We start from the raw sequence: 565,303 nt of genomic DNA, 5'->3' as shown, positions 1-565,303 counted from the left end.
TTAATCAAAACTCTCACAGTTAGCAGCCAGCTAAGGGCTAACACCTACATTTATTAACGTTACAGCTGAAGTCAGCCTTTGACTGTGAGATGAACTGGCTAGTTAGCTGCTGTTTGCTAACATTAATCTGGCTCTGATACAGCAAATATCTATGTCTGGGCGGCTGATAGCATTAGTTAGTCAGTGTAACTGAACAAAGTACATTTGCACAAATAAAGTACTTCATTCTTGGGGTGCAGAAGTAGTTCTATTCTGTTTTACTGACACTATATTTCAGAGGTAAATATTGCAGATTTTACTTCCATTTGACAGCTGTGCTACTTAGCAGATTTTAAAAGCCTTTAATAATAATGTAAACACAATATTGTTTTAACGTGTATTAAATCACCCACCAGAAGTTAGATCTTCCTACCTAGGAAGCAATCGGTTCTTTACATCTGAAATAAAGTAAATTCATTGATAAGGTATTGGCCTCTGTGAGTCTAATTTTACAGTTTGCTACTACTACTCATCATTTTGGGGGATTTCTGACTGTTAGGCAACAGTATGTTTACCTGGGCTTCAGGGAATTATGGTAGACCTTTCCCACTATTTTCTGACAATTTATCACTGAACTGTCAATTAATAAGAGCCAGACATAATAAAAACAGTTGGTTTTCAGCTTTACAGTTCTTCTATGATAATGTTCTTTAAGCAAACTAAAATAACAAAGGTTTCACAAGTAGATTTTGGCACAGGGTCCTTACAAGACTCATTCCACAAGAAGGAGGATAGAGGAGCGGTTATACCTAATCAAATCAAATAGACTCCAATGTCATGGGGTGTATCAGTGGCTTCGGGGGCAGCTGGTTTGCATAGTGAAGGTTTTACTTAGACCAGAGATTCGCAGCTGTTTTGGATTTGGGCACTATAAAGAGTATCTGTGCCTCTTTGGGAGTGGGTTGATGGGTATGAGGGATACATGTGGCCAGTCTGCCTTTTTTAATGGACCTATAAAAATAATCTGCTTTGAATGACATTTTCTGTCAGATGTAGGTTCTCCCTGCTCATGGAGGATTTTCAGTTATAATAGTAACGAAAAATATGAGCAGACACTAAACAGAATTTACACACCCACCACCATTCCTTATCATCTGACTTTTACTGCTCGTGCAGACAGGAGTGTGCGATACAGTTTGCTGACATAACCTGTATAACCTGTGTAATTAATACATTGCACATAATTACACTCTATCCTGTCAGACAGTTGAAACTGCTGGATGGGTGTCAAAGGCATTAGTATACAGTGGTGTGAAAAAGTGTTGACACCCTTCCTGATTTCTTATTTTTTTGCATGTTTGTCACTAATGCTTCAGATAATCAAATTTAAATATTAGATTATTACATGGGTCAGTGACGTGACGCCTAGATTTTTACTTCCATAAGCAACTGATTCTGTATTTTTGAAGAAAAACGGCTTACTATTGTTTAAAAAGGTTCATTTCACATCATTTTCATGATCCCTACTCATACTTGTATGAAAAACACAAAATTGGCAGAAAATTGTAGGACTAAAGTGGTAAAACGTCGTTTGGTAAAATTGTTCTCACTTAAAGTTAATGAAGACAACTGCTGGTAAAATGACAGGTAAAAGGGTTGACATTTTTGTATCTTTTGTGTTGTTCAGAATTATATTCATTGAATATCAGATTTATGTATATTTATGTTATCAATAGATTTATGTAGTGCATATTGCAATTGCACTATGTCATTTGGTAAAACAAAATGTGTCATACAGTAAAACTGTCAGGAGTTGCGTAGAGACGCTGGGTGAAAGGAGGAGAAGCAGGACCCAAATGCAGGTAGCACAAGGCTTTATTATCCTGGGACTTCCAGGGCAAACAAGGGAACCGGGTGAGACGGTAAATTCACGTTCACTTCAAAACACAGACTAATTACAACTAATGCTTCGGCAACTAAACAAAGGAACAAGGGAGGTATAAATAGGGAGAACACAAAAGGTGATAGAACACAGGTGAACATAACGGGGACAGGTGAAACTCATGAACACAAATTACCAACATAAAGCTGCCAGAGACCAGAACTGGGGAAAGAGGAAGGCCACACAAAATAAGAGTCCTCTGGCAGGAAGTCCCCAGAGGGACTCATGACAAAAACATTGAAATTTCTGGGAAATGTATAAAATATTGCATTAATTGACATAAATAATAAAAATAAAGAAGGACACTTAACACATTATGACGTTTTATATGATTTCAAAGCATTTTTACCTCTCTAGTGGAAAAATTTTAGAACGAATGTTGACAAATGACATTGAATAACCTTAATAGCCAAAAAATTCAATATTTCTAGTTAAAGTGTGGAAATTCTGCAAGTGGCTATGAATTACTTGTAAATCAACACTTGCATTTTGCATTATTTACAATTGTATAATTGACATTAAATTAAATATCATATGAAAAATAGTTCTGTTTTGGCAAATGACATTTTCAAGCAGTGCATAACATTAAATCCATTAAAATGCCTTTTATTTTATATTTTTATAAGGGGCACATACTGAAATGAAAAATATACATGTGGATGTAACTGACTTGCTGTTTTGTTTTGTTTTTTTTTTTTTGCCATTTTGAAATTCTAAAATGTCACTGACCCAGTGACAATTCAGTGTTCAAATCCTCTAGCCACACCCAGGCCTGATTACTGCCACACCTGCAATCAAGAAATCACTTAAATGGGACCTGTCAAATCAAATTTGTTTGATGATCTGAAACATTAAAGTGTGACAAACATGCAAAAAAATAAGAAATCAGGAAGGGGGCCAACACTTTTTCACACCACTGTACTTGACCAGCAGTTCAAAATCCAACCATGTTCCGTCAACCCTATTTGAGAACTATACATTAATCTAACAGTCGATTTCACACTCTTTAAATTTACATTAATAACAATTTCAAGGCGCATTTAAGTGTAATGCCCTTTTCTTCACTTCTGGCATCATGTGATGTTAAACAATTTAAAGATAGGGTAAGAACAGGAAAACACTAACACTAAAAATGTTTGCCTTAAAAGACATATTTGATCAATAACCTAAATGGCACAAATGCGCAGGATATTGCGAGAATACATTCACTCGATTGGCTCAGTTTACTCCAAAGTCAAAGACATGGCTCTGACCAACATGAGCTAAACACATTTATGCCCTGTCTAAACATATAATGTAGATCCTGTACAATACTGTTACGTTTTTCTTCAAAACACGAACCATTTCTTTAAAATACACAAAAGATGCTTGGGTGAATGTAACAGGTTGTCATTATCCCTTTTTTCAGTGTTGTGTCTTTTACTGATACCTGGTGGGTCCAGGTCACAAGTATGATGGCGCTCAAGTGTGCCAGCAGCTTTTTCTATTAATATTGCCAGAGACATTTCTGACCATTTATGTTTTGGTTTTTTTTAAATGTCTTTTAATACACCTATTACTCAAAGTAGATCAGTTTCTGTCAGCAAAGAGTATTTAACTGGTTGTATTTTTTTTATTTTAACCTCTATCAGTGTCTGTAAGCCTAAAATCAGACTGTAGATAAGGATTTGCCTTTGTTTTTATTTTTCATTTAATGAATTTTATCTAATTTTAAGTGTTTTAACTTTATTTTTTTTATTGACTGTATTTTGGTTTTAATGCTTATTTTTTAATGTTAATGCTTTTCTACTTTAGATTGCCTCTGTATTTGAAATGTGCTATATGAATAAAGCTACCTTGTCCTACCTAACCTTTCCTCTAACACCACAGTGATGCTGAAATCTTGGCTTTTCTCAACTATTATTTGATGCATTGTCTTGAACTTTGTTACAGATATTTGTGTAGAATGTGAACTTTTCTGATGCCCCCAGTGGTCGTATCAAAATAGACACAGTGATGAAAGTAATGCATGTCACTATCCCTAAACCACCTTTAGCTAAATTGGGTAATCAGGTGCTTTGCCAGAGCAAATGATTGGCAGTCCAAAGCTGTAACTTCTAATTTTAATGTTCAAATTTAATCTGGTTCATCTTCTGTCTCTGCACCCCCCCTTTTCCTCCTCTTTGTTCAAGGAAAACTCTATTTAGAATTCATTCAAATCTGATGTTTTCATTTTTTAAAGGTCTTATAATATAAAATTGAAATATCTCACAAGAAAAGAAACATGAATCTAATTGAAATTGACTGAAAGTGTAAAAGAGTATAAAAAACAATCCAAAGCCACAGAGCTTTGCTCTTTAATAACTGACCTGTTTTTTCTCCTAAGCTTGGTTTACTGATGTTGAACTGCACCATCCTGATTTTCTTAGTGGGATCCAGTCCTGATTATTTTAACACGTGTGTTGAGAGCATCGCTGGGAGCCACCGCCCCTCACTCAGTTCAGTCAGTCAGTGGTGCACGATGGGGCTGAATGTCACAGGACTAGTGGTAACGGTGTTCTTCTACCTGATGGTGCTGGGCATCGGAATCTGGGCCTCCAGGAAGGCCAAGCAGCTGCAGAAGAACAGCCAGGCTGACAAGACGGAGGTCACTCTGCTGGGAAACAGAGGAATCAGCCTGGCGGTGGGGATCTTCACTATGACAGGTGAGTAAGAAGACTGACATTCACTGTGGGAAGGGAAACTGTTGAAACACGGTAAAATTTAAAATAGTAGTTACCAGAAAACATTGATTTAATAATGATCTATTCAGACGTACTTTTTATCTCCTTCTACTTTGAATTCATTTTGGGTTTCTCACAGGCAGAAATTAACTGAGGGTTAAACCTGATTTGCGATTGCCTCTGTGCTATTTCAAAACTGTATCTCAAAATATAATACTGTGTGTGTGTGTGTTTGTTGTGTTGTGCTTCTGCAGCTACATTTGTTGGTGGAGGCTTCATTGTTGGTCTGACAGAGGCAGTGTACACTCCTACTATGGGACTGACATGGGCTGTCATGCCAGTGACAGCAGCCCTGTCTTTCATTTTGGGTAAGACTGTTTTTCCTAATAATGGTATCCTATGTATATTAGTTGTGGGGTGTTTTCCAAAAGTGACCCAAGTATGAAGCCACAATTGGAAGAAGTATCTAAACAAAATAAATATTTACCACTACATATATTTTTTAGATGTGCTATGTCTTCCAGTCTAGTGACAACTATTGATGGGTGAAGGGTGAACACATACCTTTATCTATCAGTACGAAAATAAATCAAACTATTTTAAATCAAAAGGGACCTGCAGTGATGTTACATGTCAATGTCTGTAGGTCATATGTTTCAAGTGAGTCAGTGTCAGTTTGAAAATGCATCAAATGTGGAGGCAACTCAAAGGAGTGTGATTACCAGACCTCTGTATCACACTCCCCTTCTTTGCTTGAGGGGGTTTCTGATCAAACTGCCTGTGGCCAAGATGCATTGTATGTATGGTGGGCACCAGGTTTTGACCAGAAAGAAGAATGCATGGATTACAAGAGTAGTTATTTCCTGTTCTACTGTCTTCAGTCTTGAGCATTTTTAAACAGTCCATCATGAGTGTACAGTGGGTACGGAAAGTATTCAGACCCCTTTAAATTGTTCACTCTTCGTGTCATTGCAGCCATTTGCCAAAATCAAAAAAGTTCATTTTATTTCTCATTAATGTACACTCAGCACCCCATCTTGACAGAAAAAAACAGAAATGTAGAAATTTTTGCAAATTTATTAAAAGAGAAAAACTGAAATATCACATGGTCATAAGTATTCAGACCCTGTGCTCAGTATTGAGTAGAAGCACCCTTTTGAGCTAGTACAGCCATGAGTCTTCTTGGGAATGATGCAACAAGTTTTTCACACCTGGATTTGGGGATCCTCTGCCATTCTTCCTTGCAGATCCTCTCCAGTTCTGTCAGGTTGGATGGTGAACGTTGGTGGACAGCCATTTTCAGGTCTCTCCAGAGATGCTCAATTGGGTTTAGGTCAGGGCTCTGGCTGGGCCAGTCAAGAACGGTCACAGAGTTGTTCCGAAGCCACTCCTTTGTTATTTTAACTGTGTGCTTAGGGTCATTGTCCTGTTGAAAGGTGAACCTTCGGCCCAGTCTGAGGTCCTGAGCACTCTGGAAGAGGTTTTCTTCCAGGATATCTCTGTACTTGGCCGCATTCATCTTTCCTTCAATTGCAACCAGTCATCCTGTCCCTGAAGCTAAAAAACACCCCCACAACATGATGCTCCCACCACCATGTTTCACTGTAGGGATTGTATTGGGCAGGTGATGAGCAGTGCCTGGTTTTCTCCACACATACCGCTTAGAATTAACGCCAAAAAGTTCAATCTTGGTCTCATCAGACCAGAGAATCTTATTTCTCATAGTCTGAGAGTCCTTCATGTGTCTTTTGGCAAACTCTATGCGGGCTTTCATGTGTCTTGCACTGAGGAGAGGCTTGCGTCGGGCCACTCTGCCATAAAGCCCCGACTGGTGGAGGGCTGCAGTGATAGTTGACTTTGTGGAACTTTCTCCCATCTCCCTACTGCATCTCTGGAGCTCAGCCACAGTGATCTTTGGGTTCTTCTTTACCTCTCTCACCAAGGTTCTTCTCCTACGATTTCTCAGTTTGGCTGGACGGCCAGGTCTAGGAAGAGTTCTGGTCATCCCAAACTTTTTCCATTTGAGGATTATGGAGGCCACTGTGCTCTTAGGAACCTTGAGTGCTGCAGAAATTCTTTTGTAACCTTGGCCAGATCTGTGCCTTGCCACAATTCTGTCTCTGAGCTCCTTGGGCAGTTCCTTCGACCTCATGATTCTCATTTGCTCTGACATGCACTGTGAGCTGTAAGGTCTTATATAGACAGGTGCGTGCCTTTCCTAATCAAGTCCAATCAGTTTAATTAAACACAGCTGGACTCCAATGAAGGAGCAGAACCATCTCAAGGAGGATCAGAAGAAATGGACAGCATGTGAGTTAAATATGAGTGTCACTGCAAAGGGTCTGAATACTTATGACCATGTGATATTTCAGTTTTTCTTTTTTAATAAATTTGCAAAAATTTCTACATTTCAGTTTTTTTCTGTCAAGATGGGGTGCTGAGTGTACATTAATGAGAAATAAAATGAACTTTTTTGATTTTGGCAAATGGCTGCAATGACACAAAGAGTGAAAAATTTAAAGGGGTCTGAATACTTTCCGTACCCACTGTATGTGTTATGTTACTGCAATCTAAAAATCAATGTCTTTTAAACAGAGATATCTGAAGTAGGACTCCCATACAGGGACATTAATATGTATCTTTTGTGTGATTCAATTATAAAGGTGGACTTTTCTTTGCCAAGCCTATGAGGGACAGAAAATATACAACGATGATGGACCCATTTCAGATCAAGTATGGAAACGTAGTAAGTGGGATTCTCTCTGTGGCACTGCTGATATCTGACATAATCTGGGTGACAGGAACTCTTATTGGTTTAGGTAAGTGACACTAAAAGTTACAGTTTACTTTCTCCTATTGTTTACTTAACACACTGTAACAAACATGCATTATTTCCAAGAAATAATATGATAAGAAACGCATCAGCAGGATAACATGCCTGTTTTTATGGACCAAATAAAATCCTAGGAAAAAAAACAAGCATCTTATCATAATATTTCCAAGAAAAGCACCAGGTGAAATGCTGAAACAAAACCAAACAAAAAAAATATAAGTTGATTTAAATAAATTATTTGTATTTACATGTAAACTTTGCACACTGACACTCTGTTTTAAATATTTGACAAAAGCAATCCAGTAATCTATTAACATCTTATTTAATCATAGTTACAATAAATATCACTAAATTAGAAAATATTTGTAAATAGTGTAAAATATGTATGTCCATTCAATGTATTTGAATATGTGATTGTATGACTTTTGCAGGCTCAACAATGAGTGTGGTTCTGGATTTGTCCTACCCTCTTTGCATCTGGATCTCTGCAGCAGTTGCCATCATCTACACACTGATGGGAGGCCTCTACTCTGTAGCCTACACAGACATCATACAGCTAACGCTCATATTCTTCAGTTTGGTGAGTTCCTCACCCAACTTGGAATCCACTTTACCAAAACTTTATGATGAGACAATTCAACAACAATTGAATTCCCTAAAGCAAATTAAAACCAGTTCAGACACTAACTGCCTGTATTCATCGACCCACATACCAATGTGAAACTTTAATTTACAAGTAAATATGCATGTTTTAACAGGTTTATGTCAGCTATTTCTTGTTTTTTTCTGCAGTGGCTCTGTGTCCCATTCATCCTGACGAACCCATATTCAGTTGACATCAGCAAGACTGCTTTCAACTTTACCTACCAGACTCCCTGGATTGGGACCATTGAAAAAGAAAGAGCATGGGGGTGGATTGATAATTTTTTAATACTGGTGAGTATTGTAATTTTGTGCTTGTGCTGTCAATCAATTAAAATATCTAATCGCAATTAATCACATGATGTTCATAGTCAACTTGTGATCTGTTCTAAATGTACCTTAAATAAATAAGATTTACTTCATTAAATGGATGTTCATTAAATATATCTTAAATATCTTAGGAACTGAACAAAGTGTTCATACTCTTATATTTAATCATTATTTTTCAAGTTCTTAATATTCTTATCAACATGGGAGTGCAGAAATCCACATGCTTTATGCAAATGTATATGTATTTTTCTTTCAACATGCAAAACAATGACAAATATTGTTCATACTATTCTCCAGAATAACCTAAAGTATACTGCCCACAAGCAACGGAAGGGTGTTAACTTGTTTTTGCATTTGGCAGTCGTGTTTGTTACATTTGATTTATCTGCACAAGGTATCATTCATAATTACAGACTGAATAGGCATTTGTTTGTTTGCCCTGTAAATAAGCCTTGTTCACAATGCCATTTTCACATCTCAGTATGAAAAGCACATACATAAATAAAAACAGTGGTGACTGAATATAATTTATTTCACAGTCAGTATTCTTACACACAGGGCTCCTGGTTTTTGGATTTTTAAAGATTGTCTGAATATCCCTTTCTTATGACTATCTGCACTGTGTTTTAATATTGAAAGTGAATATATACATAGTAAGACTGATTTAAGTTTAAAGTGTTTGACATACAATAACAAGGAGGGTGTCATCAGTTGAGGTTTATGTTGTGATATTTTATATCAGCCTATGGTGTGGTGTTTACACTGTTTTTTCCGTGCTGTAAAAAAAAACACCTCAATGACCATAAAAATCTGTTCTTAAAACCTGTTTTGTTTCTTTTCCTAAGAGTTTAGGTAACCTGGGATATCAGGACTTCCACCAGAGGACACTGTCAGCTTCTTCATCATTCACAGCCAGACTCACCTGCTTTATTGCAGCTCCTCTCATCTTCATACTTGGAATCCCTTCCGTGTTGATTGGAGCAGTCGCAGCATCTACAGGTATAGCAGCAGAGTTGAAGAGAATTGAAATGTGAAACAGTGACTGATATTTTTATGTTTTGATGTCAGACTGGAACATGACCACATACGGCCCCCTGTCCCCATATGAGCGAGGAGAAGCCAGTCAAGTTCTGCCTATTGCTCTGCAGCAACTCACCCCAAACTACATCTCTATTGTTGGTATTGGCGCTATAGCTGCTGCCGTGATGTCATCAACAGATTCGGCTTTACTGTCAGCTGCCTCCATTTTTACATCCAACATCTATAAGAACATCCTGAGGACCAAGGTAAGAGAAAACTACAAGACAAGATTAACTTCCTGTTATCGTTTTTTCTGTTCCAGCTTGTAGGATTTGTTTTTCCCCTGCAGGCATCAGCTAGGGAGCTCCAGTGGGTGATTCGTGTCACTGTGGTGTTGGTGGGCTTGGCTGGCACATCGCTCACCTTCCTACACAACAGCATCATGGCTTTCTGGATCCTGGGCTCAGGCATAACCTATGCCATCATGTTCCCCCAACTTGTTACCGTCCTTTTCTTCAACATCTCAAATGGCTATGGTGCCATTATAGGCTTGCTGGCTGGGGTGTTGTTGAGATTGCTGAGTGGTGAACCATCAATAGGGTTGCCAACAGTTCTGCATTTCCCAGGTTGTACTCTTGAGGACAGCATGTATGTCCAGTGCACTCCTGTTATGACTATCTGCATGTTGACCAACCTCTTTACTACATTGCTATTTTCCTACCTTGTTTCACTGCTCTTCAGGAAGGGACTGATTCCTGAAAAGTGGAATGTACTTAAAGTGATAACTGACAAACCGTCACATAAACTAATAGTAATGAACAATGGCAGCACCAAACAAGATGAGGTCGAGAAACATGAAGTTCAGAATGAAACACAAATGAGTAGGCTCTAACAAAAAATTATTAGACTTCTGGGAACAAATTAGACTTCTTTTTATAGCTATTTCATCTTTTTAAAATTTTTATACCAAATACTTAATCTTTGCAAAATGACAATCTTGGTGGAAAAAACATGTAAAACTGTATAATAACTCCAATAATTACATTGATATAATTTTAGTGTTTTTTCTCAACTTTTTTTTCTGTAACTTGTAGACTTTTGTAACTCATATGGTGAAGTACTGGTACTTTAGATATTTTCCCCACCTACATACCTTTTTTTTTTCAAGCATAAACTGTATGTTCAAAAATAAAATGTAGCTAGCTAATTAAGTTTGTTGTATTTCATGTTTTCTAATGGTGGCACACTTAACATATCTGATCTAATACAAGATGTTTAACATCTACAATCAACTTCAAATTTTATTATTTATTCTATTCTATTATTTAATGTTATTTAATTTTAAAAAATGTAAAAAAAAAAACAAAAAAACTTTCTGGTAATACCTGTTTCGGCCGTGTCGTGGCAGTACCGCTGCATGTAATTGAAGTTTTTCCCATTTCACAGGAAAACAAGAAAGCGTACAGCAGCAGAATGGTTGTCAACTAGCACTAGCTATCTGTTTGTTCTTCTTCCGGCTGGTTTGTAAGGTGAGAGCAAGAATAACATTTTATCTGTGGCATTTTAATGTGTCACGCCGTTAAACTGCGCTGTCGTCTTGGCAGAAATGTGTAGCTAAGCTGCCTTGGTAACACCGCTAGCTCGGTTAGCGTTAGCCACAGAGCGTTAACGTTCGTTAAAATTCGTTAAAATGTTCCTAATGGATGACGTAACGAACTATGACGTATTTTAGAAGTCAAAGGAACCAGGCGTCGAGTTCAGCGTTACCATAGAAACTAACGTTAACGTTCCTGAGCTGTGCCTTAAACACGTTAGCCTGCACACAAGTTAACGCTACCAAATGACTAGAAAACTATCGTTAACGTTAATAAGCGTTGTTTTCTTAAATGCTAACCCAAATAATTGGGTTATAATGATCAACGAGCTTTGGCGTGTCAACAGAAGGTGTTTTAAAGTGTAACATCGGTGAACTCCTTACGTTAGTCCCAGTTTCTGACTGTACAATTTATGTAACTACACACATGTGAGTCACCGTGATAGCCAACTCTCCCAGTAATCCCGAAAATCCTTCCAGTGGTTTGACAACACTCACCCAACTTCTGAAGGTATTTCTCGAATCCTCTTTCTCGCTTCCAGTTGTTAAAAATAAACAAAAATAAAGCTGTCCGGTTCAGGAAAAAAAAACATAATTTCTTCTCCGCAAAAACAAAGATGGCACCTGGAAATGACATGTAGTTTATAGTAACAGAGGAGTTATCATTTAGATTTTATAATTTGATACAGTTTACATCATGGTGACGTTTATATTTAAATCCATAAAGACACTAAAACTTCAGTTTTTTTCATGTCACTATGAAACTCATCAAGCTTCATTCAATATTCATACACTAAAAATTGTTTTAGTCTGGTACAATTTTTGATAATTTACTTAGAACAGTGGGCTCATTTAAAAGTTCTGGTAAATATCTTGATAGATGTGTGCAGCACTAAATGAACAGCAGACATGCCAACATGGATTGATGTTTGTATATTTATGTAAAGCTCTTCAATGGCTTTTACACATTCATTCATATTTAATTTCTCATTTTAGTAGCTAATTAGCTCCTCTGTGAAAATGGAGGATGCAGGAGGAGAGGAGAGTCTTGATGCGCAGGGAGCAGCAAAACCAGGCTGTTCTGGACACCGACAGGCTCCTGGGAAGCCAGTTTGGTCTTTGCTAGAGGAGGCAGCCCATATGAAAACTGAGGGAAATGCTTTCTACAGGGAGAAAAACATCCGCTCAGCTATCGGTCGTTATCACCGCGCTCTGCTGATCCTCCGAAGCCTGGACTCTGATGTGACGTCTTCAGTGAAAGGGTTTGGACCTGAGATAACTGCTCTCACACCTGAGCAGGAGGCCTTTCTGAGAAACACACAAGTGGATTGCTACAACAACATAGCGGGTAGATAAAACATCACAATCATGCGAAGTCTAGTGATAGAGTTCTAGCTCAGATAGTGTTGACTTAAAAACATCTCATGTTGTGTTACAATGTTGTCAGAGTCTCCACAAAAGACTTACTGACATCAGCTGAGTACTTTACCATAGTTATCAGTTTTATGTGATTTATGTGATTTTGAGTGATTTTGATGTGTGAACAGGTCCTTCTTGCAAATCCATCTGCAATTCAGTGATGCTCCATTTGTAAGGGAAGATAAAGGAAAAATAACATGGGCAGCTGGGTATGTGTGTATTATGTATTATACATATGTATGTATCTATGTCTTTCAGCCTGTTTGCTGCAGAAACAGAGTGTTGACTATGCTCGTGTGCGAGAGTACAGCCTGCGGGTGCTGCAGTTACGACCAGGGAATGTCAAAGCACTATACAGAGCAGGACTAGCTGCTCTGGAGATGGGAGATGCACAAACTGCCAAAGAGTACCTCTCCCAGGCCTGCAGAGAGCAGCCTAATGGTAAGAGAAAATCCACCACATCAGTGCCATCTAGAGCTTTTCCTCACAGGTCACATAGCAAAGCAGCACACCGGCAGCTTCGGGCCCCTGTGTCTTCACATGATGCATTCTGCCACAGTACTAGAATTGTTTTGGCAAGCCCCAAAACAAAATCAGTGTGGTTACACAAATCACAGAGTAAAACTAGACTTGAGGCTTGATAAATATACTTTAGGTCACAGAGATGTTCTTAAGGTACAATAGAGGCACAGGCCGTTATGTGGCCCATATAGACAGTTACTGATTCATCTATATTTTACAACATGACTAAAAAACCTGGCTGAAAAGCAACCAATGGAGACAGCCTGTTGTCTTTACAAATGTATTAAAATATGATGCTTTGCATAATCAGATTGCATTTTTCAACACCTGTGGGATAAAGGGAAGTATGTCTTTCCAGAAAGAAATTTATGAAATTTTCTGTCACAGATGTCAGCGTGAGGAAGCACCTGCAGAGGGCCGAAGAGAAACTGAATCGGGAGCTGCAAAAAGAGAAGGCCATGTATCGAGACATGTTTTCCTCTGGCCCAAAGAGCAGCTCTGCAGAAGGGATTAGCCAAACCAACAGAACTGGTGAGGCAGTTTAGCCTGTCAGCTCAACCTGCCGAATAAAGCCTGAGCCTGAGAGAGACTGTACAACCTCAGCTAAAACCACCTGAAGAATGTTCACACATCTTGAATCATTAATGTTACTGGGTCTCTTTTAGGTGTAGGAAAGTAATGATTGTACACTGTAAAGAACACTGGAATGGAGTTTGTAGGAAATTAAAGATGTTGCTGCTGAAAATAGAAGAGAGCAGAAGGGAAGTTAGTTTCCTAGCAACAGAGAAACCGAGCTGCGTTTTTTTTTTTTTTTTTTAAAGACCAAAAGAGCAAGAGTTTGGATATTTCACAAAGATTCTTCAGAAAGCAAAAGCAAGACTCTTCATGCACTACTCAAACAGATTTTGCCTCCACTGTTTTTTGGTAATTTCTGATATTTTTTTTTTTTTTTTTTTCAGTTAAAGTAAAATATTTTTTTAAATACATTTTAATGAAGTCATTGATTGTTTAAAAAAATACCTGCATGTGTATAGAAAGTAGTAGTACAAGTTCAACGATCAGTTTCTTTTATTAATTGTAAGCCATGAGAAGCCACATTTTGTCTCCATTAACTCAATATTATAACCATTCAATATTTATTTAAAAATCCTGAGCACAATATCAAGTTAAAGAGTATTTGCTTAGTTTTGGTCATTATCTGGCCAATATGATTGTACTTCAGAGGCAATATTGCCCTTAAAGAGAAAACACATTCTCACAATAGCTAAAATCACTGAAATAGTCACAGAAGCAGCATGCAGGGGAGTGTACACATACACATTCATACTCATGATTACAGGAGAATTCAACCAATATGTAACGAAGCTGCTCATTTCCAGTGTTATGAGTTCATATTGAGTATCTTAAAACCGGGCTACCTTTTCACAAAAGGATCCCACTATAGTGTTTCTGCCAAGTTGCCAAATCTTTCAAATTATGAAAACCCAGTCCAATTGTTTTTTTTTTTATGTTTGGAGTCCTTAAAACTAATTATTCACCTATGTTTTCAGTACTGACATTTCTCTGCTGTATCCTACAGGACCCTTGCTGGTATAATTTACATTGATACATTACTAGTGAGAAAGGACTTTGGGAGACAGCAGTCATTTCGGTAAAAAGCACTCACTGTGCTCCAGAACCTGATTATAGAAATTTGGTAGACATTTTACTTTTTAGGAGGCTATAAAATGTGGTTATATCTTTTAAATTGTACAAAACATTACTAAATTGAATGACATGAGCCAAGAACAAAATTAATTATAGGTTTTACAGATTTTCTGTGCTTGAGAGCAACTTCCATCATGTTGGTGGATGGTGATTGGCAGTCATCTTATGTCTCATATTATATAATCAGTGTATCTCTCTAATCAATCATAAATATATGAAGCTTGAAAACTGAAAAATGATGGCACTTTCTTTACATGTAATATAATACCAACCATCACTGGAGTTTTGAACACAACACATGGCAGAATTACCTGCTGTGATGTTAATTTATTTTACAAGTGTCACTTCTTTGATGGCTTCCGTTTGAGACTCAAAGACCTCATGGAGCCAAACACTCTCCTCCCTAAGTCCCTCAGTGATCGAGAACGCTGGAGAGGCATCCGTGGAGGAGGGGATGGAGAATAAGAAGGGGAAGAGAGAGGAGAGAGGGAATGGCAGCTGCCCTCCAGGCTCTGAGAGCGGGAAAGGTTAAAGAGGCTGGCAGTGGAGGAGAGGCGTTTGTCCTCTTTTGCTCTCAGCAGTCTAACTCCTTCATCTTTGCTAATACCCAGGCCCCCCTGACCCACATCTAAGGAGGAGACCCAATGTGCCCGCTTTGAGTGCTCCTCCTGGTGATTACGAGGCACCAGCAAACCCTGGGACTCGCTCCTGAATAGAGCCCTCCTGGAAAGCCTGAGGCTGGAGCTGCGTCTCTCCCCATCTTCCTTCCCCCTCCTCTTTGAGAAGATGGGTGAATTATCTACTTTTGGCCTCTTGTCATTACTACTGGATGAAGTCTTCACCCTTCTGTGCTCCTTCCTCCAGCTTCCAACACTGTTCCTTCTCCATCCATAGCCATACTCAGCTCTGTCCATCTCTTCCCTTTCACTTTCTGACTCCTTACCCCAGAGGCGTCCCTCAAAGCCCCGCCAGATTTTGTTGGAGGTCTTTCTTGGCGTCTGAGCCGCCGTTCGCTCATTGTGCTCCTCCTCAGCCCAAACAGAGCTACAGTCCTCTCTCTTGGCATAGCTGGTAACTGTTGCTGCCCTGATCAGCTTGTGTGAGGCATGCTTTCCTCTGTATAGACCATCCCCTTCCACCTTCTTCCATCCGCTGCTACCTCCACTTCCTCCTCCACTCTGCCTAAGTGATCCACCTCTCGGTTGGATACCACCATGCTCCAAAGGAGATGTCCTAGTATTGGTACGTGGCAAGGAGCACTGAAAGGGGGCATCCCGACGAAAAACCGAGAGAGGTGTGGTACCTAGGGGGGAATGCTGGAGAGGCCTGGGAGGAGAGTGGCCTCTGGCTGTTGGGCGGGAGGCAGGTGAGGAGGCTGTGGAAGAGGGAAGGTCAGATGGAGAAGGGATCTGCTGGTAGTGGCAGTGTGTGGGATAGGGAATATGGATAGATTGGTATGGGTGTATGGGGCTGCTGGAATGTGAAAGAGGTGGGGTGAGACTGGACTGAGACTGTGGAGAATGGGTAACACTGAGAGACAGCTGTATTGGTCTCTGGGGGTTCAGGTCGATCAATCTATTGTAGTCATGTGAATGATCTGTCGCGGCTGTCAGATGAGTTTTACTATGACCTCTTACCTCACCTGTTGTATCTGCTTGGAAGCAGTCAATATCCAGCTCCACACCTTGTTCCATCAGTCCAACCACAACAGCCCTGGACAGGCCAGAGAGGCGGGATATTTCTCCCACCATAGGTGAGTCTTCACTTAGCTTGGGGCTGGGGCTGGACTCTTGGATCAAGCTGCTGCGCTGGGACCCAGGAGCTGATGTAGTATTTGTACCAAGCACCAGTGGGCCAGCCTCATGTGGAGCACTGCTGCTCCAGTCTAATGAACGACAGAAAGCAGATGACCCAAATCCAGGACTTGGACCAGACCCTGAAGTGACCTCAAGGGAACTACGGTGGCTCAGGCTGCTTGGACAAGTTGAAATACGTGGGCGAGCTCTAAGTGCTGGGGTAGGAGTAGTTGAGGAAAGTGATGACGCAGAGGCAGTGGGAGCTGAAGCAAAGTCACTTCTAAAAGCTCCACAACTGCCATTTTTGGGATTGTCCACTGGTCCTCTACTAGAATTTAAACCTGGAGCCAGGTTCAAGTTGAGATTGAGATGCAGATTTATGTTGAAATCCTCTCCAGTTGCTGAAGGAAGGTTACCCAGGTTGATTGAGTTCCTGGTGGCTTTCTTCCCAGCAGTGCTGAGGCTGACTCTTGCAGAGTTTCCCAACAGTGACTTACAGGGAGTGATGCTGCCCCCTGGCAGGGTGGTGGGTGTACTGCGGCTCTCAAAAGCAGAAAGGGACTGAGTGGAACCATGACTTTTGCCAGGGGTGCAAAGGCCTCTGTGCATGACTGGACCAGGGGTAGCAGCTGAAGTGAGATCAGAGGTGGAAGGGTTTGCCCGACTGTGGTACTGACGAGCCAACCGAGAGATGTACTGCTCCAGCTGGGTGAAGGAGGCCGGTGTGGGGGGCTGATGAGGCTGGAGTGGGAGTGCCGGCTCAGTGTTGGGCTCTGGTGGCTCATCATTTTGAGGTCCTTCAGGACTTGGGGACACTGATTGCTCTTGGCACTGGGAGGTGAAGAGGGGGCTCTGGAGGGCAACAGCATGCAGTGGGCTGGGGTAGGAGTAAACCTCTTTGGTTCGACGGGAAACCAGGTCTGTACAGTAGCGAGGGTCCAGCTGGGGATTTGATTGAAGTGATGAGGTTGCAGAAGTGGGAATGGGGTTTAGAAGTGGGAGGAGGTAAACAATCAGGGAGTCGCCAAGTCCTGAGCAGAGATCAGACAGAAAACTCAAACCAGTGACTTCAAGGTCACTTGGAACTGTAAAAGAGTAGAATTTCAGACAAAATATATTTATTATGGATTAGGATTCCCTAAATATTTATGTATCTGTTGCCAGATGTAAGTCCACCACTGATGTTTATAGCAAGAACACTGCTTTGAACTCTATTCAGTTGGCCTTTCTGAAAAAGCTTTGACTGAAAATTTATTCGCTTGAGAGGATTCACAAGACATGGATCCATTACTTGCACCAGCTCACCTGAAGCTGGCATCCCTTCTGTTGGTTCAGCGTCTTCCTGGCTGTTCTGCATTACAGGCTGCTGCTGCTGCTCTACACCTTCTGACCACATGATATCAGTACTGTCAGCAGACAGAGGAACCTGCTCCCACAGCTTCAGAGGTCTGGCCAGTGGTGCTGATCCTCCCTGAGTGGCATCACTGGACACAGAGTAGCAAGAGTCCGACAGAGAGCTCCCACTCACTGAATAGAAACCTTGGGCAAATAAAGGAAAATAAGTCGGCATGTGACAACATCTGACAACCATCTATAATGCTCATAGGTTTTATTGATGTGGGTCAGAAGATAGAGGTCCTAATTTGTATTATCCATCCATGCATCATCTATACCAGCTTATTCCTTAACCAGGGTCATGGGGATCTGCTGGAGCTAATGATTTCTATTATGACACTCATTATTTCTTTTTTATTGTTTGTTATTGCTAACTTGATTTCCTTTTCTTATTTTGTGGACTGTTTAGATGGCCATATGTGATGTTTTTTTTTTATTTGTTATCCACATATATCATAAATGCCATTTCTCTGTACTGCACATTTATCATATGTTTTATAGCTTCTGTTAGATATCATGTCAGGACTTTTCTGAGGAATGTGGGTGTTAAAGAGAAATGTGCACTTAGTGAGATCAGTAAAAACCAGCTAAACAAAGACATCACCTACAGAAACCCAGATTTCATTAACAGAAATTCCAGAAGAAGCATGTCACTGTACTGATCCACAGTTTGGCTGCCAAGAAACATGAAGCTAATGCAACACACAAAAAGAACAGCTCTGAACACTAACACCAGCTCTAAAATATTACAAAAGTCTGAATTAAAGTTAGAAAAATCACAGGTTTGGGTTTGATAAGAACTTCTCACCTAAAAATCCTGAAGTAATCCAGGTTTTCAGGTTTGAGCTGAATTACTTGCTAAATTTTCAGATAACCTCTACAAGACAGTAGAAAATAATTTAAGAAAAACAAAAAAAAAAAAAGATGTGTACGAGTCAGTAGCAGGATGTGAAATGTCTGCGTTGGATGTAGAGACACAGAGGCCAGAGTTAAAATGAGAGTTTGGCAAGAAAGGCTGAAAAGTTGACAGCAAGAAAGACACTGAATGAGTCAGTGCAAGTAAATAAAAGTAAAAAGAGTACGGTTAATGTTTAACGGGACTTCTCTTACACAAGGTGACAAACTGTGTTGGGCATTGAAGCAGGTCTGTGCTGTTATCACACACTGTCTACTATTTTGACTTCTGCATGTTTACCTGAACTGGGTCTGGAATCACTGTCCAGGTGGACCATACCACTGGGGTCTGGTGTTGGGGGAGAGAGTAGATCAGATGGGGCGTCCCAGGACAGAGTAGACCAGCGTGAGTTACTCCCCCTGCCAGATGAGGAGTGGCCTGTCCCATCCCCTGAATTACTGCCACAGTCCTCTGGGCTGCTCTGACAGGGCAGTACCATTATATCAGAGGGAGAGGGAGCCTGGAAAAAGAAAAAAACTGATAAGTTAGAGCTGAGCAATACTGATATAATCAAATATCGCAATATCTTTGACTAAATATCGACTGATTATAAGTACAAACAACATATTTGCCTGCTTGGATACAAAGGTCAACCAGTGCAAAACATTTGCAGTTGATCAAAATACAAGATTAAAAAGGTTCAGTTAAACTGATTTAAAGCTGTAACAGTCTGTTGCTATGGCATATGTTGCAGGGCATCTTTACCATAATGAAATTTCACCACTGTGCAAGAGACTTTTAGTGGTGATACTTTGGGTTGGAGGTTCACACATGTACTTGTGTTTTCTGCCTCATATTTAAACAAACTTTAAACATAAAGCATTGAGCTCACCAATATAGGTGAAATAAGTACTATAATTAGTACTAGGAACCCCCCCCCCATATCTTTGGACTTTTCTGTTTGTTTTTTTTCACTAACATATAATCACAATGTGATCGCACTATCAATTATCATCCAGCCCTAGTTAAACACTAGCTTTTTCTGTCCCCAGTTACACTTTCAGGAGTTTACAAGCCTTTTTTTTAAAGAGGACTGACACATCAGCAGTGCAGCCTGTATTGTATCACATGTAAAGGCCCTTCAAATAATTGACTAGTAGACTGTATTTGTGCAACTACTTATCCACATGATTGACATTCCATACTTAAGTCATGTGATAACAAACAAAACCATCTTTATGACAACTGAGCTGCTGCATTAAGTGAGTAAAGCCTCCAGCTGTGGCTGAAAACTCAAGGCAGTGCACTTTAAACAAAAGAGCTTTTTGTCAACTTTCAAAATAACATGAAGCGCAACACAAACATAAAATGATCAATATGTTTTCTCCAGCAATAAGCAGTGAAGGAAGTACTACATCAAAAAATTCCATTACAAGTACAACTACAGAAGTATTAAATGTACTTAAAGTATCAGAAGTAAATCTTCTGCAGTGATATGAGTCTAATATCATTCTGACATATTATTATATATGACATTATTGTTAATAGTAATACAAAACAAACGTGCAAGGGGCCCCAAAGAGACATCAGTTTGCATTTTATCTATTTATTGTTTTATAAACTTATTATATGTTTTTTAAATGTAAGAACATGAGAAGTAGGTAGTACCCATAGGTATCAAATAAACACAGTGGTGTAAAAATGGCATTTTCCTCTGAAATGTAGTAGAGCTAAAGTAGTAGTAATATCAACAGTACTTTCAACAATAAGGCCACTGCTTTACACACATAACTCTTTGAGCTCCTGCATGTCTTTGTCTGTGCAGACACATAACTAGGCCAGTGTGAGACAGTCTGAAGACATGCAGGACTGTGTGTCCAAGTTATTATTTGCCAGACGCACGCTCTGATGACGTCACACCATGCTTACCGGAACAGTGAGGAATCACACCCCAAACACACTAACAAAGACAACAATCGCCCAATCAAGTTTGTGAAGCGCTTCCATTTCCCAGATTGGTAAGGGCTTGGTTGAGTAACCCCCCTCCTCCAATTATCCTCCAAATCCCCAAACCCACCCCTCCAGAGCCCGTGCATTAGACTGATGCAGCCCAGACAACAGAAACACTGTGAGTGGCACTGATCAATCCTCTTGTTATTAAAGAAACAATACAGGTAGTGAGTCACTGCTGGGGTGGCAGGAGAGGAGGGGGCTCAAAAGATAATGGGAGAAGACAGATGACGTAACAAAGAGCAGGAAGAGCAGCAGAAGGGACAGGGGGGAGGACTGAAAGAGGAGAAGAAGGAAAAGAAGTGGGAGAAAGAGTTTCAGACTTCGACCTGTTTTAAGATTATCTCAGCTCTGTGAGATTTGGGAGCCTCAGCTCTCTCCTGTCCCCGGGTTTTCTTTTCATTTCTCCAGTGAACCTCAAGTGAGTCGTGGCTGAGTGGGTGACCAAAACGAGCGAGAGGGACAAAAAAAGACAGAGAGACTGAGAAATAAGGGAGTGAGTCACTGGGTGAGTGAAGGCAGCGGAGGAAGGGAGGGTGAGGCGGGGTTGAGCGGTTGCCGGGTGAGAGAGAAGGGCATCCTGAAGGACCCCAACCTCCCCCACACTCCCCTTGACAAATAATCCCCCCCCACCTCCCACTTCTATAATATCCTTAGAGCCAGCCACCCCCTACTCACCATAGCTACAGCTGCTCGCTCTCTAGCTCTTGCTCGCTTCTCCTCCCACACAGAACCACAACAGCACAACAGACCTGGCGAAATATTTAACTCATCCACAGCCTGAACGCGCACAAAAAAAAAGGTCTGGGTGTAATTTACATCTACGTTCACTTGTGGGTTCTGTTGGAAAATGCCACTTTTTGCAGTCTCTTCCTACGGCTATGAAATCATGTTTATCTTTCTGCACATGTGTGAGCCTCAGCTTAAGTTGTACCCTTCTCTTTTATAAAGACAGAAATGAACTATTTAAAGAGGAATGTGGATGTGTTGGTATCTGCAAAAATATCCCTCATTGCCCAAATCTACTTTTTCTATATTGTCCCTCAACACCAAACTGCAATGGCCATCACATGATATAATGTTACACAGGGACCAGTGCTGACAGATACGTGTGTGGGGGTCTGCTCAGAGCTGTAACGTGATATTCCTTCATGGGAGAGAGGAGCACAAGCCCCTCTGGAACCATATGCAGAAAATGTATGGGTCGATCGGACAATAATGCAACAGTGATCGCAGCTACACAAGAAATAAACCTCTTGCTACATGTCAGTACAGTGAGACAAGCTGCAGCAGTTGCCATGTTGAGGCAGAAGCGTTTGGTCAGAATGGAGTGAGTATGTTGTGAGAAACACTGTGCTCGTTCTACACGGTATTTATTGTTTCATGCATTATTAATGTGGTATTGAAATAAAAAGACGGCCCATGCCGTGCATTTTTATTTTCACAAGTGCACACGTGCTCCAGCTTTTCTGAAACATGCAGGTGGATCTTTTAGGTACAGATGTTTCAGACTTTTTCCCGGTGAGCTCAGACGGGATCCTTCAGAGCCAAAAGCTTTCTCACTCTACGAGTCGGAGTAATGGCTCTGCATGTAAGATGATGCTTTTCCAATAGCAAACCTAATTTCAAAACAAGCTGCCTTTGGTAAGAGCACACACAGCACTGCATAGGCACATGCACTGAATATCATATGGACTGCATCTAAAAATGATTTGTATTATTGTTTTAACTTTCTTCATTGGTCTATCAAATGTCAGAAAACAGCAATAAAAAGTCCCCAAACTATATTAATAGTAAAACAAAAAACAAAACAATTTAACATATAAATAGCAGACACCAGTGAGTTTCAATCAACCAACAAATCACTGCAGCACTACTGTATCTGTGAAATAAAGGAACGCTCTGCAGCAGATTTCCCACTTCTCTTAGTTCTGTCCTTGACAGCTTCTCTTCAGTGAGGACACTTTTAGTTTTGAACACTGAACGGCGACAATGAGGATTTCACCAGCTTGGCCTTGACATTCATTCTGAAGGCAAAGAGAGTTGTTGTAACTGTGAGAAATGAATGTAATACTAATACTGGGAATAATAGTATTAGTGTGTTGTCTCAAAACAGCCTGCATCAAAGAAACTGAATTACTTAGGACATGAAAACATATTTATGCCCATTAAACAATGTCTTTTCTAACAAATAATGCCGAAGAATCAGCATTTTTGAAAGGGTGTTATTACTTTTCTCAAAGCTGTGGGTGCTCCACAAATGCTGGAACCCGTTACATGGTGGAAGAGAGTAATTTTAAATGCACTTTTCTGCACAGATGACACCACACAGCCATAATCTCACCCTAAATGTGCCAAATGTGGATTTGCACAATGATAACTTTTGCCCTCTCTCTCCGCTTGAAAAGGTGAATCATATTTTAAGAGTGTAATTCCAAAATGAAAAAAAAAAAAAACAACAAAGCTGCTGATAAAGTAGAGCGCATTATGTTATGAGTCACCTAATCCTCAGCTTACAAAATACTTACATTTGTAAAAACAGAGCAAAAGAAGTACAGGTAACATGAATATAATGTGTTTGGGGATAAAATCTTTAAGATCATTTTTTTCCCTTTTAAATGAAACAGCAGATATTCCATGTACATTTGTTGTCACTTTTACAACAACATTTTGTCTCTATTTATGCAAGTGCTTGTATGTATGTCTGTCGGAGGCTGGCCCGGGCAGAGGGCAGAGTGCCAGTCGGCTCTGCTACACTGGCAGCTCCCTTCAGAGGTGAGAATGAGCAATACTGCTCGGCCTCTCCACAGGGCGTCGCAGCACCAGGGGGGGAACTACAGTGGAGATGTTGGTTAGTGGGTGGTGAGGAAGGTAGCACATTATGAGCCACACTTCCATGCAGATGCCCTTGCTCAGATGGGAAGACAATATCTGTCCTTGCACTAATAAAACAGATTTTATTATTCAAGTTGTTTTCCTCCCTTTATCTCTACAGCCGCCTATAAGAGATGGGATTTCATATTGTCAAATAAATACAACGCTCTGCAAAGCTGACCTCAGCTGCAGCCTGGTTACGACAGAACATGCATTGCTGTGCTGCAGGCTGCTGACTAATACCACTCATTTCTATCAAACACACAGACAGTGTTCAGAGCGTAATAACACTGTGCAATCTGACCCTGTGAAGTATCTAATACGGATAACAGAGTTATTAATGTAGCCATCAATGACCCATTTACTGTGGTATCTGAGGTGACAAACTCCCAACACCAGCAGAGCTTTACTGGTTTGTCAGATCTGGAAATGATCCAGAGATAATCCATGAAAGACTGATTTAGTATTAAATAACACGCACATACATTAACTGCACTCTACAATATATGCAATGAAATGAAACCACCTTAGGTTTGGTTCCAAAAAAAAAAAAAAACAAAGCAAAAAAAGTCTGTTTCATCACATACAACCCTTACAAAAGAGACGAAAGACTGTTCTTTCCTAAGGATTAAAGTAATTATTTCTTTCAACTAATCTGACACTTATTTACTATGATGAAAAAAGATTTTAAAAAAACAGGGATAATATGTCCAGAAAACCTTCACAGAGTTCAAGGTGACACTGTCCTGTGCAACAAACCATCCAAACACAAAACATATTCAGTTTATGTTCAGAAACAACTGAAGACAGAAGTTGTAAATAGCCAGACCACATCCTTACACTCCTAGTTTCAATTTTTTTAGGTGCAATTAAGGCACGTTCTGTGCAGCTTTGGGCATAGTTTGCACTCAAAGACTGTTTTCAAAGCTGGAAAAAGGGCCACTTCACAAAGCTAGGTGTCTTTGTTTTTAAAACTGCTGAGGGAAAATATGTTCTCTAATGCTGCAAATAACTGCGCTCAAAATTATCAAAGAATAAGAAAAACCTACTTACTTTACTATGATATAAAGCAAAAAAGCCTACATTTGGGAGGTTGGAAATAATTAACTTTAGCTAAAAATGATTAAAGTGATAATACAGTGCTTTTCTGATAACTGTCCAATCAATATATTGATCCCTATTGCTCTTGAAGGTTATTTTTGGCCCACTTAAGTTCTTTTTAAACCTCAGTTTTAACCCTAAAATCTAAGGGGAACTCCCTCACATTTATCAGCTAATACACTTTACATCTTCATTCACAAATAACAAACCAGACCACCTACGGCTGCGGTTTACCAGGCCTGAGATGGGACATGACCACATCCTGTCCACCTCCTGTATTATGTGTCATGATCCCACAGTACCATGACAAAAACATCAGCGTTTCTATTCCAGGTCAAAGTTGTGGAGTTTCTTTGTGTGTGTGTTGGTGTCTTTGAAGATGAGCCTGACACCACAGACCTTAACCTTTCAGAGTAGGTCACGCTCCACTTGAGCTTTAAGGATTTGACATGAAAAGATCAACACTGCACCTTCAGTTCAGCACAAAATGACAGACAGTGATGGAGTCTACCTTCATACTGTGATTTGAACGCCAGCTGTGTAACAGAGTGACCTTTACAGATGATAAGCTCACTGACCAGAGCCAAAGAAATGCAGCAGTGTCTGGCCTGTGTATTAATACCCACACTTCATGTATCCCTCCACATCCTCCTCTATAACCTTGAGGCAGGGCGCAGAGCCAGCCAGACAGAAGCTGGTCCTGGTACCATGACCTCATTGACATTTGCTCCATGTGTCGGTCACACACTGCTGCTGTACACACTGATCAGGCTACATGCATGGATGGGTTCTGGCTCCATCTCCATCAATTGAGTATTCAGCTCTCGGCACAGACACGCGCCGCCAGGCAGCGATAAAATCTGTCTACTGAGCCGCAGAGGGACTGGCTTGTTGGCAGATCACCATTATCCCCGCATTCATATTTAATAATCTCGTCATGTAGAGATCTGGGCTACGAGCTGACAGACGCACTGACTGACCTGTTGCCTGCGGGATGTCGCAGAGCCACGCTCGGCATCCGAAGCGACGCTATCCTGGGTTTCGCTCCCCTCCTTCACTCCTGGCTCTTCTGCGTTGGCGGCAACGGAGGCTCGGTCCTCCAGAGCGGCGTCCACCATCTCCAGGTGTTTGCACCTAAGCAGCTCCAGCTCCAACACCCCGGCCAGCGTCGCTTTGAGGCGCTCTCCAATGCGGACGCGCTCGGTGCCCGACCAGAGTGAGTTCACGCAGCCGCGGCGGCCGGCCATCTTCGTCCGTGTGCGGAACCGGTGCGCACCGCTGACTACTGCTCAGTTACCGTGCAATGGACGAAAGGTATTGAATGGTTCAAGGTGCAGGTCCAGGCACAGCAACACTGCTCCGCGATTGCAACATAGCAGCTACTTGAAATTACGCATCACTAATGAAAATATAACCCTCGCCATCTGTAACGTGCCATGCAGCCCACAGCTTTAGGCAGCCCCGCTGACTGGCACAAGGCTGGAATTAATGAATCCACTGATAGACTGAAGGAGCATCAACCAGTCATGCCTCATATTGAACCCAGGCCTGATTTCCTGTTGGCATCGTCCTTATTTTGTGTCACTTCTAAGCGTCTGGTGCGGTGGTGTTACCACAGCACAGGGATCCGCACGCTGCGTCCCCAACGAGACAATGCAACAGTCAGAGTGAGGACTATAACGTTACATGTGGGAGCAGGCAGCAGAGGAGGAGCCACTGCGCCAGGGCTGCACACACATTGGTCGGTGAAGTTTTTTGGAACGGACGCATGGAAAAAATCCCGGACTGTCCAACTTCTATGTGAGTCAGAGGACAAATTCCCCGAGGGTCCCACAAGCACTGGTGGAATGTAACCCAGTACATTTAGCCATGAAATGTTCTGAGGTACTTTTACCTTACTAAGAAAACATAATGTAACATAAGGCCTGTGTGGTTGGGTTAGTTTTACATACCAATAATAAAGGATGGTCATTTTACAATAAGTTGCATCGTGTACGTCTATTTTTACTGATTGATTCATCTACAAAACAGTGAATAAGTAGTTAGAATTTTCTGTGATAAAATTGTGTTTAAGGAACACACAAAACGCCTGGGGTGTGTGTTACAGAACAGAAGTACTCACTGGTCTCTGGTGAGACACAAAAACCTCTTCAGTCTGCAGAGCGCTGGCTTCAATAGACAGGGGGTGGCAGGTTGGATGTGGAGTGGGTCAAAGGGGGGAATCCAGTCACACCTCTGAAATCTAAGAAGATTTAGATTATCATGATTAAATCTGGTTTTCTGCCCCTCAGTTACAATTACGTTTATATTCTCTGAGCTTTACTTCAGCTGAGTCTCACTAGTTATGAATATCATCAAGAATATACTCTTCAACTTGAGAAAAAGGAGATTATTCAGGTTTTATGTGAGGCACAGTGAAGCTGATGGATTCCTTCTGGTTGAGAAACTAAAACATCTGTGTTCTGTAGGTTTGGCAGGTGCAGAGTGATCTGCTCTGGTGGCGTCTTTCAACCAGCAGAGGGTGATCTTCACTCACAACACATTTTCTGTCCCTGACTGTTTCTGCAACATGAGTGTGTAGGACCTTTCTTAAAGAGCAGGTCACTTTGCATATCTGAGTGAAACTGTGTATATTCATCTCCTAAGGTTATGTAAAGTACATTGGAACATGCAACTAAAATTGCCATACACAAAGAGCAGTGTTTTAAATGCTGTTGAAACAAAGGCTGTGAGGCCCCTGGTCCACATATTAGTCCAGCAGGGCCATAACACAAGTGAGGACTCGTCCAGGATTTTCTGGGATAATGTCTCTGTTTTGTTTAGAAGTATTTGTGTCTAATCCCAGAGCAGTATGGTAAATGTAGGAAGGATGATTTGTGTGCAGTTGCTGCACATTAAGGAATTTCTGTGTCAAGGTCTTTACTTAAAAGGGAGATGAAGGTTGTTGTTTTCAATTGTTCGGTGGGACAAAGTCTGCTTCCTCCAGCAGATGCTGAGCAGCAGTCCCGAGGGGAAGAGGAACAGAATGCTGCATTGGTGTGTGGCTCTGAAGCTTTGGCTCTAAGTAACACTGAAGATGGCTCAAAGTCTCCCACTGCTGCTAACCTACCTGACACAAAACCACCTACTTCACTGCCAAGGTTTAAACCTGCTGACTCCACTCCTTTGTCTGATATGGGGATCTGGCTAAAGGTACGGTGTTGTTACCATCTGCTCATCCAGAGAGACCAGTATCTTTTCTGGCTTTGTTTACAGCAGATGACTGGTAAGATACTGACATCTGAAACTGCCACATCAACAGGAGCACACCGACTCCTCTGATGGCCTTTAGGGTTGTCACATGGTGGGCCGCCCTTATTACACAATTACATGTACTCCTCTTCGTGAATGTGTACGTGACCGCACCATCAGCATCACAAGTACATACGAGAATGTACAGTGAGGGAACTAGAACATAAGAATCCAGTCTGAACCAGCAAAGAGCTCACACACACACACACACAGACACAGATGCAGCCACACACTGGCCAGCAGGCTGAGGAGTGTGTCTTTGTTGGTGTCAAATGTCGACTCCTCCCCTGCTCTGTCTCCTATAAACTCCAGCCTTCACTGCTCCTCATTTAAGTTCTCTCACTTCCACTCGGGGGGACTTTGCTGTGAGCCTGGACGAGACCGTCAAGCCGGCACCATCAGCCACAACACCTCCATCACCACTGCTCTCTGCAAACTGCTCCAACCAAGCAACAAACAAACATGCCTCCATTTGAGAAATCAATCGAGATGATGCCATTCAAGCAGAGGAAATGCCTCGGTAGGTCCAGGTTTCAGATGATTCATTGATAACTGTAACTGCCTCGTGTGTCTGCATTCACATATTGACCTGGATGCTGGTTCTGAAAGTGTAAAATGTGTATGAAATAGTGTCCTCCATTTCTTTTTAGCAACAAGAAAAAACGAAGTGTGCAGTATTCGGTCTAAATTCCCCAACAAGTTGCCAGTGAGTTGTGTTAAATTCTGTTATTTTACAAACTGAATGCATTTACTCACCTCTGTGTGTGTGACTGTACCCTCAAGCTGATCACAGATGTGTTTTTGTGTTCAGGTGATTGTTGAACGTTACATCCGCGAAAAGACGCTCCCCCTGCTGGACAAAACTAAGTTCCTGGTTCCCTTCGAGCTCACCTTGGGTCAGTTCCTCTGCCTGCTCAGGTAAATGGTGCTTCAGTGTGCAGTGTGTGTAAAACACAGTGTGCACTCTACTCACTTTGCAAGCAGCTTGTTTCTAATTGTTCTTTTTATTATCATTTCAACCCTCCCACTGCTTCACTTTCTCCCCCATGCTGTCAGATTTGCTTTTGTTTTCTGCCTCCTCTAAACTTTCTCCTTCTTTATCCTAAAACTTTCTGTTGTTTTTCATCATGCCTCCACCTCTTCAAATGTCTCTTTCTTGTCTTTCTTTCAGGAATAAGATTGCTCTGGACTCCACCCAGGCTCTGTTTCTCCTGGTGGCAGAGAAGAGCATGTCCTGCATGTCCTCCAGCATGGGGGAGATTTATTCCCACTACAGGGACGCTGACGGCTTCCTCTACATCACCTATGCCTCACAGGAGATGTTTGGATCACCCCAGCCAGCAGACAGGCCTCGCTGAGAGTGAAGCACATAAAATGAACTGAACCCAGACCAATGGTGGTGACACCACACAACCAGACTGGAAAATAAGGACAAATTGAGCCAAGCTGAGACTGTTTGTGTCCAGTTTTTTAGCCCCAAACAGTGTCAGACTACCTCATGAGCCATTCTGGACTTTTTGCCAGCAAATCATCCTCCCTTCAGACTGAGGCGGACTAGGCTCACCCTGAAGAAGTGCTTTTATTGGACTGGTTGATTTGACTGATTAATTGTATTCTGCTATGAGATAAAAGTAGAAAAAGTAGAAGTCGACACTGAATTTTTCTTTTTAAGCAAACGATCAAGAAGCTGCAACAAACTGTGCTGTGATCTGTTCCTCTGATCTGTCACTTGCATCAAAAATGTCAAGACAGAATTGAATCAGTGCAACGAAACAATGGCAGTTCAGTACAAACCAGCACCTTCACCCTCACCGGTGACTCACCCTATATACCGTCAATGACCCTCACTCTATGCAGGTCTTGCTGGTACTCATCTATGGTGCTATGGACTCATCCATAGTACTTCTCTCCCCATCCTCATGTTTTCTGATTGTCTCCTCACGGTCGCCTTCGCTCAGAAATGTGAAATTGTGCTCCAGACTTTTGAGACACTGAAAACATGAATGTGGAATTTATGTCGTCCTGATGTATCCTGTATCCATCTGTCATTATACCAAAATAAAATCTTGTATTTTAATTTATAAATTTTGTCATATTTATTAAATGGGTTTATAGAGGATGTTATGGGATAATATAAAATTTACACTATTCAACCACTGGTCACGTTAGTTATGTCCCTTTGCAATGGCTTCAAAACATATTCAGACTGTTGTGTATTAAGTTTTAAATGATTTCTCTCCATTATAACCGATAGTGACAACCTGAAAACTTTTCTAAGAAATGTTTGCATTTGTTTAAAAAAAAATCTAACACTGAAATGGGCTGTCATGTCCTTTACTCAAAGTGGCTTCTCTCTAACTAGTCTACCATAAAGGCCTGAATAATGGAGAGCTGCTGAGATGGTCGTCCTTCCGCCAGCTTCTCCCTGACCCAGACCCTTCGTGCCTGGTTATGTAGCTCAGCTGGATGACTCACTCCAGAAAAATCCTGTTCATTCCAAACTGCTTCTTTTCTACTGAGACCACTGTGCTCCTCACCTACAGTGATGTCCTTGCACTTCAAGGTTTTTGTCCTGACATGCAGTTTGAATTGTGGGAACTTATATTTATAGTTACCTTTTCAAACTACATCTAATCAGTTCAATTTGCCACAGGTGGACTCAGAAACACATTTCGTCACAGTGAAGGCTCTGAATGGTTTGTAAATGAGAGATTTTTTTATTTAAATAAAAAAATCAACAACCTCTATAAACATATTTATATTTTGTTATTATGAGTTACTGAGTATAGATTGATGGGCAGCTTTATACACTTAAAATTACATTTACAGCACAGTAAAGAAGGTAGGAATACTGTCTGAAACACTGTATTACTGACTTTACAATAGCTGCTTTTTAGTGCATAAGGACCTACTGTAATTGAGGCCATGGGTGTGTTATAGTGCACTACTTACCTAACCCTAACCCTAAGTCCTAGTACTAATATCAGCATCTCATTCCTCACCTGCCTGTTAGAAATGGCACTCCCTCCACAGGTCCATGCAGTATAAGCCTGATCAGGTCAACTACCAGCAGAGTTCAGTGTGTCAGGAGGCTGGAGGGATTATTTATAGACATGAAAGGGACAAATGTGAACAAAAACTCTGAGTGAGCAGGCAAAAGAGTCAGGGGAGTGAAGGGAATAGAGAAGAAAAACAAAGAACAGAAGCAGAAAAACCGTGGAAAAGCGCTCTCCATAAAGTGTGGCAGGAAAGCACAGATGAGGGGAAGAGAGTGACGTCTTCACAGAGGAAGGCAGGAAAAAGGAAATAATGTAAAGGAGAGATATACAGTGGTGGCAGCTATGCAAACACACAGTGTACTCTAACCCAAGGGACGTACAGTCATGCCGCCTCTCACTTCACACCACTGTGGGCATTCTAGCAGCTGTCTGCCAATATATTATCATTACCAGAACAAGTGGATCCCTGAAGCTACTACCAGCTTTAAATTATCTGATCTGACCACAAAGACCTCAAAGGTTTTCTAAAGAAGAATCAGTGCTTCCCTACCAGTTGCTTTTCTTAAATACTATTGTATTTTACAATAGCTTTAGCACAGTTTTTAAGGTTTCAGTTTGTTAAATCCTAAAAAACGTTCTATATATATTCTATACTTCCCATTTAAAATCAGAACATCTATATGTAATTGGGTGAAGTTCATCAAAACGTGTTCTTCACTGAATTTCAATTATCCTGCATTTTAAAAGAAAATTGTGAAATATTCCTCATTTAATAAAAACCTGCAAAGTCTTAAGTGGTTATTTCCTTAAGAAAAAAGGCTAAATATTTATCTAATTAAACAGTATTAATATAAATACAGAGGTGACATCAGCATGATTTCTGGAAAAAAAAATCTCAGACACAACTTATTATTATGCCAAACAGAATATTTCCATACATTTATAATGTATGGAGGAGGATCTGTGTGTGGGACTTAAATGTGACTTAAGTCAAAGTCCCTGTCTCTGGCAGTTTATAGGATGCTAAAACTGTTAATTGCATATACAGAGTATAAACATCAATGATTGGTAGGGGACTCGCAGTGACTTAGTGATCACTAGGTGGTGGCAGACTAAGTGTTTTAATTGCTGTATTTCTCATTGGTCAGGATAGAGGTTCCCCTGGGTCATGTGTATGACATGATGACAGGACAAATCAACTAAAAAAGTCTAATTGTCATGTGAAAGTGGAATCCCAGTGACATGATGATCAAATTCAGTTTACCTTTTTAAATTAAAAGCAGCATCTGAAGCCCTTCATTTCAGCAGTGATGGACACTGTGGGCTTTCCTGTGTTATTTTGCATCAGGATAAATCTAACTTTAAACCATTTGTGGTCACTTATAGATGTTTATGATACAGGTAAAAGGCCAATGACTCAGCAGCAATAGCAGTGGCACTTTTTCCCAGCACCCACCCATTTCCTTTAGGAAATGCAGACTGGTTCTATAAAGAACCTGTAGGGGCCATTCTTATCAACACATCAGAGTCAGAGTGTTTGGCTGCTGAGCAGTATTCTGGTACTGAAGCTACAGCAGATGATACAGGACAATCGTAGCATTCATCCTAAAATAAGCCTATCCAAATCTAGTACCTGTAATAACGCATCATGACACAAGAGAGCACCTCTGGACCTTACCAAACATGAAGCATCCTGCTTGGTGTGTTTAAAAAAAACAAAACAAAACAAAACAATGAAACAACTGGTGGAGATCATATGTCTCCGACAATCTAGTGAGTCAGTGAGCAGAATACAAATGAGTCTCTGTGGAGGCTGAGTGTCCTGATGAGGAAGAGACGCATGGCTGTGAGTGTAAAGTGAAAACTAAACTTTGGGTGCTCAGTGCAACAGCAACCAGCTGATGTTTCCAGGATGAGGATGATAGATGTGGAAGTGTGGAAATATTCGTGACCTGGCATGCTGGGAAAAATATAGCATGGGAATGTGTTTACATAATTCTTGGCCTTGCTGCTGTTCCTTTTGGTAACAAGGTTCACATGGGAAAAACATACAGTTGAATTAAATTTATGGTTAAATTTACTACAAACAACTGTGGTACAGTCGATTTCTGGGTCTCAGGCTTGCTTCCTATATGAATCATGCAAACAGACCTCAGTGTAGGTTCAGGCTTGTTCAGGTAATTTGGTAGTGTAGGTTTGTGAAGTGAATGAAAAGTGAAGTTATAAGCAGTCAGCTTCATTTATATTCAGACTCAAATATGTCACATATGTGAGACTTCCTGTCTTTGTGACTCGTGCTTGTCTCTTCAAACTTGGACTGAATTTTCTCTAAACTACGTCCATGTGTCCTTAAAGTGCTACACAAAATGTCACATGTGATCGTTTCCACCGTTGCTTTCAATTTGCCCTGAAAAATATGCAGCCAGAAGCGACTCATTTCATGGGTAAATGGCCTTATATGTCCTCCTCAGGCATCTGGATTGACTCTTTCTGGACTATAGATGGCAGACTATGTTGAAAATTTTAAAATAATGGAATTTCAAAATAAAAGCGAGTCATTGGATGATTTCTCAGTGACCGCCTTTGGCATGACCCTCACAGACAAATTACTTCAAATAAAAAGGCACAAAATTACGATTTATGTCAGAGTAACTTAACAAATGTGATTTATATTAGTATTTTTCCCCCATTTTTAATAAAGCGGTCTTCTAGTAAGGCTTCTTTCAGTAAGTCAATACCTGATGAACTCAAATGTTAAGTAGCATAAAAAAATAAAAATACACATACTTACACGCTGAATGATGCATATTCCTCTTTATTTATCTTGCAAAATAATAAAAGAAGCATTTGGAAAGAGTTAACCATTAGGAAATACAAAAATATAGATAAAACAATTCTAACAGCTGTTCTGATATATTTCCTCTCTCTCTCCAAATGAAAAAACAACAAACATTTCTTTGGATCAACATATAATAACATGGACCGTAAGCTCATAAGACATCTTTTACACAGGATTTACACAAATCCGTGTTAGGACCCATCATGAAAGCTTCATCTACCCATCAGTTCATGATCCAGTAATGTCCTTTCATCAGTTAGTAAATCAACCCCACCCCCATTTATTTCTAACAGATGCCTGAATGTTATTCCCTAATGCACACAGATAGACCTGCCCTCCGTCCCTCCCTCCCACCTCCCCCTGAAACCCTCCAGTCTCTCTCTGGTGAGAAAAAAAAAAAAAAAAAAAATCAATCACAGCAACACCTTTTCAAGCGATGTCAGGAAGCCAGGACACTCGTAGCTTGATAGAGGACAATGCTGTTCATGCTTGCTGTTGGACTTTTTGTCTGGAGAGTCCTAAACAAGTTGCAAAGCACTGACATGGTTGGTCTCCAGCTGCTCCCACAACCTCTAGGCCTGAAAGACTGTCCCGCGTTTGGAAGGGGGTATCAGGTGTTCAGGGAGCGCGGATGGCAGCTCATGGCCCTCCAGCTTGACCTTGATCAGGTGGTTGGCGAGGGCGAACTCCTCATCGTCGAGGAGGCCGTCTTTATCCACATCTGCTAGCTTCCAGATCTTTCCCAGCACTGTGTTGGGCAGCTTGGATTTCAGCATCTCCTTCTTGGCCGCAGCACCGGACACTTTGCCATTGATGGGAGAGAGCGTATAGAAGATCTCATCATACGTGGGCTTGTCGCGACCCACAACCCACTCCAGCTCATCGATGCCTTCGCTGGCACCCTCACCGTAACCATGACCAAATGGACCACTCATGGTTCCTTCAAATGCTCCGCCCTTGACGGACTGGGTGGGCATGGCAGCCTCTTCCTGGCGCACCATGGCCATGAGACGGGCGATGTCATTGGCGAGCATGTCCTCCACTGCCTCCAGCAGCTTGGGCTTCAGAACTGCAAACTTGGAAAAGTCCTGGCCATTCAGCAGCTCCTGAAGGGGGGGGGGGGAATAGATAGAAATAGATCAGTCTTCAGTGGCTACCGATGGAAGCAGCATACAAGAAGCAGGATTTCCTGACAAACCAGGAAAAATAAATCTCATCCCCATTCTGGCCCATCCTGGAGGGCAAGGGCAGGAAAAAGGTAAAAGATGTGAAGAGAGCAAAGGTTGGGAGGTCATTCTACTCTGAAGTGAACAATTCATATAACGCAGAAAAAACAGAATCAAAGTTGTTTCCTCATCAAATCTGTAACCCTGGAAAATAAACCACAGCCAACTGTGTAGGTGGCTATATTTCTTTTCTTTAACCTCACCTGCATTTTGGCAACATTGGGGAAGTCTCCAGGTGAGATCTGATGCTCCTTCTCAATCCTATGGTAAATTTCTGCCAGGTTGCCTATCAGCTCCTTCTTCTTCGAGTCTTTCCCAAATACACTTGGCATTTCCTTTTTCAGAGAGCTGATAATGTAGGCATGCACCTACACACACACATAAAACACACAGATCAGATATACTTGTATAGTGAGGCAGAAGTAAGCGATGTTAGGAATTGACTCAACATTCATACAGATTGATAGAAATAAATAATCTCTCTCTCACGAGTGGTGCAAGATTAGTGGTTTACCAGGTTGCTCTAATTATCAGACTCACTTCTGCCTGTGGCTAATTTAGAAACTAAACACTGACTATATTGCATAAAACAGGGTATTTTTGAAGGATGGGGTTTGTAGTGACACACATTGATGCAACTTTTTAAATCAGGTGTTTTTAGCTGCTCATGTGACACGGCTCAATGGATGGCAATGTCGTTCTGTTCGCCACTGCAACACAACTATTCATTGGATTGGCACATGGAATTTCGTACAGACTTTCATGTTTCCACTGAATGAATCCTAATAACTGGTGAGTAAATGCCTGTAAATCTTTCCTTTCAGGCTGGGTGTACAGTCGTGTTGATACTGACCTTGGCGAGCCGTGCTCGCTTGATGAGGTCATTGAGTTTGCGTAGTGCTGCGTTGCGTGGCAATGACTGGATGTCCAAGAACAGGTCCTGCTCCTCTGCCTCAAACAACTTCCTGTTGTCTGGGACCAACAATGGCTGAGCCCAGAATGACCCAATGTACACTCGCACCACCTAGAATAAAGTTTGCACAAGTGCAATTTGTTAACTGTCACTATCAGGGTTCACTTTAGTACCCACACGCAAATCAGGGAAAATTCTTCCACAAACCACATGACGTGACCCTGAATGTGTAAGCGGACACAAAAATACATCTGTATGCTCAAAAACAGGATGTGTGACAACAGACTGAGTGGTTGCAATAAAAATACATAGATAAATCAGATGTGTGCTGTGTTTCACATATAATCAAGGCACTCCCAAAGTCAATGAATAATTCTCTACACGATCCAAAGGTTTCTCTGGGATCAGTTTATGAGTATAGACCTAGATCAAACATTCACTAAACAGTCAGGGAAGAATAATAAGACAAGCTGGGTCACATGATATCAGGTAGGACACAGGATCTGAGATAGATGGTATTAAAACTGCCTTTCATTTTCACTACATTCAAAATCACAGTTTTTTCTTACACATTTTGTTCCAGTGACAAGCTGAGAACCCTGGCTGGAATAATCTTAAATCTCTTGCTATTCGATTAAGCTTGTCCTTGGAAGCGTTATCTAACGTCTGTCCAGACCTTCTATTTTCCCTCAAAACATTAACAGACTGCACCGACTATATCTGACAACTGCTTATTACCAGCTCAACAAGGAAAGTTCTGGAAGTTAGCATAAATGTGAAACACAAATGCTTTATACCTCAGGCGTGTTGATGATTTTGCCCAAAGACCACATCAGCGCGCCATAGACTCTCATCAGCTGCTGAGTGCTGATCTGGTCCGCTTTGTTCAGCACCACACGCATTTTGTCCTCGTGGTTCTTGAGAGCTCGGATCACCTCGGAGAACTCGTCTGAGATGTCCAGCTTGTGGGCATCAAACAGGAGGATGATTCGGTCCACGCGTTCGGCAAACCACTCCAGAACTGCAGCAAAGTCATAACCTGGAGACAGAAAACAGACGCTATTTAACGAAGGAACATGCACATACAGTTTACCCTCCAACAACTTCATGTCTTGCCTGAATTTACACTGTTTATGGTTGATTCACCGGATTTTCTCAGAAAAATCTGCTAATCTTAGTCAGTTAGAACTGACCAAGATAAATTCAGAATGACTGCAATTCTAAACACTGGCAGCCATAAATATCTATTGAGATCTATAACAGAAGTGGGTAGGACTTGTTTTCTGTGTTCCAAGGCCTTCATTTACCTCGGTGCTTCAGAGTTTTGTCTTTATTTCTAAATTCACCTGTTCTCCATTTAATTCAAAATCAGTTTGAGCTTGTTCATGTTTGCCTGTTTTCATGAGACATTTAGTATAATGTCCATTTCCACTGCATTAAATAAATCAGAAGAGCAAGAGCCAAAGCAGGTGAATATTAAATTGTAAAGTACAAATAGTCCACTAAACAGCCCAGTAAGAAATACAGGAGTTGACCCTGACAAACAGCTCATTGGCTGAAATCAGTCAATACATGTGTGTTGGAGCAGGTTTACTTGTGACTTCCACGTCCAATTCCAAGTCATAATGCTTAGCTAAGGGCTTTCCAGAGGTGGGACTCTTTCCCCGAGTTACCCATTAACTAGCTCTACTGAGCCAGCAGAGACAGTGGTACAATTGGAAAGAATATTTGAACCTGAGTCCATCTGGACAATGTGCTTTGTCAGTCTGCAGCCTGAGGAATGAATGACTTATATCAGGGGCAGGGTCCATTAATGTCCCTTTTAAAAAAAATCTAAAGTTGCCACTAATTAAAGATTTAAAAAAGGAAGCAAGAGACCGAACATTTGAGATAATAAAATCAACTGTCCAAATAAATTGCTCTGCAGTGTCAGTCTGTAGCTGGATTGTGCTCCAACACACTTCTTTCACTGCCTAACCAAGGAAAGTACTGTACTGGTATTCATTTCCTTTTGGGCTAACTCAAATTACATCAAACTGGAGTATTTCAAGAGTTTCCCTTTGCTTGAAAGATCTGCAGAGCGAGGAAGAGGGAATTATGGTTTTGATCAGAATCTGTGTGTCATCTGACCAGACAAGAATGCAGTTGTTAAAAGTTCATCTCGACTGCAGCACAATCGCTGTCAGATCTACTGCACATGCTTTCCAACGTCACTGGGGGTTTTCTAAGCTCAAGCATTTCTAGGCAAAAAAGGGACATACAATATAAAGATGAAGCGAGACAAAATGAGACAGTATAGAAGAAGGGAGATGGAAACAGAAAAAAAAAGAGGCAGAGAAAGACAAAGAAAGTGAGTATGTAAAATTGAAAGTAATAACTGATGTAATAAGAGATGGACACAGAGGATGAATGTGAGAAAACCCCATCTACAAAAAGTTAATGTCAAGTTTGTGCAAACGACAAGTGAAAGTAGAAGGGCACAAAGGAGAATAAGTCCAAAATCCCCTTGGGAGTGGGCTGAGGACATTTGCTCATTCGGCCCCCAGTCTGTTTTTAACACGTGTCAGGGAATCAGACAGAGGGACAGCTGCTCAAGCTGAGACTCACTTATAGCACATAGCCATCAGCAACTGGTATGTGTCCACCATATGCACAGACATGCTGGGAGACATTCAGGCACTCATGACAAATCTGGACAGGCTTCAAAATCATGTGCCCCTCATAGATGGAGATCAGACAGCAGAGCTATTTTTGCTTGTTAAAGATGCTGAAATCATTATTAGAAAACAAATTCTTAAATAAATATGTTTCTATGCAACCATTTACACCACATACTGGTGGTAATGATCATCTCATCAAACTCTGGGCAAAAAACAAACATCCAAAATTATGAAATTAATCCTTAAAAAAAATGCTACAGGTACATTATGTCCACAGGGACTAAGCTAAAAATTTTAGCTTAGTTTCAGGGGAAAAAAAATGCAGAATGGCATCAAATATCAGTAATCATGCAATCAGCAGGGGTCATGGGAAAGACACTGGCCAGTTCTGCTAAACATCACTTTTCACCACTTCCTGGTTCAACAAAGAACAGCAGTGAGCTGCACTTACTGATCCAATCAAAAATGCATCCATCACTGAAACATTATGTAATACAGAAGCTTGGTATTTATGAATGGACACACACAGTTTTATAGTTTCTGAATGATGTTTCAGGCTTCTCTCTCCTAAGGCTATGTCTCCTTGTTAAACCTGAGGAATGAATCTTTGTCACAACACTAACCACCACGCTATTCCGAAAACAAGAAAAGGGATATCTGACAAATCACGCACGGCCCTTATTAGAAGATTCCAGAAAGTCTGCTTCCTGCATCCTGGTACAAGCCTGATCATCTGCCCATTGTACACACACACACATGCCCGTCACACTTCAGCTGCACAATCGGTCTTGTTTACATATGACACAGTCAATACAGTATGTCTGAGTAGGTACAGTGTTATATCAGTGTTTACAGAGAAACAGGGCAGAGGGCAATGTGTGTGTGTGTGTGTGTGCTTGAGAAGGCGAAAGAAGTAAGAATAAGAACATATAAGTATATATGTACAGAAACAGAACTGTCTGAGGTATGAGGCGTCAAATTTCCTATGATCTTCCTCTTTTTAGACGAGGTCACCTCAACATGTGCCAGCCTGTCAGCCTAATCATTCATACTGTACCTCACACACACACACACACACACACACACACACACACACACACACACACACACACACACATTTTCTCGATTAACTGCTTAATTTAATCTATAAAATGTCCGTAAAATTCCAAACATAAGGCCTTGGAATTGTTTGGTTTGTGCTTTCAATAGTCCAGAAGCCAGAGATCCTATCTGAACATGAAAAACAACAAATCTTCATACAGAACTGTAACTAAAGAATGTCTGGCACTTATGTTGTTTAAGTTTCTTTTCATTTGATTTCCTCTTAATATTTTTCTCTTTTCCTTGAGCGTGCTGTGTCTCATGGCAAATCAAAGCCAATAATGAAGAGCAGAGCTATTTGACCGGCTGTCAGATCACTGTGTAACACAGGCAGCAGTGGTGGAAGGAGGGTGGGAGGGGCAATCTTGAGAAACTCTGCTATGTTTGCCATTTTATTCTACTTCCTTTCCCTGGAGTACATTAAAACTGTGTTGCTCGTGTACTTCCTCTTAAAAGGGGCTGAAATCAGGTAGAAAAAGCAGAACCTGTGTTATCTTCAGCCTGGGTTCTGTAGCATCATCAAAAGTAAAAAAAAAAACTGTGTATGTGGCAAATCTGGGGTCGCCCTGCAGGTCACAGCACTGATGGAGCACATGAAGAAATTGATAAAAAATATATATAAATGATTAATTTTCACAGAGCAAAGGGAAATGACTCAGATTTAAAGTGATAAATGACAGCACAGGGCAAAAGGCTACACGGCATGGCAGAAAACAGCTACATAGAGGAAATGTGTTCACTTATTGTTGTTAAATTCTACCCTTTAAATATAAAATCAGCTGCAGGCTAATGTGAAAACAGAAAGAAAAACACAAAAAGGGAAGTAAAGGAAAGAGGACCGTACCCAGACAACCACAGGTACAGAGATGAGAAATGAACCTCAAAGTGCTCTCACTTCTACTATGAAGGCTATCGGATTTCCGTGACCTGTTTGGGTAGGCTTTGACCTCAGGGCATTAGGACTCCAATACGGGTTTGACAGAACTTTGAACGGACCTGCTGCAGCCTTGTACAGCCTTGTACCTCGTACAGCACATGCCATATAGCAGAGAGAGAGACCAAAGGCAAAGAGTCGTACGTAGACTTCTTAATCAAGGTTCCTTTTTATATCTGAACTTGTAACTTCCTGTGGGTTTATTTTGCATGTATGCAAAGCTTTCTTTATAAAATAAAGGCATGCACATGTGAGCCTCTGTAAATGGCAGTAGTATTAGTGAGAGAGTGGGCAAAGTGTAGCTGTATGTGTGTGAAGCAGACCTCTGCTTATCCTCTGTTTCTCCCCTGACAGGATTCCAGGAGTATCGATGATGCTGATGCTCTCCAGGACGGGGTTCGGCAACTGGGCACACATGAACCTGTCCAGAGAGCGAGAAAGAGAAAGTACAGGGGATAAAGGGGAGAAAAGTAAAGCAAAAGAGAGAAGAAAGAAAAAGAGAGGGAATATTGAGAGTATGACGCACATGGGTAGACAGGGAGGGTTGGGGCGAGACACAGAAAACCAGCTGGGTGAGTATGTTTACACATAAGCGTGGCATTAAACAGACATTATTATGGAGCTTTTCTGTAACAACCTCTTTGTTCTCCGGCACTAACATTAGTGGAACACCCTAGGTGGAAAAAATACAAAACTAAAACACATTCAGCAGCAGGTGATAGGGGAAAATATATAGTCAGGTTGCAGCTTCTATCTTATTTTCATTTAGAATTGCTCCCCTTCGCCAATTTATGTATAGCTAGTCATATTATTCATTTGATAATAGCTGGTACACTTGTCTGTAGGAGAAAAACAATGAGATGATGAAAATGCCATATTTTCCAAACAGTGGGGGGTGTATTTGTTTGTAGGAGGCCTTTAAGAATGTTAGAAAAACACTGGGACAATTATTTCAATTTATGAACTGTAGTTCTTAGTCATTCCCAAAGCATCAAAAATCACTACATAATAGACCTTTTGAGCTGAGACATGAGTTTAAACTTCCATGGGATGTTTCACTCTCCAACAGAAATGAAGCCCCATTCACACACATAAACACAGACAGATGTAAGGACCAGTGAGAAAGGATGAGGGGTTTTTGTATAAACCTACGGCAACCCACACAGGACAAAGAAGGGGATTGTTAGGGGACTCCAGAGTTCAGAGCATTGCTTCTCGCTCTGCTGCCTTTTGAGTCAATCTGAACCAATACTCACCACATGAGCTCAGAGGCCCTGGGTCACAAGACCAGTAGAACTGTACTTTTGCATTCCTGATGCAACCGCACTAAGGCCAGGCACACCACAGATTCTAAGAGGTCTCATACTACAAGCGGGGGGGGGGGACAACCCAAGGACGACAAAGAACAAGTCAAAGAAATATAAGAGAAGCATTACCTGCATAGTAATCCTAGCAAAGTGTCTCATAAGTGACAAAAAAACAAACATGCAGGTTTTTCCCCTCCATCTCAGAGCTGATGGCATATGATATCCAGCTGGAATTTTGGCTCAGGTTTTCCATTTAACTATCTCTCCCAACATTTTCCACCCATAGCTTGTAGGGAAAAAATGCTCAGATGAACACAAGCCGGAATTCTCAGAAACAGAAGACCTGACCAGGCACAGACACCCAAGATCCTGGAATTATCTGAGCTGTTTGCTAAGAGAAAAACTTACCCTCCCTGTGAGGCAGTGGTCCCAACATGGAGGCCTGGGTTAAAAATCAGAGCTGTCCTGTGGTGCTGGAAGTCCAGACTCCAGCTTATGACAGAGCACGTTCCTCTCCTGCCCCTCTTCCTCATTTATGACCTTCCCTCACATCGTAACCCCAACTTCCCATAGAGAAGAGGAAACAGGATGGCTGCTGAATAATTATCTGCATATTGCATCTATCTGTATCAACACGTGTTCTTGTGTGCATTTGTTACGTGCCATTTAGGTCCATGCATGTCAGTCCCTAGTACATAAAGTACAGAATCAGTGTCCTGGAATAACAGGCCATGGGCAGCACAGGACAGAGCAGGCTAGCACGGGCTTGGGCGGAACTCAAACTTTGCTGACTGTGGTTTTACTGGCTGATAACCCACAGAGCGAGGCCATCTGACTGAGGTGTCTTTTAACCAAAAGGAAAATAAGTGCTGAAAAACATGCAGGTTCATCTGGAGGTGGAGGTAAAGTATTATGTTTTATGGAAACAAAAAGAACTATACAGGTGATGGGAGGTAATATAAAACCTGTGGCTGCGAAAAAGAAATAATGAAAAAACTGTGAAAAAAGGCAAGCTTGGGTTTGCCCAGTCTAAAAGCTGTAGGTGTGAGAATCACACGACTGATTCTTGTTTACGCTCTTCATAAATAACTGCTTACACTGAGGGTAAATTCTATTGGAGCCTGGTAGTTAAAGGCTAATCTGCGGATTGAATGACTATGGTTAAAGGGCTACAGAGTGGAGCTGCCATTATAGACTTCACCACCTCAAATCAGTCAATTAACACTCTGACCCTTAATATCTCTTTGCCTACTTTTACAGTAGAAACACATTCAAGCAACATACAAATGAAGGCCCATTGACAGGCTCTGGGCATCCTTAGTGGAAAATGGAAAACTGGCCCCGTCTGAGTCAAAAAAAAAAAAAAAGTCTAGGTCCAAATGTTTTCCTGGATCAGATTTTTGACAAAGGTTTTATCAGCTCCATGCTACATGCAGCCATCACAACCGATTACATTACATGTATTAGAACTACACATTTAAAAGGTTCAAGCTACTGCTGCTATCCATCTCACATACCTGTTATGTTTGATCATATGTGCTTTCTCTAGGCCACAGAATGACCACTGAAGTCTGATTTTGCCTCAGACAAAGATGCAGACTGAAGTGAAAGAGAACCATGGACCACAATATACCACAGGCCTGTGTCCAACAGTTTAACAAATGATGCTATAATAAACAATAGCCTTTGTTTAATAGTCTTATCTGGTTTCCCCTCATGTCTTTAATAAACTCCAAACTGCCTGCGGTGTTTCTAAGTGGTATCTGAAAAGCATGACTTCAGTCTTCTGGGTATGACTGACTTATTTGGCAAACATCTGCACTTATACAAGATAAACTAAATATTCCACATAATAAAGGGAAGGGATTTCTTTGGATAACAGGAAATAGATAACCAAGAAGTGTCAACCGAAGCGTATTAATACATTTCATAGCTGCAAGAACTTGATAACCTGAAACCAATAACAGAATGAGATCATGACCATCCAACAAGTGAGTCTTTTGTTTATGTATTATTTGTCCATCTGTTTGCAGGTTGATGTCACACTGTGAACACAGGGAGAATCCCCACATCCCCTACAGGAAGTGACATCACAAACAATCATAAATTAAATCCACACGCACCAAGCACTTTCACCTGGCTCTGACTCACAGCATCTTGCTTGTGCAGTCTCACCTTGTACTCTGAATCAGGAGGAGCTCACGTCAGACACTCAGTAACTCACTGACCGTCTTTCTATCGGTGTCCTCGCCTTTTTGTTTAAAAACACATACCATTATTTCTTTGTTTCACTTTCTAGTCTGCTTTTATTTTTGCTGTTTTCTGTTATTTCCAAATGTTTCAAAACCATACCTTGTATTAACTTGAGTAATATTTCTGAGTCATCTGACTTTTTTCCCCTCATAGAGACATTTTTGCATCAGACTGAATAACAGGCATAAGTATCACTCTAGATTCATAAAACTTCCAAGAAGTGCACTGCAAGACTCCTCAATATGTTGATCATCTGGGACATAGATACAACTCCAATGACCTGAATGTCACTGAATATAACATTAGTAAAACACCCACTGATTCGATTTACAAAAATATAGTCAATTACACATGTGACCTTTAACATAAAATTTTATGAGGCAGTCACAGGTAGTGAAAAAAAAGGAACTGGCACTTTGGCTTCTACTGATGTGGTAACACTTATGTGACCAGGGGGTACGAAACTTACATCGACATCTGACGACAGGACAAGGTCACCTTGCTGCCTAGCAACATCACTTATAACTATTTCTGTGTTCAATGGGCCATGCTGTGACAAGTGACCAGGAAGGGCAAGGTACAATGTCAGCTTGCATGATTTGGCCCAGACTAAAAGAGAAAGTGGTTCTTACAAATGGAACAAAGTGTTGAAAGCACCTTCCTCTCCTTTGCTTTCCCACTCACTGTCTATATTGACTGCAAACACCCACAGTCTCCCAGCACCATGAAAGAAGTAAATCTTCACATTTAGCTCTGCTGAGAAATTGTGCAACAGCACGATCTTCTCATGCATCTTGGAAGAGTCTGGTACTTGTCAGAACTTGGAGGGAGTGTATTACAACACGTTTCTTAACGCACAGCTAAAGTAATCACATTTCAATACAAGCGTGGTATTGATTATCAATTTCATCCACACAGTAATAGTAGTAAGTGTATGGCTCTGGCTGCCCGGGTCCTATAAAACAGTGTGTCACATTTTTGGCATTGCTCGGTGTAAGCTCTTTAATGTGGTCTGATTTGGCTGTGGCTTTACCTGTTGAGGAACGCGTTGCCAAACGCGTTGAGTTTGCGGAAGGGCTTCTTTGGGTCGACAACCAGAGCATTACCCGGTATCACCCCGTCCTGTTCACCGTACATCACCGCGATGAACGAGTCTGTGGTCGGCTCGGGGCCAATCCGCATACCGGGGAAGTCCTGCTCCATGAGGTGCCGGATGAATGTGGTCTTCCCGGTGGAGTACTGACCCACCAGGAGGACCATGGGCTTGTTGTCGAAGTCGGCATCTTCGAGGGCAGGGGAGTGGAAGTCGTGGAACCGATACGTGTCCTCCAACGGGAACAGCTTGGTCCGGTAGAGCCGCCGCAGCCCCTCGGACACGTTTTGAAACAGCTCGGGGTCCTTCTTCAAGTTTTTCCTGAACATGACTACCGATTGTTAGCCTTATGTGGCACCGCTGTGTCACTCTCCCCGTGTATAACGACCTGGTTTCGGTTAGAGAGTAGTTAGCTGCCTGCTGGAGTGGAGCAACTGCTGGGCGAGGTCTTGAAGTTCGTCTCCACCCTCCTGCTCGCTAGCTGGACGAGTCAGGCATTCAGGGAGGACCGTCTTCTCAGCTGACGTAGGCTAACGTAAAGCGGCCAGCTACAACCAGACACAAAGATCTAGCTCTGGGTAGCAAGATACAGTCTAATGCTGGAGGCTGTGGGTGTAAAACCGCTTCTCACGTCACTCCTGTCAGACTCAAGTCTGTTAGCACCGGGCTGTCGGTTGGTGAACACGGACTGGCACGCGGATACCGGAAAACGGAAGCATTTCACACTAAAAGCTTCAGCTAGGTCATTTAGTCCTATCTCTAAACTAAAATCCACAGTGTTAGAGTTTTTGTTAAATTTATAGCAAGCCTCAAATTAATAAGATCGCAACTATACTCGCATTTTCGATGTTTGTTATTTTACAAAGTAAAACTGTATCTTTCAGACTAATGATGTGTTTTTTCCATTTAAGCCATCGACAAAATAAAGCATGAATCAACCCGTCACTCCCTTTTTTTAAATCAAATTAAAGAGATTCATTTTCTTTTTCTTTTGTGGCGCTATCATCTCAGTATGAAAGTGATAATAAGCAGTTTCCTGTAAATGCTGGTCACTTTGGGGAGTAAGATGAAAATATCAGGTTATTTAATCATTCACTGATGTAAGGGAAAGACTCAGGCATTTCTTACAGTTTACGATTTGTTTTTTATTTTCAGTTTTGGTTTTCATATCGGATAGCTAGATCACACACACCCACACACAGGGACATTACAATGGCTTACATTCCTTTCCTAAATGCCTGACCTAACATTTACCATAACCGCTACTTTCGTCACCCTAACCTCACCCTGTTAAATCAAGTGGCTTTAAAATTCAGTGAATTACTCTGTGGGGACATGGATTTTGTTCCCATGAGGAATCTGAGTCCCCACATGTCATTTTGTAAACAGATTTCAGTGGCCACAGTTTAGCAAAAACAAGGTGCACACACACAAACTTACCAAATCTTAACTTTTAAACAGCCTTTTGAATGTGTGTGGACAGGCCCGAAATGTCCTTACTTTCTCAGAACATCCTCACTCCCCTGGTTCACAATGCTGACCATACAAGTGCACACACACAAACATCCAATCATCAACAAAAAAAAAAAGCAGAGACAAGAATGATGAGATTTAAAGCATTAGCTTTATTTTAAAGTAGAGATTAAAAAAGCATGAAAAAATCTGAATGGAATAACAACAATTACAAGTCATTACTTATACACACCGTACCGAGTCCAAGCAACTTTATGATGACAAGAGGCATCCCCCCACACATAACAGCAGCTCCACTGGAAACCAGAGTTTTTCCATATGGAGATGCTGTTACAGCTGGTGAGACCCACAGAAACAACACAGCTGACAGCACTTTGAGACGTCAAGAAAGTGGCAGTATGTATTTCACCACAGGACTGGTTTTCTGCTGACCTGTACCATTCAGTAAGACAAATAGATGGAGGTTACTTCAAGTGCTTTGAAACATCTGTGACAGTTATTGTAAATTAATAATGTAATTATGTTCATTTGACAATTAAAATGCCATGTTCGTGTGTCCATTAATAAGTGTTTTATACAGTGTATGAATACTTCAGGTCCCCAGAAGAGGTCAGGATTATAGCTTTACTGTTACAATATCTTCAAGCTGCCACATCCCAACAATAATTCAATGATAAGACTCTCATAATACTACGTTCTTTAACTACACAGCACCAGTGTCATAATGCTGCCCTCTTTTGGTCAGGCCTTGTTCACTAGATACCATTTTTCTGCAAATTTTATATGCAGGTCCTCATGTGACAATACCACTTACACCTAATAAAGGATTAGTAAAACATCCTCCAAGTTTATGTGTCCTGAACTAGATTTTTACTACTTCTAAGATTACATGTTACACTTACAACACCAATAAAATCATGGTAATTTACTTGTTGACATATATGGAAGTAAAGAAGGAGTTTCATCAGAACAAATGAATTTTAGTCTTTAGTTCATTAAAATTATATTTTTAACATACAGGTATTGATATGGCTTTGAACACAATTAGTAAACTGAAGTGTGCATCATTTTCCTGTGTGCACCTGATTATACTTTCCCAGAATCTACCTAGCATTAAGTTTATCCTCACTAAGCTTTGACCCTTACCCTCTCCTTTGGTAAAAAAAAAAACAGAGCCATAAAGCAATTTAAGGGTGGATTGAAGAGACCTTCACCCCTACTGTTTCCTTCGACTTTGTCCACCTAGCTCTATATTGTAACAGATCGTTCCTTTTTGTGCTGCACGGTTGACTTGAACTCTTTCGACAGGAGATGGGTTAACATCAGAGTAAAAATCTACATTTTATATTCTGAAAAGATAATTCATTCAATGTTATAATTTTCCTTTTTAAAAGGTGTTATGGTTGATTGACATATATGCACATAAAAGATTTTGAGGACCCTCTTTGTTACAAAAATTAAATGTGCAAGGTTGATGGTAGCCCTGATAACCACTGTGCAAATTCATTTTATGGAAAGCGCAATCATCCTACAAACTAATTAACTGCATGAAAGCACATTTGTTCCCTGCCATCCAATAACTCCGCCAGGAATCAATTGGTGCTTAATTCTGTTTTCAGCCATTTCATACATTCAACAGCCATGATGTGTCTCTCCTTATGGCCATTTAGTTCACTTCCACTGAAGTGGTAAAACTGCCCAAATGATGATCTGTGAATGATTTTTTTACTGATCAGAAAAATTGAATGTACCTGCTGTGACTATTTGCCCAAATTGTTTGCAGATAAGGTGCACAGTTCATTTTTAATCAATTAAAAATACAAAACTTATCACAGGATAATTTTGGTGGCAAGTTATAACTACCCTATATAAGTCCTGTTGTCTAAAAAACAAATGTAAAGTAACTGATACACGATGAAATGAAATAGGTTATTTGATTACAAATATTTTAGCTCATTTCACCACATAGAACTGTAAAAAACAAAAATCATACTCACCATGTACTGCAAAAAATTTCATTTCAGTCATTAGTTTTAAAAAAAAAAGTCTGAAAAGGAAGTGAGGACGAGAGACGAAAAGCAAGTTAAACAGCAAATGTTAAATAGTAAAGGAAAGACAGTTTAAAGCAAACAAAGAAGAGAAGAGCAATAAGACAGATGTGAACAGACTGAGACAAGTTTGTCCCTGAGTAGTGGTAGACTCCTGAATGATGGCTGCTTAAGACTGCATGGGGGGAGAAAAAAAATTAATCATTACACTTACAGTAAATATGTAACAGACCCAACCTGCCCATAAAACTCAGCAAATTGAATTCTGTTTGAACACTCAGACACATGAAGATTGGTTAAAATCATACAAGATGGAAGGCAGCCAATAAGAGACAGTGTCCTTCCTCATAGGTTTTCAAATTAGCGCCTCTATTCAGTCTGTCAAAGCCACCTGCCTCTGCTGACACGGGGGACATAACTCATAAGGCTAGTGTCATTAATAAATGATTATTTAATATATGTTTTAATAAATATTATTTGACAGCAGCAGTTATTAGTTACACTGCAGATCAATAGTTTACATCTACTTAGCATATAATCGCTATATAATGTATGATATATTTTAATTGATTAAACTTGTTTAGCTGCAGTTCAACGAGACCTTATAATGCATTATTCAAATATATAAGCATATTTAAGACATAATACTTTTATACTTAAAATGGCATATTTTGAATGCTGGACAATAACTTGCAACAAAGTGTGTTTCATTTATTGAATTATGATTTTGTGTAAGTGAATGATCTGAGTACTTCTTTTACCAGTGGTGAATTATTAAAATGACTGCTGTTGGGAGAATTTTATAAAATCCAAAATGCCCAAAAAATTGTGATCAATTCTCTTTTGCCAATTTGAAGGAATATAGAAAATATGTCAGATACATAGGTGCAGTAGACTATAGTACTAAAACTTAATTATCTTTGAGTGCAGTCAGAATTCAACATATTAGGCAATTTATGTGAATAGTTGTGGCAGTTAGGAAACCACGGCATGTCTCTGTGCCTGTGTAAAAGACAATGTCTGAAATTTTATTTCTATTACATCCATGCCCTAAACGCGTGCTGTCTGTTTTTGGTCTATGTGGGTTTCCGTACTGCTGAAGCGCTGTTGGCTGATGTGTGAGTAGCTAAGTAACGTTGTCTTCATGAGTATATTCGCTGTTTTTACCTCTATATGAAATCAAACAACCCCCATTTGCGCTTTTACATGTAACATACCAACAAACATTGGTGGCTAAAGTGCAGGTGAGCTTATGAGAGCTCCGCATCCTTTTTAGTCGCGCTAGCAACGATGCTTTCTAGCTAGCTTTCGCAAATTGAACGTTAGCCACGTTACTGCTAATTTTAGCTCAGCACAACTTTACTTAATATATTAAATAACTACAATTAATCAGGAGCGGTGGTGACAAATGTATTTTGTCAGGCTGTTAGTTAAAGAAAGGTTAATATATGTTCCCATAGTAATATATCCTGACTACAGTGGTAATGTGGTTAGACTGAGCTGAGGAGAAATCATGGGCTCTGCTGACTTCAGATAACACAGGCCAGTATTGGCACTTACCTGCTGTTAGCAGAAAACAAGAGCGATGAAACAAAATGATGATCAAATGAAGGCTGACTGATGTTTTGTTTCAATCCGTTTCAGGTCAAAATGGCAGAGCTGACGACACTAGAGAGCCTGCTGGAGATGGGCTTTGACAGAAACAGAGCGTGAGTGACACCAAAGCCAAAATGTGTTCTGGGTCAGAGAGTTCCCAGATTTGAGACTGGGTTGAAATGAAAGGTCTGGCCTTTTTGTTGTTGCTTTCAGAGAGAAGGCTGTGGCCAACACAGGGAACCAGGGAATAGAACAAGCCATGGACTGGTGAGTCTGATATTTAGGAGTAAACATCAGTTTAGATTAGATAATTAAATAATTTGTCCTCTGGCAGGGAAAGCCAGGTGTTACAGCAGTAAAAAACAATGCAATAAAAATAGTCAAGAGTATGGAAAAACAACAATATTAATGATGATGATTATGATAATGAAAGTAATCAGTGCTAAAGTCCAGCTGACCACTTTCCTGTGCATTTCTCAGGTTAATGGAGCATGAGAATGACCCAGACATTGATGAGCCTTATGTGCCTCCTGTGGGGAACATCCTGGGAGGAGAAGACGACAGCCAGCCCAGCACAGGACAGCCAACACTAGCAGACACTGCTGAAGGTCAAGGTACGTTGTGCCTTTTGGAAAAGGGATGAACCCTGATAATGTGTTCAATATATGTTAAGCATGTGCAGCTGTGATGATACACTAGTGTCTTAGGCACTAAAAAGACAAAAAACTCAACAGTTTTATTTATGAGTTAAATCCATACAAAGTGCAGTAACAGAATAAGAAAGAAAAACAGATATTTCAGTAAAACATTTTAGTACCTCACTATACTTGCCTCTTTTCTTTTTTTCCTCCACTTTCTCGTGTATCTGTTTTGTCTTCAGAGACAGCAGGTGGAGACAGCAGCTACATTGAGGACACAGATGGTGTGAAGCGGCCACTGACAGAGGATGAGAAACGTGAGCAAGTTAAGAGGTCAGTGTGTGCACACAGTGGCTTTTACTGATGGTACAGAGTTCACACGTTGGTCATGATGTTTATCTACAAAAATTTAACCTGACACTGGTATTTTGTGTTTAGAAATTAAACATAAGGAAATACCTTGTGGATTTACAGAGCCTGATAGTAAGCTGATGCTTGTATTGGTGTATGTTTTTCAGGCTAGAGGAGCTGATGCGGGTGAAGCAAGCGGAGAGAAGAGAGCGTGAGCGGGCAGAAGAAGTGGAGAGAGAGAAGCAGCGGAGGAGGCAGGGCCAAGAGCTGCAGCAGATCCGTCAAAAACTGCAGGATGATGATATGAAGAAACTAGCTGACCAGCGCAGGAGAGAGAAGATGGAGGACAAACTAGCAAGGTAAGATACCAGTTAAAACACACAAGGGAAAATGACAAAGTACATGAATAATCCAAAGATCACATCATTCTTGCAGCAAATAACAACTGGTCCCAAAAATGGAATGCAGCTACTTCTATTTAATCTTGAAATACTAGAATTAAGAAAAAAAATCAGGCAGGACTCTTATTGCACTGTAGAAACTCAGATGTTAATCAAGCAATTGTAAATGACATGAACAGACATCTTCTCTAACAGCCAAATCCTTCAATCTCTATCTTTAACGTGATTGTGCTGCTTTGTCTGTATTCCTGTCAGGCAAAGGGTTAAAGAGAAGATAGCACGAGACAGAGAGGAGCGGGCACAGAAGGTAACACTGCCATATGTACAGTTCAGTTCTCCTGTTTCTGTGTCTGTTGGAACCAATGACTTTTCTGTCCTGTTTAGTTCGGAGGTGGTGGACCCCTTAACACTGCCACATCATCTCAACCTGCTGAGGCCAGTCCTTCGTCGCCTACCAGTCAAGGTCCTCCACCCACTAAAAAGGAGTATGATGAGTCCAGGATACAGGTGCAGCCCTCAGTCATACTTAACAGATTGTGAGTTCACTCATCTATTGCCCGCTCACTCTTTCCTCATCCTCTGCTTCCTTACCGTAAAGGTCCGCCTGCTGGATGGCTCGACCATCACGACAGTCTTCAAGGCCCAGGAGCCGCTGGCGGCGGTGCGTGTCTACGTGCAGATGAACGGCAACACACCTGAGGGTCAGGACTTCACGCTGCTGTCACCTTACCCCCGCCACGTTTACACCGACCTGGACATGGAGAAGCCCCTCAAAGAGCTGGGTGAGCACTGGCTGCTCTATGGCTTAGAGTGGGATTTAGATTAAAAAGAAAAAAAAAAAAAAAAAGACTTATCTTCCATTTAGAGGTCTGTCTCATGAATTGAGTAGGTTGCACAGTGATCATTCAGGTCTAAATGTAGTTTAGGAAAGAAACTGAGGGGAAGCTGCTATTACATGTAAAATATAAACTGCAATTTTTTTTTATATCTGAAGGTGTGACACATTACATTACCCATTATATCTCACTCATGTTTCCTGTTTACCTCTCATGCTGTTTAAAAAAAAACAAAAAAAAAACAGATGCATCACATTTGTTTCCTACTAGCTCTACCTTTTTACATTTGTCAGGTTCAATCACAGCGTTGGCAGAATTGAGATACCCAGACTGCTCTCATTAATTCCAGTTGTGAATTAAAAGGCCCATGATCAGATGTCATTACATACAGAACATATCCCGATGCAGATCACATTTCTGCCACGTTTAAGCAGTGTATGTACGTGATCAAATGTGGGTAATCATGGATTGTAGCTTCCATGTTGTCCATTATTGTAAACCTGAACTTATTTAAAAGCTTTGTCATTTTTCAGGTGCCTTGTTTTTGTGGGAGCTGAAAGCCTCACATCATGCAGGGTTCGCTGTGCCTGCACACTTCAGACTGTGTCCGACCTTCTCAATTTTCCCTTTCTGTCTTTTCAGGTTTGGTGCCTTCAGCTGTGCTGGTTGTTACTAAAAAGTGAAATCAGGAGGATCTGCTCTAGGCGCCTACCTCACCACTTCCACATCATCGGCACAGACACCAGAAAAACTGATCCAGGAACAGTTGCTACCTTTAAGTAACACTCAAGGAGCCAGCTGCCTGAACTAAAGCATAGATTGAGGCTGAATTCAGGCGGTATGTAGTAACTCTAAAAATTAAAGTATGGGTAAGTTATATGTAAATGGTTTGCTCTTCAAAACTCAGCATCTCTCCGGCCTGATCCTATTACCTACAGTTTAATATTTGCTGCAACAAGCATGACTCTCACCAATTGAGGAAAGTGAAGATAGCTGGCTTCTGAGTGATACTGCCTTTAGGAACACTGATCATGGGTTTAAAAAAAACACAAAAAAACACATTTATAAAAACATTGTATAAAATTGTTCAGTTTTAGGCTGATCTTTCCATAGCAGAGTACAACACAACCTACCCAACTGTTCTGAAAGGGCCTTAAATTTAACCCCTATGATCTTCCTGATTTTGTGACATTCTACTTTGCCAGTTTTTTATAAGTTAAAATATATGTTGACAGGTCTACATAATCACCAAGAATCTACTTAAAATAAAGCCAACTCGGAGAAATTTGATGGTGGACTGAATTTTCTAAAAATCACATCTGACCTTCCTTCAGAAAAGTCCAGTCTATTCTACATTTTCCACATTGTCAACAAGAGCCATTAAAAGACCAAAACCACTTTAGAAAATTGCTTTTTAAAATAATGTACTTGTGAGGCAAGACTCACATATTCAGCAGGTATAAAGTGCCATAAATACTGAAACGTAACCTGCTGTTGGTTTTGGTCTTTTCATGTGACCTGTTACAAATAATAAAACTATATAACATCAGCAACCCTATGTTTTAAACAAAGACGTAATCACCACACGAGTATAGGTAACTGAACGAGTGAAAGAGATCGGATGTGACACACTATAAAACACCTTTATATACATTTAAAAAGAAAAAAAAGCCTACTGAGTGGAATGGTACAAAATGTCAATCATACATCACCTGTAAAATTGAATAGCCTCAAGGACTTAAAACATAAAGAGGGGTTGAATTGCAAACAAATACAAAAATAGTTCTGATTAAAATGTAAAGACAATGATGCACTGAAAATGGGCGTCACTGTTTCATTTCATCGTCTTTCCGCCTGTCTCTCAGAATGATCTCTGAAATGACATGTTAGAAGAGCTCAACTGCAGCCTGTTATTTTCACAAATCCAGGACAGTGAGGCAACAGAGGAAGGACGGAAGAAAGGATGCTGCTGGGATTTATTTTAGCAGGACTAGACCGGCAGGACGGGGAGGTTCAGTTTGTTGTTCAGCTGAGAAGTCATCCTGGGTCACACTGCTTCCTGTGGTCTTTTGGCATCGCAATCACTGTTGCCGTCTTTAGCTGGGAGGATAGTAGCCCTGGTTGTAATTCCAGGTGTTCTGGTAACCGTAGCTGCCGTACTGTGGTTGCTGAAAACGAATCACGACAAAGGGGAAATTTTCAAAAAATGTGAGGGTGTATTTTGTCAAAGCACATCCATCCTGACACCTGTCCTACATCATTCCACGCATATCAGTTCATTTACACATTTTCCGCCAAATCATATATATATTTTTTTAAATTGGCCCTAGTCATACCTGGTACCAGCTGCTGTAGCCCCCATAGCTGGCCTGTGTGCTCATGTCAGCACCCATCATAGGAGGAGGGGGCGTGGTCATTGGGACGTGCGGCATGGTAGGTGGGACTTGTGCAGCCACAGCAGAGCCGTCCTCACTTTTGCTCAGTTTCTCTGCTTCATCATCTCTAAAAATGAAAGTAATTTAAAAAAAATCTCTAAAAATAAATGAAGGTTTTAGTAACAATGAAAAGTTTCTAGACAATTTTCTAACAATTTTCTCAGTGGGGTGAGAAATCATCGGTAAGGCAGCTGATACTAATAAAAATCAACCCTGATTCGCGATGATTCGTCCAATGTGGATGAGCAATGTGAAAATAACTTTAATACTGCTGGGAGACTTAATTTAGGTTGTTTTAAGAAAAAAATAACATTCCAGGATTCAATAAAAGCGTGTTCAATAAAAATTCAATAATTAATAAAAATAATTATAATTCAATAAAAAGTGTTAAGATTTGGATTTTTCTTAATGTCCTAAACCGCATTTTAACACTTTAATTTTGACAAATCTTCTCAAAAACATTGTTCATTAAAATAGAACCAAGCCAAGCCAACAATGGCTGTTGTATTGGACTGCAGCAGTTTTAGTTAGTTGTACTTAAACTGGTAACTGAATGTATGGAAGAACTATGATTATATCAATACTTAGTAAAGTACTTAGTACTTCAGTTATGGTCATTTGGGAATTTTTGGTTAAAATTTTTGTTTTAGTTTAGTTAGTTGTTTTAAACCTTTTAAAAACCTTTAAATGAACGAATTGAATTTCCAAATGGTTAAGAAATATTTGTTTGGAACTTTTTCATCTTGTCTCACCCGTTTTCTGCTTCTCTCTTTGTTCCACCTAACTCCTTCATCAGTTTCTGGTGCTCTTCATAGACAGACAGCACACTGCAGAGGACAGGCAATCAAGGACAACATTCAGGTCAAAGATGAGGAATTGTTAGATAACATCAGGGTTTAAATCAGGGTCAGACTGAAAAAGTTGTACTGATGTGTGTATAAAATGTCAGGGCAGATGTTTTGAACTCCGACCTCTGGATAGAGTTGCTGAAGTCCTCAGCGAACTGCAGGCCTCTCTGTGAGAAGAGGATCTTGGTGTGTGGGGCGAGAGGAGCTGCCAGGGCTCGCGTCACACATTCCTGCACTGCCTCAGCCGAGGCCCAGGGGTCTGATACCTCCAGCTCTAACAGGTTCAAATGCAGTTTATCATTATCCTGCAGGAGGAGGAAGACGGGCAATTAAAACCTAACAACTTAGTGTGGGTCTGAATTAGTTTGGGCTTTTTATGCAGCATATGTAACGATCCAAGGCGGATTGTAGAATCACATTCTTCTAGTATTAAAATCATATAAAAATGGCATTTTTTTTTTATCATTTTCAGTTATTAGTTGATCCTATTAGGGATAGTACAGTTAGCAGCCTGGACTGTAAGTAAACAGTTTTGCTACCTGAACTGGACAATCTAACCTTGAAGCTTTGCATACTGAGCTGTCATGAAAGCAAAACTGCAAAAATAAATAAATTCCAGCTACTAGTAAGCAAATTGTGTCACAGAGAAGAGACCAGGATATTTATGCCCGAACAACAGTGACTCTTTATCTCAAAGTATTTCAAGGGTGAGAGGACAATGATCAAAAGTGTGGCTGACATATATATTGATGTGTAATTATCTCACCGGACTAATCTCCAGCGCATCCTGTAAAACTCTGCGGGCTCTGCTGGGGTTCCTGCCCAGTTTCAGCAGCAGGCGAGCCAGCTTGATGGAGTAGAAAGCATGTAATGTGGGTTTGTCTTTGGACTCAGCCACCGCCTCCTGCAGCAAGGCCTCTGATTGGTCCAACTGGCCCGCTCGTCTCTCCAGAGCAGCCCTGCGGAGACGGACCACTGCCAGCCCTGGCAGGCTTTTCTCCAGGGCCTCCAGTACTCGCCGAGCCTCAGTCAGGTCGCCTGATGGAGAAGATGATGGACTTTTATGAATCTTTGAAGTATGAAGGCTACAAAATGTGGAATACAAACATCTCTAATATTTTAATTAAAAGACTGACATTTTGTTTGTTCTCAGTAGGTTATGAGATCCACTGTCACACCTTTTTTTAAAGTCAGGTGTTAAAGCTGCATTTGTACAGTGGATGCATGTGTTGTCGTACCGTGCCTCTCCTCAAAGGTGGCCCACTGCATGTGGATGTTGGGTTTGTACATCAGATGGATCTCACAGGCCCGTTTGTAAACAGCTCGGGCCTCATCCACACTCTGCGGCTCGAGGTACTGAACGTACTGAACAACACACACACATGCTCAAGTTAAGACATTATGAAACATACACACACACCATCTAGATGTATGCTCAAACTTGTCATCTGGTCCTTAAACCTGCAATGATTAATGCACAGTCAACATACAGTACACACTAACATGTAAATATGCTCTTGCATAAGTTTCAGGTAAATACTGTATATCACACACAAACACACTTTTTCCTTACCCTGACCCAGAACTCCTCATACAGAGCGCAGGCAATCAGGCAGCGCTCAAAAAGGATGCGAACCCTGTGGTCGTCACAGGCAACCGCAGCATCCTCTGATCCCTCCTGAGCCTGGGCTGTGACCTCTGACCCCTCTGGGGCTGCTTGGCTTGGATCTAATATAAGATGATGTCAAAGTTGCAGAAGCTTTTCCACATTTGCACAATTTGGTGAAACTGACAGCATCTGCATCATGTAGTCACCTTGGCTGGGGTCTTTGTTGTCACTGTTCAGCTGAGTGATCTCCCAGTCCAGGTAGGAGTGCCAGGCCCGGAGCTGGATGCGGTCTAGTGGTTTGACATGGAAGTAGGGCCGCTTGATCTGCGTGATGAAGAGAGAGAGAGACAAAAGATCAAATTTGTTTTTGATGTAGCAATGTGCCGGTGAGCTGAGTGCGGCATAAGTCTGTAGCCAGTTCAAAGATTTAAACCTAAAAAGACAACAAGAACATTTATAGTAATACAGTCTATAAATTTACTGAAAAATCATAGGATCTTCTGCCAAATGAGTACCAAAACTCAGACCCCAAACATTTTAGCCCTTGATTCAGAACAAAGTGCCTGGATAATCATTCCGATGTCATACATAAGTTTGGAGTTATAAAAAATAATTAATAGAGGAGTGTAGAAAGACAAAGGAAAACTTACAGCATCCTCAAAGTGCCATCTCTTGCGAACCTCTCCCTCGTTGTCCTGGTAAACTTTGTCCCTGTGAATCAACACTTGTTCCCTAATCTTCTGCATCAGTTCCTCCTGAACACAGTATAGCGAAATGACAAAAAACACAATTATTTAAGTTACTCTTTCATTTAAAACTTCTTATTGCACTTATTGGTAAAATCCTCTTGAGATGAGTGTGAGGCGGTCAGATGTTACTCACTGTGTCTGTTCCCTCTGGAGTGGCGGGCTCTTCTTCCCCTGGGGGCCTCTCCTCTTCCTCCTCCTGGGCTTGTTCTGCACGCTCTGCCTTCTGGCTCTGACGACACAGCGTCCTCAGCTCCTCGTACTCCTCCAAGGAAAGCACCTGTTTCGGCTCATGGCTGCTCAGGTGCTCCTTGAACCTGATGGGACAGCGACGAGCCAGTGTGAAAGTGAGAGGAGAACATTCAAAAGATTAAAATAGTGTATTAATTTAATAATAATAATTATGGAAAGAAGCTACGAAGGTCCAGTAAAGTACAAAAATAACACCTACAATTTGAAAATAACACATTGGTACAATAGTAAATCTGATAATGCTTCATACATTACATATACAGACACATTTTTGCCTAAAAAAAAAAATTTTCTTATTGGGCATTACTTGTACCATGTGTGTGCCTGTGGACTTACTTGTCGTAGTGTGTGTTGTATAGCTGGGTGGGGACTCTGAGGACTCTGTCTAGGACGGCTGCTGCATTCCTCATGTTCCCCTGCTCCTTCTCCCACTCAACATACAGATCCCAGAGTCGGTCTGAGTGGAAGTCCAGACCTGCTGCTGCAATTGCGTCCTCAAACACACTGAAGACAGAATTTAAAGTAATTAAAATATAAAAACACCTTTCTCTTTGTTCTGATCAAAAACTAGATCAAGCACTAGAGGACCTGATTTACTGTAAACTGTGCTCTTACTACACAACTTCAGGGGGGCTCAAAGTCTTGCTGAAATGAGTTCCTTTAAAAACATGAAAATAATGTGTTGGCTACCTCCGAATCCGCTTGGGCGACTCAGGCAGGTTCATGTCCAGTGTTCCCAGCAGAAGATTAATGTAGTGGATCCACAGATCTACACTCAGAGGGATTGCCTGGAGACCCTGAACACACACCTAACACGACACAGCACAACCATGACCATTAGCTGATAACTAATATGAAAACCCTTACTGAATACACCTCATAATGGTGTGAGGAGGAAAACTGTTTTACCTCCTCTGCTTTGTTGTTAAGTCCTGTGCGGCGCTCCAGATCTGCAAACTTCTTCCAGTAGCCGTAGCAGAGCGGGTAGCGAGCGAGGAAGGCCACTAGCGCTCTGCGTGAAGACACGATGTGACCCTGAACACGTGAGAATAAAAAATTCCCAAATGTTATGCAAGGCCACATAAAGTTTCCTGATCAAATATCTTGCACTGTCTCATGGGAATGCTAGAGGTCAATGCATCAAAACTGAGGGACAGTGTGATGCTTTAAGTGCTCATCCTCCTCTGTCCCTCCACATACCTCTTGCTCACAGTATTGCAGCAGATCGGTCCAGCTGGTGAAGTCTTGAGGATTGTCGTGGGCAGCTTTCCACAGACGCTCAAAGTCAGCAGGAACATCCCCCTCTTCATCGTCTGCAGCTGGAGGCATGGAGAAGGAAGCAGGGTCGGGGCCCACAGGAGCCTCAGGAACCATGGCGGCGCTGCCGTTCTCGTCTGACATCTCAGCCATCTCAATTGGAGGCGGAGCTGGGATCTCAGGAGCCTCCATGGCTGAAGAGAGGAGAAAAGTAATGTTGATCACAACTTCGAAGAGACTACTGTAATGTTTTTGATGTGTGTTCAAATAACAACCTGTCTTAGATTTGATTTAATGCACATCAAACTGGAAAATTAAGCAAATTATAGTACAGTTTCTGTGTAAAGTAAATATAAGAGCTGCTGGACAATCTGAACTTCCCACCTGGGGGATGAATAAAGTGTGTATTTATATTCATTCAGCACAATTTAACTGAAACCCTGCAAAAGAACCACACATTAAAATTAAAAAACGTTCTTCAGTATAAAAACAATGCTTTTTTTTAAAACCACAACAATAAATGACTAAGAACAAAACTGCTTCATGTTTCATATTATGTTGACAATACCCATACCTCTCTGTGCACACATACTGTATGGAAACTAGTCGCAGGTAAAATACATTGACGAAAAAAAAAAATTAAGGCTCGTTCTCATTTTAAGGTTTTCAGGAAATCCAAATTATGACTGGTAAAAAAACATCTTTTTACGTTGAGTAGTGAAAACTGTTATTGCAGCTGAGCATGAAAGTAAACCAGTGATCCACAGTAAACACAAATAAAATGTATAGCTTTACACTCTCATTCTTGCAATGCCCGCAGAGGTTTTTTCATTCATAAAACGCTCCGCGCACTGACTTCATACAGAGCATCTTTAAGGAAATTAACAAGACGAAAATATTATCTGGGTTTGTTGTGGAAGTCGCCGAACTAGTTTGTGATAAACTGACGACTTTTTTTTAAAAAACGCACAAAGTGAGTTGATTAAAGTTAACAGGACACAGTTTCGTGTGTTAGCCTAGCCTAGCTCGTCATGCTTGTCCTTTAAAGCAGCTTCAACAGGAGCCTTCGTTCACGATGCCTGCAAACCAAACACCGAGCCCACATCGACTGCCCGGGGACGCATGGCTGCGTCTTGTAAACTCATCAGCCTTGGTCAAAATACCTGAAGACTCTTCGAGCTCACCGTTGCCGCTCATCTCCTCGCAGCCTTCCGCCGCCATGATGGGAAAACGTCTCGCTGACGTCACTCAAGTGCGACAAGAAGACGCTGATGAAGACGGATGAAATATGATTACTGATAGAAATAGTTAAGTAGGCATTTACAAATTCAAGCAAAAACAAATCCAAGTCAATTCCTGCCACTCCAGAGCTGATTATTTATATGTGGGTAAAAATAAACACTGACACATTCATTCTTTTAGATTTGGTCAACTTTATTTTTACTTGGTCTCTCTTTTAAGTACATCTGGTAACTTTGATTGACAGCTGAAATCTGTAGTTTCACTTCCAATTCCAACAATTTAAGCTTTCAGCAACAAAACTGCAGCCACGTGTACATTTTTTTTTCATCATAAAAACAAACAAGGAGACAAACTCACAACAAAACCCCTAAAAGGTCAGATGATTTCTCTAGACAGGACAAAAACTAAAGTCTCCAGTGAATGATTTAAAGATATACGACTGCTCAGGGTGCATTTATGGTCAATCTTTGTGTAAATCAGGAGGCTTTAAATGGAAAGTTGCTATCAAACCTAATTCTTTCAAGGGTCAGATCCGATGTTTTGTTGAGATCCAATCGGACTGTCCTGACATCTACTAAACACATGAAAGTCTAAACGTCTCATTTCCTCAAGTGCATTAAAAATTATCTAGTAAACCTTGGAGAAAAAAACAAAACAAAAAAACTCAGTAAAACAAAGAAAGCTCATCAACAGGATGATCCACAAAGTGGTTCACTCCCCTGAAGCCATTCCTATTGCCAAGTTTGTTCAAAAGAACTGATGAAAATCCCCTCTGTGCAGCAGTTGAAGGACCTAATCACTTCCATTGGGAAGCAATGATAATGAATCATTTCCATGCACACAAATTCATCACTAAGGAACTCAAGAAGAGCCTACACAAGAATGAACTGGGCACAACCTTACATTTTGTGTCATGAGGAAAATAAAAGGACCGTAGGAAGAAAGTTTAGAGCTGCACACAAAAATGGCAAGCCCTTGGTGGGCATATGTAATGTAATGTGACATGAGTTTAAAGGAGAAATGGAATGAAAAATTCAAGAGCTTCAAGGTAGAACAGATAATGGGAATCACCAGCAGGTGGAGCATGTGCTTTGAATATGAACCTTCATTTTAAATGGTAAACATTCTCCTACAGTATTTTCCTTTGAGGCAGACTGCATGGAAAACCAAGTGGAGAACAAAACAAAATAAGTGCCATAATGTTTTCTTTCTCAACCCCAAACATTAATTTCTACAATTTGAGTTGCTCTTTTGTTATCCATCTACTAATAATCCTTTTGTTAGGTGTTAGTGTGACTGAACACAAGGAGGACATGGTAGAGATGGTATGTGGCTCAGTACGACTAACAGGTCTATATTGGGTTTGTGTGTGTATGCAGGGATGACAGCTGTGTGTTTTAATGTTGTGTGTTTTAATGTTGTGTGTGTGTGTGTGTTTTTCCCTAGTTTCCCATATTGGATTATGCTGTTGTCTTGCTTTTGTTAGCTCCTGGGAATCAGCGCCTGTGTATCTGTTCCATTCTCCTCTTCAGTCCAGTTCAGTCATTTTCTCCTCTGGCTCCTCCTCTCTGGCGTCTGTGGTTACTGAAGCGTCACGGTCCAGTCTGCCCCTGCGTTCATGCCGGGCTTGCGGAGCGTCAACATAGACATGGAGGCGTCAAACTCAAACTCTACCTGGCTCTCTTGACCGTCTGACAAGGGAAAAGGATGCAGTGTTAGAGTATCTTTCAAAAAGATAAGAATTTTTGTAATCCTGAATGTGTAATTCAACTCGCCGAGGGTCTAAAAACATAAACATAATTTGAGGAAATGACACCAACTACAAAACCACTGTAGTGCGTAGTACACTATAGTGTGTAGTACACTGTAGTGTTGGTACACAAAGAGCTCTAAATGAATGATATAATGAAATATGAACAATTACTAGATATTCATATTTTTAATTACTTCTGTTAACCAGCTATCATTGACTCAAACACAGATCAAGTACCAAAGGTCTAAATAAGGAACTACGGCATATAAAAACAAAATAAAAGGCAGATTTAGCCCCATGATGTTGTAGAAGAAAATATTAACTATTCACTGATTCACTCTATTTAGGCTAACTTTAAAATTGTATTTGCCTACATTCAACAGAAAGTTAGTAAATTGTTCCTGTACTGCAATGTGTTTGTGTTATCTGTCAGCATACAGGTGAGCCAGCAAACCATTAGCAGAGACGTGACAAACACTCACCCACAGTCTTAAGCATAACCTTGCTGGGCTTACTGGTTCCCAATATGATAATACGTTCAATCCAGGAGCGGGTAGTAAACTGGGCATCTGGAGCAATATTACTGCGGACCAAAGACATGGATGTAAATGTTAAAACACAAAAATAATAAAGTAAGACCACAATGCAAAATCTTCATAGTTATTTGACAAATCTGGCACTTTTATTATTGTTTTTAATTACATGAAGCAGCACTTATGTCTCGAAGTGTTTGGTGCTTTTTGTCTTATGTGATGTTTGTGGGACAATAAGGATCTGAACTTTACGCAAATATCCAAGATCCTTCTTCAGTGTGAAAGAGTGTGTCACTCACACAGAGGAGAGGATGTTGCTGGCGAAGGACAGCCTCCTGTGGATGAACTCCTTCTTTTCATAGTTGAAAGTGTGGCCATCATCTATGTAGAGCTCACCCTCTGCAGTTCTCTGTTATACAAAGGGTTTAAATAGTCAAGTCCGACAACATGGGCAACATGTTGTAGTAGCAGAGCACAGTTCTTGCTAGTGTCTTGCAAGTGTCGGCAGAGTATGCCGATTTCAGTTACCTGGGGATTAAGAGCCACATACAGAGTGTAAGGATCATGCTCCATGCAGGAGGAGGACCTGCGAACTCGAAGCTTTCGAGGAATGATGGAACCACCACGCTGGAAAACAGGGATCTGATAACAAAACAAAAGGCTCCATATTAAAACCAGAAAAATGGAGGATAATGCTATTAAACAATGGTGAGGGCAGACAGTGCAGTGTAACAGTATTGTGGAAATCTGTCCGCATCTTACAGAGCTCATGGTGACAGGGATGTAAAGGTTCTGGGCCCCATTGTGCTTCTGAAAGGTGTGGACGTCAAACCAAACCTGGGGATCAAATGCACAGAGCACGGGTCAAGATCAAAGACACTTGAATCCTGAGTCATGTTCCAATAACATGTTCAAAAAAAAGGAAGGGATTATGACAGATTAGGACTGAAGTAAAAAAAAAAATGCATATATACAAAGAAAGTATTTTTAAGATATTAAAGCCTCTCTGCTTCTTCCTCTTACCTCCTCTTTACCAGGCAGGTAGGCGGTGACTCCTCTTGCTCCCTCCTCAGTAACTGGGTGCACCAGCAAATCTCTCCCTGCAGCAGAGTTTAGTAACTTCAGTGGAACTGTTTCAAACCATAACTGCCTCACAGTCATCATGGATTTCACGTTTTCATTCAGGTTTGTCCTCTTGTGCCTTTTGTACCTCAGGGTGTTCACACACCAAACAGGCCTTCCATACCCATTACATGCCATCATTATTTTACAACAGTTCATGTGCAACGTGCTGCAGAGTTTCTTCATTCAATTTGATCAAGAATTCAGGGCAACTTTGGCAAGTTTCTAGAGAGAAATGTTCAATTTGTGTTTTGTTTCTTACCAATCAAGAACTCGTCATCCAGAGCAAAAGTAGCAGGTTCCTGAGGATAGTCCACCCACAGTGGTCTGTAACAGAGATGCACATGTATAGATTATAGAAAAATCAAGGACATTACAATGCTGTCATAGTGAAATTTAGTTAAACTAAGTTGTTTTTACAGAAACAGTATGCATAACTGCAATTCAGATTAGGAATCAACCAACACTGATGTTCATTTCTTCTTTACTAATAAACTTTAATAATGCACATCTGTGTGGACTTTTTGTAATGCATGATTACGTGGAGCTATTAGTACACTTCTCTTCATGCTCTCTTAATGATGAGATCTGTGGGGCTTCACGTCAAGAACAAATCTGAGTTGCCACAGAATTTTAGTTTAAACAGTATGTTCAAATGTCATTAACGGCTTTAATTTTGCTCATGAATAATAAACATGAGGAAATCTGCTTTTTCAGCTACTGATGTCTGGACTTGATGAATTCAATTAATATTTTATCATTTTGCCTGCTCTGTGCCCACCTCATGACAGGCTGTCCAGTGCGGTATGCCAGGTAGAACTGCTGGTACCAGTAGGGCAGGAGGGTGTAGCGCTGGCGCACGGCTTCACGAATCAGCGCTGTGTTTTCTGGCCCAAACAGCCAGGGCTCACGCCGGGGTGTGTCCAGGTGGGCATGAGCCCTGAAAAACGGCTGGTACGCCCCCGTCTGGTACCAACGCACAAGCAGCTCAGAGCTCGGAGACTTGAAGAAACCACCAACATCAGCTAGGAAATGGAGGGGGTAAATGGTAGTCAAGTCTGTGCTGTTTACAGCTTATTATCCTCCCAATGTGTCTTAGGTTTAAAAAAAAGAAAAAAACAGTCACACACAACCACTTCTTGAGAACCTATGTTTTTAGAGCTTGTTGCTGGAAATGAAAGGGAATGAATGTGTGAACAAACTTCGTTTTGCACAGGTGCAGTGTTATAAACACCTGATCTCAGCATGGATATGAGTTTCATGCTCTCAACAGTATGTGAGAGTAATAGCCAGCATAATTGTTAAATATAGCCACAGCTGGAGGAAACCTGTGTCATCACCATGGTAACAACTCATGCAGTTTCAGTCCATGTTTCCATGGCAACAATATCAAACTCTGAGGAGACCTGTGCTCAAATAAATTACATAATATGCGTTTTTCTCCCAAACAACATTTAAAGTAGCACAGTCTTGCTTCAGTGTTATTGAAATGTGGCTATGTTATTTGATTTATTTTTTTCAAACATGTTGGTCAATGTGCTGACCAGAGATAAACCATCAGTGTAACAGTAGACAGAGAGTTTGATGACACTCACCACCACAGAAAGATATTCCAACCAGGCCCAGGCTCAGACACATAGGAATGGAGATCTTCAGATGGTCCCACTCAGCAGCGTTATCCCCTGTCCACACAGCACCTGCAGACATACACACACCTACTTTAAACACTCTTGGTCTTGCGCTAAAGAACAGCCAGTAACAGGTTTCTAGCACAAAATCAACAGAAGTTTTACCTTTAAATTATTTTCATTAACACAAAACAATTCTCAATTATAGTGTGATGGCTTTTGCTCAGCAGTATAGCAATACAAGGAGTAATAAATGGACTGAGGCTGAGAAATAAACGAGAAGTAAAAACCATGAAACGCTCACCATAGCGCTGTGACCCAGCAAAGGCGGCTCTGGTTAGGACAAATGGTCGCTCAGTTCCTCCTGACCTTTGGATCTGACCCTCTGCTGTGGCCATTTGCTGCAGAATATACACAGATAATCAGTGAGGGGATTTTTTTTTTTTTAAACCAATTTGTCTGATGTTTAGACGATAACATGGTTCTCTTTCAAAGCAATTCTGTGATCCATAATAATGTAATTGAAATTCAATAGACCAAATTAAAATCATAGATAAATTTTAATGCCACTGCTAGAAAGTGGTGGCATCTTAAATAAAAGATATATTTTGATCTGCAAATCATTTTATTTCGCTAATGTACTGATTTGTGTTTCAGCAGTGTTCTGCTGCTTTCTGTGAAGGATCAACACTTTCTCCATGTTTAGAAATCTAAGTTTTTTTCCCATAATTCAGCTGCATCCACATTCAGGAAGAGTCAACCAGAATTTAAAAGAAAAAAAAAAAAAAACATGAGAAAAGTCACATACAGCTTGCGTGTACGCACCACATAGAAGCCATAGATGTTGTGCAAGTCACGGTGCTCCCAAGCTCCATGCACTGCATCCTTGTGCATTGTGACCTCTGGCCCATTGAAGACAGATGGCTCATTCATGTCGTTCCAAGTATACAGGTTCTCCATTGAACCCTGGAGTGTGGAGAGAGATTATGGGAGTAAGTAATGAGGCCAGAGCAACCAAACCATTAGTTTAAAAAAAAAAAAAAAGAAGATATTTTTATATCAGTTTTGATAAACCTGGGATAATAGACAAAAAAAAACTCAACTCTCAACTCCTAGGAAAGGACTTACAGTGCAAGTGCTCTTTGCACATTGGCTGTTCTCACAGAAACTGGCACAAAGTAATTGCCAGTATCCTAAATCTCCAATATCTCACTACATGTAGTTGTACATTAGTGACTGTTTGCCTTTAGCTCAGCAACAGAGACAGTGTCCTAAGACTTACCTCATACTGGTCGTAAGCAAACATGCTGGCCCACCAGGCCCTCATGTCTGCCCGGGTGAAGTCTGGATAGCCTGCACTACCTGAAGAACATCATCATTCATTGTAATTGTAAGATAAAAGCACAAAGAGTCAGGTCATTATACATTCTGTGTTTCTTAGAGATGATTCATTTTATATTGTAATATTTACAAATGCATTTTCTATATATTTTGCTCTGTTGATTAATGCAGTCTCTTACCCGGCCAGCACCAGCCCTCATAATCTCCTCCATCTTTATTCTTGATATAGAAACCACGAGAGCGGATTTCGTTATGGATCTTGTAGTTGCCGTCTACTTTGATATGAGGGTCAACAATGGCCACCATCTATTAAAAACACAACAAGCAGAAAGTCTTGAAAATGTAAAAGACAAACTACTTCAAGAATGTCACACTGAATGGGACACTGTCCCCTAATACAGTGACGCTGGATTATTTATTATATGTACCTTGCGTTTTTTGTCCATGAGACCCTTCAGCATTTCCTTTGGTGTTGCAAACTTGTGTGGATCCCAGGTGAAGTAGCGCTTCCCATCTGTGTGTTCAATGTCAAGCCAGATGAAGTCATAGGGGATGTCATGCTCGTCAAAGCCGGCATCTACCATCTGCACATCTTCCTGGTCGTTGTAGTTCCAGCGGCATTGATGGTAGCCCAGAGAAGCCAAGGGAGGGAAGGACTGGGTGCCTGTCACGTGATGAGAAGAACAAAGGGGGGGGGGATTAAAAGCTGATATTTTACTGGATTACACAGATTATCACACCAAGATCAGTAAGCACAACACATTCAAACTTTATTTTGATTGACAAATATGTCAACTACAATGAAACAAATTTAAATAAGGTGAATTGTTAGAAACGGAGCTAGTATCTTTGTGTTTGATGTTTGAACCAAGAGTTACGCAAATTCTATAAATCGTTAATTATAAACTTAATTTAAACCTTCAAAAGTACAAGGTTAAAATAAAAACACATTAAAACTCACTAATTAAATCACTAATTAAAGTGTTATTAGTAGCTTAGCCTTAATTTTACTTTTGCAAACATTTTATGTTATATCAAGAGCCAAATGTAACAAACCAAAACCAAATCAGTGTTCTCCTACTTTTCAATGGCACACCACATTGACTGTAGAACATGTAATGAAAGGAAAATGTACTGGAAATCTCAGTAAACCCTAGAAAGCTCAAGAGGCTCATACCACTGCACTTGAAATCTTAGGAAACTGTGGAAAACAAGGCATTACGTGTTCATACGATCAGACATCTTCCTACCTGTAAGGGAGGCATATTGAGAGAAGACGTCTTTTGGAGTTGGTCCAAGCATAATAAAGACATCAATGATGCCACTTTCAGAGATCCAACGCACATCCGTTTGTGGCGTCTCACTGGATCCTTGAACATAATCCAACATTTTCCCAAACACTGTCTGGAAATGGACATATCCAGTGAATAACAGACTAAGTTTTGTGAGCAGTCAGTCCTCATGGTCCTTTACAAACAAACTAGGAGCCAGGAACAAAAAAGTGAAACAAGAATTAAATACCTGCAACAAGCCATACCTTTCCAGCTGTGTTGGAGCTGATGTCCACCCAGGTTTCAGCAGCATTAAGCCAGAAAATGCCTGTGGTCCGCTGAGAGTTGTGAGCTAACATAACTGGGATAGCCCCGTACAGGGCCATAGGGTTATATAGCTCATACTGGAACACATCCAGGTTATAGAGCCGATACGGATCTCCATTACTGCAATAGAGAAACACACAAGGAAGCTTGATCCAGTGCAACAAGTGCTATGCTAACAATTATATAGTGTGGCAGAAATTCCTGGATCAATGGGAATTCAGCTCCATGTTTTATGTGACTTATTGCGGCCACTCACTCTGTTGTTTTGAGCCTGAGGGTATCAGCATGTTCTGGGATGCCGTATACATGCTCCACCCCTGGCAATGAGAAGTCTAAACTAACGGCAGATGGACCTGTTAGGGAGAACAACCAATAGTCATTCAGAGGAAAAGTAATAAGGCACAGAATTGTGATTTTAAGTCCACATATAATGTTTTAGTGATTTTAGAGCAGAGGTTTCAACATTTGCCTTTTTTAATTGGTGCTAAAAACACACTCCCTCACTAACAACAAGGTCACTAACACACGGCTCATTTACCATTAGGTTTGCTGTCTGTGTGCGATTTAAAGGTTTCCTCCCACATCCCATCTTCTACTTTCTCTTCCTCTTCTTTTGCTGTCTGGCAGCAAACATGGAGAAGAAAAATGTAATGGTCAAGAGAAGATGGAGGCAGAGAAAGAGCACTGAAATTGTGTTTTTAAAAAAAAAAAAAAAAAAAAAAATACAGGGAAGAGGGGAAAATTGTATTTTAGTTTGTAATACCTCAGCCTGGCTTGCTGGATCAGCTTCCTCTTTCTTCTCAGCCTCTGGGTCTGCCTGACTGCTCCGTTACACAACCATTTAAGGGGTTGTGTAAGGGGTTGTGAGGAGGGAACACAACAAAAAGAGAAGAGTCAGTTTGACAAAGACATACTAACCAGTAACAAGTGACACTATATGGGTGTATATTTTAGACTATAAGAAAAGGAAAATGACAAACAGGAACATTGGTGATTTCCCCGACTCCAAACTGACAACTAACAAATACTCCACAATGACTTGACTACAATGACAAATGGGAATGAGCAATTCCCTACCTTGTGGCTATTTTAAACTAGGCATCATGGGATGGGAGCTCTAGAGGCTACGGCATGTAACACCTAAAAGACACCAACTGATTCCCAGTGAACTTGATATATGCTAGGGTAGTAATGCAGGCTGTGGTCTAGCACCAAAAACCCCTTCACACAAGCCCTGAACTGCAAAAATCTTCAGTAGTCATGCACCGATGTTGAAGTGAATAATCTGCAGCTGCTCACATGCAAGAGGCAGTTGTGACAAGCGCTTGTCACAAGAGCTCAAAATAAGCATCGTTTTCAGAGAAAATTCCTACACTTACAAAAGGCAAAAATACAAACTGAACCATACCACAAATAGAAATGTTGCTGCTGAGTTTGGGAAGTAAGCAGTGATGCCTTAAAATAAGGTTGGTGGGACACAGACCACATGCGTGTGAAGCGACAAGACCTTCACTCTTATTTGCACCCAGAATTAGCATTAGCATTATGTTAGCGCTCACTGTAAACTGAGCAACCCAATCAATAGTGCAGATGCAGTGTTAGATCAGTTTAGCTACTAAGCTGCAGGAATGACACTAGAAGTTTGTGATCTAACAAGACAGCAGAGTGTAGTACAATCACGGCTAGAATTACAGCAGTTAAAATCCTACAGCATAATTTTCCAGTAACCGTGCATGCTTTTCGATGATCAGGATGATTTTTTTCTTTGTTTCATGAAATAAAATGGAGAAAAAAAAATTCTTAATTTCTATTACTGTTTAAATGATCCCTCACAAATACAAAGATGATAACAGTCAGGGCTGGACTGGTCCCTTAACTAGAACAAATCAAACACCACCATGCACACAATCATCCAACACCGCTCTCTCACTCACATTTAGTTGAGGGTAAATATCGTACTTGGTGTGATGGGAGTCCCTATATTTTAAGTCACTATTGGCAGCATTGGCACAAGGAACAGAATACACACTTACAAATCTTAAGGGTCTTTACCTAGAGAATACCCTCTTGATATTATTCCACACGCTAGCCACTGTGCTAGTTACTTTATAGGAGAAACTAGGATGATGGGGAGAAGAGGACAGAACAACGAGTCAGAGACAATACTCAAAAAACAAACCATTTCATGGGAACAAAAACAGAAATCATCCACTGAGTGAGGATGTGGATTACAAGAGAGGGCTGGTATTCGTAAATATGTGTGCATTGCGTGGTTTCTCACGTGTCCTTGCGCATCCTCAGGTGCTCAAAGGCCAGCAGGCCGCGCGAGTTCAGCGACATCAGCACGTCACGTCCCTCCATGATGTCCAATCGAAAGGGCTGGGCACTGACGATGACCCTTTGCGACTCCGAGCCCAGAGAAAGAACAACCCCATTCTCGTCCTGAGACAAGAAAGACAGGCTGAGGCAGAAAGAGAAAAAGAGGAAGCAAAAGTCAAGAGAGGATTTAGTTTGAATAAAGAAAAGTGAGGAATAAAGTTTGAATAAAGAAAAGTGAGGAAAGACCTCATTTTTTCATGATTAGTATATTTTCTACTGAAAATGTACTTGACAGAAATACAACAGGTTTGCCCAGTGCAAATCCAGCTTCAAGTTAAAAATTTTAAAATAAGAGAGATCAAGACAGAAAGCAATCATCTGAAAAGGGTGCCCCCCCCCCAGCTCCTCTGCATTGCACGTTTATTTCATTAGTAGATCTTATATTCAGAGTTTCAGTACAGACGCCTGTACTTATCTATGACTATGATCTAGCTTGCACCATATCAAGACTCTCAACCTGAGGCAGCAAAATGGAAATCAGCCATCAACTTTATTATTTTGTTTTACTTACTGTAACATGAACATAAGACCTCAGTTATAATCTCTCCTTCAATCTTTCAAATCTTTTCTGTTAGTTTGCTTATTAAAAATTATTAAGCTTTTTAATCATTAAATTAAAGTTTTTTAATTAAGCTATTAAAAAAACCTTTTCATCTTGTAACAAAGATCTCTTGACAGTTGCTCCTTCGAGGGGTGTTGTCCCCTTTTAATTTTAATATAAAACTGACAATGACAGACTTACAAATGTTAACCATGCCTTTCCAATTTGACTCTTCGATATCACAGGTTTTCTTACACCCAGCCACATCACCACACGGGCAGTAACTCCTGTGGGAGACTTACGGCTCAGTAGGTGGCTCCCTGATGAGCACGTCTGGGACCTCATAGCGAGGCTTTAGCGGCTTCAGCTCATTAATCTTCACCCTCGTTATGTTTCCCTGGAGGCGGTAGAGCTCAAGCAGCAAACGCACCTGAGAGACAAACACAGAAAGAGAGTGAGAGAGGTGGTAGGCGGATACAGGAGAAGCAAAGAGGGTTCTGAGGAATTTCATAATCATTTTATATAAAGCAGAGAAACAAAGCAGGTAAAATTTCACTGCAAGCAGAGTGAATGTTCTGGGAGACAAGTTTCACAGTCACCATGGGTATATGTAGGGAGACGTGCAAAACAAGATCCCTGCAAGACTTCATGTTAGAGGACGTTCTTTATCAGTCACGCACTCACCTGTGCAAATCTCTTCTTCATGTGTTATTTACCTTATTATTGTCATTGATGAGCTGCAGCGTGAGCCTGGTGTTGGTCAACTCCAGGGTCTCCAGCAGGGCTCGATAGGGAGACTCACCAGGCTTCAAAGCCCTCTGACGCCTGTTTAAAATTTAAAACCAAAAGTGGACACCAGATAGAAATCAGTAACTAAGTTTTTATTTTATTTGGCAACAATTACTATTTTTTTTATCTTGCACCCACTTGCAGAAGGCACTCTGGTCACAGGTCTTGAAGTTGCCCTTGTCCACAGCCCAAATCCCAGTGAGGCACACAGCCAGCCAGAGCAACAAGACAGGTGGCATCCTGCAAAGAAACCAAGGAGAGGACCTAACTTTTAAGCTGGTTTTCCTATTACAGATAAGCCTGTACTAAACACACAGGCAGACAGGAGCTGGACTTTGAGCTCTCTGGTGCTAAAACGTCAAAGGCAGCGCCAGAAAAAGTGGTTAACCCACCTTTCTGCAATGGGAATATAATAACAATTAAAACAACCCAGCTTTTCGTGTTCCGGCCTGTGGGGACCCATGTTCCGCGGGCTCGGTCCTCTCAGATCCGGGTGATGCGGTTTTCCAGGAGACGGTATTAGCTAACGTATCCGCTAACAGCGCTAGCTAACGCGCACTCGGCATTTTGGGAAAACACAACAGATTTCGACACAAATAAATATTTTAATAAAAGCAAAAGAGTGTTTAAAGGGTCGACTGAGGCCAGACTATCTCACAGCGCAGTTTTTAATTAATCCCCCATTTTAATCAGTACTTCATGCTAACCGTGCTAACGGGCTAAGCCGCTAATTCAATTGGGGGATCTCGACTTTTCCAGGAGGACGGTTTTTCCTGGTAGACGCTGGAGCCTGAAACGGGATGTTTGATCACACGTTTACCAAGAGTGTGCCACCAACGATCACCCCCGAGCTCCCGCCGACTGAGAAAGCCTCAAAATAACAATCAATTCACCATAAAACAGCGGAACTGCTTTGTCTTACCTTTCAGTGAAGGTGGCCATCTTGAATCCCCCCCCCGCTAGACTCCGCCCATTTCACTCCGCAACAAAGATCGTTAAAACATAAGATTCGACACAACTAACGAAAATATTTAAAACTGTGTTTAAATTGAGAAATATGTTATACACGACACCGGCAATATTACACAATCTACCGTCATATTTTTACTTAATCGTGCTGTTATCTATTTGTCTGATTGATGATAAAAGGCATGTGACATTTGTGTGACTATTAGTCCTCTCAGGCACGGACACGTCATCACCGAGCTCCAGTCAGTGAAGTCCACACATTTGTCCCGGATTTTAACACGTGTGCAGGTTATTGCAAAACACAGCAGCCTGTATTTCTCTGCCGCAATGTTTAGGAAAACTGACCAATATGCTAAAACCCTGAAATACTCAATTTAGTATAATGCCTATTTACATTTGGAGAAACTGGCACCTTAATTAAAGTTCCAGCTGATCCCCTCACCCTAAATAGGAATAAGCAGGTATAGATAATGGATGGAAGGAACCTTAAATATTTTGCATATCCACAACATTTTTTGCTGTTTTGCCTCAAAGTAGAAAACAAGACAAAATGAGGCTACACAGAATTTTCCTGTGTTATAAAACATATTTTCACCCCTTGAGCCCTCTAAACTGTTCAAAATGAAATGGTCTGTAAAGAAAACACACCTCTCTTACTTCTAGTGCTTGTATTACAGGATCACAAATGACAAAAGAAACCACTTTCTTTAAGCACTTACAGTATGTAAAAATATCCTAATTGCATTTTTGAAATGATTACCTTAAGAGTCATGTGACAATATATTTTAGGATCAACAAAAATGCTCATCTGAAGGACCATTTGAGGACCAAACGAAGATTTATTTTGCAAAGTGGTTGAAACAACAGTGTATTTTAGAACATGTAGAATGTGGAAATGATACAAAACAACCTATAAATGATGTGGCAAAACTAAGTTGTATTTTCTAATTGAACACATTAAGGCTGGAATTTGTAAGAAGCAAAAGCTATATTAAATTAACATATGTGCGTGATGTTGCTCTTGTCCACTTGTATTTATTCCAGAAATAGTTAAGTCCAAAAATATTCTACAAAAGGTAAACACACACGCAAGTACAGTTATACCTATTTGAAACTGAAGTACAGTGACAGCAGCTTTGCAGTCTTTCAGAGCAATCTAACACTGTATTCTGTAGATTTTACAGTCTCTACTTATTCCCTGTCACCTGCTCCTCACAGTTTAGAGCTGGAACCGCCAGCACAAGTGTCCCAGTCTATCAATGTTTTTATGCAGAACACTGTGAATCGGTGCAACGTATCTTGCAACGTCACCATCCCGTGAGAAATCCCTGCAAAACAGGCCTTTCTCTGAGCTGAACACAAACTTCTGGGGCATGGGCCCATTGGCCCTGACGTACTCCCACACGGCCAGGAGCAGCAGCCTCACCTCAAAAGGCATGAGGTGGGGGAATGCTTCATGAACATTGGCCAGCACAGGAGGCAGGAGTTGGCCCTCTCCCATGCAGGACACCAGTAGGCATGTGGCTTGGAGGTGCCATGGGGAGTCTATGGATGACATCTCACGGGATGCCTCCCAGTGGGCCAGCAGAGTGGCCAGGAGGCCTCTGAGCACAGCCGAGCAGTAGCAGAGAGCCGGCCGTCCAGCTGCCACCACCTGGAGCAGAGGAAAGAGCACTGGGTGGGCCTCAAAGCAACGTCTAATGTGGATGTCTCGCTCCACCGTGGTGCGGGCATGCTCTTCTGGGGGCCAGGACAGCTCCCCATTGGCCACATCTGGACAAATGTTTTCCACCAGTGTGACTGCAACAACCTTGGCAGCCTCGGCGTTGATGGGCAATGGCTCATCAGGGTCAGAAGGCGGTTGGGAACCATTGAGACCGGAGGAGCTGCAGCACTGGACTATAACAGCAAGCAGTGTCTGGATGTTCTGCAGAGAGAAGAATATGATGGTGACACACTGATATATTTTCTGCTGCTAAACACAAAATATACATAATTTCAGTATTCAAAATTTATGGGTCACCCACTTAGATACATTTATGTCTTACTGTTTACAGAAAATCCCTAAACCTCATTTTGCTTGAAACTGGGCTGAGTACTGAAACTCACCTGGATGACTCCAGATGGGTCAGGGAGCTTTGTTTCAGTGCGGACCTTCAGCCCTTTGCCAATTACCCCAGCATGAAATACAGACCACACACTGCCAGAAAAGTTCACACTGGTACCAAACCGGCAATTGGTATCAAGCAGGGAGGCTCCAAGGTCAGGGAACACAGAGGGCGAAGACACAGGGGCACCGGACATATCTGCGATCTGCCCTCCAAACAGGTCGGCGTTACCTTTATGGAGTGCTCCCTCAACCAGCTGCTGAACTACTGCTTTGAGAGTGAGGGGAGAGTATGCTGCAAAACGGGACAGGAGCAGAACTGAACAGTTCACTGCCTCACCTGCCTGTCCCCCTTCTCTTCCTTCCTTCCCCCCTTCCCCTCTCCTCTGCAGTGCCAGAAAGAAATGAGTGACAGCAGCACGGGAGAGCAGCAGCAGGTGTGCTGGGGAGGAGGTGCGAGGCAGTGGGCTACAGGACAGCAGGCGCACTGCAGCATGAGATACGGCTGGGTCACCATGGAGAAGGAGGGGCCCAAAGTCATGGAGGTGTCCTGAGACTGCTGAGCCCACCTGCATGGCCATGGAGGATTGAGGCCCAGCAGCTCCTCTTTTCTCTTCATCCTGACTCTGGATGGCTGCAGCCAGGTTAAGCAGCAGCTGCCTCAGTTGCTTGGGCCCCAGGGTGTGCGTATGAATCTCGGCCACGCAGCGACATATAGCGGCAGGAATAAGCCCTGCCATGCAAGAGGAGAGTGTAGTGTGGAGTTGCCAGGCCAGAGCCAGCTCCTCTGGATTGCGGGCCTGAGTGAGTAGCTGGCAGAGGGCCTCAGTTGCCACACTGGGACCCCCGTACACCGACAGCAGACACAGCAGCTGGTGTAGCCAGAGGTGACGCTTCCTCTCCAGTCGTAATGTCTCAGCACAGAGCTCTCCCACATGAGACTGAAGCTCCTCCAAGAAGGGGATGACCCTCTGGGGCTGAGATGAGGCAGAGTGGTGGGGATTTCCTTCGACTCCATCTGAGCGGTTGAAGACCAGTTTGTGGAGATGCAGAAGGAGCATCTGAAGGAGGCGGTCACAACCTTCTCGAACTCCTTCGTGAGGTGCAGGCGTAGGGCCGGAGATGATGACTGATGCTGGGGTTGCTGTGTCTGCCAGAAAACGAAGGACCCGGGCCCCACCTGAAGGGCTCTGGCTAATAAGGTGGACTGCCAGCCCCAGCATGTTATCCAGTTCTTCTCTGGGGAGGCCCTGCAGCAAGGCTTGCAGCTGGAGTAGTACAGGGGGACGTAACAGGTCTACCAGCTCTGCAGACACAGCGCCAAAGAGGTTGGGAGACATTGCAGCCAGCTGAAGCAGAAATGGTATTGCAGCACGCCAGAGTTGAGGGGAACTCTCCCAAGATGTTGATGAGGATGTGGGAGACAGAGGGCTTGATGGAGTCAGGCTTTCCTGGAACATCCTCAGCAGCTCCTTCCTTATACTGTCGGAGTGATGCGCTGCAAGGTGTCCAAGGATTCCCACCACAGAGCCAATCTTGGGCACTCTGCCTCCTTTATCCACCCCCATCACCATTAGTCCTTGATCCTTACTGCCATGAGAGCAGAAGTCCTTGAGGCCACATGCCAAGACTCGGCTGATGATCGTCCCAGGAAAAGCAGAGCCAATGTGAGCCACTACCCAGTCGAAATGTGGGGAGTGCTGAACTGAGGTGTCCAACAGTGCATCCACACAAGCATCAGGGCACCAGGCCAGCATGGCAGCCAAACACTGCGAGTAGGTCTCCATGAGGGACCGAGTGGCAGCACAAGACATCCAGAGCTGCAGAAGCTCATTGAGGCTGCAGGAGTGGGGGGCCACTCTGCGCCCAGCATGCTTGCTACTCAACTGGCCCAATAAGTCCACAGCCCAGGCGGATACCAGAGGAGCCCAGGCCCGAGGGTTGAGGCGGATGAACTCTGACAGCACGCCATGAACCTCCTGCAGACAAACACAGAGAGACTGATCATTTTCTGGGGAATTTCCTCACCATTCTCATATGTTTACAAATTCAGGAAAATATTGTGAGTGAGCGAGATTGGGCAGGTCTATAAAACTGATACAGACGTGTGAGCTTTACAAAAACACCTCAGCTGATTTGACAACTTCAAATGCAAATCTCTTTGTCTTGACACCCTTTCAGAATAAATAATAATACAAATTTAATACAAGGACTACAAAACAATTATGTTCAATATTGATTAATCTGTTATTAGATATTTTCTTGATCATTATCTCCATAAAATGTGGAAAATTATTGGAAAATGACTGTTTGATTTCCTGAAGCCCAACAATCTGAAGTCCAACATTCAGCATATTTGCTTAAAAGATGATTGTGAAGAGTGATCACTGTCATCCAAAAAGTTGCTGATCAATTTTGTTGATCAATTACTTAAACGAAACCACAAAATACTAATTCATGTGAACATAATGAAAATGGCCATCTTCACTTTATGAATTTTAAGATTAGTATGTGTATCTTCATACCTGTATGATGTCCTCTAGGTTGGAGCTCACCCCAGAGCCAGTGTCCCCCTCTGCCTCCAGGTTGTGCAGGAAGGCAGAGACGTGCTCATCGTACACGCCCCTGAGATGCTCCAGCACGGCTCCCCGACAGGCAGGGACGGAGCGCAGCAGCCGCACAGCACAGCGGGCGTGCTCCCTGACGCTGAGCTTCCGGCCTTGAACGGTGTCAATGCCACTGATGAAAGACTTGATCTCCTGTGACAGCTCCTGAGCACTAGACAAGAAGCGTAACTGATTAACTGTCTTGTAAATCATCAAGCAAAAAAAAAAAAACACCCAGTGTATTTGTCTGTATTAAATATTTTTCAGTTTTATATCTCTGTAAACTTAATATTTGGGTTTTTAATGTATATATATGAGTTTTAATTATTTCACTATTATCTGAGACCTTATACAATCGATAGAAAAGTGCACAAACTAAACATTACTCCTTGTTATTCATGAAGCCAGAAAATCCTCACATTCGAGTAGATGAAACAAAAAAACATGTTTGACAGATTTGTTTGATTAATAAAGAAAACATTTAATCACAATTCCGGTTTCTCAGCTAAGCAACTAATCAGTTACTGACTGTTGCAGCTCTAACAAAAAAAACAACATTTTGACTTGAAACAACTTGCCATGGATACAGTCTCTTTATTCTTTCATAAAGTACATGAGTAACTGTAACCCGGACGTGTATTGTCAATGCTGTAACTGTCACACTGTCTCTACAGAAGAGTGTGGCAGCATATAAAAAAGCCTGAGCCCTTAATGTTCGTAGAGTAAACCTAAACAGGAGAGAAAACAGGCAGTGAACCGACTTCCCAGCCTGGAAGTGCTTGTTGTGTGAGCCTCACCTCAGGGCAGTCTGCGGGCTGAGACTGTGTGAGCTCTGCATCGCTTTCAGCGAACTCACGTCAAACACCACAGACATCGCTCGGCCTTGTAACATTAAAGCGTCGCATCAAACCAGCCTCTGCACCGCGGGGCGTCGACGTAAAGTCTCCTGAGAGGTTATTCTGCTTATCTCTGTCCAATTTCAGGACAAAATTACAACGACAGGGCGCTAAAGCGGAAGTTGGGACTTCTTCTTCGATAAAAAAGAACTCACCCCAGCAGCTGGCGACATCTAGTGGTCACTTACCGTATTAATTTGTTCATTTGATTGTTTGTTTATTTATTCATTTAAAATGTTTATTTTTAAGGTAATTTATTTGGCTGCACTTGTTGTCTGCTTCAGTATATATTTTTCACACTGTTTTGGCATTGTCATGTAATAAATTAGGATAAGATAAAGTTGTGTATATACTGGATGGCTATTAATCCACTGGGGTTCAAAAGGTTTAAATGCAAATGTTTTTTAATATATAGAGAAATGTGAGTACATTTTAACCAACTTTTACAGAAATCTGCTAACCATCAACCACTGAAGACCCTTTTATTTATTTCATTTAGTAGAGTAATAGCATCATTCTGCACCGTGATCATCATGATACATAGTTTCGTCTTATTATAATTATTACTATTATTATTATTTTATTTATTTTACAATTACTATTATTATTATTAAAGTCAATATTTGCATTTGCATGATGACTTTTATTGTGAAGGTCCCGGGCTGCTTTGAAAGGCATCAACAATCAGCTGATCACTCCAGCTGAGCGTCGGTGTCGGTGTCGGTGTCGGTGTCGTCTTTGACATTAAAACGACTTGCGGACATTGTGGTTAAGGTAAGCAAAGGGGCCGAGAGTGCATGTACATCGGGTTGATTTTTAATGTGTTCGTGATGTCTCGGTGTTTTCTGGCCGATGTGACCTTAGCGTTAGCTCAACACCGTAAATATGTAACAAATGCAGACAGACTGGTTCAGGCCTGTAGTGCCTGAGCCTGTTTGCTGGAACTTTCAAATTGTGAAGGTATTTTACACTGAATGGGATGGGTACGCTGTTTGACTGTGACATTTAAATGATGGGATTTTTGTTTCTTTTTCTCTTCTCCCCACCTGTGGCAGCCACCAGGTAAACAGCCAAAAAAAAACAACAGAAGAAAAACATTTTGGCACAAATTTACTGTATGAACTCATTTGGTTATTAAACTAAAACTAATGCAGCGGTCCCTTCATTAAGGCTTTTAACTAGAAAAATGTTTATTGAACTTAATTTGTTTCTCGTAGTGTCCACTATGGGGGTGCGGCTTTAAGAAACAGAAACACTGCTCTGTGTGGCGCAGTAAAGTTCACCAGCTGTACCATGCAGAAACAAAAGTGATTATTAGTGAAACTGAAACAGAACTAATGCAGGCACAGAAACGAAAACTGATTGGATGACAAAAATAACCTTTATGGTTTAATCTTCTAAACTTAAACTACATGGGAAGATGAACAGTTACAGTGAAACACTCAATAATTGCTGTCAATGACAAATTAGTCCTGGCTCATACAAATCCATATATGGACTAGAAAGAATTGTAATATTCCTAAAGTGCTGTGCAGCATTCAGGCTTACATGATAAGAAATAAATCAAGAGCAAACATAAAAATGCACAGAATATTCTACCTACATACGTATGTCATGTGTGCATTGCTACCTTCATTGCTGCAGGTGCTGAAGGTTTTCTGGAAAGTAAAGTCTACAGACGAAGAAGCCATGGCCCCGACACTGGTTCGAAAACTATTATTTAATCGAAATATGGAAAACTGTTATTTGTGTTCTGTTTTATCAATTATAGTTTTTTTGTACTGTACAACTTATATAACATGTGCCATTGTGTGCAAAATTAAATTTAAAAGTCTCATCTCTGTGCTAACAAGATTATGTCTGAGAGGTCAGTCAGGTCAAATGTGCTGTAGTTGTTGCTTAAAACAGTCTGTTGATAAATCTTCTTTTTTTTTTTTTCCTGTGCCAACTAATCCAAGTATGATACCAAACCAGAGTGTGGGGACTTAATAGAAATTTTCCGTGGCTCCTATCAGCACTGGGCGCTGTATATTGGCGATGGCTTCGTTGTTCATTTGGCACCACCCTGTGAGTGACCGCGCGCGCACACACACACACAAAACTGTGTGAACAGTCCCAAACTTGAACAAAAATAGCCTTTATCTGACAGTACACCTAAACTCTGACATGTTGATTGTCAGAGAAGAAAATCAGTGTTCAGTGGCAAATTTCATAAGCACAAAAAGTTGAAATATTTAAGGCATAAACTCTCTATCTTCTTTCTGTCATACATTTTCATCCACAGGTGAGTACGCAGGTGCAGGTGTCAACAGTATGATGTCTGTCCTAACTGAGAAGGCTGTGGTGAAGAAAGAAGAACTGTGGGATGTTGTGGGAACCAACCAGTGGAAAATCAACAACAGCCTGGATGAGAAGTACGAGCCCCGTCCAGCTCACGTCATTGTCAAAGAGGCCCATTTGCTGGTGGGCCAGGAGCTGCAGTACTGCGTCTTCAGGGGGAACTGTGAGCACTTTGTCAATGAGCTCCGTTACGGCAAAGCCGAGTCGCGGCAGGTTGGTCAACATATGTTGGTGTTTTACATGCAAGGCGGTGTTTGGACCAGGGGACAGCCAGTGTGAAAAGAGCTGATCATTGCTCATCATGGCTCTTCAGCTCTCTACAACTGAAAAATGTAGCAGAGGGGCTAAAGCAAACGTAAATATCAAAATGCTGTCACAGTGTTGCAAAGTAGTGCAATAGTCCAGACTGGGTTATGAAACAAATGGAAATTGACTCCCCTAATGTAATTGAGAAACTCTGGGCAACTAAAGGGGGAAGAGAGTCTGTAAATGGATACTGTAGAAGAGTTGCGCTACAAACTTTGTCTGACGACATACAAAGATTGATTTTAAAAAGCAAATCAAACGTACATGTTTATCAAGAAAGAAAAATAAGTTCAAAAATGTCCTAATATGTTTGCGTGTGTTTGTAGGTTTTGTAAACAGAGTTTTGAATGGTAAGGAAAACTCTGCTCATTGTATCTCTGCTCACGTCTCCCTCTGCAGGTGCGTAAGGCAGGAGAAGTGGTCATGATGGCAGGTGCGGCTGCAATGGTAGGCCTGGGCATTGTGGCTCTGGCAGGAGCTCTCTTCGGAGGCAACAAAAAACAAAACAAGAACACACAGTGACCGAAATCCTGGGTCACCCGCTCAGCGGCTTGATTAACAGATCACCAGCAAAGCCTAACTCATACTTATTGAGATAAATCTAAATTTCAAGTAACACTACCTAAATTACATACAGCAGAAAATCTGGGTTTTTACCTTGTCTACTCAACTTCACCTCCATGTCTCTCATGACTTCTCTGATTTGAAGCCAGAACAGAGCTGGTTGGTTTAGGATCAAGTCTCTCTTTTCTGTTTTTTTTTTTTTTTTTTTTTAAAAACATTTCTACGACAGCACGGATAAGCACAACAAATTGGATTTAACTGGAATTCCTATAATCAAATTGCCAAGAATAAATATGTAGGTATTTTTTGATTATTACAAGGCTGGGTGGGGGAGGGGCTTTTCTATTAATTAAAACATTACAGGATGAAAAATATAACTTTAGCTCATTACTTATATTTGCTACTTGAATCAAATTAAAAAGCTCTGACATCTAAAGGGTGATTGTTGTTTTCCAATACTTGTATAAGACACCTAATTGGTGTATTTATTAAAAACCAAATAAGCTAATATGATGACACTTTGTATATTTCCCAGGGAAGCTGTGTAATGTCACATTATACCATTTTTGTCTTCCTCTTATTTAATCATTTGTAAATGCTTTAAATAAAGATTAATTTGTGGGAATCTTGATGGTCATTTAACCCAAAACAAAAAAAAAATATACTAAAATAACTAATATCCTCAGGGCAGAAATAATAAATAATGAGAACATTACATTGTGTTGAGAGGTGACTAGTTTGTTTGGGTGCACTCCAAAATAAGCTCCAGCTGATGGGAACTGAGTTTAATGGGCTGTAAAGCAGTTCTTATCACTATGGCTGTTACATAATGATCACTGACACATTTTAAGTACATTGATCTTTTGACCCGAACAATCCCACAACACTGACAGTATCACCAATAATATCTTCATCGACATGACTTGTGGACTTAAGAACTGTGCCTCCTAATAACTGAGGCACTATCTGTTCTGACGTCCAACTGAAGCAAGATACAGGATTTTAGAAATGTTGAGCTAAAACTGTAATGCCATATATTACATTGGAGTTTAAGACAGGATTACTCAGCAGGGGACAATCTAAAACAGTCCTTTAATTTTAAGAAGCACAATCTATATTAGATATTTTTATTGTACAATAGCTCACATGCTACATGACTTGGATTCTCTGTGAAACATTGCTTCCAGCCTTCTTCACACTAATGCAGGATAGTTCCTTACCTGACTGGATAGGTAGCTGATAGCCCTAAACATTACTTCTAATGGTGATGGCTGTTGACTGTGACAGCTGATTTATCTGTAGAGCATTTTGTAAAATACCATATCCAACACAGAGGAGACGTGGGGTCACATTGAAAGATTAGACAAAGACAGAATCTGCTGCTCTAAATCACTGCAGGTCCACTTTTGAAAATTTCAGATTTCTCAAATTTGAGAGTTCTTGGACCCTGAAGAGCAGATCTGCAATTAAATAAAAGGCACAATAAAGTAGTGAAGCTTCTTTACCCAGACCATGCCCATGTGTAAATCTTTACTTCCTCAGATGATCCCACAAGGTTTTAGTGAAATCTGCAGGAGCGCACAGCCAAAAAATAACGTATAGATCTTCAAAATGTCAAACTAAAACTCCTGTGATTTCCTAAACACATTAAACCATTGCACTACACCTTCAATGTGATGGCATTCCATGGCCGAGCTGCCATGTATGTTTCTCATTTACAGATCTCTAACATGTTTCGCTTTACAGGCCAGTTCAGGACAATAAAGTATGTGCAAAGTAAACTCAGTACATTTGTCAATTCTTGTCATGGCCACACAAATACATAAGTGCATGCATGGATTGGTTTTAAGTCTTAAATCTGTGACAGCTGAAGTAAAACATTCATGTCCACTGTGTGTGTGCATGTGTGTGTGTGTGTGTGTGTGCGCGCACTAAAACACTGAATAATACATGTTTGATTCTGAAATTCTGATATATATATATTTCATTTTTTCAAAAATGTGTCTTTTCTTTGTATCATTTAAGACAAGATGTGCCATTTATATACATCTTTACACCTGCAACCTTATCAGTTATGAATTAAAAAAAAAAAAAAAAAAAAAAAACAGGATGTTTTGTCTAAACTCAGGTTTCTGCTGCAGGCAGTGCTGCCTGGTTTTCCCTCCACTCATGTGTCTTTTGTTTCAGCTCTTCCATCCACAACAATGGATTCATAAAGCAACAGGCTGTTGCGTTTTCACCCATCTGCCAGTCCCTTAAAGGCTGAGGGTCATATGCTGTCCAGAGGTAATATTTTACTCTGCTTATCCATCAGACCACCTACACTGCAGTGACAGTTCACAGTATTTTCTTCACCATTAACACTTCTTTCTGGTCCTTCTCATGGGGAATGTTGAACCAACATGCACTGCTCTGCGTCAAGTCATCATGGTCTGTGTTTTTCCCTAACCATCCTCCCCCTCGTCTTTGCAATTTGCTTCCCTGTTAGTCCAACTTGCGTGCGCCCAGTTTGAGAGGACCTTTAGCAGCTTTGCGCTCTGCCCGTTTCGCCTCCAGCTCTTTCCTCCTCTCTTCACGTTTCTTCTTCGACAGTTCAGCCTTGCTGAGACCTTGGCAGTGATAAAGACAGGCAGGTCATTGCACAGGCATACTGTAAGAAACTGAGGCATCTGAATACAGAAGACATTCAACCTGAAGACATAGAAATTACATTACATTACGTTAATGACAGATTCTAATGAGTCACACAGCAGAACACATACGCAGAAGGTCAGATTTTCATTATATGCGACAGTGGGTGAAAATGCAACATGCACCATCTGTTTGTAGCTTATTTGGAGAAACTTGAGGATCTCGTTTCTGATAAGGAAGCCCAGTTGAAAGACTTACCCTGGCTTCCATCCACTGACTCCCAGCTCTCCTCAGCTCCCCAGTCTCCTGTTGCATCAGCACCCCAGGCGTCTCCAGACTGGCAGGAAGAAAACATGAAACACACACACACACAAAGTCACTGAACTGGATCTTCAATTTATTTTTTTTCACTCCATTCTCTAGGGTTCTTATATCTATATTCAGATGTGATAAACTAACACCTCCCTTTCCATCCATTTACCTCTAATCTGATGGTTACTTATATCTGATCACCAACAACATGAATAGCGACACTATGCTGGCTTGGAACAATTTAAACATATAAAACAAATCAATAAGGATGCAGCATTTTCACGTGTATGATTAAGGTTTTCATGGATTTCATAACTTTCAGGATTTACAAGGGACATTCTGCTTCTCTCAAATCTAATCAACCCTGAATGAATCTCCTACGTTTGTCTTTTTGCCTCCCTCCATCCTCACCGTGGACACAGCAGTGCTGGCTGTGTTTCTCTGGGACACACTTGCAAACAGATCGTTCTGACTTGCCCCCTTTGCTGCGCTGCTGTCCCAGTTGTACTCGCTGGTTAAGCGCACCCCTTCAGGCAGGGGGAGGGTTTTATTGAACGAGGTTGTGTCCGCCTCCTCCTCCGCCCAGTCGTTGCCCCAGCCGTCCTCGCCTGCAGAGCTCTGACCCTGGCCTTCCTTCTCGTTGGACCAGCTGTCGTCAGCGTCCCAGCCTGAGCTGCTCCAGTCAGAGCTCTGCTTTTTCACCGCCACAGACGATGACCGGCCCACCTAGACATTGGAGAGATGATAAAATACTGAAATGAAGACTAATTAAAATCTGAATGCTAACTAAGATTTCTTGGACTCCGTACAGACATGGTGGTATTAGCAGTCTTAGAAATTGTAGTATTAGCACTAAAGGTTATTGCGTAACTGATCCTAATTAAAGGACTCTTACTCCTCTGTCACTGGCCTTCTTTTTGGATGATGCCATTCCTGACCAGTCAGTGTTCCAGTCATCTGCCTCAGTGTGAGCTTTTTCTGGATCCTTCAAGGGAAACAGTCAAATGAGGATACTTGAAATTACAATTATGTATCGCCACAATCTAACACACACACACACACACACACACACACACACACACACACACACACACACACGTCTCAGTTGTAATCAGTGACGTTCTTATTTAGAGAAGAGTGGTGAAATCTTGCCTCCAAGCTTCCCCAGTCCTCGTCATCCCAGCGGTCTCCTACTGGCTCATCTTCATTTTCCATCTCTTCAAGGGCCTGTGATTGGTTGGCGTGACCAGAGACACCCTGATGAGTCAGAGAGGCTTGTGGATTTTTATCTTCAGAACCTATGAGAGAAAGAAAAACAATAGATAAGGTTTCAAAGAGCAGGTCTAGGAGATTGTCAAAAAAAATCTCTGGATTTGAATTTCAGAGTGTAAACATCTATCAGTCTGTGACTTTTATCCAATCGAATCTGATAACCCTACCAGTTTCAGGTGCGTCAGTGGGACTTGGAGGGCTGGTGGCATTGGCAGGCCTGCTGCCCTCAGTTGCTGCGCCCCCCTCTGTCCCTGGAGCATTGCGAATTAACTTAGAAGTTAGGGAGGACATGCCAGTCACAGCCCAGCCGGCCCAGCTTGATGAGGCACCTGCAGGCTGTGCAGACGACGCTACATCCTTTTCTGTAGGAAGGACAGGAGAGAATTTAGTTCAGTACTTTCTAACTTCACAACTTCAAAAATGTGTGTACTCTGCTATTAATGTTTGAATCAGTATTTGTTTTCTTTTCTCCAAAATGCAACATGCAGTCATTGGTTTCTTTGCTGAATGAGCAGTGAATGTAGAGGGAAAGATATTAACATACCTATATCAGCCAGCTTGGTGGGGTCTTCTGACACAGTCTCCAGCTTGGAAAGGAAACTCTTGATGGCTTTAAATGCCTGACACAGAGAAAGGTAGGAGCACATTCCAGAGATGAAAACAATCTTAAGAGATTAAACATCAGTAAACAAGACTAAATAAGCAGGAAACAGATGATAAATCTTGAGTAAAAACAACTAGTATCACAAGCAAAATCGACTCTAAAGCTGATCATTGTCTTCCTTGTTCCATCCATCCATTTCAATCTTTCTGAAATCGTCAATAGTACAGTGTTTAAACCTTACCAATGGGGTCATGAGCCTGTATTGACCAGCGTACTGTTCGTAGCTAGACATATTGTATTGATATGCTGTCAAGGCACTGATCAAAGCTTGTTCAACTTTTGCACTTAGAAACTGCCACTATCTTCTATTAAATAATCAACTAACTAGAAGCTGTGGTTTAAGCGACCAGGCACCACTGTGCTCACTTATTCTGCTCATATATACGACAGTAGCAACTACTCCTTATATAACAATCAACCTCAGAATCCCACAGAGGCAAAAATGTTTTCCTTCTGGCCTTATTCTGCAGCTCAGAGCAAACAACATGCCAGATGTGTCGAGTGCAATGAGGTAATACATAAGAACACATATATCCCATTACTGACTTCAGTCAAGCATCAAAACCATAAGAAACATCATGTATCCACAAATGTTTATCAGTACCTGGTCCCTGACACTCTTATCAGGGTCAACAGTGATGGTACAGAGAGTGGGCAGGATGCGGGCAGCAATCTCCGTTACGCTGTAGTAATTGTGTGTAGCTGCGAAGCCGAGCACACCAGCGGATCGTGAAGCTGGGAAAGGGTCTTTAGTGGCTCGTGAGAAGGCAGAAATCAGAACTCGCTGTCGAGTCTGTGAATAGAAATAGAACCAAATTCTTCCATTCAAACTGATTCTTTAAATTAACTTCGCCATAAATCAATTACGTGCAGCACTATATTGTGTATTTGTGTGTTTGTTACCCCTGCGTTGAGGTAGGAGGCGATCTTGCCCAGGCAGACTGTGGTGTTGCACCGGATTGGGCCTTGTTCGTCTCTGGCCTGCAGCCGGGCGAAGTGACGCATCAGCTCCTGGTTCAGGTTGGTCTCGTTCAGCTTGGGGGCCATTAGCAACATGGACTAGAGTGGGGGAGAAGGGTTATAGCTACAGCAAGCTGGCAATATGGAATACAGAGTTATATGTAAGAACACCTCTAAACTTCCAAACTACCTTAACAGTCTGTTCTCTAATAGCAGGGTTGGTGTCTGTGAAGCCGTGAACAACGTGAGGGAAAATCTGGGAGTTGACCGCGGCCTCGTTCAGATACTGAATAAACTGCTCCATCTGAGACAGAGAAGAAGCAATGTCAGATCTGCAGCACAAATTTGTAAAAAATAGAAGATGAAATAACTTTTTTTTTTAAAGTAGTAGAGTGCTGAGTGGTACCTGCTGCAAAAGTCGTATCCGCATAGCTCGGTCTGTGGAGGAAAACATCTTCACGATAACAGGGATGATCTTCTGCTGGTACTCTTCTGCTGACAGGAACTTCCCCACCTGGCAGATAGACAGAAAAACTGAAATCAGAGGGATTCAAAATCTGTGGGTAGAGGTGCAACGCCCAAATGGAGCCAGACATGAGGCATTAAAATAATAACATACAATCACATTTTTATGTATAACCATGTCTTACTTTGACTTTGAAAATGGTTTTGGTAATGTTTTTAAGGGGGAAATGATCAGAGATGCTTGGAGATACAGTTTCCCAGGGATGTAAGGACACACCTTGAAGAGCGGCGTGAGGACGACAGCACCTGCATTGCCAAACTCAAAGGCGGTGAGCAGCTGAGGCAGGACCTTGTGTTTACAGAAGTCTTCAGGGAATGAGTCCAGATTGTCACTCAGATCCTGGAAGAACTGCTGCTTCTCGGCTGGCTCCTTGATCTAGACCAGCCCATTTTAGGGAGAAACCTTAAATTCTACTGTTACATATTGTATTATACACCATAATAATGTATAATGCTGTAACATTACGACTTGGGTTTCTCAGTTACTAAAGGGTCTATGAAACACAGTTCACCAAATTAAAACATCTACACGCAGAACAGTTCCACAATACCTGAGGTTTATATCTCAACACTTTAATCTTTGGGCTGTGACTAGTGGAACTTTATTGCAGCTCTAATACAAACAACATTGTTATATGTGATCAACTGTATGTGTGTGAGTCTGTGCACCTGTATCTCCTCCAGGAAAAGGTTGCTGTCCACAAAGCTGTTGCTGAGGAATCCCCCAGGGTTTCTACAGTTTTGCAGAAAGCGGGCTGGGTTCGGTCGGGCCCTGGGGTTGGCTCCCACCAGCTCACAGTAATTAGGGATCAGGGCTTTAGGGATCTGTGGGCACAGAGAGGAAAGCACCATTTCTCCATGTCACATACCAAAATTTACTGTAGCTAAACCTGAAATGTAAGTGTAGGTTAAGTTCCTTGTTAGAAAGCAACTTGGCAAGAACAGAAGAATTCACCAAATTTCATTTGACAATAGTTCTTTGTTAATTTGGTGAAAATCAAGCTATTTATTGCAAAGTAAATAATAATCTGTCAGTTAGGGAGACATACCTTTCCCAGAGAACGCAGGGAGGAAGTGCGAGGTAATGGTCCATTGAACACCTCCCAGATCAAGCAGCCTAGTCGCCACACCTCCCCTGCCCTGCTCCAAATATACATACAGTTCACTACAAGGTTTTTACAAAAAAAAACTAAACATTAACCAGGGTGAGGTTTAATATCATCATCACTTAGGTATCTGAGTCCTATTATGAACCTTATGTCATTTCTGCACTTCCTCCAAAATCTACTGTTGCTCCAGTTTTCTTCCTGTATAACATACTATGATATTTCTGACTGATATGATATTTCTGAGTTTACGTTCTTGACATCTGCCTCTCACCATTTCTCTCCACCACTGTTGGGCGTCTCTGGTGGGTCATATTTCTCCATGTCTGGATAAACAGTCTTTGGTGCAGGGAGTGAGACTCCGCTTGGGTCACCCTGCTCAGGAACCACATGTTCAAGGCCCCCGAGCTTCCACTCTCCAGCTCGATCCACAAAAACAGCCCATACACCCAGGTTGTTATGGAGCAAGTGGCAGTCGTTGATCAGAAAACTCAGAGCTTTCTGGAGGAGGCCAAGAACACAAGTTGAGTAAAGGGTTAGACAGTGACAGAAGTCTTATAGCTGACAGAAAAGGCATACATTTGGCTTCCTTCAAAGTATCAGATGTAACAGTGTCATGCCCTTACCACTATCTGGTGCAGTCCCCAGGAGACCTCCAGTTCCCCAGCTCCACCTCTGTCTGCCTGGGCCTTTAGATGGACTGCCAGGGGGGTCACCTGCTCTGTGACTAGGTACAGACTCTTCTCTGTCTGTAACAACCAGAAAACTTGGACTACTATTCTGTTGCTATTTTTTTTCTATGAAAGTGTATTATTTGAGCACAGATTTCTAATGAAAAGGAAAAAAACAATACTGAATCATTACCAGGACTTGGTCAGCTATAGCAAATCAAAAAACAATGCAACTTTGTCCAGACAGAGACATTTAATGCTGGTTAAAGCTAAAAGAACTGGGGAAATGCCCAGTCCCTGGTCGGTTTCAGGCAGTGTGATCAGTTGTAAGTGTTATCAGAATTATTATAAATATGCAACCAACAAACAAAGTGTAACACAAGTAATGAACAAGACATTGCTAGTAGTATGTTTCCCTTGTTATTTGTAATTTTAAGCTGATTCTACTCAGGGGCGATTGTAGTATCAGACTTTTAGGGGTGCTCAGCCCTGAAGGAGATAGTGTCATTTATACAGGGCCTCTCTCCCAGGGGTCTATCTGATGACTAGAACCTGCTCTCTCCCCCTGTCTCCATCCCTGTCCTCCCCTCTCCTTCTTTGTGTTATCAACCAAAGAGCAAACCTAACACCCAGCCACATAATCTAATAAGTGGTGCGAATTGATCCATATTGATTTATAAGATTATTCTAATTGAATACTGGGTTGCTATGAGCAATGCACTTGGTAATGTCATTTCCTCACCTGAACCTGGTTGTTTTCTTTGGAAAAAAATGTATATCCATCTATGGAAGAACAGATTTCCAGTTATTGAGGGTTTATGAGGGTAATGCCTGGATTCAATGATAATTACAGGTTTATAAATACTACATGCTATTGCAGTTTGATAGCACTTACAGTAAAATAATAAAGTGCATCAGTTACAATAGCTCATTAGCTGGCAGGTGCACAGCTAAGTCAGGTAACGTTGTTTGACAATATTCACACCAAGGAGCTGTAACCACACACTTTCTAGGTCACACTAATAATGAACCAGAACAGGCAGCGACTGTGTTTGAAATCCACCACTAACTTCTTATTCTACGTTGCTTTTACATGCCCGGCAGATTACGAAACAAGTTCACAAAATTAACATTTTTGCGAAATCGGACATTAGCTAATAACAGGCCTAATGATCAATAATTATCTGTATTTTTGGGGGGGAGTGGGGGTGGTGGTGGGGTACTGAGATGCAATTTAGCACCACTAAAAAGGGTCTAAAATCGCCCCTGATTCTACTTAAAAGTCACATTATAGATGCTTGAAGTACAAGTGTAAAATATACTAATATTACAACACAACTTGTCTAACAGTTGTGGTATCAATATCTACAGTGTCATATCATTTATCATTTAATTATATTAATTTTAAAGCAACAAAAAGAATGAAAAAAATAGTGTAAGACTCAGTTGACATTATGCATTACACTGCTCACTATTGTTCAAAAACCTACGATGTGATATATTCACACTCACCTCTACCTGAACGTAAACATGCAGGAAAAAAAAGCAGATGGTGGAGATGAGACAACATTTCACTAAACAAGCTCAAAGACATTAGGGACAATGACGGCGTGTCTAGAGCTGATGACAGCAGATGCAAATAAACACACCTCTAATCCGTCCACATAGGCCAGGATGTTAGGGTGACGCAGGGTCTTCATCCGCTTGAAGGCAGCCTTGGCCAGCTGGGTCTGCTGCTCCGTGCCCTGTGCCACCTCGTACACAAACACGGACACCGGCTCCCCGCTGGTCTGAGGGGACAGGTAGTGGAGGACCACGTTAAAAAAAAATTACCACAATAAAGGTGGGTGTTGTGTGTTTATGTGTCAAATCAGAGACAGTGAAATCACTCGGGCTGTGTGACTGTAATATCATCGAGGAGAGAAAAAGACGTTGTCACAGTGATTGAACACGGGTGTGATTATTATAACTGTTCGGGTGACGTGGCGAGAAATACGTGTCTGCGTAAACAAAGCCCGAGCCGAAAATGAAATGACAGGAAGAAAATAGAAATAAAATATAAATCAGAGCTCACATCAGTTCTGCAAGGAAGACCCCAAATATGCTGACAAGCCTGACATGTAACAACACCAGAGTAACATCGGACATCGTGTCTAGAGGCCAAATCAACGCAGAAACCAGACAGGCCTTTATGACGAGCTAATGCTAACCGTTAGCCGGGCATCGAGCCGCTTTTACCTTTCGCTTCCCCCGGTGTAGAGTCCATATTCCAGACTTTTCTTGGGTGTCTGGTAGAATTTCATAAGCGAAGTCTTTAACTGGATCCCTAGCGAAAAAGGACCACATCTCCTCTTTCACCCACGCCTCATCAAACACACACACACAGCGACAGCACTAAAACAAACTTCCAGGAGAGGCTAGCTAGCACAAAGCACGGATGTAAAATGGCTCCGTGGGAACTTTGTTTCCGCACGTTGGTTCCGCAATAGGTTGATGTCAGTGTTCAGAACTAGCGGCAGTGGCAAAACTTTAGAATAAGTCCCGTCTAATGTAGTTCAAGTCAGAACCTGGGGATTTTTTAATTTTTATTTTTTGGTGAAACAATTGATTGATGATGAAAACCACACGAACAGGATTTTTCTTTGTAACAATGCCAATTGGTATTTCTGAAGAAAATAAATTGTACACCACATGGAAGTTCAAGTCAATCTCAAAGGAAATTTTATGTAAATTATGAATTATCAGATGATTTATTGACATGGCTAAGCGGGCAACAGGTAGCAAAGACAATTAACTCGGTTTGTGGTGATTTGCTTAAAGATTTCTCTTGGACTATGCACTACTAAAAATATTTCAGGCTTTTAAGTATGTACTTCAAACTCTCTCAGACTGATGAAGCCACTTGGATGGGTGGCAAAACGTTTCATCTTTAAAGAGCAGAAAGTCCAGTTGCCATGACTCAACCTCTAGTTAAACTTAAAGAAAGAGATCTTTGTTTTGCCCCACTGTCCTTTAGTGGGTTAATTCAGTCATGCTCTGTGTGACACCTCTGAAATTATTTAACATGCATTTGAACCAGTTTTGATTTTGGTTCATAATTCATGTTTTGCAAATACCTTTTGTTTTACTTGAGACAGGTTGACATTATTTCTACAAAACTACATCAAGCATGTGCAGTGTCCACTAAAAGCAACATTTTAAAAAGCTGAAAGGGTTTGTGAAAGCTCATCTTTTACAAACCCTTAAACCAGAACATAAGGCTTATTCTGTCAGGAGATGATTGATACATACAGTAATTGACAGTACTGTTCAGCTGTAGCAGACTAATTTCTAGCAATAAAATAACTTGACCATGATTTGGGCCTGAATTAGTATAATATAAAATGGAACGTGTTAAATGTCAAACCTTTTTCACTCATGATACTCTGTATGTATATATTTTGAAATCATTAACTGAAAAGCAAAAAGATGAAAGAAACACTAGGATAATACAATGTTTTATTGATCATTTACACAATCTTACAAAATTTAAAATCAGAAATTCACACCAAGAAAAAAAAAACACAAAAAACAACATTACAATGTTGACTTGTCTCAATTGCCCGTCTTAGTGGCTTGCTTTTGATAATTAATTCGTTTCTGTGCTGGTACTGTATGTCAATATGCTAACCTAACATCATTAAGAATTATAATTGGAAAGTGACCTTAACCCTCTGGGGTCTGAGGGGGTTTTTGGGGCCTGGACAAATTTTGACATGTCCTGACATTTGTGCTTTTTTCAGTGTTTTTTAAACATATTAATGTCTAAAGTCTAATAACACTGTAATCAGCACAAAATTGGCTACAATAATATGTGAGCAGCAAGTTTATACATTATTGTGTTTTTGAGAAAAAAGTGTTTATGCATGGCTAGTGAAAAACTACAATTTTTTACTCACTGAAATAAGACCATAAAAAACAAACAGAACATTGGTTCACAAGACTTTGGAGACCTGCACGTTGTAGGCTAAAGTGTTTACTTCAGAGTGCTGTGAATGTCATCTTGTTCACACATTCACAGTAAACAATACACTGATTTAAATTTTCTAAGACACTTTTTGTCCAGAAAAGCCATATGCAAGAGGGTGTGTCTGAGGATGAATAGTCATGTGATTTACCTGAGAACACAAAAGACGCACTGAACGTCCAGACAAAGCCACGCATAATGAGCCTTTCAGTCAATGTAGATGGGACGGATTAGTGCTGTACAATACAACAATGAGGAGCCAAACGATCCTCATTTGAGTTAAAATCAGTGTTTTTACTCTGAGGACAAGCTAAACTATTTGTCTCTGTGAGGAATGTAAGGAGCGCCGCTTCACGTGCGTAACGCGCCATCATCCAAACGGGCCGAAAAAGTGAGTAAATTCTATGATGAAGTTTGATATTTTGTGTCATTTCTCGGGGGCGTGCACATATTTACCTGGTTCACCTGAGATTATTTACATGTGAACAGTGGACAGTGTACAAGGCGGGACCGCATTACCTGTAATGAGATGAGACAGGAAAAAACGGACTTCTCCTTACGTTCATACGGATTAAATAAAAAGTGATGATTTGTTTTTGACTTGAATTGTTTCAGTCAAAAGAAAACATTTCAAGCTTTCTAGCCATATAATTCTTATTTTTATGAGCCAAGTATTCGCTGAGATTCTGGTGGTTTTATTTACGCGTCTGTGAAGAGAAATGGCAGAGACAGAAAAGTCCGAGAGCGCACCCTGTCGGCTTTCTTTATTTAAAAAAAGCACAACGTTTTGTTGTTATTATGATGGTATACCACTAAAACTAGACCCTTTACAGATTTGAATGATATACTTCTTTTATCTGTACGATCAGACGTGACGGAGTAATTCAAGTTTGTTTCGGCCTTATCAGGAAATGATGCGTCAAAACGCGCCGGCGCGTGCGTCGACCCCAGAGGGTTAACATGACCATTTCATATTGTCCTTGTCTTCCCAAAAAAAGCAAGACACCGCAGGGAATTGAACCCTGTCCCGACAATGTCAGGAGTGCCACCACCGGAGTCTTTTGCTTTTTTGTTGTTGCTGTAAAAAGGGCAAAAGCAAAACCTGGAGGAACAAAACCAGAGGTTTGTTCCCCCAGGAAAAGAAAGCCCTGTAACACCTGGCTGCTCTATTATCCTGTCACCACATGGGGATTTCTCGCCATCACGGGGCTGAAACTAGAAGACAACTGTTTCCCATTCCCCAGCATCCCCCACAACGACACTATTGGTGTATGACTGATTCCATGATATCCTGTTATCCATATGAAAACCACAATACCAGCAATCCTGGTGATACTCAAAGCCTTTTTTCTTTGCAATTCAGCAGGATGAGGGTCATACGAACAGTGAAGGCCTTCTTGCCTATGACTGTAATGGGGAAAAAGAGACAGACAATTTAAGTCTCCCACCCCCACCCCTCCCATACAAACCCCCATAGTAAAATACCAATACTCATCCAATTTGACAATGTATGTCAACATGGTTTTTGTTTACCACAAATGGCATAGCAGCATTTACCACAGCTATTCTCCAGTGATCCTCAATTCTTCACAGTATTACAAGACAGTACCTAGAAGCTGGCTGTTACAAGTCATCCCATGACTCCCTGCAGCAGTTTAAAAACCACCTGGCTCAGTAGCAAGTTTAGCTGAACAAGAAATCTGAAAAGGAGAAAGAAGAGTGTTGCCCCCACCCCCAAAGAAAAACCCCAGACCAAATACTACTGCAATGTTGGACGACTTCATGTCTGTACATCATAAAGAATGTACATTACGAATAAAATGTTATGCAGAGCTGATGTGCATGCAACATGTCAAGTTACACATTAAAGCCATGGTATGTTAAAGGGAAAAAAAAAAAAAAAAAAAAAAATCAAGGGAACCGAAATTACTTAACTTAGCACCCATGGCATTGAAGTGATGCAGTATTAGCGAGACAAGCTTGCAGCTCTTGTTCTTAATGTGACTGGATTCTCAGTGTTCCATCACAGGTTAGGCCATCCCAGATGATAAATAGACATTTTAGGCAATTTGACCTGAGAAACCAAAGGGAAAAGAAAAAAAGGCACACACAAACAGCAGTGCTTCTGCGAAGGACGTCAGGGGTTCAGATTTAAGCTCAAGCGCACAGGGAGTTGGAACTTCATTCAGGGACCACACTCATATTCGCTGACAGCTTCCACAGATGGGTTTGCATTCAGAGGCAGGCGAGATCGAAGTGGACAGACGAAAATGATCTGAAACAAAGAGTGATCTACACAACACACCCACCACACAATACTCAAAGATTCGGGTTCTACTCATCTTATGATTTAAGATGCAAAGCAATAGTGCCCTGTGGCCAAAGAGGAATATGCTAGTAAAGCATCGTTACTGATTATTTCAGGTTAACATAAAGCCAGTTCCAAGATGTCACCTTGTAAACTACCTAACAGCAAAAGGTTTATATTTGACAAATCAAGCCAACATCTTACTACATGCTCCGGGTTTAGAGGACTTCACATGCTTGAATCAGTCTTGCATACTGCTTTCTGTGAAGAGAAGTGTAGGGATACGCCCAACCAAAACCAATGCACAATATAAACTAAAGCAACACATTTGCGCTGCATTTTAGACCAAATTAAAGCTGCACCATGCACAGCTTTCTTCAGCTACTTCAATTTGGACAAGTTTGCACAGTTGCGCAAATGACAGTAATTTAATATGACCAACCTGCCACTTGCACAGTTGCGCAAGGGCTAGTAGCTGAAAGCTAATTTTTGATCATTAAATGTCAAAAACAACCTGGCTCCATTTGTTCAAACTGCATGTTGGTTCATTTCAAAAAGGCAGGATGATTCCTGTTGTCCTAGGTAGACTGCATTCTTCCTTTGGACTGTTCTGTAAGATCAAAGAGGCAGACAAGAAACACCCCTGTGCCCGCTCCCACCCCTCACAGTATCGTAGAACTGACTATTGTTATCCTTACCCAAATGCTTTACTGCAGATAACGTGAGAATCAATGAAGGTCCATCAAATCTTCCCGTTATCACAAGAGACTCTTGTTAAGAAAGCACAGCAGTGCTATTTCTACAGTCAAGTATAGCAAGTTGCTTTCATTTCAAGAACAGTTATGGCAGTTGAGCCCATTCAAGATACGTGACTAGGGCTAAGAATTTCCTGCTTTCCAACATTAATGTTTGATGGATTCAACTTATCTGCCTTCAATTTCCACTTTGAAAATGATGTCATTCGAGCCCAGGTCACATCCGTGCTCTACAAAGCTCCAAGCTTTAGTCATACCTGAAAAAGCACAAGAAAAGCTCCCCCACAAGCCCCCAAAAAGAACAAATGCATACCAAAACTGTATTCAATCACAACAAGCTATGCATTTATTATGCAATAAGAAAATCCTTTACAGATAGTTCACTCATTGTATTGTCAATACAAGGCACAGTAACTAATTGCAAAGGAATTAATGGAGGCTTTTAGGCCAGACAATGAATGTTAAAGAGAAATGTGAACACATTTAGTGACCTTACGTGATGATCGATGCGCAAGGAAACTTGTACATACAATGAGTTAGGAGAGTTCCTGAGGTCTCGGGTATTGGAAAGCGCACAGGACACAGCACACTGAAAAATGCAAAGGAAAAAGCCTCTCCCCACACAATACCCGTCCCAAATACAATGAAGCAGTACAAAACTACAAATACAGTCATGTAGAAGTACAACTTCTATAATGAGGACGACACTGACTAAACAATTCATAAAAGACTGAAGCCATTTTGCATAGGAAGCATTTAAATACCACAGGCCTGAACGCGAGGGGATCCTTCCTTACGAGCTGTAGATAGGGACTTGAATGTGGACTTTTGAAGGGCGGGCGATAAAATTTAATCTGTAAGAGTCACAAATACACAGCCCCCTCCCAACCCCACAAAGCATCTTGGAGACTACAGAATTACAATGACTAATAAAGAAACTTGTTACCGCACTCCCTGGGAAAACAAAGCTTCTTGCTACATCAGGAGACTACGTTTGACGTTGCTATCCTGCGAGGCAAAGTGTCCACTTGAATCTTGTTGGGGGGGCCCGTGATGTTCCCTATTCAAGCCATTTCACGTTGGATAAGGAGCTGTGAAGTCTAGGAAGAGACTGATTAACGCCCCACAACCCACCCTCCCATTACCCAAAAGATGTGCATGAAACCCATTTACAAATACTGTAGAATAAATCTAATGATGGATCTAATAATACCAAATACCTTCCTACATCTCTAAAGCGCAGTGGATGCACATGATCCCAATCCTTAGCACTAGAGTAAATAAGATGAGCTCAACGTGTACCAAGTTGCTAGCACAGGGGGATTCTTTCGATGATCAGCTTTAGGGAACCAGGCCTGTGAAAAGAAGAACTCGAAACACGCTTTAAAGCCCCCCCTCCCCTTCCCCAAAAATCTTTACTATCAAAGATCAACTACGTTACTATTAATACAAATTACTTTGATTGGAATTATTACTATGTACCATACAGCACAGGCTATGAAGAGTTCATGTACAGGATAGTTACACCCACATGTACATTTCATGCATTAACTCACTGCTCAGGTTAAGAGGTAGATGTAGTTGATCTGCACCACTGAAGCACTGCTGAAGCACTGCAGGGTTGTAAACACACATCAATCGGGCCCACAGGAGAACATCCACTCTCACACTCCAATGCTGAAAACTTCTTGGGGGAAGACCTATCGAACAACAACGGACTGCCTCTTTCTCTCTCCGGCTGGGGGTACTACTTCTGATTGCGGGGAGTAGAGAAGTCCGATAAGATGTTCCTCTCGCCAGCACACTACCAAGGCATTCATCACAGCAGACACCACCACACATGTCAGCGTACAACAGGAGTGATGACCACGGTACAAAACGCTTTACACGGCTTGCCTGAAAAGAGGAAGAGAGAGCTGTGCGAGACATTGTATTCTAAAGCAGTTGGTTGTATAAACTATTAAAACTAAATGCCCATGAATGTTGGAGATACCTATACCCAATATACAAACCAACGCCTTGTTTTAAATCTGGAAGCTAGAAGATACTTCTGTGCCCTGTCCCACCCTCATCACTGGCTGGCTGGCTGGCTGGCTGGCTTGCTCTGGAACTGCTGCTGCAATGGCCACTCTGTGCTGCTACCCTGCCCTGGGCCTCTGGCTCCCTCTGGTGTACACCCGCCGATAGCTGCTGTTTCCTGCTCTCTTCGACACCATCTGCTCTTCCCCTCCATGCTTTCTGGTCCTGTACTGCCTGGCTCCACTTGGGTCCTCCTATGCCCTCTGGTCCTGTACTGCCTGGCTCCACTCGGGTCCTCCCATGCCCTCTGGTCCTGTACTGCCTGGCTCCACTCAGGTCCTCCCCGTGTCCCATGGCCTCGCTCCACACTGGTCCTGCGATCTTCCTCTAATAACTAAGTCCATTCCTTCCCTTGATAACTCAGTCCATTCCCCCCCCCAGAAAAAAAAGGTCTTCTGATAGTTTAAAAAAAAAAAAAAAAAATTTGTTGATTTAAAAAAAAAAAAAAAAAAAATTCCTACAGAATCACATAAGCCTGTGATTCTTTGAGCCATAGCTCTAGTAATATAAGCTTCAATTCCTTTCAGACCATTAAACTGTTTTTGGTCAAAGCCATCATGCTCACTTGAAATGTTCAAAGATAACCACAAAGGTGCAATGACAAAAGGCCTCAAGTTCAACTTGAGGATTAAAAAAAAAATAATAATAATAGCATTTCAAGATACTTGCTCAGACAACAAAAGCCTGAAGAGAATAAGGACAGGGCCTCATCTATCATTCTTAAATGTATGTTACCTATAAGTCAATATATATTAAAATCTAGATTGCTTTATTTCTTATTAAAAGGTTTAAGGTTCCTGTTTCATTCAGTAAAGTTATATTTAAATGTCTGTTTAATCTTAGACAGATGCTTCTGCCTTCAAAGTCATGATATTCTACCATATGGTGTCCTATTTTAAATACTGTAGTATATCATTCCTCTTTCCTTTCAAATCTTAATGACTCTTGGATAGTCGACCATAAAAGTCTGACTTACTCCTTGAACTAAACAACTCTGGCATTTCTATTCTGAGACAGTTTTATGAGTCAATTTTTGTCTTTACGTAACTCCGCAGCTCAACTGAATGCCTTGCTCATTTAAAACTAGCGGTCTTACTCCGCTGGCATTTTCTTATACCTTTCAATATTACAATAAAAATACTTGCGGCCGCTTGGTGTAGCTTCGTGGCCGTTTCTAGTCTGGACTCTGACCACTCCCTTTCCAACTGTACCTGGTTACGTCACGTACAGAAAATAAACTGGCCACGTAACCGCGTTATTTAAAAACAACCAATGGCTAACAGTTACAGGCTGCTACGTCACGGCCTCCATCTTAGGCCAACTGCCGTTATGAAACTGGAAAAAAAAAAACTTATATTGGCTTCAACAAAAAAAAAGGCACAACCTTTTGATGGGCACGACTGTTACCAAGCGAACAAAACCAGTGTTTAACAGTAACATTCTGGCATTAAAATCAGAACAGACCTAACGTTATTTAGCTTATTTAAGCTGAGGTTAGCTCGATAGTTAAACAGTGCTTAGAAAGAAAGATTTCTATCGAGGCTAACTTTCTTTAAAATGTAGCGTTATCCCCAAAAAAATAGATATATATTTTAAAAACGCTTGATGACTAAAGTTCTTGCTGAAAAAACGCACCAAAAGGTACATCATCTTTCGTATTACAGAAGCTATTTGCCATTCAGATAGGGCCCAATACTCATTGACTCTAAGCAAAACAAGCTAAATTCAAACACAACAAAGACCAGACTAGGTAGAGCAAATCTACACAGCTTCTTTTCTAAGAATCCTATATACCTAAAGAATTAGTTTCTCTAAAAAAAACGAAGCAAGAAGAACGGTTTAACCTGAAACGCCTCATAGCTCGCCGAATCAACGCAGTGTGAATAAACACAGCGTCATTGAGTAATTTATACTGTATGGGTGATTCGACTACTGCAAGAGGAGGTATTCTGCCGATGAAAAATTAGTCCCACTTTCACATTAAAAAACCTATTTATACGTTGAATGTTTCCCTGTCAGATTCCAAACATTAATTAACCATATTTATCAAGCGTGATATATAATAAATTACAACTAAGGCGCTCTTAAATGTTGTACCTGTACATTTTAATTTTATCCTTATGTGAAATCGCTCACTATGACAAAAATACAATGGAAGACGCAATTTCTTCAAAACTACCAGTTAAATCTATTTTTTAAAAACCCCGAAATACGAAACGGTAATGTAAAATACAATAAAATACATGTTTTTATCTATTTGTACTAACTCATGGTCAAAACAGCTAACGTCACAGCAGAGCGGATGGATTTTTACTTGTGTGTAACACGGTCCTACAAACCGGTTCAAACTAGAATTTGTTTGTATTGCCGGATCTTCTTCCCCTTTACTGCAATGATATGCAATTTGTGATGGACAATAGAAACTAGACTGTTTTTGTTTCATTTGCGTTTCCCCGATTTCCCTATATCCAGTAACATATTTAGTAGATTGATAGGTCTCTAAAGCGGTTGGTTCATGTAGTATTTTTTTCAAAAAATGTATCATGCAGTATAATGTAGTGAATCATTTTCCGATTATTTGTGTTAGTGTATAGGCTTTAATGTTAAACTCAACCCAAAATGAAGTAAGACATTACAGTTTTAGTGTCTGCTGAAGAGTGTGTATGTGATAAATCTAGAAATATCCAGAAACAGCCAGTACCAGACAGCGTGTTGCTGTGGAAAATTACCAGAACTAAAAGGTCAAACAGCGAGTTGCATTTGTTCACCAGCAGAGGGGGCAGTGAAGATACGTGCTGCTTGTCACGTCTTTTCCAAGTTTCTTCCTGCCCCTCCCTTTTGTTTTGATCTGCTGAACTGGTTTTCAACATTGATTGCAGTAACCTGGACAAGTCTGGGCAACCTCCCTTATGTAACTATTTACTTGCTAAAATAGCTTTATGCATTGATCACCAACATCCTGGTGTAGGGTGTTGTCCTCTGAATGAGTTTCAGCCCCTCCCAAGCTCAATGAATTGATCTCCTTCATGGTTTTTAGACATGATCTAGTCAGTGCCACAGAGACATTAGCAGAAGTCATCTTTTTTCACGTGATAAACCTGCCGCACAAAGGCCTTTTCCTTCATGTTGTGATCAAGAACATGGTGGTGAATTACTTGCTACTCAGCAACATTTTAAGGGAGTTGTTGTGAAGGTGATGCATTGTGATTTGAATATAATGAGAGGGGACAGCTGTATCAGCAGTAGTGACATGTTAAGATACAGTAAACCACCACATCTCCCTGTGATTGTATATGTTGTTATATGTCACAACATTGATTACAAAAATAATTTTCTCTTTCTTCAAAAATACCAATATGCTATTTATTTATTAATGAAATGACCAAACAAAAACAAATAGATGGCTACTGAATGGGTCTAGAGGGAACAGGCCAAGCAGTCAGAGGACCCCTAGACCAGAGAACAATAGAGAGACTGTTAACCTTTCTGTTGGAAACTCAAATGAATACCAAAACAAAAAAGAAATGCCAAGCAATGAAAATTAACAAAAAAAAAATTTAAATACAACCAAAGACCAAAAAATAAAACAATAACTGAGAACTATACAAAATGACCAAATGAAACACAAAACAAGCAAAATAAGTGGAAAATGACTACAAAGATGTTAAATGAGTAAAAGCTGACATACATAGACACAAAACAACTACATCAAAAGAAACTGACTAGTCAGTTTGTTGTTGCTCAATCTATGAATCTTATTCTGAGGAGTGTAAGAGAGATATTCATTTTCTCCTCATCTGTTCATGCTGCTACTGTGAAAATGGTATGGCACAATCTCGAGCTGACACATTTATATAATCTCAGTGGTACAGTATATTGTGCAGTTGTTAACCCCTAAATGTAATTACATAGGCCTTAGTCAGATAGTTGCAGAACACCTCTTAAATCAATAGGGGCAGCTGTGGCCAAATCGATAGCTCTGGTTGATGCTTGTACATGCTTTTGTGCATTAATAGCAATGTTGGCAAAAGCAAAGTCTAAAAAATGTCACACAAGATTATAAGATATAGACAAAAAGTTGAAACATGAGGTTAGGGCCAACATATAAATAAATAAACCCACTGATAAAACTGCTTATGTATAGATTGTGTGCCACAGGGCTTGGTTCGATTGTGTCCTGTATGAGGAAAAGAGTCTCGCTCTTTTAGCTGGTTGAATAAGCACCCAGTTGTTACATCAGGCATGTGATGTAAAATCAAGCCATCATTCAGGAATTCATACATTCCTGCTCAGGAGCTGTGATCCCATTATTCTGCAGATGCTGAGGGAGATAAAGTTATTCATAGGTAGATACACAAACAATCCAGCAGCTGGACAATTGGATTTATCATCTGTAGATGCTATTACTTTTTCAGAACTGTCCTCATTATTAGCTAAGTAAGGATGTAATTTATTTTAGACTTCTCAATGTGCTCTACCTGTTTTTTTATTATTACTTTGTATTAGAATGTCTGTAAACAGCAATAGATTGAAAGGAAAAATAATCTCACAGATATTAGAACTGCAGAACAGAGGAAACAGCTGTCTACCAACACGGATCACCATCTGTGCCCCTTGGACATTCAGCCCAACCAGGACAGCCTATCACCGGAGAAGATACAAGTAATGGAGAAGTTTTTTAAGCCTGTCCACAGTCCCTGTGTCCCAGATGACATCAAGCCGCAGAAGCATCACCACCATCACCAACACTCTCAGCTACCCAGGTAGGATGCCGTACACCCAGCTGCTTTATTGCTGTTATTTCTTGTGTTCTGAAATTTGCCAACCTAGTAAGTAGATTGCAAATTAAAGCATCTGCATTTTGTAATAAATGCTTAAGAATTTAATATACAGGTCCTGGCAGTGGTTATCAATCTACATACAATCCACTTTTCATACAGTATGGTTGTGCATGTGCAATTGGTGCATGCAGCTATATCATTACCATTGCTGATTTCCCTATGGCCTTTGTTTTGTTGTAGGTTCACAATGTTTGATGACTCAAACATAAATACAGATGAAAGCCATGGGCACAACCGCCGTCACTATCGGCATGACAGCCCTCACCATGATGCCCGCCATCGTCATCAACCACAGCAATTTCACTACAGCGAAGAGGATGAGCTACTTTACAACAACTACACTCCTGTAACTCTCTCTATGGCCTCTTCCTCATCCCTTTCATCCTCCTCTTCCTCCTCCTCCTCTTCCTCCTGGTACACAGAGGTGAGAGGAAATAATCCATTTTCTCTTCATCATGCTGAGCGGCCACAGCATTCCCTGTCCTGCTCCAATATTCCAGATATGCGTAGAGGTTTCCGGGAAGATAACAGCAGTGAGCCTATTGTCTTTGCCACCATCAAACATGGTAAAAAAGACAGCATCAGTAGTGAGCCACATGGAAGCTCACAACGGGGAGGAAGACGTGGTTTTGCTTCTCTTGACCGAGGTCACAGTAGAAGTGAAGAAGGCCTTTTGCAGGGCAATGAAAGTGATCTTGAAGGAAAGCAATCCAGGGTAACGCACACAAACTATGGGCCTTTGTATAAGACAGTGAGTTTGAACCGAAGTCTTGCTTTTAGTGAGGAGGACATTCTCCTAGGGGTCACCAGGGGCCCCAAGAGAGCTGTGTCTTCTAGTCAGCTACCTAGCAAAGGGATTCTCAAGAACAAGAAGCCTTTTAAAGATATTCGCAAAGCTAAGTCAATGGAGGTGCTGTCACCAAGAGTTTCCAAAGGACGAGATCTAAGTGAACAGAAGGCAAAAGGGATCCCTCAAGTTGCGATAGAGCGGGCCAGGGCAAATTTTGTGCAGGGGAAATTGCAATTCTCAGCCTTTCTAGATGAGATAACAAAACAGGTTATAAGTCCATCAGATCTCAACAGCTTAGGTGTGAACAAAAATAAAACTATAGGGAAGACACCTGCCCCAGTTCCCCAAAAACCTGGCCCAGTCAAGCCTCAGCTCCCACCCAAGAAATACAGAGACAACATAGGGGAGGAGAAAGAGCAGCATGCTAAACAGCCCAGCAGACACGAGGAAGCAGCATATAACAGCTCACAGAAACACTCAGAAAGGTCCAACCCTGACAAACTGATTTCATATGCAGCTAAGAACCACCATGGTAGCCCCCCACGCTGTCACTACCCCCACTCTGCCGGCCACAGCACTCACCATGGAAGCAGCTGTAAAGACAGGAGGCCGTCACCCACTGGCGGCTCTGTGAAGGGAGAAAAATATGGCAAATGTGTCCCTCACCTCACAGATGGCACCAAGACAAGGCCTGGCCACAGCCAGCCCAAACAACGCCACCACCGCAAACAGCAGCCCACTGTTACACACAGTCCACATACACAGCACTTTCCTCAGCATTCGCCTCAGCAGGTACCCCCAGGCTTTGTGCACCAAGGGCCCACTAGCTCCCCTCCTTCTCCAGCCCAGGGTGTAGGATCAGGCCTCGGATCCGAGTCTTCATCCACAAAATCGGATTCCTCCCGAACCAGAGACACAGCCTCCACGGCTACCAGTCACAGTTCAGAGCAGAGTGGTCGACACCAGTCACAGCACAGTGGGCGCTCTAAACAGTATGCAGTGAGTCTACTTTAATAGCTTTTTGCTCATTTTCTTAGGGTATAATAAATAATAATACTATGAGGCCTTACAAAAAAAAAAACTAAAGTCACTAGTACAACACACATACTTTATTTGAGCTTAGAAATGTCAGAAAACTTCAAATGAATGTTTTCATTGAAATATAATGGTTGAACACAGCATACAAGAATAAAATGTTTGTCCATTGCCATCTATCACTTTTAATGGCCCAGTGGAAATAAATTATAGGAATTGACAAATACATAATTTATGGTTCCACACACTAATGTGAATTTGTCTTGTTTTAATTTTAAGATATTTATCACATATGCTGTGTGAATATCATTCATGAATATCATGAATATCACAGTGAAACCTTACCATTAAAACACCATTCAAATTAAAATAGGCTATTTGTAAGGAAGACAATTTGTAAGAATTTATTGCTTGAAGATCTGTAAAAAGCTCAAAGGACAACTATGCTGCAACACTACCTCTGTGTGTTATATTTTATAACACAGTGATGTCCCATATTGGATTTTGGTCTTATCATGAGTCATGTTTTTGAAAAAGAAATCTGATGCCCTACATGGCCCAGGAATCTAATTTTAGTCAATAATTAAGCTCCTGAAGGGCAGAGCACTGCAATAAAGACACAAATGAACTGCGTAGAAAGAACAGGATGAGCATCACAGATGGAGTGTTTCTCCTCTCTTGCAGAGGCAGCATAGCTGAGTCACAGGCTTTGTGGGTAGTGTCAAATTACGCATTGCAAGCTGAGTCATGCTTCAGCAATGCAGCAAATCATACTGGTGTTTTTAGGGGAAGTTCTATTTGAAACTACCATCAAATCCATTTAAATGGTATAATTGTTTTTTTTTCAGTTCAGTGACCAGGGAGATAGGCAAAGGGATGAAATGTGAGTGTGAGGTGGTTGGTCGGATAAGAGCTACTGTTAGTATTTTGTTGCTCTTATTTAAGAATCTGCTCAGACCTATACACTCATGTACCAATAAATACACACAACATTACATAACATTTCTCTGCCTTGTTGATGTGTAAGATTTGGTTTCACCTAGTTTCCTGGTCAAGTTAAGGTTTAGTGAGACACAGTACATACATACAATGTGGAAAACTCTGGCTGCAATTTAGCTTCACAGAAATAATTGACTCTTGTAGGGTCATATCCGGACTCAGGACTGACATAACTCAATAGTTTATTCAGTCTGTCATGGCCTCACTTTAGGGTGGTGACCTATTCTGGGTGCAGTCTGCCTTTCATAACAATGCATGCTAAGCCAGGCGCCAGCTCCATAAACATGTATAGAAAATAATGTGACGTGATAATGTTCTTTATATAGCTAAGCCTTTTCACCAAGTGCCAATTAAAGCGGCAGCTTTTATAATTAATTCATTAACATTGGCTTTTTGTTTGAAATGTCTTTGTTGGAAAGCTCTAACTATCTTGCTTGCTACAATTTTCCAGGGTACGTTGCACTGTTGAATGTCGAAACGATAGTTAAAACATTCTTTATTGTTTTGAATACCAGCCAACTGTAATTCAAATAAAATTTTAGCTACAAGGGTGAAGTGCAGACTTTCAGCAACGGTGTGTAGGGAGTATTTACATTCATGCTGGGTTAGTAAAGTAAAACTTGTCCCTTGTTTTACTCTTGTGGACACAAAGGGCCACAAGTTTCATGTACATCAGAGAATGGGGATGGAAACAAACAAATCTGCTCAAATAATTAAACAGTACTGTAACTATACTAGTACATCCTAAACTGCATAATGTCTGTTGTATCTTATGAATGCTATTCTTTTCTCTCATATCCTTTTATTCTAAATTTCAGGATGCCATGTGTGATGCTGACCATCTTCAGTAAGTGTCTGCCACTTCACATTTGAGCATTCTCATTCAGTTCTCATTCTGGGTCACTGGTTATTGATCCCACTAATGAGCATCCTCGTTCATTCCACTCCTGTTAGGAGAGGTGAAGAGTAATGGAGCTCATTTATATAACCATGTCGATGATGTTAGTAAAAAGCATTTGTGACAGTGAAATGAAAGAGAGCTATGTGTAATGAACACACTGACACAGAGTTGTTCATAGGAATGGGTTGTTCATAGGAATGGTTCTTGAAATTATTAAAGCGAAATGACCAGCTCTTTAAATTTATTTAGACCCCCAGTGTCATTGGTGTCAATCCAAAAACGTAACATTAAATAACCAAGATTAAGATTAGGTTTATTCTGTGACAAAACTCCATCTCCTGTGATTCCTTTGTGTTCAGGGCACTGCAGGAGGAAAATGCAGATCTTCAGCAGAACTTGCTGCAGACCTTGGTTTGCATTGAGAGCCTGGAGGCAGAATTGCAGAGGACCAGGGAGGAGCTCGGCCATGTCAAGGAGAAATATAAAAGGTTTAGGAAGATAAACAGAGATACAATGCATAAAAAAATAACAATCCTCTATATGAGAGATCACAGAGGTCTGTGATGTTTGCACACATAGTGACTTCAGAGCCAGTGGTAATCAATAAAAAATAATCAAGTCAACCTATGGCCCTACATAACAGATTATATAGATTAATTGATCCATGGAACATACTAGATGAACAGCATAGGCAGCACATTATTCCCCATGCATTCCTGTGGGTGTTTTGGTTTGCCAAAGGCACCAATCAACAGGCAGGGAGGCTCAAGGCATCTGTTCTGTTCCTTCACACTCACAGTCCTATCAGGCCTGTATTTATCACCACACAACTGCTGCAGCCCTGCAGGCACATACCACACATTCTGCAACAGACTGAAGCAACTGGAGTAAATAGTCCCCTCACACTGGGGTCTAATTTAGTGTCAGCTGTTACAGATTCACTGGGAGAATTTGTGGTTGCCACTTGCCCTGACAAACTGTAACCCTAGATAATGTTTATGACAAGGGATCATAATGTCTTATGGCTTTCTATTGAAACAAGACAATGTTTTATGTTTGTTTTCCTCCTTTGTGTGTTGTCACAGCCTCCTGGAGACCCACACTGGGACCAAGCAGGCCAATAACCTGTTGGGGGAACATCTGCACATAGCGGTGAGCAAAAAAAACATGTAGACAAACAAATTATAACACAGCATTCACAGCCAACTTGGTATTTTCATGCAAATGTCACCTTTCTACATTCTGGTATGGGTGTGTATGTGTGTGTGTGTGTCTGTGTGTGCAGTCAGAGAGCCTGAGCAGTGAAAGAAAGTACCTACTAAACCGTGTATCTCAGCTGAGCTCTGAATTGGAGGACGCCCATAGGACCATTGCTGCCCTGCAGAACATCAATGTGAGCACACTGCCATCTAGTGGACATTCAGGCACACTTCTACATACAATGGATGTCCTGCCACTGCTTTTATACTAACATTTTTACCAAATATGGTATTAGGATCATGTACACAGCTTTAATCCTTGGCTTGGCCAGTCATTTCAGTGTTTGAAATGTGTTGCCATAACAATACCTCTCCCTGTGTCCCTGTTTTAGCAAAGCTATATTTGTAGTCACACGTGTCAAAGCCAGATTTTGATAGATTTTCCTATCACAGCCTGATCACACCAAAGTCAGAATGATAAAGTAGTGGACATCATGCCATCAATTTTTGTGCATTACTACTTCAATACTCTCTATTAATGTGTGTGACACAGATGATTTATTGAACATGCCCACTGGGCACATGTCCAGAGTCCCAGGTCAGGAGGCAGATTTAATGCTTACTTTTTTTGTTGTTTCTTGTACATGGACTGAATTCAGAATTACTGTTGGTGTTTGATGTCTCAACCCCAGGTGCCGTGTTTGATAAAGGAGTTATTGGAGAAGCACTTTGAGTCGGCTGAGGCCATACAGAGGGTTCTCTCGATCTCTGCTCCAGTCTGTCATTCCTCCACTTCTCCACAAGCAGACAGCCAGGCCCATGCACCTAGAGTGGAAGAAGCAGCATATGATAAGTTGACAAATTCAGAGGGAGGTCCTGAGAGGGTCACAGCCTTCGTGCCATTTAAACATGAATTGCTAACAACAGGAAGTGAAGCCTGTCTCTCAGGTCAACATGAGTTGAGCCACAGCTCACCTTTCTCTGGAGCTGACATCAGCACTGCTGTCTATACGAAAATGGCTGCCAGCTATGTTGGCAGACCAAAACCTCTCTATCCCCAGAGCCAACAGCAGCCCCTGGGTGCTAACCACACTGACACCCTTCCAAACCTCCAGCAGGCCCATGTGGGTAGTGACAGCTGGGGTAGCAAGGGAGGGGGGCAGGTAATGCTTTTGGAGCAGGACATTGTGGATGTGACCTCCACGTCAGCCCAGCAGATCCTGGATGATTTCATGCAGCAGCTGCAAGCCCATAAGGAGGCGGGTGGAGGGAAGGAGCAGGAGTGGGCGGGAGGAGCAGAACAAATAGGCAAAGCAGTAGACTGAAAATGTCATCCAACTACAGGTCAGGATGTGGATTCTCATCTTAGTGCCTGAAATATAGATTTATTTATATATCTAATTTCTGTAAAAGGCACAAATTGTTCCTCCACACGATACTGTCACTGAGAAAATCTGAGTTTTTTTTAATATATTACCCTTATTAGTTATTACACCTACTAGTTATCCAGAGCTGATGTTCATAGAGGAAAATGAAACCCGTGCATTATATTAAATCATGAAAATAACCATAATTAGAATCCCAGTACAAGATTTTGACAAAAAAATGTTTAATCCTGCACCAATCATGTCAGCAAAAAGAGCAACAGAGCAATTGAATGACAAAATATTGAAATAACATTCAGTAATACATTTCATTGTTGCAACACATTTTGAAGTGTGCGTAATTTTGCCTTTCTGTTTAAGTGTGTTCAGTAATGGGCCATTTACTCCGTTTTCTGTTACCTTGAAAGTTTCTCCCAGCTTGACAAAAGGCATATTGATCACATTAAATGTTTTCTGTGACATACAAAGTGTGCACTGACAATATTGAGTATCAGAATATGGCTTAAGTGTTTAATAGCTCTCATGTGTGGAGAGATGAAATGAAAAGTACACCCCAGCTTGTCTTTGATAATAGACATCATTGACATTCATGTAAAAAAAAAAAAAAAAAGTACTTAAAAAGCCTTTGTTAAGATAAAAGCTCTTCATTTCAGCAGTGCACTCAACAGCTACAGTTGACCTTTCAGATCATTATAGTGAATTTTGTTAATTTTGTGCTTGAGAATAACTGTTCTGAGGTTTGTATTTAGTATTATTCAACAACCATAGCCTCTCAACAGAACAGCTTTTTTGTACATATTGAATGACTTACTTTTGAACTTCAAACACTGACATGCAGAATGACCCTAATAACCTTTTCAAGTTTAAGATTTGCTTACTCCATGAAGCAATGGATCTTTTTTTTAATCCACTTCAGTGAATTCACATCAGTCAGTCTTTAACAGGACAATGTCGTACTGTCAATGTCAACAGATTTTTTTTATACCATTTTTGAAGTATAAACAGACCCAACAGAATTACCACTTGAATTTTTTTTACATGGAAATAATCTAATTTACTTATTTATTTTCCCTTTTTTTAATATTTATTCTGTTAATTTGTGAAGAACAAATGTTGAGCTTTAGGAAGGAGATTGGGGAACTGATATTCAGGACAGGTTTTAGAATTAGTTTTAGAATTATTTACCAACGGATGAGAAATGGAATTTTGAAGGTATAGAAAGATATAAACGTTAATTTACTGCAGAGGCTTGTGTAAATATTGTATTTATCAACCATATATGTTGCATAAATTGTGCTGGTCCTCTCTCTATGAAATAATGAAATACCTGGATTCGATGTAGTAGACAAATAATGTACAAATACCTCACAAAGTTGTAACTATTAGGAGGTGTTGCGTTAAGGTACAGTACTTCAATGTAGATACAGTGCAACAGGAACATATTAATGCTGTTAAACATAGTTGTATCTATGTTGTATCTCTTGTCAGTAATAGGCTACATTAGTTTATGTCAAATCAATATGTAACTGTGTCATTACAGTTGTTCCACCAATAAAAATAACCATGTTAAGTGCTACAGACATTTTTTGTTTTTTAGTATTTATTTATTTATTTTTTTTGCTCCAGTCTTTGTCAGTATCAAACATCTTAGTTTAATTTGACAAATGACATAAATGCATTGTTACTATTCTCAAAGCCTTAATAGCTGGGCCAAAATGTTAATACTCTTCTTCAGTTTGAATTGAAATGAAATGAAAATTAAACATTTGGGATGAATTATCCTCTGATGGCCCGTGAGTTTTCAAACCAAAATTAATTTCAATTTATTTTCCTCTTAACAAAATAGACTGACTGACCTTTCATTTCTATCTCTGCCACCAGATGGCCTCACATGCATTATGTCAACATGAGCAAATCTCTGAATCAACCTCACAAATTAAAGATGTCCTAGAAATGTGATTAATGGTATTTTGATGAAATCAATGGATAATTCAAGGTTATGAAATTAAAGTTTATTTGCTGTATGTGTAATATGATAGCTTCAACCTAACTATAGCTCTGACTCAAGCTGTGATAAATACTGATAACAGCTTAATCCTATTGATTCAACTCCTCCAACCTCCCTCCCTATTGCGCTGTTTATAATCCTCCTCAAACATAACTCTCTTCTTCCCTGGCTCACTTTCACTTTACATGAATTGGCCTTTCTCTGACCATCGTTCACAAACTGTGGGACAATATTCAGTTTGTTTCAGTACATAAATTTCAGATCAGCACCTGGATATCTCGGCTGCTGAAAATAATTATCTAATGTTCTGTACTCCTTTTCCAAGACTTAAACCCATGCAGGAACACTTTTCTTTCCTTAGCGCAGACATTACAGTACATTAAACTTGATATGGACAGCAGAACAGTGATAAAATAAACAAATACTTGTCTTTAGTGTAAATAATGGCCAACTTAATTAATGGTCAGTTTGGTTTGGATTGTTTGCATTTGTTTTATCCTCTCCTCTCTTACTACACATCTTGGCCTTCGGTCAAGACACAAACACTCAGTGCTGCTGAGAGCAAATTAAATTTGCTTGTTCATTTTTAAACACACCCACATCCCATGACAATGCTACCATTTAGCCTGAACTAGTTGTGTTGATGACATTCACCTACAGTGCCCTAGTCTGCACTGATTGGTTTCAGGTAAGTCCACCTGTCATAATAGCCCATAGGCCGTCCCATACTACATGTCGATCAAAAGAAGTTTGCTGATCTGACACTGGCCTGCTTTTCCATTGGCCCTCAACTTTAATAGGATCCCAGGGACTCTCTTGGGGGGGATTACGGCTCCAAACTCTCGACTTTGACCAGTCTCTGTGTCCTCCAACCTTGGGTACAGCTGTTTAGGGGGGTGCTGCATATGCACGGACCCCAAGGGGCGCCATCAAATGACAACATCACACCAAGTTGTTGGTTTCAGCTTGAATAGGTGGCAAAGGCAGTGTGACCAATCATCTTCGGGAGAAAACGTGTCACCTATGGGAAAAGGAATATCTCTTTTCTTTTATACTTGGTGGTGATTATCAATTTTCTCACATCTTCTATGGTTTTGCTGTGCTGATTTGGATTATAAAGAACCTTTTTACAATTTCATCATCTAAGTGGAAGGTTTTCAATTATCATCTGAGGCTGCCTGTGCCCATTACCATTTAAGGGATCTACGTGCTTATTCCCTCCACCTGGAACAAATTAGATAAGCTCAGCCTTTCAATAACTCATCAAACAACAAGCACAAGGCCTGTATTGACCACTGTGTGTTTGGAACACAGAACACATCCTCTAGCTACATGTGCTGGATTTATTTTTTAGCAGCTGGCCAACGCAGGATAGACTAGGTATTTCATCAGGAGTCACTAAATTCCATCTTCTTCTGTCTGGAGCCCCTTATTTTATCACTTTCTGTCCTGTCTTTGTTTTGATTGGTGCATGGTTTACTGAGCTATGGTGCTGCTGAAGATGAGATTCACCCAGCAAAGGCGGGTACGTCTGGCCCAGGGTCTGTGGCTGCTGTCCTGGCTGGCAGTGATGTGCGGAGCCTTCATCTTTTGTCTGGGGGTTTACCTTAAGACAGAGCTTCTCCGCAGGGCTGAGGTACAGAGAAGGAAATACTCACATACTCGTACTCACATAAACACACACAAAGATACACACATATTAATGCAATGTCACCTTAAAGGCTAGAGGGCCAAATGGGACAGACGTCTAAAGACACTGGCATGAATTCAGTCAAAAGAACACAAACCTTGGTTCATGTTTTTAAAAAGTGAGCTCTACACAGTTGAATCCACAAATACAAATGCAGCACACAAAATGCAAGTACAAACATACACATACAGTCATACTCACATTCATGCATGTTAGGTTGTGCGGCTTCAGCATGTTAAAAAATTCTCAAAATGAAAATCATTAGGATTCAAACATAATGAGAGTGACATGATTAGTAAATGAAGGGGATGACCTCTACCAGACTGGTGCCCCAACAAGAATATTTAATCCTCTTTAATAACTGTTATCCAGATATCTCAGATATGCCATCTCATTTACACAGTCTGTTGTGCAGTTTGCTTTTTGTATGCACAAAACTGCTTTTTCTTCATGCAGTTAAAAGGTTTTCTTCTGATATAGCATCCAGAAGCAGAGACTGTTTCTCCTTAAGATAAGTTACACCACATATATCTGCCCCAATGTTACAGGGCAAGGAAATTGGAAGGTAGCATCTGTGCTGAGCTGAGCTTTTAACTGTGATTTTAAAACAACAGTGTGATAAAGGTCTTTTTTTCAGCTGACAGGCATATGAAAAATCAGCCAATAATAAACTCAGTCCATAATTGACTTTTTCTGTAACCAGGGCATTGAATTTAATTCGTCATCAGAGTTTCACAGCCTGTGCATCCGGCATATTGGCAGCTAATTGAATCTCTTGGCTGCCAAGGTCGTTTGTAGAATTGATAAGGCTAATTGAACTCAGGATTATTACCTGCTAAAGTGCAGGGTGGAAATGACAAAGTGACCTGCAGCTGGCTGCTCCTCTCATGGCTACTATTACCTTTGACTGTGCTCTTCTCTTCTTAAGGTGATGGACAACAGTGAGATCCATGTGGTGCCCAATATCCTGATGATGGTGGGCCTGGCCTCCATTGGCACCAACTGGGTTGCCAGTCGTGTGTGCCAGGACTCCTTGGATGCCAGCCGCTTCCCCCGTTGGAAGCTTCTCCTGCTGGCCTGGTTTGTTGTAGCAGCACTTCTCTGTTGTCTGCTCATAGCAGTTGTGGTGCTCAGCTATGCTCTGCAGGGACGCCTGGAGGAGTCCCTGAAGGTGGGGTCACTACATTGGGTAATAATTAGAGATATAATAGAATAATAATCATAGAATAAGTAGGTCAGAGAGTGTAGTATGTGTTGTTATGGTTTTGTGGTGAAGCGATATCCCATTTTCTGATCCTCAAGCAAAACCCATAACAAAATGTGCTCCCCTTTAAGTTGCTGTGCCTGAAACAGAAGACTAGTGGGTTCAGGCACAATTTAAAACAATGACAGAAAAAAATATCAAAAGAAATCAAACCTTCAAACAGATCAGAACTACTGTATGTGTACTTAATTTTTAAGAAAACAGAAATCATTTATGATTCTCCATGGTCATTCCAAATATATTTCTAAAAATATTTAACGAATAACAGAATGAAACATTAGAGACCTCGCCCTTGTCTAAAAAAAATCAGCAAACATTTGCTTTTTTGACATACGCTACAGTAAATCCATTCTCAAAAACAAAACACCTCCTTCTTTCACTGTCACTGTTCTGTCCCCACTGTCAGGTGGGCCTGAGGAATGGGATCCGCTTCTACAAGGACACAGACGTGCCGGGCCGCTGTTTTCAGAAAGAGACCATCGATCGTTTGCAGATGGAGTTCCGCTGCTGTGGAAACAACAATTTCAGGGACTGGTTTGAGGTTCAGTGGGTCAGCAACAGATACCTGGACTTCACTTCCAAGGATGTGAAGGAGTGAGTGAATCACAATGAAGGGATGAGAAAACAATCAAATACAGAGAAGTGAAGTGATGAGCCAGTAAAAGGAGATACTGGTTGATGAGGTCCATACAGGAAATAGAAGAGATGAAAATAAAGGTCTAGATGAGTGACAGATAAGTAGACTTCATATTCACAAAGGTCAAACAATATGTAATAGAGGCAGGATGGAGGTACGCCGGTATAAAAAGGATGACGTGAGGGTAGAAGAAGAGTGCATTAAAAATAGATCTGGCCTTTACATTTGAAGAGAATGCCAGAAATGGATGGAAAGGTTGGTCATAAAGCATCCAGGGAAAGGTTAGTCAAAGTAAGTGAAAAAGAACGAGTAAACTGAAAGGTTATGACACTGTGACACTTGCATAGAGGCACAGATCCTTCCTGTCTAATGTGAAGAATGCATTGAGCTAAAAGTCAGGCCTTTAACTGGTTTGAATTCAATAGTTTTTGTTCTTTGCCTCCCAAAAGATGAACATTCCTTCTACCTTCTGTTCAGCTTTTCCTTCCCTTGACTCTCCTCTTACTATTCTCCCATTTCTCCATCGGTTTTCTTTCTGTTTTTCCTTCCTGTCTCTCCAGTCGTATCCGGAGTAATGTAGATGGCCGTTATTTGCTGGATGCCGTTCCTTTCAGCTGCTGCAACCCGGCCTCCACTCGTCCATGCTTACAGTACCACCTGACAGATAACAGAGCCCACTACAACTACGAGTACCAATCAGAGGAACTCAACCTGTACAACCGTGGCTGTAGACAGGCTCTCATCGACTACTACATGGGCTTGATGAATTCAACTGGTCCTGGTGTGCTGTCAGTCATATTAATACAGGTGGGTTATCCAAGCAGCACTCAAGATATTTTGTAATTATGGTAAAATAGAGGAAATGCAGAATCTAACTATGGTTTTTAACAGTTCTGTGATGTTCGCTCCTCCAGGCACCTGTCACAGTGTGGGAAGACATTATCCCCAAAGTCACATGCATGTAAACAAACTAAATTACAAATAATCTTCATCTACTGACGCACAGACTGCCATGACAACAGACAAAAAGACAACCAACATGTCACACTGATTTCTGCCTTTTAATCAAACATGGACTTTCACTCCTTTGCCAAATAATAGTATTGATGCTTTATTCTCTGCAAGTAACAAAGACCTCAGGCTGGAACAAGACGCTTACACACATACTTAACAGAGCATCATTACACACGGCCTACAGCTAAACCATCAATCTATACTTCTAAATGCAGCAGCTCAGTGTGGTGGTTTTTCTAGGTCGCTACAACAGGGACAGATTGCTGACATGTGACGAGTTAGTAAGGCATCAAGCTGAGCTGAGACTTTCAACCAAAAGTTTTAGTTCTCGATCAAACAAAACAAAGAAGGAGGAAGCATGAGACAAAACAAAAAATAAATACAGCAGCACTTACTGTCTCAAAACTGTGTGTTTTCTGTAGCTTTGCTTTTATTTGCTTTAGGTAGACTGCAGCTGTGGTTACTCTTCATTGCTTGGATCTCAGTTTGGGGAAGTGAATCACATTTTATTTTAAAGGGGATATATGAAAACTATTGTCTATTGGATGGTGAGTTAGCTCCTATGCTTCACTTTTTAAAAAAAGCAAGATCCTCCACAATAATATTAATATTTTACTTGAACTCTCCCTTCGATTCAGAAAAAAAAAAAAAAAACTACATAGGCTACTTTAAGATAGTGTACTATTTGTGCTAGTGTGCTTAAAACATTGAGTCTTTCTTCATTTGAACTGCTTTTTAACAATTGATCTAGGAGAGAAGGCTGTAATAAAATATAAATTGTCTTTGAGTCAGCTTACACAGCACATTGCGAATAACAACACACATAGTGTTAAAACACCTTCAGATAAGATCAGTATGGGTGTGCAGCAAAAAAGTGAAAATATGTGCATGTGTTACAATCCTTTTTAGCTTCTTTATTACATTAATTTGAATGAACAACTTTTTGAATATATGCATGATAAGAGGTTGTTAAGAGTTGCTTTCTATTATACGAGTGTTAATAAATCTGTGCTCTGATTGAACAAAGTCGAGGCTTCTCTCCAGACATTAGTTTTACTCAGACTATGAATCCATTTGGCTGTAATTGCTGACAAACCCTGCACGCTGACACCGATTTTAGATGCAGTTTGTCACAGCTGCCTTGCTGTTCTTTCTGTCCAGATGTCAGTGCTTCTGAGCATGCGGTACCTGCAGACGGCTGTCGAAGGGGCCATGTCTCTGGAGAACCCTGAGGGTGACAGTGAGGGTTATCTTCTTGAGAAAGGCATGAAAGAAACCTTTGAGGAAGTCAAAGGCAATGTCCTCAACATGCTAAAGTTTGGGCAAGCTGACGCTACCGCCGCTGAAGTGTCGCCTGAGGCTGCAGATGCAGAGAAGGCTGCTGATAACGCCACAGAGAAGGCTGCCTCTCCTACTCCTGCCAGCTAGAAGGAAAAGTTATTTAAATGTGAGCTGGGGAGGAAGGGATGTTTCAAAGGTTTCTTGGTTGAGTGCGCTGGCTGGTGGTGGGTAGAACACCTGTTGGGTTTTGACACATTAGGCTTGATTTATGCTCCACCAATGCAGCAGCCTCAGCTCCCTCACACATGGCCGCAACAAGGCAACACATAGGGAATCTTATCAGGCTCTGCACAGTCACCAAAACAAACATCTCCTCTGTTCAGCACTTCATAAATGTGTATCCATCAGAAAATCTGTGCAGGATATGTGTAGTACTTTTTGAGGCATCTAGAGGAGAGTACATTCAGTTGAAATGGGTGTAGAGTACACATGCAGACACATAATTAGCTTGTTTATTCATTCTGACTCAAAATTGGCAAAGTCACAATCACATGATGCTAAAGTTCATCCAATGTGCACTCTATTATTCATCTCGCAGCTGTAGACTTTGTACTAAACTGCAATGAAATGCTTAGGAACCTTTTAAAATGGCAACACACATGAATTATATATTAAAGGTAGATGTTTTAACTGCTTTGTAGTGTCGGCTTCCTTTTTGTAAATGTAAGATCATAGAGGAGTGTATGAGCTGAGTGAAGGTTACCCGAGTTCACGAGGAAAGTTGGATTAAGTGCGTGTGTTTGCGTCTTCATGCGTGTGAGTATAGTGCCCTGTATGAAGCTGTCATCCTGTCTATTCTGGCTGCTCTGAAACAATCTGATAATCCTGGTGTAGTTAATCCCAGAACTGCTACACAAGCAGTATCAGCACACACTGATAGCACACAGGAACACACCGTGTTACACAGGGGCAGAAACTGCACACCAATAATACACAACAATGTGGAAATGTGTTTGTAAATCAAAATACATGCTGGTGATTTGTCCTAGATACAGGCCTATCTAATATGTTTTCATTCTTCTTAAATAAAACTCTATCACAGAGTAAGATCACTGAATGGTTTATTTTACTCATACACTCAGATAAACCTGTTTCACTGGTTAGAGATAGATATGTTTTCTTATGAAACACAGACAATAGAAGCTAATGAGAGTCAGGTTGAAAATATGGTTTAATGTGCTTTAGAGTTATTATCTATCAGTAACACGGTGAGAGAAACTAGTTATTATAGTTTTTTTTATATGAAATAAACAATCAGTCAGGACTAATGTTTAAGATTTTAAGTAATTAAAATAAAAGAGGATACTCAATGGATTGTGTTCTCGTAAGTAAATAGTATTGTATACAACATTAATAATAATTTACAGGCTGTCTGCATAGACAGATAAAGAGGTTTCTGAAATTATAAACCCACACTGCAATAGAATGAGTCACTATCAATGACATATTGTTCTGCGGATTCAGAGATAAGTTGTAAAAATAGTGTTCACTTTGAAATGAGGGCTGCTTGGTTACACTTCCCCCAGTGCTTTTGTTATGAAAATAAAGTGTAAGGGATTAGTTCACAATAGTTAAAGAGGCGAGCGATCGCCACCACTAGAGGTCCCCATTGCACAGTGCTTGAATTTGACTTGGGCATGTTCTGTTGAGGAACACAGGAACCACTGAGAGAACGAGTTCATTCAAAACACGTTCACGTTCACAGTAAAACTAGAAATAATAATATAGGGAAAGATTTGTGATGGTGCAGCTCGGTTAATAAGCTGTTTGGTTAAAGAAATGATAAAACTGTAGATCACATGTTTCAACACGTTTCAAAACGAGGTCTTACAGCAAAAGCGAACATTTTGATATTGCATTTGGTACATGTAGGCTGCCTATCCAAATATTTATTGCGCAGAAAACACTTTTGGGCTGATTTCATGATCTTTAAAGTCTACAACAGGAAACAAGGCCCAAAACAAGATATACCTCTTATCTCCACAGGCAAACCGCAGTGTATCTTTTGTCATTTCTCTGCTATATTTGTAGCCATGTAGTGTTTGGGAAGGTCTGTGTGAGGGCTCGGTTGCACTATGTTGAAGATGCCGGCTCAGAAGGAAAAACAGTAAACGCAACATGTGCGTTTTGAAAATTCCGGTGTGGTTTTGCAATGAAACTGACACAGATCAAGAGAGGAAGAGACGGCGGGGCGGAGGGAGGGGAAGGGCCGCAAAATGTCAAAGTACTTCTCTTGACGCACGATGGGTTCTCTCTCTCTGCGATTCATTACACACATGTCGTTGAAAATATTTTTAATTAGCTGGTTTCTGTAGGGTTTCACGGCTCTCGTAACAAAACAATGGACTCTAACATAATGGAGATAATAGAGGAATTCATGGAAAGTGCATTGGCGCAATGGGTACGTCATTCATCATTTATCACCTACAGTTAGAGAAAGGTCATCGTTTTCAGACGCAAAGAGCGCAGAATAAACCGGTGCCGGTTCTGTAGAAAACGTCCGGTGATTAGTTCTGCAGTAAATCCGACAATATTTCCAGTCACAAATATTACTAGACAACTTTTATTTGTCTGCTTTCTAGTTCTCATCATCCAAATAAAGATAAACTGTGAGCTGAATAAACAGGAAAGGAGCCTAGATGTTACATTTTTGCCATTTTGTACAAAAAGCAAACGCCACTTCTGCTTTTTGCTGCTTCCACTGCCTCTTAATGACCAGCTTGTTTTTTTTTTCCCCCTAGCCTTGACACTTCCGTGTCCTTGGGCAGTTTGTGATTTGAGAATAATACAAAGTTTTCTGTTGTGTTTCCAACAAAATATAGTTTCACTAAAATCAGTTAAGGGTTTGGTGCATTTGAATCAGCCCAAAGGGGGTTTCTTCCTTCTGGTCAACAAAGAGTATTTATGAAATACTATATGATACTGGGCTGGGCCTTGTAGGGGTGTTTTCTTTAATGTTGCTCTCTCCTAGAAGGGAGGTCAGAGGGCAGGTTGAACAGGACACCTGCAGCTGGCAGAGGTTTAGATTTGTTCAGTAGTGGATTTGAACAGGGTGGTTATTCACTGACACCAGAGGTTTCAACCTCTCATTTGTTGAAAAGCATCCTCTGTTTACCCTGTTGCACAGGCTCTGCCTCACCCTATCAGCTGAACCAACTCAAGCTTGTTATTTTGTTTACCGACGGTGCAGTTTTTAGAAGGTGCAGGTGGGAATAAACCTCATTATATTGCAGTTTGCATTGGCACAGCTCTTCTGAGGACAGACAGAGAGAGAGAGAGAGAGAGAGAGAGAGAGAGAGAGAGAGAGAGACCTTGGCTGTGGTCCTGCTTGGGCGCCTGTCACTGTGAAGTGATTCCCAGTGTGAGAGCACAGATCCCACCTGTCCAGACAGGTGCACCGCCTCAAGTGGCTTCCTGTGTGAAAATGTTTGCACCTCTCCATCGTGTCTCTCTATCTCTCTCTCTCTTTGTGGCTATTTTCTGCTCCTGTCTCTGTCTTCCTCGTCTTTGTCCACCTCCTGGTTGGTACACAGTCAGTCTTCCCTCCACACATACAACATAATCCCTCCCTGTTTTCTCACAGGTTCAGCTGTTTGAGAAGATGGTGGACAGGGAGGATGGCGTCCCGCTCTACAGCCAATACATGGAAGTGAACTCAAATTCCCAGAGTACCCGGCATCGCTACCTGAGGCTGACCAATGGCATTTTTCTCAATGAGGTCATGAGGGTCATGTAAGATTGATTTTGATTTTCTCGCCTCATTGCCTTGCAGCTTTGCACTAGCTTCAATAAAAGTTGGACAAGGCGAAGTAAGATCTAACACGATGATTGATAAATGATTAGAAATGAAGATGCTTTAAATTTAGTATGTGCTTTAAAAAGTGCGTTTCAGTCACGTTTGTGCTTTTACTTTTACATGTACTTTACATGTACCCCAGAGCACAAATACTAGTACTCTAACATTTTATCTGCTGAACATGGTACTCCTTCTCAACATCAGTTTGATAGCATTGTTATTGTTAGCATGTTAGCTCAAAAGCACCTGTGTGTAAGCACGGCTTGACAGAGCATTACTACATCGCAGTGTTGTCTTCTGTTCCATCTAGTCTATTTTCTTGCATACAATTTGATGTAAATTCCCTTTTGTAGCCTCCCTTTTTTTCCCACAGCCTCTGTGAAAGGATGGCACAAATGTATGACCCATTCATATTTGCCACAAATATCCCTTGAATTGTGAAATGGGGCTCTGCATATGTGCCACCCTGTTAGTCTTCTCTCCTGCATTCCTTATCTCCATATTCAAATTTCAGCAGAATAAAACATTTTCCTCTCTCTCATCTGGCAGGACGAGAGCTTCAGTATTTGCCGAACAGCTGATTAATTTGGCCTGACCTAACCCACGTTACTTCAATGAAAAAATTGCATGTGGATGCTCACTGCTTGCTTCTTAGGCTCATTAAAATTTTATTCACTCTCTGCTTAAGTGCACCGTTGCATAAGAATTTCTCATCTGTAGAGACGTGGTGCTGGGCTGTTTGATCAAGCCGCAGTAAATACACCGGAGTGTCTTTTCTGTGTTCGTCCCAGAGACCCAAACCCCAAGGTGGAGCAGCTGTACGACAGTGACAGAGATGACCACATGCTCAGGGTCCAGAACTTTTCCATTTTGAATCGACACCTCAGAGCCTTCTACCAGGTAACAGAGGGACACAAGGAAGATGACGGTGAGGTTAGATCATGCCATTAAGAGGGAAATCAGGAGTGCTGGCGTGAAGGTCAACAAAGAATGTAAAAAAAAAAAAAAAAAAAAAAAAATCAGGAATATACTTATTTACTTTCTTTAGTTAGATGAGAGGACTGATAGAGCCAGCAGTTGGGAGCCAGCAGCTGACTATCTTGGCTTTGCACAAATTCTTGAAACTGGTGGAAACAGTTAGATTGGGTCTCAAAACCCACCTACCAGCACTTTTAAGCTCTCTTAATAACACACATATCTTGTTTTCTTTCATCTGGATCAAAGCTAAAATGTAAAAGCAACAAACTGGAGACTTGAAAGCCATTGTGCCCAGACAAGAAATAGCCACAAGTTATTTTTACACATCTGTTTTAGTGGGGATTAGGAAAATGAGACATATTTGTTAATTAGTGAGCTCTAAATGTGCTGGAAGCCATAATATTCATGTTTTTTATTTCACCTTTAGACAGAAACAGCCGAACTTTGTCCCCTGCTTTCAGTCCTTATGCTAGACTAACTGACGGCTAGCCTTAGCTAGTATTTATTGAATACATTGAAATAATATCAGTTTTCAAACTAACGTTACTTCCTTTGAGTAGTTTTCTACTAGTTTTACCTCTTAGTGAAACCTCATCAGAGCTTAATTGCTTTATATTTTGATTCACTGTCAACCTCTGGCATTAACGCCTCAGCATTAAGGGAAGTCATTACACAGACAGGTACGCTGATGCTGAGTCAAGCCTGTGACATAAACGTCCACCTGGAAATGGTTTGACTCTAGTTTGAACTCTATCTGATGTGATTTAAAAAAGTGTCTCGAATAGCCCTCGAGCATTTTTTTTTCTTTTGTGGATGGACTGAAATGACCCAGAGTTCATTAAAAATAGAAAAGTCTTGTAAAAATGCTGAAATATTCTTCTAAAACATAACTCAGGGCCACACCAAATGGCGAGGGAATGGGGGTGATGGAAGAGGGCTGGAGAAGCAGTTGTCTAGCTGTAAGGTAGTGAAAATAGAGGACAGGATGAAGCTCAACTATTAGTGGCAACACACAAATATTCTGCCTAAGGATACTGTAGAAAGTTTAAAGTATGCAGGCAGTGATGGTGCAATTGCACAATGAGAAGATGAAAACAGACAATTTTCATCCTCAGTAGGCAAATGGGTTGGAAAAAGAAGTGAGGGAGTGGCAAGCTGAATTTTTCAGTTGCAGTTGTGGTTAGAGGGTCGAAGAAGGAAGGAGAATAAAAATCTATCAAATAGCTCTCGGTATCATGCATCTCATAATCTGAATTGTACGTGCCTGTGGCATTTTCAGGAAATGACACAATTCTTCCCCCAGAGGATGATTCAAAGGCCTGTTTCTCAGCAAACAAAGTCTTCCCAAACACTAGTCAGGTGGACTAACCACACACTGCTTGTCACACAACATAACAACATGAGCCTACAAGATTTCACTTCCTAATTTTTAGCAAATTACCAAAGTTCCATGAAAGCTCAGAGTGGCACAAGACACTGGGTTAATTGAGAAGCTGATATTTCACTAGGTACCCTCTCAGAATAGGCTCCACTCTTGCTGTGGGCGGTTGTTTCCATATTAGTCATGGTTTTATTTATCGCTGTCTTTTGTTTTGTTGCTGTTTTGTTGTTAATGAGTTTTATGCTTGTGCGTGATACAATGAGAATAGTGTGGTGAGTGCAAGCCGCAGCAACACTGCAGCCTGGCAAGGCTTAATTTTCTCTGCAGCCACGTCAACTTCTCTACCACAGCAATAGAGCTATTTGTGTCGACGAGACAGGCAGAGCACTTCTACAACTCATTTATACTGTACTGTTGCCTAGAAGCATTCTGTTATTCTAATGCATACTGTTGTTCTACTGTGTTCTATTGTCCTTTCCTGTTGTTTCTGTTCTAATCTGTTCTGTTCCTGTTGCTCCTATTATATTTTTTGTTTGTTTTGTTCTTTTCTGTTCTGTCCTGTTTTGTTTGGTTCCTTTTTATTGTGATGCATTCACTTTGTTTTGTTCTGTTCTGTCCTGATTGTTCTGTTTTTTAAAATTTCTTTCATCGTTTATATTCTTTTGTATCTACGTGTTTTATTGTATGTGGTTCGATTTATTCTGTTTTATTTTAATCTATTCTATTTTGTCATAGTTGTTCTATTTTATTTGGTTCTGTTTGATCTGAACCTCTTCTCCTCTGTTCCATTGAACTGTGTTTGTTCTATCCAGTTCTGTTTGTTCTTTTCTATTCTTTTCTGTTCTGTTGTATCTAAGTGCCTTTAATGCCTCTGAATGGAGGCACTTAATTTTCAACTTTCTGTTAATGGGATTTTAAATGTTAATATCTCATGCCTACTAATTTAGTGACCCTCTGCATTTAAAGATATCTGTCTTCAGTAAACCGTGACATTTTAAAGCTGCTGAACATCCAACAAATGATGTTTGAATTAACATAATAACTACAGATGAATCCTGGTTTAAACATGTGCATACAGGCAGAAAAAGGATAAAAGAGACGGGAAGGGGGCCCACAGAAGCCCTGACAATCAAAACTGTCTGTGCATGGCTAAAATGAAAAACAGCACCAGTCCAGACAGCATAAAGTGGAATTATTGATAGAAAGATGGAATTTGGAAAAGATAAAGTTGCAGATGGATTTTAATCCTCTTCACCACTCTAGCCAGTAGCTTGATGAAAATCCATGAGCACTGTATACCACAATACATTATTTTCAGAGGCAGACTCAATAAGGGATAAAGGCTAATTCCTCGTTTCTTTTTTATTATGATGCCACGGGAAAAAGCCATACATCCTCTACAAATCAACCTCTAGAGAAACTGGACTACAAATCATAGGATGGCACAGGAAACTGCACCATGTATTACTCATATTGTTAAGCTCTTACTTAAGCAGAGTACAGTACCATACCAAATGATGATGTACAAAATATAGCGCAGGCTGGATGTGAGCAAATACAACTCAGTATGTATCTTGGCTGTATGATGCTGTGGGAGGGGGAATTGTTCATGAGGAGATATTAGCAGGCTGACAATAACAAGCAGCTTCTAATAATTCCCAGTCTGGCCTCTTCTCCTGCTGAAGTCTGTTTGGCACCATGAGCTGTAAGATGACCAGCACAGAGCTACAGCGGCTAATGCTCTACATCCCCTGAAGGAGCCGAAACTTCAGGTTGACTGCACATGCCACATTGTCAAACTCACGCACATTGGTGTTGCTGCAGGGAGTGCCTGCCTCTTGGTATATTGCCTGTCTCACTGTACAGTTTATAAATTGCACTAAGCAGCGGCAAGCTGTAATTGTGACTTCCTTCTGTACTCTGGAGATTGATGGCGGGAGGATGTGAACAGACTTTCAGAGCAGTTGGAATAGCAATAGCCAGGTCTCTATGTGGCTCAGAGACACATTTAATTAAGGGGGATGTTGTTCTGCTCTTTCCTGAATTTAAGACTAATCAGTTGAAACAGTAGGGAAGTGACTGGCTGGTAATGTGCTACGCTGGTGTTGCACTATATGATGACAGCATAGGAGGAGCAAGGTGCTGCGCAACCACATGACATATACTTGTTTTTGTTGCCAGAAACTCCAGATTTCTGGGTGGGGGAATGTATGAAGCGCGTGCCGTCCAGCTTGATTCAGAATCTGCCAGGAACTTTGTCCAAGATCTCAGAAAATACAGTTTGCCGAAACAAGCTGACCACATTGTTGGTTAGGCCATCTGCTAGTCCTGAGCCATCCCATTTACCCTTTACCATGTTAGAAAGGACAATGTTCGAAACATCTAGATATGAGAGACTATTTTTCCTGCCTCAGACGCTGAGCAACTAACTACAGTCCACAGGAAGGGCATCCTGACCTAGTCTTGGGAGGGCACATGTCTTCTCAATTTTAAGATTCAATGGCTTTAGTTTAAATTTGATTTAGACTCAATTTTTAAGCAAAGTCTTTTCACCTTTAGCTTAACAAAAACTATCTATTTTTTTTCCTCTGTATCTCACTGTTTGATAGAAACAGATAAAAGTAAAATCCATCACCACCACTTCTTTGTCCTATCCAGGGTCATGGGGGCACAAGAGCCATTCCCAACTTACATTGTGTGAGGGCGGTACAACATGCACAGATCACCAGTCTATCACAAGACTGACACATAGAGAGAGAAACACTCACACTCACACCTATGGGCAATTTAGAGTCACCAATTAGCCTAAACCCAAATTGCATGTCTGGACTGTGGGAAGAAGTTAGATCATCCAGAGAAAACCCAGGCAGACAAGGGGGAAACTTGCAAACTCTGCATAGAAATCCCTCAGGCTTCTGGGATTCAAACCAAGAACCTTCTCGTTTTCAGTCAAGAGTGCTAACCACTGCACTGCTGCGCCACCCCTAATGAAAGTAGCTCTATAGTTCAACAAGTAAAATCAGGTTATTAAACTGCGACAAGCTAAAATCAGCCAACAATGCTACTAGTCAGGATCTAGTAAGTAGTTTGTTGTTATGTCTGACTCTGTATCTGCATTTCCCATATTATCAGTATCTTTTCATCATAAGGACAACGGTATAAACATTTCAGGGATTTCATATAGGACTCTTATCTCTTCATCATATCTTTTTATGTTTCTATTACTTTCAGAAAATACTGAGAAAGAGCTACACTGAAATATATTAAATCTAATCTGCAGAGAGCCTCCTTGACCTGCGAAAAGCAAAAGACAACTTAACAGATATCTGCTCTTTGTTTACATCACAAATGTTGCTGTTCAGACTGAGGACACATAGACATACAACCAGCCAATCATCATTTTTTTTCACTGAACTCTTCACATTTATTCTTTTCTTCAGGAAGACCTGCAGCAGGTGATACTGATGCCTCTTCCAAATGTGGCTATTCTGGGGCAGGACCCCCTAACAGGTACAAGATAACAACCTGATTCTATCAGCGCCATGTTGCTCTGCAGCTAGAAAGTAATTATACTATATCTACGTGTCCATATCTCTGCTATCTGTGAAACACATTAAAGTGGTAATGATAGGGAGGCTGGTGGAGGGGTGGTGGGAGCTGGAGATGATGATGATAATGATAATGATGACAGTTATTTCTGTGTCCTCAGAGGCAGCCGTGGAGGAGCTCAGGCGACTGCTGCTGCTCTTACTAGGATGTGCTGTGCAGGTGATCAGACACTCAGATGACCACAACACTTTTTGAAAGGTCGATAATGATGCTGCTGTTTCACTAAACCTGCAGACAACCATTTGTACTGGTGCCTTTTTTTTTTTTTTTTTACATTTTAGCGAAGCACTAGTGATGTTTTCAGTCTCTCCATCCAGGTTATATATAGAAATCCTGTGTCACCAAAGAATGAATAATACTGTAAAAATCTGAATCTTTTTCATTCTTAGGTTCAAATTTCTGCTGATCCAACATTTCAGGCAATGGCAGGATTCCCCTCATTATAACATTATAACATATAACATAACATTATTCTAATTAGGTTGTATAAAAATGAGACACCCCAGGGTAAAGTGGTGTGCTTTTAAAAAGCTTTCAACCCCCCTTGGAGGTTTTGATATTTTACTGGTTTATAACATTAAATCAAAGTTAAAGACAATAAAGTGTGTGATAGAGTTTTCACAGTCCCTGTTCTGTAGCAGGTGTGCTCAGGTCAGCACATTATGTGTACACATATTATAGTCTATATGTGTAGGTGAAGTAGTACAGTATGAGTTTAGACAGGTTGTGGGCTGGTCATACCTGTCTCTAGCCTGGATGTCTCTGGCAGTTATTCTTATTACAGATGGGTGAAGCTTCTGCTGACTCTCTGGTCTGTGATGGCTCAGGTTGAGTTTAGTGGCCTGCCAGGGAAAGAAAGTGTCTCCAGGGAGAAAAGGCAGTCTCAGATGATAGCCCGTAGTTTCTACAATGGACAGTGTGCACAGTAAAATGCTAAATGTTAAAATATCTCTCTGAAATGACTAATGCCAAATTTCAGCTTCTATTGTTAACATACTAACAGTAGATGAATTAATATGGTGAATGCTGAGCCTGATTTATCTGACTCCTTGGTCTTTGTTGTCCTGCAAAATGTACTTTTTAATGCTCAAGCAGTGAAAAATCACAACAGTGAAGTTGTTTCTCAATTGGACAAAATAATTTTCTAGTCTGTTAGATTCAGAAGGCTGATAATGTGACTATAGACTTCCATTCTCACACCAAAAAAAATACTAAAATAGTTTTTTCCTGCTTCTTCATTCTTGTCAGAATAGAAAACATTTGTGCATTTTTATGACTCATCCCCTGAATAATACATTTATTTTACCTAGCTCAGCATTGCTAACCTTTAAGAAAGAAGTAATGCTTGAAAATGAATTGCACATATAGCAATGAAACATTTTCTGGCATCTTCAGTCACTAGTAAATGTTTGGTATTTTAGATGAAAAAAAATGACCAAAATGATTATTTTGATATCAAATGGTCTGATAATCAACAAATCATTCTTGGGTATTGGGCCAGTCTACTACATTACATGGATGTATTTTAATCTGTCTGCAGTGTGAGAAGAAAGAGACGTTCATTCAGCAGATCCAGTCTTTGGACATTGAGACCCAGGCAGCCATTGCCAGCTGTATTCAGCAGGTACGTTCAAGTGCAGAAATAATTAAATCAAAGACCTCCCCAAATTTAAAAGGTATTCACTGACCGGCCATCATTTTGAGGTCCAGGGAGACACGTCTAAGAGGTTTTCCGTTCCTAAATATGATTTAGCAAAAGCTTTCTTCACTGTCTGGCCTGTAGGCAGAGAGAGTGAAGCTATTATACCTTCTCCCGGTGCTTCAAGTGAGTGTGAAAATGAGCTACTTGTCATTCTTCTGGCAGCATTTTAGGAACCTTTGGGTTCCCCTTGCTGCCACCGTAGGATGGATCTTTCACCTCTCCGCCTCCACCTCAGTCACATCATCCTCTCTCCTTCATGTCTTTTCTGCCATCCTCCGCTGTCCTCTCCAATAAGGCATAAATGCCAAATTGTACTCTTTTAAAAATACCCCCTGTGAATAATTGCCAGCATTACAAAAACAGCATGTTGCATACCAGCGTGTCTAAATTACAGTAACAGCATGTTGCCTACCAGCCTTTTCTGTGCCAGGTTTCTCAGCCTCGTAAATCATAAAGGTGAGAGGTGCTTTTCCTGTGTGGGTGGATGCACCCCTGCTTGCTGCTCATATGCCTTCTACCCAGGGACATTTCAAACCTGACTACATGATCATTAGTTTTACATGCATTAGTCAGCCTTTTTGGACACACTACTAGGATAGAAATGTAAAATAGTTTTTTCCTGTTGTACACAGATGCATCTCTGCTTGGTATTGATTAGGCCTTCACACTGTCGGTATCGTTTGTCCCCAGATCTGCTTTTTTGTGTTAAGATTTCCCAGATGCACATTGATCTTATACCTGTAAAACCGTCCTTGCTGCAGGTGACTCAGGATCCTCGTGTAGTGCTGCCACTTCAGTGGGAGGAGCTGGTGGAGGTGGAAGGCGCAGACTTACAGCTCGTGTTCGGGTCTATGGCCAAACAGATCCAAAACCTGCTGGGCCAGAGAGACAGTCACCTGGAGGTTTGCGCTCACAATTAAGAAATATAAGCCTAACGTTACATTTCTGAGACCTGAGATCATACCAACAGTAACTTCTATTTGTTGTTGAAAAGTTACAAAGTTTAATGAACTAAAAATAAGAATGTGCATGAGTTAAGGGCAATGATTAATGTCACGTATTTGATCAGTGTTTTATATCTTTTGATGCTCATATTCAGTTTATATTTATTATCTACTTCGCACAGTAAACATTTTAATTAACAAAATGGTATCTCAACCGAGTCGGCTGTAGGAGATTAGAAACACTGTGGAGGTTGACAAATGAATAGCTTTGGGGTCCATGCACAGCTTTATAGTTAAATAAATGAAAAGTCAAATTCACATCTGTGAACAACAGAGTACAGTAAAAGTATTAGTAGATAAGGTGGCGGACAAGGTCATTTATTTTGTTTTTGAAATGTGAAGACCCAGGCTCCAAATGTTACCCCTGTATGAGATTTTTTCTTTTGTTTTACAGACTGAGACTACCAGTTTTTGTTGGTGAAAAAGTCATTATTAAAGAGAGTCCTTATTTGAACAGTGAAATAATGATCTACCTTTAGCTACAACCTCAATATGAGCTCAGAGCAGTATAACATATTATATTTTCAGCAAAATATTTCCGCTGACTTAAAAAGGCCCTGATGAAACAAGGACATACCTTGATGTCCGTTATGAATAGTGTAACCACAAAAAAACAGAATTTTGTTTCATTTTAAATTCATTTTGCAGAACAACAAAACATTTACAGGCTAAGAGGATAAACAATATTATGCACCATATGTGCACTCAGTGCAAAATGAACAGGCAGTAGTGTTACTCACTTCACAAAAACAGGGTTTAAATTCTGCGTATCTAACATGTCTCACAGAGATTCATGTGATTCTCCTGTCCTTTTTCTTTTGTGTCTGTAATTCTCTTTCCAATTTGTTCTTTTCCTCTGTCCTCTTTGTCCCTTGCTACATCCGCTTCCCCACCCCCCTCAGAGAATAGCAGAGCTGTGTCGCGAGAGGGAGACCCAGGCTGACTCAACCATGGTCCCTTTGGGTGGCCACAGCGAGGAGCCACCTCAAGGTCTGGCACTCCAGTTGGCAGACAGCAAGGCCAAACTGCGACGCCTTAAACAACAACTGTGAGTGTGTGTGTGTGTGTGTGTGTGTGTGGGTGGGTGCGTGTGTGTATGATGGGAAAAACGCAGAAGAATGTTTAGAAAAGTTGTAATGAAGGTCAACATGAAAAATGTACAAATAACTTTATGGACTTTACACTTCACAAAGTTATGAGTAAGGAACAAATCGGGTACTCACTGCTGTAATCCAGTTCACACTCACATTCATTGTAGACTATATCATAAATGTCACTGCTGACCAATTCAAATGTTTTGGTTTTTTTTTACAATTCCTAGCCAATGTAATCTGCACTAATATTATTTTTTATCAGCTAAATTTATTAAACAAAAAAGTTCAATTTCATTTTTGGTGTTTGACTTGTTTTTTAGGGATGATAAAGGTGATCAGATATTGGATTACAAGCAGGAAATACAAACCATGGAGGAACAGCTGAAGAAACTTCAGAAAGAGGTACAGACACATGACAGAGGTTTGTACTGAGACATCAATCTGGCCTGGTGCAGTCTGACTTTATCACACATAAAACTGAACTAACTGGGCTGTAATTCATTCATTATACATAAAAAGAACACAACACGGACAACAGCAGAAAACACAGGTGGCTTCTAATAGCAAATCATTCAATTCCTCATAGAGTTATTAGCAGCACTTATACTGCACACAATTACTGTGTTAGCCAAAACATTTTCTTTTTTGGCTGAACTTGTTTGAACACTTCTAATGCAGAACAAAACTAGAGTTGATCAAAGGTCATGTAAACTCATAGTTCAACACAGACGCCTTTCTTTGATCATTTTATTTGTAGTTTTCCTAGGAGTGTATTTTCATTTAAATGTTTTGAATATTTTTTTTCACCACTGTATCTCATCTTCATCAAAAGCTAGTCTTAGTAATAACTTTGAATGGAAGATTACTGTGAAGTGTTGCCAAGCAGGCAGTTCATTCTCTAAGGCCTGTACACACACACACACACACACACTATTCCTTCTCTCTGTATCAGCTATTGTCAACATTTACTTTACTGCACATCCCAGATGTGTTCACAACCTTTTTGACCTCATCCCCGTCGGTGTATGAATGTCTTTGTGTGTGTGTGTGTGTGTGTGTGTGTGTGTTCTACAGAACCGTTCTCTGCAGGCTGAGGTGAGGGGCATGCGTGCACTGCGGGATGAGCTGGACTGCGCCCGAGAGCGAGCGGCACGGGCCGAGCAACTCCAGACTGAGCTTCAGAGCTGTAAACACAGATTGCACAGCCTGGAGCTCACACGCACTCAGCTGAAGGTACACACAGACACACACACACAGACACACACACACGCACGCACACACAAACAATCATGTCTCACTATAGTTGTGAGGACACTCATAGACATAATGCATTCCTTAACCCCTAACGCTAACACCAAGTCTTAACCCTGAAAAATGAGATGAAGTTGTAAGGACTGGCCAAAATGTCCACACAAGAATGGTGTCTCAGTTAAATGATGTAGTAAAAAGACGCACGCACGCACGCACGCACGCACGCACGCACGCACGCACGCACGCACGCACACACACACACACACACACACACACACACACACACACACACACACACACACACACACACTTTTCCAAGCATGGCCCTCAAATAAACATTACTAGCAAAGGTGACATGAACTAAATAATCACCTTTTAAAACTTCTCTCTGAGCACCTATTATTTTTTACCACTTTTGTGCCACTTTATCCCATAAGCCATATATCCCATCCCAGCCGTGAGCGCTTCAATCAGGATGGCGTACGAACAACTCTGAAGCTCTAAGACAGAGAATGAGATTATACTGAGTGATGTCATCAGGATTTACAGCCTGGAACTGCTTCATTGACAAAGAGCAGGGCTACAGCTTCAGTTACTTGAGTTTTTACATCCAAATGAGATTTACTCTGCAGTAGTATAACTTCTGAAGCAAAATATGCTCATATTCTTGGAAGATATCACACAGTGTCCTTGCTGTCACCTTCTCAGTCTTGCTTGATTTATTCTTCCTTCATACCTCTTTCCATTGACAGCCAAAATTAACCAGAAGGCTGATTTTTTCTCGTGTTTGGAATTGTAATTAAATTTGACAAATTCACAGTGAAGTTTTTTAGCCATTTTTTTAAATAATCAGGTTAAACTGCCTGAGTTTCTCATTCTGTCAGACATAATGCCACATGTACTTTGGTGAGTACAGTGTTATCATTACTAATACCATTGGTGAAAAAAGCAGTTCACATCTATTTATTATGTATGTTGCAGTTCTGAACCCATTTGCTATTTGGACATCTTTTTAGCTTTTCAAGAGGAAATTATGATCAAATTCATCATGATGCAATGCTTTGGTGGACATCCCTCAGAATTATAGAGCTTAGTTTAACAGTGTCCAATGAAAGCTCAAAAACTCAAAACATATGAGGCCTTGTGACACATAGCATTACACATTACACATTACACATAACATACTGTGTAAAGTGATCACAGTTTCCCTGCTGGTCTCATGACTTTTTCTCATCCATCCATCCATCCATCCATCCATCCATCCATCCATCCATCCATCCATCCATCCATCCATCCATCCATCCATCCATCCCTCCCTCTATCCATCCATCCCTCCATCCATCCATCATCTATACCTGCTTATTCCTATTTAGGGTCACAGGGATCTGCTGGAGTCTATCCCAGCTCTCTTTGGGTGAAAGGCAGGGGTACACCCTGGATGGGTCACCAGTCCAGCTATCTAAAACAAACAACATATATAAATAACAATTAAAATCAATTAATAATTAAACTTTTGTCATTTATCTTTCTGTATATAGATAAATATACAGGAAATTACAAGGACTACTTATCAAAAACCGTCTTGGAAATACAGTAAAAACAGTAAAAGGTGTAGGCAGGTTGGAGGAAGTTGGTAGAGAACAAAAGACTGCAACCGCTGGTCATCATGTATTACAGGCAAATGTGGGTCAAAGGTCCATGGGCTCTGAGACACATAAATAAACACTGTCATTCTCTCTGTAAATATTTGGTTTAAATGTCCAGTAAAGTCTGATTGACTCCACTACACTTCATTATGTAATTTTGTTTTGTCTCTCTCTGCGTGGCACCCACTGCAGGAGCAGCAGCAGCTGTGCGCAGCGCTGCAGGAGACCAAAACTCTCCTAGAAGAACAGTTAGTGGATGCTCGGGCACGCTGCTCCTTGCTAAGGGAGCTGGAGAGGGACAATCTACTGCTGCGTCAGAAAATCATGGATGTAGAAGCAGTGGGTGGAGCACGGATATGTATTTTTGTATTTGTCTGCTTATTACAAAGCATGTTTGTTTTTTGTACCTAAAGGTTCACATATCATTTGATTTTTGTGTAACGTTTGGGTTTTGTGTGTGTGTTTGCACATGTATTTGTTGGACAGAAGAATAACTTAATGAAAAACATGTGCATATTGTTTTTGGGCCCCTTGAAATCTGCTTTTCCTGTAATGAAAACTGTCTGTGTGTAGGAGCGGGACACAGAGAGGCAGAGAGTTGATGAGCTGCTGGAGATGAACATGAGCCTCGAGGCAGACCTGAGGCACTGGAGTAGCGGCGGCAGTGTTCCTGCTGCAGTTCATCAAAGTGGGGTTCATCATCGCTTCCTCCAATCAGAACTAGACTCTGACGAGGAGCTGAGTAAACTGATTGGTCAGTGCACCTGTTTCTCTGTTTCTCATTTAAAACATTTTAATTAACTGATAAGAGAAAGTATGTTGAAGTAATACTGGTCCACAGGTTATCAATCAACAATAACCTGTATGTCTTCATGTATCCATTTCTCTTTTTGTCCATGTCTTATTTCTTCCTATTGACCTCTAACCATCTCTTCCTCCTCTTTCTTAATCTTTATTTTGATTGATTTGCTTTATTCATTATTTCTTCCTCCCTCTGTCTCAGATGAGAAGCCGCTAAGCGTGGAAGTGGACGAGGCTTCGACGCTGAGACTTCTGGGAGCGGAACAGGAGAACGCTGAGCTAAGGAGGCGCCTGGAGGAGCTGCAGGCCCAGCAGGAGGTCAGAGTTCAACGATCGAAGGTCAAGACTCACAGATCAAGCTAAAACAAAATATTGCTTTTCCTGTTGACGGTCAAAGTTGGTCATTAAATAAAAAAAAAAAAAAACGTTTGTATAGAAATGATGAAACATTCTAGATGTATCAGTGAATTAATAGAGGAACAAGACAGAGCAGAGGCGACAGAGCTGTAGAAGAGTCTAATTTATGCATGCATGTCTGTATCTTACAATTGACATGATGATGGAGTTGGACGAGTTAACCATCAACCTCTTCTTGCTGCAGGCTGATTCTCCAGATGTAAAGGGTGAGCTGGCTTGCCTGGAGATGGAGCATCAGAACACACTCAGGGAGGTGAGCAGACAGGGTCCTGAAAGTTGTTATAGAAATATGACAAAATATATAAACACAATCTTAAACGCTCTGTAGCAAAGTTAGATACAAGATGCAAATAGATACAAGACAAGTATGGTAGATATGTAGTCCTGCTATGATTAGTTGAGTAATTAATACGTTTAAGTAAATATTATTACTATTGTTTATGCAATTTATCTTGAAATATAAATAATGTCTGTACATCTGCTGTACCCACCCTCGAAGCAAGATAATGCACAACATACAAAATAGCCACTCAGAGCCTTTTTATACTGACGACTTTGGATATTTCTGTTTTTACAGTCTATTCCTTATATCCTCTGAATTGTACTATTGTCTGTGATAGCTTCTGCCTGATGTTCATTTCAGGCTGCTCACTGCGGACCATTCAAATGCCTCTGTGGTTATTTGTGTAGAGGAGTGCCTATTTTCGCAACCAACCAAAAATAATTTAAATCCATCTCTAATTTGCCCGTTGGGGATTTATCCTTCTTTCATTTTTATCTTACTTCTTTTTTACTTCCTGCTATTGAAGCTGGATGCATTTTGAAAAAGAACAAGACGTGATTTCTGCTCACAATGCATTCAAGTTCATTCATGTTCAGTACATTCCAAAAGAAAGGAAACAGGAACAAAAAAGTAAAATGCTGGTAATTCAAAGCTTTGACAATTTAAGAAGTCTTTCTCCCTTTTTACTTTTCAGTTTCAAAACTTGAAAATTGAAAATGCCTCTTTGAAGCAGCATCTGGAGCAGCTGCTTACCAAACCGCAACACCTGGAAGAGAAAAAGGAGGCAGGAGTGGGGAAGCCAGACAAGGAAGAGAAGGAGGAGAGAGGAGTCCAGGGCTCTGAATCCTATAGGGGAGATGGGGAAGTAAGGCTGAGGATGATGGAGGAGAGGCTAAGAAGAGGAGAAATCATTGGGACCCAGAGGGAAGCAGGAGTTGGTGAAGAGGTCCTCCATGTTCAAAGGGCAAAAGGACAAATGTGCGATAAGGAGGTTGAGCCCAAAAGGAGAGGTGAGGCAGAGGGGGGACAGAAAGACAGAGAGAAACAGGAGAAGGAAAGTGAGCTAAAGAAAGAACAGACTGCATCATCAACAACCTTAGTGACCCAAAAACATTTAAAAAGTGGAGGCGATCATACCGAGGCTGCATCTGGAGATCAGGCTGTATGTCCCCTGTCTGGTCCTAATGTGGAGGCTCTGACAAACCAGCTCCAGGAGGCCCAGGAGGAGGCTGACAGGCAGGCGAGTGTGGCACAGGACCTGCGCTCAAAGCTCGGAGAGCAGAGCAAGAAAACCTGGGAAGCCGAGCAGAGGCTGGTGGTTCTTGAGGCTGAAGTGCAGCGCCTGAAGAAAACTGCTGAGAGTCTGGGAGAGGCCCGCAGGCAAATAGAGGTAGGGATGGATGGATGAATGGATGGAAAGAGGTGTTAACCAGAAAGATGGATTAGTGATTAAGTTGGAGATTGTCAGAAATAGCTGCTTTTTGGACAAATGAAGTGACTACATTTAGTAACATCTAATGATATTTTCTCAACATGATATTACACACACTAAAGGCTGATATTAAAACAGCTTGGGAAAAGAGTGTTGAACTAATATGAGGAATTTCTCAAGGTAAATATTCACAGAATGATACAAGTAGCAGCTGCATTATGCACATCAAGTGATTTATTAATAAGAAATATTTGATATACTGAAAGCTTTCAGTGATTATCAGTCCCAGAGCTACTGTGTTGTCATGTCCACTGCACTTGTCCCTCCGGTCTCCTTGGTGACAACCTCCTCACTCATGTATGTGAGCGGGTTAAAGACTCTGGGGACTAGTTTCTCTCACAGAGTTTCTGCCATCGCTGTAGACTGTCTAGGTTACGCTAGGAAGTAACTGAACATGGACCAACTAACCACTGTTGGTTCCAAATTACAAACTCATTTCTTACTATTTACAGCTTTTATAGGAAACTATGAGACCTGTAAAAATTGTTACTCTTAAAGTAAAGTGCCTGAGTGTTTACTTCCAGTATAAGTGGATGTATGTACGCAGTATAGTTTAACAGCACCACAAACTGCAGCCTCCAAAATGACAGTGCAGTTAAGGTGACAACTCTCTAAAACAGCTCTGAAACAGTGATAACCTTCATGAAGGGAGGATTTATTTACTGCAGGACAGTTATAGCAAACTGGGTTCAGTTTAGTTGGGTGTACCTAATAAACTGGCACCTGAGTGTATATATAAACATCTTTCTGAATAGACAGACTGTTCTGCAGGGAAGTGAATTTTCCCTTTCTCTTAGGTTCTTCAGTCTGAGGGTCTGGCCATGGAGGAGGAGCTGTGTCGCCTCCGGAGCCAGGCGGAGCTTCACAGGATGCAGACCACAGTCATCGCCACCCTGGAGGGAGAGCGGGCCACCCTGGAAAGAGACAGGGACACGCTTCGCAGCACCGTGGATGCCCTGCGCGCCGCCCAGCGCAAGGTTGGAGAGTACACGTGCACAGCTGCACACATGATATAATGACAGCTGTGACACCAAACGTTTTCATGACGACTGCAGATGTCACTTTACTTCAGGGAAGATAATCGAGGGAGAGATAAAAAAAAAAAAACATAACAACCAAATGAAAGGGAGCAGGGTTTTTTTTGATGTAACATAAACCTCTAGTGACAGAAATTTCATTCAATATTGAATAGCCAGTCTCATTATTCTGCAATCTCTTTAAATAATTACTTGATTACATTAAGTAAATTACATTAGATTGGGGTTGTACTTGCCAAATACTTTTCTTCCAACAGCTCTTGCATTCATCTGAAAACTCATTATATCATTGCATAGAGAATGTGTTTAACAGGAGGTGGATTTGACAACAAGAAGTGAAATAGATGATTCAACCATGAAGCAACATGTTTTCAACACCCAGTATCGAGCGAGTGAGTCTGTTTGGGCCTGTGATATTCACATACTGATGAGAAGCTCATCCACTCTCAGAGGAGAGATCACAGGTTAAGGTTTCAGTACAGCATATTTAGTGTGTTTACTTAGATGTAGCGTCAATCTTTTTCAGACATTTGGCTGCAGGATGTAGAAGCCTTTGTGAATATGGTGTACAAGGTGCTATTTGCAGTAAAATTGCAAGACATCAGAGAAATTGCAAGCTAAGGAAAAGAGCAGTGCTAAGTCAGCATTAAAGAAGTACCATAAAAGGATTAATAAATACCTCCCATTTAAAGTGTTGTACATAATCATTTTTCTGATGTTGTAATATTCCATTGCATTCCTCCCCTTCTTTTTGTAAAAAGATGAGCCAGTCTTTATAGTGGATGTTGTCCTATACATTCACCTACTAAAACATTACTATAGACATCATTTAACTAAACCCATTAGTGCCTGAGAAAATACAATTGATCTATTTACATGCTTTAGCTGTCTCTACAACAGCCAGTTTCTAATTAACAGGCTAAAAGAAAACAGATTCAGTACATCTCGGTTTTAGCATAATTTACTAATATAGAGAATGTCAGAGCAAGTAATTCTACTCATCTGTCAATTAACAAACTCAGCATTACTCATTACAACATGTCAAACTATGTATAAAGTTTGAAAAACACTAAAAACAGCACTTCGTCTTGTCAAAGTTGCTGCAGAGGGGATACTGGTATCATTTCACTTATGAATAAAATCACTTTAAATATCAACACAATCAGCATCAAGCACAATCTGTTCATTTCAGTGCTTGATGATTTACGTCTTAGTTTCTATTTGCATTCGAGGTTGATTTCATATTATGGCCAACAGAAGGAGACGCACAGTCAGAATTAATGAAAGGTTTTAACTGCGCGTGCTAAATGAAACATGAAGCGCACTCTACTTCTTTCAACTGTAAGGGCGTATCAAACCCAAATAGGAACACATCTATATCCTCTTTATCCATTTTGCTTCCTTATTGGTGGATATGCCTACTGAAGTACTCCGCACTGAAACATAATCATACTACGGTGTGGATTTCCTTTTTAATTTGATCAAATCATGCAGAAATATTGGCAAACTTGGCAATGAAGGAAAGGTTGATTGATTTTCCACAAATTCTTGTGATGTGATTCTAATTTTCAAGGAAACTCCCCCTTAAAGCAGCTTTTCCCATTAATTTGGAGTTGTCAATGAAATCTATGAAATGAACCCGATGCATTTACTCATAAAACATATATAACATTTTGAAGACTGCATATTTACATCCACGTTTGCTGGCGATTTTTTTATTTTTTGTTTATAATGTTGATTTAATGTTTAAGCAGGTTGCAGAGCTACACTAATGTCCTCTTGGTTGTTATGTTGGTATTAAGGCTATGTATTTCATGTTGAATATTGTGACCTTGTTTCTTTTATTATTTGTCATTGTGCATGAGAAACCAAACTAGTTACTGTTCTGGGGATTAGTAAAATTTTCTAATATAATTAAAAGTCTCCAGTAAGAATCAAAGTAGCACCTGTTTCTTCTTCTAGGGTGACCAGTTAGAGCTCACCACTCAGGCTCTCAGGTTGGAGCTGGAACGTCAGGGTCGGAGTTTGGAGACTTCTCGTCGTCGGGAGGAGGAGCTGGAGGCAGAGCTCCGTGAGGCCAACCTGGAGGCTGAATCTATGGCCCGGGCACGTGACCAGGCGCTGCGCGAGGCTTCACGGCTGGAGCAGGAGAAAGAGGTGTGTCAGTCAGAGTTGGAGAGCCAACACAAGGAGGGGAGACAGAGGGAAAGGGAGGCAGCGAGACTGAGGCAGCAGCTGGAGAGCACAACCCTGGCTCTGGAGACCAACAACCAGAGAGCTCGGGCCTTGGACACTGAACACAGGTAAACACATGAACAGACACAAACACGCGCACACACACACACTCCTGTACACACGGTTAACCTTGATCATGAGCTGAGGTTTGCAATTAACTTTACACAGCATCAGAGGGAGCTACTTGGCTGCAGCATGTATTTATTTATAATGTCACCTCTGTCTTCATTCAACCTTGTGTTTGACCTGCTGTTGTGTGTGTGTGTGCGCACGCAGACGTGTGTGTCAGCAGCTGTCTGAGTCCAAGGAGCTCAGCTCTCGGCTGCAGGACCTGGAGAGAGAGCTCAGCACTCGATTAAACAGCATGGAGGAGGGTAAACAGCAGCTGCAGGAGCAGTATACAGACGCTCAGGCCAAGATTAGCTCACTGTCCCAGGTGTGTGTGTATATATATATGAGTGTGTGCGTGAGAGAGACAGTTATAGTAGTTTAATCTCTGGTATAAGCACTGCTGCAGGCAGGGTACTTTCACCCAATCTCAGCCTTTATATCTTACCTAAAAAAGTACTTTATGCTTCTCTTTAAACAAATGAAAAACAGTAAATTCATTGTAATTATAATTTACACTGATCAGGCAGAGCATTATGAGCACGTGCCTAATACTGTGTACACAGGACTCAGTGTGGCAGCTGATTGGCACTCCTGTCACTCTGGGGTCCACAGCACATCTTGTGTGAATCTGTTTACTGTGGGGAAAGCACACATTTGTCTGTCATTTAGTGATACAAATATGTTAAGGGAGTGAAAAGCGTGGCTGTGAGGACATGATAGAAATCATTTTTGGTAGGTACTAACCACCGTAGACTGGGAACTTTCAACAAGATCTGCAGTTTGGGATTTTCTCTAACTCAGTCATCTACTGTAGCCATGACACATCAACTGACTGATGTCCAATTGCTGCCTAATATACCGCACACAGTGACCAGTGCCACTGGTACAAGACAAGTCAGTGCTAGTCAATTAACCTGTGTGTGGTTCTAATATTGTGGCTGATTGGTGTTTGTATAAAACAGAATTGGCCAAAAGGAAGAGCAGAAAAAAATTAGCAACAGTTCATACACAGTTCATTATTATCTGTAATGAAGATACAGGTAAGTGAGGAATGACGATGAGCAAAATCAGCAGAGGGCGGAAGGATGAGGCTACACAGTAGACAATCTGGCAGGGGCACATGGAAGTGGACTGATATATACAGTACAACCAGGGGAGCTGATAAGGGAATAGGGGACAGGTATCAATGAATAGGCGGAAAGTGAATGAATAAGTAAAAGCAAGCACTAAAAGGATTGTGACACTAAATAGTAATTATAAGAGTACTTAATAGTATTATGGCTATTATTAATCAAAGTAGGATATATACATTCAAATTCTCTTGACTGCTCAGTGTTGTTGATGGACACATTGTGCCATAACATGACGCATACAGAAAACAAACATACATGTAATTCTAAATATTTCAACAGTCACCACCTCTAATGCTCACTCATTAATACATATTTGTTTAATTTGTAACAAAGTAAATAAATGACAGTTCGCTGTTTATGTTTGCTTGACTATTTCTTGGCCAGTTGCCGCCAGACTTCAGTACTTACTGCTCTGAGCCAAGAATTAATCCAGCACATAATCTCCATAAAATGGCAAATTGACAGTTTTACACTTTGGGTTTATGAAGATTATATTGTTATATAAAGAAGATTTAATTGTCAGAAGCCAGAGTGTTGGTACACGTGTAAGATAAATATTTGTTTGTATTAAATGGCAAACATTAACTTCAACTGTATAGAAACAGTACACTGGTTATATTGTAGAGATTTGAAACGCTGTGTGGTAACACTTAGTAAAATAATTTTATTTAGTTTAGGTTTATAATTTGAATTTTCTTATTATGCTCAATGAATGTATGCCTCATTTTATTTTCCACATGTTTCTGTCTCATCAGGACCTGTCTAATGAGCAGTCACGTTCTCGGGAATTGTCCACTGAAGTTGAACATCTGAGACGGAAACTACAAAAAGCTGAGGCTGAACTGAAGGTTGTCACAGAGTCTCTCAACAAATCACAGGAGAGAATAGAGTCACTCTCCCAATGCCTTAAGAAAAGTGAATCTCTTCTCCAGTTGGAAAAGAGGAGAGGAAATGTGGAGGTGGACAATTTACAATCAGTCTCAAACAAAGCAGACGTTTGTCAGACACACACTCAGGTGACGTCACCTCTGGATCAAACCCCTGAAGGTGGCAAAGGTTGTGGCCTTTCCGTGACACAGGACTGTGCCACAGGAGAGGCAGAGAGGCATCTGAGTGAGAGGTTGATAGAGCTGGAAAAAGAGGTTTGTATCTGTGCTTGAATATATTACTGTGTGGATAATGTGTGTGTGATTCAGTTCAGTGTCTGCAAGAGGGAGACAGTATACATTATACTGAAAGTCATGCTGTAAGGATGCTTGACAACTATCAACTCACAGTAGACCACCACTTCCCCAACTGCAGCACTTTATTTCCAAGACTACTGCTTTATCTCTGCTCATCAGTTTTTATAATGCCACCTCGGCTACTGTTAATCTTCCTTATCTCCTCTGCTGCTCTCTTGCTTCAGCTCTTTCTGTTTCTTTTGCTCTATCATACATACACACACACACACACACACACACACACACAAACTAAGATCACGCTGTAAGGGATGGTTCCAGCAACACCAAGGTCGGGAATTTCATTCAGTGCACTGCCTAGTAGGATTTTGAGTTTTGGATTATGACAGATGAAGCAAAGCACTAACGTCTTCAGGGTTTAATTCATGGTCCCTGACAGTGATCAATAGTAAGGCACAGATTTGCTAGTTAAAAAAAAAACAAACAGAATAATGCACAGAGAAAATTAACATAAGAAATACTCTTAACGTAGTAAAAAAAAAGCCCCTCTGAGATTTATAGTATTATATGATGCTATTAGATTATTAATAAGACTGCATTGAAACAGCTTTTTACTGTTGAGGGCGAGCTAGCTAAAATAATTTTATTTTTCTATGGCTCAACCACTAATTCCGTTTTTGTGTTGATAGTAATAACATTAAGGCAAAAGCTATAACATAATCAAACTATCGTGATATGTGTCTTTTTGCTTTGGGCCATTGTCATGCTGAAAGGTGAACTGTCACCTCAGTGTCAGGTGGTGTTCACTCTGGAGAAGGTTTCCTTCAAGAACTCTCTGTATTTGGCTGCATCATCCTTCCCTCAGTTCTGTATTACCCAATTATTGAGGCCACTGTGCTGCTGCAGCTTTAGAAATGGTCATCTGAAATATGAGAATCAGATGCTCCTTTAATATTTAACTATGCATTGTCTGTTATGAGCTTCTCATATTCTCTCAATGTAAAATTTTACTGATTTACTGACTTCTAAAAGATTAGAAGTAAAATGCAGCATCAAATGGAAATACTTAATTACAAGTACTTTAAAATGATACTTTAGCTGAATACTAGAGTAAATGTATGTACACCAGTGAGATCAGCAGGGAAAACATTTTAGTGAAAAGGCAGGAAATTTAAAAGCGCTCATGATAAAAGCAGAAATCCCCCGTGTATGATTCTTCAGGTGATGGGAGGAAATGTGAAGGAATCCAAAATGAAAAAAAAAGAGCTGAGGTACACCAAAATTCAGCTCTAGACTCTAGACGGTGCAGACTTCAAACATGGCATTCCTGTGCCAGTACTTGAAAAATGTTCAAATACATTTGTGCGTAACATGGGTAGAGTGAAGTTTTGGTGCAAGCTCATTTTAAATTTTGAAGAAAACACCAAATTTCCCAGTTTATGCCAAAAACATCATCTGTTGATATCTGTTCATTTCACTACCCATCAACATGTTCCACACTTATTCCGACATACACATTACAAGATTTACTAATTGCATTATGTGCAATGATTTCACATTTTCAACCTTTATTATTATGCATTTCTTTAAACTCACACACGCAGGATGAATTCTTATCTTTGCATTTATAGATTGAGTCAAATGTCATATGAAGCTGCTCCCTAACTGGCTGTGTTTTGAAAGGTCAGCTCCAGATTCAATCAATGGTTAAATAATATGGCTATTTCGAACGGTATGTGAAGCCAACGCACAGCCTCTGGTGTAGCTAATTCTATACATGGCTGTGGACACTTTCTTAATATGGAAGTGAAAAGAATGTGATTGTTTTTGTCCTTTCTTAGAAAGCGGTGGCAGTTGTGGCACAGGAGGCTTTGCTGTCACGGTTGTCTCAATCCCAGGAGGCATGTGAGCACCTTAAGGAGCAGCTGGAGGCTCTGCGCCGGCACTCCCTCAGCCTGCAGGACTCCTGCACCAGACTACAAACACTCAACACCCAGTTACAGGTGACCAAACACAAAGGGCAGGATCAGGGCTAAAATTATTTGTTCAACTTGGGAGAAAAAGAGTTTATTTGATGTTATGGAATCTACCAAAGCTTTGCAATGTTTTTAACAGTAAAAAAAAAAATTAAAAATATGGTTCAAATAAATGCCAGGACTGCCAGTCATTGTACCATTGCTGTGTTAGTCAATGATACACAACATTTTTGTTGAAAATGATCACAGCAACTAAAAGAGTCTTAACCTGATTTATTCATACCATCATCATCATGCTCTGTCATTCACACAGGTGGAGCAGGGATCCCTGAGCTCCCAGCATGCAGTGGTGCTGACGCGCTGCAGTGAGAGCGAGGCCCGGTGTGCGGCCCTGGAGGCCGAGTCCAAGGTGTGGGCGCGGGAGAGGGAGGAGTCAGCGGCCAGGATGGAGGCTCTGAGGCGGGACCATGATCGGATGATGGTGCTGCAGCAGCGTCAGGAGGTGGAGCTGGAGGAGCTGCTGGACAAACACTCTCAACTCAGGAGCAACCACCGTGGCCTGGAGGCCCAGCATAGAGAACTGGAGGCCAGGTGCAGGCACACACTGACTGCAGATTAGATCAGACTCTAAGTGAAAAACAGTAAATCATGACTTTAGAGAATGTTTTTCTATTTTCTATTTCGTTCCCTAAGAATAGAAATACATCCAAGAATTACACACAAACCCACTAACACAACAATCTGCACAAGCAGCTTTTAAAGACTACACACTTTCTGCCATGTGCCATTTAAGCTCTATTTTTTTGGTCGGGTGATCAATGTTGTATTTCCAAACTAAAGGTACAAGGAGCTCCTGGACGGTAAAACCCAGCTGGAGGAGAGAGAGCAGGAGATGAAGATGGAGAAAGCGGAGATGGAAGCAGAAGCCCAGAGGAGACTGGAGAGAGAACGAGAGCAGGATCGACTGAAAGACGACAACGAGAGGTAACAAATCCAGTCAGCTTCTTCATTACATTCATGAGACCTGCTCACCCTTTCTCTTGCCTCCTCTCCCCGCACACATGTTCATTTGAATACAGGGAGCAGCAGCAGCAGGAATGCTCCTATATATAAAACAGGGTGGAACACAAGGATAGGTTTGAATGCAAATGTACTATATGAATGCACAGAATGTGCTTTTGTTCCCGATTTAAGGCTTTTGGGCTTTTTGCCTCAGTGAAAACATAAAAGAAAACATAAAAAAAACAGAGGAGCAAGTAAAAGTAAAAGAAAAAAATATAAGGGTTGTTTTGATGTTTTCATGTTTACTTTCAAAAACAGCAAAGGCACAAAACTGAAATTCATCTAATTTTTTTTTATGGTTTCTTGATCAAATCAGCATTTAAGGCTTAAATCAGTCGTGCTAAGATATGAGATTCATAACTGTTACTGCTTCTGATTACTTTTCATCTTTGGAAAAACAGGTCTATAATATGAATGACAACAATCCAGCTCGGTATTACTGGCACGTTGTCTCAGACAATGTTAAGCTGGAGACAGGAAGCAGTTTCAGGTTGTCGACTTGTGTTTTAACAGTTTTTATAATTTAGTAATTAATCCTTTCGATGATTTCTTTAATAAGACCAGATTACACGAGTACCTGTATATGTAAGGGCTCACATGCAGTGATTAATGTACAGAGTAGTATTACCTTACTCTGAAGCTGTCCTTGTCTCTGTGAAGCTTTATTGCATTTCTAGGTTCATTCATTCACTCCGCTCTCATGAAGACTTATAACAAACTACTGTTACTGTACAAGTACTACTGTATAAGTACTACTGTACAAGCAGCAGACACAATTAACAATTATCTAGTGAACATATTGAAACATTTAGCAGCAAAGGAGCCAGAGAGAGTCCAAAAAGGGAGCTAAACAAGAGCAGATACTGGACAGATGAAGAACTTCTGTTCTTCTGTAACTGCTGGATGTGAAAATAAGCAACTGTTTGTCAATAAAAAATCACTAGAAATTCCAACGTTTTTAGTCTCGACTGTGACCTTAGGATCTTTGGGTTATTACTGACAAAACAAGACATTTGGAGACATCACTTTGGGCTCTGGGAACTTCTCGTCATTCTTTTTACTATTTGCTGACACTTTCAAGAAAATAATAGATTAATCAATAATGAATATAAACTCTAGGTGCAGCCTTAAGGGAAATATATGGACAGCAGTTGTTGTATTTAACACTGAACCATGCTGTACACTGGTTCAATTTTAACTTGCATTAAAAAGTTTTATTCCAAAACACTTTGAATCCACATAGGGCAAATAAAATGTTGGATGTTTATTACTGAATATTACCAGATTCCCCCCTCAGCGATCATTAAGAGTTTCATCGTATCTCATTACACTTCTCATTACAAAACCAACCAAAGATGATTCCTTACTTCTATAAAGCTACTATTTTGTAAGCAATGGTCTAAAACCACTGAATGACTCTAGCGATGCTTCATAATGCTGCTTTTGTCTAAGATGATGTTAGACATATCTGTTGGCCATTGTCTGATTTTGTGAGGACTCATCTACTTGTGTAGTAATATAATAATATGTTTTAGTTAGAGAGCACTTACCAAACAATGATACAGAGCACTTTACAGTGACAGTGATGAGTAAAAGCCCTTGCGTGTCGGTGTTGCAGGCTGCAGGCCCTCCATAAGGAGTGGCTGGCACTGCAGGCAGAGTTGCTGGCTCAGGGCTCCATGTTGAGGGGGGAGCTGAGCGCCTCCCAGCTGGAGCGGACTCGACTGGAGGGGGAGCTCAGCGCCCTGAGGGAAACCAACCAAAGCCTGGACCTCAGCAATGCCCGCCTCACCAGCCAGTACCAGGTATTAAGCAGCTGCACACACAGGTGTTTTGCATTCAAGCTGCAGGTTGATCATTTACATGCAAAAAAAGGGATTACATGCTTCACAGATACATTTTCCTCTTCAAACAAAGAAACTAATTTATTGAGCAATTACACAAGATTTATTAGGGTTTCAGTGCAGGTTTTAGAGAGTATTTTACATAGCTGTGGTCAGGGAGCAACAATCATATCATTAGTGGGCAAATGGCTGATTTCTACTATTTTAACTGAAATTGGATTTAGCTTGTGGTAAAGAAAAAAATTATTATTGGTCAAAATTATATATTGGTCCAAAATGAAAATGAATACCAATTTGCTAATAATGAGTTGAGGCATCTTTTGCCTTCAGAACAGCTGTAGTCTTTTGTGTAATGTTGGCAAACAAGCAGTGAAAAGTGAAAATGTTTTTCAAGCAGAAAAGTCTCCAGTCGTCTGAAAGATGAAGCAGGTGGAAATTGGCTTCCCTGAGAGGGTTTAAGAAGTCAGTCAGCAGATGTTTGTTTCTGTTGCTCATGGTGCTCATGAAACCACAGCTGAATCACCTGGTCCTGGAAAACTAGGTAAAAGACAGATGTGCAGAAATTAGAGTTGTGCAGAATGAGACAAAACTGCTTTGTATCATTGTCTATCAAGTGATCAGACCATGCTCCTAACTTTCCGTTAGGACAATACCAACTTCTAAAGGATTAGTTTGCTTATTTGCTTTTCTACTGAGTGTTAGATGAAAAGATGAATTCTACTCATATCAGTATGGTAATGATATATCTAGAGTCACTGGAAACAGCTACACTGGCTCTTTGCAAAGTTAAGAATCTGACTATACCAGCATGTCTAAAGCTCAATAATTGACTGTACACATCATATCTCATTACTGTGTTTTCAAGGGGAGGGCTATGTGCTAGACTTTTTTTTTTTGTTTGGCTGTGAGCTGTTGCAAGGTAAGCAACAGACTGCACCCAGCCTGTTAGTATATACTCTAACCCTCTATAAAACAACATATTGTCAGTTTTACATTTAGTTCTTGTATGGTTTAAACAGAGCTAATACAGTGTGATTCTTAGTGATGTTGACTGTGTTACCTTTACTGTTTCTCTGCATTCAGTCTTTGTGCTCCAGCTGGCAGCAGCTTCATATTTACCATGCAGACATGAGAGTGGTATCGATTTTCTCATCTAACTCTTGGCAAAAAGGCAAATGATAAAAATAATTTAAAATTAGTAGCAGATTCAGGCGAAAGCAGATGTAGCGTTTCTCGTTGTCACAGATGAACCTAATGTTGTCGTGAATGACGTTATTTCCAGGTCCATTTTCAGCCTTTTTTCTTGCCAGATAATTTGTCTACTCACGTTAATCTGTCCCTCAGTTCAAAACAATGTTCCTTAAAGAGCAACATTCCCAAGTACTTTCCTGGATGCCTTATTCACATCACATGCCTAAGCTCCTCATATTGTTTTTCAGAGGGAAATAAAGCAGTGGAAAGGTGGCAGCTTTTGTCTTTGATTAAAATGAAAACTTGAACTTGGCTCCAGTTTTCAGCTGTAAGCTCACCATCAAACTGGACTGGATAGGACTGTGTGTAAGAAGGCAGAATAACTGGGACTCACGAAAGAGGAAATTGGTTATTCATATATTTTTAGAAAATGTTTGTGCTTTGAGGGCATTCTTGGAGAGTTTTCTAAGCTTAAACATCTGTTCAAGTGTAGAAAAAGCTAATAAGGCAAGAAAGCCTTTTTACATTTCACAGTAGTTGCAGTAGGTGTTTTGCTCCATACACCTGGTGATGTGGTTTTGTGTGTTAGTCTTGGATGTTAACTCTACCACAGTCTTTATGAAGCTGCACTGCTCGGTTTTTCTTCACACAGCGAGCTGCATGAACCTTCAGTCATTTGTGGTTATATTCCTTTTAGTCCCTTGGTCTTTCTAAGCTCTGACCTCTTGTTTCTCAATTTTGTTGAAATTCATTTAGCAAGCCTTTGCCATGTTAGTGTCATGTCCCCTTGAAATACATTTTGTACCATTTTCAGCAGGCTTTGATACCTTTACATATGATAAAAGTCCTGATTTGACACCTTCTTTATAATGCTGCTAACTGCTGTTCATCTAAATATGACTCAACCTTTATAGAAATACCTGAAGGTTCATTTATGGTTTCTGTCTTTTTTATTTGCTTCTCTTACTTCTCCTTGTGAATGCACATGTGCAATAACAAACTCATACACACACTGTCCTGGGAATGCATTCATGAGCAGGCTTATACAGGCTAATTGGACTCTGAGGTCTGCATTCAGATGCAATCAAATATATAAATATATATAATATCTATTTTCATCTTAGCAAAGGATTTTTTTGATGAACATTTCTGATCTTATGTGTGCAGTTGTTAAGCCAGCTGAAGGGGAACATGGAGGAGGAGAACCGTCACTTAGCGGAGCAGAACCAGGATCTGCTGAAGGAGAACCGGGCCCTAATGGAACAGAGCCTGGAGCGCCGTGACCAACACTACTCACAGCAGAGGGAGTACCAGTCAGTAAACACACACGAACATACAAATCAGATCTTTTTTTTTTTTTTTTTTTTTTGCTGAGAATTCTGACAAGAGAAATCAGACGTCTAACAAAGCACCCTTACGCTGTAGTTCAAATTATAGCAACATGTAGGAGCTAACTTTCTATAATGTGTATTAGAGCAAATGTAATTTCTCTGCATTTCTAACTTTGTAGACAGTAATACAGTCTGTATTCATATCCAGCACATGAAAGCATTTATGTAAAACAATTTCACAGTCCAACACTCAGCAGTCATCCTTTTAAATGACTAATAGACTGGCAGCAGACTACTCCATAACTAATAGTGAGCATGCAAAGCCCTTCAAGTCTAATGAGTCAAAATTACATATTTGTCTAGCTTAATTTTAAGCTTTTGCTCTTGAAAAGCTCATTTTTGCCTGCTCAGGTTGAACTTTTCTTCCCTTTAAATTACAGATTTAAATGTCACTGTTTTAACATTTCACATATCAGAGGGTTTTCACAGCACATTCCAGTTCGGCACCCTGCCATGCAACGTCAAACCTCATATACTGTACCTGCAACAATGGTGGGTCTCTATTACAAATGCATGTTTAAAAGCCATTCATTGTTCACACCCACAAAAATTAATTTTCATTTATCAGCTTGGTTAACGTCATAAAAAAGAAAAACGCTCATTAAAGCAGACCCAGAAATCATGATCAAATGAATACCAAAGAGGTCTAGAGGTTTTCATTTCATATTAAATAACTCATATGAAAGCAGCATCTTACTGTGTGTTTGGTCCTGGGTGTACCAACTGTCTCACCCGTCCCATGCTGGAATATCAGACTATAGAGCAAGAGAAGAAACAGGGAAAGGATGAACAGCAGGAGACCACAAACCAGCAGACACTGAAGTGTTCCCGTCTTGAGCATATGCCCCAGAAAACTTTACAGCTTTACAAATGTCTGATAAATAAGAATATTCAATATCTCAGGCCTCAAGCCTACACACCATTACTTTGCCACCTCCATCACAACTATGCACTATAATAGATTTTTGTGAAGCCACGCCTGATTTAATTAACATCTTAACACCTGAATGGTTTGCTCATCATTCTTTTATAACAATATAATTTTACCATTAAATTAACAAAACAAAACAAAAAAAAACTCAGAGCCTTCAGTTCCCCTAAGCTCACTGGAGTATTTTGGCATTTTCTGCCCATTGTTTTGTTTTTCTTTTTTTGTGACCACAACTTTGCGGTTTTCATCCTCATCACTGTTGTTTCCAGATGCTTCCGGCAGCTTTAATGGAAACCACTGAAAACAAACTGTGTACTAAGCATCACCAAATGGCAACTAACCGGTGAACATAATGGAGCACTTAGCTGCTGAAAAAGCCATATATTTACCCCAGAAGTTGTTTGGAAAATAAAAGAAGAACTAAAAGTCGAGTCAATATTGGACCTCCATTTATCAGATGGCTAAAAACACAATTTCAAATGAATGCTAGTGTTGTTATGTGTGTAATGTGTAAATAAGCAACAGCAAGCGGCAAATGTGTGGTGCAGTTTGTTTCGAGTGTTAAAAATTCATCATCAGATAAACTATCCCTCAGGTCACATACTGGTGGCAGACAGTGCTGAAATTTAATTAGACACTGATTAATATTCAGAGCAAGAGTAGGAAAACAGTAAGGTTCTTAAAACCTTTTCTGTACTCTTTCTCCAAGCTTTAATCAAATCTTCACCAGATTCTGTCAAAAACCGTTTCCCATCTGAACGAGTTGATGAGATATTATCCTTCCAAGGTGTACTGTGCATTTCTAGCTCCGAAGGCATCACCAGAATTTTTACAATTCACCCTGAGGGAGACATGATGAATGTCTGTATCAAATTTCAAGGTAATCCATCTAAAAGTTGTTGAGACATTTTATGACAAATGTGAACCTTATGGCGACATTAGCATAAAAGTCAATAGGATTCTTTCTGTTGGGACTGTCAATGTGTGTGTGTGAACTTTTATTTAGTTTTTATTTTAGTCTGCTAGATAATCCTACATGACAACAGGCTTTCCAATTAGCTTCTGTGAGCATAAATCTGTTAAAAATCACCAGAAGGTGCAGTGTAGTGCTCTAGCACCACCCTCACAGCACAACTTGCTTTGTTTCTGTTCACAACAGTATTTTTTTTTTAATTAAATGGCAGTCTATTTAATATTTGTTCAGAGATTTCAGTCTGGACCAAAGTGTTAGACCAACCAACTGATCCGAGCCATGTCGCTAATGTAGCTACAATTGTACAAAGCAGCTGACGCTGAACTAAATGTCTAGTTTTCCATCTGATAACTTCTCATCTCTGCTAACATCCCTGATCTTTTCTGCCCACAGCTGTGTGTCAGTAACCAATGGTCTGCTCACAACAGTCAGAGACTTTGTACTCAGTATTTTTACTCTCAGCTGTCTTTCATTTGGCCGAGGTTTACTCAGCATCCACCCTGTTTTTCAACATTGTCCTGTTTTATGTTTGTCCACACTGCAGCTCAAACCCTGAACCGTCTGGTCACCAGCAGCAAAGGAACATTAACAACAACAACAACATTCAGTCCCTTTTCTGATAAACACCTCTAAACAGAATCAAGTTCAGCACAGCAGTGTTTAGAGGATTATGTTGAAAAGCACACCATCATCAGCCACATTATGCACACATCCTGTCTACTCGTGCTGATTAGAAATGCATGAAACGAATCAACCAGATCTCCTTCTCATTTGTTTTTTATCCTTCTCTCAGCTGCGTCTGTTCTGATGCTTCATGTGTTTCCTTCAGGGAGAAGCTAAGCGAGCTCCGTCGGGAGAAGCAGAAGTTGGTGGAGAAGATTATGGATCAGTACAGAGTCCTTGATCCCAGCATACAACCCCCAACAACCAAGGCCAAGTACGCTCTAGAAATACATACACCTATGCTCTAAAATACCAATTTATTTAATTCAGTGTCCTTGAAAAGATCTAAATAACCATCCATCCACTACCTCCAGGCAGACATGGTCAGCTGGTGAACAAAGAATAGCATTAAGTAGCTAAAGGGCCAAATATTTCCTGCAGGAGGTGGTAGAGACCAAAAACAGAGCAAATACTGGACTTTGGGTGAACAAAAACACAGCTCCAAATAAATTATAGTTTTGTGCTGTAACTGCTGAATTAACTGCTCTGATATCTATAAATAAAAATGTAGTAAAAATCGGGCAGATCTAATGTATAATCTATACACTGGATTAACTGCAGGATGGTTGTATTTTACCGCTCTATGGACATATCTGAATAACTGACAAATTTAAGATAAGATAAGATAGAGTTTCAACAAATTTGTATGTATTTGCTTTTTTTTTTATGATAAAAAACATGTTTGTGCACAGAAAAGAAGAAAATCAATTGTTATGATGTGATTATACATTTCAGTCATTCTGCGCACAGCTGCAAAGCACTTATGGACTGTTAGCTGCACTCAAAAAACACAAAAACATCAATAGTTTCTCCTGAAGTTTACCATTTTATTTTTCTCCTTCCTCTTATCTTTTGTTGGCCTGAAACAGGCTGGATCAGATCTGAGACACAGCACTCTAAGCAAAGGTTTTGACCCAGAGAAGAGAAATGCTTTGGCTGGACCAACTGAATACAATGAAGCCATTTGGCTTAAATGATGATTTTTCATTCAACCCCTGTTTTTTTTTTTTGTTGTTTTGTTGTTTTTTGTTTGTTTTGAAGGCTTTTCTTCCAGATTGTTTTTGAGACCTAGAAAAAGTTTTTTTTCCCTGTTTCGATTTTGTCCCTCAGGTTGTACTCTGAATACAAAACTCAGGCTGACCGGGGTCTTTCTGTGTAGAGTTTGCATTTTCTCCCTGTGCCTGTGTGCGTTTCCTCTGGGTACTCCAGCTTCCTCCCACAGTCCATAACCACAGCATCTTTGATTGGAATTGAAAAGCATGTATAGTAAACAGTAAGAGAGGAAAAGGAGGATGGAGGGACTCATGAAGAGAGCTGGGCTGAGCTAAAAATGTGTGTATGTTTGTTGGGACTATGTGTGATGCCTGTGTGTTGTTGTAGGTTGAAAAAGGGATCAATGACAGATATGTGAATGTATCACAGTACTGAAATCTGTTTTTTGAGTAGATCAATCTCAGTTCACTAATTGTTGTACAGAACAGAACTGGACAGCTGACAAGCAATTTGTACCATAAACTTAACTTTTAATGCTTAGTATTGCTGTGTACAAAGTGTTTAAATGTCACAGAATTGCAATTTGTCCCTAGTGCTACAAAATAATATGGTAGTGTACTTTAATTATAACATCTCCAAATTCATTTCCTCGATGTCATGACGTGAAGTGCTTTCTTTGCTATAATTCATGACAGTTTCAGTTTAAAACGTATTTCACTCCTATGTAAGGAAACAGACACTGACATGACGTGCTGTGCTTTTAGTGAACAAGATGCAGCCAGTGAGACTTTGCATCCTCCTGATGTTTTCTGTAAAATCAGGGGATTGTAAGCACACACACACACACACGTCACTAGCTGATCCCTCTTTGTAAATGGTCCCTGTCCTCCATGTCCTCATAGGAAATCTAACTGGATTGCAGACAGGATGAAGAAGCTAATCAAACCCCGGGGAGGAGGAAGAGAGGGACGCGCCCTCTTCACCGCCGCGGGCAGTGTGGAGAACCTGGCCGACAGCAATGAATTTACATCAGACACACCTCAGCATGGTAAGACCACACACACACCCAGCACACTTCCCCTTTTTCTTACACACACACACACACACACACACACACACTCACACACGCGTACACAAACACCAGCCGACTGGTTTTCACAAAGATATGCTCACATGCTCACCCCATCAAGTGAGGCTACAGGCGTGCATACAAATCATCTCATGACTACCAAGTGTGGTCTGCATTGATACCACTCTCCTCTCCTTAGATCTCTCCCTATTGAGTGCCAAGACTTAGAAAATGCCGGCTTTCTCTGCTAATCACATGCTGAAAGGAAAAGATTTGCAAGGCTTCATTCTCTTTTTATTCACCTTGACTGCTGAACGCATTTACTGACTGAGAGTGGGGGAAAAAACTCTCTGCAGACATTTTCAAAGCCAAGATTTAAGCCGCAACCTGCACTCACCATACTTTCCTCTCTTTCTGACTTACCATTATTGTCCCTTTTAATTTAATTTTCTCGGGGCACTGTGTTTTCTATTATCCCCACTAAAACCATGCTTTCATAAACTGCATGTCAACATGTCAAGACTCAAACTGGGAGGCCCAGCTCTGTTCCTGGTGTTTTTTTTTTTTTTTAATCCCAGCCTGTATCCCAGAGAGAGACTCCATCTTCCAACTACACACCAAAAGGATGATGCAACATGTATAGAAAGTCTTGTAGAACATGTAGAAAACACAGTATATATTTTTTTAATTTAGTTTTTCTTACCTTTTTTCTTTGTTTTATTTTTCTAAATAAACAGGATTATTGATGGCTTTTGTCTTGTAACAGAAAATCTTTCAGCCAGCCAAAACATTTCCCACAAACTCTGCTCTGTCCTGTTTTCTACGTTTGAGGTGACATTTCACGTAACACCTACATTAACCCTGAAACTAAGCCGCTTTATGGCTTGTTAATGTGACCTTCACCGCTAGTCTCAGGTCATCATTTCAGGTCTTTATCTTATTAAATGAAGGCTATAAGTCACAATTTATGAATAACTTTCAATAAGCTATTTCCATTTGATGTAATCTCCTGTTAAATAGGTTAGGATTGCCTTTTTGAATATAAAGGTCAGGTGTGTGTCCATGTTATGCTCTAATGTGCTCCAGAAAAATGTGTTTCATTACATCATTTATGCATTTCAATACAGCTAAAATGAAAGCAACACTAATGCCTAACTTTAGACCATGCTGTATACAAATGTTTTCAGTATAACTGTGATTAGAATTCTTATAGTTATTTTTTTTCCAATGCCATAGATTGTAGGAAAAGAAAGATAATGAACTCCTGCAAACTGTCAACACTAAATTTACTGAAAAATTTGTATCTGTAGCCTGTGTACAAAGATGATGTCTCATTTTGTGTTTAATCTCTTAAAGGCAGCTTTGTCAGTAATGTTCATAGTCTGTATGAGCTCTCCATATTGTTTGCATTTCTTTATTCACCTATACACTTATTAACCACATTATAATAAGAAAAGTAAAATTAAGTTAAAAAATAAATGAAGGCATGAACAACGTATATATTTATATAGCAGATAAAGCATTCCTAGATGGATACATAGTCAGCATGTATGTTTTAAATGGATCAGATGCTGGTCAGAATTGTTAAACGGCTTTGAAATAAAGGGTTAAGCACTTATTTTACAGTGCTGTTCTGCGTCATCAGAATAAAGTGCTTCTCATTCACACACTTACAGACTGACGGTGACTAGAGCTGCCTAGGCCATCAGGAGAATTTTTTGGGGTTTAATGTGTTGTTCAAGTACGCTTAGATAAGTGCACAGGCGCAGTCAGGAATCGGAACTCTTACCCTGATTACCTGAGCCATGGTTATCACATTTTCTCTGTTTATTTCTGCACCTGTCACTGAAACTGCACTTGCACTGTAAGAAAAGGTATTGATATCAGGCTATGGACATTCCTGGTTTGTGCTGTGGAGCAGCTTAGTAGATTTGCAGTTTTTATTATAAAGGAAGACCAGTGTTTAAAACCTGAAAAACACCATGTACTTTGATTATAATAAATAACATTACCGGCATTTCATTTGTACAAAGATTACATTACATTTAAGTAATGATAATAAGCATTTCTCTACCTTTTAATTTTTTTTCATACAGCTTCAGACCCACGCAGTGCTCCAGTGTCTCCCTCTCCCTTGAGAAAGGCTTCATCACAGACAGAGCCAGACGTCTCAGTTCCCGGGACTCCAACCATGCGCTCTGGCTCCGGGGGCCGTCGTAAGCTGGGATCTCGTCATGGCTGGGGGCTGGGCTTGGCCAGAGGAGGCCCAGGAGTTTCCCAATCATTCAGTCCCGGTGACAACAAGGCACCTCCCCGCCTGCGGCTCCACTCGGGCCAGAACACCTCAAATGTCCTCTGGGAAGGAGAGAGAGACGAAACAAACACACCCCAGGCAGCAGAGTCACAGCTGATCAGTCAGGGGAGCATGGAGAAGGAAGAAGGGAAAGGTGAGGAAGAGAAAGTGGAATGAGGTAGACTGGTATTATGAAGTCTGTCCACTTTAGAAATGCCTATCCTAAGAAGTCATTTAAACTAATATCCATTAAAAGAAAAAAAAAAACTCAAATAGATTTTTGTAGTAAAAGAAATATTCATTAATAATTTCATACAAAGAAATAAATGACTTGTTTGAATGGACAGCTTTAAAGTGTGCAGTCTGCAACTGTATTTGTTAAAAAAAATCTTGGAGGTAACAAGTTAAATGTCAAGCTGAATAAAAATCAGATTGTTGGACTGCAAAACAACTGTACCCAGAGAGTAGACATAACATCTCATGGTAACTCATAATCCAGCTAATATTCTGTCTAATAAAACATGTATGTGCCTTAGAGTGTGATTCTCTGACTTCCAGACAATCAAAACTCCAGTCACAACAACACAACGGCATGAAAAAGAACTACCATCTACTCTCAATTTAAAAAAACAAATGTCTTGTATTACGTGGTTCTAGCAAACTATTTTAATAGCAGCTCTTTGTATGACTGACTATTTCAAGTATCAGATGCTTCTAGTATTTTTTGAATAGATTAATAAATAAATCTTTCTATTATTGATTTCCAGTGTTGTGAATGAATTAACCACCTCTGTCTATGGAGCCTTGGCATTGCCAAAATTTATTAAAACGTTAGTCAACAGTGTGACTAAATAAATCCATAATATTGTGAGTTAAATAATGAAAACTGAATCTATAAAGGAATATTAAGCTTCATTGGACTGAAAGTTGATTCAGTCATTTCAGAAAACTTATTTCATTCTAGTGGAGAGTTATATGGAATTTGTCATTTAACTGTAAGTCAAGGAAACTTTGTGGCTAATGTTAGCCGAACTGAAAACATCGCTAAACACAATGAGCACCAGCCTTTTTAATTAACAGTTACGTAGCTAAAGCTAACTTTAAAAACTACAGCAGTTTGGTTTCTATTCTCATTGCAGTTCTGCAATGTGTATAAATGCACTGCTTTAATTGCTTCAAGACATCAAGAAATTCAAAGTAGAGTCATCCAAAACATTGTCTATTTTATTCATATGCTATGAAGCCGAGTGGGAGAAGAAATACTCAGGTGAAGGACAGCTGGTAGAAATAAAAGCCTCCATATGCAGATTTCACTTTGCCGTAAAAGTTCTGTGCGTCATCTCGTCTTCTATAAACCTTTTTAGGATTAACTACTGTAACAATGTTCCCTCTGATCACTTCTACTTTAACTTGGCTCACTCAAAGTCAGAAAAGTAGCCTATCACTTTTAGGATCTGATCACATATTTAGACAGACATGCTTCAAGGTAAAAAGGAGCCAAATCTAAAATTCTGCTAGAAATCTAGCAGAATTTTAGCTTTGAAACCAGGTGAATCAGAAGCATATAATCTCTGGTATTAATACACTCAACACAGAGAAAAATCAGAGAAAACTGTCTAATATTTTTAAACAATGAACTAAGAAAAAGTGAAGTGATCTGCAGTTGAGGCATGACTGGTGGTTGGATTTCTGCAAGATGCAGAATTAATACACAAATCAAATAATGAAGCTCCTTGTAACCCCAGAGTTTGATCAGTGTAAGACATGGAGAAACCCTACCATCTGCTTCACATATGGTTGAAAATCTCATTTCATTTTAGCGTTCCTGTATAAATCCAGTCATTCATCTAATGGCAAATGATTTGCACTGGTGCTTTAATGAGAATCCTCCTTAACTCCTTTCACTGTTGCACCAAACGGTGTCAGTGTGGTGCCAGCCCGGCCTCTGCCAACACACTGACTGACAGACAGACAGATGAAGAGGGGAAATTAGCATGCAGCTTTCCAAATAAGCAAACCTGAGAGTTCATCATGAAGCTAAAAGGGCCCTCTTATAAGACAGGCAGCTTCCAAAGAGCTACTGCCTCCCAGGTTATGACAAGGATAGTCAGCATTTCCAGTAGGTTTTTGAGTGTGTGTGTGTGCGGGAGACAACATTATAGATAATAGCAGGCTGTAGCTCTTTCTCTCAGGCCAGTCCTCTTGAAACACACATCCTGAATTATGATTTGCAAACGACAAATGGATTGCTAATACAATTCATGAATTATGTAGTTGTCATGGTGACATTAATCAAAAAGCAGGCCCTTCTCTCGGCTCTGAACATTGTGTTGGTGGAATTGAGATGCATGATGGGGGCTGCACACCGCGCTGCCTGAGTGAGCGCAGGGCAAAGCGATAGCAAGATATTGGTTCTGCCAGTCACTCAGAGGCTTATTATGAGTGCAATGCAACAATCACACGCCCTCCAGCACACAGCCAGACAGCGCCCACAGACAAAAAGTGAAGGATAAGGCTTAAACTCTCAATGGAGGGGCCTGTGGTTAGCTAAGCATGCAGCGAGCACTTTCACAGGTTATTTCCCTCCGTTCTTAAACCTCAGCATGTTATCAAGAAATTCTTAAAAGAGGGACACTCAAAAGGGACGATGATTAAAAAGCATGGAATGTGTCTCATTTGCAACATGGACTTTGTTGATTCAGCATGATTTTTCAATGAAATAAACATTTTTAATGTAGTTTTTATCCCTGCGAGTATAGTCAAAAAAATCCTTGGAGGAAAAAAAGAGAGAGAAGTCCTGGCACAAAATGAGTGATTAAGTGCCATCTCCAGCTCTGATTCCTAAAGCGATGAATGATGGATGGCTGCCTTGGTTGACATCATGATTGGATCTCAAGACTCTGCTCAGCTGCTTAATTATTGACCACCTGAGGGGTGTAACACTATCACTTTCTCAATACTCCTTTTCAGTGTTTTTGGCCCACTTGCCTCATCTTCTAAAAAACCTTTTCTATATAAAGACTTTTTTCTTTTGCTTGTTTCTCAGTGAAGGTTTCTTTCTTTTTTCTTACCAAGAAGACTCTCTCCACCTCTGCGACTCATCTCTTCCCACCACCCCCCTTTGCCCGTTTACCTCCAATCCTTGCCTCAGCTATCAAATTTTAATGACTGTCTTACTAAAGAGCCTCCAGCGACCAAAAACCTCGCTTAAACCACTTAGTCCAGTAACTGAACAGGCTGGACACCCTAAATACTTAGAGGTGTGTTTGATTTTTTTTGTTTAGTCCTGATGCTTGCTTCTGAGATGAATCTGCACAGCCACAGAATCCAAGTCAAGCTTTTTTTTTTTGTTTTTGACACTTCCCAGGTTCATTTCTGCAGTCTGGCTGATTTAGAATCAGCACACACAGCTGAAACTTCACTTTGGGTTAATAAAAGTTGTAATTCATGGATTGTTGTTAAGCATTTTCTCCCAGCACAAGCCCCAAGTTGGGCAGGCACTGAGACAAGAGAGCAGTGAGGTGATCTTTGATCGAGAAGTGGTGGTGTAATTCAATTAATTATATTTTGCTCCAGGCAACAGAAGTCAGGGAGGGGATCATTGAGATGGAACACAATACAACTAGGTGGAAAAATAACAAGTAAGTGGAGTGCGTGTGCGTACACACCGGCTGACCCTGCAACCTCGCCGCCTCACAAAACTGTCAAAATCTGTGCTTTTACCGGGCTTTTACTCAATGAGGTTAGCCTAAAGGTGAGTCTGTTCATCTATAACTTCCCTCCATCTGCCTCCACCCACCTCTCTGTATCCATTCATCCCCCCTCCCTCCCTCACTTCTATTTCATCCTCCTCTCTTTCTGCTTCCTTTGTTTGTTCCACCTTTCCTAACAGTGTGTCCCTGCTGCTTCCCTCCCTCTTCCTCCACCTCCTCCTCCCTTGTGCACTCCCTTTCTCTCCCCTAGTGTATTAAGGGCCTTTGACGCTCTCAGTAAAAGCTGATTTATTCTCTGGGAGGTATCGATCGGTTTCTGCATTAAAGATTATAATTCATTACCCCGTCCCCTTTTAATACATTAAACACTCAAAATAAAAATAAAAAACCCCACCACCCAGACTCCCCATGTCCTGAGGGTGCAGGAAAACACTCTTGTCGAGACGTCCAGGCTGATGTTGTGGGCCCCAGAGCTCCACCTGTGTGTGTGTGTGTGTGTGTCATTTACTCAGACATAGCGATACTCGCAGCAACACACTCCTCCCCTTTAGACACATCAAACAAACACATACACATTGTAACAAACACACAATGACAAATCTATGATGTCAACGGCAGAAACAGTGAACAATAGAGAGATAGACCTGCAACTATTAACTAATCAATTGATCAGCAGATCATTAATTGAATTAGTTTATCATTGTGATGACCTGTAAAGGTCACTAAACACTGCTTTTTATATGATAGTAAACAGAAAAGCTCCAGGTCTGAGGTTGGTAGACAACAAAGGACATTTGAAGTCATCAGCTTGGGCTCTGGAAAACTTTGATAAGATTTCACTCCCATCATATTCAGCAAGTATGGTGAAGGATGTCACCCTGTGGGTAGATCCACCATATCTCCTTACTAAAAGTCAAAGTTTTCACTTATTTATAAAATAAAATCTGCTAAATGTATTAGCTCCAACTGTGTGCAGATATTTATGGGGCCTAAATGATTCATCCTAATGACTTTGACGATCCCCTGACTTCTACTCCATCACCACCAGCAAGTTGAGAATTTTTCTTCTGAGACAAATAGCAACTACTGGAGCAACTGAATGGCTGTAATTTGGTCCAGATAACTTTTCATCTGGCTCCATATCAGGTAGAAATTGTCTTTAGTGCTTCTTATCAAATGTAAGCATGCCAAACGCTATACTGTTATGGTTAAGATGGTAAAACTAACCTGCTGGACATCAGTGTGTTCGTATCATTAGCTTTACTGGGCTAATGTTTGGCTGTAGACTTGGTAGACTGTAGTCTTTAAATTGTTGATTATTCAAGACAGTAATGTGAAGCGTATTTGATCAGGAAATGGTAGAGTCAGACTGTGGTGGATCACCACTTCTGTCATCTGTAATAAAATCAGTATCAATAGACGAAAGTTTGTTCTACCTCAAAGCCGTCTTTTCATCACTGACATGAACTTCCTGTGCAAAGCAGAAAGCCCCATTTTCATCCGACACCTACGCTTTGGCCACCAACAGAATATAGATTCCTTCCCGACAGGTCAAGTTAAGGATTTGTGTACTGCCCAAGTACACTCCCCTGTTTGTCAATACAACTGGCCTCTGTGGGATAGTAAAGATTTAAGAAGCGCCATGTGTCCCCTATTGATTTTACCCCAAATGGCTGCACCAATTCCCTGCACAAAACAAGATTGCCCTTCCCCATCGCCTTGACAGATTGATTTTGTATCTCAGCCACGAGGACTTGAGGAGCAATCCCTCTGATTCTGCCTCCTTGCACTGTCACTCTGACAGACAATTTCCCTCTCTATCCTTAACTCTCCCCATCTCTCCTCCTTCTCCTTCCATTAAAGGACTCTTCTACCTCTAAGCTCTAAGTTCTCTCTGTCCGGCCTCCCCCCCCTCTGCCTCTCTTTCCCCCTGACAGGCTTTCAGACAGTAAATCAGAGACATTGATCCAGTGCAGCGCCCAAGTGTCCTGGATTCTGCTAAAGAGCCATTTTCATTTCACAAGCAGTTTACTGGCCTCGCAACCCCCCACCCATAAACATCACCCTCCTCCCTCTTCTCTCGCTCTCTCCATCATGGCTTCATCCATACACATCAACCATCTCACCTCCCTGCCGGTCCCTCATTCTCTCTGAGAGCCAGCCACTGTTTTCCTCCAATTTTCTCTGAACACAAATACCTTGAAAAGCCTGAAACATTTCCCTAATTCATACTGATTGTACACACAAGCACACACATATTTATATACTTTACCTACACTCTTCCACAACCAGGGTTCAAAGCTCAGCAGGTTCTTGAATTGGTTCCAAGAGGTCTGACTCCAGCAGCATCAGGACCAATTTACCTTTCCCCTAATTTGTTTGACATCAGCACAATGAAGAAATGCGTAGGGGTTTGTTAACAGGTTTCTATGTCTCGGAGCGTGGTTGTTATGTTCTATGAAAATGTTTTTCTCTTATTTAAGGTGGGAAACACTACAGAGAAAAAGAAACCCAGAGATGCTATTGTATTCTTAATACAACACTTATATCATATAAACATCAGAAACCAGATATTCATCTTTAAACTCTGGAGGAATAGCTACACATTTTAATTTAACTTGGCACTGGCAGCAAGTTTCTGTACCTTTTTTTTATGGGAGACAGTTTTCGCTCTGTATTCAAGCATCTGTTGTTGTTTCTGTGATATATAACGCAATCTGTAAACATTTGGACAGTGGCACCTTTTTATTGTTTTGGCTCTGTAAAAGCACATTTTGACATCATCACATCCATATTGATTAAACAGTTTAGGAGTCAATCTGCATTATGTACAGTTATGCTCATAAATTTACATACCCCTGGCACAATTTTGAGAAACACTGGCCATTTTTAAAACGTCATGCAGAAAACTTTTCTTTTTAAGGAAAGTATTGTTTTCCTCTCCTTAAATCTCACTGTCACTTCAATATCAGGATAGTTGTTTTGTTTGTGTTGTTTGTTCAGTATGGATATACATACCCTGTAAATTAAAGCTGGCAGTCAGATTCAATATAGTGGAGTACCATTTTGACAAAAAAATGAGTCAGCGTTTAAATATTTACAGTCACCATTATGTACATATACTGAACTACCTGTATATGAACGTAAAACTAGTTCTATAAAGGCAAAACGTGGGTATATAAAGTGTGATGAAATTGTTTTACAAAGTGAACAAAGAAATAATGTCATTTCTATCTTTTCTTTAATAATAAATGGGCAAAATCCATCTGCTGATCAGCACTGTGATATTATTGCAAGCTCCAGATCAGCTTAAAAGTACATTATGGTGAAATTGTTCACATTAATAATGAACTTTGAACTTCATCTTATGGAAGATTGTTAGTTTTAGGCAGCATGACCAACATTATATACAGTAGATTGACACAATAATGTTAAAACTTAAATTTTTAAGTTAAATGATTATGATCATTGCTACCAAGTGCACCACGTTCGCTTGAACACCAATTTACACAGGTCACAGATGTTATCTGTCACATCTGATATTTCCTGTCTTTGTTGTTGCTGCTGTTAGAATTTTCCTTGATACACACGTACAATTCTGGGGCTCTGTTACCTGTCTCACTTGGTTTGAAAAACTTGCATCCCACAGTGGTGATTGTCACTGCTAATTGGCATTTAGTCTAATATGAGCCACCTTTGTAGCAGTGTTTATGATTGTGGCTAAGTGTGATTAAATAACTGTGATTAACAGTGCCCTAAGCCACCATTTATTTCCTGGTTTAGTGCACTTTACATAACAAGATCCAGCTGGAATAATACCTCATCTTGTCACTTTTATAAAGCAGCTGATTCAAAACTTAACTCTTAGCTTTTCTTTTTTTTTTTCTTTTTTTTTTTATACCTCGAATGTGCGACGACCCAAATCTCATTAGGAGCCATAACCCGCTTTCTTCCAGCAGAGCTTCAGGGAAATTTCATCCCACTACTGCAGGTTCAGAGGACTGTAAACCAGAGATGTCAAGAACAGACGTCTGTGCAACAAGGATTCCTCAGCACAAGGCACTGATGGACTGCAGGAAGCCTGTCAGCAGCTGTTATTGTTTCCCTGTTTGTGCTGTACTGCTTTGTTATATATATGGACACATTTCCTCACATACTTTCACGTTATGCAATACAGTTGAAATTTGATTCCAGAAATGTTGCTTGTTGGACATGTGGGCCTTTCTAGCATATAAATGATTTTTGAGGTGATCTTGTTGGTGAATTTACATAATATCTGCAGAACAGAAAGATTGGGAAAACCTCTTACTAATCCAACTTGTTCATGCATTATTCCAAAGATGGTTAGCCCCTGCTAGCCAAGTAATCACATAATTCTAATAGCCCAAATTAGCTACTTTTGCCGTGTTACATATTTGGAACAGATTAACAAGTTTAAAGGAGTTTAGCTTCCTTTCAATTACTTAAACTGACTGAACTTCAAATAACAGCTAAGCTCATACAAATATTTTCCCCCATTTATAATTAGAGTATGAATAACACATTAATAGAGGATATTTATGTGTTCATTTCACAAACAGAAGCTGGAAGGGCAGGGATAGTTGGAAAACTAACAGGGCAGTCTTTCAGGACCAGGGTTGGTGACCCCTGAATAAGAAGATTGCTGATTTCCATCTTTATGCAGTTTTGTGACAAAATGACATATATTTGTCAGAGCTAAGAACTCATCTTTGGAACATTAACTCTTGTCTCATAACAATTCTTTGACCTGCCACAACATTACATTGTTTAAAATCTGGGAGTGTTCATGCTTTAAAGACCAAGCATACCCACGCATGTGTTGTCAATCATTACATTGATGGTGGGTGGAGCTCCACTGGCGACTGTGCTCACCCATAAAGACATACTATAACACTTCTATTTTGTCCCACTGTAAAAGGTGCAGCAAAGCTAACAGGTGAGTGGGTGGTGATAGTCAAGTACACACTATATTCTCACACAGTCCCTGAGAGGAAAGCTCTGTTTTAAATCACCCCTTTAATGACTAGTCATTATGCAACAGACACCCATTAGTTTACTCTATAGTGAGAATGAAATTGAGATTCTGGACACCTGCTGTATGAATATTCCTACTTTTGCATAATAACTAGCATCTTCAGAGTCACACAACTGTAATGTCTGCACCTTCTTCGCAGTCATACTATTCGTTTGGCTCAACTGTGGAACCTTTTAAGGACACTCTGTAGAACATACACTACATCTCACAATTGGGACACTTTATAAAACTGAGAACAGTAAATACAGCACAACAGACATTGATTTCAACCACAATTAAGCTCTAAGCAGCTCAAATAATTAAAATCACCAGTGTGTGCTGACCATGGCGTTTCAGGGCCCTTAAAAAGGCAAGATGTGCCAAAATATTGATCCTCAGAGTAGACCCGCATCAGAGTTATGAGTGTGCAGCTTTAACTCATTTATTCAGCCAATAATCTCAGTGCAACAACAAGACAAAACAGAGCAACTGTAAAGGAATTTATAACTTTTGTTTTAAAAAGTGCCACATAAATGCATCTTTATTTACTTACACCCCCGTGACATAGAGGGAGACAGTTTCATAACATCACATGTGGCTACTGACAATTTGGTGCTGCTTTATCATATTAGACAAAAATCTATATATAAATGTATTATGGTATCATATTGCAATCAAGCAGCAGTGCTCAGACCGGCAACAACAACAACAACAACACAATGAACATCTGAAACACAGCATGATGAAAGCCACATCTGGAGAGCTTGCTGCATTAAAAAACCCATTCAGCAAAACAGCAAAAGCACAGATTTTCCTCATTCTACATTTCAAGAGCGATTCAGCCAAACCAGTGCAGCACCAGAGAATACAGGTCCTGAATGAAGATTCCCTGAGATTACAATGACATGCAATAGCAAACAAAAAGACAAACTTCAAAATCTGAACTTCATACCACATCATAACAAGCTCAAGGAGAAGAACAAAAACCTCTTAGACTGCAGTAACGTCAGCAGCAGCAGCAGCAGCCATCAGCCCTAAGTAATTCTTCAAACACCTGAGAGTGACAATTCAACAAACAGTGGGCATTTTTCAACATACACACCTCCACTACCCTGTACACACAAAGTCTTTAAGTATGGAGTGTATTAAGAGTACACACATGCACATGCTGACACAGGTGTGTTGGCGGGCTATGAGCAGCGAGTAATTTCCAGGGCCAACAGGATTATCAGCGTATGTTTTGGAGGAAGGCAGGGAATCAGCCTTCAAGTTAACGAAACAGTTAGCGTAATTGGTCTTCATCTGTCATTTCAAACAGAGCTGTGGACTGTTTGAGCGAGAGAGACAGAAAGAAGAGAGAGAGATTACTGAAGGGACAGTGATGAAAATTGGTCGGAGGATAATGAGTCTCGTTGTCTTTTCATCCTCTCATCTACTGTCTCTCTCTTTCCCTCTCTCTCATTATTCAGAGTGACTGGTCGGAGAGTAGCTTCACAGTCTGCTGCTTATTAAAAAACCCAGAGCGCCTTTAGATGAGTTCATCAGGCTCTCCATCCCTCTTTTCCTCCCATCCCTCCATACTCCCGCCAGCATTGCATCCTCTCATCCTCACAATTTTTCCTCCCCCTCTCTCAGTTTGAACTCTTACATCCTTCCTCTGTCTCTCTATCCCACCCTCTTCCATCTGTTTATTTTTTCCATCATCCTGGAGAGTAAAACAGCGAGAAAGAGAGAAGAGGAGGAGGAAGGAGAAGAAACAGAGGCCCAGACAGGGTGAGAATCAAAGAGCTCAGAAGAGGAAAATACTTTGTGACAGAAGCCTGCATTAAAGAAAAGGGCTGTCTCTCCTATTCTACTGTTAATATTCTTTGTAGTTCATTTTTTCCCCTACAACCCTTCTCCTTCCACCATCCCAACTACCCACCACCCTCCTCCCTGTCTGTGCACCTCCGTGGCAGATTGTTTGGAATCAATAAAGACGGTTCTTGGCAGATGAAAGTTGTGGGGCGGGACGGTGGCTCGCTAAATACTCATTTCGCATCACACAAATCACTGCCTGCATCCCGCCGGCACGTGGCTGCTACATCCTGCAACAAACAATTAAAAACTCATACAGATGCACTGTAGGGAGTACTGTAGCATGATGGTCCTTGCATAAATACGCATATGGTGTGTTGTGACAGGCACACAGGAAGCAAGGGTAGATGGGATTTGGACAGCATGGAGACAAAAAGGAAATAAGGTAAAAAAAAAAAAAAAAGAGAGAGAAGCAGGAAGGATTGATGATTGTTGTTACAAATGAACAGGTGCAGTGTCGCCTAAAAAAAAGTAAAACTATGAAAGCAAAAAACTGGAAATGACACTGATGGCAGGAGAAGTATTCAGATCCTTTATGCAAGTAGCAACACAACAATATAATAATTATATACTGCAGAAATGTACTTAAAGGTATAATGAAAGGTTTAAGTGATAATTCAGCATTATAACTTTGTAAAGTGACAATAAAAGTAAACTGATATTCTTAGAGAGAGAAAATTAGTCAGAGATTTTTAATTAAACTACCAAAGAAGAGTTTTGTTGTGATACATCATAGTAGAACACATCGGACCATTTTGAAAATTTTCATATGTGACTTAAACGCCCAGCTCTACTACTGTATATCTTCGTATACTGAACTATACTTCATATTTCAGAAGCAGATGTGTGTGTGTGTGAAATACGAATCTTTAAAATTAGTATACATAGTATGTTGTGCAGTAAAAAGTACGTTTTCGTCTGAAATATGGCGAAGCAGGGGTATGAAGTAGATAAGTAAACCACCTCAAAACAGGAGTTCAGTGCAGTAACTGAGCAAATGTCATTTTCCCCTTTCACTGCTGAGAGATAAACAAAGCCCCTGTTTCTGTGAGGAAACGGGAAGAAAATATTAATGGGAAGTGTTCCCCTGTGACACCCAGCTCATTGACTCATATTGCATCCTGAGAAATAATCAATTCATATGCACCAGAACTGTGTGTGATTTGCTTTAATAAGCCTTTGTCTCACATACATGGACACACAGTGGAAATGGAATATTCAAATAGCACATAGCATTTCTGACTCATTGGGGAGAGAATGTGTGTGTGTCTAGGCTTAATGCAACACTGATCACAGCCAGCAAAGGTAAAGTTATAGTGCAGTTTAAGGTACACACATTCCTACATCACAACTCAACAATCACAACTCTCTCACCCACAACCATTACTAGGAAATACAGAGTAACTAATCAACAGAAGAGCCAGTGCGCACTTCAAAAAAGCAATCATCCATTTAGGAGTTATCTATCTGCTGAAGAAGGTCTTGATTTGCATGGAGAAATCTGGATGCAGATGCAGCGTTGTGTATCCACAGCAACCAACCTGACTGATCCACTCCCTCAGAGTTTACTCTTGACAGTGACCACTGTGGGAGCTGGGAGAGAAAAAAATACATTGAAAACATGGGAAGAGAACATTTACCCGTGGTCATGCAGTGGTTAACAGCCTTTTGGCTTGTGGAGAGTCTGGTTGCTTCAGAGGGATCTGTTAGCGAGGATTAGTAACTATCTGTCCAGCATGGCCAATGACACACTCAAAACATGCAAACACACGCACACGCACACATCAAACAGACAGCTAGTGTGCGACGTGCCAGGTGTTGGAGACATATAAGGTTTAGAGTGGAACTTGGATTCCTGCCTGCAGTAGCTCTGTCACACAGGCAGACAGTTCCGGTCCATCTACCAGCCAAACACCGCTACTGCTCACTCACCGCTGGTACAAAATCTGCTGCACATCCATTAGAGGAGAAAAACACCAACAGCTAAAGTACCAAAGGCTTTTTTTTTTTTTTTTTTTTTTTTTGTGTTAAAGGGACACATCTGAATTTGGAAAATGACCTCTTCAGTCCAGCGTGGAGATGTAAAATTGTTAATTTCATGCTTCGTGCTGAAACTTTAGCAGGTTACGAAAACACATCCTCTAAATCTGAAGTTGGAGGGATGAGAATAAAATTTTATTCATCACCATATAAACTAACTTATTCATACAACCTGATCATAAAATTATTTTTATTATTTTAAATACTTTTGATTTTCCTGTGAAGTAGCACAATTTATTTTTTCAGCACGGCAAACATGTCGGCAACCATTTGCTTATTTGCAGCAGCTCATCTTTAAAGGTGTAAATCGTGAAAGATTTAGCGACCCCTAGTGGATTTTAGATTACAGCCTTCTGACTACCCCACCACCACATTTCCAGTGATGAGGGAGTGTACGGTGGCCATGAGGTGGCATGTCAAAACACGATTCCCTGTCTAGAGCCAGTTTTTGGTTTGTCCGTTCTGGGCTATTGTAGAAACATGGCGGTACGACTTGGTATGACCAACTAACTTTTCTCCCACAGTCCAAAGACATGCAGATTAGGCTTAGCTTAATCAGTGACACAAAACTGCCTGCAGATGTCACTGTGAGAGTTTATCTGTCTATGTGTCAGCCCTGTGATCAACTGGTGATCTGTCCAGGGTGCTGCCCACCTCTGGGATTGGCTCCGGCACCCTGTGACCCAGCTGATGGATGGATAGGCTGAAGCTTTGACTACACATGAAATACTTATACATACAATTAAATCATTGTTGATTCTGGCATTTTCATTATATTTGTTGAAAAATTAAAAACATTATTATTTAGTATGAGGTGGTTGCTTCTACTTAGTCAGTGTTACATTTATATCTGCAAAACAGTCCTTTGTATATTCCCTACATAGTGTGTTTGGCTTTTTGTATGAAGTAGAGAGCACAAGGGCATCACAGTTTGACATCCCATTATTTTTAGCAATTGATCTTTCTAAAGTCCCACGTTGAAATGAGAGAGAAATCCTTCATGATATCGGCCACTACTGTCTGCAAAAAGATTATAAAAAAGAAAGACTCTTAACCCAGAGTTTAAAGCTTTTGTGAGAGATACGGCTTCAGAGGTGATTGGATTCTGTTCTCATTTTTAATAGGTAGGTCTTGCTCTTCTTGTCTGTCAAGACAAATATTTAAAATGCTTTAAATCCTCAGGAAAAAAAAAAACTTTTCACTGTTGTTTTAGACAACAGACCTTTAAAAAAAAATACTGTAAGATGAGACATTTATTTTAAATGCTATGCTTACTATATGTATTGCCTTAAACTGTTAAGCAGCATGCATATTAATGTTTTTCTGAGTGATATATTCAAACCCCAGAGGCGTTTCTCTATTGCTTTGACTTTACTGCCACTGAGCCCATGAAATTTCTCCTTTCATTTCAAATTAAACACAACACTCGTAACTTTGGCTGAAAGCTGAAAAGCTTTTTGTTGCTCATGCTGCCATGTTTTTGTGAAGGTTTGTTTCTTTGTTGCGATTCATCTTTGGCTCTGCTGTTTCTGCCGCACAACTTTGAAAAGCTGAAATGCAAAAATTAATAACGCCTGATTTTTGTCATGCCTGCAAGAGCAGAGAGGAGAGTTGTCAAGGTACTAATTCAGGCCCACAGTACATCACTGACTTTGTGCTGAGAGATATGAGTGACCCTGCTCCATCTGTATAATTCAGATAAATGCAATAATTTGCAGGACTGTGCAGCTGTGCAAAGGTTGCGGGGGGTGGAACTTTAAAGGATTTCTTTTCAGCAACTTTGATTGTTTCATTGCTTTGTTTGCTGCTGTTTTATAAAAGCAGAAAGCAGGAGATGGTTTAGACCTCTCTCTCAAAATGTTTTGGAGGCAAAAGGTGAGTTTGATTTATAGCAGTGGTAAAGCAAGGCATTCGAGGTTAAGTCTGCAGTTGTAATACCAATGCTTAATTTGAATAATTGAGTGGATGACTGATCATGCTAAGGAGCCCAGACTGCTTGGCAATATACCACAATCAATCACGAGTGTAATCAAAACAAATGGGTGAAATCATCATGTCACAACTTGAGCCAACATAAAATTTACGTATTTACTAAACTTCATTTAACCGTACAAATCAATCTGCAATGATGGGACACTACTTTCCTTTTAGTCTGTTTTGAAAAGCAGTTTAGTCAAAAGCAGTTTACCGTGGAGGCGTAAAACATGGTTGTTATTTTTTCATTTAAACCGACACTTTTTACCGTTGGAGGAAAAAAAAAAAAAAAAAACGCTTTTAACATTTTCAACAGTTTGTAAACTAATCAGCTTGAGTCCAGCAGTGGCCATTACTTGCATTCAAGAATGCACAGAATGTAAACATAAATTTTCATTTAACTTGAGGTGCAAAATGCAGGCAATTTATTCTAAAAATATGTGCAATTTGGAAGAAATGGCAGTGTTTCCTTCTGTGAACACATCATTTATATTTTACTTACGGTTTAAACCTATCTAGCTACAAACAGACAACATGTAGTTACTGCTGCCGATAGAGCAAACTACACGTCAGTACACACCGTGCTGGTTACCTGAACAATAAGCTGCTGTCACTGGTCAGGCTAAAGGAGTGGGCACAGAAATGAAAGCAAAACACAGATGAAACATCTGAAACTTTCCAAAACTGAACTTGGCAAAATGATGGACTCAGATAAACATACATGGACATCGTTCACTTTCTGGTAGCTAACAAGGTCCTAACATGATTAGTGTGCAGCGTGTTAGGAAATACACTTTTTTGCTTTCATTACAAGAGTAAAATGTGAAAAACAGGATGTAGTGACAGAGCCTTGTCCTCACAGCTTCCCCAATTTAACTTAATTTAGGTGTGGTCACACAAATAATGGTGGTCACACAAAATATTGACACTTTGGGCCCAATTTGGACATTTAGGGGGTGTACTCACTTTTGTTGCTAGTGGTTTAGACATTAATGGCTGTGTGTTGAGTTATTTTGAGGGGATAGCAAATGTACACTGTTATACAAGCTGTACACTCACTACTTTACATTGTAGCAAAGTGTCATTTCTTCAGTGTTGTCACATGAAAAGATATAATAAATTATTTACAAAAATGTGAGGGGTGGACTCACTTCTGTGAGATACAGTATATTACATACATACTAGCTACATATACACATATCTTGGTATTGATACTCCCTCATCAACACTCTAGCAAGGATGAATTTACACCTTTGAAAATACAGGCTAGATTGCATCTCAATCTGTCTCGAATGCTCCTCAGTCACATTTACTCTTGGATTTCTTGATCTCAGAGAACTAGCCAGTCCTTCTAAGAAGCATGAAGTGACCAAGTGTAAATTTGCCTGTGAACAGACTAGAAATAAAGCCCGTGCTCTATAAGTGTATCTGGATTAACTGCATCTATAGCTGGAGATGCTGCACAGAAGTTCTGAGTGGACGGATCAACTGCTGATTGTCGAAAAATAATTACAGCACGCAACTCCTCCTGCAATAGCAAAACCTCTTTTTTCTGCATGTGTGAGATAAACAAATGAGATACGACGTGTTAATTAGCGATTTTCAAAGGTGTTGAATTAAAATATTTTTGAACTTTGCTTCCAGTCTTTATGCTAAATTAGAGGAACAAGCAACTGACTCCAGCTTTATACAGTCATGTGATTAATGAACTTCTTCACTAAACAACCTTTTCCAAAACTTCAGCCTGTATTTTGTGCCTACACTTAAATGTTAGGATGTTAACATAAGATAATGTCAATAGTCAATAGGTTTTAAGTCTTTATGGGCTCTCCCAGGCTGGGTATGTGGATTGTACTTAGTATTGTGTTTACATCTCATACAGTTAAAATCTCTGTTCCAATAAATATCCCTAGATCTATTCTTCTGCGGTGCAATAAAATCTAAAAAGGAGAAATATTTTGTATGTCACATCTTGTTGTTCTGAGCTGTCTTTAACTGAAATTATTCCACACCACAGTTTGCATAAAATATGTGTAAGCCCATGTCACTTTTTGCATTTGCTTTTGTAACTCACTACGACTAATGTGACACAAAGACAATTTAAACTCAAACTCAACAGATTTTTTTTTTCCTTTCTAAACTAAAGTGGTGGGGAAAAAAAATACATGAAATAAACTCGAGTGAATCAACAAACAAGTTTCTCAAGTTGTCAGTTATACAAAAGGCCTTGCCATAAACAGAATCTGCAGTATGTAAGCTGAATGTCAGTATATGTATGTGTGAATGTACTGGATGTGCAAATTACACAGAAGATGATGCTGACTAGACATCAAACCATTGTGTATGTCTTTATTCGTAGTGTAGCTAAATCGAGCTCAGCTGTCATCGCTGTATATAGGCAAATGTGTGTGTGTGTGTGTGTGTGTGAGAGAGAGAGAGAGGTAACTCACCAGCGGGGAAGTAAAGTGGGAGGTTCTGGTGATACAGCTCCTTATCCTTCGGTAAGAACACACAGAAGATGACTCTGTCCAGCTGACACACACACACACACACACACACACACACACACACACACAATGACCTTTATTACAAGCATATGCAATAACACATCAGTAGCAGGGGGAACAATGTAACAGTGACTGACAATGTGCAGCGGCGATATCAGGAGAATGCAGCTAATCAATCCATTACTCCGCTATTAGCTCCCTATTATGATCATGCCACAACACCGTGCTTATTATGCTCCATGCTGACAACAGTGCTGGAGCTGTATACAGAGAGAGAGAGTACATGCACATGTATGAGAAAATACAACAAAGAGATTAGAGGGAAGTACAAGTTCTGTGCAGCAAAACAAGTACTTCAACTGTATAAGTGTGTGTGTCTAGTGGAGAGAAAAGTAACTTGTGTGTTTTGGTGCATGCCCTTGAGTGTTACACTGCATGTGTGTATTTGGCACCAGGCCTTCAGTTTCTCTCATTACTGTGTTGGGGAAAAAAAACACTAGTCGACTCAATCCAGACCCATGGCACCAAATTCTGTCCAGCACTGCGCACGCGCACACATACACACACACACACAGAGCAGACAAAGTCATAAACATAACAGCAACAAATAATACTGAGACACTGGTTGAGTGAGTGCAGCTATTTTATAACACTAAACAATCTTTATGCTCTGTGCTCTCGTGTCCCTGGCTCTGCAGTCTATAATATTTACATTATCTACACTATATTTGAACGCACAGTACTAGACGCTATCTGATGATTAAAATTGTTGCTACAGTAAAAATATGCTTCCAAGGATACATAGGAGTCACTGTACTTTCTAATTTCTCAGATTGTAATGTTAGCACTATCCTAATGTCTCTATAAAGTTTTTTTTTTCTTTTTCTTTTTGTGGTTAAGGCAGTGCAATTTAATGGCAGCCTGTTTCTATCACTTTCTGCCTGGTGCAGGAGTTTTTTGCTTTTAAAGACAGACGTTTCTGCAGCCTGTTAGCCTGCAGCCTGTGTGTTTCAGTCCTGGCATGTTGCACAATTATCATCATTTGCCAGGATTTGAATGGAGTCTAAAGGAGAACACATGGAAATGTATGGAAATGTACAGTAAGTAACTGCATCCCCTGGGCTAAGATTCGAAATCACTGACCTCCACACTGAGTTGCCTCCACTGTGCAGCCTCTCTCATTCAAATGAAAGCAAATGCTTGTGAGGAGAGATGCAAAATGGCCTCCAGGAAATGGCAGCAGTGGGGAGCTCATTTTGATACTTTTGCAACAGAGACCCTGAGATGCTGAAACTGACATTAACATCAAGTGAATGTAATGGCGTCTCTTGGAACCTCCTGGAAACACAGAACCTGGATCTGGCTGCAGAAAAATGTATTTTTCACATCTTGCATTACGCACGCCTTTGAGGAAAACACTGTTCACTGTTCATTGTGCTCAATCTTTTCCACATTAACTAACACACTACTCTCTTTAATAAATAGGCATTTTATTGAACATTTGACACTGTATTTTTCTAGCTACCGATTTACATTTAAGACATATAAAAAAAACCTGTTGTAAAGCCATTGAGATTGAAAGTTCATCGACCTTGTAGAACTGAAAATGTTTCCCCCCTCCCCGTCATATCAGTTTTGTTGAAACTTTTTGGTAAATTCTGAATCCAATTTGTCAAACACAACATCTATGAAACTTATGAGTCGCCTAGGGTATTGCTCGCTTGCACAATTTTGCAACAGTTTTGTTGATGCTTCAGAAATAAATGATTCATGTTTTTATTATTAAACTTGATGCAGAGTGTTGGCACATCCATTTCGTATTTTAGTGTGTCTCCCATTTTCAGTTTCATTTCCTACGTTACACCTCTCGGAGCAAGAGCAAGCCCGACTAAAACACACTGTAGTGTACTGAAAAGTGAGGCAGTTCAATTAAAGAGTAAACCAATTTCCTCTGGTGAAAATTGTTTTTTTATATGTATGCAAATACACTCCATCTCATTTGTTTACAATAAAAGATTTTTCTTTCTTAAAACACACACAGTGGAACCATATCCCTGCAGAATGTCTCACTGATTCGTCTTTCTGGTCTCATTTTTGCCCGATTAAGGCTTGTTGACAGTTGTCCTCTACGGTGAGACATGCAATGTTTCATGTTCGTTTGTTGAGCTCGGTAGTGGCTGATGGCATCAGTCGACTAGTATTGCTACAGAGACTCTGGAGACACCAGCGCTAACAATAACATCATCAACACCCTCTCTGGGAGCTGATACAGCACGGTGGTTACAGAGATGTACAAAGATTGAAAAGAGAAATGGGAGGAGACCTGAGAGGTAAAAAGAGGAAAAGGGGAGGAGATTTTAGAGCATGTAAACGCCTGATTGGAAAGTTTCCTATTTGTTTGAATCTCCCATCACCCCCCTCTCCCACTGTGTCCCTCCCCTCCAGTCATCTATTCCATCATTTTGTCTTTTCGCCGCTTGCTGTTTCTCCAGAGAATGTATGTGTGTGTGTGTGTGTTTGTGTTAGTCTTGTTTAGTCCCGCAAGGAGCCAATTAAAAAGCAGACTTGGCCATGAGCACGGGAGCCACGACTTGGGAGTGTGTGTGTCTGTGTGTGTGTGTGACTGTGTGTTTTCTCAGTACACCCTTCTCCTCACTCTCACCAGAAAACAAAAACAACAGCTGTGAAATGAATAATGCCTAGAGGAAACAGTAGGGAAAAATCGCCAATCACGCACACGCACACACACACACACACACACACACACACACACACACACACACACACACACACACACACACACACACACACACGCACACACACACACTCACACTCACACTCACACTACATACATACGCACCTTGTCATGATGTGCATCCAGATACTCCCTCACAGTCGCTAATGCCTCGTGCACAGCCTGCTCAGGTGGATATCCTACACAAAAACGTGCACACAAACACACAACATCAAAAATATACACGGAATTTGCAAGAAGAGACGCAGTGACAGATCTCTGTACTTGTGTTAGGTCGTTGTCGGCACTTTCCGCAGACAGGTACCTGCTCTTCTTTCCACTATTCTAACACTCTACCGTTGTGTGTTTTCTCACTTCCTCTCATCTCGACTCACCTATTCCAATGAGAAGCAGACACAAACACACTTGTTGGCTACGAGTAGACAGATGGAGAAAGACTACACTACTTCTTCCGTTTGCATTCAGCAGCTGAGACCTTTCACTGTTGGAAAATTATCCCCTCTGCAGGAAAAGCAACTTTGTGTTGGCAGTGAAGATTCATCATCCGGCCTGAACAAACACGCACCACGTGATTATAAAGTAATTATTCCATACATCATGAGAGAGGGTTCAGTACGTGAACATAGGGGAATACATTAGCACGGAAGAATGTACTGTAGCGTTTCCCTATCAAAATTAACACATGCTGTATTCGCACTGCGATGGATATAATAAAATGTGTTAAACTGGACCATGATGGTTTTTATATAAACCATTTTACTGCCTAATTGGAAAAAAAGCAAAGTTGGTCTTTTTTGGTCACTAATATTTATTTCAAATGATCAAACTCTCACCATGCTGCTTTGGTTAAATTTTATAACAACGCAATGAGGAAATGTTTTCAAGGAAGGTACAATACCTGCAAAATACCACACATCATATATCATTTGTGTTACTTTTAATAGCCACAATACTGATGTTTCTGTAGCTCTCAATCACGTGTAATGTAGGATGTGAACCCTGAACTGTGGTGTCAAAATCCTGTGTTGTGCAAAAACAGCGAGCGGCTGGACATTTTTAGAGGCTAAATTGATTCTTCTTTTATTAGAATTGATCTGGTCCATTTGGGACCCAGAGGGGGGTGACATGAACTTTCTGGATTTACAGTCTGCCATCTAAGAGTTTGTACAGTACAGTACTTTCTATTTAATAAATGGTTTGCAGTATTTTAACTATATTAGTTAATATTTAATATATTTACCCATATTTTATGCTTTTTTATTTCTGATTGTTGTTCATTTCAGTGTGAGATTTTTTATTTTATTTTGTCACGTACATTTATTTTGAAAGCCTCTGTGCTAAAACATACTGCTGACAAGAGGATGATTACTGAACCAGTGTTACAGAGTTTTATTATTGTTATTTAGCACAGTAACCTAACCTTTCACAACGTAAAGAAGAAAGAAATTCTGCTAATGAACATAATCATGATGGAAATTATGTTTGGTTAAGGTAAATTTGTGACATTTTTTCTGCCAGTGGTTGCTTGTTTATATATATAATAAAACAGGTATTTATAATCTTATTTGAAGTCACTTCATGCTCTTCAAGCTTTAACAACAGCTCATTCACATATTAACTACAAAATCAACCAAAATCGAGACCATTCTTGCATTTTTTCTTTCTAAAACTGAGCATAGGTAAGAGAACTAAAAGTATCTTTCCATCCAATTGTAGTTACAGAGGTTAACAGCTTATTGTAGATCTGGTAAAAGGATTTAACATTTTGTTACTTTCCCATTACTTACTAATAAAAAAAAAAACACTCATTTCAAAAGCCTAAATAAAGACAGAGAGACATGGAGAAAGAGGCGCAGCAAAGCAAAAGACACAGCAAACCTACTGAATCAATCAGGGCCCAAGCCCTTTTCTCTTTCTAGCAACAGGAACAAAATGGTGATAACTGGCCCTCACACCCAAACCCACCCTGGGGAATGTTTAAGCACTGTCCTTAATTCTCTCTCCTGCTAGTGTGAGGGGGGATTACAGTCAATCTGACAAAATCTCTAGCCTAATCTGTCTTAATCTGCCAGTCTTAATCCAAGGCCTTAATCTGAGAACTGCCTCTGGGCTGGAGGAGATAATGTGACAAGTGGCACCGGGTGGTTTGGCACTCTGGTTAAACAGAAAGACTGATACTGGAAATGTGATGGAAAACACAGCCCGCGTGTAGAGTGTGTAAACACAGGCACACAGATATACTGATATTGTTGAATGAAAATGGATTTTCTGTTCTTTGTCTCCCCAGAAAAAGCAAAGATCCTAAGCAAGCCATAAAGATGTGAAGTAAAATTAATTACATTTATTATTAATTAATTAAAGTAAAATTATAATAACCTACACATACACAAACACACATCACTGCACAGACAAATATATCATACCCTCATTTGAAGAGACACACACATAAAGAGACACTGACCGTAGATTCCAGTAGAAATACAAGGGAAGGCCTGCAGAGTAAGGATGACAAAAAAAGTTGTTACAATCTGTTGCTGATCACATAACAACCTGTTCCCTCTCATCACACACACATACACGTACGCGAACACATGCACACACAGACGACGCACAAAAAAAAAAATCACTCTGCTGGATCTTTCTCCTGATTGTTTTTTTATGGCAGCCATTCTTTTCTCTCTAATTTTCACTTCTATTTAAAAACTAAACTGTCAGTCATCTTTTGTTGGCGAGGCCTCATATAGAGCTACTTCCTTCTCCGGCTGCAGAAATGTTGGACTCTGACTGGACTTACTGTCGTAATTATAAAGGTTGGTATGATGACCATCATGAAAAAAAAAAAAAAAATCACATATACTGTAAGTTATGAGTATATTTTATATGCTTAAAACTATATACCATTTTTGTTTACACTTGTGGTTGTAGGTGCAGGTGAACAATACAGTTTCCAGAGTTACCTTCAAAACTCTGCATGCAAATCAGCAAGTTGAGCTCAGAATACTAACAGATTATTAGAGTAAAAAGTGGTCTTTTAATGTTTTAATGATGCTGGTTGTCAAAAATAACAGCATCTATCTCTTGCCATTGATTCGGTTACTCTACAATAAAAGCTATCTGTGTTTAAGCAGTTAAGTGCTTTATGTCTTCAAACAATTCTCTCCAGTGTTAAGACACCGACCATGAACCACAAATAGTCTCAGTTCTAATCCTGTCGCATCTCTGTCTCGTTTGTGTTCTGTAATTTCTCAACCCTAGCTATACAAAACAAAAAGCATAACATGCTCCAAAACTATGCCTATATGCAGTAAAAGCAGTGTTGGTTGCTTTATGTGTTTTTCCTGCACATACTGGCTGCAAAGAAATCTCTTGTTAAAGCATTTTCAGTTATATCCATTCCCAAACCTAATTTGAGGCTTTAACTGCGTGAATTATCCAGTGAATGCATCTCAGCTGAAAAAAAAAAAAAGTCTAGAGTAAAACAAAAGGTAATCTGGCACATAAAGTCTGTTAGTTTGGACGATACCCATGATTTTCTAACTATTTTTAGCTTTGGCTGAGGCTTGAAGACATTTTCACACACCACAGACTGGGATTTTGTCCTCCAGCTGTACATTGAAAGTGATGAATAATGGTTTCTCTTTGCAACAAGTATGGACAGCAATGAAACACTAAGGTCTTGTTGTATCTAACTAATAAAAACCAATAACGTCTTCAACATACCCCACATGGGCACCTGAGGATTGTTTGAAGACAAAATGTGAACCTACAACAGCAACAAATATCCTGTCTGCCTTAACAGTAATTTAACACACCTCTGAAAAGGCCACTGGAGAGCTATTAGTACATGAGGAATCTTCTAGCAATTAGATCAAATGACAGAGTAGCATTTACATACATGCATCGTTTCCAGTAAACCCCTTGTGAGTTGTTTATTAAAAAATGCAGACTATGCTACTAAGACTGAAAACAGCTTAACAGAGAAGACATTTCAGAGAGTAGATACATTAAATGGATAAACGTGTTTAAAAAATTTTAAGAAAAATGTTAGAATACAAATCTTAAAGACTGTAACTTTTAGTTCACGAGATTTGTGTCGGGGAGATTCATGCCACATTCCTGATTCTGAGTAGAGGAAAACAGCCGTTAAACTTCAGACTAAATCAAATCTGGCAGGCTCTCAACCTGCTGTCAAACTCTGCAGTACGAGCAGATGCCAGGACGCTCCCTGCATCTCCAGATCTGTTCGTTTAACCATATTGTGGAGCTGGCAACTCAGTGTGGGAGCAGACATGACTCACAAGCTCCGAAAGTTAAACATAAAGCTTGATGGAAGTGAAGCATTAACTAAAGGCCTGAAGGGCTAAAGGTAAAAACATACAACTCTTCTGCTGGATTAAATAAACTAAAAAATATCCAGTGCACCAACCCGCATACATCAACCATAATGAATGTCTTGCATCATAAACTTGACTTTATTTTTATTTTGCTTTGGGGTTTTTCTTTTACTTTAACACGTTTTTTTTGTTGTGAAACCCTCTGTATGGTGTGTTTCATAAAACCTTACAAGTCAACGCTCCTACCTGCAACTCCACCTCAGCTTCCTTTGAAAAATCTTCCTTTGATAAATCTTCAGTAAGCACAGAATCTCCTGACAGTCTTGACTAGTGCCCCTTCTTCAGTATCTCCTTTTTCAACCTTTTCTCCCGTTTCACTCTCTGCATCAGAAAAGCTTCTTCATTCTCTCACTTCCTTTATATTCATATCAACCAGGTACCAACCCAGCTGCCCTCATTCCTTCTTCCCATCCCTCTGTTCTCACCACAGAACGAGCACCATTTTCCGTGGCCGTTGTCAGGCTGTTCTTGTAGCAGGACCTCAGAGCTTTCTTCTGCTCCTCTCCCACTCCACCTTGTGCAATTGGCCCCACGGTGTGGATCACATCTGCATGGAGATGAGAAGAAGAAGTAGTAAAGTTTAGGTAAAATATGTCTAGATTTAAACAATCTCCCCAGTCACCTCTCCTGCTACTAAGGGGGTCAGCTTTATTCCTGTCAATGCACATTTCTATATGCTTTCATAAACATCACCAATGCAAACATTAAACTAACATTAAAATCTCCAACGTTGGAAGATGAATGCAATGCAATGTAAATTATCACGAGCTTTCTTAAATACAGGCACATCTTCTAGTCCAAGGTTTTAACTTTGTATCTATTATTGTTTTACATTTGTACATCCTATATAATTCCTTATGTGTAGGCTCATAGCTTTGGTGTTTTTCAGGATTAATCAACAGTGTAGAGATTTAATGAGGAGGTGTGAACATACACTATTTTTAAATCTTAAATGACCAATTCTGCAGTCCCTCCCGATAATAATTAAAGAGGAATTAATGTCTTAAAATCTTTTTCATTCACAGCAGCCAAGTTGTTGTTCTCTCCTCACGCTGAATTATCTGAAACTTTAACTCTACATAAAGTTTCTTACACACAAACTTCCTGAGGTGTTGATCACGTGTCTTTTACAGCCTGTGTTGCAGTAGCTTTCTTCTGTACTATAAAACATTCAGATGACTCTCAGCTGGCTCTCCTATTCACTGACCAAGCAGCAACAGTATGTTTCCTTGGTATAAAAAAAATCAAATGTAATACATTGACTGATTTCCCACATGAGTTGTCCTGTGATGTGAACATCCACAAGGAGCAACCACAGGAATCTTTTTCCATCCATCAGACATGAAGTGAACCTATTTCTTTAGGGTTTATGCCACAGGAGGAGAGTGGAGGGTTTGCTGCTGTTTCCTGACACCAAACTGCTCCTGATGATGGTTTTGATGTAAAACCACAAGCTGAGACTAGAACAATGCATATGTCATTTTATGAAAAGTAACCTTTCTCACATATATGTGAAACATCAGGTATATATGAATTCCCTATTCCCCTACAGCCAGGAAAAAAAACTATAACAAACTAACAGGAAGGTAGACATGTTTTTCATATTTCACACAGTAATAATTCACCCTATAACAGACTGAAATAACATTTACTTTTGACTTCAATGTGTAATATTTAGAGCGATCTATTAGAAATCTTTCAGAAATGAAATATATTATTCATAAACATTTTGTCATTAGTGTGTAATCACTGGTAAATACCAACTGTTGCATTTTCTTAATCTTAGAATGAGGCTTCTAAACCTACACAGGGAGCGGGTCTCCTTTCATTGAGGCAGCCATGTTGTGCTGCCATGTTTCTACAGTAGCCCAGAACAGACAAACTAAAACCTGGCTCTAGACAGAGAATCAGATTTTAAGGTGATGGCCACTGTACCCTTCCTTGTGCCTGCTGGGGTGTGAGGGGTGCTCAGAAGGTTTCACTCTGCAAACTCACCACTAGATACCACTAAATCTTTCACATTTTACACATTGCACCTTTAATTTGAATAGCTGAAAAACATCGGAGTTGAGGGAAGCCAACCCTGAAACAAAGACTTTCATGGGTGTTTGTCAGTAATTTTAGAGTAATTGGTCTGGACAAATACATATATAAACAGACACACACACGCTGGTGTGTTGGGGGTTATTAGCCTGCAGTATGATGCTTCTACCAAGAGCTGACCTCCAACATGACACCCCGAGGATGCACCACTATTTATCAATCATGTTGCTCCCTCTATTAATGTAATTTAAACTATTCCCAAATGTTTTACTAAGACTGTGTCTAGTACTAAACACATCATCAAATAGAAAGTATGTAAAACACTGTGAAATTGGATTTTCTTTGTCCCTCTTAACAATTTTCAGAAACAATGTCTGTCTCCCTTTCTAACTGCTTTGTACTGTACATTATTTTTCATGTTTTTCTGTCATGTAGCTGCTGGAACTCTTTACTAATTCATACTGTGGGCTTATTTGTCAAGTTAATGACTACACTTTTCCTCCTAGGTCTCAGAAAAAATATTTCAATTGATTAAAAAAGGCAAACAAATGGAGGTGTCTTGACTTAAAGTTGGAATGAAAGAGGAAGAAAACAGTGGACCTCACAAACAGAGCGAGCTCTAGTCGAGATGTGCTTTAACCAGCCTCTACACGCCTACGTCGACACCACCACACGTTCTAATGAGGTTCAGCATGTTGCTCTCAGCGTGAATCCCAATGGTGTGATAAGACTGAGTTGGACCACCACCTCTACACACATACACAGCAAAAAAACCCCCCAAAAAAAAAAATATTTCAACAGTACATGTAATCCAGTATTCATTTTTCTTCATGGGAATGTGTGGGGTGAAATAATATGAAATTTTATCCACTACAGATTAAACAAAGACCGGATCCAAAACTGTTTCTATAGAATTTCAATAGTATTCATTGGCATAAATTTCAACCAAGCCATTAACCTGATATAATGCGAACACATGTAACAGCTTCAACCAGGCTTTACAGGTATGAACCATTAATAATCCGAACAGGAAGAAAATACAGTTTCAAAGGACAGTGTCTGACGCTTTCGGGGCAACCGCAATGTGCTTAGCCTGTTTACACACAAACAATTATAAGCTTTATGTCTTTGTGGAACACACCCATTAAACATTCACAGTGCTGACCCTAGGATTTATGAACTGCTCAAACCTCCTTTGGCAGCAATAACTTTAAATTTCTAGTAGCTGCATATCAGGCCTGCACAGCATTCAGGGGGAATTTTGTACCTTTCTTCCTAGTTAGGATGTCTCTCCTGAGGTCATTCCACACAATCTCTACTGGTTAAAGTCTGGGCTCTGATTTATTTTGATGTATAGTGCTGCACGGTGCTGCTCCACCACCCAACTTCTACTGAGCTTCAGCTGATGGACAGCCACCCAGACATTAGGCTGAAAGATGCCTTCATAAACCTCCGAATTCATTTTCCCTTCGATGATGGCATCTGTACAAACCCAGAGGCAGTGAAGCAGCATCACATCATGACACCCCATCTACCTTACTTCACTGGTGGGATGATTTCTTATGTTAGTAAACAGTGCATATGGTGTAAAACCCACACATGTAATGTATGTAGGGTGGTGCACTTGCTAAGCAATTCCACCTATGAATTCTTGATTGATGTGTTCAATAAGACAACGCAATGATAAGTTGATTGTGTTTAACTTAGATCTTACCATATTCATTACCGAGCACTGGGGGAAACTTAATAGTGTGACAAGTCTCAGGCAAGTTCTGCTGTTCTAACGAGCGTCCTTTTGGTGTAAATTCTCCGCAGATTTTTGAAGGACTGTTTGCGATGCACACTGGAGATAATTATATCCTCCAGAAAGTGTAAGTCACACTCAATACTCGGAATTGACTGAGATTCATGACTCAGAAAGAGTGCAAGTTTTGACACAGATTGTGTCAATTGGGTGCTAAGTGTTTTTAAAGTGCCTTAATTGCCTCCATGTGCTGAGTCACAGCTGCTGCTGAAACGGTTGACCATGTTGGGCCAAATCTAAGTACAATAGCTAACTTCTCTTTTTGTCAGTACACCAGCATGCACCTGTACCTTTTATCTCATTCACTATCGTCCGGTCTGAAGACCTCTGATCTAAATCAGATCAAATGTAGAAAAGGAGGGATTTGTTCACTGGGATAGAGCTGGACAAGTCAACTTGTACAACACGAAGCCCAAAATATCACAAGCTGCTCAGAACTTTTTTTAACCACCCAATAAAAAAGTTGCCATGTTGGAAGGAAAACTACATCATTTGGCAAGATTTCTGATCTGGCTTCTGCTGCTGTGTTTCAATACATTGACTTAACTTCCAAAAATGTTTCTAAAATGAACTGAATCATATTTGATGATCTTTTTTACTGTTGAAAACAATATGAGTGGGATGACTCAATATATTAAGCTGAATGTTAATACAGTACACACTCTCACAGAGACACAATTAACAAGCTGCAGATTGCACAGCACAGAAGAAGCTCTTTAAATCCAACCCTCTGAGGATCAGAGGCCATTAAGCAAAAGGATTTGGGACTGTTGTGATCTGGTGATCTCTTTGCAGAACCAGAAAGAAGCATGCAATGTGTTCTTGCAGCCACTTCCCCGATACCCTTTGCAGGCTCATTTGTTGTTAGAAATTGTTGTAGATGTATGCATTGACAAGGAGATGCTGCCAGCGAACCACGATCAATGGGGGATGTTTGGTTAGCGATGCAAGATTTGCTCATTATGCCCAGCTAATGGAACAAAGCCCTGGCTGCCAAAAAACTATTCTACTGCGTTTTTTTTCTTCAGACAAGAAATGCTTGAGGAAAAGTAAACCTGGTTTAAATGGACTTAAATCACACCCTCAGTCTAAAACAATTTTCTGTTAAATCCTCTTAAAGATTAGTGTGGTAGTAAACATGGTAACCTATAATACAGATTTTACCCATAAGCTTTCTATATATAAGAATACATATTGAATTTATTTAAAAAGCTGCTTCATTATAACATATTATTGTAAGATTTGACAATTTCTTCTTAATTTTCTAAAGAGAACCAGACATTTCGAAAGCTGTCTGAATACAATTCAGTACAACTCAATGAAATACTTTGTTGAATTCAAATGGATTTTCACGTCCACAAAAATATCAACAGATCATATGTTCCCAGTAACAGTACCATTATTTATTGGAATATATTTTGCTTAAATCCACAGGCTGGAAACAGAGTACAGTCTTCAATCCTGATCAGGAAAAGCAAAATGAGTTAATCCATGAAAAGTTCAAGTGACTGAAATGAAAAAAAAAGAAAGAAACAAAAAAAACTTGAAGCACTTCGAACTAAACTCATTTAGATCCAGATTTTCTACTTTTGATCCTGGATTATCCCTAGTCCATACTTTTACTTTTATTTTGCATTTACTTTTACTTAATGATAAATAAATGTTTTTAAAAATTCCTCGGGTTTTTTCATTAGATGTTTCATTTTTAAGTGTTTGCAGAGGCTCACGAAGTGTAATAACTATCACTGCATAGAGGACAGCACACTTCTGCTCTTTACTTTACCAGCTATCGTATATGTTTTGAAGGGAAATCCTCAAAAATATGCTCACAGAAATTCCCTTAGCTCTGCCGCTCATTAAGCAGACACTCATAGCTGCATTAACATTTACATACTGTTAATCTATAAGGCTGATACAACAAACATGGCATGAAACATCCAGCGGACACAGAGCAACATTTGGATATTTTTTATGAATCATGTTCAAGTCCAAGCTCTGTGTTGGTCTCCAACAATGTCTTTGAAAGTCTGAAAGCGATAAGAGCAATCAGTGTGAACTTGAACAGGAAAGTTGTGGATGAAAAACCAAAACAATGGGCTTAAAGAGACTAAAATGCTTTGTAGAAGGTAATATTTTTCTGTGGGTTCATCATTATGAGTGACTATTTTCAAACAATCATTTGATTAATTGTTAATCTAAAAATATAAATTACAGCAGCTTGAGTAACTAGTTTTTAAAATGAATTTGTATGGACGGTTGCTAACATATGAGAAAATGGGTTGTGTGCTGAGCTGGTCACAATATTTTTTCCTGCTTCTTTGAATCAAGCAGCTCCTCCTGGTACCATTAAACAGGAGATGGAGCTTCAGGGCAGAGCAACTTATCACAAACTATATGCTGTAGTGCCTCTGTCCCCCTAAGACCAGACGTGTATGGATGGAAGTTTTCACCACAGATGGGTGTGAGAGAGTACTGCTTACTGTGGAATCCACAGACGTGGACTGAAAAAACAAAACATACATATATGACAGTTCACCAAACTGATCACTGAGGTCCCTGAGAAATCACTCAGTCTAAGTGCATGAAGCCACATAGAAAGAATAGTAAGTGCTCCATTAAAGCCTGTTTATACATTGACTTAGCTATTACACACTAATATTCTCCTATTGCATAGATTATCAAAGGTTTGTTATATCACTCCCTTTTATATCTCATGAAATCGTAGGTGGATATTCAACACAGTAAAAGCAGAACATTTTAATGACAACTTCCTGATGCTCAAGTTGAAATATGATTCAAATGTGTCAAAGTATAAAATCTTCTCTAACTCATGACTTTCGTTGATTTTTTGGACATATTGATGCAACAGTGGGCTCAGTGTCAGAACAAGAGTGTGAGTGTTGGTGTCGTGTGCGTCTGTGTGACTAATTATTACTACAGCTCCTCCGCAGTAATGATTCTTCTAGAGGTGTCATGGGGATAATTCAGACAAACATCGGTAATCTGTAATTGGAGGATAACACTTGATAACCCTGATGACTCCGTCCCTCCCACCCGACTCTCCTCTCAGTTCACATTTGTTCCAAATCTCAGCTCAGCATCTATGCAGAAGCCCATTCCAGCTAAAGTGTTAATCCTCCACCACACGCAGTTTGCAGTCTTCTCAATGAGCACTGGCTGCAGGCCTATTAGACGTTAAGTAACACACCACCATCCAGCTACCTTTTCTTCTCTAACACCAACAACAACGTATTCAATCGACTCTAACTCTAATGTACTCATTGTCCATTATAGCTTCACTAGTCTGTGAACAGTGTAAATGCAAAACGAGTTCAACAGTTTAATTTTGTTCATCCACATTTAGTGTTATAGTGGATCAACCTCTGAAAAACAATGCAGAGGAATTGACTGTGGTGTCTTGACTGACTTAAAGAACTAATCAAAATCAAAATAGCTTCCCATAACTGACAAATTATTTCTACCAAAGTTGAATTTCAACACCTTGCTCAAGATTATTAATTTGGACAAACAGAAATTTGTTGAAAGGTTACATAGGCTCATATTACCACAATATATTTCCTGAGATTCAATAAAGGCTAATTATCGTCCAGCCCTAGCTGACATTCATCAGGTTTTTGCTTATGAGTGAAATGTTCTGATACCGAATTAATGTGAATTGTCAGCTCATCACAGACACTGGCCCACTGGTGCAAATCTGCACATTTAAGAGCTTCCAAGAACTGGCTGTAGGATGAATCACTACTGTGATTCATTACTTGGTGTGCAGCGTCGGTTTTATTTATAGAGTATGACAACGCTGCGGACGACTCTTTAAACAGAGACAAATTAGAACATGTGAATTTGTTAAAATACACAGCAAATGAAACACTCACAAACACACGGATTTAATGACCATAGTCAAACATGCAGTCACACATGAAGAACCAAACGCTAAGGAGTAAAGTGCAATCATAATAAAAACGGTTTGGCACATACTCCCTCTGCATGGGTCTATGCTGTGTGATTGTTTATGTTGTCACGTGTGTGTTGACTCTACTCAGTCTGAACTACTTCAGTATACAAGTAGCCCAGAGTGAGTGTGTGCTCTCATTAAGTCGTTGAGCCATGCCAATGCATCAGCAGAGCGCTCAGCAGGGGCCAGGTTCACAACTCGGTAGTGTGTGTGTGTGTGTGTGTGTGTGTTTCTGCATGTGTGTGTTACAGTATGTGTTGTGCTGGTTCAGTTCAACAGTGGGTCACTTGCTGGTCATTCATCTGCATGTCATATGCTAAATGTCACTGCTACACACATGTTTGTACAGCTGTCTTTTTGAAGACACAATGCATTTGCTTGCCCCTAACCCTTTCACCTTTAAATGTCTAAACCCAACCTCTACTCTAACTTACACCAAATTCTAATCAACCATAAAACCAACTCTTAATGCACGAACAGGTCAATGAAGTGGAGTTAGAAATTCAGGACCAGCCAAAACATCTGGTGTACAAATGTGCACACTAATGTTTCCATCAGTTCAGGGGCACTACATTGACTTATCCGATCCTAAAACCCTGACAGAGCCATTTCAAGTTGTATGGATCAGCTAAAATGTCAATGCAACATCAAAATGTCCTCAGAAGGATGGCAGTGAGCAAAAACTTTTATTAAACGTGTAGACACACGTGCAAAAGAATATATGCAGTGTTTCTGCTAAAATTGAATTGTAGCCTATAATTGCCATGGTGATTGTTCCTCATTTCTAACCCAATCATGTTCTTCTGCCCTCTTGTTTTGTTTACTAGAGCTGTTTCCTCTATTTCCGCTTATCTGTTTTCCATCTCTCCATCTCTTCAATTTTCCTTCTTCTCATTCCATCTATCGTTTTACTTCCTCCGTCCTTTGTCACCCTCCTCCATCCTTCCTCCGCCATTACCTCATCCAGTCATTCCACTTCTCCCCTCGGCCACATTACCCTTCCCTCAATTGCTTTGTCACCTCCTTCCTCCCCTCTCTTTTTTTATCATCCTTCCATCTTTTTCTATTCCATTTTTCTCCCTCTCATCCTTGCATTATTCTCTTCACCCCCTACATCCATGTCCCCCCTTTCCTTCTTCCCTTCCCCTATTACTTATTCGCCTCACCACCCCTGTTCCCCTTTCTTTCCTTCCCTCTCTTTATCTCTCTCTCTGTCACCTGAGGTAGACAGTTCTGTCAGGAGTCTGCCTTATTTACCGCCTCTCTTCGCTCCTGTTTACATTATCGATCGGCAGGGTTGCTTTAGTTCCACCATACATCAAAATCCCCTCCTCCTTCTCCTCCTCTTCCTCACCCTAGTGTTACGGCTGCTGGCTCACATTACCCTGAAACACTGGGGGTGGAGGGGAGGAGAGGTGGGGGGGATTGGAAGAGGGAGATGGAAAGCTAGCAGAGCATGTTAGTATGTGAGGGATTTATGCGTGAAGGAGAGAGTGTGTTATACAGTGTGAGGGAGGAGAAAATGGATGTGTGTTCTGAAAGTGTGTGACTGTGTAATGTCAGTGCGTATGTTTAAAATGCTGAAAACCTACACAACTGCCTGGCTGTTTTGTTTTGCTAACAAATGTGTAGGATTTGGATTCTCTAAGTTTACAGCACAAAAGATGGACAAAAGTATGTGGACACCCATATGGATATAATATTTAATATTGTTCAACCAGAACATTTTGCTCTAACACTATCCTGGGAAGGTTTACTACAATGTTTTAGAAACTGGTTGCAGAGATTTTGTTCTCATCCATCCTCAAGAGCATCAGTGTGGTTGTCCTCTAAAACGTGGCTCACTGCCTGCATTTCAGTTTGTCTGAAAGGAGATAGATGGGGTTGAGGTCAGAGGTCTTCCACACCAAACTCAGAAAACAGGAGCACAGCCATGTTGAGACAGGAAAGGGCCTTACCCCAAAACATGAGGGCAGATTAAGAGGGTTTCCAGTCAACTCAAACTCATAAACATGAAGGCAGAAGACATATCATGATTGTGCGATTAAAAGAGCACCAGTCAAACCACAAACTGAACTGAAAAATGCTGTAATGATGAAAATATGGCATTTTTGTTTGGACCATCACGTTTTCACACTGAGCTGCCTTTATTGTCTATAATGCGTGGCAACATGTGGAGCGTTAACTCGTTAAGTTCATCGTTGCTTAGCTGTTCTTCACAGCTCTGCACCAGGTCATTTTTGGTCTTTTGGGATTTCTTTTGCCAAGTGAAATCGACAACCTTTCAGATTTAGGTTTCCCTGATGTAGATGAAGTTCTCACAATTCATCTCACATCTTACAATTTATTCAAACCGGTGCTGGGAGCGATGTAGTGATGTGGAATAATATTCATCACCTATGTTTTTGAGGCATGCTTGCTTGGCATTTATGTCAAGCTTGTCTGTCTTTTCTTGTAGGTTTTAGTAGCTCATGAGAAGGATGGCTAGGCAAATCTTCAAGCTGGCTGAACAAGGTCTGCTGAATGACTCTGGATTTATGTGCTATGCTGTGGGACAAAAACTAATCCGTGGTTAGGGAGGAGAGGACAGGCTTCATTATGCCACCTCGTGTCACTACATATTTATACATGTTTGTAGTCTGCTCAGATAATAGATAACAATTTTGGTGGATTCCACAGATGCTAAACCTTATTAATAACATAGCCACAGAACAACAGGTCTGTCCACAAACTTCTGTCCATATAATGTTTGTCCCTATATATGTAGTGTATGTTTGCAGAGTGAAATTATCTCCTACACTGTATTGATAACACAAATTAATTAACATTATTGTATTGTGAAAATTAATATAATTAAATGTATCCAAATATTGAGCAAATATTCCAGGGACGTGGGGTAGTACTGAAACAAAAACCATGTTTTTTAATTTTACAGTACACAGATTGTCAACAGGATTTATTTAAATTCATTTTTTATACAAGTCTCACATAGACCAGTCATATCTCCCACCTCAACCAGATTCTGGTTATTAAAACCACTGCTCTGGCATTTTCCTGTACTGTTTTTCAGTTCCCGGCTCTGTTTGTTGATTAATGAGGGAGAAACAGATCAGTCTGCTCATGCTGATTTTGCACATAACGTTCAGAAGCATTTTTTCCAACAAGCAGTTTTATGGTGTCCACCTAGCAGCAGATATCGTTGTGGTAGTTGCATACAGAGCAAAAATATGGATGTAATCACCACATTTTATCACCCTGCAGCAGGTTAAATAATTACAAATTATCATTACATGAAGATGTGCATATGTTGAGCGTTTAACACTTTATGATGTGAAGAGAAGAAATGTAAAACGGCCCACAGACGAACATTAGCGTGCGATGTAAATTAATGGCTGTCCTCACCCTGTGGCTGTGCATTCCAGTGACATATTGCGTCTTTGCATCAGTGAGGCTGAAAAGGTCGATCTTTCAAACAGAGGAGGGAATCATGACCTATTGTTAAACGGATGTGAGGCCTTTTGATTTTTACCTGCAGTGTGGGTTTGTCCAAAGGCTCTGTCTAACAAGCTTCATCGAATCATATTGAATAATAAGATATTGTCATTTAACAATGATTTGATTGTGGACTGATTCGCACTGGATGTTCTTTCTCCCTCTAGGCTCCCTGTTGCTTACAACCATGTTGAAAGCAACAACTCCAACCCAGTTTGGATGTTATACTGATTTACTGGTATACTTTGTTGAGCATAGCTAATTACACAATCAACACTGCAATGTTGCTGTTTCTGTTATGTGTATGTGCTTGATGTAATATCTGTATCATGTCTCGAGTAGCTTTTACTTCTACTTCAACACTGATCAGAGGTGCAGTAGGTTTTTATAAATAATTACAAAATATCTCTTATATTAATATACCTTTGTATTTATTCATGCTGACTAAAATTGAATTCTATATATAGGTAACATGCTGCTACATAAAATACAGTGTAAAATATTGTGCATTATAAATTTTACTTAAGTAAAACCACAAAGCAGAATCATCAAAATGTTTTGATTTTTATTAAATGAAAAACGAAAACTACTCATTATGGAGGCCGAGTGGCAGCTGCAGGTCTTGTTTTTCCACATTAAACCGCTGGATTTGATTGGTTTGCATCAGTTATGCATCAATATCTAAGCAATTTAACGTTACAGCTGGTAGAGGTGGAGCTCACTTTACCTACCGCGTTAGTTTAATGCAACATTAAACATCATACTTTATTACTTACATCTTACTTCTGTAAAGTAACTAGGATAGGGCTCAGACATATATAGAAGTGGAGTAAATAGAAGGTGTATCTCTCTCTGAAACGTTGTGGTTTAGAACTTAGAAGTGCAAAGTAGCAGAAAGCAGAAATACTGAAGAAAGCTAAAATATGTACTCAAGTACAGTTTGTTAGTTACTTTTCCACCACAGGCTTGAATGTGAATATAACAATGTTTTCAATGAAGGAGATTAATAAAATTAAAATGGGGCCAGGTGGACCCACTGCTCCCATTTCTCTGAAGACAGCTTATTAAAACATTTCCACAAAAATGCAAGCGTATAACAAACATATGGATAAAAAACTTTATGTAAAGGTGTAGAGAAAGAGCCTCTTCCTTTCAGTTCCTCTTATTGAATAGTGACACTGACCCTCTGACTTGTCTGAAATGCTCAGCACCGTCTTTTATGTCAGTAGCATCTACTTGAACAGCCCTTTTACTCAAGTGCTAATGTCCTCTGTGGTTTTATGCTGTTTTCCACCTGAGAATATTGTACTGCTTATCAGATTGATTAGAATAAAATGCTAAGAAGCTTCTTTCATCAATGTGTAAAACACATCAGTGTGACCTAATTATACACAAAAGCTTGTTTCTAACAGATGGCTACCACACTTTTATAAAACATCCTCCTTTACTTGTTTTATTGAGACCCCATCACTGTAATTAGGTAAAAGGTAAACTTGAAGGCGGTAAAAAAGGTAACAACAAAAAACAAACAAAAAAAAACCTGTGTACACCAACATGAGAGAGAAACAGCAAGTAAAACAGGAAGGGAAAGCAAAGTAAATTTGTACTTGAGTGTTGTAAACTATATTCATCATACACTTGATTTGCCTTGGATATTCAGCCTGCACAGAGGCAGAGAGAGTCTGTGTCTGCTGTCTCTCATATGTGGGCGTCACACTGGCATGAGTCTTAAGAGAGCTTGACTGAGTGCCATCTGGTGACACCCACCCCAGCTTTTCTCTTTGTCTGCCATTTCAGCTTTTTCCTGCTTATTGTCATTACCCCTCTTTTTTTGGCTCCGTGCCCCCGCGCTCCCTTCTCTCCTCCCCCCGTGGTCCTTTCACCATTCTTACCTGGGAGGTAACGAGTCACTGCTCCTGCTTTTCATACTCAACGGCCATCCATCCGGCCATCCTCTCCCCCTCCCCTTTCTCTCTCTCTCTCGTCTCATACCTCCATCTGTCCCTTGCCTTTCTTTATCGGCCTTCAAAGGAAGGAGGCCGGAAAAAGACTAGTTCGTCCTTTGTGTGCACGGCCTCAGTTTGTGCTCAGCCAAGCGAACACAGCTCTTAAATCCAGGCCTGGACTTTGGCACAAAAGGAAGGCTCAGGTCTTCTAAAGGCCCTTATGGCTCTCCCTATCTCCTTCCACCTCTTTCTTTAAAATAGTCAGAGAGGCAGTTATTCTAAACAAGAAGGCAATGATAGACAGAAAAGGGGGGAACAAGATGCCGGCAATAAAAGAAGCAGATATTATTCTTTTCATCAAAAAGCAGCAACAAAGACATTCTGCCCTCCTTCTCATTCCCACTCTCCAACTCCTTCCCTGAGCCAAGCAACACTATTTTTTTTTTTTGATCCCCCTTTCTCCTTCAAGGCGAATGAATTAACTGAACGAATTAACACCAGGGCTGCTGCTGCTGTGATGATCATCATCACGCTCCTCTTCATCAGGAGAAGCAGATTTGACGAAGCTTTTTAACACCTAGAAGGATCGCACTGCTGACGCTGAGGCAGGAAGAAGCAGAGATGTCGACAACCTTGTCAAATAAAGAAAAAAAGAAGAGAAGGAAAAAAAAAAAACCTAGCAAGGTATCACAAACTGAGTGCTACAGTCTTAAGCCCAGAGCCTTGTCAAGTCTCTTGGCACCACTAAAGAAACCTTATTGCTGATGACGATAGGAATGGAGGGAGAGGAGGGGGGTGGTGAGATGGAGAGGGAAAAGCAAGAAGAGAACGATAGTGAGATATGGGGGGGCAGAAAGAAGAACCAAATGTAGGTGTGAGAAAGAGGTAAAAAAAAAGAGGGGGTGAAAAGGTAGAAATGTGAGGAAGTGGATGAGAAGAAAAGGAAACGAGGTGTTTTAGCTGCTGCAGAAACAGATGAGAGCGAGCGACACGGTGACAGTCAAAGCAGAGAGATGGAGCAGGTCTTGGAGGAGAGGAAGAGTGGGAGTCTGGGAGAGCTGCAGTGAGGATTTTAATTAGCAGTAATTGGCCACTGAGGGAACAGAAACTGGGAGATGGGAGGCAAGGAGGGAAGAGAACGGAGCATAGTTTTTGACAGAGTGATATCTCTCTTCCTTTGTACCTCTCTATTTCCTTCAGCACTTTTTCTATCTGGGCCTTCCCATCTTGTTTTGCTTCTTCTTTTTCCAAGTCCAACTGTGTCACTCCCGCTTCTCCCAAACCATATCCTTCCCTCTCTACAAGTTGACCCCAAATAAAGCAGATGGGAAAAAACTATAAGGTATTTGACATATGAGTCAAGATATAGCAATGTGTACAATTATGCTAAAAAAAACCAAAAGCTGTACTGAGTTAGAGAATCATTTAAAAATGCAGTTACATTTCTTTTCCTTTGAGTTAAAATCTAAAGCAAAAAAAAAAAAAAAAAAAAACCTGAGTATGACCTGTACAAAAAGTGCACCTAGCTATGCTATGTTGTCATGACAGGTTCATATCTAGTCCATATTTTATTTATTGTAGTACTTTAGTTTTAAAACTGCTATAATCAACATTATAATAATTGATGACAGGCCACAGACTTTACTGTTTTGGTTCTCACTGTTCTCATAGTGGTGGTCTTTAGCTGCAGCAGGCAGCTGTTTATAACGAAAAAGCTCTAAAAACTGACCAGGACCGAACTGCAGCCAGATGAAGTTAGAGACCGACTGTGATAATAAAATATAACATTACATAAAATACAGTGCTGTGCAAAAGGTTTTAGGTTTTACACAGGGATGCTTTTAATAGAAATTACATAGTTTTTTTTCATTTATCAATTAACTTCATACAAAGTGCAGCAAAGGGAACAAAGCCTAAATCTAATCAGTATTTAACATCCACCAGAGACATTAGCCATCATCTGCTCCTGATAGTAATGTGCAATACTTTTAAAACAAGTGTTATAGCAACTGCCCCAGACTTTAACATGTATTTATTTTTGTGTACACAAGCCTCTCTTATTTTTTACAGGTAGTATGTTTTACATTAATGCACCTTTAGATGGGACACTTTAATTTTGTTTTATGGATGTCTGTACAATGACAATAAAGCGATTTGTCTGTCTGTCCATCCGTCCATCCATCTATCTATCTATCAATTATCTATCTATCTATCCATCTATCTATCTAGAGTGATTGGAATCAGGGGTTCGACCATTTGCTGCTGGTTCTTCTTTCCTCTGAAAATAGTTCTTCATGTAATCTAGTGGGTTCTTTATGGGCTCGTTGTCCTGCACAATGAATCTGGGATCAATTAGACACCTGATGGTGATGTGCGATACGAATCTAAAACATTTGAAGTGCCTAAAACTTCTGCACAGTACTGTGTCTACTAGTTTGAAGCATCTGAATGCTTCAAGGATCTGTTTTGTATTGCATTGTATCTGCTGACATCTGGGAACACTGTGACATTGCTAACAATAGGTGCATCAGTAAACAAATGTGAGCAGTCAGACAATTATCTGAGTTGCAGACAAGCTGGCAGTTTAGTCAAATTATCTGTCCTAATGTATTTTTGGGAGGGTTAAAGCAGAAAGTTTGTATCATTCCAAAGACAGCAGACTTTTGAACCATGTTTGTAGATTTAACCATGCTTTGAGAATCAAAATTTCCAAAACTGCAAAGTCCAAACAATCAATGTATATTCATGGCAAATTTTTATTATTATAAAAATCCTGGCTGTTTTGCATTTGATTGCTTTTGCATGCCTATTATGATAATATGTATCAGTTTGGTACTGTCTGTGAGTCTCCAACCAACGTCACTAAAGCAGAGCCATTACTGCATGTGAATAATTATTATGTTTCTGACCTCGTGTTGTCAGTGTCTCTCTTATGTTCCCCAGTCCCGCCCACGACTCCTTCCCTCCCTAGTGTGTCACGATGTTGTATCTTGGTGTGTTCGGTAGGGGAGCAAGGACCAGCTGGGGAGCAGGTTAGCATGGTTACAGCTGTGTTTATCGGTACACAGGTGAGCTCTGGGGTGCAGGGTTGTCTGGACGACACATTCAGCCCACGCTCCCTTGTCTGGCAACCACAAAACAAGCACAAACGCACACCTACACAAGTGCACATGGATCTTACAACATGCATATGTCTCACAAGTGAGCAATACACTAATTTTTTACGCATACTAACAGACTGACTCCTAATCAAGGATTCATTTACAGTGGCTCATGTGCAGCTAAGTTGACAGATTGAAGATTTAACTGCCTTCAAGTTTTAGTTAATATGTGAATTTAACGAGGGCTTGCTCGAAATTTCCCAGTAGTCATTTGTCAACACCCCAAAGTGCATGTGACTCCTGCTAAACAGCAGCAGTAGTGTGCCATGTGCTCAGGGTGTTGCTAGGTTACGGTACTGGGATGCTGTTTGCTAAGTGGCTGCAGGATCATTGATGGACACTCTGCATAGAGGGCTGACAGCAGGTCCTCAGGACCATTTGGCAACTCGTGAGTCAGATGCTCTTGAAATCTCACATCTGGTGGCAAGCCCATACAAATCAAGATCAAAGTGTTGGCTTTGAGACTGGACCCGTCTCTCAACCCCTGTCTATCGCTCGCCAAGTTTTGTTTTAATTTCTGTATTTTTTCCATGGTAGCACTCTGTTTGTTTGTGATCCCTCTGTTGCTTTTCCTCTGTTGTTGCTGTCTCTGTCTCTTCTCTCTCGCCCTCCTGCTGAGAGGTAATCAAGGCCTGATGTGAGTGTTTAAGCACTGGAGTAGGCACATGTTGAATTATTCTTGGGACTTAATTTTTTGTCTGGGAGGAGAGAACTACTTTCCATACCACATGCTGGGTAGTGGCCACACACACACACACACACACACACACACACACACACACACACACACACACACACACACACACACGAGGCTCAGAGGCCGCACACACCCACACAGAGTCAGTCTGTCAGTGAGTCAGAGTGACTGTCAATCACTCAGATCTCCTGCTGACAGAGACTTACAGGTAAGAGTGATAGGATCTGACAGGCAGCCCACACTGTACATACTGATACGCTGCACTTAATGCAACACAGGCACAAGTAAACACAGTTCAGTATTTATCCCCACTCTATCATACTGAATCAGCAAGAGAGAAATACACATGCACACAATTACATGCTCAGACACGCACAATATGGATACATAGGAACGCACAGCGACAAACAGCAGCATCCTCAAACACACACACCCACACACACTAAGATTACACTTAACATCCTTAAAGTTAAACTGAATCAACAAAGGGGAACTGACAGTGTAAGAACTGATCTTCTCCTAATTCCCTCCTGTCTTCAGCTCGCCTCACATCCGCCCCCTCCCTTATATTGCTCTATTTTATATATTTTCTGCCACTCTCCGACTCTTTCCTTATCTATCTCTTCTACTCCTGCTCTCCGCTCTGCCTTCAGCTCGCCTTTATCATCACTTCTCTCTCCTTTTTTCTTTTCTCTCCCCCTGTGAACTTTAACTCTCTGTGGGACCATAAGCCGAAATCACAGCTTCGATGTTCCTTTAATCTCTCTCTCTCATACAGACACACACACACCTGGGTGGTCATTATAATGTACAAAGCTTAGCTACTGCATTATTTTAATACCTATTAGTGTGATGCTGCGTGTGTTTATCACAGTGGAAGGCAATATAATAATTACCTCCCGACAAAAGATCACTTTTAAATTGGAGGAGTGGGTGGAAACTGTCTGTGTGTCAGCTGGTGGCATGTGAACACCGCATAGAGTATGAGGCAAGTACTGTAATATTCTGGCTGCAACTGATTCAAAAACTTTCATGATGAATGGTCTGTCCAGTTTACCCAGGTGTGAAGAAGAACAGCTTAGAAAAACTAAATGGAATAACTAGAGATATCATCTTTTTGTTTTTCCACACAGTTTTCTTCCTTGTCAAAATAAGCCACCTACATTACCCACAATGCAAACTCAACCACCAACTGCTCAGTAAGAGAATATAGTATCAGATAGCCCCAAGCCTGTGGGCTCAAGCAGAGACTATGGAGGTCTATTTAGCTCACATCCCCAGGCGTTTTTTTTTTTTTTTTTTCACTCAAACCTATAGTCTTCAGACCAACCGATGCTGAGTCACTTGAGGCAGTTTATCAGATTTTGGGTCCCTATAGAGCCAAAAATGCCCTTATACAATTCCTTTTTTATGTACGCAGTCATAACATCACTCCTCAAGAGCTGTGAACAGATTCCGATGTGTAAAATCAACATCTTCACTTAAATTCAATTTAAAAAGAATTCTGGTGCTGAGATACTTGTTGACATTAAAAAAAAATGAGTGGAAACATTATTTGTATTTTTATGACATGTTTTGTGTTAAGCAATCGCTGCTGTGGTGTTAAACGTACGTCCCTCCAAGCAGAGCTGAAACAAATCAGTCGACTAAGTTCCTACAGTAACGTGGAGGTCCAGACCCTCCAAGGAGTCAAGACATAAATCGGAGATAACAAAATAGGAAAGCTGGAAAAATAAATTCCATTCTACTCAAACTTGTGTTTTTTTCCGTCAGTTTAAAAGAAACGTTTTTTTATCTGGAGGACCATTAAAATATTCAAACAAGAATTTAAATTTGATAAAAACAATCACATGTAGACATATGTAATTTGTGATAATTCACAGATTAAATTAAAAAAAATTTTTGAGATTTGAAGTACTTAGAAATAGAAATCAACCATTTTCTCAGTTGTTTTGTTATTTCTAAAACTAGAAACAAATACATATTAAACTAATAATGGTAATAATATAAAAATATGAATCAATAGTGAACGTAATTATATAAGTAGACACCTAAACAGCTATTTTCTTACATTTGCCAGAGTGTGAGTTTCTTTAGCTGGAGATCATTCTGTGTTTAGTCTAACTTCCCAATCTTTCTTCACTGTATCAAAAATAAACCAGGACATTTTAGTAAGCGACACTGCTGTGATACAATATTTTAGTCAGCTTTAAAAATCAGCAAAATGGAACAAAAGATCAGCATCTCCATGACTCCTGAAACGGACCTGAACACTTTACTATTGATGTCCTCAATGTCCACAAATAGAAATAGCCTATACCTTTAAATCTGCTTTTCAGAGTGTTATGTAATCCAATTTTAAACATTAGTCACAAGTTTTGACCTTTCAGAAACAAACCGTATTGACTGCTCTTCCTTTCTTCTTATTAATCTCTACAATGAGCACCGATGCTGCACCCAAAGGCTCATGTTGTGTTTTCGGTGTCAGAAAAGCTTCAGGAGTGTTTTCTTTCTAACCTAAAACACCTAGAAAAGCTTTTCCTGTCATGTTCAATCTTCAGTTTCGTCACATTATACACGCTGCACTGGAGAGTGCCACTTAATAATTGAGTGCCATTTACTTTGCCATAAATGGAAGGCAGTAAGTGACATTATCATGGATATCGAGATGAATTTCTGCTGGTGGCTGAGTTTGGGTTGAAAGGGAAAATTGATCCTCTTTACTTTAAGTCATCATTGCAGGAAAAAAACAGCTTTTAAGATCTGTACATGATGTTTAAGAAGAAGAAAACCCTCCTGTTCCACAGAAAACAGAATTAGCTCATTTTATGTTTTATTTGTTTGGAGTAGCTTGAAGTTACACACTCAACACTCACACACTTGATACTCACACTTTGCTGGGAGGCCGTAGCCGCAGGTGATCTTGGCCTCTCCAGTCTCACAGCCATGGAGGGAAGCACACTCCTTTTTTAGCAATGGACCTGCAACACGGTGGATCGCTCCATCCACTGGAGAGGAAACAAGAGATTCAGAGAGTTGGCCTACTTACATGAATCTCCTGCAACCTGACTACTTACAGGAAGTCTGAATGTTGTTTCAAGTCCAGCAGACACATTTACAGGTGTCAGAGCTTAGTGCTGAAAGATCCTGGATAATGTCGGTATTAGTGTTTTGAACAGCTGAGTGTGGCTATCTGTTTCCCCTAATGCTGCCTTTTGCTTTTAATATATCAAAGCATCTGTCTCTGTGTATGTCAGTCTTTTTAATGGATTTTAGGGATACCGCCTTAGTTAATTGCTCGATGTAATGTGTTATTAAGGACTCAGCTGACTCTGACTTTTTGGTCAATTAGTCTTTATTAATTACATTTTCATAAATCTACATAATATTCAGAAATGTGTATCTATCTTTGATCCACACCAAGCCTAAAGACCGTGTCTGTGTTCATTTCCAGGAGGGCAATGATGCAGGAAAAGCAATTTTACAGCTGTGCCAATTACAGTTTCAGTCAGTCTTTGCAGCCCTTGCAGTTAGACACATTTCCTAGAAGTTAATATTCATGCAATCTTGATCTGAACAGCTTTATTACTATGATCCTCAGCAATATAATCCCAAGAAAGCAGCTTTTAAATTAATCTAAATCATTTGTGAAAAAAGAAAACGATAATGTAGGCACAACAAATTTAAATGCAATAACTCCTGACAAACTGCAACAACAACCAAAAGGATTTATCTACACTTTATAATTCTTCAGTGTGTTGATCTTGCAGCTTTCAAAGAAAACCAGCATTTATTTGTGATGTTAAGAAATTTTTTAAAAAAGTTATTCAAATCTGTTTAATCACAGAATATAAAGGAAACTCATCATGGAGTAACTCAAATCACTACCTGAACACACACACATATACATGAGGTCTGACTTAGAGGCAGACGTCAACTAAATTGTGTGCAAGTATAGATCGGCATTTTGGTACATCCGAAGCAGGATGTTGATTTGTTTTGATCCAAGAGTCAGTGATCGACCAACATGCTGTAACATTTTATGCTATACATAATTGTAACACTTCTCAATGTAATCCAGAGCACCAAAAATGCAGCTGGCAGAACAAATTACTATGCAGACTCTAAGTATCAGTTTGAGAAACCATGGTCGATAGGCTGTATATACTCAAATATCCTGCCTTAAGACTGCTTTTGTTTTGAAAGAATACGGAGGCATAATGCACGTCTGGTGTGAAAAAAATTACGTAAAAAAAAAAAAAAAAAAAAACAGCAAAAAAATTAATTTAGAATAAAAGACATCTGTCAGGAATAAGTTTGTCACAGCACTGTGAAAGTTGTGAGCACTTGGTGAAAATAGTACAGTAACACCCATCCATATGTCACATCTCAGCGTGTTGGCCTGTGGCTTTTGTCTCTGTCTGACTGTATGCAGACCAGCTGTTACAGCGGTGTGTTTCACCAAATTAAGTATCTCCAGGCGGGGCTCTGGTGCTATCTGAACATTACTGTATTAAGTTGGCACATTGCATACGGCGCTGAGCTGTGGTGTGCCATTACATGCTGTGCCCTGTCGAACTGGGCCGCACTGTGAGCAGGCACAAGTGTGAAGGTGTGAAAGCTGAGCCCCAAACACTGGATACCTCCTCAGGGTGCACAGAAACAAGCTCAGATACCATAGTCAAGTTGTGTGTGTGTGTGTGTGTGTGTGTGTGTGTGTGTGTGTGTAATTGTGCACAGATGTAATACGCATGTTTTTATACACGTGATGTACGTGAAGAGTCCTTGAGGGGACACACAGACACACACAGACTGCACACACTAACTTTGATGCAGCCCGAATCTGAAATACAGAACAAGTGTGATAAGACAGAGAGATGAAAATGAGAAGGAGGGAAGAAGGGAGGGGAACAAGGGAGAATAGCAGATGTAAAAATAGGAAACAGGCAAAAAGAAAAAAAAATCTGAATTAGAAAAAAAAAAAAAAAAGGAAACTGAACTGAAACGTAAACGCATAATATCTTTTATTTCATGCTTCATGTCTGATACAAACACACTGCATATGCCTGTACACGCAAGGCATGTTTGTGCATGTCAAACTGGCCTTTCTCTAGTTTGTAGGAGTTGACTGTGTAGCTTGGAGTTACAATGTTTTGCAGTGTCCTAATGTGACCTAACTACTGCACCACTTTCAGTTCCACACATACACCACTGCACTCTAATGTGCTTTTGCAGATAAAACAGATAAAAATATGCAATAAACACAAGAGCATGTGTGTGTGTGCATACAGTTATAACATCCGAATAGATGAAGTAACAAGAGTTTTAACAGTGAAGAGCTGTTTGGATGTTAATGACATGTATGAGGGCAGGTGACCACAAAGAATCTCTAACCACTGGTCCCTGTGTATTATTATAACCCTCAGACACATAATGAGGCATATGTCTCCCTAAGGTGCAGTCAGATTTGTTTCCCATTGAAGTCTATGTGAAACAATTTTGGTCATGAATTGATCCTTTGTGTCACTCCAGGAGTAAATCTGAGAGATCTTTGACCCACGAAATTGCGACATTCGCCAAAATCCAGCTGGTTTGAAAAGTGGTGGAAATAACTTCTCTTCACGGAAATAATATTTGCTTACACTTGTTTTACAACTGAATACAAGCAGCAGAGGAGAGATGCTGTTTAGCTGTAGTGATTGAGGACAGTGATAGAAGTTGATAGTAATGGCAACAAACACACATATACACACAAAAAAAACCACACACAAACCAAGAAAATGACCCTACACCTGTCCCTGTTTGGCATCCATTTTTAATATGGCACCGTATTGAGAGTCTGTGGGTCAGCACTTTAAAAAGGGCTTCTTGTTTTTGTGTTTTGTGTCCCTGGTACTTTGCAGAGAAAACAGGAGGAGCATGAAACCAACCACCTGCTGGGCTTGTAGTTGGCAAATGCAACTAATCTGATTACTTTTAAAATTAGATATCACCATGTTGATCCTTCATGGAGCTACATGGAGACATCACTGCAGCGTCCTTCGTGCTTTATTTTTATTTCAGGTAGTGAAAAGCTTCAAATTGCAGCCAGCACATACTGTTCTTTTAGCTGCAAGTAATGTCAGTTCGACTCCACATGCCACCACATTCACTTTCACATGAAATGCGCTTAGTGGAGTCTTTGATGTTCTCATGTTTAAGTTAGATCAACCCATATTAAAAGGAGAAGACAGGAGCCTAAATCTCTCTCTCTCTCTCTCTCTCTCTCTCTCTCTCTCTCTCTCTCTCTCTCTCTCTCTCTCTCTCTCTCTCTCTCTCTCTCTCTCTCTCTCTCTCTCTCTCTCTCTCTCTCTCTCGACAAAGAAAGAACCATGTGAACATGGCTAATAAATATCTCCCACCTCTGTAAATTAGAGAAGTGGGAGTCACAGAGAGACTGAATAGGTGTGTGTGTGTCACTACATTCACTGAAGACAGCCCATGTTAGCTTTCTTTCATACTGTGGTAACTTCTGACTCTGTGGGAGCCGGTGTAATAGCCCAGCGTGAGCACTGCACACTACTGAGTGGATTCAGACACTGTTCTGTCACTTCAATGCGGTCAGAAATATGAAGGGGGAATTCACAAGCAGAGGGGAGTGCAAATGAAAGATGCGTTTGAAGTAAAGCTGCAGCAGCAGTACTTCTTCAGAGCAGACACATATATGCAGGTACAGTATATTAGTGCTCAAGGATGGCCTGTCACCAAATGCATCAATATTATCTATTACTTCCATAGAACAATATCAACTGAGTGCATCAGGTCATGCTGTGAATGGTGAAATGACTGAATCAAAATCCATCTTCCTTCATAAAATATTTATTAATAAAAAGAAAATGAAAATTAGGATTTGCTTTGCATTTAATTCAGCAATGCCACACACGCTGCCAGAGATACTGATGCTTTATTTTAGCCCCTTTTGTTTTTGCTTTTTCTGTGATGTTCCTCTGGTATGTGCATTTGTCATTTGTGGAGTATGTGCTGCTGGCTTGAGGTTTTGCTGCACTAGTGCCATGGCTCTGGGGACAGCAAAGTCAGTGTGTGGGCCACAGATTTTAATGTCTCAACAACTACTGGATGGATCATCATGGATGGATATCCGAGGTAGCCAGAGGAATCCTAAAGATTTGTGATCCTCTGACCTTTTTCCAAGGTTGCCAGGTTGATATTTAAGGTTTTGAGTAAAACATCTCAATATGAGGATGCATTGCCAAAATATTTGGTTCAGACATTTTCCCCTCAAGATCAGTTGTCAGTTGTTTGGCTTAAATGACTAAATTCCCATCTGCTGCAATTTAGCTTTTAATGCTAATAAGCAAACATTTGCATGCCAACACACTAATCTAAGATGGGGAACATGGTAAAAATGATACCTGCTTAACATCAGCATGTTATCATAGTTACTGTGAGCATGTTAACATTTTGCTCAAAGCATGACTGTGCCTGAGCTGCGGAAATGGCTGTAGGCTGTGCCTGAAATCACTCGCTCATTCATTCGCTACTGACTATATAACAGACATTCAACATTGAGCAGTAAACAAAGATTTTCTGTGCTTCTGGCTCGTCGTTATTTTTAGTTATCACTGACAAGTGTGGAGTCCCCAGTTAGTAAATTTTGCTTCTATAAAATGCAACACGTTGCATATTTTTAGCAGAATGTCATGTAACACAATTTCTGTCCATAGTGGGAATGTTTAGTCACTATTTTAAGACACTAATTAAGGATTAGGATTCAGATTCAGACACTCAAATAAATGGCAGGCACAACTCTTGTCTTCTGTGATATTCACCTACTGTGGGTGTTTGTCATATGCAGTGTGTGTCTCCTATGCGCTTGTGGCTTGTGTTTTTATTTAGTTTTTATCTGTGCCCTCACAGCAAATCAATTCTTCTTTGGAGATAGTAAAGTCCAACTCATATCAGCTCAACAAACAGCCCCATGTATCTGTACTGATGCATCCCTCATTTAGAATGGAGACGGGAAGCTGTAACCAAATTCGCAGTACTGCAGTGTCAAAGGATACTAGTTGTTCATACTCCATTGACTCCCATGCAAATGGGGTACCTGAACTACTCAACAATCAGCCATAATTGGCCACACCTAATGCCACCAACAGGCATGAATGGATCATTATGAATTAGTCATGAATTTAATTTATATTACTAGGCACAAAAAAATCCTTTAGGAACTGACAAACTCATTTCCATATTAAAAAACTGAATTCATTATTTAGCCTTCATTACCATACAAAATATCACATCAACATTTAATATTACTCAAGCTAGGTTTACCAGGGAATGAGAGATGGGATTGAGATATTTTTAAAAAAAAATAATGGAGAGATGGAGAGACACAAAACAGATAGAGAAAGACGAGACGGGGGACTGACGAGCACAGTTGGACAAAGAAATGGTTTTGGAAGGGGATTGTGTAAAAAAGGGGGAGTAAGTGAGGAGGGTGAGGGAAGCAAAAAACAAATGACACAGAGATGAATGTTTAGTGAGTGTTCAAAGACAAGAAGGAGTAATGTGGAGATGGATGCAACATGAGAGGTTAAAAATGTTTTGGCTTTTTAGACCAGTGACCAGCCAGTTGAGCAGACGGTTGACCAGTTTAGGTCTTATCGCGTCTCCCTCACAGGCTCTGTATTGACTGACTCTGGGGGAGAGAGGGAGGGAGCCAGAGAAGAAGGGGGACTGGGAAGTGATAATTGGCGATATGCTTACCTGGCGAGAAGCCTGCAACCCCCAGCAGGGCACACAAACAAACACACACACACACACACACACACACACACACACACACACACACACACACACACACACACACACACACACACACACGCTTGCCTGCAATGTTATATTGCCAGGACGAGCTTTACTTCCTACAAACCCCCACCACCCATCCTTACAAACACACCCACGCACACAAGAAAACATACCAACACACACAAACACACAGGTGGACTGACATTAGAGTAAAACCAATCCTACAGTCTCTCCTATGGAATACTAATGTGGCTGCCCTTGCCAACTGACCTCTTATAGGCCAAACAGGCTGTCCGTCAAACTAATGGGGCGGAACGTTGGCATATTGCTTTCCCACAATTCCTCAGCAGAGCCAGGACACTCATTTACTTCAGTCAGCTTGTTGCCAAGGCAACATTTAGGATGGGTCTGGTGGTGAATGCACACACCCACATGCACACTGCTTCACGCAGTTATGTATGCACATGTATATACACATGCAGACAAACATGCAGCAACCTGTTAAATGCTACTACAATTAACTTGCCCACACACAAACAACACTGTTGCTAAGTGATGAAAAAAGCTAATTTATGTATGTGGCAGAGAACAGTGTCTGTATATGGAAGGTGCACTAAGTGCTCCGCGCCCTAAAACCAATCTTCTGCTCTCTCCCTCCATTCACAATAGATGCTCTTGTATCCATTTGTTCTGAAAGGCAAGCAGACAAACCTGCCCCCCGCCTGCATTTTTCTCCTCATCCAGACAAGGAAAGGGCTGCAGACACACGGGGACCACAGCAGAGACAGTTTCAGCACAGGGCATCAAACCCCATCCCCATTCTGGAGGACTGATTATAGATGTCACAGCACATAGAATTTCAGCCTGGCTTTTTAGCTCTGCAAGAGGCTTTTGTTCCCTTTTCCCCCACCAAATTAAAAAATGTAAGTAGATGAAATTTTAATTGGGCTCGTGCTCATCTATTGTGTGCTGGGTGTGGATGTCTTAAAACGCCTAAACCAATCATTTGCCAGGCAGTGTCTTTGTGGCTGGTTCACATCCTGTGCACTCTGTCCCCACAGTCCCAGAGCAGGATCTGTGTGATCTGTAACTGTGTGTCTCCGTTTGATCAGTAGGTTGCTATTATACCAGTGCAGCACATCATAGCAGGTGAGGGGTGTGAGTAGATGATCCCATTTGCTGCAAGAATGACAACAGACGTGTATGCTATGTGTGTTAAAGTCCAGAGTCAGATTTTTCTCCTTCAATACAATGCCTGCATGTCTTATGTGTGCTACAAGAGTTACAGTATTGTTTGCTTTCATCATTCCTACTTTCCAAGGTTGAATTACTAATTATACAAGAACATACTGTAAATGCTCCAAAACAATAAGCTGTATTACTATTAGCCTCTAAAATATTGACATGCTTCTCCTACAGATTACCACTAACCATCAGGGCTACAGTGTAGTCTCCCAAAAGTTTCTGATGGTGATACTGAAGACAATGCTAAGAAGGTTGAAGAAAAACTAATTAATATATAGAAAAGCCATCTCCACTGTAAACCTTAAGCGTAAACACAGCCAAAGCATGACTGAAGTCCAGTTCAGTAATGAGACATGGTGAAATAGAAGTTACATGGACATAACGCCACAGGAGCCCACCATTGCTCCGCTTCACAATGTAAATGAAAAATATGTCAGCACAGTACAGGGTACGAGACTGATCACGTAGAATAACCCTGCCTAGTCCTGTGCTGGTGATTTTAAAATCCACTATAAATCAAAACTTTAGGTGTGTATTGACCATGTTTTGAAGTCAACCTGTCATAGTGCGAACACACTGTTAATGATGGGGGAACAAAATCTGCAGTCTCTGTTTGGTGCAAAAATGCAAAAATACTGAGTAGAAGCTGATATGAAGCTGCACTCTCTGAGTTAGACAAACCAAGTGAGCATCTTAATCCTGGCAGTGGTACCAGGAAGCAATGATCCGCCAATATTTCAGTAAGGAAACACTGTTTGTAGCAACACAAAATGCACATTTTGTACTAAACTGGCTAATTTTGGAAGATACTTCTGATATACAAAATTCAACACATTGGATGACCATCAATACTGCTCTTATTAAGCAGATTGGGCTTTGGCCAAATGTGACCTATCCACATTAAAGGACAATTTCAATCAATCAACATCATCAGATTAAAATCAACTTCTGTGTCCCCTCAATCAGTTTATTTCCTTCAGTCACAGTGGGCCAGCATTAGGGGCACGACAGTTCTTTCTATCACATTAGATTAGATAAAAATTATTTCAGTAAGGTTTGAACACAGAGAGCATTTGTATCTCATAACATGAAAACGCCACACAAAAAGAGCTCAGCTTCAGATGGGATACCATTGTCAACCTTGTTGCAGTGACAGTGCTAAACACTGCTCAGCCGTACCGCAACGACTTCATTTACACTCACATCATTTTTGAACAGAATTACGACTGTCAATCTTGTTCCCCATCTCCTATAGTGTACTCGCCCTAGAAAGGTGACTCTTCACGGCCATTGAATATTGGAATATTGGATTAATATTCACCTGATAAAAGCCAAACTGAGTCCATAGGAACACCTGACATGTTTACACAAGAGGCTGAAATCCATTAAAAGCAATCAAATGATACTGTGTAGAGTCATAGCTGATGTGCAAATCAAAATACTGTAACAGAAATGTGACAGATCTATTTTTATGACTCAGTAACAGCTCGAACTGACATTTTCCTCTCTTAACAAAGCATGAAACAAGGCAACTCGATCCTCAGCATACTAGAGCAGGTTCACGTGGTGTGGACTCACATGTTAAACTGTACTGACAACATCCATGGTTCTGCAACAAATGAAATAGGACACTGCCATTTTCCACCTTGAAAATTGTTTACTGTGGCTTGAAATGTGGGAAATAGGTTCGGCTTCTCATCCTCGCTGCTTACATTTCACTGTGAGTTGATATTTCTCTGCGGGCCACAAACCTGTGGAAAAACACTTCAGTGCACCGCACGTCCCAAAGGCACATACTGACATATGGTGACCTAGAAGAAGAACCAAATAAAAACTTAAAAGTGTGAATCCTGGCTATATCCATTTTAATTTAAAGATATATTTTTAGAAAGCTCAAAACTGATGGTAACTGTCTGGCTGACTGAGCCTCCAATCATCATCTGGGTTTTTTTTTCTATTTGGAAAATCAATCAAAGCAGTGAAACGTTGAAATGGCAGATAAGCTCTGAAATAAATGAGCAACTGCAGCCAGTGGACATAAAAAAGGTTAATTTCCTGCCCTTGAGTTTGTTGTTGATGCGCGCCCTGAGCTCAGCACTCCTCCAGACTGAAGTGCGAAAACAATGTCGGCAGGTGTGCTTTTGATCTAACTGAATGACATTTACACAGGTACCTTTGAGACAGAGTAGTAAAGCATTGTAAAGACCTTATGTTGCCACACCTCTGATGAAAAAAAAACATTCTCTACAGCTGAATGAACATTTGGTTATTAAGTGCAGAGTGGGATCTCTGCAAATGGAGCTGTATACTAAATGCTTTTTGTGTGTTTTCTACTTGGCTCTGCTCTTGCATTCGTCTTTCCCAAACGACTGTCTCCTAAATACTATTGGACCTTTATTGCTTTCGTCTTTTTGCCTTCTCGTTCTAAACATCATCTCCCTCCCATCTCTCTTGTTTGTTCCATTCTTTGCCCTTACCTCTCTTTCTAATTAACACCTACTGTAGGCACTATCTGCCTTAGAATACCCCTAAGGACAGAGCTGGAAAGACAGACATAGAGGAAGATAAATACAAAAAGAAATAGATGAGAGAGCTCAACTGAGTGAGAGAGAAATTGGCATGGAGTGGTGTAGGAACATAAAAAGACAAATACAGATTGTTGAATATGAAGTCTTCTCTAGCCATTTGGCAAAAACATATGTTGTTCAAACAGATGTTGTGGTCAAATTTAACTAAATAAACGGGGGAAAAAAATTCAAATCGGTAAACCAGAGTTTTGAACACAAACACATTCTCCATAAACACACAGTCTTATCCATACACACACTCACAGCTTCTCTAGAAACCATCTGTCTTTGTAGGCTCATCAGAGACTTTAGGACAACATCAAACGATACTGTAGATCTCGAGATGCTTGACAGCATATGTGTGCATGTGAGTGTGAAGCAACAGGACCCAGGAGTGTGCAGTCCATTTTTATGGCTTGAGGCTCAGCTGGTGTATATCAGCAAGGGTGGAGCCCGAGTGTGTGTGCATATATGTGTGTGTGTTTGTGGATACTCAGGACTCAGATACAACAGACAAAAGTACGTTTGGCAGGCAAATGCACTGCTACGGTCTGACATATACACATATACACACATACAGGTGTTCCACAAGATATGTCACCATGGAGACTGGAAAGCAAAAGCAGATGCATGCGCACACATACAAATGGGAAGGTTAAAAATGGCAGAGCAAGTGAGATGGTCTGGAAGGCTAAAGCTGTTTGTCCGAATGAAGAAAAAGAAAAACAACCACAGGCAAACGCACAAGCACCCATATTTGCAAGCATTAGCAAACAAACACACACACACACAGGGTGAGAAGAGTGTGTGTACATGTTTGAGCAAATGTGGCTGCAGCATTTGAAGTACAGATTTATTACAAGTATCGATTAACCATGGACGTCCAACATCACACGCAAAGCACTGAGTCAACAATACGCTGAAAAATGACTGTTTATATCAGCAGCACTCCACACCCATAAATTATGAACCATCGCCTTTGCACCTGCGTGCGCACACACACACAAACACTAGCAGACAGACACACACTGTGCAGCATGCAAACACACCTCGAACACCTGCCACAACAAAGAGCTACCTGCTACTAAATACAAAGAAATAAAACACTTGCATACAAATGCTCCTTTGGCTACTAAATTGCACTGCCTCCCCCTGATTAAAAGCATGACATTTTAAATGATTTTGCATTCAGAGAGGACTATTTGCACCACAAAGCTGTGTTATTAATAACACCTGGGGCCTACGAGTATTTTGGAAAGCACAAGGACACACAACCAGTGAATCAGACAGGTTGTGACTTACCTCCACCTCCGCCGAGCAGAGTCTTGTTGGCTGAAAGAGACGAGACAGAAATATTTATGAATACACATCCAAAAACAGTGAGTTGAAGCGATTTAACAACAGGTGAGAGAAAATTATTCAACTAATTAAGCAAAAATAGATAAAAATCTCTGTGACTATATAATCTTCTGTGAATCAATCAGAGTTACAGACAGTTAGTGAAAAAAAAGACATCAGCACTTAGCACATAATGCAACATCGACTACTGCTGAAGTCAAGCAGTGGTGATAATTTGCTTGACAATAGGAAAATCACATTCTTAGTAACAAACATCCAACTGATTTAAAACTATCGATTGAGAGCTGAAATGATTATAATAATTGATCGGCTGATCAACAGATCAACTAATCAACTATTTTTAAAATCAAATATCAAACACTCCATGATTCCAGCTTCCACTAATGTGAAAACTTATTCTGCCTATGGGTTTTATATTGCTACAGAATTAATATATTTGGGTTTTGTATAGTTTGTCAGACATAAGACATGAACTTGGAGTATTTTTACAGGAAGTTTTTGAGTGAAAAATAAACACATTCATCATTAATGAAATTAATCATTGTAGCCCAAGTATGGCTGGATTCAAATTTGCATTGCCAGTTTTAATGAATTATATAAAATGGATTAAAAAAAAATAATCCTTCTAACCAATGACTTCTGTTCTTTTGTGTCCACAGAAGTGCCGTTCAAAACCTCAAAGAATTCATCAAATTTTATATATAATTGTGCAAACTTTTGTGTATAAAAATAACTTGAGGCTTTTGTTTGTTTTTACTTGCTGGGGGGAAATGCATGCTCCACATCTGTCCCTCAGAATCTAATTTGTTATTGGTGTCAGCATTTCTCAACAAGAACGGTTCTCAGTCCAAGTCCTCGGGGCTCACGGTACTGCTGGTTTTGCCAACCAGCAAGTTAATTGCATTCACCTGACATTGCAGGTGTAACTGAGTCTCTGATTAGATGGAGAAAATGAGAAGCAGCAGGCTCAGAGTCCCATTAACGTGGACTGAGAAGCGCTGCACAACAAAAATGAGTAGCTTCACTGCCTGCAACACTAACTCATGCTGAGGCTTCAGAACAAAGGCAAATAAACACTTTTTTAAGGTGTTTTTAGGTGTGAAAAACTTTGATCACATAGAGACTTTTTATTATCGATAACAAGGTGGTTACAGTAGCTTTGATAAAATAATATAATGAGCTTCTTTTTGTTGCAGCAAGACAAGTAGTGTATTAATGTTACCATTCTGGCTGGCCACTGTGTTCCAAACCATTACCTTCCCTACCTGAGTCAAGTCAGTGCACATGTTTAAGGAGCGTACATTACTGGCGGGGTGATAAAGCCGGCTGCTTCTGACATATGCCATATCCGAATGTTTCCCTTACACACATATTCACAAACGCGTGGCGTGAACAGCGCAGGGACATCTGCAGCACGTTGAGAAACCTAAAACCTGACCATAAGCTCATGAAAATGATGTTTTCCAATTCTTTTTCTGCTTTTGGATCAAATTTTGGATGCTGTGGCCATATTAGGAAAATCTGATAAGCACATAATCTCACTGCGTGGGACAGAGACAAAGTTACGTCAGTACACACAGGGGCCATCTCTGGTTTTAGTTACACTTTGCCAGTAGGCACTGTGCCAGCTGGGTATGCACTCAGACTGTGCACCAGGCAAATTGGTTTTAGACAGGAAAAGAGACTAAATCCCACAGCTGTTTTCTCTCTCAAGAATCCTCCACTCTTCAACATGTTTACCATCCCCCACTATCTCATTAATGATAAATCCTACTTAATATCAGCTTTTAAACACACGATACTTCTCTATATACTCTATGTGAACTGTCTCACTAACATCTCCCAGACTGAATATCTCACTCTCTAATTGGAATTGGCATGAATTGGGAAAAAAATGAGCTATTGAACAGAAGAATGTAAGAATATTTCAGGTGCACAGCTTGTCTGAGAGCTGACAGGTCTTATGATGAAGTGAATAAAGCTCATATGGATGTAAATGCCCAGACAAATAAAATGTATCCATGACAGTAAGTCTCTCATTCATCCTCTGCTGATTAACTGCAAGCTGTACATATGAGTGATATGACAGACTCGCTCTTGTTAATACTAGCAGTCGTCCATGCTGAGTAACATGCCCTAGGCCATATGAAGTACATCTGAACCCCTGACAAGTGAAAGGTTTTCTTTTTAAGGAAAGCCATATCTGCCTTAAGGAGAGAAGCTGCAGTGGTCTGGATCGGAACCACAGTTATCACAGTGCAGCTGGTTGTGGACTGAACGTCACTATGTGTGCCCACATCTAAAGTCCTTCCTTACTTAATTAATTAATTAGTGATGTAAAGTTAAAGACGATCATTGTTAGGAGCCAAAAGAAATCAACTATGTGAAAAATAAGACAGTGTAGCGTTACACAGTTATAATATTGCATATTCTCAGGAGCAGTGTGACCCAGGTCTTATTTCTATTTCCATCTGTACCTGTAAACTCACTATGAATTTACTGTAATAGCTGTTTCCACTGCACTAATTCTGACAGTACATCAGTCAATTGAGGCAGTCCATTTTGCCTTTTTCTCTGAACAAACATTAGGCTACCATGAGTAAAACTCATCATGTCCTTCAGAATTTAAAAGACTACCTTCATAAATACACTTTTAAATTCTGAGTTTAGGTAACAGCAGCTCAACAACAATCAAGAGGATGGCAGAAGAAGAAATGGCTGGAATTATTCTGTGTATGAAAAGATCATTTGTATTAAAAGAGTTAAATTGAGGGCAACAGAGTGATGGTATAATATGAATCGTTTGTTACATATGTTGTTATTTATATGTACATAAGTTGATTGGTGACTCTAAATTACCCATAGGAGTGAGTGTGTGTGTGTGAGGTTGTTTGTCTTTGTGGGTCTCTATGTGGCCCTGTGATGGACTGGTGACCTGTCCAGGGTGTACCCCAGCCTTCCACCTGAGAGAGAGCTGGGATAGGCTCCAGCATATCCCTGTGACCCTAAATAGGAATAAGCAGGTATAGATAATGGATGGATGGATGGATGGAGTGTATCAGTAAGTGTATATGCGTGAGTTACTAGAGATCATACAGTTTAGAAACAGTGGGAACAACTGAATTATACCATCCGGAGTTTAATAGGTTACTTCTGGAAAACATTGACGAAATCTTTCAAGTTTACACTATTCCACTGCATTTAGGATCAGGTGCCAGGTCTGACATGTCGCCCATAGTTCATATTACCTTTTCGCATCAGTCTACCGATCATAGATTAGAGGAGTGATGTAGTTTTGTCCATTGGTTTACAGTTAGCAGTGGGAGTCAGTAGTTTATGTGATTTTTAAATCAAGTGAATCATAAATGTCAGCGAGTGTGTGCGACCAGCTGCCATATGGAAATTATTCATTTTACTTTTTGCTCAACATTTAGGGTCCAGACAAGGGCACCGTTTTTTATTTAATACCCACACTCAATTTCATCACTAACACTGTGTGTTTTTTAATAAAAAATTAACATTGGTTTAAATTTGTAATGGAATATTGTGGTAGTCGTCATATGGACAACTCACACAAGGAAGAATGTAAATTGCTGTTGCAGTTTAACAACATGAAGCAGGTGGATAAATCCTGACAAGAATCAGGAAAACAGCCCTAAGTGGTTTTTTTTTCAGTGCACTTTAAATGAAAAATATGTCCACAGACACTTTTACTGTTATGTATCAGTAAATGATGTTTAATGCGTTCCAGGTCTTATCTTGTGATGCAGTTTGAAATGGTTTTTTTTTTTCCACTTGCATTCCTGCTGTCGTCTTGTCTACTTCTATGTAAGTTCATGTCCAACATTTCCCATAATGTCATCGCAATAAAACCCAAACACATTCTCACAGTGAAAGTGAAATTTCTACAGTCAAGAAAAAAGAAAAAAAAAAAGTCTTCTCTGTTATTGAAAATATTTATATATTTTATGGCAACATCACCTTCTGGTATTACTGAGGATGCCATCAGTGCAGAAATCTGTATCTCTGCTCTCTCTGCAATGGATTCCTCCCAGTACAAGTGATAAATGCCTGTTGCAAAATAGCCCATTGCTTTCTTTCTAAAGGACAGACACCGAAACCTGGCAGCAACTGATTTTTTTTCTGCAATCACACTCTTTTGTAGCTGCTGGAAATGTCTGAGAGGTAATACTACCTTGACAGCTATCATCAGAAATAGAAAAAAATATACTATAAAGTACTAGGAAACTGGAGAGTACATTGTTTTCAGTGTAGTATTTGTGGGATTATGGGATTTGAAGATCTGACTTCCTGGTCACTGTAAGGGACCCTCTATATTTAAAACAAAGTTCTTGCTGGAGTGGGGTTTTCAGATCAAAAACAATCCCCTTAAGAAACAAAAAAGCTAAGGTGGTGAGACTGTGACACTACAGGTTTTAGACAGCAAAGTGTGATCCAGGTCAGCCAGTTTGAGCAAAAAAGGTCTATTCTAAGCCCTGTCAGATGCCACAACATATGCATGGTGGTCAAAAATATTATTTGAAAAGAGCAGTAAAACTGCTCTAGAAAGTCATCACAGTGGCAATCATTTTTGTCCTGCTGAAATATAGCTCACCTTCCAAAGTAATCTACCAGGAATGTGCACATAAAAATATTTGATTACCCAATACAGCACATTGCCAGATGAAGTTGAAAAGTTGAGTTAGACTCAAATTTTGCCAGACTGTCCTGCTATTTTTCACCAGAGCCCAAAGTGTTTCTTTCAAATAAATAAGGGATGTGTGTGTGTGTGTGTGTGCATGTTATATGTTATGTTGGTCTGAATAGGGCTTAACAGCATCTGAAACCCCACCCACTCACACCTTTCTACATCAGTTTAAGGCATCATCACGTTTACAACACCATGAATGCCTTTAAGGAGAGACTGTGCAGTGTCATCATTATTTGTATAGTTTAATGAATCAAGACAACAAAAACACACAAAAGACTGATCAAGGAGGCAGTGCTATGCAGCTGGGAGGCAGCTTTTCACACCAACTTCGAGTGTATAGATTTTAAATATGTATCACACTTATGCGTTTAGTTGCGGCCAGCAACACAATGTTCAACCTAGTTCACATGGAGCATACTAAGTCTTTAACTGTACTCTCCTCTCTCTCTGTATGCCAATGCAGGGTTGACTGCTTATCCCTGCTCTAGTAGGTCCTTGGAGTCCTGAAGATGTTTTAGCCCGAGATTATAATTGTACACACAGATGGCAGCTCAGGAAGTGCAAAAACTACAATCCCACATCCCATTTTCATCTTATTTTACTTTCCAGGGAAGGTGTGCCGAGTTTCAAGTTCATCTTTTACCTTCCCTGTTACAGAAGTCATTCTTATTTTAATCTGCCCATTTTAAATTCACCATGCTCATAATCTTTATTTATGGGATTATATAATTATTAAGACAATCTTATGTAAGGTACAATAGACCTGTGATAAATTATCAGTGATCACATGTAAGCTGCTCTTGGTGTAGATACATAGGTGCTTGAGACAGAACGAGGCTCTGAGCCCTGTAGGGAAACACACGTATCAAAGCAACCCCAATACTCATGTGTATGCACAATCACGCAACTGCAGAGATGTTCTCACACACACACACACACACACACACACTGAGACAGAAATACTGTAGAAATATACAAGTACACGCACACAAAGGAGTGTGAACACTAAGACGTGCACACACATAGTTGCCAGCAGTCAGAAATACACACGTATGCATACACACATGCAAATGCAGACTGTCACATCCCAGTGTTTGGGTAACCATAGCGACAGGAAAGCCCAAAGGTTTGTTACTGAAACATAGTTAATTAGAGACAGAGAGAGAGAGAGAAACAGTAATGTCGATGCTCGAGGGAAAGTGTTTCACCATCTGTTAAAACCCACATGTACCCTCTACCCAACTGAGTATCGATCGAGTGTAACTGCGTGACAGCGTTTTGGGGTGCGCACATGCACTGGCCACAGTTGTTGCACGGGCAAAAACAAACACACAACTCCCTTCTCCCATGGCACTGAATACACGCAGGAAAGACAGTATCTTTTTCTTGTTGATATTAGATGACTAATTGGAATAGCTAATACCAAGCAGCTAAATAAAGCGTGCAAGCATCTGCTGCCGAGACATACCAATTATCGGCGTGGGGAAGGGATCAGGGTGATAAGTTATACAACTACACAGAGCGGGAGAGGAGCAGGAGGCAGAGTAAGTTGACAGGGAGGCAGTGGAGGAGGAGGAGAGTGCGAGGTGTCAGGGGATGGAGGAAGGGCTTGAGGAGGGGGGGAGAGAGAGAGGGAGGGAGGGGTGATGGAGTGTGTGAGTGAGAGAGACAGAGACGAAGTGAAAGAGAGTTGAGGGTGGAGAAGGAAGACGCAGGACTAAATTTGCTGGGAACATAAAACAACAAGATGGAGTGTACTTCCTCGCTTTTCTTGGGAGGTAAGTAATCACACTGAGGGAGAGTGAGAGACAGAGAGAGAAAAGGATGAAGGTTGGATGGACTGAAGAATCAGTGAAGGAGAAGAGCTAAATGCTTAAAACCTGGGCAAACAGAGGAGGAAGGAGACAAAGAAGTTGTCTTTGTCAGAGGGACTAAAGGAAGGACCAAAGCGCTAATATGTTGTTGTAAAAATTAGGTTTTAACCACCTGTGTGTGTGTGTGTGTGTGTGTGTGTGTGTGTGTGCGCGCCCGTGTGTGATTGGATGGTGCATGTGTGTGATTGGATGTGGGATCATGTTAGAAGGATTAATGATAATGATGATGAAAACGGGCTCAGATCTCGTTTCCTTGAGGCTCTGCGTTAAATCAGTGTTCTGCCTTTGCTTTCTGTGGCCCTCCATCTTATTTTTCTTTCTCTGCACTCCGCACCCTCTCCCCCTCTTATTCCCCAGGCCCCAGTGCAACCTGTTTGTGTATTCCTCCCTCTCCCGCTTCCCTCTCTCCTCTACCCACTCGTCCTAACCACCATTACACCTCTTTCAGTCATTTAATTTCTATCCATCATTTAGTTGGCTCACTTGAGAATGCCAATCAATTTGCTGGTGTCCTTATGGAAAAAATGACAAGGCTACTGATAAGGCACAGGACAAACAGACACAGTTTGACACCTTTAACTGAGATTTTAGTGGGGCTGAAATGATCCCTAAAAGTAGGGGAAGGCATAAAGATTGAAAGAAGAAATTCACCTTACAAATATGAAAAAATTACTAAGATAAATGTCTTTATATAATGATTATATAATGATTTTGCATTATGGGTGGTTTGGTTTAACTAAGGACTGTCCCACCCTGTGGATCAAAAGAACATGTGTAGGCCTGTGTACAGTGACTGAAAAATGCTAAGTTCCTCAGTTTTAAGGAGAAATGTATTTTATTGCACTTTTGTTTGTTTACATCTGTGTTTACTGGGCTTTATTGGCTTTCCTTGGCACTTTGGCAAATGTAGCTCCAGAGTCTCACTTGCTGTGAATGTGTTTTTAAGCTTCCTGCAGTCTTATTCACACTATTTAAAAGACACTGCATTTTACCTCAAGGTTGTGACATAGAAGTACAAAGATCATGCGGTGAACAGCAAGAAACAGTTTCATCTATACAACACAAACATCTCATTGTATTCTATTTGACGTGCACCGAAAACCCTGCAAAAAGTTTGTGTTTGCTTGGACTGATCTGGGTGAAAACAGATTTACATGTGGTATGTGATGAACCAAATGTTTCTAATTACAGTATATATTCTTGCCATGTGTTCAACATGCAAAGCTGATATGATGCAAAGCAGCTGGTCGTGACTCATTTCAAATGAATGTTAAGATGAGAAGTCACATGGACAGAGAGCTCTGAAGCAACACAGAAACTGGGCAATGTTGACCAGGGTTTAACTTTATGCAAATGAGCAGTGGAGAAAACTGAAGGGCAGGTACAGCTGCTTCAGATAGGATTCAGAAAACTTCACTTTTTGACATTTTCCTCATCAATCTACACTAAATAATCATAATGAGAAAGTCAAATGTTTGCAAATTTAATTTAAAAAAAACTTGAATACCTCCTTTACAATTCAGACCCTTAATTCATTATTTTATATAGACCCTTTGGCAGCACTTACAGCTTTGAGTCTCTACAAGCTTTGCACACCTGGATTTGGGTGGTTTATCCCATTCTTCCCGGCAGATCCTCTCAAGCTCCAGCAGATTGGAAAGAAAGTGTCTGTGAGCTGCCATCCTCAGGTCTCAACACAGATGTTCTGTGGGGTTTAAGTCTGGGACAGTCAAGGACAGTGAGAGACTTGTCCTGGAGCTACTCCAGTGTTGTCTTGGCTGTTTGCTTCAGGCCATTGTCATGCTGAAAGGTGAACTGTCACCTCAGTGTCAGGTGATGTTCACTCTGGAGCAGGTTTCCTTCAAGAACTCTGTATTTGGCTGCATCATCCTTCCCTCAGTTCTGACCAGTTTCCCTGTTCCTGCTGCTGAGGTGATAAGCGGTGCAGACACAGTGTTTGGTTCTGCCCAAAGTTTTCTTCATGCTCCTACAGTCCTTTAAATGCCATCTGGCAAACAGCAAGTGGGCTGTCATGTGTCCTTTACTCAAAGTGACTTCTCTCTAACCACTCTACCATAAAGGCCTGACTGACGGAGAGCTGCTTCTGGTTCTCCATCTCTGCAGGGAACTTCTGAAGCTCTGCTTTTAGAGTGACTGTTGGGTTCCTGCGCACCTCCTGGGTCCTTCTTGTGTGGTTACTCCAGGATTCCAGGATTTAATCAGATTTTTTTTCAGTGTTTGTTATACTACAGAGATTGGTATTTTTTTGTGTTTCTGTTTTGGTAATTGCCCAGCATTTGATTTTAAAAATATCATTCTGGACTCCCACTGCCTCCTAAGGGGAGTGGCTTTAAAGTGTTGGACAATAATGGTCCATCCTTGACATAAAAAGGACATAACTCAGTGAGTGCTGAGTTCAGCAAGTCTCAAAGATACAACACTGTGCTTCTGCAGCTCTGTGGTGGAGTTTTTGAATCCATATCTTACATAAAACTTATAGTTGTGAACAAAGAGCTGGGTTAGGTTTTTTTAATGGCTCTACTGAATGCTTCAGATCCCATAGAAATGTAGTGTCAGAGCTTATCACACAGGATAGCTGTCCTTCTAAACCTCCAACAGCAACGCTGAAGAAAGCTTTCTTTCGCGCTGGCATCATCTTCAGAAACGTTCTCTGAGATTTCCATTGCCGTCATTAACACAGACATTCAGGATACTACTTTAGGATATGATCAACCACTCTGACCAACATGCAAATTTGTCACAGAGGGAGGTTGCAAAGGATGTATGCTCATGTCGGGGCAGCTTGGAGATAAAGATTTTAAATGGCCTTCTGTGGTCAGACTAGTTTAGCACTCAGAGGTGAACATCCAGGTGGTGTTTGGTGAGGAGTGCAGCAACCACAGTATTTTACTTACAAATTAACAGTAGTCACTGCAAAACATGAAGTCTACTGAAATATTAAGTACTTATTTTTTTTGATTGGCTGTTTTTTCGCAACATTTTTTTGTATGGGACTTTTTCGGACATGAATGCAGAATCAAATTATGAGAAATCTCTCACCCACACCTCATAACGTACCTGTTTTCGTTTTCATGAACATGTTTTTGTCAGGGATTTTGAAGATATTGTACAGCTAACATACTTTAACCTACTTTTACTTAAGACTATAATTGCTTGCACAAGGCTATTAAACAGATACCACGAGGGATAACTCAACCATAAATTACAGTAATTTACTGCAGACTCAGTAATAGTTCCTGTAGGAATATGACTGCTAACTTTCATTAAAGAAACTGTAAAACAAAATGAAAAAACATTAAAGTGATTGTTAAATGATCCTCCCCTGATTTAACAACACTGTCTGTTTATGTATGACGGGGGACAATATTATGATATGCAACAACACTACAATCAATTCACTAAACAGTATGATTGTAAAAATGAACGAACAATTCTCTGATATAATTCTAACAAGAGCAGACGATAATAGATTGGGTTTATTGAAGAAATATTGGCTTGAATTGTTCCATATTGCAGCGTGGAGACTTTCAGGTTAGCATGTCCACCCTCATCCAACCTTTAGTTATAAAGCTCATCGTGTAAAAACTTGTGGGTGTGCTGGAGCCAATCCAAGGTGACACAGGGAGAGAGGCCGGGTGTCCGTCTTCACTGCACATTACAATATAAAATGGGTTACATGTAGCCTGGAGTATGACCCCGACTTATAAATCAGCCCATAGTACCAGTGCATATATCTGTGTATGTGCAGTATTTCAGACAATTGGTAAGAAAAAAATTGCAGTACAGAAATACTAAAGATACTGTGTGTTTGAGGTTATTTAAAAACAGAGAGCACAGTTCATTTTTCAACTCTAGAATTTCCCAGCACATATCTCAGTCACAAATCAAATAACTATAGGGGATCTTTATCAACAATCTTTGGCTATGTTACGTTCAGTAACACTGGTCATTAATCATTGTTTTAAATTCTACAGATAATCAGCACTGGACTTCAAACCTCCCAGGCTCCTGTTGCAACAATACTGTCGTATTCTGGCCGTGACCTAGAGTCTGACAGTGAGAGTCGTTTGAACTGAATCAGATTAAATCCTGGAAAGCTATTTCTGCAGGAACGGCCAGAGGGTGCTGGTGGTGCAGCTGCACCCAGACCCTGGGGTCCACACAGAGTTGTGCACATAAAACTGCGTACATGCGTGTTTGGACAGGGTAGGGGTGTGTGCCAGGGTTTTACACCAGCCAGCTCATGCTCTGCCAGTGAACGCCACAGTATATTTAATACCTGTGGTAAGTCTTCTGTGAGAGAACAGCCCAAAGGCAATAAATGCAAATTAATTGTAAGGTATGCCTCTTAGGCAAATAAAAATCATTGGTCGCAAAGTCTGAATTAAAACACATCAATATTAATTTAAGCAGTGCTGACTCCCAGTCCTTAGCTGAGAGCCCAGCCCTCAAGGCAACAGCAAGATCCTGACTCGGACTCCCCCGGTCCTGAAACAATATGTCAGTCACAGTATTTGCGTTACAATATCCCATTAAAAATCAAACCGACGCTGACACAAAAAGCCAAGTTTCTTTTCCACATTATTGCAAGTGTGAGAACCATTTCTTCTCCCTTCCCTGGAGGACTCAATCTCCATCTAAAGGGCCCCCAAACCAGATGCCCCAGAGCACCACCAGTTCCTGTCTCCTGCCTGCGTGTGTGCGCGTGTGCGCGCACCTGTCAGTCTTGAGGCTTGGTGAGTTGTCGGTAATTGCTGGACCGTGGCGACCTGCTGAACCGCTGTAACGGAGACCCCCCCCCCCACACACATACACACATATACACACACAAACACGCACACACTTATAGGCAGCCTCGAGGGGAGAAGAAGAAGAAGAAGAAGAGGAAGAAGAGGAGGAGGAGGAGGAGGAGGAGGATGGAGTGTGCGCTGGAGGCGACACCTGTCAAGCCATTACTAAACACACAGTGGGCTTATTTAAAAAGACTGGGGCGCCCTGAAGACTCGGGGATAAAGCGAGGTGGAAATAGAGATTAGTCGCACCTACTGCCGCTGTTCTGCGGCCAGGGAGAGACTCGAAACCTCTGAGAAGGGGAATAAAAATTTAAAAAAGGAGTATGTAACGTTGACGTTATGACAAGCCGTTTTGGAGTTGAAGTAGCGAAGTTGACGCAGGGTAGATGTCGGCGGAAAGGAGCCAAGTGACAGCGAGAACCGGCAGTAAAAAGACGTGGGAGAGGGAGAGAGAGGAAAAAACGGGACTTTATCCGAGGTTAGTCTCTCTCTCTCTCACTCTCTCTCTCTCTCTCTCACTCACACACACACACACACACACACACACACACACACACACTCGCTCGCTCGCTCGCTCCACACGCATGAACCCACCGAGGAGCAGCAGGGTGGGAGATAACTAGTTCACATCGCGGAGCCTCGGCGCGGCCAGACCGAACATCCTCCGCGTCCCTCTCCGGCGCCTTCGCCCGGGCTCGTATCGGCTGCTGGTCGGGACTTAACTATCTTCAAATATCAACTTGAAGGGGATGATTTGACAAGGATGCCCTGAGGGAAGCGAGCAGGAGTGAGGCAGAGAATGGATAGGAAAGGTACGGTCTGCTCCTGGTGGATGGTGGTGTGTATCTGTAGGGGAAAGGGTTAGTCTGTCAGACCTTTTACCCTGTTTTATTAGTGATGGTGGTGGCATGTTGGTGCTAACACACACTCTTGTTGTCTGAGAGTGTGATTGTTACTAAGGATGGATGTGTGTCATTAGTGCAGCTATCAGCCGGACCAGCCTTTACACAGGAAAAGTCAATACAAAAAGGCAGAGATTTAAACAGCAGGGCTTCAGAGAGTTCCAGGCATAGGGAGATTAAAGTGAGAGATTAGACTTTGTAAAGAGACAGAATTCCCACTTGTGTTTTTTCTCTCATCTCATCTCTCCTGCTGCCTCCTTCTATCCCCCGTGTGTGAGCAGCAGTGTGTTTTTCATGTGTGTGTATTTGCGTGTGGTCTTTCTGTGCATGTGTGTTTGCGTTCGTCACAAGAGCTAAGATTGTCTCCCAATGGACATGCCCTTCTTTCATGACAATGTCGCCCCCCCCCCACCCCCCACCACACACGCACACAGACAATCCCCACCTCAACTCACACTCACAGTCACACATCTGCGCACGCGCACACACACATATGCACGCACGCACGCACACACACACGCACACACACACAACCACACAAGGGCCTATGTGCTTTGATGCGCCGTGTTGTGCAGAACACCAACTAGACTAAAAACACACAAACAAAATATTGCGTCATCCTACTCATCTCAGCAAAACTCAGCCTAACATCTCTTACTGATGTAAACACCAAAATACACACACACACACACACACACACACACACATATATACACAACCAGAGGATTAGCGGTCATGCAGGGCCATATTGAGACAACAGTGTAGAATGAGATTCTCGGGTCCAGAGCGGTGGCGAATATGGGATTAAAGAAGAAAGGCAGAGATGGATGGATGGAGTGATGGCCGGAGAACAAGGGAAAGTGAGGGAGAGGCAGAGAGACCAAAAAGGGGGCAAGAGAGAAAAAGAGAGAGCAACAGAGAACACGAGATTAAAGTGTAATGTCCTAGAGAGGCAGAGAGAAAGCGCAAATCCAGGGCAAGTCATGCAGTTAGAGGGAACTGCACATTGGCAGAATGTGGCGAGAATAAAGAAGAGGAGAAGGCAGCAGACACTCTTTCTCTATCGCCTCCCTTTTGATCTCCTCTTATTCACCCATCTGACAGTAGGAGAGGAGCACTGCTTATATAACTCTCTATTTCAAACACAATAAACCAAGAAGGGTTTGGGGGAAAAAACACAATAGGCTTCTCAAAGGCTGTTAAATTGCTTAACAAAATTAAAAAAATAAAACCTGGGAACGGAGGCGTTCACAGTCAGGCAGACATTGGTATTGTTGCTGTCTTTTTCAATCTCTGAAATCTGTTAAAGGCATCATTCATCTTAACAAGGGGGCCTGTCGACACCTCCAAAGCAAACTTGTCTGTTTAAAATCCTCACCACCTGTGTGAAGCTTCTGTTAAGTTTTTATTTTAACAGCATGTGCGTTAAAATATATGTTAGTGCCGACGCACTGAGCACAGCATGTGTCGGCTGTTACCAAATTTTTTAGGCCCCCAGTGTGTGGCCCTTAAATGAACTCTAAGATTTATTTCTGACAGATTAATCTCATCTTTTAAGCAGCTTTTAGTCCTCTTATATTAGAATTGTTGACTTAGTCGTGCAATTAGGTTGCTGATGCCAATATGAGGCCAGTATCAGGCTAATAAACGAGAATTACCACGATATTAAAATATAACAGCCTGATTTTCTGCCTTTTTTATGAGATCATCCTAATTGTCCAAAGCAATAGATAATTTTTATGCTGTTCTGTGGAAGGAGCAGACTGATTCTCTCGGCAGATTTTATGATATCGAAGCTGAGTACTAAATCTGTACTGGGCATGGGTGGATGAAGCTGATGAGCTTGACTGGAGAATAGTTAATTCAATATTGTATGAAAAAAAAAATGGTTCCCTGTTGTTTTGACGTCCTTTTGATTGTTAAAGCTGCACCTCCAATCTTTTTGTCTGCTTAAGGGGCAATTCAACAAGTTGAAAACACAACAACCAAAACGTAAGCTCATGATAAGTTAGCAAACAGCTGCCTTGTTAGCAAACAGCTGCCTTTTACACAGCTGGTGTTCACCGAGAGAAATATGTGGCTCTTTAGAAGCTACATGTTCCACCATGTTCGCTGGCTGGTCACTAACTTCGTCTGCCTGGTTCTGGTACACACAGTGGATTTACTAGAGCTGTTTGCTGAAAACAGTAAGGCTGTGGTCTATAAAACTAAAACAGTGAGCTGGAAGACTCTAAAACACTCCTCTGGAGCTGAGAGGAATTACAGTCTGCACACATTAAGTCATTTTTTTCCACTGTTGATATAAAAGCTGAAATGACAGTCCCTATAATCTACACCTGTCTTGTTGAAGAATATATATGAAATTTAAAACCGCACCAGTGTACCCCCCACAGGGTAAAACTACCCCCAGGATTTTTGAGTAGTGAGGGCATTTTGTCCAGTTTACCAGCGAGTGACTGGATGTAATGTTGATCAGAGTTGAAGACGGTGGGTCAGGGCCTTGTGGCAGAACAGCAGGTGTCAAGAAGAAGAGATGTATCTAAGCAGCATGTCTGCTGTCCCGAAGCAATTTTACCTCTTAATCTAACGCACCTACCTGAATGATTTTAAAATTCTGTCGAGCTGTTAAGTTCATTACTTTAAAAAAAGCCGGGCTTTACAAGCCCATACTGTACCTTACTGTCCTCACCTTTGCTTCCTACAGTCATGACTTTCAGCATTAATGTTTCACTGCTAATTCTAAATAATTGAGTTTAAAACCAGGACTTAACTGTTACTAAGCGTATTGACGCTTATCCATGCATGGTGTTAGCATTTCCTTTTATTAATGTTGCCGTATTGGAATTGGTACCCGTCCACGTCGATGCCTGATTATAACAAATGGATGATGCCTATGCTGGCCTTGATTGGCTTGTGCCCTTTTCATGGCTGATTTGTTAATTGAAAAAGCTTGTGCTTTCTCTGGAAGGTAAATGGTTAAGTCCACTGACCAGTCAGACAGATTGAACTGGATCAGATTGTGTTTTATTGATCAGCAAGAGAAGAAATTGTCTTGTCATCTTCATGGCCATGGCATACATCAGAAAGGAAATGGAAAACCCATAGTGTTCAGAGATAAATAATGGACCAAAAAAAACAAAAACAATATGCACATGCACACGCGCACACACAGTCAGACAAAATATACAAGTATTAGGTTCTCTATGGTTTAAAAAACCTTGTATTCCCTTCTCATACAATTAGAACAAACCAAATGAACAGCAGTGGGAGGGGAGGGGAGTGCCTGCTTTAAATATGGTTCTCAAAAATATACCTGCATACTAATGTTTCCAGACTCCCCGCCTTATTAAAGCCTGTGTGTGGGAAACACTGCACTTGTAGTCAGATTTAGAGTTCAAACTGCCCCCGAAACTATGATTTCATAACCGTATCCCAAACAGCTTTACAGAAATTCAGACTGAAATACCACCCAGGATGATTTACTGAAGATTATGGAACATTTTGTCATCCTTAGGAAAAAGTGGTAGCACACAAAGCTCATTTAGATGCAAACAATCACACTGACGATGACTGCATCAATAGTCAGTACGTGGCAATTTAGGTTAATCTTAGTTTTTAGATTCCTAAATGCCAGAAACAACACGCAAGAAGATAATGCTCGCACCAATGTTAAGCCTTTCTCATCTCTCATCACATATGTTTGTCTGTGCTAATTGAAAAAAAAAAAAAAAAAGCCTGTGGATATCAGAAAGGTTCACCAAATCATGTAATTCCCATTTACACCTGTTACTAACATCTGATCTGTGTATAGTTAATGACATCTGATCTTCAGGCCTTTGCTTTCACATCTCATGTTAATATGTTCTCATTATCTCCATTCTGCTTGCATGGTGACACAATCTCAATATGCAAATTAGAAAGTTAGGACTGTCAACGAACATGACATTAAACAAACGACAGTAATGCTATGGACAGGTGTCATTTGTTTTAAATCACTTTCTGAGAGGGAAGATTGGTTCCATACTGCTACTCCTTGTGGCTTTTTCTCAGGCAGCATGTGCTAAGCAGCAAGAGGTGGAGTTAGTCATCTTTCAACTTCCTTGTTGAGTTAATGTGTAGACTTTGTTTTGGAGAAAGTCTACTCGCTACTACTTCATTGTTTTAAAAAGTGAACAATCTTTAAACCCAAAGATAAGTACACCAACGGATGGATTTAGACAAAATTTCAAATTGGATTTTATGTAGGCCTAGTTTATGTCTTTTCTAGTTTATGCCTTATGCAATCTATTGTAGGAGGCAGTGTGGCGCTCAGACAAACTGTGCTTTTATATAATTGAGGCTATGCCATATTGTGGCTGAGGCTGGCCTGAAAAGACATAATAAATACAATCCCCAGAAAACCTGAAATAAATGTATACCACAGTAGATGCCAGATAAGAACATTAGAGAGATGCATTACACAAGGGAAGGTTTTAACAATTTAGGAGTCTTTCTGACACACACGTGTGAACATGCGCACACACACACAAACACAATGGCCCTGCATTAGGCTGTGTTATATTGCATTACGGCTTTGTGTCCGAGTGTGTGTTTGAGTTTGTGTGGTTCAGTCCATTTGTTAGCAGCGGTGTTGGAGATGCAGGCAGGTCACGGAGAGAAGGAGTCACACAAATTTTCAGAGGTGAGCTTTTGTTTGAGCAGCAGTGATAATTTCAGAGCACTTGAACTGTTCCTTTACCTAGTTTTAAACCAGCCACAGGCGGCTTCAGAAACACAGCACCTTTGATTAAATAGTGCAAGCTAAAACGCATTGAATAACTGTAAAAACAAAAAATTTGCTATGTTCTGTTCCATTAAAATTGAGATTTTTCTCACTTATGCAAAAAGGGACTGTGGGGCAGACTTGCCAGGAATATACAAATAGACTGGTTGTTTTCAAACAAGTCATATTTAAGTGATGTTTTATTTAAGAACCAAATCAAGAGGCTGTGAAACTGTCCAAGAAAGGGCACCAATACAGACTAAACAGCTACATAAATAACAAGGCGAGAATTATAAATACAAAATAATGTCTTGATTAATTGATCTCTTCTATGATTTGTCCAAAAACAGTGAAATATCTCCAAAGTAATGTTTTCAAATTGTTCATATATAAAAACCAGCAGCGAATCCTTACATTTGGGAAGCTAGAAACACTGGATATTTTTGAAGCTTGCACATAACTTTCTGTTAATCAACTTATCTATTAAGCCACTAACCATTTCACCTCTTAAACACTTCTACTGTACAAAGGAAACTGACACAACTATCACTAGCACCTCACACACAAAAAACGCAAATGAACTGCAGGTTAATGACAGATAATTACATATTATCAGTCACTGTCACAGACAACTGAGAATTCTGACAAGTCGTGGTTGTTACTGTGATGAATGTGTTAAAAATAGGTGTAGAGGGAAAAAGCTTGCAGAGAAAATAATCCCAGTGTTAAAAGGAAAGTAAAGACCAAAGCTGTGTTCATCTGGAAGAGGAGTTCATTTAAGGCAGAGTGATTTCTTTTTGATCCGTCTTGGATCAAAGACGGAGAAAGCTAACGGAGAGGGACAGGTATGAAAGTTTTAACGAATAAATCAAGCACCTATGGCCCAAGGTTACTGATTATATGGGGAATAAAGAACCATTCATCATCTCATTTCTGGATTTTTTATGCTGTTTTACTTCTGTCCATTTTATTTCATGCATTCTAACTACTTACAACATGAAAAAAAAAAAAGAGGACATGAAAAATTTTGAGTTTCTCTCAGCAAGAAATCAGGATTCTGTATGAAATGTATTTGATTTTCATAATCAAAATAATTTTTTTAAGTCTCTCACATTAACCCAAAAATAAATAACATTTGTAATGTCACCCATGTGCCACAAACACCGGATTGTCTGCAGTTTCCAATTTTGTATCAATTGCACCACAGTTCTCATCTGTTGCAGCAGTCTGAGTGCGGTGCCTGCAGCTAAAATTAGTGATGCAATGACATGTGGTGCATGTAATTCATTTGGAACTTGTCTTTTTTTTAAAAAGCTCAATTTTAGATTGTGGTGCTAGTGCCCTTGCTGACAATGTTGTCTTGTCTTAATGTCAAACGGTGGGCGTCTGAATGTAATGTTTACGTTTCTGCTGAAAAGCAAATATGTAGGACAGTGTCTAACATAGAGCTCATGTTTTCTGGTATATACGGGTCTTCCACTTGACCAGATATTTTCTGAGATCAGATTTTTCTAGTTGCCTGCAGTTGTTCGTTAACTCATGTTGAAATATCTTTTTAAACCAGTTACCTCATCATGGCAAGAAAAGTGTAAAAAGAAAAACATAAATTTCATATACCAAACTTAGTATATGTAAACTAAAGCACTAGCACAATTAAATATAACAACACGACTGTTTTTTTTCAGAGATATAACCTGCACAACAATAAAAATTTCAAAATTTGGACCAAAATGAGTATCTATTTAGATCCAAATGCCAATTTATTACCAACTACCATGGCAACAATGAGTGAAAAGCAAACAGTGCTACTCTATCCCAGCTGATGAAAAAAAAAAAAAAAAACTAAAACATACGCAAGGCAGTTTCCGAGTCATGTTCACAAACTGCCACCCTCTCTACAGAGCATGACAAGATGACAGGGTACTTGATGTGAAGGTGACTCGCAGGACTGTGTGTCTGACCTGATGCATTGAATTCCAATAGACCTCTCAGGTAAGCAGGGATCATGTCAGACACTCTGCTTGAATAAGCTTTGATAATTACCCCATAGCCTTTTCTGGAGTGTGCTCATTGTCTCCTAATAATGAGAAACAAAGGTAAACACAGTGAAAACAGAACAACTGCTGACAGACAGACAGACAGCCAATGGTTGCATGTTTTTTTTTTAGTTCACTGACTTTACTCAGCAACAGCATGGTTCCCTGTTTATCTTCCTGCACTAATAATGAAATGGAGAGTGACAAGTAACAATATATACAGAGAGAGATAAAGTGTTGGCATGCTAAAGGTAACAAAGTTTGTCAGTTGGATTTTAGCCTTCAGTGACGTGCCTTAGCCTGCCACCAGGAGGCCACATGTACTTCACATCTTAGTGGATTTAAAATGACTTGTTTCGTCCGTCACCACAAGCACACACACAAAGAACTCCAGGGATTCTGCTCCAGAGGACTACAGTAAGTGCTAAGTTCAACCTAGTGAGAGTTATTGCGACCTATCTAATAGTGCCTTCTGGTGGACTGTTGTGTGTATGCGAATGTGAATGGGTGTGTGTGGGTGTAAGTGTGCAAGGGTGTCCGGCCCGTAAATTGCTTGTCTGTGGATGCTTCCTGTGCATACCTCATTCTGAGCGAGACGCAGTGAGGGAGAGACAAGAGAAAGAGAGAGAGTGTAAATGCTTTGAGCCGGAAAAACCCTCACTCACATTTAATGGGATTATTTATCCACATACTGTCATGAGACGATGTGTATGCGTGCTGGGCTGTGTGTGGAAATGTGTGTTTTGCTGAGAGATGAGGTATATCATAGCATCTCCTGGCACATAATATTGCAGGCAGATGGGTGTGTTTTTTTTTTTTTTTTTTTTTTGTGCAGATAAATTGAATGCATTCCTCCTATGCTGGTAGAGAACCATGTTAAACCGGTAAAACAAGCTGTTTATGTTTCATTCAGACACTGACCGGGTCACTTCGTCCACTGGTGATGTGACACAGGGTTTGTCAAATATATTTTTATAAATATTGTCCTTTGTCATGGCTGAGTGGAGAAATGATTCCAGCATGGTGTGAGAGGTTTTTATTCACAGCTTTAGGGGTGTCAGTCTGTAAATCCTGCAATGAAACCTGCCTCACCCTGCCTTAAGGAGCTGCCAACCCACCTAAAAGCTTTCATCCTGTGAAGGTTTCGCTGGCTTTTCAGTGTCCCGTGGTCTAATTGCGATTGCAGAAGGCTATTCTGTCCTGCCAAGAATAACATGCTGGGAGAAACTGTGAATCATTTTAAATTTGAGTTTCTGCTTCTCATTAAAATGGTCAAATTTGAATTGAAAGAAAGAAAGAAAAGGAGTTTGTGGTTAGTTGCCGCTTCGGTTAGAAAATTTGAATACTCGTCATTAAACCTGCATATTTGTCTAACCCTAATTGGAGGTGGGTGAAGTAGCTGGACTCAAGCTCACACTGCTGCAAATATACTGTTTATGCAAAAACACAGTGTGCTGTCTCTGTAGCCCACAGCGTGAAGTCTGACTGTCTTAATTATTAGCTGCTGTGTTTAAAATCAATCCGCCAGCAGTTTCATTATTCGCACCATATTTACGCAAAACACCTTCATTCTGGGTGTCATGTGTGTGTGTGCTGTTCCCCCATTTCATTTCCTTTTCCTCTTATGACTACCTCTCCTTCTTTCTCTCTCATCCCCACTGCTGTCCTCCCTTTTCATCTCATCTTCTCTACTCTCTAGTCCATCCCCCACCTCCTCCTCCTCCACCTCCTCCTCCTCCTCCTCCTCTTCTCCTGCAGCGCTGTCTCTCAAAGTCTCGTTTACTCCCTCCTCCGCTGTTCATTCTCTCTTTGGAAACCATCTTCCTCCAGGGCAAAAACTCTACAGTTCACTTTGTCTCCCTGTCCGCCTCCATCTATGTTCCCCTCGTTCCATCTTTCTTCTTTATCCTCTGTCTTTCAGTCTTTTCATTTCTTTTTTTTTATCTTCTGTCTCTCACTGACAATGGGTTTCAGGACCCACCTATTGAGAATTCCCATTTGCACTGCTTGCCTCTCAGTGGCTTTCTCTCATCACTGTTGGAGTTTTGTCCTGGCTTTGCTGTTCAGAAGACATAGAGGAGAGATGTAGAGGGAAAGAGAGAAAAGAGCAAAGGAGCCCTCCCACCACACAGAAGTGGTAGCAGGAAAAAGATTTAATGTGTCTTTATCTTTTAATGTTTATCTTTGATTTTATTTCTTTCATTCCTTCCAACACACCAGAACTGATCTGAAATAAACCGAGTCTACATGTAAAAGGCAGAGCTGTGTGATGTAAATATTACCACTGACAGCGATAGAACATTTCCTCAGTAGGAACATTTGAAACTTAGATATACAGTCAATTTGACAATGTACTATTACCCCAATTCCAAAACAGAGACAACTTCTGATGTATCAAACCTAGTGAGACAAGAGAGACGAGCACTCCCGGGCTTTTTTAAGTTGGCACAAAAACCTCAACAGTCACCTTAAATGTAACGTCAGGAGCATTGACTGTACTTTGAATACTCAAAGTGGATGAGACAGTCCCAAACTGGACTATCTTAATATTACTTGAAGTCAGAAACAAAACGCACACAGACACACTGATGAGCTAAAACATTACACCCCTACCATCTTGACATGGAGCCACCACCAGTCAGACTTGTTCAATCACTCCCAACAACACCGTGTCTCCGTTTCATGGTGTGTCCCTCCTCAGCTCATTGTCCAGCTGACCAGGAGCACACCACAAACCCCGCTGTTTAAGAGATGGTTCTGACCCAGCCATCTGGTCACAACAATTTGGCCTTTGTTAAAGTTGCTCAGGTCCTTACACCTGCCCATTTCCCCTGCATGCAACACATTAACTACAAGACCTGACTGGTCACTCATGGTCTAATATATCCCAGATCTTGACATGCACCGATTACGAGATAATCAACATTATCTGCTTCATCTGCGAGTGGTCGTAATGTTTTGGAGCTCATCTGTGCACTATAAAAGCTGAAAACCTGTCCCAGCACAAAAATGACCTGAAGGTGAAGCTGACCTGAAGGTCCAAGCACTTACACTTGCATCCCTGGAATAAGTGGTGAGGCTCTCATAGAAAACACACATGCGACAAACTCTACCATAAATGCACTTTCCTCCCATTGTAAATCATATACTATTGTTGCTGTTTTTGTCATGCTGGTACATGCTGCAGATAAGCACAGCAAAAAATTGAAGAATTTTGTGTGATGAATAGAACCTAAGATATGAGATCCCTCCCTGTGAATATAAGGATTCTGACTCACAGTATAGAAGATTTTTATTTACCTGTTTGAAATTCATCCATTTTAATAGATTTTCTTTGCAGCTCACACAAATCTTGGTCTTTTTTCCAGATTCTGTATCTTAAAAATTCAAGGTAAGCAAGAGAAAGACAGATATATAGACATACCAGAAATGGTGGCAAAAAACACAAACTGTAAATAGAAAAAGAAGAATAGTGAACAGGAAGAGAAGGTGTTGAAGGACGAGGTATGTTAGAAAAAAACTAAAACTAAAACCTTTTAAATAAGCTACAAATGCTATGGTACTTAACACCTTCCAACAGCCTGAAGAAGTCAGCCATTATATAAACAAATTCAGAGATAATTGACCTCAACACTATTCTGAGTGAGAGGGGAGAGAGACAGAATTAGAGATTGTACCGTGGTGTGAACTGCCATAGAGAGTAAGTGGGAGGTAGCGTTGTCACAGTGCATAATGATGTTGCCATCATTATCAGTGGGTAGAAGAACAAAGAACAGAGAGTTGGAGTGTTTCTGTATGTGTGTTGATGACAGAGAGAAAGTCAGTGCATGTTCACAGGTCAAAAGAGCAGGAAAGTGTGTGTAAGAGAGAGTGAGGGTGACTGTGAGAAAAAGATGTAGAAAACTTTGTGTGTGTTTCTGGGTGTGAGGATGTGAGGGGGAACAGCTGCTGATCGAGGCTGGTAGTGCACAAACCACCTGGGCACAGACCTGCCTTACGAAGATGACAATCCCATAATGTTGTTGACTGCGTTAAACACATTTGTTGTGACATTTATCAGCAGCACGGTGACATTCTTCCCTTCTATGTGCACAACAACGAAAATGCACTGCACATTCCTGCAGTCATACTTTAGAGGATTTCAGAGCTTAGCTTTTAATGGCAAAAAAAACCCCCACAATGTCCGTGTGGATTACAATTTACAACCACAATAGCAAATGAAAAAAAAGCAGTTTTGTCACATCAAATGGAAACATGGGATAAAAATGATCAGAACATTAATACATCACTGCCACTTAAGAGCTACTTTACCGCCATGTTAAAGCAGTGCACTTACATCTCTCTAAATACATTTGTTCTGTTTCTGAGTGACTGACGCAGCAGAAGATTAATGCTCAACTTACAGTACCAAAGGAGAGCTGTAAGGCTTATTGTGCATGAATTTTCTGGTATTCTGGATCCACTAAGTGACTCAAGTTTAAACAGCATAAATGTTCAGCTTGCTTCAAATGCAGTATATCATGGAGTTTTGCAGAGGAAGTGAATCATTACGTTCCCCATAGTTAGCACAGTGATAAGGTTGGCATTATTTTATGTTTTTCTTCTCAACAAATCCTGGAAAAAGCCCAAACCACCAAGCATTCATTCCACTCACTTACATTCAGGTTGCAGGTGCTGAAGTTTAAAAAAGACTGAAAAAGTCCATTCAGACGCCGAAGCACTAGATGTCATCATAAACTGCACAAGCAACAATGATTAAAATGATTAAAAACAAATAAATGAGCCACACCGTTTTACTGGGTGGCATGTTTTTATTAGTATGAACATGGAGACTATTTTTTGAATCAGTGCTACATACAGCACACCATCCTGCTGCTGAAAACAGTCCCTAACAACCTCTGCTTATTTCTCTTTCATTAATATTTACTAAAAACTTAAGAGCCCAGAAAAAATATATATATAAGTATAATATAACAATAATATAATAACTACATATATATATGTATATATATATAATATAGTTATTATATTATTATTATTATATTATACTGTGATAATTTTTAAGACAGATTTAAAGCTGAAATCCAGAGATGAGGGTAGGAAGGTCAATTAGTGTAAAAAAGAGATTTTCACATTGTTTGTTGTTGTTGACTTTAATGTGCTGAATTCAAAACACACCAGTCTTGTCCTTTAAATTGTTTGCCCACTGCAACTAATTGAGGAGGAGGCCAAATAGAAATTAGCAGCAAAACAAAGTCAACCCCTGGTGCGTGTGAGTGTTATAGCTGTGTGTGTCAAAGTGACACTAGATTTTAAAAAAAAAAAAAAAAAAAAAAAAAAGCCTTTTCCTCCCTTCAGATCTTTGCCGATTATCCCTGCTCTGTCGCTCCCCTCATCTCTCGCCTTCTATGCCCCTCCCTTTCATGCTAAATGGAAGCTGTGTGTTGCTGCGTTAGAAAGCAAGTCACATCCCTCTCACTCTTCTTTGTAACCCCTCTTAGTCTCTCCCTCTCTTTTCCATTTCCCACCTCTACCTTTCTCTCTGTCTATCCTTGACACCCTCTCTCTGTCTTTTTCTCTCCCGCGCTGCTCACTCCAGCCTTCGTTCTGCCCATGCCGACACCCTCGACTGATTCTGCCGGAGTCACGGCCTTCAGAGCCTGACAAGAATTCAGTGCCTGCTCCTGCACGCGTGTGTGTGTGTGTGTGTGTGTGTGTGTGTGTGTGTGTGTGTGTGTGTGTGTGTGTATCTGTGTCTTCAAGCAAAGATGAAATATGAGCTGTTAAATATGAATGCTGGGTTATGTTCCAGTGCAATGTAGTTACGTCACTCGTGCATTGAGGAGTAGTAAAAATGTGCAGGCACGCACACGCACACACACACACACACACAGAATTTAGTGTGTGTGACAAGTAACTGCAGAGCTTCTGTGGTATTATTCTGCATCACATTTGCTATCCATTTGTCTGTGATACTTGCAACACACACACAAACACACTCAGACAGAGAGGCAGGCCCTGGATTCAGGCTTCACTGACTTTAAACCTTGCTCAGGCTGACAGTAATTTCTGCCTCCAAATTACATTCCAATGGCTTCATAAATCTGCTGCCTCCTCCTCCGCCTCTTTCCCTTTCCCCCGTCTTCCTGCCTCTGCTTCTCTATCTTTCCCTTCTTCTCTTCCATCCCTCCTCTCTTCCTCTCCCTTTTACTCCAGCCTCACTTCATTTTTCCTGTGTAAACCTCTACCCTCCCACTCCGCTTCTGTTTCACCATCTCTCTTTCTCCTTCCCCACTATCACTTGTTTTCTCGTTTCCCCGCACTCCTTCTCTCTGGCGCTGGCTCAGTAAATGAGAAATAGGGAGGCAGAGATGGTTGAGGTTACGTGTGCAGGGTAGTTAAACAGTCACACCCACACACATAAATTCATACGGATACATACACACACCTATACAAACACGTTTAAGCGCACACACACTCACAGATGTGCTCGCATCCATAAAGAAACGTGTAAATACACATATACATGAGCAGGCATCCATATTCAGACATCATAAACAGCACATTACACTTTGATTGAAAGACAAGCAGTTGTGCTGCCATATATTTGCCGTGCCTCTAAACTGACTTCTGCAAACACACAGACATTTACATGCATACACATGTGCACACTTAGCTGTTTTAATGAGAGTGTTCATTTTACAGATAGTGCCTCTAGGTGAAATAATTGCCAATGTTGGGCCCTGATGGCTGGTCCAAGTGTTCTCAGGCCAGTTGTCTTTATGGGCCATGGTGGGCCATGAACACACCCCTCATCTCCCTCACCACCACTTTAACTGCTGCTCTGCTGCAGTCGACACACACACGCGATGAAGACATGGGCATAATATGCATAAGCACACAATGTAGACACCAACTTACGCATTAATACTAAACTCACACACACACAACCGCCGAGGCTGAGGCCAACAGAGAACAATAGGGCCGCCTGACAATGGGGCTCAGAGGAATTCTCTCCTCCGTATTAATATTCAACAGAGTGGATGTAGAGAGAGTGTGTGTGTCAGCAGGGACACGTGCTCATCAACCTCCCTAACACTGGGGTTAGGCAGCCACATGATTACAAAGTACTCAGACTTTGGTCCCCAGCCCCATAACTATTAATCCCTAGCTCCTACTCCCTCACTTCCTATCTCCTAGCTCCCCACAGTGCACAGAACGAGCACACTGCCAAGTATCACAGCTGTCACTTTTCTTTGCTTTCCATTTTCTGAATTATTCTGAACAGGCTGATGGAGCAAAGGGTGGATGGAAATGGAAATTCAACATTGTCAATTTCCTGCCACCATCCACTAGAGTGTTTCAAATTAGCGATAATGCAGATAGAAGGTCATATGGAGGAGACATTTGAAAACAAGTGATTTAAATTTTTCTAGTAATTTTTGATAAAAATGGTAAAAAAGGCTCAAACTCAAACTGTTGGTTCTTCAACAAGAGGCTTCTCACTCCTTCTTCACACATCACTTCCTCGTCAGAGCAAAGCTGTATGAAGTAAACACACCTGTAGTACTGGACTCTCCTCTGCATATCTTCCCTCCATCTGTAACAAGGTGACCGCTAACAACACACACATAAGTGCTCTGACCACGGTTCTCTACATATGCTATCTCCATCTATAAATGTGTTAGAGCATAAATCACTTACACGGCATATTTGCACATCTGCAGCATTTTCTCTAACAGATGTGTTGGATAAAGTCCTGAGCCCAGGTGCACATGCATTATTTTTTGTATATGTTTGTAATAATATGCTCAGTGTATTATCACTAACCTGGCCTCCTGGTCCCCCCAGTAAGCAAGTAAAAACCACAAATATCTCATTGCTATTGTTCAAAGGACAGAGAAAAACAAAACCGCGATAGCATTTGGGCAGCACAGAACCCACAGTGAAAGTCACATGCTGTAGCGTGCCTGTGGGCTGCACAGTCGTCATTGACTTGCTCACAAGAGCAGAGTGATTTCTGTCCCCCCTAGGAATGAGACTCTCTGTGCTCTCTGCTATACTGAAGAAAAAATACAGGCCGCAACACAAAAGCTGCACAGTGAGGGGTCAGCGAGACATGTTTTTGACCTCAACACCTGCCCAAAGTGTGGGAACGGCTATCTTTATTACTGCTACTGTTCACTAAGACATTATGACATTTATTTTAAAAAAGTATGCCATAGTAGAAGAAGCATAAAAACATGCTGAATTATTTTCTAGGAAAAAAGTGTCTGATGAGTTTTACCAATTCAAGGGAAAACGCTGAGATATTTTACTTTTATTACTGAATAAGAATTTTCTCTTTTTCTCTATCCCCTTACAGTTTCACATTACCATAGATCATTTACCGGCATTTCTAAATTACATTTTAACGCTCTAATGTTACCAGAGAACAGTTACTCATTTGACAGTGGTTTTCCTCTGTAAGACCTGCCTTAAGAGTGTTTTGAGATGCACCATTAATAAAGCAAATTACAAATGGGGGAAAGAAGGAAATGAACTGCAACCTGAATGCCTGTGATTTAATTCTGGACAAATACAAAAACAAAGAAAAAAACCAGACAAATGCACTGTACAATGACACTTATTAAGGCAGCTAATTATTATTCATCTATTCATTTAAATTGATCTAATTAACCAAGTTTAGTCTAAAAAATGTTAGAGAAAAATGGAGAATGCTCCAAAAAATGAATAGATATTCACATTTTAGAAGCTGGAATCAATGAATTAATGATTATTTGTTGGTTCGAGCTCTAATCTACTGTCACTGACTTAAACTTACTGTTCCCAATTACATTTCAGTTTCGTCTAAAATATCGTATGTTGGAGATTTGATTACTTTTTGTACCATTTTCTAACCTTCCACAAACCCTGGCAAAACATCTTTTTCAGCTACTCCCCTCTCCTAAATGACTCGTGTCTAGCTTTCAGCTCCTATAGTTACTCCCTGCTCTGACACATGCTCCCTAATGCTCCATATTTCCTCCATCTCCATCTTCCCATCATCCTCCCCTTAGCTAGGCTTGCTTCTGAAAATCCATCATGAAAAGTTTTAAGGACAGTCTCGACATTATACAGATAAAGCTTCACATATTGATGTCTAATGGGGAATGGCAGTGAGCTGTGGAAATGCTGCCGATGTTCAATATTCACATCTTGTCCAATGCAGGCAGACATTTTGCCTGTGGTAGGCAAAGATTAGTGCAGAGTGGAAGAGTGGTTTTTGACCAGACATTGCAACCAATTAAGGTGACATGTTTTAAAGTGACAGTCACTGTTATTAAAGGTGAAATCTGCTGTTAATTCCTGACTGATGACATCCAATTAAATGTCTTCTTTGGAATTATTGCTTGACTTCCAAACAGACTTGGCCTCCAAAATACTAACACGAGAGGATTTCATTAATTTAAGGTATTATACATCAATGAATGAATTACAAATTAATGGCCTGATAATGGGCATGGCAGTTTCTAATGTTCACAGCACCCAACATAAAGCTCTTCATATACACATCTGCACTGTCCTTGAATAGACCATTAACTCATTTCTCCTTAAATGCCAATCGCAAAGTTGATGTGTTTTGCAAACAACGTCTGTTTAGCATTCTGTCCAACATCAAGCTGTTTTCATTACAAGTTAGTTGCACTCTGCACATATAAATTAGTTTACTATGCCACAAATTGGATATCAGTCTGGAACTGTTTTTATAAAAAGGACAATTTATCTGTATAGCACACTGCCCACACCAACCACCTAACAAACCAACTAAACTGCACTCCCAGTTAAAAATCTTCCTTTTTATCTGTGGGATCAGATAAAACACCAGACCTGAAACAAAAACACACTCTCCTACCCTGAGTTTAGGATGTATGGTGCCTGAATTACAGCCTTTTTTTTTTTTTTTAAAAACCCTCTAAGGATTTACACAAGCACAGACATAAGCCTGTTGACCAAGTTCTACTCAGCGACAGCATGTGTCCTTTGAAAATGAAAATGAGGACGGCTTTATTTGTCTCTATTTGTGTTTAAGCAAACTGCATGATAATTTCCCAGTTGGCTATGTAGTCTACTTACTCTGGGATGAAGTGAACAGGCGAATGTGAGCAGCGGAGCAGTTAATGGCCTTGATGAATCTGTCTCTGTACACTCAGTATGTCTGATGAAAACCTTATATTTCTAGATAACACTGTTCATTTTGTTTGGAGGGGGGGGGGTTGATTCTGCACACAAGATACAGGCACTTAGCGCTTTGTGGTTAATGAACACCTCTATGCTTTATGTGAAGAAAAAAAAAATACATCGGGTTGCCTTAATGGGAGGTTTGTGTCCATTGGGAGCTTAGTGTTGCGCATATGCAGTGTTGACCTTCAGGAAGTATTTTCATGAGGTACTTAATTTTAAAAGGTATAACCGTTCTTATGGGGATAATTATTTTGCCCATCCTTTTTAGTATTCCATATTGTGCCAATATTGAAACCGAATATTACATCTTGGCACCATTTAAGGGAAGCTGGTGTAAAAAAGTTGAAGACAGGAAAGCAGTTCTTTTATGCAGCCTCGTTAGAGCATGTTCATTTCTATTTATTTTAGCAATAATCACATGTGAGCTGTTGTGCCAATATTTGTGTTATCTGCAGTAAAATATCCAAGTTAAAGTTGTAAGGTAATCAGTGTGACAGATCTGTGAGATTACTAAACTTTTCAGGCAGCATTATTTTTAACATTTAGGTACACAGAAGACTGTCTTGTCACAGTTCGGTTAAACGAGTTAAGTGACTTTACTAACTCTGAAATTCTACAGACAACAACCCTTTGGAGATATATAAAGAGATTATCAGTCTATAGGATGCCTTTTGTGAACTGAAGTTGTCAAACCCTCTGTGTGTATGTGTGTGTGTGTGTGTGTTTTCAGGTGGTCACAATATGGCTTATGGTATAAAAATGCATCTATGCATCTTGTGTAATTTTATTTTGCTAATTGTTTGCAGTTCACTGTAGCTACGGATCAGTGTTATGAAACAATTACCTGTGTACCACGCTGCATGATGCATTTGGTCTGATGCAGAGACACGTGGGTGTGATGAGCCAGAGATGAAGAAGCACTGCAGTAAGGGATGCTACATCTGACAGCTTAACTGATTTTTCTGCATCCCCATCACGCAGCTCAGTATCTGTTTCAAGTCTATTTGTGTCGCCATATTTGTGGTTAGCTTATTTGTATTTTAAATAGTATGACACCAAAAGTCGTAGACAGCGCTTGGACTCCACTAAAATAGTTCTACTACACCTTTTATGAGAAGGTATAAAACGGTAATCATGAAATCATCAGCAAAAACTAAGTCTGCTCCCTGAGTGCCGGCAGTTCAATATAATCAAGAATATTTAGTGATGCAAATAAAAAAGTCCATTGCTTTTAGTGAACAACATAAATTTGAACAAAATTGTATTGTATTATTTACTAAATCACTGACTTTTAATCCTTTCCAAATCCCAAGTGAAAATTCTAACACTATTCTTGTCTTTTCAGGTTTGTGCTCACAAACATTGTCCTGGTGAAGCAAACAGCACTGAGGTCTACCTGCTGCTCGAGCTCTGCTAACCTGTGGGAGACCAGTCGGCCCATGTGACTGGCCATCACAGCGTTGCGTAGTGTGGACTACATACAGTGCACATTGTCATCTGGCTTTGCAGCATCTCAAGATGATCTGTGTGAACTGACAAGGCAGTGATCAAACATTTAGCAGAGGAGCATCAGGACGAAACCGAGAGGGAAGGACGAAGAAGCTCGCCTGGAGACTTCTGTTTCTGAACAGTCTGTTCTTTATACCAGATCAACCTGTCCACCACGGCCTGCAAACGTGCTCATTACCATCACTGAACTGTGAAATTCATGTTAATACAACTAGTAATAACATCAAGTTTTCATAAGGATTCTTTGTTGGATTTTACTGAAGTGTGAAAATATCACTAATTTAACTTGATAATTAACACCACTCCCTGACTACCCAAGACAAGTGTAGCACGGAACACTACTATTTTTGCATGACTCTCTGCTTGCATGAGCATCCAGGATTTCTTTTGACTTCGAAGGAGGACCTTTAAGCGTTCAACCATCTTCTGACTGTCTGCCCAACTGTAGCATTTGGGTGTGGAAGGGTGATTTCTGAATTAGCCCCCTGGATGCTTGTTGAAGATGACTTGCATTGGCAGGCCTAAAAACCCCTAACCCAAAGAGAGAGAGAGAGAAAGAGAGAGTGCACGCTTGGCAATAGGACACACACAACACACAAATGTGGCTGCCAAGGCGGCTTTGAGCCATGCTGGTGTTGCTTCTTGTGGAGCCCTGGAGTACAGGCTATCATCATCCCTATCATCATTCACCCAAGCTGAGAAAGATTCAACGGCCCCAAGGAATGAGGCTACACTTCTGAACGATTCAAGGAGGACTGAAAAACCGCGTTAACACACAGAGATCCACAGTGACATCCTCAATCACACATATAGACACACTAATACTGTTCTCTACAAATACCTGATACAAGAAAACAAAGCTGCAGCGGACTTGAACGGCACTGAGACTGAGCAGGTTAGCAAGCCCTCGGCAATCACACCTTGGGTCGATCAGACCTTTCACACAAACATACACTTTCTTCCCGCATTCATGGCAGTGAACAGCACGCTGACATCTTGCTTTTAGCAACATGATAGGAAAAAAAACAAACACACAGTGGCTCAGTGCTCCAACAAAGCCTTTTATTTCAGAACATGATTGAAATGTTTGGGGGGTGGGAGGGGGACACCACAAAGGGAGAGAAAGGAGAATGTGGAGGCGAGAAAGCTGAGGCCAAGAGGGAGTGAGAAAGAGAAGAGAGTGGAGGAAGAGATGGAGAGCCTGCTGCATCTAAATGAAAAAGAGAAACTAAGTCGCAATGGTGGAGAGGTGAGAGAAGGACTGGGCAGGAGGGCTGAACCAGAGCTGATTGATCCAATCTCAGTGTGTAGGAATCAACGAACGAGTGGAGAGGAAGCGATAAAAGAGGATTAGAAAGAAACACAGGCAGAGGAAGGAAAGGAGGAGAATGACTGTGTGAACACTTCTGTAAACAAACCTGAGAGCGGACATAATGAAAGATTGTGAAGAAGATGAGGTGATTGTGGACAGATGGGAGAGGTGGATGTGAAAGATAAAGATGCAGAGAGAGTGACAGCTGAAGATTGTGAGAGAACAAGTCAGGGAAGGGAGAAGACAGAAAATCTAAGGACAATTAAGCGGATGTGTCAATAGGAAACCTTGGCATGTAGGCAAAAACACACAAACAGGTTTGCACCAAGCGGATATTTATGAAAGGGATAGTGTGGCACCAAAGCATATGCTAGTTGATATTCATAAAGCATTCCCAATATGGTCTCAGCTCCTACCTTGACACTTCCTTTTGTGTGCATGTGTTCCTCTCCCTGACTTTTTCTGTCTCACAGATACCAGTGATGCTTGGAAACAGTGAGATTTAAGCTAAAAATGCCCCATTTACAACAGAGGAAATGTATATCTCTCTGCCGTGCTGGTTTGCATGGCGCACAATTTTTTTTCCACCCTTGCAAATCAAACAGCGCCTGTATCGAGCTGAAACATGAGCTGGTTGTTTTTAATACAATCTCTTTCACATACACACAAATGCACAAGCGTGCACAGGTACACAAATGTAGCTATTTTTACACTTATCGTTCAGAAAAAAAACAAAAAAAAAAAAACACCACCAAACAATATTTGGAATCATTCTTTTTGCAGCAAACTCAGCTGATACTGACTTTAGTCTTCACTGCCAGGAACTCATTTCCCCTCTCCTCCTCTGACTGAATGTCCAACTCTCCATCTGTCTCCTCCTACTCTCTCTCCCCTCCTCCCCCACTCTCCTCTATTGTTGCCATCTCTTGTTTGCTTTGCATGGATTTTGACTGCAGCTAAGGGGCAATTTTGCATCTAGCATTGTGTTCACACACACACACACACACGCGCGCGCGCACACGCGCGCGCGCACACGCGCGCACACACACACACACACACACACACACACACAAAAAGGGAAATGGGGAAAAAAAAACTTGCTTTAGAGGATTTGTTTATCAAATGTGCTGTCAAATCATGTCAGGCATTTCACGTCAGGGCACATTTTCCAGCCCCAGGCTACTCAAAAGAAAGGATTTAAATAAGAATCTGCCACAATGTAATTTCCACAACTTCCACCACTGTATATTATTCATGTTCTATAAATAGTGCGAGTACGCAAAGATCGTTTCATCTGAATTGTAAATTTATGTTATTAATGTTGGTGTCAGGCATTCGCTAGGAGACAAGTCATGAAACATTGACAGAGGAACATATTAATGTTGTAGAAAAATGCTTCTCTGTAAAACATGTCTCTAAAACATTCTGGGGATTTCAGGGGATTTCTGTGAATAATTTCTAAAAAAATTCACAAACAATAACAACCAAGAGAAATCATGCATTATACACACCAGCTTGTACTGAGACTCAGTTGTGCTAAGATGTTTATTTTTTTCTGTGTGAATTTGTGTGTGTTTTGGTCACGACCTCAAAAAGATTGAATATTTCTGAACGTACAGTCTGGAACCAATGAAAGTCCTGCTCTTCTTTCAATTCCTCTTTATTATTTCATTTGAAGGTCAGATATAGTGCAGTCACAGCAAGTCAAGTATTACTGTTGTCTTCAAAGAGATCAACAGCGCTGTGGGCAATTAATCTGATTTCTTTCTCCCAGAGCTCTCCTCCATTTTAGTTTCATGTCACTCACTCCATTTCAGTTAATTTCCCCAGAAAAATTCTTCTTCACTTATTTTCCCTTACCACAACTGTCACTGTCCAATTTTCTTCATCTCTGTGGTCCCTTACCCAATTCTTGTAATATCTCTCGCCCACTAACTGCACCCCTCATCGCACTCTCTGCGTAGAAATGTCCATTTGTCTACTGCTTGTTCACTCTGACCCATATAATATCAAGCCCAAAGTCTTCTCCACTTTTGAGATAAAGACCTTCATTTTTTAAGAGCAGATAGATGATACAGCACTTTAGTCAAGCAGTTTTAAAGAAAAAGCAAACTGTGCTTTGCACTTCACTCTGCACCCCTCACACCCCCAACAACCTCTTTCTACTTTCTCTTTTGAAAGCAGTGAGTCTCTTTGTGTTTGACTTTAGAATTGGTGACTTTTAGTTTTAGTTTTTATGGAATTGTTTTAATACAGTTTCCCATTTATTCTCTTTCAGGCACGAGCCGTGCACCAACATGGCAGCTGAGAGTCTTGCTGAGCTCCGCGATTGGCTCTTTCTGCTCCTCCTGTGCCTCACCTTACTGGCTGAGGTGCTGGAACTGGCGGCAGCGGCGATTGCCATGGAGACTGGCGAGGGAGATGAGGGCATTGTTTGTCCCTCAGTGTGCCGCTGTGACGAAGGTTTTGTCTACTGCAACGACCGTGGCCTCAGCATAATTCCTCCGCTACCTTTAACAGCTGCCATTCTCTACTTACAGAGCAACCGGCTGAGTAATGCTGGGCTGCCTCCCTCACTGGAACGTAGCACTTCCATACGAGTGATTTACCTGTATGCCAATCAGTTGGATGAATTTCCTATACACCTCCCGCCTTCGTTACGGGAGCTCCATTTGCAGGATAATAATATACGAACGTTACCGAGATCGGCCCTGGCAAAGTTACCATTATTAGAACGTTTACACCTGGATGATAACTCTATATCTACAGTTAGCATCCAGGAGAGAGCTTTTTCTGGGACTCCACGGCTTCGATTGCTGTTTCTGTCTAGGAACCACTTGTCTAGCATTCCTGCCGGATTGCCAGCATCCCTGGAAGAGTTGCGACTGGATGACAACAGAATCAGCACCATCCCCACACACGCCTTTCGGGGACTCTCCTCCCTTCGGCGCTTGGTCCTGGATGGGAACCTGTTGGCCAACACACGCATTGCAGATGACACTTTCTCCCGTCTCTCCAACCTGACTGAGTTATCACTGGTAAGGAATGCCTTACAGTCACCACCAGTCAACCTGCCTTCGGCTCACCTTGTGCGACTCCATTTGCAAGACAACGGAATGACCCACATACCAAGGGGGGCACTGGATGGGATGCGGCATCTACAGAGGCTGGACCTGTCGGGGAACAATCTGACCACTCTCCCACGAGGACTTATGAAAGACACAGAAAGCCTGGAGATGCTACTGCTGCGAGGAAACCCCTGGTATTGTGGCTGCAACCTTCGCTGGCTCCACGCCTGGCTGCATGGTCGAGGGGCAGCAGTCACAGTTAGAGGCCTGACCTGTCAGGGGCCTGAGCCTGTAAGGGGCCAGACCCTAAGAGACCTAACCTCCCTGATGGAGCAGTGTGAAGGCCCACCTTCTGGACCCAGTACTGGAGTCGGTGTGAACCCAGTAGAAAAAGAAGGAGGAGGTGAGGATGGTGTTGGAGGGGGGCAAGCAGTGGCTTCAGTCCCTCATAGTAGCACCACCACTACCTCTTTGCTGGTCCCCACGCAAGGTTCTCTCTTCACCCTGCGAGCCAAGAGGCCAGGCCTTGTTATGCCTCTTCCTCCAGGTGAAGGGGGACAGGTACCTGGAGAGGCCCTGGAACTGAGTGTAAAACCTCTCTCTTCGGACAGTGTACTGGTGAGTTGGTTGTGCCCACAGCCAGCACCTTCTTTCCGCCTGTCATGGCTGAGGTTAGGTAGCAGTGCAGCTCTTGGTTCAATAACAGAGACTCTGGTTCCTGGAGAGAGAAGACAGTATCTCCTTACCCAGCTCACCCCACGTTCCCATTACCTCATTTGTTTGCTGCCACTACGACAGGAGTCCCCCTTTGGGGGTTCCAGCATGGGTTCATCTCGAGTTGGCAGCACGGACATGGACAGTAAAGACTCGACCCCAGCCTGTGCTCAGATAGAGACTGGAGAGGCTCTGGTCAGCTCAGCAGGGGAGGGGTCAGATAAAGACGGACAGGACTCAGAGCTAACAGCATTGCCATTGGCTGGTATCATAGGGGGTGCAACAGCATTGGTAAGCCTGCTGTTAATCTTTGGCATATTCTGCTGGTATGGACAGAGAGCAGGTTACATGTCTGGGGACTCAGGCTCATACAACAGGGGCCGGAGTGGAAAACATTATGATGACTATGTAGAGTCAGGCACCAAGAAAGACACTTCCATCTTAGAGATCAGGGCCCCTCCTGCAGGGTTTCAGATGACAGCTATGGCCCATCAGCCCCTGCAGCCTAAGCTGGAGGATGTCACATACATCCACACTATTTTCCCCTCCTCTTCCTCTTCCTCCCAAGCTAATGGGACCTACCGGAGCAGCCACGGAGCTGGCAGCCTCAACGGCACCATCCTCAGCCAAACCAGCCACCATCAAGTCACTTATGGTACCAACCGTGGCTACAGAGAGGGTGGCATCCCTGACATAGATTACGCCTACACGTGATGATGCAGGGACTGCCTCTGGTCTGGTCTGGTCACATTTTGTCCTTGGTTTCCAAAGTACCCTCTGTGCCTCTGCTGGTTCAATTCTTATTGGTTTGCTAAGTAGAAAAGACTGATTTCAGCTATGTTGATTGGATATTGCTATTGAGTGACAGAAGTAACAGTCCTACTATACTCTACTACTGTATACTACATGATACAGTAAGCCCTTCTTTCAGCGCTACTTATAGTTATAAATGGTTATGTTTTCTCTTTTGAATATCTCAGTGTCTTTCAGATCTACTGTTCTTCTCAGCTCATAATAATACACAGTAAGTTATTTGAGGTTGATATACTAGGCTTAGCTGATTTAGCAGGAGATATATTTATAATATGAGGAAAAGGCACTTGATGTGTATAGAGATAGCTCTCATAACTTCCTACCAACTGTAAGCTCTGTGCTGTATAGATAAAAGGGATGAGAGAGGAAGAAATCAATGGTTGTTATAACACACAGATGACAATGCATCATGGTTGACATGAAAGGATGCGTTCCTAGCCCCCTCCTTTCCTCTGGTTTACTCCCCTCCTGTTTAATTTTTCCTCCTTTACGCCTCTTTTTTGTTTTTTTTTTGGCTGAGGCTTTCCTTTTATTTCTCTCGTGTCTTTTGTGGTGCCGTGAGCAGAGGACGACTTTGTTCTCGCCAAGGGAGCTGACAGCAGTGATAACAGTTCTGACAGAGACAGGAGACACAAACCACAGCATGGAGAGACTAATGAGAGGGAGAGAGAGAGAGCAGTAGAGTGGGGGGCTGACGGAGAGATAGATGGATGGAAGGGGTGAACATGAAAGAAGACAAGGGGGAGAGCAAGGGGTGCTGTTTGGGGGATGGAGACGCTGAGGGAGGTGTGTTGGCTTAAGGCAGAGAGCGAGGACAGAAAAAGAGGGAAAAAGGAAGATAAGTGGAAAAAAGGGCGTGTGACAAATGCAGCAGCAGGAGGTAAAAAAGCAGACAAAGGAAAAGAAGATGGGGGATCGAGAAGCGTGCAGGTGGGGTAAAGAAGAGGGGTGACAACTAGAATAATGTGACATCATCATCCAAAAAATGGCTGAAGTTTTACCCACAGTGTATCCAATGCTGCACTCTGCACCTGAGTGATAATAGACTGCACACCTCCCTCTTGGTCTCCAGATGCCTCTGATGAGTCAAAGACTCAGTATCCAATTTTTTGGGGTTTTACTTGTGTATCATGTATCATCATCTACATACACTCCCATTTACACACCACATATCAAATTTTAGAAATATTAGTAAGACAACAACAGCAAAGAAAGGCACAGCAAGACAATCGGAGAAATAAGTAAGAAGAATAAGTAAAACGATCACCAAAACGTCAGGACAAGAAAAATCTTCCTGCATGGGCCCGGGCTTTTTGTGGTGCAGTGTCATTATTAAAGCACTAATGAAAATGAAAAGAAAAAATTCTAATCATACATCTTATAATAGTAACCCATTATCTTCTAGAGGCTGGTTAAAATTATTTTAATGAAAATAACTTTTAGTAGCTAATAATTTTTTTGGTGGAAGTCAGAACTATCCTGGCCCAATTACTCTTTGCTAAAATTTACTCATACTAATATATCTTTTCAACATTTAAAAAAAAAAAAAAAAAAGTTGTCATGCTATTTATATTCCAATAAATTAAACACCCCCAAAAATCTATTACTTCATCAGAAAGAAAAAAAAAAAAAAAAAAAATCACATGAAATGTAAAGGAGGTATGCTTAATTATTTCTAAGGCAATGGCCTAATAATGAAAAACCTCCACAGTATAAAAGATACAATATCTGACAGTTGACAAATTAGTAGAGGTGTTTCCCAATTGAGAGTATTTGCTGCTTTTCAAAGTTGAAATTTCAAAGTTGATCTGATGCATCCTGGGAGATGAAGTGCATTATTTGACTCAGGTCATCCAATTTAATAGGCCTTAGTAGAGCAGAGACACAGTTCTGTTAACAGGGATCACAGCCTGACCGCTACACTGTGCTGTTCAAGACAAACACACACACACACCATCCACACAGCACCTGCTTTCTGCCTCTCACTGACCCCACTAATGTGCTTTAAAGAAAGAAGAACTTCAAAGAAAAATGCTAACAAACAGCCAGAGATTAAAAGAGGAAGAGTAGAGGGTAGAGAATGAGGATACAGAGGAGAGGACGGGGAGGGGTGATTTAGATAGAGCCTGTAAGTGTTGAAACCCATTCTTACTTTCAGTAGCTCTCTTTCTCTTTTCCAGCCTGTGTTACTGTGCACCAGTAATATTGGAAGAGCTCCGGTGTGAGTTTTTAGTTTTTCAGGTCTGCATTTGTTTGTTTTTTTTTTTTTTTTTTAAGAACACTGAAGCTTCCTTTCATTCTATGTAGAAACCCTTTTCCTTTAAAAATGTCACCCTCAGATGTGATAATGAAAACACTCTTATGTATAAACATAAAAATGGGCGCAAAACGCTATTCCATTTATTGGTCGTCTTTTTTTCTACGCAGATGAATAAAGACTTCTAAAAGGAAAAGCAGTTTCATCAGCTCTGTGTCTGTGTGGGGTTCATTAAATCAGAAACAAAGGCCGGCGATATCAAATAATGCAGTGGGATGTCTTAAAAAAATAAAAATCAATGGGAAGCTCAGATTATTAATTTGATTTATGACGAGGCTGAGCAGACCTCGTTAAATCACACACACTGGATGAATACATCAGCTGCTACACGCTTCGATTCAGTTCGGAAGAATCTAAAACAGACGCGTGTGTTTTCATCCTGAGAAGTTTGTGTGTTGGTGCGTGGTGGCATGTTTCTCTGTGTGGCATGAGGGAGTTGTGTGTGTGCACTGGCGTGGATGTGTCTGTGCTCCTGTGCTTGGGTGAAGACATGCCTCTCATTCTAAGTGAGTGCTAATGCTTGTGTAAGCATGGATCAATATAACGAACGAGGGAGTGTATAAGTGTCCATTTTGGAGTAACTGCTTGTGATGGGTGTTTGTGAAGGAGGGAGTCAGAAAGAAATATACTGCATGCACTGGAGAAAGAAGTGGCCCGCTAAACGGTGTGCGTTGTCTCCATGTGAGATAAACACAGAACCGACTTCACATGAATATTTATCTGAAGGATCCGTGATTATGTGTGTGTGTGTGCCAACGCATACTGTAAATGTGATGCAGCTGTATCTCTACATGCTCTTAACAACAATGCCCAGAGTTCTCTCCAGTCATTACAGAGGCCTTTCACCGTCACCCATTATCTAGCATCTAGCCCTCCAGCTTAATTATTATAACGCTCATTGCACCCAGCAAAAAAAAAAGTATACTCTCGACACTGTCTGTTCAGTCTAAAATGCATTCTGCTACAAATGGGTTCAAAGTAGTTTTTTTCAGATATGCTTCATTTAATACGTTAAAACTGCTGGTGTGTCATGTATCAAAAAATATAATACACCGGGAGAAAGAGATGAACTTGAATTATTGACTAACACACAAGTTATCAAACATGTTGTTGCATACAAGCACAGCATGCTCTGAGTTTCAGTGCCTTGCAATTAAAATCAGTGCGTTTTAAAGACTGCTACTTCTTTACTCTGCTTCTTTAACAAATGAGCTCAACTCACCAATGTGCAATAAAATGATTACAAACTCCATGCTCAGTAGTTTCTTCACCACAGTGCTGTTAAGGATGATGTAAAGCTGCATCGCACAGTAAAGTGTCTTCCAGTGTTTGCATGCATTATATGCTTCTTTTGCAGAAGGTCAATATATTCCTCTAAATGCAAGCATTTGGGGAAATGTGTGTATACACGGGTACATTCATTTTTCCCAGCTATGCACAAGTAGAAAATCTATATCAACAATGTCGATGCTTTTGCTACTTGTTTGGATATAAATGTTCCTAAAAATTTTAGATATTCACTGAAGGCAAGGTCAAAAAAAACAAAAACATAAACTGGCAGATGGGCTGTAGGACTGATCATAAGTTCATGTTTCCTTTCAGAGGCAGACTGAACTCACCAAGGGGACAGCAGAGAAAATCAAATGTAATACACAGGCATGGAAGCTCAGAGATTGACTTGAAACTAGACAAAAAAAAAAAAAAAAAAAAAAAAAAGGTATACTGCACATAAACATCAACATTCATACGTGAAGTTGAACGGTTCAAACACTCTCTGTTCCATCTGAAACAAATAGCTCACGAACCTATAGATATACAAACCTCTAATACAAATCCTAACCAGCTGAGGAAAGCCATGAAATTTAAATGAATCTTAAAAAGGAATTGCTTTTGGACACACACCTGTACACCTTCGAGTGACAGGGGACAGCTGGTCCTAAAGAACCGCAATAAAGCTGGAAGAAAGAAGCTAGTGAAACATCTCTAGGGAGTGAAATTATCCAACAACAAACAAAACATTAAGCTGTGCTGATCTTTGTAGCAATGGATGGAAAAGACAAGACTGGAATAAATAAGACAGAGAGCAAACTAAGACAGCCTCCAGGGGATTATAGCAACACCAACTGTATGAATTAGGCTGCCTATCAGAGTGAGCCATTTTTGGTCCCACTGTAGGATGTTTCATGTGAGGTTAAAAAAAAAAAAAAAAAAAAAAAAAAAACTTCTAAGGGAAGTCATGGAATAACCACACAGAGCATGAACAAAAGATAACTAAATTGCCTTTGTACTGCAATTGTCTGCGATTCACTTTTCCAGCCTCGTGTGTTTTATCTTTTAATTTAGCTTAATTATGAGCTAGTATACCACTGGGTCTTCAGTAACCTGAAAAAGAGCATTTAAAATTGAAGAGAATTAAAGGCATTTATAAGGCTATTTGCTTACTTATCTGTCCTAGACTGACATTAAGTGATAACTGATGGATTTATTTATTTTCACTTGATAAACAATCAGGTATTCAGTTTCATCTCCTGCCTACATGAGAAAACAGTGGAGAGAAACAACTCTGGCTGAGGAAGACTTCAGGCGACAGGCTCCTGCTGGATGTGATCTTCCAGAGCTCTCAGCCTTCACTCACGGTCGGCTTACTGCCCACCTCTCCGGGGCAATGCACAGAGACCTCAGCGCTTGTAGTTATGGCAACTTGTGATTTCTCTGGAGTACTGACTCTCAGCCTTTCTTTAGCAGAGGCAGCTACACTGCAGCCAAAAAAATAATTCCAGGAGTACACTAAATTATTCATTACTTAGTGGAAAATGCCACCGAGTGGTCTGTGATCATACCAGAGGTCGAGCACCCACCACGTGCTGTCAGACATTTCATTCACTTAAAGGTAACAGGGCGGAAACTAGAGATATATAAAATATATTAGCACCTACAGTATTTAGCGAAATAATAGGATCCCAACATTAATTAGAACCCTTATGCTACTGAGAGCAAAATGATTTTAGGAAAAGGCAGCTTTATTCATATAGCACATTTCAAACAAAGAAAGTGTTTTATATAGACAAAGAAAAGCAAACTGATAATAATGAATAATGAGCAACTGAATAAAATCACGACAGATTTTTAAAAATAGGTACAATTAATTAAAATACAGAAAACAGAAGTTTCAGCACTGTTAAGAGTGAAGCAATAAGTTGCATGTTGCCCAGATGCAATAAGGAAAACAAAAGTACAGGAGAGAAACCAATCAATCAAAGGCAGAGGGAAACAGCAGAGCTTTTAATTCAGATCTGAAAGGCCAAGGTACATTTGAGATCAGGAGGTTGGTTCCACCTGTGTGAGCTAAAACTAGCATCACCCTGTATGGTTCTAAAGGTTTTTACCAGCTGTTTGCTTCCTAAAAAGATAAGAGTTCTCCTGAGATTTTATTCTTCAAGAAGATCAGACGTGTATTTTGGCCACATATCACCAAGTGATTTATAAACTTGAAATATATATTCTGTAAGTAACAGGCCACCAGTTTAAAGGTGTCCTGTGCTCAGTTCTCTTGGTTCTTGTTAAAACTCTGTGAGCAGTGTTCACAGTGAGCTGAACTACAAGAGTCTTTTTGGGAGGAGCAGGCAAGACACCAAAGATGCTGGAGGTGAAGGTACGAATGAGTTTTTCTCGTCTGGACATAAGACTTCTGTTTTGCTACCCGCTCTTTGACTGGTTTTTTCTTTAATGTCAATAAATTTAATGAAAATACTGAACCAAACAATGAAAAAGTATTCTCTGCGCAGCAACAGGAGATGAGCCTGATATCTTATTTCTCTGTAGACCTCCACTCTTGTACAAAAGGCATTGAAAACCAATAAAATAAAATCAAGGTGTTCTGGCAGTTTCAGCGAGACTATGAATCCCCATGTCCCCAGTAGATTTGAAACAATTAGTCAATGAATCAATAATTTCATCAACAGAAATTAGAAGAAATTACCAACTATTTCGATAATCAATTACTGGTTTCCTTCATTTTTCAAGCAATAATGCCAAACATTTTCTGCTTTAATAAATCATTTTGGGCCTTACAGACGCATTAATAGCAGCCCCAGTCTCTGCTTCACAGTCTGACATAGCATGTCATTCCCATCTCACTTCCCTCATTTCTGATTATTGCGCTACTATGTGCTTGTTAATAAAAACACACAATAAATCATCCAGGCCATTATTTTTTACAAAAAAAATATATAAAATCAAGCGTCAAAAAGTGTGTATTGATTGTTTTCGTAAGTAGTTATTATTATTATGCTTTCTTTCTTTTTCAATTATGAATATCTGTTATGCACTCTTTTAAGTATATATATATTTTAAATCCTGTTATTTGGTCTCTAAAAATACTTGCTAGATCACTGCTAAGAATAGTTCTTAACAAGTACACTGGGTAAAATGTGCTAAACAGTACAGTGTACAAAATGAAAGTTTTATATTTGTGACTCTTTACAGATGTGTATGTGTACACTCACTCTAAGACAATGGAGGCTGAGAGAATAAGACAATGTGGCGATGTAGAAATTACTGACCCTTTCAAACAGCTTTCTAATATTCAGAAAAAGAAAAACATCAGCCTTATCCTTCTGAATGTGCAACCCTTGTTGATCACAAGCACGCTGTCATCATTTAATTGCAGCAATTGAACAAGTACTGAGGAAAATCTTTCACTGTGCTCACAGAAAAAGATTAATGTGAAAATATTAACACTCATGCACACAGACAATGAATTCAATCATGCATGGACTTGCATCATCATTAGAAACTGCCCAGGATGTCTGAAACTCTCACTGTCTTGGCCTTTTGTTATGCAAAATTTCAATGTGTGTGACTAGATGCATTAAAACCAGTTTTCAGTGCACATTATACACTGAACAAGGCGATGCCGTCAGGCCAGTTCTGACCAGAGCTGCCCATTCCACCCGTTGACAAGAGCAACAACAGGATAAGTGGATAAATAACTCCTATAAATAGTCTTGTCATTTCCTAAGCTCTGATAATGCAGCAGGGCCAACAGTGTGTGCATCAGGCACCACTTCACAACAACGGCTGACAGATCGCAATTACAAGATGGTAATTGTGTGCAATGTGTTCTGTGTGTACTCCTTGTACTCTCCGCGTGTCTGTGTATGTGATTATGTGACAAAAGCATCGTCTGTGATGAGGAGATGCGAGCAGACAATGAGGACCCCTTGTATTTAATGGTGGAGAGAGGGGACGAGGACTCTGGGTTAGTTTAAAGCCCTTTTTGGAGGTTACAATGATACATCCTTTGTACTTTGTTCACTAAGCTATGATTATAAAGATGCGAGAAAATGAACACTTATTGTCAGGATGCATTATACTTTATTATTCAAATAACACTGCCTACAATGAGGATAATCTTCCCCCAATGTGCTTTTAATTTCCATATCTAATTTTTTCTCATTCTGTTTAGTGCGTCTCAGTTCTAGTCAGAATTATTTGCACAGCTGGTTCAGGGAAACAGGGTTGAATTCAAATGTCAAATGAAAGTCTAAATTAAAAACATCAATCATTAAGGCTTGATGAATTCATTAAAAAAAAACCTTTCATCAAGTGACTGTGTCTGTATTTACCATGTTTGTTTTTTTTCCCTTATTTGACCTGCTCAAGCATTTGACCTGAGCAGCCAAGGAGACGAGGACTGTGGAAGCACAGCCAAAATCTTAATGCAAGTCTGAATACCTGTCTGGCACTAAAACCAATATTTGAAAAAAAGGGCAGGCAGTACACTATTACTGTCATAAAGAATTGGGAGTGCAAACAATTACAGCCATACTAAAGAGTGCATTAAGTAAGACAGCACAGAAAATTCTGCCCTACACAAGGAAAGACAAGTTTGGCAGCTGGCTGCTTTACAATCTGCACATTATTGTCACACTGTCAAAACCCCAGAAGACTTGCTTTATACAATATCAATAGCCCTTTTCACATTTAGTCCACCATCTTGAATGTCTAATAGCTTTGGTATCCTTCAAACAAAGCACTTGTCAGATCTTCTAGTAGCATTTGAAACTGCCAGATTTTATGATTTTGTTTTAAAAGCTCTGGACTGGCACCAGCTCACACCTTTGCTCTATCCAGACCCTCAGATCTCAGACCTCAACTCACAATCCTACGTTCCCAGTCTGCCTTACTTCCACCACCAAACTCTGTAACACTGTGTGTCATTTGTGTAATTGTTTGCAAGGTATGCATTTCTCCTTAATGCATATTCACTGAAGGGAGGCTAGGACGATACATGCTGGCAGAGGTTGATTATGTGTTCTGCTAGATTTATTGTGGTTACGCACCTGTCGATCTTACAGGGAAAATTCTCCACCTTTGAAGACCAGGCATAAACAGCCCTGCTAACACTGCACAGTTGAAGTAGAGAAAATAAAAGTTGAATTTGAACTTGATCATCAGTGAAATATAAAATCAGTTCAGGCTGCAGCTTTTCTTTCACAGACATTTACAGTATGTGTCGGCCTGCTGCTTTCTTTAAGTTGCAGTTTCTTGTGTCTACTTAATGCATCTTTGATTTGTCTTATCACTCATCTCCTTTTCACTCCCTATAACTATATTCACTGCCTCCCCACATATCTGATTATTAATAATCAGATATGTGTTAAGAGAATTATGGTAATGTTATGAGTAGTAGGAAAACTTTTTCTCAGCTGTTTTCTAATCAAAATCCAGATGTTGTTATTTCTTTCTGAGGTTGCTGACCTCATATAAATTTCACCACTGAACAACAATTTATGAGCTCTCCTTCAATTGTGGTTATCTTGGAGGTCAGCCTCAGGTGAGGTTGCCTGTGTATTGAGCTGCTGTCATAGCAAATCAGATGCTGGATACATGCAGATTGTGGCAGCAAACTCAATAAAATCTGCAGTGCACATATGCCCAATGCCCTTGTCTGGACAGAGATCAGTGTGGCAGTGGGATGCAGACTTAAAGAGCTAACAAAGGGTGTTTTTTGGATCCGCCATTGAGATGAGGAACAGGTATACCAGCTTTTGCCATGAGACATTGTTGGATGGCATGTTGTACAGCCTAGTTTGCTGGGAGAAACCTTCATCTTTTAATTTTTCCAAAAGGTGAAGCTCTTCTCCAAACCATTAGCTTTAATTGCTTTAACTTTACCACAGGCAGAGAAATGGCAGAACTGACTCGATCAGCGGCTTCCCATTCGGCCCAGGTATCATCAGCAGATCATCTCCTGGCCCCCCAGGACTCACAACTCTGCACAACAAGCACAACACATTCACATTCGAACGCAGCACTTGCCCTGATGACATAAGCTCTGATGGGCCAAATGCTGATGATCAAGCTGACTCCTTTTCTTCTTTACTCCCTCATTCACTTTATCTCTTTCCATCTCCAACATTGGCCCAATCAGGCTAATGAGGCTTGCACTTCCTCCACCCTTTCCTGCTCACTAAAGTGGCGATTGATTGGAGGGGTGGGAAAGCTTTTAACAGGGGAGGGGTGGAAGAGAAATAATTAACACGAATGAGCTTTTCTGCAAACTCCTTCAGTTTGGCTTTTCTTTTGCTGTTTATTTACTGACATGGACAACATTAGGGATTAACTCTCCAAGGATATGTTAGCTTCTCGATGTCAGGTTGTAAATCAATCTGAAGCTGTAAATTGAGGCCCGTTTGTCTAATGTCAGTGTCTCGTTCCTCTCAGGTCACAGCCCTGAGATGATGGCTAAATGGAAGAGAGAGAGCAGGGGGAAGGAAGAAGACAAAACTCTGGAGATACACAAACCAGCAGCGAAGCCTTTCTTCCGTTTTCCCACTCAAATTGAGACACAAACTGGACATCGGAGCATCCCACTGAAAGTCGGGGCACTGAACCTTAAAAGATCAAAATTTTCAATACACAGAGCATTACTGCCAGTGCCCAAATGACCAGTAAAGTGGTCTTTCTGACAGTTGTAGCGTAATTAACTCGGACAGATCTAGACTGGAAAAACTAGAGCAGCAGCAGCACTGTCTAAAATTCATGTTACAGCCTAGTCACAAAGCCACTGCAGCCTCTAAACTTCGCCCACGGCAAAGACACAGATCCAAGAGAACAGAGTGGACATAACTTCAGTGCTGCGAAGAAAAGCCATTAGAGCCAAGATTTAAGCTAGGAAAAGATGAGGGTCAGGCTCATGCATATAACAAAAGCTACAAACTGTTTTGGGCTAAATGCAAAACAAACACAGTTCCAAAGCTACTTTTAAAGTGAAAGTGAAGCATATAGACTCTGACTCCTCACAGTTGTAGGGCTCAAATCATCTAAAGCCTTAAAGATATGAAATACGCCTTCAGCCTTCATTTACTTTATCATCAAAAACAAGCCACTTCAAGAGGGCGTGTAAGAGTAATTTCCTATTCATTTGATTTTTTTTTTTTTTTAAACCATCAGGAGGATTTATTTATAATAATAAAAACAAATACAGAGAGAAACTACTATAACTTACATATGAGCTCCCTCCAGAAGCAATATTATTGTACAGTGACAACAGTAATTAGAACAAACATGTCTCCTTGGTGACAAACTACTATATTAAGATTAGAAACACAAACTTAAATTGACACTGAAAAGTTTATGAAGAAAAACTCTTTTAAAGATATAGTCCTGTCTTCACTTCTATAAGAAAAATATATACTAAAGAACATTTATGATTAAGACTGTAGCTGTGTTTACACATTAAATCCAGTAATTTAAAGTTTCTCAGATGCGTTTGTCACTGCTGTCTGTGGCGGTGAATCAAAGATGACACCCAGTGGTTCTACACTAATGTTTAAAATCATCCTAAAGCATTTACACGCTTCCAAGTGTTGGACTCCACAGAATGGATTATGTAGGCTAGAGTCCGTAGAGCATATTTTAATCCATTAACTGATTATTAAATCAACCTAAATTAAACTGTGAACAATTTTGATAATGAATTAATCGTGTACATGAATTGTCAAGCAAATACCAGGAGTTTACTGGCTCCAGGCTCTTAAACGTGAAGGTTTTTTGCTTTTCTTAGACATGTTAGTAAACTGAATATCCTTTGGTTCTGAAATGTTGTTCAGAAAAAGAAAAAAAAAAAAAAAAAAAAAATCTATCCATTCCTGGAATCTATGTCCTTATTTTGTCAGAAATGTTTACGTGTCTGTCGGGGTTCATCCAGAGATAGACCAACGACCTCTCAGGGTGAAACCCGCTTCTCATCCACTGTCACCTGGGATCAGCTCCAGCCCTTGAGACCCTCTACGGGTAAAAGTGTTTATGGCAAAAGGATGGATGGATGGACGGATGGATGATTTTGCTTTGGCTTGTTATTAGACTTGCCATTTCCTTATTTTCCCATCATTCCTCAGTTACCTGATATTTACCTGCCCTTCAGTGCCCTAATCAACTCGCTCTATATAAACGTCACTTAGGGAATTTACTGGGCTTTTGCTTTAGTATCCAACCATCCTGTTTTCCACCTACCTGCTTCTTATGATCCTTTTCTGGCTTTTTATGCAGGAAATACTAAGCAATTACTGTACATTTTTACTCTAATAGACTACCAGTCAAAGGTTTGGACACATTTTACCATTGAATTGAATGAGAAAGTGCATCCACATGTTATTAGATATTAATTTTACATACAATATGTAAATATATTGTTATAGATTAAAATACCCAGTAGTTTAGGTTTGCTTTGTCTCACTCAGACAGCAACATTTAAATGTTGATATAAATGATATATAATAATCCAGTATGACAAAGTCACCCTGCTGTCCATTGACTTTGAATATTTTAAACATTTTACTGATAACATTTTACTTTGACTCAGGTACAATATCTCAGTACTTCTGCTACTTCTGCTGACCACAACAACAGTCTCACAGCAGGGAAATTCACACACATTCAAGGTTCAGTCAGTGATAAAAATAGAAAACATAAACAAAAAGGTTCAACAGTACAAATAAAAATGAGGAAAACTAAACTCAACTAATATTGCACACTGGGGGGTCTATTGGGAGCAATGCTGCTTGTACAGCTTGACAGCAGGAGGAAGGAAGGACCTTTATTAATTTGAGAATGATCTAACACTGCACTAACAACCCGTTTATGTCAGACAAAAAAAAGAAAACCATAAAATGCACTTTTGCTCAATGAACAGTACTCAGTGTATCCTCCTCTGTATTCTTTGTGGTGCACTACATATACATGGCCTTGCCTTTGGCCCTGCCTAACTGCTTACTCTTGACCTCACTGATTAAAATCCATACAGATCAGACTTAGTGAGAGGGGTTTTACCCTCACACTCTTTTATTGGCTTTTGAAAAGTAAATCCTCTTTCCACAAGAAAAAAAAGACAAGAAAAGAAAAGAAAAAAGGTTAACATTTCCATTTATCACATTATGCTCGATACTCTCCACAGTAATGTTGCCCTGCTGTAGGAGCTGGTAGAGTGGAGAGGTGGTCATAGCAGGGCAAAGTTTTGACAGCACATCATATTTACTCTGAAATTGAAGCAACATCAGCAATGCCAATTTGCCTCTGTAAGTGCTTGTATGTACAGGCAGTTGACGGGCATATTGTTAGAACATGTCCATTAGCACTGCTTCACAAAACACAAAGTCAGCGGAGTGGGAATACTGCTATAGGAACTAGAGCTAAGGAAGTACAGTTACTACAGCAGGGAGAGACAGTGCAGTTCACAAGGGATGTGCAACTTCTACTGCTTCATAATAGCAGCAAAATAACTGATTTTACATTTTGAGTAAACAATGCAAATCTAGCTAAATTAATTTTTACTGATGTAGAAAGATCAGCTGAGAGGGAGAAGACTTTTATTTGATCTCATTTTAATTTAAGCATCCCAATACATCAAAATACACATGCACAAACACACTCCGGCTCATTTTATTGTATCTGTTTTGAGGCTTTCTTAGAACACACGCAGTTGTCTGCAATAGCAAACCTGGTATGACATTTTGCATCTTGTAATATGAGCCTATCCTAAGAGAAGCTGACAAGAGCTCTAGGGTAGATGTATGGTAACTGCAGCGAAGGGAGAGATAGAGCGCACACAGTGTTGGGCCTGTGGGACCTCAGCAGTATGAGCGGTCTCCGTTCTGGGCTTTCCACCACCTTGTCAGACCCCTGTTACTAGCAGGGAGGCTGGATGGATCACAACAACTTGCCTCCCCTGAATAAAACCTAAGTGACTCGATGGCAAAGTGGCAGTCGTCTAAGGGTGAAATGCAGCCTTAAAAACATTATTTCCACAAATTACCAGAGCTGGCTAAAACGTGATTATCCTGTAATAATTGCTACACAATGAACATCCTTAAAACAAACAGGTTATCAACAGCTTAAGCACTAGAGAGTGGAGTAGATATTGTGTATTCAAAATAGATGTTTCAAAAAAATCACTTAATCCTTGACTTGATGCTGGAAAATCCCTTATAAAGTAGTTAAGCATGCAAAGATTTCCACTCTGTGTCACCTCTTACTCCAGTCAAAAGAGGAAAATGTAGCTCAGGTGAAATCTGAGAAATAATTTTAGTCACTCGGATGCACTTTACAACAAGTCAGGCCTGACAATCTCCCTTACATGGTTTTGCAGCGTGGTAAAAGCAGCGATGTCTGCCAGGCTGATTTTGGCACTGAGCACAACACTAAGCCCCACTGAAAAAGCCAGCTAAGAATCACTGAAGCCTTGAAGAAGGAGTGTGACGCTGTGCCACTGTAGGCTAATGCTTTTGTAAGGTGCTCTACCTGCAGAGCAGAAGGTTTGCCTGTTTTATCTTCATAAAATCAACAAACAGGATCACTGAACACATCCCTCTCACCTTTCTCCTACAGCTGTTCTACTGTAGTCGATGACCTGCTGCCTAAGTCCACTCATCCACGGCTTCCCTGCACCCAAGTCCCTTCATCCGTTATAGCCCACAAGCCCCACAGCCTGCCTCACTGCAGCAATTGGCCATAATCAACCATGGATTTCTCTGGAATCAATAAAAGACACTCCTATGCCTGGCTGAATTCATACTGCACCCAATGCAAGCATAAAAAAAAAAACGATGTTGAATTATTGATGACTGTCCCATGCATCTATCCTCATAGAGTTCATTTTAATAACAAAACAGTCTAAACTTCTGTTAAGTTGATGTGTTCAGTTCGTGATTTCCATATTTCCATTTATTTGTTTCCATTCAGTCTACGGGCTTTCCCAGAGTACTGTTTAGGAGAGGCGTGCCATCTCATACAAAACACCACCGCCTCCACATTATAAAAAGAAAACAGAGCTCCAACTAATGATTATTTTATTGATTCATCTGCCAATTACTTCTTCATTAATTCTTCAGTCTAGAAAATGTTTTAAAAATGCTATTCGCAAATTTCTCAAACCTGAAGATATTTAGCAGGCTGTCATACATGACCAGGAAAATAATAAATTTCCATATTCAAACGTTGTTATAATTCCTGATAAGTCAATCTCCAGGCTTTAGTCAATAACTCAAGTAAATTCTGTAAATATCACACAGCTCTTCTGTGACAACCATTAGTCACAACCGACTTGTTTGTGCTGGCAGTTCACAGATGTCTCTGTAGAAATGCTCGTCCTTCTGGCCCACCATGTTCTTTTTTAAAAACCAACGTCACAGGGATGCCTCTCTGACACTAACATGGCATATTTAGTGGAGTTTGCAGTGAAAAGTGAAGTGTTGTTGCCCTTTACATATCCGTCTCCTTACATGTCCATCCACGCGTTCTTTTCTAGGTTTCTTATCTGTGAGGAAGTTACAGTATAGTCTGCAGATATTCTCTCTCTCTCATCCTGTCTGTCACCTGCAGGCCAGGAAAACTATTGGCTCTAATCTTGTATCTCTCAGCTGTTGCCACGGTGAGTGGGTTTCCAGCACCAACCAAAGGCTTTATCTCTGACCTGCAGAGGAAAACCTGGGAGACCCTATCATGCACATGCGCGCGCGCGCACACACACACACACACACACACACACACACGCACGCACGCACACACGCACACACGCTGGGACACCTGCACACATGCAAACATACACCACTCATGCACCATCAAGCTCAACGAAGTAGCGCACAAACATTCTTAGAGCCAGGTTTGTGTGTGCAGCAGGTGCAGTGGTGCACAGGTGTACAGACAAAGACACACATGTATGTAATCTTGTCAACAACGCTAAATGCATATGCACACACACATACAGGGCTGTATAAATACACACTCCTACAGACTCTCAGCAAGCACAAATTGTGACTATGACGAGTGGTTCAGCTCTAAAGACTGAGATAGAACCAGAATATTCTTTATCACTTGACGGTGCACTGCTTAATTTTAGGGACAGTTTTTTATAGTCTAGCCTGAAAGATTTATCAGCAGACTGCCGCTGCATTTTCTTTCACACGCAGAGATAGCTATACTGTAAAAAGAACATTACAGAAAAATACTGAGAGAACTTATCAGTCTAGTTCTTAAATCTTTTTCAATTAAATTTCAAATCTATTTAGAGAGAAAGGTGGGCAACAATAAATGGCATTTAATGTCAAACACGATAAACACTACAGCAGCTAAAAGTAAGTCCTGGAATGGAAATGAGGAATAAAACTTTTGCGGGTGAAAATGCAGCTCAGTAGAGCTAAGCAAATTTGCATTTAATCAATTTGAAAAAAGGTTTTAATGCAAAGTTAGTTGGCGAGACGTTGTATCCACACACGCACCCAGTCACACACATACACACACTCCAAGAACTCATCACTCCAACGACATTTCATTGTGCAATCCATCTTAATCAGCTAACCCATCAGAGACAATATATCCTCCCCTCCATCTCTCTCTCCTTCTCCGGACGGAGTGATTGAGGGGTGTAAAGAGGGGGATGTCTCCCCCCCCTCCTCCTCTCACCAGGACAGCTCTTAAGTGCTTGTGGGTTTTTATGTTTGTAGTGTTTTATAGAAGTGGGCAGGAGCCAGGGGCTGTAAAAGTGTGGAAAGAAGCAGGCAGGGGCAAGAGGAGGAGTTGATGGTTACTGTAAATCCAATCTTTATCGAAAGCGACACAACCGACAAACAGTGCCCGCCCAAGCCTTGCTGCAACGCCCTGCTTACCTGATCAATGAGTGCCGACTGAGGAGAGCAGGAGGGACGGGAGTAAGGAAGAAACAGGGTGGAGCAACATTTAACTTAGTTCCCACCTGTTAATTCACACGTCTCTGGAGTTTCTTTATCCGTGTTTGCATGTGCCCTCCCATACAAATGTCAGCGCATCTCCGTATGTGTATGTGTGTTTCCATATATTTACAGACACTTGCTGACAACCAGCTAGGACTGGAAGCCCCCTCCCCCAACCTGCCTACCGGTCTGCCAGTATAGCATATAATTGGCCACAGTTGGCTTCAATTGAATGTTTGCTGCCTTAGGGGCTAAATGATGCTTCAAGGCCTTTCAGAGCAGCCAGAAAAAAAAAAAAAGCTGCAACACTCCTCCCCACATGTCAGAAACCACAGGCGCTAGTTTGGCTGCTCTGCAGTGCTGGAGCTTTGATGTGAGATCAGCAACAGGAGAATAAGTTTTCTCATATTATAACTGAGTTTAACTAACTAACACTTGTATAACTGTTTTCTTGCAGTTTCAGTGTTCCTCATCTGCTCTCTTTCACCTTAACGTCACATCGCTTTAAGTGCGACTGACATCACTCAAAGCAACTTAGTCAATCAGTTAGTCATCGAGTGAAAAGGTCAGCCACTTACTCAACAAAATGACCACAGAAACACAATGCTGGCCAGCCAATCAGTCAGACAGAAATGGATGATCTGACTCTGCTGCCCAAAACTCCGGTGTGGGTACCCTGTACCTGCTTGTTGCCATGGCAATGCAGTCTGAGATTTAAATACTAGCCTGTGTCCTCTCCCTGCCTCTCTTTTATCTTCTTTTCACTCCTCCAGACTCTCCCATCGCTTTTCGTCAAATGCTGTGCTGACTCTCTCTCATGCTCCATCTCTCAGTCATGTTTTCTTTGGCATCTTTTTCAGTCTCTCTCTCGCTCTCTCTCACCTTGCCTTGTCCTCTCTACTAAATGACACTTTACTAGCTTTCTTCTTGATAATTCCATGTTACTTTGCACAGTGCGACTCTGTAAAAGCTCTGGTAAAACATACACCCAATGCGAAGTCACCTCTAAAGCCACACTGAGGCCAATTACAATTACTTAGTGTATATCCACACATAATTATGTGCACATTTGCAGGCAGATCCACACACGAATGCTTACAAGCAGACACATACAAGCTGTACTGCCATAAATGAGACTCAACTATCAACATATTCACTGCATGTTGGCACAGCATACCTACTGACAATCAGCTGCCAATGAAAATCATCATTTTCTGCTAAGGCCTCATCATCAAGCATCATTTAGATGTGCTGGCCTGCCTCAATCTCCCCTGATGCACCGTCTGTGCCAAGACACCGATTACATTTCCCCCAAATGCCCAAATAGTCTTATGGGAGAAGGTCTTTAGTAAATGAACTGGCTTCTGGCTCCATCTAATGGTCCACAGAAAAATTCTAATCCTACATGTAGCTGTGGAAAACAGCAAATGATATGAGCAAACAAGTAATGTGAGCAAAAAAAGAAACTCCTCTGCAAAAAAGTCGACTCCTTGAAATGTATCAGTGTTAGGCTCATACTATATAAACCCTGTCATTAGCTTTTTACAGCAAAAATGATATTGGCTTGTCACTGTTACATGGGTTTAATGTACTGTTCACTGCTCAGTACTACACTGATTTGTCTCTGCATTCATATATATATATATGTATATTCTCTTTGTAAGTGTCCTTGATATTTCTGATTTATTGACTTTGACAGAAATTGATTTTCTCACTTCTTTTATTTTCATTTCATTACAGTAAATGTCCACTTTTCTGCTAGGGCAAGGTTGCACAACAGCAAAATATATTAATAAACAGGCAATATGACCCATATATAGCTGTCATATAGGGCTGAAATTATTCAAGTTACTAACCAACCTACCTTGACAAAAAATAATCTGCAGGAATTCAGATAATCAGTCGGTTGTTAACTGTTGTTTAATCAAGATAAAAAAAAAAAGACAGCTGCTCCTACACCACAGCTGCTCAAATGTTTCGTGACTTAATATCTTACTGACATTATATTTATTTTAAAACATTCATCAACAAGATGATAACAATTGTTAGTGGCAGCAGCAGTATCTTGTTAATGCTTGGTTGCAATAATAAAAACCAAAGTAAATGGCCAGGGAACACAACACAAAAAGAGACCTGTAAAAAGCCTTTGTATATACATGCCCATCTGTCAACACCATTTATTTTAAGGCTTTATAGCACTGTAAATTACACTAGCTGGTTGGCTGTGTTCACTGATACCTCTTTTACCTTCACAAAACACCACAAGTGTCAGTGATTAAAATCTACACGTAAAATCACTTTAACGGGTTATTTTACATTGTTCCAAACTTGTCTGTAACTTTTTTTTCCTGTACTGAGACTTCACACAAACACTTGCTCTGTTTTGTTTTTTTGTTGCTTTGCCTATTTTTGACGTTTCGAGAAAGCCAGTCAGCTATACCTCTGATTCTAAACTGTTTTGTTGTTCCTTCAATCTTTTGTACTGTCTTTAAACTAGTTTAAAGAAAACTTCACAGTATGTTGGTAACCATGTAAAAGCCTGTAGCTGTCCCTCCCACACACTGTGAAAACATTATATCCATAATCACAGCACAATCCTCACCGGTGGTTTGTGCTAAGTGAATGTGGAGTGCATGCACATCTTTGCACAACTGGACCAGAGGTAGAGCTCTGTGTAGCAGTAAGCTTTTAATCCATAATCCTTTCTCATATTTCCAACTGGTTGGCTTTCTATTCCTGTGTATGTCTTTTGCCATGCTCAATACAATTACTTCTGTTGTAAATAGATGGAATATACTGAAATAAAATTATGCCATTTATCATTTCATTTTATCATGTGTGAAAGCAGATCATTAGTGAATACGTTGGATGCCTGCCCCACAGACTGATCCAACTAAAAACCAACATTCACACTCATTTAAACACACATACCTGCATTAACAATAGCATCAATCTCTAGCTTGGTGATGTCTCCACTGTAGAGGGAAATCTTCCCATCCAGCTTTTCATTCCTCTGGTAGCGATTTGGCTCAGAACCACCTGATAATGAGACACACACATACAGTAGACTGAGTTACTTATGGGTACCTAATAAACTGTCAACTAACATATGAGCTATTGTATACACAAACTGAGAAACAATAGTTCCCTTTAGTAAATGTAAAAATGCATATAAAACTTTTTTGCTTAACACAGTAAAGACATTTGGTAGAACTCTGCTTGAAAAAATGTCTTTATTGAAGAGTTTGATATGCAATAATAGTAATACACTAAATGTCTGAATGTCTCTCTTTTTCTGTTTATGTGCTTCATATTGTCAACTTGTGTATATCAGAAACGTATACAAATATGTCACATATTGCATATATCTTGCATGCAAATTTCTTTCCAACTCTTATGTTGCTCATGGGTGATGTGGTTGCTGTGCAACTTTCTATTTCTACAAAGTAATATGGTGAAATATCTGATGAGCCTTAAACACTGTTTCTGTCCTTGCAGAAGGTTCCAATACTGTGACTGATGATGTTGGGCGTCTGACCTGCAGTTGGAGTCCACACTGGGATTTTGTCCAGTGACTCAGTGCTGTCAGTCCTGTAATACTGACGCCTCTCCTCCACAGACAGAGACAGCAAGAAATCTGCCAGAAACAACGGAGCCAGAGAGTAAACAGAACATAAGGTAGTTATAAAATAGATATTTTGTTAGATATTTAATCATGTAAAAGAACAGAGAAACATGGTACTGTAGTTGGGCATATCTAACTAAAGAGAATTAAAGAGGAATAGGACAAAATAACACAAGAAACAATAACCTAGTGAACAGCAAACTTCCTTCAGAAATCCAAAGTCTGTAGCATAATCTCAGATTATAGTAATTTAGTAATTTATACAAAATTTAACAAAAAAATGTTTAGCTTGTACTAGTACATAAAGACTGAATGAATGTGAAATATTCCATGGACTTATGGACTTACAAACTGTTTTTGGTGGTTAGTTGTTGACTGATCAGTTGATCATGATTTCTGTTAAATTGCTGGTTCATTAGGTTAAAAAAGGCCAAATATTTGGCTAATATATTGACAGTTAATTCAAGATTATAGTATTGCAGCTCTGCTTTAATATTACATAAGACAAATGCTTGGAGTGTTTTGATGTAAGAAATCCAGGTAATAGTTTGAGTTTTTAAAACTAGACTCCATGTATAAACCAGTGACTAAGAGCTGTTTGGGGTAATGTGACAGCGCTGCACTCAGCAGCCAATTTAAAATCCTCTGGGTTTGGTTCGTCAGCAGTCTCACCCTTGGTCTTCTTCCATTCTTTAGCGGAGTTGAGGTCGACTTTAAAGGCCATGGCGGCCAGGGTCCCGGTGTGGAAAGACTGGACCAGTGCGACTGTGCCAACTCCAAACGCGGCACCAAGGGCGACTTTGCCCAGCCAGCCTCTACTCCCTCGGGGCGAGGAGGAACCGTTTCCCTGGCTGGACCTCCAAAGTGCTGTTGTTGACAACTTGTCAACTCGGAGGGCAGCGTTAATATGGCCGCGGACAGGACTTGTTGCTGGCTTCCCTTCCAGCCAAGGCCCACCAGAGGTTAAAATGTGTTTGAATTTGACACCGGCACCCTGTAAGTCAGCACGAACACGGGCCAGAGGGCCAGTGGTGCGCGGAAGAGCTGTGACATTTGAAAATAGAGCTGACATTTGCAGTGCCGTGCCTAAGTGACACCGAGGGGACTGTCGGGTCGAGTTTCTGCAGAGCCCAGCGTGAACCTCACGCTTTCGTTTTCAGTACGAACACGCGTCTTTAGCCTGAGTCACGTGCCGTTTCTGTTTTGGATGTTAACGGGTGGAGTGTACCATCTACAGGGGGTACCCAGTGGCTGTCAGTAAATGTCAGCCTTTAAAAGGGGTCAGTACGCGTCAATGTGGTGCCCCCTGCTGGTATTTCTTTCAAAAACGATACTACCATGAAAAGGGCACGCTGTACTGTGAGACGCGTACCTCTGTTTATCCTTTCACGTCGACTGCAAACCTTGTGTGTACCCCGACTCAGATAACATAGGAAAGCCGAAACCCAACCGCAATCTTATGCCGCCTTCATGACTGTCGGAAATCCGGGTATCACAAGACAGGAAACACTGGCTGACTAAACAAATAGTCAAATACTAGTAAATAATTTATGTCATCACGGATTCTACAAGATTTCTCGGCTATTGCGAGTCCAAATACACTGTGCTGTAATTCAAAGATACATATCACATAATTTTGGTGAAAAATAACGTAGTTAATACTTTTTCCTATATTGCCCAATTAGCAGATTCTGTATGAAAAGCGTCCATGAATGCAATATACTTTAGGAAGGCGCCCCCTAGCGGATTTAGCAGATTGTCCAATTTAACTAAAAAAATAATAAATAAGAATAAAAAATAAAAATATTTGTAGCTCGCTGAAGGTACATCATAATTAGAAGGTGAAATATTTACTCCATATAAAACAAATGGACTCGTGAGACAGGACATGTGTATTTGTTTTAAATAAATCAAATTATTATTATTATTTATATTATATAGTAGGGCATTGCCATTTTTTAGAATGGTGTTCTCTAGTTGTTGGCTCTCATAGCTAAATATTTGCCCTTTTAATAAAAGCAGCTAATAAAATTTATGATGGACACCCAAAAATGACTCTGATGTAGCAACATAAAATATGATCACTAATCTGTCTAATGTAGTGCTTCAATTTCTCCAGTAAAGACAAGGGAGCATCAATGTCCATTCAACATCTCATATCTATTCTCCTACATATGCATATGCATTGCTAACCCTGCCTGTCAAACTGAGCCCTTTCACATTTCCGCCTGGCGGAAACTGACAAAAAAAAAGGAACAAGCCTTTTTTGACAGAAATGACACAAGCAGTACAGACATAGCTGCATAGACCACAACCCGCCCAACCAAGAGAGGTGAAACTGCTGCAAAAAAAATTTCACAGAAAATTTCACCTGGGAAACTTGAGAGATTTGACAGAGGGACAGGAATCCCCCACTTTCTATTTCTCAAAACCTTGGACAGAGGAAACTGACGGTAATATCTTTTAAAGTGTGTGTGTGTATGTGTGTGTGTGTGTGTGAGACAGCATGAAAGAAAAGAGAAAGCTTAAAGACAGAGAGAAAGAGTTAGAACAGCGTGTGAATGTGTGAGGTTTCTCCATTAAAATGCAGATCTGGCTTAATTTATTAGGTCACATCACTCCATAAAATGTAATTTAAGAAATAAACTAAACACAGATTAGAATGTACATTTGGTAACATTCAGATAAATTAAAGTCTAGGCCTCCAAAAGAGATGTAGAGCTCTACAGGCACACTCATCTATTTGATATCATATCATTGGCGGCACTAATACTATTTGATTATACAGATAGAAACACACACATTTTTAAATTTTCTATTATTGACATATATTGTTCACACTTTGACACACATCTAGGCGACTGATTGTGCATTGGATGAAGATTTCGCCTTGGGTGGGTCAAAAGCAGAAGTGTGCGTCCATGGTGATAGTTCAAGTCAGAAACAGGAAGTTTTCAGCAAACTGGACGTGTCAGATTTAACTCACTCATCCAGTGTGTTTAAGTTTCTAACTCAGTATCATGTGATATTGAAACAAAGTGTTTTTTTCTTCTTCGCCCAGTTGATTGTCTGAATTATGTTTAGCAAATCCTCCATCCTCTTTTTGTCTTATTTAACATTTTCACTTTTTAAAGTTTTTAGCTTATTATACATGTAACTCAACCTTTCACAGCAACCTTTGTTTTTTTTTTAACTTAAAATGAATTACAAATGCATGTTTAGTCCACTCATACGAAATAGTAGATTAAGCATTAATATATAGTTCTACTAAAACATTCATGTTTTAGTAATGTAATATTATGGTTGTGTTTTAGAAAGTTTATCGTTGAATTTCTAAATTGTGAAATGTTCAAGTGTCTTAAATAATAATTGTTAAATCATTGAATTTGGCATCACGATATGTCTAAACATTTCTCATGTCAGGCAGTAGAGACGGTGTTAGCAGTTTAATCAATGTGGGAGAAAACAAATAGAGCAGCCTCGCTGTAGTGATTAATTATAGGTCTTATTCATCTTCTTCTTGTCCTTGGCTCTTTTGTCTGAGCTGTCACATATTTGCACTAATCAAAAACACAAAAGTTACATTTGTCACCTAATAAATAATTTATAGAGCATTTGCTGAGCAGCCTTTTATTGCCATTTGACAAGGTTATTGAATCTCTTTTCTTCTTCATTCTCATTTTCAGTCTTATGTGTCTGTTTACCCCCTATTCTTTCTTTTCCCTTCCTGCTCTGTCTGCTGTTCTCTTTCAGGCTTGTCTCCTGCCTCTCTCCCTTTCTCTCTCTCTCTTCCTCTCTTTCTCCCAGTATGGCGGCGTGGGACCTGTCGGTCACAGTGGAGGACCTGGGGCCTGATGCTCCACCTGTAACCCTCAGTGTGACCTCTGAGCTCCATGTCGGAGGGGTCATCCTTAAGCTGGTGGAAAAGACACGTAGGTCACTGCCTGTCTGCTTCTGTTTGTCTCAGCCTCTGTCTAATCTCACAGCACAGACTAAAAATGGGTATAAACTATGCATAGATATGGAATAATTCACACTGTTTAGATAACACTTTATAATATGGATTTGCCTTAACACAATGTCTTCATTTTGCATGCACATGATATACTTGGTTGTTTTTCTTGCTGCTTTCTGATCTTGAGACGCACAAACAAGCAAATATTTTATTTTACACATCTGAGGACCTTAAAGTGGTCATGTCACATTTAAAACATTTACATTAGTCTGTTCTTTCCATTAACTTAATCACTTTAATTGTAATCAACTTATTTGAGATGAGAAATCCATCCATCTATCCATTATCTACACCAATCTTCTGATGTAGTAACCTTAAGAAAGTGTATGTTTGATAATGTTTCTTTGACAAAGCCAGGCTTGTTTTTGTTACAGGATAGTGATATTTTGAGCTGGATTTTTGAAAATGAATCTTTTATGGTGGCAAATTTTATTAAGGATGCTTGGAGACTGAGGCAAAGAATGCTTTACCCTGTGAGTGAAGCACATGTTTGACCGATGTAATGTATCATGTATGTCTATTGTAAAACAGTTTATGGGTGTTGAATACATGAAAACTGACCCTGACATGATTTGAACATGCAACCTTCTGAACTGGAGTCAGACACGCTACCATTGCGCCACAGAGTCCACTTGAAACCGCATCTTCAAGCACTGTTGAACATCAGAGAACTCTTATGGAGCCCTGTGATGATATAAACATTTATACTGGACCTATGTTTGTTAGGTAAAGCTTCAGTCCACTTAGCCTATCCTTCAGTCCACATTTCAGAATGTAGATTAATCCCTTACACTACTCCTTACAGAAGAAAGAAGACACTAAGAAAATACTATGTATTTAATCTGCACAAAATCCTTTTGTATATGTCTATGTATGGAAAGGTAAGCAGTACCTATTCACAGTTGTCAGTCTATTAGGTACACCTGAATGCAATCTAATACAACATATAGTGTTATACTGAGAGGTATTTTGTCCATCACATTGAGATCACTGAGGTTAGGCACTGACTCTCTGTATAGATCAACAGGTGCAGTTAAATGGATTTGTCTATGAAAAGATGAGCTGTCGCTATTATACTTGACTGTATGAGCTAAGTGTAGATATGTGGGTGAATGTTGTGTTGTAAATGTGGAAATGTTCCCAAGAAGAACCTGGCTGTGACGTGATTTGAACACACAACCTCTTATTATAATATTCCACCTGTCCAGTTCGGGAACCACTTTGGACTTCTTGAGATGATAAAATATCCAAAGTTCAATGAAGATTTAAAATGATTCATAGTTTAGTGTCATTCAGTAATCTCATTTATCAGCAATGGTAGCCTGTTTTGAGGGTGTTTTGTGTCTGTCCTCTGCAGAGATAAAACGTGACTGGTCAGACCATGCACTGTGGTGGGAGCAGAAACAGCAGTGGCTACTGCGGACAGCCTGGACTCTGGAGAAGTATGGCATCCACGCCGATGCCCGGCTGCTCTTCATGCCCCAACACAAGCCCCTGAGGCTGGGTCTGCCCAACGGCATGACCCTGAGGCTCCGAGCCTGCTTCTCCAGCCCAGTCTTCCAGACAGTGATCGGTATCTGCAGAATGATCAGTAAGTATTTCTGTCCTTCCTCTGCCAAACATATGAAATCATGCGTTCACTAAATTATTACTTATATAATAATTTATGTTAAAAACAAAACAACACATTAACTCCTTTTTTATATATAAAATATTGACTAAACTGAGTTTTCCATCCATAACTGCTCGTTTTCTCACCTCTCCTTCTCAACCATCTTGTTGATTGCAAGTTCTCACAGTCTAATAGCTTTTCACAGCCTAATTATTCTTTGAAATGTGTAAAAGTGTCTCATTAATATGTTTTAGCCTAATTGGCTGTAACAACACATATACACACACACACACACACACACCATTGCCAGAAAACAAGACCTTCACCATCTGCTTCATGCTTTCATTTCATCTAAATTTGGCATTTCTTGAACTTAATTCCTCACCAGAAATCCCCAGGAGGTAACAGCAGAGTATGGAGGGTTTGAAAAGCAGCAGAAGGCGGGGAAATAATGAAATCTGTCGGTAGAAAAGCAGCTTAGAAGGAGCAGAGCTAGAGATGTAAAAAAGCGCTGATTTGTAGCAAGTTGCAGGGAACTGACACACAGAAGGATCAACTTCTGTTTCAGTAAATCCCTCATGGATAAAAACAAAGGATACACTTCAACATACACTTAGAGAGCAGAGGAAAATTGGAGTCCTTAACAATACATCCTACTTAAAAACAAATAAAAATGTTTCTTTTAGTTAGTGAGTCATTGCATTAGCCCCATTATTCCCAGTGGATTTATTTATTGTTTATTTCATGGTTTTACTGGCAGTTAGCAGCCGTACAGGATAGGGACTTTGGTCTCCTGTGATCCTGTATCTGATACATGAAACAGCTCAGTTCCCCTCAGAATAAAGATGAGCAAAAACACAAAAACACAAAATAACACGGTGCAGCATCTCGTGCTAAATTATTTGCATGTGTGTTTCCTACAGCAGAAATTGAACTGTTGGACTGTTTAAATCACTACTGAAATGTAATATCACTTTGAAAAGTGTAAAGAGCCATTGTTGAAGCAAAATATAGCCAATCAGTACTCCTTTGAGAGTAAAAACACAAAAATAATATAATATCTTGCTTTAAACTAAACAGATGTAATGTATATTGACATTATACCTTCCTGAACAATAATATTATATATGTACAGTTGATTTGCACACAGTAACAGAGGATTTGGACATTCAACCTTCTGATCTGGAGTCAAACACATTACCATTGCACCACAGAGTCCACTGGACAAGTAAAAAGATGTCCACTGGTCAACTAAAGCAACAGTAGCTTCTACAGACTCTTAAAATGTTGTAAACATCTATGTGAAGGTTTGTTAGTAAAGGCCTCAGTCCACTTAACCTTTGCCTTTGGTTAGTAAGCCACACGTACAGGATCCTCATGAGAGGGAACTATTTTGACCCTGATATGATTTGAACACACAATCTTCTCATCAGGATTTGGACACAGCATGGTGCCACTGTGTACGTTTCATCCACTAGAAAACTGGCAAAGCAGATACTGGTACAACAGGTTATAGGCAGAGCTTTGTCCAATTGACAGTCATTGATTTTTGTCAGGTCTATGAATCAGCTTAGAGCAAAGCCCTACCTAGAAATCTCTATTATAAATCCAGTTTTACCATCACACATTGCCTACCCTTGGCAACCTTATACCAGCTCATGATGCATTTGTGAGACATTGTGACATGAACGCAGACATGCTGCCATTGTACCACATTGTTAGTCACACAGATTTAACAAGGTCCAGTAATCAGCTCAGGTCTCAGGTCCTGGCATTTGGATAATTTATCAGCTTTCAAATGTTTGTTTGCTGATACTTGATAGATAATTCCTCCTGTAGAGTACCGCTGAGCTCAACATACAGAGATTTTCCACAACGAAGTAAACATATCAACCATAACACACACTGAGAAAGAATGAGTTGACAAGCCAAACACTGGAGAGAGGGGTAAACTTGTCATCAATCGGCTTTTCTGTTTGTCCATTGAAGTATCACTGCACCACAGAGTGTTGTCACAAAGAGACATCAGATTTAATGGCTTTTAAGTGGGCTGAGCTGTAGATATCAAACACCTGCTGTCATATAAAAACATTGACCCTGACATCATTCAAATACACAACCTTCTGCTCTGGAGTCAAACTCACTACCATTGCACCAGAGTCAACTTTAGTCATAAGTGGGTCCACTAGTTAAACAAAAACAACAGTAGCTTCTACAGTCTTATAATCCTTTCAACATCTGTATCAAGGTTTGCTTGATAAAACCTGAGTCCATTTAACCCCTTTGTGTTCCACTCAGTGTGGATTTTTCTGTGTTTGGCAAGTCCCACATAACATGTTGTACATAGAAGAGCCTCATAATAAACAAACTCTTTGGCCCTGACATGATTCGAACATGCAGCCGTCTGATCTGGAGACACACACTACCAATACACCCTAACAGCTGTTCCACCTATCAGCTGACAAATCAGACACTGGAGTGAGGGGTTAAAGTTGTTAGCAAGTACTTTGTCTTTCTCTCTCAGTCTTGTTCACATATAATTAACAAATCAGGCTTATGTTAAAGAACTGACTTAGTATAGCACCTGAACTTTTGCACATATACAATTTTTTTCTTTTTATTTCATGAAATAAAAAGTAAAACGGCTTCAACATTTGAATAAAGGCTCATTTATGATCTGTTTCCTGCAGGTATTGGTATTGATTTGTTTGCTACTTCAAAAATTAACAAAACATAATTTCACTAAACTTTTGTATGTAACTTTATATTTGCTGATTCTAAAAACTGATGTATGTATAACTCAGGATGGAGTTGCTTATCTAATTTATTTAAAATGACCTACCAGCTGATAAAAATAGACTTGTTAATAACTTGTAACTGCACAGTTACAAATTATTACTGTTTAATGGCGCTTGATGGCCTAGTTCTCTGAGCCAAGAAATCAAACCCCACCTCTCTGTTTCCTCCAAAGACATTCGGCACCCTGAGGAGCTCTCCCTCCTTCGCCCAGTGGAGGAGAAAAAGAAGAAGAAAGATAAGGACTTGGCTGAGGAGATTTATGACCTGACCGAGGTGCCCCTCTCCTCGGGTACTCTCATCACACTTCATTCAAAGATTAATTATGAAGAGAGGTCACTTGAATTAAAAAAATAACTTATTAATATTTGACTGTAACCTCTCAACTCCCGCTTCTACTGCAGTATCTCGGCCCTGCCTGTACAACGGCATGCCGGCTCACTTTGCCGACACCCCTCAGATGGAGAACATCTACAAGATGCTGTCAGTGACTCAGCCTCTCCCCGCCCCAGAGGTCATAGCCAAGCAGTACCGCCCAGCCAGCGTAGTGGACAAGGCTCACATCAATGGCAGGTATGACTACAGACTTCCCGTACTTGGATACTAAACCCCTCTTTTATGTTAGTCTTACCAACTCAATATATGTCTGTGAAACCTTAGAGGAACAGACTAGCGGCTTTCAAGATAAACAAATTTGAAGTTCAACATTCCCACAGTTTTAACACTGTTTAAACAAATTATACATTTAAGAATTCTTGAAAGCCTCTTTTCTGTGACAATGTCACAATTGAACCCTTAGGAAAACAAGCGTTTGTGCAGACTAGACTATATAGGTGGCCTGTTGGGTTAATCTTTTAAATCTGTTATTTTCACTTAAAGATGATCAAAGTTCAAACCAGATTTAATGCTGAGCTCCTGTTTCTCTCTCAGGTGGTTGGACTCATCTCGCTGTTTAATGCAGCAGGGCATCCAGGAAAATGACAGGGTCTGGCTTCGCTTCAAATACCTCACCTTCTATGACATAGATCCCAAGGTGTGTGTTTGTGTACATGTAGTTTTTATATTCAGTGCATGTATGTTTTTGTGGTTGGCATTACATCTCTTCTTTGGCCTCCACCTTCTCTTTCCTTCCTCTGGCCCTGCAGTATGACGTCGTACGTCTGACCCTGCTGTACGAGCAGGCTCGCTGGGCCATCCTGCTGGAGGACATCGACTGCACCGAGGAGGAGATGATGCTGTTTGGAGCTCTACAGGTAGAAACACCATTTTTCAACAGTAACGCAAATATTATGGGACTTGGTCAGTTTTCTTATGTCACACTTAAATATCACTTAAATCAATTTGAACACAATCCCTATTTACAGTAACAATAAATTGCTTTAATTCACAAACTGATTTAAGTATCCAGATAGTACAAGTAGCAGCCATTCTTTAGCGTCCTATACCCACTTTCCACAATGATACAGGTAGCAACAAGTACATTTTTATTGTTATTGTCTCCTAAAACACCCAGTAATTAATTGAACATTTGTTACGCTCTTCTCTTATGTTCAAACTTACCTAGTACCACATCAGTAAAGTGTCTCAGTCGGAGCCCCAGATGCTGAGCTCCAGTGCAGCCATGGACGACCTGGAGTCAGCCCTGCAGTCCCTGGAGGTCAAGATGGAGGGAGAGAGCAGCTCGGCGTCCGAGATGCTGGTCAGACACATAGGGTGTACATGACTGTCACAGCTAGCCTGCTAAGTGTCGGGCCTGTGTCGGTGCTTTAACTTTATTCTGACTGAAGTAGTAGACAGTAAACACCGGCTTAAGGTTAGCAGCAATGGCTAAAAGCTTAGCCATTTAATCAGACAGCTGCTGATTTCTCAATATTGTCTGATGTTTAAAACAGCCCAGACTGTATGCTGACAGTATTTACTTCCTTGTCTCTGTTAGAACTGAAACCCCAAATACAGTTCTGTTTGAATCTTAAGATGTAATAGGGAATAGAAAGAACAAAAAATAACCCCAACAACAATTGTATGTTTCTGTTGACTGGTGAAAAAAAAAAAAGATTTCCACTGAAAAAAATCTTTGTTTTTCATACAGGAAAATATGACTGCACCAGAACTCAATGATTATCTGAAATTATTCAGGTGAGATTTGTTTTTCAACCACTCAGTCCTCTCAGTTTTATTTGAAATGCAACCACGTGTTCCACTTTTAATCCATTAATACAGATAACAAAATATAGATAACACTGAAAATAAGATTTTACTGTTCTGGTGAAACTGAACTGTGTGAATGTATGTTTCAGGCCAAAGAGGCTGACACTGAAGGGATACAAGCAGTACTGGTTCAAGTTCCAGGATACCTCCATCTCTTATTTCAAGAGCAAAGAGGAGAGTATTGGAGAACCCATCCAACAGATAAACCTCAAAGGTACTGAATGCTGTATTTTACACTAATATGTCATTTGTCCCCTATGTCCCCTACGCAGTTATCAACAGAACATCAAGTGTTTCTGAATTAATGACCAGCAGTAATTATTTTGCAACATCTGCGTAACATCCAGCGTTAATTGCTGCTTTGATATTTGTCCTGCACACAGGATGTGAGGTGGCTCCAGACGTTAACATATCTGCACAGAAGTTCCTCATCAAACTTCTGATTCCAGCACCTGAGGGCATGAATGAGGTCTATCTGCGCTGTGAAAATGTGAGGCCACACAAATACATTAAACACCTCTATCTTTATCTCACTCACCTCTCTGACAGAAAGGTGAGTCCCACCAGTCAGTCACTCACTCTTTCTCTCTCTCGCTCTCTTTCTCTCTTTCTACCTGCACTGTATCTTTGTCTCTTGCCCTCCAGGAGCATCAGTATGCGCAGTGGATGGCTGCATGTCGATTGGCCTCTAAAGGCAAAAGTCTAGCAGACAGCAGTTTCCAGAGTGAGATACGGAGCATCAGCTCCTTCCTAGCTATGCAAAAGTCCAGCCCTGGTTCCCATGGCAACACACCTGCTAATGATGAAAGCATCGATACTCACAGCCTGGTATCACCACGTTACCATAAAAAGTACAAAGCCAAACAGGTAGGAGCTGCAGAATAGAGGGAATTTGTACACAGACACACACACTCAAAAAATAAAAAATAGATGTGAGGTCTTATGATATTTTCAGTAGGCAGTAGTAGCTTCAACTACCAGGATTACTGAATCATACCACTCATTTATTGATACTATATAGTGGAAATTACCAGCTGAAATGAACTTAATCATTTTTTATGGCAGTAGTATTGATTTTCCACTAATAAGCAAACTGAATATTTCTGCAACTTAAAACTCTCCAGTTTGTGCCTACAGAAGCAAAAATGTGATTATATCTCATCTTTTACCCTGTGCTTGCTGCTCCAGCTGACCCCTCGTATCCTGGATGCATACCAGAACGTGGCTCAACTCTCACTGACAGATGCGGTGATGCGCTTCCTGCAGATCTGGCAGGCTCTCCCTGACTTTGGACTCGCATATGTTGTTGTCAGGTCAAATTTAAAATTTCAGTTAAAAGTTTTCATAATTTACTGCATTGTTGCTTGTTGTGCTGATTACTAATTGCTAGACACAATTCTGCAGATGAATTTTTAAAATAGTACTGTACATTTGTTTTGTAATATGGGTGGGAAACATGGAAATGATAAGTGTAATCCAGCAGGGCTACAAACCAGCGAATTGACACAGCATCTTGAAGGCTCAAATATTGTCTCTTTTGTTTGCACCATTTTGAAACAAAGAAGGCTCAAGGACTTTTTTACCCAACAGGTTCAAGGGTAGCCGAAAAGATGAGGTACTGGGCATTGCCCCCAACCGCCTAATCCGAATTGACCTGGGGGTAGGTGATGTGGTAAAGACTTGGCGCTACAACAACATGAAGCAGTGGAATGTCAACTGGGACATACGACAGGTCAGACCTATACCCTTATGACTGGTCACGGAATATATCAAACCTCATGTGATAACACAAGGTCAAAACAAGTGAATCTGACTGAAGTAAGCCTTTAGTCAGATTCCTATAAACCAAGCATGAATTTAGCTACACACTAAAAATTTCTAAAACTATACTTATTGTGATTGGCAGTGAAATGAATAACTTATGAACACTAGTCATAAAATAAGGAGTTATTCTTTAGAGAAGAACTTTGAAAACAACCAATAATTTATTGTCTGCTTGTTCTCTCCTCGTGGATGTGTGTTTCTGCCCTTCCAGATGGCCATTGAGTTTGAAGGGAATGTCAACATTGCCTTTAGCTGTGTGACTGCCGACTGCAAAATCGTTCATGAGTTTATTGGAGGCTACATTTTCATGTTGACACGCAGTCGGGAGAAGAGTGATACGCTCAACGAGGAGCTCTTCCACAAGCTGACTGGTGGTCATGAAGCCCTCTAAGACTAAAACACACAAAAGCAGAAAACAAAACAAAACTTCACAGCTGGCATCAGATCTCCTGTGTGTCTCAATAGTGGAAAGCCATGTGGCATAGAATTTCATGTTCTGTTAAATTGCATGCATGTGTTACAACCCACCTCATTCAGTCCATCCAAGTTCTTAACTAGCCTTTGATACTTCAACACACCCACACACATTGTTACTCATAAGCTACTTAAGTGATCTTCAAGCTGACCTCCATGTTCCTTCAGGATGGACTGTGGACTGGTCCAGAATCAGCAGGACGGACAATCGTGAAATATAAAACCAACATCTGGATCAGCGAGCATCTAATTTCTTTTCCACCTCATGATATCTAGTGTTTCACTGGAGCATACCCTTGCTTCTTCCAGAGCTGTAGTCTCATTCTCACTTAGACTTTTGTTAGAAATTAACGGCACATTATAGCAGCCACATTGTTATTAGAGCCAAGAATCAAAAACAATGGGAGTATAAAATCCATGCCAATATGAAATGCTTACCACATAGAGTTATGAATAAACAAACAAACATTTACTAATTTAAATACAGCAATTCACTTTTCATTCTCTGTTGTCTACACTCCTTATGGTCATGACATATGGTGGTAAATTCTGTTTCTTACACAGGAAGCTTCCAAACAATTATCTACCCCTCACAATGTGTTTGCGTGTGTGTCCGTCCGTATCTTGCAAGAAACAGTTATCGCGGTCCGTTAACTAAAACCACAGTGTCTGCATCCTCTGCTTGTCACGTTGCAAACCACACATTTATTGTCTCCAAATGTTTTTTTCATCGAAAGTCCTGGCTGGTTGTTGGCAGTAGTCAATGTGTCTATAACCAGGGTTATATACTTTACAACTGCTTAGTGAAATTATCTTGGCAGTCAATGGGTGCCATAGTTTATTTAGCACTAACAATGCAATAGAGAAAACAAAGCCTCTGCACTTACAAATTAGCCAGCATAAGCTAGTTAAATCAATACATAAATGTATAGCATGCTTCCCTAAAGCCATTTTGATTTTTTCAGTAATGACATAGAAATGAAAAGTTTACAAATTTAGTTCCATTTTGTTTTTTTCTGCTGACAAAACCTCCTGGGAAGCTCCTGTCAATCAACCACTGTTACCAAGGAAACTCGGACAAGCATCACCCATCCATGGGAAGCTTACACGGTCAGGTGAGTCCTGCTATGACCAATGACAAACCAGGACCCACTTCTGTTACTGCAGAGGCAGGATGCTCCCTAAAACAGAGAACAAACAATGACCTCACTTAATAAATAAATGATGACCCTAAATCTATATTGTAAAATAAAACAATGTAACATCCATATCTTAGTTTTTCTTACTTGTGGGTCTCAGTCTTAAGGCTCGGCTGAAGTATTTAGGGAGTAGTTTCCCCTCTGCATCGCCTGCTGTCAACAACACACCATTTTCTGACCAGAAGAACTCAATACCATCTGTACAGTCAGACACACAGATAAAACGTGTAAGAGAAGCATGTGCCTAAACATATAAACCAAACTGAGCACACTGGGTAGCAATAACTAACAGATAATCTTACCAGCAAGAGCTTTAGGGACATCAACAAATACAGCCAGATCACAGTCTTTCCTCATGCCTGGTGAGAAAATGACTCACATAATCTACTTCCAAATGTTCAGTTGACTTCACTGTCACACACAGACGCACGCACACACACACGCATGTGCACGCACACACACACACACACACACACACACAGTGTACCACTGATAACGCCATCCTCCCCTGGCAGGCCTGATGCCAGGTGGATGTGTGTCCTCTTCATGCGGCTCAAGCCCTGCTGCTGGATGGAGCTCCAGTTGCGAAGGTAGGAACCATGAACAGCCTCAGCAGGGCAGTCTGGAGAACCAGCCAGGACCGGTTTCAGTTCTAAATCCATTACCTGGAACCAGCATTAACACAGCATTAGAGAAACTGAGAGCATGAATTGCCAGTGGGCATTTGTACATTCTTCATCTTTAACTAATGTGTCAATCTATACAAAGAATGCATCTTTTACCAAGGAACAACATTATAATCAATTAAACACAGTCAAACCTGAAGATGCATATGAGTTGGTGCCATTTCCCAGTGTCTTTTTGGACTTTCACCAACACTGAGAACATTTATTTTAGGGGGTTGAAATTATATATTTTTTTTAATGTGACTGTTAGAAAATTAACAGTCTATTCCATTTGAAAATTAGATTTTGATTCATATTTTAAAGGTGTAGATGTTTCTATTATTATATATATTATTATATTTGTTTGCAACTGGTGGAACTCAACCATACATACATCTATCACACCATTTCTGCATTCTCGGTGTTGCTGTTTGGTTTTAGTTTGCAGGTGCCTCTGCTTCCTATCAGAAATGCAGGCACTTTATGGTTACTGCTCTGCATACCTGCACTGTATGCCCCTGATTGGCTCGAATCTGCAGGCGACCATCCTCTGGGTGGAAACGGAGTTTAAAGCGTTGCTTGTCATTTGCGGCCACGACTCTCTCAACGTCTTCCAACGTGTATGAGCGGAACTGTGGGTGAGCCAGGAGTTCCTCGACAAACAGGAAGCCATCTATGTGGGTTAGAGCTGTTATGACTATGGTAACACTTCCAGGGTGTATTTTCTCTTTTGGACTCACAACTTTGTACTACATGCTGCAGTGAGGTACATTTACAACTTAGAATACAGATGTAAGAAATCTAAACTATAAATATAAGAAATCTGATGACTTCAGCAAAACAGAAAATCATGTCATATAATCAATGTAAGTTTTGTTGGAGTGCACTTTGGTCTTCTTAGATAGGTTGAGTATGTTTTTTTTATCCAAAGTTCATTAAAGAATTTAATGCAAAAGTGTCAAGTTATATGTTTGTGTCTGTGCCACACACAAAGTAAAAAAGTTCAAAAGTAAAGACTTTGTCAAAAACCAATTGAGTAAAAAACATCCATCCATCATCTGAATCATCTGTATTTAAGGTCACAGGGATCTGCTGGAGCCTATCCCAGCTCTCTTTGGGTGAAAGGCAGGGGTACACCCTGGACAAGTCACCAGTCCATCACAGGGCCACATAGAGACAAACAACCTCACACACTCACACTCACTCCTATGGGCAATTTAGAGTCACCAATCAACCTGACATACATGTTTTTGGACTGTGGGAGGAAACCAGAGTACCTGGAGAAAACCCACACAAGCACAGGGAGAACATGCAAACTCCACACAGAAAGGGCCCTGATGGGTTTTGAACCAGGAGCCTTCTTGCTGTGAGGCAACTGTGCTAACCACCAAGCCTTCAGTGAAAAACTGATGAATTAAAATAAAACATAATATATCATAGCTTTATCAGACCAGAGCTACAAAACAAAAACCCAAAAAGGAGTGGTCATAGGAAGGAATCTGATGTTATATTACAATGGAAAAAATATAATAATCTACCAAAGCTTTGCATCAAACTGTGACAGCATCAGTGAAGGGACACCTGTGTTACCCACACCTATGTATGGCCAGCTCACCTGTGCCCATTTCAAGGTCCATCTGGTTGGCTCCATGGCGAAGCGCATAAGACATGGATTTAGACAGGCTGACATCTCTGTCCTGGTAGGGGAGAAGTCACTCATTCTCAAATTCAGCTCTAAATACGGCCATAGTTTAAAAATAGGACATACACTTTACTGTTCCAAACAATTCTTACTGCTACTGATACTACTTCTAACCCAAAACACAAGCATGGTGTGAGTCAAAAATCAATGTCTCTGAACACTTAAACTTGGGCAATAACCCAATGTATAATAATCACCTTTCCACCACGGTGTCCTCTCCTTCCTCTCCTTCCTCTCCCTCCTCTTCCTCCTCTGCCGCTTTCCATTAAAATGCAGGAAGCTCAGTCACTTGGGTCATGATCTGAAGCTGTTGCACATGGTACTATAAAATGTACTGGTTTAATTCAGTGAAACACCACATAAGATCACACTCGTCGCCCCCTAAACCACTGTCAACAAACGTGCAGTTTGCTCCCACTTCCTGAATAGCGTCGCTGTCCGCTCGGAGGCGGCGCTGTTTCGGCCGGAGCGGAGCTGCGCTGGCCGGGCACCACAGAGGAAAAGCTGCGTTTCTGTCCTGGAACAAAACATCACCCAGACAGCAGCTGCAGGTGAGCAAATATCCATCGTATGCACGAAAACGTGAGGTGCCCCAGTGTAAGATTTGTGTTGTCTGACTCACGGTAACTTATTACAGCTCATGCCGATATTTCTAAAAAGAAACCTGCGGTCATTGGAGATCCCGTGATGGATTTAACACTGACGCTGAGCTAACCTTGCTAACTAACGTTAGCATAGATGAGCTGTCACTGCCTGTTTTTTTTTTTAATCTTCTTGGACAACTTCAACATTTTGAACAGTATTTCCGGTCGTTTGCAGTTTTTTTTTGTCACCTGTATACCCCTGGCTGTCCTGTTTCTAAGTAGTTAGCGTTAGTTTACAAATTTAGACGTCAGGTCCCAGACGAAGACTGATGATGGCAGGCCGGTCACCATGGAAACGTTACGTTAGTTATGAGCGGGGGGGGGTGATATCTTGGACACACCTGGTCCAGGTAATCAGCTGTGGGTAGAGAAGGGGCAGTGTGTATTTTTGACCTTCATAAAAAGGTGGAGTTTATTTAACTATTAAGTACATTTTTTCACAGTTCAATACTAATATAGTATAACTTACACATAATATGTTATAGTGTATCTACTTCAACTTATTATATTCATTAAATATGAAATCTTTTAAATTTAAGACACTTTATGCAGCTGCCCATAGAGCTGTTTGTAGGGATTTATTATAGTGATAGTTATAGTGCAGTATTGTTTTTTCTCTTATTTTTGTCCTCTGTTGCTCAGGTGATGGAGTTCCCTCAGCATTCCCAGCAGCTGCTGTCAGCTCTGCGTTCCCAGCGGCAGCGTGGCTTCCTCTGTGACTGCACCGTCCTGGTGGGCTCATCTCGCTTCGTTGCTCATCGGGCTGTTTTGGCTTCCTGCTCTCCTTTCTTCCATATGTTCTACTCTGACTCTCCAGGGGCCAGTGGTGGAAACAGCACCAACAGCTCTGTCACACTCGACAGCGACATTGTCACAGCAGCTGCATTTGGCTTGCTGTTGGATTTTGTATATGAAGGTGTGCTGCAGCTGCAGGAGTCTCCTCCTGTGGAGGACATATTGGCAGCTGCAAGCTTTCTGCACATGAACGAGGTGGTGAGAGTTTGCAAGCGACGACTGCAGAGGCGAGGCCCTTTGGCTGAGGCAGACAGCACTCGCTCTGAAGAGAGCGCTGGTGTGAGAAAAGCAATAGAGTCGGGCAGGGAGGGAGCAGGTGTCAGTGGAACCGAGCCTGTAGTGCCCATGGTAGGAGACCTCTTGAATTCAGCCACCATAGAAGCGCCACGCTCATCAGTGTGCAAAGTGTCGGAAAGGAGTCAGTTGGAGTCAGTGAAGTCTGAGCGGCGGACTGGTGGGGGATCATCAGAGGCTCGAGTTCAGACTCCTCTTAGTCCTGACCTTGCTGATACAACCCAGCCAGGCATGGATGCCCCTCCTCTGCCCCCTGGTGGAGAGTTAGTGCAGGGCCTCATCAGAGGCCAATCTGCCCCTGTCTCTGGGAGTCACACCAGGATAGGAACTGGAAATCAGGGGGATGGGTCTGCACTCTGCAGCCCTTGCAGCACCACAGAAACATGGTATGAGAATTTCTAGACTTTGGGAAAAATAGTTCAAGCATATTATAATTTACTTTATTTAGTACTGTAAAAATGTTGGTAGCCTGAAACTTTTAGTATGACCCATGTTCCAACAAGCACAGGACATAAATGACTCACTCAATCACGTTTTCAGAAATTATATATATATGATCCATCCTTTATTATTTGCTTATTTTCTGCATTATTTTGACTATATTTTAATAATATAAATCACGATCAACAATTTTGTTTCCACAGTTAAAGTAAAGTAGTTACTAAGCCATATGTCAATCAGCACCTTGACATGCAACATCAGATGCAAGCAGACATGATTATGACATCAATATATAACAGTAAAATCTAATTTCCCCACATCCTTCATAGAAACGAATGTGTAAATTAAAACATTTGTTGGATTCCATTACTATAAGTGCATTTGGCTCTGTATATAGAATAAATAAGGAAATGGTTCCTCTACATACTTGTTACTAAAACATATCTTCCTTTTGTCGATCTTTCACCAGCCACAGCAGTAACCAGCAGCCCTCATCCTCATCTTCTTCCTCTCTGGTCCCAGTGAGCCAGACTGGTGGTCGATCAGTTGTTGCTCTCTCCCAGTCAGAATCCAATGTCTCCCCCAACTTACATCAGGACACACTACGACTGCCACATGACAATAACACTGTTAAGAAACCCTCAGAGACTGACTACAGAGGTACATCAGGTGGAAGACAGCAGATGATTATGTTAATCCAAGCCTCAGCACTCACTTCACACTTACAAGCCAACCCAACACACTCGTCACATCAGCGTGCACATCCCCAAATCCAAATTCAGAGTACTGTGTCACTACACCGCTCAGACTCCCACACTAATCAGACCCAAACTCCACACCCTGACACAGATACAGAAGCTTCTCGTCCTTGTCAAAGTAAAAGCTCTCATCCTCCTGTTGGCAGAGTGAGGACAGATGACAGTGATGGAGAGAATGTGAAAGTAAAAGTAGAGGCTATTGTTATATCTGATGAAGAGGTGGAGGAGGAGAATGATGATAGCAAAGAGCGAGAACCAGTGATGGAAGTGGATGATGAGTTTGAAGATGACATCCAGGAGGAGGAGCTAAACGGCTCTCAGTTTTTGTCTTCCCACCCACAAGGCCTTTTACAAATGACCTCCCATTCAAATGACTACTCTTATTCTCTCTCCCCATCCTCCTCCACTAACCCTGGCCCTTCATCCCAGGACAGTGCCTCCTTTGCTGCCTCCCTCATTCCGCTGACAGCTCAGCAGCACTCAGACCCTCCTGCCTACTTTCAGGACTTCCAGGACTCTATGGGAAACTTTGTAGAGGACGTCCCCACATGTGGAGTTTGTGGAAAGACTTTCTCATGTACATACACACTAAGGCGCCACGCCATAGTGCACACACGAGAACGCCCTTATGAGTGCCGCTACTGTTACCGAAGCTACACACAGTCAGGTGACCTGTACCGACACATTCGCAAAGCTCATGACCACACACTTCCAGCTAAACGCAGCAAAGCAGATGTGGAGCCCTCTCTACCACCACAACCGCCACCGCCACCCCCACCCCCACCCCCACCCCCACCTCTTAGCTAACACACAAACAGAAAGAGTTATGTTTCTATATTTACACACACATACCTAAACTTTAACTTAATGTCCTTACACTAATTCTGATTTTAAAGCTAAATAACTAAGTAAGGAGCATGGTAGCTGCAGGTCTTTTAAATTTTCCATTTTCTGAAGTTCACTTTTAAAAATATGCTTTAATTTATGGTCTTCATTTCAGGTTTTGATAGATATTTAATCTGCTGTTAATTTTTAATTTATCTTATTTTTCAGAATTAAACACTACCCAAAACCACATAATTCTTATTTGTATTCATCCTTTATATGTCTGTATATTTGTACAGAAATATACTGTACATAAACACAAGAGTAAACACCAGCACTGTGTTAGTGATATTGGCCTTCAGTAACATACTTTATGATTACGTCTGAACATTATCTTCTTAGAATCCTAAAGCTGATTGCATATTGTGCTATTGTGCCACTCTGAAAAATTTAGGAAGCATTTGACAGTTTAGGTTTGTACTGTTGTAATGTCACTTATCCATACATTCGTAAAAAATTAATCACATCATCACTGTTGTAAGAAGGGATCATGAGATGTATGAAAATATTTTTAAATGGCATTTGACATCCTACACCTAGTGTTTGTGATTTTAACTCACAAGGGAAAACTTGTTTTTAAGATGATCAGTTACATTAATTTGTAAAACTGCCTTTTTCAGAGTGACTGGTGTAAATGTAGTAACATTGTACTGTCTAGTGTTTTGTCAGAGCTGTTCACATGGTAGCAAGTACCTGCTCAAATTCTGACATTAGAAGCAGAGTATATTTGAAGTACAAAATCAGCTGTGCCAAACAGCCATTCTCCAACCTTGTCTCTTCTTCAGTCCTCCCCTTATCTCCTTTAGCTGCACAGTAAAACCTCTGATTAGGAAGATTTCAGTATGAGACAAGCGAACATTTTGTTTATTCAAAATATGTATATGTGGGAAAATTTGTATATGTCCGACATATCAAATTGGGACATATACAAATTGACTTGAATTCTCTAAATGATGAACAACGGGGCTTTATTTTGGTGGCAGAGAAAGTGGGGAATGAAGAATGAGTCAAGTTCATGATCTGGCCTTTATGTGTTTTGCTCAACTTATTGCCAATGTGCCAATGTCCTTCTCCTGTATTGTGACAAAATACACAGTATGAGTACACTTTAATACGTCTACATTCTCTTTTAATGTTTAAATTTTGTCTAAATATGCCTGAATGACTGTTTGACACTGGAGTTTGTTGTTCTGCACTGTTTTACAAGTTTTAGGGCTACAGTATCAACATAAAAAACGAATTACCGGTAATAGTGGTGTTACTATACACACATAAGAATTTTAGGTTGTATCGTTTTGAGGGACATTTAAATCGGTTATTGTTTAGAAGGTAGTCAGTGTGCAAAATCTAAATGTTACTGTGTGAATAAACCCTGTTCAGTACAACAATGTATATGTATAAATACTGCAATGTTTTATTGCACACACAGGCTGGTCAGTAAACATTATATTTATTTTTTCTTTATTTCCCTACAAAAGACATATACAAAAATATAAACTGTCTGTTATTCATTGCTCTGCAAAAGTAAGACAGACCTGGTTAGCATTTTGTAAGTGTTTTTACTGACTGTGGCAATTAACTAGCAAACTGAAATAATTACACACATCATTTCTGAACGCGCTGAAGTGACACCAACATACTTCATATTATCAGGACATCTTGTCTTTCTGTTCAGTCTTCTACTGGCCCATGGATCTGTGAAGAGACAAAATGTCAATATCCACCTACAAATCTATGTTTGTCTTTGTCCTTGTATTGCCATTCAAACAATAATGAAATATTGTCAGTGTAGCTGTTTTTCTCTATTTTCACATAAATTTCAACTTATCAAAACTGCATGACACAGCCTTGTCTTATATTTGGGTAAACCAGACTTTAAAGTCAGCTGCAAAACTCACCGCCTCAGCCAGCTCAGGCCAATCCATTGCCATCACAACCGTATCATCAGAGTTTGGAGGAGTCTCCAGGTTCCAGTAGGTCATTTTGTCAAACACAGACGATACCCTTACTGTCCTGTCCTGGAATTCACAAACATATATTAACATGTAGGCTAAGTAACAAAATCCTCAGCCATGCAACTGTATGATTTTCTGCCCCATGCAGTCTGATGCAGACTGGCATACAACAGATCGTTATGTGATGCAAAAAATGATATCAGTGGTGTTTACCTCTTGGTCAGAGCCAGGCTTGTTGATCTCTTTCAGCACCAGGCCAGTATAGCCCTGTGGACAGTTCAGCTCCTGCCCCTTCAGCCCACGGCCTCTGAATGAGACTGTCTTCTCTGTAATAGGAAAAATTCATGAGACACATCTTATTTGATGCAATTAACTGATGATATACATACATTCGTGGTGCTCCCATACCCCAGTACCATATTTATGGTCTTTTATGGTAGAAGTGAAGAATTGTGAGACCTGGGCCGGTCCACTGTGTTCTATCTCACAGGGCAATAGGTAGACAGGAGCTCGCTGGGCCTGAGCCGCTGACGATACATGAATATTAATAACGCTGGTGTTACAGGACATCCTGCAACCTGAAGCCAGGAGACAACAAAACACAGATATAACAACAACAAAGTTACACTCTCATTTGTACTTTAAAAAACACTGTAAGTTGAACATGAACCAGATCATCCTGTCAGGTCGTTTTAGTTATAAAAAACAGATCGTTGGATGGATTAATCTTACTAACAGTAATTACTGCACAGTCAGTTCGTTAATATCTATCTTAAACATTTTTAAGCATGTTAAAAGACTCAGTTAGCTGTGAGAGAATACGAAGCCAACATTAATTTACCTTTTGTTTACAGCTATTTTCCAAAACGAGGCATAAAATTAGATCTTTTCCGGTAAGCCCCGATCGCTGCGTGTGATTGGACGAGAACGTCTTCTTCTACGTTTTAAGACATTTTGGCGGGTTTTTTTCCTGCTCTTCCAGAGAATGGCGCCACTTTTGTTCTGCCTCCTTTGCTGTGTCCACTGTGTTTGTAGCACTTTTAGCAGCAATGGAGAAAAAACAGACACAAAAACAAAATGCACAGTTCAGCATATGAATGTTCACTTGTGAGTATGGATAAAACATCAGTTTAGGCTTTAAGATACAATGAATAAACACAAAATACTGGCTGCTCCTGAGCTTATCACCCAACCATACCTGTCAACCCTTCAGTATTTTACCATTCCATCCTGCTATCATCCCATTTAATTGATATTTGTGTAATTGATATGTTTGCTACATTGGCCTCCAGTAAAGCAGGTGGAAGTATACTGAACATTATCTGTAGCATCTACAGAAGCCAATATATCAATCATTTCTTAAGAGATGCCAAAACAGAACAATAAGCATCATGGGAAGTCTTATTATAGTTTCCTCTTGAAGTCTTTGTTTTCTCACCTAATTGTAATAGAGTAGTCTAGTGTTGTATGTATATATATATATATATATATATATATACACTGTAGAATAGCTCGATGTGTATAAAACTAAAATCTCAGTCCTCTGTTGTTTTGTCAGTGTCATGTTCAACAAAGAACTCTGTTCCAGTTGGCAGCAGCATCTCTGTCCATGTGGGATGGACTAAACTCTGCTCCAATAGCCACATTTTAGGGACGAAGGGTTTTGTGATTTCAGCCTTCATCCAGACAGCATCAAGCTGTGTGTGAACAGCCTTCAGGGAGAGGAGAAGTGATTTCCCAACAGCTCATAGTTGCCAGCAGAACCTGGAGGTGAGTTTTTTATGGAGGCTTGTTGCTGGTGGATACCACAAACACATGAGCATTTTGCTTATTTTCGCTTATTTATCCACATATTGTACTTCTAGACAGTTGCTGTTTAACTCTTGCTCTGAAAATGTGTGTATCCGCTTTAAGGACACACACATTTTCTCCCTGTCAGTGAACCAATGTCATTAAAGCTTTAGCTGCATGAAAGTGAAAAAGAAAAAGATTAGTGTTATGGGCATTTACAGTTCAGCCTGGAGCACTGACAAACACCTTTACTCCAGTTTTTGTACCGTACATGTTATACCAAAGTGAGCAGACACATATTTCTTGATTACTTCTTTGCTTTTGGGTGCACAATGTGTTTGTACTACTCCACAGTTTAGAGTCATCTGATGTGAAAGGCCTCTCCTTGTGACTGAGATTGGACTCAGTGGTTTTGTGGAGTTCAATAATATGAATGAGACGGCTTGTGTCTTAAACATCATAACATCACAGTACGATCAGTCAGCTTTTGCAGCATCATGCAGTTTGTCTTTTCTCAGGAAAATGTGGTGAAAAGACAAAAGTCATTGCATTTAAACCTCAGTGACTGCCAAACTGAGTATTCAATCCCTTTCAACTAATTAATTCTATCTATCTGTATTTTGGAAATATCTTTAGTAAACCCTGCCCTGATCTGGTTTTTAAAAAGTGCATTTGTTGTTGTCTGTTAGAGTTTTAGATTTTATGGATCATTTGCACTCAGAAGATGATGGAGAGCAGTCAGTCCACATTGACGAGGTGCTGTTCAGGCTGCAGGATGCTCTCATCATGGTGATGTCACGCGTCCGTCAGAGGGTTATACAGAGCTTGGTTGTGTTTTCTGTTGTCTTCCTCCTCCTCTGTCTTGCTGCCTTTTTATATGGGAGCTTCTACTACTCTTACATGCCCAAGCCAACTTTTTCCACCCCAGTGCACTATCACTACAGGTATGTATGTGAAGTGTTGTTCACACAGACTAAGAGTGTTTGATTCCCCCCTTCTTATTTTTACTTACCGATTTTACTCACCGACTTATTGTCGTTTTGTCGGCAGGACAGATTGTGAATCCCACATCTCTTTTATGTGCTCTTATCCTCTGGCCAACGTCTCTCTGACGAGAAACAAGAAACACGTATGTATATGTATCTCGTGTATTTCCCTTGGTCTGTGTATAAAACAGTCCCACAAGTATCATGTATTTAAAATGTATATTCAGGTGCTGACATTTGGCCAGGCTTATCGGATCTCACTGCAACTGGAGATGCCTGAGTCCCCATCCAATCAGGAGCTGGGGATGTTCATGATCAAAACAACCTGTTTCTCTCAGGATGGAAGCCAGGTTGCCTCCTCTGCTCGTTCTGTAAGTTGCACTTCTGAGCTTCTAGGTGGCCACATGTGTGCATACAATCAAATAAAGCTTTTTTTTTTACTAGTTCCTGCAAACACCTGTGATTTACTGTGGCACTGCTGTGTGTTTCTCAGACAATGCAACTGCTGTCCGCCTCCAGCTCTCGCTTTGTGAGTACAGCGCTCACGCCAAATAACCTTTTAATCACACTACCTGGTCAGAGCCAGATTAGAGAGCTACTTAAGCTTACTGCAGAGGGCCACAGCAACAGAAGTTTATCTTAGTGCTCAGCTTACTCTTATGACAGGATGAACATGTTAAATAAAGACTAATATTTGTGAAGAAAAATGCCCTGTACACTGCAATCTAGTGCAACAGTCATCTAATAAATATCTTTTTTTAAAGCCTGACACTGAAGTGGAGGAGCATTATATTGGACTGCATTTAATTATAAGATGCTTTGAATATTTTTGTAGCTTGACTACTAACCTGCCTCACAAAAGCTTTAAATCCCACACAAGATTGAATCCACACAAAAAATCAGGGGTCTCTGTTGGTTGGTTTTACTGTGTAGATCACTGACGTAGTCCACTAAACTGAGCACACAACACAGTCATTGAGTTATACAGTGATTAAAATATTTGCATTCATGGCAGTATCAATGATATTTTCCTAAATATTCCTAATAATATTCCTGAGAACATCATTTGGGTATCATCATTCATTTTTGAAGAAAAAACAGAATCATTCATCCCAGGGGTCTGAATAAAGTCCTACTGTGTATAGTACTGTGCTGCTCCAGGCCTTCAGAGTGACTGTGTTGTGTTGTGTTGTTCAGAGCATGCTGCGATACCGCTCGAGCCTGCTGAGGACCCTGGGAACACTGCTGTTCCTCCCAGCCTTTCTGTTTGGAGCCGCTGAACAGAAACAAGTGGTGGAGGTGGAACTTTTCTCAGACTACACAGACGACCCTGTGAGTGGCATGCTGCTCTGTGACTGTCTGAGTGTATGTAAATAGAAAACGAGTATTTTGTTCAATTCCAGTAACATTATCTTCATGTTCAGTATGCCCCCTCAGTCACCGCTGTCATTGAGATCCTGTCCAACAAGGTGCAGATCTACTCGTCTCATCTGTACATTCATGCTCATTTCACTGGCATAAGGTGAGACTCATTTACATACTGCAAATACCTGCACAAAGCATAAGTTTGTAAAATGAAATGGATGTGTGCACCAGATAGATAAGAAAAAAGTGTTTTCATATAATGTAATGAGATTTTTCTCTGTTTTCTCAACAGATACCTGATGTTCACCTTCCCAGTTATATCAGCCCTGGTGGGCGTGTCCGGTAACTTCATCTTCCTCAGTGTCATCTTTGTCCTCAGCTACATGAGGCTGCTGTTCAGATTAGAACAGAGACCGGAGCAGGTACAAGCAAGAAAGTTGTATTACTGCAGATAATGCTGAACTCCCTGTTTTTAGTTTCAGCGATGCACATTGTGAATTATTAATGTATTCATCAGAGATGTTAAGAGCTCAGACTCAACAAGCTCAGTGTGAGTGTTTTCCTTGTTGTTTACAGCTCAGAACAGATGGGCGGCTGTCAGAGAGGGAGAAGAGCATGAGCAACCAGCAAGAGGATGAAAAAGATGTGCCTGCAGGTACAAAGAAATAACACAGACATGCTCTGATGTCCGCAACACACAATTTTAATGTTATTTAAGCTGTTTGCATCAGTCATATGAGACTGACAACATTATTGTGTTATAGCATTTTTGACTGTGGAAACAAATTCTTTGACAGGTGCTGCAGAGCTGCTGGGTCCCCTCCAGATAACCCACACAAATCGTAGACGTCACCTGCACTTTGGCGACAGTGCAGAGCTGTAGAACAGGCAAATGCAAGGTCATGTTTTAAAAAAACTGAATCAGAGTCAGCCTGAGGCCATAAACAGGATTTTAAACATGCTGTTTTATGACAGAAGCAGCCCTGCTTGAGCTGTAGATCTTCAAAAATGCCATTTCCACTTTTACATCATGTTTCTATGTCCCACTCATATTTCACCTTTAATGGAAACAGCCTATGATTTACAAGATTGGCATCATTACTTCCCACAAATCTTTCAGAGTCAGTGTCTTTTTATTACATAGCACTTTCTAGCCCTGATCTGGTGTTCACCATGGGGACATGTTTAATATTAAGAAAATACAAAAATAAATTCTTTAAAAAACTGGGCAGATAAATACTGACAAAGCGACTAAGGTATTTAATTGTAACTCCACTAGTTGCCTGTTTATTGCAGGGATATTTTTCTTTCCAGCAGTTTTAATTTCCAAATGTGCTTCTTACAATCCCTTTTTCTTTCAGATGACTGTTTTATTTCTGAACCACTTATCATCACTATTTTTTTCTATCAAGGCAAGCAAGACAAAACCCTTTATGTGGCTGGCTGTTGCTTTGAGAACTCACAGATAAAAGAAATTGCGAAAATGGCAAAGATGCATAAAATTAACAAACAGAAGCCAGATGGAAAAATATTGTTTTGTTTTAAAATTGTTTTCAATATTACATGGTCATAGTTATGTCATCTATTTGAATTTATCCATCTATCCATTATCTATACCCACTTATTGCTGTTTAGGGACACAGGGATCTGCTGGAGCCTATTCCATGAATCTATACATAACAGCATTTATTCCAAACAGGCTTTGGACACTTTTGGGTATCCTTGTGACATGTACATGCACAAAGATACAGTGTCACAGTAGATCCAGTATACTACAATATACAACATTCAACAATGTAGTTCCTGGTTCTTTGGTTGTTTTGTTTTTGGAAGTTATAACGATCGTGCTGACTGAAATGTTATTTTAAAATATTGCCAACCTGTTACCAGAATGATGATGATTAAAGCACATGATCTAACCTGTGCATCAACAAACTGATTTGTTTTGCTGTAATTCCATTCTAATGTACAGTCTATTAAATAGCTGCTTCAAAACTTTATTTAACTTTTTCATCTGACTATTTCTGTGTGGTCAGGGCATAGTTTCCTAAGAACAGTTAACCCACAAAGGGCATGCTGTTATTTGCAAGGAGGACACCATAATCTAGTTCTACCCTGCCATCTGACACAGGCAGGCCTGGATATCCTGGATATCCTCTTGACCTGGGGCACTTTTGGCCAAATTCCAGCAGCCGTCCCCGAATGAAGCTTTGGAAATTTGATAACGTCACTGCATGCAAAACATGGCCCCGGCAGTAACAATTAAATAGGGATATAGTTCACAACCAGGCACAGAGCTTTCTATCACTGAAGACTAACAGGTTGAAGACAGGTAAGGTAAGTTGGGCAATTCTGTTTGTAGTTTTATATTTCCATTTATGCCATTAAAGAAAACTTTGAAATATTGCTGAGGCTTAATTAGGGTGGAATTTAGAATTGTATATGTATTTCCTCAAACATATTCAAAACAGTGCAGCTCTTACTACAATGTTTTCCTGTTTTGTACAAGCACATGTTGATCTTATGGAGTAGACTCATTGTCTGTGCTCCACACTGGACCCAAAGATGGACACGAAAGATGATAACCACATGGAGAGAATGAAGATGGGGGTACAAACTAAGCAAACTATGGATATTGACTTTTCGACCAGACTGTCGGATGAGACTCACCAGCATCTCACCATCAGTGAGGAGCCTTCCAGCAGCTGTAGGAAAGTCAGGGTGAGATCCAGACCCAGACTCCAGACGACAAAAAGTTTCCCACCTTACAATCACTGTATAAGTGGGCTTGGAAAAGAAGGACAGTGGGACAGTGAGATAAATCCAAAATCAAGCATCATTTGGCAGCAACACTGCAGACATGATGAGATGAACGACAGACATGGGGTACTTCAAGGCACAGAGAGAAAAGAGGATGTAGAACTGACTGCAAGACATGAAGTGAAGGCAAAATGGAGGATGAGGATAAAGGAGAGACTAGATGGGAGCGATCAAGTTGACACAGATGAATGTGAAAGAGGAAGATGGAGTGGGAAAAGAAGAGTAGAAGAAACTGGAAGGGAGAGGGAGCACGATGGCAAGGGGAGAGAAGGGTGCAAAAACACAAAGTGGAAACACTGGAATGGGAGAAATTTAAGTTTCAAGACAGATAGAAAAGAAAAGGAGGATGAAGAGAAGAAAAAATCTTCTATTTCGGCAGTAGAGGGCGAGTGTGATGGGAGTGGGGAAACCACTGACGCGACTGAGGGGTTGATGAGAATGAGAGGGAGCTCCACAGCACATCTGCAGTCCACCCCACATCCAATTCTCTCCAAGCTTTTGCACTCTTCTTCCTCCACCTCATCCTGCTCCTCCATCAACCTCTCCTCCTCAGAGAGTGATGAGGTCTTCAGCGAAAAGGATGATGTTGGAAAAAAGAGGAAGGCATTCAGAAAGGTGAGAATGACTGAGATAAACACAGAAGGGCTCGATGCAGTTTAGAACAAAATGTCCATGTTTGATATTGCACTGCCATCCACCTTGCACATGTGGTTGCTCTGGTTTTCCATGGAAGGCTTAAAATGATATTTCTCAACTGTTCTTTGCACCTGTGGTCCTGATGATTTGCATGGGCTTGAAAGAGGACTTTGAGAAGGTCAGATTTGAATGGTGTTTGCATGCCTGGCTGCTGCTTCTGCTACAGATATGAGAGTAGAGTAGAGAGGAGCAGGCAGTTGGTGGAGGACTCTCAGTGCTTCACTGTCTGTATTGTTCGAGTCCAGTAGTTCAAAAAGAATTTCTTCACAGTGGCAGTGCCATTAATAAGCATGTTCAGGTACACTCTAGTTTCTCCTGGTTTTTGCCTTTTCAGCGACCACATCTGTGTCTATTTGCAGCTGTTTTGTGTATATACAAACCAGCTCAAAACTGCTGGATGATACCCTGACACAACTGTTATTTGACGTGCACTGAAAACACAAGAGGCGTCTACACAAACTTAATCAGAGATATGTTGTAAGAAGACGGTTGATCTTAAGAGATCTTTAATTGCAGAATTATCTGCAGGTGAACATGTTGGTATCCTTCACATCTGCTAAACAACTGTCAAACTATTGTTTTTTAAAAAAAAATCATACTGGGATTGGCCCCAGACCCAGAAAACAATAGGTCTTATAGACCTTATAGACAGCAACATGATCTGCTCTTCTTTTGTACCTCAGTGCCGCTCCTGGAAAACCTATCTGACCATGGTGAACTGGTCACTGCGGCGGCAGGGCTCCTGGGTCCAACTGGGTGGACATCAAGGCATGTGTGTCACAATTAATCGACAAAACAGACACAAACACTTACAAACTAATGTGATGAAGTCTGTTAAAAGTCAGATTGTGTTTCTGAAGCTTTCTGTTACCACCTTGTACATTAACACTTTGCATTAATAGGAGTAATAATAACCCCATCCTGCCTTCTTGCTTCATTGACCATATAGAAATGTAATCATTCAAAACTTTGCCCATTTCTCACTGATTGTTGGTGACTCAATAGGTAACTTCCAGCTAAGTGAACGAGGAGAGGTGCTGAAACTGTACAGTGAATTGGAGGCAAAGTGTCTAGACTGCCTGATGCGAGACCCACTTAGATCCTTTGTGCCGCAGTACCATGGTTTGGTCACCAGAGGGGAGCACCGCTATATCCGGCTGGAGGACCTGCTGAGCGGTCTGAGGGGGCCTGTTATAATGGACTGCAAGATGGGAGTCAGGTAACCTTGTGTGTAGTTTGCATGGATTAAGTCTTATGTCCATTTTCATGATTCTCTAAACTAGTGATGTAATTCAACTAGGTCTTATAAAGCAGAATTTCTCATTTCAACCACTGACCTTTCCCGGATTATTACTTGGAATTGACAAGTGTAACTTATTGCAGGTTTTTAGTGGTTTATAGAAGCAATATCCTTCTGGTGTGGCTGTACAAAACTAAAACAAAAAAACCCTTCCAACTGTCCCTGATTATTCTAGAAATCTGTGTACATTTTTACATTGTTCTTTCTACACAGCTCTATGTTTTTCTAAACAATGTACTATATTGGAGTTTTCCTCTTAGGACATACCAGGTAGAGGAACTTACCAAAGCACAGACCAAAGCCACTCTGCGGAGTGATATGTATCAGAAGATGGTGAAAATAGACCCGTCAGCTCCATCAGAGGAGGAACATGCAAAGAAAGGTGTGACCAAGTGGCGCTACCTTCAATGGAGGGATACAAACAGTTCTACAGCCACACTGGGCTTCAGGATAGAGGGCATCATGGTAAGTGTCAAGAAGAGTGAAATCACTCCTTTGACTTATGTTACAGAAAAACACCCCTTTACCTGAACAGTTTAAGCCCCTAACAATGTGCCATGTGTGTTGTTGTGATTCTGTCTCTGTGAGTCAGATGGACGGCAGTGTCCAAAGGGATTTCAGACAAATTCGGACTTTATCTCAAGTCACGGAGGCCCTGCTGTACTTTACTGGGAGTCAGCTGGATATCCTGGTCAGTTAATCTTAATCTCAGCAAAACCAGCTACTTGTGCTTATCTTACAAAAGCTGATATATTGTCTCCTTTGGAGTCCTATACAGTTATGTTATTAATAGTATCAACAAAAATCTGAGTTTTGTGAAGTTTCTGTGTGTACTGTATATACATGCACATAAAAGTACTGCAATGACAACCAAAGTAAAGCCAAACATTTATGGAAATATTATATAACATATAGAATGTCACAATTATAATTGATGGTAGCATTACAGTTTAAAAGTCATATTTAAAATGAAACAAAACCTAAAAAGAGTTTTCATTTTCTAATCTGCTACTGTCTGGCAGTTGTTTTTACATTTGAATCCACTTCTCCTCAATATCCCATAAATCTTTTACCGTGTTAATACCGATTGTTGCAGCTAAACTACAAGTATGTCAGTCTCATCTGTCTTTCTGTCACTGCTCCCAGAAAGCATACCACTCCAGACTCCTGGACCTCAGTGACGCATTGATGAATTCAACATTTTTCAGAACCCATGAGGTTGGTTTGAGGACACAAATCTGCCCATTTTTGTAAATTCTTTAAATGATTCTTAAGTGAGGAATATAGATTTGGAAAATCAACTAAAGCAATAAAAGGTGGATCTGAAAAGGCTTCATTAGACCACACTGAGCCCAGCCTTTTGCTGAACAGTTTATATTCACCTCACTCAAATGAACCCTTGCTTCTGTGTTCTTGTATGAAAACACATATATATTTGCCCTGTTTAGATGATTGGCAGCTCGCTTCTCTTTGTCCATGACCAAAGCTGCAAGGCCAGCGTGTGGATGATAGACTTTGGGAAGACGACCCTCGTACCTGACACAAGCGAGCTTCAACATGATGTCCCATGGGCCGAGGGGAGCAGAGAGGATGGCTACCTCATCGGCCTGACTTCTCTTATCACTTCGCTGAGTGAGGCCATCAGTGTGGCCAGCAGGACAGCTGTGGTGGAAACACCCCTTAAACAATTCTCAAACTCTGGATGAGAAAACAAATGAGTGCTGTTACACTTTCATTTTACTGACAGGAAGAGGCAGTGAGGAAGGAGAATGGAAATATGAAGAATGTGTCTTCACAATCTGAGGAAAAGGAAATTCAATTCAGCTAAAATCCATAAAATGTGAGGTGGTACATCTGGCATGTACCATATACACTAAAGCAGAAACAGAGTTGTTGTCACAGATGTAATAACATAAAACCTTAAAATTTCTTTGTTTTTATCATTTATGAAGGACCAACAATGCTGAGCTTTGTTTTTGTTGCTTTGCAAGAGATCTCACCTGTTCTGCTGCTGACTAGTCATGTTTGTTAAAAGAGGTTTTAAAATTTAGCTCACAATACTCCATTTATATTATCTATACCCACTCATTCCTACTGTATATAGGGTCACAGGGATCTGCTGGAGCCTATCCCAGCTCTCTTTCAGATGGAAGGCAGGGGTACACCCTGGACAGGTCACCAGTCCATCACAGGGCCACATAGAGACAAACAACCTCACACACTCACACTCACTCCTATGGGCAATTTAGAGTCACCAATAAACCTGACATACATGTTTTTGGACTGGGGGAGGAAACCAGAGTACCTGGAGAAAACCCACACAAGCACAGGGAGAACATGCAAACTCCACACAGACAGGGCCCTGCTGGGTTTCGACCCAGGAACCTTCTTTGCTTTGTTGTTTTAGAATAAAAAGTACATTTTACCCTTCACTGAAATGTACTGAAAGATTAATAGAAATATACAGTGAGAAATGTAAAGTGTGAGTACCTCAGTACAGTACATGATATAAATGACTAAAGCCAGAACCGAAACATTATAATCTTCATTTATTTTATTAGCTTTAACTCATTTCTGTACGTTATAACACTAACGTTAACGTTATTCCTCCACCAGGTGGCGCCTGGTTGTTGTTAGTGCCGGAGAAAAGAGAGCGGGACAGACCGACACCAGTCGAGACAGTCGTGTTACAATAACTAGTCTTTTCTTATGTCAGGACGATAAACACTGCGGTGGAAAAACAAATTAATCGGTTAAAATGGTCAAAGATGTCCAGCAGGATGCCACGCTAAGCGAATGCTAACAACTAGCGGGACTCAGCTAAACGCAAGCTAAGCTAACAAACGTGAAGTTATAAAAAGAAAAAAGTTGGCGCTGTTAAAATTATCAGCGAAAGGATTCATCATCTAGCACTTTTGTATTCTAAGTTTATTTTCCAACAACACAACAAGTCCTGGTAGTTTTCCTGACCGCAGCCAGTGAAGTTTCCTCCATGGACCGTGTGACTTTGCTCGGGAGAGGCTACCCCAACCTGTCCGTGGTCGCACGTGTGCTCAGTCACGGTACGTGTGTGATCACATCTTTACATTGTTACACTTTTTAATGTGATTACACTTATCCAGCTCACCTTGTGCAGGTTTTTATGGGCCTAGGTAGGGTTTGTGCTCAGGTGTCGATAGGGACAAGTCTGGTGGAGACAATACACTAGTTTAGATGTTAAACATTTAAAAATAAACAGGTTAAAAAAGCTTCATCAGCCCAAATTGTGAAAGATCATGCGCAGATCATGTTTACCTAATTGTATTCACCTTCTGATATAATATGACATTATCAGCATCGAGGTGTTTGGTATGGGGTATTTTTGGTCTCTTTGTTACATTTCATTTTACAATTGGCATTTCAGTGTGCAAAGTGACAATCCAATATTTAATTAGCTTTTAATTATTTTGGTTAAAATTTTAAATTGGTTGTTGGATTCCAATTGCCTGTCATATTGCCACAGGATAGGAGTCTTATAGCATATCTTGGCAATAAATCCCCATTTTTATAAAAGTTATATGTTCAATGTTAGTTAAAATTGTTTTATAGAGGTGTGGTGCTGTTGAGTTGTATACCTGGCTTTATCTATATTAGTTTGTTCACCCCATTAAAGCACAAATAACAGAAATACTGTTCTGTATGCAGTACAATTGACGTGCACCAGAAAGTACATCCTCCAAAGGGGATAACGAAATTAAACCACTAAGGAATAACTGTTCATAACTATAACTAGACAGTTAAACCTTCATGAAGGACTGGGGTCAAGTTTTATCCTTCAGGCATTAACTCAGACATATTTACTAACATTTTTATTATTTAACTTGTGTGCCATTATTTTGGTTATTTGCCCCGGAAGCTGAACGTGGCTTTTCCGTCGTCTCCTCGTCAACACGCAGCGAACGTAGTTAGGTAAGCTAACAGCTAACAGCTCTCTCCGCCATCACGTTGTCGTCTCCTTTGTGTCTCGTCTGGAACAGCTGGCATGCTGGAGTTTCTGCCTCATCGGTGTCGTTGCGTTTCGTGAAGGAGAAAAGCAAAGTTCCGTAATTTATATTTTTCCACTCGAGATTGTGTGGTTTTATATAACACTATTGCAGAAACATGGCGGACGGCGGGCATTACTACAACGGTAAGAAACCCTGTTAAGTGCAGCAGTAACTTTACGTTTTCTGTTATTTTACCATTTTCCTTCAGACCGTGAGGACTTTACAGTGAAGAGAGAGGTCAGAAGCACTGGTTTCATGGTCCAAGGAGGTAAAATCATATCTTCGGCTCCCAGGAGATCTAATTATTTCACGTTACGTATCCAAGTACTTATGAAGTAACGTTAGTACTAGTTACTTCATTATTAGATGAGCTTTACAATACCAAAGAGTAGGAATACACTGAATACATTTACTACACGGGTCAGTAAGCAGCTTGTGCCCAACATTTTGAAGTATATACAGATAAGTGCATGTGGTTAATAGCTAGCGATTATTTTCTAAAACAGTATTTTTTTCTTTCAGCAAACCTTGGAGTATAGTCTTTTGGCTATAAATGAAATTTGTCCTAATTCTCTGATTAATGTGCTGGCAGAGCTGTTTGTTTGGTGGTGCGTAATGGTTTTTATTTAATTGTGTTTGTGTGTGATATTTAAGTCAATAAAGTCTACATTTTGTTGCCTTTCCCAGAGCATGATGATAGAACTGCGCCACAGTTTCGCAACCGTAAAGGCAGAGGTGCCCACAAGGGCAGGTCGTATGACAGGTCCCGCAGAGACCGCCAACGAGGAAGCCACTCTGGAGGCTTTGGAGGTCCGGGACCGCGGACCAGGCTGGAAGATACTGATGGAGATGTAACTATGAGTGACAGCTCTCAGGATAGCAGCTCTCAGCACAGATTGTAAGTATTGCTGATTAATTAAGCCATCATGTTGTTTTAACATATTTTAATTTTAATAGTTTACCTATGACATCAGATGTGTTATTTGACAAATTGACAAAATAACATATGGAGTCCAGACTGATATATAATATATTCCTGTTGTGTAACTGTAAAGCAGGGAGGTTGTGTTGCCTAGTAACTTCTGAAATGATACACACTTAACCAACTTGTTGCTGCAAAGGCACATTTGGTGGCAATCATCCACCATAAAAAGTGGTGGTTCAGCCATAAAAGAGGAAAGTGCCATGTTTTATGATGTTGGCAAGTTGATTTGTGTGTTTTTTTTTTTTTTTTCCAAGCCTGAATGATAAGTGAGAAATATTTAGTGTAAACAAAAGCTTATAGTGTTTCTGTGATAAAGAGTAGTTGGAGTTCTACTCTGTTCCACACAAAAGCACAACAGCACAGAAATGTACTCTTAGGACTTGCTGGTTGCATCGAAATCTAGAAACAACACTCTGCCTTAGTAGTTCCTGAGCCATTAGAAAATACCAGCTTAATTTAGACCCTGGTTCTTCAAGCCAAAACACAGGTGAGAGACGACTGTGTCACTATATAGCTCTCTTTTATGTTATTTAGCAACCCATATGGAAGACCATTTCGGAAAGGAGATGGACGGTTTGACAGAGACAGACGACAAGTTAAAGGGGGAGGAAACAATAGAGGAGGCGGGGGAGGCTTCAGAGGAGGAGACCGAGGTGGAGGAAGCAGCAGTGGAGGAGGAGGAGGGGGGGGAGGGAAGAACCGATCAGGCTGGTACAAAGTAACGGTGTGTATTACAACATTCACCATAAAACATTCATTGTTTTACTTTGTAACCTGTTAAAGGATGTCATATTTTGCTTTCTTGCCTATTTGACAGATACCGCATGGAAGAAAATATGACAAGAAATGGTTATTGGCAGCTCTTCAGAACATATGTGCAGTTCCCTACACACCTGTACAGGTGAGATCCAGCACTATCTTCCTACTTGTGTTCAATCTGCCGTTGCGCTCATTACACAAGCCAAGACTCACCCTTTCTTAGTATGTATAATTTTAAATATGTCTCTTTCTGTCCCTGTCTGTCCAGTACCATGTTGATCATGGCAGGGCCCATTTCTATGTGGATGATTCCTCTGCTGCCAGTGCTTTGCACAAATGCTCTCACAAGATTACAGACACAGATGGTTATAAGGTATGTTAGGTGTCTCACTTTGTGACGTTTATATAATGGATAACCATAAACATGTTTCTGGTCTATTGTATGTCACAGTTTTCTAATACACCTTAAGACATCTCTTTTTATTAATTTATGTCACTTGGTTCCTGAAGGTGGAAGTGCATGTCAACGACAGTGCGCCACCATCTTTCCTCCTGTCTGACCTGAAGCCTGAGCATTTGGAGCACCTAAAGGTGAGCTTTGAAATAGTAGTTAAAGTAGAAAATAGTGTCCTTCAGGCTTGAGTATAGATTAAAATGTAGGTCAGTATTTCTAGGAGAAATATTGTGAATGAAAAGTAACGATGTGGATTTGTGGATCGATGTGTTCGCTATCTTTTGCAGCAATGCATGGCAAAACGTTTCGATGGCTCTCAACAAGCATTGGACTTGAACAACATCCGAACAGACCCAGGTAATTGTGCTTTTATCTCTAACACATAAATTATTCGTATGGCTTGATTTTGAACACAGATTTAATAATTGTAACAGTAGATGTTACAGCTACTTACTGCTAAACTACTGAATTATTCAAGATTATTTTAATTATCTGTGCTAAATGGCACCAAGTCTTTATATTCCAAGTATTGTGTTACATTGGGGATTCATTAGGTAATACAGACAATTTGGTGATGAAATGAAACTTTGTAGAGCTTTACTTTATTGCTTTAATGTGGCAGAAAATTAAAATCTTTATCCAATAAGACATCTTTAGTTGAGTAGTTGAATTGTATTTTATGTGACAGACCTGGTGTCCCACAACATTGAAATAGTCTTGAATTGGAAGACAAACATGGAGGCCGTCATCAAGATCATTGAAGAAAACATTCCAGAGGTAAGCGCTAATGAATTTGACATTGTTTGCTGTTCACACTGTGTACACACATTCTCTGTATGCTTTCTGATGAAGTGATGGCCAAACTGATGTTGTGTCTCCTCTGACTTTTGCTAGCTGGCGTGCTTGAACCTGAGTAATAACCGTATTCACAAACTGGATGAACTTGCTGAATTGGTGACCAAGGTTCCTAATCTGAAGACCCTCAACCTTTCCAACAATGAGGTGAAACTGGATGCTTAGTTTATCTAGACCATAATAACTAGGCATGTCCTGGGCCCTTTTTTTTAATCCTCCTCTAACATCGTTTCTGTGTTTGTCCAGCTAAAGTCAGACCGGGAGCTGGACAAGGTGAAAGGCCTGAAGCTGGTGGAGCTGTGGCTGAATAGGAACCCTCTGTGTAACCACTTCAAGGACCAGGCCTCATACATCAGGTCAGTCAGTTATTTTTTGGGGGGGTTGAGGGGAGATGTTTTTATGGAAATGTGTCACAGTGTGTGACTCTTGAGTTTACAAGCAGGGCTGCCTGGGACTCTTTCCCATATGAGAAGAATATGCAGCAGTGTGCTACAAAAGAACATCAAGCCATTGTGTTTGTGTGTAAGATAACAGACACCATTTTCCCAGCAGTGAAGGATGAACTGTAGGACCAAGGAGGCCCAGCTGAGATTCAGTTAACTCCGTATTTTTGTGTATATGTATGTGAAAGAAGCAAAGGAGAAGAGAAACACATCGGTTCATCTATAGCTAGTTCAAATTGTTTCTTAACTTTCTTTTACACACTTCTTCCCACCTGATGATTGTTTCCTTTTCATACTGCGAACTAAACATTTAATTCTAAACGTTGCTGAGGGGATGATCTAACCATGATGCTATTCCACATTGTTTTCCTTTCAACTTGCTTAAATTTTTTTTCTCTTTGGCAGTTATTGCGCTTCTCTGTGGGACGTCCTTTCAAGCTTTGGTCTGTTTTATGGTTCTCAGTGATGCTCTACCCAGCAACTCCCCTGCTGACATCCTACCTAGTTATCCCAGAAACTGCTGAATAAAACACTGCTGATGTATAGCTCTAAGAAGAAGCCCTTAAAAGGATCCAGCAGAACAATACTGTTTAACATAATTTACTCTGAACTGCTTACAAATCTATATATTACAAATCCAGTCCATGACCAATTTTAGTACTAATGCACAAAAGTATTGGTTATTTTTTGGAAAGAGGGAAATCCACGCTTGTCTTTACAAATGTTTGGATCAAACAAAGTAATTCCACAGCCAAAAATACCCCTCCTCTCGTAGCGTCCATGCCCACTCGGCCCCCTGTATAAGGCGAGTATGGAAGGCTGGATAGCCCATGACGGGTAAGATCCCACCTCAAAACCTCGGGACAACCTAAGGCAGGCACAGTCACGATTACTCAGCCTCAGTCCCCGTGAGCTCTGACTCACTGTCAATGTGACGCGAAGAAATTGAGAAGATGGGACTCCACAGGAAAAGCCGTTGGGCTGAGGCGGGGGGGGGATCTGCCATTTTCAGCGACCAATGAAAAAGCAGTGTCTCTACGACAAAGTTGGTCCTCTTTGGCCTAAAACAGGCCTCTGCTGTTAAGTGAATGAAGTGGAGACTTTGGCAAATGCCCTTAAAAAACTTCTGAGGAAAAGGTGTTCTGAACTGGAAGTTCAGTTTTGCCTGAAGTAAATGAAAAAAAGTGAAACCATTTCCTCTTCCGTTTCTCATGGCTGTGATCAGTACAACAAAAGCTCAGGTGTTAAGCAGATAAAGCAGAGTAGAATATTAACAATGTAGGTGGACGCTAAATGTTGACAGTCCAGTAGCTGTTAGTGCATGAAGGCCAAGCTCTTTTGAACTGATCTTGGCTGTGTAATACTTACTGATAACTGCTGTGGGTGTCACCCACAGCAGAGGGAGACTACGGGATGAGTGGTGGGACTGCTGGGTCCAGCTCATTTTGAGGCCAGCTGTCTTTTTTTTTTTTTTTTTTTTTTTTTCTGAGCTCTGTTCTCAGGCTGTCTTTCTTTGCTGATAATCATGGGCACAGACACTGACAAACCCACACACTATTAAGTGATTGGCACCTCTTATGAATGTTACACTTCTTGTCCTAGTGTCTGTGTAAATTTTATTTTATACTTTTTTTACCCAGACCCTGTTTTGTTTTGTTGTTGTTTTTTTTTTTTTTGCTGATGTAGACTCATCTGTTCCCCAACATCTTGACCAGATTTTGGGGGGAAGTTAACACGAGACTGGCGGTAACCACCTCTCTCCCAACAATGCATCACCTCTTTATTCTACTAATTCAGAACAGATATGTTTGTTGGTTTCCAGTGCAGTCTGATAGAACTTGGTTTGCTGCGAGTTTGTATGTGTGTGCTCCTTGAAAAGTGTGCTTGTAATGCTTCCCCATGTCAGATCTAAGTATATCTCCATAATGGGGGAGAGGGTGAGTATACCTGCTGGTAAGTACATTTTGGGGTGGGAAAAGTTTCTAATGACACAGCATGATGGGAGGATAAGAATGTGTACAATAGTCCAATTGTGTAATGGCTTATATACAAAGAATAATGAGGCACTGGTTGTAGTTACACTATTTTGTCATGTATCCGTACGTGGCTGTATTCTCCCAAATGTGCTCAACAGTATAGCAGCTTGAAATTCCTGAAAAACACAAAATGGCGTAACAAATGTGATTTACAGTGGCGTTTACTCTGTTGAATATCATTTACCCGTGCGAGGGGTGGTTTGTGATGATAACTTTACTGCTCTTGATTTTTTTTGTTCCTGTGCCAGTGCTGTGCGGCAGAGATTTCCTCGGCTTCTCAAACTGGTAAGTGCATATCTATGCACCAATATATGAGCACATGTACTCCCTGTTTAATTTCTGTATGTACTAATTGATGTACATTTGATTAATATTTCGGGGCAGTACTACACGGTCTGCATTTTGTTTTAGACAATTTTACAAATGTTGAATGTTATTGAAAAATACATCTTGTAAACCATATTAGTTGAATTGGAACGTACAGTGGCACAGCAGTTTACCCTGTCTTATGTACCTTCCTTGATGTGTTCCCTGTTTTAAGGATGGTCAAGACCTCCCCCCACCCATTGGATTTGATGTGGAAACACCCACCTCCATCCCCCCCTGCAAGGTTACTTGTTTTATCTGCATTTTAATTTTTTATTTAAACAGATATTGCTGATGACATTCAATATGATCTTTTCACAGTCTTCATTTCATTACTGTGAATATCCAAACTGTCATTTTAGTCTGCATTTCTCTCCCCACAGTTGAAAGTCTTGTAACATTTTTTTTGCCTTTGCGTGCCTGACAAATGTTTTTCCATTTAACAATCCAGGGCAGCTGTTTTGGCTCAGATGAAATCAAGGCCCTTATCCTTCGCTTTTTGCAACAGTGAGTTCATACCTTTTTTTTTTATCAGTTAATCGGTTCCTGTCATCCTGGGTGAATGCACTTTTGATGTGAACCAACCACAGTTTCAGAAAATGATTTGTGGCCAAGAATGACAACAACACAAGAGAACAAACAGGGAAACCAGCTCATGTTACATCTGACTTGTTGCAGGTATTACAGCATATACGACTCAGGGGACAGACAGCCACTCCTGGATGCTTACCATGATGGAGCATCATTATCCCTCACCACACCTTACTCCACACAGAACCCTTCCAGGTAACAGCATATGCTTCTACTTATAAAAAAATAATAATAATAAAGCAAAAAGTAAAGTACATCTTATCTTACATGTGGCATATGAAGGGACACTGCATTTTATTTTTTTATTTTACTACATATTTTATTTTTATTTTTAAACTGTTTATTTTATTATTTATTAGTGATTTAAAACATTTTGGTGTTGCTCTTATCCCTGATCTCACTCCTCATACCATCCAAGCCAGCTGTGTTCATTGACTCTCTGTCCCTCTCTTTTGGTGCTCAGGAGCAGTCTAGGAGAGTATCACAAAGACAGTCGAAACCTGAAGAGGATCAAAGACTCCAGTGAGTGTCCCTGTTGAGCTGTTGTCCTAACTTGGTATCTGAATTATTAAGTGAATATTTTTGTGATTTTCAGATGACTCCTGATGTTTCACTTTCTAAATTTTGCCTCCTTTAGCAATGCGGTTTCGTCTGTTGAAGCACACACGACTGAATGTGGTGGCTTTCCTCAACGAGTTGCCCAAAACTCAACATGACGTTGCCTCCTTTACTGTTGACGTCAACACCTACACAGTGAGCTGATTGTTCTGTTGGCCAGTGCTTGGTTTTAGCCTCTTTCTCTTGCTGTCAATCGTGTGTATTAATTTTGCACAATGCTTCTGTCTACAGAACACACTACTGTTATTCACAGTGAGTGGAGTTTTTAAAGAAGGTGAGTTGTTTTGCTCTTCATGACTTTAATCTTGTTCTCCTACACTGCAAGAGACGTTATCATTTTGTTACCAATTTGTTGTCTGTTTTTCAGTTGCTGTTGATGGTAAATCCAGAGACTCCACAATGGCCTTCTCCCGAGTTTTCATCACAGTTCCCGCAGGAAATTCTGGGTGAGTTTAGTGAGCTCCCAAAGGATTCAGTCGTATTGTCCTTGTTTTCTCCATGTCTCCATGGAGGTGCTTGTATCATAGTGCAAACATAGTAACAGCCATTTAATTCATTTTATTGATGATCCTCAACATGATGACAGACATCCTTTACCTTGTCTCCTGTGAAATATCAGCTGTGAGCTGCTCTTGCAGTGACTTGCAGTGACATTCTAAAACAAGCAGACACTCGGAGTACAGGTCTAAATGAAAATGACCAAATCTAGGAGTTTTTTCTGGTATAATATAAACATAAGTTCCAAGTATATTGCCAGCTAATAAAACACAGCAGTTGTAGTAAACTACACTGGTTTAAGCTAGATGAGTCTAACCACCTGGCACTTGGCTGTATGTGGCAGAGCGACCTAACAAATGTTCACCTCATTCTGAAATACCTGAAACATTCAAGTCTTATCGTCTCTCTACTTTTTGTTCCCTTCTGTGCCACAGTTTGTGCATTGTGAACGACCAGCTTTTCATCCGCATGGCCACGACAGAGGAGATTCGGCGAGCGTTTGTGGCCCCTGCCCCGACTCCATCTTCCAGTCCTGTCCCCACCCTCACGGCGTCGCAGCAGGAGATGCTCACTGCCTTCTCGCAGAAGTCTGGCATGAATCTGGAGTGGTCCCAAAAGTAAGTGTTGTTTTTGTGAACATGGTTTTGGAAATGCATTTAAAACGTGTACACTTAATTTGAAATATCTAAACACTTGTACTGTCAAAGGTGTCTTCAAGACAATGAGTGGGATTTCAACAGAGCAGCACAAATCTTCACTCAGTTAAAGGTAACATGATTTTATATTCATTCTGCTAATTTCCATAAAGTTTAGATTATTTTTATAGCAAGCCCTTAAATGCTTTTTTCTTTCTCTTTCTAGACGGAAGGCCAGATCCCTGATGTTGCATTCATAAAATGAACAGTTGAATGTGAAAGGTTAATGTGAAATAAAATTCAGTCATTTTATTTATCGCTTTTGTTTTATCCTTTACTGTTTTTGTTTCACTAAAAATAATGTAGATTGAATTTTCTTAAGTTAGCTATTGTTTTAACATGTCAAATGTTTGAGATGAAAACAGTTATTGGCCAAAGTACATTTACTATTTGATAATTTGTATAGAAATCACTACATGTTTTCTTAGGAATAAAGACAGGTTTAATGTTCGTCTTGATTTACTGTATTCTGTTTAACAATAAAAATATTCACACAACTGATACATTTTACTTACGCCACAGAAATAACAAAATGTGGTTTCACCATAAATATAGATAAATGAAGAGCAGTTAGTGTAGTTTTTTTTGTTTTTTTTATAACTGTTGTTCATGATAGTTGAGCAAACTGAAAAGAAAATGACCAAAGAAATGGTCAAGAAGCAAATGTATCTGAAAGCTATTGATTTCACTATAGCATGTAAATATGAATCAAATATCTTCAAATTTGTTATGGAGTAACCACAGTTAAGAAAATAATGCAAACATATATCCATTACTCAGAGTGGGTTCAGAAAGTATTAAGACCCCTTCATTTTTCACTTTGTAGATTTAGTGTTAAATGAATAAAATTGCCACTCTGTCCATCAGTTAATGAATAATCCATGATGTCAAACTATCCACCAGACATATCAGTTATTGATTACTGATGCGTGTTTGAACTACTAAGATGGCGGTTGGCTGGTGTCATGCCTCTCTTCCGGATTACGCCTTTCGTCACGGTGACGCATGACGCACGGACGTCGCCACCATAACGTCAGTTGGCGTATGATAACAATAAACAACCTGAAACAACAGATACAAACCGACCGGACTTCTCGCTGCATTTCGACACCGTACCGAAAATATGACCCGGGGCGGCTGCGGTCAGTTGGAGTAACATCTCGTCAAGTACCGCGGGAGGCTCGTTGGTCTTGACACAAAGGGTTTTTTAGTTTGTGTGTCAAGCCCAGGGGAGAACAAGAGTTACGGGTGTCCCCTTCCGTAGCCCCCTGTAGCTAGCCGTGGCTCATTCCTGGTTTTGCACACTTTGTTTTAGTCTGTTATGCAGTTTCCCGAGGACTGTCCTCGCACTCGTTCTCCTCCGCCACCTCTTCACTCCCTCTCCCCGCTCTCTCTGGCCCCATGTCTCGCTGGCTCTTCCCCTGGTCAGGCTCAATCAAGAAGCGGGCCTGTCGGTACCTCTTACAGCACTACCTCGGTCACTTTCTGCAGGAACGACTGAGTCTAGAACAGCTGGGCTTGGACCTGTACAACGGCAGCGGTGTCATTAAGGAAATCAACCTCGATGTCTGGGTGAGTTTTGGTGAAGAAAGGGTGGCTGACAACTTTCCACCACCAGCAGCAGTAGCCATCGTGTGTTTTTGTCGGATCCGTGCACCCTTCACTGTTTCGCAACCTCACACGGTTCAACAACAATCTGTCGCCTGCTCGCGTTTCTTCGAGGAAATGCGTTTAAGGAAAGCACATCACCAGCCCACCTGATCAGCTCTGTCTCCCCCAACCATCCAAACACTTTAAACAGATATATTTCACCTACTAACTGTGTATTTCCAGTGCTTTACAAGTCTACACCCAAAGTAGTGAGACAAAAATGAAACTAGTTATTCTCATTTCTTTTAGTTTGTTTCTTTTTCCACTCTTTCCTCCTTACTGACTGCTTCCTCTTCACCAGGCGGTCAACGAGCTGCTGGAGTCTCTCGGGGCTCCTTTGGAGATAGTGGATGGCTTTGTGAGCAGCATAGCGGTGACCATCCCCTGGCAAGCTCTTCTGACAGATCACTGCACCTTAGAAGTTACCGGTCTTCAAATAACATGTCGACCCAAGTACCGAACCAGTAAGTTCACATAAAGACAACCTCCTGAGTCTGACTGGGGAGTTTCACACAGGTTTGTTTTCACTCTGCCCACAGAAAGTAAGGAATAACAGCCTGTTGGTGGTGCAGATGGGGTATAGCCTTGTATCACCACATGTTGGCCCAGACAAGGTCAGCAGTAGCACATGACATCAACCTTAACTAAACTGGTTTTGTCCAAACCAAATATTAACCACAGTGATATTAAGCAATGGTGGTAATTTACACAAACATGTCAGTATTATGTTTGAACATTTTGTCAATATTCTTACCACCGAGCCTCATATGAAAATGATTGTGTAATAGTTTTAGGGGAGTATATCAGGTTGGCGCTAATAATTCTCCTAAATAAATAAAATTATAGTACTAAGCCAACCTTTTTGATACTATTATTCCTCCTCATGTTGTCCCAATGTGAAATCATGACTAGTGTTCCATCCATCCATTTTCTATACCCGCTTATTCCTTAGCCAGGGTCACAGGGATCTGCTGGAGCCTATCCCAGCCTATCCATCCATTTCAGGTGGAAGGCAGGGGTACACCTTGGACAGGTCACCAGTCCATCACAGGGCCACATAGAGACACACAACCACACACACTCCTATGGGCAATTTGGAGTCACCTACCAACCTAACATGCATGTTTTTGGACTGTGGGGACTAATCTAACTAATTTTCTGTACGTCTTTGCTGAAATAGAGCACAAAATCTCAAAACAGAAAAACATGTATACAACCATTTCTTAATGCAGATGATGTTTATTGGAGTCCATTTGTCATTTGTGAAACCTTCAAAAGCACTGGCTTAGAGAGAGATCAGGAGGTGCAAAATGAAGCCCCCCTATGTGACTTGTTCATTTAATGTCACTTCCTGAGGGCTGAAGAGATTATTCAGTCTAATGTTAGATGTATAAAGTGTCTCAGTGACAAAGGTACAGTAGTACCTACATCTCTTATTTAATGTCCACTATTTTTTTTTCAGTGTCTAGATGTGAGTGTAACATTTTCCATTTCATGAAACCTATTACCCCAAGGTCATCAGAAAAAAAAACAATCTGGAAAGTAGGACTGTACAATGAATAGTATTTTAATTTCAATTGATTGGATGGAAGTAGAGCACCAGCAGTTTGGTTAGCAGAAAAGGGTAAGACCAACGAGTTGAATCGAGGAATCCAGTGTGGATCAAAAACATATGTACAAGATTTCCTACATGGTGATGTCTATGCCACTAGGTAACATGTCTTTTTAAGTTCAATAAATGCAACATGTCTCTGATGTCAGTGAGTAATTGTTAAGTAATCAAATAATCGGGATTATGATGTTCTTCATTCTTAATATTAATTTTTTAAATCTTCAATCAGAAGTCATTTTCCAGCAGCTCTAAAGTACAAAAATGACTGAATTATGTGCTTTTGTTTGCACTCAGGTGGGAGTTGGGACTCCCAAGGCTGGTCATCAAGCATGACCTCCAGTATGCAACTGGCTCAGGAGTGCCTGAAGGACCCCCCAGAGGCATCAGAGGAGCCGCCTGCCCCGCTGGAGGGGCTTGAGATGTTTGCACAAACCATTGAGACGGGTGAGTCAAAGCTGTAAACCAGTGACAGTGTCAACATATAGGTAGACGTTTTCCAATAATAATACACTATTAGTGGAAATATTTCAAGTGAAAATCCAATATGAACTCACACACAGTGATGATCAGTGCTAATAAATCTATGTATGTCTCTCATGTGTGTGCAGTCCTTCGTCGTATTAAAGTCACCTTTGTAGACACTATCGTCCGCATCGAACACCAGCCCCTAGACCTGAAAACAGGTGTTGCCTTAGAGGTGCACATCAAACGGTAGGTTGGAGTTCACCTTTAATGTTTCACTTAAAGAAAATTAGTGCGAAGTAGGTTGTTGCTTTTCCTTCATATTTTTCTTGCTTATAATTTGTATGTTTATCTTTGTGTGCTCTGTATAAGTGCAAGGTTCATACATACCACAGTTCAAACCATATAAGTTATGATGTCAAAAGAAGCTGGAAATTATGCCACTAATGGCATGCCTTCAGTTTGAAGTCATTGCATCGGTTAGCAAATCAAATTTAATTTTCATTTCCCTGGGTTTTGCTGGTATTTTATATTATACAAGTTTTTTTTTTTCTGGACAGTGACAATGCTGATTTTTCTCTTTGTGTTATCGTGGTTATAAAAATGCTTTTTCTGTTCCATTTCTCTTTCTATCAAACCAGTGCTGGTGCTAAAACAGTGACACTAAAACTATCCCACGTCAGCACTGTCAGGGGATATGGGGAAAAAAAATGGGAGTCAAGATTCAGATTTCATCATGTGTCTGCTCATCAGCAGATAAGACGCCCGTGCACGGTTATTAACTCGCTTTGCTGGGCCTTGTATTGTCAAACAGTCTGGAGCTCTTTTTAAATAGCGTCAGTGCTGACAAGGTCATTCACCTGAACAGGGTTTTATCATTGGCTATAGGTTACATTTAAGATATCCTCACTATGGGATATCAGAGGAATCCCATATGTAATGTAATATAGACCCAGTCATTGACTGACTGATGTAATATAGACAGTCATTGTTGCTGGTTGCTGTGGATAGCCGGACTATTACCTATTTGTATGACTTATGCAGTTATGATTTATTGAAAGTGATTATTGTTTTTAATGATCTGACATACTGTTGACAGTTGTTGCCGATCACATTAGATGTACCAATAGTGTTTGATGTGGTGCTGTTATTAGTGCTGTGTTTACAAAGTGAAAGTAGCTGAGCTAATTTGCACTCACCTGCAACAGTGAACCACACAGCCACTGTTCCTGTGCGTACGTCACCAAGGATTTCATTTTCACTTGGAATACACGGGGCACGTCACGTTCATTTATAGTTTCAGGTTGATCACTGCAGTCTGTCTGAACATTTTTCTTTTTTTGGCCTCCACAGTCAAGATGAGAGAAGAAGTGAGCAGATAAAAATGTCCATACACTCACATCTAGTTATGACTTTGTGCCCTGCTTTATTGGCCTAAAATAAATTAGACCTAAAAAACGTTGTTCAGTCTATTTTCCAGTTTAAAGTTAGCTTGTCTAGAGTTTGTTCTGCTAGGGTTTATCATCATTAAAAATAAAGAGTAAAGCCCAGTGCTTATTGTATTCAAGATGCAAATACAACATCAAAAAATATATTCATAAAAAATTCTCTTAGCTGGTGTCAGAATACACTGCAGTTTTATTTATTTGCTTTGTGTTCCTCCACCTTCTGAAACCAAACCATCACCAATGTATGTCCTGTGTGTCTGTTGACATTTTACTGTTGATCCCTTTTTGTTTTCCTAGCTTATTGACAGAGCTTTTCAGGAAGTGTGTGCTGATTTGGGGTCAGTGACCAGAAGGATGTCTTGTATGCCTGTGTTTTAGACGGGGCAGCTAATTTGGGACCTGTGAAACATGTTGAAAACAGTGTTGGCATTTGTTAAACAGTGTTTGTTTTCCAGTAGAGTTTTTCCTAAAATGAAAATCAAATGACCTTAATCCAGTTTTCTGTCACAGTGCAGGTTTGGCAACTTCCTAATTTGAACTAGAGGAACACTGCCCTTTCCTTCTCTGTTCTTAACAGCTTCACTTTTTCCCATATGCACTGAATTCAATTTTTGCCATGTTATTAAATGATGTGTGTTTTTGCAATGTGTTGCTCCAGCCTGGAGTACTTTGATGAGGCGGTGCGAGATCCAGCCAGCCAGACTGCCGTGCCTGTCGACATCCATCAGCCTCCTGCCTTCCTGCACAAAATCCTCCAGCTGAATGCAGTTCAGCTGTTCTACGACAACACTGGCGCAGTACAGGTGACAGCCACCACAATACAACTCCAGTGCAGGTTTCAGATAATGTATGCTTATAACCAGAAATGGTCAAAGATATATCTCTTTTTATGTTTTAGGGTCTCTCTGAGGAGAAACATCCAGATTCAGCCATGGATACTGAAGGTGAGGAGGAGGAGGAGAAGGAAGAAAATGAGGAAGAGGAAAGGGCAAAGTACCTGGTAGCCCCTACATCTCAGCCACTGCTCATAGGAACTTGCTCCGGTTTCATCGAGACCACTGTCAAGATCAAACAGAATGACATGCTGCCTGGACCAAAGGTGTGTCTTCTCTCTCTCTCACACACACACACACACACACACACACACACACACACACACACTATAAATACACTTGTCCTCTCATACTGACTTCTCTATACCATCTGCTTTTCTGTGACTGTCAGTTGGAGTTGGATGGGAAGGTGGGCTGTGTCCACCTGCTGCTGTCTCCAGATCAAATAATTCATCTGACAGACCTGCTGGAAGCCCTCTGCATAGACACTGGTACAGTACTGCCACTGTGACAGAATACACATAAACCAATACAAGGCAACTTGTACATCCAAGTACATTTTTGATAAGTCTGGACAGTTTTAATGTCCATGTGTTTTATATGTTAATAAATAATAACCAAATGGTCCTTATCCTTAAAAGTGATTTTGTTTTCACAAATGAAATATCTACTCTAAGAGCTATGCCAGGGGCTCATTTCACCTTCCTTAGTGTTTCTGATGAGTAAACTGTACCAGGGACACTTGCAGTTGTGCTCCCACTCATTCCTTCTAGTTTTGAGACACACAGGGGAAAGTAATGGGGCTTCCACAGGCTTTAGAAATACATGGTTGAAGCATGTATTTTTATAATGTGTGTAATTTAGAAATATATTAGCAATCTGACTTGATACATTTGGAAGTAAGCCTGTGATGTTGCCTCTCTGATCCAGAACAGAGCGTAAGTTTACAGTCATCTGTAAGTGGCTCATAAATGTGACTTCTCACGTTGATTCAATATATCTTTTTCTCTCTTACACACTTAGAGCTGGAGACTAAATGCGCTGGAGTATACAGCCGCCCGTTAGACTCAGACGACCTGCGCATGATTGAGGAGGACCTCAGTAAGCAGCTGGGCTCCAGTCCCAGAGACAGGGAGTGGGATGCAGAGCCAGACTTGGAGCCTTACGTCACCAGCCTGGAGAATGGAGGTACACAGACCTAGTAAAGGTCTCCTTAGAATCTTAGAACCTCAGCATATGGTAAAACATGTAGTTTGTATTCATGCCAGGAGGACATACACAGGAACATACATGTAATGAGGCTCCTTTTTTTAATTAAACTAATACAAGGAAGAGGAAAATTTTCTTTTCTGTTCTGTCAGTGTAAAAGAAACAGTTTCTTTAATTAGAAAGAAAGATTTAATCTCAAAGTCTGATTCTATTTCCTTTAGTGCTATCCTAGTGCTTATCTGGAAATAACTCCAATACCACTCCTGCTGCTCCTTTTCTTGAAGCTTCATGCGATAAAGCATTCGTGGCAGTGTTTAAATTCCTGCTGTGTGCATGTGTGTGTGTGTGTCCCTGCAGAAATGTTTTACTCCATGGGTCCTGCTGGGATGAACAGTAGTGTGACATCTGTGCGCTCTGGCAGCGAGCTGTCAGAGAGTGACATGGAGTCATCCACACACAGTCAGGGCAGCCTCACACAGGTACAGCCTGTGAGTGTGTTTGTGTGTATGTTTACACTTTAAGCATTTAGCAGATGGCTGTGTTCACAGCAATTTCTTTGCCTTCATAAATGTTTCTATATTCTGTTGATGTTTATTTTGTCATTTTCCTTTGTTTTGTTTATTTTAAATCTGGTGCATTGTGCACGTGAGTATTAGCATAAAATGTTTCATAGATTTATGTCTGTGCTCTTTCCTTTCTTACAAAAAAAAAAACAAAAGACTTGTAAATATACTTTTAGATTACAAGTAATCTGATTTCTACTTAACTTTACCTGCCAGGGCATGATGAACTGTCCCAGGAGATATCCTGTAGCCGGCTGCCTGTCCAGTCTACCACAGGCCAGCAGTCGCACCAGAGGTAAAATCAGCTGCAGTGCTGAGTAACAAGTTTATATCAGCCCTGTGGAGCAATCTACAGGCCTAATATATGAAGAAGTTTAAAGAAAGGATTGTTCTGTTGTCAGCATAATTAATGTAAATGCTGTTTAAGCAGCATTCATTTATATTCATTTTTTAATTCATAAATATTCACTACCATGTACACCTAAAATCTCCTTACTTAATCATTATTTTTAAAATTCATTCAAAGCGCAGACACAGGTCTAAGCATTATGAAATAGTCTGAACTCTTGCTTTCTTCCTTGCAGGACGTTCAAACAGCGGCCAGGCAGAGCAGCTGAAGCCTGATGCTTTGCTGCGTGTGACGCTCGGCGGGCTCACCCTTACCTTGCTGCAGGAGGAACCATCGTCTAAGGCCGATGGCGCCCCATCATTGGCTCAGGTGTCTCAGGTGTTCTTCGAGAAGCTGGTTTTCTTCAAGGACAGCATGTTCAGCGAGAGAGACTTCAACCACCTGAGGAGTGGCTTCACCAAGGCCTGCCCACACTCCCATCTCAGGTAGAAAAACACAAACATTTGCTTTGTCTTTGCTGAGAATTTCTTTCCACTTCAATATCTTTTCGCATTATATTTAGAGGTTCATTTTGATCATGAGGAAAGTATAAAAAGGAGCCTGTTCGCAATACTGTAAAAGTCATACTTCCCTTTTTTAATAAGATGCAACTCGGGAAACAAATAAGTTGCAGAAGTGGATATTTTTCAAATCCAGACTCTTTTTTTTCTTGTCTCCTCTTATGTCCTCTCTACAAGATTGACAGGAGCAGCCGTGCAGGTTGCTTGTGAGATGCGGAGCGGGAGACGGCGCAGTCGGGCTGTGACCTCTGACCTTTCCTTCAGCAGACTGGAACTGTTGGAGTGCCTCTGGGAGGACGGAAAGCCTCAGTACAGTGAGGTAGGAAAGATCTGACTAAATGATTTTGTGTACATCACAAGATTAACAATGTTATTACCTCATCTTTTCAAAGTCCTTCCTTTTAGTCAAGCTGTCCACATTAGATCATTATGTTATTGTGGCTAAAAATGATTGCAGCTCAAACACCAGTAATGATAATGTAAAGTCATTTTGTGGTTAAACATCTGAGTGCCTGAGCACATTTTTCACCAAATGTCTTCATCTTTCTTTTGTACAACAACACAAATGCATATATGTTTGGACTCCAACAAATCCAGGCTGAAAATATCAGTTGAAAATCTTATATATTGTATATGTAAACGTTACCTGTTGTCTGAATCTAGTTTATGTTGCCAAGCTGATAAAGAGACTTGAGAGTGTGGGGTGTCTCTTTCCAGCTGCTTCAGTTCCAGAAAGCTGGTCTGTTCACAATTGGCGCTGCAGCCAGACCATGTGCCCAACTACACTACAGCCTCAGTGAAAGACACCTGCGTAAGGTATATATTTCCAAATACATATACACACCTTCACTTGATATGTGCCTGTACAGGTGCAAAACCTTCATTATCTCATTTCAGACAGTGCTCTACAGTTTCAAACTGTGCTCTACAAATAATGATTGTTTGATATGTGTGGTATAAAAGTAGTTTAGACAAAGACTGAGGGTTGACAGGAAAAAAATACTACAATTTTGATTGGTTATACAAAAATACATAGTCAAACAACGCAGATCATGCTGGAACATGAAATTAACTGGTGAATGACAAGATAATTCATCTGAAAACAGACAGATCAGTCGTTTAAAACACATGCACATTTGTGTGTGTGTGTGTGTGTGTGCATGCATGTTGGCAGGGTAAACAGCGTGTTGTGCGGCGGGACAGCGTGGTGCGGGTCGAGCTGGCAGAATTGAGCACTGAGCTGGACCTGGACATCCTCAATCGCCTGGAAAGCCTGAGCAAAGCCTTCAGCCACTGCCCCACACAGACTGCTGGACCTGGACCTGAACAGGTGGAAGTACACGTCCGTTTTTTTACAAAATACAGAAACAAATTACTGCCCCAAAAACATGCCAGAAAACATGGTGCATGAAAACACAAATCAGCCTACATTTTATTGAACCTATTTAGTCAATGCATGATTATGCATACTAGCAATCATTTCAGTAGATTGTGAGAGCAGGTTTTGAAGACAAGGATCACATAGCAGCTGATGAATTTTAAGGAAATTTATCAAAGAGATGTACCATGTGTGTAATGTATTGTTTTGGATTCTGAATGCTAATTGTAGGATATGATCCACTTTGATTAAGCATAGTGAGGGCTGTTTATATGAGCACAGCAATGGAAAGCCAAATAAACTGACACAAAATTGCTGGGTATAGGAGTAAATAAGCAGTTCTTCAGTAGTCTTCAGGTTCCCATTAAACAGTTAGTAGAGTTTCCCAGTCAGTAACTACAACTGTGATAGACTGCATCTGTTTCCAAAATCTTTGTTCAGCTAAATTCAGTTTTGTTTGCTAAATACAGAATTAAATATTTCTCACTTGTTTTTACCCTCTTAGACCCAGAGCAGTGAGCTATACTCCTCCTTCACCCTTCTCTCACCCCACGCGGTCATCAGACTTCGTTTCCCCATACCCGACTTACGGCCCCTCCCTATGCGTCGACCCCCAACCCAGAGGGCAGTGCGGCAGGAGACCTTGGTACTGGAACTGTCCGAGCTGGAGCTGAAGCACCAAGAGGCCCCAGACCTCCAAGGAGAACAGACCATCCCGGGGCAGCCGTGGGCTCCCTGCCTCACCCAGCTGCTGGAGGCCTCCTTCACTGACCTACATGGTGGGAAACAGTCTTGTTTTTATTACTGTAGTTGAGTTTGACTTAATGATTCTTGAGAAATCAAAGAATCAGACACAGACAGCATACTGACCAAAACTCATCACTCAACATAGACAATCCAGTTTTGTATTTCAGATTAATTTACTTCACCAGGATACACACTATGTACTGACAGTACTGCTTCTAGGAAGTTCTGGGGTACATATTTTAAAAACAAGCTAGAAGGCAAATAAAACTATAACTGTAATCAATTAATCTGATTACTTCAGTTCGGATCTTATTATGCCTCAGTAGAAATGGTGGGAGGTTTGTTTGTTTGCCATTTGATGTATTGTTGGCTTAAGGCTTTTTGTCATTGCTGTCTCTTGCAGTTCACGACACAGGATTCACAACACTATTCATTATTAAAAGCTGTAGAAACACCTTTTATAATTGTGGAAAACAGTCAGAAAACAGATGTGTTGTCTCTCCAGGGTCATATGAGGGCTGGGAGGGCGGCTCTTTCCCCTGCATTAGAGTGAAGAAAAACCGTGACTCTCTGCCCAGGTTTGTAATGGTAATCATGAGAAGAATAACTTTCACAACTTCACAAAAACATTTTAAGGTGTTGAGCAACATTCTGTAATCTGCTAGAAGTCAGAACAGTACTTAACCTCTGTGTGAGTGGGGTGGAGTCATACCTTCTCATCAAATCAGACCAGCAGTATTGTTTTGATGTACTTTCCACAAGCCACTATTCCTTATCAAACTCAATCTGCCCTTATGTTTCTGTGAACAGGATATTGGTGCGTGTGCGTGGAGGTGAGGCTCAGGGCCCTGCAGCAGGTCTGAGTGGGATGAACCTGGGCCTCATCGGGGACCTGGGAGCCGCCTTCTTTGAAAGTCACTGTGAACTAAATGACAAAACCAGCTCTCCGTTCTCCTCCAACCGCACCATGTTTGAGACCGAAGAGGTCTGCTGAGATACATCTTATTTTTCAGCCATATCAATTCTCAACTCCTTCCTCCTCACCTGTACTCCTTTCTTGTTTTAGATGGTGATTCCAGCTGACCCAGAGGAGATGCGTCAGTTTCAGGCGCAGTGTGTGGCTCAGTGTCAGTGTGCTGTGGATGTCAGCCTGCCGCTGGCCTACATCCTCCTGCCCAGCAAACAGGCCTTCCAGAGTATCTACAACAGGTACATGAAGCCAACATTTGGTCTTCATTAGATTTTCCTAAACATGAAGAATTAAGCTCTTTTTCACCTTATAGCATTTGATTGTACTGCAAGTTAAGTCTTCGATGAACACAGAACAGGGTCAAGTGTTGCAAGATACATGTAATCTGTATTTAACATTGTATATTTTCCTGACGGTCATTGCTAATTTTGAAATCTTGCAGCTTTATTTCTTCTATGGTCATTAAATATGGTTGTAAATTCTGCATCATAAGTCTTTTTTTTTCACAAACCCTTTTGTCTAAAAGGATCAATAATGATTTATTGATGTGGGAGCCACCTCCCCCTCCTCCCCCCTCGGCCGGCAGCCCCAACCACAGCCGCCATCACCACGACGAGTTCCAGCTCTGCAAGTCGGCCTTTAGACTGGGTGGGTTTGACATTTAAAGCTATTTCACAACAGCAACCAGTCTGCCCAAACATCTTATATCACTCAGGCAGGCTTTGTATTGTATTTCGGTACGTTTTGTTCCAGTGTTGACAAATTAAATTTAAAAGACAAAATGTGGTTTTCTCTTCCTTCTTTCCCTGCAATAGACTCAGATTCAGAAGAGGACGAGCCCCAGTTCTACTTGGCCAGTGAATCAGCTGGAAAAGCACAACAGTCAGCTCCCTGTCCCAACCACAACCTCAGCCTTCTCTCCCTCACTGTGATTATTGGCAAAGGGCGCCTCCAGGCCAGAACAGACAGGAAGGTGAGCCAGCATTAGCAGGATGCTGAATTTAATAAAGGCTGCGTGCTTGCACTGATGAGATAAACAGCATGATTTTAAAGCCATATTTGCTTTGTCAGCCTGATCAAAGTAATTTGTGGATTTCTTAATTGTTTCCAATCTGTTTCATTGATTCAGGAGGACCAGAGTCATGGGGAAATGGTACTTGACCTGGAAGGAGGAAAGATATTCAGCGTGGCACAGCACCAAAACAACCCCAATCTCAATTTCCTGTGTCTGGAGAGCAGACAGGTTGAGCTGTACCATAGAGGTGCACATTGTAGCGTTGTTTGCAAACAGTACAACTCAATTCATATTTTTCCATATTGAAATGAAATTTTACTTTATGTTCACAGTCAATAAGTGCATTTTTCTTTCCACAACACCACTGCAGCGGTGGTTAAAGACACCCCCATCCCACAGCGGTTGGAGATGCCCAGCTTCAGTCCCCCTAAGCACTTGGACCCCACCATCTACCACACAGAGGTGGGTGTAAGCAGTGTCAGCGGCAGAGAAGGGGAGCCACAGATGTTGTCCACAGCCATCAAAATCACCCTGGACCTCCAAAGGAATGTCAAGGTATGTCCTGCTAATATGCCCGACTATGCCACAGGTGCAAGTTTGAAATTAAACCATGTTTGTTTTTTATCTCCTTATAGGAGTTTGTAGTTGCCCTTCGACTTCAGGGTGCCACCATGCGACATTACATGACACAGACCAATCACAGCTGGCATGAGCAGGTGAGAAGCAGGACAAGGAGGCTAAAAGTAGTCTCTGCTAAAAGTTACCTTACCGATTATAGACAGTATTTTATTCCTATGTTGTTTTTCTGTGTTTTGTTTAAAACTGCACTTTAACAGTTAGTAATAAATAATAATAATAAAATTCATTTATAGAGCACTTTTCTAAACATGAGTTACAACGTGCTGTAAAGGGTTATTGTATAACCAATCAAAATTGTAGTATTTTCTCTTTGTCTAAACTACTTTACTACCACACAAATCAAACAATCATTATTTCTAGAGCAGTTTGAAACTGTAGAGCACTGTCTGAAATGGGATAATGAAGGTTTTGCACCTGTACAGGCACATATTCATGTACAGGGTTCAATCTTCCATGGTCTAAGACCTTAAAGAGACAATACAGTTGGGTGTCATCAGCATAACAATGGAAGGAAACACCATATTTACGAATAATATGTCGGAGAGGGAGCATATACAAGAAAAATAGGATTGGTCCCAGCACTGAACCTTGTGGGAGGCCGTACTTTACTGTAGAGAAAGAGGACTTGTAATTATTAACGGAGACACAGAACGATCTATTGGACAGGTGAAAAGAGAACCAGTCCAGTGCAGAACCTGTTATTCCAGCCCAGTGCTTCAGTCACTCCAACAGAATGTGGTGATCGACTGTATCAAAAGCAGCACTGAGATTCAGAAGAACAAGAACGGAGTACATACCAGCATCGGACGCCTGCAGAATGTCATTAGTCACCTTTAATTGAGCGGTCTCAGTGCTGTGATGTTTGCGAAAGCCAGATTGAAATTCATCAAAAATGTTACAGCTATCTGTAGCTTGGAGTAGGAGAATAGACATATTTTTGTAAAATCTTCGATATGAAGGGCAATTTGGAAATTGGTCTGTAATCTTCAAGGCGAGAGGGGTCAAGACCCGTTTTTTTTTTTTCAAGTGCGGTTGCACGCATGCCATTTTAAAATAATCCGGAACAGATCCGGTTGACAGAGAAGTATTATGTTAAGAAGAGAAGGAGCAAGCAAATCAATAATAGAAATTAAAAACCTGGTTGGGATAATGTCCACTCGGTTAGAAGAAGGTTTCTTATCTGAGACGATATGTAGTAACTCTGATAAGGACATGGGAGAAAACCGACTTAAAGTGCTTTCTCTAGGGGTATGGGAAACTTTGACTGGTGCGGAGTTATGGGTAATAGAAGCTCTAATATTGGGTTAACCAATTGATCAACAGAGAAATAGAAACCTCGGGTTGTGGCGAGGTTCTCGTGAATTTAACTGCTGACTGGTCGTTAGATAGACGACGTTTGACGGTGGATATTTGGGGTACAATGGTTGGGTGAAGACAGATATCAAATAAAACACATTTATGGTCAGAGACGGAATCCTTCGACTCAGTGGAGTTTAGAGTCAATCCTAAAGTGAATATTAAGTCAAGGTTTCGTTTAAGGAAAAAGATGTCTAGGTTCAGTGAAAGAATAAGGTCATTTAAAAGAGATACCTTATTAGAAAGAGACCAAATCTTGTACTAGAGGTATTAATACTGGGACTGGTCTGAGGAGGCTTTCCCAATGTTGGCAGGGCAAAATTAGAATAGTTTTCTTGGTGCCGCTGTGTGACCTGTTTGCTGTCTGTTGGTGATTATAACAGGGATTTTATTAACACTGATTGGAGCATAGAGGGCGCTGGCGGGACGCCCCACAGATGAAGTGTTACACCCGCTCACCCCATAATGACAACTAGTGGCAGAAAGATTATCCAAAGCTAATGTATGATGTTATGTGGAGGGACAGTCAATCTTGGGGAACACACTGGACAGCATCCTGCATATTAGCAGCAAGCATGCGGCTCTCCAGGCAATTAGGGTGCCATCGGTTCTAAAGAGTGAGGGTCGATCCCAGAAAATATTAAAATTGTCAATAAAACCAAGATGGTGCGACTTGCAGGCAGTACACTGTACCAAGCATTTATTGTCATATTTTTTTTCAATATCTGGTCCTTTCACTGTGTTTGGCTTCCTTTCTCTGGGACAACAAAATAGTTGACATTCCAAGTTCAGGCAAAAATAGAAATGTCCAAATATGCAGCACGGCACTGTGAGATGCCAACTTCCCTTGTAGCAATGGACCAGGGTACAGTAGCGTACTAAGATAAGCAGTGTACTATCTATTCTATATTCTGAATATGCGAGGCAGCTGATAAACTAGAGAATCTCATTCTTCATTGTAGTGTTTCTATTTGATATTTAGGCATTTTCCTCAACCACATAAACCTGTGTATTACCTGCTGTTGCATCATTCAGGTGTTTGCACTCAGGGGATTAAAAGTGATTGGGGAAGTGTCATAAATCACTGATGTACATTTGACAGGTTTAGGGCAAGTGGTTCACAGAAAAGGTAAATTACAGTAAATGACCCAAACAGTGAAAGGGATTGGATATCACACAGTGATTATGCAAAGCAGACAAATTGCATCGGAGTATTTTTCCATCTGGAAAATAAAAAACACTAAAGGAAAAACCTCAAAGCTCGCATACAGATGACTGGACCAGCTGTTATTAGACTGTTTTTCCTCACTGCCCTGCCAGAAACATTTTTTTTCCTTTTCCCGCTCACAGATATAATCATTATGCTCTATTACATTGTCACTATTAAGCATGATTAAGAAAAATTGCACAACCAAATAGACTTTGAGATTTTTTTGCTATAATTACCGTACATGCAATGTTTTGTGCATCTCTTGCCAACTGAGTGCATTTGTATGTTACAGCTGGTCGACTTCCTAGATGTCATTGATGATCCAATTCTGGGATACACAGCACCTGCCATCATCACTGTCCTCCACACACACCTTGCCACCTGTGCCGTAGACTACAGGTATATGCCTAAAAACCTGGGGTAAAATTCTACTTTTGCCATATCTTAGGAAGTCAACTCAAATTTATTTATAATATATAGAATAATGTCTTGGGGAGATTGAATCAGATAAGGCCTCTCCAACATGGAGACCTGGAAGGAGAGAAGAGAACACAAAAGAGGCAAACATTTAAACATGTTGCATTATCGTCTGTATTTTTTTTGTTTGCCAGACCCTTGTATCTGCCCTTGCGAGTGTTGTTCACAGCAGAGTCCTTCTCTCTGTCCAGTAATATCATTGTAGACACTGCCACCTTCCACCTCAGGTACAGTTCACTATGACACAGCGATACTTTGCACATTAAATATTTATGAATATTTATGAATGTTTCTGAACTGGGAACTCACAGTATAAAAGTTTGTGTTGTGTTTCTGTTACGTTGTGGTCAGATTTATCTTGGATGACTCTGCTCTCTACCTCTCTGACAAATGTGAGACTGACACTGTGGACTTAAGGAGAGGTGAGATGCATGATATGTGTGAACTGTGCAGACCGTTACTTGGCAGTGTTGCATTTCTGTTTCAGCATGAAACGTATTTAAAAAGACCAGTTTGATGAAAGGAGCTTTGTTCACCTCATCTTTGGACTAGAGAAACTTTCCCAACAGAACAAGTGTGATTGATATCAGAGCTGTTAACAAGAGAACCATTGTATTCGCTACTTTATTTTGACTCTTTTAGATAATAAAACTCCTTTGCTACCTTGACATAGAACTGCAATGATTAATTGACTAGATGAACTGTTAGACAAGTCATTTTTAACTATTTTGCTAATCAATTAAGTAGTTTAGTCATTTTTTTCAAGTAGAAATGTTTGATTCCAAATTCTTAAATGTAGAGCATAACCAAGGAAAAAATCAATAAATCAATTGGTATTTTGAGAAACAGGAGGTGGTCTTACAACCAGATCTGTATTAGTGTCTTGTATTAGGGTCTGTCCATATTTAGTATTAGTAAGATAAACAAGAATCAGTTTGAAAATGAGCTGTGCTTTGATGAAGAGTAACATGTGTCTTTGGCTCTTTCAGATTATGTGTGCATCCTGGACATTGACCTGCTGGAGCTCGCCATCACCACATGGAAAGGCAGTAACACAGGCAAACTGGTGAGTACTTGTCTTCCATCTTCATATCTGTTTCCAGTCATGAAGCACCACAGCAAAAAAAAAAAAAAAAAAAAAAGGCTGCTCACATCAGAGACGATGTAAATTTGAGCATAACCGCTAACATTGAACTGTTCCTCTTTATAAATGTTTGTTTTATCATATTGAAGTTTCACTATAATAGCAGTTTCAATGTATAGACCTCCAGTTTTAGACTGGGATCAGTTTTCTATTGGACATGGAAGCAGAATTAACAAGGCGACAGTAAATACATCGTCCCTCGACAATGATGCTTGTGTCCTGTGAACCAGTCAGTAACAAAGTGAACAAATGTGGGAATGGCTATGTAAGGACCCAAATACAATGTTTGATTTGTGCGTTTTGCCTTCACTTTGCTCTTTTCACTTAGTGTGAACACAGATTAATTAGTGACTTATTGTGACTATTACTAGCTTTTCTCTCTAGCAGTGTTATGTACACCTCTGCTGTATTTGCTGAACATTAGATAACTGATCTGAAACAAACAAAAGATCCACTGTGCAATATGTGCAACTGATCACAACCATACATCAGAATCTCAGCTCAACAATATGTATTGCTGTTCTTAGATATAGCTGCACTGGGACAATGTGTTTGGTGGTGTTAAAAATAAAAAAACCTCCTTCGGACACCACCCTCAATGATTCTGTTTATGTGTGTTTCCTTTGTATCATCATTGCTCTCCAGTCTCAGCCTCTCTTTGAGCTCCGCTGCTCCAACAATGTGGTCCACCTACATACGTGTGCTGATTCCTGTGCTGCTCTGGTCAATCTGCTGCAGTACCTGGTCTCCCAGGGGGACCTGCACCCACCACCCCGACACATCTCACCCACTGAGATCGCTGGTCAGAAATTACCAGTAAGGCCTATGTAGTCTCTGCAGAATAAACATAATGGGCAAGAATTAATGAGTGCTATTTAGATTTTTTACATTAGACAAGGTACTTACCCTGGCTTTTTATAATATTATGTTTTCATCTGCCTAAAGACTATATCCTGTGCATATAATTTCCTACATTAAGAATAATGAATGAATAATCATTTTCAGATGCAACAGTTTTGTTGTTGCCAAGTGGTTGAAGATGCCTGAGTAGATGTTGATAGGCTGTATAAATATCCCACTGACTGTTTACTGTGCTGTCTTGTTAGCTGTCAGAAAGTCCTGCCTCTGTGCCGCCCTGCCCTCCAGCTGAAACTGCTGAAATCAACCAGTATGATCTGGCCGATGCCTTAATTGACACAGAGAAGAGCCAAGAAGAGAGTTTAGATCCAGGTGCTGTGGAGTTTCTTTTTTCGTCTGATTATACCAACAGGAAAGGACTCAGTAAAATTCTGTAATGACCTTTGTGTATAGGAAGAGGATCATGGGCTGATGCGTTTAAACAAATTTCCATAAATGCTATAAAACTGTGGTGAAGCTTGACAGATAAAGACCCTAGATTTTACTTGAAATATATGTATGAAAAGTTGTGTAATTCATATCTGTATGCAACGGTGCTGCCTTGCTGTTCTAAAAGTCTTTGTTTGCTGATGTTTACTGACTGATTTACTCTGTGTTTGTCCAGGTTCACCCTCCATGCCAAGAGGCTCTCCTGTCTCTGTCTACCTGTTTCCTGGTGAAGCCCCAAGGACCTCCGTCCTGCAGGGGGAGGACTCTGAGCTTGACGGACGGATTCCCACAGCAACAGAGGCACAGGCTGATATGTTGTTTGAGGAAGGCTCAGAAGGGTCGACCGACAACGACGACTTCTGCATCCTGGAGGCTCCTGGCATGGGCATTCCTGTGAGTCTCTCTCCTGGCTTTTATCACCTTGTTTTGTCAAGTCTTTCCCCTATAGCATGACTTGTCACAAAATATCCACATGGGATTTGTTACAGCCCAGGGATGGGGAGCCCGTGGTCACGGTGTTATCCCAGGGGCCCATCAGGGTGAAGGACAGTCACTTCTCAAGGCCTCGAGGCAGCTCAGACCTGCTCCGAGCACCCAGCCGCTTCCCTGTGCCCCAGAGTAGGGTGGTGCTGAGGGAGATCTCTGTGGTCTGGCATCTCTATGGGGGCAAGGACTTTGGTGGCAAGCCCATGTCCATACATGGACAGCACACCAACAGGTAACACACGCTCAGATAGGCTTTTAAATAACACTATATGTCCATATATTAGCTGTCATAATTATCCACCTGTGTCCTATTATAGTCTGTGTCCTTCTCTTTCTACAGAGGTCGCACAGTTCCTGCTGGTGTTTGCAGTTCTCCGTCCCGCTCTGTCGCTTCCTCCCGTCCCCAGAACTCCTGGCGCTGGGCTGGAGGCAGCGGGCGCCAGCACGCACTCCTGATGGAGATCCAGCTCACCAAGGTACAGTATATATACCTTTCCCAGCGTCATCAGTATCCCTAAATATTTGCACATCTAGTGAGACCCACATTAAAACCATCTGCTGCTGGTTCCTCAGGTGTCCTTCCAGCATGAGTCCTACCCAGTGGCAGTGGTGGGGCAGGATGGGAATGGGTCAGTGGCGGTTGGGATTGGGGCAGGGCCTGGCGGTGAGCAGCCCCTCTCCAGGCAGGTTTTTATTGTCCAGGAGCTGGAGGTTCGAGACCGACTGGCCTCCTCACAAATAAACAAATTCCTCTACCTCTACACCAGCGAGAGCATGCCCCGCCGTGCCCACTCCAACATGGTGAGACCACAGAAAGGAAGGGAAGAAGGGGAAGGTGGACCGACAGTCTTTGATTGATTATCTGCTGAAATTACATATTGGTTGGGTTTTCTGTGATTGAAATTGACTTAACTGGCTTTAATCCTCGTTTGCCTTATAGATTAAGTGTTTAGGTAAGTACTAAGAATTATTGGCTCCTTCCATCTGACCATATTGATTGTGGGTTTTGTTTTTGTAGCTTACCCTGAAGGCCCTGCAAGTGTGTCCAGAGTCTGGACTCGGTGGTCCAGAGTGCTGCCTGCGAGTCAGCCTGCTGCCACTACGACTTAACATCGACCAGGTACCTTGGGCTACTGAGCCTGCACACTGACAGCTGCTGTGTAGACTGTGCATGATCTGCAATAAGTGTTGATTTTCAGTTATAGTTGATAACAAATGGAAAATAGCTTAACTACAGCAGTGTGTCTTCCAGTAATACCAACTAAACCCGCTCAAAGCAATGAGTAATCTTAATTTTTTCTAATACAGCTGTTCTTTGCAGTTTCATGTTTTATTTCTGAGTTTCAGTATCCCAGACGAAATGAGTCAGTGCACACAGACATTTCTCTGCAGCTTACTGATTATTTGGGATTGTTCAATGTCACACAGACCAGTTTTTGTTCTGCTCCTGGAACCTCTCACATATAACCTTTATTCTGTCTTCTGTCCAGGATGCACTCTTCTTCCTGAAGGATTTTTTTAGTAATCTAGCTTCCTCTGTGAACCCTTACTTACCTGTGGACCCAGCAACTGAAGGTCAGCTATGTCTGTTGTTTCTTTTATTCTTTGCTGCACATTTTATCCATAATGTGGCTTTTGTCAAAGAAGTGAGAAGTTTAAAATCACTTTGCTGTGATTCATTTTCACACACTGGTCAATATGTTTCTCTCCATTGGTTTTCAGTGAAAGCAGACCTGATCCAAAAGGCTCCTGAGGAGGCCGAGGCAGCTGCTGGTCTGGGACCTGACCTCACTGCTTCTGTGGAAACTACCTACAGCGAGCAGAGCTCCTCGTCTGCCGGCTCCACGTCCTCCTCTGACCAGCCAATCTACTTCCGGTGTGTAGAGCCTAAAAGCACTGTGACGTTACACCACTGTTCAATGACATTTACCTGCTGTCAGCCCAAAAAAAGACCTGATTTTTGAGGCAGTAAATATTAATCGGTGCACTTGCTACACTAGAAAAAAAGAGTATGTGACTGATGCTAAAGTTCTGCAGTGGTGGCGAAAGAAGTTGAAATATTAATTTTTCCATTTCCAAACATAGTGCTCAGTGTTTCTAATTGTCAGATAAGCACATCCACCTGGTCAAAGTTGAACAAAAGTGAACTCTGGCTGGAGATCAAAGTGAAACAGTAAATGCATGCTTGAATTTGTCTGTTGTTCGGGCTTCAGTAGAAGCGAATGCTAAACAGTGCAGATATTCATAATACTGGAAATGTAAGTGACAAATGTGTTTTACAGGTTGTGTATCCAAACGTAACCCTTGTAGGCTTTTGCAGCAGGATATTGCTAAAAGCAGTGATTGATCATTTCTCTCTTCCTTCTTTATGTCCTCTTCAGCGAGTTTCGCTTCACCTCTGAAGTGCCTATCTGGCTGGACTATCATGGGAAACATGTGGTCATCGAACAGGTGAGAGGTCACTCAAACAGCTTGCCTGACCAAAAGCTTGTAATAAATATCTCTGTAGGATTTCAGGAAAAAATTGCCCAGAGCGACTGTATTTTCCTACTCCTTTAATCTTTGTTTCACAGGGAACATTTGCAGGGATTCTGATCGGTCTGGCCCAGTTAAACTGTTCGGAGTTGAAGCTGAAGAGGCTCTGCTGCAGACACGGGTAGAAACACACACCTCCATGCCAACTCACATCTCATTGGTTATTTGAAATACATTTGTGTTTTTTGAGAATGTCTCCGAAATGTGTAACTGACCCAAGTCTGTTCAGTCTTTTTGGACTCTTTGAGACCAGATCTCCATATTTGAAACACAGACCTACTGAGTTTTTCTCCTGCAACACTTTTTAGTCTCCTTGGTGTAGACAAAGTGATCCAGTATGCTGTCACAGAGTGGCTGACAGACATCAGGAAGAATCAGCTGCCGGGCATTCTGGGAGGTGTCGGCCCCATGCACTCAGTCGTCCAGCTGTGTGAGTCTTGTGTCATCTTAACATTTAAATGTTCTTTCTTGTTTTATTTCTCAGTTTCTTCTCTTTTCCCCTCTCTCCCTCTCCAGTCCATGGAGTGCGGGATCTGTTCTGGTTGCCCATAGAGCAGTACCGGAAGGACGGACGCATTATTCGTGGTCTCCAGAGAGGGGCAGCATCCTTCGGCACCTCCACAGCATCAGCTGCTCTGGAGCTTAGCAACAGGCTGGTGCAGGCCATCCAGGTACTGAATCATTAAATGACTTTGACCATTTGGGCTATTTGAGAATATCATTTTTCTCTATAAAAACTAGAAATTCTTGTTGGTGAGAAGAGACTCAGGTTTTGGTGTCTTTTAAGTCAGTTTTATTTATATAGTTCAAAATAAATATATCATAAATTTGTCTCAACAAATCTTCAGGCTCTGGATTTGAATAAGGAAAAGTAACTTGTGGTTTCTGTCTGGTACTTTTACAGGCTACAGCAGAGACAGTGTACGACATCCTTTCTCCAACTCCTCCCCTGAATCGCTACGCCATCACTGAGGGTCGGGCCCCCTCCAGCCGGCCCCGCAGAACTGCCCAGCCTGCAGATCTCAGAGAAGGGGTAGCTAAGGCCTACGACACTGTCAGAGAGGTGTGTCCCCAGACCTATCCTCTCAAAACTGATTATGGTGCCTTCTAGAGAACAGAAAATTCAAAAATAATCATAGGCCTTCACCTTTGAGCTACATGAGAAAACCAGTTTACATCATTGGGCTTACAGTATTTTGACTCTTTCTGGATCCCCTTTCTCTCCAGGGAGTGATTGACACTGCTCAGACTCTGTGTGATGTAGCATCCCGCGGCCACGAACAGAAGGGTCTGCCTGGTGCTGTGGGTGGCGTCCTGCGGCAGATTCCACCCACTGTAGTCCGACCCTTGATAGTGGCCTCCGAAGCCACATCCAACCTGCTCGGTGGCATGCGGAACCAGATCAAACCAGACGCCCGGAAGGAGGATTTTCTGAAGTGGCGCATGGAGGACGGCCAAGAATGATGACAACTTTTTGCGTCTCTTTCTGTATGAGGGTGTGTGTGCATGAGTGTGTGAAAGAGAGAGAAAATCACAGCTAACGGAGTGAATCCAGGTTTGAATGTGTATTTGCATGTGTGTAGGGACTAATGAGAGTCGGCGTGTGCGCCAATGCAAAAACAAAGCAACAACTAACTACTACTGCAGTACCCAGTGTTATATCTGGCGCCGACATACATGGACGTACCAGAATCAATCCTTCTGTTTTGCATTCAGCAAGAGCTGTCTTCATATTCCTCCCTTCAGTAACACACTAGTCTGCAGAGCCTCTGTAGTGTCTGTGCAAACATATCACCATTACTCTCACACGTGGCTTTATTTTCAATCCAACCAAGGGCATGCAGGATTATCACTCAAGGTTTTCTTGTCATCTGCTTACAGGGTGTACAGAGAAGGGAAATAGTCCTAAAAGGGTCAAGATTCCAGCAGCACTTGGAGTATAAAGAACATTGTTATTGTGAGTTGTGTTTTTGATATTGATAAAACCAGTTCTGTTCTCCACAAACCTTCAAAGTACGTGAACTTGTGCCAGACATCCCTGTTGTCAGCATTGCCAGAAAGGGTTTGTAGTAGTTTAATAAAGTACTACAAACTGGTGGAGAGAGGGCAAATTTTTTTGATGAAGTGTCCTTTGCTAACACCGTCCAGGTAATGGCAGATGGTTTTCATCCTGACTTTCAACCACAGTGTGTGCTTGGTTCAACTTTGACCCCACTATGCACCTGCTTCTCTCAGTGCTGTTAATTGTGCCATAAACCTTGCAAAGTGACTTTTTTATCTCCCCCCCCCCGCATTACAAGTATGCTGATTCAAGTTGTTACAAACCTAATTGAACAGAAACATGAAGCCTCTAAATTCTCAAGCATATTGGATTCTGATAAAGATTCACAAAGTCAAGTCAGACATATGTAGTTTTAGATATCAATGTCAGTCAGTGGGTCTTCTACCTGCAGAGTTACACCGGGGATCTAAATCAACCAGAATCTCTTTGCCCCCTTCTATTTTTTTAATTGCCTTCCTGCTTTGTTTCTTGTTTTGTTTTCTTATTTTGTTAAGACATAAGTATTGTTCTACTCAAGTTGAGAGGATGTGAATCTGGTGACAATGGAGGATGAGTGATTTTGTGGTTTAAAAAAAAAAAAAAAACTTTTACATTTTTATCTTTTTTTTGTTGTTGTTTAATAAGTGTCAGGGATATTTGTCCCTGTGTGTGTGAATGAGAGTGTGTGTTTCTATGCACACATGATGCATGTCTGTGAGGGTGACAGGTTGACGTCTGTTACACCTCTAGTGTGTAATTACTATTGACTATATCATAAACTGTATGAATGACCTGTATAAATCAAAGACAAGGAGTATACAAAATTAATACAAAAAATAAAAAATGCTTATAAAAAGTGAGCACTGTGATTGAGGTTGTTTCTGTAATCATTACAATTTGAAGACATGAAAACATTGTGAACACATTTTCATATTGTCACTGGTAGGCTACTGTAACCAAGTAAAAAAAAAAGCTGCATTAAGTAATTTGATAAATGATTTACTATAAATGTTGTCAACTCATATGCCGATATACTGTAAAAGGTCGGAATACTAAATCCGCCTCTGGTTCTTTGACTTACCAAAGAAAAAGCTGTTTTGTAATTAACTCTGGCCCTGTCAATTCAACTTCAAAACTATTTACGGCTGTAAAGCCGGAACCAACGGTGCTGATACAAAACTTTCAGGACACTTTTTAGCGACGCGATAGCAACACTTCCGGTGCACATGTAAACTCCAGTGTGATTTAGATCATAGATCGTAACGCTCTGTGAACGTTTCTCCGCCAAACACCTCTGGTTGTTTGTGAACATGAAGCTGCTCACGCACAACATGTTGACGTCTCACGTGAAGGGGGTCACTAACGGATACCCGCTGCTCATCAAGGTAAACTGGAAACATCTGGTTAGCACCGCGGCTAATGCTAACACCGCCAACTTTAGACGCTAATTTAAAACTGTGTTGTTTAACGTCGACAGTAATTCTATTCACACCGACATATATATATATATAAATAAATAAATATTCTGTTCTAAGTGTTTGTTTTGACGTCTATCTATGTGAAACTGTAGGAGCTGCTCTAATTACAACCTAATACTGTACAACCTGAATAGTCGATATCATAAGGGGCAAATATGGTGACAAAGTGTTGGCATGCCTTTTTATTCTTATTCTTGCTTATGTATTTTTAACCTGTCTTTTATTTCTGTAAAGCACTTTGAATTACTCTGTGTATGAATTGTGCTATATAAATAAACTTGCCTTGCCTTTCCAATGTGACAGCAGCAAATGCCAAGACCAGGATATGTAAAGTCTCAGTTCAAAGCCTAAAGCTCCATAGAGAACTGTGTGTTGTTCACATTAACGGACTTTTTGTGTGTGTGCAGGCGACTGAGGTGAAGGTGAATGAGGTGGACTTCAACCCTCAGTTTGTCAGCAGGATGATTCCCAAACTGGAGTGGAGCACTCTGGTCCAGGCTGCAGAAGAGGCAAGTCTGACTATTCCAGTAACATCTGGGGATACAACGGTTCAGTTAGCCCACGGTTAAGTTTGTGCCTTGCTTTTTGGGTCACGGTGTCAGTATGCTTTGTGTCTGAGAAGAACAATATCCAAACCATATCCAACCACTGAAAAGGGCTGCAGTAAATATCCCCACTGCACAGGTCATTTTCTCTAGTTAGTTTCTCTGCACTGGCACTGTAGGTTGAGAGACCGCCATTTTTTTTCACTTGCTCAACTGTCCTGCTTCCAGAAACCGATACAGCTGGATACTGATGGCAGAGATGCATGTTGGAAGTGTTTCAGCTGTGTATGGGATGCTTGCAGCCAGATTTACTTCTGTTCACTGTTTTCTCTCCCTCATCATTGTATTCAACAGCAGACCCTGAATGTCCCCACACCACAGATTTGTATGAAGATGCCACTTCTTCAGACTTTTCCACTTTCAGCTTTGCTCCAGTTACAAAGGTCTGGGAGATGCAGTACAATTGATTAGCTGTTTACTCTCTGGGAGGGGTTTTCTGCCTCAGCCTGCCCTGACAGACACACACACAGTGGCAAATCCATAATAACACAAAATTAAATTGCAAAACCAAAAATACCTGGTCCTTAAGGATGTATTGAACCGTGGATGGTGAACTGTACGGTTCAGTTTTAAACCGAGAACTGCTGCGTCCCTAGTAACATTCCCGTCAGAGTATCAGAGTCATATTTATCTCTGAAGGTACAGCGGTCCAGTCTGATTCTTGGTGTTGTCTCTTTTCCCTGTAGTTGGGTCATCGTCAGGATCTGCCAGGTGAGCTGATACCAGACTATGACAAAAATGAGGAGTTCCTTAAGAAAGTGCACAGAGTGCTTTTAGAGGTAAGCCACTTACAGTAATTCTGTCACTAGCTCTTCCAGATGAATTGATCAATCTGTTGTCTTTAATACCCACCCCCTTTTTTTTAGAGGCGGTTGTGACATCATTAGAGGGATTTTGTCCGGTCAGCAGTTAAAAACTGAACAATATTTTGTTTATAATGATATAAAACAAAGAAATACAGCAAATTCTCAAGTCATATAAACTGGGAGCAGAGAATAGTAAGGAAATAAGCCTTAGTCCTTTTGTTTTATGTAAAGACCACTGCCAAAGACCAAGTTTATATTTTTGATATTTCCATTATTGATATTTTTATGACGTGTGTGCCTGCAGTGATTATAACTCTGGAATATATTTTATTGCAAGTTATATTTCCATGTTTTGGATAAATCTAAAACAGCCTACAGTGTCCACTCTCACACAGAAACACATAGTGGTGCAGTATGTGTTTGACATTGTTTGATTGCATCGGCTTTCTCCCTCACAGCTCTGTGCTTTTTGTAGTTGCAGTGTCCATTCAGTGATGGAAAGTAAGATTTTTAAAGAGACAGTAGGACTTAAAGGTGTTTATGCAGAAAAACACATTAAATGTCTACATTTCTTCTAATGTACCTAAATGCTGTGTGCATAACAAATGCTGTTGAATGTGTTTCCTTCCTCATAAAACATTTGCAAAATCAATCTTTTGAAAATTTAATAAATCCTGCACTTACATGAGTATTTCCTCCCCAGCACTCTTCTTCTTCTTCACTGCCTTTTTTTTTTAAGGCACAATGCTGCATTTTTTTGCACTGTACCAGTAACATTAAGCGATTGGCAGGACTGTGTATCACATCCCCTGTGTGCGCACACAGCTCCAGTTTATTGGAAATCAGTTTGTGATTAGACTCATGTCTTTTAAAACATGTCCAAACTCCTCGGTTCTTGCTCCTTTTTCTTCATCTGATATGGGTGGGACTCAGGCGCAAGTGAGGGAAACGTGGATTCAATTAGAGGAATTAGGATTCACCAAATGTTCAAGGCCCTGTTCCAGGCCACAACACATGGGTTGCTCTAAAGTTACCACTGCTCTAAAATATCAGCGTGTGCTGAGCATTAGGATTTCCCTTAACTGCAACTATGGGAACATAGCCCAACCTTATACCTCTGATCATATAGTTTGTTGCTCTGTGGCGACATCTAGTGGTGGGTCACACCCTTTGTCTGTTTTTGTATTGTGTGTGTGTAATTGTTGCAGGTGGAGGTGATAGAGGGATGTCTGAAGTGTCCCGAGTCAGGACGAGAATTCCCAATCTCCAGAGGAATCCCTAACATGCTGCTGAACGAAGACGAGGTATAGACGGCATCACTGTGGTTCTCGTGCACATTGTGGGACAGAGGGTGTACAGACGGAAGAGAGGGGCTGGACTCTGGTTTCAGTTGGTGCCATGAGAAAATAGGTCACACTATGTGGCCGACTGCAGTTTCAAGTGGCTTATGCTGCCAATGGGAGGAAAAGATAAATGGATGGAAATGTTCCCCAGGGGGAACCCCCAGTGGTTTTATCTGTATTTATTTTTGTAACTGTTTGGGCTCTTTATTTTTCATTTTCAATAAAACTGCCTGGATTTTCCGTGACAGCGAAAATTGTTTTAATGGTTTTTGTGGAAAATATGGATGCAGTTATATTACAGACATGCAAAAATACAACCCCACTAGTGTGTGCTGAGGCTCTGAACCCTGTCTCGCCCTCTCTCAGGGTTTAAGAAAGTGCTGAGGCTCAGATGACGTGGCAGTGGCTTTGTCTATATTTGGCTTTGAGGAAAAGAGGCAGAACCAGCAGACAGACCAGTAGTTGTTTTTGAGGAAGTCTTTCTGGGATGTTTTGTTTTGTTTTTTTAAAGCCAAAACACCTCACCTGCACAGGCTCCTGTGATCCAAGATACCCCACCGCGTGTCTGGCCGCTATAAGATAGTTGAAAGGACGAGCTGAGGTGCACAAAGACAAACTAAGTGTTTTTCCAGTCATTTGTGGTTGAGGTGGTGCAGCAGCAGTCAAGTTAGAACAGGAGCCTATTTATTCACAGGCTGTGTTATCATTTTTCGAAACTTTGCCAGGACAGATGGGGGGGGGGGTTTCCTGACCAGAAGCCTTGAGGCAGCCTGAGTCTCTCCTACCTTTCCCTTCTACTTACAGCAATTACAGGCCTGCACCCGCAACTATAATAACGGTATAATGGGATGGCAGCAGAGCAGCAATAAAAACCAAGCCTGACAGATTAACAGTCCTCTCCAAGTTCTGAGCTGTAATTAAAAATGAGACCGAGGAGGAACAGAGAGGAAAGAAAGGAGCTAGATTGAAAGCTTGGAAAGATAAAGATAAAAAGGGTTGGGCTGTCTGTGGAATGATTTAATGAAATTAGGGCAAGGCTTTTACTGTCAACATGAATGAGTCTACACTGAAAATCACACAGATCCTGATGAAAGCTGTGTTTTCAAATGACTGGAATGAACTAATTAATGGACTATTAAAGATTTGTTTGACATCTTTGGAAAATATGCTTCCTGGCTTTGTGACAAAAGAGCCACAGTCTGACGAAGGCTAGCCTTGACTGGCTGTGCAGACCAGCATGTCAGAACTTCACTAATTGATATGTTATATCTCATGTTTTCAACGTGCAAAAAATCCCACTCTTTTTGGCCAGACTGTTTCTTGGCTGGAGTCAGTAAGTTCGACAGGTCACAGCCAAGAAATGATCTATTATTGCACTGTATTCTCTGGGCACAGGGGGCGCTGTTGTACTCACATCATACAGTATGGTTGGTAGAGATAGGAAATATTTGCCACAACTTCTGATAGGAGAACTCAGGACCATTGTGATTACAGGATTCCATTTCCAAAAACTGCAACCGTGTTTCCCTCCTATGTGTTGTTTCCTTGCATCTTAGTCCTACTGGCATAAGATCCAAACAAATGATCCAAGGAGGAACTGCAAAGACAAGAGGACTCAAGGAAACATATTTTACCTGACATGAGATGTCCTTTTTGGGCAGCACATTGGAGTGGAGGTTAGCACTGTTGCCTCACAGCAAGAAGGTTCCTGGTCTGAAACCCAGCAGGGACCTTTCTGTGTGGAGTTTGCATGTTCTCCCTGCGCTTGTGTGGGTTTTCTCCAGGTACTCTGGTTTCCTCCCACAGTCCAAAAACATGTATGTCAGGTTGATTGGTGACTCTAAATTGCCCATAGGAGTGAGTGTGAGTGTGTGAGGTTGTTTGTCTCTATGTGGCCCTGTGATGGACTGGTGACCTGTCCAGGGTGTACCCCTGCCTTTCACCCAAAGAGAGCTGGGATAGGCTCCAGCAGATCCCTGTGACCCTAAATATAGGAATAAGCAGGTATAGATGATGGAAACGTCCTTTTCTCTGATCCTTAATGTGAACTGTCCAATCACAATCTCATTTCCAAGAAAGGGGTGTGCCAGTCTCTACCTTCTGCAAAGGATGCACTCCTGTATCCTCAGTTATAGCTCCTCAGACCCGAAATAAGAGATTTGGGGTGTCATCGTGGCGGACCCGGGTCGACTTCCTGTCGACTGAGGAACAATTCCATAAGGTAAACGATGTTCAGCTTCTGAGCTTTTCTATGACTTGAAGGTTGATGTGAAACTGGTTTTTGTTAACGTTAATAAACTTAAAATTTGGATATCCCAGTAAGCAAAACACAACAAAACCTGTTTTAAAGACTAACTCATATTTAGAGCAACAAAGTACCTTCCATACTACAGCGCCCCCTGTGGTCACAGAACACCAGCGTATAAATGGGACTTTTTCCTTAAAGGGCACCTACTTTACATTTACATTAGATTAAAGCAAACACCATATATAGTCTTAATTGGTAATTGGCTTTAGAGGTGCTGCTCCCAGTCAATAAGCATATTTCCCAAAATGCAAAACTAATCCTTTAATCCTAGTGTGTGTTCCTGATGTTTTACCTGCAGAGGGAGGGAGGTGCAAGTGTTTGTGAGGAGAGAACAAATTGTAAAAATGTGTGTGTGTGTGTGTGTGCCTCCTCTGGTGAGAGGAAGATGGCTCCTACCCACATAATCACACTCCCTTTATTTTGGTGGCAACCAGCCCCACCACCACCTCCTCCTCCTCCTCCTCCTCCTCTCCCCACATCCAGTCCCTCCCAGACTCTTTCTGTCTGGCTCGGTGCATTTCTCAGAGGATCTGCAGAATAATGGACTTACATCATGCAGCAGGTCTCAGTGTTTTCAGCAGAGCTCTGGGCTCAGCAGACTTCAGACTGCAGCTCATTTTAACCAGGAATGTGTAGTTTACTATAAAGTTTCCTCGTTATTCGACGGCACTAAGACTCCTTTCATATAGATTTTTTTCCCCTGCATCTTTTTATGTCCTCTGACCTTTTCCGTGTTTTGATGTTTATATGAGCCCACCGTGGTTTTTCCAACATAAATCAACAGTTTTTCCTACGTTTTGGTTCAGGCTGCTTTCTGTTTACCTATAACTGGGAATGGGAGGACCTTATTGGTTTTTTTTAAGCCGTAAGTAGATTTTTTGGAAGCGGGTATGGGCAAGTTTTTTGCTCCACACATGGGTGTTCTGGAGGTAGGCGCACGGGAGCCCTGCAGCCTCGGATGAAGTGAGTTCAGGTTTTTTCGTTTGGAGGATTTGCGACATGGGCTGAGCTCCTGTGATGACTGTTTTTTCTCCTGAAAGCTGTCGCATTATCCGAGGATGGACATCGGGAAACGGAGACGGACGGAAATCTAACTTATCGTGCAGACTGTAATTAAATACATTCACCTTTACGTGCGGGAAAACGCGCACGCGCCGTGACGGGACAGCACCGGAGCTTCGGAGCGCACCAGACTGAGACTGCCACAGCCACTAAATTTGAGGTTTTCACACGAGAGTTTGGTCGCAGCCTGAGGTTTCTGCTACTGATGCAGTTTGTTTTTTTTCACTAAATATGTTCCTTTGAGATTTAATGTGAATTTAAATCGGCTCTGAAATAGAAACGACAATGCGTCTTTATGCGTCTGGTTTGACAATAAGCAGGCGCGGTATGAGCAGCGTTATAAAATTACCTTAGAGGAGTGAATGGAAAGTCAGCAGATGTGGTTTTCCTTTTCCACATGAAGCGGTTTTGATGAGACTACCCTGTTAGGACTGGATCTTTCGGCTCTGCGCGCTCACTGTTAGATGTTAACTCACTTTACGCACAGATTGCTTCGCGCTTGGGTTCAGACGCAGTTTTAGTTCCAGTCACAGCGACTCTTCACTGTTTCAGCTGGATTTCCTTCACGGCCGTTCAGGGCGTATCTCCGGCCCTTCGTCTTCTCACCAGACAATGTGGCTCCCCCGCCTCGCGCTGCTCCTGCTGCTCCGGTTTTCCGGTGTGTTGCCGGTGGACGGGATCAACACGTGCCAGTCCATCAACCTGGACACGCAGAAGTCCCGGCGGATCGAGGCGGTCCGAGGCCAGATCCTCAGCAAGCTCCGCATCCGCAACGCGCCGGACGAGGACGAAGCCCCGCCGCCTGCCCCGGTGCCCCCGGAGGTCATGCTGCTCTACAACAGCACGCGGGAGCTGCTGAAGGAGCGCGCGCGTTTGGCCGAGTCCGCGTGTGAGCGCGAGAGCAGCGAGGAGGACTATTACGCCAAAGAGGTGCAGAGAATTGACATGCTGCCCCCCCGCACCGACACAAGTGAGTCCATGCATCAGGTGTGACAGGGGTCCTCAGTGTGTGAGAGTGTGGGACCCACACATGACATAGAAAAGGGGTGCAGGGGTCCCAAAATGAGTCTTCTAGAAATGATCCCGATTACTGTTTTGTCTTGTGAGCGGTTTAAAGTCACTGAGTTTGAGGAGGAGGGTGATTTTACAAAGAAACCCTGAAAAAAAATGATATTGTGGAACAAATCAGGGTTTCCATAAGGGTCTCAGGGACCCCATACACGTCTGGAGCCCCAGGTTGGGGGATATTGAACCACTTTGGACCACATGTCAAGAGTAAACTGACCTCAGTTTTAAAGTGTTCAGTGGTAGAAAAAGTATCTAAATTAGTTTTATAAAGAAAAAGTTCTCTATTTAAAAAAAAGAAAACAAGTCCAAATAATTTAATGATGTTGTCTGGTTCAACTGTTTCTGTCTCCTTTATATATTTCATATTATTAATACATTTAGTAACTGACTTGACGCAGTGTTAAAACATGGTTTATATCACACTAATGTAGCTATAAGCAGGTATAAGTACATCTGCAGTCTTTGAATGTGGAGTATCTGTCAACATGTCACAGCTGCAGTCTTCAGTTATGAGTGCTAAGTACATTAATAAACACTTATATCTGCTTATATCTCCATCAGTGTTTACCTTTCCTTTTGTAAAATACTTCATTTGAAAGGTAACTAATATCTAGAGCTGTCAAATGGAGTAAAAATATCCAGTGAAATGGAGAAGAGTAAAACTGTTTCACCAAAAGAAAATTATCAGCTCTTGTACCTTAGAATTTCTCCTAATTATGGTATTTGCAGAAATAATATATCAGCAGAAATAATGCCTGTCGTTGCTGGTTGAGACCAGAGATACTGCACATCCCCATCCCACAAACAGAGCAGTTGTGTCGTGATGGATGTTGATGGATTTTGTTTGAAAGCTTTTTTTAAGATTGATGGTGCAGGATGTGACATGGTGCATTACATATCCCTGTCTAGTTGGTGATATTTCATACAGTAGAATCCATGAACGCAACAAATAAACATTTAATAAACAAAAGGACACACGTTTACTCACCGTGCCCAAACCTATGATTTGGTTTGGAGACACTCATCACCAGTAATTATGTCCGAGACAATGCATCAGACGCACAGTGCGTTTTAACCAATATAAATACAATGTCTAAGAAGGTAAAAGATCTCATTGGAGCATTAGTCATCGCCTGTGCTCTGTTTTTTTTTTTTTTTTTATTGGTCATCCAGATGCAGTGCAGCCAGTAGCACCCGACCCCCATTACAGAGTGGTGCATTTTGACGTCAGCGGAGTCGACCTGACCAACAGCACCCTGGTCAAAGCTGAGTTCAGGATCTTCAGAGCTCCCAACCCTCAGGCCCGAGCATCAGAGCAGAGGGTGGAGATCTATCAGGTAAATAGCAGTGTTCCACCAAGACAAACGTTGGAGTGAGAGCACAACCACCAAACTCCTGTTTATCACCGTCTGCATCAGAAACACCAAACTATCAGTCAGAGACAACTCAGCTACTGTGTCTTTTCACACCTGGACGTCCAAATAAAACCAATTATTTCTGCAATTATGAAGCAGGCAGTTAAATCATGCTTCTTTAAAAAGACATCAGACCCTGTTTGTCCCACTTTATAACATAAGTCGACCCAGGAGGTTTTTCTTGAGAACAAAATCTTTCTCGCTTGTTTCTTTTCTTTGAAAAATAATTTTCAGATTTGTTTGGTGGGACCAGGAATATAAGTTGAATGTGTTGTTTGTGTGTCGATTTCTCCCTTCAGGGTTTTTGGGCATCAGGCCAATAAGCCTAATAATAACTTTAAAACCCAATAATAACTAAATCGCCAACAATTAAACTGAATTTATAGTTTGGCACAAGGGAAACATTGACACCTTTTACAGAATAATTTTAGCTCCTCCTTAAACACTTTGGAAATTTTATCAGGTTGCTCAGGTTAGACTCCATCACTGTCCCGACTCTTTGTGTGTTTGTTTGTGTGTGTGTTTGTGTGTGCGTGTGTTTGTCGGATCAGCTGCTGAAGCCAGATGAGGAGAGCACCTCCACCCAGCGTTACATTGACTCCCGCACCGTTCAGCCAAAGGCGAAAGGAGCTTGGATCTCTGTGGATGTCACCGAGACCATTAAGGACTGGGTGTCAGATCCAGGTCAGTTTCACGTAGAGACGAGCTTTTCACATGATGATCCATGCAAAAAATATTTGTGCAATTCAGTGTCGTTTTTCTACTTCCTGCTTCAGAGAATAATCTTGGCTTGAAGCTGGGCGTCCACTGTCCCTGCTGTACCTTCATCCCATCCACCAACAACATCGTTCCCAACAAAAGTGAAGAGCTGGAGGTCCTGTTTGCAGGTTTGTTGCAGCTTTTCTTGTTTTCAGTGCATATCATGCCTCTCCGGTCTTGGTGCTCAAACATGCATGTGCAACATGAATGACCAGAACACAGTTTAACCCCCAGTGACACAAAATCTTAAATATTTTCCCCAGGAAAGTGACTGAGATGTTAGAATCAGCCTGAACATAATGATTTTAGACTTTACTGACGATGCTGGTTGTTTGTGGATGTCTGCTGAGCGTGGAAACTAGTTGTTAAGCTAACCACTGCACATAAACAAACAAATAAACAAACATCACAGCCAGCATGCCAAACATTACCCCAAAAAAAAAAAAGCCCAAATTTCTTTTTTTACGCTGAGAGATAAAATGTCATTGAGAAGAGAAATGGTTGTTAATGGCCTTGTAAGGGCATTAAACGCACCGTGCTGCACTCAGCAGGTCACAAAATGTCTACATGAAGTAGACATTTGTCTGTAAGGCGTCTCCAAAATGATCCATGAATCACTTGCACACTATCATGCAGGAATAATGAAGAAACTGTTCTCGCTCACGCTGCGAAACTACTGAATACCAGACTGTCTGTGTTGCTTCATTTAGGTCTCAAATTATGGCACATTGCTCAGGATTTATTCAGCTGTGCCAAGCCAGATTTTTTTTTTTTTTTTTTTTTTTTTTTTTCCACTTTGGAAAAAATGTCAACTTCTGATACTACTTTGAGACAAGCAGCAGCTTGTTTTCAGCTCTAGTATTCCTGTAGCTCTGAAAGACTCTGGAAAACCGTGAAATCAGATACGAACAAGCAGGCTGTCATTCCTGGTCCCGGACACTTCAAAAAAAAAAAAAAAAAAACAAACAAACTGTCTGTGTCCAGCAACATTCAAAACACGTAGAGCAAAATTAGCCCCAGTCCCTGCTCACAATCTTCTGAGTATAAAAACCACAGTTGTGTTAGAGGAAAGTCACAAGCAGAATCAGTGAATTTGTGGTTATTACTGCATGTGAGCTACCTCATTTTTCTGGCATCCCAACATGAACTGACAATAATGACTCACTGGACCCAACTTTTGTAGCTTGTAACCCTTTTTTCCTACTTTCAGCACATTGTAGATTTTGAGTAAGTTTAGAGAAAACTCTAAAAACAAAAGTAGCTTTTTCCCTTTCTTGGTTTTCCTTATGTGACCTCTCAGGTTTATTCTGTGAGCATCTGGTGGGTCCTGAACCCCGGATTGGAAACCATATAAACACTGTTTTCCATAGGTGTCGATGATGAGCAGCTTCGTCGGCTCAGGAAGCCCGGTCAGGTTAAAGGCCAGGCAGATTTCAGCACCAAGATGCCGCACCTCATCCTCACCCTTCTGCCCAGCGACAGAGTGGACAACCCGGCCAAGAAGAACCGCAAGAAGAGAGCGGCTGCCACGGATGCCACAACCTGCTCCCGGTAGGCCGCCAAGCAGCCACATGTGTGTGTCTGCCAGCACTGACACTGTTCCAGGATTTGTAGTTTTATAATTCTCAAATCTGGCTGTGGTGGGCAGTGGAATTCATTTTTTTTTTCCCGCCCAACCCATAACTCACTCTTCAGACTATTGTGCTGCAAAGCTAACAATACTGACCCTGTGTTTAGACTGCAGGCAAACAGGCATGCAGTGTTTTATTTAGCTCATGCTACAAGAGAAAACTCTGGCAGCTTTGTACAGTCATTACCTTGTGATGGCTGGTTCTTCAATGGAGATCCATGGTCATTTTCCCATGACCCAACATGGGCCCTCGCTGAAGAGCTGGACAGAGTTGAAATATTTCTCTCTCTCTGTCCCTCAGCAGCTCAGACCAGGGCTGCTGCCTGCGCTCGCTCTACATCGACTTCAGGCGTGACCTCAACTGGAAGTGGATCCATGAGCCCAAAGGTTACAAAGCCAACTTCTGTGCCGGAAACTGCCCTTACCTCTGGAGCGCCAACAACCACTACAACATGGTGAGTGGCTATTTGTATGTATAATTAAGGCAGAGGATCCAGCCTAAACATATTTTAGTGGAGGCAAACAATGTGCCTGTTAACACCAAGTATCAAATGATTCCTAATCTGGTTTAAGATTATTTAGTTGTTGTTCAAACTCATTTCCAAAATACTGAACTATTCTTAAAAGAAGTACAGCTTAGTTGGTGCTAAAAGGCCACATACCTTTGTAATGTTTGTTTTGTTTTTTTTGTTTTTTTTTTTCAAAAACGCGTGGCTAATTGTTTATCTACGCAGGCTAATAATACACCATCCTTTCTGGAAACGTAAATCAAAACCAAATGTCTCCAAAACTTTTCATGCTTTGTAATTGAATATGGAAACAAACAAACTTTTGTCAGTAGAAATGATCCGTGTGCCCTAGTTCAACCAAAAACACTTTCTGATCTCAAAACGCCTCCTCAGTCTCTGGTTGGGACCAAGCACACAATCGTCTCAACGTACAGGAACTTTGAAAACGAGGTGACGTCTGCCCTTAAATGAGCTTTGTTTGTGGCAGCTAAACACCAGTTAGCAAAGACTGGTTAACCCCAGCGTCATAAATGGGCTGTCACCTCTCAGACATCTGTTACAGAACATATAGGCTTACACAGCACAGCCTGGGTGTCTCACAGCTTATGGCTTGGCCTGTAGCCACACAGACTCTTACAGAGGCCTCTGGTTTCTTTTTCCTTCCTTTCTCCTTCTGTGTACTATAGATGTGTCACATGTATTTGGCAGTTACGTTTGCTGCATAGAGATATTTTCGCTGTGCTCTGAAACGCCAAGTGGCTTTTACACAATTTGCACATCGGAGTTTGGCGGGTTTGTTGTTGAAGTGTTTGGAGAAGAAATAAGGAAACACATTGGTTACAGGCATGCAAAAGGTTAAACTTTATCTTACAGGCCTCTGAAAGATGTTATTTCTCTAAAAATAAATACACAGCACTGAAGTTTAAATTTGATATAATTTATTAGGTTTAACACCAAAAAATGTGTTTCATTAGTGCTGAGACTGCTTGGTTTGATTGCCTATGAGCAAAGAAACAGATTCACATTTTGGAAAATATGTTTGTGTTCTTGCTGAGAGTTAAGCGAGAATACAGATACCATTCTTGAGTTTGCATGTTAAATATGAAGCTACAACCAGTATCTGTTTTTTCTAATGTGGCACAAAGACCAGAGGCTGGTAGTCTGGCGGGTAACACAAACTTTTTTAAGCTTTTCAGGTTAAACAAGTGAGATCTAAATGTTCATTAGTGAAAGTGCTCGTTGGAAGATTTAACCCTGAATAGTTCCATGTTTTCTTTACCAGTTTTTATACGAAGCTCAGCGGCTGCAAAACGTGGATCTATTTTTTAAACGGTGACCAGACGATGTAGACAAGCCCAAAACTGCCATCGCTGACTGGTGCCAAATATTCAAGACACAATAAACTGAGAAAATTAACACCTTTATTTCTGCTCCTTGGTCAGATCCTGCCCCTGTACAACAAGCTGAACCCTGAGGCCTCCGCCACGCCTTGCTGCGTCCCTCAGGACCTGGAGCCCCTCACCATTATGTACTTCATAGGCCGCACACCACGGGTTGAGCAACTCTCCAACATGGTTGTCAAATCCTGCAAGTGCCGCTGAGAGAAGTGAGGTGAGGGGGGCAGAGAGGAGGAGAATGATTACAGCCAAAACTGCAAGCTGCTTCGCTCTGAGGGACAAATAAAGACGAGAGGACAGATGGATCCTTTATTCATGCTTCTTCGCTGTTTGGTCACCTTTAGCAGATTTTTTCAGATGTTATTTTTTTACGCTCTGACTCAAGTTTGCTCCAATATTTTCCAGGCATGAAAACCTCTGATCATTTCGCTTCTTTCTCTGGAACTTTCCATCAGATATAGGACACACATGTAAATAAGACAACATAGCTGTATTAAATCAGTACATAAGGAAGGATCTGTTGTGTGTTTTGGCCACATAAGATCAGATCACCTCTGATGTATTTGTGTGTGGGCGCAGGCAGCGGTGCAAGCTTAGACGAGTGTGCATGTTTGCTTTTAGGTTTGAAGGTGTTGATTTGAAGGAGGCAGCGTGAAAAGGTTTACAGATGGAGATCTTTAGGCAGATAGAAAAGAGAGAGAGGGAAAGGGAGAGGGAGAGAGTAAGAAAGGGAGAGAGAGAGAGGGAGCGGGGAGCTGTGTCCAAGCAGAGGCCCTGCCAGCTCTGCGGTCCCGGGCTGAAATCTGCCCGGCGTAAACAGGATGTGAAAGATTTCCAGACACCGACCCGACCACTCACGGAACGCTAGATTTAAATGCTCCCCTCATCTCCTCTCTCTCTCTCTCTCGTTCTCTCTGGAGCTCAAGGTTCTGGGATTTGTGGTGGGAGGAGAGAGGGAGAAAAGAGAGGCTTTGAAAATGAAACGTGGGATGATAGGGCTGTATTTGGAACTGCTACAAGTTTGGAAGGTGGTATTTTGCAGCCTTAGCAAATTTGTAACTATTTGGGTCTGGCTCAAAGGTTTCGTAATCACACTCTCATGCTCATTTTCTGAATGTGCATTCATTATGTTATTGTAAAAAGCTGTTGACTCATTGCTCTTCCAATGCTATGATTATATTCTGTCATACCTATGTTTACCATCAGTCTCACTGATTCACTCACGCACACACTCACATGCACACACCGAGTCTCTCCCTACACCCAACTATTCACATTCACCACTTTTGATAGAATGTCTAAATGCTGAAAATAAAAAATATCCCCAGGACTGATTTTAAATATAGGCTCTCTGGTATGCCAGTGGTTTGTGTGTGTGTGTGTGTGTGTGTGTGTGTGTGTGTGTGTGTGTGTGTGTGTGTGTGTGTGTGTGTGTGTGTGTGTGTGTGTGTGTGTGAGTGAGTGTGAGTGAGTGAGTGGCCAGTGAGGTCATGCTTGATAGCACAAGAAATATACCCTGGATTTTTATTGTGAATTTTTCATTTTATTGTGAAAAAACACCTGCAGGCAGACAATGCGTCAGTGACCCTGCTGAAAGTGAGACATAGGTGTTTGATATTTTACGGAGTGTGTGTGTGTGTGTGTGTGTGTGTGTGTGTGTGTGTGTTGATGGTGAAGTTTAAGTTGAATAGGAAGTGACCCAATCTGACAGATACAAGGTTGTTACAAAAACATCAAATTGTAGATGCATTAACAGAACTGGTGCTTTTTGTACATTTTCTGAAGTTATTGCAGGGACGCAGGAAATACTTGGTTCTGATTGGATGGGAAGTGCTGGTTAAAATAATATTACAGTACTTTAATACAATCTTAAATATCTCCATTTTACTTTAAAGCTAGATTTAATACCTGTACTGACCCGTCTCTGTTTCAGGGACTACTTAATGAATTCTTTGACCTGCATGCCTGGTTTTGTTTTCTCTTCCTCTTAATCACAGAGAAACTATTCTTCAGGCCTTGCAGTTGTGCCAAAGCAGTTAAACTGGTGATATTTTTACGTGCACCTCCACTCTACAAGCATGGAGGCAGAAATCTTGTAGATGGGTATTTAAGAAAACCAAAGTCATGATGTTGCCCCCACAGGTGCATTGGTGCTTTTTAATTTTGGTGAACTGAGCCTTTATTGTCCTGAATTTGTTGGAGATTCATCTGTTTTTACTGAAGAGAGTCAGGTTTTTATCCGAGCTGCTTTTACTGTTAAAATAGCTTAAAGAGATACAAACTGTTTTCCAGTCATTGCAGTAAAATTTGTTTTTTTCTAAGCCACAGTGAGAATGCAGCCTTATTCTGTGTGTGTGTGTGTGTGTGTGTGTGTGTGTGTGTGTGTGTGTGTGTGTTTGTTTGTTGGGGTGCTAGTGCTTGAGCTGTGGCGAGGCTCCCTCCCCCCTGAGTAAACTAGCCCCAGCATCTGTTAGTCTTTTCCACTTAACTACCCCTTGCTATATCCAACCTGTACTTATCCCACGGTAGAGCGCCTTGCCCTGTCTCACACTGGGTCCTACTATCCTTCAGAGGGAAGTCTGCTGTGGATACGGACCCTCGCTCACACACAATACACCCACACAAAAACCAGGTCTGTGCCTTTGACCTTGAGAGTGTTTGCGTAGGCCCCCAAGGCATCGAAAGCCCACCCGTGCAGACATATATCCCACGTGCACAGCTGCCCTCCATGCCGTAGTTCCAGTCCCTGGCACAGTCTTCCCATAGGACCCAAAATGAGCTCGATCAAGATGGTTAAAAGCGGTTCTCTCTTTCTCACATGCACCTTATGGTCTGCATCAACTACAGCCCACATTACTGGTTTGGACAAGACATCGCCACCAGAATCAAATCGTTCCTATTTATTTCTGGCAGTTAAATTAAAATACAGCTCTCGGAGCAACAAGACACTATAAACACAAAATAAAACGTTATACAAGCAGCAGAACAGTAACAAGACACCGTAGCAAACAAGATACTGATCTGCAGCCTCAGCATTTATTGAAGCCATATTCTTTGAGCAGTCAAACTTGGAGACCACAGCAGTTTGAGGCCCTGCTGGAACTAAACAGCTGAGAGGCCAAAGCCACAGAGGCCCGGCTGTTCTCTTTTTGAACAGATGAGGGCGACAGCTCTGTGATTTCTCTCCTTAAATGTGGTAGACTGATGAGGCTGAAGGTGAAAGTCCTGTCAAATAACAGCATGGACACCATTAGGTCAGCTATACCTGTACAGTCTACTGTAAGTCAGTAGAAATGGTCCGACATTAACTTTGCCTTACAAAGTTTATGAAGTTCAGTTCCAGTTAAAAGGAAATCTGTGTTCTGCAAATGTAATGACTGTAATTGGATATTTACAGAGTTAATTACATGGTGAAAACTGCAATTTTTCTCAGTTTTTAATTCTTTTTTTAATGCCAAAGTTTTTCTTCCAGTACAGATACTTCAATTCCAATGTTTAATTTTTCAATCTCGATTTTGTTTTCAGTGCCAAAGGTTGATTGTCATTGTTCTGGCTCCAAAAGTTAGCACTATGAAACAGTTTTAAAGTGACACAGCTGATGGATGGATATAATTTACAGTATGTTACTGATAACGTTTATCTTTCTCAGAAGATATAGAGCGTTTTAATTCGTTTTATCAACCGTCACTTTATGTTTTCTTATGATAATAATTCAGTGGATCGCACTGGGTAGTACTAAGATTAAAAGTAACATTCACAAAATGTAATGTGTAAAATTTAGTTCCTTTTTCGGCTGCTCCCATTCGAGGTCGTCACAGCAGAGCAGTTGGTCCACATCGTCGACAAGTTTTACTTCAGATGCTCTTCCTGACACAACCTCAGCTTCCAAGTCAGTCTCCCATCTGAGTACTAACCAAACACAGCCCTGTTTAGCTTCCCAGAGCAGACATTATTGGGCACTGGCACTCCAGTGCTGCCAGTTAAATCCAGCTCTTAACTTTGAATATTTTAAAGTCACATACTAAATGTAGCTCTAAATTTTCCTATCATACATGTTAATGCTCCCAATTGAGATCTGACATTTTTACCTCTTCTTCTTTATCCCTGCATTTTTATCAATGACATTTGAAATCAACATTTAAGGTTAATATAGAAAATATGCAAATGTAGTTTAAATTAGTATGTAGTGAGGCATCAATAGATGTTTTATAAGAGTAAATATATACATAAAAGCTAAAAAAAATCTCTGAATTTTGAAATTAGAGATATATATTTTTTGGAGATCAGTGCCACACAAGTGGGCCAATAATCTGAGTCTGTTAAATTGTGGCCCCTTTTAAGTTCAGAGTCAGAGGCCACATGTTTAGTCTGAAACTGATGAAGCCTTGAATCAACAGTGAGACACAGTTCAAATATCCTGACTCTCCATCTTATTTTTTATTGTATATAAAGCATTAAAAGAAACAGAGAGGAGGAGTAAAACCATCTTTTGTAGGTTTGGAGTCAGATTCTGTTGCTGGTGGGTTGTGGTCAGCACAGCAGTATAGCGCCATGTGAATATCCTTCCAGCCCTCTGTCAACAAGTGACAAAATATGTGGGAGCATATTTGAGTGTGGATTCAGTCAGTTACTTATTTTGGCCCCTGGTTAGGGCATAATGCCACAGTAGACTTGTGTAGTAGATCCTGGGTCTGAGTAAGCAGGAACTGGCCCTTTACTCCACATCCACCAAGAGCTGAGTTCATTCAGGACTTTCTGGGTTCAGGTCATTTCACATTTATTGCTCCAGTGCATCCCACTTTTATACTGCATGCTAATTGTAGTAGTATGATGTACAATATATCATTTTTATAGTACAGTTAGAAATTGGCATACTCTACTGTTTTCTACTGTGATGAAATTATCCAGCACTCCAACCAAAGCGCCTTACTTAGCTTTTTTTTCTACTTTAATGTCCTTTTTGTATTGTATTAGTAAGCAGTATGAATACTGGAGTTTCTGTTTAAAATCACTGTACCTCACTGTAAGTCACAGTTGTGTGTGTGTGTGTGTCCTCCGGTCTAATAAGTGCGTTAAGTGCATTTCCTCCCTCAAAACATTTGCAAATATTTAGTGTGTGTTTTGGCACACTACTGCCACCTGTTGATCATTGGAGTAGTATGAGAACATTGGCTTCTGTGTTGAACATAAAAAAAAATACAGGGAGTCACATAAAAAAAATTTAAAACCTCCATGTGGATCCTTTAAGAAAGTGACATAAACACAGAGGCTATTAGAGTTTATTCCTGTCTTCATCCAAGAGCAGAGTGTCATTTATTGATTTTATGTTCCCATTTTGTAATGTTTGCTCTCAAAACTCTGTCCCAGCACTTAAATAGTCTCTTTTCAAAACTGTAAGGGTGCTCTGAGACATCAAGCTGCTATGCTCTTCAATAAGGACAGCAATAAGCTCCCATACCATTAAGGTGATTATTAAAGAACTGTAAGTTAAGAGTTGAACAACAATCCTCACTTTATTGTGTCACTGTATGACTTAGTTAGTGATGCCACTAACACTTCAGCTAAGGTCAAAAAGTAAAGAGTTGAAAATCCTGTACGGTTATTTACGTGGCAAACGGTAGAAGAAGAATAAAACACAAACAACAATACTGCGTCAGCAAAGAAGACATGCACATGCACGATCCTGCCAAGAGTAACTTAAGGACACTTGATGGTAGAGTTGGTGAACACTGCAAACTTTAAAAGTAACCTTAGCATTGTTCTCTGGCCACTTAAATCCAAGGCACAAAGACATTCTCATCTGATCTGACTGAGTTTTTGTTCTACACTTTGAAACCAATGAAAATATTCAGGAGCTGATTCATGAAGGATCAAAGAACCTTTATGGGAAATAGTTTCAGGATGTCTGAGCTGCTCTGTGGTTGAAGTTGATGTGCTATTGTTGTGGTTCAGGTTTTCCACTCGCTGCTGGGATTTTTTTTTTTTTTTTTTTTTGAGGGGTCCTGACCACTTATCGTCGGCATAGTGCTGTCTTAAAACTCACATTATTACAAATAAGATGTATTAGGTGAACTACTTCCTCCTGCCTTTCATGTTCTTTAATGTTGTATTGCATAAGTATCTAGATTGTTTTCTCCTGTTAGTGGAAGTGTGTCCTCAGCCATGAAACATTGTGGGTGAAACACATTCAATTTTGAGTTTTCAGTCAGATGCCAAATGTGAACCAGCTTAAATCTGAGGGTTAGTGTTGAATACAGATACAGAGAATCCTTCAGCGGCTGAAGGATCATTAAAGTAGATGATTATGTGTAACAATGTCTGGATAATGATGTGACTCTTCGCCCCCTAAAACCACTGAAACCTATAACCGTGAAGTGTTTCACCAATGTGGTCGAAGCACGAGCCCCTGGTTTGAAACGTGTATGTCTAATTCTTTGTATTTACTTAAACATTTTCTGAGGGAAGAAATTAAGATTTTCAGACTAGAGAACATTTTTTTGCTGTTTGATAATCTGAAGCAAAAGCAGTGACTAGCTAACAGCACATTTGTTGAGTCATGAGTACTGGGATCATGTTGAGGTCTCTGTGAAGGAAAGCAGTTGTGAATCATGTAATGTGCAGCCTATTTAAAGGGATTTCTGTCCCCACTAAACCCTGTTGAGCTTTGCCAGATCATCAAGGAACAAAGCAAGTTTGTATGCATGTGGCATGTGGGTAGTGTCAAGTTTTCTGTAAACCCACAGGCTTGTTTTGGACCGTTATGTTTTGTCACGGATCAACGTGGGCACCATGTTTTGAGTGTGCTGGTTGTCAGAATGCAGGAGCTGAATCTGTCCATTTTTCTGATCAGGCAGATCTGACAGAGAAGAATCTGGAGGTGGCGTGGGGGGATTGGATGGTGGCTGCATGTCACTGCTGGGCCTCCTCACCTGCACTGGGCTCCACCTGTGTGACAGCTGCCTCCTCATGCTCCTCTTCTTGGGCTTTCGGGGCCGTCTCCTCTGCTCCTCGCTAGCTGCCGGCTGGGCGCGGTCGCTCAGTGTGTCTGAGGACTCGTCGATGTATGCCAAGTTCTCCCCAAAAAAATCCAGCAGCTGGCAGCTGGCTGAGGGGCCAGTGTTGAGGGCAGGAGAGGGCAGGAGGACTGGCTGGAGGGAAGGAGGAAGAGTGGTAGAGTAAGAGAGAAAGCCAGAAGGAGGTGTATGACTTCGGCTGTCATTTGCTACAGATCCGCGACTCTCTGCTGGAATCAGTTTGTCTTTCTCTTGGACTGTGTTCATGGTGCTCAGCCGGCCCTCCTCCATGCTGCCCACAGTACGGCACGGCTGGAACCTGTGGAGCGCCAGAAAGGATGAGGAGACAGAAGAACTGTCTGATCTGGAGTCAAAAGGAGACTCAGATCCAGAGAGGGAACCTCCCTGCATGGCTGCATGGGGCGAGTCCAGCTCTGAGACGGAGCGTGCCACAGGGAGGGAGAACGAGCGGGTAAGCAGGTGAGGAAATGACCTACCCTCCACCTGCAGACCCACAGCGTGGTCAACATTCAATCCAGGAACTACTCTTGGGACTGTTCCTCCTCCAGCAGTGCTGCCCCTTGGCCTGGACTTGGCCACCACTGCCCTCTCAAGAGATGAACGGGCCTCCAGCTGGCTCATAGAGCTGGAGAGTCCAGCCCAGCGGTTTGGCAGGTGTCCATTCTCAGACCCACCTCGAACCCAATATCCCAGAGTGACCTGGGCTCCCCGACGGATACGGCGACGTTCGCTGCGTTTCCAGCGCCGCCGCTGCAGGAGGAAGGGGTCATTGAACTCCAGAGGATTTGGGATCCGGAAGTCCATGGACATGTTCTGGATGTTCTGGGTCCAGTCTGTAGCGTGGGCCCTCAGCTCCTCCATCTGATAGGGGCAGAGAGAAACATAAGAAAAAAACTAAACCACCCAACATAAGTTTATAAGCAGCTCTTCCTCTCTTCCGTCCACAACATCAATCTCTCACCTCAGCGCGGGTCCTCTTGGACAGCACCCTCAGCCAGTTGCCTATCATGGTGAGGATGGAGGCAAAGTAGGCGAGTCCAAACACAATCCACAACCACACCAGAGGCTTGAAGAACATGCCGCCCTCACGACCACCTCCTGGACACAAAAAGATCCACTGCTAATACGAATAACTAATAATTATTTACTATTGTCATTTCATCTTCTGATTATTGTTTTGTCTGTCTCATCGTCCAAAACAGTATCTCTGATTGTGAACATGTATGATTTTAAAGTAGGTCGTGTGTCACCAAAAGTTCAAATTTGTTGAGCTTTGACCTCAGACTCCTGCAGTTAAAGGACACAGATAAATTAATGTGTTGAATTTCTAAATATAGTGGAGAACAATGATACTGAGACACAAAAAAGTCGGATGAAATATCAACGTTCAAGTTAAACAAACACATTGTTAGTTGTAAGTCATAAGAACTGAACATGAGGTTATAAAACGTATGTATAAACTATAATGTAATTCAAGTTTCCTGTCAAAAAATCCATTACATGTCTAAGTTGTAGTTTAATCATGTGGTAATTTTAGGTTTGATTTAAGAAGACATGAATTATATAGAATTTCACAATAATAGAGAAATTAAAACGGTTTGATAAGCAAATCTTTTGTGAGATTGTGTGTAACTTGTGCGTATTGTGTGTGTGTCAGTACCTGGTACATAGTCTCCAAAGCCGACAGTAGTGAGCGTGATGACCACGAAGTAGAGCGACTCCAGAAATGACCAGTCCTCCACTTTCTGAAAGACGACTGTCGGCACAGCGAGGAAGATCAGACAGCCAATCAGGATGGAGAGAACCGCTGAGATTACACGCACAGTTGTGGGCCTGACTTTACGTTTCTGAGAGAGAGGGAGAGAGAGAGATTAGCAAATACAAATTGGTGTATCATGCAGTAATTTTATTAATAATAAGATCATTTAATCTGTCAGTGCGAAAGACAAAAGTTTTGTGTGTCCTATAGTTTATGTATTATATGTAGGATCATTTTGTATTCCTTTGTGAATATTTATCTTCTGTAAACTCTATCCTAACCATTTACATAACCGTACGTGCTCAGCACATCTGCTCTGCATACATACAGCTTTAAAATAAATGATCCCCTGCAGTTTACAGTTTATGACTTGAGCATACGGCTGCTTTGCTCAGCATTTGCCTTCAATATTCTTCACAATAGCGTAAACAAAAAAAATCTTTTTCAAGACTACACATACAGTGCTGTGAAAAAGGATTTGCCTTCCTGACCTTTTGTTTTTGCATATTTGTCACATTTACATGATTCAGATCATCAAACAAATTTTATTGTTAGTGAAAGACAACCTGAGTAAATACAAAATGCAGTTTTTAAATCCTGATTTCAGTTGTCAAGGGAGAAAAGCTGCCCAAAACTCCCCTGTTAAATCATGAATGAACTGTGGTTAACCACATTTTTTTGGAATAGAGTTTTTGGAGTTGAATTTTACTTGCTACACTGAGGCCTGATCACTGCCAGACCTACTGTATCAAGAAATGACTGACAAGGTGAAGCTCAATAAAAGCAACACATCATGCCACAATCTAAAGAAATTCAAAAACAGATGAGAAACCAAGTAAATGACAGGGATCAGTCTGGGAAGGGATACAAAACCATTTCTAAGGCTTTGGGACTCCAGTGAACCACAGTCAGAACCATTATCCACAAAAAGGGAGAAAACAATGGTGAACCTTCCCAGGAGTGACCAGCCTACCAAAATTACTCGAAGAACCAAGAACATCTAAAGAAATGCAGGCCTCACTTGTCTCAGTTAGAGTCAGTGTTCATGATTCAATAATAAGATCCATGGCAAGTTCCAAGGTGAAAGCCACTGCTGACCAAAAAGAACACAACGGCTCATCTCACATTTGCCAAAAAACATCTTGTTTATTCCCAAGGCTATTGGGCATGTATCCTGTGAACATCACACCGACAGTCAAAAATGGTGGTGGTAGTGTGATGGTCTGAGGCTGCTTTGGAGCTTCAGGACTTGTGATAACGCATGAAACCATGAATTCTGTGCTCTACCAGAAAATCCTGAAGGAGAATGTCTGGCCATCAGTTTGTGACTTCAAACTCAAGTGCACTTGGGTTTTGTAGCAGGACAGTGGTCTGAAACATACCAGCAGGTCCACCTCAACAAAATTAAGGTCTTGTAGTGGCCTAGTCAAAGTCCAGATTTAAATCCAATTGAGATGTTGTGGCATGACCTTCATGCTAGAAGAAAGAGTGGGCCAAAATTCCTCCACAGCCATGTGAAAGACTCATTACCAGTTATTGCAAACGCTTGATTGCAGTTGTTACCACAAAGGTTGGCACAACCAGTTATTAGGTTTAAGGGGCAATTACTCCTTCACGCAGGGCCAGGAAGGTTTGGACAGATTTTTTTCCCTGAAGAAATGAAATCAGGGAGCAGACTTTTTAAAAAAACTTCATTTTGTATTTACTTATGTTGTGTTTGTCATAAACAAATCAGGAAGGCAGCAGATACCCTTTCACACGCCTCCAGGCTTTTAATGAGTTCAACTTAAATTTACCAGTAAATTAGATGAGTTCTTCCTAGTTACTGTTTACTGATTCTAAGGACACTAATAAATGAAGTCCAGGCCTCATACACATGACCAATAGCTGTGATTGTGACAGGTGTAAATCCAACTGAGGTTTGGCTCCAGGGGCAGGACAGACCATTCTCACCAGGAAGAGGGTCTCCATCTTGGACACGGCTCTCCGCAGCACAGTGCCCATGTTGTCTCCCACTCCAGCCAGCAGTATGCCAAACATGGGGATGCCCACCAGGGCGTAGCAGACACAGAACAACTGGCCATACCATGTCCGAGGAGACAGGTTCCCAAAGCCTGTTGACAAAAGAGCACAAGGAGCTGAGGACATGGATGGACTGGTCAACTGATTCAGACTGATAGAACATATATTGATAATTACATAGTATACTGAATCCATAAAGGAAGTGTCATCAACATTTACCAATATTTTTAAATTACTGTCAGTTATTATGGTCACCTGCTAACCTAAGCTTACCACGACTGTAGTTTTTAGTCTTACGAGGAAACTCTCAGAAAGTTTTAGCAGCATTTAACAGGATTTTTCCAACAGAGAATTTCAGAGTCAAGCGATTTTCAGTTTCCACTGAAATTGTGATCTGCCACTTACCTATGGTGGTAATGATGGTACCACAGAAGAAGAAGGCAGAGGCCAGGTCCCAGCGACTGGTGAAGTTGACAGAAAGGCTGCCAACATCCAGACCTGTCTCCACTGCAGACACCACTCCCTGCAGGGGAAACATGTCATTTAATTCACTGTTTCAGTTTATCCCCTAACAAAGATCTCTACACAACATCAGCTGTCTTTGTTTACTTATTTATTTACTTTTGCCACATTTATTACTGTTCTATTATATATCTGTGTTGCATTAGCAATATTTGTAAGATGCAACATGAAAATGAAACCCCACAATCCTGACGTTTTAGAGCAAGGTAATAAAATAATTGACATCACTTATTGATTATTAGAATACAACAGCAGGTAGCCAGTTAGTGTCCATGTCTGAAAAATACCACGTCATGGGTCACTTAACTCACATTTATGAGACCGTTATGAAGCAGTCTAGTGAGTAAAGATGGTCTATATTCAGCAGATATTCAACAAACTCATATCACACAGTAACTACACATTTTTGTGGAAGCTAATTTAATGTGTGTTACAGTGGAATGAAATTTATAATGAAAGGGAAACTATTTATGTACAATATTGTTTTAAGGTTGTAATCACATTTAATTTGAGTGGATTATGTGATAAGAGTTTGCTCTGTGTGTCCGGTGTTACCTTCACAAGTTTGTGGAAGTCCATCTCGGTGACACACGAGTTGTTACTAAGGAAGTTGCGCTTCATTTTAAGCAAGTCTTTGTATGCTGAGCTCTCCGTGGGGGCCTCCAGGGTGCGGAAAACAAGTGCTCCCATCACCAGATACAGCATGACCCCAGTCAGCAGTGCCAAGAGCGTGGGGCACCGCATTTTCTCCCCGTCAACTCCCCCAGCCCCTCCAGGGTCAGGGGTCAGACCAGGATCTGGTTGGGCTCTTGGTCAGGATACACTGGGCTGGCCATAAACAGGAAGTTCCTTCAGAGAGGTGCTGTATGTGTGAGCATGAGAACGTGTAAACAAGCAACACAAGTGTTCTTGGAAGAGCTGACAGATGTTATCAGCCTTTATTAATACTGCACATCTGTGAATCACACCAAAACTGATGGTAACTGACTGAGATTTAGTGGAAATCTTAAACTACCTTCACACATCTACAGCATCTGTACAATGACTCTTACTGGTCACTGTAGTCATTTATTATGTCCATTCTGGTTATATGATGGGACCTTTATTGTCCACACTGAAATGATCTTTGACCTCTGCAATAAAGGATTTTGACAATGCAGGATGATGAGGACGAGCGGCTGGGACAAAGAAGATGACTTAAAATACATACAAGGATATATAATAGGAACCTGCTGCAGTCATTTTCCAAAATTAGAGAAGTTTTAGCACAAAACTGTTTATTAATGAAAAAAACTGTATGAATTTTTGGACATAACTATTACTGTGGAGTTTCCTGGCTCTTAAAGCCTCAGATATAAGAGACTTAAGCTTAAGTTGTTTTTTTCTACTTGCACCTTCTCAGAGCCATGGGAAACAGTAACCACAGCCTTGGCTGTATATACTCCTCATGACAAGTATGTGATGCGTAAAAACCAGTGGAAGGTCCTTACGAGGTAAACAAATCTGTCCCTCCACATCCACGCCTTTTTCTGCTTCTGACGCTGCTAACGCTCAGCTCTGGTTAACTGAGCTGGTGATGTGCTCACTTGACAGTCCAGTGCAAAATGGGAAGAAAGGTGCAGTGTGTTCTGAAGCACTTCCAGTGTGATCAATATCAAATACAATATTGTAATATTGAAAGGAGCTATTCACTTCTGAAAGCTTTCAGCGGCTTTTCATTTTAGATAAAGAATACTTTTATAAGTGGGAGGATGACAAAGAGAGTACCGTAGGTGGCTGATGTCAGGAGCTCATCCCATGTTAAAAGGTCCACAAATCAGGTGATGGAGAAACCGCTGATGTTTCTTTCCTCGTCCCGTTTCACTCGGATTCCTCTTCTGCTTCCGGTTTGCCTGCGTCTTTGGTGTCAAGCTTTTATAAAGTGTTTGAAGCAAGAGAAAAAACAGCAACAGGTTAAAATGATTACAAATACATCACAAAGGAACAGCAGCTTTAAGTTGGCACATTTCCCTGCTTCTCTCTCTGTTTCAGTGGGGTATGAGTGGCATTAACAAAGTGTTCACATTGTAGAGACTTTGTCATAATAACCAAGGGGGAAGTGACACACACCAGGCCACCCTGCCAGTGGTCTCACAAAAGATTAGACTCTGCCAAAACTCCAAACATACATCGACATTAATTGAAAACATGTTTACCGCTTATCTTCATTTGGTATCTGATGTTTTCTTCGAACTGTGTTTATCTTTGAGATAGACACACATTCACAGAGGACAGAGATTTAGGAGCTTCGTGCTCTGGGTCGTCGGTCCTGGTCGTCTCCACGTGGACCTTGAAAATGTTCTGATATTCCCCAGAGTCTGGCGGGCTGTTAGCATTCTGTGCTAATGGACTGCTGGCTTTGGACTGTATGGACAGTCTAGATCTCTGTCCCTGGCTTCAACACTGACAGACATTATTAGTTATCACTGTCTAAACCCACGCTGGCATATTTTTGGTATTTTGCTAAGATATTGAGAGAAGGGGACTTAGAAAGAGCAGGGCCGAGGCCGACAGGCTGTGATCTAATCTTAAGTTAAACAGTGGGGCAGATGGGGTAATAAATCATGAGGTGAGCTGTTTGAAAAGGAGCATGAGGCTGGAAGGAGAGACAAATGGATTATTCTTAGGTTTACATTTAAGGCAGGTGTATAAGACTAATCTGACCAAATAGATGAACTACAGATAGAAAACTATTTTAACCAGTATGTTTTTAGGGCCCTGGACGCATCAAAAACAAACTGTGTTCTCCCTTTATTCACAACGTTTCCCTTGTTACTTTACATTGAAGTTTAAGCTTCAGTGTGTGGAATGATGAACATGCAGTTTGACACTGTCATGCTCAAAAATGCAGCTTGATGTACAAAACCTCCAGTGCACATACACAGTGGTCAGTTTATTAGGTACACCTGGCTCAAACCAGTGGAGTCTAATGCAGCAGTAATAATGGTAATTATTAATAATAGTGATAATGTTCATGTTTGGTTCAAACTGTTTTTAAGACGTTCAATTCAATTCAATTTTATTTGTATAGCACCAAATCACAATACAAATCATCTCAAGGCACTTTACAAAAACTAAAACTAAAAACCCAACAATTCCCTTATGAGCAAGCACTTAGCGACAGTGGAGAGGAAAAACTCCCTTTAACGGAAGAAAAAACCTCCAGCAGAACCAGGCTCAGTTTGGGCGGCCACCTGCCTCGACCGGTTGGGGTGAGTGGATAGAGGAGAGAGAAAAGAACAGCAACAATAAACAACAAATAGACACTGCAGGTTGGTGGGACCAGTAACTGCACATCAGCGATATACAGCCGATGGTCCTCGGGCAGTCTAGGCCTATAGCAGCATAACTAAGTGATGGTTCAGGGTTGCCTGAAGCCAGCCCTAACTATATGCTTTGTCAAAGAGGAAGGTTTTAAGTCTAGCCTTAAAAGTACAGAGAGTGTCTGCCTCCTGAACCCAGGCTGGGAGCTGGTTCCGCAGGAGAGGAGCTTGATAACTAAAGGCTCTGCCTCCCAGTCTGCTTTTGGAAACTCTGGGAACCACAAGTAGACCTATACCATACCTTAAAGACCTATGAGGTCTTTAAGGTATGAAGGAGCTTGATTATGAAGGGATTTGTATGTGAGAAGAAGGATTTTAAAGTACAGAGAGTGTCTTCCTCCTGAACCCAGGCTGGGAGCTGGTTCCACAGGAGAGGAGCTTGATAACTAAAGGCTCTGCCTCCCAGTCTGCTTTTGGAAACTCTGGGAACCACAAGTAGACCTGCACTCTGAGAGCGAAGTGCTCTATTGGGATAATATGGTACTATGAGGTCTTTAAGGTATGAAGGAGCTTGATTATGAAGGGATTTGTATGTGAGAAGAAGGATTTTAAATTATATTCTATATTTTACAGGGAGCCAATGAAGAGAAGCCAGTATAAGAGAAATATGATCTCTCTTGCTAGTTCCTGTCAGGACTCTGCCTGCGGCATTCTGGATTAATTGGAGGCTTTTTATGGATATATTGGGACATCCAGATAGTAATGAGTTACAGTAATCTAGCCTTGAGGTAACAAATGCATGGACTAGTTTTTCTGCATCATTTTGAGACAGGATGTTCCTAATTTTGGAAATGTTGCACAGGTGAAAGAATGCAGTTCTAGAGATTTTGTTTTATGTGTGAGTTAAAGGACATGTCCTGGTCAAAAATAACTCCAAGGTTTTTTACAGTAGTGCTGGAGGCCAGGGTTATGCCATCTAGAGTAGCTATAATTTTAGAAAAGTTATTTCTGAGATTTTTTGGCCCAAATATAATGACTTCTGTTTTCTCTGAGTTTAAAAGTAAAACGTTACTGGTCATCCAGGCCTTTATGTCAGTTAGACAGGCTTGAAGTCTGGTTAACTGGTTTGTGTTAACAGGTTTAATAGCTAGATATAAATGAGTGTCATCTGCATAGCAGTGGTAATTAATAGAGTGCTTCCTAATGACATATCCTAAAGGAAGCATGTACAGGGTGAACAGAATCGGTCCTAGCACGGAGCCTTGTGGAACTCCATAACTAACTTTTGTTCGTGTGGAAGGTTCATCATGGACATGAACAAACTGGAATCTATCGGATAAATAGGATTGGAACCAATTTAACGCTGTTCCTCTGATACCAATCACATGCTCCAGTCTCTGTAATAAGATGTTGTGGTCAATGGTGTCGAATGCAGCACTAAGGTCTAGGAGGACAAGTATAGAAACAAGTCCATTATCTGAGGCTAAGAGAAGATCGTTGGTAACTTTCAACAGTGCTGTTTCTGTACTATGATGTGCTCTAAATCCTGATTGAAAATCTTCAAATAGTTCATTCCTGTGTAAGTGGTGTGATAGCTGCTTAGCAACAGCTTTTTCTAGGATTTTAGAAATAAATGGCAGGTTGGATATGGGTCTATAATTAGCCAAGACTCCTGGATCAAGACTAGGCTTTTTGAGTAAAGGTTTGATTACTGCAGTCTTAAAGGCCTGTGGTACGTAGCCTGATACTAGAGATAAATTTACCAAGTCTAATAAAGATGAGTTCATTAATGGCAGGGTGCCTTTAAGCAGTCTAGTCGGGATGGGGTCTAAGAGACACGTTGATGATTTCGATGAAGCAACTACTGATGTAAATTCAGAGAGATCTATGGGAGAGAAGCAGTCTAAACATAACTGAGGTCCTACAGATGATTCAAGAGCTACTGTAGTAGAAGATTCATTTATTGCAGGTATAGGAAGCATCTGCTGAATTTTATCTCTAATGGTTGTGATTTTATTTGTAAAGAAACTCATAAATTCATCACTGCTGAGAGCTAAGCAAACACTGGGCTCAACAGAGCTGTGATTTTTTGTCAGCCTGGCTACGGTGCTGAAAAGAAACCTGGGATTGTTCTTATTTTCCTCTATTAGTGATGAATAGTATGCAGTTCTGGCTTTACGGAGAGCTTTTTTATATGTTAGTAGACTGTTTTTCCAGGCTAGAAAAATTTTCTCTAAGTTTGTGGAACGCCACTTCCTTTCCAGCCTTCATGATGCCTGCTTTAAGGTACGAATATGTAAATTATACCATGGGGTTAGTCTTCTCTGATTCACTAACTTCTTTTTCAGAGGGGCTACAGAATGAAGCGTTTCACACAGTGAGGTTACAGCGCTGTCAACAACATGATCAATTTGGTAAGGAGTGGGATTGATTTTAAATTCAAAAGTTATTAAAGAATGATCTGACAAAACAGGATTTGGGGGAAAAACTATTAGATGTTCAATTTCGATGCCATAGGTCAGAACAAGATCAAGGGTGTGATTGAAACAGTGGGTGGGTTTATTAACATTTTGAATGAAACCAATAGAATCTAATATAGAACTAAATGCAATGCTGAGGCTGTTATTTTCAACATCTACATGAATGTTAAAATCTCCCACTATAATAATTTTACCTGATCTAAGCACTAAATCAGACAGAAAGTCAGGGAATTCAGTTAAAAACTCTGAGTAAGGGACAGGTGGATGGTACACAATGACAAGTAGAACTGGTTTTTGTATTTTCCAGTTTGGATGCGAGAGACTAAGAGTGAGGCTCTCAAATGAGTTATAACTGTTCTGAGGATGAAAGTTTAATAATAAGTTTGAGTGGAATATTGCAGCTACTCCTCCACCTCGACCTGTGCTTCGAGGAACATGATAATTTTTATGACTGAGGGGGGTTGATTCATTCAGACTGACATATTCATCCTGCTGTAGCCAGGTTTCAGTAAGATAAAGTAGGTCAATTTGGTGATCAGTTATCAAATCATTTACTAACAGAGATTTAGATGAAAGAAACCTGATATTTATTAATCCACATTCGACAGTTCTGTTTTTCTGTTCAATAAGATGAGTGGTCTTAATTTTTATTAAGTTTTTATGAATAACTCCTCTTCTGTTAACTTCTGATTTATTTGATTTATATGTTCGAGAGGCAGACACAGTCTCTATGTGGTTTGAGGGGGGCGGCGGCTCTAAGGAAACTGCAGAGTGGCGTTTTAGACTGAGTCTCTGCATCCCGGTCCCCACCCTGGATTGTCAGGCTTTAGGTCGGCTAATAAACTCGGCCAAATTTCTAGAGATGAGAGCTGCACCATTCAAAGTGGGATGGATGCCATCTCTCGCTACCAGACCGGGTTTTCCCCAGAAAGTGGCCCAATTGTCTATGAAGCCCACATCGTTCGCTGGACACCACCTAGACAGCCAGCGACGGAACGACGACATGCGGCTAAACATGTCATCGTTCCGTCGCTGTCATTAGCCTTAGCCAGCAGCTTCAGATTTGACTCGATGTCGCCCGCTCTGGCCCCAGGAATACATTTGACTATGGTCGCTGGCGTCTCTATTTTCATGTTCCTGACTATGGAATCGCCAATTATCAGAGTCGGTTTCTCAGCGGGTGTGTCGCTGAGCGGGGAAAATCTATTAGAAACGTGAACAGGCAGGTGATGAGCCGTGGGCTTCTGCTTAGGAGTACGTTTCCGTCGGACCGTCACCCAGGCTAATTCTCCGGGCTGCTCCGGAGCTGCCCTTGGACCGCTAACAGACCCTGAGCTCGGTGGCTCCACACCAGCTAACGGGGCTAGGCTAGCTGGCTTTTGTTCGAAGGTGCGGAGCCGCGCTTCCAAATCAGTGATCCTCGCCTCCAAGGCTTAACAGAACCTTACACTTATTACAGGTATCATTATCGCTAAAGGAGGCAGAGGAATAACTAAACATGTGGCACACCGAGCAAGAAAGAGAGAGAGAGGGAGAGGCCATGTTAGCTAAGCTAACTAGCTAAGATAACCGGTAGGCTAACGAACGCTAAGTCAGGAAATAGCAATAAATACCGGTCAAAATAGAAAGGTACTTGACTAGTACCGGAATGTAGCAGTTAATGAATTGTTTAGAGTTTAGTTAACAGTTAGTTTTTAGGTGTGTTAAACTATAGCTAGTCTGTAGACTAGGGGTCTCAAACTCGCGGCCCGCAGGACGATAGTTTGTGGCCCCCGCCTTAATATGAAAGTTTAATGTTAGTGCGGCCCGCAAGTTTGATATGTATAGCACTTTAAGGGGGTCGCACACCGAACGAGAGACGCAGCGTCGCGTCGCGCCACGTCTTTAAATTTATTAGTGTACGCACACCGGCGGTGCCGTTCGGCGTCTGTCCGTGGCGCCCAGCTACGACTCAGGACGCTGTTCAAATTCCTGCCGCACCACAGAGCGCCTTCTGCATGGTTTTATATAAAACAACATCATATTTCTCTCAAATCGTCGTTAATACATTATACAAAGACACCACTGCTCTAAAATACTACTTGCATTGGTTTTCAAAAATGTAAATCCATCCATCCATTTTCTATACCCGCTTCTTCCTGAATCAGGGTCACGGGGATCTGCTGGAGCCTATCCCAGCTCTCTCTCGGGTGGAAGGCTTCAAAAATGTAAATACATAATAAAATGTATAATAAACGTAGCCCTTTTAATCTTATTATCTAAAATTCAGGATTACTTGCATATACACTGTGCATATTCTTCATTACCATAAAAATATTAAATATAAAAAATGGATATTATAAACTGAAACCGAAACTAAAATAGAATAGTAGCGTACATCTGTTTAATTTAAATACAAAAAAAAAAACTTTACAAGGTGTTTGGTTACGTTTTCGCTCAGGCTGGCTAGCTAACGTTAGCTTTTACAATGTAGTTGCCTAGACAACAGATACAACAAAACAATAACAGACTTAACAGATCATATTTATTACTGAGTGATTTATTTATTTTCTATTTATTTACTCACTAATTCTTAATTTGTTTATTTTTTTATCTTATTTTGTGTTAAAAAATAAAAATAAAGAGATTTAAGAAGATTTGAATTTTTTTAACCAAGCTTGTCTTGTGGAAAACCTGATGCGGCCCAGCCTCACCCAGACTCTGCCTCTAGCGGCCCCCAGGTAAATTGAGTTTGAGACCCTTGCTGTAGACGAACTATACAACACACACAACACGACACGCTTGCAAGACAAAAGTGATTCGCTTACCCGGAGAGCAACACCAACCAGAGCTAAAACAGAGCTATAAGTTTTTTCCTAGTGACAGTTCAGCTAAGATGGGATCTGATCACGTGTTGATTCAACTGTATGAACGGCACTGTGCTAACAGGTGTTGCTATTAATTTGTCTCCACGATTTATAAGGCTAATCAATATTTTCAATGAGGGAGAAGAAATGACTGAAGTGACTGAAATGTTTGTATTAGAGCGTTTAATGTCTTATATCTTTAACGTTTCTTGAAAATGACTTTTCCTAATTTGATTTTTAAAAAATACTAATAAACATGATCTGAAACTAATGACACTGCAGAAAACGAAATTCTTTTCTTCCCCACCTACTGATCTTTATTAAATACAATATAACCTCATCTGACCTTAAACTGTGATCAATGGTCTACTAGTGTTTTATATAACAGTCTGACCTCAAACTAAATAGATAAAATACTGAACATGTCTGTGTTCCTCCACATTGATAACACATTGTGGAGGAATGTGTGCAGCTCACAAAACATATAAAACACCTTTTCTGACACAACTACAGTGATTTGTGGTAGTTTCTGTAGAAACCTATAGTAACACTTCCAGTGCTGAGCTCTGTGAAACTGAAAGCATTAAGGAAACATTAAGGTGAAGGACAAGGGATAAAACTTTACTGGTGGATGTTAATGCTGGTATTGTTTCTATTGTGCTCCAGTAAAATGTCTGTGAAAATCAAAGCCTGAGAAACAAAGATTCTGTCCCACCACTTCATCTGTGCAGACAAACCTTCCAGAGAAGAACGAGACAGTCCACAGGGGAGGATGTAGTATCTATTAGATTTCCAGCATTGAGGGGGGGTGGGGAAGCCCCTCCAGATGTAATAACCCCATAAAGTATTTGCCTCTTTTCTCAGTGAGCAAACACTGACGTCAGAAAGAGATCACAGGTTACAACTCTGGTTCTCTGGTTTCACGCTCTGGGAAAGAATGATCTCTAAAAAGAATGAAGGGACTGTTTGGGTTACAGAAGAAGCATAGAAAAAGATAACCTGGCTGACATTTTGCTACAATTACCAAAAGGGAAAATTTACAACGAAACACTTTGCAAATGCTGCAGCTCTGCTCACACTAACACAGATGCATATATTTTGAAATGTAGTTTTTTTCCCCTCACTGTTGCACTTGAATGTTTGTGTTGTAAGCTTAAATTTATATGGGCAGGAATGTAAGAACAGGAGACTGACTAAAAATAATTTGACAGTTTGCTACTATACTTGGTTATCCTGTATTTAATAAAAAAAAAAAAAAGAGAAATTTGAGGCCAAAGCTACACATGCAAACTAAATCTAAAACCAATACATAAAACTGTCAGAGTGAAAGCAAAACTTCCTTTCTCAAAAAAATACTTATCTCATTAATCCCACCTTGAAAAAACATGTCTTACCTTCAGCTTAGAGAAACGTTGCTATCCAAGTTCACCTCATCCAGCATGTGCTGTTCCTTCACCATTCAGCACCCAAAGAGCAGCGTGTGTGTGTTGTGTGTATGTGTGTGTGTGTGTGAAAGTGCATGTGTGCCTTCTCCTTGGAAGGTGTTTCCCCGTTCTCGTGACCCTACATCACACCGTCAGAGGAGAGCCGGTCACAGGAGGAGGAGAAACGGACAAGGCAGAGGCGTGTGAGTGCATGTGAAGTCCATTAGGGCTGTGCGAGTGTGATTAAGTGCCGTCACTGCAGAGGAAGAGCAGAGGGCCCGGAGCTTCCTGAGCTGGACGTGGGGGGGCTTAACTCTCAATCCTTCGCCTTTCCAAGCTCTGTCTTTTTGGGAAGTAAAAAGAGACATTTGTTTTTTCAAAGTCAGTTATGATTTGCATCATTTTTCATGCACTCGAGGAGGAAATGCATCATGAAATAAAACAGACGGACTCCTCCAGTGATGTTTTAATTCTTTGATTCAAGTCTGCTGAAAACTTTCAGCACCTTCTCAATGTGTTCATGACCAAGAGGCAAAGGGAGAGGACTCTGGTAATTGCGGAAATAGTTCTGTGATTTAACCAAGATATTGACCTTAAACACTTTGAGGCTCTCTTCATTGGAACATGGTACTCATTTAGACTTCATTTTTTCATTTTAGACCAGCAGTAAAAAAAAAAAAAAACACTCATACACATACAACACTGATGGACTTAACATGGAAAACAAACACAGTCCGACTTCTCAGACAAAGGCGTTTAAATATAAATTAATCCACTGGGAGACAAGTTTAATTCGAAGCAAGCCTTTAATCCTACTCGAGAACACAGCACAGATATATTCACATGAAAGCTTCCAAAAAAAGGCAACGAGAAATTTCCAGATTCCGAGGTCAGAGTCCAACAAACCCAAAGTTGCTGCCAAAAAACTACAGATCCCAGAGATATGGAGGCAACTGAAAAGGGAGAGGAAGTGGCTGTGCTAAGGTCAACATGGCAGATGAAAATCATCACAAACCAAGGCTGGGAGAGTACGACTCTACGTGCAAATAAATTAAACTTAAAAAAAAAAACAAACAAAAAAACAAAATCACTCCACACATTTACATCAAATGTGTCACAAGCCTTCATCAGAAATTCACATTTTCTCACGTAATCATGTATATAGAAACACCTGATGGTTGGTTGTAGTGATAACCACATAATTAAAACTTAACTACAAAATCTACAGTGGACATGTGCTACTGTTATTTATGGAACAGTAACAAAAACATACAAGATACTTAAACTAGTGATTCAAATAAATTATACTGATAAAACAAAACAAAACATGTGTATGCTCTGCTAATAACACAAAGTAAATATATGTTTAGTTTTTGTTATGTTACCAACTGGTCACTGCTTTAAGACAGAGAAGCAGAGCAGCAGCAGAAAGGAGGGAGCGCAGTGTGTATCACCATACATGGAGCGGAAACCAATGCAGGTTAGACTGAGTCATAGACCAGCTCACCCCTCTCTCCAACACACACACACACACACTTTTATATTTCTACCTTTATTAGGACACTCATAGACCTAATGCATTCCCTAGACCCTTACCCTCATCCGAACCCAATTCTAACCTTAACCCTAAAACCAAGTGTTAACCCTCAAACAAGAGCCTGGAAAGTCAGGACCAGTCTTAACTTTGCCAAAATGTCCTCCTGCCGATTCAATTATGCTGAAGATGGTCCTCACAAAGGTAGAAATACAATAACGCACACACACATTAAGATCCAAAACATACATGATGTAACATGCTGCACACATTCACTACGCTTTTGCATGTTTTTTGTAAACAAAAACGAAAACGAAAACACATTCAAGTCTCTATAAATAAACTCACTCAAGAATTAAAAAGAAAAATATATTGGATCACATTTTGACATTAGGTGTCTCTTGTCTTCACCCTTTTGGAAAATAAAAACTTGACGAGCGCTTGTTTGGAAAAACATTAACTGGGCACTATTTCGTTCAAAATAGTCCGAGGCTGGACCCATATGTTCATTCTGAGTCTCTAAAAACCAAACAGTCCCTTTGGAAAAGTGGTTCTTAACTTCAAGAAAAATCAACAAACATCACTAAATCACCACCCCTGTGCCTAAATATACAGCTGGGTGTAAAGCCACTGCACTGTGATGCTCAGCAAAGTCTCCACACAGCAATTAGAGGATAAACTCATGACCATTAAGACATTTTAGATCCACTGTGGAGGTGTTTATTCTGCCTGCACAGGCCCAGTAGTGGAGTGTCCCTGTAGAGCTGCCGTCCTCCATCACAGAGTCACTATCTCAAGCCACAGAGATCAGTTCCTCCCACCAGATCTGTGGACAACCAGCCTGCAGAAACAAGCAAATGTAAGACCCTTTTCTGATCCATCGAACAAGAATCGATGAGACACACGGCTGCGCTGGTGCTGCACCTGCAATTTGACTGTTTGTCTTTTCATAAAGTGTAGAGACCATTTTCATTTGCTGCTTAGGTCAAGTTTGATTTCTAAGTTAAAACATTATTTTTTGTTTATTTCTATGCATCAAGGCCTCCAGTTGAAATAGTCCAATTTGTTAAATGTGTCCTGTCAGGTCTATTATAGAACCTGATACTGTGAAACTGAAGCATAAAATACAATGTAAAGTTAAACTAATGTGCATTTGGAGATTCTTAGTTCGACAGCTGTTTTCTCACTGTGTAGTGTCTCTGGAGGTTACCTGCAGCTACATTTTAATCAGTCTCCTCCTCCTGTCCCGGGTCTTTCTGAGGGACAGGTATGACAGTTGTCCCCAACAAACCTCTTCTCACAATGTAGGGACACGAGGCACCAGTGGGGATGTCAGCAAACCCTGCAGGACGGGAAGACGGGAATAAATAAGAGAATCAGAGGATGGAGAGTGAAAACACAAAAATAAAGAGCACATGAGCAGAAGAGCAGTGAGAAGATATTAGTTTCCTGTCAGAGCCACAATAAGTTTAAAACTTTAAAAAAATAGTCTTATATCTACACACCCAGTCTGAGACAGGACTGGGGGTAAATGTTTACCACAGTCTAGTAGAACATTTGGAAGAAGAAGGAAACTACTAGTCTAGGGTTGTCAAAAGTGAAATATGTGTTTTCCTACAACTCCACAGTTGTTAGAGGACAGTTTGGAGACATGGAGATACACTTCTTGTTTACTTTTCCCTTAAGCACTGCTAACCAACAGAGGTCCCAGTCATCTCTTTTCACTGGAGTTATGAGAATAATAGCACACCTAATGTCAAAAGGATTTTGTACAAATTGTGCATTCATGCAATTTTACACAAACCTAAATGACTCACACCTGGTACTATAGATGCTCAGTGTTACAGAAATATTTACCTTTCATGACCACTTCGGGCAGCCCGTAGGGTTCATACTCTGTGTCATCGAAGGCGGCTGAGAGCTGAGTCCTGTTACGGCGGATCCTTTCAGCCAGACGGGCTGGGTCGGCTGGGATAGGGAAGGAACCTGAAAACAACATATTGTCTCCTGACTCTGTCCCCTCAGATAATAGGGCAGAAGTGACAGGAGGGGAATCCATTAATTCTTCACGTACATCCTCCTCCTCCTCAGTCTGTGTGGACACACACTGAAGTTCAGATGCTGTTTGAGCACTGCGAGGACATAAACTCTCCTCTGTTTGACTGCTGACACTTTTCATTTCTGGCCTGAAATCTCTGTCTGAAGAATCACTGGTTGTGTTTATTTCTTTGGCTGGACTAGAAGAGATTGGCTCGGTCTCAGGATTCCCTGTGTGACACTCCGCAGTTTTGATCTCACTAATTCCTGGGACTTCATAAAGATCTTTGGCATCGTGTTGTTGATCCCATTTATCTAATGACAGGACGAGATCGGCCCCTCTCTCCTCTTTGTACGATGCTGAACAGGTTTCTGACTGTGGTATGAAGCTGATGCTCAGGTTTTCCTTTTCAGATTCCTGCATCAGGAGACAAAACACAGAAATGAAAGGCCTAATCCTTGATCCAACAAAAACACACATATAATTTATAATATATCAACCCCAAATATCTACATTTGTCCCCATATATGTGAAACTCTAGACAGATTCCAAATTTCTACATGTTCCCCTGGCTTTTTCTGATCAACTAGTAAAGATTTGGAAATATTAGTTTTGAAGTGTTCCAATGCAACTCCAGCTTTATTTTTCCTAATTTGGATCAGATTATATAGCTCCTTCTAAGAAATTTCCTGGGAAGTAAAAAATGTAGCATCTGTGAGAAGAAAATTCTGTCTGCCTCACTCCTTCTACTGTAAATACAGTGCATTTATATAACAACTGAAGAATTTCTATGTGAACATTTCAGGAAGCCTTGATATAAAGAGACTAAAACAAATACAGGACTCTGGTATGTGAGTGATGATTAAACGAAAAAAAAAAAAAAAAAAAAAAAAAAAAAATCACTTTGTTGATCTTGGCAGTGTCCTGGTGGTTTTCCTGAAGTGGAGAGGTCTTTTTAGAGGGAGGGAGACACTTTGGTTCAGGGAAGCTGGTGTGCTGCAGTCTTGTGGTAAAACAAGAAAAATGTTAATTCCAAGCAAACAGACAGGAAAGACAACAAAAGCCTTTATCTGGACATATATAGGACAACTACACAGAATCACATCACACACATATTCATTTATTTCAATACTTGAGTATGTTACCTGGAGAACAACATTTGGCCCTGCAGCTTGTTGGAGCAGCATGAGAGGAATAACTCATCCTCTCTGATGACTGTGCATTGTCTGACGGCACAGATCTGGTCCTGGGTCTCAGATCGGTTATCTATGTGGGGAAGGATCTCGTCAAATGTTGGAGCAAGCTGGGAGGCCAGTCTCCAGACAGCAAGCTCCTCTGCCTGCTGCTGGGTCTGCTCAGTGAGAGCCAATACCTTCGTCTGCAGCGCCATCATCTGGACAGGAAGAAAAAGACAAGATAAAGTGAATGAAAGACACTTTAAATAAAACTCAATTGTTAATATGCAAGTCGGCCGCTGTGCAGCATTTCAGATCTAAAAGTTATAAACTAAAACATAAAAATATACAAATGTTTGTGGATTTTCTTCAGTTTGCAGTGATTTAACAACTCTACCTGTTGCTCTAGGTGGTTGATCTTAAGCTGAGACATTTCCTCCAGCTCTTCTTCAGCCCCTGTTGATCTTATATCTCCATTTTCTAAATCTCCTCCATCTTCCATCCTTGTCTCATTCTGCAGCAGCAACTCCTGTCCCTCAGCAGCAATGTCCCCCAGCTCCCTCAGGCATGACTGAGCAACATTTCCTGAGTTTTGCCTTTGTTCGACTGGGACTTCTTGGTTTTCACAATAAGTCTGTATCTCTGGGTTGCTGGTTTCTGAGACTGTCAAGGCCTTAATTCTTTGTTTCAGCAGCTGATTGTCTTGTCGGAGAGCAAGCAGCTCTGCTATGACATCAGTGTTTCCTCCGTCTTCACTGTGCTTAGTCTCTCCCACCACAAACGTAGAATGATGCACACCCTGAGTCTCGTCTGATTCTACAGAACCTGGATGCTGCTCCTGTAACAACAGTGCTTTACTGTCTGTTGCACCGCTAACAAGGGTTTCAGGCGTCACAATCTTAGGTTGATCGACATCTGTCTGTACATTAGAGTCATAATCTACCATTGAGCTTCTAGAGAGAAGGGTAAGGCCTTTCTCAAGGTTCAGCTGAAGAGCTGAGATCTCCACCGTCTTCTCATCTCGTGTCTCTCCTTTTTTATCTCCATTCTCCACCTCTCTGACCATGATCTCCTCTGTTCTTTTCTGCACTTCTTGCTCTTTCTCGGCCTTGAGAGCATCAAGCTCTTGCCTGTAGTGCTGCAGTTCCTCTCCCTGGCTGAAGAGGGCACTCTCCTTCTCTTGCAGTTCAGCTAGAAGACCTGAAATGTGCTGAGACTGCTTCTCAAAGGCCATCGTTAGCTGCTGGGTCTGAAGTGTCACCTGAGAATACAGTATAGAATTATGGTCAATTGAAGACGACTGGACTGGACTGACCTACATCCTGATCTCAATGAGTTTGTCATAAAAACTGCTAAAGAGACATGAAAAAAATATCAGTTTTACCTCAATGTCTGCACTATGCATGACTTGTGTTCAGTATGTGTCTACACAGTAACAGTCAGATGGTAGCAACATAACATAAGGTTCATACTGTGCACCATGGTGACAGACCATAAAAACAGGTAATAAACCAGTGCAGCCTGCACATTTTTACAAAGACAGACTGAAGGAAGCTAAGAAGTTTCAGTGTTATACAAGTTAACTCTTTTATGAACTTTGTCACTCAAGACAAGGCTACACAAAGAGCTAAGGTCATCTTACTACACACCCAATTCCATTCACACAAAGAGTCAGGATTATGTATTACCATGTTAGAATAGACAGTGACAAATATGAGCTGTTTTATTCCATCGGTTGCTGATTTTTTTTAAACATTATCTCACCTGGTTTCTATTCTCACCGATTTCTCGGATAGTTTTGGTGATGATGCACCATTATTTACCTGGCTCTGCAGGGCTTCCAGTTTAACCTGGTAATGATTAGCACGTTCTGTCTCCTTTGCATTCTCCTCCTGCAGACGTGCCACCACTTCTGCCATGTCCGAGGAAACAAGCTCAGCCTTCTGCAGGTCAGAAAGGGCCAGGCTGCTGTCTGACAGGGGAGACGCTGCCAGATCATTTTGTCTTGGGACAGAGGCCATTTGACTCGTTTGCCCTTCATCTAACAGCAGTGAGCGTTCAGGATTTGTCACTGCTTTCTCTCCCTGGATGAGATCAGCTGTTGTCTGAGATACAAGCATGTTGCGTTGGTTGGTGGACTCACAGAAAAGGACGTGCTGCGCTGGCGAAGGGAGGGGCTTGTTGTCACAGGAAATGATGTTGCAGTTGAGCTCATCATCACGGAGAGTTAGGTAAGTAAGCGGGCTGTTTGCAACTGAGAGGTTCTCCTTGTCCAGCGAGTCTTCTTTTCTGTTGCGCTCCAGTTCAGCTCTAAGCTCTGCCAGTTCTGTGCTCAGCTCATTCTTTGAATCTATTTCTGCCTGTGTCTTTTGGTTCCTCTCCTCTTCCTCTCTCTTTCTTTCTTCTCGTTCCAAAGTCAGCTGGGCCTTGACCTCTGCTAACTGCTTCTTCAGCTGGATATTCAGCTCTACCATTTCACTCTCCCTGTCTTCTAGTGCTTTGTTTTTCTCCTCCTCCTCCTCCTCTCTCCCCTTTTGTTTTTCCTCCCTTCCCCTTTTAATCTGTGCTTCCAAAGCAGCTAAGGCCTTCCTCAACCTTTCTGTCTCGGCTCTCTCGCTCTCCAGCTGCACCTTCCATTCCTTATCCTGCTGCTCTTTCTCCACAGCCTGGCTGGCATGTTTCCGGCTGAGCTGTTTCAGCCGGGTCCTTGCTTCTGTCTCAGCACGTCGTTGGGCTTCCAGGTCCTCAAGTCGTTTCTGGAGTTCTTCGCGCACATCACGTAGTTCTGAACGCAGTGAGGCATTTTCTCTCTTGAGGTCTTCAGTTGCCTTGGTCTGCTCGGACTTGAGAGAGAGTGTCTTTTCAGCAGAGTGATCTATGGAGGTGTTGGTGGGCGTACCAGTAGAGAGTACAGGACTAAATGTGGAGTGCTCATTTGTCCCAGATGTGTCACACTCTACTGCTTCGTCTCTATTCTCATCTTCGTTACTTTTTCCTTCGTTTTCTCTCTTTGGTAAACACTCAGAGTCTGGGGAGATGATGGCAGTGATGTGTTCAGAGTCGATGCCTTCTCCAGGCTCTCTGTCACTGGGGTAAGATGCTGTAATCTCTACCCTTCTCCCATCCACATCCTCTTCCCTCTTCCACTCGACTTGGGTAGCTGCAGTGGGCCTCTTGGTGAGAGATGATGGGTGAGAATTAACAGAGTAAGGAGGTTGAGGAGAGAAACTCTGGCCAATGGGGCAAAACTGGACAGGTTGTAGAGGGGGTGCAGCTTTTAGCTCTAGAGTTAAAAGAAAGGAGATACAGAAAGCAGAGTAAAACTCTAGTTCAGTAACATATCACATTAGTATAATTATCATTATATATCCCATGACTGATAAGTCTCCGACTTATCCTCTGTTCCACCCACAGCTCACTACTTACCCTGCAACTCTTTGAGGAGACGCAGGGCGTCGGCTTGTTCCTCTGCCAGTCTCTTCCCCTCCTCTTCCAGAGCCCGCTCTCTTTTCCTGCTCTGCTCCAGACTCACTGCCACACCCTCGGCCTCACGCACCGCTTCCTAATGTGAGGGTAGACATGCAAATAGCGTGGGTTAAGAATAAGCAAATGCTCCATCAGAAGGATTAAATCCATTTTGTTTTGTACAAAATGTTCCAACTAGAGCTGAAGTACTGAGCTCTCGGCCGAAACTTTTTTACAAAAATACAGTGTACCCTTAGATGTTGTGCAGTTGATAAACGCTGTACAGGAACACATTCTTCTGTTCACCATAAAGCGTCTACATCTACTTGTACTGGGGTGTTTCCACAAATGAGACACCATTCTCATTTCTCACACTTGGCCACTAACACCCAGATGTGAAAAGTGTATGCAAAGTTTCATTTTCACACCTGGATTGTACAGCAGTACTCCCAGATATAGGATACCTGTGTCTAAACTGACAGCAACTTAGGAACAGTGTCACAATTCCAACGATGTATCTGAAGACCGATTGCAACAAACCACAGATTAGTGTCGATGTTGCAAGCTGCTACAAATGTGGACAGTAGCTTTTCCTGTGCAGTTCACCATCCACATGCATTTATGGTTGCTTTTCTGTCAAGCACAGAATAATATGACATGGCAGTCCTTGCCAGTCACTGACAGTGGATCAAAGTAATTAATATTAAGATATTAATATCAGACAGCTCATTTTATTTAGCTCTGTAAAATTCTTTCTTATGCTACCCTTTAATGGAAACATAATAATGCAGGTGGATGGTGAAAGGAGTGACAATTTACTCATCACTAATTTACTGTTACCTTATTATCAAACTCCTGGCCCAACATATGGCACACTGAAATGTTGTTTAAAGATTTATGGCATTCATTATGTCCCCACTGCTCAGCTGATGAATAACTGACACATGCAGACCCTGACTCACTAGACCCAGGGCCATCACTAAAATGTCTGTGTGTGTTACCATCAGTTTGGCTTGTGTCTGTGCTCCTTTCTTCAAGCTCTCCTGCAGTTGTCCCTCCGTCCACTTCAGTTTCTCTTTTAAAGTGTCCAACTCTTTGTCCAATGCTTGTTTCTGTAGAGAGAGCTGATAGAGGATATCAAGATTCAGTAGCTGCTAGAAAACAGAGAAAATTAACTCAAAAAATTGAAGATTGGAAGGAAAAGATATGAGGAAAAAACACAAAGTTTAGGAGGCAAGAACTAAAGAAATGAATGGCTGTTGACGCAGGAATCAGGACAAGAGAACAGAACAGGAAGGAGGAGTAATCAGTGATCAATAATAAGCATAAGCTATGTCTAATGTATTGTCTATGTCTCAGGGGAAACTAGGAAAGACTTAACAGGCTGATCAGCTTCCCACCAGTGCTCATACAAAATTCCGCAGATCACTGCATGTCATCACACATGGGCAACGTGCAGATAGCATCGTTGTTTTCTGCGTTCCAAACTTTAACCTTTTCATTATTTTTCATTTTTTCATTCATTATTCTCGTGTCTTATGCATCATGCCATGTTGAAAACAGCAACAAAGTGAAGTTTACATAAAAACAGTGCACAGCAATAATGTGATGGCCATTAATTAGACACTAAGAGTATTTGTTGTCTCAATAACTGTAAGGAAGCACAAAACATCACTTTAGAAAATAAAGTTGCAGCTTTTAGCTTTCCCTTTAAGTAGATCATTACTACTGAGAATCTTTTTTTGCACTCACTTCCCGCAACAACTCAACACTGCTCATATGCCAATCACATCTGTAGATCATTGGGAGTTCTCTGGGAAAACATTCTTGAAAATATACCATTTTCCCCAGTTTTTTGGGAGGAACAGATGCATGTTTAATCACAGCTGTAATGATCTACTGTTTGTAAGATATTTTAATAAAAGCATTTATAGAGACTCTATAATATTCTTCATATCCATGCACTATCTTCAGTTGAACAATGTTATTTAATACAGGACAACCTGTGCCTCCACTGTTTATTTTTCCACGCTTTATCAGATAAAAAAAGATAACTTCTGTGTGGTGTATATAAGGTTCCAAGTATGGGTTTGTTTTTTTGGATACTGTGGGCAGAATAAATGCTCACTGTTAAGAATTTTCCTACTATGTCTAAAAGCATAGAAATTAGGGTTAAGGAAGTTATTTTGGAGTGAAGCAGTTCATCTTGTTCTGAGATTAAAATTTGTGTGATTATTTAGATGTTAGAAAACAAATACCACAGCATTCCTTTAGGTACAACAGATCCAAATAAAAAGAAAAAATGAAGACCATGTCCTCAAGCACAAACACATTCTCTCTTCTCTTCATTCATGCGCGCCTGCCTCTAACACATACTGTCATACATATCTTCCACCCGTCTTTACCCTCATCTCACAGCCACGCCGTCACACCTCTCCTGTTAAGAGGCATTTCTCAGTCACAACCTATGAGTTATGAATTTCATGCTAACGTAACCAAGGCATTCTGCAGGTTAAACAAAGTCACACTGTCATTACCTTCGCCGCTCAACTTTTCCACTGGGGAGAAACCGAGAGAAAAGGAGGACGAAGTGGAGAGGACAGCAGGTGAAAAGGAAAACAAGAAAAATAGAAAAAGAGGAAGAGAGTGAAACAGAGCAAGAGAAAACAACAAGGGTGAGAATCGAGTGTGGGAGAAGAAATGAACTAGGTTTATTGGCCTTATAATAAAGATCCCAGGAAAAAAGAGTGAGGGAAGGGGCAGAGACAAAGCAGGAAAGAGAAAAAGGAAATAGCTGAAACAACAGAACATGAACCAAAACTAAACAATATGTAGAGAATATCATTTTAATCTTAGGTTTCCAATGTAGATACAGGCCTGATTTTAAGACTTTATCTGGGCAAATACATTTTTATGGGAACATATTTTAGAAGGCTTGTTTGCCTTGTTCAGATGTATATGTATGTGCCTTGTGTGTGTGTGTGTTTACCTTGTCAGCCTGGGCCTGCAGGGCATTGTGGAGTGTCCTGGCTTGCTGGAGCTCCTGGCTGAGTTTGTTTACCTCCTGCTGATGCTGCCTCTCTAGACACTGTCTCTCCTTCTGACACTCAGTCAAATCCTAAAGGCAACACACACACACACACACACACACACGCAAACAAAATCTGTGTCACTTTCTTTAACTTTAATGTGAAACAAAATTTCTAAGGATTAAATAGAACAAAAAACAGATGGATCCAAATCTAAAATATTCTCTTGCTTCCTTCTCATTTGCCCAAGTATCATTTTTTTGTGTCTTCCCCTCATACAAGCAACCTCCAGGCCACATCCTCCATCTCGCTCACTCTCTGATGTTGTTTCTCCAGCTCTTTAGTGCGTTGTTGGTGTTGCAGTCGGCTGCTCTCAGCATTTTGCCTCTGACACTTTAGCTCCTCTTGTAGCTGCTTCAGCCTCTGCTCAGCTGCTGATACCTGCCATGCACATGCAAGCACACATAGACATATTAAAAACAGCAATTAGTTGCCCAACTCTGTGTAGGTGGATACGGTCATATCTATGGCTATGTTTTGTGTCGTTGCATAAACAGTAAATACCAATCACTTCTCTGAGTCTTGCATGATGTGTTTTAACACATTTGTGTAGCTTTTACTTTGTTTACCACATTTTAATCTTACAGTCCCAACCTGAATGTTCAAAAACAAAAGAAAGCATAAACATTTTGAGGGCCCAGCACAGCAACTCTCCTCAAACGAGTCAAGTGAGTCAGTCTCTCCTTGGCTGTTTGTCAAAGATTACATTTCACACAATATCAGCTGGATTGTTGCACAGCAAAGGACAGAATATGGGCTAAAGGTTTTCACTGTCCCTGATAATAAGCGAATGTTTAATAAGTAAACATTCCCAACATGTTTGGCACTTTCAGGCAAGTTAAAGAGAAATGTTTTGACAATAAGACCAACACCCATTCTGCGACAAAAATAAAACAACTTCAGAAAAACAGAACATTAACAATGATCTGAGACATTCGATTCCCACTATGAGTAGCATGACTAGCAAAGGTAGTGTGTTTTTACCCGTTCGCTCTCCTGGGCCATGCGTGTATGTGCCAGGCTGAGCTCATCACGGGTTTTCTGCAGACTGAGCTCTCTGGCGGCGAGCTCCTTCTGGCTTTGCACCACTTCATTCTGAATTGTCTTCAACATCCCGGCCTTCGCAGACAGCTCGTCCTCCAGAGAGGACACACGGCTCCGCATTTCTGATAAAGATACTGGTGGATAGACCGAAGACACAGAGACAGTAAGAATTCCTTGATTTTTTTAAATAACTGACCAAACAGTCAACAACATGGTAGACACACAGACTTGATTTATACAAACAAGGTCAATCCATACAGAGTGGTCCAGTGACACAGTTGTATGATACACTTTCACCAACCATGTGGATCTCAGGCTACTGGTTTCCAAAGCTATGGATAAAATCAATTTTCTGTCTGTCCAATATGCTGCCCTTTACTTTTGCAACACTGCTACAAACATAATAAACATTATCTAATTATTATTTGAACCATCTTACTTCACTGAAAATGGATTTTTGATTTTGTTTTTTGTAATGTCTGACCTCCATTGTAATATCTCTATTATTATATACAGTACTTGTCTTTTACTACTAATGTAAAAATAATGTACTGATCCCCATTAAAAAGTAAATATGAATTCAAATCCACATATGCATCATATACACGTGGCTGGAATTTTTACAGTGGAGAGGAGCATAAAAACAGCAGCAAAAAGAGCACACCTAAGTAAACACTGCACCGCCCCTATCAGTGTGTCCCAGGAGCTAAAAGAAGCGCTTATTGTTTCACATTGACCCATCCCCTTCCTCATCCAAATAAACATACAGCTGAGCACTGAGAGAAAGAGATGTGTTATCTCCCAAAAATAAAGTGCACTAAAAGCCACCCTACAAACCGGCCTGGGAGCAGAAGACCCACAGGTCACTCCAGCTGAGCCAGTGATTTCTATACTCCTCTTATGTAACAAACGGTGGGGTTAAACAGACTACATAAGATTCAGGATGATCACACTGCTTCACTTATGAATGAAAAGCTAACATTATATCATTTGGCCTTATTGATCAACACAGTTCTTCAGCTTCAACAGATGCACTTTTTTCTCCTATTGTTAAAAACTTTTATAAAAAGGAAGCTACATAATTGTAAAAATGTGTGTCTTCACTAATAGAGAAAGACAACCCCCATTATTGGAGTTCCTTTTTTCATGAGATTTGTTGACAATAAGAAAAATATGAAATTACACCAGCCTCATTTTCAATTCAGGACTTCAAAAATCACATTTGTCTAATAACCAATAGCTATGTTCTTCAGTAAAGTCCGCTGGCTATCCCACAATCAAAATCTAAGACCCACTGACTGAGGTTGTCCTGATCTGGCCCCAGACTGTTGAAATAAGGCTGGTTGACAATGTCGACTGTTGTGAGCAGCATGATTTTATTGACTGTAAAACACTCTATCAAAGCGGTGAGAAACATTTAAAGGCTAAATTCTGAGCTTGAAGGCTGTTTCACAATAAAAGCCAGAACTTTGTTTACTTCAGTCCATGCTGGCTCCAGGTATTGTGTAATATCGTTATCCCACTAATTAACAGCCATGAATCCTGCTTTATGAGATGGGCTGCTGAGCTGCATGTGTGTGCAGAGTATTTGCAAAGAGCAGATTGGCGACAACTAGTCTTGTTACCAAGGTGACCATCCGACTCTTACTGACTTACTGTCTGTCTCTGTCCTGTGGTCCTTCCCACCACCTCCCTGCTCCACAAGGCCTTGGCTGATGACTTTAGTGCAGGGTGTATGGGGAGAGGACGGGGGTTGTCTCCTGGTTGCTGGCCTTGCGTCATCTTGTTCCCACGGAAACACAGCTGAGGGAGTGGAGAAAGACTCTGACTGGTCGGATGGGTGGCGGTGGAGAGTGCTCTTGTGTTGTTGTCGTGGCAATGAAGGTGTGTACACGTCGGAGAACTGGAGCCGCTGCTGAGGGCGGAGAGAAGAATTGGATAGGAGAGGAATAAAAGAGGGTGTGAGCCTGAACGGGACGTCGAACTATAAAAAGATAATTTAACAGAATTCACAAACAATAGGGTTTTAGTCCTTAAGCACATTTCTTTTTAATTTGAACAACATGTTTTTGAAAGATGACTCATTTGTGTTGAAATCATGACACTTCCATAGTAGAGTCTGCACAGCTCAGCTGCACATTTGTAATCATGACAAACACTTTCTGGACATGAGAAAAAGAGTGGAAGTTAAGAGAAAAGCACAGATCAGGTGTGAAGAATAATTCTTTTACTTCTTTTCTTTTTAACTGTTAACAAAGACTGTACACAATGATGGAGTTCAGCAGTGTTCAAGCTAGAAACAGCTGTCTTAAAAAGATAAGTTCTGGTCATGAAAAGACCAGCAATAATTTGCTGTGGCACTGGGTAACTTTACAGTGACAACATTAACATAACATATTTTTAGTCCCTCCCTCATACAAAGTTCTGCTATTCAAATGTTCACTACTGTACCAAAAATTAGCCCCTAACAAATACACTATTTACTTCTGTTTGAGTTTGAGAACATCTGCTAAAAACTGAAGTGCCCAGCTTCTTTAGAAAATCATTATAAATTAGTTTAAGAAGGAAAGTGTATATCTGTTAAGTTTTGACATCTTCAGTACAAATATCTGCAGATCTGAAAGATCCTAACTCGTGGAGGCAAAAGTAACACTATTTGTTTTCATCGTCTCATGGGATTTGTTGACAATACGCAACACACAAAATAATATAAACTTTATTTTTCCTATAGCTCTATCTGACTTAAATATGACAACGGCACTGTTTTAATTGCTGAATCTGTGGAAGAAAAACAAGACAAAACACTAAACCTACAAAGAATGAGCCAATTCAAACACCTAGAGAATGGCAGCTTTAAACTAAAACCTACATTTATCTCGAAATAGGTCAGCTCAATATAACTGCTGGTACTTACTCGGATGTGAGGAGCCTGGTTCTGTCCTTCATCTTGCTGCCCTAGTCTCTCCTCTTTCCTGCTCCCTACATGGCAGAAACACTGCATGTGAACTGGACTTACAACCTAAAAACAATCGCCAAAGCAGAAAGAACAGCAGCAGTAACCCAAGTGGCTTACTGACAATAAAGAGCAAAGAGAAATACAGCAGTCCCCAAATACAGAAAGTTCGGGAAAGGAAGTTTATTTATATCCTCTCTGCTCCCTAGGGATTCTTTTTTTTTTTTTTTTTTGCTTAATTTTCCAAACTATACAGTGCATTAATGACAAGATAGGGATGACACCATCAGAGTGAATAAACACAGGAGTCGTAAAGTTAAAGGACTATACCGCTATGTTCCCAGGGTGTGGATGTATTCCAGCAGGGTGTAGAAAACAGAGTGGTATCTCCTGACCTGGTGCTGTTCTGCAGCTTCTCCAGCTCTGCCTCCAGCCTGCCAAAGAAATGGAGATGAAACTAAGGGAAAGAGTTCAGTATGAGCAACGAAAGAAAGTTCAGGAAGAAACAAGTGAGGGCCAGCACAAGAGATCATTGATTTTCAACCCTCACTAATCCATCAGAATGATATCATCTAAAAATCAAATAAAACCCACATGTACAAAAAAGACCAGAACTGGTTGAAACTTTGCAGTAAATATAGACATTCCTTCCCTTTTTCTTCCATTTTACAGGTGTCCATTTCATGGCACGAACATCAGCCTGTTTAACACCTGTTTTGTCTTAAATTAGAGCTAGAGACAAATTTCAATTTTATACAGCTGATCTGATCTGTTCCTTCGACTGAACAGCTAGAATATTTCTGCATTTAGTGGGTATCACCAATCAATGACAGATAAATCTGATTTTTCTCTTTCAGAGTTGAAACTACACATCCAAAAAAAAAAACATTCTCTACTCTGTGATTTTTTTATGCTGCAAGTAACTTTAGGAATTAGTTCTTCCAGAGTTACTTGCTACAAATAGTCCAATATTTGATTCATATTTTGAATTTTATTGATTGATTAAACTGATAAACATTAATGTCAAGCTTTACCGTTAATTTAAGCAGGTTATTATTAAAGTACAATTTTTTCTTTTTCATGAGAACACAAAAACAGAAATTAAAACTAAAACAATGACAGAGAAGCCAGCTTTCCCAGCTGTTTTCCACTGGCACTAACCTCTTGATTTCCTGGGTGAGCTTGTTGTTCAGGGTGCGAGCAGCATTTAGTTGGCCCTCCAAAGAGCACACTTGGGCCTGCTTAGCCTGAAGCTCCTGAGTCAGGCGCTCACTGCAGGTCACTGCTGCTGTGGCCTCCTCCCGAACACTCTGGAGTTCCCTCTGCACAGACTGGAGCTGACCACGCACCTCCTCATACTAGCAAGAGAGGGAAAGGTATATATTTTAGAATAACAAAAAATGAAAACAAGCAATTCTGTTATAGGTGTTTTAATTGCATTGCCATAAAGGTTGTGAAGGCCAGTTCTCATACAGTTGTGGAAATTTTTAACAAAACAGCTGTAGAAAAAAATGAGATTTCCCTATTGCTCGCCAAAGTCTATCAGACTCTTGAAGTTAAGACCTCAGTCTTTCCTCTATAGCAGTAACTATGGTGGATATTATTTGTCATTGCTGTTTGTACCTTTGCAGTTTGTTTTTCGAGGTTGGTATGAATATTATCCAGCTGCAACTGCTTCTGCTTGTTTTCTCTGGACAGTCGCTCCTGATGGACCTGTAGCTCCTTCACTTTTTGTAGGACCCGTCCAGACAGCCCCACTGTCCAGTCCTCCTCAGCCCAGCTCATCTCTCTCTGCCAGGGCCTAACAGAGTGGGAAGAGAACAGCAGCTAAAAATATAAATCAATCATTTTTTTATCTAGGTTTAGGGAAACGTGATTTCTCAGAACTGTTAGCAGCTGATTGTAATTGATACCCAGAAGGCAGTGTGCCAGCCAACCTGAATTATTCGTGCTTGACAGATCCAGGATCAGACACTTCCTGGAACCATGGGACTCAGTAGGTGGAGGGACAAAACCAGCAACACCCACAGTCTAAGAGAAGAGAAAGTACAGACTTGTTACTTAAGGTGCAGGTACTTTTATGTCAGTCTGTGACATAGGATCCAATCCATACCAAATGTCTCAACATGTCTCAGTCCTCTATGCCTCTAGCTCTGTGTCCTTTCTTGAATATGTTACGTTGCTAAGGCTTTGATCCCTGAGAGATGCTGGCTGTCACCACTGTGCAGCTGTGACTCAGTGTTTTCCAACACAAACCGCCTGCAATCTTCCAACAGCACTTCAAATTGAAAATAACTCTCTTCTCTCTCAAACTTCTGTAATAACATGCTCTAAACATAAACTAGACAGACAACTGACATTGTTGCTCAAAATTAGCTCATTGTTTTAGTTATATGGACAACAGTGCATTAACAATCACTTTGTATTTATACACAATACGCACACACATGCAGCATGAGAAGAAAGTTGGAATGAAGAAAAGCCTGATTGAAAACAACAAAACCTGTAGAGGTTAATTCTGAACTGAGTTTTGACATGTACTCCAGGCGTGAGGCTATTAACCCCGTAGCTCCAGTCAGAAAGTTTCTGTCATAGCTGTCTTTGCTTTGAATCAGTAAAGATCAACGCCTCCACACTGGCTCCGACATTGAGACCATTAACTTTCCTCAGCTTTAACTAAAGGAAACTAAAATAACTTCCCTCCTTACAAAATGCTGAGGAGGCGGCTGTGAGCAGGTTTGTTAAGATGTGGAGGGGGAAGCAGACATCCAGCAGCTGGACCCCGGCCTGTCCTGAACTAGCGACTGATCACGCGGTTCAAATCCCAGACAAGAGAGAACTGAAAACTTCCCAAAAAAGTCAAAGACTCAGTGTCAGTTTAACGTGGGTCATGAACCGTGTCCGTGACCGAACCAGAACCGTCCCACGGCCGGTTTAGTCGGACTTTTCAATCGGCTGTTAGTGTTTGGTCCCGCGGCTGTAAGTGACTGATAAGCCGCCTAGCAATGATGCTACAGGCTACCCGTCACCGCAGCTACTTACCATCCAGACCGACACTGACAAAGACCGCCAGCCGCAAGGGAGGCTCACACGGCGCCTGACAGCGCCCTGATACCGCAGGGTGTCAGCAGCAACAGTCTCCGGGTGCTCACTCTCTCACAGCGAGCTCGTTTTCAACGCGATCGCGGCGAAAGAGCGACGTTAACAGACGGTTTTCATATCTGGACAAGATGCCGCGCGTCTCGTGCAGCTGACAGAGGTTTGTGGCACGAGGCGGGGCGGCGGTGAGTGACGTAGCAGGAGAAAGTTGGGGGGGAGAAGTCCTCGCGCCGTGAACGTATGATGACCTCTAGCGACAACAATACGTGTCCACAGACAAAACAGCAATTTTAACCACACAAATACTGACTAATGTTACTCCTGTACTCTCATCTCTACACAAACACAACTTTAATCATACAAACACTGACTAATGTTACTCCTGTACTCTCATCTCTACACAAACACAACTTTAATCATACAAACACTGACTAATGTTACTCCTGTACTCTCATCTCTACACAAACACAACTTTAATCATACAAACACTGACTAATGTTACTCCTGTACTCTCATCTCTACACAAACACAACTTTAATCATACAAACACTGACTAATGTTACTCCTGTACTCTCATCTCTACACAAACACAACTTTAATCATACAAACACTGACTAATGTTACTCCTGTACTCTCATCTCTACACAAACAACAACTTTAATCATACAAACACTGACTAATGTTACTCCTGTACTCTCATCTCTACACAAACAACAACTTTAATCATACAAACACTGACTAATGTTACTCCTGTACTCTCATCTCTACACAAACAACAACTTTAATCATACAAACACTGACTAATGTTACTCCTGTACTCTCATCTCTACACAAACAACAACTTTAATCATACAAACACTGACTAATGTTACTCCTGTACTCTCATCTCTACACAAACAACAACTTTAATCATACAAACACTGATTAATGTTACTCCTGTACTCTCATCTCTACACAAACAACAAATTTAACCACACAAATTTTCCACAGCCATGAATTGTATTTGAAACAAAGGGGGGATTTTTCTTACAAATACAATAATGAATGAATAATTCATTATAATTTTATATATTCATCATCTTGAATAATGTTGCATACATCCCATCCTTCACATAACTCCTAAAGTTCCTAAAGTTATCCTTTGTTTTCCCTGTTTCTCAGAGATATTCATTTTCATGTTGTTCCTTCTCCTGATCCTTGAGAAAATACTAAGGACAGAACAGACCTTTTTCACCTGCAGTAGACTAGGATGATGTGAAAATCTGGACTTTGCCCTTCTGTAGCCTATCTTCTAACTAATAAAGTGGGTGAAGTCACACTCAGTCTTCTCCAGCTGAATAACTTCCTCTGGAACACCAAAACTATATTGACAACTAGTGCTCTGTCTGTGAATCCAATACTGAAAAATATGTTTGGTCCTGCATCCTACTGAGAAATTCTGCTCTGCTTCTGTTTTCGGCTTTATGCATTTCAAATTCAGGACATTTGCTTTTCTTTGACTATCAAAACAAAGATGGCTTTTTAAATTAATCTATTTTTTAATAACCAGGATCTAAATAGGCTTGAATCAAAAGGTAGGCCTTTTGATTCAACTAAACCTTCCAAAAATGTTGAATTATTATGTTGTTATTGTGTTTATTATTTTTTTCATACTGCTCATCTTACATTTTTATTGTTTGCTGATGTTCTTTACTTTTTTTACATTAATCTATATGTTAAAAATGAATGTACACACACTAATATGGCAGCTGGTCAAGGTGGAACTAATTTTAGCTTGCTACTTTATGTACTGCTGGATCGTTCAATCAATAATAAAACATTATTATGTATTATTTTTTCAATTTGCAACTAAAGATGTCATATAAATGTCATTTAGTAGTGGACTAGAAGTAGAAAGTAGCAGAAAATTAAAGTATTCAACTAAAATACAAATATTTCAAAACTGTACTTGGATAAATGCACTTAGCTACTTTCTATCACTGTCCATAGGTTTTCACAAAACGTAAGTAAAACAGATTTTATATGGTTTCATGCCAAGAGCCACAGTAGGCAGCTGTAATTAGATTATAATGGTCATTACAAAGATTCATTCTTCCAGGTAGGCTCTGGATTTGAATGTAATCTGGGATTTGGTGGCTCAGTGCTGAGTAGTGTGGAAACCCAGGAACTAGCCTGCAGTTACCTTATGTACAATACCATATGATGGCTAGTGGCCCAGAGTGCTAATGCCTGAAAATTTATACATGTGAGAAAGAGAGATTACACGAGTAGTTATGTAATCTTAGTGTCATGCTGGCCGTAACAGTCTGGTAATTATAGATGTGCCTGAAGGATTACTGCCTGTGAACTGGGAGACCATTTTTCACTTCCAGTATGTTATTTTCAAGGACTTTGTTGGAAGTAAGATCTCAAGAATATCGTTGTCAGACTCTGGAAGTACTTTGAAGTACTTTACATCTCGATTTAGACCTAAACAAAGAGATGAAATTAGGAAACGCTTACAAAAGACAAGAGGTTAAAATGAAACAAAAATGGCTGAATTAGCTAACAGTCCTATGCTATTATGTAAACGTCCCAGCTGACTTCTGTCAGTCACACACATACAAACGCATGCTCCTCGCTCAGGTGTACACACATGTCATGAGGTAAGCTCATCTCGTCACTCATTCTTTATTAATATAGGATTACATTTATTCTCAATCCCAAACATACTCCTCACAGAAGTACACGCACTGTCTGCCAGGGACCTTCAAAGGTAGCAAGGCAGTCAGGTAGCTGCGTGCCACCAGCTGGAGTCAAAGGGGTTTCATCCTTTTTTCCGATCACAAGCCCGTGGAGGCCTGCTCATCTGGCTGCTAACCACCTGCTTTACCACACATTAGAGGGATTTCTCTCAGCCAAGGACACACCACCACTTTGTAAATCCAGTTTCATGAAGGTAAGACATGAAATTAATCTTCTTCTAATTAGGGCAAGACATTAACAAGTGATAACAATCCCATTAAGAAAACCTGGTTTGTATTAATCACTTACTGATAAGCTGTTTGCCTTCACATGTACACAACCATATCTACTATGAGTCGCACTCACTTAAACAGACTATGCTGATTATAATGAATCTGCTATAAAAGTTTATTATTTCAGAGGATTTTTGCCTTAGGAAGATCATCTGCATCCAAAATGAAGAAAAAAATTCCAGTATGTGTTTGTGAATGATTTCCAAATATTTCTAAAGCCTTTTTTTTTTATATTTACTATTTATTTACTTTGGCTTTGTCTTTATATTCCAATATAATTTAAAAAAAACACTCAATATGAGCTAACTTAAAGTAATAGTGTGATAAAGTGAATGACTGATATAGTTACAAAGGAAGTCGGTTTTTCTTTTTCTAGTTAAACTCCAACAATCTTGTCCATCTTTCCCAGATGTTTCCTTGGTCTGCTGTTTTCTCCCTTGAACCCAAAGTTCCCGGCCAGCGGACAACTGAGGAGTTGGTGACCAATACGCTGATGTTGGAGCTGGGTGCCATGGTGAAGCACACTGAACGCATCCGTTTAGAGCGGGCTACAGAGGGTCGTCGCCGTCGGCGCAGCTCCTCCTCCACAGCTGACTACAGCTGGCTGGCCAACACACCGACCCCACAGCCCTACGAGCTGACACCCAATGATCTGCTGGAGCTGCAGGACCTCTGTGCCAAAATTCCTCCTGCACAGTGCGGTCCTGTCATCGTCAGGTGATGAAGACAGAAACAAAGATAGATGTACAGATTATAAAAAATGAGAAAAAGCAAGAGAAGAGAGAAATGCAGGGTTTTCAGTCTAATTCCTGTAACACCTTTAACATGGAAAGAAAGCTGATGCTCTTATATCTCCACTCTTTGTTCATGTCCTAAAAGTTAAATGCCCATGAACCCAACCAGAGATCCTCAGCAAGTGCCCAAATACTGAATTTGTTGATCAAAGATGTAACTGGCAGATTACTCCATAATAGAAACAATCATTAATTACACTCAGTAATGGGAGTAGTGGTGGCAATCCAGCAGTCCATCACTGCCCTCTTTTTTGCTGGTCAGGCCGTGTCTGCTTTGTCTTAACTGTTCATTCATGTGGTTTTCCTAATTACCACAGTTCTTTGTGCCACTACAGGTTCAGGAGGCTAGTGTCGCAGATGGAGCCTGAGGTTCACGAGGTTCCCCGGCTGTTTCGCACAGTGCTGCGTGACTGCATGGACGAGATGAACAAAAACGAAGACATTCAGAGGGAGGACACAGTATTTGAAAAGCAGCAACGCAGCAAGAGCCTCTCCTTTGTAACCTTCCGCACAAAATTTCGCACGGGGCATTTATTTAAGGGCAGTGGCATGAGAGGCTCCAGGGGGAACCTGCAGCAGCAGGTGGATTGGTCTGATGAGGAGGAGGATGGTGAAGGGGAGGAGGAGGCCATCAAAGCCAGGGCCAGAAAGGGAAGAAGCAGGAGTATGCCAGAGATCACCCCTGTGGAGCAGAGTGCTCAGGGGTGAACGTAGGGAGGAAGAGTCGGTGAGAAATAATCCTGAGGGGATGGTGGGAGGGAGGGAAGGAGCACCTATTGAAACATTTTGGCAGGGGGGAAATAACTGGGAAGAGTAAAACGGGGGAAAGTGGGCTTAAATTGTAGAGGGTCAACATATTTATGGGGAGAGTAAAATAGATAATCTTATGGAAAGAGGGACATGTCAGAAAAACTAGAAAAATTGACATCTATGGTGAGTCCAGAAGGCCTGTTAGGATACCAAAATGGAACAAGGCCTCCTAGGGTAAAAAGTCAATTCAAAACCAGCCCAGAGGAAAAGACTATCAAATGAAGGGAAGAATCATAACCGGCCTATTCTTCCACAGGACAGCCAGAATTGCTCATCGGTTTTGCCACCTGAATGCATCTTATTACAGTTGAAGAAATGAATAATTATTAACAATCTTTAAAGGAACTTGAATATGTGCAAAACTTGAGACAGTCCATTCAATAGTTTTGAAATTGTCAGGTGGGAACTGTGAAATTTAATGGCTGTTTCAAGTGTATGTGAAATCAAAAAAATGTCATCTGAGCTCTCAGAAGAACAGCACCCAATGAAACATATTCAGGTCTCATGAAGTGTCTTTTTAAAAACATGTTATGTAACAGGCAGGACAGCCGACTTCTGCAGTAAATGGGACGGGAGTTCAGCTCAGGTCACTTGTCTGTATAATCAGCAGCTGTAGTCTGGCTCTGGATCCTCAGTTCAGTTAGAGAGGGCTCTTATAGCATATCCATAATACATGTTACTTGGGGAAATAAATATACAATGTTCTTGTCATTTCTATGTGATTAAAATGTTTCATTTTTCACAGAAATGTCTGGTTTTTGGTTTAAATTATAGATACAGTTTAGCTGAGACTAAATGGCACCAGGGTTTACAACATTCTTCCAAGGTTAGCAGCCTTGGAGCCTTCCTACAACAGGACTGAAAGATGTATGGACCTTAGTAATGTCATGTTTGAGAAGCCTATAAATATTTATATGTAAATCTATCCTGGCTGTGTACTGTGATAAATGAAAGAGGAAATACCACCATGTATCTGTGGTGTAAACATGTTGAATATAAACTTCAGTGTTTTAACACCTACCTGACAACGAGCCTTAATAATTATACCACTGTTGAATAATCCACTTATCACAACAATATCTCATTAATGCCAGCATCCCCTTATTTTATTAATATGCACTTTATCAGTACATCATCATCACTATTTGCACTTTATACATTGAAGTCAAGGCATTTGGCTAAAAAAAAAAAGAAAAAAAAAAAAGGGAAAAATAGGAAGAGTGCTTCTTTCTTCTTAAAAGGCTGCAGTCATTTAAATAATAACCTGTACAGTAGCTAAAGAGGGGAAGCAATTGCAAAAATGACATCCAATCAGACACTTCCAGGTAATCTACCAGATTTAAGTCAGCTCAGAGGATTTTCACAACCAGTGCCACCCTTTCAAAAGTATGATCTCAAACCTGCACTCTGTGCAGATGCTTGACCCCTGCTGATCTCTCTCTGCGGAACTCAGAGTGAGAGGTTATCACTTTTCCAACCATCCAACCTGCCTAATGGTCGGTAACCAAAATTGACTATAAAAACTGTTGTTGCTCAGCGTTTTGTACAGTTTGTGCCTGAATTATTCGTCAAAGTTCCCTTCTGCTGGCTCTAACTGCCTTCTTGCGCCTTCAGGACACAAAATGCTGGACCAGACCTAGTGTCTCTGTATCGTGTCACAGTTTGAGTTGAGTACCCTTTTGGCAAATAAATTTTGAAAGCAAAACAGAATATAACTGGATAAAAAGATTTCACATCATAACAATGCTGGTAAGTGAAGAACTGATAAATGAGTCAATAAGACACAAACCAAGGAGCAAAATAATCTTGAGAATGAACTCCAATTCTATTTGGCTTTTAAATAATAATAGATGACGTGGTAAATGGGGTAAACAAAAAAAAAAAAAAGAAAATTAAAAAGACAGTTTGCAGAATCAAACCATTAAATTGTAGCCATTTTGATTAAATGTTTATGAATAGTTGGTCAAAGTACAATACAGAGCAGTTCTCTGCCCTGTATACGGATGTGGGGATTTTAGATCATTTGTTCTCTTTATGTGAAGTGTAGAGTTCTCCAAGCGAAGAGTCCAACATCCTCACTCTTCACTGAACTGTCTGATTAATAGTGAGTCTGTATCTTGGGAATAATCGACAAGTCTGTATTGATCTGAGTGGATCCCAAGTGTCCACCAAACCGTTACTTTGATAAAGAAGTCTGTCCTTCAAATATATAATCTGGACATGTCGTCTCAGTCCAGCTTTAGTTTTACTTTCCCTCTTTCAAAGTGCTCTTCTCTGTCTTCTTAGACAGATCCCTTCATCATCCTTCTTTAGGCGAAGAACACAACAAAGATGATGAAGAAGATGATGAGGACGAGAAAGATCTTGATCATCAGCCAGCGATTTGAGGAGACTGATTGGAAGTATTTGAGGATTTCTGTGTGTGCGGCCTCCACGTTCAGCTGGGTGTCCTCCACGTTAGCATCAATCCTGTAAGAGGGGACAAGCAGAGACCTCAGTGAGACAGAACTTTTAGAAACATGGAAAAAGTACCTCATCAAAGAATTTCATCCAAAAAAAATAAAAAGCACTACATTTTTTTTTGCGTAAAACCATGTATCATCTCATCACTCACATGACAGCTGTACTATTTAAAACATTCTTTATGTCCTTTGTTTCTGGAAGAGCTTTTTTCTCAATCATCCCTTTACTTATAACTCAATCTTACCTCTGGATGGTCTCCTCTTGCTCCTTGACCATGTGTGCCAGCTGCTGGAAAATGGAGCCTAATTCCACAATGGTGCTCTCAATATTCTGCATAGTGTCGGCACGGCTCTGGATGTATGAGTCCTGTGATGACATAATCATCGTGATTTTAAAAAGCACAAAAACAAGTACAATTTATCTGATCATGTTTCCCACCAAAGGTTTTAGATTAGGTTTTATTTTTTGCCAAAGTTAACAGTGGACATGTTTCTAAGTTATACTGATAACAAAATAATAATGTCTATCAATTGATTAAAAAAATTTAATATATTTTGCCGTTTTCTCTGCCAGTAAATTTCAAAGAAACTTTCTTTTACACTGAACTCTTGATTAACGCATAAGCATTCTCCATCTACCTGACAAACAGACACCAACTGTTTACCTGCTCATCAACAAGCTGGAGTTGCAAGGGGTTGCTGTGGGAGTCCATATCGATGGCCACATCCCCCATACTCCGGGACTCATCCTGCATCAGGACTGAGCTCTCTGAGGGGAGACAACAACAACAACAACACAAACATATGTGTAACAAAATCAAAGAGAAGTCCTCACTGGTAGAGGGGAATAGCAGAAAGAACAGCGGGCACATACAGTAGCTATTCATACCCGCTGGGAGAGTCAAGCGTTCCAGGGAAATACCTTTTAAATTTGAGGTTGTATAGCCCTGGTAGTCATTGCGCGGCTCGCGAGCTGCATGCGGCTCCTGGGCCCCTTTTTTGCGGCTCCCTAAAATATTTTTTGATTTTTGCATTATAGAGGACCAAATACAGTAATAATCATTCACAAGGACTTCGAGCAGTTCCCTATTACATTAGCTGTTCAAAATACACTGCCGGTAAATGTTCTTGTATGTTTTTGGCTAAATTTCAACAAATCCTCCTGTTGTAAATAATCAAAACATATTGTTATTATTGTAATACTGAGTAATAAGCATGTGTTTACTAATTAACCTCCATTGTTGTTTCAAAGATATCTACCTATACTAGCTACACTTTCATCATAACAGTATAATTTGTACATTATTAATTACTATTAGCTGCAGACACAATGAACATGTCAAGCAGTTATTTCATGTACAGCAGCCTAGTTACAGTTTTGCAAGATAATTTTCAATAAGATATGTATCATCCAATACAGCAAAATACTATAAATATGTTATGTTTGAGGTTATTTTATTGCAGGGTTTATCATATTAACATATTATTGAGCACAATATTTGAAATTTAGCAAAAAACGCTGGAATATAAGCTGTTTGTGAACATTTCACTGGCAGTGTCAGTGCCTGCACAGGAACCATCTTGGCTCTCGGTGCTAAATAGAGAGTCTCTGGTAAGTAGCCTGTTAAGCAAAACGTGTAGCTATTTATTTAACAAAATGGTAAAATAAGCACGAGCCAGAAATATCGAACATTGCCAAAAAAAAAAACAAAAATCAAAACAAACAATAAAGGCGTGTTCACTCTATTACAGTTTTTAAAACTACCAGCACAATGTTCATATTCGATGGACAGATGAAGAGTGGACACTACAACTGATTTCTAAAGTTGGGAAATGTTCGATTTTTCAGAGGAACACAGTTTATGGGGGTTGGGTCTGTGCTGCACGTGCAGGCACACCAGTCAGAATGAAACCAGAACAAGATCAGCATATTACAATATGAATTTACTGCTACCTTTTACCTATCTGTGCTGCAGGACATTATTCTTAAGTTGTGACCTGCAACGCTGCTGCTGCTTGTTGGCAGGGAGAAAATGTTTCATGTGCACAAAATGTGTCTGAGGCAAAACATTTCCCGCAAAACGACAAAAGAGTGAACACACCCTTATGAAGCCTCAACAGCATGCTTTGTTTACCTATTGGTTCTATTACTTTAATGCAAGACCCTTGTAAAAAATGAAACACTACAAGCATGAACTGATACATGTGGACAGACTTACTGAAGTTGTTGGCCATCATAGGAGAGGTCGAGACAGGAGGCTGGGAGAACTGCTCTCTCCTGCTGCGCTGCTGCTTCAGGTTCTGCAGAAAAAGAAAAAAAAAGGGTGGAGGGTTGTTAATGTGGGTGAAATGAAACCTGAATCCAATTCAGGTGTAATTTAGGTACGCTTCTCACCTCTGTTCGGACTTCTAAGACTGATTTGAAGTCATTGGACATTGAAGCCAGTTTTGACTGTGGAAAACAAAAGACAAAGTGAAACACAATGCAGCCTCTAAGCTGTGTACATTTGTCAACAACAACAACAAGTGTCAACAAGAATTCTACATTTTCTGACGTCATAATGTATGAGACACATGAAATAACATCTGATTTATATCTCTCTGAAGCAAAACACAATTTAATCAACGTTTCACTAAATGATAATATAAAAATTTTAAAGAATGTTTTTTTATTTTTCTCAAAATTCTTGCCATATGTGGCAAAAAAAAGAAGAAGAAAAAAAAAACAAACAAAAAACAACACTCTCCATAAAGTATCTACCAGGATTTAAACACCTCCAGGCACAGGGACCTGATGATGAAATGTAACACAATATGAATTAGACCTAACTGAACACACCTGTAATGACACCACTATGGTGTTGGAGTGGGTTTGGATATGTCGGCCACCCGGAGCACCGCGGGATCTCACCAGGTCCTGCAGCTGTGCTATCTGTTTGTTTAGACTGTTGATGTCCTAAAAATGTAAACACAAGAAAGTTGAGAAAAAACAAATTGCTATGTACAGGACTGTATATGGCTGTTCCAGTCAATATTTTTGCAAAAACAAATTTTATGCAATGTTCAACTGACTTGTTTAATGATGTATGTTAGCTCCTCAATCTCCACTGCCTTGTCGTCAAAAAGAGATTTTCTTTTAGCCACTACAACATTAAGATGGACAAAAATATAGCATCAGCACATTGGAAGGTCACGTGCACAAACACACTGAAGATGTTACATTTTAATTATGTTAAAATAACTTTAAACAAACACTTACAAATAGTGAGCTTTTCCAGTTTGGCAAATGTATTGCTCAAGTCTTTTCCAATTCTCCTACAAGGAAATAAACAAAAGTTCAGCTGTCTTTGTCATAGTGGAAAATATGCTTGTTTGGACTCCTACCAAGAATTACATAAGAACTTAATCAATTTTTATCTGTCCTGTGTCTCCGCTGCTCATAGTCTGACAAATCAGTCCACTAAAAATTCATATCAATCTTTATTTACATTAAGACAATTACAGTATTTGTTGTACAAGTGAGATAATGTTGTAATTCACATGCACAAAAGATGAGAAGAACATAATATGTAAATACAATAGTGTAACATCAAAACCAGCATAAAAGCACATTCAGCAAATACAGTATTCATGAGCCATCAAAGAGAAAACCTAAGAGGAACTTACTTGGCCATAACTGTGAAGTCACTGCGCTGCCTAAGAGCACTGCTGGCTGGTTTACTGGGCTGGACTCCATTCTGTCAGAGAAGATGAAAAGCAGAATGTGATACTTAAAGAGAAAAAAAAGAGACAGAGATATAACCATGAAAATATCAAAACCAGGATACTCAACATCAATGTAGGACTAATCAATTGGTCAAATAACAGGGAATTGATTCTAATTTTGATCACCCGCTAACAATTTATTAAGTAGAAAATTCAACTTCCTCATTACAAGCTATTTTTTGATCGAACAAAAAGTATTTTCCATTCTCTATCACTATCAGAACTGCTAACTTGTGACCATAGTTTGTCTGATGCTGCCAATACCATCTGTGACATCTGCCAATAAATTCATAATATTGCCATCTTCACACACAACCAAACTAAAGTGCTTTTGCTTAGGGACCTTCAAATTTGTCTTTTAAACAACAGTACCCAATATATGTATGGAGTTGATCATTTTACAGTTGAAAAATAATGGATTATATGAGACTGTTTCTGAAATACTTCAAACTTGTCCTTCCAACACACACATTGATATCAATGTTTTTCTGATGACTAATATCAGCAGATATGTTGTGGACAGAAATCACTGTGGTATAGACAGCAGGTCTTATTTTCTAGCAACAGATTTTGATACAGTATTAAAAAGGTCTTAAGTAGACATCACTGTCATTGGAAACCCTGATTTATGTGTTTTGTCTTGATACATAAACTACATAAATCTGCATTCAACCTTTGTGAAACAAAAACCTGGTGTGGAAAGGGGCGTAAACAAGGAACCAAAACCAAAAGTAGCCAAACCAAAATAAAATCAACGCCACAAAAATCTACTGTGAAAACACGAGTGTACCCGCGGTGTAAATCACACAAAAAAACAGAGAAACCATACCTGTCTGCCCTGGAGAGATTTACAAGCCGACTGAAACTCGAGCGTCCGGTCACGGCACGTCATCTTGCCGCCGGGAAAGGACCACCTGTCCGCTGTAGACCAGAAACCACCTGGGAAGACCCGGGTCCTACTGTGCTATATGTGCTGGGCGAACTGTTATACCTCTTGGTGTCACAGCCAAGGTGGGGTATCCTTCATGGACATATGCACACACATGTCTGTGGAAAAAAACAAGATATAGACGGACAGTCTGAAATGAATTGACCGGGTAAAACACACACAGTCCCAGCAGGTAGTGCCTCAGGTTGAGAAACCAGCCGGTAACGGCAGCTAACAGGTCCGTATGCTAACATAAACACGACGCCGACTGAACCTCATCCACCAAACAACAAACAACTAACACAGCTCACAAATAAAGACACGGGTTAAATAAACGAGCTAAATATACATTTCATTAGATAACGATTATCCCAAACCTGGACCCGCTTTGTGTGTAGAGGCCGCCTATCACGACACAGCTGATCCCGGCCTGACCGGCTAACAGGCTAACGTTAGCCTCTAAAAGATGACCGTCTCAGCTACTTTACTTTGGTCAGACCCGACCTAAACCGACCCTGTGAGGCTCAGACCTACTTTAAAGACAAACATCGATTAGTTCCAACTTGCCTGATTCAATATCCCTTCATATTTCGAGAGCTCTCGATGCTTCTGGTGAAAACTAGTCAATCCAGGAGTTAAAGTTCCGATCCGGGTCGTTTCCGGCATTGACGTCACTGCCACGTCTACTTTACCGAGGCGGAAAATCCCTGCAGTTACAGCAGACCGCCAGCAGGGGGCCACATGGTCCGCACGTCTCCTGCTCAGGGGGCACATACACTAGTTTAGCTAGTCAAATGACTTAAAATGTTTCCTGTGAGAGCAGAGCGGTGGATTAGTGGCTTGCACTGTTGCCTCACAGCAAGAAATTTTCTGGGTCGAAACCCCCGTCTTTGCGTGGGTTTTCTCCAGGTACTTTCCTCCCAGATTGTATGTCAGGTTGATTAGTGACTATAAATTGCCCAAAGGAGTGAGTGTGAGTGTGTGAGGTAATAGATATTTACTGGGACACAACCAGTTCTAAAAGGTTTTTACTGCTCTGGTTACTGAGATTTCAAACCTACACCTTTATTATTAGTGAAAACAGAAAAGACACCAAAATGCATAGTATCATATATGTCTGTCTCTAGGTGCTGTTATTCAGTAAAGTGCCCACCCCTGGCTGTACTTTGTTGTTTGTTTATGTATGTTGTTTAAGAATTTTATAGGATTTTGACCTAATAATATCTTTCGTATCTGGCTTTGATTTATTTGGTACTGGAAGAAAAAACATAAAACTCTAAAATCCCTCAAATACCCAAATTAAAGAATAAAAATACATACAGCTTAGCTCTAGAATAATGTGCCCTAACCTGTACCCTTATAAATTTTACTGTTGTACATTTTCTTGTCTTTGTTTACCCATGGACAAGTTATTTTGCTATGAGTGGCTGGACCCCTATTAATATCAGTTCCTCAACTCTCAGTGTTGTATACAGCCCTTCTTTGCATATTTTCTGTAATACTGTATGTTATTAGTCATAGTTTACCAATAGATGAACACAGCACCTCTCTTCCTTTAAGCAAAACATGATGTGTCATTAGTGATGCGTATGCCGGCATAGGAGAGTGAGACCAGCAGACAGACGGACAGAGACTGTGACTGGCTGTTGCCTCAGGTGGGGCAACCTGCAGGTATCACAAGAGAGCGAGATAAGATCCAGCAGGATCTCTGCTCTCCTCTCACTCCTACTGGTACCTGCATCCTCTACCTGACAGGACTGAGCATGCCAGACCACAACTATGCCCTCACCTATTTAACTGTTAGACCCTTAACCACAAAAACCCTTAGACTGCCACCATCCCCCTGTGCCCTGCACCAACCTGTACCCCTCATCTGCACTTCTCTTCACCTTTGACAACTCACTATAATCTTCCTAGCTTATCTCTTCTTCAGAAACACTCCCTTTATACTCTCACATAACATTTAATGTTTCAATCTGGTTTACTGAACAAAATTACCTTAGCAGGATAGAGTAGAATACTTTGTCCTTGTTCTTCTTACTTTTGATTTTAGTACATTTCTTCTATGCATCACACTTTATTGTTAAAAGACGCTGTATGTGATTTATTAATATCTGTTCTTATATTTATAACCAGGCTGGCAGCATGAGTAGAGTTATGAAAATGTGTTCTGTCCACTACATTGGACCAGATTAAACAGTTTAGAAAGTATTTCCATAACATTTGGGTCAAAAATTCCTTATCCCCCATGCTGTCCTCAGGATAAATTATAAATTTGATTAACAATATTTTGTCTATTGCCATCATACACTCAAAGTACTTATCTATGGGCATCTGGTGGGCTAATGTTTCATAGCAAAATATGTTGGTTTGTGACCAAGTGGGAATTATTAATATGCTGAACATGTTTAGACATTATATCTGCTGGACATCAGCATATTAGCATGTTGATGCTTAGCTGCTATTGTAGCATGGCTCTAGACTCTTAATATTATTAATGATTAGCTTGAAATCATGTAGCGTGTGTGTTTGTTAGTGTAAGAATATAAATATATAAATATATTTTGATGTCTTTTATATTCTGGATTATTACAGTTTTAACAAATTCTGGGAATTAAGCTTCATAAATTCAGTGTGACATGTTCACACTACATTTTCAGTTTGTTGACTTTGCAGTTAGAGGTTCTCACGTAGTAACAAAAACTGCAAATCGTTTATCAAGCTTGGTGTCCCTGAGTGGACTGAGACAGACGAGGCCTGTGGATCCATGTTTCTGTTGGAGATAACACTGTTTGTTTGTTCTGTAAAATAAAATAATGAAGTTCTTTGTGTTCACATGAGATGTCCAAAAACACTCATTTTCCCGTCAGCAAACACACGGGACTCTTCTTTACACTGCACATATTGAACTCGGTCTCCCTCGGTCTTTTATCTCCCAGTCTCACACAGGAGTGCTGATACCATCTAACAACACACACTCAGGCCAGATAGCGTCCAGTACCTGCTTCAACACAGCTGCTGCTACAAAAGCAGGGAGGAAACCATGGCTGGTGGAGTTATTAGAAAAACACGACTATGAGTGCAGAGACAGCAAGGTGGAAAAATATAGGAAGTCCTGATACGAAGACTAAGTTAGAGTTAGAGTGCAGAGGGAGACATGGAAGCTGCTACTGGAACTCATATAGAAATTCAAATTATTGGTTATCAGGAGGAACAAATAGTCAAAAAGCCATATGAAAGTGTGATCAGTGTTTCTCTATTATTATTCACCGGTGAAATGAGACATTTTCAGGTTTTCTGATGAGTTTTAAAAAGCAAATTTTGGAGTAAAAGCATATTTAACATGATGCATGACTCACTCTGTCCTTTTCTCTTTCTCTCTCCCTCTGTCTCCCTAATCTTGCAGCTATATTTAGTACTGGCATAATGCCCTTGTAGACAGATAGGTTGGCAGCAGCAGATCCTCTCCTCTCCTCTCCTCTCCTCTCCTCTCCTCTCCTCTCCTCTCCTCTCCTCTCCTCTCCTCTCCTCTCCTCTCCTCTCTTGTCATTTTGTTTCTTATCTCTCCTCTCTGTGCCTTCTTCATCTCCTCTCCTATTCTTTCCTCTCTCCTTTCCTTTCCTTTTCTCTTCTCTCCTTTCCTTTCCTCATTTCCTCTCAGAAGAGCCACTCCAAAATCTAGCTGTCACTCACATGACTATTGATAATCCCAATCAACAACTTGCATCACAGTTGCAATGCAGTGTATGTTATCAATCATCACTGATAACGCTGAGATGGACATAGGCATTGGTCTAAAGTCTGCTGTGAGGATACAATGTGATGACTGAAGACCTTATTGCCAGCAAATTTCATCATCATCATCAGTACCATCATGAGTATCATCATCATCACCAATGCTCTGAGCTACCAGTGCAGACAGGTATGTGTACAGAATACATAGAGGACCATTGACTCAGTGACAGTTACAGTATCATCTATCTGTGGTGTAGAGCTGACACTGGCTAATATTATCCAATCTACATTGAGGCTGAAGGAGCCAAACCCATCTGTATTAAACTGATCAAGAATGTCTTTTATTGCTGATGAATTCAACTTTTTTTTCAACAATTTCATCTTTCAAAATTATTTACGCTTGTTGTAGATGAACAAGTTGGAGCCATTTAACACACTGTTGTTCATCATATATGATTGTGAGTGACGATAGTGTTGCTGCAAAGGTGTTTCAACTAAGTTCTGAGTAAAGGGTCTGAATACTTATGTAAATGTGATATTTCAGTTTTTGCTTTTTAATAAATTTACAGAAATTCCTAAAATTGTAGATTAATGAGGAAAAAAAATGAATTTAAACAATTGTAGTATCAGGCTACAACATTGAAAAAGGCAAAGGAGGTCTGAATACTTTCTGAATGCAGTGTAGTCCAGGCTTTATATAATGGTGTCATTTGATAAACATTGTTTTATGTGACCTGGGTTTTTGCATTTGCTTTACATCGTTGTACCCTATGTTGTATGTGTCACACATATGTCTATGACTGTGTCTAAGTTTTACCTGGCTGCCCAACAAATGTGTAGCAAAGTTAAAGCTGAACAGTTTGGGGCTTTACACATTTGTATGTGAACCTCTGACTCAGCAGCACAGATGAGAGGAGGAGAGGGAACAATATTATGTCTGATAACACCACGTCACAACACGCACACACTTTTTCTCTGTACCCAACTCCCAGGGTGGCACTGTAATCAAAAAGGCCTGTTTACATTTCATTATGGTCAAATGGGAGATGAAAATGGGAGAAACAGGAGATGGAGGAGAGGGAGGGGAGCTGTGGTCACCCAGAGGGACAGTGGAGACAGCAGCATGGATAAACAGTGACAGGAAGAAAATGACAGGTTTGTACGAAAAATAAGACATTTCCTTTAATAACATCTGTAACATCACGATTGTATCCTGGTATCATTTTCAATATATCTGATGATGCAGTACACACTTTTATGTGGACACTGAATTGATTAATTGGCATTTATATACTAATACAACATGAAAACTGCATTCTTTTTTACAAAGACATTATAATAGGGCACAAATGGTGTAGCAGCAAAAAAAAAAGAGTGTATGTGTTCTTTTATACATAATAGTACAACATATTTGCAGATAAGAGATCCATTGCAAAATACAGCTAAAATGAAGTTACAAATACATTTCTAAAGTGTGCACTACGTCATACACAAGGTCATGGCATGGATATTAGAGATTGTTAAATGTTATATAGTTTTTTACAGGGTCTCTATAGATTACTAAGACACTGGAGGCTAGAACAGGGCTACCTTTACAGTACAATATAGACTGTGCAGATACAAAGCACACTGATATTTTATACTGATATTATATGTTCAAGCAGTATATCCTAGCTTAAAGAGTTGTGACGTTGAAATGACTGGTGGTGTCAGCAGATACTAATGTGTCCTGGTCGAATCTGATGCTTTTTTTGTTATGAATTAGTGCTTTAAAATAATAAGCTTTGGTTACAAGAATTAACAGTTGGAGCCTAAAACGTTATCTCAGTGCCGCAACTCTTTTAGGTGGAATGTTATTGATATGTCATACACGTCTACATGAGTGGAGCTTTTCAGTCTGACTCTATTCGCTCCTTCAGTTCTGCCTTCAACAAAAGGTTTGTTTTTCTCCCCCCAGTGGACTAATGTGCTTTGCAGTCTCAAACACAAGTGCAATCTGTACTAAGGTTCAAAGACTCTTACTTAGGTTTCCCAAAGCATTTGTTATTGTAAAGTCTGGAAAAATAGCAGTTTATGCAAAATAATGTATTAGCAGAAATGGCTACACGTGTAAAAAGAATGTAAGACATTAAAGCATTACAAATTTTATGAAATAAACTTATTGAACTGGCTCTGTCAGATCTGTATGATACATATGAGTTAGACCAGCAGTTGTTTAGCCTGCTGCAAGTTGTTGTTTCTCACTTTGGTTTTTATATACTGTGGACTATAAGGAACTATAAGAAATGTAGTATGTTAGCTAGTGAGTCTTCGAAGTGCTGCTATATGGATTTTATTCGATTTGGACAGAGCCACATTAGATCGTTCCCTGTTTGTGCTAAGCCAAATGACTGTTAGCCTCAGCTTCATATTTACTGCACAAGGCCAAAACTGGTATCAATCTTCACATCCAACCATCTGCAACAAAGACAATAAGTTTGTTTGAAAAATGTTAAATCATTCCTTAAAGCCAAGAATGATTAAACATTGTTTGAGGCTACAAAGGCTTTGGGAAACCATCTCCTGTTCCATATTATCACACAGTGTCTGGTCTGTACTCAGAGGACCAGTTCAGCTCTCGTCTTAGCGAAAATGCTTCCCTTCAGATCGCTAATACACACTCAGAAAGCTCTTATAGGTTCCTCTAACCAGTGATGATCACTACAGATCTGCTGCACCCCTAGTCTCTATACTGGAGACTGTGCTTATTGCTAAATGTAAATAAAAACATTTTATTTTTATCTTAATAGAGGTCTGAAATAACACAGAGAAAGTAACAATGCTCTAATACTTGGTCATTAATATGTTATGATATAGAGGTAGTGATTTGAAACATTGATTGACAGTAATAACAAACACTGAACAATGAACCCAAGTGTAGAGAAACATAATCTTATCTCAGAAGAGTATAAATACAAAGCTTATTACATCAGCAACTGAAGCAACGTTCTTTTGCTTCAGTGCTGGCACACAAATAATTCAGACTCTGGACTGCACACTGTTTCTGGATGGCTATTCTACAATCAGAAGGATGGTATGGACATGACTCATGGAGTTTGAAAGCTACTGTTTCCCATAGAGATAAGACATCACTGGTAAGTTTTAATGCAGGACACAGGCTTTGAATGGGTGTCAAAAATGGGTTTCAGCTCCTTGACCTGCCATCACAGGTCCTCTTCACATCAGCTTTAGCTGGCTTTAGCTCTTCATGCTGACTGACAAGCTGTTCAGGACCTTGTCGTTTCTGAAACAGTCACAGTTCAAACCCCATTTCCCACCCAGCAGCCAAGTTTCAGTCAGAATATAAACATGTTCCAAATGAAAAATACTCTTTCCATCCCATCTCAAGCATGCAACAACAATAGCCATGTTTCCCTTTGGCCAATGGGAACGGCTATTTGCTCGGTTTCTGTGTGCTGCAGACAATGCTGCCCCACTGATTGTTAGAATTACACATTATAATGCATATAGTCTGTGCCCTATGTGAGCTGTCTCTGTTTAAATTCAATACATTTGGGTATTGGTTTAGATGCTGACTGTGTACATAGCCGGCTACCCAGAGTGGCCCTTTATGCAGATGGATTAAAGATGAACAAAAAACAAAACAAAGACACATTCTGCAATAGAGAATACCTTTCAATCAACTTGACAGAATTAAAATAAAATATAAAACACAGGCATACAATACATTACTTAATGAAGACTTTGCAGTAAATTGCAAATATAAACCACTGACATATATTACCACACTTGGTGTGGCATAAAAAAAAGCTTATGGCTACCTGCATTAATTTCACATTGCCTGTGTTTGTATATATGCGTGTTTGTGTGCCTGCTATTGCACAGAGTGGGTGAAGTTGTGTGTATCTGTATCTGCATCTGTGGTGTTATTCTGTGTTCCTGGTATTATAAGTGTGAATGTTTGTCTGTGAAGCAGTGGACAGCCGCCAGGCCTCATTATTGTCATTCACCTCACTGCCCAAAAGAGAGGCAAAGAGAGACAAAGCAGCTGCTTTCAATCGAGCTCAGAAAGGATGGAGACAAAAGGCCTAAAATTAAACAAATGCCAGAAAGGGGCTTGGAGAGCCAACCCGTGGTCATACCCTTTGAATGAGAGAGAAGGGCTATAGGGATAACCCATCAGGGTCTTTCAGAGGGGGGACCACACAGATACACACATCCAGCTTTCAGCTCAACTACAGGTCCACACACATTGGGGTGCCAGTTCATGTCCATGTCTTCTGTCCTTCTGGTCTGAGCATGTCTGTGTCCACCAACAGCATGTTCTGTTTTTCAAATCCTCTGCAAAAAAAAATTCACCAAACCTGAAACTAATCTCCATGTGCAGTTTCAAGTCCCAGCTTCCACTGAAGGCTCACACATACAACACCTGTATAAGACCACTTCATCGCTGTTGTTCCACTGTTCCTTGAATTTATAAGTTCACCATGGAGAAGGATTTTGTCTTGTTATTCCCTGCTCTCTCAAAGTCTTGTTTCCCTCCACTCATGGGGTGTGCTTTGTGAGTCTACATGTCTGCACATGCACATGTTGACTGACAGAAGCTTTGCCACAGAAGCTAGGATGTGGTAAGAGGTTTGCCTGCACACACACATACATATAGATCTACAGTACATTGAGGCTGCAATGCTGTATGTGTTACTTTACGAGAGAGCTACTACGGGTTGTTGTTTGTGCTTCAGCCGATATTCCCTCAGTTTGAGATACTGGATGTCCAAGCGTCTGTATGCTCCATGTCAGTGATGCTGAGGGTGGGCGATGAATCAGCAGGGGTTGGTGGAGAGCAGGAGGTGAAAAGAAAGTTGGCAGACAAATCAAGTTCTCATGGCATCACACCTGGAACGACAAACAAAGTGTTTATCATGAAATCTCTGTTCACAGCCATAGTGCTGATTCTCACATGTATGATGGATCACAATATGACACACATTATGAGCCTGGTGATGGAGTGAGCATGGACATCTACTTCTCTTTAGCAAATGTAGGTATCAAAAGAACAAAATTAGTAACTTTGTATTCAGTGTCTGACACTTCAGCAAGTGGAGCTGAAGTGAAAAGCTCAAGGTGGAGCTCAAGGTGAAACATTGTTTGTGTTTTGCTAAAGCTAAACCTGCTAAATGTATCCTGATTTAGCTCCTAAATAACAAAAAATGGAACCCATTCCTGTGTTGTGATTTAGTTACCTGTATATTCAAACCAGTGGACAGCAGCAAATTCTTTTTTGCGTGTGGTTGAGTGTGGACTGACCTGCAGCGGAGAGGGTTGAGCTTCCGGCCTTTCTGGCTGCAGCTATCAGCTTTGATGGTGCAGTGGCACTGACATGTTGTCGTATCCAATGCCCACTTCCTCCCCCTGCAGGGGCGACAACGAGGCCTCGAAGAAGGAGATGGAGAGGGCAATGGAGTTGGAAGGGATGGGACACTGGTGGGAGGAGGCGATGGAGGAGGAGTAGAGGATGAGGGAGGAATAACTGGCGGAGCTGGGGTCCTGAATAGAAGAGCAATGTGGTTAGCTGTAAAATGATGTATTCACTCCAAAGTACTTTGACCTAAATGCTAACTTCACTATGATAAATAATGATATGATATGGTATGATAATATTATCACAGTGACAATGCCAATGATTTATTATCCTAATGTCCAAAATAATGTCCAAATCATGACAATCCATTCAATAATTGTGAAGATATAAGATCATAAATGCCAGTATGCCCTATCCAAAGGGGACCATGAACATCTGTACAAAATTTGATAACACTCTAATAGTTGATGAGATATTTCAGTGTGGACTGATGTGGTGGTCCAGCTGACACTTCAACAGATTGACATTGCCAGAATTAAAGTTATACTATGAGTTTAAAACAGGGTCTAAAAGATTTTGCTGTTTTGCTGTTAATCCCATATGATTTCATCATCATAGCTAAAAATGAATGCAAACCCACACAATGCAGTGTGTGGGAGACGTGTGACTAATGTGGGATAGTGTTTCCTTAGCTGCTGACAAACTTTCTGTTCATCTGTCTTTCTGTCTGTTACCATGGCGTGAGGCCTTCACTTTCTCCTCTAGACGCTCTGTACTTTCTCTGAGAAAGTTGCTTGTGTCAGATGGTCCATTAACTGGAACTGGTTCTGCCTCAGTCTTGCCCTGAGGCCAGCAGCCTTAATGAAGTCACTTAATGAGGCACAGAGGGGCCATCTTTGTTCAGATCCAGATGACCACGCCTGCTGCTGGCTTGGACAGAGTAGGTAGCATTTGGAAGCAAATTACACAGATTTCACCCCTGCCAGATTCTGAATGAAGCCTGGTCTGAGTGATGGATGGGTGCTGGGGGTCACCACACCCAAACCAAGCCACCTCTGGCCCCTGGGGGCTGGAAATGACTGACAGCAAAGTGAAGGGGAAGCAGATGAGGGAAAAAAAATTGTATGGAAAAGCGCACTAAGTCTCTTATTCTTCACTGCTCAGGGTTGAAACATGGGAATCCTGGTACATGTATCTCCACCTCTTCTCTCAGATCACAGTGTAGCAGGTTAATATTTTAGACGTTTCCAACTGACCTTCTGCACTGCCCCAGTTGAGAATTATAGAATATGTGATACCGCTGATGACAGTAAATGTTAAATATTAATGAATAGTTGTTGCACTATTGTTGTTTTTGTAAGGCTAACCAGTTTATTAAATTAATATGTGATGTCCTCAGAAGTGATTGAAAAGTGTATTATGGCATGTATGTGTGTATGCGTCCGTGTGTGTACGTGCTTTTCTATGGTTGTTCATATTGTAGAAAGATAAGCATGTATGTGTGTATGTGTGTGTGTGTGAGTCAGACCTTGGCTGCTGTGGCTGTGGAACAAACTGTCCTTCAGTAATAATACAGACCAGACAACCTAGTTTTTTTATCCTTTTCCAAACATTTATACTGAAACTGACAAATACTTACTATATTAAGGAAAATATAAACTTAAAGGTCCAATGTGTAATATTTAGCTATCTAATCTATTAGCAGAAATGGAATATAGCATTCATTAATATGCTGTCATTAAATGTGTAATGACTGAAAAATACCAACTGTTGCATTTTCTTAATCTTAGAATTGAGCCTTTTAAACCTACACAGGGAGCGGGTCTCCTTTTACTGAGGCAGCCATGTTGTGCTCCATGTTTCTACAGTAGCCCAGAAAGGACAAACCAAACACTGGCTCTAGACAGGGAATCATGTTTTTTTTTTAAAGGTGACAGCCAGTGTACCCTCCCTCATGCCTGGAAATGGGGGGTGGTGTGTAAGGGGTGCTCAGAAGTTTGCATTCTGCAGTCTCACCACTAGATGCCATTAAATATTTCACATTTTGCACATTGAACCTTTAAGAGTCGTCACTGAGTTTAAAAAAGTGTATGCTGAATATTAAACTTACACAGCTCTGGTGGCTCCACTTGTTTTCTGTCTGGACTTTCCTCGCTCCCTGTTCTTGTTTTTTCTGGCTGGCTTCACATAGGGCCTGAGAAAATCCCACACACAAAACATTACAGACGTATAATGAAATAGTCAGCAAGCTGTATTAAACTGTTCAATTGTGAATCAGAATCTAGTTCATTTGTCTAATAAATAACAATACAAGTCTGACTGAGGCTAACCAGGTGCATAAAGAAGTTTTTTTTATTTTAAGTTAGTTTTGTTAATAATACATATACTTTTATTTATGTACAGTGTTATTACTACTTTAAGTTGATCACTGTGTGTGTTCAAGTAAAATATCAGAATACTTCTTCCACTACGGTGTAGGGCAGACAACAGAACAGAGGGCTCTAATTATTGCCAATTACACGCTCTGACATTAATAAAAATAAATTAAGAAAGCAAAACAATGACATCAGGAAACAGTCAACTTATTAGCTTTGTATTTTTGGGTCATGCCCACATTGTCTGCTGTTTACTGCGCTCTGGCTGCGTCAATTTGCTGATTCATATCCTTCTTATTATGCCAGTGTCCAAACCATTATTGAGCACAATTTGTTTTAATGTACTGTGTTGCCCTGTGCAGCAAAGTACATCTGTCTGTAGCAGCGCCTTCACTTTTTCTCAGTCTCTCTCTGTTCTAATCTGCTGTGAACTGTAAGACACCGTCCCACCCACTGCACACTTTGACCTTGGTCATGCTACTTTAGGTGTGTTTCAGTCTGTAATGGACTGTATGCCTTTTCATTTCATTTATTCTTTTAATAATGCAGAAAGCTCCATTTACTGCCACTTGGAACAACTTTGACACAAATTGGTTCAGACCTATGACTCCAAATTAAAGGTACCATTACAGGCTTTAGGTTCTCTTTTATTTTGCCAAAAATATATAGTTTATGCAAACCATGTTTGTGCCTTTGTAACGTTATAGTTTTTCTTACACTCATTTAGACATTTTGGTTTACCTTTCAAAAGAGATTAGGGTTATGGATGTATTTAAATGGGTTTAACTTTTTTAATTTTTGGGCCTGTGCACAAACATGGGTGGTGTCTGTTGAGGTTTAAACTATATTGAATTACGGGCACAGTGTTTACCATCTTAGCCCTGACATTATTAATAACGGACTGCTGCTGCTGGTGGTGTTGTTGTCTTTGGAGCTCTAATTTACTATCATGGATGCGTGACTCTGCTCCCAGTCTGTGAGAGAGCACATGGCACAGGAGATAAAATCATCACTATGGTGACAACAGGATGCGGGCTGTCTCAGGGGATTGTGGGAGAGAGTCACACAGATGCTAACTCCTCGTGGGACACAAACACACACACACACATACATACCACAAAAACAAAAATATTCACACACACATAAAAACTTTCACACCAGTTATACTAACCCATAGACTATGAACAGTGCTCAAGTAGATGTAGACATGCAACGAAACCGCATGCACACAAACCCTGACTGTGTTTTAAGAAACACACACAAACATACATTGGAATTCTTTATTTATGTCCACATCCTAACAGGAAGCAGTGGGACATAAACATTAAAGATGCAATCATGTTATTATCTGGCTGGACCTGCCAGTGTTTGGCACACAAACAAATGCGTTCCTTTCATGGTGTTCAGCTGTCAGTCCCAGCTGACGCCCAGTACAACCTGAACAGCAGTTTCTACCTCCTGGACAGGAAGGCTTCTTTACTTTCAGTTAGCATATGTTATCAGAGACCTCTGATAAACAGCTGTCCTTTAAATTTTAGTCCACTGACGTCAAGTTATAAAGTCAGTTTGATCATTTATCATGGGGGAAAAATCCGTCACATCAAATTCTCTTGAGAATATTACTATTTTAACTAATGGTGGCACAGCTCTCTAGGATTCATGACATGTGGCCACAATGTGCCAGGTCTGTTTCTACCTTTACCACATTATCTCTTTATGTTTCCCGCAGTTCTCAACCGCCCCATAAAGACAGTGAGTGAGTGAACTGGATTAAAGGCTGTTGCCGCTGTATTAAAGCCACTACACCGTCAGCTGTGGAAAATCATTGTATGGACATCCCGAACCGTAATGAGCATCCCGCTAGTCTTGATTGATGCTTTTGATCTAGAAATGCACCCAACCAGGCGCTGTAACGACGGCAGGTGTTTTTATTGTTCACTGTTTAATCATAATTAAAGCTAGAAAATGAATTGAAATGGCACTGATGTTGTGAATTTGGTAATTTAAAAAAGAAAGCCTTTCCAAAATTGTCAAATCCCAAGAATGTCTGAAACCAGTCAAAAGATACTGCAGATGGATACTGGGTACAAGAACAAGTACCTGGTAAGTCTAACATCCACTAAGATGCTGATAATCACTTGGGGAAGAACTGCTTTTGGCTGAAACCCTCAGCTGAATACTTCTTCCTCATTACCAGAATGATCATTAGCCCTGGTTTGATAGCATCGTTAGAAAAGATTGAATATTAAAATTAAGATCTTACAGCTCACGAAAATACTATTAAGGATGAATAATGACAGAGAGATTCAAATCCAGAAAAACAAAGAGGAACGAAATTAGGGGAAGAGAGCAAGTGAGTTACCTTGTAGTAGGTATCGGCTGGAATTGTTCTTTCAGTCTGCAGACAGATAAATCAGACAGCGTCAGTATAAAGGTGCGGTGAGATCAATGAACAACAGGTGCACCATCCATCTCTACCTTTGTGCAAAGTGTTTTTATTACCTGCACTCACACTGGCTGTGCTCAACAAAGGGCAACTCAATGAGCTCATGTTTCATGAAGGAGGTCCTTATCAGCTGTACACAGATAAAGAAAAATATCCAGTAAACCATCATCACCCTCACACTGTTTCACCAGTGGAGATTTAGTGTGTCTCTCTGTATTTGTGTGTATTACCTCCATGGTGAGTGTGTGTGTGAGCGAGGGAACACACTCCAGGGCCTCATCGGCACAGCAGCCGCCACACCGCCTCACTGACACGCAGGATGGGATAAAGAGGTGGTGTGTCTCCCCAGGCAACTCCCGCCAAACCTCCACCAGAGTGTCCCGAGGCTCACAGCCGCTCCGTGAGTACACCTCCAACCAGCGACGCACTGGTGCACCAACACAGACAAGAAATTTTAAATTTTACACTTTCAGCTTCACAAAGTAGGACTTTCTATTGAAATATCGAGTGTACCTTCACGACCCTCTCTGGATCTGGAGGAGTCTGCCGGACGCCAGTGAGCAAGCTGGAGGGAGAAATAAATATAATGAAAAAAATCATGTGGAAGGCACAGTTTCACTAAGTTTAAGATTTCCGAATCAAGCCTGTCTACAACTCAGAACTGCACTTTGGAGTCATGATTTCATTTATTAGTACTCTAGTAATCAAAAGAAAACAAATCTCCAATGTGTTCAATGCAGAGTCCTCTCTTTTATACTGAGTTTAAACAATCTATAATCACATCATCCTAAATATGTTTCCACGCAAAGACCATATTCAAAGTCAAACTTTTTGAGTCTATGTTGAACCAAATGTTATAGAATTAAACCAACAGATAAAAGTGTTTACAAAGAACCTCTGCAACAGGAAGTTGCAGGCATGAGCAGATTTGGTTGCAAAAGGCTGCTGATGAGTATCAACAGATCAAAGCTTTTCCTGGTAATGAACACCACAGTGCTTCACACCTGGCATATCAAAATGAAAATCCCCATGATGGTGAATGACAAGAAGAAAGTGATGATTCAAACCTTTGATACACAGGTACACATGCTAAAGAAAAGAGCAGGCCTGTGGTTCTTCTGAAATTTAAGTTAAACGTCTGACTTAATGAAATATTTACCACATGGATGAAATCAATAGGTTCATTTGATAATATAATAGAAATATCCAAGTTTACAACCAAGAGTGAATCATATTTTCAGCTCCATAACTGAACAAGTTGTACCTGCTACCATTGCTCTCACTTTTATTACCTGATTATGACATTTAAAACACTTTCTATAGTCCCGCAGTTGTAGACAATGAGAGTATCTGCCACTGGATTTATCACCAATGCTCTGCTGCAGTCAGTCTGGCTAGATGTTGATGAGCAAACAAAGATTCATACTCTAAATAATGAGCTAACATGAGATTACTGCAGCTTGTTCGGTTAACATTTCCTCTGACAGTGATCATTCAATCCAATAGTTTATGACTCTTTTGGTTGTTTTTCTGTCACCTCATATTGTCCAGATGTGGTCTACAAAAACACAGATGTTTACATCTGTTTTTACATTTTAGAAAGATTACACTTTTTACTCCACTACATTTTACAGCTATGCTTAATACTTACTGTACGGTCAAACACATGTGATAACCTTAAAAAACATGATTTATAATCAAATATTAACCCCATGTAAAAACAGAGTCTAGTTGTTGTCTTCTCATGTTTCAAATGTCTAAATCTATTTACCCTGGGAAGGTTTAATCCAATCGTTGTTTGAGGTCCAAAGAGGTGAAATTATCACAAAGAGCTGAGTTTTTTTTTCTTTCCTCTCACACTAATCATCTCATGACCCTTAAGATTTATTTTGTGACCCTATGGAGGGGCCCTAGGTTAGGAACCACTGGAATAAACTATCAAAGTGTATGTAAAATAAACTAGCTCCACCTCAAACAGCTGCAATAGTAAAATTCTGTTTATACAATGATAATAAGCACAACCTAAAAATGTTTAATAATCTAATATATACGAGTCACAGGAGCTATTCTACTTTAGTTTTGGAGCTCTGAGTACAAGTTGCTGATGATATTTGTGTTCTTTTACTTGAATAAGACTTTTACTAGTATTGCAGTATTTTTACATTGTTGTAAATTTAAGTAAAGGATCTGAGCACTTTGTACACTATTGAAATAAGATAAACTGAATTTGACAGCCCTCAGTGTTATTCTCTCTAACACACACATGGCCTTATGTGTGTGTGTGAAGACCAAGGCCACTTTTAAGTGAATGTAGACTTTGTCCAGTTGCCCCCCTTTAACTGCTCCACCCCAGCACACAAACACTCGTTGGGCCCACATCGATTCTGAGTTAAGCAGGGACTGAGGCCATTTTGTGACTGTTCGGTTGTGGGCTGAAGTCAGTAGTGGCAGCAGTAGCGTGTCTTTTCTGTATCAGACTTTGACACTGGACTATAATTACTCCCTCTCAACACACATCTGCGAAAGAGCTGGCACATGCACACATACACACACAGTCCTGACTGCCAGCCCAGTGCCATCTGGACTGTTAATGCTGTCTGTCTACTGTCTAACATGTTGAGTTCGCAGCCACTCCCAGAGCACACTGTACAGACAGGCGTGTGTGAGAGCACCTCTGCCCTACAGCTATACACAACCTCTCTCCCACTCTGAGGAGGAAAACGGATGACCCCTTTTTCAAACAAGCTGGCAGAAGGCATGACAGCAGAGCAGCACCAGGTATGAGACAGTGACTGTGAGCTTCTATCTGTGTCATGTAGTGTCTAAGATTATGAATCACTAAAACATAGAGCCCAAAGTCAGAGCTGGATCCCACACCCCCTCTGAGCACTGCTTGTTCCTGATAGAAGACTCCAGACATAAATAAAAAAACAGCACATGCAGGTCTCTCGGTGTGTGTGTGTGTGTGTGTGTGTAAAATGAGCCCATATGTCACACTGAGGAAAACGTCAGTGCAGTCAGTGAACATTTCATATGAATTATAACTGTGATAACCCAATATGTAGCTTCCATAAAGCAAAACGTCAAGTCCATAAACAGTTCTTGGTGCAACTAACGAGGCACCATTTATAAAGAATTTATCAGAAGTAAATAATGGCTTTAGAGCTGAAACTGTTAAATAGTCAGCTGACAGAACATTAATGCCAGATTGTTTTTTCTAATCAAGTTGTTTAAGTCATATATCTTCTCAAATCTGCTGCTTTGTCACTTTTATATCACTGCTAACTTTAACTTTGGGTTTAGGACTGATGGTCAGACATAACAAGGAAATGGAATTTGTCCCCTTAGGTGTCAAAATCCAGTCCTTGAGGGCCACTGTCCTGCTTGTTTTCCTATTACAGCTGCCCTTTCAGCTTCTGGTTGACTGAATGCACCTGATCCAGGTGTGGGCTGGGCAGGGATTGGAGGAAAACAAGCAGGACAGAGACCTTTGAGGACTGGAGTTTGACACAGTGGCTTTTTGCTTCTATTTTCAGGCTTTCAGTTGCCAGATTGTTGTTGGAAACAAGAGGAAACAGCTAGTGTGACTCTGTCCAGCTGTTTAAAAACCAGTTAACCTCTGTTTTTAGTTCATACATTAAATTATGTATAAAAACAACAATTTGACATGTTGTGAAGTTATGTTGGCTTATTTTTTGGTTGGCACCACTTGCCTGCCAAGTTTTACTATAAATTAAACAAACAAATATAAAAAAATGTTAATACTGAGCTATATGTTTCCAGATGTTTTGCTAAGCTAAGCTAACCATAGTGTTACCCTCACATCTTACTCCTTTTACAAGCATAAAAACTATTAATTTGATATTAAAACCATAGGTGGATAGCTAGATAGCTAGATAGCTAGATAGATAGATAGATAGATAGATAGATAGATAGATAGATAGATAGATAGATAGATAGAGCAAGGCCTATGCTGGAGGAGGATTTTCAATAACCTGGCACCCAAAAGTTGTTCTGATGAAAGACTTATAACTGATCTACAAAGGTTTAGTGACTTATTTCTTACATCATAACAGCTCTGTTTTTGAAAAGATGCCTTATTACAAAATAGCTTTGGGTTCTGATAGTGAGAGGAGATAAAACACCACAATATGACTACAAAGCAATTATTGTGCCACAGATAAACCACAGCAACCTGCAGGGTGTTTTTTCCTGTCACAGTCACAGGTGTCATTGACCTACGGGATAACTCCCACAGAAACAGATGCATGCAAGAAGAATGTTAATTCGTGCAGGAGCTGAATGAATGAGTTGATTAACTGATCTAGAAATAATCACTAATGGGTTGGAAATGAAATCACATGCTGATGTCTGGTTGCAGACCGACCCACTGAGGTCAAATGGACTGTCCTATACATTCATACCTTGGCCTGAGACGTCGGTATTCTGGCGAGCAGCAGGAACTGAAACATTCCTAGAATAACTTGAAGCATAATCCCCATTGTGCAGGAGTCCAAGGGGCGCGAAAAAAAAATTTTTTGGATCAATCCAAAACAAGAAAACAACAACAACAACAAAAAATTAAGGTGCTTGTCCGGTCGCCTCCGTGTGTGATTAAAGGCGCTGAAGTCCCGCTTTCATTCTCCGGTCTCCCTTCCCTGGAAGGACTCCCAGGGTGGCATCATCAGGGCTGGAACCATAACTTTAATTTGCAGCATCTGACAGTAAAGGGCTGGTCTAAATGATCAGCTCCCAGTCTAAACTCTAATGGTAGTTTAGAATTGTATTTTTATTTTGACTGGAGCAGGCTCAGTAGGCTGATGTCAACACAAATATTCTTAAGTCATTATTTATTACCAGCCTAACCAGACAACGCCAAAGCCTTAAAGCTTGATATTTTGGTGGCAGCTGTTTAAACTTTGAGTGGGTACATCTATTTAGTGACTATTTATGTCTGGGTATCGTCAGTGTATTGGTCCTGGTCTCAGAAAACCGGTGTGGGGGCTCCGGGGTGGCGTGACTGGAGGATCATCCAGACTCCCTCTGAAACATGGTGCGATCATAAAATCCTCTATGTGGCTGCAAAAAAACATATCATCCAGCTACAGGACGTTTATCCGGTAAAGATCCGACGCTTTGGTCCGATAGGGACAGTGCCGCATATCCCTCTCTCTGGCTCGGTCACAGTCTCTCCACACTGTCGCTCCCCATGAAAATGTGACGTGTCCCCTCCAGGCGCATCTTCCCGTTTTTTTAATTTATCCTCTAATAAATAAACCCAGAATAAAATCCTGCAGTAGCACGGCAGCACAGCCACAGCCGAGCAGCAGGGTCGTCCACAGACAGACAGAGGTCTGAGAAGGTAGGAGTCTTCATTTGTGATCGGTTTCCTCGTTTCCTTTGCCCTTGAGACGCACGCAGCGTAACCATTGCACTGCCAACTTTTTCCAAACGGGACAGGCGCACTGGGTACAGGTGCAGCTTCTCTATTGGTCCCAAAGTGGGGGATCAGGGGATCTCCAGGGGCCCCTTGCAAGTGGGGTCATGGCTGTAGCCGCCCCCTGAGGACACTGAGGTCATATCCACGGTATCATTTTTAAATATGTGTGTGTGTGTGGGGGGGGGGGGGGGGGGGGGGGGGGGGGGGGGATTGACAGAAAAATACATCTGGTGCTATTTTGACAACGGCTTAATGACTTTTTAGGACAGAGTGTCAGAATATTCATATAGTGATATGTTTGATTCCCAGCAGTGGCAGCTGTTTCACTGTTAGATAATGATATCTGCTAACCCTTTTTTTATGAGTCTCTAACTTGATTTTCCTGACATGAAATCATGTGCTTAGAAGTTTTCTGGATTAAGTCATCTCATATGGTAATAATTATTCACAAAATACAGACAAAGTTGAACTGCTAGACCTTTAATTTAATGGCTTCTTTGTCAATCCTTTAGTTACATCTAGCAACTCAAAAAAGTGAAATTTGTGGATACTGTTCAACATATATGAGCATTAAAGTTTCTATAATGAATGAATAAGGAATAGATTTTCAACTGAGCAGCTTTTCAAAGAAATTTCTTTGGAAATCAATTGTATATGCAGCTAAAACAAGAGAAACAACAGCACAGGTCTCTCTCAGCCTCTGTTACAGACAACACTTTAAAATGTCAGAGCAGATAAAGCGCAGGTGGAAGCATTAGCAACAGCTCTGTTCTATTCAAGTGCCCCACTAAACCATGACAGTGTGACAGTGGGCCAGCATGAACAACAGCAGGATGCTGAAACTGAAACACCCAAATGGATTTTAGCCATCCGTCATTTTTTATTTACACCTATGCGTCTCCTACTGTAACATGTCAAGATAAAAAGACCTGTTTGCCCTGCAATTAGCAACAAATTCAATCTGGAAACAGGCTCCAAAATTATTAAGACATTAACCCATACAATAATATTTATTGTGTAGAAATATTAATTGAGAATTCTGAATGTGAATAAACCAGATTAAGGTAAGTTAAGTTTTCACCTTTTGATGTCAGAAGGTGGGTTGTTATTGTGGAATTTGAGGAACTTGAGGTCATGCAAACCCTGTATCTTAATTATGTTTTGACACTGGTCCTAATCAACATTTTCATTTGTACCTGTTTCCGGGACAGAGTCACATCAAATAAAGTAGTATGGTGTAAAAGTCTGAAGTTCAACTTGTTACTGCCCAAGTCAATGATTTATTTTTCTACTCCTTATCACTATTTATTATTTTTCATATAATGAATAATGATAGACAGACGGTATTATTACAAGGCATGATTAAACACACTTTTTCTGCAGGTCATTAAACTATAGATAAAAATCAATTAAAATTGCCTTCATAGCTGGTTTTCCCGAGGAGATTGCGGCTTGTCTTCCATCACTGGGTGTGGGTGTGGGTGTGGGTGTGTGTGTGTGCGTGGAGGCATGCTGACACCAGAATCTCAGTCATTATGGTGTGTTTGGGTTACGACGGGGCACTCACACGCCACATGAGGGTGAGGGTGTCTGTATGCTATGAGGGGATAAACACTTTAAAAAAACAAAAAAAAAAAAAACCTATCTCCTGTTATCTCCCGCTGACGTCTCTGGACTGAGGCCACTGGCGAGAAGACAGAGAGGGATGAAGTTATGTTTTCCTAAAGCATAACTCACATAGTAATTCTAGGATTTCATCAATTCAGTATTCAAGTATTAAAAGGCAAAACACTTAAAACCGAAATTCTTTTCCATGATGTCAGCAGGGTGCACAGAGTGAATTTGTTTAGTTTTATAACCAAAATGAAAGAGCTTTTAAGTGGATGTAAACATAACAATAAATATGTTGGGCTAAGTCAGTTTTAAGTTGATCACATCTGCAGCCCTGAATGTGAGAAAAAAAATGCTGTTCATACTCATTTTCACAAATTCAAACTCCTGGTATAATGAAAAATAAACTTCTGGATTCTGAAGCAGGTCAGATAAATATTTATCTAACTGCTACAACAATACAGACTCCTCTCTGTGTGGTTGTTCATTAAAAGTTGTCTACAGCTGGATGTCTAAGCCATTTGCTAAATCTGCCAGTCAGAGCTAATTCAGTTTCTTTCTAAAATGGTTTAAAAGATTTTAATATTAATATTTAATTTTATTTTTCAAAAAATAATCTCAGTAATATTGGTGGAAATAATGAAAATATATAAGCATGGAATACAAAGCTGATAAAACACAGTGTCAGGTCTTTGTTACATAACCAGAACCACAACATGTGATGGTTGATGAGAAAGGTTCATCTTTTAATAATTTCTCAGGGTCATGCCTTGGGAACACATAAGGCAGTCAGAACAGAAAATCAACGACCTCTAATGTCTAAAAACTGAAAGGCAAAATGGTGAATGTTGGTTGTGGAGTGAACTTTGAACCATTACTATGAACCGTCTTCTCATTCAATTCGCACATTCTTATTGTCTGAGTGCTATTATAATAGTATCACTACAACTGAATTTGTCGCGCTTCAAGTCGTAATAGTGACGATTAATAGATTCCATTTTAAACAAATTGATCCTTTTATGTGCTTAATAAAAACAGTGGTGTTGTGCATCCTTCTGAGCCTTTCTACACAACAGAAGTAAGAGGATCAATATAAGGAACGATGAAGAAGAGGGGGTGGGGAGAGAGATTGCAACATTAAAAAAAAAAAAATAGCCTAGCCCAGTAGTGTCTTATGTTTCCACCACTTAGACTGGAACATTATTTCTGAATTTATATATGTATATATATATATATATATATATATATATATATGTGTGTATATATATATATATATATATATATATATATATACACACCTTAAAAGACCAAGGAAAACATAATACATTGTCAACCTGTGCACAACCCAAGTTATGATTTTCATCAATATGTTTCTTTGAGCAGCAAAAACCTACTTCTGTCTGTCAGCTGCCATTAATTCACTGTAATCTGTGATCCTGCATGCTATGTACCACGCACACAGAAATGACATGATATAACAACATTAGAAACTGTTTGCAGTGTTAATTATCGTTCCTTTGGAGAAATTATGTAGAAGGTCTGAGAGGATTCTTGTTATAGTCCAATCAATGGAAAGATGCTACCAACTACAAACAGGCCATTTAAAAACAGCCCCAAGCTGATACACAGCACAGCTTGGTCAGGAATTAGCGCCTTGGCCACCAAATGAGTGGCTTCAGCTCTGCAGCATCACATCTGATGTCAAACACAGCTACATGTTTAAGTAGGTCAGAAAAAAAGGAAAAATCCTAAAAGTAGTACTACATTAAGTGTGTCGCCTTCCACCTGCTGGCTGCTCGAACTCCATAATCACGGAGCACAGTGGGAGACTCTTCTATTTGTCCTGTCCACCTCTGTGCATTTTGTATTTCTCCAGGAACTCAGCATGTTTCTGCCGGAGGATTTCTGTCTGTTTCTTAAAACCGTTGACCCTGGAAAACAGTGTGACACCTTAGGACTGTGCTTCATATTCAAGCACTCAAACAGATTTTCTGCTATCAGCTCAATATACAATCAAAGACAGAACACAGATTCATTTGAAGAAATTGTGCATTCACCTGGCTCTCTCTTTTGACTCATTATAGATTTCTGTGATGAGTCTGTCTTTCTCATCCATAAAATTATTGTGAACTTCCTCAAGTTTCCTGTAAGAGTCAGAGGAACACTTCAGTTAAAACCACTCTTGAGTTAACAAAATAATTTAGCTAAACCAAAAACTCGCTGCACAGTAGGCACAATGTATTTTCCGCCATATTTATAAATTTGTACAGCTGCTATAACAGTTCTTCATATCACATAGATGTGAATCTCAACAAACAGAAATGGCACAGAGTCAGCATATGAAAACAAATACAAAGATGCAAGCCATGGGGTACAAGACCCGTGGTACAGAGACATGTCCACAAACAATCTCATTCATCTGGATGCGAATGTGTAGCAATGAAAACAAGTGCAATGATGAAACACACTAAGTAGTAAGTGTGTATAGGGTTTCTACCTGAAGAAGAATAAGTGCGATCCGATGCTGAGCACAATGGCGATGACGCAGTAGCCCATGAGGTGGAAGTCCCTCCTCCTCTTCTTCTGCCACTTCTGTGCTGTCATCCTGTGTGGATGAGACTGACGAAACTGCTCCCAGTAACGAGTGTTGCCCTGGTCATCCTGGGTACTGGGGGTGAAGGAGTTGAAGAAGATTGATGACAACAGAGGAGGGAAAGAGAGTACCAAAGTTAAAAACAGACTTTGTAGAAAAATTCTTGAAGCAAGCTGAAATACTATATAAATGATCAAGAAACAGGCACACAGTGGTTCAGTTACAGAGAGATACAAAAGAGAGAGCACAGTTTCTACACTGATGCAGGACATCCATCAATTAAAACCTAGACTTTCTCATTAGAAAATGTTTAGATATGAATTTCTTTCAGAAAGTACAGAGGTGATTTTTTTTCCTTCAGCTTTACTGCAGAGATGGGGGTTCCAGGCGTACCATCTTCAGTGGGACATTATGTCCTCTGAGTGTGTTACAGCAAGCAAAGTCAAGCTACATGCCCACAGTATTAAAAGTAATTACACACTTCTCCTGAATTTATTGCTGCATAATATCAGCCAAGGTTTTTCCTGCCCAAAGTAACACCCTGGAGCATGAAGAAGGTGCACAGACACTAATAAACACAACAAACTGTGACATACTGTGTGTGTCATCACCTGGCTCTGTAGCTGCTGTGACTGGAGGTAGAGCTGAAGGACTGGCCTACACTGTATGGTTGTCTGATTTTGAAGTCGTACTGTTTCCTGCTCAGCTCTTTGCTCAGCACTCGGTAGGCCTCGTTCAGTTCAACAAACTGGCAATGTAGTGCTGGATTCGATGGGTCACTGTCTGGGTGCAGCTGCAATTACACATGATGGTCACACAGCGATAATTTAGTCTGCTCATTAAACCAAGCAACAAAGCAGCAAATGAACCAAGAGAAATTCTGACCCAGGCATGTGCTTATCTGAATGTGTATTATTTTAACACACAAAACATGTTCATAATTTGTGCATGCACTCAAAACTATGCTTTTTTCTCTTATTTACACTAGAATCCACAACATTAAAACAAACTGCCATGAAGCCCACTGTGGGAAAAGTTAATCAGTAAAAATTGGCTTTGCAAGGCTGCCCCCTTGTGGCCAGATGCTATATTTACTGCACAGCTTGGTAAATGAGGACCCTACCTTCTTAGATTTGTCAAAAAAGGCATTTTTAATTTCTTCCAATGTAGCATCAGATTTAACTCCCAGGAGATCGTAGTAAGTCACAGCTTTTCTGTGAAGAGATAGCAGATAATTTTAAAAAGGAAAATATGTACATACCAAGCAATCTAAAAACAAACAGTTGTTTTCAGTCATTCTGATTAAATTAAACACACACACACATACACAACATTTACCTGTGCACATAACTCTGGGAGAGCAGACGCAGCGCACTTCTGCAGCACCAATGACACCTTTGACATAGTCGCAGTTGAGCTTCCAGCTGCATGAGGGCAAATTTCTGAAATTCCACACAAAGACCCTGTTTGGAGGTAACAGATTCAACACCAGCGCTGGTATGAAAGCACCACAATACAAAAGAGGCAGAAAGATATTTGACACTAACAACACATTTTACGGAATACTGCGTGGATATGTTGCATCAATCATACAAATCAGTTTCACTTGTACAAACATAACATCTGGTAGTTTCAGATACTGCTTTGTTCAACCAAGGCCCCGAATTAGAAATTATAATCATCATATTGTATTATTTATTTTAGTTATTATATCAAAAGTTTCATTGACAAATGACTGGAATCCTTTAACCAGGTAATTGGTTCGGTTCTAATTTAACTATGAATGTGCCTATATGACATATATACCTATATTTTCCCTTTGCATGCATTTAAATTACTTAGTCACGTCAACCCACTTGGCTTATTTCAACTTTAGAGTTTAAAACAAATACATTGATAAACTGGTTTAATGAATGGTTTCGTGTTTACATTGAAAATGCTGGAGTCCTGTCTGCTGACTGACTGAGCACCACAATAGAGGACATAGTGAATACAACATTTTTAAGAGCTGTAACACGAACCAACTAACCCACCAGCTTGTCCTACAACATGTTTATTACCCGAGGACGCATGAAATACAACTAGAATTCACTTTGACGCCATGCACATTGTTTTGAGGGGCGTGTCGAGCTTGTTCAGACTGATTTGTATGAATAGACTGACTGCTGGATTTGCACATAGGTCATTGTTTGAATAAATATATCTGTCAAGCCAGTTTCCAGTAGGAACAGCCTGTCCTTCTAACAGAGCTAATGCTAGCCGGGGTTAGCATTAAAGCCATTGGCATTGGTAGCTTGCTAACTACTTATCTATTAGTGTTTTGTTAAAGATAGAAAAAGCTTCAATTCTGAGACAAGTATAAAACCAGTAAAGGAAGGAAACTGACATACCAGCAAAAGAGTTTCATAACAGTACAGCTTTAACTTCTTCTTCTTCTGTTCCTAATTCTTCTTCATCCTTTGTCGAACCAACATTAAGGCGCATTACCGCCACCTGCTGAACTGGAGTGAGGTACATCGATATAGCGACCGATATTCTCACTATTGATCCAGTGTCTCTTAAATTTTTAACCAAAACATCATATATTTTTGTTATCAACCCCTTAAACTACTAAAAACTCTCTTAATGACACGATGAGTTTCTCTTTTCTAGTGCAAGAATGAACTCTCTCCATCTTTACTACACTCACTAAGTGTGAAACTGTTTCCAATATATTATAACTTTTACAAAATCCGGCAGTGTTCATTCATCCAATAGAGCAGGGATGATTGTTTTCCAAATAACCCCGCCCTGCTCGCTGCAGATTACCTGGTCAGGTGTGTTCAGCCAATCAGAAGCTGGAAGATACCAACTCAGTTTGTCTCCCCCCTCTTTCCTCCCTCATATGAGGTGGTATCTTCCAGCTTCTTTTTGCGTTAAGTTTCTGGTTCAGTGAAACACACAGGCGCCTGCAGTTTGCACTGTCGGTCACTGAGTGGTGATAATGAACACAGTTTGTTAAAGACACAGGAAGACGCTTCTGTGTTGATGATACTTCCGTCTTTGGAGGTAAGAAACGCAAAGCTACCTCAACCTTTATGTGTCAGTAATGATGTTTTTGACTGGTCGTATTTTTGAGACACGCTGCTGCTGGATGAGAATTGAAACTTACATTCGCTCAACCGGTTTATTGTTGTCACTGCTGGGTCGAGTCCCTGGGTGTGTGTGTGTGCGCGCGCGCGTGATGCTGGTGTTTCAGTGTTTCAAGCGACTTGTCATATTGAAATGTTCACAGGTTCAACTTGTTCTTCCTTTAAACTATTTTGTATGTTTTAGATGTAATTTACCAGCAAACATCCAGAGGTGACCTGACAAAACTGCAGTGCTGTGACTGAAGAGATGAGCTCAGACTGGTGATTATCCAGTGTGAGAGATGATGGACCCTGAGGTGTCGGTGCTGCTGCATTGTGCAGCCTGGGGGGGGGCTGCTCGAGTCTCAGGTACAGGTGGAGCTTTCTGAAAGGTGAGGAACAGAAACCAGGCTTCAGAAATGGCTTAAAATCACAGATGTTTGAAATGCTAGATGTAACACTGTGGTCCAAACATCTGGAGTAGATCTGACCTGCCATGCCTTCACTAATCCTACTCGATTGGACCTCACTTGACATAGGTCATACACATCATCGATATATTTGCACAGGACACACCACACATCAGTGCAACGAACAGATGACACAGGACAACATGTAATTGCAGTAAGCTGAAAGTTTGTTTTGCTTCCCTGTCCTCAGATTTAACAGATGCACAGATCCATCTCTTGAGCGTCAGATTGAGGAGATGTGGGCAGTGCGGGTGTCCCAGGCACCGTGGCTTTTCAACGGGGCCAAATTCAGATTGCACTCTTTCTGTCTGGCCTCCCCTAAGTATCCTTCACCGTCCTGTGTTTCTCCTAAACACCCACCCTGCACTCATTCCTCCAAAGTTCCTACTGAGGACTGTGTGGAAGGTTGGCAGAACAAACAAAGAAGGGAGGATTTGTGCAACAGTGCGCAAGAGGGTGTCACCCAACATGCAGGTAGTACACTGAAACAAGTTTCCTGCACTTGTGGCTGCACGGAGTCTTCAGCTGAACGTCCTTCACAGTCTGACAAAAACACTGATAATGAAGAGAATGGCCCTCTCCTAATTCTGAGACTTGGCCTGACGTGTTACAAAGACTATCTGGGAACAAACTGGTCCTGCCGAGTTGATGAGCTCCGTCAGCGTGGAGAGGTGGAGTTCAGCGATCCTCTGGCACTGCTGTCTCAGCCTTTGGGTGTGGGTGCCATCATGTGTACAGATGACGGACAGGTGGTTTTGATTAGGAGGAGCCAGAGGGTGGCCGAGGCAGGGGGGCTGCTGGACATCCCCGGAGGTCACCCAGAGCCAAAGGTGAAGCAAATAAAGTGGATTAAATGTCACTGATATGCCTGATGTGTGGTTCATAGCATCACTGCTTTCCTCAGGTGGTGTGTGAGCGTCTGGGCCAGGCAGTGTGTGAGGAGCAGATCAGCCTGGGCATGATGCTGCAGAGGCCTGAGGCCGTCGTCTCTGAGCTGTTCTCGTCAATATGCGCTGAGATCAGAGATGAGGTGGGTTTTTCTACATTAAAGCCCATGGCTAGTTGATAATTAATTTTTCAAAGATGATGGAGTCTGGTGAGTGCAGTGGCTGGAACACAGGGATTTCATTTGTTGAAGAAATGAAAAAAAGTGAAATTGCTGAAAATTGTCAGGAGCCAGACATTTTTAAATTGTACTGACTTTGCTGTGTTGATAGTCCCCCTTTACTGATTTACTGAAATATTTTCTCATGTTATGCCTTTTTTTGTTATTAACTCAAAGAAAATGTAGAACTTGTATGTTAAAGAGTCATCTTAACATACTAATTCACTAGACACAAAACATGAAGCAAGGTTTAAATCTACGATTCACTTTAGAAATTTGTTGGAAATCAAGGTTTCAACATTTAATCTCTCATTTCCTTCATCCCTTCTTTCCTCTGTCCGTCTGCAGGTGAATATTCCTCTGAGCTCCCTCGGAGAGCCTGTCCTGATGGGCGTTGCTTTGAATCACACCAGTGCTGGGAGACCAAGTGCTGAGTTCTACATCAGGTACTGATCCTCTCAGTTTCAATGCAAACTGCAGCACTGTTTTTTCAAAAACACACATATAATCTGAAAAAAACAACCCTTAGAGTATGGAAATTACATGATGTGACAATAGTGGTTTATTTTACATATCATTGTGAAATTTGTCTTTCATTCAAGAACAACTCTCCTCCCCCATCCAAACAAAATAGACACATGATGGAAAAAAAAAAATGTAATTTCATGCAGAGCTGGTTGTTTATGTATGTCCTCAGTTGCTCACTGGCATCTGAGGAAGTCAGAAAGTTGTACTGGAAAGGAGGAGTAGAGGCCCATGAGTCCACAGACATAATCTTCCTGGACAGAACAGTAAGTAATCTGTAGTAACAGGCGCTAAATGTCTCCACGCTAAGGAAAGTACAGTTTATAATGTAATGTAAAAAGAGCTGTAACCATCAGGAATGGAACAGGGTGACACAAGACAGGATTTTATTGTACATGTGAAATACATCAAGACTAAGTGAAAATAAGCGTACAGGTCTAATAAACAAAATCAACACACGTTAAATGTACAGTTCATTGAAAAGACTATGAAAAGCAAATGTGAGAAAAAACACAAAATATGGGATATGAAAGATGACCCCAGGACTATCTATCTGCTAAGGATCTGTGTCCTACAACCATGAGATATTGAAATCCTCTGTATGGTTTCATATGTGTATATTGAGTCTTCACTTGTTGCCAGATTCAGGATACATGCTAAAATGTAGCTTCCTCCCAGTGGACTGTCAAAGTTTCAAATATTTCTTCTGGAGGTTTCAACAAATATGGCGACAGTTTGCAATTAAGAATGGCCTACAATAAGCACCATACAGCATCCCATAGTTGACAGGCACATCACAGTGATATTCCAAACTAATCTAAAAGCATTTACATTGTGTTGTATTAAGACTGCATTCTGTTGTCTGTATTGTTTGCAGGAGGTAGCACAGCTGGACAGCAGCAGCCCTCTGTGGTCGGAGCTGTGTCCTTCAGCCAAAGGGGCTGTGCTGCTTTATCAGACAGTGAAACCAGAGCAGATGCCAAAAAATGGATCCAGATGATCAAATGTACATAAACAAGTGGTTTTTAAGAAAGTTCAGGGGTTTTGTTACTCTTTCACTTTAAACACAGAATAGTTTAGAAACAGTGAAAAATACTCTATTTTCTTATACTTGTACACTGTACAATAAAAACTTATTGTAAGGCTTTTAAAATATTTAATAAAACTTCTAAAACTTGGCATTGTTTTTAAAATACTACATCACTGATTATCTTTGATTAGTCAAAGCTGAGAGTGCAACATATGCTGAATTCTGTAGTTGTCTTGATGATTTAGTCAGCTCTTGCTTTTTAATGTAAACATGAATAGACTTCTCTCCCTTGTAAACACAGATAATGCAGCAGCAGGGGTTTCTTCAGCAGTAGCCCTCATAACCGCTGTAACCAAAGCCTCTGTTGTAGTAGTAGCCCTGGTCCTGACAAGTCATGTTCCACTGAAATGTAAATGATAGAAAGGACAAAGTGATTTTATTTCCTCTGTGAGGTGGCCATTGTTGTCTCACTAGCTGAGGTGTGGTTTAAAACTGGATCAGTTGAAATGGGGACTGGTTAGACTTGTTCATAGTGTTAGGCCAGTCTTAATTTTGCCTGTACATTTTTTCAGTCTAAATTACAGATGGCCTTATTGCAAAGCTTAACCTGCATTCTGAACTAGAATTGAACTGAACTAGTGACTAGTGACTTAACTGCATTAAAGATAATGACAGAACAGCAGCCCAAAAGAGAAATGATTGTACAGTGAAGTTTGTGTTTGTCTTGTAGTATTGCACAGCAAACAGTACTCACATATCTTGGCTGCTGGCTCCACCCTAGAAAGACAGAAATCAATATCACATCAACTAACGTTAAAATATCAAGGCTCCCCAAATGCTATCAATGACTCCTCATACTAACCATTCATCCCAGTCCACTGGATCCTGTGTGAGGGTGGAGTGTGATGAGGGCGAGGCCTTTTCTTGTGAAGCCGGAGTTTCCTCTTCTCTCGTTTGTGGATGGGTGGCAACAGTCTGCGAGCCTCGTCTTTATATTCCTGCAGCAGCTTCTGCGCCTGTCCCAGAGGCAGCTCGACATACTGCAGCTCCTCCAGCAGGTCACTCTGCTGCTCTGGAAGACTGCAGCTCACTGGAGTGATGTATGTATGTAAGAGAAATCTTGTGGGTCTCACGACACTGAAAACTGATTTAACGATTCAACATGCGCCACTACGTTGACTGAAATAGACACCAGACTAATCTCTTAATCATTTAGATGTTATGGTTCTTATAAAATATACAGGGGTCAAACCTTGGAGTTTGAGGAGGACAGTCTCGGGGATCTGCTCCCTCTCACTTGTCTGTGACATCCGTCTCTTCCACTCATCTGCGGAAGGAAAGACCACTACGACCTGCCGCCTAAAGCCTGCAAACAGCTGCAGCTTGTAACGGCGTGCAGAGAACAGGATGTTGCACTAGGAAGAACAGGATGACAAAGAAACTATGAGAGCTGCAGATAATTTGTGATTTAAAGAGTGCAAGAGTTATTAAATGGACCTTTATGTTTCAGTACATCAATTACTAATAATGTCCACATGCTAGTGGCTACAGGTGTGTGAAATTGCTTTAAATATTAATCCACAATTTGTTTCCTAATTATTGATAACAATTTGATAATTGGTCTTTAGAATAATTGTAGACAAAAACATCACTGCTTCTATCCCTTCAAATGTCAAAATGTTCTAGTTTTCACGGTCTCCTATAGTTGTAGTATTTTGATTTTGGACTGTTAGTTGGACAAAATAAGAAATTTAGATAAACTCACTGGAGCTTTGGGAAATTGTAATGAGATATTCTCTGATATTTTATAATCCAAATAATAGATTAACCATGACAAATAATAGGAAGATTTATATCTAATAAGAAAGACAGACTTTTTAAATCCTACAGTACATACAAGTCAACTTCACAAGACATTTCGGACACTTGAGAGTTAAACTCGTGTTTGGTAGTAAAGAGGTACCTGGTCGAGGATATAGTTGCCAGGAGTCTGAGCGGCCACCTTGATTAAGTCGGTCAGACACTGAGAGGCCTGCTGCAGCCTGCTGTCTCTCTGTCCACCACTCTACACACACACACCCACACCCACATTGAATACATTTGGATGAGTAGGTCAGAACATCATCTTTTAATGTGAAAAAAAACATTAGATTGAACATTGGAGGTTTGACTGACAATCATACATGCGAGCAACTCCTCTGTTCCCAGCAGTCTGTACTGTTTCTCTGGATGCTGCTTCATGTGAGTCCTGGACCAGTGGCTCTTCCCAGAACCAGGAAGACCCACCATCAACAACACCTGCATGGAGGGATAGATGGATCAAAATTATGAGGCAAGGTCACACACATATCATATACTGCACCCTCTTATTCTGAAACTGAAACATGTTTCACTAAATAAATTTGAAGGCTAGATGAAAAACTGAAGTGAGAACCTTATAAAATGTGTGATAGAAACTGTCTCACCTCACACTGTGCTCTGGAAGAAGGGGCCAGTGCAGCACGTACCCTCTGCCCAGCAGGAAGTGCTGCCAGGGGTGTAAACCCCAGTGGAGAGGGGTACCAGGGAGGCCCCATGGGATCCAGAAGGAATCTGACTGAACAGTTCTTACAGAAGACATGAGGAAACAAAGGACGACTCTGCAGCTCTGATGCGCTCAGGGAAAAGGCCACACCAATGAAGCGACCATTTTTATGGAAAAAGAGCTGAACAGCACCGTCTGTGGAGAAAGACTGTGGGTGTGTGGGTGTAAACATCACATCCAAAGAAGGTTGAGATTTGAGAAGAATTCACTTTAAAACTGGACCCCAAAGAATAAAGAAAATAAAAGCTTGGGAGACAAGTATAACTCACAGCGTAGCATCCCAGGATATCACCTTCTGAGAACGGTTCTCCAAATTCTTCTTCCTTTCCCCCTGACACTTTTTTACCACATCCATCATAAGCAAAAGAGAGCTCATCCTCACCTGGTGTGAGATTGATTGAAAACCAGCAGGAAATATGATCAATTACAGTATTAGTGGAGGCATTTTAACACAAACAGAAAGCGCATCTGTTCAAATAACTTGTCCTCATAAAAAAGGAATAAATAGGCCTAATAATGAACCTAAATGCTTACCCAGTGGCAGAGAGGTGTCAGACACTGACCAGCCTACTCTGAGACCGTAGGGCTCCTCCAGCTGTGTAGTCAACAACCTCCTCTCCAGTCTCACCTCAAAACCCACCCTGCCTTGCAGCACCCCATGGGTGAGCCTGCAGCCTGACCACAGCGAGGGGAATCGAGCCCAGAACCGTGGCTGCCCACAGGAACCATCAGCACCCACCTCAAAGTGCAGGTGACTGCCATCTGTGCAAACAACAGAATAGGTCAGAGATCCAAAAAGCCTCTTATAACAAGAATCTACATCTCCTAAGACAACTTTAGTCATTATATCAACAAATAAGAGGTTCCTATTCTAGAAAGGCCATAAAGTTGGTGAATGTTATCTAACAAAGACTCACACGGATCTAATCTGACTGTGTCTTCATCTTTCTCCTCTGCGTCTTCTTTGTCCAGAGGGGGCTGTGGCGATTTGGCTCTGGTTAAAAAAAGAGACAGTCTGATGTTTGATAAAACGAAATAACCACATGTTTAAGATCCAGTTTAGTAAACCTGAAGGCTTTAAACGACTTGGTCTCCTCTGTGGCTTCTTCTTCTTCTAGACAATACCAGTACAGTCTAGCTCACATTACCTTTTGTATCGTATCTCCTCTTTGAACTCGTAGAAGGCTCTCCCTCTTCCCATCTCCTCTGATGACAGGGCTCTCCTATCCTCCGCAGGCGCTGCCTCGACCTGGTAGCCCCTCACGGACTCAGACACAAACCCAGAGACTGGTTGTGGACCTGCGATACCGGTCTCAGGCTTGGTCTGTGTGGATGTGTCTGTGCACGTTCTGCTACGGTCTAGTTTACATGGCGCAGTAACACCAGCTTCTGTCGGGGGTGAAGAGGACGCAGAGTGGACGTCGATTGTCTCCGTCGCTGTTGGAGCCTCATTCGTAGGTGGACTGTCATTTTGTAGTTTTACCTCCGTTTCGTCGTCTTTGTCACGTCCTCCCTGCTCCAACGCAGACCACAACCTGCCGACCAGCTCAGCCTTCAGTCCTCGTGTGTCCAGCCCAGCGTCTTTTAGTCTGGACCGCAGCTCGGCCACTTTTAACTTTTTGACGTCCGTCAACTTCATTACTGAGAATAAATATGTGGTCTTTTTCAAGTTGTGGCTACTTTTATGTAAAAATACAGCACAAATAAAGTGTAGAAAAACTGCTGTGGTGTGGCTCAAACAACTGTTCAATATTGACAATATGGTTTCCTGGCTTGTGATTGGCTGTTTAATCTTCTTCTGTCTTTGATTGGTAGATTAAAAAAGCACAAGAAGCTTAACTGCCCCCACCGGTTACAAATGTTACTACACCGGGTGTTGACAGTTCATCGGTTTAGGACTTCGGTTTTCAATGGTTCAATTCTTCTCATTTTTAACAAAAATATTCCAACTTCTCAAACGCATTTTTTATATTACATAGAAAACAAATGCATATGTTCTAAATCCAAATATATTCAGATACTGTACTTAAGTATAATTATAAGGCTTTTCATATTAGCATTTTGAAATAAACAAGCTTATAAAATACATGTTAAAAGTTAATTCTTGACTTAACATTTTAATGGATAATAAAAAATACTTGATTGCACCCATAAGTATTTTCTGATATTATCTTTAACTTGTGATTGACATTTTTCACAATTTCCTGACATTTTGTACAGAAAACACTTAAGAAACTAATCATGAAATTCAGCTATAATAAAAATGTTTCTTAGTTAAACTGTATTTTGTACTTAAAAAGAGGCTACTGATCAGTATTGTACATTCTCTGATAATAGGAATCTCTTTATTCAACAAATGATACATGAAAAAACATGAATGCAAATGAACACAAAGAGGGACAATTAAAAAAGTCAAAAGCATACTGTGAGTTATTCTTCAAAAACATTTCATATGTCACAACTGATTTGAAGTATCAGCGCTGTCTCATCTCTCTTCAGATTTCTTGCTCTGCTGTCTGTGTATCATTACAACCACCTGAGTCAGTGATATCAGGAAAAAGGTTTAGAAACAACTTTGGATCATTTGTTTTAAAAACTCAGCAAAGTTAGTCATTTCTTTCCTCTTCACTGACTCCATTAGGCTCCACACACATCTCTCTATGGCTAAAAACTATTGCAGATCCTCTAAAGTTTATTTCCCTACACTCTACAGACCATAGCTGACTGCTTCATTAACACCCTGAGAGCGGCTGTTTCCACACAAACAGCATCATAATAAAAATCGTCACGAGCAGAGAGGAGATCAGCAGTGTTTTTTTTCCGTTAACACAACAGAACATTTGGATCCTGCTCACACAGTGAGCCTGTTTCATATACTCACTGGTTCAGTCATTCTCTTACAACATGCTTCACAAAAAAAGCATCTACATCTGAATATTACGCACAGAACAGTCAACAAAAATGTATTTTTCCTGCTGAGAAAACAACTGTGCAAAATGTCAGACTCCCGCAGCGCCGTAAACAACCATGCATATTAAATATATTCAGGAAAACACCATCTGGTTTCTTGTGGCGTCATCAGGTGACGTGAATAAATTAAGTTAATTCACAAAAGTCAGAGTCACATTATATGGACAAGTGATGCCTTCATATTGTGGTTATTAGATCAACCATCTGTTTCAGCCATACAGATGTTTTTTTTTTTTTTTTTCTGAAACATCCCTTTGTCCTAGTCAAAAGTTGAGAATAGACTTAGGTCATGCCCTTCCCATCAAGTCACAGAAGTAAGCCTTGGTTTTTCTGAATATTAAATTCCTTTGCAGCTTTGAAAAACCAATATTCTCCTCTAAAAACAAAGACTTTAGTGCGTCTGACTCTGGATCAGAAGGTTGACTCAGATAAGGGTCAAAATCAAATGTTTGCTTCTTATGAGGAGCATCTGTAACCCTCTGTAATTCAACTGTACATATGGATATGGTATCTACAAATACTACTGTTCAGTGTGATATGATGTTAACATAAATCCATCAAACTCCCCCTTGGGGATTAATAAATTACTTTATCTACTGTATTTTGGAGGTGTTTTCAGAATCCTGTAATACTCTTCTCATCATAGAGACAGAAAGACAAAATTATTCAGCCTGATGAATGATGAAAAAGATATTTAACTAGTTTTATAAGGTGCAACTCTTTGCAGCTGTTTCACCAACAACCTATTGATGCTATTCCTGTAGGAAATATTGTCAGCGTCCGAATCTTCCCTTGATTTCTCATTTATTGTGCAGCAGACTAAACATTTTTTTCATGCAGATGGTTGGAAGTGTCTTTTAGGATTTTGTAAATTAGTTTTTGTGATTTTGTTTTAAATCTGTGAGTCAAATGTAATAAATAAGTGGCAAGAACTAAGATAAAGTCGTGGCGTCACTGTGAGGTGTAATGTAAGTGATGTCTCTGCTCAAATATCATAATTTATTATTATATAATATAGTCAAACTGATGCTAGATTTCTGAGGCCAAAATAGCTGAAAAAATTGTCAGTCCCATCTAACTACAGACACTGTTTATAAAGTACATTAAAATACCTTTGGCACTTGCCTGTACTGCCAGTTTCTAAATCCTAATGGTCTGATTTATACATCAATATAATTTATCTGTCTGGATCTATTATATAAGATAATTAATTATATCAATTATACTAAAAAATTACCTTCAAAATTATGCTTTAAGCATAATGTCCATATTGTACATGTAGCTTGAGAAACTGTAAACCTTATCAATGCTAATGGGGATTACAAAAAGTTGAGTTAGACTGTGGAGGTGAATAGGAATCTTCATGAACCACTCACACTAAAATGGTGGCTGTAGCTGAAGGATGTGGAGGTGGCAGGGAGCCACTGTCAGACGGACTGTATCCCAGCAGCAGTTCCTTCTCTCGGGCAAGACAAGGCCCACTGATGTGCTGGCTGTGGGAGTGGTAGAGTCGCAGGAATGCCAGGATGGACTGAACCAGCCACAGAGCCGTCACACACCACAGAGACGCCTGAGAACACAGAGTGTGATTAATTAAACTAACAGTCACACTAATACAATGAAAACTTCAAAATAATATATGGTCTATTTATTTCTGTTGTACAATAAATTCTCCTTGAAAGGGCTACAAGAGCTTCAGCGTCGCTTGGGAACTTGCTACCAATGGCCCATTTCTAAACAAAACAAAATCACCCCACTCACTGGAAAAACAATTAGATTAGTTGTAGCCAACAAACATTTGTAGGAGCTAAAATTAAAAGTCTGGCCTTCCTGTGATTAATGTGCAGCCAGTGCTGTATTCACCCAAATATCTTCTGTGAGTGAACCGACATAAAATTCTGTAATGCCACTGTTTGAATGCAAGTGTTGATCATCACTGCATTAAATAAGAAATTAGTGGATTCAACTTTGAATTTCAATTTGATAAAATGCTATTAAACCCCATCCTTAGTCATTCAGGGAAAATAAGCTAAGCTAAAAAAGGTTACAGACAGAGGCGTAGTTGAAAGTCTATTATGTGTGTGTCTCTTCATGCTCTCTTGCGGCTGCTCCCACCTGTGCCAGACTGAGCTCGGTGTAGAAGGAGGAGGTGTCCACATCCAGGTAAAGTGGAACAGACTCGGACTCTACACAGCTAAACACACACAAACATGATAACATGAATAAAATAATCGAGAAAATAATCTGTCAATAATGAAGGTAATTTATTAGATTACTTATTTTTAATTAGGTGTTCTGCAGTGTTTGTGTGTTTAAAATAACTCTAAGTATGTTTCTATCACAAAGAAATATATCTACATGTATCTACATGTCAATACCATTTAGCTAATGTCTGAGTTACGACACGCTGTCTGAAAATTCAATATCAAGGCTTGTTAGTCTTTAAGTGTTGTGGTTCTGGCTGATTTTGAGGTGACAACTGGACTTTCAACTGATGAGGCAGGCAAGTCGTAATGTCTTAATTTATGATGTGATGTATGAGTATGCTGATGTTTAGTATCAGACTACGTACCTATAAGGCCGTGTGTTATCATCAGTCACAGTGTCACACCAGGAAGCCAGACCCAGAGACAAGATAACACAGGCCCCTCCAGATAGGAAGAGCACGCACGCACTCAGCAGCAACGTCAGGAACGATGAAAACAGCGTGCTGAGCAGAAACACACAATCACACATCACAATCATCAGCCAAAGCTTTACAATATGTGTAGGAAGTGAAAAAGGTGAAACAATTAGTTGATTATTCTATATGAATTGTGCAATTTTCCAGAAAAAAACGCTGCACATTGTCTGTTTTCAGAATATCTTTCTTAGTTGTGATCTAAAAACATCAATTTGGCCTCTGTAAAGTATTGCTGCGCACTATGTTGAAATGTTCATGTCATACATAAAATGCTATAATACCCACATAAGTGCTGATGTAAAAAAGACTATAATTCATATTTTCACATTTTCTAAAAAAATTTCTTATTTCTAATTTGCAAGTCTGTGCACTGTTTTAAATATCTCGACAGAGACAGTATGGATATATAAAGATGTGCATTCAATAAGAACAAACAATAGATTGAACATAGCTGTGTACTTGGCAGCTTAGATTCAGCGCAGTTATTAAAATACAAAATTGTTTCCAGTCTCTAAAATTTAGATTTAAATTTAAATAATAATATTTACCTCTCTAACTGCTATTAAACTACTACTGCTCTAATATTAGTATATAAGTACAACAAAAATATTACTATCTGCTGAAATGGTGGAAGCAGAATTAGGTCAGTAATGTTATGTAATCTGTAAATATAATTGTGTCCACCCTTATCAGTGTTACCACATGAGTATATCAGATACTGGACCAAAAGTGCATTAGTATTGATATGTACTTAAATTACAGGATCAAAGGAGAAAGCAGTGGCTGTGTAGAAAAAAGTACATAGCAATTACAAATTGCATTATGAGATAGTTAATACTGATGCATCAGTGCAAACAGAGTAATTTAATGTTATTGTAGTTGGTCGAGGTATTAAACTGTATTATTTTTACATTATATATCCACAGGCCTATTGGTTTTGTTGTCTGGTCAACAGTCAAATAAGCCCAAAGATGCTGAGTTTATCATGATGGAAAACAAATATAAATATATTCACACCGTTGACTTTTCTTTTTTGGCATAACGACTGAAAAGACTGATTAAATATCAAAACAGTTTTCTGTCAGTAATCCTGTCCCCTTACTCGATGTTCTAGTTCACCACAGAACATGAGTGAATGTGCTTGATGTTGTGTCAGTGGACTCACTCGTCATGTCGTCCGTGCAGATAGAACAGGCACCTCCAGCCCTGCGCAGCACCGTACAGCACCGTGAAAATACCGACAAACGTGACGAACTGGCAGGCTGCCGGTGGGCCCCAATGCTGCACTACCAGGCCAGAGACGTCTCCTGGCTGTCCTGTCAGTTCGGCCCGGTTCTCGGTCCTCCAGTAGCCGGAGGAGAAAAGTGCGCAGCGGCCTTTGAAAGCGGACCCGTTGAGAGCCATAGGGACGACCACCAGCAAGCCCGCCGCGACCGCGAGGGCGTGAGCCGCACAGTGGGCCAGCAACAGCCGCCGGTCCAACTCCATGATGAGCCCAGAAAACACGAATCTAAAGCATTGACGTGTGATAACAACACAGTGGAGACTAATTTCAGCCCAGCCCAGTTTATTCCCTGTATAACGGGTCACGGCTGTGGTCTTTGTTGGGCGGAGACCGAGTTGTCTCTCCAACCACGGAGAGGCGGGGCACATACAGAGGTCTCACTCCGCCACCATATACAGGAACCAGACAGCGATAAAAAATAATGTTTTAGCAAAAGCATAGTTCCTGGACAAAAAAGCGGTTGTGCTGTAACTACGTGTGTTTAGGTGTACATTGAATGACCCAGAGTGGTACTAGTGGCACATAATACATAAATATTAGCACAAAAATACGCTGGATAGTATATGTGATGCGGTTAATTATGTCATTATATTAATGTTATAGCTGGTAAAAATGACAATCATGTTAATTCCTCTCCCATCGAGGATCAATAAACATAGAGCAATATATCATAAGGACATTATTACACTTTGTTGTATTAATCTGTAGTTGCAAAATAACTAAGGTTATCGAATGAGGTGGGTGAAAAGTACAATATTTATAGTAGCTAAAAAACAGTACTTAAATGTATGTAGTAAATGTAGTGGCTCTTAGATGAATGTGCGAGAAGATATTGGGTGTTTGAAGTTACTGCAATCATGACAACAGCATTTACATATTTTGGGGTTTTCGGGCTATGGTAGTTCTCCATTCAACACTTCGTGAAATTTTCAAACCTGGGCTTGGGTATATGGTACTTCTCCATTCAGCACTTAGTGAAATTTTCGAGCCTGGGCTCAAAGTCCCTCCCCTCTCACCATCCTCAGCACCATAGTGTCTACTGTGGAGACCTTGAAGTTTCTGGGATCCACAATTTCCCAGGACCTGAAGTGGATCTCCTACAGACTACATCTGGAAGAAGGCCCAGCACAGACTTTATGTCTTGTGGCAGCTCAGGAAGTTAAACCTGCCATGGGAGCTACTGGTCACCTTCTCCACCTCCATCATACAGTCTGTCCTCTTCACCGACTGGTTTGGATCAGCCAACAAACTGGACAGGAACAGACTGAAATGGACAATCCGATCTACAGAGAGGATCACTGCGGCCGATCTTCCCTCCATCCAGGACCTGTACCGGTCTGTGGTCAGGAAACGGGGTAGGAGCATCTCTGCAGACCCCTCTCACACTGGACACAAACTTCTCAGACAACATCAGTCTGGTTGGAGCTACAGAGCACTGTACACAAAAACCACCCGGCACAGAGACGGTTTCTTTCCCCAGGCTGTCGCTCTGATGAACTCCAAATATCAGAGAGTGGCAGAAAAAATCACTGTGAAATAATACTACACGAATATTTGCACATCTGTACCTATCCCATGTAAGGTGTCACACCATTGTCACAGTTATACTTAATCCTTGCACACCTAATAGCACTAGTCACAGATTGTATACTGTATATGTAAAATCACTCATTTAAGAATCTTGTACATGTTACTTGTAATTTATTTTTAAAATTTCTATCTTCTACTTTTAGGGTCTACATTTTTATGTTAATTTTTGTACAAACAGAATTTAGTGAAGCAAACTTTAGTGAAGCAAACTTGGCCACAGACTTGGACAATGAAGCCCTTTCACTCTTAATGAACAGGAAGATGAACACAGTGGAGGATGCGGTCATGGTCATAGCCTCCATCCTCTATACTCACTTCATCTCTATTCAGGGGACAACTGAAAGGCAGTACCAGAGCACCGCTCTGACAGTTTCTGATTGAACTATCAGGTATCTGCTGGTGTGAAGGAGGAAACTCGTAAATCTGCAAGAAAACCACAAATATAAAACCCAGCTGAGACTTGGACAATGGCACAAACAACTGAAAGGGTTAAAAGTAGAACAGGAGTTGTCTGAACAAGTTTCTGAGTTTTGACACTTTTTAGAAAAATAGCTGTGTATAAATAAATGCAGAGTGATGTGTCCATCTGCTCCACACAAAAATACACACACATTTTTACATTAGATTTTAAGATATCTTACTAACAGGCAAAAAATCAAGGCCATAAACAAACCTGGTGGAAATTATTTAATATAATTGTTTCTACTTATTCTAATTCACATGCAAACACGATACAAAATAATTCACTGAACGACAGGTAAACCTAGATGGCAAATGTAGTTTTTTATTTGCGGAAAACTATCAGTGGCAAAACAAAACAATTACGACACTTCAAATTTTATTGATTGTTGGTCGGCTTATTGTTGAATGGAGGGATACATCGCTTTACATAAACGATCATTGGGACTACATGTTCCTTCATCGCTGATGTAGTCACGTCCGTGTTTGTCAACTGGCCTTTCATCAGTTGATGCAAAAATACAGATTAGTTGTTGATTAACGACCTTATTGATGAAGCGTCTGATCAATGACTCATAGATTTATACACTTCGAGGGCTTATGAATTCAACTAGTAGTAAACACCAGACTAATGTGCTGCTTTAGGATGTTGTAATCAAAGAAATACCAAGACCAAACAATAGATTGACATGTTATAAGTATAGTTTTACCTTACAATAATATTACTGTTTAATCAATTATGGTTCATATGTATTTCACATTTTCTATAGCAGAGATGGGGACTCGAGTCTGCGGCTTAGACCCCGAGACGCACTTAAGTCGCTGACAAAATATCTTTGAGACATGTCTTGAGACTCGTAGGCCTATATATTTATTTTATTTCAGCTCCGTCAACCAAAAATGCATGTGTTCATCTATTTGTTTTACTATATTGGCCTAAAATATAATTACAAAACAGTGAACCTAAAATATATTGGTATCCGACTTTACAAAAACCCAATATAATGTTTTTACTTGTCATAAAGGCCAGTTTTCTTTGGTGTTCCAAAATGCCGAAACCCGGGATCGAACCAGGGACCTTTAGATCTTCAGTCTAACGCTCTCCCAACTGAGCTATTTCGGCGATAAAATCCACCACAATCACATTTCAAATTTACACAAATACAAAAAATGTCGCCACTTCGTCATTTTACTGGCAACCAACAATTCCAGGGTGTAAAGACACAGGAGGTCGTCAGGTTAACTTTGAGTCTCTGGCTCTGGGTTGATAGCAAACGCTGACGTTATTTCATTCCCACGTTCAGCGCAAAGGCTGCTGGGAGAGAGGTCAAGAATCGCTGGCTGTTGCTGAACAGACTGCTCCGCTCTGAGGTTATCGCTCTGTAAAAGTAATACTACTAGAAAATGTGTATTTATTTCAAATGAGACGTATACATTCTGCTGCTTCTAATGCCGCAAAGGTTACATTAAACTGCCAGCCGTTTTCTGTGAGGTAGTCGACACTGGCTAGCTAACGTTAGCTGGCTAGCAGCTGCTTTGTTTTGTTTTGTCCTTATTGTGGCGGCCATATAAACACTGCTCCTCACGGTTCCCTGGCCGAGGCAGGGGTTCGCATTGCCAGTGATGATTTTCTGGCCGTCCCGGGAAGATGGATGAGAAGTCCAGCAGCAGCCACCACCGGCTCCTGGTCGTCCTGCTTATGGTATTGCTCTTTGGCGTCATAATGTTCCAGTACGTGTGCCCCAGCAGATCTGAGTGCCAGATGCTACACCACCTGGGATCCTGGTTTAAGGTCGGCAGCACAACCGGTTTCCGGGAAAATGGTAACGAAATCCAGGACGGTTTCCAGAAGGATCCGTACATTGCAGAAGACGGTGCCCTGGTCCGCTTTGTCCCTCGCTTCAACTTTACCAAAGCAGATTTAAATCATGTTGTAGACTTCAACATCAAAGGAGATGATGTTATAGTTTTTCTGCACATCCAGAAAACAGGTGGAACGACGTTTGGTCGACACCTGGTGAGAAATATTCAGCTTGAAAGGCCCTGCGAATGTCACGCAGGTCAGAAGAAATGTACCTGTTTCCGGCCAGGTAAAAAGGAAACCTGGTTATTTTCCCGTTTCTCAACCGGCTGGAGCTGCGGGCTTCATGCGGACTGGACTGAGCTGACCAGCTGCGTCCCGTCACGCATGGACTCAATAGAGGCAAACAAGAATTTGCCCAGGTTGGTCAAGGAAGATGGGTATATACTTTAACTGCAACATATTTTTTTGTGTTCACTGCATTATAAAATATATTTAGTTTTGCATAAATGTATACACTGCTGGGATATAACAAAGCGAACCACTGTGATATAAATCTAAAAGTCTGTATTTATGCTGTAATCATATTTAATGAAAAATTTGAATCTAATATATTTGTAATAGCTGTTTTCATTTGATGTAGCTGTGTATTTATTATATTTACCCTTCTCTCCCCAGTCTGCCAAGTTTTGTCAAACAAATGCATCACACTGTTGATGGTTATTTTGTAATTTTGCTAACATATGATACAAGCACTTGAAATACAATCAACAGATACTTGAATGATGAAAAAAGACTTGCACTAGTAATTTCAATACAAATTTCATTGCATACATTGCTGTGACCTCTACAGGCTATTTGAGGGAGCTTATTGCAAATCTAATGTATTTTTTTTTTCTTCTCCAGTAGGAACTATTATTACATAACTATCTTAAGAGACCCAGTGTCACGCTACCTGAGTGAGTGGCGTCATGTGCAGCGTGGTGCCACATGGAAAGCCTCCTTACATGTGTGTGATGGACGTTCACCAACACTGTCTGAGCTGCCAAGCTGCTACTCAGGAGATGACTGGTCAGGTTGCTCCCTGCAGGAGTTCATGGACTGTCCTTATAACCTGGCCAACAACCGGCAGACCCGCATGCTAGCTGACCTCAGCCTGGTGGGTTGCTACAATGTCTCCACCATGAGTGAGGAAGAGCGCTGGGCAGTACTTCTAGAGAGTGCTAAACGTAATTTAAGGGGTATGGCCTTCTTTGGACTGACCGAGTACCAGCGTAAGACCCAGTATCTGTTTGAGCGAACCTTCAACTTGGAGTTTATTGCACCCTTCACACAGCTCAATGGCACACGAGCCTCCAGTGTTGACGTACCTCCTGAGACACAACACAGAATCCGCCAGCTAAACCGATGGGATGTAGAGCTGTACGAGTATGCCCGTGACCTTTTCCTGCAGCGATTCCAGGTGGCAAGGCAGCAGGAGCGCAGGCAGGCCAGGGAGAGGCGTCAGCAGGAGAGGAGGCGGCTACGTGGTAGGCTCACAACAAAGCAAGGGAGGCTGCTGAAGCCTGCAGAAGTTCTGCATCAACCCAACAGCCACTCTGTAGTGACTGAGGAGCAGCAGAGCAAGAAGGTTGATGGAGACAGTGTAGAGTCAGAAGTGCTACTCCCAGACTGGTGGGATCTGGATGAAAACAGCACCTTGGAGGACTACATGGACAACGTGGAACAATGGTAATACTGGCAACAAGCAGTGACATGTCTTAAAACTAAGTGTGCCAAGTTCTGCCTGTTCTGCTGTTCCAGAATAATCCACATTATTTTTAGGATATTCCTTTCACTATGAGCTATTTCAAATGGCACATTTATTTATTGATAATGATTGTATATCTTTGTCACATTAATGATGGATATATTGCCTTGACAGAGAGAAAGGCTGATTAAGCTACTTGCCATTCTATAGTGATCACACAGGCCTTCTAGATGGTTCTTCTCACTTTCAAAAACACCTGCACTCTTATGTGTAGCTTGGAATGAGGGGATGTTTATTTTGTCTTTGTTAGAAGGAACATTGTAATACTTGTTTCTATAACAATATTCTACTGTTTGTGATTGACAGTCTTTATGTTTTCCAGGTTGTTTTCTTGTTTGAAATGCTTATATTTCAAACCATACTTGTGTTTTTAAGAGTCTTTTGACTAATGGAAAAAGAAAATGGAATTTTCGTACATACCTCAATGTGTTGTATCAGCTATTAATGTTGTAAAATTACTGAATGTGTCCCACGTCTAAGTTTTTATATAAAAGATTTTACATTCACTTAACAACTGTTTTATTCTTATCATACAGCGACATCTTCCTGTGGCTGACGTCTTTTGTATAATCATGCGCACACAATATTTGTAGCTTTTGTGTTGCACTTGCAAACCTCTGGAGCACCAGCAGAGAGCGCTGAAGTAATTTGAACATAACCAAAATCTCCTGAGTGTAGGTGCTGATGTGACACCTAGGTGACATTACATCTTTTTCTTAAATTTGGTTTGACGGGGTTACTAATATGCAGGAGATGATCAAGGTGTTTTAGAAATTACTGGATTGCAAAATAGGGGGATTACATTTTTATAAGTGCAGTTGCCAAAAATGGTTGAGGGATGGATTATTACAGTATTGTACTTCATTGGTGCACGTTTGCAATTCATTTAATTATGCAGAGTCAGTGATCATGAAGGAAACCTAGTGTTTCGGGGGCCCTGGGCAGTTGCCCACTTGGCCATTTGGTAATCTCACCTTGTTTGGCGCTTGATAGGGAAACATTACTGCTGTGGTAACTTAATTTTCTGTTTTGAACTACTATAAACATATATATTACTGAAATGCAGAAAATACTCTAATTAGTCGCCCTGGGCTTATAGTGTGTGTTTTGAAACAAATACGGAAAGGTGTGGTATCTTAATTAGAGTCGGTTTTATTGTGAAAAAATCTGACCGGAAGTACATTACTGAAAAGGAACGAACGACCCTGAATATTTCCTGCACTTTAATTTATATTACGTATGTAAAATACGTAATGTATTAATTTAATGGTATTTCGGTATCTTTAAAAGAGTGATGGACATGAATATCAGGGGTTGAGGAATTTAGCCTAACGTCACATTAAAATGTCAACGTTAGCTAACGTTACTGTAAAAAAACATCTTATGTTAATATTTCGATAAAGTTAAATTGAGTTAATCTTTAAAATTCACCTTTTAAATGGTTAGCGGGACTGACACTCAGTAATAACGAAATGAAAGCGTTTTATCAGCCTCGTATGTGTATAATAGTAGCTAAGCATTTATAGCAGCCTGCTGGCTAACGCTAACGCTATATCTACCTGCTAGCTCCATGTTGCAGCCTACCTTGATACCTGCTGTGCTTTTGTCGTGACTTTGACTCCCACCAATGCTAATGGTGTTATCTAATAGTTAAACGTAAGCCAAAGCGCACACACTCCCTCTCTCGCAGCTCCTCCCTCATCACTTTGCCCTGCCTGTGATTTTTTTGTGTCAAATCTGTTATGCTGTGTGTTGCAGCCGAGCAAATTTAGTTGCAGTAAACATTTCAGCTGCCAAAACCCATCGCTTTTCTTTTCTTTCTTTCTGTCTTTCATGCCTCGACGCTAACACGTTATTTTTTATTCTATTTTATCTTTTACTTGCGTCGATTGTATTATTTCTAGCAAACGATAACGCGCTTTCCCCCCCACACTCTTTCACTTCCAGGTAATCAGACCAAGAACGCGTCTCCGTGGAAAACAACCACCAAATAAACATTTAAGCGACGCTTATTTAGGAGAAAACACTTGAATCTGAAACCAGCTGGACTACGAACAGGTAAGAGACCGAGCACGCCTGGCGCAGTTGAATTTGCAGCAAAATGTGTGCCAGCTCACCCATATAAATAACATTGGGCTAACTGTGTTTTATATCTGATCCATGTTGCAGTCATTCAAAATGCTTCTTCCAGCCTGCCTGTTGCATGGAAGCTCAAAGCTGTCGTTGTTATTGATCAATACGAGCGTAATTGCGATGTCACACCTAGGCACAGCAGTAATGACATTTACATTCAACATGAGGTGGAGATTATTCTCTGCCTGGGTACAACTAAAGCTGTCAGCGTTTAGTCTGGAGATCAGCAGACAAGGGTCTGATTGAATGCAACATGCAGGACTGTATTAGATGTCCTTACAGTGCAAGTTGGGTTTTGTTGTTATGCCTGAATGAAAAGCAAAAAACACTGTGAAATTACTTTCTGTGTCAGTTTGCTCACTCAAATATTGAATTTAAATCCATGACAGCTGGCACAAGCGAAGAGCACCTGCAGGTTGTTTGCTGGTTATCTGGCTGTCTGACTGCAGGATTTTGCACCCATCGTGCATGCAGTCGGTGCAGGAGGTTGAGTCTTGTATTTGTTTGCTCAGGGGTCACACACTGAAGCCACCATGGTATACTTAGTTGTCACTACTTGCCCCCATATGCTGTGTGCATTTTAAGTGGATGTATTTCAGTGATCTTGTCTCATTTAACAATACAGCCAGTTAAGACACGTCCATACTCCCTCCAGGCTGTGGACTCTGTACCAGTCTAGCTAGTTTTTCTTTACTTAATATAAACACAGATAAACTGGCAAACACACACAGGCATACTGCCACATTTCCCACATAACCTGTTTTCTGCTCTCACAGAGGCACATATCTTAATGCTGCAAATAAAATCAGCAACAGAGTAGCAGCAGCATCAAGATGCACGCTATGCTGACAATACATTAATAGTTCAACTATGATTTGTACGGTTTTTCCACATAGGAAAAACAAACTAACTTTCAGAATGTCCCTACACGGATGTGAAACTCCCAGCTCAAAAAAAACAAAACAGTATCACAGCAAAGCAAAGTAAAAGCTCCAGGGCTGAACTTTATTCTTCTAGTCTTTTCAGAATCAAATATTTTAAAGTGTAAAAGTTACGTTACTTTTTTGCCCCTCTACATTGGAAAAGGTTTGATTAGATGGATGTTTGTTTGAATGGGAGCTGTGGTGATTTAATGAGCTGAAAGGATTACTGATACTTAACCTAATTACTTTACTCCCTTCCTCTACTCTGCTGGCTTTCACTCACATTGTGATCCCCCACCTTGTGCTTTTTAATTAGTCACCTGGTCATTGATGTTATCCTGTTTTGCACTCGTCCTTGTCACTGCTTTAAATAGAGCTGTCTGTTTAGTGAAGTGTAGCAAAGCTATCATTAAGATGGCGATCAGAGCTGTGTTTTCACAACTTTAGTATTTGTCCCACAGCTATCTATTCTTCTCAAAATGGAAATCACCAAACTTTTGGGAATGGGGGATCTCCAGATTTAAAAAAAAACTCCTACAGGAAAGTCCATATTCTTGTGTGAAACCAATTTGAGTGTATAAATCCCCCACTGCCTTTCCCCAGCCTATGAAACACTGAATCTATAGTTTGATCATTGTGTTCTATCTGTAGATGTTTTGTAATAATCTAAAACACTATAGATTCCCATTTAACATATTTACCCACTGGTAAAGTAGTGCTTAATTTCTGTACACTAACATTTCTACACCTTTCAATATTTTTTACATTTACTCTACCACTTCCACTTCTTGGATTATTTCAACTTTTAAATGCATAAATGGCAACGTTTCAATACAAAGACACATTTTCTTCAGAATATTCCTTTAGCAAACAATATACTCTTCTCCTTTTTCTAGTGCTTTTGTTCTCTGTCAACCTTCCATATTACCCTATGATAATTTACTTTTCACATGTAAGTCGTTACTGCTCACGGCCTATAGCAAATTATAATAAATTAACCAGTAGAGCAAGCACTGACATTTCATCTGCATTCAGTCCTTATGTTCAGCTGAATCTTTAACTTTTCCATACTTTTATCCAACTGGCACTTCAATGTCCGTCACTTGTTCAAGCTTCACCTTTAGTTTAAGATCTTGAAGTAAGATTTCAAGTACCCACTTGAACTTCTTCCAGCATCTCAACTATGTCAAATGGAAAACTGTTTTATAATTCTTTTGTTCTTTTTTCAGTGTTACACTCAAACTTTAGCACCTTTACATAATTCTCTTAATCTAGAGCAGTTCACAATGAGATCACCAACAGAGCAGGGTTAACTTGGCATTTCAACTCCTTTCAGTGCTTAAATTTCACTTTTTTAAGTAACTGTATTTGGTCAACCACTTCAGCTGTTTTTAGTTTTTGGTTTCAAGTGCATATTTTAAGCAGTGCACATCTCTCAAAAAACTTTCTAGTTTTGTCATTTTTTGCTCTCTGTTAACACTTTACAGTCTAGTAACCTAGACTGTAAACCCGTCTACCCATTAATCAGTAGAACAAGGTTACATTTTTACACAATGGTACTGAAGTTAAACTAAATGTTTAACTTTCATTACAATGCTCACACTCAATTTGACACTTAAAGCACCTTATTAACTGTGATTTCAATATATAACACTGCTATCTTGACTTTTTTAATATAAACAAGACCAAATTTTTAGCACTTTTTCTTTTGTTCTATCAACCTACAGTATTAGTTAGTAGCATTTAACATGGCCATTTACTACATTTGGATAATGCCTTTAATCTAAACCCATACACTGATGCATGCGTAAGTGCATTGATTAGGATAACTTGCATATCTGCAAATTTGAACAGTTTTCAGTGTTCAATGCTGAATCTTTTTACTGTTTTAAGCATTTTCTTTTTATAATTCTGTCTTTAATGTCAACTCACAGTATTAGCCTGTAACATTTTACATTTCCATTTATTGCATTTGCTCATAATTTAGAGCAGTTAAAAGCAACTGCAACAGTAGAGCCAAGCTAAAATTTCAAAAACTCTAAATCAGTATCACCATTGGAAAGAATTTAGGTGACAGACAGGGCACTTAAAATATCCCCCTGACTAAACAATGACTGTGCAAAGGAAAAGAGCTAAAGGAAAAAATAAAAGTTTTTTTCTTATAGGTGTTTAATGTTTCACTCTGCCTTTCACAGAGTGTATGTCTGCTATTTCACAGTTTTATTGGTAAAAGGCTATCTGTTAGTGGGAGCAGATGAGGTGCAGGGCTGTCTGTTGAGGTGGCACCCAGCCTACACACCAGCCGTAATGCAGACATCAGAGCTCCAGTGAAGGTTACACTGGCAGTACCCTTTGGTGCACCATGTTTGATGAGGGACGCAATGCGCCGGAGTCAAGAGCAGCCACCCCCATTTGTCCTCCTCACCCACCGCCCCTCCTCCCCCCCTTTCGTGTTCCACCTACATTTTGACCCCCACCTACTGGAGTCCCTCTTCTCACTGCAGACACCTGGAGGACAGGCAGTAGAATAAAAACTGTGGCACTCTGTATCTATCCACCATGCCCCGTCCCTGAATATGATTTTTTATGCTGTATGGGCAAGGCCAGGATGGTTTTTGTACAAACATCTTTAATATAGCTGGCCTTGCTGTTAACTGGGTCTGAGTGTGGTGGCATTTCTAATTAGATCTGTATAATAGAGCCGAAGCAATTTAAGTTAATCGACAAAAAAATTAATCTGCAGCTTTTTTGGTAATTGATTAGTCATTTCAGTCATTTTCACAGCAAAAATGCCAAATGTTCTCTAATAACAGACTCTCAAATGTGAAGATTTGCCACATATTAAAGAGTTAAAGTACTTATTTTTTGTTTACTTATTCATTTCTTTATCAGCATAGCTAAAGATTATTTTCATTCTCTCATATATATATTTAATTTGAACTTAAGAGCTTTAACCTATTCATCAATGTTGTGAGGGACAACAGTGAGATAAGCTGTGGTGTGTGGGCTGCAATTGCACAATAATGCTGCTTCAAGCATGTAGCATCAAACCATTGTCTCTAAAACAGAGAGCTTGTTCAGTATTTTGCTCAAATAGTACTTAAAGCTAAACAGATCCTTCTTTCTTTTTCTCACCCGTGATTATTTGCTTGTGAGTTTTTTGCGATGCTGACCTCCTCAGGTTTTATTTCTGCTGTTGTTCACATTTAGAGTTTGGCAGTGCTTCATTTCAGACCCATGGATCATTCTTTCTGAAAAACTACTATCCCTTAAAAATACTACTCATGAGAATATGAAACTTAAAATGAATCCATATTTTGCTTAATGCGGATCATTCATATTATTTACTTTGTACAATCATGTGTATTGAATGAGTTTGTTGGGTTTCTTACAAGTTCTTACAGGAATGCTTGGAATCAAGGTCTACATTTTTAGAAAAATGACAACGTGCTGTTTCTACATTAGTAATTAACTAATGTGCAGGTTAGTCTCATGTGAAGAGTCAGTCAAAACTCTTGTTTTTTATTTTAATTGCTTCTTAGAGTTTTTGACCCTATGAATGGTCTGTCAGTGAACATTGCACCACTCTGAAATATTTCAACAAGTATTGCCATGAAATTCTGTAGACACATTTGTGGTGTTCAGATGTTCAGTATGAATTGTAGTCACTTTTGTTGTTGAACCCCTGACTTTCCCTCTACTGTCATCAGCAGGTCAGCATTGTAATTTGGCCACTACATGGTTTATGCCGAAATACCTGCACAACAATACTCCCATCAACCTTAGCATCACTGTGTAGAGTACAATCTAGTAAATGTTTGAATGCTGATGTGATAAACTAAGATGGTAAACACTATTCCCGATAATCTTCAGCATGTGTACAAGCACCATTAATATTTAGCCAAAAGCACTGAAACTGTGTACGTATATCCTCACAGAGCTGCTAGTATGCATCTACTGTTTTGTTTGTGAGGTAGGCAATTCTAAGTATAAATTTTGCACTGTAAGCCACCTGTCCTTGTCCATGTTTCTACATTTCTACATTCACAACAATGTGGCAACAACATTAATGAGTTACTCATTAATAAGACCTTACTTCCTCCCATCTGAATGTCAGCTCTACTAGCTTACTAATAGCTGTCACAGGTCATTCTGTCTGTTCATGACCATATAGTAACAAATGCAACCTGTGTGGGCATGTCACATTTAACCCACTTTCACATTATGCAATGGCATGATTTCTCTATTTTTAACCGGCCCCATTGTCTTTAGTATCCGTAAAGGCACCAATGGAGGCCAAAGGCAAAGTTAACAAGGAAGAGTATGGTTAAACAGTTGGTGAAACTCATGGAAAGCAGAACCAGAGCAGCATGTATCAGCAAGTAAAAGGTCATTACTGTGTATTTTCAAAGGTACAGGGGGTAGTATATACTAGGATGACTCCGGAGGAGAGCCAGCATTGCTGCATAGCTTTCCAAGAATGGTTGTAAAGGCAACTGTGCGCCATTTGGTGCTGGTGTGGTGAGTGTGAGGAGAGGAGTGTTGCCGAGGAACATTTTGATGATGCAGGTTGCGTATTGTTGAGCTGCGTCGTCAGGGTGTGTGTAAGCAACGGCGCTTGATACAGATGTGGACGTGAGGGCAGGACAGGCAGAGCAGGAGGAGCACTTGTGCTGTCCCCCTGAGAAAAGTTTCTGTCGACCTGTTTGGTAGGCTGAGGAGGGGAAGCAAAGACGAGCATGATGATTTTGCAAACAAAGCAGTGGCACCTGCTCATCTTTTATTCCTGCTCCTTCTTTTTTTGATGGATTGTGTCTTTGTTCTTGTGTTTGAAGGTGGGTGTATCAATTCAGTTCCCACCTCCCACTTATCCCTCCTTCTTCCACACCACTGCGGTGTTCTCCTTCTGGGCTGTCTATCTGCATGCTCATACACACCCGTTCCCTCACACTCCCCCCCCCCACCCCCGTTGCTTTCTCCGTCTGTGTCTGCCACCATCAGACGCCAGGACTGATAATATCTGCTCCAAACCCCCTCCTCTTGCTACTCCACCTCTCCTGAATTTCCCTATTGTTTATTTGCTTTGTGTATTAATATTCTGATTCTCTCATGCTCGAAATGCATCTTGGACTTTGCCTTCACCTGGGAATCAAACTTATAGTTTCTTCTGTCTGTGTATCTTTATTTGAACCACCTCACTGATTGTTATCTGCATTCATTTGGTGTCCAGGCACGTCACTCTTCTCTCTAGCACTGAACCACACAAGCATGCAGCTTCCTTGCATCACACTGCAGTACAGTCCGCTGTTTGAATGAGACATCGTTTACTCCTGCTTGTGTGTGAGAAGACAAAGCTTGTTAGAGTCAGCTCAGAGTTGTAGTACAGTTTGAATATTAGCATGTGGCTCAGCCATGACTGGGCTGTACCAGTGAAGAAAGCCTGAGAGGAACAAGGACGGGCTCTGTGGAGGGAGGAGCTGCTGTGGAAACTGCCCTGTCATTGGTTGGCAATTTGCTCCGTCTGCCTGTAAAAGTCTGTCTAATTGGCTGTGGCTTTGCCTTGAGCACAGCAGCTGCAGTTGTGAAGAACTACCCCTTCTCTTTCTGCCCTGTCTCTCTCCCTTTCCTGCTTTTTTCTTTCATATTAATAACTGTCTGGGAATCATCTGTGGTGACCGCACGTGCCAGCCTGTGCCACTTGAAGGACGCTGCTTTTTCACAGCATATTGCATATTGTATATTGCATGATTCATGTCAAGTTAGTCAATTACTTTCTGCTCCATGGAGCTCAGGGGAGTTGAAGTGATGTCTCTTTCCTGCCTGCAATCTTCCTTCATCTCCTCTCTCCTCTCTCTCTCTCTCTTTTATATCACTTAATCAAGACACAGACTGCCCTTTCCGCTGCTGCCTCCCTCTCTCTCGTCTGCTCTGCTCCCCTGTTTGTTCGTCCTCGCTTCATTCTCTGTGGCGCTTTCCCTTCCACCCTCCTGCCTCGTGGTCCTCATCACCCTCAGTTTAAACAAACTCTGTACAAGGTTAAAGCTTTACATTCACCATGTTCTCTCACACAGGCTGTGTTTTTTTAATGCTTTCATTTAATGTTTGCCTTTCTGTTTTTACAGGCCACAGCAAGACAACAAGCACGGACATGCAGAAGAGAGGTCAGCGAGGAGGATGACAACAGAAGAATAGAGGACAGCAAAGGAATGAGAAACAGACTGAAGTAGGAGGAGGAAGTGGAACTCCAAAGTGCCTAGTGTGAGAGGTTGTCTGCTGCCATCTGACTGGGCTGGATGAGAGCAGGACGCCGCTCAGTGTGTGTTTGGCCTTGAATGGAGACTATATTTTATCCTGACAGCCACAGAGTCATCTGTCCCACGTTGCTGAGCTGCAGTCCCCACATATCTTGAGCTGAGCAGCCACCCTGTGTCATTAGTGCATGGACATCATCCCTACAAGGTTCTACAGAAATTCTTTTTTTCCAGTCTGTTCTGATATATCAGTACAGTGACTGCCCCGGCCTTGACCATGTTGACGTGAATGTGTCAGTGACTTACAGTGGGTGTCAGATGATTCAGGTGAAGGCGCAGACTCGACATATTTAAGCATGCCAGAGTGATGTCCTCAGAGTAGTTTCTGTTTTTTCCTTTTTTTCTTTCGAGACAGAGCTGGCCTCTGCTCACAGCCAAGCCCTTCTATCTCACACCAGTGAAACTTCAGCTGCCACATTTCCCAGGAAGATCTAATAAACATCCCCCAAAATACACTGACCAAAAGGACTCGCTGCCTATTTGCACTAAGGAAAAACTGAAAATATTTTTGCTTCTCTTTCTTTTGTGTTGGGGATTTCTTTTTTTGGCATTGTTATTAGTCAGCCTTGCACTCATCAGACAATTTTCCACCCATCTGCCTCCACCACTGCTCAGTGTTAGTGTCTCTGATGGCTGTCAGCATGACCATGGGACGGGACACCAAATGGCTGACCCTGGAAGTGTGTCGTGAATTTCAGAGAGGTACCTGCTCGCGTTCTGATGCCGAGTGCAAGTTCGCCCACCCCTCCCGGAGCTGCCATGTGGAGAATGGCAGAGTCATCGCCTGCTTTGATTCACTCAAGGTAACAGACGTTTCACTCATCGTCAGTCCTTCCAATATTACATCTTCTTTCTTAGACACAGACATTGTACTCCAGGTTAGTTATGCCTTTTAGTCCTCTGTATTTTCATGTAAATACTGGGGCTAAGGTGGTACCCGTATATAAGCACTTACACACAAACACACCCACAGATAAACACATAATATTATGAATTATTATGAACTAGCTCATTGTCTTGGTTAACCATTAAAAACATTAGATAATTGTTAAAATACTTAAACTGATTACAAAGCTCTTACTATCTAAAGCACAAATCTTAGCTAAGGGTGGATAAATACATTAGGAATAGCGATACATTTGTTGTACATGGTATAGTACATGAAATATCTAAATATGCTTGAATTTTTCTTTAAAGATAATTTTTGCTTGTATTTCATAGCATAGCTCTCGAGAGTGTGTGGATAGACAGAGATGACATAGGCTACCAAACCTAAAATATAATTATTAATGTTGCAGCTACCTATTCAAATAATAATGCCTAATGTCCAATGAAGGCACATTATTACATTGATCAAAACATGTTATAAACCCAACAATGTCATAAAGAAGTGCTGCTCATTGATTTACAAGATTGCCTGAAATGGTGCAGTACAATCAGCAGAGTAAGTATAGTTACCACTAAATAAAACAATATTTAAGTCTGTAACAGTAGACACATTTGTAACCGTGTATAATTGTATAACCGTGAAGAGGTTGTACATTTTATGATTATCATAGGCAGTTACTTCAGTGGAATAGCTAACATTACTTGAAAAAGACTGATGCAAATATCAAACAAGCTTTGTTGGTTACACAGATATATGTAGTTCAGAGATCATGGGCTAAGCTTCCTTCTTGATGTTTTAACCTATAGTTAAAACTGCCACAATAATTTAGACCTGCAAAGAACCACATGCATCATGGGTGTCCTGTCATTGTGTCTGATTATACCTTCCAGCCAATCAGAATCAAGGATTTTCAGTGGCCATGGTATACATCATTATATTGCCCAACCCTAATTTACACTGGTAAAATGTGCTATACTCTTCCATTTTGACGTGGGCTAGTCGGTTGTGCTGCTTCAACATCATCGCAGCTGCTCTCTGACTCTCGTCCTCTCTCATCCTCCACAGAATCAAAACACAGGCACTTCTTGTATACAGCGGAAAAACTAACAGTCTGAGACGTGGTCATGCTTTACTTTACTTTCGAAGAGCTCCGACCATCAATGACCAATTGTGGTAAAATTATGAATAGGCTGTTGCTGTATCAGCGTGTGTGGATGCCTGTGTGTTTGTGAGAGGTTTTTCTCAAGCAGCTTTCCTGCAGCAAAAAAAGTGAGACCCAGACAAGGGGCTTTCTGTCTGAGTGCAGCTGCTGTCTCCTCGTTTATTGAGTTAGAATTTATTATTCAGCCATTTTTCTGTGTTATGTCGTCCAGAGCAGGAGGGAAATGGAGAGGGAGAGAAAGAGAGGGGGCCTAGCAACAGCACAGGAGCGCGTACCCATTGGATAGTTTGATCTTCCTGAGTGGCACGGCTGTTTTTAGCACAGAGCGCTGGCTCTGCACTGGTTGCATCGATGGGAGAAAGAGGCAAGCTGCTTTGTACCAAAGTCGTGTGGTTAGTTTGAAAAAGAACTGAAGTTGGTGACGGTTGAAGGTCAGTGCAGCTTTCTTTATCACGAGCTGTAGCAGAGCTTTAGTGCCAGCGCAGTTTGTCAACAACCATCTCTTCATAACAGTGTTTCTGTCCTCATTGTTGTTCAGGGATATGTACTCTGCTGACAGCCATTGTTTTTGGTTGACTGACTAGAAAAAACAAAGAAGCACCACCCGTCGTCCTCACACGAGCTGCTCTACAGCATCACAACCTCCTCCTGCTCCCCGCCCACCCCTCCCTTCTTGGTTAATTTTATAGATTTATCTGCTAATGGTCTCCCTCCTCACATCCCCTCCGATATCTGGCATCTTGACTACTGTCAGTCCCTGTTGCTCCTCCATTACGTCTGTCTGGTCATCTGAACCTGGGGGGGTGAGTTCACCACCTAGTCCTTTTTTCCCTGTTAGCCAGAATGCTGCTGTCATCCCACATGATTAGTATGAACACGACATTTCCCAACAGTGTCATTGTGGAATGATATCATGGTAGGACTGCAGCTAAAAATGAATCTATAGAAGATTAAAGATTGAAATGGCCAATGCACATTCTTGGAGTCAAAGATGACTTCTGGAAAATGCTGCTAATTCCAGACCCAACTAATCTCTGTTGACTGTAATATTAGAGGTAAAGCATATTCATATTTGAGGGCACTTTTTTAAGTCTACAGCTATGCTGGCAGCTCTGTAAAACTGGGCTTTGCTTTGCACTTTACATTCTGCTAAATAGCATCAAACAGGACAGGGGTGGCCAACCAGTCAGAGACCAAGAGTCACATTTTTTACTGTGTTACCGCAAAGAGCCACATCATACACATGGGCACACATGAACATCACCCATCCCTTCCTCTCTCTCTCTCACACACACACACACACACACACCTCTGCTCAGCCAGATTTATTGTAAATGTCACACACCAACATGATAATGACAGAAATGAACTCCTACAGTACTAAGACCACAGGCCAGTCATTTTCAACAATGAACATTGTGTGCACTGTCTCACACACACAAACTCTCAGTTCAACCAAGTCCACAAACAAAAATATAATAATTTACAATAGCGTTTTTCTTTCACTACGCATGTTGCTCAGTGGGACTTCTGGCATTCCTTGCCTTGAACAATCCTTCAAATCTGGCTTGTATTCCGTTGTTGCCACTCGAAGCAATTCTTTCACATGGGTGTCAGTCAGAACAGATCGATGCTTTGATTTCACGTGTTTCAGGGTAGAAAACACAGACTCGCAGACGTATGTTGACCCAAACACTGACAGTATCTTAAGCGCAGCATTGGGGACATTGGGGTATTTTTCCATTGGCACACTTTTCCAGAACTCAATGGTCCCTTCCCTTAAAGCAGGTTTCAGTTGGTCCTCCTCGCGAAGATCGATCATCTCCAACTCAGCCGCAGCCTCATCTGTGACTAGCGGGGCTTTCAAACAGTCCGTCTCCGCATTAAATGTAGAAACGTAATCTGCCATTACGGTAAAAAAAAAAAAAACTCTCCCACTCGGTTAAAAACGTCCTGTGTTCATCTTCACATTTTCGTTTTGCGGTGCATTTTTTCCCTGCCATTTTGAGAGCGAACTTGACACAAATTGTTTACTTAAATGATCTTGCCCCTACTGGGAAACTTTGCGGTATTTTCATCTCACGCACATGCGCATTTTGACGTATTGAACTCAAGCGAAGCGAACACGCACATTAAAAAAAACACAAACACAATCAGCCGCATGAAACCAGGCAAAGAGCCGGATGCGGCTCGGGAGCCGCGGGTTGGCCACTCCTGAAACAGGAAATATAGCTGAGGATGATATTAATGTCATTAGTTTTGCAGATAGTTGATCATGAACTCATGGTACTGAACAAATTGACATGATGATAGTGGTAGATGAAAGGTCAGGTGATTACCAACGTTATAAAGATTCATTGTCTGACCACCAATATCTTTACTACATTTCACAGCAATCCATTTCATAGTCTTTAAGATATTTCACTGGTTACACAATTACACATTTAATACCCAAAAGTCAATAGGACTCATACCCTGGATGCAGCAGATTTCATTTTAATCAATCCAGTAGTTGTTGAGATATTTAGAACTGGAACGATTAGTTAATAAGTAGAAAAATCTCCCCTCTTGACAATTGCTGAATTGTTTAATTAGTTTTTTGAGCAAATATAGTTAAACTATGTTAAATATTCTCTGACTTCAGCTTCGCACGTAAGCAGATTTGTTGTTTTTGTCTTTGTCATTTAACACAGTAAACTGAATATCTTGGGATTTGGACAATTGGTCAAACAAAACATGACATTTAAAGACTTCGGCTCTGTGAAACTGTGATGGGCATTTATTGACATTTTTTATATTTCATAAACCAAACAATTAATAATTTAATCAGAACAATAATCTGATTAACTGATGACGCTAGTAATTGTTACTGTAGCTGCAGCCCCAAAGAAATTTAGTGTCATTCCTAGAGTCATGACAACAGTTAATCAATTATCAAGCTTATTGCCAATTCATTTTCTGTCAATGATGAACTAAGTGTTTCAGCATTGTCACATTAGAGAATGAACCTAAAATTTAGCCCTGAGAACATCGTGTTTGTTCCAATTTAATATGGTAAATAGTAGAGCTCTAAAAGTGTGTTACAGTTTAGATCTGTGCTGGGATCCTGTTTATGATGTCCCATTCAGTCTTCTCACATCAACAGCACAGCACTGTACTACCTGGGACTTTCTCTGTTGGTGTGTTGCTGTGGTTACCAAAGGGAGATTCCTGACCAAGTAGTCTTCTCAACACCATTTTCCACTGGCTTCCTTTCCCACCCCACATAATATAGTTTTTATAGACGTGTTGTATAAATGTTTATGCTCCCAGGGCACAAAATTTAGACATTTAATTTAACTTTTGTTTTTTGTTGTTTTTTTTTTAGAGCACAATGCATAAAGTACATCATTAGGCTCATTAATAGGTACTTTTCTTTTCCCTCTGAGCTTGAGCCGCCATACTGGGCTCATGGGACTCAATCCTCATTACAGACTCATCCCTAAACACACAGCCTGCTGACGCAAAGCTTGCTCACATCTCCAGTGCAGACGAGAGTGTTTGTGTAAGCCTGTGCACCATCCTGACCAGTTTTCAGACTCATACATGTTTGCCTGTATGCTTTTTCTCTAACATGAGCACTGCCCCCACCCCATCCGGATGTTGTTATAGGTTTTCCTCTTTCCTGTATGATTCTCTTTCTGCTAAACCATGTTTTTGTATCCTCAGCACAACATTGTCTGTGACCATCAGAGCCTCTGCACCAGGACATCAGTTTTTTTTCCTGACTTTTTGAGTTTCATTTTGTTTTTAGTGCTCCGTCAATTGTGCGGCATGCTTGCGATCGCCTAACGTGAGCCTTTTATGGGGTGGTGTTTGTATGATACTGCATACCACTGACATTCACTGGAGGTAGTTTAGTGGGTTAATGGCTTATCTGCAGGGGCAGACAGCTGCCATCAGCCCAGGGATTCAATGTAGACTGCAGCGTTCAGTGGGTGTTGACCTGCAGTATTCCTGCAGCACCATCTTCACCTTCCCCATAGACTCTAGCAGGGACGAAGGACACAGCTTTAACAATATTCTGGGGCAAAATTAATAGCTTTTAGATAAATAGCTCAAAATCTGATTGCGGATTTGTCACGAAGGCAAGAGTGACAAGTCAAAATAAGCAGAAAGAATTAATTTTGATCAAAATGGTTTGTGGCAGAACCTGCTGAATCAGGATACACCTTAACTGACCAAAATAATGTGATATATCAACCTCTCATGTGTTTTTAATTCATAGTTTCATTTTGGGCGTAAAACATTTAAAACTGAAGCAATTATTTGATTAGTCAATTGACAAATGTATTGTTAATTATTATAGTAACAGATTAGACATGTAAGTCAGTTTTTAACCAAAATGCCAAATATTCTTTGGCTCGTGTGTCTTCAGTCTGAGACTTTCTTTACATTAAATTATAGTAAACTGAATCTGTGGACAGAGGTGATTGAAGAGGTAAAGATTACTGGTTTTCAGCTTTGGAAAAATTGCGATGTTAATTTTAAAGAAGTTTATTGACTAAATAATTACTAAAGAAATGAATCGGCTGATTTTTCAGTTGTGACATAATTTGTTGCAGCCCTAATACATTGCTGTGTTTAAGCGCCGACATCTTTAGGGAAGGGTCAAACATCCATAGTCAGGTCACCTCATGGTTCAGCTTCCATACCCCCAGTTTAATTTATAATCCAAAATATTTATTGTTATTACAGTTACGTTTATTTTAGAAAGGAATCTACTTTGTTCAGATACATGTTTTACTCTGGTTATAGCCACACAATCCATCTGCTGCCATTGTTCAAGCCTGCATGTGCTGAATGAAGCTTTGCATATGGGACAAATAGAAAAGCTGTGAATATGCATATAAGCCCAACAGCAGAAAACAGCCAACATGTCTCATGCTGCATTTGTTGCTGAATAGTTATGTATTGTGTTCTATGTTCATCAGGTTAGCATGTTTAACAAAATCATGTCACAGCAGCCACTTTTAATAAATAACTGAAGTTATTGGGACACTGCTCTAATAGCAGTGTGTGTGTGTGTGTGTGTTTTTTTTGTTTGTGTGTGTGTGTGTGTGTGTTTTTTTTAAAAAAACAAAACAAACCTTTGTGTGACTGGAGTTTAAATCTTATGTCAGCAAATACTCCCCCTGCTTAATTATCATTCCTCGCCAGCTTCAGGTGTGCTGTTCAATCCTGTTATGACCTCCTGAAGGTGAGGGGCAATAAATCATCAAACAAAACCAATAATTATAGATTAATTATAGATTAGTTTAACAACTACACGTTATAAAACTAGCATATGCATTATACTTTTTACCTCACCACAGTTGGCCTTTCTACGGTGGCTGTTTGTTTAGATGTATATTTTGATTTTATGTACAAACGATATGACATATGCTTCAGTGCTGTATTATTACCTAACATTTACTAGTTGCATTTTTGTTAAGTAACATTGCCAGTAATGAAGCAACATTAACTTTCATTCCAAGTCTCCAAATGAATAATACATTTCTGGCCATCAAATGAATATAAATACAATATTCGCTCTCTTTTCATTCTGCTTTTGTTCTCTAGCAACTCCTCAGAGAAATACCTGGCTTTAGCTGCCAAATCTTCCACTATGTTCATCGGCTAGTCTTTAACTCTGTCTGCATTATTCCTCTGTAGATGCATTATGAGTAACCCAACGTGGTTTTCATTAAAGCTGCTTTAAGTTAAGCATCAGAATAGTTCCAATATTTCCACCACCAATAACAGTATGGTGTAAAAGGTATAGAACAAATTAACAATAGAACAATATATTCTCCATCTGATCCTACTCTTCTTTGAGTAAAGCAAGAGCATGTGCTGCACTTGGATTTTGCAGTATCTGTTTTTTTTCTCTTGCTGGAAAGCAGCTTATTTATTGCACTGATAGGCCACTGTACAGGATGGTGAGAGTTGAGCATGTGTTCTGCAGCTTTATCTCTTTTCACTTTTTTTATGTCTGCTGTGCCACTGTGGCACAGTCCAGAGTTTGGATTAAAAACTGTACATGTCATTTCACATCATTTTAAAAAGTACTCATTAACAGTACAACATAAAATATACAGCCTGATTATAACTAAAAGCCAAGTTATTTATAAATGAAATGTTCAGATGTGTAATTACTGCGTATATTTGTCCTTACAAACAAGACACAACTTTAAGGGAAGTTAAATTTCTAGGCATTTTTAACTTGGTTCCACAGTACCTATGAATTATGCAGCATAAGCTCTTCTGAGGCTTCATTAGTACGATTTGTACTTAGACTGTTGTGAAAACATGCTGCTTGGTGTTTAGTTTAACTAATTGTTTTTAATTCTGTGCATCGCTTTGATCAGTTGCTGCAGTAAAATCTAAGATGTTGCCAGAGTCAAATACCCCTGACTTATTTAGTATCTTACTCACATGATTCTCATCACCCTGTTATGTGACTTTATTTCCCTTAACTCCCTGTCTGCCTGCTCTCACACTCATCTTTCCTCCCTCCCTCAGGGGCGCTGCGCACGTGAGAATTGTAAATACCTGCACCCACCTCCACACCTGAAAACCCAGCTGGAGATTAATGGCAGGAACAACCTGATTCAGCAGAAGGCCGCGGCAGCCATGTTGGCTCAACAGATGCAGTTCATGCTGCCTGGAGCACAGCTGCAGCCCATAGTGAGCAGCACACACAAAACTGTGACTTTTTTATTAAAATACTGCATTTGAGTGAAAGTCCAATATATGTCATAATACTGCACTCATTCTGTGAGTGACATAGCCAGCAGCTGGGTGGTAGTTATTTTGAGTAGCAGAATAAAGTTGGGTGCTCTCATTGGTCATGCCTGTAAGTGAAATTTATTGGCAGAATTTGCTGAATTTTTTTGTGCGTTTGAGCAAAAGGAAAAAAAGGATTCCTCTGTTTGTTATTTAAAAATGAAAGCCAAACTCTCCTTCTGTTCATTAGTAGTCAAAATTATATTCACTCCTGCCAAATATAATTACTGGGTATTGAAATAATCCAAAATGATAATTTAGTTAATGCTCAGTATTTTACTTTTTTTGCCATATGTTTTGAATCTCTTGTTAAAAACAGTCACTTTGGTTTTCTGTAACCATATTGGAAGTCCAACTGGAAGGACCACCTAAGCTTTTTTACTACTTTAAAATGAAATTTGAAATTGCTTGAATGTCAAAAGTGACATGTAAAATGTTTTGTTGTTGATTATTTACAGTATTCGTTGTAGTTGCAGAGCTTTAGTTAATGGAATTGTTCTCTATACTGTAAAAAATACACAGTAATGGTCGTGTTACCACCAAATCTTCTCCTGAAGCTTGAACAAACTTTGTCATAACTTGCTTTGTCTTTCTTGGCCGTTCTCTTCCTCCCTCAGACAACATTCCCAGTGACGCCCACACTGGCAACAAGTCCCAGTATGGCCTTCAGTCCATATCTGAGCCACATGGGCCCAGGAATGGGCTTGATGCCTGAGCTGCTGCCCAGTACTCCCCTGCTGGTCCCTGGGAGTCCCACAGGCCTAGCAGCCATGGGCAATGGCACCTCAGCACAAAAACATGTGCGCACAGACAAGTTGGAGGTATGCAGCCTTCGTGCAGCTGTTGTGTTTCTGTTTGGCCAACATGTTATGAAAGGTAAATGTTGATCAGCGCTCCCACTGTCCCTGCCAGGTTTGTCGAGAGTTTCAGCGCGGTAACTGCACACGAGGTGAGAGCGACTGCCGCTATGCTCACCCCCTGGAGGCTGGAATGGTGGACTGCAGTGAGAACTCAGTCATTGTCTGCATGGACTATATTAAGGGCCGCTGTAGCCGAGACAAGTGCAAGTACTTCCATCCCCCGGCTCACCTGCAGGCCAGGATCAAGGCTGCACAGCACCAAGCCAGTCAAAACACAGCATCCACAGCCTTGGTGAGTCCTTCTCAACACTGTGATGGGAATAAACACTGAGAACTCTGTTATTTTTACCAAATATAAACACCAGTCAAGCGATTGAGCATTGTATCAACTGTTTTTCTATGATATTTGAAACCCTATCAAAGAAAAAACCTTCTCCAAGGTAAAAGTACCCTCTCATCATATATATGCTTAACTGAGCAGTGAACACAGCAATAGAAAATGTTTTTGTTCTGTACTTGGATATTGTGTACTGATTCAATGAGGGATTGGGGTGTCACGGTATCCTACTGCCAGCCTGATATTTGATCTTGTAGTCTGGGGATTAGGTTTTTTCTAAGTGTCTCCTGCTGTGCATGTGTCTGAGCCTGTATCAGTGAGTCAGGCTACAGTTAGCTTTGTGAGCAGCTGTAATACAATCAGTTAATCTACAGTGCTGCTGCAGAAAAAGATACAAAATAGTAAAACTAAAGAAATTACGCAACCAAGGTTTACACTTTACTTTCTGCTGTATGCGGCTGAACAAAACACTACTCGTTTGAATCATCACCGTTCACAGGTTGTGGATTTCATCCTGGCATCACGTGACAAGCACACTGAGAGCCGCTGTACCAGAGTCAAATTTCTTGTTTGTCCATGCTTGACAATAAACGTGATTCTGGTTCTGATTCTGATCACAATACCATGTGTTAGTCCTGTTGTTTGTTTTCCCATATTCATTATTTCTATTTTATTCACACGAGTAAATCATGTATTGCTTATTTTCCACTGCAGCGTGATGTTTCAGCATCAGCCCCATTACAGAATGAAATCATAGCAATTCCATTTTGTTCTTGCTCTGACCTCTGGGCTGGCCTACATCACTTCAGTGTTTTATACTACAGTGACCTCATGTGGTGGTGAACAGAAACTTCCACATCAACTGGATGTTTGTGTGCTGCTGTATATTTACTCTGAGATAACACCAGATAATGCATTATGTTTTTTTTGTTACAGGGCAGTAGTGTATATAATGCAAGGACAAGTTTGGTGCCCCACAGGAGCTTTTGCTGAGCGATAACTTCTAATTTCCTTCTTCTATTTTTATTCCTGGCCAGGCTCTGCCACCAGGGGCCGTGCAGCCGCTACCAAAGAGGCCGATCTTAGAAAAGAGCAACGGAGCTGCTGCCACTGTCTTCAACCCCAGCATGTTCCACTACCAGCAAGCCCTGGCTAACATGCAGCTCCAGCAGCCAGCCTTCATCCCCACTGGTGAGTCTCTGCACACACCAGCAACACTGAAGGATTAACCATCTGGTGTTAACACATGTAGGGATTAAATTATTGGCCACAGATCTTCAGAACTGCTCTGGTCAGCAAATGCAGTGGTTTGCACGTTACACAATTAGGTAATAATGTGGGATGCAGGGTGCGAAAGGTTTAGTAACGTGCATGCTTTGTCTCTGCTAAGCTTCTCTGCAGTGCAACAGCTCAACTTTTACCCATTCTATCACTGCACGCTTCTCTTCCTGCCAGTGTCTGTTATGTTGCTTGCATTTTACTCACTGCTGCTTGACTTTTGAAAACATAAACACAGTTGGCGAGCACATGCTGCAGTAATAGAAGAAACAGAAAAAAAAACACACACAGGTAAAACATATCAGAGTGCCATTATGTGGAAATGTTTTTGCATGCATTGGTGGGTGCATATGTTTTGGTTGAAAGTAGCAGGAAGCAAAAGAAAGTAGCCAATGGGAGTGTAAACAGAGAGAGAAAGGACAGCACCAGCTATTCTTAGCATATTAAAGGTCCCAAGACATGATTTGATTTTGTGACTTTTACTGATTACTGATTACTGATTACTGATTTTTACATTAATGCAGACTTTTGGTTGTTTCCTCACATCAGGACACACTTGATTTGACTGGTATGGTAAGATTTGATAAACAGGTCGATATCAAATTGTTTAATCACATTTTAGTGACTGAAATTAGCACTTCAAAAAGTAATTAACAATTAACTGATGTACTTTGTAGAGAATTAATCAAATTAAAAACAATTAATAGCTGAACTCATCTATTAACCACCAATGGCAGATAGATTCTCTGCTTTTATATATTGTTAATTGTAATTTGAATATCCACATTTGCATATTAAAAATGTCTCCCTGGATTGTCTGAATATACTATGGGCCTTTTTTTCCACTCACTTTTCATAGGTCTGTTTTCAGCCATATGTAATACTTTGCTTATGATTAATTGAAGGATATCTTGAATGTACTGGTTAGTATGTATTAGCCAACTACAGATCATATTACTTCTCCATCAGTATAGTAGTTATTGGCACTTTCTTGTGACAAGTAATGCATTACAGTGAAGAATAGCCGGTGTTTGTTTAGTATACAGTGGGTACGGAAAGTATTCAGACCCCTTTAAATTTTTCACCCTTTGTGTCATTGCAGCCGTTTCCCAAAATCAAAAAAGTTCATTTTATTTCTCATTAATGTACACTCAGCACCCCATCTTGACAGAAAAAAACAGAAATGTAGAAATTTTTGCAAATTTATTAAAAAAGAAAAACTGAAATATCACATGGTCATAAGTATTCAGACCCTTTGCAGTGACACTCATATTTAACTCACATGCTGTCCATTTCTTCTGATCCTCCTTGAGATGGTTCTGCTCCTTCATTGGAGTCCAGCTGTGTTTAATTAAACTGATTGGACTTGATTAGGAAAGGCACACACCTGTCTATATAAGACCTTACAGCTCACAGTGCATGTCAGAGCAAATGAGAATCATGAGGTCGAAGGAACTGCCCAAGGAGCTCAGAGACAGAATTGTGGCAAGGCACAGATCTGGCCAAGGTTACAAAAGAATTTCTGCAGCACTCAAGGTTCCTAAGAGCACAGTGGCCTCCATAATCCTCAAATGGAAAAAGTTTGGGACGACCAGAACTCTTCCTAGACCTGGCCCTCCAGCCAAACTGAGCAATCGTGGGAGAAGAGCCTTGGTGAGAGAGGTAAAGAAGAACCCAAAGATCACTGTGGCTGAGCTCCAGAGATGCAGTAGGGAGATGGGAGAAAGTTCCACAGAGTCAACTATCACTGCAGCCCTCCACCAGTCGGGGCTTTATGGCAGAGTGGCCCGACGGAAGCCTCTCCTCAGTGCAAGACACATGAAATCCCACATAGAGTTTGCCAAAAGACACATGAAGGACTCCCAGACTATGAGAAATAAAATTTTCTGGTCTGATGAGACCAAGATTGAACTTTTTGGTGTTAATTCTAAGCGGTATGTGTGGAGAAAACCAGGCACTGCTCATCACCTGCCCAATACAATCCCTACAGTGAAACATGGTGGTGGGAGCATCATGTTGTGGGGGTGTTTTTCAACTGCAGGGACAGGACGACTGGTTGTAATTGAAGGAAAGATGAATGCGGCCAAGTACAGAGATATCCTGGAAGAAAACCTCTTCCAAGAGTGCTCAGGACCTCAGACTGGGCCGAAGGTTCACCTTTCAACAGAACAATGACCCTAAGCACACAGCTAAAATAACAAAGGAGTGGCTTCAGAACAACTCTGTGACCGTTCTTGACTGGCCCAGCCAGAGCCCTGACCTAAACCCAATTGGGCATCTCTGGAGAGACCTGAAAATGGCTGTCCACCAACGTTCACCATCCAACCTGACAGAACTGGAGAGGATCTGCAAGGAAGAATGGCAGAGGATCCCCAAATCCAGGTGTGAAAAACTTGTTGCATCATTCCCAAGAAGACTCATGGCTGTACTCAGCTCAAAAGGGTGCGTCTACTCAATACTGAGCACAGGGTCTGAATACTTATGACCATGTGATATTTCAGTTTTTCTTTTTTTAATAAATTTGCAAAAATTTCTACATTTCTGTTTTTTTCTGTCAAGATGGGGTGCTGAGTGTACATTAATGAGAAATAAAATGAACTTTTTTGATTTTGGCAAATGGCTGCAATGACACAAAGAGTGAAAAATTTAAAGGGGTCTGAATACTTTCCGTACCCACTGTATATATATATAACTAACTGTCAGAATCAGGTGTCTGCCTCTGCAAAATGCACATGCACATAACAAAGATAAAGTCAGCCTGATGATCTTAATTGCAGTCATGAATTTTGAAGATGGTAGGTGTAAACAGTTCCCTGAAGATGTGTTATCAGAAGAGTGTGTATCTGTATGTGAGTGTTTGACAACTTTTTGATATGCATTTCCATCCATACCACATTGTACTCCTGCTGCATGCTGATATAGTAACAGTAATGTAGATCTACCTTATTGGGAATAATATTGTTTTTACTTTAAATGTTAAAGGCAGAAACTTAATGTGTTTGTTGCAGTTATAAATCAAATTGAAGTAAGTTTCTAGGGTACGTTGTGCTGCTGGTGAAGAATCTACAACTTCTGCAATTGTAGTGGAGTGTTTTGATTTTTGTTTGATTGTTTGTTTGATTTGTTGATTTGATTGTTTAAAGGTTTTAGGCCTCCTGTGACTCTGCATTGCACCATGATGTTGGGGGGGGGGGACTCACCAGAGATACATTCAAATGCAAACTGAAAATTGCAGCGTCAGAGGTTACAATATCCTGGTTTTTAGTTCAATATATGGGTCTAGCTCTAGAAATAGTAGATAGTGGTAGAGCCTACATTTTCCATAATGCAAATAAATTCATAATTTAGACTCCACTACCTAGTAAATACACACATTTTACAAAATAAAAGTCTCTCTGGTTGATTAGGTCAATAGTTGGGTGTACATTGTTGTAAACTAGGTTTGGGAATAATGTGTCCACTGATAAAGGAAATGTATTGTGTCCAGTATTACAATAAAGGTAGAAGTGAGTGAGATGTCCATTAAGCACAGTGAAAGCACCCACTCACTCCAGAGAAGAGGACCAATTAGGTAACATAAGAGAACACACCCATGTGGGTGGATCAAAACTGTACAGGGGTGTTAAAAATGTACAGTGTCTATCCCAGTACACACACTTGAGCACTTAAATGTGCATTTAGAAGGCAACAGTGTGTCTCATGTCTAAAAAGAAGCCAAGATACACATCACCTCAGCCACACTTGATCCACACGCCTAATGTCACATAAACAAGGTATATGGAGTTAAAGGTGCAATGTGTAAAATGTGAAAAATTTAGTGGCATCTAGTGGTGAGATTGCAGAATGCAAACTTCTGAGCACCCCTCAAATCCAAGGTGAAATCAAAGTATTTACCTTAAATATGACCCAGCAACAAAATTATGAGTTAAAAAGTTACATTTCATCTTCAACAAATACTGTGATCAACTTCCACAACTAAGAAGCAATAAACTGCTGTCACAGTACAGCTGTGACATCACTGAAAGCATTTTCTTTCTCTTGTGGATCATTTGCTCTCTCCATACACACACTCCGTCCATTGAATACAATTATCAGATCCAGTCTGATTACATTGTATGGCTGTGTTTTGCCTTGTTTGTTGATTTTGTAACTGGTTGGCTAATTAATTATGCAATTTTCTTTATCTCTTATTTTGTTTGCATGTGTCTTGATATTTGTTCAAATTCATCCGGGCAATATCACTTGACTTGTGCCATGACTTTGGATCCTACACATTTTGCCATGGTAACCATATCATTCCTGTTCCCCCTCCTTCCCGCCCATATCCTCGTCCTGTGTCTTTCGTCTGACTCGCCTGAATAAAAGTTCCCATGATGCACGGTGCCACCACCTCCACTGTTTCGTCGGCCTCGACCCCAGTCACCAATGTTCCTTTCGCTGAATCTGCTGCCTCGAATCAGGTTTGCTCTTTCATTTCATTTCTCCTTTATTTTTAGCTCTGTAGGTCCTGAGTCATGTTCATGTTTTTTTTTTCATCAGGTCAAAGAATCACCTGCCTGTGGTGTCAAATGTATCATGATCATTTTTCATTTGCCTTCATGTTTAGCCTGTAGTCTGTGATGTGCGCCAAAGAACACAGAATTTATTATCAGAGAAATCTTAAAATAGGGAACTGTTTTCATCTGAATGTCTTAGTTTGTTGTTGATCCATATCATGGGCCACAGTCTGTCTCAGTCTTCATTACTGCTCTGTGTAAACTATAACAATCCCGCTGTGATAGCGAACTATATTTACACTCTTTGTTTCAGCGAATTTCCCTGTACATGCATGTTAATCAGCCTTCTGTCTCAAAGACTGGGAAACATTTCATTATATTCAGAAAAAAATGCAATATTTAATTTATTGCAGTATTTTTGATGAGGTAGTTTCATAATTCAGATATGTGTATATTTTGAATCCTGTAGCTTTGTTTGATATGACAGAACCCGCTTGACCAGATACAGCTTTTTTCTCATTAACCCAAAAGAGAGTGATTGTGATTTTTTTTTTAATTAGGTGAACTGCACTTTTAATATTAGTATGGTATCCATACCTTGTATTCTTCACTAGAATAAAATATTGCTTACTTTTAAAACCGACCGTGTAAACATTTATCATTACAATTATTAAAATATAATAATAATTAAAGTATATATTGTTAAATTACTCACTTACACTCATTCACTGCATATAACCAGACAGGCACTGGATCAAAAAAGACATCGTTCAGGGGTTTTTAAGGTGTCTACTAAGGTATCTACTAGAACAAGTCTTTTTTTTTTTTTTTTTTTTTTTGTCTGATTAAAGTCTGAGTGGTTTCTAAGCGTAATAAATGAGATCTTGTGGAAAAATGTTGGGTGCTTCATTCTCACATTTATGAAAACACTTATTCTGTACCTATATTCATGAAGCCAACGTCTGTGCCAACCTGACCACTTATTTTGGACATCTGTTTAAAACAGTGTTGTCGTGACTTGTTCAAATGTGGAAAATGTGGGTTTTACATTATAACTACTTTGTACACTAACCTTATCTTAATGAATAATCTCCAGCTTCACTGCTCCGCCTCTCTCCCCGCCCTCTCTCTCTTCCAGTAGACCCCTCGGAGCTTCTGACGTCTGATCCAGTGGAGCTCCAGTGCGTCCCCATGGAAACCCATTTCTGTCCCATCCCCAAACTGCTGGTGGCGGCTCCAGTGGCACTAAACTCAGTAAGCCTTTCTCGAAATCCCAGTTAAAGTCCCTGAAGCCTGCACACTACCAGGGCGGTCATCTTTCTGAATGCAGCAAACATGTGCCTCACCTACAGTGCACACTGACTGACTGGAAATGTGATGATATTATGAAGGTAAGAAAGTTCATGCAATACAAGCCTGGACATATTACTGCTGCTTTACAGCAGCCATCCTGATGCATACTGACTTGATCAGGCTGAGCAATAGAGCTCCCTTGTTCTTACAGCCATACATGCCCACACCTTAAAACGTGCAGTAGATGTGCACAAAAACACACATACACATACATTGAGGACTAATTAATGGGTTGGTGCCATCACATGAGGTGACCCAACACACTTGACTGTTCCAAATTCAGAAACTCTGAAAAGCTCCTTGTAGAAATTCAAACCATTTGAACAGCAAACGGACCAGCTGCTGGTCTCCAACCGCTGCGTGTTGTCAAAATGAAAGAGTGTTTCATATCATGCGATGTTTACTTTTTAAGACGGCTTCAAATGTAACGTCCGTGTTGTACCACATATAACATTCAGTTTGTTCTTATGGTCTCATTTGCCTGATTTAATGTCAGTAAGTTGTTGTTCGTTTGTGCCTTTGATTTTTCAGCTCAGCTGCAAAGGGGACTTAATTTCCTAAAATAATTCAAAACACTAAACAGCAAACACTGAAAGATGTTATTCACAATTAAAGGCAATACCTGTTGTTACAGAAATACTGTGCATTAGCCTATAGTTCCTGTTGTAGGAAGCCAGTACTTACAGTGATCATCACTTTTTATCGTTTCATACATGCGTGATTGATTTCAATCAGTTCTTGTCCTCTGCTTTCATATTCAGTTTTGGGTACCCACTGAGTAATAGCAGCAAAGAAACAACATTAAAAAAATCCAAATTGACAGAGTGACAAAAAATTAGGAAACAATTAATTTTGCACTACAGGTGGTGAACGGGGAGATTTTTAGAAATGTAATTTAACAAACAGCCTTAAAGGAGGTGTGTTATTCTCCATCTGAAGCCCTGAATTTGTATAACTTTGACAGTAATAGATCAGACAACTCAAGTTATTAAAACTGTTGAATTTGAGCTATGAAGTATCTTTTGAGTCATGATGTCTGTCCCACGAGAAACCGATTGTAAAGGAATGACAATATACAAGCTGGCTGTGAGAGTCAGGTGCAACATCACAGACTTTTATAATTGGCACCTTTACACTTGATGTCAGAGATGGAAGCTGGATTTGCCTCTGTGTGGTCACACACTGGTATAGTCGTGGAGCTGTCCCATTTAACGCAATATCTGAATAATTCCTGCATTTTGAAAAGGCAGTTTGTTTGTGTAATTTTGTCCTTTCATGTGGCTTTTGGATTGGATAAGTGGTGAAAAATGTTTATGTTTCATGGCTCTTCAGGGAGAACGCTCAGAACTTGAAAATGTCCTGTCTAACTTTAAAATGTGTCGTCTTTTCTACTGATGTGTGCTTTTTGTCAAAAGTCATCAACTGCAGCCACAGTTGTTATGACCAGAACTGTTTTGGTAAAGTTAGGAAATGAAAGAATAAATCAATTGTTTGATGTTTGGTAGTTACAAAAAAAAAAAAAGAAAACCAATTGGTTGGATTTTTGATTTTTTAAATGATTGGGAGGATTTGTTCTCTAAGTGTGTAAAATTGAAGGAAATGGCATTGGAAAGTGGGCTGAAATCACTTTTATCCAAATTCAAACGTGCCTCTTTCAAGTCTCCTCAAACCACCAGTGTCAATACACTTCACGAATAGACCAGTGCTCAAACATAGATTTTTATTTGGTACATTAATATAATAGGAAATCACATCTGTACTATTTTTTTCTCTGAGACAGCTGTGCTGTCTTATTGTTAATGTAAAGAAGTAAGTCAGTGAATCGTGTGCATCCTCAAGTGTATTGAGACAACTAAAACACATATTTGGTTGGTTGTAAATGCTGCAGATATTACATTTCCCACTAAACATTATTCATTTTAAATAATGTAATTGTGTCGTGAATGTATCTAATGCAAAAACTCTACACATGCCCTTGTGAAAGACAGGCATGTTGAAATGTAATGAAACACTATATATAGGCTATTTCTGAGGTCACTGCTGATACTGTGTTAAAGTATGTGTATTGTTATATAGATTTATATTTAATCTTAGTGGGTGATGTGACAACTTTTAGAAATATCTTTCACGCTCAGAAACGGTAGATGAGAATTGTACTTTCTGAAGTACTAAGGTACACCACATACAGGTACATTACTGTACCACTTCTTGTCAGTTTTTGTACCCCAACCATCAAAAGTACCTGAAGTGCCCAAAATGACAAAATCAACGATGGTATAATCATTGGACAAAATGAGAAAATTGTCATGTTACCCTTTTTTTCACTTGGTGTGGATTAGATCTTTCTCTACTGTGCGGCAGTCCTCATTTCTACTAACTCACACTCTTGAGGCTGCAAACAAACTTAATGTAAACAAACTATCCAATAAAAGTTACAATAGCAGTGGGGAGGGAGTAATCCCTCACTGGCTTTCCACCCTTTAACACTGCATTTTGTGTTTAGTTGGTGACAGCTGGAACCCACCACTTCACACTGAACTGGTTTAATTAAATGTGTCCTTTAAAGGAACAGCTGAGTGCTGCAGTCATGTTTGTGTGTTAAACATCAAGCCAGTAAGATTAGCATAAAAACTGAATTCACTGGGAAGAGTTAGCCTGGGGCGCCTAATTAAAATGACCTCTAAAGCTGGGCAGATCACAAGTCACCTATTAACCTCAACCCCAGTCTTTATATTAATCTAAACTAACTGTCTCCTGGTTCAAGATTCATTTTTACCATATAGACACGATGCTGATACACATTCTCACCTAGTCCCTCAAAAAAAAAAACTGAATAAGCGGATTTCTCAAAATGATGACACATTTATTTAAACTGTCATTTATTTTTAACATACATGGCAGATAAGTACATAGACTGATTTATGCTTAGTGGAGTGTAAAGAAACATCATTTTTGCTGCAGGAACATACATCTCATTTTTCTCGGTTTTTGAGTGTTCAGCAGCGAAATTCTCTCATCTCTCCGAAGGATTTAAAGTGTCCCACCCATGCTCGATGGAATTGCTGAGAGCTTAGCTTTGTCCAGCCAAGAAAACCCCTTCCTCCAGCCTCCCTGTCTTGGCCCCCTCCACATGATTATGCCTTTACTAGCTGGAAACAAACAATACTTGATAAATAAATTGTGCCTCTTGAGGGCACATGAACATTTAAGTATATTTATACATGTGTTTTAATGCACAAGAGTGTGTTGGTTAGGGGAATGGCAGTGTGGCTTGAGAAAAATTACTTTATACCTCTTTCCCTTTCTCATTCTCTTGTACTTGATTTCCTTTAGGCCTTAATGTAGTTTTCCCATACAGCCATGAATCATAAGTCTGGAATATGCAAAATGCTCTGATCATTGTGTTCAGTGACCAGAACTTTTAGCATGTAGACAGTTAATTCAGTCCAGAACATACTTCAGTTTCCTGGGGCACAAACTAAGGGCCTTATTTCTCGATCACTGTATAAAGATGTGATAACTGTTTATGAAAATGACATGTATTAATGGTAAGTTAAGCTTTTTTTTTAATGTAACATTAAAAACACAGCATGGAAAGAAAAACAACTCATTTATACATAGTTAATAGTTTGTCTAGACCAACAAGAAAAGAGATATAATATTAAAATCATTTGTATACAATGATGGAGTCATTGTTAATGGTAATAGTTGCTCTTGCTATGGCAACAAAATGACAACATGGCTACCTTTCTATTATCCTAATTGTGAATTTTATCACATTAATTGAAATAACATTAACTTATTCAAAAAGGGAATGTCTAAATACTTTGTCTTGTTACTGCAACGTAATTAAATATTTTGTATGGAAAACTTAAGTCCTTGTAATATCCAAAGGTCCTTAGGGGAGATCAGGTGTTTATTTTGTTTTGTTTATTTGATCTTAATTTTTTTTTTTTTTTTTTGTCTTATTCATGGTGATTTTGAAAAAATAAGAATGGACTTTGGCTTTTAAAGCAAACACCTATCTATCAGGGAGGTAAAGAGGCTTTTGGACTTGAAAAATCTTCACCTTTTTCTGTAAAATGAAACTAGTCAACAATCCTCGTAGCTCACCTCCTGCTTGCAGACTGGACGGCTCTCGCTCCGTTTTCACAGTATGGAGGTGTGAGCTTTCATTAGTGAGTTCTGTTTCAGTTTTGGTCGAGAAAGTGGTCCAGAAGCCTCTTCCTGCCCAGCTGTGCTGGGTGATGTCGATCTTTACTGAGGTGTATACGAATGTGTGATGTTCACCTTGTTTGCACTTATGTACATAATTATGTCAAAATACTCAAAATTTATTTTGAATAAATATAGATAAAAGAGTTAAAAGCCACATCAATGTATTGTTAATAATATGTCTTTCATTTTGAGTATCAAAATATTACTTTGAAGGATCTGTCCTTTTGTTAGATTGTTTGCTGGAGCTCTGTTCTTTGAAAAGCATGACATTGCCTAGCTGTAAAATATCAGTAGTTTGCTTTAAAAAGCTTTTTTCCTATTCATTTAATAGGATGTTTTTGGTTCACTCATATCAGACCCTGACATCAAACATGAGAGGTGGAGTAGAAGGTATACAGGCTGTAAAATATGTAATAGACCAGTAATAACTTTATTCTTTATTGCTCATCTTGAATCTACCAATGAAGGAGGCATTCCCCTTCCCCATAATGCACCAAAATAAACCACCTTTGGCTGAAAAACAACCAGGAAATAAGCAGAGAGACAAATCAGACTATAGAGAGGCAGAGATGTGAGATGTGTCCACAGGGTTTCAAATTCACTTTAATTTCTGTCATTTTGTTGTCATTATTCAAAACAACAAAAAAATCTGAATTCTCCTCAGGATTAACTCAAAATTACAAACAACTTGGTTTTCCAACATGACTCTTGCAGCAGCAGCAGCAACATCCTTACACAGCCCTGTTCCTGCAGATTTGGACATGTGATGCTCTTAAAGCCAGCGATTTTGTTGCCATGGCACTTGTCCTAGTGGTGGATTGACTGAGTCATCCCAGTTAATCGGTTCACAGCCCTCTGACTGTTGAATATTGACTTTAAAGTGTCTGTGCACAGAGATGGCTCTCTGTACTGACTTGTACCCAAAACTCACCAAAGCTTCTCTACTGTGACTCACCAGCTCCCATCATTACTGCTCTTTGGGATTCCAGTCACCAATAAGTGAATAAGACTGTGATTTTGTTTTGACATTAATTTACTGCTACAATTATTTTAAAGCTGTTTGAGTTGTAATTGTGCCTTTATTGTGCAAGATGTCATTTCCCTTTACATTCTATATTTAAATTTACATAAAATAGCACATGTATTCTGTGTGTATAAAACCTAACCCTTTATTTAAAATCCTGTGTTGGTGAGTTATTAAACTGGGTACAGTCACAGACTCAATGCCAAGCTGTGGAAAGTGATGAGGGCCAAAGACTGTTCAGGACTAAGCCATATGAAAAACTCTCTCTGACACTCTAGGACAGACTTGAAAGTGACTTCTGTTTCTTAGTCACCCATTGTTTCTGTTTTCTGCTTGTGGTGCTTGTATGTGCTGCTGTGCTACATGCCAATTTATTTTGCATTGTATTGCTATTAAAAGTAAGTTACTGTGCCTATGATAAGTTCTGCAATTTATGTTTGACCTTTAATAAAGCATATAATTGTCATTGTCTTGTCGTGGGCTAATATTCATTTCCTTACATTTAATAATATCAGAGTAATATGGTGTGCTTCAACAGAGGTGCTGGGGTCAAATTCATTGAAGTGTTCAGTGGTTGTTGTTGTTTTCCATTATTATAAAATGCAGTTATCCCTTGCCAGCGTAGGAGCCAAGCTAAGATTGGTATCCACCATTACTTTAAACTCAAGTAATCAGGGTTGTAGTTAAGTAAGTCAGTAGTTAGAGTAAGTATTCAGTTATTATCTGCCATTGGCTCCAGTGTTGTAGAGCCTAATCACAGTGAAGATGAAGGATCTCCTGTTTCGTTCAGTCCTGCAGCTCAGTGAGGTGACTCGTCCACTGCAGCTGATTCTCTGGCCCGTCAGGATGTTGCGAAGGGGATCATCAGTGTATTCCAGGTTGCCTTTACTCTTTTCTGTGTGCATTTCTTCACCACAGCCTCCAGGAAGCCTAGACTCATTCCAGTTACTGAACCAGCTTTTTCCACCAGATTAAAACATGTGCAGCATCTTCCTGCAGATATCTAAGGACCTAAATCACCTTAGGAAGAAAACTTGTCTCTGCCCTTTTTCATATTGTACAAATGTGTTCAGTGACCAGTCCAACTTATTGTCCAGGTGCACGCCGAGATATTTTTAGGCTGGCACCACTTCAGTGTCCACATCACAGATGTTGACTGGATAAAGAAGCGGCTTAGACCTTAGAAAATCCCTCCCATCTCTTGGTTTTAGAGATGTTCAGTAGGAGGCAGTTTTTGTGACTGCAGTCACTGAAGGCCTCTGTACTCCTCTTCTTGTCCATTCCTGATACATGCAACAATTGCAGTATAATAATAATAATAACTGGGCTGCATTTAGTTCAACAAAATATTTAATTTGTCAATGAGTGCCCAAACCTTTCAATACAGTTGAATTAGAGTTTGAAAAAAACCTAGAGGATTTTATTCTGAAAATAATCCCACCGGATGTCTAGTTCTCGTTAGCGGAAACGAGATCGTTAGCTTCAGGAAATAGGGTGGTGGAAAAAGCTTTTCTTTCTGTTTGCAGACCTGCCCAGGACGGACTCAAACATACAAATTTCCGCCAATGGATTCTCGGATTGTAACACTAACCCTGCAGTTTGTCCGTCGCTAATTCGCTTGGCTGTCGAGGTGTCGGACCGGAACCAGAACCAGGCCCAGAGGGACGGACAGACAGACCCTGCGTTTTGCGACCCCGGTGGGGCGGTGTGTGTGTCGGAATTGGCCCGGTGCTCGCAGGGGCAGTGTAATGTGCATGACCGTCACTGCACAGCAGGTTCTCCGGTACTTGTGGCCCAGCAGGGCGGGTGTGACAGCTTGAGGCTCGAGCATGGGAGAGCGGGAATTTAGCCTGGAGCGAGCTAGCTTTACCGCTAGCTAACACCGGAGGTAACGGACACCAACTTTTCCTGGCTAACCCACAAAAACACAAGTATGAGCGTAGACCTGGGTTTGTGTGCATGAACAGGGGCTATTTAACGTCGCCTAGCATTTGTCCGTTCGCTCCTTAGCTCTTCCGCGGGCCTGATAAATGTTTGGGGACCGGGTATAGCGGTGGAGCTAAGCCGTTAGCTGCTACGTTAGCCTGCCTCGGCCATGAAGGAGTACAAAGTTGTCGTGCTCGGCAGCGGCGGCGTCGGCAAGTCCGCGCTGACCGTTCAGTTTGTCACCGGCACCTTCATCGAGAAATACGACCCCACTATCGAAGACTTTTACCGAAAGGAGATCGAGGTGGACTCGTCACCTTCCGTGCTGGAGATCCTGGACACGGCTGGGACCGAACAGTTTGCTTCCATGAGGGACCTCTACATAAAGAACGGACAGGGGTTCATCCTGGTCTACAGCCTGGTCAACCAGCAGTCCTTCCAGGTACTTGGTGCAGGTCTACCCACACCGCAAAACACGCACACGGGGAAACAGCTCGGGGCGTTAGGAGTCTGTCGGGGTGTGAGTCATACTATCCAAGCTGCTAATCACAGCCTGCGCTGTCCAAATGGATCCCAGGTTTACTGATCAAAGGCACTGATCAGTGATTGGATATTTGTCTGCCGTTGACTGAGTGATTCAACTGAAACTGATCATTTCAGCTCTAAATTTTAGGATAACTCTAAAGTCGATGGAAAGGAAATTCACCCGCAGCAATTTTAATAAGCAATCTGTCATTTTGAGGCAGCTGTCAAATATTTGCTGTTTTTAGCTTCTCAATCATAAGGACTTTGTTTTATGACAGTCATTTGAATATATTTGGGTCCTCCACTATGTGAAATACAGCAAGGACATTTGAATATTTTACTTTAGTTGTTGTAGAACATACCAAGCCATTTTCTGAAATTTCATGGGAAAAAGTTTCATAAATACAGGTAACTAATAAAATAATTAGCAGATTATCTTATAATAAAACAACTGTAACAGTCTTTATTTAGAGGACCTCTTAAATAAACCCCAAACTCCAAATAGAGAGCTGTCACAGAAGGGATGTATTATGATATATGCTGTTACAACCACTTTTTGTGTCAGTCTACACTCAATAATTTATAATGACAAAATGAAAACATGTTTTTGAAGTTTTAAAAAATGAGTTAAAGTCAAAGCCTAAAATTTAATGTTTAGTATTGTCGTGCTGAAAGGTGAACTGTTGCCTCAGTGTCAGGTTGTCTTCAAGAACTCTGTTTGGCTGCATCATCCTTCCCCTTCTGCTGTGAATCACCTCGATAGTCTGACTCAGGTAATGAGCAGTACCTGGTCTTCACCAGACATAGTACTTGAAATTCCTCCTAAAGAATTGCACATTTATCTTATTAGACCAGCAAAGGACTGAAGCGTGAAGAGTGACCACAACTTGGATTGATGTAGCACAGAGTCTGAATACTGAAATCTAAGACATTTGTAAACATGTCTTTTCACTTTGTAATTATGTATTATTGGGTGTTGTGGGAAACTGTAATTTTATCTATTTTAAAATTAAATCTGCAAGGCAATAAAGTGTGGAAAAGATAAAGTGGTCTGAACACTTTCTGATGTCACTTTACAAAAAGATTGTATGTATTTATTTATAAGTGTGCATAGGCTGTTTTTCATAGAGATTTTTTTTTTTTTTTCAGCTGTATGTCTGCTTTTTAGTCTTCGTCCCTTTGGAAGAAAAGGGAAACATTACTGTTATTTTCTCCCATCATTCAACATAATATCAGAAATAGTCTGGAGTATGAAACTGGGACAGAACTAGTAGCAGACTAATTTTGTCCCTTACAGGTAGACTGGTGGTTTTTACAACACTCTCATGCTCCTCTCTCTTCATCTTTCAGGACATCAGACCAATGCGAGACCAAATAGTGCGAGTGAAGCGCTTCGAGAAAGTGCCATTGATCCTGGTTGGAAACAAAGTCGACTTGGAGTCTGAGCGTGAGGTTGCCGGATCAGATGGCCGAGCTCTGGCTCAAGAGTGGGGCTGCCCTTTTATTGAAACTTCAGCCAAGAGCAAGACCATGGTGGACGAGCTGTTCGCAGAGATTGTCCGACAGATGAATTATTCCACGCTGCCTGAGAAGCAGGAGCAGTGCTGCACAGCCTGTGTGGTACAGTGAAGAAGAGGTACGAGCACTGACATTTCCATTGTCTCTAGCGAGAATGTGTTACACATGTTTCTTTAGGGCCACTGCCCTGCTTGTTTTCCTGTTCACTTTCTTTCCCCACTCCACCTTTATCAGAGATGGTATCTTCCAGCTTCTGACTGGCTGAACACACCTGATCCAGACAATCCGCAATAGGGAGGGAAGGGATATTTGGAAAGCAAGCAGAGCAGTGGCCCTTGAGGAACATGAATTGCCCACCCCTGCTCTTTAGTGAGGTTCCATATCCAGACTGCACTGAGGAGCGCACAAGCACAGCACATTTGGCCACTCACTAATTTTACAAAATGTGATAAAATGTCCCTGCAGTGTTTGTGTAAAAATGGTTCACAAGCTGAGGAGAAATGTGACACATTGATGTGGCGTTTCAGTGCGGTGTGAGGGAGAGGAGCGATTTGGTTGGAAGTGAGAAAGACGAGTGGGCGTTGCTGCTTTGCGCAAACCGTTGGTTTAGCTTGTTATCATAAGATCACAGAAAGTATGTGGCATGAAGAACACAACTGTCTCAGCAACTCAGGGCCAGAGAGGAAAAAGACCCTGAGGAGCAGAGATTAACAAAGCAGACAGTGCTGTGAGCTGAGCCATAGAGGAAAGAGGAAAATGTAACATCCTGAAGAAGAAATTATGTTCCAAAACAGGAAGTGCACTTTAGATTCTGTGAGAGATGCTGCCTGTTAACCACCACTGACACAGATGCACACTGTTGCCAACCTTAGCCTTTTTAAAGCTTAAACCCTGTTTATAATCTGTTTGGGATTTTTCTCTTTTTTTCATAGATGAATCATTTGTCTGGATCAGCACAAGAATTTTGATGAACCTGGGACAACCTGACTTTGACCTTACTGACAAAAAAAACTTACCGCAGCTGGTAGAGTTTCTGTATGTGGTGGTTTGTGTCTGACACAGAGCATCTGACAGGAAAGACGTCAGTCTTATTTTTGATATCATAACTTTTAGAAGATGTTTCTGCTGCAACCTCAACGGCCTTTGCAATGACCCAGGATGGAGTCAGACAAACTGACTTGGAAGAATGACCATCTGTGAATTTCAGTCATTTAGATTTTTTATTTTATTTTTTTCCTTTTAGTCAGAATTATCTCTGAAATAATACGCAAGAGTGTTTGTGAGATTGCAGCTTCTTTTAAAGCTGCTGTAGTCACTATTATATACTTTATTATAACTTGTATTATGTCTCAAGTTTGGAATTTCACAAAGTATTTCATTATATTGAAACATTTTGACTTTTGAGCTTGCATACTTTGATGAGTTTTGTCTTAAATGTTTCATAAGCTACAGCAGGATGTACTGTGACTTTTGTAACTCCAGGAAACTTTGACAGGCTGTACGACTTTTTGGATTAAACGGTCACTTTATCCACCTGTCCACTCTGGTGCCCTGTATTCCAAGAATTTACGGTTTTGTTTTGTTTTGTTTTGTTTTTGTTTTTTTTGTTTTTTTTTTTAACAGTAGCTTGTAGCAGCTAAACTCATTTTAAAACATGCATGCTCAAAATTGAAAATGTTGTGCTTAATCAACTTGAAGTGATACAGAAGAGCCATTTTACTGTTTTTAGCCTAAATTGTGTCACTCTTTACAAGGCATGAATCATGTGGACGCAGGTCTTCCATTTTCGTTTTTCTCGAGGAGTCTCTTTCGGGGAAAGGATTTTGGAGCGACCAAAGACAGCTCACATTGTGTATTTGTGTTTGATTACATGCTGTGTGTTGCTTTATCAAAGAGAAAGTGATTTGTTGTCATCAGATAACTCCCGCTACAATGTGGTTTGATAAAAGTTCTGGCACAGTTAATCGGATTTAACTATTTTGCTTTTTCTTATAGTAAACTATTTATTAAAAACTAATGACATGGGTAGCTGGTTTTAAACTTTTACTTTTACACTAGTTATTGCTTTTTGTGACTTTTCAGGATTTATGGTATATTTGTTTATTTGAATTTAACAGAGCCTTAAATCTTGTCTCTTGCACCCTGGTCTCATGTTTCTTTTTTTTTCTCAAAGATAAACAGTTGTCATCATTTCATAATAAACATGCTGGCATTCGAAACAGTTACAATATCGTCTTTGATTGATACACTATTTTAAGTGAGCAATCCTAGTGTTTTCCTCCTGCTGATCTCCACCTGATAGTTTGTAGTTTCTGCATCAGAAATGAAAGAACTAGCAGCTGTGATGGATTTTCACTCTTTTGAACCATATTTCCCCCCTCTTCCTTTAAATGTTATCATTTGATTAAATAGCTAACATTTATCATGACCAGAGTTATGCTTCAGTTATGTGGACACTGCACTTGCATGAGCATAAGTCAGTGGGTGATGCTGTATAAAGAGTAATAAAGTCCAAACAGGGAGAAAGTGATGGTGGGTGACTAAAAGCAGGTCTTAGGGAGCAGGACAGATGATTTGTTTCCTCCAACTGCTGTCAGTATACGACAATAAGGGATTTTTGTTCCTAAGCTTGGTACTCTGTTTTTTATTGTTGTAACTATGACTATGCAACTTCAGTGCATCATAAATGGTCTTCTGAACTGAACATGTCTGGAAAGTACACAGCACCATGGGGATCAAAAATAGCCAGATCATTTTTGGGTTCTTTTTTGTGGACAGTTATCTTAAAAGAAAAAAAAACAAAACAAGCTCAACATGAGATTTTAATGTAGTTTTGCTCCCCTGGAGTGCAACACTTTGCTGAACTGTTTATGGAAAAAGAGCAAGAGTAAGAAGTGCACATGGACACATGCACATTAAAAGTTACTGGTAGTTGTAATTGTTTTGCCCTGTCCATACTTGCTAAAGAGATCCATTCTGGATAATATTCAGTTTTAAAATATTTGCATTGTCACTGTGTATTTTGATCAGTTCACAGGTGTCAGTAAGGACCAGAGAAACAAGTATAGTGACTTGTTTTGTTTAGTGACCTAGGAAAATGTCTTGACAAAAAAAACATCCTTTTTGTGGCTGTTTTTGACGGTTGTGTAAAATCATTTGTCAGCTGTTAATTATTAAAGTATAATTTTAAACTGAAGCTATGTTATCTAAAAATACCAACTCACAGAAACAGGCTAAACTTTCCACTTCCTTGTTGCTGTGTGTGTGTGTTTTCAGCCTTGCAGAGTGCGGTCGAGCTGGTGTCTGCTTTGCAAGTGTTTTTTTTTCCTTGCTTTTGTCACACATGGTGCTGCTGTCATTTTCACATCCCACGGAGAGCAGAACTAGCTCTTCTCTCTCTGCGGTTTTCAGGTGGAGCTGTCCTGCTCTCTGAGCCTGTGGGTCTTTAACTGAACTGGCAGCACCTGCTGGCTGGGGGGGTGGGCACCACAAAAAAGCACTCCCTTTGAATGACTTGTCCTAGTTACTGCTGACTGTTTTACTCCACAAGAGAGAAGTACAGCAGGCGCAGACATTAGAAACTAAAAACACTGCAGGGCACTGGTATGTTAGCAGTTTTTTCCAGGTGCTCACTCCCAGTAATTCAATTACAGGACCATTGTGTTATTAGCTCCCTTTTAAAACCTGGGATAACAGTACAACTATAATAAACCAGTAGCTCCCAAACTTTGTGGGTTGTTACTTCTCACAAAAATCAGTGTGTCGCTGATGTTTGCGAAGTTTCAAGTTGCACCAGAGATTTCTTCCCTTTAAACTTCTAGCTCGATTTAATTTTAGTTCCTGTAAATGATCCAGTATTTCATAAGATTAGAGAAAGTCTTTAAGAATGAATGCAAATATATGTACAGTCTCAGAATTAATATTGTTTCTTTCCCATGAATCACTGTATGACCTAGGTTTGATGGCCACCACACTTAACTAGAATGGTATATACATACATACTCTAAGTTCTTATTATTCCTTCATGTGCAACTATGTAAAAATCCTGCCTTCAAGGATAAAAGTACTTTCAAAATATTATCAAAATAAAAGTCCTCATTATGCGATAAAGTGTCCCAGTGGCTGATAAAGTCTATATATGACATTATAAGACTTTTAGTAGAAATATTTGTACTGCTGCAGGTGAAGTTTAACTACCTTACTGTACCAGACTACACAGAGCAGCTTAATCGTAGTTTGCCAAGACTAAAAGTGAAGTGGAACAAATTGACAGGATAGATAGGTAGAAGCTAATCATCATCTACAATTTTGTTTTAAATTAAATTAGATTTTTAAATATTTTCAAATGAAGTGGATTCTTCCACCATGCAGCCTCGTTACGGATGAAACAGTTGGACCTCCTGACCTGTAGGGGGCAGGCGATGTTTAAATGGGCCGCAGCTGTGAGTCGTGTAGCTGCAGGGGGAGGGTGAACTCTGAGAGGAGAGTTTAACACTGGACAACAAGGCGGAAATGCGGATTTGCCGGAGCAGACATGAAGACGGTGTTTGTAACTGTGGGCACTACGAGCTTTGACGAGCTGATCCACAGCATCACGTGTTCCGAGTCCGTGCAGGTGAGTGAAGTTAGCGCTAAGGTAGGCGTCATGTGTTATGTGCATGTTTGAAACCCCTCAGAAGACCCATTTGAAAACACTTAGCATTGTTCTGGAGACATCTAAGCCGATTTAACTAATATTCAGTCCATTTAATGATGAAACAGATTTTGAACTCGTCCCCCACGTTTCCCAGTCAAAACCTGTTGAATGGCGTCTAAAAGCTGGTTGTCACAGTTTGATAGAAATCCGCTGACACACATTATGTATTGGTTTTCTGCTGTATGCAGCATTATTACACATCTTTATTTTAAAATCAAGCCCAAAATGTTTAAAAAGAAACCACATGTATTATTATGTTATTACATTCCCAACCTTAATGCTACTTTCACTGTCTTGAAAACTGTTTGTTAAAGAGGCTGCAACAACATTATGACATCCACCCACCCATCCATCATCTATACTACATCTACTTATTCCTATTTAGGGTCCCAGGGATCTGCTGGAGCCTATCCCTGGACAGGTCACCAGTCCATCACAGGGCCACATAGAGACAAATAACCTCACACACTCACACTCACTCCTATGGGCAATTTTAGAGTCACCAATCAACCTGACATATATGTTTTTGGACTGTGGGAGGAAACCAGAAACCCAAGCAAGCACAGGGAGAACATGCAAACTCCATACAGAAGCCTTTGCTGGGTTTCAGACCAAGAACCTTCTTGCTGTGAGGCAACAGTGCTACATTATGATATGTACAGTTAGATTCTATACTTGGATGAAACTGGGGCGTCACTAAGAAATGTGGTGGTGTGAAACCAGAGCTGTGATGCTGTCAGGATTTGACTGTAGCTCTTAGGAAATGATCTTAGATAGTTGACATAGGTGACTCACACATGCTCTTTCTCATGGTTAGTGGGAAAACTTGTCTTTACTGTAGTTTTAAATTTTGGTTTAAGGCAGTTTTCTGGATTTTTTTTCTTTGAAAATTATCCAAATAGTGCTCCTCTATGAAACAAGTTGATGGATTCAAAGTAAGAACTCGAGATGAGTTTTATACTAACTTGTGTTTTTTCTACAAACAGGCTTTAAAGACTCGTGGATATGAGCGTTTGGTTCTTCAGGTTGGAAGAGGAGCTCTTCTTCCAGCTGCTGACAGCTGTCCACATATCAGACTGGAGGCTTTTCGGTTCAAAGACTCTATAGCAGAGGACATCAAGCAGGCTGACCTCGTCATCAGCCATGCAGGTGAGTGAGATATGAAGAACCTTAATCTCTGGAAAATTTGTTCTCTCAACACAATATAGTGTTTTTTTTAGTGGTACATACTATTGATAAAATCTATGTATTGCTCACATAGCAGTGGATAGGGAGTCGGATTTGTAACCTGAAAATTGCAGGTTCGAGTCTCAGGTCCGGCAGGAATTGTCTCTGGCTCACAGTGAATAGCCAGTGCCCTTGAGCAAGGCACCGGACCCCCAACTGCTCCCTGGGTGCCGCAGCGCTGGCCGCCTACCGCTCTGTGTGTGTGCACCCTCAAATTCTGAGTATGGGTCACTTTGACTTTCAACAAGCTTCCCTTATAATATGTCAGTAATATCCTTTCCACAAAGAAACTTCTCCAGGGTGAAATATTTACATACATTTTACATGAAATCACATTTCCTATAATAACATATTCACAATGAAGTGGCAGCACTAATAGAAACATAACAATTGGGAACTCTAACTCGGGAGTAAAAATAAAAAAATTAAAATCTGCTTAAATCACACAGGATTCTATAGTGTCCTCTTCAGAGCATGAACTAACAATGTCAGAGTGCTACAAATCCACCTAACCAAAATACTTGTTTTAAAAAAATACTTGCATTATATTAAAATAAATATAAACCAGTAGTTTTCAAAATACTTCTGGTTGTGATTCTGATCATCTTCTTTTCAGGGGCAGGAAGTTGTTTGGAGGTGCTCGGTGCAGGCAAACCGCTGCTGGTGGTTGTAAATGACAAGCTGATGGACAACCACCAGCTGGAGCTGGCTGCACAGCTGCACATGGACTCCCACTTGTTGTACTGCACATGCAGGTACGTGTTTTTGTCACACACTTTTATACACTTAAGGTTATTTGAGGAAACAAGTAACAAACCTTTCCACTTGGTAACTCTTTCAGCACACTGACACAAACACTGAAGAGCATGGATCTCTCTGTTCTGCAGCCCTTCTTGCCTGGACAGCCAGAGAATTTTGCATATTTTCTCGACAAAGCCCTCGGTGTTCGGTGATTTGCCTGTTTTCTGTCAAACTGAAGGTTAATGATATTCAGAATAGTATCTTGTGGAAAATTGTTACAGGCAGGACATGACACAGTTGAACCTTTTTATTTTCTATTTTTATATAAAATAATATATGTTTCTCAGTGATTTTCATTCTTAAACAGAGTGCAATATAAGTCACTGTGCTGTCGATAGATGTTTTCTAATTTGTTGTGTCACTTAGATTTTAAAAATCTTTAAATAATAAATGCACTTGTCAGGGTCTGTACTTAAAGCCTTCATCTCAACAGCTGGTTTGTAAATCTAGAGAGACAACATGGAAAATGTATTTCTACGGCCAAGCCCTAAATTTAAAACAACTTATGGCATCTGTTTTATGAAGATGTAAGTGACATGTGTGTGATTATTTATAATCTCTGTATTTGTGTGACATAGATTAGTGAAGGCTTAACACATGCACTGAGATGTTGTCTCAGACCAAAGCTGCACAGCTACAAAGTCCGTCTGTGATTTTTGCATTTGTCTAATTCTCATTTCTTTGTGTGTCTGTATTTAATTGAGGAAAACAAAATGACATAAAAATGTAATGTCTGTAAATAAAGATCATACTGTATATTTCTCTGAAGATAATATAATCAGAATAACACTGCATCCTGGCTTTCTGGAAGCACGTTTATGTGACGTCCTTTCAATTTTAAAGGCAGATTAAAAAAGCAGTTTTGGTGTAACTGGTGGTGATTTGCCGTGGCACTGCAGTACATTGAGACAAGTTGTACCAGTTCTTGCCACAAGGGTGAGATAATGTTTAAAACTGTGACCTTGTGGGTTGATTATCATTTGTCCTCCCTGCACATAAAGGAGTGTACACCCACTGATGCATCTTGACCCAGTTTCAGAAAGCTTCAGTGTCTTAACAGATGCTGTTGCGCATATTTCAAGTGAAAGCTGCTCCTCTGTTTAGCACTTACAAGTCATATATAAATGTTTATAAAACACCATCATGTCTGTACCTGCATTTTGAGGAGATTTTAGTGCTTATTAATGTAAAGTACTTTCAATGATCACTTCTCCTAAAGAGAAATTCTATTTTATAATGTGTGGATAATAACATATTACCTGGGTGTACAGCAGCCTGGGTGTACACAGAGTGAGTTATTGCTGTTGACATACTAATATTTTTACACTGATTCAATTCTAAATAGAGGACTTAAAAATAACATGTTGCTTAAATTTCCTCTTAGTGGTTTGGGGCTACCTTGATCTGTCCATGAGTCTCCTGCAGAACAGCAGGAGTGAAGATGTGTTTTCTTAACTCGAACAAGAGGTGCCACCATCTGCTACAGTGATCAGTGTATGAGGGGCTGTCATAAATTATCTAGCACACAGTGAGGAGGTATATACTGTAGATATTTAAACATCCTGGGAGCAGAAATCTTACTGTTTTTTTTCTGTGTTGTTCAGCTGGTGAGGAGTTACTACTTTAGACTTGATAGATTACAGTCAAGAAAAACATTAATACAGTGTAAAATGTAGAAACACTGTTGATTCATTATTTCTTTGCATTAGTTTCTTCACAAGGAAAGGACTTGTTAAACTTAAACTGGTTGGAGAAGGGCATCACATAGATCGACTGTTAAGATACTCTAAGTATGAATTTCCAAATTGGTCTGAGGCGTAGATGGCCTTTCAGAGTTGAAATGATTTCAAGTGTAAATCTCATATCACTGTTGTAAACGGGGAATAAAACAAAAGGCTGGCAGACTTCTATCTTGGGAAAGTCCCTCTGCTTGGTTCTGTAATTTCTGTAGAAACAGGATTCGCTGTTATAGGAAGTTCTTTCAATCAAATGTGTCACAGCTGACAAAACAAGTGCAATAATTGAAGCATGATTGCTTTAGTTTCTGACTAAGACAGCTGTTTATACCACATCAGCTTAGTTAAGGAAGTGGATATTTCTAACAAAAAAAAAAAGAGTAAGGTGTTAAACCATGCAACACATGTTGCTGTAGAGGCAAGGCACTCAGAATACCTTGCTGAAATGTCATTATGCTATAGTGCAGCTCCTGAAATAACAGCACCATGATTTGAATTACACAAATGTAGTTTAGTATTTCTGATTAATACTAGGTCCGAGATGTTTCATCCATGACTGAAAAAACTCTTTATTGCAGATATTTTAAGCAGTCACGATGTTTTGATTTTTTTTTTCCCCAATTCAATTCAGCTGTTGTCTGGTTTGCACTGGTCACTCCAGTATGGTCATCTTAAATGCATGACCCTAGTGCCATTTGTTTTGTGCCCATTCCAGCTTTATTTTTCATTTAAAATATGTGCTATTTAATCTAGCAAGGTAGTTCTAAAAACACAAGTTAAGTTCATCATTAACAAATACATTAAACTGTTAATATGACCACTTTGACCTTTTCCAATAAGAAGAATTGAAGAAAACCTGTTAAAGAATATACTCACAGTAACTTCCATATTTATTAACCTCATTACGTGTGCTTTTATTGTCAAGTTTTCATTTTTACTTTCACTTAACTGAAATTTCCAAAGAAAGAGACAAAAGACAAGACAAGTTTTTTTTTTTTTTTTTTTTTGTTTGGTTTGTGGCTGCTCCACACAACTAGGCTTTGTCAATAAAAGGCAAAAATCCTGCTGAATAAAGCAGCACTGTGCTTATTTATAAGAAGCTGTATATATCTGGCTATCTTAAAGTACAAAATACAGAAATGACTCTTGAGTGGAACTATGACCGTCATGTCTCCTACATTCAGACAGAAAAACAACCTAAACTAACTCGATGCCAAGATTTCTGATAAAGAACAATCATCCCATTCATTAAAGGAATGAGTCGACTGGAAAAGTCCACAGAAATAAATAAAATAACAGCCAGATAAGTGCTGGTTGGTAAAACAGCCTGTGTGGTCTGTTGTGAAAGGGGCTTAAAGGACTGTGATCTATACTGGTTATGGGTTTAGATCCTTTCCTTTGCCTTTGAAACATGAAAATTTAAGATTAAGATGTAGGCGCTTTATTTAGTCAGTCTTAGAGGTGAGAATTATTTATGGTTTTACTCCATATAACCATGGACTATAGCTTTGAAAAGTCAAATATCAGCCCGTCTGCATTTGCACTACTGCTTTAGCTCTGATATTGTCTCCTTACATTATATGGGCTCACATACGCAAACATCCCAACATTACGCCCCTTAAATTGTTGAATTTCTCATTCCAAAACTGTGGCGATTAATATGCAGCTGGAACAGCCTTCATCCTTTCCACAAGAGTTGTATTCAGACTTGGAGTTAAGAGGTGTTGGATAGGGTTGAGGTCAGTGCAAGCTCAAACCTCCCACCAAACTGGGAATTTTTTTCTTTATGGACCTGGCTTTGTGTACAAAGGCATTGTCATGTTGAAACAGGAAAGGGCCTTCCCCAAACAGCTGCCACAAAGTTGGAAGAACGCTATTGTCTAAAATCTCACTGGATGCTGTAGCATTAAAGGAGAACCCCACCTCCACATGGAGGTCAGTTTACTCATCACAGGGAGCTTAATCTTGTTATGTGTCTCTGAAGGAGATTTAGCATGTCTCAGAAAATAAAACGCTGATGGGGTCATTAGGGTTACTTAAAGACAAAAAAATTATAACTGAGTGTCAACATGGAGTTTAAAAGACATGGGACTTCAGTGGGCAAGGGGGCTGTGACATAAAGAAGCTTTTAAATTAGGATCTGGTCTTTTTGCACTGCATCTTTAAAAATCTGTCTCTTTCCCGTCTTTACGAAACTGCACTGAAGTGCCTCTTGACAGTTTCCCACAGGCCCAGTCCAAAGCGTCAACATCCCCCGCTGCAAAATACACAAAAGTATGCAGGCACAAGTATCCATGTACACTTGGCCATAAATATGTCCAGAAGTAACTCTGCTGAATAACCTTCCTGAATTTCTGCTATACAAAACAACCAGGTTCATATATGAATGCTGAAGCAGGTTTTGCTTGCTGTAATAGTTCCCTCTATTCATACTTGACATGAATGTGTTATCAGTGATGCGACATTTCCCTGACTCAAGTGTGTATTGTAGTTAAAACAGCACAGCTAACAGAGAAATTGGGGTGTATTCAAAGCAGCGCAAAAAAAACAACTGTGTCTACAAACTGCTCCTTCCTGGCAATGTCCCAGCCCAGGCATGGCCAGATTAAAACCTTAGGGTGCCTCTATTTACCTCCACTATACATTGAGATTATTTCTTTGGCCAGCCAGAAGCCAACCAGTACTTTAGAGCTCAGATGAATAGTTGAAAGATGGTTGAAAGACAATTAATGATGCCAGAAAGCATTGCATGTGTGAACGTTTATTATTTTCCAAGTTGTCTGCAAAAGTACACTCAGCTTTTTCGAGTGGGGCAGTCAAAACAAGTTTTTTAATGTGTTGACCTGGACTTCAAGGAATTATGATGGGAATTTTCAATCAGTTGGTTATTGAAGAAAATATTTGGCAGATGTACTGACAATGAAAATAATCAGTTGGTTGCTGCCTCACATTCCTCGTGGTATTGGAATAGAATTACATTGCCTGAGCTTTTCTGTGTGGTAGCTTGTTGAAAGGGAAAAAGCAATTGATGAAAGAAATGTGTTGAATATGAATCAAAACAACAGGGCAGCACGGTGGTTTGGTGGTTAGTGCTGTTGCCTCACAGCAAGAAAGTTCCTGGTCTGAAACTCAGCAGCAGAGTTTCTGTGTGGAGTTTACATGTTCTCCCTGTGCTTGCGTGGGTTTTCTCCAGGTACTCCGGTTTCCTCAAACAGTCCAAAAACATGTATGTCAGGTTGATTGGTGACTCTAAATTGCCCATAGGAGTGAGTGTGAGTGTGTGAGGTTGTTTGTCTCATTGTGGCCCTGTGATGGACTGGTGACCTGTCCAGGGTGTACCCCTGCCTTTCACCCAAAGAGAGCTGGGATAGGCTCCAGCAGACCCCTGGGACCCTAAATAGGAATAAGCAAGTATAGATGGAAGGACCAAAACAGTTGAAAAAAAAACAAAGGGCCACAAGATGGAGGCAGGAGGGCCTGTCTCACACTTTAGTGGTGCAAATTTGTAATTTAATTTAAGCTTTTAAAGTGTTTAAATAGAAACAGAATAAACCTAGAGGTTACCAGTTTAACAGCCTGGTAGTTCAGCAATGGTCCATAAATTTGCATGAAGTTGGAAGCAGTCTCTGCCTGTTTTTGCCTCTCTGCGCTGTTATTTCGCAGATGTTCATTAGCATTTGGATGCAACCCTCCACCATCCAGCTCCGCCCCTGCGCTGTGATTGGGCACACTGTTACCGGAGCTGTCAGCTCTGAGCTGGGAAGCTTTCCTGCTCTCAGTCGGGTCTTCGGCTGCAGCCAGCGGCGGGCTTGTTTTGTTTTTTTTTTTGCCTTTGTTAGCTGTCGCTTGGAAAGCACCAAGAAAAAGACCGAGCCGCATCCATGCAATAGCACACTTTTTTTGGAAAATGATCATCTGTACGAATAAAATGGAGTACCCCCTGAGAAACCAGTGCCAGCGAGTCCAGAAACAGGTAGGTTAAAACTGACCCAGTCCAGAAACAGGTAGGTTAAAACTGACCCAGTCCAGAAACAGGTAGGTTAAAACTGACCCAGTCCAGAAACAGGTAGTTAGGTTAAAGCTGACCCAGTCCAGAAACAGGTAAGTTAAAGCTGACACAGTCCAGAAACAGGTAGGTTAAGGCTGACAAAGGAGTTAGCTAGTTAGGCTGAGTTAGTTAGTTAAAGCTAGCGGCTAACGTTCATTCATTATTACTGTGGCTGTGTCAAAGAAAACGCTCGTCTGTTGTCCAGCTCCTGCGTTCAACTTTACTGTCTCTTCTAGCTTTAATTTAATTTATTTCTGGGCAGCAAAGAGACGAGGTGTAAGGTAAATGTTACGTTTCCGTTAACAGCTTTTTCAACACCTCAAACTTTTTCTTTTCAGTCGCAGTAACGGTGGTAGTTAGCTAACGTTAGCTAGCAGCGAAATTAGCCGATCCAAACTTCTCATCTAACTCCCGGTTTATGAAACGTAAATACATGTTGGTATTAAAACACAACCGAAAACGTAGAAGTCTTTTGTGTGTTTGTGCGTTTTATTTCAAGATTTGGAGCTTCCACCTTTCTTCGCAGTCGCGTTTAGTTTCCATGTCCAAGCGTTAAAATGTCAGTAAAGCTCTCAACGTTTCCTCCGTGTTTTAGACGCTGCTACGTGATATCGCTCACTAAATATCAGCGTTTTCAATAGAATTAGGCCTATTTTTTATAGGGGGGTGGGGGGTGTAGACATCACTGTGACTGTGCAAACGATGCAACAAAGAGCCAGCCTTTGCTGTTTTGTCTAAGCAGGGTGTTTTAATGTGTGGTCGTATTTAACTTTTACACAGGTTTTAGTCGTTTGTTAACGGTGCGGTGCAGTCACGGCTGTAGGTGAGGATGACATCATCGTGCCAGGATTTGGGAGAAAAGTGTCAGCTATGTGTCTGAAGTAATGCAGCGTAATCTTCTCATAAATGTATAAGCTCGAAAAGACACAACGGGGTAAATTGTTTCAGTCCATGAGTGACTGGGGAGGGATGTTCCGTTTCTCCTGCCTTCTGGTCCCGCTAAACGGTGGAGACTTTTATTGTGCTGTTTTTGCTGGCTGGACTGGACTGCCAATCAAAGTTGTTTTTCTCCTCTACTGCTGTTTTTTCATTTTGCAACAGAAAGGGGGCGCTGTCTGAAGTGCAGTCCAAAAAAAGACGTGTTTGCTGCAGATTAGAGTCCAGAAATGGAGCAAAACAGGGAGGAATGTGTGCAGCAAAGCCTGTTCCTGTGGTTTAAATACATTTTTGTGACTTTCGACATTTCCTCTCACTTTTTGCCGATTGTCCTTACTGGCATTCAGCTTCCATTGTGACAAGCATTTTGTGTCTCTGTTGACCAAATGTCATAGTAAGTAAAAACAACCTACTGAAAGGACTTACATTACAAAGCTGTCTGTTACACTAAACAAATATTTGGTAAGCACCACCAAATTTGAGCACCTGACTTTGATATGATATCCTACGTGCCTCTGGCTTGTTTTTGAATAAGCTGTGTAATTAATTACCCTGTTATCAGTGAAAGCCTTTTGTAACTGCATCTCCTCTTTGCTGTACCTGCTTGTTGTCTTCTGACAGGTCTAATCACTCATCTGCTGTATGTAAGCTTGGCTCTCTCTGTTTTTTTTTCTTTTCTTTTTTTTTCTTTTATCCTGCGGCAGTGTTTTGTTTGTCTTGGTTGTGATGTGTGTGCTGTCCTACCCCACGGCTCCTTTCCCTCCCCTCTCCAAACCTCTTCGGACTGTAGCTGGTTTGTTTTGCGCTACTCCCTGAGTTCAGGTTGCAGAGCCAAATTTGGCCCCGGCTGCTTGTGTTTCTGGTGATCTGGTTGGGGGAGAGACACCACTGTACACCTTTGCATAAGGACAGACCCCCTGCCAGGCTCAGCTGGAATGCAGATTTAATGTCCTTCTACTGTATCTGCAACAGCCCCCCCTACTGCAGCCCACCAATGCTATCACACACATAGAGTACATGCAGGTTTCATCTCAAACTGACACATTTACCCCTTGTGGCATTTTTGGTCTGCTTTATGTATCAACTTAGTCTTGCGCTCTCCTTCATGTTCCTACCTTATACAGTGCTGCTGTTATGTTTGTCAGCCTTCTATCAAAGCCTGTCTTTGTCTCCATTTACCTTTCCTCCCTTCACTGACGTCACCTCTGTTTTTCATTTTATCCCTGCGTCTTGCTCTTCTCTGATCAGTAAACAAATGACCTCTCCTGTGTTGGTGCGTTGGGAATGTAGATTTTTTTTTTTTTGAATGTCAAATGATCTGCACCTGTGAGTTTTTGCTCACAACAGCCTGTCTGTGAGACTTGTTTTTTTATCTTTTGAAGCCAGGCCACAAGTTTAAATTCATCTTGTGATTTGAATACAGCAGCTCCTAATGTCAACATCGCTGCCTAGCTTTTTTTTCACTCTCTGGCTTGTTTTTGCAGCATGTGCGTACTGTAAGCAGAATTAATAGGTTTCCATATACAAAGCCTCAGTGTGATTGTGCATCATGATATTGTTTGCATCTACAGTATATGAAACCAAAATGTGCTTTGTAATAACACACACAGTCACCTAAATGGTGATGTGTTCCTTTTTCGCTTTATATATCCACCCACACACACTTCTTTTTTTTTTTTTCTTTTCATGCGGGTATTTTTTTCATGTGGGTGGACAATAAGGAGTGTATTGCTTTATCAAAAGTGCTGTTGTGGATTGTTATTAGGCACTAGGATGAAGCAGTATGGTTCGTTGGCTGGACTGTATTGAGAAAGTGTGTCTGCTTAAACCTTAATTCCCTGATGTATGTTATTTATAAGTATCGTTAGTTTTGATAAAAATGTTTTGTTAAACAATTTGTGATGGTCGGCTTTTCTGGTAAATCTCAGCAATAAAAATGGCTTCTTGAATGAAGTCAGACCACCGTGACATAAATGGTGTAATTTTCAGCTGAAGTGTTGTCATAAACATATTGCATATTAAGTTGTACACAAAATTTTGCAGATTTTTTTTTTTTTTTTTTTTTTTTTATAATTTAGCTTGTGGTAAGTTTTGAGCAGACACAGTTAAACGTTAGGATGTCTCATTTCCTGCTGCACGGCAGCTCACGTCAGCTATAGTTCCTGTTTCACTAGACTTTTGCTCTTGTATTTGTCCAGACATGTTTGAGATTGCACAAAATACCAATTTCCTCTTTGTGCCACAAATCCAATGTCCTCAGTCTGTCCAGGAGTGAGTGTTTTCATTTCTTTAACTGTTCATGTCACAACTGTACAGTATACGATTCAATAAGTGGCAGAACCAGTCAGGTAAATGGTTCCTGACTTGTAGACATTTGTTGTTTTCCTGCCAGTATTATACAGTAGAGACTTTTCAACTGATAAAAAAAAAAACTGCAGGGTGTTTTATTACTTGACAGTCGAGTCAGAAACAATGTCCTGTGTGTGCTCAAGGTTTGAAGTCTGTCATTTCACCTTTTACCGGTCTAGCAACAGCAGTAACCTCATGCTGGATTAATCCTCATATAGATATTGTTTTTCCTTACTCACTGAACAAGGAGCTATTACTCAAACCTAGCATGTAGAAGTTTGTGTCTTCAAAACAGAGACATTTTATCAGGGTCAAACCCAGCGTTGTGCCCAGGTTCACTGTCACCCGTTTGCTCACAATGTCCCATTTTGAAAAAGTTTTGTCGTAGCCTCAGTGGGATCCTAATCCGGTGGCTTTTCATAAGCAGTGGCCGTCCTTAAATATTTTCAGCAAACTTTTCCCCATATATTGTTGACCTCTATATAGTTTGGTGCAGGTCTGAAGTCAAGTATGTTTATTTTTGGATATATATAGTATGTTGTATTTTTATTATGGCTGCAGCTAATGATTATTTCCATTATCATATAATCTGCTGACATTTTCTGAATTAATTGCATGGTAGAAAATAGTGAATGTTTCAGTCATAATTTCTCAAAGCTAAATATGATTATTAAAAGACAAAGTGAAGCAGAGAATGAATTACATCTATTCATTTCACCTCTAGATTTTATAATAGCCTAAAAAGCATTAATACCATCAGCTGATTGAAATTACCAGCAAATATGTCAGCTGAATCGTTACGCTAAAAAAGTTTACGTTAACCTATAAACAGTGTTTCCATTACATGTTGTCATATATTGTTAAATGTAATGCCACATTTAAGAGGTCCTTTTGAGTTTTGTGTTACACGTGCATCAATATATATTCATCTAAAATGTTTAAAAAACCCAAACGTTTGATTCCACTATTTGTTTAAAAAAAACATACAGTATTTGTTGGAGAGATGCACACCAAACAGAGCACAGTTTTTGAACAGCCTCATTTATAATCAGATAAAAGTATTATCAGTTAATGTTGCAATCCTAGCTTATTCTACAATGACAGACTGGTAAGTAATATGCCAGACAATCTTGCTGCATAATAAGCTCTTAACACGTCTTACTCTGAGCGTGATTTCTGTGTGGTGTAGGCCTGTGAAGTGATGGCTAGTTAAACAGCCTTACTCCTTTCCGAGATAGAGACTGTTAGTGCTCAATGGGGCTGTAACCTAGATTCTGCGGCTCAGCATAGTAATCAGTTGCTCCTGTGTTGGCAAAGAGATACTTGTGTTAATATTCTCTTGTCAGTAGGTCTTTGATTGGCAGGCACTTGTGTGCGCTACACACCCTCCAGCCTATTTCACATGTGCACTGACTGACAAGAGTAGGTCAGGGTCTGTGTCCAAGTGTTTTTCATTTAGTGCCAGCTCCCTCCATTCATACACTGCTTTTTTTACTCTTTTGCTTCTTTCAAATGTTTTTCTTCATTGCTTTAAATAAACTGAGATTATAGAGTTATAAACACTGAAATTGATTCGTCTAATGGGCGGTATCTTAACATGTATTTTAAGATCTGAGCATGGACTTTATGTAGGTCAAAGAGGTGGAGCTTGTTGGAGAATCTGGAGGACAACCTCATCTGCTGCAGGGAGAAGTGAAATACTACATGGAGCTACCAGCCCAATAAATAGGTTGCTTCATGCCAAAGAGCTGTATGGGGGTAAAATTAAGTAACAAGGTCAGCTAGACGCTATTTGCTCCAGCAATCTGTAACATAAGTTGACCTGTCTGTGATTTGACAGGATAGTAACAATCCTAGACAGCAGTATGTGCTGGTAAAAGGAGAAGTCTTTTCCAACATTTGTACAGTTCAGACTACAGTGAGCAGTTTGGCTTTGATCAGTGCAGTGCAGTCAGATTTCATATGCACAGTCCTCACCCGTGGCCAAGCTCCCAAACACCTTTTCCCAGAGGACATTGTATTATGGCAGAAGAAGTAATGGCTGTGCCTATGAGGTCAGGCCAGCTTCTGTCTCTACATGGGTCTATTTCTCTTGGCCTCAGGCTTCTCAGACCAGTCGGCTTCAAGTTTGTGTGTTTGGTCTCATCCACTTCTCTGCTGCTGCTGTTGTGCTTCCCTCTTCAAGGCCTCCTAAGCACAACTTTCGCATTAATTCCTTCATTTGTGTTTCCCACCAGCATATAAATCCCTTCTTCAAATGACAACTTCACTTGTTTTTTTCCCCCTTTTTTTTCAGCTGTTAATCATGCTGTTTCATTTCAAATAGGGAAATATATTTTGTTTCATCTACATTTAGTAATAATATATGGATATGTAATACATATGTATAAAGTGTCTAAGCCAGCAGGAGCCAATAGAAGTTGTTGACTGTCTGTCGAGCTCCCAGCTGAGCACCGATATTTGTTTGTTATACTTCAAAAAAGAAAAGTTCAAGGAATCAGTGGCTGCTGTTCTTCCAAGATTACCTCTCGTTTGTTGCTTTAAAGTGTGCCAAGTGACTCTGAAGTTATCACATGGTGTGGATAGTGCAGGCCAACCTTATCTTCAGCCAACTTGCTTTGACTACTAAATGTTCTTTAATAATTCCTCAGCCCTGCATTACTAGTTTTTATATTGTCTAGTTTGATTTAAAAGTAGTATTTATACAAATGTACAATATTTTGATAGAAACCTTTCACATAGAGAACGTGTTGTTGTAATTATAGAAAAACCACAAAATCAATGAAGACATTTAGCATTGTTACTGTCCCAGACTTGATGGCAACAACTGTTGATATATTTAGTGATATTTTTTTTTTTTTTTTTTTTTTTTTTTTTGTCAATTACCTCATTAATTGTCCCTAAAATGTCAGCTAAATCCTAAGCTACTGCCTGAACACATGAATGTAGTGAGCAAGAACAAACAGTTCAGAGATTTTGCCTTTCTTGTCAGAAGCCAACCTTTTCCTCCCTCTCTGCCCTGGTTTCTGTAGGTGGTGAACAGTGAGAAGGAGCGAGCGTCACTGTTGTTCATGAAGGCTCTGGTCAGCAGGGGGAGTGTGGATGCTGTGTCTCAGCAGATGGCCTCTCACCCTCAGTATATGGAAAGCTTCCTGCGTACACAGCACTACATCCTGCACATGGACGGCCCCCTACCATTGCCATACCGCCATTACATTGCCATCATGGTCAGTGACCTGGCTGTTCTCACATATACATAGCAAACTGTACATAGTTATAGCAGCAAGGATCATAGAGGACTTTACAAAGATTATTAAAAATGAAACGAGAACATGCTTTTTTGTTTGAGTTGCTCAAGTCCACAAGTCTGTCTGTACCTGTCTCTTCCCATGACTTCTAGGCTGCAGCACGACATCACTGTAACTACCTGGTGTACCTGCACTCCACTCAGTTTCTGAGGGTGGGTGGGGACCCTCTGTGGTTACAGGGTTTGGAGGCGGCACCCCCCCGCCTTCGGCTCCTTGACCACATCAACAAGGTGCTGGCCCACCAACCCTGGCTCACCGCCTGCTCACACATTCAGGTACAGCAACAGACAACACACCATGAACAAGACGCACAGCATTAAGTGATGGCATATTATCACTTAGAGAAATGCAGAATTATCTCTTTAGATAAAATCAACGTGCAGATAAACAAGTATAAACCATTAAAATTAAACCTGGTTCTTTTTATCCACGTAATCCTGAGTTTTTGTTGCTGCTCCCTCCAGACGCTGCTGAAGTCAGGCGAGCAATGCTGGTCTCTGGCTGAACTGGTGCAGGCTGTGGTGATCCTGGCCCACTGCCACTCCCTCTGCAGCTTTGTGTTTGGATGCGACACAGACTCAGACTTTGCCCCTCTCTCCAAATCTCCAAACGGTACCCCGCCAACCTTCTGCCCCTTTGATGCTGCCAACGGCAATGCCAATGTGCCTCAGTCACTCGCCACACCCTCCGAACACATAACACGCCGACGGGTAACAAATCAAGTTTGTATTTGTGCCATTTTTTTTTTTTTCACTTCTTTTGAGATGAACTGACAAGACAAATAAGTAAATAAACAAGCTTTTATAAATAGCCAGTATGCCTATGCACCATACAGCTTCAACTAAAAATTTACTTCATTATTGCTTAGGTTGTGAAATTGAGGAAAATATATTAATATATTTCAAGTCATGGTTCATTAATTAACATCATTTAGATTTTAATGTTAATTTAGACCATGATTTCTCTGCATTTCACATTACATTTTTTTTTTGCCTAAATATGAGATGAAAATGAGAATGCATACATTTTACACACATATGTGTATGTAACATGTATGACTATATGATTTGTTGTTGGTGTGGCAGAAGCGTCTGTCTGTCCTTTGTAAGCTAAGTAAAGCTTTACTGAACATCACTGATAGGTTTTGTGATGTTTACGTCCACAGTCTCTGGACTCCAGCTGGGACATGGTGTTTTTGAAGGAGAGGATCCAGAAATCCCAGGAGGAGCGGGAGAAGAGAGAGGAGCGCCTTCTGCAGACACATACGCTCCAGCAGACAGGTAACCTACTTGGCAGATGAAGGCAGAAACTCGCATGCAAACTATCACTTTTCAGATGTTTCCACACACTACGGACATCTATCTTGAGTGTTAAATTTAGGTCACATGGTATGAAACTTGAGAAGTCACTGCACATCACCCACACTGACGCACTCTCACCACCTTTGCTTTCAACGTCTCTTTTTTTAGATATGGAAGAAGAGGAGGAGATGATCTTCTTTGCAGACCCATCGCGTTTTATCACAGACCCTGACTTTTGCTATCAGGAGTTTGCTCGTAGGGAGGAGGACCACTTCCAAGTATTTAGAGCTCAGGTGAGGACCTCACATATGTGAAAGTATCAGTAAGCCTGTGACAGATTGTCACTAAACCTGTGTGTGTCATTTTATTTATTTTACAGTGAATATAGATGTCTGTTAAAAACCATCCAGTCAAAAGCCCAGTTAACACAGTTTTAAATCAATACCCTTGATGTCTGCACCCTGTGAAGTCACCAGTGAAGTCCGTGTTTTGCATTATGCTTTATGATTTAAATTCACCCATCGCTTATCTAACAGTAATGTGCATGTTAGGTATAGAGGTCTGGTGTTTAATGGCTCACTCCTAAAATGCATCTGTGCCACACTGAGGAGCAGTTTGATTGGGCTTCCAGGGGGTTGAGGCCAAATTAAGACATTTAGTGTCAAGTCAAATCAACCTTTCAACACACTAGTTTGGCTTACAAATTGAAATGAGTTAAAGAGAAAATTACAAATGATAGTAAGAGATAACATTTGTTATTTACCATCATATGTTTGCCATTTTGCGTTTCTTCAGACACAGGCTTCTGCAAGTTTTCTTGGACCAATTTACTTTTAACACACTTTGTGTTTTTCTGTGATTTGCCACCACTAAATGACCAAATGGAAGCATGTCTTAGAAATTTGAATTGTCGGCACAATTTTTAAGCACTGTAAAGTAAATGTGCATATGGCTTGTTAATTCTTTCATCACTATATAATTAGTGAATTTGGGGCTTGCAATATTACGTTAAATTATCTTTAGTGGTTGTCCAGTGCCACTGAAGTGATATAAGAGTTTAAAGTGATTGTATATTATAGAGTAGGTAAGTTGTGAAGTATGTGAAAGACTAACGATGTGCTGTATTGACTGTGCAGGACTATTCATGGGAGGACCACGGTTTCTCCTTAGTCAACAGACTGTATTCGGACATCGGGCACCTCTTGGACGATCGCTTCAGGAGTGTGACCACCTTGCCCTCATCATCATGCCCTGACCTGAAGAGGGCAATCTGGAACTACATCCATTGTGTGTTAGGAATACGGTGAGCCTGCTATTTCATCTTATGTACTACTAGTAAAAAATCATCCTTTTTTATTTATATAACAACCCACTTTTTATTGTCTTAGTTGATAAGTGTGTGATGGTTTGTGGTTACAGTTATGATGATTATGATTATGGAGAAGTGAACCAGTTGCTGGAGCGGGATTTGAAGCTGTACATCAAGGCTGTGGCTTGTTTTCCGGATGCCACCAAAACACCAGTGTGTCCGCTGAGTTGGGCTCTACTTAAACCTTCGGAACGGGTACAAAGACTTTTTTTCTGACCTTTTTCAAAAAGAAGTTTAACATTTAGGAGAACTGTTTTTTGCTGAGTTGGATGAAATGACTGACACAACTCTCATGTCTCTTTGCTAAATTCAAAGGTTTCACACCTGGAAACAGGGCTGAGAATAAGTGAGACATAACAGTGAGTTAATCAGTGAGTTTTAGAGGTACACTAGGCGTTTTCTGTCATTATGCCAAGCTAACTGTAACTCCTTATTTAACTGAGAAACATGAGAGTGGTATCAGTCTTCCCACTGAAGTGATTACCGTATTTCCGGACTATAAGTCACAATTTTTTTACTCCTCTGGCTTGTCCTGTAACTTATACAGCAAAGCAACTTATATATATTGTATATTTACAGTCATTTTGGCGCGTAGTCACTAGTGTTAGATGGCACTCTTGACTCAAATGACAATAATATTAGACCACTAAAGAGGTAATAACATTTATGTTCACGCTAAACTATAACTCCTACTGTAACACAAGTGAAAATGCCGCCCAAAAGAAAGAGCTATACCGCAGGTAGTAAAATCTGCAGCTGAAACAAAGTCGGCATTCAGACAACCTGAGAGAGGAGGAGGAGATGCTGTTTCATCTCCCTCCACCCTGAAGTCTGTGCAGTTGTTTAACGTTCCTTGACATGGATGAATGAATATTATAATGCACTTCTGCTTGTTGTTGTTTAAAGTCTATGTTCTTCATAAGCTAATTTAGACTATAATTAGTATAATTAGAAATGCAGTTTATACATCGGAGCGACATATATATGTTTTGGTGGGGTTTTTTTTCTATTCAACAAGGCTGTTTTTGCTAAAAGCGACTTATACTCCGGTGCAACTTATAGCCTGGAAAATACGATAAGTGTATTCAGCAAAATGTCACTACTCTGATAATTGCCTGCTCAACCAAATCCTTCACAAATAGTGTTTTGTCAAACGTCTGTTAAGTTTTATATATAGTGCAGTCATATACCATATATACCATAGTCAACCATCAGGACCAGTTGTAGCTCTCAGTGTGAATGATTTCTCATCCTTCTTACCTCAGATACATGTGAATTTACTAATCATGGAGGCCCGGCTGCAGGCGGAGCTGCTTTACGCTCTGAGAGCCATCACTCAGTACATGATTGCCTAAGTGTTCGGAGAGGCACAAAGTCAAACTCTCCGCCGGTACAGAGAGACCCAGAGACAGGAGGATAAAGATATGTCAGCAGCAGACGGTGAAGTGGGACGAGAACGGCACTTTAAAGGACACAGAGCTCCATCGTTTTGTAGTTGTGCCTCATGAATGTGCTTTTCTTTTTCTCTGATTCAATGTATTTATGCCATAGTGTGCCACATCCCCCTCCTCACCACTTCCTGTAGATTCTCTTGTTGTGAAGTCCTCTTGAAAAAATCTTGGCTCTCAAAGGTTATGTGCAATTATTACTAGAGTTGTTTTAATTTTTACTTATTGTTTTGTGTTCCAGCTCAGTCTGTGAGGAACTGCTTAGTAGTAGCAGTGTGTTACAGTGGCCAATACTCCCCTTTAGTTAGATCAGTCTCCTTTTGTATTAACTTTCCAAAAAAATAACCTTTTCTACAAGTTGAATGAATGTTAATGGGAGACCAGGGCCTTTAGTTTTTCTTTGGTTTTTTTGGACAATCTTAGTCAGTGTTGAACATTAAGTGGACTGTGAAGGACAACAGTTTGATTTCCCGATCATTTCGTATTAATGCTGGTCAAGAACAAACACATTGACACTGCTGGAAGTTACCACATCACTATAGTTTCTTTTAATAAGCACTTTTTTTAAACTTTATATATTTATAATGCAAGGTAGCCTGTTAGTAGACATTGAGAGACATGGTGTGGGTTGTATGCCTTTCTTCTCAACCCTGGATTTCTGAATGATGTTTCTTCTTAACCCAGAATATTTCCATGAATTGTTAGGATTTTGACATAATGATCACAAAACACATTTTACACCTGTTAAGAAAAATTGTAACCAAACTGAAGAAGTCAGTGAACTGTTTCCTACAGTGAAGATTAAGCTGAGCCATTTGAAAAAAAATGTTTTTTTGTTGTTTTTTATACTGACGTGCTTCAGACATGATCAAATCAGAGGATGAATCCAGATCAAAGGTCATTGAAGACTAGTAAAGTGATGAATTGGTTGGAAGAAAAATACCCAGAAGTATATCTGCACTAATCATGGGTTGAGGTTGAGTTCAGATTTTTGCTCAAAGCTTTGTGTTAAAGCTTTTTTGTGAGCTGTATCAAAGCAGATTATCAAGTCAAAATCCACAGTACAAATTTTTTTTCAAGCAGAGCAATGTGCAAACTGGTTGTTAACACTTGTATCTTTTTCTGTCTTTTTTCATTTTTACAGTTTTTGTAAAGTTTGCTTTTTGTTTTGTTTCTGGGTAGGACCTGCTTTTTGTGCTGCAGCCTGGGTAGATGTAGAGGTGTGACAGACATCTTAGATTTAGGCATTAGACATAGGAAAGAAACAGAAGTGCATATCGACAAAAGCGCTGTTAACACAGGTGCCTTCAGGCTAACAGTGGAGTGCTGCTGAAGTGGATGGATGTGACTGCTGGAGGCTGGATGTGGGCTTTAGTTGCAGCTGGGAGACATCTCCACTTGACAAGTGTAAAACTCCATAGAGGGGAACTGTTTTTTCTTGATGGTGGTCTGTATCATTTCCTATGAAGTGTTTTCTATCAGACACCTACAAGCTACAGTAATTCAGAACGAGGCTTTGACACGTATGTTAAAAATGTTCAACTTAAGCAGATTTAAAAAAAAAAAAAAAAAACAACAAAAAAAACGGACCTTTATCTGAAAAGGTCTAAAGAAAAAATAGAACAAGTGAAAAGCAAAAAAAAATTTTTTGAAAATGTGAACAAATGTTTTCTATAAAGATGCTCTATGAAAATAACTGCTGTGTACAGTTTTCTGTTTTAAGGATATCTTAATAATACCAATTTATTTTTCTACAGGAAATGGTTGTTTAGAGAATATATTCAAGAGCCATCTTCAGTCATTTGATAAAAAACAAAGGTACTCTATTACAGTGCCCCACTTTTACTGCTGTCACGTCAGTTATATTTATATGGTGAAAAAATCACATTTGGTCCTTAGTTCAGAGAATGAAACTGTTGGGTATAGTTATAAAAAAAAAAAACCGGTAGATTTGACCAAACATTTCCCTGTTTCTAAGGCTACAATACTGACTTTCAATTAAATTTACTTAAAAAGGAAAGTATTTAAACTTGACACCTTTATGTGAAGTATTTTTATTCTTTTTCTGGGGTTTTCATTCATATTTCAAGTCATACTCAGGGCGTCGTACTGAGAAAAGACTGGGAAGTGTGACTGAACCTACAGAAATAGTTAAGACCTTTTAATCATACTGTGCCAAAGTCAAGAATGAGCATGAGCACTGAATACCATACGGTTTAATTTCCATTTATTTACCACATCATATGCAGTTATTGTATTTCTTCTGTGGCTAGATATTAGCTGTATAACTGGATAACAGCGCTCCCGGGTGGCAGACCTGCAGAAGTGCAGTCTGACTGAAGCATCAAAACAGACTTAAAAATCCAACCAAGTGGGTTAAATAGTTTATTGAATTTATTTCTGCTGTTCAGAAAGTTTGTCATCTCTGGCTGACTTTACAATGTGTAAATAAAGTGATAGACTGAATGTAGAGAGAAGGAAAAAACTATCAACGGTGATCAGAAATCAAACATAAATTGGCTTATGCACAACTTATCAGTCCCCCTCCACCCCACCCTCCCCTATTGAAAAAAACCCTTTTCCAAATACTAAACACTGTATCAAATGGGGCGATTTTAAATTTAGAAACAAACATACAGGCACTAACTGCTACTTAAAGAAAAAGTATGTAATCATTGTAATTACCTATAGGGGAAGATACAAAGGAAGTAATAACATCACACCTGCCACCTTTTTAGGAGGAAACAGTAAACTAGAGATAACAAAGCCTGGTGCAGCGGATTATCACCAACCTGCCACCTGCTGCAGTCTGTCCCATCAACGGTTAAAACACCACCAACACAATCAGTGGAGAATACTGGGGGCTCCTTGCAAATACAGCTTCTTAAAATTATAACGTTACAATTTAAAATAAGAAAATCATGCAGTCTTAAAAACTGGTGTTTTGTATTTCTCAATTTAAGTGACCAAGTTGGGTTTATTTTTTTGTATATATGTGTGTATAAAGATAAACACAAAGAAAGAAACAGAACTGATTGTGTTAGACTTCTACCATTACACCAAATCAAAATACTTGTGCTGAATACATACAGAAAATTCAGAGGCCTTGATATGCACTGACTGCATCATGGCGTACTCCAGGATACATCACAAATGACATCTAGCACCATTCAACTAAAAGTAAAAAAACATTTGTGGGAAAGAAAGTACTTTATACAAATCAGACACTAACATGTTCACATAGCTACAGTGAAATGAGGAGTATTAAAGAGTTTAAACTGTAAGAATGTTACTTCTGACCACAAAAAATATGAATTAAATACAAACACAAAACTTTGACAGGGGAAGAAAGTAAAGTCCAGTATGCTACAGTTATTTCATACTATAGTGTTTTAAATATTGGCTGTAAAAAAAAGTTTGTACTGAAACATGGCTGGACAACTAGAAGACATTTTTCTAAAAAAGGGAAGTTGAATTTGAGATCAGCGATTTCAAAGAAAGCAAAACAAAGATGTGTTTTGTTGGTTTCCAGTCTGTTGTCACAGAGCATTTAAAAACGTTTTCTTTTTTTTATCGTCACAAGATTCGATTACGTCTGTGCTGAGTTGTTTTCTTGCTGTTTTTCCTCCGAGTGACTGAGGTAACGGTTATCAGACTCGTTTTGAGATGACAAAGTGGGATGACTTCTTGTCGCGCCATGTTTAAGTGTAGATTTAGTTTTTTTTTTTTTTTTTACTTGGATTCACAATGCATACGGAAAACAGTGAAGCAGATCGCTGGGAATTTTCATTAAAGTGGTCAAGTATCAATGCCTTTCTGGTCTGTCGAAGTCAGATTTCATGTTAGAGATGTCTTTTGCAAAGCTTATGTACACAGATACTGTGTCAGGCCCAAGCGCTCCCTCAATGCCATGCAAATGCAAATATTAGTGTTCCTTTGGTTATGTAAAAAAAAAATCTACATGCATCTTATCATTTACAAAAATAAAAGTATAGAAAATTACCGTTACAAATGATCTGAAAATGCTTCCTCCAATGTAAAAAATGTCGCTTTTCATTAGTAATATATTCATATGTATTAATATCTCATTTATTATCTCCATCTAAACTGTATATTAAAACTATAATCAAATATATTCTTTTATTGTACTTCTCACACAGCGAATACATTTCTTGAACGTTAGTACTGAATAATTCAATTGAGAGGAAATTCCGACATAAAGCACTCACAACCCTGTCGCCCCCTCCAATCCCCAACAGAATATCAGGAAAACTTTAAATAGCAAAACCCTTCAAGAAGCCTCTTTTTTTTTTCAAATTTCCTTCAAGATTTCATTTTTTTTTCTCCTGATAAATCTGCATAGCATGTCAACATGTACATGTGCAACACGTATATTACTTTTTTTTCCCCGCAGGGTTTAAAACCTTATAATGAAATGTATAACCCTAATGTGAATGTACTCTCTTAGTTTGGGGTCCCTGTGTCTCAGGAAACCTAAGTGCTTTGAAAATGCACAGGCTTGAGGAAAAAACAAGAAAAAAAAAAAAAAAGGTAGACCACTTGATATTTGAGGCATATTGCTGTCTAAGACAATATAATACTTGGCCAACCAATCACTCGTTGGCAAATATATTTACCCTTGAATGCCCCATGTATAAAGTCACAAATCACATTTCTTCATTTTGTTAGTTTAACTGCACCTCAGGGTTAAAAAAACAAACACCCTCTAAGTGACATCTACCTTAACACACTCAGGTTAAAGTAATCAAACCCTCTTTAACTGTTGCATCACCAAATAAAACTACCTTTTTTCCTCTAAAGTGAGGAATTTATTCGTACACATAATCGTAGTCCAAGTACACAACTGGATGATGTTGACCCCAACGTTTTAACCTCCCGCCGTCCAGTCTTTTACCTTCCGCCTGTTCACAGCCCAGTCACAATCCAAGTTTTTTTGTCGACTCCTGTGACAAAACTTTTTCTCTCAAGGATGGACCGAGCAGCATCTGGTCGGCCATTTCCTGCCAGGCATGTCTCGATGGAAAACTGGCCAAAAAAAAAAAAAAAAAAACTGAGTCTTCTATACCAAAACCATAGAGATCAGGGGGGTACTGTATCCACCTTGAAGCTGTTGTGATGTAATGTAACTGCAATATAAAACTGCCAGCAGAGGGAAGTTAATGATTTATTTTTTCGGCCTAAAAATGTTGCACCTTCTTAAAAATCATCATCCAGGAATAAAAAAAAAATGGCTAGCAGCCAAATGGTTCCAAGTGTTGTGTTTTCCTTTACAAATTGAGAAAAATTGTGCATAGTAAAATGAATCTCCTCCCTGTCCTCTGCATGTCTTGGCACGTGACATGAGCGAGGTCTGGTTTTGTCTTTAAAGTCGCGAGAGAAGCATCGTGTTTGTAAGTAGTATCTTCAGCCAGCAGGGAGGAGGACTGCACCAGAGGGTGTGTGTCATATTGCGAGGATGTCTTGAGTGGAGATCCATTCCTGCAAGACAGCAATTAACTGATTATCAAAACTGCTGAAAATGGATCTTCTGTCAATTCACTAATCAGTTTACTGACTTTCAGCCCTAAATCACTTAATCATCTTTGACAGACTCTTATACACTTTGACACACTAAACAATGAATTAATAATAGATTCATGAATAATGAACCTGATCATTAGTTGCCCCCTGCTGCTGTCTGTCTGTCTGTGTGTGTCTGTGTGTGTCTGTGTGTGTGTGTGTGTGTGTGTGTGTGTGTGTGAGAGATGACCCTGAGACTGTACCTGGCTAACTTTGCTGAGGAATTAGCTAGGGACCCAGTTGTGAGCAGACCCTTGTGTTGTGGTCGGGCCTGTGTAGCCTTGGCCCCCAGGCAATACGGGGTCAAAGTTAAAATCCATGCCATCTCCATCCATGAGGTCACTGTTGATGATGTAGTCTACATCACAATCCAGGTTTTCAGTGAACATGTCTATGTCCAAGTCTGTGGGCAGTCGGTCCTGACTGGTGGGGAAGCAGGACGGAGCCCCAAACTGACCCATCCCCTGAAGACCCACACCGGGACTGGCTGAGCTGACAGGCCCTCCGTGGTGGGAACCCACAGCTGGCACGGTGGCATGCTGGGCTTTGAGAGCGGAGAGCTGTGACGGGTCCTGAGATATACCTGAGAGGATCATCCCCAACTCCATCTGAGAGTGATGCTGGCGTTGTGGTTGTGGTTGTTGCTGCTGTAGGTGCGGCGGCTGCTGCTGGTGGTGAAGGTGGTGCTGCTGCGGCTGTATCTGAGTCTGCAGCGCCATAGAGGCCACTGTTCTTGACTCCAAGCCTTTTCCCAGCAATAACTGGTTGGGTTTAGAACTCACACCCACCACAGATGCGCCCAAAGCCATCAGGCCCACACCTCCAGGACTGGGTATGAGGGGGTCCACCTGGGCCATCATGACATCACTGGGAGGGGGGGAGTCCGAGGTGAGCAGCGCCTCGAGGCTGGAGGGTACATGGGTGTTGTAGTGGCTACTCCCCCGAGAGCCACAGCTGGACATGGGGTTGAAGAGGGAGTTACTGAAGGTTGACGGCTCTTTGCTGCTGGGGCCACACTGAGAGACAGAGGCCTGGGTCCCGGAGTGAGTAGAGGCCTGTGAGAGGCTGGATGGTTGCAGCTGATGGAAGGAGGAGAAGTTAGAGCCACGAGGCAACAGGGTGGAGGCAGAGGGTAGTGGAGTGGGAGGTGCTGGTGGAGCTGTGCTGGGACTGGCCCCTCCCTGTGGCCCAGTCATCAATGTCAGCCCATCGATTATATCCAGCTCCTCCATGAGGGTCTCTGTGAGGGTGGGGGTCAAGCTGCTGGTAGTGTATCGCCCCAGCAGTCCATCCTCTGGCAGGTTGTTTTCATCCTCCTGTCCAGGAGCGATGGGGGACAGACGTCCGCTCAGGGTGCTGGCGTTGGAGCTGGTGCGTGGGCGGAATGTGGTCCACATTTCAGTGTCCTCCCCGCTGGCGCGGGACGAGGGGCTGCTGCTGTTGACCCCCCATTTGGGAAACTGCTGGGATGAATTAGGACTGTCTGCGCCAGCTGAGCCCGTGCTGCCATCGCCCTGCAGCACCCCACCGGTGGCCCCCAGGCCAGCTGCTCCTGCCTGCTTCTTGGTCTGCTTGGCCCTCATGCGACTCTTGAGAAGTTTGCTGCTGTTGTCCATGGAGGCGGCCCGGCGGCGAGGAGTTTTCACGGTCTTTCCCCCTTCCGGGTTGAGCATCCACCAGGAGCTCTTACCTGTTGATTCATTGTGTACCCTCAAGAACTTGTTGTGGAGTGATAAATTGTGGCGAATCGAATTCTGCAAACAGAAAAGAAAAAATGCAGGTTATGCAGATTAACAGTCAACACTTTCATTATAAACTGTATGAATCTGCAGATTCATCACTGGGACTAAACAAACTTCATCACCACCAAATCCTACTGAAACTGAACCAGGGACACACCTAGAAGTAAATTATACTAAAGGATACTTTTATTTTTTGGGATGTATCATCTAAACTTTATACATATGTAAATATGTGACAGAATTTCTAATATATGAATTTTCTTTATCATTTCAAAATAAGATTATCAAAACTGCAAACAGTCACGCTGGTCCACAAATAGTTATTGCTTAAGCTCAAAAATGATCAAATCAAATGAAGAAAAAGAATTGAGAAGATGATAAATAACTGATTATCTGATTAAAAGAAAGTAATCACAAAGTATTTTGATAAATATGACTCCATGTTGTGAGATGAGGAAAGTAACTGAAAGGCTAATTCATAATGAAACCAATCAGCACTAATGATAAATGATACTAATATGTGACAGATGTGTCATCAACATGCAGCCCAATATGAAGAGCATTGCTGAGATCAGTTCTCATACTGAGGGAAGTTATTTAGCTTCGTACTGCTTCTCTGATATTACCTGAGCTGTCATGACGTAAATCCGAGACCTGTGACACTTCCAGGATTAGTCCACCCTGTAAAATGAGTCCAGATGTGCCCTACACCACCCACATACTCACCTTCCAGCCGGCTGAGCTGTTGCTGTCCCCTTTGTCTCTGAAGTAAGGCACTGTTTTCACCATCCACTCGTAGATCTGTGCCAGGGTGAGCCTCTTCTCGGGTGAGTTCTCGATGGCCTGGCTGATCAGGTCTGCGTAGCTCTGGTTCCCCCAAGCGTTGCGCCGGGATGATCCTTTACGGGGAGTCGCGCCGGCGCCGCCCACACCACCGACCACGACCCCGCCCTCGACCCCGGCCGCCGCAGCCTTCTCCGGCTCGGACGTGATTTGCTGCGAGTCGGACTTGTCCTCATCGGCGGGCGGGGTCCCCGCGGCGGACTCGGTGCCATCCGTTCCCTCCGGTTTGACAGCCGAGATGTCGGGTCTCGGCAGCGGCCACGTGCAGGAGCGGGGTCTGCTCTGCGGCTCAAAATCTGGGTCAATCGGGGGCACCCCAGACTCCTCCATGGCGGTCCGCTGAACTTCCTCTCAACCACAAAAATGAGAACCGCTTAAAACATCCACCTTTAAAAATTAAGCCCAATCCTGTGTGGATGATGCTAAAAATAAAAAAACAAACAAACAAAAAAATGCTTCACCCACTAAGGATCCTGGAAAAGAGACGTAATAATCTGGACACACCAATAGCCTCGGTTAATCCTCAGATTGGAGATTAGGGAACCCAAATAATCTCCTTAATAGTAACTATCAAAAACCTTCTGATTTCTATAGAATGAAGGAGGGCTGGGATTGGAGCCCTTTGTTTGAATGAAATAAAAACAAAAGTGGCAGAGTGGCAATGAGCACCAAAACATCTGGATGTACAGAGGTTTGGCTCACCTCTAAATGAATTATAAAGTCATGAACGTGTAAAACGAAACTATTTCGTACCAGATTTGTCAACTTCTTTTTTATTTTCTCATTCAAACCCAGGATTTCCTTTTTTTTTTAAAAGGGATTAGCTGGATACTGTTATGAAGAGAGTCCTGTCCGCCTCCACCTGTAAACAAGAGTGATGTCTGGACTCTACACAAGCCAAAACACCTCGACCCAGACTTGGTTTAAATCCACTCAACAGTCCCTAACCAGGGTGGTAAATCTAAATCTCCAGCAAAGACGGCTGATTATCCCAGCAATGAATTTGTTCAAGTGCCAAAGTGTAATAAAAACACACACAGCGGTGAGACGCTGCAACTCAACAGCCAAACCAAGATCTAGTTAGAGGGCAGGGAGGAGGGAGGGTGGGTGGGTTATGTAACGGGTTAATGGTCTTTAAGTTGATAAAAGTGTGGAAATGAGAGGAGTGGACGCAGGAAAAGTCCGTGCTTCAGGTCTGCACGATCCGCCACATTGCGGCCAGGCGCATGTCACCATCTGCCATGTTTCTCCACACTCCTGCCGCGGCACACGATGCTCGAAAAGGCGGCTGTAAAATCCCTCTCGACCGCGGTCCGCACCTCGTCCGACCCAGCCCCGTGGTGTTGGTAACCGATCTACAAAGCGGATCCCCGGGTGTTGGGTGAAGTCGGGTGGTCCCGGGGCTCTGTCGGCTCCCACTCGCCGCACTTTGAAAACAGCACGATAGCCTCTGTAACGTTAGCTGCTTAAGCTCCTGCTATTCCAGAGTTTACAATCCGTGAAAAAGTCCGCGAAAAGCCTCCAATAACTCCCCCCAAGTAACCGTTTCTAGTCAGCGGTGAGTTTAGTAAGAATTCCGCCGTGCTGGTTGTCCAAATTTTCACTCCTTCACTGTCTTTTTGACTTGTTTTGTTTTGTTTTGACTCGAGGCGAAGACTCCCTTCTGACGTCTGTTTACCACGGTTAGGCAACGCCGTCTGCGCATGCGCCAAATGGGGATTTCTGGGAAACCGAGTCGCTCATGTGACGGAACATATACGTAAACAGCCAAAGAGACAGCATGTTCCAGTAGTGGGGCGTCGAGTGACAGGCTGTGAAAGCGTGCTAAATCCAGGGTGTGCGTATCCCAGCACAGTTAAAATATCAGCGGTCAGTAGCGGATAAATACCCTCACGTACTGCTTAGTTAAAAGTACATAAATATTCCAGGTACATGTACTGCATTCAAACTTCTAATTAGGTGAAATTACGTGAGTATTTTAAGCAAATATGATTAGTAGAAGTACATGTACAAAAACACACCTCTTTCAACTGATATATTGGCATATGTTGAATGATTAGATTTCTGTTTATACAAAAATCAAAGATAAGAGAAATTTCCAGAACTGATTGGAGATTTGTTTTATTGACTTTTGTGACCTTAGTTGTCTCAAGACCCCTCAGATTTATCTTGTTGTGACTGGACTTAAATATGCCAACTAGGTGTATCTAAAGAAGTTAAACTAACTCTGTCTCAGCCCGCTACAACACTAAAATGCTACTTTAACACTAGTCAATGCAGAGGCTCTCTGATCAAAGCCAGGAATATATATATATATATATCCAGTAGCTATGACTTACTGAAGGCATGGGAACTAGATACTGCTGTCGCCATAACTTCATGTCCCAGACAAGATTGATTTGGAGTTACACTGTTTAATATGGAGTGAATAGAGGTAATTATATGTCTATACTAAACTATAATTCATCTGCTGTATCCATGGTAATGATGATGCTTAAAACGCCTTTATCAGTGGCTTAATTAACACCATAAGTGTGATAAATTTATATATATAAGGCTTTACTTCTATTTGGTGACACTGTGACACAACTTACTAAGACATGGCAACAAGATAGTAGCATATAATAGCTGAGGAGAGACTGGTTTCCAGAGGTAAAATGCTGCTGGGACTCCAGGTGTCTGATAACCAGGTGCAGTTTTCCCTTTGTTCTGCTGTGATTAACCTGATTGCTCATGGTATGGGATTAACATGAGGCCCTACCTCATGTGCTGTCTGCAGGTAACTATAGTGTTGTACCTTATTGCAGTGGTCTCCTTTGTGTTGCTCAGTTCATATCATACTTTATTTATATAGCACCTTGGTATATTATACATTTGAAAGTGATTTAAAGAAAATCTCTCTCTTGAATGATTTAATTTAAGAAAATCAATTCCTAACATTTTATCTGAAACTACAAAATACAAAAAAAAGATTTGAGCTGGACTGTTAAGCTTAACACACAACAGTTTTATGATGTCAGGATATCTAATAGTGTGAGTTTTACATTGTGAAACCTAAACTTGTAAGTTTAAGCATAAAATGGTGAGACCACAGCATGAACCTTGTTACACAATTCATGCCATTTTAGAGTGACATCCACACTTACTTTGACCAAGATCTGGATGAGTACATATCTGGACATTCTGAGACCACAGGAATGATGTTGGAGACATGACAGCTGTTAGACTTACAGATAACAGAAACCGCCTACTATTCTTCCACGCGTCAACATGGAGTCACTAGGTTCTGTCTGTAACATACTGCATATATGTGCATGGATATGTATCTTTTTTGGGGAGGGGGTCAGCATAAACTTTCACATGTCAATCAATAATTTGGGCCTTTTACATTGTTTTAAAACTCTTATTTGTAATTTAAATCTAGAGGAGTGATACATTGTTTCTCTTTAGTGTAAATGCCGTAGCTGTCTGTATACCATATGGCTAAATATTAATTATGGTTTCTTGTTTTCAACAGCAAGTAATGACAAATGAAATTAGTATATGTTAATGTTGGTTGTGCAATTATACAAGCAGGCTATTCGTTCTACTCTGTGCCTCACTTCGCATGACACTGCTTCACAAAGTTTTCTTATAATTGTGATAAAACTGAGTGCTCTTAGTTTCAAAGCTTAAAGGCTTCACTTTAATCCTGTGGTTAAAAAGAGGAACTGCCACTGAACAGTTACCCAAGTCACAAAACATCTGCATCTGTGTGAATCACAGTGAGTCATGCTGAAGATGTAGCTTTACAGATTGTACAGAAAAATGTCTCCTGCCAGTAAGAAGTTATTTAATATGACATATTAAACTGTTACTACTAATATATCATTTCAGTGTTGCTGGAGGTTAAGCTAGTTTTAAATTATTAGTATACAAATATGTATCTTAGCCCAGTGGTTATCAAATTACAGGTCCAGTCTCTGTAAAGGGTCACAAAATAAAACTGAAATCTGTTGTGAGATAAATAATAAAGTCTGGAAATAAGTTAAACGCAAGTTTGACTACACCAAAAAAAGTAATTAGTAGTCTTTTTTGTGTGAAAATTTTTTTGGATATATGTACAAATCTGGGCAGCAGTTATTGTTGTGAAACAACATGAGAAGTTTGAAGGGGGAATTACTAACGTCTGCCAGATATATGTAGTAATGCAGCAGATATAGGTATAAAGCAGCATAAAATAGAAATTTCCTAGGAGTGCCTTAAACCTATACTGTAGTATTTGATTAAATGTAGGCTTAGTTAAATATTAGTTATATCATTGTCTAAATGCAACAAATTAGTAATCACGTTTCATACTGAATGCAGTATTTCAGAAATGATTCTGCAATGTATGCAAACTCAGTAATAACACCACCGAGATTCTGTACTTCAACTCCCAGGGGTCTTTGCGATGGTTTGCTCTTATGTGCAACCAGCTGACATCCGGCGTCTTCCCGTCCGTTAGCCACCGATATTAACTGTCAACGATATACATCTACACTCGATATTTTCCCTATGAAAAGGGCTTTCCGTTGATTCGTCTCCTCAACTGAATGCAAAATTTCATCATCTTCATCAGATGCAGGTGAACCGGGCTGGACAAAAAGTGCCGTTGCACATTTAGCTAGCCAGCGATAACAGGGTTCGTACAAAACAGTACAACAGCTAATGCTAACGTTAGCACAATCCTCTACTAACAGGGTTCAGTTTCGCCATCTGCCAGGACGGAACTCCGTATGCTGGGGTGGAAAATGTTCTGTAGCTTTTGTACAACACCAGTAGTTTTACTTCTGCAAGTCACCTAGTTGGCTGTGATGGCCGAGTCTAGAAAATATAAGGAACGTTAGCCAGCTAGCTTAACGTTAACTGTTAGCTTGGAAACAGCTACGAAGCTCGTCGCTCTTGTAGCTCAACAAGCTAAGTTTGTTATTTTAATCAGATAAACCGCAACGCAGTGAGCTTGTTTGTTCACTGATTATTCCATTTAACTAATCAGCCACTGGCACGATTGACGTTTGGCTGGTAACGTTGTGCTATTAGCTGTGAGGTTGGATAATCGATTACGAGCAGTGAAGTTGGCAGGTTGTGGACAATCAGCTTCATGGTGTTTGTGTTGTTTGTGTCAGGGCTCGGGCCCCGTCTCCAGCAGCTGAAGCACATCGGTCCTGTTCTCTCTGCTCCACGTCCACGACCTTCCTCCTCACTGAGCCATGACCACCCAGCGGGATCTTGATATGGTGAGTGAGGTTCTTCCAGCTTGTCCCTAATAACAACACACAGGCTGGGAGATCAGTTGTGTTTTTCTGGTGGTATGCCTCCTCTCTGCAGTGTAGTCTGTCGTGCGTATTGTTAATGCCCAGTATATAATCAGATAGTGTATTTTCATCATAATACTAGCATTATGTTAATGTATCCCTAAGTTCAAACAATTCAGGGTATGGGGATGGGGGCATGGATTAGCCAACGTCCACAAATACTTAGCTGGGAGAGACACTCCTGTTCCTGTGAACACCATCTGTCTAATCTCTGTTAAAACGTTGCCCTACTTTCCTTTCAAGGGTTAGACTCTTGGGTGTACCCTCTTTTTTTAAATTTCCCTCCCCCATTCCAGTACAATATGAGTAGTACACAGTCATTTAGAGATAAACCAGAGACAATAGAAGACGTTATGGGGAGAATATGATTTTTGGTGCATTATGATATTTGAGAGTTTGGTTTCAGGTGTTCACTTATTAGTAATAAGCTGCACGTTTGCATAACTGAGGCTCCAGCTGAGTGTTTCTAGAAACGTGATTAACACAGTCAATTAGACAAAGTAATTGTTTTAGAGCTAATTTTGCTAATAGGGATGCATTTACATCTGGAATACATAGAATTATTTCAACAAAACCAAAACGCTGGGACTTTTGTATGTGTGGCACACTTTCTTCCTGTCAGAACATGTCTTAAAAGTATTTTGACAAAAATGCTTTAAATATTTTATCTAAGATGCCTACATCAGATAACAACTTAGCCAGGCAGTGTGGAATTTAATGGATCTCTCTTAGTAGCTAGCCTGAGGCATTATCTTCTACCTGATTATCATTTTAGGAAACTTCACCAACTTGTTTGGTGGCTCTGTTAACCTTTAAAAAAGTCATTCATAACAGTGTTTGGATTTAATGTCTTTGGATTGGACAAGCTCAAGGACATTTGTGATGCAGGAAGTTATCATGGGTAACCAGGCAGATTTGACTTTGTTTTTATTTTGTTGCAGACGAAAGGGATGGGGCCAAAGCTTGTTAATGATGACATGGGTCTGTAACCCACATTGAGGTTATTCGGTTCAAAGGGGGGAGGTGAGAGCAGAGGACAACCCAGAGAGGATTGTGTTTGTAAACAGATCAGTGTGGGATTGTCCCTTTCTGCTGTCACACCTCGTTACTACACTCTTTGTTCTTTTTCTAGTTTACAGCATACATAAGAAAAATCACAAACAACCCAAAAACGAATGCATAGAAGAAAATAAAGGGGTTAATCACTGTTTAGTCACAGAACATACCTTAACAAGTAGGCACATTTACATTAGTCTCACAGTGTTTTATTAAAACTGATTATTTGCTGTGGGTTTTTTTTTTTTATGTTCATGTTGCACCTTTTTCTGATTGAAAATTAATTCTCTCTTTGGAGTAGAGACCTCCTGGTAGAAGATAGTTGGTAGGATGTTTTTTTTTTTTTTCCCTAAAGTAATTTCTTGGAGTAGGAGCATGAATCACTTTAGATGAATGATTAATGGAATAATGAGGAACAGTACTTTCAGCAATATAAATCTCTAGACTAAGGTCTGAAATGAGTCATTGATTTCAATTAGAGTGAAGTTTTTTCCTTAAGCTAATCATAAATACAGTATAAAATTATTGGGTAAATTGGTGTAAAATTGTGATTATAAATCCTTTTTCTACCAAAAATTGTTTTTAAAATCTTTTAAACCACCAGTCATTAAATTAAACATATACATTTTGTACATGAAAATAAGCAACAAAATACTTTTAGCCAGAAAAACTTTACTAATGTACATCATATTTTTCTAATAACATATACTGATAATGATGTTTATCACCTTTGGTGGTTTGGATGATTGACCGTCCTATAGTCATAAGGTTCCAAGTCCTTTCATGTTTCAGGCGAATTCTGTCTTCTGTGACGTGTATTGTAATTGTCCTAAAACAAAGGGACTGTGTACCAAAAAAAAAGACCTTTTTCACTGAGAACACGCAAGAAAGCTCTTAAAGCTGAAGGTCTGCACTTCACCCTCAGTGTTTCATTTCACCACAAGGAATCTAAATTATGTGTTGCTGCTGTTTTATTAGAAATTACATAGTCATTTAGGCTTGATTTGTAATTTTAATAGGTTTTTACTTTATTTAAAAACTGAAGTTGTGTTGCAGAATTTTTAGGTTTACATTTGTGTTTTGCTTGCAGAATAAAAGATTACCAGATCAGTTTATTTAGTCACCCAGAGGATAACGTTTGGGGGAAGCCCCACTCCCACACACACACACACTGTCCCCTTCTGGGCTACGCTCTGGCCATGTAAATTTAATAACAAGGGCCAGAGCTGTCTGGGACACCTGGGGTTATCGCATTAGGCCCACAGCCCGGAGAGGAGCTCACAGCACCCTGAAACTAAAGGGCCAGTGTACTCCCCCTCAGCCCCACCCGTATCTGTTGTTGTCTCCAGCAACAGGGGCTCAGTTCAGTGTCGGCTCTCCATGAATGAAGTCGCCCATTCGAAGGGTGGAGATCTGGTGTGGATAAATCTAATTAGACTGGAATGCCCGTTTCTTCACAGCCTTCCGAAGGTCGCCTCATGTCTGAAGGGGTTAGAGGAAGTGGAGGGATTCCACCACCACTAATTAAGAAGAATTTTAATGGGAGTTGTGTTGTTTTGTGCTAATGTACATTTGGGCTCAGATTCAGCTGTGTGTGTTTGTTGTTTTAGGTGCACCTCCGCCTTATCCTGGTCAGTGGCAAAACACAAGACTTCACTTTCTCCCCAAATGACTCGGCCACAGACATCGCCAAGCATGTATTTGAGAACTGGCCTGCAGGTGGGTTTTTGTGGAATTGTTGCATGTCTTTTGTGTATGTGTGTGTTAACTTTCAGTTTGTTTTTTACTACTTTGCTCTGCATAATTTCTGATTCAGTCGCAGCTGTTTCACATATAAAGTCAGTTTCTACAGATAATTAACTGGTTTGTATTAACACTGCTGTTGATTGCATGTTTATAATAAAATGAACACTGGCTCATTTTCATACGTGAAAAGTCAACAATGATCAGATAAATAAGAACAGAACCATCATGTCAAATAGTGACGGTAAACAGTGTGATAACTCAGCCAGGCTAATAATCTTCTGATATTGCTTTATTGCAGATATATTAGTGTTAATGTACATATCAACCCATAAATGGAAGAGACCGCGGTATGTAAATGCCAAGCCGGCCCGGTAGATTCATTTTTGTTCAAGTTTGACAAAGTGTGTTTGGTCAGTCGGTCCATAGAAACAGCACTGAACTGTGCTTAGAAATGCTGAAGTTATATGTTTTATCACAGTGTTTGGTACTTTAATACTCAACCAAAATACACACGATAGTGTCGATTTTTATACACGTATCACTAGTAGTTTGTGATCACTCTGATCATTAATTATTCATTTCTTGTATTAGAAGCAGAAACCTAATGTGACCAGGTCTTAAGCGATGCATTTTCTCTGCTCACTGACAGGATGGGAGGAGGAGAGGGTGAGCAGTCCCAGCATACTGCGCCTCATTTTCCAGGGACGCTTCCTTCATGGCAATGTCACCCTGGGAGGTAAGTCCCCCTCTGAGCAAAGACCTATCACACAGATAGTTCTGGACGTATTGAAAACCAGCACCACTGTGGATTAATATAAATATTCTTTTCACATGTTCCTTTCACTGGTAGTTTCTGGAACTTTCAGCTACAACATGAATGGCATCTGCTCAATATATGACTTGTTATCAGGTGGCTTCAGTCACCAGGTAACAGGTAAGGTCGTCCTCATTTTAAAGCCATAAAATGTGGCTGAAAGCTCTGGAAAATTCCATATAAGAGGATCATGTGTAAATGATTACTTGTGAAACGCCTATTTCCATGACTAATTGGGAACTTGTGTGACTTACTTGCTTCACACCTTACATGATTCATTTTACTCCAGGTGATCTAGACAATATTTCTGAGATGCTTATCTGCATGTCTTAATATGTCTGTGTGAAGAAATCAGCAAGAAAAACTAGTTCCTGGCCAAATACATTTTGAGAGAGTTACTCACTGGCTCTCCCAAAATGCCAGTCTAAGTTTTTCTTTGTACGCCAGAAGTCCATCCCTGTTTAAGGAGTGTTAAAGAGTCTGCCACAGGTACAGCTTTTTTATAATGTATAAAAAAAAAAAAAAAAAATTTAAAGGAAACATTAGAAAAAATGTTACCTTCGCATGCACTGACCTACAGTGCTCAACTTCAGACACAGTAGTAAAGTACTCCGATATCACAGGTGCATGACATGACAAAATTAACACCTGTTGTCATAGCGACATGTACTAGTGTAGTCAGGTTATTTCCCTGCACCTCACGGTCGTAGACCTGAGATGGACACAGTTTAACAAAGGAGCAGCTGAGTGGAGCAGAGTAAGCAGCACCTCTGATTTGATTATTTTAATCTCATTAAACCTTTGACCCCATGTACTTTCTGCCCTATACCTGCTTTACTCATGTCATTGACGACTTGGCTGACCACCAATCAGACGGGCTGGTCCAGTAATATGTGACTCATTCATTGGTGGATAAAACACCTTCCTTTATGGTTTTGGAAGCTGCAGTCAAGATCAGAACGTGTGTGGTGAAAATAATGTGGAAGAGAAAATAATAATATGGGTTGGGTTCCAAACATAAACTGCTAGAAAATGTATGGCCATGGGCTCTAAGAGCAGTCCACAGTGTTATTATACAGCTTTGTATCAAATACTTCACCATGATTTATCTGTAACGCTGTCCTCACACTCACCTCAGCCAATAAGCATCCTTACTTCTCGGCTGCTTGAGTTTTTCTGGTGATCTCCTTTAGTCGTAGAAATAAATAGAAAACTACACCATAGCAGCCCATCTTGGCTTATCTGGAGTTTGGCTGCCAGGTTCAATTTTCCTTTGACAGAGGATTGAAACCTTTATATAAGTGAAAGTCATTAAGAGCTCTCTTTTAAGCGGTACTCTGTTGACAGTAATTTACAAATAAGTGTGATAAATACTAGTATAGCACATTATTGCCTCCAATCATTAATAAATTAAACACCAACAATAAATTACAGCAAACAAATTGGTGATACCAAAGGCAAAAACCTTGTTTAAAAGAAAAAATGAAGAGAAAATAATGAATTGTAACATTTACACCTAGAATTGTTTGAAAACTTGATCATAGTTTTCTCTTTTGTCATACAGTTACCATTTTCACAGAATTAATCACCACATCATATAAAATGCTGTGAAAATAATGAATCATGATGTGTATTTGTGTGTTTAAAGCTCTAAAGCTTCCGCCGGGCCGAACAACCGTCATGCACTTGGTTGCCAGAGAGACTCTTCCAGAGCCCAACTCTCATGGTAAGTGTCTTTTCTTTGTCGCCTTTTTAGAGCTGCAGACAAGATAACACTGATGTCATCATTCAGAGTGTCTACTGTAATGGCCCATATTTAGGACCACCCTTGTCATAAGGTGAGCCTTTCTTTTTCTGTAATCTGTTTTTTGAGCACAGGAAACACTTTTCCACCCATCCTGTTGGAAACCTTTTTCTGAGATATCATTCTTCCTCAGAGGAATCCTCATCCTTGTAGACTTTTTTCTCATTAAACTGAAACAGGAAATATGTAAAACCCACATTTTGTAACTTGATCAGTCACAAAGTCACTCTGTTCTTTTCGTTTTTGTCCAAGCAGACAAACTAATATTCTAGTACTAATACAGTTTAAGACTTAGCAACATTCAAGCTACTGACCACCCATAATGCAACTCTCTGTAGAAGACCCTTAAACTGATGAGCTCTCCATTCAGTGTGAATATTTGATGTTATGAACACCCACTCATTGAAAACAAATTTCCAGAGAAAATTTGTCTTTTTATTTGTTAAGGCCTGCTCATGCTCTAATATTTCTTTAATTCATTGGTCTGAGTTATATTAATAATACTGGGTCAAAATACACTCAACAGCCACTTTATTAGGTCCACCTGTTCAATTGCTTCTTAACACAAATACCAAATCAGCCAATCACATGGCAGCAACTCAGTGCATTTAGACGTGGTCAAGACCGCTTGCTGAAGTTCAAATCAAGCATCAGAATGGGGAAGAAATGGGATTTAAGTGACTTGGCATGTTTGTTGGTGCCAGACGGACTGGTCTGAGTATTCAGACACTGCTGATCTATTGGGAGCCATCTCGGGTTTACAGAGAATGGTCTGAAACTGATAAAATATCCAGTGAGTGGCAGTTGTTTGGATGAAAATGCCTTTCTGATGTCAGAGGAAAATGGGCAGACTGGTTCAAGATGATAGAAAGACAACAGTAACTCAAATCACCACTCGTTATGACCAAAGTATGCAGAATACCTTCTCTGAACACACATCACACAACACATCAAACCTTGAAGCAGACGGGCTACAGCAGCAGAAAACCACACCTGGTGCCTGTCAGCTGAGAACAGGAAACTGAGGCTACAAATTGCACAGTCTCACCAAAACTGGACAAAAGAAGACTGGAAAAACATTGCCTGGTCCTGAGTCTCCATTTCAGATGCAGAACATTCAGATGGTAGGGTCAGAATTTGATGTAAACTTCATGAAAACATGTATCCATCCTGCCTTGTATCAACGGTTCAGGCTGGTGGTGGTGGTGTAACGGTGTGGGGGATATTTTCCTGGCACACTTTTGGCTCCTTTGTATCAATTTAGCATCGTTTAAATGCCACAGCCTACCTGAGTATTGTTGCGGACCATGTCCATCCTTTTATGACCACAGTGTACCCATCTTCTGATGGCTACTTCCAGCAGGATAATGCATAATGTCACAAAGCTCAAATCATCTCAAAATGGTTCCTTGAACCTGACAATGAGTTCACTTTACTCCAGTGGCCTCCACAGTCACCAGATCTCAATCCAGTAGAACACCTTTGGGATGTGGTGGAACAGGAGATTTGCATCATAAATGTGCAGCCGACAAATCTGCAGCAACTGTGTGATGGTGTCATGTCAATATGGACTAAAATTTCTGAGGAATGTTTCCAACACCTTGTTGAGTCTATGCCACGAAGAATTAAGGCAGTTCTGAAGGCAAAAGGTCCAACCTGGTACTAGCAAGGTGTAACTAATAAAGTGGCTGATATGTGTATTTTGGTTCTGTCAGTCTCACATCTGCTTTTTCAGGGTTACTGATCTGTCTTTGACCTTTCACAATCATCATATAGCCAGACATTTTTTTAATTGTGGCTAATTTCTGCTTCCTTGTAGTTCCTTTGTAGTTTTTGTCTCACTTTACCTTTGTTGTTTGTAGGTCAAAGGAACAGAGAAAAAACCACAGAGAGCAACTGCTGTCTCCTCTTGTAAAGCAACAGAAACAACCCCTTACCCCAGGCTCACAAACACACACACACACACACACATTGCACATACATATAAACATGCATACACTCTCTCCTCCCCTGCCTGCCATCCTGTCAGCTGTGGATTTGGAATAAATCGCAGGAGGTCGGGTCGGGGTTGTTACCTGCTTTGATTGAACTCTTGTCCAATCTGAGGCTTTTTTTGTGCCAATATATTCACTTTTTGCCCCCAACCTTTTCCTGTATTGGCAGATTTTGCTGTTGTTATTCCTTTTATAATTTCACAGTCATGACATTAAACAACATCTTCTCTCCTTCGTCGACTTGTTCGCTGCTGGACAAGTTCAAAAGAGCTGTCATACGTACCAGGAACTCGCCACTCTTCATGGACACAGAAGTGCTATAAAGGATGTGTGGGCTTTAACTCTTCCCTACTAGTCACATGGATGTTTCCCCAGGTCTCACTGAATGGTGTTAACCTTCTCATTGCACTTAACCGGTTTGTCATTTCAGAGGTGTTTATTGTCATGCTCTTTCTTCATGACTTTTGTTTTTGGTCAGAGGAACAGACCTTAAGTCCCCATGTGTAGAAAACATGCCATCCTCCTCATAGATGGTTTCTGCCTCTTCATAACTGAACCATTCAGTCTGGATCAGCACCAGGGGTGTTTTCACCCTTACCTGCACCATGTTTGTTCCTCATAATGGACCAGGGAAGGAAAGACTTTCATTAGGAGTTGTGTCAACACCTGAGGGTCCATGAGGAACAGGAAGAGACTCCCAGCGAGCCTCGTAAGGATGGATTTGCTTGAGTGCCATCAGATGTCAATTTGGGACTCTGGCGGTGATTTTATTGACTAGTTTGTCGACGCTTCTTCATATCGGGAGCCGACACAGTGGGCCAGTTAAATGCAGACTGAAGAAGTGGTAGAAGATGAGAGGGAGGCGTGTGATCAGTTGAGAACCTCCTCTACTGGACACTGAAGATGAGGCCAGTCTCTCCCAGTGAGAGAAAAAGTAAAAAAGGAAAATTTTGTCAGTGTTTGACCTCCTTTTCATTTGGATGCTGTCATTACTTCTTGTTTGCCTTTTATTGTGGAACTCAGTAATATCATTAATATTGAAATTTAAATATCAATTTTTATCTTGTGTATAGGTATTTGTTGAATTTTAGTGTGGGTGAGCTTGTGTGTGAATGTGTCTGAGGGTGTGATGCAAACTGTGTGTGGACTAAATGAGGGCATGTGATCTTAAAAAAAAAAACTGTGCACTGGGAGTGTTGACGGGCTGCGATTTCTTCAGCAACAGTCGGAAAACTTTTGATTCCTTCCATTGAGTGTCCTTTGGTTTGTGTTTTTGTCAATCAGTGTCACTGCTATGAAGTTTAGCTCAGTATGAATAAATGTAAAAACTAAAATGCAATGTGATCTACATAAAAGCTTGTATTATAAATTAATAAATCTTTAAATAAGGCAACTTTTTTCTCCTTTTTCTATTTGTCAGGGAGCAACAAAAGGCAGAAGCTGTGCCCTTTTTGTTTTTAATTGCCATATTGCAAGTGTCTGCAACGGTCTGCTGTGGCTCACTAATAATCCAAAGATACAGTGGTGTAAAAAAGTGTTGGCCTCCTTCCTGATTTCTTATTTTTTTGCATGTTTGTCACACTTTGTTTCAGATCATCAAACAATTTTAAATATTAGTCAAAGAAAACAAGTAAACACATCATGCAGTTTTTAAATGAAGGTTTTTATTATTAAGGGAAAACAATGTCCAAAACTACATGGTCCTGTGTGAAAAAGTGTTTGCCCCCTAAACCTAATAAGTGGTTGGACCACCCTTAGCAGCAACAACTGCAATCAAGTGTTTGCGATAACTTGAAATGAGTCTGTTACAGCACTGTGGAGGAATTTTGGCCCACTCATCTTTGCAGAATTGTTGTAATTCAGCCACATTGGAGGGTTTTCAAGCATGAACCACCTTTTTAAAGTCATGCCACAGCATCTCAATCGGATTCAGGTCAGGACTTTGACTAGGCCACTCCAAAGTCTTCATTTTGTTTTGCCTTCAGCCATTCAGAGGTGGACTGGCTGGTGTGTTTTGGATCATTGTCCTGCTGCAGAACCCAAGTTTGTTTCAGCTTGAGGTCACGAACAGATGGCCGGACATTCTCCTTCAGGATTTTTTGGTAGACAGCAGAATTCATGGTTCCATTTATCACAGCAAGTCTTCCAGGTCCTGAAGCAGCAAAGCAGCCCCAGACCATCACACTATCGCCACCATATTTTATTTATGTTTTTTTCCTGAAATGCGCTGTTACTTTTACACCAGACGTAATGGGACACACACCTTCCAAAAAGTTCAACTTTTGTCTCGTCAGTCCACAGAGTATTTTCCCAAAAGTCTTGGGGATCATCAAGATGTTTTCTGGCAAAACTGAGACAAGCCTTTATGTTCTTTTTGCTCAGCAGCAGTTTTTGTCTTGGAACTCTGCCATGCAAACCATTTTTGCCCAGTCTCTTTCTTATGGTGGAGTCATGAACAGTGACCTTAACTGAGGCAGGTGAGCCCTGCAATTCTTTGGATGTTGTTGTGGGGTCTTTTGTGACCTCTTGGATGAGTCGTCGCTGTGCTGTTGGGGTAATTTTGGTTGGCCGGCCTCTCCTGGGAAGGTTCTCCACTGTTCCATGTTTTCGCCATTTGTAGATAATGGCTCTCACTGTGGTTCACTGCAGTCCCAAAGCTTTAGAAATAGCTTTATAACCTTTTCCAGACTGATAGATCTCAATTACATTTTCCTCATTTGTTTTTTGAATTTCTCTGGATCTCGGCATGATGTCTAGCTTTTGAGGATCTTTTGGTCTACTTCACTTTGTCAGGCAGGTCCTATTTAAGTGATTTCTTGATTGCGAACAGGTGTGGCAGTAATCAGGCCTGGGTGTGGCTAGAGGAATTGAACTCAGGTGTGATAAACCACAGTTATGTTTCAATAGGGGGGGCAAACACTTTCACGCAGGGCCATGTAGTTTTGGATTTTGTTTACCCTTTATAATAAAACCCTTCATTTAAAAACTGCATGATGTGTTTACTTGTTTTCTTTGACTAATATTTAAATTAGTTTGATGATCTGAAACATTGAAGTGTGACAAACATGCAAAAAAATAAGAAATCAGGAAGGAGGCCAACACTTTTTCACACCACTGTACTTAATATTGCACAAGAACAAGTAGACTAGGATGTTTTCATATTTAAGAAGCTCAACCAGATAATTTTCTGTTTTTTAAAGAGCCAAGTGGTTATTTTTAGAATCAAAACAGATGTAGAAAGTTTTTTGTTGATTGATTTATTGTTTCATTCCTTGTAGTATCCAAACTGTTCTATATATTCAGTTTTGTTAGTATGACTGTTGGACTAAGAAAAGATTTAACACCAGTAGACAAAGTTTCATGAAAACAAAACTTTTCCAAAATTTAATGACTTGTTTTTGACTGTTACTGTACTTCTCTCACTCTTCACTCCACAATTAATTTTAATTCTGCACCTCTGTCCCCTCTGCATTGCATTGTGGGTAAATACTGCACCTCAATAGTGTGTATTAATATATTATCATTGATCATCTGTTTAACCACCAGCCTCCACCTTCACTACAAACTTAGTCCTTGCACAGAATTAGCCAGGAGTATGTAGATGGGGCTCAGCCCCCTGTGAACTACATGTAGTCTGACAAGTTCTTTGTACAAGATGCAATTACTTTGTTTCAGTGTTTTTTAGCCACTTCTAATGTCCTTCATCAGTGGTTTGATGTTGCTCAGTTGGCATGAATTCATTTATCACTAAAAGTAGAATTTCAGTCACATGATAGCAGGTGGTCTTATACTGAGGGAAAAGGGGGGTCACCTCCCTAATGGTCAAGTATCAGTAAGTAGTCGCTAAAACTTGTACACATGTATCTTAAGAATTTTATTTCTCACATCAAACTATATGTTTTATTTATTTACCTCTAGGTGGCAGTGTTCCTCTGGAAGGGTTATCACAGGTTATAAGTACATAGAAGTTACTGTACCTGTATTTTGGCTGTTCCTCATACACTGATAGAAGTGATGTAGCACTATAAGTGAGTCTTTTATGACCTACTGTTTCAAACTGTGCCACCATGTCTGTAGGTATTAACCTGTTGGGTTAAACAGCACAAGCTATGGAAGCTAAAGGTAAACAAAATACATTTGTACACAGATCCCCAGCATCACTGAGATCAGCTGAAATGGTCTGTCTGTTGTTTTAACTCTGTGCTGATTTTCAGCAGCTTTTTTTCCTGTCTTCAGGAATCTGCTCCTGATGTGTAACTGCAAGAGGTCCAGGTTTCCAGTTGTTACTGGCAGTGTAGTTCACATCTTTCTCAAACATGCTATTGTGTTTAACCTTCTTTATTTTGTGTCTCTTCACATTTTGTGTTTGTTTTTTCTGAACTGCTCTGTTCCAGCAGTGGATTTTGATAGAAGTTAAATGGAAATGAAGTCTAAACAGAAGCATCCAGCTGACCACAGAGGTGATCAGCACTGCTTAAATGAGAGTCCTGGGAGGTAATCTGTTGAACTATCTGCTACTTAAGTCCCCCACATACAGAGCTGCTGCTGCTGCTGCTGCTGCTGCTGCTGCTGCTGCAATGCTGCAATGCTGCTGCAATGCTGCTGCAATACTGCAATACTGCAATGCTGCAATGCTGCTGCTGCTGCTGCTGCTGCTGCAGCGGTGGCCGCAGGATGAATTGCTGTCTGCGGTCAACATGACTCAGAGCACGCGTGTAGCCAGTTCCTTGGGTGTGCTGCACTGGGCTGTGATCCAAACTGTCCCAGGAGGGCGGTCTGCACTTTAAGCTGCCTGCCCTCTCTTCGTCCTGACATGCATGCACATCAACAGGATTTCTTAAGATGAAAACTACTAAACCAGGATACAAATGCATCTTTTAACAAAACAACTCTGGGTAAGAGAAGCGGTGGTTAAATCCACACTGTTTAATCACTGTGGTTGGGATACTGAAGCAACATGTGCAGTGATTTCGACATGAACGCACCTTAACAACCCATTGTTTCAATTCAGTCAGGCTCTCCAATAACCTTCAAAAGATCATACCAGTCATTTTGCATGCTTTTACCTATTTACTCCTAATTACTTTCACCTGACATCAGAACTGTCTGCAATGATTAGTTGTTAAATCAAATAGCAAATGGACAAAAAAATACATTTAAAAATTGCTTTTCTGCTCTTTTTCTGTGATAGTAAAATAAATCTCTGTGTTTTGAACAAAGAAATAGGGCTGACAAAACTTATTAATAGGCCATAAAGTAAAATAAAATAATCAACTTTAAAGTTTAACAACAATAAAAACTGAAAAAATAAATGGAAAATAAGTTTCTTTGATTTCAATACAACAATAATAACTTTCCTGGCTCACATCAACAAGATAAAACATCTTCTTTTAATTACTGAGCTTTAGACAGGCGGCAGGTTTTGTTGCTTTTAAACAAGAGCCAGTCTGAGCTTTTCCCCTTTACATCCAGTCATCATGCTAAGCTTAGCAAACTGCCTGCTGGTTATAAGTTCATATTCAACACAGACACGTGAGTGATATCAATATTCTCATCTAGCCCTTGCATATTTCCCAAAGTGTGACGTGATTTTTTTTTAATGCAGACCTGATGTTTGGTCAATTGCACAACTACAACTTGATTTTCATAGTGTACACAGATGAATGGAAACCAGTTTAAGAACACAACAGTAAAACAAATGTAATTAAACATGCTCAGAATTAACATTTCTCAGCTCAGCCCTGCTATATGGTTGAAAAATCCTATTTGTTGGTATCTTTGCAGCTTTTCTGCTTTTGTTTAAGTGCATACTGTTCAGAGTCTGGAATAGATTGATTACAGAAAATAACTGAATGCCTAAATCAGCAGGGCGTTCTGATCTATTGTGTGTTATCTTCTGCTAAGGTTGTATTTGCTCTCTAAATCCTTTGTTCCCCTCACTGCTGCTGACCATTTTCTTATTTGACAGTTTCTCCTATATTAAAACCAGCTGTGAACACACACAAAGCAAATACATACTGAAGGCTCTTGTTATTTAAATCACTTTGGTTTATTTTAAACTTTTTGTCCATTCATTTTCATCTTTGTGTAGCGTCTTACTTGCAGGCATGATATCCATGTATTAGGATAATAACTCAAACTTCCTAATTTGTTAGTTTAACAAAGTATAACTCAGGGACAGGGACCCAAAAAAAGAGACTCTTCATAAATGTGCAGACCTAATGCTTATAATTCAAAATATTATTATAGAGCAGCTCCAGGTTGTAAAAAAAAAAAAAAAAAAAAAAGTTTGTGTGTGTGACAGTCGTGGATTCACATATGTACATTTATGTGTTCATTCCTCTGGGTCTGTTTGTCCGACGTGAAAGAGTTCAGCAGGCCAGTGTGAAAACATACACACTCATGCAGGGGTTGAATTAACCCAACAGGCTGTTAGCAAATGAGCAGCTTTCATGCTGACTCCAGAAGCTTCTGCTGTCTCTCTTCATCTCCAGACATCCTTTCTGCTCCTAATTGGGAAAATGACTCTGTTTTATATGGCTCTTTGTTTCCAGATGCTGAGCTCATAACCAGAAAGGTTGTGACCAGGTGTACAGAGCAGTTGTTATAGCTTTAACATTTCCATAACCAAGCTCTAACTGAAGTGTGTAGGACCGAGGGTGGGGTCGGTTAACCTGTTTTTATGGGACCATTTATTTTACCATATGGTCCCCAGCTCCCTGTAATGTGCCACTGTAAAAGAGCCACGGCTTAGACAACAATATCAGCCCTGTGCTCAGGAGAGAGCAGGGATGGAAAGAAACCTTCAGAGCTCAAAGAACAGATAAATACTCAGATATTTCTCAGTGTTACTGTGGAGCACTGTGGAAAACATAATGACTTTACTGGCTTCAGTCTTCTAAAGCTTTCTGTGAACAAGAAATGAGCAAACATTACAACTTCTGCATGTTTACATAGTTGACGTGAAGTATGAATTATTTATACTACCTGACCACCAACAGACTACCAGTTTCTGGTCTGCAAACATGTCTGTAACCAGAAATGACACTCAGACAAATCTCCTTCTGGTCACCAGGCTGGTGAACTCTGACCTCTGTACATCCTCTTTGCCCTGCACGTTGCATTTTTTCACTATATGCACATTTCACTGTTTGAAAACATCTTTATTTTTCACTTTGTGCTTTCTTTTTTTGATCCTTCATTTCATGCTAATCCCCATAGCACAATCCTAAGGAACTGGGTCTCAAATGTTTGGTAAAGTTAAGAGTATGTGCTATCACAAACATAAAAGTAAGGCTCAATTGTAGTAAATTTATATTGGCTGTAAAAATTAGTGAAGAAAACAACAGTTTTCTGTTAGTTGATCAAAAGCAGGTGTTAAACACATTCTCAGCTTTTATTTACCTTCCTGTTCTCCTTTGCTTTTTCACTTAGATAAAGTTCAAGTGAGATATTCCAGGCATTTATTACACTTTTACAAAGTGTAGGAGATAGGAGAATTTTTTGTGTGTGTGTGATTTAAGATTTTATAATCAAATATGCCATAAGTGATGTTGTTGCAGGATTAGTTCTGTCCATTTCTCCTATTTTTCTGCCTTGGTACTACTAAGTAATAATTTTACTGTGATTTATAATCTTTGATTTTTTTTTTTTTAGGGACTACATGTATTTTTCTAAATAGGTACTGAGCAAATAAAAATGAGTTGAAGTGTAATATGTAGCAGTCATTTTAGCAATATACATCTTTTTTACAGTTGTTGCCTCCTAATCTCTAACCTTGAGTGTTTGCTATCTCCATATTTTCCCCACTGAAGTAAAGTATTTCATTAATACCATGAATAATAGCACAGTAATTTGGGGCTATGACCTGGATAATTACCAAAATAATTATCCAAGCCAAGCTCAACATGATGCCAAAGGTTAAAGGTGATGCGTGCCTACGAGTGAATTACAAAATAACAAAATTGTTATAGGCTGTGAGTGTAGAACAGAAAGAATCTGTTTAGGCGTTTTCTATACACACAGCTCACAGATGGCACATTAACATCACAGATCTGTTACTTTGATGTTTTTCTCTTCTCTGCTCAGGAAACTGTGTCGTCATTGTTTATGTAGAACAAGTGGTCACTTGAGGGTACTGGCTCCTGACCAAACCTTCTTCCTTTAGTTTCACTTAAAATGAAAACCAAAAAATAAACTTTGAAGGGAAACATACTAAAGTAATTACACACAGGACCGAGTCCAAAGTGCAGTGAATGCTGTCCAGTGTAATTCAGCCTCGCTCATTATTCTTCCTGGTGATTACAGGCCTGTTTGTTTATGTACCTGTGATGGTATAACAACTTAGATCTGATATCTGCTTGTTATAGCAACCATTGCATTGCAATCAGTGTTTTCCTGCTGCTCAGAAAACATATGTAACAGCTATAGTCATTTATATTTTGGCAATCATAAAACACGATGATGAACTGGCTCTGTTTCATTCAACGTGATCATTTCTTTTTCGTTTCATCCCTGTTCATGTCCAGGATGAAGGTTGCGATTTATGTTCAGGTGTCTCCGATTTCTTCATTTTCATGCTCCGACACCCGCTCTGATCGCTCTCCAGACATCATCATTAAAGAGAATGCATGTCCTGATCTCCTGATGTAGTCAGTGAATTATTTCACGTGTTCACGTTGTGTGTGATTATTGCTCAGTGACACCAGGTGCTGACCCAGGGCTCTGTGCTGCGCTGTACGTCTGAGAAGAAGGAAGACGTTTTCTGTCTTCAGATTCCTTTGTCTCAGTTTTTTCACACTCAGACCAAAGGAAGGCACACAGAAGTGCTATTAACACAGACTGCTAGTTTATATCACAGTGGCATCATGCAGGTTTTTCTATTTTATCCAAACACCACATTAGGTTTTAAAGTGTTTCTGAGTGTTAAATCCCCCTCCTCCTCCACACTCAAAGCCCCCAAGTGCTTGGAGCGGTTTCTACGGTATCTGCAAATACTGCTGCTCTTTTCAAATTTATAGGCACCTTTATGGGGCTTGTTGCTGTGTGTATGTTGTTCATTAAGACATCAAAATGCTTTACAGTTCATCGGTCTTTTACACTGCCGGTTGGAGCCGGAGCTGTAATTCCAGTTAGTGAGGGATCAGATGGAGGTCATTGCTGGCCTGTGGGGGTTGCACACCACAAGTCCATCGAGCCTCTCCGGACTACATTACAGCTTTTATCCTCACTAATGGGATCTCTTGGTGGGGAATCCCAAGGGTGATTGGGATTAAGATACCTGGCCTCGCTCCCACACACCGTCTGCCATGTCTGCCGCAGCAAATATGTTGCACATGAACATACTGCTGCAGCAACCTTCATGTCTAGATAAGCAGAGAAACCACAATTACTGTGTTTGGAAGCTGACTAATGTGTTCACACCCAGGTTGTCAGGGATCTGTCCTATTCACCCTCTGTAAGCACAGTTGCAGCATTTGTGTCTCTCCACATTCTGACCCTGTTGAATCTGATACTGTTTATAACTCAGTGAGAATATCAAATGGAGAGCTCGGAGTCTCTCAGGCTGCAGAGGCAACACTGAATATGAACTTTTTTCCCTGCTTGACTTGAGCGGCATTGTTGGATGTGTTTTGGAGTTTCCCGGTGTTACAGCCAAAGCAAGAGAAAGACAGCAGAGTGAGAAAACCTCAGCTTAGGGGATGAAAAAAGTTGAGGGTGGAATAAATCCTACATCTCTTTGTGCAGGCTTCACAAAGAGAGTACTGCAACACAACCGTGAGGGAGAAAGCTGAGAAAGTGTTATTCCAGAAAATACACTGTAGGGTGTCAAATTCGGTCTTCTAAGCTCTGTTCTGAACTTTAAACCTTTATCATGCTTGGTCACTGCAGTGCTAAACAGAGTCTGAGTGAGTCATGACTTAACACTGCATCTGTCTGTCACATGGTGTCCGGGCGACTCTTTAAAAGAAACAAGACAGCTCAGTAACCAGAGACTGCATGAAATTAACTCCACCACCTCCTCCTCCTCTGCTGCGTCCACGGGCCTTTAGCTTGTTTGTGACTCATTTATTGCTATAGCTTTACTGTTATTCATGATCCTCTGGTGACAAGAGGAAGTATTTTATGCTTCCCGGCATTTTCTCCGTGTTAAAGATAACAGCCAGTTGTAATTAACCACACTTTGACATAGAGTTGCGTTAAGTTGTTTTTATTTTTCTTTCTTTTTTATAGGTCAATTCTTGCCTGATACTTTCAGTCCTGCTCAGTGATACAGATCCTCCGGTGCTGAGAGCAGCAACATGGAGAGGTCAGGTGGAGTCCAGGTTCACACTGTGGATCCTTAACTCACTCACTGTTTCCATATTTTGGTTTTATATGCAGGAAGAGACAGATATGATTTAGATGAGAAACAGGCTGCAGACTGTCTCCTGCACAGTACCCAGTGCAAATGTAATCTAAGGACACTGCATTTTAAAGTAGGGTCGGATTAGTTAACCAGCCGAAGGTTTTCTAATTAATCATTTAAATACTTCTTTATACTACCACCAAATTTTGTTTGGTCTAACTTACAATTTATTTACAATAGAATGAAGAAAGAAGATGTGCATCACTCCAGAAGTTGTATTTTTGGTGGAAGAATTACATGAAAACCTGATGATTGTTAAAACAGATTGTCATCTTTCTGTCAGTGGAGTTATTTAAAAGTTAAAGCAGGTTTCCAATTTGAGTTTTAATGGTTTGTAGCCAAAGGGAAGATGTGACACGGCCTTCAGTATGGCATTTATCTCTCAGACTGCTCCAGTGGAGCTCTTTATTACACTGGGAGCTGTAATAGGCACCTGTCCAATGTGAAAACTGACTGTGAAATAGGGTTTCAGAAAAGAACACACATTCTTAATTTTTTTTTTCCAAATGTCAAAGGCAATAACCGTTCAAGTTTTTTATGCAAAGTGGAAAAAAAATATTAGGCAGCCAATGGCAGCGGGTTAAAACCTCTGTGGTTTTCTGGTGTCCTTGAGGTGTTTGTTGTGGGTGACTAGAGGGCATCTGGGACTTGGCGATTGAATGGAGTTCCTTTGGTCCTGCGGTGGAGTTGGTGAACTGGCACTTTTTAAGCTGACAGTCGTTCAACACTCTGCCAAGTCTTAGGCTCATAATTCAACAACACCTTCCGGCTACATGGCCCCTGCATGACACCAAACAGTGACAAACACTGCAGGCAGCACAGGAGCTAACAGGGAGCCAGAACATTACCCTGACACTCACAGGCAACACAAAAGAGAGAATATAAACTGACTGAATTAAACTTAAAATATTCAAAGATCTAGTGCATCATTAACAGTGATGTCACAGTGTACCCTACAGTACACCTCTACATCGCTGCAGCATGTTGGCAGGTCAAACCACCTGAGATCTGCAAAACCAAGATTTTCAGCAGGTTTTTCATTACTTTTCAGGTCTTATAGACATGTTAAATGGGTTTCCCCCCTTATTTAACATTTTCAAAACCTTCTTTTGAACTTTTTATAAACCTGTGTAGTTGTACACTAGCTCTGGGCTGCAGTTTCATGATATAGTTCACCAATATCACAATAATAATAATAATGTTTTTCCAATTGAAATATGCATCACAAAATGGTCAAATTATGTAAAATTACACAAAATAGTCAAAGCAATTTTGACAAAATTAACTCACAGTTTTCAGTCATATTTTATGAGAAGACCACAAGCTGCATGAAAGAGTCAAAAAGCATCAACTAATTTTTTTAATTTAAATTTGTTTACATTGAAATTTCTAAAATAAAACACAATATGATATGCTATTGATACTATTGATTTATCACCCAACTATAACGTGCGGTCTATTTCTTTTTCCATTTTCATTGGTACTTTTATACCTGTTATGGTACATTACATTACATACCACTGGTGGTCATACACCGCTGCCCTCGGTAAAAATGTGTATAACATCAACCCCATTCTTGTGGCATAAATTCACTTCCTTGTGGATGTGGTGGTAAAACTCAAAAATGAAACAATCAGGGTGTCTTTTCCTTAAAACGTTGGGTTTACCGTGCCACCAGTGGCAAAAACCTCCACAGTGTACCTTTAATTGTTGTCACATGACGGAATATTCATGCAGTGAATACAGCTGTATATGAATTGTGAACAGATAGAAAGATGATGAGTGATTGTGTTTATCGTTGTGTACGTTATGTCCAAGTGTTAGTAGGAGCAGGTCTCGGCTGAGTAATGGTGTTAATAATCTGGATCTAGATGGGAGTTGAATGTGAGGACGCACAGCTGCAGCCCAGCCTTGTCTGTAGTGAGATCAGGCTTGGCCACCTCATGTGCCTCTGTCTCTATCTCTCTTTTTCTGAACAGACTGTCGTCGCTGGTCTGACTCTCTGCTCTGAGCTGCCAGACGTTTGGGTGCTGCCTCGCATGCTTCAGGGATAAACAGGACAATCAGATGTCAGATGTACTGGATTAGTGTTTGTTAAAAGCTGTGGGAGGAATGGATCTGAAATGATTACCACGAGTGGTAGTTCATCATTATTATTTTCCTCTAACTGAATAAGTGAAATGAAGAGGGGACAGCTAGAGCAAAAGTGAATGTGTCAAAAAAGTATGAAATAGTAAAGGTGCAGAGCACTGAGGCGTTTATGGACTGTTTAGACTAGTTCTGCTGGTACAGAAAATCTCCTTCTAAGTCTCTTCCAAATGTATCTCTGATGTCAGATGAATTTTTCCCCAAGTTTTTCTTGGCTTTGCATGGGGTGTTTTGGATTCTATCACTTATCATAAACAGACACATATTTGCTAAGCTTTTGTGATCATCCCAGATTCATAGGCGCTCATGTCCTTTGGGATTTTTCTTCATCTGCCTGTGGATAACCTGTAGATAAATTTACAATTAAACAGCTGTCACCGCCATGTTTTGTCATAGCCCTGATGTCTTTTCGGTGCCTCAAATTTCTGTGCCATCTCCTGTCTGAAAAATGTATAGACCCCAGTCAGCCATAGATTACACGCAGGTCAAAAACAATAAGCTCCATCTGAGCGCAGAGCAGAGGTGTGCCATGCTGGAATCCAATTATGAGCGTCATTTCTTCATCAATCCGTCCGCAGCTGAAAGGACAACCAGTCATGGGGCTAATACCCTGAGCTCAAGCTTGTGGTTGATATGCATAGAGAGTATTATTATGAGGAAAATGAGCTCTGTGGCTTTCTGGGCTCTGTTGCAACAGTGGGAGTTGGGGCTTGCTTTGTTTCTGTGTGATATGCCGTATTTAAAGATTAAACTGTGGACACAGAGTTGCACTAAATACTTGAACAGCTCTGAGGCCCATTCTGCAGCTTCTCTGTTTAAAGTGCACATGGTTAAGAAATGTTAACCTTTTTATTTGCAGGCAAGCAGGAAAAGACTTCAGTAAAAAGTGCATGGCCAAACCTCAGTGAATTCCTGATGAAGGAAAGAATGCAGCAAGAAAAGCAACATTCTCTTCCTTTTAGATTTTTTTCCTCCCTAACCATGAAAACCAGTGCACTCTTTTGGCTTGCTCTGATCCTTATTCACTTACACGGATCTGGCAGAGTCTGAATCATAAAAAAATCCCTCATGTAGATATCTAGGGGGAGAGATGAGCAGAGAAAATGCTGTAATTTCACTCAGAGAATGCAATAACAGCTCAACACAGTCACCATTAAGTTAGCCCTTTGAGAAACTTTAGATTTTTGGCATGATCGGCTGTGCCTGAAAGCACGCTAAAAAGCTGTTTAGTATATTACATAGGAAATGATTGCTGAGTGAGCCAGACAGTGATTATGTACACTGCTGTTGTTGTTTTTTGGAGTTTTTTTTGTTTTTTTCATTGGGGACCAATGTCACTAAATGAATATTGTCTGTAACTGCAAGAATTGGCAGCTGCAGATAAGAAGAGAGACCTGGCAGCCTCACAGCTTTGTTTGTCAGGGCTGATGAAAACCACCGGTGCCACAAATGTTGGAGATGATTAAATACAGTGACAAAATAAAATAAGAAACATACAAATAAACACATAAATTGAATTCGCCATAATCTGGGAGACAATTTTTCAGCCAAGTGTCAGTTGCATCATCAGTAAGTCCAAACTTAGAATAGTTCCAGTGTTTACGAAGTGGAGCTTTATACATCACTTAATTAAAACAGGTTCCACAACACAAAGTACTTTATGTGGTCATTATGGCAACGGCAATGGCAATTTTATTTATATAGCACTATTTACTACAACCAGAGTTGACCAATGTGCTTTACAATAAAATACAAAAAAAAAAAACAATAGCACAAAAGGGAATAAAACAATAACACTAAGAAAAGAAAAGAGAAGAAAGATAAAAAAATCAGAGTGTGTCAGCCTGAATTAAAAGCCTTATCAAACAAATAGGTTTTTAACTTAGATTTAAAAATAGCCACAGATGAGGCTGTTCTAATAAAAATTGGCAGATCATTCCACAGATTTGGCACAATAGTAGCAAAGGTGTGATCATCCCTGCACTTGCTCCTCATCCTAGGGATGAGCAAGAGTCTCTGATTAGAGGACTGGAGGGATCTGGTTACATTGTGCTCAATCAATAAATCAGAGATGTATGATGGACTTAAAAGCAAGAAGTAAAATTTTAAAATCAACTCTGTAATGTACAGGCAGCCAGTGTAAAGACTGTAGAACCGGAGTAATATGATCTCGTTTATGAGTCCCAGTCAAAAGTCTATTCTGCACCAATTGCAAACGGGATAAAGCTGTTTGACTAATCCCAGTATACAGTGAAATACAGTAATCTGAACTCGAAGTAATAAAAGCATGAATCATTTTCTCCAAGTTTTTAAAGGAAAGAAAAGTCTTAGCTTTAGACAAGAGCCGCTACTGAAAAAAAGATGATTTTAGGCAGAGTTTATCTGCCTATCAAACTTCAGGTGTTCATCAAAAACCACACCCAGATTTTTCACGTATTGCTTAACACATGAGTATAACCCAGCAAGGTTTGGATTGAGGGCAGTCAGAGAAACTGAGTGTTTAAAAACAATAATTTCTGGATTTTGCTCATTAAAGTTCAGAAAACATAGCAAGAACCATGCCTTTACGTCTGTCAAACAGGCAAGGAGCGCATCCAGTCAAATCCCGTTTTATGGGCAGACAGACTTGGGTATCATCAACATAACAATGGAATGACAGCCCATATTTCCTAAAAATAGAACCAAGTGAAAGCATATATAATGAAAAGAGGATGGGAGCCTAAATGGATCCTTGGAGAACCCCACAGGATAACACAGCATTTCTAGAAGTAGAATCTCCGCTCTTAACTGAGAAAGTTCTGTTGGTGAGATAGGATTAAAACCACTCCAGTGCACTGCCTGTAATACCTGCACAATGTTCCAATTGATCAATAAGGACAACATGAACAACAGTATCAAATGCGACAGTAAGGTCTAAAAGCACAAGAACAGTGAAATTGCCAAAGTAACAGGTTAATAGAATATCATTAAAAACCTTCAACAATGTAGTCTCAGTGGAATGATATTTCCTGAAATCAGACTGAAAAGCCTCAAAAATCATATTGTCAGCTAAAAAGGTTTGCAATTGTTCAAAGACTGTTTTCTCCAGAATTTTTGTAGTGAATGACAAATTGGAAATAGGCCTAAAATTTGCTAGAACAGTGGGATCCATTCCCTGTTTTTTAAGCAGAGGACAGATAGTTGCATGTTTTAACAGGTCAGGAATAGTACCAGTTTGTAAGCACTAACATTAGTTGTTTTTACAAATGTATCCCCATTACCTACCAGGGTGTAGCTAACTGAACCGACCTGACCAGATATGATTAGTTTACAGTTGACATGTCAGACCTAGAAGTTATAAATGCTCCTTCATAAAAAATATAATCTTGAAGGTTTTATTTTTCATAAAAACAACATAACATACCTCAGATTATGAAATGTTATGCCTGTAACAAATGAATGAATAATGCCAGATTAGCATAATTACCCACTCTAAACTGTATGAACACTACTTCCTCTGAACATATTTCAATACACTGAATGTGCTGACATTTATAAACTAAATGAACATAGAATTACAAAATTTATATCTAAATGTGTAGGCTAATTGTTGGAAGTTATGCTTATGATTCTACAGTGACTTCAGAGAAATTTTAGTTTAGTTGGAAACTAACACCAAGAACTTTACATTGTTTGTACCTCTCGACGGGACACACTGGGCCACACTGTAAGTTAGTACATTATCATAATCAACATGCAAATTTACAGGCTGTTAAAGTAATATAATTTTCTTCTTTTAAAATCATTTTGTACATTCTGGTATATCTGGTATGTATATATATATATATATATATATATATATATATATATGGTTGTTATGACCCTAAGGAAAACTCCACATCGTGTTACGCACCGGTAGCCCCTAGGCCGGGCGTAACAATGGTAATATCTGGTACATTTTGTATCTAGCAATAAAGAGCTTCATGGTTTGCTTTGCAAAGGCAGAGCTGGTCACATACAGATGGAAGTTGGTCATAAAAAGATACACTTAACTATTATTAACTAGGTTTTGGGTTACATCATTACAGGTGCCACGTTAGGTTGTCATAAAATACTGTACTGTATGTTTCTAAATAACCCACAGACAGACCTGGATACAAATAGGTCAAATATGTTTGGAGTTTTCTATGCAGGAGAGAACGTTTAAACCAACTTTTCATTGGCAGATGACAGAAAGGTGACAGGGTCAAATGAGGATATGCTGGTAGGGGATAAGTATCAGTTTAGTAGTGTCTCATTAACAAACCTAACTGTGCACAAGTGAGTGACTCACACAGGCAAGTGTCAGCAGGAATGTTGGCTCTGAGGCTGTAAATATTTGGGTCTGTTTACAGACTCCTTTACAAATGACCAGAATGCTTTTTGTCTACGTCTCCTCAAAGCAAACAGCTTTGGGAAATTTGATCCAACTCCTGTGGTCACATGTTTTGCAGTTTCCTGTGTTGTGTTTCTGTCATAGCCTCTTTTGATGATCTGTAGATATTCAAACAATGTTAATGTGATGAAGGCTTTGGAGTGAGTATGTCTGTCTTACTACTTGACACTCACATGTTTGCATTTTCCAAAACATATAACAGCTGTGTGGCTGTCTCCCCTCCAGATCCCAGCACTTCAGTTGTCATTGTTGATCACAGAGGGAGAGACACCTCTGTATTAGCTCAGCTCTCACAAATAACTCACATCTCACAAGATTTCTTGCAATCCCCAAGTAACATCTTTTTTCTGGTATCATTTAACCAACCATTACCCAAAAATTCAGCCCACGCAGTCGTTCTTGTGTTCCTATCAAGTATTTTGGCACCGGTCTCTTCATTGTACTGGGAGATTGTGTGGAAAGTATTTTTGAAGAACTGAAGACATAAATTTTATTTGTTTTTGTTAATTTCCCTGTTGGACACATGGTTTTCACTGTCAAGGTTTGTTCAAGGTCATGATTAACACACCAAGAATAATGTTATTGGTAAAAGATCAGACTAAAAACAGAGTTCAGGGATCATGTGGTTTGATTGTAGTCTGGTGTATCGGATTAAAATAATAAGACATTATATGGCAGTTTACGGGCATTTTGTCCCTTTTTTCTTCTCTGTCACTTACTGAAAAATAATGTAAAATCAGATGGTTTCTTATTAAAACTACATATATGTGGTAAAAAGAATTGTACAGAAAACATTTTGAATAACCTGACAACAATCTTCGATGTGCATTAATAGTGATAAGTGGATTTATTTTGACCATGAGACTCTGTAACTTCTAAAGCTAAGTAGACATGATTCAGCAGTCAGATGTACTTTTCCTTTCCATATATCCAGGCCAAAGAGGTGTTTTAAGGGTGTTTTGGGAGGCCAGAGGTTGCAGTGGCAGAATATCATTTTGGACTTCTTCCAGCAGACTTCATTATATTCCATTCTGCCCAGACTGATTTAAGATATGAGGAGACACACACTGCACCTCTCTCCTGATGGACTCTGTCAGTTTGCATTCCTTAGTTCACTTTTTGCTAACTGTGTTTTCCCCTTCTTTTCTTTTCCTCCCACAGCTCATGCAGCCAAACTGAAATGACATCATGCCGAGGGGAAGTTGGGCTGAATACGTACCCACAAGGCCCTGCAGGAGAACCAGGGAACAACGGCAGGACCAGTATCTGCTCAACAGCAGGATGAGATATATATCAGGGAGGAAAATATCACTTCTGGAAAGGTAATTCCTGGCTCAGATAAGGCTCTTTGTCAAGTGAACTGAATGTGGAAAATATCAGCTGTGTTTTGATCTGTTTTGACCTGATAATGGTGAAACACAGAGAACAAACAGATGGGATGGGAAGGTTTTGATAAAAAGGGACACAGCAAAAAAAGCAATAAATTTATCCTGATAGAAAAAAGGGGGACATAAAACATTGAGACACAGGCTCGGCAGAAAAAAGGGAACATTCTTTGTGTCCACAGTCCCGCTCTTTAAAGAACATTACTCTAAAAAGAATTCAGTTCCTAAGTGACGAGAGGGTCTGGCCGAAAACAGGTCAAGAGCTACAGGAATGTTATGAAAGGTTCATTCTACTGTTTTAGGGCTCAGATGAATTGTTTCGATCTGAAGTCAATTATCAGATTAAAGAGACCAGGGAAAACCTGTGATCCAGTTAACAAATCCCCGTTTGTTAGAGAAACTTTTGCGAGGCCCTCACAGCATGTCAGCTTAACAGTTTTGATTCCCTGACCCACCATGTTGGGATTATAATTGGCCAGAATGGACCACATCATTGTCCAGTCTAACTTACACATGAGTGAACATACGGTATATAAGGGATGAACTCTGTTTGTACAATGTGGAGCTATTACAGGCCTTGTCTTGTGCTGAGTGCCCCAGCGTCATTTCCATGAAAATCTAAGGTATGCTTGTTCACACATAGCCAGGGTGAACTTACTCATCTGGAATCCTCCAAGCTGCTTTTCCCCAGGCCAGACAGCCCAGAAAGCTACAGGAGCAGTAATGTATTCACCTGTGTTTATACATTTCATCCACAGAGAAGTGTTTTAAAAAACTGAAACATATTTTACCTGCTTTCTATTCTTATTTGTTTAGTGCTGTATTTATTAAATTAAGACGGTAAACATCAACATGTTAGGAGAATCTTATTGTTTTATTGGCTTGTTGTTTGTCATCTGGACAGCCTGATGCAAAAATCTGTACTTATGTCATTCAGGAAGAACAGTTTTTAAAATGAGAAGTTATTCATTTTATAGTCTGGTACTCGTGCAGGGAAATGAAGTATGGCAAATATGCGTTTTCCCTGCAGTGCTGCAAAATAGATCACTAGAGCAAAATGACATCTGGTCTGTTCACTAACTAGAAGGCTCAGTTGACCTGATGCTCAATAGACATAAAAATGACTTTTCCACCTGGTGTCCATGTATGAAGGCGTACAGTTTGTGATGTGGAGCACATGGCCTGCAGTGGGGGGAAAAAAATGACACCATCAAACAGAGGGAGCCGTGTGTCAGTGTCACAGGGTCGATTCCCAGTCCAGGAATTTCCTTTCATCTGTAGCTGACATGTTCTCCCTGCGTTCAGTTGCGTGTCCTACTAAATGCCAAAGACATGCCTGTCAAGACTGATTTACCGTCTGAAATGTGTACTGAGGCTGTTTGTATTAGTTCTGCGATGGACTAGAAAAATGTGTTTATTTACACTTTACCACCACCTAAAACATACTGGGATCTTGTTTCTGGGCTCCAGCCAATTGTGACCCTGGACCTGAACAACTGCATGAACACAACCAAATAAATGGTTTCGGAAATGAAAGGCATACAACCAACAGCTGGTTTTTAAAGTTTTAAAGCAGATTTTTCTTTTAAATGGTTTAATGTACAGCAGGTGCCTCATTTAAAAACTTAACCAGGAATGAAAGAAAATGGATGAAACGTTAGAAAAAGAGAAAGGGAATTGCTAATCTGCCGTACCACAGACAGAAGACAGGTGGGTCTTGACAAGTCGTCTTCCTGTACACATCAGTTTACACAGGTTGACAAATGTTGTGGGAAATGACCATTACATGGAAGAAGTTTCATACAGCTTGTCAAGACATTAGCCTTAACAAAGATCGTTTATAAAGTATCGAAGAATATAAAGACATATGAAAGCACAGGTGTAAAACCAACATGTGGTTTTGCCGGGAGTTATGTGTGGCAGGTTCCCAAAATGTATTCTGTTGAAAATGATATGATGATAATGACTTTCTATAGTGCCGGAAAAGAATATGAGAACTACATGTTGTGAGGAGGAGTGAAAAGAAGAAGATGAAAGAGAAGAACCCACAGAGAAACTAAAGCCAAGTTGTTCAGTGTCACACAGACAGTGATCCCATCATCAGGCACAGCAGCATGCTCACAGAGTTACACGTTCACACCTTCTAACTTCCTTCCTATGCGCAATGGTTTCCCCTCCATATTTCCGAGGGAATACACTTTATACTTAATCTGTCAGCACTGAACCATTTATGGTGCAAGAACAGTGTTAGCTGAGGATTTTATTACAGCGGGTCAGCTGGGTGTTTCCTCTGGGGTGACATTTGCTCCAAGAACAACAGCAGCCACATTGTACCAACTGCCTAACTCGCATCCTTGCTAAGAGATTCCTCAGCGATCCTGGAAGCACTGTCGCCCTGACTAGAGGTTCTGTTTCAGCCACCTTGAAAATGCATCAAACCCCACCGGAGTGTGGGCGCACGGCTTCACAAATTCCACAGGTTCCCAGAGCTCCTGAAAGACAGATGAAAGACCTTTTGTAGATCAAGGTCAGACCACAAAGTATGAGGTGAACGCTGCTGCCAACATGCCCCAACATCCCTCTGCCTGCCAGCTAGAAGCTGTTCTTCGCTTCTTTCTGCACCGATGCCAGAAACAAGACTTTTCTTGCTCGGGTGTAGCCTGCGGTGACCAGTGGGCGTGCCAAATGTTTGATATGATGAATATGAAACATTTATGATTTGTAACTGAGTCAGAAAAGGAAAAAAAGAGTCGTCAGGCACTGAAGTCTAAATATCATGTAAGAAAAAGCTCAACTAAATATCTTGCAGTGGATCCGGACTAAATTTTGTTTTATTTCGTGGGTAAAATGATGGTTGATCAAATAATATACATCGTATGTGTGTGTGTATAAATATATATTATTGTATTTTGTTTTTCTATTAAAGACCTAGACCTAGAAATTGTATAACTGGCTATAATGTGTCCTGTCAGCCTGCAGACGGAGGCGCTAGGACCGTGGGGACGGACGCTTCCCAGAAAGAAAACACGTCTTTCTCTCCAGACAAGAGACTTTTATTTGTAACTGCGTGTCTGAGCGGAGCAGGTTTCAGACTTTTGAGCGACCCGCTCAGCATCTGGTGCTTCGTTTGCACACGCTGAAAAAGAGCCAGTCCGATTTTAAACACTGCAGAGCAAGACAGACAGAGACAGGAGGGAGAAAGTACCTGCCAGCAGAGAGGATGAGGAAAACCTGGAAAGTGATCCTGAAGGACTCGTCTGATGGGGAGGAAAACCTGACTGGGATGTAAACACGGACCACTGATCTCTAATCAGAAGGTAATGTGTTTTAGATTTTAGACATCCCAGAAGGGGGGATCATCCCCCATGTCCTGACTCTACTGGAGTCTATGAAATGTCCACTTTAGGACACACACCACCACTGCTGCGTTCAATTTATTTATTTCTTCTATAAATAAAGACTTATTGTGTAGCCAGATGTAGGGTAATCATTCTGTAAATGTTAGGGTGTAATGAACAAAGAAAGTCTTTATAGAAACTTTTTATATAAACTTCCTCTCAGTTAAAATTGAGAGCAAATGTGTGCTTCCATGTTTGACTCTTTATGTGACTTTATAACACGAGGTCAGATCACATCTAGTTGCTGAAGTGTTATTTCTTTATGCCACTGCTATTTGCAGTAACATCATGCTTCTCAAAGATGCACCACAATACCCAGCAGTCTCTGTCATCATCTCGCCTGCAGCTACATGTTGTCACAGAGATCATTTCTTCTGGGTCACCTGCTTGTAGTTTGTAGTGTTTGGTTTAGAGTGAACAAAGTCAGTGTGTTCAAACACCGACATGAGCACAGGTGTGTTTTTACTTCTTAAAGCTTCGATTACATCGGACTCTAAGCAGCTCGACTAAAAGCTTGCGATGTTTTGGTTATGTTTATTGTTTTTGCATAAATCGATCGATATATCAGCTTCACAAAATGTAAAGGTTATTTTAGACATTCCAGCACCAGCTAATTTCCCCTTAAGTTGTTCTGTGCCTGGATAATCTGCCACAGCTGTCATGTATCTGACTGACTTTCAAAACTGAAAGAAAACCTGTACTTTCCCAGCTTACAGGAGCTTCTTTTTTGTGTTTCTGACTCCTTTGTAATGTTATACAGGACAGGACATAGGTGTGTGGACAGGCCCCACCCTGTCTTTTGTCAGGAATAATGCTCTGTCTTGCTGCTCTGCCTCAACTTGTTTCTTTTCACTTTTTGCACACCTGCTCTCTGCGTGCCATGAGTGCCTCTGGGTCCAGAACCTTTAAGGGGATCAAGTATCTCCTTGTCCTTGCTAATCTTCCCTGAAAGCCCCATCTACACCGTGAAGCAGTTCATGTTTGATAGAAAACAATTTCTTACCTCAGAACCTTTGACAAATATTTGATTGGGGGTGGGTTGTTGAAACCTCTTAAATTCCTGTTCACCCATTCAGTCTGTCACACAATTTCTCCCTGTAACATCATATCTGCTGTTTTTCCTCCTCTATAATTAAACCTTTCCTGTGACTTTTTGTACCAAACACACATTATAATGCGTGTTTGTTTCCATCGAGCTGAAATCCTATTTTCCTGGTAATCTATATTAAAGGAACAAGAGGTCCATTGTGTGCCTCACCACACCAGATGAACCTCAGGCCTGCGTTGCAACATTAGATTTTGCAAGCTGACCTTGGTTTCATAGGCGTCGTGGTTTACAATCAACACTCAGCTGTGAGAGAGTCCAGATTCATGAGGATCAGACTTTGTGTGCTTGTATGACAGTTTGTTTAGCAATGTTTTCCCGTTGTTTTCCTTATGTAGGAATTCATGCACTTTCTCAAGCTGTTTTCTGATTGTGTGTGATTGTTTTCAGTGCCGCTGCAGTGTTCTCTGTCACTATGATGGCGCCGCGTGAGAGCTCTCTCCTGATTCACCTGCTCCTGCTCCTCCCACTCCTCCCTCAAACCTGGTCCTCTCTGCACCCTCCTCACCCCCCTGCGATCCATATCCCTGCGTTGGTCCCTCACACACCGACGCCTCTCAGCCGCTCCCACTTCAGCGCTAAGACTCAGCTGGACTTCACCACTCACTGCAACTCCAGCTGCTTCCAAAGAGGAGAGCAGGAGGAGCCGAAGGAGCAGCTCACTGAGAAACTGGCCTTTGAGACCCTGTACGCTGACGGCTCCCGTACTCTCACTACTGTGGATGTGGATGGCGAGGATGAGTTTGAGGGTAATGGAAATTACTTTGCTCCTCCTTTTCCCAAGACAAGATCCAGAGTGAAGTCCAGACACAAGCGTGTGAGGCGCCAGATCTACGGAGCGGATGGTCGTTTTAACATCCAAGGCGACAACTTCCTGTTGGATTACCCTTTCTCCACAGCTGTGCGGATCTCCACTGGTTGCACTGGTGTTCTTGTGTCCCAGCAGCATGTCCTCACAGCTGCCCATTGTGTGCATGATGGGAAAGATTATGTGAAAGGGGCGAGGAAGCTTCGGGTGGGCTTCTTAATCCCTCCATCCATCAATGGCACCAAGCCTGGCCTCACATCTTCCAAGAAGCCTCTGGTCCGCTGGGTTAGAGTGAAACGTACCCGAGTGCCAAAAGGCTGGATTCAGGGCCCTCAGGAGGTCAGCATGGACTTTGACTATGCCCTGCTAGAGCTGCGTTGGCCTCACCGACGTTCCTTCATGCGTCTTTCTGTGGCTCCTTCCTCTGATGACCTGGCAGGGAAACGCATTCACTTTTCTGGTTTTGACAGTGACAGACCTGGGGAGCTGGTCTACAGATTTTGCCCTGTGGAGGAAGAGTCCAGCGACCTGATTTACCAGCACTGTGATGCCCGACCGGGGGCCAGTGGCTCGGGTGTGTATGGAAGAGTATGGGACAATAGTTTAGAGCGCTGGGAAAGGAAGGTGATTGGTATTTTCTCTGGACACCAGTGGCTGGACATAGATGGGGAGAGCAGGGATTACAATGTGGCTGTGCGCATCACTCCTCTGAAGTTTGCTCAGATCTGTTACTGGGTGCATGGTAATCGCCTAGACTGCGTTCATGACTGAGAACTAAAGCAGAACAAGGGGAGAAAGCACAAAAAAAGCAAAAAGTGACTAAAGACATAGCAATCGAAATGTCCCAAAGAAAGAGGAGGGGAAACAGGCTTAAATCCATACAGAAGCGTCACTCTTCAATAATGATCACTGAGTTATTTCTGTCCTGTGTTTAATTTTCTCTCATTAAACCACTGTGTCTGTGAGATCATCACAATGGCATCTTTTAATACAGACATGTCAAACTCAAGGCCAAGATCATTTCATAAGTCTAAAATTATTGGCCCACCAGTGTGAAGCGCTCCCAACCTTCATACTACAAATCCCACAACGCACTGCAACAGCTGGCACAGCATTGAAGGACCTGTGCACCACCCCCTCTCGCCACTGCTCTGCTGCTTTAATTATACACTGATCAGTGATCAATGATCAGCTGATCAATTCATCCATTAACTGTTAGCTTTTTTACAGTGACATTTAAGCTAGCCTCAAAATAAATGGCAAAAAGAAAAGTGGACTTTGAAAACATGGAGTCTCAAAGCAGGTGGGAGGCAGCGTTCGTGTTTGTCGACCTGTGTGTCTTATCTGTGGACCTAATGTATCTGTATTATAATAATATAACATGAGACGGCACTATGAGACAAAAAACACCAGGACAAGTACAAAACCCCGCACACACAGCAGAAGCTACAGAAGGCAGAAGAGGCACCTTGATGTGATTGTTGAAGAACAAATATTTTGAATTTAATTTATTTTATTGAGGTAAATGTTGTTGCAGTCTGTTCAAATTCACATTACCGGTTATATCATTGTCATTTTAGACTGCTCAATAAACGTTTATCCTGTTTGGCCCGAAACTTTGACTGTGTTTTAAATTTTGGCCCCTTGTGTGATTGAGTTTGACATATTAACATATTAAAACAGGGGTGCTGTTTTAATGTTGCTTTTCCCACAGTCAGATGAATAACACACACTCTGTTTCCAGAGTATTAACATAAGCCTCTTTTTAAGAGAGAGAAAACACACTTTCCCTCGTTTGTGCAGGATGTGTCAGGCACAGCAGATTACTTCAGACCTTCTCATCTTTCATGGTCTTTTTTTTTTTTAGGGGAGGTTGTTTGGTATTGTGGTAGCTCTTCAAGCAGCATTCGGGTTTTTCTGCCACAGTTTGAATCCTGAGTGCACAGAATAAAGAGCTGACAAGTTTATGGACATCACTGATGCTTTCTGACATATCATTTCAGCAGACGCTTTTCTTTTCTCATTGTGGACTGAAGAGCCAGACAGAGTAAATGTTATTACTATTATTATTTTTTTTTATGTTTGATATATATAGTTTAATAAACAGATCTATAACACTTGTGTGTATGGATTTGAGAATAGTGTTGGAGTGTCCTCATGTGGTCACAACAAATACTGCAGCATCAACGTGACATACTAGGTTTACACTGGTTCTAAATTACTCTACAGTCCTTTTTTTACAACAAATAGTAAATGGTCTTAGTCCTTAGTCTTGTATAGGACTTTTCTACACTTAAGTGTAAGTCAAAGCGCTTTTACACTGTTTTTATATAATATATATGTACAGCCACATTTTTGTTTTATTTATCATTTCTGAACATTGCTGAGCTAATTTTCATTTTCATTCAGTCATTCATTAAACGGCTCAGGAGGTCGAGCAGGTCGATCATAAACCAGAGGGTTGGTGGTTCGATGGCTCCCCGGGCTGAAGTGTCCTTGGGCAAGACACTGAACCCCAAGTTGTTCCTGGTTGGCTGTTCCACCAGTGTATGAATGTGTGAGTGAATCCCAAAACCCAGATGTCGTGCAAAAACACAAATAAAATTCAGTCAATAATTTAGTCTGAATTTTTCAAGAAAAATTCACCGACGTAACTCAAATATAAAATTCTGTAACGATACAAACAGTACTGAGCCCCACTGTGTCACTACTGCGAAATTTGAAGGCTTCTTACGGTTCCCAGCCCATTTAATACCAGCCCAGTGGACGCTGGAGGACAGGTGGGCTGTGTTCAGGCGTGACGACAGACGCTTCCACGCCTCACAGCTGAAGTGCGCTCACAGATTATGGCACCAGATGGAAGCAGAAGCCAGAGCCCACACCGGAAGAGTAGTCAGTGCAAAAATATCCCCTTCACAAATACGTTCTTCTCCTGAAGGCAGAAGTATCTGGTAAGGATGAAGGTTTATTAAGAAACATATTGCATTTTTTTTTTCCTCAGGTGCGTCTTTATGTTGCGTCCTAGTCCCGCCCACATTAGAAACGAGGAAGAGACGCGAGGGCAGAGACGCCTTTTCCTGCTTAACACCAGAACAACCAACAAGCACCTGGGAATGTTTTTTAGCCTCTGTTGCAACATAGTCAGTGTTTATTAAAAAAAATGTGAAGAAGTTGTTCATTTTTTGCCTATTTTTAAAAATAATTTAAAAAAAATACAGAATAACTTGTGTAATTAGAAAGGTCTAATCTCATTACTTGTCTGTCTCGGACCAATCAGAGCTGTGGATGCGGCGCAAAGTTTTTTTTTTTTTTTCTTCACGAGAACGTTGATGGTAATTTGATGCCTCCACGTGCTACAGCGGTCAGGAGATCTTGGTCACGGACATATCCCGATTGAGAGGAAACGTAATATGTAGTTAACTCGACTTTTCTTCTGAATGTATGAGAACTATCCAGTAGGCAGCGGGGCGGCAGATACACCTTTAGGGCAAACGTTAACGTTACTCGCTAGTCTGAGAGTACAAACTCTTTTTTTTCCTTCCCTGAAGATGATTTTTAGAAGCTTTTTGCATAAACCCGTAATGTTCTTAATATAAGACCGTGTTTTTTCTTCTTCTTGGAAATCCATATGAAAAAAGAGGTTAGTCTTGACTGCATCTTAGGCTTTTCATTATTGAATTATGTATTGTCATTCAATGTTGTTTCAATAAGTGTCACTGAAACTTGGTTTGACGTGCATCACTTTTCATGGTTATACAGTATAGGCTACTTCATGTTAAAAGCAGGTGGATTGTCACACGTGTCGCGTCGTGTGTCACGTCATGACACGTATTCTTATCGACCTGTCGTATTTTTCAGGACTTGAGTGAACCTTCTGGATCTTTTAGTGGACCTGATGTGTTTTTCAGAGACCTAGTATATTTTTAAGAGATCTTACCTATTTTTCTGGACCTGACATATTTGTCAAAGACCTGAAGAATCTTTCTGATCCTGGTGTATTTTTCAGAGACCTGGCGTATTTTTTGGGACCAGATGTTTTGAAATCTTTTAAAAACCATACGTTTTTTTTTAAAGACCACATGTATTTTTCATGTGATGTATTTTTCTGGATGAGAGGTATTTTTCAGAGAAAAGATGTATTTTTAGACCAGACGTATTTTTTCAGTACCAGATGTCTTTTTCAGAGACCAGACGTATTTTTTCAGAGATCAGTTGTATTTTTCTGAAACCACTCATATTTTATTGGACAAGTCGTATTTTATTGGACAATTTGTATTACTCAGAGTCTAGTCATATTTATCAGGGACCACTTGTATTTTATTGTACCAGACGTATTTTTCAGAATCCAGTTGTATTTTTCTGAGACAAGTCATATTTTTCTGAAACCAGTCAGACAAGTCGTATTTTTTGGATCAGACATATTTTTTCAGAGACCAGTCGTATTTTATTGGACAAGTCGTATTATTCAGAGTCGAGTCATATTTTATTGGAGCAGTTGTGTTTTTCAGAGACCAGTTGTGTTTTATTGGATCTTTGACTAAGGTAATATATTTCAGAGACATGAAAATAACATTTAAGGAGAAAGAATGAAAACTGGAGGAATACAGTGACAAAGGAGGTAAAACATGAAAATAATAGAAGAAAATATAGGGATGCAACAGTGTAAGACAAGAAAAATGATTCAAGAAAGTAAATGGTCAAAGCAGAGCAGTGTGAGGTCGAAGAAGTTGAAGTGAAGAAGTTAAAGGCATGACTAAAAAAAAGACCTGGATGTGGAGGGCCCCATACCGATGTTCACCTTGGGCCCCCAAATTGCTATGTCTGCCACTGTCAAGGTGGACGTACGCATTTACCCCTTTCCAGTAAGCTACACCTACTTTTCAATAATGAAAACATGTTTGTGATTTTAATGCCCTCCTCCAGTTTTTATGCAGAAGTTGACAGGAAATATATCTAATTATATAAAATTAACTAGTCTGAATTAATTTTATTAATCATATTTAAAACAAGATTATACAGTAGGTACTATCAACCATAATCAGATGCTGTTATAGATCAGAAATGTGTGAAACTACAAAAACTAATTAGAAATATAGGCCAAGAGCCAGTGTTTTTTTTTTTAAACAAGAGGCATAAGAAAAATAGAACAAGTCAATAGTTTAGTGCTTTTTTTATTGGAGATAAGGAGACGATACAAAACATCCACCATTCAGCCTAAACTCTGACCACTGGTCTTTCATATACACATTGCTCCCCATCAGACCTTCATGACACCATAGTTTTTATATGGAGGATATCCTGGTTTTAACATATAGAAGGAATGTTGTCTGTAGTACATCAAATGCCATGGTTTGCTGACCCAGAACTAGTAATAAAAAGGAATCACTCAAGTTTTGAAATTTGCATTTTCAAAAAGAAAAAGAAAAAAGAAATAACAAAATGCGAAACATATCTATATATATTTAACCGTGTTCCCCCAGATTTTTTTTTTGATACATGTGCAATCAAGAGTGAATTAGTTCACACTACATCTAGTCTCAACTACGCACACTTACAAAACTTAGCAAAAAAAAAAAAAAAAGTAGTTGGAACAATTACTTGGTTGAAATGGTTGAAAAACTAAAAGGTTGTTCCCTGTCCCCTTTCTGTGCAATCTCAAATTAAACCCAGAAAAGAACAAAACCCTGTCATTAGATGAGAACAATATGTGTATTTAAGTTTAAACATCATCCTTCCTCAGTTGTATCTTAATGATTTTCCTTTGAGTGTTTTGTTCATATTCTTTAAGTTGTTTCAACTGAAATGACAGTCTGCATTTGAGTGTTTTTTTGTTTTCTTTTTAAAACTGTCACTTTACCCCAAAGCCACCCACAATATCCCTCCCCAGGAGTCCCACAAATGTTGCTGCTTCTGCCTTTGCCCTTCTCCAAACCACACTGGAATGAACAGCTAAACCCAACAGATGTTTCTGAAAGGCCTCAACCGAAGCCGGAGGGGGAGGGGTAATATTTATAAAGGAGATCCTTCCAGGCTGATTACTGATGAGCCCCCAAGCTTTTCTGCCAGGGTGTGCCGGTCTTTGAGGTCTTCAAAACCATTCACCTGCCACTCATGCTTAATACCTTGAAAAGAAAAAACATCAAAGATGTTACCTTATTTAAATAGACAAGTGGTATTGATCTACTCTGCATTTCCCCAGTAAGCTTATGACACTTCAACGTGCATCAACTAAAAAAAAAAAAAAAATGCTGTAAGAATACAGTATTGGCTCAGCTTGTTTGGAACCTCAAAGTCAAGCTGACCAGTGCTAGTGGAAAAACCCCATAAAGTATTAGACTAGATAATTTATGGTTATATGTATGAGATAGGCAGTGTTGTTTGTCCACTCTGGGGCAACAGTGGAAGCTGTTGACAATATTGACATTATTATCCTAATATGGAAAGCCAAAACAAGCTGAAAGTAGTGCTGGGCCGGGCGGTATGACCAAAAATTTATATCACAGTATTTTTCAAAATTATACCAATTTCACAGTATATGATGGTATTTTTTTTTCATGCATGACTGGGCATTAACTACATTTTCCGCTGACTGATCTCGATTCACCATTTGCTCTTTTTGTTGTAGGCTGTCCCTTTAGCAAACGCGTCTTCTACTCACATCTGACCAGACTTTCCTTTCTCCTTTCCAGTGTTACCTGCTGATGTGGAGGAAGTTGACCTTAGTTTCTTGCATTCTTCATATTCCAAGATATGCTTGTAGCTAAGGTGGTGGAACAAATTGTGTTGCTGCCTCTGGCGACGACTTTAGCCGACATTTGCAAAAAATTGCTTCTTTGACATTGGATTTTTTGAAACCAAAGTACCTCCAAACAACAGACACAGCTCCTCTTTTTGGTACAAGTTCAGTTTTGGAACTTTTCTCATTTTCTCACCTGTCCTGTCCATCTTCACTGTCACTCATACAGCTATGCCCTGACCATTCATATCTGGCAGTGCAACAGTGAAAAGGGCCCCTCTCAAACAGTGTTGTGCTACGCCGAATTTTGACCTTTGTGTAAGTGACATACACTGGTATTGAGGCATGTTAAAAATTCATATAACAAAAATAAACACCGGCATTCAGTTTGAACTGGTATACCACCCAGCACCAGCTGAAAGACAGAAATTATTTATACACGATTACTCACCTTCAAATTTCCTCTTGATTGCATCTTTTGAGCTGGCATAGATCATCTTGCTCTTCAAAGGGGCATTCTCTGGAGCCCTGCAAATGCAAGAAAAAAAAAATTAAATCCATAAACCATCATAATGAAGGTAAACCCTTTAATGTCTGATAATGGCTGCACTTACCAGAAGATAAAGACCAAGTCCTCCTTCTTTGTTTCTTTGGTCTCGTAGGTGGCATCATACAGGGCATAACGACAGTCGTTGGGGGGCAGCATGTTCACAAAGTGCTGATATGGGTCATTAACAGTGGTTCCCAAGTCACCCAGGAGAATCTCTTTGCCATCATCCAGGACAATGTTCTTGAGGTCCTTGCTTAGGCAGAACAGAACGGCCTTCTTCCTCTTCCTCTTCTCGTCCTCATTCGCCTGAGCCTTACGCACCTTCATGTCATTGAAGACTGCAATAACTTCATCTGTGACTTTCACACCGGAGGCCTGTGGAGGAAATGAGTGTTTGTCTTATTTACAGTTTAAGACAGTCAAGTTTACTGCAACTGCTCAATTTCACAAATAATGCCAAAGTAACTAACATTTCATAACATGCTAAAGCCCAAGAGTTTTTTTTGTTAAACTAGTATAAAGTCCATGATATTTATTATTTGACAATTAGCAAAGCTCCCAATTTTATGATATATAAAATAAATGGACATTATAACTGAAATTTCAGAAATTCTGATTTAAGTCACTTATGAAAATCAACAATACCAGGAACGTGCCAGGGGCACCTTCCAAATATGAATATGTGCCACTTTTCCTTAGTTTTCAATGATATTAAACTGAATATCTTTAGGCTCTGGGAAGATTCCACTGAAGAAAATAAATAGTTTAAAAAAAAAAAAATTAAATTAAATGGCAGCCCCAATTTGACAGTTCAGCTAAACAAGCCAACAGTTGTTTTTGCATACAGGAGGCTGTAAATGAGGGCATTAGAAGAGTAAATGCAGACATGAAAGTGAAGAAGCGCCTGGAGGGTGGCATGTGACTATCGTGCACAGCATGAATGCTCCTTACAAGAACAAATGATAAAGACTGAAACGCAAAAGGTGCGGCCGTTGGAAGCTGTTAGCCAGGCTGGAGGTGAAGAGTTAAACTGGATTACACAATGGAAGATTATTAAAATTAAGTCTGCACAGTTGGTGCAAATGAAATCAGCACAGATGACTCAGTCAGTACAGCCATCTATCTCCATTGATTATGTATGAGTCCAGACTGTAAGAACACTGAAGTCCAGAAACTAAACGTGTGGTTCAAACTCCACAGCAAACATTAACACTAAATAACTTCAAGAAGCATGTCTGTGATTGGGGCAGGATCTATCATAAAACATAGATAAGTGGTCATTGTGCACAGAGGAAGCAGTGTATTTCTATCAAAGATGACAATGTGGGTGAGGGTGTGGTCAGGAATTAAGCATTTCAGTGTTGGGATTAGACAGACAATGACGCTTCTGTTGAAATATAGAATACAAGTCACATTGCCAAGTCATGGCTGCTCCGTAAACTCAGTCAGGCAGATCTTCTGACCCTGTTTAAGACAGTCCATGGTAGGAGAATGCAGTATTAGCAAATGGACAGAAACTGCCATTTACCAGCAATGTGTCAACAGAAAAAAAGGACAACAATGGAAAGGAAATAATGGGGCAGGAAAGACGGAAAAGGAACCCAACAGCAAAGCGGCACCGACAGGCACTGTATGTTTGCTCAGGGTGTAAAAAGGCCTGTGCGGGATAACAGTGAATTTTACAGTAATAATTAACCAGTCAGCCTTATTCACTTCCCTAACCCATCAACAAAACAAGCATTTTAATTTGACGTGTTCCTTGCTCTTACAGCTTTACAAAATACTTGGTCAAATTTACAAATTTGTGTACAAGCCAGCAAGACATTTGTCTCACTGCATTCCTCCTGCTTGGTGATGCCAAGAAATGATGACGAACTTATGCTTTGTCTTTTTTCTATCCACAAACATGAATCTGTTTTTTTTTTTTTTTAAAATGGTTCTACTTCTTCCTTCCTGTGTTGGCCCAGATTTGCCATACGCATTACATTTGGTTTATTTTGTTGTTGACTCACCAAGCTCATGTCACTATGGTGACAACTAAGCTCTCACATGATCTAATCTCACTGATGCTTTTGGTGCCAAGGTGTCAAAGTTCAGGTGACTCAGTGCAAATCTAGACACAGTCTAGATTGTTTTACAAGCATAGGATCATCACACAGGGTAGTGTCCATAGCAAATAGAGGCCTAGTAGTTTTATATTCAAACTTGGACGGACACACACACAGGACTGAAAGTAGGTAGATTTAGATGATGGTAGGTTGTCGGACTTATGGAATTGCAACAGACAACACTGCTGGATGTTAAACTGTGATATAAAAATTACATAATGCAGGTATACAATTCAATTAATGCCCGAAAATAACTCAAATTCTACCATACACGACATCTCTATGCTTCTTTAATGTGATATGGCTTTAAATGACTGGATAAAAACATTATTCAACTATTCCCTCTCAGTACTGTGCAATAGTCTAATGTTGTGACTACATGTAAGGGCTGTGCAAACTAGATGCGCAACTAAAAAAAAAAAAAAAAAAGATGCGCAGCATCGACCACGAAGATCCAGGGATAGCGGCCCTTTAGCTTCAACTAGCCCGTCCAGCAGTGCCGATCTAGAGCGATATAAAACAGACTTAACCGTCAAATGTTTATTACATCCGAAAAGATATATGACAAAAATCTCACATGACAACGACAGTAAATCAAATGTAACTGGAGACTCGTTGCAACACGGCACCAAACAAAAATGGTCTTTGCACCAAATTCAGGGTGGGGCCATGAATGCAGCACACGCACCATGTGTGCGCTAGCTTGCTATATAAGGCAAAACTGTGCCCAAATGCACCATTAGTCTATCAATTCACACATTTACCGTCACTGTTTGGTGGTCCAGACCCTACAATATGCCAATTTAGTAGTAATGTGGGCTAAAAGTGACCGCTTTGGAGCACATGGTCACCCGGAGTCTAAAATCGTGTCAGCGACGGAGCCACGTCCAGACAAAGAACAACAAAATCACGGCCAGCGCCATAATGGATGTCATTTTCCGCCTTAGCCAAACGGTGCTAGCACCTCTGCCTGTGGCGCCTCGAGGAGCCGCTGCACCTGCCGACGCTGCGCCGTGAAAAAGCGGACGGATGGAAGATAACGGAACCAAGACGCGGAGGAGACGCTGGGGATGTCAGCCTAGACAAGGCCCATCGGCTTTTTGTCGGCGGGCACGGAGGCATGAGCGAAATGGCGCCAGCTGTAGGGGACCGTTGGCGCATCATGTCGGCGGAAAATACCGTGAACCCGCTGGGTGTACTGAGTGTACGAGCGGGTTCGTAGTGTTCTTTCAAAGCCTTCACGCTACAGCTTTTCAGCCGCTCTTACGGCACAGCTGCTCCTGCGGCACACAACCGGCAGGGTGCTAAAAAAAACAGTCTCATTTAACAAACATAAGCTGGGCACAGACTCCCCACATTTCCAGAGTCGGTCTAGAAACCACGGAGAACACGACTGGTAAAAACCGGGTTGGACCTACCATGGCTGGAGCTCTGAGTCGGTCAGTGTCTCGGGACAAATTGAATGAACAGGGATGATGAATCGTCACTCTCGCTCACACACTGGAGTCACAACGGGAATGCGCATATATGCGCGACCCCCCGACTGGAGCTACGTGCACGAGCGGCAGCGCATGTTTGTTCCATGAGGATCTGGTTATTTTTTTGCTGTTTGATATTTACCAATATAGATGTTACCACTGGTGATCACACGGAGATCCACATGAATCTAATCTAATTAATAATAACCTTCAGTTTAATTTGGCCTGTACACAAAATAATAATGCAACAATAAATCCCATCATGTTATGAACCACTGTTATGAAACTAACCGCCATCCATTTATGGGAACAATATTTTACAGCGTCATTTTTTCTGTACGTTCTTATCTTTTTGTTTACTTTTTCCTTGTGGTATTTTATTCATAGCTACTCCTTTGGCGCATTAAGCATGCGTGAACAAATCAAACGCACCAAATGGATAACAAAGAGCATCATGGGAATATGTGTTTTAAATAAACATAAATTAAAAAAAATAATCATCCTTGGTAATATCTAATATGAGCTATTATACTATAAAATAATTTAATCACGTTTACCACTGGTTAATTAAAGTAATGGGTGTGGATTTGAATGCGTTATTACCAAGCATGACACCAATAGCGTGAGGAGGGATTAAAAAAAAAAATAACGCGCTTGTGCTGACGTTTTTGACCGACATCCAGCAGACAGCCTTGTCAGGATGGGTGGGGGGGAGCTCTCCACCGTCCCTCCCGCATCCCTCCTCTCCCGCCTCCCTCCGAGCGGTTTTGGTTGAACTCACTTCCAAATAAGGAAGCGAAAGGCGAGCGGCGGCCGGTGCACGCGCCTCGCTCCCAGCGAGAGGAGGGTCGGGACGCGGCGCTGATCACCATATAAGGAAAGAAGGAACACGAAATCCGCCATAGCAGGTTTCTGTACGGTACCGAGTCTGGATCGAGGGGAGAAAGACAGAGAGGGTCAGTGTGAGGATGAGACATCCAGGCCGCGCGGAGGGAGGAGCGGGAGAAAGAGGGGCAAGAATGACACATCAAGCGGGGAGCTGAATCCACAAACACGGAGAGTACAGTGTTTTTTGTAAACTGGGACCTACATTCATTCTAAGGTGCAGCCCAAACTGCGCCATGTTCCATAAACAACATCTTCCAACCCCGCCAGGAAAACACAATACAAAATAATATACACTGAGAATTAACACTGGGAAGTCATCACATAGAAACACAAAGAGAGAGCCCTACCCACAGCTGATTACCTGGATCAGGTGTAACGTGTGGTGAGGGTGGAGTGAGTTGGTGTTTTCCAGCTTCTGAAAATAAAAAGTCCTGTACTGAAAGTGTACAGCAAAGTATATTAAAACTACTCTGTGCAGGAAAACAGCCTTTGTGACTGTTATACTATTATATATAATTAGATCAATTATTGCTGCTCATGAACAAAATAAAAGAGCAAATGGATTTTTTTTTTTTAACTTTGCTACATAAGATTGTCATTATAAACTAATCTTTGATTATTTTCTC

At 40.6% G+C, this 565,303-nt stretch overlaps 43 protein-coding genes, 2 long non-coding RNA genes and 2 other non-coding genes across 78 annotated transcripts; 26 read left to right on the top strand and 21 right to left on the bottom strand.

The window, feature by feature from the left end:
- The first annotated feature begins 4,384 nt into the window (after positions 1 to 4,384).
- On the top strand, positions 4,385 to 10,602 carry LOC113144276 (high-affinity choline transporter 1-like). The gene is made up of 8 exons (XM_033325402.1): positions 4,385 to 4,605; positions 4,878 to 4,991; positions 7,287 to 7,442; positions 7,888 to 8,036; positions 8,249 to 8,392; positions 9,274 to 9,427; positions 9,497 to 9,714; positions 9,798 to 10,602. The coding sequence occupies exons 1-8, from the start codon at positions 4,422 to 4,424 to the stop codon at positions 10,338 to 10,340; spliced, it is 1,662 nt and encodes a 553-aa protein (XP_033181293.1). The 5' UTR covers positions 4,385 to 4,421; the 3' UTR covers positions 10,341 to 10,602.
- Positions 4,515 to 11,588, bottom strand: LOC113144281 (uncharacterized). Its single transcript, XR_003297146.2, has 4 exons — positions 11,541 to 11,588; positions 9,585 to 9,725; positions 9,351 to 9,421; positions 4,515 to 4,643 (listed from the first exon to the last, which is right to left on the bottom strand). It is a non-coding gene; the product is annotated as an uncharacterized LOC113144281 (long non-coding RNA).
- ttc9c (tetratricopeptide repeat domain 9C) lies at positions 10,858 to 13,730 on the top strand. 2 transcript variants are annotated; one of them, XM_026330188.1, is made up of 4 exons: positions 10,858 to 10,977; positions 12,039 to 12,390; positions 12,720 to 12,902; positions 13,371 to 13,730. In XM_026330188.1, exons 2-4 carry the CDS (start codon positions 12,063 to 12,065, stop codon positions 13,526 to 13,528), a joined length of 669 nt encoding a protein of 222 aa, XP_026185973.1. In that variant the 5' UTR covers positions 10,858 to 10,977; positions 12,039 to 12,062; the 3' UTR covers positions 13,529 to 13,730. The 2 variants fall into 2 exon arrangements, with proteins under 2 accessions (XP_026185973.1, XP_026185974.1); XM_026330189.2 differs by having other exon boundaries at positions 10,893 to 10,977; positions 12,042 to 12,390.
- A 190-nt stretch (positions 13,731 to 13,920) lies between these two features.
- LOC113144275 (mucin-5AC) lies at positions 13,921 to 26,992 on the bottom strand. Of its 3 annotated transcripts, none has more exons than XM_026330184.1 (4): positions 26,884 to 26,992; positions 19,077 to 19,296; positions 17,792 to 18,025; positions 13,921 to 17,571 (listed from the first exon to the last, which is right to left on the bottom strand). In XM_026330184.1, the coding sequence occupies exons 2-4, from the start codon at positions 19,273 to 19,275 to the stop codon at positions 15,032 to 15,034; spliced, it is 2,973 nt and encodes a 990-aa protein (XP_026185969.1). In that variant the 5' UTR covers positions 19,276 to 19,296; positions 26,884 to 26,992; the 3' UTR covers positions 13,921 to 15,031. The 3 variants fall into 3 exon arrangements, with proteins under 3 accessions (XP_026185969.1, XP_026185967.1, XP_026185968.1); XM_026330182.2 differs by lacking the exon at positions 26,884 to 26,992 and adding an exon at positions 25,742 to 26,434; XM_026330183.2 differs by lacking the exon at positions 26,884 to 26,992 and adding an exon at positions 25,742 to 26,434 and having other exon boundaries at positions 13,921 to 17,517.
- A 1,399-nt stretch (positions 26,993 to 28,391) lies between these two features.
- map1lc3cl (microtubule-associated protein 1 light chain 3 gamma, like) lies at positions 28,392 to 30,129 on the top strand. The gene is made up of 4 exons (XM_026330190.2): positions 28,392 to 28,572; positions 28,703 to 28,758; positions 28,864 to 28,970; positions 29,224 to 30,129. Exons 1-4 carry the CDS (start codon positions 28,515 to 28,517, stop codon positions 29,408 to 29,410), a joined length of 408 nt encoding a protein of 135 aa, XP_026185975.1. The 5' UTR covers positions 28,392 to 28,514; the 3' UTR covers positions 29,411 to 30,129.
- Positions 30,130 to 33,848: 3,719 nt separating this feature from the next.
- Positions 33,849 to 46,062, bottom strand: ehd1a (EH-domain containing 1a). Of its 2 annotated transcripts, none has more exons than XM_026330186.2 (6): positions 45,318 to 46,062; positions 41,048 to 41,145; positions 36,827 to 37,068; positions 35,970 to 36,140; positions 35,320 to 35,484; positions 33,849 to 34,996 (listed from the first exon to the last, which is right to left on the bottom strand). In XM_026330186.2, the coding sequence occupies exons 1-6, from the start codon at positions 45,704 to 45,706 to the stop codon at positions 34,463 to 34,465; spliced, it is 1,599 nt and encodes a 532-aa protein (XP_026185971.1). In that variant the 5' UTR covers positions 45,707 to 46,062; the 3' UTR covers positions 33,849 to 34,462. The 2 variants fall into 2 exon arrangements, with proteins under 2 accessions (XP_026185971.1, XP_026185972.1); XM_026330187.1 differs by lacking the exon at positions 45,318 to 46,062 and adding an exon at positions 42,440 to 43,332.
- Positions 46,063 to 49,974: 3,912 nt separating this feature from the next.
- On the top strand, positions 49,975 to 54,005 carry ubxn1 (UBX domain protein 1). 3 transcript variants are annotated; one of them, XM_026329766.1, is made up of 10 exons: positions 49,975 to 50,016; positions 50,543 to 50,607; positions 50,708 to 50,761; positions 50,975 to 51,102; positions 51,375 to 51,465; positions 51,651 to 51,842; positions 52,140 to 52,191; positions 52,269 to 52,391; positions 52,483 to 52,666; positions 53,363 to 54,005. In XM_026329766.1, exons 2-10 carry the CDS (start codon positions 50,549 to 50,551, stop codon positions 53,401 to 53,403), a joined length of 924 nt encoding a protein of 307 aa, XP_026185551.1. In that variant the 5' UTR covers positions 49,975 to 50,016; positions 50,543 to 50,548; the 3' UTR covers positions 53,404 to 54,005. The 3 variants fall into 3 exon arrangements, with proteins under 3 accessions (XP_026185551.1, XP_026185549.1, XP_026185550.1); XM_026329764.1 differs by having other exon boundaries at positions 50,975 to 51,108; XM_026329765.1 differs by having other exon boundaries at positions 50,007 to 50,142; positions 50,975 to 51,108.
- A 334-nt stretch (positions 54,006 to 54,339) lies between these two features.
- On the bottom strand, positions 54,340 to 61,154 carry LOC113144062 (pre-mRNA-processing factor 39). 2 transcript variants are annotated; one of them, XM_026329761.1, is made up of 15 exons: positions 61,031 to 61,154; positions 59,811 to 60,061; positions 59,520 to 59,645; positions 59,301 to 59,419; positions 58,947 to 59,114; positions 58,495 to 58,675; positions 58,263 to 58,367; positions 57,819 to 57,936; positions 57,577 to 57,731; positions 57,242 to 57,368; positions 56,770 to 57,041; positions 56,127 to 56,308; positions 55,908 to 55,982; positions 55,057 to 55,222; positions 54,340 to 54,888 (listed from the first exon to the last, which is right to left on the bottom strand). In XM_026329761.1, exons 1-15 carry the CDS (start codon positions 61,086 to 61,088, stop codon positions 54,817 to 54,819), a joined length of 2,175 nt encoding a protein of 724 aa, XP_026185546.1. In that variant the 5' UTR covers positions 61,089 to 61,154; the 3' UTR covers positions 54,340 to 54,816. The 2 variants fall into 2 exon arrangements, with proteins under 2 accessions (XP_026185546.1, XP_026185548.1); XM_026329763.1 differs by having other exon boundaries at positions 61,052 to 61,093.
- A 126-nt stretch (positions 61,155 to 61,280) lies between these two features.
- Positions 61,281 to 73,744, bottom strand: ganabb (glucosidase II alpha subunit b). Of its 2 annotated transcripts, XM_026329759.1 has the most exons (25): positions 73,716 to 73,744; positions 72,932 to 73,033; positions 72,721 to 72,829; positions 72,307 to 72,434; positions 71,366 to 71,545; positions 71,137 to 71,202; positions 69,848 to 69,905; positions 69,623 to 69,704; positions 69,341 to 69,437; positions 69,024 to 69,204; positions 68,737 to 68,890; positions 67,915 to 68,150; positions 67,666 to 67,792; positions 67,428 to 67,507; positions 66,971 to 67,111; positions 66,450 to 66,546; positions 66,113 to 66,214; positions 65,299 to 65,542; positions 64,780 to 64,844; positions 64,419 to 64,495; positions 64,158 to 64,232; positions 63,924 to 64,037; positions 63,695 to 63,804; positions 63,345 to 63,445; positions 61,281 to 62,800 (listed from the first exon to the last, which is right to left on the bottom strand). In XM_026329759.1, exons 1-25 carry the CDS (start codon positions 73,733 to 73,735, stop codon positions 62,691 to 62,693), a joined length of 2,856 nt encoding a protein of 951 aa, XP_026185544.1. In that variant the 5' UTR covers positions 73,736 to 73,744; the 3' UTR covers positions 61,281 to 62,690. The 2 variants fall into 2 exon arrangements, with proteins under 2 accessions (XP_026185544.1, XP_026185545.1); XM_026329760.1 differs by lacking the exon at positions 71,137 to 71,202.
- Positions 73,745 to 74,600: 856 nt separating this feature from the next.
- ints5 (integrator complex subunit 5) lies at positions 74,601 to 79,497 on the bottom strand. The gene is made up of 4 exons (XM_026329902.1): positions 79,273 to 79,497; positions 78,395 to 78,647; positions 75,872 to 77,848; positions 74,601 to 75,689 (listed from the first exon to the last, which is right to left on the bottom strand). Exons 1-4 carry the CDS (start codon positions 79,365 to 79,367, stop codon positions 74,982 to 74,984), a joined length of 3,033 nt encoding a protein of 1,010 aa, XP_026185687.1. The 5' UTR covers positions 79,368 to 79,497; the 3' UTR covers positions 74,601 to 74,981.
- Positions 79,498 to 80,025: 528 nt separating this feature from the next.
- LOC113144144 (phospholipase A and acyltransferase 3-like) lies at positions 80,026 to 83,296 on the top strand. Of its 2 annotated transcripts, none has more exons than XM_026329904.1 (5): positions 80,026 to 80,145; positions 81,016 to 81,075; positions 81,330 to 81,438; positions 81,656 to 81,924; positions 82,417 to 83,296. In XM_026329904.1, exons 2-5 carry the CDS (start codon positions 81,061 to 81,063, stop codon positions 82,537 to 82,539), a joined length of 516 nt encoding a protein of 171 aa, XP_026185689.1. In that variant the 5' UTR covers positions 80,026 to 80,145; positions 81,016 to 81,060; the 3' UTR covers positions 82,540 to 83,296. The 2 variants fall into 2 exon arrangements, with proteins under 2 accessions (XP_026185689.1, XP_026185690.1); XM_026329905.1 differs by having other exon boundaries at positions 80,097 to 80,145; positions 81,025 to 81,075.
- A 55-nt stretch (positions 83,297 to 83,351) lies between these two features.
- On the bottom strand, positions 83,352 to 93,143 carry scyl1 (SCY1-like, kinase-like 1). Its single transcript, XM_026329903.2, has 18 exons — positions 92,961 to 93,143; positions 92,372 to 92,512; positions 90,678 to 90,800; positions 90,326 to 90,552; positions 89,995 to 90,085; positions 89,615 to 89,770; positions 89,163 to 89,321; positions 88,827 to 88,934; positions 88,611 to 88,724; positions 88,364 to 88,519; positions 88,065 to 88,253; positions 87,341 to 87,416; positions 86,964 to 87,158; positions 86,677 to 86,822; positions 86,420 to 86,509; positions 85,936 to 86,250; positions 85,471 to 85,549; positions 83,352 to 85,190 (listed from the first exon to the last, which is right to left on the bottom strand). Exons 1-18 carry the CDS (start codon positions 93,066 to 93,068, stop codon positions 85,066 to 85,068), a joined length of 2,598 nt encoding a protein of 865 aa, XP_026185688.1. The 5' UTR covers positions 93,069 to 93,143; the 3' UTR covers positions 83,352 to 85,065.
- Positions 93,144 to 114,514: 21,371 nt separating this feature from the next.
- Positions 114,515 to 119,061, top strand: rom1b (retinal outer segment membrane protein 1b). Its single transcript, XM_026329839.2, has 5 exons — positions 114,515 to 114,664; positions 115,647 to 115,889; positions 116,389 to 116,576; positions 117,180 to 117,426; positions 118,795 to 119,061. Exons 1-5 carry the CDS (start codon positions 114,515 to 114,517, stop codon positions 119,059 to 119,061), a joined length of 1,095 nt encoding a protein of 364 aa, XP_026185624.1.
- A 2,095-nt stretch (positions 119,062 to 121,156) lies between these two features.
- Positions 121,157 to 159,331, top strand: ccdc88b (coiled-coil domain containing 88B). 3 transcript variants are annotated; one of them, XM_026329837.1, is made up of 27 exons: positions 121,157 to 121,375; positions 122,558 to 122,706; positions 123,562 to 123,670; positions 128,570 to 128,639; positions 128,839 to 128,897; positions 130,279 to 130,362; positions 131,202 to 131,342; positions 132,347 to 132,492; positions 132,859 to 132,940; positions 133,613 to 133,771; positions 135,628 to 135,774; positions 136,009 to 136,189; positions 136,439 to 136,554; positions 136,838 to 136,906; positions 137,631 to 138,326; positions 139,226 to 139,405; positions 141,428 to 141,768; positions 141,977 to 142,136; positions 143,700 to 144,086; positions 145,967 to 146,128; positions 146,415 to 146,692; positions 146,942 to 147,085; positions 148,782 to 148,968; positions 151,366 to 151,511; positions 154,323 to 154,430; positions 156,112 to 156,257; positions 158,375 to 159,331. In XM_026329837.1, the coding sequence occupies exons 1-27, from the start codon at positions 121,316 to 121,318 to the stop codon at positions 158,746 to 158,748; spliced, it is 4,881 nt and encodes a 1,626-aa protein (XP_026185622.1). In that variant the 5' UTR covers positions 121,157 to 121,315; the 3' UTR covers positions 158,749 to 159,331. The 3 variants fall into 3 exon arrangements, with proteins under 3 accessions (XP_026185622.1, XP_026185621.1, XP_026185623.1); XM_026329836.1 differs by having other exon boundaries at positions 136,439 to 136,575; XM_026329838.1 differs by lacking the exons at positions 121,157 to 121,375; positions 122,558 to 122,706; positions 123,562 to 123,670; ... (3 more) ...; positions 131,202 to 131,342; positions 132,347 to 132,492 and having other exon boundaries at positions 132,859 to 132,959; positions 136,439 to 136,575.
- A 10,997-nt stretch (positions 159,332 to 170,328) lies between these two features.
- macrod1 (mono-ADP ribosylhydrolase 1) lies at positions 170,329 to 272,040 on the bottom strand. 3 transcript variants are annotated; one of them, XM_026329704.2, is made up of 11 exons: positions 271,523 to 272,037; positions 270,764 to 270,862; positions 270,157 to 270,264; positions 213,885 to 213,914; positions 202,854 to 202,970; positions 183,272 to 183,393; positions 180,914 to 180,944; positions 178,558 to 178,631; positions 175,641 to 175,722; positions 173,783 to 173,812; positions 170,329 to 170,769 (listed from the first exon to the last, which is right to left on the bottom strand). In XM_026329704.2, exons 1-10 carry the CDS (start codon positions 271,920 to 271,922, stop codon positions 173,808 to 173,810), a joined length of 1,068 nt encoding a protein of 355 aa, XP_026185489.1. In that variant the 5' UTR covers positions 271,923 to 272,037; the 3' UTR covers positions 170,329 to 170,769; positions 173,783 to 173,807. The 3 variants fall into 3 exon arrangements, with proteins under 3 accessions (XP_026185489.1, XP_026185488.1, XP_026185490.1); XM_026329703.2 differs by lacking the exon at positions 173,783 to 173,812 and having other exon boundaries at positions 271,523 to 272,036; XM_026329705.2 differs by lacking the exons at positions 173,783 to 173,812; positions 202,854 to 202,970 and having other exon boundaries at positions 271,523 to 272,040.
- On the top strand, positions 244,885 to 250,581 carry flrt1b (fibronectin leucine rich transmembrane protein 1b). Its single transcript, XM_026329693.1, has 2 exons — positions 244,885 to 245,668; positions 248,364 to 250,581. Exon 2 carries the CDS (start codon positions 248,383 to 248,385, stop codon positions 250,579 to 250,581), a length of 2,199 nt encoding a protein of 732 aa, XP_026185478.1. The 5' UTR covers positions 244,885 to 245,668; positions 248,364 to 248,382.
- A 1,072-nt stretch (positions 272,041 to 273,112) lies between the features above and the next one.
- Positions 273,113 to 284,261, top strand: fermt3b (FERM domain containing kindlin 3b). Of its 3 annotated transcripts, none has more exons than XM_026329696.2 (15): positions 273,113 to 273,303; positions 274,658 to 274,782; positions 276,223 to 276,456; positions 279,449 to 279,565; positions 279,678 to 279,846; positions 280,204 to 280,306; positions 280,419 to 280,526; positions 280,838 to 280,972; positions 281,363 to 281,409; positions 281,571 to 281,695; positions 281,865 to 281,971; positions 282,127 to 282,348; positions 282,670 to 282,794; positions 283,072 to 283,213; positions 283,517 to 284,261. In XM_026329696.2, the coding sequence occupies exons 2-15, from the start codon at positions 274,659 to 274,661 to the stop codon at positions 283,694 to 283,696; spliced, it is 1,938 nt and encodes a 645-aa protein (XP_026185481.1). In that variant the 5' UTR covers positions 273,113 to 273,303; position 274,658; the 3' UTR covers positions 283,697 to 284,261. The 3 variants fall into 3 exon arrangements, with proteins under 3 accessions (XP_026185481.1, XP_026185479.1, XP_026185480.1); XM_026329694.2 differs by having other exon boundaries at positions 274,604 to 274,782; XM_026329695.2 differs by having other exon boundaries at positions 274,537 to 274,782.
- Positions 275,423 to 275,494, bottom strand: trnaw-cca (transfer RNA tryptophan (anticodon CCA)). The gene has a single exon. It is a non-coding gene; the product is annotated as a tRNA-Trp (tRNA).
- Positions 284,262 to 284,464: 203 nt separating the features above from the next.
- trpt1 (tRNA phosphotransferase 1) lies at positions 284,465 to 288,183 on the bottom strand. Of its 2 annotated transcripts, none has more exons than XM_026329708.2 (7): positions 287,543 to 288,183; positions 287,259 to 287,340; positions 286,147 to 286,331; positions 285,466 to 285,643; positions 285,281 to 285,337; positions 285,066 to 285,176; positions 284,465 to 284,960 (listed from the first exon to the last, which is right to left on the bottom strand). In XM_026329708.2, exons 1-7 carry the CDS (start codon positions 287,609 to 287,611, stop codon positions 284,938 to 284,940), a joined length of 705 nt encoding a protein of 234 aa, XP_026185493.1. In that variant the 5' UTR covers positions 287,612 to 288,183; the 3' UTR covers positions 284,465 to 284,937. The 2 variants fall into 2 exon arrangements, with proteins under 2 accessions (XP_026185493.1, XP_026185494.1); XM_026329709.2 differs by having other exon boundaries at positions 286,147 to 286,316; positions 287,543 to 287,916.
- On the top strand, positions 287,788 to 291,611 carry zbtb3 (zinc finger and BTB domain containing 3). The gene is made up of 3 exons (XM_026329702.2): positions 287,788 to 287,896; positions 288,632 to 289,464; positions 289,989 to 291,611. The coding sequence occupies exons 2-3, from the start codon at positions 288,635 to 288,637 to the stop codon at positions 291,082 to 291,084; spliced, it is 1,926 nt and encodes a 641-aa protein (XP_026185487.1). The 5' UTR covers positions 287,788 to 287,896; positions 288,632 to 288,634; the 3' UTR covers positions 291,085 to 291,611.
- A 982-nt stretch (positions 291,612 to 292,593) lies between these two features.
- On the bottom strand, positions 292,594 to 294,043 carry rnaseh2c (ribonuclease H2, subunit C). Its single transcript, XM_026329710.1, has 5 exons — positions 293,959 to 294,043; positions 293,534 to 293,695; positions 293,331 to 293,443; positions 293,061 to 293,180; positions 292,594 to 292,857 (listed from the first exon to the last, which is right to left on the bottom strand). Exons 2-5 carry the CDS (start codon positions 293,685 to 293,687, stop codon positions 292,834 to 292,836), a joined length of 411 nt encoding a protein of 136 aa, XP_026185495.1. The 5' UTR covers positions 293,688 to 293,695; positions 293,959 to 294,043; the 3' UTR covers positions 292,594 to 292,833.
- Positions 294,044 to 294,774: 731 nt separating this feature from the next.
- Positions 294,775 to 299,259, top strand: LOC113144038 (seipin). Of its 2 annotated transcripts, XM_026329706.2 has the most exons (10): positions 294,775 to 294,887; positions 295,598 to 295,852; positions 295,959 to 296,037; positions 296,122 to 296,265; positions 296,388 to 296,423; positions 297,092 to 297,226; positions 297,319 to 297,416; positions 297,552 to 297,681; positions 297,836 to 297,914; positions 298,057 to 299,259. In XM_026329706.2, the coding sequence occupies exons 2-10, from the start codon at positions 295,611 to 295,613 to the stop codon at positions 298,140 to 298,142; spliced, it is 1,029 nt and encodes a 342-aa protein (XP_026185491.1). In that variant the 5' UTR covers positions 294,775 to 294,887; positions 295,598 to 295,610; the 3' UTR covers positions 298,143 to 299,259. The 2 variants fall into 2 exon arrangements, with proteins under 2 accessions (XP_026185491.1, XP_026185492.1); XM_026329707.2 differs by lacking the exon at positions 296,388 to 296,423.
- A 565-nt stretch (positions 299,260 to 299,824) lies between these two features.
- On the top strand, positions 299,825 to 303,950 carry LOC113144742 (inositol-trisphosphate 3-kinase A-like). Its single transcript, XM_026330967.1, has 7 exons — positions 299,825 to 300,694; positions 301,459 to 301,543; positions 301,781 to 301,994; positions 302,336 to 302,540; positions 302,668 to 302,766; positions 303,222 to 303,293; positions 303,524 to 303,950. Exons 1-7 carry the CDS (start codon positions 299,825 to 299,827, stop codon positions 303,779 to 303,781), a joined length of 1,803 nt encoding a protein of 600 aa, XP_026186752.1. The 3' UTR covers positions 303,782 to 303,950.
- A 2,036-nt stretch (positions 303,951 to 305,986) lies between these two features.
- Positions 305,987 to 314,851, top strand: nxf1a (nuclear RNA export factor 1a). Of its 3 annotated transcripts, none has more exons than XM_026329700.1 (22): positions 305,987 to 306,152; positions 306,309 to 306,368; positions 306,788 to 306,998; positions 307,620 to 307,809; positions 307,903 to 307,986; positions 308,113 to 308,217; positions 308,355 to 308,435; positions 308,586 to 308,655; positions 308,987 to 309,075; positions 309,193 to 309,300; positions 309,400 to 309,509; positions 311,881 to 311,917; positions 312,174 to 312,242; positions 312,450 to 312,505; positions 312,677 to 312,784; positions 313,053 to 313,111; positions 313,227 to 313,342; positions 313,439 to 313,481; positions 313,575 to 313,653; positions 314,140 to 314,322; positions 314,413 to 314,473; positions 314,567 to 314,851. In XM_026329700.1, the coding sequence occupies exons 2-22, from the start codon at positions 306,356 to 306,358 to the stop codon at positions 314,603 to 314,605; spliced, it is 1,911 nt and encodes a 636-aa protein (XP_026185485.1). In that variant the 5' UTR covers positions 305,987 to 306,152; positions 306,309 to 306,355; the 3' UTR covers positions 314,606 to 314,851. The 3 variants fall into 3 exon arrangements, with proteins under 3 accessions (XP_026185485.1, XP_026185482.1, XP_026185486.1); XM_026329701.1 differs by having other exon boundaries at positions 306,000 to 306,023; XM_026329697.1 differs by lacking the exon at positions 306,309 to 306,368 and having other exon boundaries at positions 305,987 to 306,243.
- Positions 314,852 to 315,431: 580 nt separating this feature from the next.
- On the top strand, positions 315,432 to 339,291 carry atg2a (autophagy related 2A). The gene is made up of 42 exons (XM_026329692.2): positions 315,432 to 315,972; positions 316,352 to 316,514; positions 317,957 to 318,106; positions 318,271 to 318,373; positions 320,231 to 320,375; positions 320,471 to 320,671; positions 320,797 to 320,896; positions 321,429 to 321,593; positions 321,972 to 322,093; positions 322,394 to 322,472; positions 322,762 to 323,011; positions 323,264 to 323,405; positions 323,804 to 323,902; positions 324,261 to 324,416; positions 324,970 to 325,243; positions 325,717 to 325,789; positions 326,022 to 326,196; positions 326,278 to 326,420; positions 326,708 to 326,829; positions 326,997 to 327,154; positions 327,311 to 327,443; positions 327,567 to 327,751; positions 327,832 to 327,912; positions 330,694 to 330,800; positions 331,013 to 331,105; positions 331,230 to 331,300; positions 331,868 to 331,944; positions 332,668 to 332,838; positions 333,129 to 333,252; positions 333,545 to 333,762; positions 333,858 to 334,087; positions 334,196 to 334,331; positions 334,429 to 334,656; positions 334,874 to 334,975; positions 335,346 to 335,430; positions 335,578 to 335,731; positions 336,237 to 336,306; positions 336,429 to 336,511; positions 336,699 to 336,820; positions 336,907 to 337,061; positions 337,295 to 337,453; positions 337,618 to 339,291. Exons 1-42 carry the CDS (start codon positions 315,802 to 315,804, stop codon positions 337,852 to 337,854), a joined length of 6,012 nt encoding a protein of 2,003 aa, XP_026185477.1. The 5' UTR covers positions 315,432 to 315,801; the 3' UTR covers positions 337,855 to 339,291.
- A 325-nt stretch (positions 339,292 to 339,616) lies between these two features.
- Positions 339,617 to 342,908, top strand: trmt112 (tRNA methyltransferase activator subunit 11-2). Its single transcript, XM_026329603.1, has 4 exons — positions 339,617 to 339,816; positions 340,317 to 340,418; positions 341,201 to 341,293; positions 342,529 to 342,908. The coding sequence occupies exons 1-4, from the start codon at positions 339,742 to 339,744 to the stop codon at positions 342,628 to 342,630; spliced, it is 372 nt and encodes a 123-aa protein (XP_026185388.1). The 5' UTR covers positions 339,617 to 339,741; the 3' UTR covers positions 342,631 to 342,908.
- A 2,577-nt stretch (positions 342,909 to 345,485) lies between these two features.
- On the top strand, positions 345,486 to 359,795 carry tgfb5 (transforming growth factor, beta 5). Of its 3 annotated transcripts, XM_026330362.1 has the most exons (8): positions 345,486 to 347,003; positions 348,275 to 348,438; positions 349,068 to 349,200; positions 349,293 to 349,403; positions 350,646 to 350,826; positions 351,207 to 351,360; positions 352,857 to 353,025; positions 359,662 to 359,795. In XM_026330362.1, the coding sequence occupies exons 1-7, from the start codon at positions 346,646 to 346,648 to the stop codon at positions 353,013 to 353,015; spliced, it is 1,260 nt and encodes a 419-aa protein (XP_026186147.1). In that variant the 5' UTR covers positions 345,486 to 346,645; the 3' UTR covers positions 353,016 to 353,025; positions 359,662 to 359,795. The 3 variants fall into 3 exon arrangements, with proteins under 3 accessions (XP_026186147.1, XP_026186148.1, XP_026186146.1); XM_026330363.1 differs by lacking the exon at positions 359,662 to 359,795 and having other exon boundaries at positions 351,210 to 351,360; positions 352,857 to 354,141; XM_026330361.1 differs by lacking the exon at positions 359,662 to 359,795 and having other exon boundaries at positions 352,857 to 354,141.
- kcnk4a (potassium channel, subfamily K, member 4a) lies at positions 358,731 to 366,744 on the bottom strand. Its single transcript, XM_026330360.2, has 8 exons — positions 366,344 to 366,744; positions 365,916 to 366,059; positions 364,704 to 365,010; positions 364,032 to 364,149; positions 363,558 to 363,718; positions 361,506 to 361,692; positions 360,807 to 360,943; positions 358,731 to 360,706 (listed from the first exon to the last, which is right to left on the bottom strand). Exons 3-8 carry the CDS (start codon positions 364,890 to 364,892, stop codon positions 359,570 to 359,572), a joined length of 1,929 nt encoding a protein of 642 aa, XP_026186145.1. The 5' UTR covers positions 364,893 to 365,010; positions 365,916 to 366,059; positions 366,344 to 366,744; the 3' UTR covers positions 358,731 to 359,569.
- An 8,243-nt stretch (positions 366,745 to 374,987) lies between these two features.
- LOC113144520 (centromere protein F) lies at positions 374,988 to 392,758 on the bottom strand. 2 transcript variants are annotated; one of them, XM_026330636.1, is made up of 19 exons: positions 392,541 to 392,758; positions 391,436 to 391,529; positions 391,122 to 391,299; positions 390,660 to 390,856; positions 389,829 to 389,932; positions 389,460 to 389,524; positions 388,202 to 388,460; positions 386,486 to 386,679; positions 385,757 to 385,882; positions 385,402 to 385,530; positions 383,414 to 383,536; positions 382,374 to 382,509; positions 380,771 to 382,230; positions 379,345 to 380,208; positions 378,918 to 379,165; positions 378,676 to 378,775; positions 377,592 to 378,189; positions 376,945 to 377,076; positions 374,988 to 376,575 (listed from the first exon to the last, which is right to left on the bottom strand). In XM_026330636.1, exons 3-18 carry the CDS (start codon positions 391,281 to 391,283, stop codon positions 376,958 to 376,960), a joined length of 4,884 nt encoding a protein of 1,627 aa, XP_026186421.1. In that variant the 5' UTR covers positions 391,284 to 391,299; positions 391,436 to 391,529; positions 392,541 to 392,758; the 3' UTR covers positions 374,988 to 376,575; positions 376,945 to 376,957. The 2 variants fall into 2 exon arrangements, with proteins under 2 accessions (XP_026186421.1, XP_026186422.1); XM_026330637.1 differs by having other exon boundaries at positions 388,202 to 388,457.
- A 3,265-nt stretch (positions 392,759 to 396,023) lies between these two features.
- LOC113144826 (protein RD3) lies at positions 396,024 to 397,116 on the top strand. The gene is made up of 2 exons (XM_026331068.1): positions 396,024 to 396,331; positions 396,744 to 397,116. The coding sequence occupies exons 1-2, from the start codon at positions 396,024 to 396,026 to the stop codon at positions 397,114 to 397,116; spliced, it is 681 nt and encodes a 226-aa protein (XP_026186853.1).
- Positions 397,117 to 398,297: 1,181 nt separating this feature from the next.
- Positions 398,298 to 404,489, bottom strand: stx5a (syntaxin 5A). 2 transcript variants are annotated; one of them, XM_026331033.1, is made up of 11 exons: positions 404,275 to 404,489; positions 403,347 to 403,417; positions 402,940 to 402,995; positions 402,753 to 402,823; positions 402,520 to 402,636; positions 402,076 to 402,132; positions 401,900 to 401,981; positions 400,603 to 400,689; positions 400,346 to 400,449; positions 399,926 to 400,047; positions 398,298 to 399,687 (listed from the first exon to the last, which is right to left on the bottom strand). In XM_026331033.1, exons 1-11 carry the CDS (start codon positions 404,335 to 404,337, stop codon positions 399,528 to 399,530), a joined length of 990 nt encoding a protein of 329 aa, XP_026186818.1. In that variant the 5' UTR covers positions 404,338 to 404,489; the 3' UTR covers positions 398,298 to 399,527. The 2 variants fall into 2 exon arrangements, with proteins under 2 accessions (XP_026186818.1, XP_026186819.1); XM_026331034.1 differs by lacking the exon at positions 400,603 to 400,689 and having other exon boundaries at positions 399,528 to 399,687.
- Positions 404,490 to 412,452: 7,963 nt separating this feature from the next.
- On the bottom strand, positions 412,453 to 423,828 carry vegfba (vascular endothelial growth factor Ba). Its single transcript, XM_026330887.1, has 8 exons — positions 422,716 to 423,828; positions 418,805 to 418,856; positions 418,522 to 418,718; positions 418,348 to 418,421; positions 418,208 to 418,243; positions 415,581 to 415,664; positions 413,416 to 413,655; positions 412,453 to 413,004 (listed from the first exon to the last, which is right to left on the bottom strand). Exons 1-8 carry the CDS (start codon positions 422,791 to 422,793, stop codon positions 412,983 to 412,985), a joined length of 783 nt encoding a protein of 260 aa, XP_026186672.1. The 5' UTR covers positions 422,794 to 423,828; the 3' UTR covers positions 412,453 to 412,982.
- A 2,233-nt stretch (positions 423,829 to 426,061) lies between these two features.
- On the bottom strand, positions 426,062 to 430,397 carry dnajc4 (DnaJ (Hsp40) homolog, subfamily C, member 4). 4 transcript variants are annotated; one of them, XM_026329617.1, is made up of 7 exons: positions 430,326 to 430,397; positions 429,274 to 429,398; positions 429,059 to 429,149; positions 428,547 to 428,728; positions 427,840 to 428,010; positions 427,400 to 427,486; positions 426,062 to 427,273 (listed from the first exon to the last, which is right to left on the bottom strand). In XM_026329617.1, exons 2-7 carry the CDS (start codon positions 429,363 to 429,365, stop codon positions 427,177 to 427,179), a joined length of 720 nt encoding a protein of 239 aa, XP_026185402.1. In that variant the 5' UTR covers positions 429,366 to 429,398; positions 430,326 to 430,397; the 3' UTR covers positions 426,062 to 427,176. The 4 variants fall into 4 exon arrangements, with proteins under 4 accessions (XP_026185402.1, XP_026185403.1, XP_026185404.1 ...); XM_026329618.1 differs by having other exon boundaries at positions 429,274 to 429,377; positions 430,326 to 430,393; XM_026329619.1 differs by lacking the exon at positions 429,059 to 429,149.
- Positions 430,398 to 430,861: 464 nt separating this feature from the next.
- On the top strand, positions 430,862 to 434,324 carry nudt22 (nudix (nucleoside diphosphate linked moiety X)-type motif 22). The gene is given in 8 exon segments (XM_026331020.2): positions 430,862 to 430,983; positions 431,251 to 431,383; positions 431,385 to 431,437; positions 431,706 to 432,345; positions 432,420 to 432,545; positions 432,969 to 433,066; positions 433,318 to 433,411; positions 434,023 to 434,324. Coding segments are annotated over 7 exon segments (1,170 nt in total). The 5' UTR covers positions 430,862 to 430,983; positions 431,251 to 431,347; the 3' UTR covers positions 434,146 to 434,324.
- LOC113144795 (heterogeneous nuclear ribonucleoprotein U-like protein 2) lies at positions 433,515 to 438,554 on the bottom strand. The gene is made up of 11 exons (XM_026331019.1): positions 437,908 to 438,554; positions 437,677 to 437,753; positions 437,294 to 437,521; positions 437,029 to 437,141; positions 436,641 to 436,907; positions 436,351 to 436,473; positions 436,139 to 436,240; positions 435,428 to 435,590; positions 435,038 to 435,265; positions 434,930 to 434,952; positions 433,515 to 434,577 (listed from the first exon to the last, which is right to left on the bottom strand). The coding sequence occupies exons 1-11, from the start codon at positions 438,396 to 438,398 to the stop codon at positions 434,500 to 434,502; spliced, it is 1,893 nt and encodes a 630-aa protein (XP_026186804.1). The 5' UTR covers positions 438,399 to 438,554; the 3' UTR covers positions 433,515 to 434,499.
- A 533-nt stretch (positions 438,555 to 439,087) lies between these two features.
- LOC113144943 (transmembrane protein 179) lies at positions 439,088 to 444,034 on the bottom strand. The gene is made up of 4 exons (XM_026331273.1): positions 443,578 to 444,034; positions 442,302 to 442,439; positions 441,845 to 441,923; positions 439,088 to 441,299 (listed from the first exon to the last, which is right to left on the bottom strand). Exons 1-4 carry the CDS (start codon positions 443,898 to 443,900, stop codon positions 441,102 to 441,104), a joined length of 738 nt encoding a protein of 245 aa, XP_026187058.1. The 5' UTR covers positions 443,901 to 444,034; the 3' UTR covers positions 439,088 to 441,101.
- A 2,762-nt stretch (positions 444,035 to 446,796) lies between these two features.
- trnaf-gaa (transfer RNA phenylalanine (anticodon GAA)) lies at positions 446,797 to 446,869 on the bottom strand. Its single transcript has one exon. It is a non-coding gene; the product is annotated as a tRNA-Phe (tRNA).
- Positions 446,870 to 447,056: 187 nt separating this feature from the next.
- hs6st2 (heparan sulfate 6-O-sulfotransferase 2) lies at positions 447,057 to 449,831 on the top strand. 3 transcript variants are annotated; one of them, XM_026331295.2, is made up of 2 exons: positions 447,057 to 447,969; positions 448,457 to 449,831. In XM_026331295.2, exons 1-2 carry the CDS (start codon positions 447,395 to 447,397, stop codon positions 449,280 to 449,282), a joined length of 1,401 nt encoding a protein of 466 aa, XP_026187080.1. In that variant the 5' UTR covers positions 447,057 to 447,394; the 3' UTR covers positions 449,283 to 449,831. The 3 variants fall into 3 exon arrangements, with proteins under 3 accessions (XP_026187080.1, XP_026187079.1, XP_026187078.1); XM_026331294.2 differs by having other exon boundaries at positions 448,454 to 449,831; XM_026331293.2 differs by having other exon boundaries at positions 447,057 to 447,987; positions 448,454 to 449,831.
- A 1,256-nt stretch (positions 449,832 to 451,087) lies between these two features.
- Positions 451,088 to 481,614, top strand: mbnl3 (muscleblind-like splicing regulator 3). 2 transcript variants are annotated; one of them, XM_026330149.1, is made up of 8 exons: positions 451,088 to 451,415; positions 458,536 to 459,527; positions 467,319 to 467,483; positions 468,200 to 468,403; positions 468,495 to 468,734; positions 469,817 to 469,970; positions 474,423 to 474,517; positions 475,695 to 481,614. In XM_026330149.1, the coding sequence occupies exons 2-8, from the start codon at positions 459,354 to 459,356 to the stop codon at positions 475,710 to 475,712; spliced, it is 1,050 nt and encodes a 349-aa protein (XP_026185934.1). In that variant the 5' UTR covers positions 451,088 to 451,415; positions 458,536 to 459,353; the 3' UTR covers positions 475,713 to 481,614. The 2 variants fall into 2 exon arrangements, with proteins under 2 accessions (XP_026185934.1, XP_026185935.1); XM_026330150.1 differs by having other exon boundaries at positions 475,692 to 481,614.
- Positions 481,615 to 482,602: 988 nt separating this feature from the next.
- On the top strand, positions 482,603 to 487,340 carry rap2c (RAP2C, member of RAS oncogene family). Its single transcript, XM_026330626.1, has 3 exons — positions 482,603 to 483,516; positions 484,950 to 485,235; positions 486,050 to 487,340. The coding sequence occupies exons 1-2, from the start codon at positions 483,244 to 483,246 to the stop codon at positions 485,226 to 485,228; spliced, it is 552 nt and encodes a 183-aa protein (XP_026186411.1). The 5' UTR covers positions 482,603 to 483,243; the 3' UTR covers positions 485,229 to 485,235; positions 486,050 to 487,340.
- Positions 487,341 to 489,609: 2,269 nt separating this feature from the next.
- zgc:92907 (ALG13 UDP-N-acetylglucosaminyltransferase subunit) lies at positions 489,610 to 492,712 on the top strand. Its single transcript, XM_026329631.1, has 4 exons — positions 489,610 to 489,732; positions 490,800 to 490,962; positions 491,657 to 491,795; positions 491,882 to 492,712. Exons 1-4 carry the CDS (start codon positions 489,652 to 489,654, stop codon positions 491,991 to 491,993), a joined length of 495 nt encoding a protein of 164 aa, XP_026185416.1. The 5' UTR covers positions 489,610 to 489,651; the 3' UTR covers positions 491,994 to 492,712.
- A 4,651-nt stretch (positions 492,713 to 497,363) lies between these two features.
- On the top strand, positions 497,364 to 509,940 carry sesn4 (sestrin 4). The gene is made up of 9 exons (XM_026330791.2): positions 497,364 to 497,550; positions 503,943 to 504,137; positions 504,311 to 504,493; positions 504,683 to 504,928; positions 505,384 to 505,498; positions 505,688 to 505,812; positions 506,656 to 506,822; positions 506,939 to 507,083; positions 508,154 to 509,940. The coding sequence occupies exons 1-9, from the start codon at positions 497,485 to 497,487 to the stop codon at positions 508,241 to 508,243; spliced, it is 1,332 nt and encodes a 443-aa protein (XP_026186576.1). The 5' UTR covers positions 497,364 to 497,484; the 3' UTR covers positions 508,244 to 509,940.
- Positions 509,941 to 511,293: 1,353 nt separating this feature from the next.
- Positions 511,294 to 518,191, bottom strand: foxo4 (forkhead box O4). The gene is made up of 3 exons (XM_026330232.1): positions 516,385 to 518,191; positions 514,120 to 515,670; positions 511,294 to 513,835 (listed from the first exon to the last, which is right to left on the bottom strand). Exons 1-2 carry the CDS (start codon positions 516,829 to 516,831, stop codon positions 514,141 to 514,143), a joined length of 1,977 nt encoding a protein of 658 aa, XP_026186017.1. The 5' UTR covers positions 516,832 to 518,191; the 3' UTR covers positions 511,294 to 513,835; positions 514,120 to 514,140.
- A 2,751-nt stretch (positions 518,192 to 520,942) lies between these two features.
- Positions 520,943 to 530,644, top strand: ubl3b (ubiquitin-like 3b). Of its 3 annotated transcripts, none has more exons than XM_026330815.2 (6): positions 520,943 to 521,164; positions 521,649 to 521,759; positions 524,504 to 524,612; positions 525,289 to 525,375; positions 527,102 to 527,179; positions 529,120 to 530,644. In XM_026330815.2, exons 2-6 carry the CDS (start codon positions 521,733 to 521,735, stop codon positions 529,170 to 529,172), a joined length of 354 nt encoding a protein of 117 aa, XP_026186600.1. In that variant the 5' UTR covers positions 520,943 to 521,164; positions 521,649 to 521,732; the 3' UTR covers positions 529,173 to 530,644. The 3 variants fall into 3 exon arrangements, with proteins under 3 accessions (XP_026186600.1, XP_026186599.1, XP_026186601.1); XM_026330814.2 differs by having other exon boundaries at positions 520,944 to 521,107; XM_026330816.2 differs by lacking the exon at positions 520,943 to 521,164 and adding an exon at positions 521,302 to 521,544.
- Positions 530,645 to 533,619: 2,975 nt separating this feature from the next.
- LOC113144899 (uncharacterized) lies at positions 533,620 to 547,537 on the top strand. Its single transcript, XR_003297194.1, has 3 exons — positions 533,620 to 533,745; positions 539,485 to 539,560; positions 547,383 to 547,537. It is a non-coding gene; the product is annotated as an uncharacterized LOC113144899 (long non-coding RNA).
- A 2,758-nt stretch (positions 547,538 to 550,295) lies between these two features.
- prss23 (serine protease 23) lies at positions 550,296 to 554,533 on the top strand. The gene is made up of 3 exons (XM_026331274.1): positions 550,296 to 550,384; positions 550,579 to 550,923; positions 552,500 to 554,533. The coding sequence occupies exon 3, from the start codon at positions 552,525 to 552,527 to the stop codon at positions 553,686 to 553,688; it is 1,164 nt and encodes a 387-aa protein (XP_026187059.1). The 5' UTR covers positions 550,296 to 550,384; positions 550,579 to 550,923; positions 552,500 to 552,524; the 3' UTR covers positions 553,689 to 554,533.
- A 3,535-nt stretch (positions 554,534 to 558,068) lies between these two features.
- Positions 558,069 to 563,884, bottom strand: cfl1 (cofilin 1). The gene is made up of 4 exons (XM_026330548.1): positions 563,730 to 563,884; positions 560,268 to 560,578; positions 560,105 to 560,181; positions 558,069 to 559,039 (listed from the first exon to the last, which is right to left on the bottom strand). The coding sequence occupies exons 1-4, from the start codon at positions 563,730 to 563,732 to the stop codon at positions 558,927 to 558,929; spliced, it is 504 nt and encodes a 167-aa protein (XP_026186333.1). The 5' UTR covers positions 563,733 to 563,884; the 3' UTR covers positions 558,069 to 558,926.
- Between the last annotated feature and the right edge of the window lie 1,419 nt (positions 563,885 to 565,303).

The sequence above is a fragment of the Mastacembelus armatus genome, chromosome 10 (assembly GCF_900324485.2).
Source record: "Mastacembelus armatus chromosome 10, fMasArm1.2, whole genome shotgun sequence".
Taxonomy (NCBI): Eukaryota; Metazoa; Chordata; class Actinopteri; order Synbranchiformes; family Mastacembelidae; genus Mastacembelus; species Mastacembelus armatus.
The sequence above is the reverse complement of the archived record's forward strand: the minus strand, read 5'-3'. Positions and strand labels throughout refer to the sequence as shown.

Coding starts and splice junctions, on each gene's coding strand:
- LOC113144276 (XM_033325402.1), top strand. CDS start 4,422: ATGGGGCTGAATGTCACAGGACTAGTGGTAACGGTGTTCTTCTACCTG. Junction 4,606..4,877: donor GGGGATCTTCACTATGACAG/GTGAGTAAGAAG, acceptor GTGCTTCTGCAG/CTACATTTGTTGGTGGAGGC. Junction 7,443..7,887: donor AGGAACTCTTATTGGTTTAG/GTAAGTGACACT, acceptor TGACTTTTGCAG/GCTCAACAATGAGTGTGGTT.
- ttc9c (XM_026330188.1), top strand. CDS start 12,063: ATGGAGGATGCAGGAGGAGAGGAGAGTCTTGATGCGCAGGGAGCAGCA. Junction 12,391..12,719: donor TTGCTACAACAACATAGCGG/GTAGATAAAACA, acceptor TATGTCTTTCAG/CCTGTTTGCTGCAGAAACAG. Junction 12,903..13,370: donor CTGCAGAGAGCAGCCTAATG/GTAAGAGAAAAT, acceptor TTTCTGTCACAG/ATGTCAGCGTGAGGAAGCAC.
- LOC113144275 (XM_026330182.2), bottom strand. CDS start 26,008: ATGGCCGGCCGCCGCGGCTGCGTGAACTCACTCTGGTCGGGCACCGAG. Junction 19,297..25,741: donor CGACATCCCGCAGGCAACAG/GTCAGTCAGTGC, acceptor TTCTTTTTCCAG/GCTCCCTCTCCCTCTGATAT. Junction 18,026..19,076: donor TGATTCCAGACCCAGTTCAG/GTAAACATGCAG, acceptor TATTTGCCCAAG/GTTTCTATTCAGTGAGTGGG.
- map1lc3cl (XM_026330190.2), top strand. CDS start 28,515: ATGCCTCCATTTGAGAAATCAATCGAGATGATGCCATTCAAGCAGAGG. Junction 28,759..28,863: donor AATTCCCCAACAAGTTGCCA/GTGAGTTGTGTT, acceptor TTTTGTGTTCAG/GTGATTGTTGAACGTTACAT. Junction 28,971..29,223: donor CAGTTCCTCTGCCTGCTCAG/GTAAATGGTGCT, acceptor TCTTTCTTTCAG/GAATAAGATTGCTCTGGACT.
- ehd1a (XM_026330186.2), bottom strand. CDS start 45,706: ATGTTCAGGAAAAACTTGAAGAAGGACCCCGAGCTGTTTCAAAACGTG. Junction 37,069..41,047: donor GAAACAGAGGATAAGCAGAG/GTCTGCTTCACA, acceptor TTCTGTCTCCAG/GTTATGACTTTGCTGCAGTT. Junction 34,997..35,319: donor CCAATGTTGCCAAAATGCAG/GTGAGGTTAAAG, acceptor CCCCCCCTTCAG/GAGCTGCTGAATGGCCAGGA.
- ubxn1 (XM_026329764.1), top strand. CDS start 50,549: ATGGCAGAGCTGACGACACTAGAGAGCCTGCTGGAGATGGGCTTTGAC. Junction 50,608..50,707: donor GGCTTTGACAGAAACAGAGC/GTGAGTGACACC, acceptor TGTTGCTTTCAG/AGAGAAGGCTGTGGCCAACA. Junction 51,843..52,139: donor ATGGAGGACAAACTAGCAAG/GTAAGATACCAG, acceptor TATTCCTGTCAG/GCAAAGGGTTAAAGAGAAGA.
- LOC113144062 (XM_026329761.1), bottom strand. CDS start 61,088: ATGGCGGCGGAAGGCTGCGAGGAGATGAGCGGCAACGGTGAGCTCGAA. Junction 57,937..58,262: donor GATGGCACTTTGAGGATGCT/GTAAGTTTTCCT, acceptor TTCATCACGCAG/ATCAAGCGGCCCTACTTCCA. Junction 55,983..56,126: donor TTCAGCAACTCTATCCAGAG/GTCGGAGTTCAA, acceptor TGTCCTCTGCAG/TGTGCTGTCTGTCTATGAAG.
- ganabb (XM_026329759.1), bottom strand. CDS start 73,735: ATGGCCACCTTCACTGAAAG. Junction 66,547..66,970: donor ACATCTATGGCTTCTATGTG/GTGCGTACACGC, acceptor TATATTCTGCAG/CAAATGGCCACAGCAGAGGG. Junction 63,446..63,694: donor AGCAACATCCTCTCCTCTGT/GTGAGTGACACA, acceptor TTTGGTCCGCAG/TAATATTGCTCCAGATGCCC.
- ints5 (XM_026329902.1), bottom strand. CDS start 79,367: ATGTTACAAGGCCGAGCGATGTCTGTGGTGTTTGACGTGAGTTCGCTG. Junction 77,849..78,394: donor ACCTAGAGGACATCATACAG/GTATGAAGATAC, acceptor GTTTGTCTGCAG/GAGGTTCATGGCGTGCTGTC. Junction 75,690..75,871: donor ACCCATCTGGAGTCATCCAG/GTGAGTTTCAGT, acceptor TTCTCTCTGCAG/AACATCCAGACACTGCTTGC.
- LOC113144144 (XM_026329904.1), top strand. Junction 81,439..81,655: donor TGTTCATTTGGCACCACCCT/GTGAGTGACCGC, acceptor TTTCATCCACAG/GTGAGTACGCAGGTGCAGGT. Junction 81,925..82,416: donor GCAAAGCCGAGTCGCGGCAG/GTTGGTCAACAT, acceptor CTCCCTCTGCAG/GTGCGTAAGGCAGGAGAAGT.
- scyl1 (XM_026329903.2), bottom strand. CDS start 93,068: ATGTGGTCCTTTTTCGCTAGGGATCCAGTTAAAGACTTCGCTTATGAA. Junction 89,771..89,994: donor CCCTGCGTTCTCTGGGAAAG/GTATGTCTCCCT, acceptor CTGTGCCCACAG/ATCCCTAAAGCCCTGATCCC. Junction 85,550..85,935: donor CCAGCACTGCTGTGTCCACG/GTGAGGATGGAG, acceptor TCTTCCTGCCAG/TCTGGAGACGCCTGGGGTGC.
- rom1b (XM_026329839.2), top strand. CDS start 114,515: ATGGTGCTGCTGAAGATGAGATTCACCCAGCAAAGGCGGGTACGTCTG. Junction 116,577..117,179: donor ACTTCCAAGGATGTGAAGGA/GTGAGTGAATCA, acceptor CTGTCTCTCCAG/TCGTATCCGGAGTAATGTAG. Junction 117,427..118,794: donor TGTCAGTCATATTAATACAG/GTGGGTTATCCA, acceptor CTTTCTGTCCAG/ATGTCAGTGCTTCTGAGCAT.
- ccdc88b (XM_026329836.1), top strand. CDS start 121,316: ATGGACTCTAACATAATGGAGATAATAGAGGAATTCATGGAAAGTGCA. Junction 128,640..128,838: donor GGGGCAGGACCCCCTAACAG/GTACAAGATAAC, acceptor CTGTGTCCTCAG/AGGCAGCCGTGGAGGAGCTC. Junction 133,772..135,627: donor TCACACGCACTCAGCTGAAG/GTACACACAGAC, acceptor CACCCACTGCAG/GAGCAGCAGCAGCTGTGCGC.
- flrt1b (XM_026329693.1), top strand. CDS start 248,383: ATGGCAGCTGAGAGTCTTGCTGAGCTCCGCGATTGGCTCTTTCTGCTC.
- macrod1 (XM_026329703.2), bottom strand. CDS start 271,922: ATGTCAGCTCTATTTTCAAATGTCACAGCTCTTCCGCGCACCACTGGC. Junction 183,394..202,853: donor CTACGGCCTCCCAGCAAAGT/GTGAGTATCAAG, acceptor ATCTCCATGCAG/ATGTGATCCACACCGTGGGG. Junction 180,945..183,271: donor AAAATGGTGCTCGTTCTGTG/GTGAGAACAGAG, acceptor CTTACTCTGCAG/GCCTTCCCTTGTATTTCTAC.
- fermt3b (XM_026329696.2), top strand. CDS start 274,659: ATGGCGGCGTGGGACCTGTCGGTCACAGTGGAGGACCTGGGGCCTGAT. Junction 274,783..276,222: donor TAAGCTGGTGGAAAAGACAC/GTAGGTCACTGC, acceptor TGTCCTCTGCAG/AGATAAAACGTGACTGGTCA. Junction 279,566..279,677: donor CGAGGTGCCCCTCTCCTCGG/GTACTCTCATCA, acceptor CTTCTACTGCAG/TATCTCGGCCCTGCCTGTAC.
- trpt1 (XM_026329708.2), bottom strand. CDS start 287,611: ATGGAAAGCGGCAGAGGAGGAAGAGGAGGGAGAGGAAGGAGAGGAAGG. Junction 286,332..287,258: donor GGACCTTGAAATGGGCACAG/GTGAGCTGGCCA, acceptor TAGTCATAACAG/CTCTAACCCACATAGATGGC. Junction 285,338..285,465: donor GGAGGATGGCGTTATCAGTG/GTACACTGTGTG, acceptor TTTTCTCACCAG/GCATGAGGAAAGACTGTGAT.
- zbtb3 (XM_026329702.2), top strand. CDS start 288,635: ATGGAGTTCCCTCAGCATTCCCAGCAGCTGCTGTCAGCTCTGCGTTCC. Junction 289,465..289,988: donor TGCAGCACCACAGAAACATG/GTATGAGAATTT, acceptor ATCTTTCACCAG/CCACAGCAGTAACCAGCAGC.
- rnaseh2c (XM_026329710.1), bottom strand. CDS start 293,687: ATGTCCTGTAACACCAGCGTTATTAATATTCATGTATCGTCAGCGGCT. Junction 293,444..293,533: donor CATAAAAGACCATAAATATG/GTACTGGGGTAT, acceptor TTCCTATTACAG/AGAAGACAGTCTCATTCAGA. Junction 293,181..293,330: donor AGCCTGGCTCTGACCAAGAG/GTAAACACCACT, acceptor TGTGAATTCCAG/GACAGGACAGTAAGGGTATC.
- LOC113144038 (XM_026329706.2), top strand. CDS start 295,611: ATGGATCATTTGCACTCAGAAGATGATGGAGAGCAGTCAGTCCACATT. Junction 296,038..296,121: donor TGACGAGAAACAAGAAACAC/GTATGTATATGT, acceptor ATGTATATTCAG/GTGCTGACATTTGGCCAGGC. Junction 297,682..297,835: donor TAGAACAGAGACCGGAGCAG/GTACAAGCAAGA, acceptor TGTTGTTTACAG/CTCAGAACAGATGGGCGGCT.
- LOC113144742 (XM_026330967.1), top strand. CDS start 299,825: ATGGACACGAAAGATGATAACCACATGGAGAGAATGAAGATGGGGGTA. Junction 302,541..302,667: donor TCAGGATAGAGGGCATCATG/GTAAGTGTCAAG, acceptor TCTGTGAGTCAG/ATGGACGGCAGTGTCCAAAG. Junction 303,294..303,523: donor CATTTTTCAGAACCCATGAG/GTTGGTTTGAGG, acceptor TGCCCTGTTTAG/ATGATTGGCAGCTCGCTTCT.
- nxf1a (XM_026329697.1), top strand. CDS start 306,216: ATGGCGGACGGCGGGCATTACTACAACG. Junction 308,436..308,585: donor AGCATTTGGAGCACCTAAAG/GTGAGCTTTGAA, acceptor TATCTTTTGCAG/CAATGCATGGCAAAACGTTT. Junction 314,474..314,566: donor AAATCTTCACTCAGTTAAAG/GTAACATGATTT, acceptor TTCTCTTTCTAG/ACGGAAGGCCAGATCCCTGA.
- atg2a (XM_026329692.2), top strand. CDS start 315,802: ATGTCTCGCTGGCTCTTCCCCTGGTCAGGCTCAATCAAGAAGCGGGCC. Junction 316,515..317,956: donor TCGACCCAAGTACCGAACCA/GTAAGTTCACAT, acceptor GTTTGCACTCAG/GTGGGAGTTGGGACTCCCAA. Junction 327,444..327,566: donor GGTTGAGCTGTACCATAGAG/GTGCACATTGTA, acceptor ACACCACTGCAG/CGGTGGTTAAAGACACCCCC.
- trmt112 (XM_026329603.1), top strand. CDS start 339,742: ATGAAGCTGCTCACGCACAACATGTTGACGTCTCACGTGAAGGGGGTC. Junction 339,817..340,316: donor GATACCCGCTGCTCATCAAG/GTAAACTGGAAA, acceptor GTGTGTGTGCAG/GCGACTGAGGTGAAGGTGAA. Junction 341,294..342,528: donor TGCACAGAGTGCTTTTAGAG/GTAAGCCACTTA, acceptor TAATTGTTGCAG/GTGGAGGTGATAGAGGGATG.
- tgfb5 (XM_026330362.1), top strand. CDS start 346,646: ATGTGGCTCCCCCGCCTCGCGCTGCTCCTGCTGCTCCGGTTTTCCGGT. Junction 347,004..348,274: donor GCCCCCCCGCACCGACACAA/GTGAGTCCATGC, acceptor TTGGTCATCCAG/ATGCAGTGCAGCCAGTAGCA. Junction 348,439..349,067: donor AGAGGGTGGAGATCTATCAG/GTAAATAGCAGT, acceptor TTGTCGGATCAG/CTGCTGAAGCCAGATGAGGA.
- kcnk4a (XM_026330360.2), bottom strand. CDS start 364,892: ATGCGGTGCCCCACGCTCTTGGCACTGCTGACTGGGGTCATGCTGTAT. Junction 363,719..364,031: donor TACCATCATTACCACCATAG/GTAAGTGGCAGA, acceptor TTTTGTCAACAG/GCTTTGGGAACCTGTCTCCT. Junction 360,944..361,505: donor CTTTGGAGACTATGTACCAG/GTACTGACACAC, acceptor TTTTGTGTCCAG/GAGGTGGTCGTGAGGGCGGC.
- LOC113144520 (XM_026330636.1), bottom strand. CDS start 391,283: ATGAGCTGGGCTGAGGAGGACTGGACAGTGGGGCTGTCTGGACGGGTC. Junction 385,883..386,485: donor TGGCCCAGGAGAGCGAACGG/GTAAAAACACAC, acceptor TGTGCATGGCAG/GTATCAGCAGCTGAGCAGAG. Junction 382,510..383,413: donor AGACACAAGCCAAACTGATG/GTAACACACACA, acceptor CCCTCACATTAG/GAAGCGGTGCGTGAGGCCGA.
- LOC113144826 (XM_026331068.1), top strand. CDS start 396,024: ATGTTTCCTTGGTCTGCTGTTTTCTCCCTTGAACCCAAAGTTCCCGGC. Junction 396,332..396,743: donor TGCGGTCCTGTCATCGTCAG/GTGATGAAGACA, acceptor GTGCCACTACAG/GTTCAGGAGGCTAGTGTCGC.
- stx5a (XM_026331033.1), bottom strand. CDS start 404,337: ATGACGTGCCGTGACCGGACGCTCGAGTTTCAGTCGGCTTGTAAATCT. Junction 403,418..404,274: donor AATCTCTCCAGGGCAGACAG/GTATGGTTTCTC, acceptor CTTCTCTGACAG/AATGGAGTCCAGCCCAGTAA. Junction 400,450..400,602: donor TACAACCTCAAATTTAAAAG/GTATTTCCCTGG, acceptor GTCTCCCCTCAG/AGAGCTCAGTCCTGATGCAG.
- vegfba (XM_026330887.1), bottom strand. CDS start 422,793: ATGGGGATTATGCTTCAAGTTATTCTAGGAATGTTTCAGTTCCTGCTG. Junction 418,422..418,521: donor CACACACACTCACCATGGAG/GTAATACACACA, acceptor ATCTGTGTACAG/CTGATAAGGACCTCCTTCAT. Junction 413,656..415,580: donor AGTGGAGCCACCAGAGCTGT/GTAAGTTTAATA, acceptor TCTTCTATTCAG/GACCCCAGCTCCGCCAGTTA.
- dnajc4 (XM_026329617.1), bottom strand. CDS start 429,365: ATGCAGCTGGAAGCTCAACTGCGACTATGTCAAAGGTGTCATTGGTGC. Junction 429,150..429,273: donor TCCCAGAGTTATGTGCACAG/GTAAATGTTGTG, acceptor ATCTCTTCACAG/AAAAGCTGTGACTTACTACG. Junction 427,274..427,399: donor GAGTCAAAAGAGAGAGCCAG/GTGAATGCACAA, acceptor ACTGTTTTCCAG/GGTCAACGGTTTTAAGAAAC.
- LOC113144795 (XM_026331019.1), bottom strand. CDS start 438,398: ATGAAGTTGACGGACGTCAAAAAGTTAAAAGTGGCCGAGCTGCGGTCC. Junction 436,908..437,028: donor ATATCCTGGGATGCTACGCT/GTGAGTTATACT, acceptor ACACACCCACAG/TCTTTCTCCACAGACGGTGC. Junction 435,266..435,427: donor TGTCCTCCTCAAACTCCAAG/GTTTGACCCCTG, acceptor ACATCACTCCAG/TGAGCTGCAGTCTTCCAGAG.
- LOC113144943 (XM_026331273.1), bottom strand. CDS start 443,900: ATGGAGTTGGACCGGCGGCTGTTGCTGGCCCACTGTGCGGCTCACGCC. Junction 442,440..443,577: donor CTGCACGGACGACATGACGA/GTGAGTCCACTG, acceptor GTTTCTGCTCAG/CACGCTGTTTTCATCGTTCC. Junction 441,300..441,844: donor CCGAGCTCAGTCTGGCACAG/GTGGGAGCAGCC, acceptor CTGTGTTCTCAG/GCGTCTCTGTGGTGTGTGAC.
- hs6st2 (XM_026331293.2), top strand. CDS start 447,395: ATGGATGAGAAGTCCAGCAGCAGCCACCACCGGCTCCTGGTCGTCCTG. Junction 447,988..448,453: donor AGGTTGGTCAAGGAAGATGG/GTATATACTTTA, acceptor TTTCTTCTCCAG/TAGGAACTATTATTACATAA.
- mbnl3 (XM_026330149.1), top strand. CDS start 459,354: ATGGCTGTCAGCATGACCATGGGACGGGACACCAAATGGCTGACCCTG. Junction 468,404..468,494: donor TGCGCACAGACAAGTTGGAG/GTATGCAGCCTT, acceptor TGTCCCTGCCAG/GTTTGTCGAGAGTTTCAGCG. Junction 468,735..469,816: donor ACACAGCATCCACAGCCTTG/GTGAGTCCTTCT, acceptor ATTCCTGGCCAG/GCTCTGCCACCAGGGGCCGT.
- rap2c (XM_026330626.1), top strand. CDS start 483,244: ATGAAGGAGTACAAAGTTGTCGTGCTCGGCAGCGGCGGCGTCGGCAAG. Junction 483,517..484,949: donor TCAACCAGCAGTCCTTCCAG/GTACTTGGTGCA, acceptor TTCATCTTTCAG/GACATCAGACCAATGCGAGA.
- zgc:92907 (XM_026329631.1), top strand. CDS start 489,652: ATGAAGACGGTGTTTGTAACTGTGGGCACTACGAGCTTTGACGAGCTG. Junction 490,963..491,656: donor CCTCGTCATCAGCCATGCAG/GTGAGTGAGATA, acceptor TCTTCTTTTCAG/GGGCAGGAAGTTGTTTGGAG. Junction 491,796..491,881: donor TTGTTGTACTGCACATGCAG/GTACGTGTTTTT, acceptor TAACTCTTTCAG/CACACTGACACAAACACTGA.
- sesn4 (XM_026330791.2), top strand. CDS start 497,485: ATGATCATCTGTACGAATAAAATGGAGTACCCCCTGAGAAACCAGTGC. Junction 504,929..505,383: donor AACACATAACACGCCGACGG/GTAACAAATCAA, acceptor TTACGTCCACAG/TCTCTGGACTCCAGCTGGGA. Junction 507,084..508,153: donor TACTTAAACCTTCGGAACGG/GTACAAAGACTT, acceptor TTCTTACCTCAG/ATACATGTGAATTTACTAAT.
- foxo4 (XM_026330232.1), bottom strand. CDS start 516,831: ATGGAGGAGTCTGGGGTGCCCCCGATTGACCCAGATTTTGAGCCGCAG. Junction 515,671..516,384: donor ACAGCTCAGCCGGCTGGAAG/GTGAGTATGTGG, acceptor TTCTGTTTGCAG/AATTCGATTCGCCACAATTT.
- ubl3b (XM_026330815.2), top strand. CDS start 521,733: ATGACCACCCAGCGGGATCTTGATATG. Junction 521,760..524,503: donor CCCAGCGGGATCTTGATATG/GTGAGTGAGGTT, acceptor TTGTTGTTTTAG/GTGCACCTCCGCCTTATCCT. Junction 527,180..529,119: donor TCCAGAGCCCAACTCTCATG/GTAAGTGTCTTT, acceptor TGTTGTTTGTAG/GTCAAAGGAACAGAGAAAAA.
- prss23 (XM_026331274.1), top strand. CDS start 552,525: ATGATGGCGCCGCGTGAGAGCTCTCTCCTGATTCACCTGCTCCTGCTC.
- cfl1 (XM_026330548.1), bottom strand. Junction 560,182..560,267: donor GACTTGGTCTTTATCTTCTG/GTAAGTGCAGCC, acceptor TTGCATTTGCAG/GGCTCCAGAGAATGCCCCTT. Junction 559,040..560,104: donor AATCAAGAGGAAATTTGAAG/GTGAGTAATCGT, acceptor TTTCTTTTCAAG/GTATTAAGCATGAGTGGCAG.